Source organism: Pongo abelii, chromosome 16 (assembly GCF_028885655.2).
Source record: "Pongo abelii isolate AG06213 chromosome 16, NHGRI_mPonAbe1-v2.0_pri, whole genome shotgun sequence".
Classification (NCBI taxonomy): domain Eukaryota; kingdom Metazoa; phylum Chordata; class Mammalia; order Primates; family Hominidae; genus Pongo; species Pongo abelii.
This window is the reverse complement of record NC_072001.2, coordinates 97,243,616-97,820,331: the sequence shown is the minus strand read 5'-3', so window position 1 is coordinate 97,820,331 and position 576,716 is coordinate 97,243,616. Positions and strand designations below refer to the sequence as shown.

Sequence of the window (576,716 nt, the reverse complement as noted above, 5' to 3'; positions counted from 1 at the left end):
TAAAACTACAAAAAATTAGCCAGGTGTGGTGGGGCGTGCTTGTAGTCCCAGCTACTCGGGAGGCTGAGGCAGGAAAATCACTTGAACCTGGGAGGTGGAGGTTGCAGTGAGCCAAGATCACACCATAGCACTCCAGCCTGGGTGACGAGAGTGAAACTCCATCTCCAAAAAAAGAAAAAAATTGTTAGTTATGATTCTAATTATTCTCCTTGACTAAGAGAAGACTGTTTGCATTGAGGAGGAAGAGAAAATAAAGGAGTTCTTAAAAAGTAGAAAATTGTACTGGGAGATGAAAATAAAATATTCGCCATACATTAGTTATGGAAAAATTGTTCCTCTGCCTTTATGGGCACACATCCACTCTTAGTACAGGGCTTGTTTCCCTTCTACCCAGTAGAAATGCTGGGTAGTTCCATAGCCGAGTGCACTTCATCTCAGCTTCTGCTTCCAGTCTGTATTAGTCCGTTTTCATGCTGCTATAAAGAAATACCCGAGACTGGGTAATTTATAAAGGAGAGAAGTTTAATTGACTTACAGTTCTGCATGGCTGGGGAGGCCTCAGGAAACTTACAATCATAGTGGAAGGGGAAGCAGGCATCTTCTTCACAAGGGGACAGGAGCAAGAGTGTGCATGTGAAGGAGGAACTGTCAAACAATTATAAAACCATCAGATCTCGTGAGAACTCACTGTCGTGAAAATAGCATGGGAAATCTCGCCCCCATGATTCAATCACCTCCCTCCCTGGACACATGGAGATTATAATCCGAGATGAGATTTGGGTGGGGACACAGAGCCAAACCATATTACACTCCTATAATTTCATTTCAAAAGCAGCTATTCCAGCTTCACCACCTACTTCTCTGTTTTTCCCTATCACAAATTCCCAAATGTTTTTTAGACTTATAGCCATATGATTTCAGGTTCTAGAAAAGGAGAAAATACAGACTCAAGGTCTATTGAAAGATTAACATTAACTAAAACTTGTTAGAGGAGAATTCACTTACTATTTCTGTTCTTATTTCACCAAATGAGAACACCAAATACTCAACTACACAGGTATTTATCTAAAACAGACCACTTTATGAACTTGAAAGAAAATGAATCTCTTAATGAAATGCAAGTTCCATGTTATTACAGAGTGTTATTTTCTCATCTAAATTTCTTCCAATTCATTATCCAATGTCAGAGGAGTTGTAGCTATTTTGGGGTTTGGGCATGTCAATATGTCAAACCCTGTATGCTGATTTTAAGCTCCACTATAATGTACATGCATATCTAAATAAGAGGTTTACTTCAGGCGAGGCATGGTGGCTCGTGCCTTGTAATCCCAGCACTTTGGGAGGCTGAGGTGGGTGGATCACTTGACATCAGGAGTTCGAGACTAGCCTGGCCAACATGGCGAAACCCCATCTCTACTAAAAATACAAAAACGAGCTGTACTTCGTGGTGGGGGCCTGTAATCCCAGCTACTGGGGAGGCTGAGGCAGGAGAATTGCTTGAACCTGGGAGTTGGAGGTTGCGGTGAGCCAAGATTGCACCACGACACTCCAGCGTGGGCAAAAAACCAAGATTCTGTCTCAAAAAAAGAAGAGGAAGAAGGAGAAGGAGAAGAAGGAGGTTTACTCAAGTATCAACTTTTCTCCTAGAAGTTTCTAATTAAGTGCTTAGTTCTTTAGCTTGAGGATAAAAACATTCCTTTTATGTTTTAAAATTATCTTTATTATGATTGAATCGAATAATGAGTAAAACAAATCTTTAAAAATACTATGTGATAGTGAAAAACCTGAAAATAGCGAAGAGAGACTTATGCAAATACCTATTTTTTTCAAAATCTGAGGATGACTTTCCAGGTTCAAATTCCTTTTCTAAACCTCAATTAACAGCACACACTTGTTGGCCTAATTATTTGAAGTACTGTTCTGTAAAAGACCAGAAAAGCTAGTCTGAGTCAACATCTAAAATTCTCTGTAAATTTTTTTTAAAGTTATAGTTCGATATTTATTAAAACCAACTAGATTAAATGTTAAAGCAAGCAACATTTCCTTCCTTCCTTCCTTCCTTCATCATATGTATATGCTTGTCTTTTCTTTGTTTTTTGCCAAGAATGAAAATTTAGCTGTACTCATTAATGTTACAAGAATAACTTCCCTGCTGCCAACAGTTTCTTCTAAGTCAGAGAACCTCTATTGTCTTTCCTCTGGTAATAAATGATAATAATTAAAGGCAAATACACAATAATTAGTCACACTAGGTTTATCCATCTGGTGTACCTGTATCCCATCACTGTGTCTTTGAAACAGATGACAAGCAGCATATTGCAGCACATCCTGCTAATGGGTCTAAGTGGGGAATGGGGAGGTAAAGCGGTCATTAAAAAAAAGGTCAGTAGCAAAGAGCAAGAGCATTATACATTATTTTTTTTTGAAAGTGGTCATTGAGCATTTAGCTTTGTATCTTCCAAAAACATATGTGTATCCACAAGACAGCAGTAAACTAAAGTAGCTCACCAGGCCTGGGGAGGTCTATAGATATTGCTGATTTCATTGTTTAGATCGCAGTCACCACGAGGATCTTCATAGTTACTGTTTATTGCTTTCTTGCTATCTTCCAGGCAATGAGTTCCATTTTTAAGATATTTCTCTCTACTCCTGAAAATCTTGCAAGGTACATATTGAAATTATCTCCAATATATAAATGCAAAAATTGAGTTAAAGAGAGATTTAGCAACTTCTCCAAGACCATATTACCTCATAACGACTGAGCCAAACGTTAAATAAAAAGGCATTTTTGGAAGTTTTAACAAAGTGTGTTGAAGATGCTTGTTAATTATTGTAATTGAAGGTTGACTTTAAAATTTATGATTTTGTGGGGAGGGGCAAGTTTTTATGCACATACAGACTTTTGGAGTTTAAGTTAATATGGCCATCAACCTTTTTGAAAGGATATAATGCTAAAAGTAAACATACGAACTTTTGTCAATGGGTAAGCCATGTCTTAGATTCCACTGGATAAGACTATTAAAAGTGCATTAAAGGCCAGGTGCAGTGGCTTACCTCTGTAATGCCAGCACTTTGGGAGGCTGAGTTGGGTGGATCACTGGAGGCCAGGAGTTCAAGACCAGCCTGGCTAACATGGTGAAACTGTCTGTACTAAAATACAAAAAACTAGCCGGGTGTGGTGGTGCACGCCTATAATCCCAGCTACTCAGGAGGCTGAGGTACTCTTGATCTCGGAAGGTGGAGGTTGCCGCAAGCCAAGATTACACCACAGCACTCTAGCCTGAGCGACAGAGCGAGACTCTGTCTCAAAACAAACAAAAAATCAAAAAAGTGCATTGCAAATGAATTCTTCTTTCTCTACAAATACAAGAGAGATGGCCATTCATGGGGGCTGTTGTGTCTCATATGTATTTTTCAAGGAAGAACAATGTTACTCAATCTGGCAGTTGCTTCTATAAAGTGAGAAAGACTTACAATACATATCTCTTAAATTCACCAAGCATTCTCTGTATTCGGTTCATGTAATTCCAACCTCTATTCATGTTTTTAAGGCTTGAGATGCCCTCAATATACACATCCACATATACAAAATGGGCTGTCACCTGTCACTGCATCTGCTCACACTCTGAATTTATCACTAACTTCCTGCAAATAAAAAATGGAGCTATTTATCAGCTTCTTTTTTTTTCAAAAGGTGACATTAGGCACTTCCAGATTATTAAAGATAACCATCTAATGTTTCCAGTGTTTCTCTGGAAGGATATTCTCTCTTCATTGTTGCAGGGAGATCTACACATTATCTGAGGCCCATAAGATGGCAAGGAAATAAAAAGGTATGGTTGGAGATAAGACTTTCTGAGCAGAAAAAACTCATGAGTGCATGTTTAAAATAGCTGGAATGGGAAATAGTACCTCCACTTGCTCGATATTAGAGGAAAATATAAGAAAAACAAGATCAGGGTTTTGCAATCAGTGTGAATTGTTATTCACCAACCATGTCTGAGTCTCAGCGAGTCTGTTGAAACACAGGGTTCTACAAAGACAGCAGCACCTGTTGCTGACTGTGCAGTAACAGCCTCACCATGTAATCAAGGCATTCCCATCTGTGGCGAAATTTCCCAATTTTTCTTTTAAAGATCAGATCCTTCATTGCTAATGAGCTAACGGGAGGGATGCAATGTCTTATTCGATTGTGGCTTATACTGTGGCTGCAGTATAAAGTAGTGGGAATTAAAAATTAAAATCAGCTGAGGTTTTCCCCAGCTTCCACGGCTGATGTTTCTTTCTTTCCAAAGTTTTACTTTGCATGGATTTTCAAGGTTTCATTACACATCAGGACATTAGGAGTATTGGCTTGATTGTGTTTCTTTTTTGTGCCAGTCTAGTCACAGATGTGATCCAAAGATTGCGACATGATCCTGTGCTCTTTTCTACCACTTAGTACCATATCCAATTTGATAGCCAAGAACTGCAAATTCTGTGCCTTTAGTGATTTTTAAAAATAGATTTTCTCCTCTTTATCCCTATCACCAATATCTTAGGACAGATCTTTGTTATTTCTGTTTTTCTCTTCTTTTTCTTTCTTTTTCATTTTTTTATTTTATTTTTATTTTTATTTTTATTTTTTGAGGCAGAGTCTCACTCTCTCGCCCAGGCTGGAGTGCAGTGGCGCAATCTCGGCTCACTGTAAGCTCCGCCTCCCGAGTTCAGGCCATTCTCCTGCCTCAGCTTTCTGAGGAGCTGGGACTACAGGCGCCTGCCACCACGCCCAGCTAATTTTTTGTATTTTTAGTAGAGACAGGGTTTCACCGTGTTAGCCAGGATGGTCTCAATCTCCTGACCTCGTGATCCACCCGCCTCGGCCTCCCAAAGTACTGGGATTACAGGCATGAGTCACCACGCCCAGCCTTTTATTTTTAATGTTTTTAAGACAGCATCTCATTCTGTCACCCAGGCTGGAGTGCACTGGTGCAATCTCGGCTCTCTGCTACCTCCGCATCCCAGGCTCACACAATCCTCCCATCTCAGCCTCTGGAGTAGCTGGGACTACAGGTGCGCCCCACCACGCCTGGCTAATTTTTAAATTTTTGTAGGGGCAGGGTTTCACTACATTGTCCAGGCTGGTCTCCAACTCCTGGGCTCAAGTGATCCTCCCGACTCAACCTCCCAAAGCGCTGGGATTACAGGCATGAGCCACCATGCCGGGCATTTGTTATTTCTTACAGATTTTTATAGCAGCCTGTAAACAGTGCTTCTCTTGCTCTCCATTATTCCCCAAGATTGCCTTTTCCTTTAGCTTTTATATTGCCTCCAGACTTTTCTAAACTATAAGCAGAATCACAGCACTGCATAGAGACCTCGATCAGAGCCCTCACATCCATCATTACCTCTGGCACCTCTCTGCTCTTAATTACATGCTTCTTTTTCAATGACATTTTGCAGGCAGTCCTTGCCTTCTATCCACCCCCTCTCCCCACCAGCCATGTCCCTGTTGTATCTAATGTCTTGCTTCTTTGCTAGGGATCTCCTATCCATCCTTCAAGAAGTGGAGTGGAAATAGATCACAGTTCACTTGGTAAATGCAATGTTGATTGGCAATGTTTTCCTGAGTCTGTGTTCAGTAGGATTCTGATGCCGTGTCTGGGATTGATGAGAATACTGTAGAAGTAGAATTATCTTCCAAGGGTGCAGAAGGGAGAAAGGTTGACCTGGTTAAAATATTACTCCCTCCATGAAATCTGCTCTAACTTCCCAGGAGAATTTATCAGCTCTCTCCTTCAGAAGGCTTCAGCACCTTAAACTTCTCCAGTCATAGTATTTGTAGTTATTGTAATTAACTTCCTATACATCTGTCTCTTATATTACACCATGAACTTTTTCTGGGCATATAGTGGACATTGGACACTTCCTAAATATTTGTTCAATGACTGACTAGTTTCTTTTCTGATCCCACCTTAACATGGTTATGGAGCTGTTTTGGCAAACTATGGCCTGCAGGCCAAATCCAGCCCACCACATGTTTGTGTAAATAAAATAATATGGGAATAGAGCCATGTCTAGTCATTTCCTTAGGATATATGGCTGCTTTCCTGCTACAGCAGTAGACAGAGCTGAGCAGTCATGCCACAGTCTCTATGACCTGTAAAGTGACTATCTGGTCACCTACAGAAAAGGGTTGAAGACCCCAGTTCTAGAGCTTAAAAACAAAGGCTGAGATCCCAAGTGTTGTACGTTTTTTTCCCAAATACAAGCTAGTGAACTTCCGAGCCACGGAATATGAAGTGTTCAGCCCAGTTGAAAGACCTCCAAGGTCAACGTTGCTGCCTGAATTTCACTGCGTTCTGCAGCTTTCTAAACATTTTTTTATTTTGCTTTCAGAAATGTTGTCAAAGGATGCTTCTTTGATTCTTGGAATAATCTTGATCATCATTATTGCATTTGATGGCTCTTATGAAAACGTCTTGGTTCTGCGGCTGCATGCTGCACTGATTTTTGACAGCATTACCAGCGCTTTGCCTTGCATTTACTTGTTAACATAACAATGCTAAATGAAGAGCAGGAACTGTTTCTCTAACAGTCATGTGTCTTGGTTTCCTCCTTCTATCACTATAAGTTTCATCTCCTGACAAAAGTTCAACTAGCTACAACTGAAACGACATAACTTCTCCCTAAACATTCGATGGTAACTTCACCTTACAGCCTAGTTGTGGAGTCAGACCATCTGTGTTCCCATCCTGGCTCCTTCAATAAATTACTGGCTGATAACCTTGGGAAAATCATGTATGTTTCTAGCCCTCGGTATTCTCCTCTGTAAAAGGGGGTGGATAGCAGTAACAATCTCTGTAAATTGTTGTGAAAAATCAATACAATCCATGAGAAGCACTTGGCAGAACTGCTGTCATAAGCATGCTGTTTGCTTTTTCTTTGTTTTCCTTTCATCATTCATGTTAACTCATCTACCTTCTCATAAGGAATTAGATTTATCAGTGTAAGTGTACCAACCTCCAGGTGTCAAAGTCATACCCATGACCTCTTTGACTTCTGATGTCATGAACACCATGGTGTAGGGAAGCCTGAGGCGGCTGGATCATATCATTCTGAGGGTGGGCCTCAAGGTGGGCTTGTAATGGTTCTGAGAGGTCAGAGTAAGCCTCATAGCAACACACACTTTGGACACGTAAAACAATACTCAAGACATCTGAGCTATCCAGTCTCCTCTGAAATTATTTCTAGATCTCAGATTGGAAGAAAAGTACTCTCTCTTTCTTTTTTTTTTTTTCTTTTTTGAGATGAAGTCTTGCTCTTGTCCCCCAGGCTGGAGTGCAATGGCATGATCTCCGTTCTGTGCAACCTCTGCCTCCCGGGTTCAAGTGATTCTCCTGCCTCAGCCTCCCAAGTAGCTGGGATTACAGGCACCTGCCACCATGCCTGGCTAATTTTTGTATTTTTAGTAGAGACAGGGTTTCACCATGTTGGCCAGGCTTGTCTCAAACTCCTGACCTCAGGTGATCCGCCTGCCTCAGCCTCCCAAAGTGCTGGGATTACAGGCATGAGCCACCACGCCCAGCTGAAAAGTACTCTCTCTTTCTAACAATCACGGGTATCCTAGTTCTAAGCTACAGAGCCTGTCTAGTCTGAGGTACACATTTTTGCTATAGCCCAAGTCCCCTAGGAACTAAAATGGCTGCATAATCTGGTTCTAACTATCTCTCATTCTGAGCTGATTGGCCTGGAACCAGAAAAAAAAACAGACGGAATAAAGAACAGATGAATTTCTACCGCCCCAACCCGCTTGAGCATTATTTTTCCAATTTCATCCTGGAAACCAAGTAAAAACATGTTTTGATTATATTTACAAATTTATCCAATCATCCTGGAATTTTGGACTACATTTTATGTTTGGAAAGGGACATCAATAAAGTGCCTTCTGGGCATGGAGATTGCCTGAGCTTCAGGGGTTTCCTCTGTGGGACACCAGGCACAAAGGGTCGGCCAGGGCAACGCTGTCTCTCTCCTGCCTAGCACGTGCCACCCCGACATGCTTGACTCCTTTCTCAGGGGCCTCAATGCGCAGCGGGGTCTTCTGATGTTGGTCTCTTTAAAAACAAATATTTATTGGAAGCCTGGACAATTGCAGCCCCTTCCAACTGTTGTCACTGTTGTGGGTTTCTCTCCCCTCAACCCATCTATCTTATTCTCCAGCACAGCCATCTATCTGCAACACAAATCAGATCATGTCACTTCCCCTCTTAAAAACCATCAGTGCCTCCCAGTTGTTCAAAAGATAATGTCTTAAACTCTTTAGGAAGGCTCACCAGCATTCATGAGCTGACCCACCAGGGTTCCCTGGTAAATCTATTCTTTTCTTAAAAACTTAAACTCAAGTATCTTCCTTCATTCCTTCTTTGGCATTCCATAACAATGGGTGCATATGTTTAGCACTAAAATACATTCAATGTCATGAAATAACCATTCAGGTAAGCACTAATCTCTGCTACTCACTTTTAAACACCTTGAAGGCAGAGAGTATGCCAAACTTTTTGTATCACAGCTATTTGACACCAGGTTTGACAAAATTGCTGCTCTGTAGAAATGATGAATGAATTAATGCAAGATGTGGTGATCTCACAGAATCCTGCTTGCGTCTCACTCACATAATCTTCACATTATATTTTAGAGGCGGGTCTTTTCTAACAGACTTCATAGTCCTTGAGGGCAGGAACTCTGTGTCTATCTTATCTACCACTGTCTCACACTTCTATGTATTTCTGACATATGAGAAAAGCTTGACAGTGTTTTGTTGAGGAAAAGATTAAGTTTTTAAAAGTTAAAAATTAAAGAGACCTGGAATCTATGCTCAGACAACTTTCTCTTCAGTTGGATATATTAGACAGGATGCTGATATCAGGTAGGCTAAAGTCTAATGTCAGTTTAAAAGGGCTAAGATTTAAGAAAATGGCATGAAAGTGAAGCATGAGTATAGGAAGGGAAGGACAGACTACTTCTGGTTGCTAGAATTTATTTATTCAACAAATATTTATTGAATACTTAGTGTACACATGACACAGGATGTATGCTAAACTCTGGGGAGAGGAACAGACTTCTTCCCAGATTTCAACAGCTCAAAGCTAAGCCCAACCATTGCCATCGTGTGGGGCAAAGGTGAGGACAGAGGATGAACTGGGCGACAAGGAAGCAGAGCAACACTCCTCAATCAGCCTGGGAGCTGGGAGACTGGAAGGAAATAGGAAGGCCTGGACATTCGAAGACAGGTTTGGAAAAAACCTATGCTGATGTGGAAGGTTGGAGAGCTCCTTAGTACTACCTGGAAACCAGGGGGAAAATAGAAGAAACATGACTAGCTTGGGAATTCCTTTGCGAGTCTTGATAAACAATTTTCGGACAGTTACTATTTCTCTCTCTGCTGCCTCCTGCCTGGCATTAAGGCAGCCACCCCAGATAAGGCTAGCAGAGAGTGAGGGCTCTGAGGAGAGGAAAACAAACAAACGAACAAAATCAGAAAGGCCAGTCTCCAAAGAGAAGATTAGCCCTTAACCAATGTCCTCACAGGGACCTAGCATAGAAGAGTAGAGAGTGTCAAGTCAAACTCTAAACTCCCATGAAAAGCCGCTGCATGCCTGGTACTGATGATGTGAGCTTGGTAGATGTACAAGGCAGCATCCTTCTCTTTGAGCCGCAACTGGGTGCTGCTGGTTACTTGAAATAAATGTTGATCCATAGATTTTGGCTTTCATTTTTGAAAAATGTAAACTTCAATTACATAGTAATTTAGGAAACTCTTGAATTCTTTCCTATAAATCTCCTCTTTATGAGACTATTTGAATGTAGTCTCAAATGGAGCCACTGATTTGTACTCTTTGCAGAGCTGAGCTGATAGTAGGCTCCTGACAATGTTTTAAAAAATGAATTCTATTGAATAATTTTATATTTAGCTCCTGTTTTGTGATTGTCACTGAAGGTACAGAAAAATGAGTTAGATTTGGTATCTCTATTCGAAGAACCAAAACTCTAGCGGGAGGAAAACTGGAAAGAAGGTAAATAAAGAACATAGTAAATGAGCTGCAAACAAATTGCTATAAAAATTCAGAAAAGCAAGAACAATTACATTTTTAGGACAATTAGGAAGGGCTTAAAAGAGAAGGCAGCATTTGAAGATCATTGGTTTGTCCAATCTAGATTTAAGCATTTTTTACTCATCAGCCTAAAAATGCTTTATTGACATGTAACAATTATAATTTATCCCATGATTTAAATTGGAAGTTAAGATAAGAAAGAGTGAAGAAGAGAAGAAGAAGAAAAGAGAAGGAAAAGAAGAAACAACTTCTCAGATTTATTCTCAGAAAGTCTATCAACTTTCTTTATTGGCATTATAGAGGTTTCTAATAACAGCCAATGCTTTCTAAAGCTATGATCACATTCCACATTACATTTGTGTACTTACTTAGGACTTACAAAATTCTTCACTGCATGCTGTTTCATTTGGTTCTTTTATCAACATTATAAGATGGAATACTCAGGTAGCCCCAAAGTAGTTTCCCGTATGCTGAAGTTCAGCAAGATTCATCTTCCAACCTCCTTCAACTGGTAGAAGAATAAAGACCATTCTAATGGCCGTCTTCCAGCTCCTTCAACTCAATTCTGCTGCTTCCCATAGAGTTTTGAAAAGTTCTTCATCTGGATTTGTTAAAAAAGTAAATAATATTTCATAATTGCAAGAGCTTCTCCAAAATTATTTCATTGTGTAAAAAGCACATCAAATTCTGTTTTATTTAGCCAAAATTGACCTCTCTTACTTTCTCTTATCATCATGCTAGATCATTTGCAGAGTATTGTTCTTTAGTTTTTTTCATTTCCATCTGGAAAACAAGAGTGCTGTGTTAGAAAGAATTAAGCCCCTGAGAGTAGAAGTATAAAAACAGTATACATTAGCTCCCAAAAGGAAACATGAATTTTCAGATGATTTAAATAGTATGACTCCAACATCTGAAATGGATGTTGACAAGAATGGCGGTCCCCCAACTTCATTAATGATGGATTGAAAATAGTTTCCTGGGTCCTTGTTGAAAAGGAGGCTGGGATCAGCATTAAGAATCTGTTTTAACTCATGATAGCTGATAGCTGCAAGAGGGATACAGTCAGATGGTTCTGCCCCAGGAGATCTTCTTTCTGTCTTGTTCAAGACAACTAGATGATGATGAGAAACTAAGAACTTACCCCCTTGTTAGCCCCTGGAATCTTATTCTTCTCTAGAGCACTAGGATGACTTCAGGCCTGTCATGTTAGTATCTTTCAGAGTAGTTATCTACTATTGTCTCATTTATTATCTATTTTAATGTTTCTACTTACATTTTATTCTTTTATGTTTTGGGTTTTTTTTTTTAATTTCCTACGAAAGAGTCCAAAGCTGAATTAAAGCAATTAAGAGTGAGATTGAGGCAAAATAACATTTTCCTGTGATGACTTAGAAGTATTTTTTAGCTCGAAAAAGTAATACTGTTTATTGTAAAATTTTAGAGAATACAGAAATCATAATGAAGAAAGTATTTACTATAACATTCACCCACAAAAATATATATTAGCAATATATATCCTGCTTCCTTAACATATGTATATGTAATTGTGTTTTCTACATTTTTACTTGATGGTATAGCAAGAATATTCTTTCCTGCTTCAACCTGCTGAGTAGCTTGGGACTATATGTGTGCCCCACCACACCTGGCTACTTTTTTTGTAGAGATAGGATCTTGCTATGTTGCCCAGGTTGGTCTTGAACTCCTGACCTCAGCCTCCCAAAGTTTTGGATTACAGGTGTGAATCACAATGTCCAACTACTTTGTCAGTATACTTTCTAATAGCCAGGTGTATCATATTTAAACAGAAGTCCTGAGTCTTTCCCATAGAAACATACTTCTCCCCAAGTCTCCAAATCTAATAAATTGGTACCACTATTCACTTGATAGCTCTGGGACCAAACTGACTTATCTAAGATTATTTTCTTTTCTTTTATCCCAAAGGATAAGTCCCGTGGTCTCTACTTCTAGAACTTGTCCTGCATTCCACGCCTTGCCACCCCACCATCATCTCTGCTCTGGATTATGTACTATGTCATTCCCCAACTAATCTTCTTACTTCCTCTGTCCCCGGGAGCCCTCCAAAACCCATCCTTCATAGAACAAGCCACGGGATGTTTTTATAGATCAGACCCTGCACCTCCTCTGCTTAACACTCGCCAATCGCTTCCTATTGCATTTGGCATAAAATCCAAATCCCTTGCTGTGGCTGATGAGCCTCTCCATTACCTGAGTCTGACTGTCACTGCCATCTTCTCCAGCTCTCCAGCTCTCCCTCATTCATTATCTGAAACAATCAGCCTGTTTGTTGATTTGTTGCTCATTTGCTTATTGCGTGTTCATTGCCTGTCTGTCTCCTCCAGATCATAAGCTCTGTCTCATGCCTGTGCCTGTCTCATGGTGAATCTTCGCAGCCCGAGTGGTGACTGGCATACGGCTGGCACTCAATCAGCATTTGCTAAATGGATGAATAATATTCCATGACAAATTGTTTTAGCTATCCTTCAGTCTTAAAACATTCTTCTACTCAATACATTTACCCAGTTTCAAAAACATTGACATACTCTCACCACATTATTCCTCTGGTCTCAATACTAAAGTCTAATCTTGGCAGCTCACCGTGCCCCCATGGCTCTAACACACATAATACTTCAGGATTTGACCGCACAGTGCCTTCCCTGGCCACAGCCCAGGAGTCTCCTTCATGCTAATTTACCTGTCAGACACACAGGATACACCACTCTTCCCACCTCTGGGTATTTCCACTGGATGGCTCCTTGGCCTAGGAGACTGATTTTCTCTTTGCCCTATCCCCGTGCTTCTATCTCTTCCTAAGGGAACCCCGCAGCAATACCATGGAAAACCAGACAAACACAGGGCCTGCCCTCTGGGAATTTACATCTTGGTGAGACAAACAGTAAGTCAACAACCACACAAGTAAAACACAGCAATACAACGTCATAAAGAGATAGCCAAGGCACAGTGAGACATCAATGAAGCCATCTTTGATAATGTGAGTGTTAAGCCCAGACCTGAGCGTGAACTATCACTATTCTTAATTTTTACTTTTCCTGATCTTGTGCCATATGCTCTTTTTTATCATATTTAGGTGCCAGTTTTATCTTTCCTCTTAGTTTTTTGGCTGCAAAAGGGCTGATTTCCTGTGTGATTCACAGCACTGGCGCACCACATACATCTTCATCTATGAGGAGGGCAGGAGAAGGAGGTAGGCTCAGGCATGGGCAGGAGAGGAGTGGGGTGAAGAAGAAAGTCTTTCACGTTAGGGTGCTTGTGACTGAGAATTCGACTCTGAACATTACAATAATAAGGCAACATTTGGCTAAATGGTCTGAGCTGAAACTCAGCACAGGTTTTGTTGCCAGTGCAATGCATTATTAATATTTTATGGATGTCACTCACCCTTTCCATAGCCTTAGAATTGGATCAGGCTGATGATTTTTGCATTATTTTTTTGCATCTGTAACTCAAACTGTATTAAAAAGAAAGGATTGCCTAGTGATCCTTTGTGCCTTTTCCTTCTGAAAATTGAGCAGTTGCCATTTAGCTGAGACAACCTTGTCAAGTCCTTCAGGGCCAGCTCTGATTGGGATTTATAAAGCCCAGTTCAATCTGAAATGGCTTTGAAACTTCCCCTGAATAGGAGAGCATAGAAGAGCTCCAAACTGTGCCAGGCCCTCTGAGCTTCTGCAAATGATAAGCAGAGGGACTACCCTGGAGGACTCATAGCCACCATTGAGGGCTATTAAAAGAGAGACAGAGAAGGGTAACGGAGTGAGGCAATCTCCTCTTTTGAGATGGCCTCCGTGGGGACTGTAAATAGCAAAGCATCTCCCTCTCTTCGCTCCGGGCCTGGCTGCTATGCAACCCTTCCCCAATCCTACGAGTAGAGCTGGGTCTTTAAAGGTCTATCCTGACTGCTAGATGCCAGGCACGTGCAACTTAGAAGGGAGCGTGGCTGCTCTGAGGGCAGGGAGGTGACGAGCCTGACACTAGGACAGAAGAGAATGCCACATGGCAGCGGTGCGGTGGAGGGCAAGGAAGGTGAAGGGAATGAGAGCAGATATTTATTGAGCATCTTCCTCAGTGAGCCAGGCACCCCGATAGGCACCTGACAAGGGCCTCTCTTTTATGGTCACTCACAATGGTTCTTGAGATAAATATTAATACACCCATTTCACGGGTGAGAAAGTTGAACCTCAATCCCGCTGAATGTCTTGTCCAAGTTCACATCACTGAGCTTCAAACCATTTGGCTCCAGTTCTTAGAGAACAGCATCACTGTCTCCCTATCAACTTCTCTCAAGCACCTGGAATTGCCCTGAAATTACAGCAGCTAATTGATAGTTGTATTGCAACTAAATGAATGAACTAATGAGCAAAAGCACCAACTCTGGTCTTCTGACATGAAGTTATTATTCATACATTGGGATAATATTAATTATCCTGGAGAGAGGACCCAGTTAGAACATGAACAGAGCCCGCATCAGAATCTGTGACCCTAGGCACATCTGTTAACATTTCTGAACTTCGTAATCTGTAAAACAAAGATTAAAAAATTAAACTACCCACCTCATACAATTACTGAGAGGCTCAGAGGCAATAAGATATTACAAAACCCAGCACAGTGCCTGGTACCCACAGGTGTTAATGCATGTTCTTTATTTCTCCCATTTACCAAGGACTGCATTGGGCTGAATGTGGTGGACATTTGAGTCCATGAGCTGAGAGGTCATGGAAATTCCTTCCTGCTCTGACCCAGGCTTCTCCTGCAGGGTTGAATATGGCCATTGCAGCATGTTTGTCATTTTGATTTCTCTTTATTCTGGAATAGCATTAAGACCTTTTTGCAGATAGGCCCCAATGAGGTGCCATGTGCTGAGTCTGGGGCCTGCTATACTGGATTTCCACAAACAAGGGCCAGATTCTCTCTTCGTTAAGATTTTTGGCTTTCTGGACACCAGCAGGTGGATTCTTATATGGAAGGACAGATTTTGCCAGGGTATAGGACATGCATGATTTGGCTGGTGGGACTGAATACCCTGTGGGCATTGATGAAGGCAAGGATGGTCTCAAACACAAACCAAAACCCACACAGATCCACACCAGGTCAGAGCCCTGGACCAGACAATTCAGCAGCCAAATTTTAAAACTTAGAGTCCTAAAATGACATAATTGTTTTTATACATGCAGGCACATCCCTGAATGGGGAGAAAAATGCCAAGTAAGGGGACAGTCTTCCCTGCCATTATCACCTCCCTTCATCTGCTCCAGGCCCGAGCTGCCTGGGTTGCCATGGTGATGCAGGGCTGACCTCTCACTTTTTACTCTTCCAGGAGCTAAAAAGGTAAAAATGAGCCATTTGGTAGCAAATGAAAATCAGCCTCCTTCAGTTAAAAGATGTTGAATTGCTTTCCCTTCGTCAAACCTAATGTTCCATAGCCAAGTTAAAAAAAAAAAAAAAAAGTCGAAGAAGAAGGAGAGGGGGAAGAGGAGGGGCAAAAAGGAAGAATGCAAGCAAGAGATCTCAGAAGCAAGTGGAGATGTTAGCCGGAGCAGCAGTGGTGACTGCAGCAGAGAACAGGGATGGGCATCAGTGCCGGAGGCGTCAGACCAGCCTTCAGCAACAGCTTTCTCAGAGCTCACAATTGGGTGTCGAGCCACTTCCTTAGACTTGCCCAGCCATTGGTGCTGGCTCCAGCTCTTTCTCCCTGCTTGTCTCTTTTACTCGCTTTGCAGTGGTACCTGGTGAAGCTGGATTGCTGGCTTTTACTTTTCATGTGCAGAGAAATTGCGTCAGGAAATCAAAATATTGATTGAACCCGATTGCGGTAGCTGTTCTAGAAGAGATTTTAGGGGAAGCAAATTACATTCTTTTAACATTATTCAGCCCATGATTAGGAATGTGCCCCGTGCATGAGCCAGGAGAGCACATTCATTTGCTGTGATTAATATCCCAAAGTGGCTTTCTCCAGCAACCCAGGCTGCCAGGAACTTGACCACTCAGAGCCTAGCCAGCAGGACCACCCAGGCCAGGGATGCCCCCTGTCCGATTACAAGCACAGGCTGGGCACGTGCGAGAGCGGTGCAGGGTGGCTGTGGGCGGCCAGCCTGGTTGTGCTTGGGAGCAGGAAGCATCTTGCCGCCTGTTTCTGGCTTTCTGATGCATGGCAGGAAAGTTGGAGATTTGCCCTTTTTCCTCTTTCCTCTTTTTGCTCTTGGTTGATAGAGGAATGGTCTCAAAGTCCATCCACCTGCACATCATGTGCAAAGACAGCCGGGGCTGTACTTTGGCTTCAAATGATTCATTGGTTTCATTTAGATTCAAGTGTCTAAGCATGTGGGCTAGAGCTGTCAAACCATCTTCTACATGTGAATTACCCTTAATTATAACTTAGGTGAGAACTACCGATTTATCACTTCCAGACTTGTTTTTAATCCTTTAACTTCTGGAGTTAAACCACTGGATAATGGCAATACTACAAAAAAATTAGAAGGAGTAAGAGTAGTTATGGGGAAGACAACTAATTCTTTTTTTTTCTTTTTTTCTTTCTTTTTTTTTTTTTTTGAGATGAAGTCTCGCTCTGTTGCCCAGGCTGGAGTGCAGTGGTGCAATCTCGGCTCACTGCAAGCTCCGCCTCCTGGGTTCAAGTGACGTTCCTGCCTCAGCCTCCTGAGTAGCTGGGACTACAGGCACCCGTCACCACACCTGGCTAATTTTTTTTGTATTTTTAGTAGAGATGGGGTTTCATCGTGTTAGCCAGGATGGTCTCGAACTCCTGACCTTGTGATCCGCCCGCCTTGGCCTCCCAAAGTGCTAGAATTACAGGTGTAAGCCACCGCGCCCGGCCAAAGGCAACTAATTCTTATCAGAAAGATGTCTTCACAATGTCTTGGAGCAAAACCCTAGGTTTTTTAAGAAGTACTTTAGAAACCTCATGGGCAGGTCAGGGGTCAAACACACAGAAAATTCATTAGCGATCAAGTTCAATAAGTCCAACATGAGAATAAACAAAATCAGGCTATTAAGTGATAACATGGAGAGAGAAATAATGGTGCTCAGATTGATTCATTCATTCATTCAAAATATCTATATTCTTTAGTCATATTTCTTCAAATACTGATAGAATTTGGCAAATACCTGCTAGTTTAATAATCCTAGGTCTTATTTATATCATCAGCTTCCGGTGGTCATAAGATTTGCAGAAAGAGCCTTTGTCTGTTGGATTCATAATATGTCCTGGATTCTACCTGAAATCCTTGTCTCTGAAATGTTGGAAGAGACCCTCTTTCATGCCCCCTGGCCCGACCTGGCCACAGGCGCATACACGTGGTCCATATTCTGTAATGAGGTCTCAGTGGTCATCTTATTCTCAGGGCCTGTCGAAAAATTGCATGCTCTGAAGACAGCATAGTTGCATCAAACTCTTTAACTGGCTGGCATTTTGAAAGTTTAAAGGGTTAATGCTCCTAAGAGAAGAAAATACCACGCGTGCGTTTTGATCTGAGGTTCAAAACATACACGCAGATGAAAATGGCCAGCCTCATCGCTACACACAATCCCTTTCTCTGCCTCCCAGTCCCTCTCCTTCCCTCTCCACAATCTTACAGATCTCAGTATGATTAGAGAGCCGCCGATAAGAGAATGGCCAGTGGTATTCTATGGTTTCAGTGTAGTCTGAAAATTAAATCCCTATGAAAATAATATATCTCTTCTCCTCTCCGCTACCCCCTCCTCCCTAGAAGCAGCTGCTTTTCACATTTAAATGTAGCAGTGGTAACAAGAGCCTCTTTTATCAGCTACTCCTATTCATAAGGCATTAAAATACATGCCGTTTCTTAATCCCTAGTGCAGCTCTAACAGGGGCTTCAGCTTTGTGCTGAAATAGCACGCATCTTTTAAAAGTAGCTGATGGAAATCATCTTCCAAACCGAATCAGTCTCTTAAAAGCAGCTCTCCCCAAGCACAGAACATAAATAGAGTCCAGGGCACAGTGTGTGTCCAGCTCCCCCCTCCACTGTAAAGGGCTTGGGAAACAATGGCTAAGTTTGTTTATAAGTAGCCCAAGCGACTTGGCAAGCTGCGTCCCTCCTCTCTCTTCCCTCCCACCCCAGATCCCATACCCATCTTTACAGCAGCACCAGTTGCAGCGCCTCTTCTGGGAAAGGCATTGCTACTTCTGTGTAAGCCAATAGGCATTTGCTGAGCAAGGTCACTTTCAGAGGCAGCTCTTTCTGGAGGCAGCATCTATAGGAACGGTGGGCCAGAGGCTGGAGGCATGGATCAAATAGAAAATCACCTGGATTCCTGGTTAATCCACAGGCCTCAAGAGGAGTGCATGCAGGGCTAGTGAATTTCACAACCACGAGAGAGCTATTTTGTAGGCAGGTAGCTGATAGAAATGTACACAGCCATATGACACATACATATATATATATAGTTTATATATAAACACAAGTATACACATATATGTCCACATCAGACTACTGATTCCCTGCACAATCACCTAGAAATAGCATTAGATGCACTATTAAAACAGAGGGAACATTTCAAACACAAACAAGAATAAGTGGCTTGAATTATGGTTAACTCTTGTGGCTATCATTTTATTGAAATTACGTCCTAAAATTAACTTTTTCTTATATGTTAAAATTAAGGCTGGCCTTTTAAAAATAATTTATTTTTTGAATACTCAAGCTTTCATCCCGATATATCTGGTTTTCTATTTTCAGTAAATTAGGGGGTTTCTAGTCTCTGGTTCTATTACTAATAAAGAAGAGAAAAAGGTAGCAGAAATGTTTGTTGTATTTTGTGTTCAGCTTTACGTTTATTTTCTTTCAGCTGCTTATAGAAGAGATCTCAGGAGGAAAAAAATACATCACATTCTTTTAACATTGTTTTACTCAAAGTTTTATTTTAGAAGTGTAATTATTTTTTTCTCATGGTAAGTAAGTGTTGCTAGAAGTGTTTTGGAATTTTAAGTTCCTCTGGCAGATATCTGTTTTTCAATTGCTGTGAATCTTTTTTTTTTTCTAATTCTCTCTCTCTTCTTGATTTGAAACTGAAGTGCTGATGAATGTTCTTTGCCTTGTACAATAGATTTCTTTTTACTCATAAAATGCCACAAAGTTATAAATTAGGAGGACTATCTACATGATAAGATTTTCTCCCTCCCTCATGTGCCAGCTAAATGTTGAAGAAAGCTGATAGGAACAGAAATAACATGTTCAAGGGAGAAATAATCCGAATAAATATATACCTTCATTTCATCTCTTTTGAAGAAAGTGTCCATCTCACCAAGGTTGTAAGGTTTTTAATAAAAGCAGAAAACTCTTCAGGTAATTATAAACGCCCTTTAATACTATTAAAGGAAAACTTAATTCCAATCATTGAGATTTATTGGAAATCTTACTTTCTGAGGCAGTGGCAATTATCTCTGAATCATGGAACCTGACTGCCCTCTTCTGGTTATAAACAGAAATAGGAACAGCCTGAAAGAATTCTATCACTGACAATAGGCTTATGTCTAGGAAATCTACAATAATAAGGAAATGTCCACATTCATATTAGAATCTGTGCCTGATAGGAATTAGAAACTGAATAATCGAACTTTCTCATGGCCCACAATACAATGCTTCCTAATCGTTTTTTGACAGCAGTTCTGACTTTTGTACTATTTTATTTTATGTTTGGAGCCCTCAAGTCAGACCCAGGTGTTCAACTAAAGCTAAAGTGAAGAACAGTAATGACTTTAAAATGTCCACAACTTTTTGAAAAACTGATATTAAGGCCAGCCAAGCATTCATAAATATTGCATTTGGGTTGGAGAAGAAATTCACTTTTATCAAAAGCTCAAAAAGTAGTTTGTCAATAATTAACTAGACTATATTTTAGAGATTAAAAGGTAACATAAAACTTTTCTCGAATAAAATTAAACATAATGAAAATAACTATTATGTAATGCCATAATTACATGGGATCTCACTGGTTACTTGATAGAATGATCAATTGAATAATCTTAGATCCATCCATTTCTCCCTTAATCTGTATTAGGTGACATGATTTTCCATATTCATACCATAATTAAAAAGCTTTGAATTTCTTTCTTTTTTTCCATTTTAACTCTGAAAAATGGTATAATGAATTCAGGATGATTGATAATTCTAGATAGAGGATCATTAAATGCCAACAGAAAAAAAAATTATGTTCAATTATAATTGTGATACTACGTCAAACAGATAGAGGAAATCCTAATTCTGAGCTCTATTAAAATGCACTTATTTCAATTTCCAGTTGCTATGTATGTCCTATTAGCAGCCTGACATTTTGAGTAGTACACTAATTCATATGAATTGGGTTTTAAATGAAAGCTTTCAAGTCAACTTTTATGGAACACTGAATGTGCGATAAGCCCAGAATTAGCAAGAGAATGAGGTGATACTTTTTCGCCAAGTGAGCTTCTTGTATGAAGGCACAAAACCCGAATGCTCCAAATTATAAAATGCTTTAATTTCAAGGACCTCGCCCATAAGTAAAGCACATGTCGATTTTTCTCTAGAGACCTATTAAGTAGTTAGAAGCAGATAAAATCCTAGTCTGCAATTTGAAAATTAAAGGTCAGAGGTTAAGTGTGTGCCTTGCCAGGTAGGTCTCAGATGGATCTCCACCTGTCAGGTGTCAGGGTTGGGAACAAATTTCAAAAGATCACACAAAGTGGGCTAAGAATACAGGTAACTGGGCAAAGCTTACATCAGGCCAAGCGTAGCAAAGAGAAAGCAAGGCCCCCCCCTGGTTTTCTAGGTGTCCCCTAGAGAAGCTGTAGGACTTGCAGTGGGATTCTGTGTTCCAGGGACCATTCCATCCTCCACAACTCTGCCCTCCATCCTGCCTCATATAGGTCTCCTTTCTTTTTTTTTTTTAGACTGTCTTGCTCTGTCACCCAGGCTGGAATGCAATGGTGCCATTTCGGCTTACTGCAACCTCTGCCTCCCAGGTTCAAGTGATTCTCCTGCCTCAGCCTCCCACATAGCTGGGATTACAGGTGCCCACCACCATGCCCAGCTAATTGTTGTTGTTGTTGTTTTTTAGTAGAGACAGTGTTTCATCACGTTGCCCAGGCTGGTCTCGAACTCCTGACTTCAAGTGATCCGCCCGCCTTGGCCTCCCAAAGTGTTGGGATTACGGGTGTGAGCCACCTGGTGCTCAGCCCATGTAGGTCTCTTTTGACAGGGCAAGGGTAAAAAGAGCCTTGAGGAGGATGGGGTGGGCTAGTCATTCTCAGGCCTCAGGCTCTTAGGGGACTGCACTTTGCAGTTGTCAGGGAATGCTGGCTGTGCACACCTGGAGAACTCAGGTCGTAGGGTATTGCAGTCCCCTGTGTGAGGAAGAGCCCTTTCCTGCTAACAGTAAGAGCTGCTGCTTCTGGCTAGCTTGTTGTCCAGGCAACCCAGAATGGGCCCCCAAGGTCAGGTTTGGCCAATCCTGCTCAGGCACCTGATTGCATTAATAGAAGAGCACTGCGCTAAGGGTCAACTTCTCACAGAGCTCTGCCGTTTTGTGATCACAAGAGAACTACTTCTCCTTTACCTCAGTTTACTCACGTATAAAACAAGGAACTTGGATCCCATGCCTTCTAAGGTAACTTTTTGGTTCCAAACACATACGCTAAGTCACTTGTCATTTTCATAAAACTGTAACATTAAATGAGGTGCCAACTATCTTCATGGGCAAAGAATACCAATTAATGGTGTTACAAAAATATAAAGAGTTACGAAAAGTTTTACATCAATTTTTCCTCCTCAGGTACTGAATAGTACAAAGCAAATGCAACCGTTACATTTTATGGCTTGCTCACTTATGTAATAAATCTGGCATGACCTGAAACTCAGTCTCTCTCTCTCTCTCTCTCTCTCTCTCTCTCTCTCTCTCTGAAGTTAATAAGGTCACTGGTTTCTATTCAGAAATTCTCTTCTCTCCAGGATTAGGAGGAAAGTCAACTCATTGCGGTCCAGGCTTCAGGGAAGACTCGCAGAGACATACTGCATCTTTAGGTGTAATGGTTGTGAGGCAGCAGGGATACTTGGTCCTGTGGTCTGGGGAAGATGCTGGGATGGAAATGATGCTGAATCTTTTGGAAGGAGTCCTGTCAGGTATAGTTTTCTCCTGTTCTGCTGGTCAAAGAGTTGTGACAATAGAAGCTGCAGGCTCAGCTGTTCTCTGTCTTGTGCCAATGAAAACTCTCAGAGCAATGACAGCTGTAGGGAAATGTGGCCAGAGCTAGGGAAGAGAGAAAGCGGGGAATCAATAAAGATAAAGGATAATCTAAAAGCAGGGTTGTGCCTGCCTTCATGCCAAAACAAAACATATATTACCATTTAACATATGTGCCCTGACTCACCTGAATTCCTGTGACTTCTCAGGGCAGATATTTTTGTCTGCTTTGTTCATCTCTGTGCCCTCAGCACCCAGTACAGTACTTGGCACCAAGTTGGAGCATGGTACTTATTTTTAGTGGTGAAGCAGGTGGTAGTGGCGGAAGTGGTAGAGGAAGGGAAAGAGGTAGAGGAGGTCGTGGTGGAGATGGAGGTAGAGGTGGCAGTGATGGAGATAGAGATGGAGGTGAAGGAGGTGGTGGTGGGGGGTGAAGGTGGTAGTGGTGGTGGATGTGGTGAATGTGGTAAAGGTGGTAGAGGTGAAGGTGGAGGAGGAGGAGGTAGGGTGGTGGTGGTAATGATAAAGGTGGTGGTGGAGGTGGAGATGGCGGAGATGGAGGTAGTAGTGATTGTGGAAGTAGAGGGGGTAGCGGTGGTCCTGATGACAGTGGAGGCGGAGGAGGTGGAGAAGATGGTAGAGGTGGAGGTGATTATGGAGCTGGAGGTGAAAGTGGAGGTGGAGGTAGTGGTGGTGGAGATGGAGGTGATGGTGGAGGTGGAGGTGGATATGCTGAGGACTTCCTTAGATGAAGTTGTTTTTTACAGGAGTGCGGTGGCCCGGGTAAAAACAGAAATAGAGCCAGAGATTGGAGAGAGAAAAAAAGAGCCCTCATGAGGCAGTTTAAGTCCCTGCTTCCAGCTCTGTGTATAGAGACAGAGGATTCCTTAGATTCGTAAGCCATGAGCCAACAGAGCCCCATTGTCTCTTAATGAGAATCTAAACATTCAGAAGTACATTGTCCACTTCAGAAACATCGGGTCCCTCATCTCCTCGTGCCTATCAAGCTAGGTCTGGCCCTACTTGAACTCAGCCACAACCTACGGATTGTCACTGCCTGGTCACGTCACTGCTAGGTCCAGATGCCCTCTGGAGGCTGTATTGGAGAGGTCCAATAAACACATCTAATCCACCCAAGTCCCTCCTTAAAACATTCTGGTGGCTCCCAGGAGCTCTGAGCAGAAATGCTCAATACCTTTATACGGGCTGCCACATTCCCTACCGTTTCTTCCCTGCCAGTATCTCTGACCTGGTCCCCTCCAGGCCCTAATCTACCCTATCCTCTTTGTTCACTTATAAATCTACCAATGCCTTTTACATTTCCCACCTACCTTTTTTTTTTCTTTATCCTTTGCTTCTTTCTCTTGTTGAAAAAGTCTTGTTTATTCTCTGAAACCCCTTCAAGACTCCTTTGAACCCATCCTTCAAATTCCACCCTTTGAGACGCTGTTTTCCTCTCACTCCTTTTGACGTCTTTCGCTCTGGCACCCTGTCCTTTCTTGGCTCATCCAGGCAGAGTTCAGTGCCCCTAGTCAGTGTACCCTGGGTGTCTGGTGCATAGCTCTGCTCCATGGACTCACACTCACATGCTATGTGGCACTCCACAGATACCATGTCCCACATGGGACTCCACCACTGACTGTGTACTCTTTGGGAACAGAGAGGACATAGGTACCTCACATAGAAAGGCCATGGCTTAAAGGATGATTCTCCTTCTTTTCCATCTAAAGCTTTGTCACAATGATGAGCTGTGTATGATGGGAAGTGTATACACTATCTGGTATGATGGGAAGTTTGGAGAAAAGTAAGTTAATATTAGGAAAGCACGTGAGAACTGTTTCTCTGATCAGAGAATACAGCTGTGTGCCCTGGAAGGAAACAAAAGTCCATTTAGTAGCTAAGAGCTACTGGAGAGATACACAGAGGCTTCCATTTTCAACACAGGGTCAGGGAGGGCACTTGGGGCTTGCACTCTGATTTCAGGGTGTGGAAGAGGGCTGAGGCTGCTATGAGACTTGTTGGAAAACTCATTTGCTCAGCAAGAATACTCTTGCTGTTTAGATGGCATTTGCTTTGCATGCTTGAGGGGAGTGGAGGGTTCTAATGTGTCCCTTGTAGCTACATTCTTTGGTGCCTCCCATAGAAAATACATAGAAATGAGCAGAGAGGTTCTAAGTATGCATCTTGTTGAGAAGAACCAGGCATTTACCATAGAAGACACTCATTCTGGCTTAACATTTTCTAGGTACGTGGGTTTGCAGGAATTATTTGGAAGCAGAGGGACACCAAGAATACATGAGATGGCTCTTTGATTGCCTCAGTTCCCAAGGCTATCAAATGACAGCTCTGAACTCAAGGATCACTAAGAAATGGCACTTTGGAGTAAGAACTATCACAAAGGCATTTGAGGGCATCCAGGAAGCCCTCTGCTGTGTGTGTCAATAGACACAATAATAGAACTTCAAGTTTTAAAAAAGGGAGAGAAAACAGCGGACCTAGATGTCTATGAGGGACCAGATAATAAGGGGCAGGAAATAAGTGCCCTGTGTTCGATTATACCACACAGCAGGGACAGAAGCCCTTTTCAAGATGATAAGCGACTTTTTATTTCCCTGAAGCCTTGAGCTTAACAAGGTGGTGTGAGCTATGGGAGTGAGGGGAGGAATCAACACAGAGTTCTTGGTAAAGGCAACTCAGGCTGAAGGTTAGGGTGGAAGCAGGGAAGACGGCATGCTGAGAATGAAGTCTTCGGGCAAGTGGATGTGAGTTGGGGTGGGGATTTCATGGCTGTTTTTTTTTCTGTCTTTCTCCATTTCTTCATTGAGATTACTCTCTCAGTATCAGAAATGAAGTCGTCACTCCATAAATGTTATCTTGTGTTATTGTTACTAAAGCTACTGTGATTAAGAAAATGGGTTCAAGTAAAGCAAGTAATAAAATTTAAAGTGTAAAAATGCTAGAAAAGTTGAAGACAAAAGACCACCTTTTTAATGGGCAACGTGCGTAAAAGAGAAATAAGATAGGTACAGAGAGGGTCACAAAGAGAGTTGGAAAAAATGAGTAAGACCCAGCAATGCCAAAGACCAAGGGCTGATCCACCAGGGAAGATTTTTAAATGTAAGGGGAGTTGTTCCACGTGGCCAAAACACTGGGAGTAACATTCATCTTTCAATATCATCGCAGCAGTTGGGAAAAATGAGCACTGACAATGAACTGTCATAAAAATTACATACAAAATCTTTTCTCTGGGAAATTATAGTTATCAAGGACTCGTGGGATTCACAAAGAAGGTAGCCAGAGAAACTTCAATAAGAGGAAAAATTATGCTTACTTATATCACTCCTTTAAGATGTCATTTGAACATTTTTAATTGAATGTGAGATTTCAAAAGAATGGTTCCGTTGGTGAACAGGAATGGAGGGTATGCAAAATACTGAGATTTGTCCTAGCCCAGAACATTTTCCTAAGCAAAAATCCCGAGGAACTACAAACCCCATACGAAAAGCTTCACAGAGAAAGTTGCATGGAAGCAACAGTTCATGGGCACATGGGTGCTAGCATCTGTTCCTTCATTAAACAATTTTTAGGGCCCAACTCTGTTTCAGACCATATAACTGGGCTGAATAGAGAGTGTTGAATCACATATTATCTCTGCTGGTCTGCAAACTCTGAAAGGAAATTTGTTAATTCCTAGATAAGAGCTCTGATTGTTGGAGAATGATCACCATTTGTTAGAACTGTTTGCTTGGGTTTCTACAACAACTCATGAAAGGTCAGCTAAGCTAACCTGTCCTTCATGGCCCCTCTCATGGAGGCAGGGTCCAGACCCTGCCACATACTATCTCCTGGTTTCCAGGAAGAAAGCCTAGTATTAATGCTGTGGGCTAGTTTCTCTTTGTTTCCATATGTTTTCCTAGGGGCTCTCTCATCACAACATGTTATACAACCCGTATCAACATCATGTCCCATTTGGTCAAAAGGCATTTCCAATCCAGTGCTTCCTAACCTCTTTTAGGGGAAGTATTACATGCAAGTTAACATTACCATGCCCTGACAGATCAAATGAAGAGAGACAGCCAGAAAGCTTTGAAAGTTCATGACAAACCAGGTCACTTTCTATTATATTTACATTTCCGCAATAGGGTCCTTTAAGGACTCCTCTTAAAGAGGGTTTACATATCCCAAGTCAGCCTTTCTCTTGAATTCCACTCCAATCCTATCACGATTATTGTGGGCATGATTCAGTGAACTGTGCTCACTTACTTATAGCAGGGTTGCAGGTAGTATGGGGGGTTGGGGCAGGGGTAGGGAACACCAAAGCTAAAACCTAGACCTACCAGGAGGACAGGACCGGAGCTGAGAGGTGCAGAATATAATGTCCCAACATAAAGGCTTATAGATCCCTAGGGAGGGAACCCAAAGTGAAGATTAGGCAAGTAGGCAATTGACCCTAGGCAGGTCTATCAATGGACAGAAAGCCCTAAGCCAGTCAGTGTGGATTCCAGAGACAGACTATGGAATTTGAGAGAAATACTAGAAAAGCCGAAGAGAGGGACAAAAGTATTGAAATAATTCAACCAGTTTAAATAGCCAGTTTATAAATGGATATTAGGAAGTAGATACATCAGCAGATTCAGCCTTATAAATGAACTTTTTCTATCACAGGAAGCAGAACTCCTAACAGGGAAGGAGTGAGTGTGCCCAGGAACCAATAAGAAATGTTATTGTCCCAAGTAGACCATCAACTTCTGGGAGAGGGCCAGGCATAATGGCTCATGTCTGTAATCCCAGCACTTTGGGAGCCTGAGGCAGGCTGAACACCTAAGGCAGGAGTTCAAGACCAGCCTGGCCAACATGGCGAAACCCTGTCTCTACTAAAAATACAAAAATTAGCCAGTCATGGTGGTGGGTGCCTGTAGTCTCAGCTGCTTGGGAGGCTGAGGCAGGAGAATCTCTTGAACCAGGGAGGTGGAGGTTGCAGTGAGCCAAGATTGCTGCACTGCACTCCAGCCTGGGTGACAGAGTGAGACTCTGTCTCAAAAAAAAAAAAAAAAAAAAAGCCCAGGCGTGGTGGCTCACACCTGTAATCCCAGCACTTTGGGAGGCCAAGGCAGGCAGATCATGAGGTCAGGAGATTGGGACCATCCTGTCTAACATGGTGAAACCCTATCTCTACTAAAAATACAAAACAATTAGCCGGGTGTGGTGGCGGGCACCTGTAGTCCCAGCTACTCAGGAGGCTAAGGCAGGAGAATGGCATGAACCAGGAGGTGGAGCTTGCGGTGAGCCGAGATTGCACCACCACACTCCAGCCTGGGCGACAGAGCGAGACTCCGTCTCAAAAAAAGAAAAAAAAAAAAGTTCTGGGAGAGGAGGCTGAGAGCCTGGGATGACAGAGGGAGCCACTGGTCAGGTAAGGGCACTGTCAGTACAGAATTATGTGACAGACAGCTCAGGACGTGAGGTCCAGCCGTGGAGAAGCACATGGACACATCATGTTGTGTATCACTGCTACGGGTGAGGAATCATCTGAGAACTAGGTACAAGTGACAATTGTACTGACATGGAGAGCTATGGGCAGAGTTGGAGAAATTCTGCAGAATCAACTCTCCTTGGATTTACCAAGTTATCCCTAACCCTTCTGCCAGCTACCAAGTGTACTCTCTTCTTAAAGAATCAAAATTCAGCCAGGTGTGGTGGCTCACGCCTGTAATCCCAGCACTTTGGGAGGCCAAGGCAGGCAGATCACAAGGTCAGGAGTTCGAGACCAATCTGGCCAATATGGTGAAACCCCATCTTTACTAAAAATACAAAAAAATTAGCTGGGCGTGGTGGCGGGCACCTGTAGTCCCAGCTACTCGGGAGGCTAAGGCAGGAGAATTTCTTGAACCAGGGAGGCAGAGGTTGAGGTGAGCCAAGATCTTGCCGCTGCAATCCAGGCTGATGACAGAGTGAGACTCTGTCTCAAGAAAAAAAAAAAAAAAGTCACAATTCTTCCTAGCCCCTGGCTCCCTATTGAGTCAACATTGGGTGCAAACATCTTTCACTATGAAAGGCTTAAAAAATAATACAGTCAGTGTATCATTTTTCATCACTGCAAATGCTCAACTCTGTTAGAGATTGTTCTTGCTTTTCTTTGAATTTTGGTCAAGTACAGATCCTTCATGTGGGAAGCATTTATTGAGTTCTATTATACACTGTCCTAACCACCAGGGAATCCTGGTGAACAAGGCATGCTCCCTGCCTTTATGGAGCTTCCAGTTTAGAGCAACAGGCATAAAGAAATTAACAGGTAGTTTCAGTTCAGTGTGACAGTATGTAAGAGAAACCCCCCTCAAGATACTTGCTCAGGGATAGCTTTCCAGAAGGATTAGGTACAAACTGAGAGCTTTGCACAAGCTGAAGCCTTTAATGTGGGAGGGGCAGGTGCTCCATGGAACAGAGAGCCACTTGGAAAATGGATTTTCGATTCTTTCAATACCATAATATTTAATAGGAGATGATCACAGGAATAATGTGATGTACAAGGCTCATGTTACCTGATCTATATAAAATGAAAATATGATTAATGTTCTGATATTTGTCACTACTATGAACAATACTCTTGGAAGAAGATATATAAGAGCCTGCGATTACTTAGGCTGTCTAAGAAGGCGATCCCAAGGAGCCCCAGTTTGACATAAAATTTTACTGTACTCATAAAATCTATGTCAAACTTAATGCAGTTGAGTGGTGAGAGGACTGAATCCAAAGTTAAGATGCTCCATTTCCCTGTCCTCATTTTGCCGCTGCCCATCTCTGTACCACTGGCAAATCCTTGTGGCTTTCATTTCCTTATTTCTAAAATAAAAAGATCAAACTAGGCTTCCTTCTAGTTGTAAGGGGCTGTGAATCCTACCCAAAAATTGTTTCAAGAATGGTGCCATAATAATTTACTATGATGCTATGAAAAAGATGACTTTGAACCTAATGTTCTTTTTGAGACATCCAGTTCAAGATAATAGATAGGCTGCAATAAAAAAAAAATAAACTCCAGTCAAATGTATGTGCTTAGTACCTGGCTAAACATGCTTAAAGCTATTTGTTTCTTTACACTAAAAAAAAAAAAAAAAAAAAAGACCAAGCTTATACAAGGCATGTTGGTATCATATGTTGTTTAGTTCACCTGTCACTTCATAGGTAAAACAGACACATGTGTCAAGAAGGTAGCTCTCCAGACTGCCTTGAGAAACAGGAATGAAAGGTCCTTCTGGCCCAAAACAATCTCTCCCACTGCCTCACTGTAGGCCCTGAAATTCCCACTATGTTTTCTCAAAGGCTAATATTAAATCCCAACTCCTTATCTTTCTTAATGCTCTAGCCTCACAGGATGGTGAGGATTGATTAAAATAATTTTTGGAAATGTCACCAACACGCAAGTAATCAATCAACACACATTAGTTCTGTCTTCCCTTTTGTTCCTGGCTATTTAGCACTACGACGACCAGGCCTCTCCCTTGCTCTGTCTCCACTGAGACAGGTAGGTGCTATGTTGTCTCTAAGCCCTTACTGGTGCTGTTTCCTCCACTTGGAATGTTCCCCTCTCTTCCCTGGGATCATCTAAATCTAGCTTGTGCCAGCCAAAGTTCTCAATTGCAAGCAACAAAAGCGCATTTGTGGTATTGAACTAAAAGAGAGAGGGACTTTCAGAACAACGAGGAGCTTGAGAACTAGGCATGGAAAATGGGAGGGAACCGAGGCACCTCCAGAGGTCCCAGTGACCAAGCCTCACACCCAAGGCAATGCTGTAGGAACCATCTGGTTTGCATACCACCACCACAGATGCAGCCCATCTGACTGCTAGATGGACCCTGTATTTGAGCAGTAACTTCACAGTCAGAATCCACAGACCATGCATCTAATTGGTACAGTTTAAATCAAGGGTAGAACCCTGGCTGCACCCAGCCAAAGTGAGGTGAGAGAAGATCCTTGGCTCCAGCAGTGGGAAGGAGCAATGGGGAGGGGTGTCCAGAATTGGCTTTCCAACAAGAGTATGCTCAGTGAGGAAGGCTACTGAAGCAGTATCATGGAGCCCATGACAAGGGGCATTGGATGCTAAAAAGCCCCCAAGCTACCAGTGTCCCCAACACAGTCCATTCGCCTGGACTCTGCTCAAGGCTTCTCTCCCATGCAAGGGCCCCCCAGCTGGCCTTCCTTGGCCTGAGTGTCCCTCCTTTGAGCTCCTTCTGCATATCTCTACCACACAGTTCAGAAAAAGCATCACACTACCCTCAGCACGTTGTTTGACTGTTTGATGACTTCTGGAATAGCTTCTAACTGGGCTGCTGACTCTGTCTCCACCCGGTATCATCACACAGGCTCCACATGCCAGGTTTCTCAAGAGGCTCCTGTTAGATGAAGAAAAGAGTGAATTTAGGATTAAACCTGAAGTAATAAAGGAAATCAGTGTTCAACAGGCTGTGATTGGGCATCACAGTGAGCCCTGGGGAGCCATGTGGTACCAAAAGTTGCAAACTCTTTGCAAAAAGGAATCATACCTTGAGTGTGTTTTTCTGTCAGTGAATCTTTACACTGCTTCTATGGAAAGGCTGGAGCCTTGCTATCTGGGCCCTGTTAGAAATCTTGGAAATTATAACCAAGTGAATTCCATATCGGGCTAAGTACAAGCCATGCGATTTTGTTTGGAAGCATACATTTGATAAAGTACAAGTATGTACTTTTTTTAATTAATAAAAATTAATATAACCCAGAAAAGACAGCATTCTATAACAAAATGAAGATTTATTTCAAGCCAAAGTCAACATGTTGATAAAATTCTCCACCAAATCAAAGATGATTGTTTACTCTAGCATTACGTGGCATTAACTTCTTAGCACTAAACAATGCTATAAAAATATTTTAAGATTTTTTAAAATATTGTGATTGTACACTTACAAAGCTGAAATGACGGTACTTAATGTTGTTCAGATCAAAAGAATCATAAAGATCTACCTCCTACTGTCTTTTATAATTAGCTCCTAAAAATATATCTGTATCAAAGTTAAGAAACAGATTTACATGTCTAAAGGTTGTTCAATTCTAAGAGCTCTTACAATGTTTTAAAATTAATTTAAATTAGACTATTTTAAACCCAATAAAATATATAAATATATTTTTTGAGTATGCATCCATGATTGCTTTAAATTCTAAAGTAGTTTGAAATTTATTTAGGTAGTAAAAATTCATTTTCAAAAGCAATTTGTACCACCAAATTATAAGTTTTCAAAAAATTTAATTGAAACAATATTTAGTGTTTTGTGGGACCGGTTTTATTTTTGAAAAAGAAGTCTGAGTTTTAAAATCATTTTTCCCAATATTTATTCTAATTGGTTATTGCTGGCATGTGGGCATTATTCAAATTTTGTGCACGCATCTCTTTAAAAAACAGGCACTTTCACACATAAATCATTGACACCCTAAGCCACATTCACTATATTTATTTTGACTTTCAGACATAACCTCATTAACATACATTTCTACTTGCCAACTAACAGTTAACTAACAGTCTCAGCAACATTGTCATCAATAAAGATAAAACAATATTTATGCAATTAATCAAATACATTATTGCATTTTTTTTTTGCAAACTGTGGTAAAAGTGAGTAGAATTCAAAAAAAGCACATGTTAACACTGGTAGTAATACAAATGAATTAAACATCAGAATTAAGAATAATGAAAAAAAATTATGGTTTATCCATACAATGGAATACTATTTGGGCATTAAAATCATATCTAAGAATATCTACTCATTGAAAATATTCATGACACATTTTTAAGAAAAAAAAAGAACAAAACCGCTTATACATATGACCTTGATTTTGAACTCTAGCCATCTTTTTCTCTTCTTAATGGTGTCTTTCCTTTCACCCTCTCAGTAGCTATCCAGACATATGAACTGTCTATGTGTGAGTCCCTCATCTCAGCAGCAGGAGCAATGTTATAACTGAAAAGGAATAGAAAGGAACTTGAGCAAAGACACATTTTGGTTCAATTTTGCCTAGAAATGGCCTTTAAAGAAGAATACAATAATAATAATAGCAATAGTAGCAATAGTAATAGTAATAACGACAATTAGCTATATTGCTAAAATAATGCAGATGCAAAGGTTTACTTTTCACTAAACCATCACAGGAAAAAAGAAGCATACAAAACCATCTAGAAGAGGTAAGATTAATCACCTATTAAGTACAAAGCTACAAAGGTTATTTGGAAACCAAGGGCCCACAAAATTGGAATCAGAGGCATTCTTTGACCTTGAAATCAGAACAAAAGAAGGATGGCTGGGGAGACTGACCAAAAAATATTGGGGTGGATCTCAAAGGTGGAAACTGTCAAAGGGCTGATCAGAGCAGGTGGAAGAAATGGAGCCAGAGGAGGGCTAAAAGTGAATTCCTGAAGATCTAAACTTTTTAATCTCAAATGTTATATCTTAAAGTTACATATAATCTCTATTGGCAAATTAGAAATTCATTTATCAGTATCTGTTCAATACAGGCAAATTTTTGACAGCTGCTGTGCTGACGACGGCACACTGTTTAGCAAACTTAGTGGAATCTTCCCTTTTAGTTTTCTAGCATTTCTTAACTTTGCTTACAGTCATGTGCCACTTGATGATGGGGATACATTCTACAAAATGTGTTCTTAAGCAATTTCATCCTTTTGGGAACATCATAGAGTGTGCTTACACAAGCCCGGATGATATAGCCTACTGTACACCTAGGCTATAAATTGTAGCCTATTGCTCCTAAGCTACAAATCTGTACAGCATGTTGTTGTACTTAATACTGTAGGCAATTGTAACAAACTGGTAACTATTAGTATATATACACATATCTAAACATAGAAAAGGCATGGTGAAAATACAATTTAAAAGATAAACAATAGTCCACCTGTCTAGAGCACTTACCATGAATGGAGCTTTCGGGACTTGAAGCTGCTCTGCGTGAGCCAGTGAGTGGTGAGTGAATGTGAAGGCTGAGGACACTACTGTACAGACTTGATAAATACTGTACACTTACGCTGCAGTAAATTTGCAAAAATATTTTCTTCTTCGATAATAAATTAACCCTAGCTCACTGTAACTTTTTTCCTTTATAAACTTATTAATTTTTTTTAACTTTCTGACTCTTCTGAAATAACATTTAGCTGAATACATAGCTGTGCAAAAATTTTTTGTACGATTTTTAGCCTATAAGCTTTTTTGTGTTAAGTTTTTTTTTTTTACTGTTTAAAACTTTTTTGTTAAAAAGCAAGACAAAAATATACAGATTTGCAGATAAGTCTAGGCCTATGCAGGGCCAGGATCATCAATATCACTGTTTTCCACCTTGACATTCCGTCGCATGGGAAGGACTTTCAGAGCAATAACACACATAGAACTATCTCTTATAATAATGCCTTCTTCTGGAATATAGCCTGAAGCACCTGCCTGAAGCTCTTGTACAGTTAATTTTTTTAATAAGTAGAAGGTATACTTATTAAAATAATGATAAAAAGTATAGTAAATACATAAACTAGTAATATAGTCTTTTATTATAATTATCAAGTACAGCAGTTTCTCAAATAACATTATTTAGTTCAATGTCATTTTGTTATAACATTGATGAGAAATTAAATCTATTCCTAGCCACGGCCGCTGTCTGTGTGAAGTTCGCAAGTTCTCCCCACGTCTGCCTGGGTGTTCTCTGGGTACTCGGGTTCCCTCCTACATCCCAAAGACATATACCTTAGGTTAGCCGGAGTGTCTACATGGTCTCAGTGTGAGGGAGCATGGGTGTGAGTGTGCACTGCGACAGGATGGCCTCCTGTCAGAGCTGATCCGGCCTTGTGCCCTGAGTATCCAGGACAGGCTCCAGCCACCCGAGCCCCTGAACTGAAAGAAGCGGGTTACTAGGTTCTTTGCATGCATTGCTACATTTAATGCTATCTCTATCTCAATTTCAGTCCCTCTCCCAGGGTCTAGGAGTTCCCAGAGGGAAACCTCACAGGAGCTCACAAACATGCCTGCCAGCTACATTCACATGGTCTGCGCTGTTCATTTATTTTTTTTTGCGTGGACACTCATGTGTCACCATTCATTACCCAAGCTGCTGCGTGAAAGAGCATCACCCTGCTTCTGCTAATGGTGACACCCGGAGAACCGAGCCCAATATTTGTGCTGAGAACTGGGCACTCCCAGTGCTGACAGTCCTGGAGGTGGCAGATTCAGGTCAGGTTTGAGGCAGGGGTGGTGTGTTTGACTCCCTTGCCAACCCTGCCCCATATTTGCTACCGGGCCTGAAGTAACTCCACTAGAACAGAGTCTTAAAGTATCACCCAGGAAAACAGCTGCCAGCTTCTCTCACCTCTTTTAAAACAAATGGTCCCAAACGCAGTGGAGGAGAGGAGGGAACACCATGCCCCCGCCACCCCTTGCTGCCCTCCCCACTGGTTTCTCCAGAAGCAGCTGCCCGACTTCGGGATGATCCTGACTCTTCCATAGAAAATCCTCTGACACTTTTTTTTCCAGACAGAGTCTCACTCTGTCACCAGGCTGGAGTGCAGTGGCTCAATGTCAGCTCACTGCAACCTCCGCCTCCTGGGTTCAAGCGATTCTCCTGCCTCAGCCTCCCAAGTAGCTGGGACTACAGGTGTGCGCCACCACATCCAGCTAATTTTTGTATTTTTAGTAGAGAAAGGGTTTCACCCTGTTGGCCAGGATGGTCTTGATCTCTTGACCTTGTGATCCGCCCACCTTGGCCTCCCAAAGTGCTGGGATTACAGGCGTGAGCCACCACATCCAGCCTCTGACATTTTTTCTTAAAGCCCTTCATCTCAGGAAAGGGGTTGGCTTTGTGTTTGTATAACTCATCTCTCCTTCCCTCTCAGGGACCTCACCTGCTCCATCCTATTCTCCTGGCATCCCTAGAGTTCCACATTCTTACCATAAACGGCTGTTTCCCTGTCTCTCATCACTTCCAGGAACATCTCCAGTTTGGCCTACGGAGCAGTTTGCTCATCCTTTTCTGGTCCTTGGGTGTAAACCTTCATGGTAAATGATTTGCTTGCTCTCTCCCTGGTCTGCTAGGACTCGCTGCTAGGAATCACCCTGGCTTCTTGATTTTATCTTCACCATAGATCCATTGATCTATGGCTGGTGGATACCCAGCTACACTCTCAACTGCAATCTCCCGACACATCCTACCTTCAAAGGGTCTCAATCCAAGTCAAATCTCTGAGGCTTCACTTACCCGGGAGGGAGGTGGCAGCAACTATATTCCCTCTAGGTGCAAGTCAGCTGATGTCTGTTTCCTGGTGACACATGAGCCAGAATCTTCACCAGCCAATGGAATGCTTTGGAGGGGTAGGAGGGCCATGTTCAAGTGAGCTTTCATTAAGGGAAAGTATATAACCTATAAACAGTATATCGAGAATATTATTTTAGTTTATGGAAGAAAGCCTGCATCCATTCATCTAGCGCATAAGCATCTCTGCTCTAACAAATATCAGGTATCATGCTAAGTGTCATGGCTATTAATATGTATTAGATGTGGCTCCCGACCTCAAAATGCTGAGCATTTAGTTATGAGACAGCGTCTCATAAGAGACTTTCAACACTGTGCCAAATAGCAACCATGTGGTCTGTATTAAAGCTTTTGATTGATACTTAAAATCTCCAAGTGTGTGACATGCAGCACAAACTGAATAAAAAAGGCAAAGTCCCTAAGATGAAGCTTATATAATTAAAACCCAATTGGACGATGGAAAACATGTTTTGACCATTGATTTGTGGCCAAATTTTCAAACAGAAAACATCATGAACTGGCAACTCAGAGGACACCCACCAGGAAGCGAGTTGAGTATTGCCTACTTTATCAAAGTTAAATGTGTTTTTCTTGAGAATGATTCCCATTCAAATGGATGACCTAGACAAACTAGTTTAAACTGCTACAAATGAAAATGCAAATAAAACATCAGCTTGTAACTGATTTTTACTCATTATTTTAACTTCAGAAGAGAAAAGGTGAGGGAGTTTGGGGAATCATTTGAATGCCAATGGCTTTGATCATGCATGCTGTTAGGATTCCATGAGCCAATGGACTGAGCTTTGAAGAGGTGAAATCCCTCCAAGCCTTAAGGCAAGTAGAAAACAAACAAGATGACAAGCTCAAGAGACTGGACACTCCAGGTAGAAGTGTCTAGAAAACAAATGAGAAATTGGGGAGCAATAATATACTGCAGCAGAAGGAGCATGGAATGTGAGACATAATTCAGTGTAGGAGAGAGACTCAAGGAGGAAAAGCCTCATTCATGTCGAATATATCTTCTTTAGAGACTCAGAAGTCATGCTGAAGTAAGTGAGTCAATGCAAGAAAGCCCTTTTGATTTGGAGATGCTTGACAGGTACAAGAAGCCAAGGAAATATGGGAGGGTGCTGCAACCTCACCATAAGCACACAGAAAGAGCACGGTGCAGCTCAGATAAGGTGGGTCATGGAACATGGCCACTCTTAATTCTTGGTCTTTGTGGCCGAGATTTCCAAATTTTATCAAGTAACATTTGACAGGTTGGGACAATGTATTGATGGCTGTTGTCTCTGGAACTGGCAGCTTAGTCCAGTGAAGTCATTTCACCAAAATAAGATGAGATGGAGCAGAGAATCAGACATATGTGGGCTCCAAGTAGGTCTCCACTTGCTCATCCTATAACCTAGGGCAACTTACTGAATGTTTCTGAGCCGTATTTGTTCCATTTCTAAAGATGTGGCAGGTGTCTAAGGGATAGTTTTCTTACGTAAAGTGCATGGAATATACTAGTTGATTATTAAACATAGCTATTGGCATCATTACTATTCATCGTTCTACCAAGGGTTTGGAGATTTTTCAGGGAAAAACTCAGGATAAGTCAGGAAAAAGTCAGCCTTGAAGAAAAATATTTAATTTTTGTTGGGACATTCGCATCCTGTAAGGTATGTTTCTGTTTGAAATTCCCCACGTGAAACTCCAGCATCTTGTTCCTGCAGGAAAGGCTTTCAGATTTTGAATCTAACATGCAGCTTTACTCTCTTAAGATTTTGCTTCTACTCAGCACACATTTGCTTTTTAAAAAGCGATACACTGATCCACTATTCTCTTTCATTTTACTTTTTTTTTTTTTTTTTTTTTAAGTCTTTAGAGATTCTACAAAAATCAAGGAGGAAAGAAAATTCAGTGGCTCTTCTGGGGCCACAGATTCCTCTGGAATCTGATAAAAGCTCTAACTCCATATCCCACAAAAGCAGACATATGTACTTACATACAAAATTATAGGGGCTTCATAGATTTTCTTGAAGCTCCAGGAAAGTATGTCAGGTTAAGGACTATTATTCCAGTGCATAAATAGAAATTTTCATAATTGTCTCAACTCCTTAATATAATAAAAGAGAAATTACTCAGAACGAGCTATTCATTTCCAAGAAAAATCATTTGAGATTTGAAGTCGTGTTTCTTGAATACTCGTGAGGGAACATAAAGGCTTTACAGCAGGTATATGAGTAGATTTTAGAGAGTTCTTCTCTACGGGTTCATCTTCCATGTAGCCTCTTTTTGAAAAGCGATTAGCCTAAAAAATTCACTAGCATGTTTCTTAGCCCTTCTACTTTATATAAGAAAGACATTTACTGCAACTGTTCTCAAACTTAGTGTGATCTGTCATTCTAAGGAATAAAAATCTCGTCTTTTTTTTTTTTTCCTTTTTGTGGAGAACGGGGTCTCGCTATATTGCCCAGGCAGGTCTCGAACTCCTGGGCTCAGGCTATCCTCCCGCCTCTTGCCTCCCTGAGAGCTGGGATTACAGGTGTTAGCCACCGCACCCGGCAGGAATAAAAATCTTTCAGTGTCAAGGGAAACTTTTCTAATAATTATAATCAAGCTACCATAAACCCATAACCACAGCAGGATTTCTGTCTTCCCTACCAGCTGAAGAAGCTGTCTTCTGCTCTCTCACTGAAGTCCAAGTAACAGAAACATTGGTGTAAGGGTTTGAATTCTTCTACTACTTGCCAATGGTCAAAGTAGCCCAAGGAGGGAGGAAAAAGTAAAGAGAGCATCAGCTGGAAAGAAGAAAGAAAAGGAAAAGAAAAAAAAAGAAACCAGAATGCTAACAATTGCTTTTTATTTTTCACATATTTAATGTCAGCAACAATTTTTAGCTCTATTTGTTATGGGGGGGTGGGGTCCTTGCTCACAGAGCTCCCAAGATGGTGGTGAGCTGCTTCCAAGATGGTGGCGGGCCACTTCCAAGATGGCGGCAAGCCTCATGTTCTCTGACCTGGGGTTCTTGGCCTCACGAATTCCAAGGAATGGAATCTTGGGCCATGCGGTGAGTGTTATAGCTCTATTAGAAGCCGTGGGTCATGGAAGAGAACCGTGGAACCCAGTGACTAGTGTTCAGCTCAATTAGGATGAACCTAGGCACTTAGCCGTGCAGGAACAATGGCAAGCCTTTAGCCAGATCGGGAGTGGCAATGGGCGCCTCGCTGGATCAGGAGCACAGCAGACACCTGCTGGATCCGGAGGGATGGGAGTCAGTGGCGGGTCTGCAATGGCAGCAAATAGCAGTGGTGGATGGCGAGCGAAAGCTCAGCTCGAGCCCTAACAGGGACCAGAAGAGTGGAGTTGCAAGATTTAATAGAGTGAAATAGAGTGAAAACAGAGCTGCCATACAAAGGGAGGGGACCCAAAGGGGGTTGCCCTTGCCGGCTTGAATGCCTGGGTTTATATCCCGATCATTGTCCCTCCTGCTGTGCTCTCAGGCAACAGATGATTGGCTATTTCTTTACCTCCTGTTTTTGCCTAATTAGCATTTTAGTGAGCTCTCCTTACTATGTGATTGGTCGGGTGTGAGCTAAGTTGCAAGCGCCATGTTTAAAGGTGGAAGCGGTCACCTTCCCAGTGAGGCTTAGGGATTCTTAGTTGGCCTAGGAAATCCAGCTAGTCCTGTCTCTCATATTCATTAGTCATCACTAGGACAAGTCAAGAGCTGGAAAGCACAGCTTCTTTAGAGCAGCATAAGCAAAGTAGGTAGGGTGATTTTAAAGCATTTAATGTAATTAGAATATTTAATGGGACTACTAAATTTTTCAAGAGACACTGGATAAAATCCCAGATAAAAATGTTATGTGATATATTTCATATTCTCTGTGTTGTTCAAGGGGTTATTAAAATGTAGTTTTTAAAAATTACTAAATATTTATATGAATTACAGTTAATTATCATTTTATTTTATTCTAAAATTGTTAAAAGGTTTAACAATTCTGCTTCCTGTTTTTTAAAAATAATGTATCTGCTTCCAGACAAACTAGTTCTTACTAGCATACATCTTTCTTTTTAATTAAATGCATAAAAAATTTGAGGCATGATTTATCGTATCAAGGAATGCAATTCTGATTAAATTTTATTGATCTTTAATAACTATCAGAATTAGTAATCTATGATGTTTATAAATCAGCTTAGTATTATTAATAATTGTAATGATACCACAATCAAAAAAATGTGTTTTAATAGTTCACAGGAAAAAATATTAAAATGTTTTTATCTAAGTGTACATATTATATATGCATATTTTGTCATAGATGTGTATAATAGAGTGATTAATGATTTCCAGCGAAAGTGTACATTAAGATAATCTATGGGAAAGAAAACAGTTTAAATTAGAATTCAGAAAAGGAAAAAGAAAGATGTAGGCCGGGTGCAGTGGCTCTCAGCACTTTGGGAGGCTGAGGCGGGCAGATCACGAGGTCAGGAGTTCAAAACCAGCCTGGACAACATGGTGAAACCCCGTCTCTACTAAAAATACAAAAATTAGCTGGAAGTGGTGGTACACACCTGTAATCCCAGCTACTCCAGAGCCTAAGGCAGGAGAATCGCTTGAACCTGGGAGGCGGAGGTTGCAGTGAGCTGAGATAGTGCCACTGCACTCTGACCTGAATGTCTCAAAAAAAAAAAAAAAATTGCGTTAGTGAGTTTCAGATGATGATGGTATCTGGATTCTACTGATGTATTTAAATTTGTGACATAACCATTCTATCTAAAAATTTGCCAGAACTATATCCTTTGAAACCATCTAAACTTTCAATGAAATTTCAGATACCAATATTTGTATTAGGTGAGACGGCACATTGGTTTGTTTTTGTTGTTTTTTTTTTTTTCAGCTAATTTTAGGGGGTAAGCAAATAAAGAATTCTAAAGGCCAATCCTCTCAATTATGTATTTAATATGAGATAAGCCTAGTCTTCTAATAATAGTAAGAGGAGGATAAGAAATAACTTAAGTAAATGCTTACGTGTATATTTATCTTAGCTATCTGATTTTGTCATGTCCTCTTTTCCAGTGTGTGAGTGTTTCCACTTTGAGCATAGTTTATTACATGAAGAATGAATTAATAGACAATGTTTTGATGAATATTTCTAATTTGTCTAGAGATCTTGCCAATAATAGCAATAGACTTATACCAGTCTTCTCGTACTTAGTATCCTGCGTGACCCATGTTCAGAAAGTCTGAGTTAAGAGCCTGTGAGAAAACAAGTTCAAAGGCTTACTTCGCTCCATTGGAACCAGAATATGAATAGTTTTATAATGCTACCAATACATTTTTTCAAGTACCTTTCTTAAGCAATGACTCTTTTTTTTTTTTTTTTTTTGAGATGGTGTCTTGCTGTGTCACCAGGCTGGAGTGCAGTGGCGCGATCTCAGCTGGCTGCAACCTCCACCTCCCGGGTTCAAGCGATTCCCTTGCGTCAGCCTCCCAAGTAGCTGGGATTACAGGCACATGCCACCACGCCCAGCTAATTTTTTGTATTTTAGTAGAGACAGGGTTTCACCATGTTGGACAAGATGGTCTCGATCTCCTGACTTCGTGATCCGCCCACCTCGGCCTCCCAAAGTGCTAGGATTACAGGTGTGAGCCACTGTGCCCGGCCAGCAATGACTCTTATAAAGGACCTGACTGGACATATAAATGAATGCTCTGCCCATGAGACTTTCCGACTGTGAAAGTGCTGTGTCGATGGAGAGGTGAAGGGAGCATTCCAGGAATTTCACACAAGGAGGCCATCACTTCCCAATCACACCCAATTCAACAAACAAAGGAAGACTTGTGGAAAAGGCAGCGTTTGAATCTGGAAAGATGTGTACAATATAGACATTTGGAAATGAGGGGAGGCCAGTCACAGAGGAGTAAGAAAAACTTAAATAAAATCAAGGGGTAGGAAATAGCATTAAGAGTCAAATTAACCATAAACTAGGATCTACCATGTACAACACATTTAACAAAGGTTTTACCTTTGTTTCCTTATGTAGCTCATTTTCTGTTGTCCCATTTGGCTATGTTTTGCAAATGCAGGTTTCAACCCAAATACTGAGTTGTGTGAAATCAATTTAGTGGAGTGCAAGAGGCATGTAGAAAAGAAGTGAAATGGATTAGAATAGGATAGAATAGAATAGAATAGAATAGAATAGGTTATTAGTGTTATTATTGTCTTGGGATACTTTATTTCAGATGTGTGTGTGTGTGATGTAAAATATAATTCTTATCATAAGTTGTTGAACAAAATGCTTTGAATAAAACTCTGGGATGAACACAAGCCTAACAAAGAGGAGTAGAGAAAAAAGCATGTTGGGCCAGGCATGGTGGCTTACGCCTGTAATCCCAGCACTTTGGGAGGCCGAGGAGGGCAGATCAACTGAGGTCAGGAGTTCAAGACCAGCCTGACCAACATAGTGAAACCCCGCCTCTACTAAAAATACAAAATTAGCCAGGTGTGGTGGTGCATGCCTGTAATTCCAGCTACTCAGGAGGCTGAGGTAGGAGAATCGCTTGAACCCAGGAGGCAGAGGTTGAGGTGAGCCGAGATCATGCCATTGCACTCCAGCCTGGGCAACAAGAGTGAAACTCCATCTCACAAAAAAAAAAAAAAGGCAGGTTGGAGCAGAAGTTTGCAGCCCATTTTCTACTTTGAGTGATTATGTGGATGGTGCTGCATTAACCAAACTGAAGAAAACAAGAGGAGCAGAACATTTGGGGAGAAATTCCTATATGAGAGAGGAATTTCTCATACAAGAATTGTGACATGTTGCACTGAGATGACAAATAACTCTAGGTGGAGATTCCAAGTAAACTGCTGACTTTCACGAGAGAGGTTTGATGTGGAGACATCAGTTTGGAAGTGATGAGCAAAAAGTATGAGAGTTGAGGCTACATCTGTGATTGAGGCTACCCAATATTTTACTGAATATTGAAGAAAGTTGAAGAACATTGTGTGTGTGTGTTGTGGGCGTGGGGGTTGCATGACAAGAGAGTAGCTAATCAAAAATGTCTCATTTGGTCAGGTTCTTTGAGTGACTACACCCCAAGACCCCTGAAAAAAATGAAAATGGTTCTTTACAGATTTTTAAAGCATTATATCAGGTAGACTTTCAAAGTACGTATGCTACTTTTTTTAAAATGATAATTTCTTTGCATTTTTTCAGCATCTCAATGTTTCTGAGGTTTTTATCACTGAGTATACAATTGAATAGGTGAGGGTGGAGTGAAGTCGTCAAGTTCCGCTAAGCACAGAGATTTAAAAATGTCATTGTCACAGAACATACTTTCACCTTGGAAATTGAACTGACCTAGCAACCTTACCTGCGGTAAGCTCTCTCCAGATCAGTGGAAGACAAGCTACATTGAGATTCCCTGGCATTCACAAATGTCCTCTTAGAAGGGGACAAGCAGCATCAGACAAGCACCAGCATCATTTCTAGGTGACACAGAGACCAACCCTGAGCTGCTCGCCGTAAACGGGTGCACTCATGAGTGTGTCCTAAGAAAGGAGACAGAGAAAGCTGGAATGTTGGGGATATTAACTTAGGTCTGGATTTCAAAGTGATGATTTTGATGGCAAATTCCTAAATTTTCTGAAGAGCTTTTGTCTCTACTCCCTTTCTTCTCCCTGAGTTTGAATGACCACTGCAACATAACTGCAGAAAAGAAGTTTGAGGTTGAAGTGCAGAATGTTTAGCAAATGCTTGCTTTAAAGCAGCTGAGATGATGCTGGATGCTACATTTCTGAGACTGTTTATATTTTTTCTCTCTGCATTTTCTCTCTCATTTGGCTGATCTGGGCTCTGGATTTCCATGTCTCAACTGAAGTGTGTGATGAGGGCAGAAAGCACTACTGCATTTTCTTTCCAAAAGTCTAAAACCACAGATCACATTATATGAGGCATCTAACAAAGGGAAGAATGGGAATATGGCTCTAGGAAAAGAGAAGGAAATATATGATCTTCTGAAAAGGAGCTCCTGAAGAGAAATCAGAAGATGCCTGTGGGTTCTGGAGAATATGAATCAGTGTCCTGCTGCTGGGCACACTTCAGATGGGAACAGCCATGCATGTTTGACCCTCATTAAGCAGCGTGGTGCCCTAAGCAGCACATAAGGCGTCAGGGAGCCAGTGAACTTGAAGAGATCATACAGGTCTGTGCAGGGGTATTCTTAGCAGCAACAAAGAAGTCAAGACCAATAACTGATAAATGTACATCCCCAACACGTGGCATTACAAAAGATTCTAGAATTTTGGCCCTATTCCTGTGTTATGGGAAGAAAGAGCGAGAGAAGAACCCCTAAGAATGATGGACGTTAAGCATTCCACAGTCCAGGGTGATGGGAGCTTATCACTGAAATGAAGTTGAGTTGTACAAAATAATGAGATATGTTATTTCTGGCACATTTTGTTTCGTTGACTGAGACCGGTTCCCATTACCCTAACTTTTGGTGTGGACTATTGAAATGTTCCTTGACTCTAATTATCACTCCCTTACACACACACACACACACACACACACACACACGCATCCCTCAGAATTAAGGGCAAAACGTTCCTCTGAATGGCCTAATGGCCACTCTGACCACAATGTAAATGTACAAAGATGCAACAAAAGAAAATAAAGTAAATAAATTTTTTATATCTTGCAAATCACAAGGATATAAGGACCACTGATCTTCCTGGTTCTTTACAGTTCATCAACAACTATTTTCCCACATGAGATGAATTTTTCCAAGAGATTTCTGTGCACCTATGTAGGTCTTGTGAGGTTGGGAGGATGCTCAGCTTGGGAAGGGAGGTGAAGGGACTGCTCATTGCCCTCCTTGGTTCCATGGAGCTGCCTGTCTCTTGGAAGACTGAACCCAGTCAGTGGTGCAGGGTGATCTCAAACTGGTTTATGTCTTTCAAAAGAGTCCATTTTAGTGTGGCAAATAAGACTGAAGTGATTTCCTCTTTGGCTTAATCACCACCATGTATAGCTCAGATACCATTGGCCAATATATTTCTGTGGTTACCGTAACAAATGACCACAACCAGGTAGCTAAAATGACACACATTTATTCTCTCACATGACTAGAGACCAGGTATCTGAAATCAAGGTTTCCATAGGGCCCTGTACCCTCGAAAGGACCTAGGGTAGATTCTGCTCCCAGTTTCTGGTGGCTATTGCTTGGCTTGTGGTAACATGATTCCAGTCTCTTCCTTCTTCTTCATGTGACTTTCTCCTTGGTCTGTCTATTTTAACCTGTTTGTTTCTTATAAGGATATTTATCATTAGATTTAGGGTACAGTCAGATAATTCAGGATGATCTCATCTCAAGATCCTTAACTAAATCTTCAAAGATGCTTTATCCCCATATGGTAACATTTACTGGTACTGAGTGTTTGTCATGAGTATCCATTGGAGGGCCATTTTTCTGCCAGCATTGACTCCATTCTCCACAGGAGATTATTCTTAATCACAGTGTCCTCCCTATGACCTGACAATAGGACTGGATTGAGGGGTGCTATCTACAATTCCTACCCAAAGCAGACCTTATTTCAAGAAGGCTCATCTCATCCCCAATTTCCTCTCACCAAGATAACATAATTCTCTTAGTAGTTAGTAACTGTGCCAGATATAAGGAAACCTATACTTCAAAATACATTTTTGCTTTTGTTATGCAAATAACAATTGTGCAATCTATGAAATCAGAAAATATGCATGTGCATACACAGAACAAAATTTAATAAACCATAATTATACTAATTGTCTATCATTACTGTTAAACTTAGAAATAGCCTCCCATATCTTATTCATCTGAGAGTGTCATAAAAACCAGGTTCCAAAACAATAAATCATGAAATGCTTGAAATAGTCCATTATATTAATAAATCATAGTTCATAATTTATTTATTTTTCCTTATTTGTGGGTAGTTAAGTTGCTATTTGAATTCATGCTTTAAAAAAAGATCTCAGTGCACATGTTTCTGATCACATATATGAGAGTCTTGCTACCACAGATACCTAAATTCAGAAATGTGTGGTCATGCTCAGATTGTGCAGGTCTTGAACTTCACTTGACTTTACCAATTTGCTCTCGACAGAGATTGTGAACGTTTATATTTCCACATTTCATGATGGAAGAACCTAGTCTTTCTTCACCAATGTGTAATTCCATCTTCGCCATGTATCAAGTTCTGATATGTATCTGAGAAGCACTATCAATATATAAAAGTACCATGGTTCCGTGTTCTCTGTTCTATTCCATTAGTCTACTGCTCTGGCTTGTAACAGTATCTCAATAGCTTTACAAAAGGACTAAATATTTGATTGTGAAAGTTTCTTTATATTATTCAGAAACTTCAAAATGTTCCTGTTACTATTACTTTTTATTTTTCCAGATATGTTGTAGAATAAGCTTGCCAAATCTTATAAAACCCTACTGATATATTGATTGGAATTACATTGGATTAATTTGTGGAGATTCACCACCATTACCATAATGAGCCTTCCTATCCATAAGCATGATATATATATTTATCTGTCAGTCTATCTATCTATCTGTCTATCTATCTATCTATCTATCTGCCTACCTATCTATCTATGTGTTCTGTTTATTTTCAATGAAATTACATGATTTTTCTCCAAAAAATCTTAAGTGTATATTTTGTTAGTTTTACATCTTGGTATTTATGGCTATTAATGTTATCACAAATATTATTTTTTAAGCAATTTTATTTTTTAATGATTGATCATGCAAAATTAACACTAATGACATAAGTATTGACAATGTGACCAGCAACTTTCATGAATTCTCTTTGGAATTCCAATATTTTACGTATACATTTTCTTGGATTTTTTAAGCTGACAGTTATAGTATGTGAATATCTTTCCTGCTAAGCCTTATGATTCTTACTTTCTTTTTTAATTTTGTTGAAATGGCTGTAATGTCCAGTATAATAGGAAACAAAAGCAGTAAGTGCATATCACTTTGTCTCGTTCTTAACTTTAGAGTGAATGCTTCTGATGCATCGTCAGTTGTGATGTTTCCTATAGGTTTTTGAAAGATACCCTTTATTGGGGAAAAGAAGACATATTCTGTTCCTACCTAACCAAAAGTGTTATTTCCAATAAATCATGAATAGGTATTGAATTTCACAAAATATTATTTATACATCTGTTGAAATAATAATAAACATTTTTCCTTTTGTATATTAATAAGGTAATAAATCAGTTACACCTTTGATGATATTATACCTTTGCATTTCTGGATAATGCCCTACCTGATTATATTTTTAAATGCAATGTTGCCAATGCAGTATAAATACTGATGTATTATTTAGAAGTTTTTTATTTGTGTTCATAAGTGAGATTAGTCTACTGATTCCTTCTCTCATACTTTCTTGAACCACTTTTGGTATCAAGGTTAGATCAGCTTTATAAAATGAGTTGGGGATCTTTCTCTTTTCTACTCGAAACAACTTCTGTAAGATATGGATTGGTTAAGTAGAACTTACAATGAAATACTTGGCTCTTAGTGTTTTATAAGGGCAGCATTTACAATTGGTTGAAGTTTTTAATGTGTTCAGGTCTATATAGGTCTTCTTTTCTTAAGTTCCTTTTGGTAATTCAAGTGTGCCATGTTCTGCCCTTCCTCCCAGCTTGAGGATTGTGGTTTTGTCGGTACTATTGTTTGTTCTTCATGTCATTAATTTCTGCCACTATCTTCATTTTTCCCTTCTTTTTGTACTTCGTATGTGTTTATTCTCATTTTTAAACTAAATATTCTGTTTTTATTAATTTTGATTAAGTTAAAGAGATATATTTTCCTTTTGCTGGTTTAGCTGCATCCTACAAGTTTTGGTAGTTTGGGTTTTATTAATTGACATTCAGTTACAAATACTTTGTTCTTCTTATTATATTATTCTGAAAGGCTGTTGTTTTGTCAGAATGTGGACTTTGAACCAAGATTGTTGGGATATATGTTCTTACGTTTTGTTTGTTTGTTTGTTTCTTGAGACAGACTCACTCTGTTGCCCAGGCTGGAGTGGAGTGGTATGATCTCAGCCCATGGCAGCTTCTGCCTCCTGGGCTCAAACAATTCTCCTGCCTCAGCCTCAGGAGTAGCTGGGATTATAGGCACATGCCACCACGCCCAGGTAATTTTTTGTATTTTTAGTAGAGATGAGGTTTTGCCATGTTGGCCAGGCTGGCAGGCAGGTCTCCAACTCCTGGCCTCAAGTGATCCTCCGCCTGCCTTGGTCTCCCAAAGTGCTGGGATTATAGGTGTGAGCCACCACACCTTGTTTGTTTTGTTTTGTTTTTTTTGTTTTAGATGAGGTCTTGCTCTATCGCCCAGGCTGGAGTGCAGTGGTACAGTTTTAGCTCACTGCAGCCTTAACCTCCTGGGCTCAAAGTATCCTCCCACTTCAGCCTAATGAGTAGCTAGAAGTACAGCTATGTGCCACCAAGCCCAACTAATTAAAAAAAAATTTTTTTTTTCAAGCAATTCCCCTACCTTAGCTTCCCAAACTGCCAGGGTTATGGGAATGGAACACCATGTCCAGCCTTCTGGTGATCTTTTATGTTGCTATTGAGAAGTCTCAAATTATGTATGTTTATGATTGTTTTTGGCTATTCCTTTTGTCTTTGTTGTTCTGCACTTTCACTACTGAGTGCCAAAGTGTAGGTATGTCATTTATCTCTCTTTAGAATTGGTATGCTTCTCCAATCACAGAATTCATGTAATTTATAAGTTTTAGTTCATCAGGTATCATCTTTGTTCTCTCCTTCTGGAGATCGCTTTCAAATGCCTTTTCCCTCCCGTTAGCATGCCTTTATTTCCACATTTCTTAGCTTCTTTTTGTATTCTCTCATATTGTTTCTCTGCACTGCATTCTGTGCAAATCTCTCAGATCTATCCTCCTGTTCGCTAATTCTTTATCTAGCTGATATTTACTATCTAGTTGGTCCACTGAGCTTTACGCTGTTAATTTGTAAATGTTTTATTTTGTTCTTTTTCTAACTTGCCCATTTTTTGTAGCATCTTTTTAACTTCCTCATCAAATCTCTACTACCTTTAATCTTTGCACTTGAAGAGTTTCAGTGCTGGCATGCCCACCATTCAGCCAGAACTTTCTAAGAACTATTGAACTGTTTAAAATAGGGAAATGATTGATATGACTCAATGTATGTTTTTAAAAGATAACTGTGGTTCAAGTGTAAATATTTGAGTCAGAAAAAGAGTGAGCAGCAAGTGTGAAGGAGGTGACACAATGACCAGCTAGGATGTCATGGTAGTTAGTTCAGGCAAGAGATGACCAGGACCTGGACTGGGATGGTGGGACCAAAAAGAAAAGCTTGCATTTGTGAGAGATTTGAGGGGAATCATAAATAGGCCTTCTGCTTATTGTGGAGGGGAGAGAACAGAGAGGTTAAGGATGACTTCCAGGCTTCTAGCTTGAACAAATATTGGTGGGTGATAAAATCATATCCCAAGATTGGGAACACTGGAGCAAGTCGGGTGGATAAAGATGATAAATTCAGTTTCTGGCCACATAAAGAATTCATGGTATAAGTAAAATGACCAAGTAGTTAACTCTGGTAGGAGTTTTACAATCCCTTATTATTTAACATTTAGGTTGATTTTGGTTTTTCACTATTGTTATTATTGTCATATTTGCAGATTATGAACATAGTATTATTAACTTCTTGGGATAAGTTGTGTGTAAAATTGCTTGATCCATGACTATAAACATTTTAAGGTTTTGGTTACATATTGCTGAAGTAATTTTTGAAATGTTTAAAACCATTTTTATGGTTACGTAATAGTCCATTCTATGGATACACTAAAATTCTTGCAAATAGTAATTCAATAATTTACCATTCTGAGCATTGCCATTGCCTTCTTTTTGCATAGGTTCTTAATTATGTTACTCAAAAATATTCCAGGAAGTGAAATTCTGAAGTTAAAAGACGTGGATTTTTTTAAACTAGTAATTATTGTTTTTAAGCAACAGCCAGTTTGTTTACTATGCATTAAACAACGTGTTGGATTTTGTTTTTGCTTACGTTTTATTTCCAGCCCCTGAACAATCCCGTGCAAAGAGTGTTACAATTTTGCAATAAAGGAAAAGTGAAGACTAGATTGGTTCGGTAAATTGCCAAAGTAACCCGGCTACTATATTGCAGAATTAGGATTCAAAGCCATGTCTATGTGATGTCACAGCCTTTACTATTAGACTTAGACTACTCCTCAGGACTAAATGACCCCAGAGAAAGAGAAAGAGAATGAAGTGTATATGGAATTGCATACACTAATATTGAATGAAACTTTGGTTTATCACAGCTTTTGCAAACATAGTACATATTTCATTATTTATCTTTCCCATTTTGTAGCCAAAATACATCATCATTGTTTTAATGTGTTTATTTCTTTTACCTGTGCTCTTGACCATTCTGTCACATTGTTATTGGCCAATAGAATGTTTTCCTTTGTGAATAACTTAAGTATGTCCTTTTCTCACTTTTAATATTCAACTATTTAAACTTAGTTTTTAATGATATTAATGTTATGTTGTTCTTATATACTGTAAATATTTTTGTATATTATCACTTGTTATGTAACTTTGTCCATTGAGGATAAGTTCTTATTCATTTCTGCATATCTAAATTTATGAGTGTATTTTTCTTTGTTACTTTTGGCTTTGTTATTATAAGCAAAATGTTGAGCACAAGAATGTTATTTTATTTTAAAAACAATTTTTTATTTTTTAATAGATTTATCAAGATATTCACATACCATACAATTCACTAATTTAAACTATACAGTTCAATGGTTTTTAGTATATTTGCAGAATATTAGAATATTTTCATTGGCCCCAAAAGAAACCTCACATCCTTCAGCTTTCACCTCCTTACCCCCATCCCACCACATTCTTCAAGTATGTGGCAACCATTAATCTACTCTATCTTTCTGTAAATTTATCTATTCTGGACATCTCACATAAGTGGAATCATACAACACATGGTCTTTTGTGACTGGCTTCTTTCACTCAGCATGTTTTTGAGATTCCTCCATTTTGTAGTATTTATCAGTATCACATTTTGCATGGATATTCATCAATTGTTAGGCATTGGTATTTGGATTATTGCCACCTTTTGCTAATTCTGAAAAATACTGCTATAAACATTTGGTGGTATACATGTTTTGTGTGAGCATAGGTTTTTATTTCCTCTAGGTATACACGTAGAAGCAGAATTCCTAATTCAAATGGTAACTCTATGTTTAACTTTTTGAAGACCTACCAGCTTGTTTCCTAACAAACTTAAATTTTAGTCCATATGCAATTTATTTTGCAGACATAGGATACAGTAAGGGCCTTCATTTCTTAAACCAAATTATTTGGGAATAACCACAATAACATTTTCTATTGATGCTTAATTTTATTGCTTGCTTGAGATGTCACATTATACATTTTAAATAAAAATATTTTAGATGCTTGCATAGATATACAAAGTTCTGATCTGGATGTAGCCTCTGCCTGTCTTTTCCTGTGATAATGCTTTCCAGTTTTAATTACTGTGGTTTTATAGAACATTATTTTATCAGTTGGAATAAGCTTCCCTTTATGACTTCTTTTTTTTAAAAAATTTCAATATTCTTCTTATTTTTCTCTTTAAATAAATTTAGAATTATTTTTCATGTTTCCTCTAAAAAAGGGGCCCCCAATCCCAGGCCTGCAGACTGGTACCTGAGACCTGTTAGGACCTGGGCTTCAGGTGAACAGCAGGCAAGTGACCTGGGTAGGAGGTGAGCAGCAGGTGAGCCAGCATTACTACCCGAGCTCCACCTCCTCTCAGATCAGCTGAAGCATTAGATTCTCATAGAAGCAAGAACCTATTGTGAACTGCGCCTGTGAGGGATCTAGATTCCTCTCCTTATGAGAATCTAACTAATTCCTGTAGATCTTAGGTGAAATAGTTTCATCCTGAAACCATCCTCGCCACCCACTGTCTGTGGAAAAATTGTCTTTCAGGAAAACCGGTCCCTGGTGCCAAAAAGGTTGAGGACCACTGCTTTAAAATATGATGATGCTTTTATTGAGATCAGAGTAAAATTATAAATTTGGACAAATGTAATGGTATTAAACAGGGAAATCGTTCTGCGTGTATTAGTCTTATTTCACCAATAGGTAAATAAAGTAAACAGTGAAGTTCTCTTTTCAAACTAAGTTGTACACAAGAGTTAAGTTTATTCCTTGGTGTGTGAAATATTTATTTATTTTTTACATTTTATAATTTTTCTAGAAGTTATCAAATCATGACAAAATACCTTCCCATAATGTTAATAAGAATGCATTGAAAGTTTCATCATCATTTGTAATTTTCATGGTAGATTTCAGATATTTTTAGTATATCAAAAAAGGATTTTTCTAGAATCAGTTTGAGTTTTTTTTTAATGAGGGATGGATGTTGGGTTTTATTTAATGGATTCAGAATACATTGTGAGAATTGTATCTTTCTCCTTTGACCTATTCATGTAATAAATTATTTTAATAGCTTTCTTAATGTTGAAACGTCTTTCAATTCAACTCAATCTCATTAATATTTAATTTAGAACATTTGCAACTATATTGATGCTGAACTAGAAAAGTATGCAATGTTAATTTATAGCTCCAAAGTTATGCTAATATAACAAAATGATTTGAGGACATTTTCTCCATTTTTAAAAATCTGGATATTTAAAATAGAACTGGAATTATTTTCTTCTTGAATGTTTGCTGGAATTCACCTAGTAATCTATCTGGGCTCAGTGCCTTATTCTTTGTGGGTAATTAAATATTGCCTGGAGAGGTTTATTTCATGTAAATTAATGCTTTTCATAGCAAGGGGACATATATTATAGCTGTAATTCATTAAACAACTTTTTCCATAATTTAATGACATGAACCTGACTCTATCATATCTATCCCAACAATCCAAGAGCACTTGATATTTTGTTGACATGATGTTTATCATTTTTGTTTTCCCTAATAATCATCCATTTGCTGAGACTGTAAGTGGGATTTTTTTTCATTTTCCTAATCTCCTCACAGCTGTATTTGCAATTCCATTCTCATTCCTAATATTGTACATTATGGCTTTTATTATAGATTAAATGTGGCAGAAATGTGGTTTTAGTGTGTTTTTAAAATGAGCTCTGGAATTAATCAATTATACTATTTAATTTTTTTCTTTTTTCTTTTCTAATTATCGTTGCTTTTAAGCTTAGTCTTCAGTTTTCTTTGATGACATTTTTACTTTCAAAAATGCACTATATATATGTATATTTGTTTGTTTGTTTGTTTGTTTTTAGACAGGGTCTCACTCTGTCACCCAGGCTGGAGTGCGATGGCATGATCTCTGCTCACGGCAACCTCTGCCTCCCGGGTTCAAGCAATTCTCATGCTTCAGCCTCCCGGGTAGCTGGGATTACAGGCATCCACCATCATGCCCAGCTAATTTTTTTTATTTTTTGGTAGAGATGGAGTTTCGCCATTTTGGCCAGGCTGGTCTCAAACTCCTGACCTCAAGTAATCCACCCGCCTTGGCCTCCCACAGTGCTAGGATTACAGACATGAGCCACCGTGCCCAGTACACAAAATCTATTTAATTACAATAGTGTTTTTAGTGTTTGTTGAAACAGCAAATAATAATGAGTAATATTCACTGCTCACTTATTATACACCAAGAACTCTTCTACACACATTACATATGTTATCTGTTTTAATCTTCGTAGTTATCATTAGGTAAAAACTGATACATTTTCCATTTTATACATGAGAAAACTAAGGCCCAGAAAAGTCAATCTGCCGAAAGTTACTTAGATAGCAAGTGGTGTAATCAGATTTCAAGTCATCTCATTCCAGAGCCCACAGATTTTACCAGCCAGTTATGAATTCAATCATATCTCTGTGTGTCTTCTACTGCTTTTCTGTCATTCTTGCTTAGTTTAGAATTTTTCCTCCGTGAAAATATATTAATATCCCATGGAATCTTAAAGAATTCCTATACTTTTATTTGATTTCAAGACTCATGAATGGGACAAGTGCAATGTAGATTTTTTCTTTTCTTTTTTTTTTTTTGAGATGGAGTTTTGCTCTTATTGCCCAGGCTGGAGTGCAATGACGCCATCTCACCTCACCGCAGCCTCTGCCTCCTGGGTAGCTGGAATTACAGGCATGCACCACCACGCCCGGCTAATTTTGCATTTTTAGTAGAGACGAGGTTTCTCCATGTTGGTCAGGCTGGTCTCGAACTCCCGACCTCAGGTGATCTGCCCGCCTCGGCCTCCCAAAGTGCTGAGACTACAGGCGTGAGCACTGCGCCTGACCAGATATTTCATCTTACAGTGAAGAATGCCCCAAAAGGAGACGTGTACTCCACATGTGGTATTGCAAGAGATGGAGTGGACGCTAAAAAGGCTCTCAGATCTTGTTAGAGTTTGCATCTTGCGGTTAACCTCAAAGATAAACATCATGTCCACAAAATGTCAAGTGCTCTTGGATTGTAGGGATAGATATGATAAAGAGTTGGGTCCATGCTATTAGATTATATGGAAGTTGTTTAATGAATTACAGCTATAATAGATGTTCCCTTGCTATGAAAAGTGTTCATTTATATGCAATAATATTTCTCCACTACTGTAAGTAGAAATCTAATACAGCTAATGGTTTGGATTTAAATTAATGAGGCATATATGATGTGACTAGGATTTTATATACTCAGTTCTTGAAATATTTGTCAATATTTGCTTGAGATTTTTGCACACACTACATCAGAGTTTGTACCAGTGGTGGGTGCCTAGACACGTTTAGCAGATAGATAATGAGTAAAGAGGGGTGTAATTTATCTGGGTTTTTTTAAAAAAAAAAAAAAACAAATAGTATTGCAGTTTTTGGTTGCTGGCTTTTAAATAGCAGCAGTTTTAGAGATTACTTAAATTTCTCTATTCACCCAGCACATACTGAATAGAGGCAACAGAACATTCAATATTCATGAAATGCTGTTTTTCAATACATATTAAGACTTGTTGATTAACAGTAGGAATAATTATGAATGTTAACTAATGAGATGCCTTTTGCTGTTAGCATCTTTTTCAGTTGTGAAATGAGATCTTGAAGAAATCTTTGTGGATAGGCAGTGGCCATAGACAAAACCACTGTGGTACAAATAGAAATATATAATTAGGGTATTTAGGAATTCTCAGAAGTCCACAACCATTATTCCAAGTCCCAGGAAAGTGTGCATTTCTTTTTTTCTTTTTTTTTTTTTAATGTCAGTCCTACCCCATAACTCAGTCCTATTTTCCATTATTTATAGAGAATCTTAGAATTACAGACTGGAGAGATGAGAAAGTTTAGATTGCCTAGATTCTTTCAAATGAAGAAACTGAAACTCAGAGAGGAAAAGTGGTTTGTCCAAAGTCACACAGCAAATCTGTGACTGTTCTAGAACTGGAATCTATGTTTTCTTGCCCATCACACTACCGTCTGGCATAACCAAGGCTCACACTCAGCTCATACAAACAGTATAGTTGTGACAATCGGTATCTGTACTGACTGGTGTTTTCATGTCAACTCTTCTTTTAAATATTTTGAATATCTCAGCAACAACACTATATTTCAAAGAAAACTCTTCAGTATGAATTTGGAATTAAAAATAAATCAATCCAGCCTGTACTCTCGGGTTCACAGAACATTGCACTTGATGATTTTAGGAAACTATATAATATTATTTAAACTGCCACACATGCACCCCCAAAATCAAAGTGACTAGTCAAATTCTCCAGCACTTTCAGAGCAACCCCAGATCTTTTTGTTGTGGGGCTATGAGTCTCAGTATTAACGACCATACCTCGGTCCAAACACCCAGCTGCCTAACAAATGAAAGGTAAAGTTTGGGAATGTATGACATTTAGGTGTTCCACATCTGCCCTTCTGTGTAATCCAAATATACCTGTAATTGTTGCCAAGTCTCTCTATAACGAATATGGCCAACAACACTGATGATCTGTGGGTGGCAGATAATCCTACCAACATAAGCCATCACTATAGAGCATCAGAAAGAAACTGAGTTGAGTATCAGGGGACAGCAGTCAGGGCAAGAGGGCACAGCTGCAGCTCTTGCTTCCCTGTAAACTGAGTAGGGTGGATTCAACCAGCCACTTTCACAAATTTAAGTGAAATTTATAAAACAAATAAAAATGATGCTTAGTTGGTTGAAATGGGAATGGATGTGCCAAGCCCTGCCCACCTAGTCTCCCGTCCACCCTCAACATGGGGGTACCCCTCAGGATTCCACAGGTTAGAATTCCCTGAACTGGATGCTTTCAAGATCCCTTCTGTCGCTAACAATCTCTGCTTTTGACACAGGCCATTACCATGCACAGTGGCTCAGAAAAGGCATAGAATAATTAGTTTAAGCCAATAGTTCTTAAAGTGTGGTCCACTCTGTTGCATATAGCTGTGAGCTGGTATATTGATCAACAGAAGTTTGAACTATCAGAAGTTTGAACTATCAGATCTAGCTTTGAATCCTTCCATTCAGAATGTGTCCCCTCTCTGCTTTTTGCCATGTTACTTCACCTCTTCCACATTCTCTACAGGCTGAAAAATGTGTTCTACTTATCACCACAAATAAATTTCCTCCAAGCTTTATCTTAGCCCTTCCCTCAATTTATGCTTCAGCTACAACAGATGTGCTAATAGTCTCTGCCCTCCTTAAGGGGTTTAAAGAGGTGAATTTACATACTTGTTAGCTGAACAAAAAATAATGTCCGGCTTTGTTATCTTCCCGTGGAATAATTCCTCCTCCCAAATGATATTTGCACAGGGCTTCTGAACCAGGTGAAAGGGAGGGAGGTCTCCAGCAACACCTCACAGGGGTCTGTTGTTTACTGTGGAAAACAAGTCACTGCCAATAATTCTCGTGACTCTGTGTGTGCAATTAACAGTCATTTCACTGTTCACATCTTGGGATTCAGAGTCATTTCAGTTAATCTCAAAAACCTTACCCACTCCTGCCAAATGAGATTAATGACCAAGACTTTTTTTTTAATCATGAGTTTATTTTGTTTTCATTTTATCTCATATAACGTGATCACCAAGCAATCACAAATGCTTAGACTAAATAGAAGATGGGAAATAACATCATATTAATCATGCTGATACTCAGTACCACTTATGCACCAAATTATCCAATTTGGGGTCAGAAGATTAACTCTAGTGAGAACTCACCAGAATAAACCTCTCCAGAGTTATGGAGGGGTAAAAATTAAGAGAAAAGCCCCTTTCTCCTCCTTACTCAATCAGCCCAAGTCTCTAAAATCAAAGGGCAGCGGGTGCCACTGTTCCTCCGGGCTTCTCCCTTACACACCTTGGTCCACCCCTAAACCCCTCTGGCAGTCCTCTGAGGTCATGGTGGTCTGCAGCATGAGAGGCATCAAGGACTTTGCTGCAGGCTTCCAGAGACACATCCCGTTTCAGGGAGGCTGAGGGCTGCACCACCACATCAAAAATTTCATCACAGAAATTAGACTGCATGGGAGATTCTAGTGCGCCGTCTTCCCTTCCTTGGATGATATCAACACCGCTGGGGAAGGTGCTCATGAAGCCTCTGACTCCCTGATGATGAACCTAAACTTCATGGTCAGCTCAGGGAGTCTGAGAGCCAGGATTGAAGAAACCTGGGGCATACGGTCTCCTTACACCAAAGAAAATGCCACAGCATCCAGGATGTGAAGAGAAACAAGCTTCAGAAGGTGAATCTTGTGCAAGGAGTGATGGAACTTGTGGTTACTGCATTAACTCACTGTGCACACGACAGACTCTGAGAGCTAGGAACAGACCAGGGAGATGGGTAGAGAACTCACAGGATGATCAGGAGCATGACATTGGGGGAGCTTAGAGTACATGGATGGAATGCAGAGAGAGACGAAGAGGCTGGCGGGGAGAGGGCTTTGTGGGTACACAGGGAGACTGAGTGTGTGTGTGTGTGTGTGTGTGTGTGTATCAGAAATGACAATCAAATGGCTACATCCGTGAGTGCAGAAGATGCAAGGACCAGAGAGAAACTAGTGGCAAGAGACCAGAAGGAAGGCTACTCCGACAGTCCCACAAAGATATGAGGATCTGAACAGAAGCAGGCACACTAGGGATCAGGAGGGGCTGCCAGATTCTGCAGAAAAATCTGACAGGGTCCTCTGGCTCACATTGCTCTTGGCCAGTCCAGGGATGGGAACAGACTAAACCATACCCATAGTGTGACCCAGTGCTGGGAACATTGAAGTCCAAAGAGAGGCATTTCACCCACCCTGACTGGGGTGAAGGAAGCTGAGAAAGGGGAAGTAGCAGCTGAGCAGAGACCAGGAAGTTGTGCAGGTGTTAGCTAGGCGGAAGGAGTGGGGCGGAGTTACTTGAAGGGGTTGAGGGAGGCCGTGATGCGGCTATTCCAGCGAGAGCAACAGCTTGGCCCAAGGCCTCCAGAAAAGGGGTAGGGGAGCCCCTGCCTGCTGGTGTGCCCCATCCTGACCCCAAAATGGACAGGGCCACAGTAGGGACAGATTCTAGAAGTTTCTTATGTTGAGTACAGTCATTAGTAAACAGATTTTAGGCTCTGTGATGAAGGAGACCTGGGAATTTCTCTTTGGATATTTTTAAGGTATCTGGGAAGGGAAGGATTTTCAGTCAGTTAGGATTGGAGCTCCAATTGTAGGGAAAGAATAAAATAGCATACAAAAAGCAATTAGAAAGAAGAATAACACAATTTTCCCAGTGGGAAAACTGCTTTAAATCACGGTTAATTTTTCTTTGGAGTTGAGTATTCCCTATTCCTGACAATATTGCTGTTAACTTTGGAATTATTCAAAATGATACATTCCATCAGATCTTAGGAATAGTTTACCTCAGGACAATTTTTGAAATGGGTTTAGAATTGCTTAATATTTTCCACTTAATTTGGCCCTGGGAGGAGAGAAATCGAAAATTTCCATTTTACAAAAAGATTTTTTTTCCTCCATCAACACATGACTTGAAAGGAAAAAATTAATTTCACCTTCCGAATATAGAATCAGAAATTGCCTGCATAAGGGTATCCCTGAGGAAGAATGAGATCATCCGCAGTGGCAGCTTCAAGATGACTAGGGTCTGCCTCCTGGGCAGAGAGTGGCCTCTCCCCACTCCCCCACCTTGCCTGCTGTATTGTCCCTGCTGCCTCCTTCATTTGTGACCCCTCTGTGGACACCCACTCTTCCTCCTTTGAGTGGCCTTCTGTTTACCCTCTCCTCTCCCTTTACCCAGTCTCAGAGGTCAATGACAAATGAGGGTAGGAGCTTTGAAGGTGAGAGCAATGTTTTGCAGAGTCCTTTTTGTGTCCTCCATCTCCTCCTACCAAAACCCACCTGCTACACCTTTCACCCAGGATCTCAGTCCTCAATATCACACACTTTGTGTGGCATGGAAGATGAGGATTAGAGAAAGGCAGGGATGGGCATCAAGAATCCCAGTCATCTTGGGTTCGTCTTCCTGCAGTGCACACCTATTTCAACATGTCAGGCTGTGCACTATATACAATGTTTATTTGCCAACAATTTTTTAATATCTGGAAATAAAGTAATCTCAATCATATTATCACTTTTAGAGGAAAGAGTTGTTTGTTTGTTTTTTAATCATGCAACACAGGTAACACAACTGAAAGAAAAATGAGGCTGCATCCCAAGACTTCCCTACAAAGGGGAAGCTGTAGAGAGACTAAGTCCTCTGCACTACATGCCAGAGGCTTGGAGGGCTTTCTGCAGAAACTTAGTTGGCTAGGCCTGCAGCTCCCACCCCGATCCTACACCACAGAGCTTTCTATCTAATTAGAAGGCCAAAAGAAGGTTATCTCTCATGTTTTGCCTTCCTTATATCCTGGATATTTTATAATTTTGCTCTGTCCATCTTTCTTTTCCTTTTACCACATTTTTGTTTATGCATGTGTGTATGCTTGTGTGCATTGAGTTTATGCATGCTCTGTTTATCTTTCATGAAATCACCACTTTCCAAAGTGTACTTATTTGTTGAATGACAGTGTCACGAAGTTTTGCTGTTTTTAAGGGTGTTTCTGACACATCTGTATCCTATTTCGACTGTAAATCCTCAAGAAAATGAAGCAAGGTGTTATTAGTGGTGACATACCAGAAACTAAGTTATTAGGAATAGGCTACTTTTGTCTACTATCACTGTAGGCTCTGACCATAACTATTCATAGGGATTGGCCTGGAACATTTTTTTTCTCATCTGAACACAGATATGTGAGATTCTGGAACTTGGTAGTCAGCACATCAGGGGCTAATTGTATAATGAAACCTATTCTCTAAGCCCTCTCGTTAGATACCTAATGCTTGGTAGAGAAGGCATTACCTAGCAACAGTCACTAACAAACTGCAGAAAAAAATAGAGAATGTGTGCTGTATCTTTCTGCTAAGTCAAAATTGACAGCAAATTGTATTTGCCCTTGCTTTTCATGTGGAAAATCTATTGTTTACAGGCAAATGGTATACGAGCTGCACATCTCAGTGAATGGACACCTTGACCATTAGTTAAAAATAATCTTTAAGAAAAAGAGCTAAAAGTTAGGGACAGTGATACCTGCTCTACCCAAATTCTACAAACTAAAAATTCCAGTGCATTCGTGTGGCATGATGGTCAGTAACTTGGCTGTTGGGAAACATACCTTCTAATGGCATGCATCTACCCTATGAGTGTTTCACACCCAGATGCTGAGTTTCCACCTGAGATCAATCTTACAGACATACCATCATCACAAACTGGAAGCAACAGAAGCCTATGTACATGTATACACAGTAGCGAAGTTGCCAACCCCCTGCTGATTATACAACCACTGATACTGACAACCAACAGGGAAGAACTCAGCTCAAACAAAGCTGGAGTTTTCCAGCTCTGGGCTCAGGGATGGGAGTCACTTGTATAATAGCAAGCACAGTGGAATAATATTAATTTACCATGTGTCCATTAAATAATGGCTTTATGGAAACCTTGATTTGGGATATGAAAGTGTTCCTTTTGATGATAAATATACCAAGACGACTTTCTTCCACTTTGGAAGAAAACCATTCAGTATGAATATTATAATATATATAATTTTTCTAATGAGTGTAGTGTGTTTATTGAGAAAAAATATAGCCACGATTATGAATAAAAGTAATGGAATAAATGAATGTTACACATTCAGTAGACCTCATTAGCCAAAAAGTTAAATATATGTTTTTCATATATTTATGAAATATATGAAATAGTAAATATGTTTTTCAAAGACATGTATTTGTTGTGTTGTTAAAAGATAAAGTAATCACACCTATAATGATAATCTTATATTTTTAAGATATTCAATAATTTTGCATAGTGACAGCTAGTTAAGAGCCTTGCTCCGTGGAAATGGTACTCTTCACAGACTTTATTTTTAAGCAAATATATTTGTTCCCATTCTGGCTAGAGGTAAAACAGATTTTCAAAGAGGATGGAATATTTCTTTCTTTCCACAATAAATTATAAACACAATTATTTTTGAAGTTCTGCTAATTTTTCAAAGTATCATTAATTTCTTAAGCAAAACATATTTTAATAGATGTCTATCATATATATGTGATGTACAAACATTTCTATTTTTGTGTTTGAGTGTACATACATGATTAATTCATATATGCATGCATATACACATATAGACACAAGTACACATACATTTGGTCTTCCTAACACTTTGAAGGTTTTTTAAAATTTTTAAATAAAAAAGTTAATCTGATGGTCTTAAACGAATGGCATTTTAACCTTCAAAAGCATGTGCTTATCATGAGTTTCCACCAACCCAAATAGTTTTGACCTAAGGTTACAATGAAGGCTCAGACTATTTCAAAGGGGGTAAAACGAATGATAAGCAAACACTTCATTATGGAGTCTCAGAATATGTAATTCTTCAAATCCCCAAGAAGATTTTTCAGCATATCCAGAGGATGGTGGAGGATTTCAACCCCAGAGAGGACAGTCAATCAGAGTCCTGCTGTCTCATCACATAGCGCTGAGCCTGGGCCTCCTTGCATCATCGTTTTGCTGACACATTGCTTGGCTGGGATCATTAGTATACTCAGAATTTCACCCAAGGTGATGCATTATCAAAGGTAAGATTTTAAGTCTTAATTTAAAATCCTCACTTCTTGCAAAACTCCATGCCCTTTCCATCCTGGCGTGCACAGAAGAGAGGGAGAAAACAGTGAAGGGAAATATAGTTCTTAAAACCACATTTCTAGAGCCCTGAAGAAACCAGTGTATCTACAGCTCTGAGTAACATTTAATTTTGTTATAGTCATGGAAATTGTAGCTCTAGAGAGAAAAGAAAAAATAGTCAAGGATTGTAAGGACTTCGCATCATCACTGCAGTCTACATACAAGTAAACTGAGGACAGTGGTAAATAAAGAAGAGGTTCCCAATCTGAGAGTGGTTCACCATTTCACCTGCACAAACTACTCAACACCGCAGCACTTAGACCACACCACTGCAGCCAGTCTTCACTGGGGCAGGCCAGTTTTACATAAGGATTAAATTGAAAAGAGGACTCAGCCGCGGTCAGTATTGACTAAATGAGGGTCATTTATCATACACACGAATTTGCACAGTGCACTCAAACTATTTTCCATGCCCTTCAACTTTTTCTTCTCCTGAAGGCCTGCCCCATTAAATTTTTAACTCTTGGATTCCTGGTCTGTTCTGGATTGACAACCCAATATACTCACGCAGTGGTTCCCATCTGGCTCCCCTACCCCCACTCTTCCACCCCACCCCACCCTTGAAGAGATCCACGGAGAAAACTAATTATGTTTTTCTAAGTAGGCAGAGTACTTCTATTTAGCAGAAGCTGGGACCCTATGTTGACCTAACACTGAGCATTTCAAGTAAACTGCCAGAAGCCCCATCAAATTGCTGAGAGTAATTTAGAGTATGAAATGTGTTAAATTATTCAAAGGGCTGAATAAGCATAAACAGGCAGTACAACAGGAGAGATATGCACACCCAGCAATGCCGGTCTGACATTTAATACATCATATTAGCACTCCTGTTAGTGCAAATCAGCCACCTTATGGCACATTGCCCTGCACGTGCACTAACAGACGCATCAAGATCTGTGCTATTTCCATTTTCAATAATTTGCCCCAACCTCCACAGCTGCCTTCTATTCTGTAGCATGCTATGTTTATAACTCTACCAAGTAAGTCAAGAAATGTTCATCTTTGAATAATAAAAGACCTAGTTGTATCTCTCAGAGCCAATACATAGTCTAGCACTGTCTCTAATATCCCAAAGAAATTGATCAAAGAAAAAGAGAAGAGGATAAAACTTTTGTGCTTGATATCTTAAAAAAAAGTAAAAACTTTGGGGTTCCAAATTTTGCATTTACCAAAGTGGAGGAATTTTTTGAACAAAATAAATAAATTCTGAAAGGGATTCATTTATTTATTCATTCATGTATTCATTCACTCAACAAATTTTTATTTAAGATCCACTGTGTGCCAAGCTCTAGGTTTGGGATAGGGAGTGAAGTAAAGGATGGGAAAGACAAAGGTGAGTCTCAGAAATGAAATAACAAAGTCCTGGTTTACTAAAAAATGGGATGTATAAAAGTGCAGGAGCCCAGAGTAATCTGAAGGCAATGTTGTAATCCCATGATAGAGGTGTGTGGAGAGCCAACTCCCTGGAGCATATGAAACAAGCCTCACTAAAGCCTGTAGACTGAAGCTTTGGGCCTCTCTCCAGGTCCTTACCTTCATACCTCTCAGGACTGATCTTCATCCTACAACTGTGCAGCAGGTTCCACTACTCAAGGCCACTCAGAGCATGAGCAAGCTTTCAGCCTCTTACTCCAGATGGCATGGTCCTTGCCCAGCCAGTGGTGCCATTTTTCTTCTCATCACCTTCTACTTGTTTTCCAGTTTTGCCTTTCCTTTGCTATAGGCCTGCTGGAGTAGCCGTCCATACATTGCAGACCGCAGGGCCACCCAGAGGCTTCTTAAGAGGCTCTCACACCAAGTAGGCAGCAGGGCATAACTTCCACGATCCCCTCCTCTGCTAGACCACTTCAACACCATACCTTAAGCCTGAAGTTTCTGAACTGCCATCAAAGAATATAGAAATCAATAATATCATGCCTTACATCTCTAGTTAGGCCAGTATTTGCTAGAACACTAACACTCTATCAGCAATCAGCCTTAGCCAGCTGTTTGCCAGATCCCCCCTCCTTCAGACATTCTTCAACGCCTCTCGCTGGGAACAGCAAACTCTTATTATATCCTTGAACTGTTTCTTCAAATGCTGGACCTCCGATCTCTGATTCTGAGTACTACTGCCATTTTCACACCACGATGACTTCAAGCTGCAGCTTGCAATACCCTGCCTTAACGTCTGCACTATCTGGCTTCACCATCCCCTAGTCCACTTTGCTATTACTGTCTACCAACCTCCTCAATTCCCCAAAGTTCTGAGCTCCTAGCTCACACTTCTACTTCAATTCTGCCATCATTTCTGACATCTTTAATGTGCACATGGATAAGTCATACAGCATGGAGGCCTTCCAGTTCTTAGATATCCTCATTTCTAAGGACCTTCTCCTCTTACTCCAATTCAATCTTCCACTGTCCTTCCAAACCTTGTCATCACCAGAAATGGCTCCATCTCAGAAACAATTTATGCACACCATTTTCCAAACATCACTTTTAACCACTGAATTCATTTGTTCAAATACGCCTATGAAATCAATTCTTAAACTACATTGAAACATCTAAATTATTGATCCCATCACTTTCCCACTATCCATCAGTAACTTCCTTTTTTCTACCATAGGGATTTCTTTTTATTGAGGCATAAGTGACATACAATAAACTGCACATATTTAAACTGTGTAACTCGATCAATTACAAATAAAGTTGCTATAAACATTCGTGCACAAGCCCTAGATGTGGAATGGCTGGGTCATACAGTAGGTAGAGGTTTAAATTTTTACGAAACTGGCACACGTTTCCGAAAGTGGTTGTACCCTTTCACAATTCCACCAGCAGTGCACAGATGTTCTAATTTCTCCATCTCCTCCTCAACACTTGGAATGGTCACATTCTTGTTCTCTTTTTCAGCTATTCTATTAGGTGTGTAGAGTACCATCCTTTTTCCACTTGTCTTCTTCATATCCAGCTTAGATCCCATGACTCATTATGACAAACGCTGCTTTTCAATGCCCCTCAATTCCCTTGTCCCTCTCTCCCTCCACTGCACTCACCTAGAAAGATCTACAATATTTGTGGTACACATGCATTCACTTTTTTAATGTCTGTACCATCAGAGCCAATGAGTTTTGCAAAAAAACACTTTATAAGGCAGATGACTGTGATTACAAATTAATGAACCTTAAAAAGTAGTGATTCTTGGCAACCAGAACCTCTTTCATGTTCCATGTTTAATCCTATGAACTTTTCCACTTGTCATTTTCATATCATCTCTACCTCTCTGGTAGGCCCACAGCTCCTCCAACCCATGCCACCTGATTTTCAACTAATGATCTTGCATTGTACGTCATTGTGTAGAGGGAGGCCATTACTGAGCATTCTCTAATCTGCCCACCACAGACCCACCTGGGTCTAGATCCACCTTTCCTTTCTCTCTCCTGAACTCTGGACTTGCCATCCTCATGGACTATCATCAAGAACATGATGTTCTTCCTGTCTCCCACATCCCAACCTGAGACATTTCCATCACATATCAAACATATTTTAGCATCACCCATTCTTTAAAAAAAAAAAAATACCCCAGAGACTCTTCTAGTCACTATCTGATTTCTCTTCTCTCTGCCATAAGAAACTTCTTGCATTTGTCTCCTGTACTTATTTCCCCTTTTTCTGGTTTAATTCATGCTTTAATCCACTGATGTCTGTCTTCTACTTATTGGTACACTGAATTTTTCCCTTATTAGCATCACTAGTAATCCCCATGTTACCAAACCCAGAGGGTGCTTTTCTGTTCTCAGTGAAATTCCATGATATTTAAAATGAGGACTGCTCCATCTTTCTTGAAACACTCTCCTTTGACTTCTGCTTTAATGCAATCCTGATTTTCCTCCCACATCTCTGATGGATCTTTCTTTGTTTCCTTCATGAGCTTCTCTGTAAAACCTCTAACCTACCTTCTTCGGGACTTCAGAGTAGAATCCCTTCATTTTCTTCCCTATACTCTGTTTTTGGAAGCTCTCATCCACTTCCAAGGATTTAAGTATCATATGCATTTGGCAAGTCCAAGAGTCAGTCACATATCCAGTTCAGCTGTCTTTGCCTTCGACAGTCAGTTGCCTACTTAGATCTTCAATTCAGTGCCTTATAGCAACTATAATACAACATGGCCAAAAATGAACTCATCTCCCTGAAGCCTGTTCTCTCTCTTTCTATCCCAGACATCCTCATTTCAGTTGCTTCTACCAACTATTCAGATGATCAAGGCAAACTCTTGGGAGTCATGAGAGTCATTCTAGATGATTCCTTCTTCCTTATGAGCACACCCCCCACCCCACAAACCTATGCTGCCTAGTGGATTCAAGAAGCATTTCAGTTCTATTCCAAACTGTATCTTCAATCCATCCATTTTTATGTCTCCTTCCACCATCGTAGCACAGGCTCCCATCATTCCTTGTCTGGACTTTAGCAATAGACTCCTAAGAAATTACTCATGCTTCCTTATTGCATTCTTCCATAGTGTGCAGATGGTCTTTTAAAAAATATAAATCAGATTATGTCCCTAGAATGAATAAGTCCTTGCTTCCCAATGAACTTGGAATAAAATTCAAACAACTAACATTGGTGTATGTACCAACATCTGGCTTCAACAGCTATGTACAACTATGTACATCTGGCTCCAACAACTATGTACCAACAACTTTTCTGACCACATATTTCATGTTGTTCCTCTGCTATAGGCACAAGGGCCTGCTGGTCCCTCACGCTGGACAAGTTCTTTCCAATTTAGTAAAACAGCATCTTGTTTATTCTTCAGAAGACCTTCCTCCCCTGGGTGTTTGCATGCCTGGCTCCCTACCATTCTTCAGTCTTTTTGAGACTACCTCCTCCATTCTACACAAACGGGTCCCCTCATTAAACTCTCTCTCAGCAATCTATTTCTTGCATAGCACTTCTTAATTTGCAAGTCCTTGTTGATTGGTTTATTTAATAGATATTTATTTTTCTCCTTCACTGCTCTATAAACTCCCCGAGGAAAGGAACTTTGGTGGTTTTTCTCAAAATTGTATGCTTACTGAACTGCTTCTCTCTTGGATACCACATGCAATTGAAAGAGCCTTGAATCTTTGTCTTGTGGCATTAACCTTAGTAGCACCATTTTCACCATGCTTAGCCATGCAAACCCCCCTTTTACTTGAGCAAATATTAAGCTAACAGATGTTAATATGAGGCAGAGCTCGTAGTCATACACTCTAGAGTTGTGGGTATTTTTATTGTTGTTTGTAATCTATTACATCAATTACTTTTGCACTTGCTTTGTTGATTGCTAAATCTCACATGTTGTAGTATGGGTTTTTTGTCCTCAAAAATAATTATTACTTTGGAATAATTCATTCCAAGTGCACATGCATTTGTTATGTTTTTTTCATCATTTTCAATTTTTAAAATAATCTCTACTAATTATCATTATAATTGTGCCTTTCCTTAAATTGGTTCTGATCAGACTTGATGGAGTTAATGTATTTGGTTTTTAAAACATCTCAAGCCTGTGCCAAGCATAACAAATATTCCATTCATGGCCTAGACTTACATGACCTTCTATTATTTCTAGAATCATCTCCAGTTGTGGGCAACTTTATTGCGTTTTCACTCTAAAATATAGCTTTGTTTGTTTGTACGAAAATATGTAAGGTGAAAGGTAGTAAATAGACTCTGAATTCAAGTTTATCCAATTAACTAGAAAGGAATGTTTTCCCTAGTTAATTACGTATTATTGGAAATGTCAAGAGAGATTTAATGAATCTTCACAGAGGTCTGACTTTGACTCAATGAGGAGCTGATCCTTAGGCAAGTTGAAGTCAGCAATTGTCTTTTTCTATTTCCCCTCTTTTGGTTTTCTATTTTGAGTCTTCTTTCTTCCTTCCCAACCTCTTTTCTTTCCCACTCTGTAACTGCACCAGAGACACGCTCATCTCCACGCCTTCCTTTGCCCCTCCTCCCTCTGCCTTGTCTCTCATATTCTCCCTGCCTTGCCCCCTGCATTCCAATATTGTTTCTGGCTTACTTGTTCTACGTGGTTAACCTGCCTATCCTTGATACTAGCTCATCATTATAATGCTTGGTTGCTCAAATATGTCATTAAAAAGCATCTTTCTTGAAATGACATCTTATGATGTTATTTTATATTTTTCTATAAAATTCAATGTTTTAGTAGTTTACCAAATATGTTTTAGTATATTTCCATGTTAGTTAGCTGTTTGGCATAAAAAGGCCATGGCATTTTAATGCATTCAGCCAATCCACTATAGTTTTTTGTATTAAAATTAATTTTAAACAATTATAGTATATATACATCTCGTGATAATATAATAAAATTAAAATTTATTATATTATAATTATGTAATTTATTGAAATCATGTGAAATTATAACCTCATAAGTATTTTTGCTTTGTTTATTCCTTTGGGTTTACCCTTTCATTTCTTTTGTGCTGGAGAGTGGGTTCTGTGTCCTTGCTTGTTTTCCTGAAATCATCATCATAAGAATGATACAGTATTTCTGAAAATACTTGTTTATTACTTTTTGTCTTTTACAATGCAAGTCTTTGAAGATGGAAAATCTTTATGTTCTTTAATAACTATAAAATATGATGGCATTATTTTCAAAATAATATATACTAGTGCATAGCTTATAGGAAATATTCATTAATATTTGTTAACAAAATGTTTGATAAAAGAATAGAAGTGAAGGCCAGGCATGGTGGCTTACACCTGTAATCCCAGCCCTTTGGGAGGCCAAGACAGGCAGATCACTTGAGGCCAGGAGTTCAAGACCAGCCTGGCCAAAATGGTGAAAACCCCATCTCTACTAAAAATATAAAAATTAGCCAGGCATGGTGGCAGGTGCCTGTAATCACAGCTACTCGGGAGTCTGATGCACAAGAAGCACTTGAATACTGGAGGTGGAGGTTGCAGTGACCTGAGATTGTGCCACTGCACTCCAGCCTGGGCAACAGAGCAAGATTGTGTCAAAAAAAAAAAAAAGTGAGATTCTGTTCAGGAATTAAAGGTCAAATAGCAATGGCAGATGGGATGAGATGTGGTGAGCGAGCAATTTAGGTAGAACCTATACAAAAGGCATGGAAGAATGCACGAGCAAGTCATCCTTGAAGAATGCCAATGGGTCCACCTTTGAGGGTTGTTACATGGTTATCCTGCCTAATGGGGGGCGGGAGCGGCAATGAGTGAAGGTTGGAGTGACAAGTGGGAGAAGCCAGACTTGAAAGAGCAATGGACAACCATTGTGACATTTTGAGTAGGAAAATAGCATGATATGATCTGTGTTTAAAAAAATAGCTTTGGCAGCAATGTCTCCACTGCTTTGGATTGGAAACCAGAGGAGCTGGGTGATGAGGTTTTTATCTGACACAGGGGCCAAACAGATGGAGGCAGGGGCTGGAGTTGAAAGCCATGTTGACTGAACATAACAAAATCAATAGCTTTTGATAAACTGCAACTTCTGCCTTTCAGTTAGAAATATTCCATTATTCCTGGTTTTCAGAAAGAGATGATACTCCAGTTTCACAGTATTTTTAAAATCTAGTGAGATTTAGGGTCAAAGATGAAGGAGCCTGTGGAGAGGCAGGGATTTGTGAGCCCCCCACCTCCACCCCACTTCCTTCGTCACCTCTTTCAGTTGGAAAGTTTTTTAATTTTGGAACAATCTCAGATTCTACTGAGTCAGGTCTGGCAGACAAGTCTTTGTTACTCAGGTGCTCAATGAAAACAACACTTTCCAAAATCCATACAGTGAGTTTATAATATATAAATAGAAAAAAATACCCCAAGAGAAATGGTGGAAACTCCTATTAGCAGACTTATTAAAAAGAGGACCAGAAGAATCTTTTGCAGTATCCTGCAGGGACCTGAAGGAAGCATGCACGAGGGTCTTTTCGATGCAGAGTGATAGCTGCTAGAGAGAGAGGGAGTTTTCCTTTCTGAAGGAAGCTGACTATCCACCACTCTGGCACCCACTGGGACACTGGCACCTTCTTTAAAATGTATAAACACATAGTCTGAGGATTGGAATCCCAACCAGCTTGTAGTCGTGCAAATACCGGGAGTGTCCACCATCCTCAACTCTCTTTCAGACACACACCAAAATACAGGCACATTGGGCTGGGCATGGTGGCTTACGCCAGTAATCCCAGCGCTCTGGGAGGCCAAGGTGGGTGGATCACAAGGTCAGGAGTTTGAGACCACCCTGGCCAAGATAGTAAAACCCCGTCTCTACTAAAAATACAAAAAATTAGCTGGGTGTGGTAGTGGGCACCTGTAATCCCAGCTACTCAGGAGGGTGAGGCAGGAGAATCACTTGAATCTGGGAGGGGAAGGTTTCAGTGAGCCGAGATTGCCCTGCTGCACTCCAGCGAGGGTGACAGAGAGAGACTCTGTCTCAAAATAATAATACAATAAAAATAATTTTAAAAATACATAATATAGTCACTTTGCAGGGTCCAGCCCTGCTGGCATTTGAAGTGAGCAGGGTGGATGTTTTGCTCCAATCTTCGAGTTGGGCGCACTGCAATGTGCTTAGCCACTGTAGCCTAGCTCATAGCCAGCATCTCATCTCTTCTGCTTGCTGTTCTCAGAGACCCCTCTTCACTGCCCCAACCATAGTTGAGCCCCTCCTCCCCATTCTCCCAAAGCATTGCCATTCCTACTTTATCTGTAGACCCTAGTGAGGGTGGGGACATAAGGGAGACTGGCAGCAGCCCAGATCACAACGAGAACCAATATAAATGTGAATATTCGCTTTCTCAGAGCTTCCAGGTGCAGAGAGCTTCTCTCCAGCCACACTTTCTTGGATCCTACTTGCTGTTTTTCTGGAGGAGTGTGCTCTCCCTACCGTGGACTTTACCTTTGTCACTCCTCTTATCTCTCTCCTGTTCTTCGGAAATCCAAATGCTATTGACAGGGGACAGACTTCACATTACTATAATTTTACTAGACAAACAAATTCAGTTCTCTTTGTTAGAGCCCTCTCCTTCACCCCCAGAGCAGGAAGGAGAGTGGTGTCTCTAGCAAAGGTTCAGTAACAGGCTTTCTGAAACATAAAAGAGCCAGCTTCCGCCCGGCATGGTGGCTCATGCCTGTAATCCCGGTACTCTGGGAGGCCGACATGGGTGGATCATCTGAGGTCAGGAGTTCGAGACCAGCCTGGCCAATATGCTGAAACCACATCTCTCCTAAAAACACAAAAATTAGCCAGGTGTGGTGGTGGGGGCCTGTAATCCCAGCTACTCAGGAAGCTGAGGCAGAAGAATCACTTGAACCTGGGAGGCAGAGGTTGCAGTGAGCCGAGATCGTGCCATGTACTCCAGCCTGGGTGACAGAGTGAGACTCCATCTCAAAAAAAAAAAAAAAAAAGCCAGCTTCCTGGGAGGAATGCCGTTCTTCCCCCTAGAATACCATGGTCATTTCCTCCTTCTTAAAAATAAATTTATTTTTAGATATTTTTAAATATTTAAATTTAATTTAAAGAAATATTATTATCACTTAATTTAATTATTTATTATTGATCCTTCTAATCTAGTCTTATGTGACCAATGGACAAGAAACACATCATTTTTTGCTCATCCACTGGAAAGGGTGGTTTTTCCTCTGGCTGATGACCCTCAGCTAAAACTTCTTGCCCCAAACACTCCTGACATCTCTACCAATGACTTTGTGCTTTTCCTGCTTGGTAAGTTAAGAATCACCCATTCAAGTTTTTGATCACCCATCTAATTCTTGATGGGTGAAGATATGGTCACTCATTCATTTAGCAGGTGTTCTTCTCACTCTTCCATGGTGGAAAGAGGGTGTGCCTTTGCACCTGTTATCCTTTGCACCTGTTATCCTTTGCACCTGTTATCCTTTGCACCTGTGAAGGCCAGCTATGCAGCTGGCCTTTCCCGCTTGTGTACTTTCCCAAGCACCTGCCTGCCAGGACCCACAGCAAATGTTAATTCACTATAGCCTTGAACCTTTCGGGCTATTTCTAACTATGTTAACATAGGGATTAGGACTTTAGATCTTCAAAAATTAAATGCACAAATAATTAAGATGGAATTTTTTCTGAGAAGTTGGTTTCTCAAAGGCCATATTTCAACACCAAACTCAGTCTGTTTTGAACAGATAAACTGGTAATTTAATTATACCCAGATTGTAAATTAGGCATCTGTGACCTGTACTCTGAATCATATTTTTATGACTTGAAGAAAATTAACTTGAAACCAAGTTGAAGTTTGGTGACTGGAAGACTGTGACTCATTATGAATTAGGGAAAGAATGCATGTATTGATGGTTATAACCTTACCAGGTTATACCAATTTGTCTGTTGGTTAAACACAGTGTCAAACTTACATGGCAGTTTCTTTTAAGTCTCTCTTTAATTTTAACAATAAAAGAAATTGGAGTTTTGATTTAATATTTCTAGATATAAAAGTGCAATGTCTTTAGAAATCATTTGATCATTTATTGTGTAGTGCATTTTTTGGATTCCCTTTGATGTCTCAGGTTGATTCTTCAAACAGAAATTTAAATTAAATTTAAATGAGACAATCTGATTTCCCAGACATGAGAGAGTATTCACAAATATGAAAGAGACAGCAGAGCAGTAGCCTAGTTGTTCAGCTGGAGGGGGCTTGGAGAGAGGAAGGAGGGGGGCAGCTACATTTAGTAAGAGAGTTGAGTGCAAAGCCCCAGGGCATACTCCATTGAGAGCCAGAATCTGTGCACCCAACAAAAATACCATTGTCACAAGTCTTACTACATCCCGCTGCTCTGTAGCCAGCTACTATCTTTGATGCCTACGAAAAAGTCAACTTGTTTAATTTACTCTTTAAAAGCACCAAGACCTGCTGCTTAAAGGCATGTAGTGTAAAGTCGACTCTATGCTCCAAGCTGAGCCCCTTGACTTCCTAGCTGTGTTTTCTTAAGCAATCACTTTGTGAAAAAGATGGCTGCAAAGTTTCTATGACTCTCTTCAATGAGATGCATTGTTTAAATCCTGATCCTTTGAATCTGGATGAGCTTAGTGAATTGTGACAGAAGTATGTCTTCCAAAGCTAGCTTAAGGAGTGTGTAACTTCTACCTTGGTCTCTTGGAACACTCTTTCTGGAGAAAGCCAGCCACTAGTAGAAGAAATCTCACTTTCAAAGACAGCCATGCTGTGAGAAAGCCCAAGCTAGCCATGTGGAATAGCCCCATGCAGAGAGAGACAGATGCCTGGCCAACCTCAGCTGCTCCAACCATCCCAACCAAGATGCCAGGCCTGGGAGTGAATAAGCAATCCTGGACACATGCAGAAAAGAATTGAGGAACCCAGATGATGCCAGAAATGAGGTGCCAGACACTGGGTATGTTGTCCCAGGCATCCCTTCCTCTTCAAGTCACTTCAGGTTAGGCCATAGTCACTGTAGTACAGAGCGGGGCCATCCCTGTTGGATCCCATCCAAATTTCTGACCCACAGAATCATGAACATAATCAAATGTTTATTGTTTGGACTCACTAAGTTTGTGTTGGTTTCTTATGAAGCAGTAGACAACCAGAACACTGTTAAACTCACCAGGCCTCAGTTTCCTCTCATTAAAATGTGGGGACAATGACACTTACTACAGGAGACACTTGTAGCTGCCCACACCTTTCTCCTCATTTGCCTAACCACTTAGATAAAAGACTCATTTTCCAGACTCTCTTCTAGCTAGAAGAGACTGAAAGTACATTCTGGTGAAAGAGAAGTAAGAGGAAACCAAAGGTCCACAAATGAGAAATATTCTTAAAAGGGAGTGGACATACCTTCTATGTTTTCCTTCATTCCTCTGCTTAGAATACGGATGAGGGTTGGAGCACAGGCAACCATCCCGAGCCTGGAGGAAATAGGCTGAGGAGTACAGAACATTAGCACAGGAGGATGCCTGTGGAGCCATCGTATTTACTGCTTGTCTTAACTATCTTACATAAGTAATAAACTTTTACCTTATTCCACATACTAATTTTTTGGGAGGGGGTTCCAATGCTCACGGCTACACTGCTCTCACAGGGTTGATGAGTCAAAGGTAAAATGTACCACATTGGCTCATTGTGTAAAACATTGTCTCATATTCAACAAATGATAGTAGCCTCCCTCTCTCCCTCTCATATCCTTAACTTCGCCACCACCTATGACAGTGAATTCCAATCTTTTTCAAACTGTTTAATCTTTTGCAATGTTTTAGGTAATAAATAAGATGCAGGGTCTGACCCCAAGAGATGGAATGGATTAGGACTATTTCAAGTACAGGAAAAAGGAATACATCTTTGCACTGCCTGTCTTCAAAATGCTTGCAATCAGAGAGAAGAATGTTAATAGAAAAGTTAAGCAACTATGCAAATAAAAGAAAGTTGGGTTATGCTGGGGTCCTGGAAAACCCATTGGTGCCTCTGCTAGAGGCTCAAGTCAGGAAGTTTCCTTTCCCTGTGGGAGGTGAGGCAAGATCAAAGACATTACACTCTGTTGAGAATTTTGTATTTTTCATGACATTCAATCCCTACAGAAAGAAAGCAAATTAGGTGTGACCCCCGCTTGATGACAAGAAGATGAGGCTCAGACAAGTCAAGTAAGTTGGCTGAGATAAGAAAGCTGACATAGGTCAGGATGCAAAACAGGTCTGTAGGATTCTTACACCCAGGTGCTTTCTTGACATGCACTGTTCTAGACAATGCCTTCTGCAAGAGCAGGTCAGAGCTGCCGAAGCAGCATCATCATTGCAAACCTACCTGATAGGCTCTAATAGAATTTCCAGGTGCTCGAAAGGCACTTGCAACCCAGGAACTTCTGTGCCTCCTTGTTGTCATCCTTTCCTGTTACAGAGCTGTGTGATTTTTCCAAGCCAGACTCGGACTCTGCACTATTGGCACTTTGACCCTGCTGAACTGAGACGAGGATGATTGAACACTCCACCACTGGGGCTGCTCCTGGACAGGAAGATGGGGGAGGGACACTTTATGCTTTCAGAGGGATAATAGGCAGGAGGTGGTTTATCTGCAGCTACTATCAGTCCAGCGTTACAGGCCTTCCTAAAAAGATGAGGGCAGCATCCCGTCTTCTTCACTTATTGATCTGCGGTGGGAAGACAGCCTATGGCACATGCCAATCAGCCCAAAAAGACAAAAGCTCCCCTATCTCTGCTTCAGGTCAGGACTGCTCTCAGACCCACGATGTGGACACACAGGGAAGAAAAAACCTCTGCAGTGAAATGAACCTTGAAACATTTCTCAGATCCTTCCTTCCTCTCTTCTCTAGACTCAGTGTCATTTCCTTAGAGCAGATTTAGCATCTCTTACCTGGACTCTGCACACCCTGGGGGCTGTTTTTTATCCCATCTTCTGCTTCAGCCTCCACTCTCCAGTCCTTCTTTCATGTAGCTTTTGTAGTGAGCTTTCAAAAACACCAAACCAACCAGGTCTCTCTTCTGCTTAAAAATCTCCCCAGTTCTCAGGCCCAGTCGAATGCTAGCATGAGACTTATGAATTGCGTCTGCTTCTCACTGTACCCACTTGTCTCTGAACCCCACTCTGTCCCAATCGCTTGAATGGTCCCTATTCCCTGAGAACCAGCAGGCTTTGTCATAGCCCATCTCTTTGCAAGATACCTCCCCAGCCCTCCAGCACATTCCTATTCATCTCTCAAGTCTTTTCTGTAGTCTTCTTCACTTCCTGCAGAGTTCTGCTCTCTCTTCTCATCCAACATCCATGGGTCCTTCCTCACAGCCCATGCTCCTTTGCGTTGGTTGTATGGATTTGTTTGGGCTCTTTGCTTTCCCTTCAGGCTTATTGGCCTTTAAGGTTTCCATGCCGAACACAATGTTGGGATATCATATGTGCAGGGTAAAGTTTTGTTAAATAAGTAAGTGAATTTGAAAGCATCTGTGTGCCAGATAAAATGAATACAGCATTTATAGGATCTGTTGCTAGTCTGCACACTTCTAGTAATTACTATATATTTGCTATCTAATAATTGGGGATAAATACACATTATGTCATTTTTCTAAACAACTTAGCTAAATTAGGTCAGTTTAATGCAATCAATAAATGACAAATTTGCAAAATGCCTCTCTCTATAAAACTAATTTGAGACAACCACTGGCATAAACTTAATGAAGTTGGAGACTAAAAGGAACTTCAAAGTGGCCTGGTTTCCCATAGGGGAAGTTACTGAATTGCACACAATGATCTCTATTTTAAGTAATAAATTTGAGCATCTTGACAGTTGTAGGGGAAAAAAATCAAGAAAGGCAGAACTAGAGTGAGAAAGGATGGGCAATATTGTGTTGCCATATTGATGCCAGCCATGATGAGACTAGCCTAACTGTTGCCTCCAGAAGAAATATTACCACAGTGAGACCTTGAATAAGATCCTTAGCAACATCTAAATTACGAAGTTTCATCCGTAAGAAAAGAAAAGAAGAAATATACGTATTTTCATTCATTTATGCTTGCACAAATGTTAAAATTTATGTTCCCCGTTTATTATAGCCAGTATGACAAAAGCGAACACAGTCATGCATCACTTAACAACAGTGATACGCACTGAGGATTGTCTCTGGCATTTTTGTCCTTGTGCAAACATCAGAGCGTGTACTGACACAAATCTAGATTGTGGTCTATTGCACACCTAGGCTATATGTATGGCCTATTTCTCCTAGGCTGCCAAACTGCACAGCATGTTGCTGTGCTGAATACTATAGGCAAATGTAACACAATAGTATTTGTGTATCTAAACATAGAAAAGGTAGGCAAAAATACAGTATTATGATCTTATGGGACCACCATTGTACACATGGTCCATCATTGCCCAAAATATCATTATGTAGCACATGACTGCACTACACACTATTTTATAAAAAATATTTTATACTATACAAAAATAAGATATTGGCCACGTGAGGTGGCTCATGCCTGTAATCCCAGCACTTTGGGAGGCCTAGCTGGGCAGATCACCTGAAGTCAGGAGTTCAAGACCAGCCTGTGCAATATGGTGAAACCTCATCTCTACTAAAAATACAAAAATTAGCTAGGCGTGGTGGCAGAGGCCTGTAATCCCAGCTATTTGGGAGGCTGAGGCAGAAGAATCACTTGAATCCAGGAGGCAGAGGTTGCAGTGAGCCAGGATTGTGCCACTGCACTCCAGTCTGGGTGACAGAGCGAGACTGTCTCAAAAAAAAAAAAAAAAAAAAGATATAACAGGATGTCAACATTTTTCTCCTTTATTATATAGACTATTAAACATTTCAGAGGGAAACTTCTAGAAAGATCATGAGAGTTTCTACTAACTTAACTCTCTAGGCAATGTATACATTGTTCTATCTCTATATATCTTCTAGGAAAAATAAAAAAAAGCAAACTCATTTTAAAAACATTACATGATTAGTGGCAGAAACTTTACTGAATGATTCTGACTGTAGGTGTCTAGATTAATACCATCAGCCTCTTCAAAACTGAATGAAAACTGTTGATGTATTGTCAGGAACTGTCCTTTTGTTGTTTGTATTGAAATCTACCTCTTCTAGCACACATCTCTTCTCCAGTAATACATGTAGGATGCATGTATCATTTCCCAGATAAAGAAATGTCAGTAGGAAAAGAGCAAGTAGTGTTTGCAAGTTCCACACCCACTAAACAGAGGAGGGTGTTGTGCTAGTGAGGGCAATGCCTGGGGTCCTCACCCTCATAAAGATTTTCCCTTGGTCCATGGCAGATGTCGTTCATTAATAGTGAGTGCCCCTCTTCTCCACCTAGTCAGGACACAGCTTCACCATCCTCAGCACAGCATCACTACCAACTGATCACAGAGGGCTCTGTGTGCCATTGCCAGAGCACACCATGAGATGGAATACTTAGAAAGACTGGCGACCAGGGTAACAAACGGCAAATGGAAATGGGATGTGCTAAGGTGCCTGATCTACCTGAGAATGCCATTCTCAGTATTGGTGTGTTCACATAAAACACACACACACACAATTAAAAAGAAGGATCTTTAGCCCGGAATTATACTAGAATGTAGCAAACCAGTTCCACTTGCTCTGCCTGCTAAAATTCTAGACTTCCTTCAAGCTCCTCCCCTACAGCCCAATGTCACCTCCTCTAGGAAGCCTTCCTGGATTCCCCAGCCAGTTGATCATTTATCTTCTGTGATCCTGAAACACTCTGCTTACAAGTGTTTTTGATGAATAGCACATAGTCAAGTCATTTGGATGGAAGTTACCCCTATGAGTACAGCCGTATCTAAGCCTGTCCTACAACATGACTAGTGCCACCACTACCATTATTGTTGCCATGTAACCCATCCCCACCAAAGCTTTAGGAGTGTCTAGAATATGGACAGGAATGCACTGTTCAATATACTGTTAGCAAAATTGTGGTTGGTCAAGTTCTTCTCAGTTCAGGCACTGGTGTGAGGCTGAGAAGGCTTGCTTCTCTCTTCACTGTTGCCGTATTTTCTGTCTTAGGTCTGCCTGTCATCCCGCCTTCCAGGGTTGAGCCACCACCCTCCACTGTGTATTGCTGTAGTCACTGCATGCTGCTGGCCTGGCCGGGGACTCTGTAACCCTCATACTCCATGTTTCACACTCAGAGCCTTCATGAAGAAAAATAGAACTAATTTCCTTGCTCTTTGAGTCACCATTTTCTTCCTTATTGCCACTGACCATTTTCTCTTCCTACTCTTTGTAAGTTTTTCAGCAGTCAGCAGAGACTCATGCCCAGTTAGTCTACTCTCAGAATACATGGACCAAAGTCCAAAACATCTGAGATCTGTTCAGAATTTATGGCCACTGCCAAACCTACAGATATGCATGGGCCCTTAAATTACATTCCTGCTCCAGAATTCCAGTCCCACTTGGATATTTTTCTAGGTTTTCTTCTGTGTCAATTCTTCTAGTTCCATTTTTCACCCCCTTTCCCAGAATGCTCAGAGGTTCTCTAGTAGTGAACACTCTTTTAAACAGCAGGATGGTAGCATCTGCATTTTGATTACACCATTCCCCCTATTAAACCACTCCAGGGATTAAACCTATCATTGCCAAACACCCATAAGAACGTGGTCCTCTTAAAATTAGTATTCTCATTGCTGGCAGTAGTCTAGGGGGTAGAGACAGGGAGGAACAATTTGAGAAGTTGAAAATAAAGCCGCTTTTCAAGAGTGAAATTAATTAAATCAACATATAATAGGAAGTGACAGAAAGGACTTTGAGGCTCAGGGGAAAGTCACTTCACCATAGCCCTGGTTAGTAACATTAACACATCTAAAAGGAAGAATGTGTCAGCAGGGGGAGGCATGAAATAGGAAACAGAGTGGAGGGGGAGAAGTGCATGCGTGGTCCTCTAATAGTGTCCAGTAGCAATTCTAATAACTATGCTTGATGCTTGATAGATGTCAACGTTGATATTTGTATTGGTTTATTTCAGCAGTTCCCAGACTGAGCAGGCATCAGAACTCCTGGGAGTGCTTGTTAAAAGAACAGACCGCTGGGCCTCAGCCCAGAGTTTCTGATGCAGCTGGTCTCGGATGGGCCTGAAAAGTTGCATTTCTTTTTTTTTTTTTTTTTTTTTCTTTTATTATTATTATTATTATACTTTAGGTTTTATGGTACATGTGCACAATGTGCAGGTAAGTTACATATGTATACATGTGCCATGCTGGTGCGCTGCACCCACCAACTCGTCATCTAGCATTAGGTATATCTCCCAGTGCTATCCCTCCCCCCTCCCCCCACCCCACAACAGTCCCCATAAAAAGCCCCTGGGTGATGCTGATGCTGATGCTGCTGGTCCAGGGATAACACTTTGAAAATCTCTGGTTTAGGCGGGTGTTTCATCAACATTTGGTGAAGTCCAAAGAAGCAGCCACATTGCATTTGGCTTTGAGAGCATTTAAGTGAAATCCTCTTTCCAACCACAACGGATACTGTAAGTATGAAAACTGACATAAATCAAACACAAATGTAGTTATGGGCTCTAGTAAATGTAAAGTACTTACAGGCTTGGAATTTCTATTTCAACCTCTATGAGGCTAATTATTTCACCCCAAGCACTGATCCCATCACTGTGATTGCTGCCACCTGGTACATAGCAAAATCTAGATATTGGCTGACAAATTATTTAGAGTTTTTACCAGTACAAATAGTAGAAAGAGTAGTCCAAAACTTTGTAAATTAATTAGTTATGCTTTTATCAAAAAACTCTACTTAATATATTAATAGTATTAATTATTCATTTAGTAATTATTGTTTTTATTATTTACTATCAATTAAAGGATCATTCATCCTAGTATGGGGCACCCATGTTTCAGGCACTGTTCAAAGATGTTCATGTATATTAACTGATGCAACCCTTCCCATAACCTCATCTCCATTTACAGTAAGGAAACTGAGGCTCAGAGAGGTTAAGTGACTTGCCCATGGTCTCACAGCCCCTAAGTGGCAGAACTACAACCCAATGTTAGGCAGTCCAACTCAACCATCTATATTCTTAAGAGCCACAATCTATGGTTTTGTGACAAATTATAACAAATGCAAATAAATTCAATCATTAATTAGGTATTAAATTTTGATTAGAAAGTGTTAAATCAGCTTGCAATTGGAGAGTCCATCTACCAAACAAAACAAGGCACAAAATGTTCCCTTTTTCACGTTAAGCCTTATCTGTTATCAATTGCTCTTTAATATCACTTTGATATCTTTATTTGCTTCATTTCATGTCTTTGCATTTTTTTCAGGGAATATATTAACTGTAGCTAAGTCAGTCTTCTACCAACCTAAATATGTCCTTTTTAATAATAATAATAATTTGTAGTATTACTATAATAAAGCAAACATTTTTTGAGTTGTCTTTGTGCAGCTATTAGGTTAAGTACTTGATTATAGTCACCATAGCTGAAGGAGTCAGATGCAATTTATTTCTTGTTTATTATTAGAAAATCTGAGGCACTTAGAGTTTAGAATAACTTGCCTTAGATCATATGGTTAATAAGGTATAAGAGCTAAGATCTTTTGCCTCGCAAGTGCGGGCCTCTAACCATTACACCGCATAAGAATCACCCACATAGACTTCAGAGAGGAGAACGCCAGAGGCAGAAGGGCGTGCTGGAGGAGAGACAGGGCACTAGCCCTGCCTCTAGTCCTGCCTGCTCCTGGGCCCTCAGTGACCTGGAGCATGTCCTTCTCTGGAATTCGCTGTGCCCTCTGGTTAATAGGGCAGCACTCATATGAATTCTAAGGTCTGTCCCAAATCCAAAGCATATGCTTTCCCTTCCAGGTTTTTAGACAAGCCATTTCCCATCGTCTTGACTTCCTTTCCCAGCTCACCCACACAGAACCCCTCCTGTGATGGTTAATTTTATGTGTCGACCTGGCGAAGGAATGCCTAGACAGCTGGTAAAACATTTTTTCTGGGTGTGTCTGTAAGAGTGTTTTTGAGAGAAATCAGGATTTAAATTGGCAAACTGAGTAAGGAGATGACCCTCCCCCACACAGATGAGCCTCCTCCAAACCTTTGAGGGACTGAATAGAACAAAAAGGCAGAAGACAGACAAATTGGAGCCTTTTGCTTGAGCTGGGACATCCATCTTTTTATGCCCTCAGATATCAGCATTTACAGTTTGCCAGCTTTCAGATTCAGACCACAAATTACACTATCTGCCCCCTGATTCTCACGGGGAACTTTGAATTATACCACCAACTTTCCTTTGGAATTGGACTGAATTTTACCACCAACTCTCCTGGTTCTCCGTCTTACAAATGGCAGATCATGGGACTTCTCGGCCCCCATAACCATGCGAGCCAATTCCTGTAATAAATCTCCTCCTATCTGTCTTTCTATTTACTTATCTATCTCATATTCGTTCTGTTCCTCTAAAGAACCCACACCTCCACCCATGGGCCTTCATTGCCTCATTCCGCCACCTTCTATTCCCTAATACACAGGCCCTTTGACTTTTTTTACCCCTCATTCCATCAACACATTAAGGACTATGATAAACATGCCATCGTTTTGCAATGGTTCAAATACAGCCTTGGATTTTCTTCAATTATTTTCTTCTCTGTATCGTTTCTTCCAAACTTGTTAGTACCTTTTCCTGAGTGGAACCTAGGCTTTTCCTTATTTTTTTACCCAAAAGTTTCAATGAAGACATCGATCAGTAAAATTGTACGGTTTTGAAGGAAAAACTACCATGCACAGCTTATTGCATCTCCTATGTGAAATTAGAGCCCAGTTTCTGCTACAGATAACTAATACATTGTTTGTTAAAAGGTACTGATTTTTACAAGCAAACAAAAAGTAATGCTGACCGTCAATTTCTGTCTCACAAAGGAGGTTTCTGGAAACATGTTTCCCAACCTGAGATACCTGAGATTCTAAATATTTTCGATAATTCACTTTGCCATTTGGAAGATCTGAAATGCTCGTATCACTTTTTTTCTAACTGCTCCTCCCCTCCCCTTCCCAGTGAAGGCCAACATAAATACAGGATGAGAGGAGGGTGGGGGGGAGCTTGGGAGGGAGGAGGATGGGAAAAAGAAGAAGATTTCATATCAACATTCAGATTTGATGTACATTATGTGCAGCAGGATCCAGGAGGTAGAGAGGCCGCCAGCTGGGGTTTGTGGTTCCAGAGGAAACAGCTGTTTTGAGATTATAGGAACAAAGGAAGTGTCAGGCCGGAAGGAGAGCAGGAAGCCACTTCAGCCCCTCTGAGTTTTTGTGGTAGCTCCTCCTTGTACCAGGGCTGTGAGACCTTCGCACAGTCTTCTCTAGGACAAATTAATGTGAGGAAATATTAATAAAACCACGAAAACAGAATTTGATGGGGTTTGTCATTTGGCTTGGTTTAAAGAAGTGGTTACTGGTTGTGGAAGCTTGACTCACAACCCTGCTTTCTCATGGAGCTATTCCCCCTGCCCTGGTAGCAGGCCATGGAAGATTTCAAAAACATCTTCTTACTGTGGGAATGAAAATTTGTTCATTAAAGATGTTACCTTTTAAACTCTCTGCCTCCTACAAACAGCTTTAGGCTTCTCCCACACAAATGTCTCTCCTCTCTCTCTTGTATAATAGGGAACTCTTTTAAAATATCAAGTAATTAAAGCTTTTCATGGGTGAACTCACCCATTGAGAGGAATCCTCCAGCACATGAAATGGTGGCTGTATCAAATTCTAAATCTGTCTTTTAAAAAACCCAACATATTTTTCTGATTTTTGGCAGTAAGAGAACTAATTTTGTTCCAAACACGATACACTTGCATTTTTTTTTTCCTCAGTGGGTTTATATTCTCCAGCTCCATTTGGGTGAAAATTTCTGTTATCCAGAATGAGTCAAAGACAGATTAAATAGCTACCTATATTTAAATTTTCTCCCATATTCAATTGTAATTTGTGTTCCCAGATAAATAGAGTAAGGAACCAAGATGAGGGAAGGTGAGAAGAAATGATGATAGGAGACAAATGGAGTTGTCTTTTTTTTTTTTAATTGCCTCACTGTTACTGGGAGGTAGTAAAAAAGAAAAGAAAAAACTGAGACAACACACTCAAGCCCATGTCTGCTGATCAGACTGTGATGTGTTTGACTGTAATTTGTGCAACCAGCCCCCTCTCCAACCTAGTGCAGATGCCATGTCCTTTTAACATCAGCAGCCACTGGCCTCATTCTCATACCCTGAAACGTGTTCCCTGGAAGTATCTCACAACCAGCCAGAGCAGAGAAGCAATCCTGCATGCAGTGAAAAGCAAATTGTGCTTGTGTTATACTTAGGCAATTTTGTTTTCCATGAGGTGTTTTAGTTTTCCTTGATTTGGGGTTACATATAAACAAAGTTATGTTTAAGAAATAACCATGGAGAAAAGCAATGATCAGAGAGGAATGGTTCCATTTCAGGAGCAATGTAATAATACTTGTCTCCTGGATGTGAGCCTGGGCCATGTGCAATTTCCTTTCTCTTTCAAAGAAAATGGTGAGAAGACCTGTTCTATCAGCACCTTTGCTGTCCAGGAACACAGGCATACATTCAATTCAATTCATCAATTTCTCAGTTAAAGTCATGAGGTGATTAATGTAAGAGGCTTGTCTTGAAGCTGTTCATTCATATTGACTTCCAGTCAAAGATCAAAATTCACGAGCACACCATTCAGAACATTTTCCACAGGAGTTGACTCTATTCCCCTCTTTGATGAAGTGCCATTTCTTCTAAGGGTAGGGCAGTCATAGTTAACTAATAAGTTACCTCAAGGTTGTCGACTTTGCTGTATTGTTTCCTGTGGGAGACTGGGAATGAAAACTCAAAAAGACAGAGGACCATGTGCCCTTAGGGCTCAGAGGGACTGGAGATGTCATCTGGCTCAACAGAAGCATGTTATGGAGGAAGAAATGGAGCCAAGGGAGACTGAGTGCCTGTTCAAGGTCCCAGGCCTGAATGGCAGAGCTGGGCAAGACCTGTATCCCCTTACCACTCACGAGCCTTTGCCACAGCTCAAGGCACATTTCTCAATCCATTTTACCTGCGTGGGCAAAACAGATCGCAGGTTCTCCTTGATGAGGCAAAAGACTAAAACGGTGGGCCAGTGACCGATGAAGGCTGCCAGGAGAGATCACAGACGAGAGGGTGGAGAGACAAGAGAGGTCCCAGGAAACCCATGTAGAAGAGACAGAGGGGGAGGGGTAGAGAGGGGAATATTCGAATTTTCATTCTCCACAATCTCCCTGTTTCTCATGATTGCTTATGATGGTAAGAACTGGTGAAGCTGCATTTTGAGACTCTTTTTCCTTTTTCTTGGATAGCAATAATTAGTCGTGTCAAGATGACCACTCAAACGACAATGTGATTTCAATGAGAAAAAGTGGAGGAATAAACTATAATTATTTGGACAGTCATTCGATCAGATTTTCTTTGCCTTGTCACATTTTAAATTAAGTTTTATGTGGGTGTCTGCTGAAGAGGTTACTGAACATGTTTTAAAGCCTTTAAAGCCTTCTTTTTTTTGCTTATTCTTTTCCATTTCAAGTACATAACAGTTTGTGAGATTTTTTTAAACTCTCAGTTTGAATTAAATAGAATCAGAGGCCACTCAATCTAATTTAAACTCCAATGTCACTTGCTCTTGACATTAGCTATGTAAAAAATAAACATTTTTTCTTCTCCAAGTAGCCTAAGATGTGAGCCATTGCTCCTAGCACAGTATTTCCTAAAGATTTTGGAGCTTTAGATAAGTAGAGATGATCTCAGAAAAAAAGGGCTATGGCCTGGGGGGGGGAAAAAAAAAAAAAGGAAAGGAAGGAAAGACAGCATAAAGTTCATCCTCCAGTGACAAATCACATGCTACTTTGCATATTAAATGTTTTGGGAAGCTCTACCATTAATACGACTCTTTGATTATGTTTAATTCAGTATTTCTTTAACTTATTTGACACAGGGTGTCTTTATTTTCCTAAAATTTACTAACATTCTTTCAGCTCTGTGTTCCACAGAAAATAGTTTGGAAAATATTCATTTAGCTGCTAAGTGCACAAACTCAATTGCATAATTATGATTCATCGTCTTCTTCTAAACAAGGAAAAATAACCTGAAAATGAAACATATTAAGGGTGATTGTTTTGAAAATCAAATAATCTTTTTTGACAATGGTGGAAAATCATAGTTTTAAATAATTATTAGAAAATTTTGCCTTGAAAATATTTTAGAAATATAAAAAACTAAAAATATTCTAGTATTTAGAGAATAAGCTGTGACATAATTTAACAGCAATTCTAATCACCCACCACATATAACTCTGCAACACCTAAGACTTGCTTTATAATCATAATCCTAGAACAGTCCTGGATTCAAACAAGTTCTGCTACAGTAGATTCTAAGTGGCAGCTAGAAGAGTCATTTTTAATCACTGTACCTGGAGTTCAGTACATGGGATGCTTGTACTGGTTAAGAAAGGTCAAGCAACAAGGTTGTGTCTATGAGCACAGCACAGTAAGGTCTTTGAATGGCAAGGGAACCATTTCCCTTTTATCTTTTGTTAAAGGGGATCAGGTGTTTGCCCATAAGAACTGCACTCCAAGCATAATGCAGTTCTATTCTGGAATGTGCCCATAAACTGGAGATATGTCTGTTTAAATAAACATAACATCATGAATATCCTACAGCCAAATGAGACAGTGGCATTTAGGAGTAAAGGCGGACAAAATCTGCTTCTCCCCATCTTTTTTTGAATGAATGACGCAACTTTGAGATATCCAGATTTTTCTAAAACAAAGAACAAATAATCCTATAAATTCTAAGGTTAACTTTGGTCACTGGATACAATTTCTAATTTACATTCTGCAGAAAAGCAGGTAAAGGATTTTTTTTAATACTCTATTGCCCCTGAAATAACACAACATTTATTAAAGGATTCAGGCTTGCATCCTTGCTTGGAATAATGTATATTCTTTATTTTTCAATGTTCAGTTGTACTCATATATTCTTCAAGTAGGACTAGAGGGGAATTATTAGTTGCACTGGTCTGGGCATTCTTGTATCTACTTATTTTGAAACCTTTCATTTGTAGCAACAGCTGCAAGGTGTCCCTTCAAGGATTTTGCTTTTTTGATTTATACTTTTATACACTCAAATCTCAATTGAGATATCCGAGCTTCATTCCATTTTCTGACCTTACACTATCAAGCCAGAGTGACCCCCAATCTCTTAGGACTGGACTACATTCCAAACCAGGTTATGGAAGAACAAGGGCAGAGAATCAAAGCCACACATCACCCCGGTCCCAAGGAGACACTTCACGTAAAGCTGAGTGAAGGCCAGCCAATCCGCAGACCTCATTTATTTGCCCATGTGAGAATTCTCAACTCTCCACCCTTTGAACTTTTGACATTATTTTTGAGTGTGTGTGAGTCCTGTTTATACCAAACACAAAAGCCAGACAGATGCTCAGTTTGGCATGGAAATTGGCCTCATGAAAATAAATGTTCTCTTTTCCTTTTTTTTTTTTTCATTGTGTGTGTGTGTGAGGATGGACGCTGCTGAAATGCATCATAGTTGCTGACATATTAGTGAATATTCCATGCATCTGTTTCTGGTTATTGTTCTCCTCTTGACATACCTGTCATCATGCCCATGCAGTGAGGCGTTTCAGATAATAAAAAACCCTCAGAGTCTGGTCAAATGGATGTGATGGTCAATAAGGCTGTGGGCTAATGTATCTGGAAATCAACTGAGCATGAGTGCTTGAGCACTCTCATGCACTCTCCAATCCCCGCATTGGGAGGATTGCTTCCACTCAGAAAGATGCTCTCTTGGACTGAGAGGGAAACAGCCTGAGTCCACCTTCCAATAGAAATCTTTTCAAAGTCCTCATTCCCACAAAACACCCACTCTGACTTTCAGGAGAAATCAAATGAACCTGGATAAACACAGATTTTTTAAATTGTTATTCAACACCAGTTTATAATGTATCTTTGTTACTGAATGTGAAATTGGATGTTTAGCACTGAGCACAGTGCCTAGGCATGGTCAGCACTTAAAACACTAAACTGGTCTTTTTGTCATTATAATATTGAGTCTAATACACTCCGATGAAATAAACATATTTCTTTTTTGCACATAAGGTAGCTTGCACATGGAGACAAGGCTGCTGACCTCACCCACGTTACACATCCAGCAAATGAAAGGGCCACCCACTTCTCTCATACCAATGAGAAGAAGTGGCAATGACTTTGTCATGATGGAGGTTCAGTGAGGAGCACAAATCTTTGTAGTGTGAGCCTGATTCATGGTATGTTAATGACAGGCTAGTAAACCACTAAATGACCTCTAACAGTTGTTTAAATAACAATTCAATTTGAGTATAGGCTATTTCTAAACCCCAATTTATGTCATATTGAAAAACTAACCTCAACAGTCAATGAATGAGACCAACATTTGGAACAAAAGAAAATAGCATCCTTGCTTTTCTCAGTAGTGCCTTGTAAATGTAGTAAATGTCTGTTGGATTGTCCTATTTATAAGGCCTTTGTTTTTTCTTACTGTAAACTCTTAGGGACACTCCCGTTGCCTGGTACAATTCAATATGACTGGAGCTTGCAGGGGTCTTGATCTCTACATACAGTGCACCACAGGAGTGATTTATAAACCACAGTCCCACAGCATCCCAGGAACGGGAGTGAATTGAAGCTTCTAAGTGAACACAAGTGCTATGAATTGCAATGTTAGACCAGCACAAGAAATGTCCCCAAACTCATTTCCTGCAAGTGAGAACGGGGATGTGGTTGGAGGGAATTGGGGGAATGGCAAACCCCATAAGGAATGAGGTTGGTACCCAATTAGCTTCTTTTCATATTATGGGTCTAGGGAGGCCAAGTAATCCCAAGATGGCTCCAGTCATTTTCACATTGGCAAAGAGGAACAATATCGCTTTTTAATAGTGTGAGGTCAGAGAAAAAAAGGGCAGAGGGAGGAGAGGGAGAACAAACCAGAGGAGGATTGTGAACGCACATAATTCCCTGGGCATGAACATTTTTGTGAAAAATAAAAGAAAGAAAGTAGATTAAAAAATTCATAACTTGAATGTGTGATCAATAAAAATAATTATCGTCTTCCACTCCATTTTTCATAAGGCACTCAGTGGCCTGAAAGTAATTTCTGACATAGACATAGGAGCAAAGCGTTGCACAAAAATTTCCTCTTTTAAAAAAGACTTTCCTTTTCCAATCTCAATGTATTTTTTTCCTCCTGTCTTCTACACTCAACCGTTTGGTCTAAAGACAGTCAGGGAGCTAAATATATATTAATTAGAACTCTTGGGGCTGGCATCAGTGAGATACAATTATACCAAACGGATGCCATTCCAGGCTCTGATAGCTTCATTTAAATTCCTGAATAAAACATGAAATATCTTTAATGAGAAATGAATATAGTTCTCAGGAGGGAGTAGTCCTGATATTGTTACTAGTCGAGATATAGAAGATGAAGACATAATGTGAATACCTTCCATTTTATATAAAAATGATGGTTGTTAGAAAAGACATATCCCTCTTCTGAGACATCATGTGAACTGCAAAATCAAAAAATTATAGTGCCTAACAGCAGAGTTTGCTCCCAAGGAACTGCAGCGTTGGAGCCTCTGTGAATTCACAGAAACGAACACATTCTGTCTGTTACCAGGAAAACGGATCGCCTCAAACAGCATCAGTGAGAGTAAACACGTGCCACTCCGTCGAGCAAATCGCTGCTGCTTTATAAGCAAGAGTTGGGTGTGATTTCATATCCATAAACATATTGTCCACAAGAAAGAAATAGATGTGCATCTTTATCTCCAATCTCTGTCCTCTTCAGACAGCCGTTGTTCTATTCTGGAGGAGGGGGAAGGAGAAGAGGGAAATGGGTTAGTAAAATCCCACTGTCAAGGAGATGGGAACCACATGGCTTCTCACACTGCCCAGGCCTCCTCTTTGATCACAGGCCCTGGGAAGCCCGAGCCCAAGCCCCAGGCTCCAGCAAAAGCCTATTCACCTGTGGGGCTGTGGCAGGGATTTTCTTCTTTTCTTTCCAAGGGCTTCCTTTATTTATCATGTCTTTCATAATTAAAGTAGCAGCATGCCACCTGCATGCAGGCGGCACCTATCTTAATCCCAGGTGACCTTCAGAAGATTTAGAAATATTATCAACAATGACTGGGGCTTGCTATGACTGCCATCGAATTCAAAAGGTCAGTTCCCCAATCTGGGTGACTGGGAGTGGGGAGAGGGAAGAAGTTTATGGAGAACTGGCAGACAATCAGTCTGGAACAAAATAGGAAGATGAGGGTATATTTTACCCCTTATCTCCTGTCACAGTCCTGAGCTATCGTAAAAGGTAAACAATTCAAGACCAGTCTGGCCAACATGGTGAAACCCTGTCTCTACTAAAAATACAAAAGTTAGCTGGGCATAGTGGTGCATTCCTGTAATCCCAGCTACTCGAGAGGCTGAGGCAGGAGAATTGCTTGAACCGGGACCGGGGAGGCAGAGGCTGCGGTGAGCCAAGATTGCACCAGCGCACTCCAGCCTGAGCTACAGAGCAAGACCCTGCCTAAAAAAAAAAATAAAAAAATAAAATAAACAAAAACCACTCAGGCCTCCTTTTTTCTGACTCAGAGACAAACTACTACCCTGCCTTTATAAAGGAGATTGAGAGGTCAGGTGAAGCAACCAGGGCTGGTCAACTGATAAAGCTCTTGTTATCCTGTTATGTAGCATTGCATTCATTGGACAAATAAATGGGTGCCCACGTGCAACACACAGTGAGGAGACACTGAGAAATGGTCAGCTGGGTTACTGCCCTCCTGAAGCTCATGGGCAGCAATTTCCAAATAGCATCTTGCATGTGAAGGTTCTCAGAGCCTGCCCCTCCCTCCTAGCTCTGCCCCCATTCCACTCTTGGGGGTGGAGATGATGATGCTGAGTTTCTAATTGGCATTGCTGGTCCCGAACCACACTTCAAGAAGCAAGGGTCTAGAAGGCTGAGCTCATCGGATTCTTCCCAGCCTCTGCATTTTCATTTGTGTGCTTTCTCTGCAGGACTAATCTCTTTTCCTGTTGGGACACTGCTATTTTTTGTGCAGTCCTTTCTGAACACTTATCCTTCCTTTCTAGGGTCCCCAGAGTCTTAAGTGCATCTTACTCACCAAAGTACATACAGTGGTCCCCTCTTAACCTCGGGCAATATGGTCCAAGACCCCCAGTGGATGCCTGACACCAGGAATAGTACTATGCTCCACAGAAACTATGTTTTTCCCTATACGTACCTGTGATAAAGTTTAATGTATAAATTAGGCACACTAAGACATTCATCATAACTAATAATAAAATAGAACAATTAGAACAATATACACACTGTAATAAAAGGTATGTGAATGTGGTCTTTCTCTCTCTCCAAATACCTGGTAACTGAGAGATCTACTAAGTGACTTGTGGGTGGAGAGTGCAGAGAGTGTTGCTATGCTGGACAATGGGATGATTCATGTCCCAGGAGGGATGGCAAAAGATCTCATCATGCTACTCAGAAGGTGCAAATTTAACACCAATGAAATGTTTATTTTTGGAATTTTCCATTTAATATTTTTGGATTATGGTTGATCACAGGTGACTGAAACCTCAGAAAGCAAAACTTCAGATAAGGGGGTAACTACTACATAACCTTGTTTCGTAACTATTGATTTGTCCGGTGTTACTGCACTGGCTACCTTGGAAGTTATTTGATGAAAGAAACCATCCATCTTACGTATCCAGTAGAGTTCCTGCCCTACAGCAAGAGTTCAAATAAATATTTGTTGAATTAATGGACGAAGAGATAAATGATGGAAATGAATAAGGTAACTTGTTGAACTTTTCTAAGTTTATACATTCCTGTATAAAATCAATATAAAGGTTTGCTTTTTCCATGTATATATAAAACCAAGAAACCCAGCTAAATAGGACCAATGCATTCAATTTTCTTCTCTTCTTTCCATGAGACCAAATAGCAATTTGACTAACACGCTTTTACTTCTCACCAAAAATTTTTTCCAAAATTGATTGAATCAGCCATTTGTTTTGAGATTGTCTTCTAGTTTTTAAGACTATTCCATAATTATCTTTTCGTTCAGGGTTAGATCAATAATAGCAATAATAGTCCTAGCTAACTTCTACTGAGTCATGCAAGAACTGTTAAGAGAGCCTCATATGTGGTAACTCAATTTATCCTTGCTCCTGCCTTTTCCAAACAACAACCATCCCATTGAACAGTTACAGGAACACAGAAAAAAAGAGTTTGTGTCTCCCAAAGTCCACCAATTTTTGTATATAAATAATAGCCTATTCTTTATCTCTGCAAAGATCACAGCAAGAATATACATGAGAAAACTGCATGAAAAAAGAGTAAGTCAGAGTACAGAACAGTTTTCTTGTCCTGACACATTGGAGTACGTTGCCCAAATAGAAGAGCCTTTGCTTAAAATAATTTAACAAAATAACAAAGAACATGTCTTCACTAGTGATTTATGCCTAAATTTTAAGCATTTTCCAGCCTGATCAAGCATTTTAAGCATTTTCCATTTGTGACTCCCTGTTCTCATCTCTCTCATGTCCACAGGATAAACATTTAGCTTAAATATGTCATTCTGGTCAAAAACATTCTTGCTTCACTGCTGATTGGTCTGGACCTTGATTTCCTAGACTCACCCTGCTCCTGCCACCCAGGCCTTCCTCCCTGAAGACTCTACCATGCAGCCTCTGATCCTCTGGAAGATGCAGTTGAGGACTGGTCCTTTGAATGCAGATCGAGGGGTCTCTGTGCACCCAGAGGGCCCCATGAGTTAGAGCCTACACCACTGGAGTCAGGCTCAAGCCAACATGGTTTCAAGATTCCTGCTCATTTCCTTCTTACTCATTTACCCACTGGGGCAGAAGCCCAGTCAGCTTGGCTCAGTATATTTAGGTCTTGCAAACTCCTTTCCGTAAGTGTGTGTGTGTGGGAGGTACACAGTGGAGAGAGACTTCTTTCTGTGTCTCTAATTCTGCTGCAACCCTGCATGGCCTCCTGTTCCAGGGAGGTGGGATACTTCTTGTTCGTTCCTGGGGACTTGCTAAAAATAGTCTGGATTATCACATTAGAAAATCTCAAATTTGTGGAAGTGGTGGGTGAATGCGAATGGCATCACACCTCAATCAGGTCCTTTTCCCCATTGGGCTGGACATGGCCTCAGGAGCCATATTAAAACACTGCCTGATGGCTGCCCCAGTTCAGCTGGCGTTGGCACGCATCATCAAAGCCTATCTTGCGCCCCTGCCCCCAGCCTTGCTCTCATGCCCTATCTGCCTGATGCTAAGGATTCTTTGCTGCTTGGACATCTATGGTGGTGTCTGATTTTAACCCTGGTGCCTAGTCGAACCACAGCTGCTTTTGCTAGACCCGGAGGCATACATTGGTATTTTCGGGACAGGTGGGTATCCCCTTACCCCACCAATCCTGAAGTCCTCCTATTTCCTCTCTGACTGCGTTGCTGAGGACCCAGCATGATATTCAGGCCAAACTTCACAATTTAGGCCAAATAGCTAAAACGACTAAATAAAGGTTTCCACACCCAAGGAGGAATAGCCTTTGCCGTGCTGAGAATCTCACCCATATTCAGTGTTAGCAAGGTTGTTGATCATGTAAAAGTCTAATGACGAAAACAGCTATCATTTAGTGCAGGAACCCTCTGGGTACATCTGATTGCTGTGGGTGGATTTTCTCACTGGAACCTCAATGAAACTAAGAGTACTTTACAAACCTTGGCCTCATCTACATTTATGAATTCATCCTTCAGCTTGTTTCCCTTGAACCGTATTTTCCATCCCTGCTAAGCTAAACAGACTCTTGCATCCTTTATATGTATCCTCTAATGTGTCATTTTGCCATTGGTAAACTGAGGTTTGGAGTGAGAAGTAAATTTACACAATGAGGAGGTAGCAGAACTAGAGATCAAAGTGGGTCTGCTAACTAAGCCCGTGTCTTAACCACTGATTTATACCAATAGATGACCAAAAAAAAAAATCTTTCCAAGTTTCCGAGAGAGAATATCTTCAAGACACATTGGCTTTCAATGACTGAATGTGTGCATAATAGTCATCTATGAAAACTTCCATTAAATAAGCTCACCTAAAGTCCTTAAGGGCAGTTTCAGTTCTCTATAGACAGTGGTCTAGATGGGAAATGTGAAGAATATACGCTTCCCTTTAGCAAACACATAACCTTAAGATTTCAGTAGTTTGGTCTGGGATCCCAAGGAGTCTCACAATTGCCCTTTTTGGGTATAAGACTTCTGGCTACAGAGCAGAAGTTTGTATAGAAACCTGTCCCTCATTCTAAGGGTTTTCCATATTCCCTCTTTCCCTAGAGACTGGATGTACGTTAATTGTGTTGAACTGGAGGAGGTGGAGGGGAGACAGTGCTGGGACTAGCTTAGGCACAAAATTTAAGACACCAAAGAAGGTCAACAATCAAGATAAATAATATTTTAAAACTATTAAAAATAATAATAATAATAACAATTATTATTATTATTGTTATTATTTGAGATGAAGTCTTGCTCTGTCACCAGGCTGGAGTGTAGTGGCGTGATCTCAGCTCACTGCAACCTCCACCTCCCGGGTTCAAGCAATTCTCTTGCCTCAGCCTCCCGAGTAGCTCGGACTACAGGCGCGTGCCACCATGCCCAGATAATTTTTGTATTTTTAGTAGAGACAGGGTTTCAACATGTTGGCCAGGATGGTTTCAATCTCTTGACCTCATGATCCACCTGCCTTGGCCTCCGAAAGTGCTGGGATTACAATTAATACAAAAACCTATGGTGAACAAAATACCAAAATTGTACATAAACATGGGATCAGTATTACTGATTTTCTTAGTCCATTTGGGCTTCTATAACAGAATACCGCAGAATGGGTATCTTATAAATGGCAGAAATTCATTTCTCACAGTTTTGGAGGCTGGGAAGTCCAAGATCAAAGTTACTGGCAGATTCAGCATCTGGTGAGGGACTGTTCCCTGTTTCAGAGATGGCTGCAGCTGCTTTTTCCTCATATCCATACATGGAAGAAGGAGGGGGGATCTCTCTGGGGTCCCTTTTATAAGGACATAAATGGCACTTGTGGGATTTCCACCCGCATGACCTAATCATCACCCAAAGCCCCCATCTCCTGCTAACATCGCCTTGTGGGTGAGGATTTCATCATATGAATTTTAAGGGGAAACAAACATTCACTCCACAACACTGATAGTTCCTTGGCTTCAGACTCCAGTATGAATTCAGCATGGCACTGGGTGGAGATGACATGGGGTGAGGGATTTAAATTTGGAGACCTTATAAAATCCTTACTACCTGGTATCTTTTCGAGTTAGACCATGCCAGGAACATTGTTGAAGTTACTCTAATAGAAGGCAGGAAATGCACTTTTCCAGTGTCTGGAGGGCTGGACTTAGTGGTTGTAAGTAAGAAGCAATTGATCCTTTCTCTCACCTGTCCTAGCACAGCCACCCTGGGATCCCAAACCTCCCCATCCTGCCTGAAATCCTGAGCAGAACCCACAGCTTTTCTAGTTGTCCCTTCTCAGTGAATAAAATTGCCTGATCACTTTTGAGTAAGAAAATACCTAGCACAGGGCCATATCAAAGCTAAGTTCTCAGCCCATTTTAAACCTATTCTAACTTCTGGCTCAGAACTAAATCCCTGGGCAGGGGACCTTGTGTAAGAAAAGAAAGGAACGGTCAGATTCCTCTCTTTCTTGAGCCGCTTTTTCAACCACATGTTCCTTGCTGTTCAAGTCCCCTCCAGGGGTCTGAGGGAGAAGAGATGAGGTCCAGGAAAAGGCTTCTATGACAAGAATTGTTGAATTCTGATACCAATGGCTTCTGGCTGTTGTGGGACCCAGATGCTGCATATTTTTCACATGGGACCACTTGGGGTAGGAGTGGAGGGATCCCTAGACAACTACTATTTCCAGGGCCTCTATTCTGTGGTTCCCCTGACATGGACAGAGTCTCTCCTGATGGCCACTTAAGACACCCTCAGTCCTGTTTTTACATCTAAGGCCCTTGAGGTTGCCCTCTTGGATGGATCTCTCTCCACAGGATGCAGTCTTGCTTCTTATTAGGACACAGCAAGCCCCTGAGAAACAGGTTCATTGGCCCAGCCAACCTCGGAGCACAGATTGCTCCCCATGCAGCCCTGCCTCTTACCTCCAAAGCTACCCAAAGACAGCTCTACCCACTACAATTTCCAGCTGAGAGTCAAACATCTGTCTCCACCTCCACAGCCACACACATCCAGCAAGGAACACATGTCAAATTTTCCACATGGCTCTCTTAGCACTTATCAATTAGCCAAAGAAAAGTAGAAGCATGACCTCTCCCCCATAGGAAAGAGGGGCAGGAATCACCCAGAGCAGAGACCACTCACACTCTGAAGGCATTCTTCAACTTTCAGCGAACTCAGTCTTTTCCACATAGTCTAGAGCTGTCTCCAAAATTTCACACCAAAAAAGGTGTGTTTTTAATTCTCTCCAAAAAATACATTAGAATTCATATATGGTTGGATTGTTTTAAACATGTGTGTAAGATACAAACAATTTAACATAACATTATTAGAATTAGTACTTTTCCTAGATATAGCGTGATATCTTATATGCAGAAAATGATACAACACATGCATACATATGTACACAGTCACCCACACATGTGCATGTGCATGAACCTAAACACAAATGGAGGAAATAAAAAGTTAAACACCAAGCAATTTTCTCATCTCATGTGGGCTAATTTCTCAGCCAGATTTATAGATTTTTCTTTCAAAGCTAACTTCCATCCATTAAATTCTTCTCCTGTTGCCCTCAGGCAGGGCTCTGTTGACACATGTCTGATCTACCATGCAGTGAGGCTCCCACTTAGTCTTCCTATACGCATGTTGCTTTCCCTCTTCTAGGCCACCCTACATAGCTCTGTCTAATAAATCTTTCTAAAAGACAGTATTATCCTGTATCTTTCCTCTACAACCATCAATGGTTCCCTAGTGGCTACTGAATAATTTCAAATGCCTATATATGTTTTTCTTCCATGACTTAATGTCTTGTTATATAGAATATCTCTACTTGAGCTAAATGTATTATGTTCCAATTCAGACACACTTTCCTACCTTTGCACACAGTAGACACTTGATCAATATGATAAAGAGAGTTCTAAGTGTTCGTGTTGTTAAAATATTTGTGAGTAGGGTACTGCTTGACGTTTAAAGGGTATTCTAACTGGGTTCATGTGTATATCTCTATTAAATTACTATTTAATTTCCTCTTGTGCATCTATTGACCTGATCCATTATACATTTTTTAAGGAGAAAAACTATGCTCTTTTATCAACGTAAACCCAGTGCCTGGAAATCATTAAATATTTAGAAAGTGAATAAGTGAATGTTACTCAAAAGATAACAGATCAACAAACGTGTTTAAGGGACGGAAAAATAACAAACTTATGTTAATATATTAAAAATATTTTTAAAAGAAAATAGACAAAAATATAAGATATGTGTTTTGGTCAAGGTAGGCTAGGTTGGCTGCATAACAAGCATCACCAGTAAGTCAATGGTTCAATGCAACAAAAGTTCCTTTCTTTGCTCACACAAAGTCCAGTGTAAATGCTTCTAGTTGTCAGTTTCCTAGATTTTCCTCAATGTGGTCACACAGGACTGGGATCTTTCCATCAGCTCACTCCCCACTAACTCCTCCTTAAAGCTCTCTTCTTAGTCCAACCAGCTGAGAAGCAAAGACTAAGAGCATGAAGGATCTGCTAAAATGAGGTATTTTAGGAACCAGGCTGAGTATATCTTTCAAGTGCTCATTACTTCCAGGCACATTTTATTGACCTTAAATTCAAGTCCAGTCCATCATCCATCTGGATTCAAGGTAGTTAGAGACACATGGTTTACATTGTACATAGGAAGCGGGGGAAACCAAATTTGACAAATACTTGCAGTCTCTCATGCACTTGATTTTTCCGTATAGATTTAGATCAAGCACAGAACACCTTTCTCTGTCAATCCCATGAGCTAGATCTTGACAACCTCAATTGCAGGGAGATTATAATAGTTATCAATTACTGCATATCAAATTACCCCAAAACTTGGCAGGTTTATATAACATTTATTATTCCAGAGTTTCTGTGGGTCAGAAATTCCAAGTATCCCTTAGAAGTTGGGTCCTCTGGCTCAGGATTTCTCAGAGCTACGATGAAGGCTTTGGTCAAGGCTGAAGTCATCTCTGGGCTATACTGAGGGGGTTGATGTGCTTAGAAGCTCATGCAGTGGCTGCTGGCAAGATTCAGTTTCTTGTGGGTTCTTTTACTGAGGGTGTCAGGTCCTCACTGGCTGTTAGCTGGAGGCTGCCCTCAGTCTTGTGTCTGTGCGTGGGTCCCTTGAGAGGGCAGCTTGCAACATAGCAGCTTAACTCAACAGGACAAGCCACCCAATAAAAACAAAGGAGAGAGGTGATCAAGACAGAAGCCACAGTCCTTTATAAGTTAATCTCATAAGGACATTCTATTATTTTTGCCATAGTCTATTCTTGAGAAGCAGATCCGCACTCAGGGAGAGGTCTATGAAAGGGCATGTGCACCAGGAGGCAGGGGTTACTGCCAGTCATTTCAGAAGCCAGCTGCCACAGAAATCATAGAACAGGACAACTCTAAATGCCTCAACTATGGTGACTGAGTGGTTGACTAGCACATTTAATTAATGGGGTAGCCAAGGAAATTTGGTGCATGACATTTTGGTGGTGGAAGAGAGAATTACAGAGAAGACTTGGGGGAAAGAGAGATATCCAGTCAATAGAAGCGTTTCCTCAGCAAGTGGTATACACAGTGTTAATCTGAAGCTTTACTATGAACAGGGAAATTGCTTTCAAAACACTGTAATTGAAATAGCTGAACTGAATAAGACAATAAATTAAAGGGAAAAGAGTGAATTACATAAAAATATATATTACAAAGACTTCTGTGATGATATTCAGATCTGTCTCAGAGATTTGCTCTGAGAATTAAATGAGATGATGCATCTGAAACCAGCTGATGCAACAAGTCTCTCTCAGGCGAGTCCCGAGAGTCTTTCAAAAAGCTCCCAGGTAACCCCGATGCTTCTGGTCTGAGGACCACACTTTGAGTAGCAGGGACCCAGCACTGTGCCTGGCTTATGTATACTCGGTGAAAATGGTTCCCTTATCTCAGTGGTCCTCAAAGCTGAGCGGACATCAGAATGACCAGAGGGCTGTGTTGTAAGACAATTTTCTGGATTCCATTCCCAGAGTTTAGGAGTCAGCATCTCTGGGACAGGGCCTGAGCACAGTAAATTCCTAATACAAGCCATCATCCCTGCCCTCAAGGAGTCACAGTGTATAACTCGTAAAAGCAAGTATCTCCTCTCCTCTGGGAAAAAAAAAAAGCTGTTTATAAACCCAGCTACAGTGAGTACCTTGAAGCTATTAAAACAGTAACAAATGCCTTAATTAGGGCAAGAACAGGGAGTTCTGTAAATCTCCTCCCAGGTCCCTCTGAAGCAAGCAGCTTCCCCCACTGATGCAACCAGGAGTTCCTTTTTACTTTATAAACGTTCCTGAAACAACAAAATTAAAGTCCTCCAAAAATGAGATTATAAACATTAAATGTTATTTACAAATCTCATGATAGAAACTGCAGCAGAATTCATTTTAATATTGTCACTTAATAAATGTGCCACAAGTTTTTTGTTCCCCTCTAAATTATCTTAAATTTCTTCAAAATACCAGGTCAGAAAGAGGGTGAGTTCTTATTGTGTGTGGCAGGGACTGGAGGAAGCACAAAATTAAGTAAACTATGGGCAATCCCCAGCCCCCTCCACCCATAACACCCTCAGTCGCCCAGAGCTCAGAGGGCACAAACTAGAAATCAACCTACCAAGTTCATTTCTAACTCAAGCCTTTGTGTTGCGATTTTACCTACTGAAATGCTCTTCCCTACAAATTTGCCTGGCCTCCTCCTCCTCTCCAGTCTAACACTTTACCTGGCCTGCCTTTCTTCTCTTGGGAAAGGTTGCAGTTAGCCGAGATAGCGCCATTGCACTCCAGCCTGGGTGACGGAGTGAGACTCTGACTCAAAAAAATAAAATAAAAAAAAAAAAAAGCGTCTCCTCCTGTTGAGGGAAAGGATGAGCCGCCGTCTAGCCCAGGGAAGAGCCGAAGTCAAGGTGCTGGGGGCCGCCAGGATGCAGGTGGCTCTTTGTAAGCATGGGTGCTTGTGGAGAAGTGGTGGGCAGCCACGTGGAATCCCGGTGTGCAGAGGGCAGACTGTGAGTGTCTTGTGTGTGATGCTAAGGAGCTAGTTCTTCCTGTTGAAATTCGAAGGCCACTACTGAACGGAAGGGAGGCTTTATGGGGTGTGTTTTAGGAAGGTGATAGGGAAGCAGAAGGAAGATGGAATATTGGGGCCTGGAGTGAAGGAAGGAGAAAAGGCTCCCAGTATAGAGACCACTGCATTCATATAGTCAGGAGGGAACGGGTCCCTGGAGACCAAGGCAGCAGGTCCATGAAGGTCATGTCTAGGGAGCACGACTGAGTGAATCCACTCAAGAAAGATGATCTCATACACTTTTCTTTCACATTCGCCAAAATGAGGCTGTAATTGAATGTTTGCGTCCCAGGTTTGAAACCTAATCTCAGAACCAAATCTTCCCCCTTTTTACAGGTTCCTCAAAGTCCTCTGGCACCTTCAATTGCCTGTATTCATCATAAGCCTGAAGTCCCTTATCTTAGCGTAGTGAATGCCTCTGCTTCTTAAAGAAGCTAAGCTCATCTCCAACTCAGGGCCTTTGTGCTTGCCATTCCCTCTTCTTGGAATGCCATTCCATGTGATTTTGCCTTCTTGGCTCCTCCTCACCATTCACCTTATTACTTAACCATTACCTCCTTAGGGGGCCTTTCCTACCCACTTCCCAGAGTGCCGTATTTCCAGCTTTTACTTTCTTTGCCCTTTCATCACTTAAAATGGCCCAGCATTCTTATTTGTTAAAGTATTTATTCTCTCCCTTTCCTCAATAGAATGTCTTGTGGGGTTCATAAGAATAAAGATTTTTCTCTGACTTTGTTGCTTTGACCTCGGTACATACAACAATGCATGGCACATAGTAGATGCTCAATAAATTTGTACTGAATGAGTGACGCAAGGAACCAGAAAGGTGATAATTAGGATCTGAAGATACCCTGTTCTCAGGAGCTGCCATTTATTCTCTTTTCTCAACGACATTTTCTTCCTCTATTATTATACTAATCCACCCACAAGGAGAGGAGAGACTTGCATCACTGCAAGAGCAAATTCTCTAGGGCAAGTAATAAATTCCACTGCAGGTTTTGCCCAGTGGATATCAGTTCCGGTAGTGGGAAGCATCACTTTTTCTCTGGGCAAGGTACATATCTATGTGACAGCCTCTGTCTATAATAGCTACCACAGAGACCAGACAGGAGGCATTAAAAATTAAACAAGAGAAGAGTCGATCAGCTTCCAATCTCGGGTTTATAGACAGGAAAATGCTTAATGACAGGTGGTCTCTGTACCAGAGGTGGCCTCTGAGAGACATTTCTCTTGATTTTATTTTTTAATTAACTTTGATTTTCAGTATTTTGTCCCCCTTTTCTGCCCCTGATGGAATAATATTTAAATGATAAAAGGCTCACCGCTGTTTCCAGAGCAGCCCAGACCACCTCTCCACCCAGCTGCAAGGGGAGGGAATCTTTAAAGATCACTCTGTTTTGGAATTCTAATGTTGCCAAGTGGCACACATGGATTCTCATCATATGGCTCCCAACTGCAGTTCTTTAAACTAAAGAGTGCAGTTCTTTACCGCTTCCTTGTGACAGTCTCCTAATTACCCATTCTGAGCCCTCTGAAACAGCATTCCTCCTAGTTAAGGATCTCTACCATCACCGCAAGACACCAGTGAGTTGACTATATTTTATTCAGCATCTATCCACTGTGCATGAATAGTAAAATAGGCACAGTCTCAGGCTTACTATGTGGCATTAAGATATATTCTGTCCCAGAACAGAGTCACTGTTAGATTAAATATAGAATATATATATGAATATACACATACACTTTTATTATAATATAGTCATTAATACTTACAAGTAAGTCATATCTTACTTTAGTATGAATGCTGCCCTCTCATATCCATGATCTCATCTGATTTTCACAATCACCCAGGGAGATAGCAATCGTATTCTACTCATCTTATAGAAGTCAAAGCTAAGGCTCAGAGAGGCTGAGTAACTTACCTAAGATCATATAGCTAATGAGTGCCATAGCTGAGATTTGAACCTAGGCAGTCTGACACCAGAGCTATGCTTCACAAGACTGAAGTGTACGGGTGTGTCCTGAGGAATGATGAAAGGAGAAAAAAAATAATTTTGGAAGTATAGTAGGAATTAGATTGTGCAGGATCTTAAATGCCATGAGAAGTCATTTGGAGTTTATTTTTCAAGTCACTTAAGGAAATATCAGGGTTTGAATGAAAGGTCTTTGAATAAAAAGACTGACAGCTTTAACCCTCCACTTTGTCACTTTATTATAATTAAAATTATATATATATATATATGTCTGTTATATTTGTGCCTCTCTCTTTGCTAGAATGAATCTGTGACATGAACAGAATCCTTGTGTGACTTATTCATTGCCTACCTACGTCAATGTCTGGCATATATGAGGCCCTCAGTATTCATTGAGTGAATGAACCAAGGAAACCATGTCTAAAGCTCCAATGCCATCCCAAGCCTGGACCCCGGGTTCCTTAAACTAAAAGCACACCATTGTCCAACACAGCTGTCCTAGATGTTGAACAGAATGACCCCTTGGACCCGGCCCCATCCGGTTCTGCCCATCCCTCACAACAGACTTGGAATATAAACCTGGCCTCAGGTTTTCTTAGAAGACAAGATGGCCTTGTTCTGGTCTGCTGAATGTAGCATACCACTCTGGATTACCTGATTTGATAGGGACTCCTGTCAAAAGAGGTCATCCTTGCCTATCTGCTGTGCAATTTCCCTTTATTATTAAGTGTTGTATCACATAGCTTCATTTGAACAGTAGTAAAAGAGGAGGCAAAAAAAAAAAAGAAAAGAAAGAAACCACCCACATGTGAACTCACCCCTCCCTGTTCATTCCGACCTTCGCTTCATTGCCTCCTCCATATCCTCCACTGTTAGTACAGAGCACTTAACCTTCCACGGGGTATTTTTATGCTCCATTTTCTGTGCCATTATGAAGGAGATGAAAGTAAATGGAGTTCACTTTGGATGGGAGCTGTTATCACCCACTTATGGGCTTTCCCACCCTTCCCATTTCCCAAAGGGGAAACACAGATGCAAAGAGAGTGAAGGTGTTTTCAAATTAAATGCATCTCAGCAAGCCAGGTAGGCAAGAACAAATATGCCTTTTGCTAGGAATGCCAAACTAGTAAAGCACCTCCAATTGATCTGCACGGAAGAGCATTTACTTAGTAACAAAGCAGACCAGTGCAAGACCGGCAAGCTGTCTTGTTTACTCCCTGCCGGGGTCTTGTGCTTCTCCTTTCCAACACCTGTCACACACAACTACTTGTGTAATGTCTGCTTTCAAGGATATTGTTATGGTGATCTATCCTCATGTAACTTAGTGGCTGAAAACAATAACAGACATTTGCTTTGCTCACAAATATGCAATTTGGGTCAGGCTCATTAGCAGTAGCACATGACTGTTATACACAGGGCAGCTGTGTTAGCTCCACTGAGGTCTGGAAGTGAGTTATCTGTTCCAAGATAACTCACTCACACAACTGGCAGTCCTTGCTGGGAACTGAGGTAGGGCTGTTGGCCAGAGGGCCTCAGGTCCTCTCCAAATGGGCCTCCCCATGAAGCCCTTTGGCTTCCTCAAGACAGGGTGGCCAATTTGCAAATGCAAGTGTTCAAGACAAGAAGAAGAAGTCATCAATCTCTTAAGGGCTGGTCTGACTCTTAGGAGTGAATTGTGTCCCTTAAACAGACATATTGGAATCCTAACTACCAGTACCTCAAAGCATGACCTTATTTGGAAATAGTATCTTGGTAAATATAGTCAAGTTAAGAGGCAGTCATTAGGGTGAGGCCTCATCCGATATAACTAGTGTCCATAATACAAAGGGTACACTGTGACAGAGACACAAATGTGCACAAAGAGAAGACAATACAAAGACTCACAAGGAGAATGCCATGCAGAGATCAAGGCTGAGATGGAATGATGCATCTACAAGCCAAAGATGGCCAGCAAACCATCAGGATGTGTGGAGAGGCATTGGACAGAGTCTCTTTCAAAGCCTCAGAAGGGACCAACTCAGCTAACACCTTATCTTGGACTTGCCACCTCCAGAACTGTGAGACAATTAATATTGTTTTTAAGGCCCCCAAGTCTATGGCATTTTGCTATGGTAGCTCCAGGAGACTAATATACCGGTAACACATCTCTGTTGACCAAAGCAGTCACAGAGCCAGCCCAGAGCGTCAAGAAAATTCTTGGCCATCTTTAAGGACCACAGATATGGAAGCAGAGGCCATGGCTATCTTGTTTTTCACTACTTCACCACTGCCTGGTACATGAGTGGTGTACAGTGGATCTTTGTTGAAAGAAAGAAGAGATTCCTCACTTTTTTTCTGACTCAAATTGATTTAAACCTAACCTTCCTACTGTAATATTTCTTTCTAAAAAATTCTAGTTTTTAGTACACAGACAAAAAGGTATCATGATGGTTAGTGGCATATGTTTCACTTCTGCATTCTAAATTACAGTATTTCAAAGAAGTGTGTGGCCTACTATCCTCTGAGCCTCCACCTGCTGCCCGTGTACAGGGAAGGAGACTCGGCTTGGCTGGAACCCTAGGAATTGGGAAACTGTCAAAGAATCAGACCAGTGCTGTATTTCCAGCCTCTCTTCCCATTAGGGATATACACGGACCTCTGAGTTCATCTGAGAAGCTCTTACTGGAAAGCTGATGCTCTGTGCATATGGCTATGCCCAGGAAGATTACATTTGGCCAAGACCTCCTCATGGCAGGACGCGGAAACAGTGTTATGCTCCACAGCTCCCAGAATTACCAAAACAGGAGGAGGAGGAGGAGGAGAAGAAGAAAGAGAACAGAGAAAGAAGGGGAAGAAAAGGAGGAAGAAATGGGAGGAGGAGAACAGTTATTATTAATTAAGCCCCTACTATGTACCTGGTACTTTACATATGTTGTTTTATTTAATCGCCACAAGATTGTATTGCCACAGATATTAAGCTCCCTGTTGTACACCTGAGAAAACTGAGGCTCATAAATTACTGACTTTGTACCCATATCACACCATTAGAGAATGGTGAGACTGGGATTTAAATTCAAGTTCATAGAACTCCGAAGCCCACGTTTTTCACCATGACGCAGAACTGGCCAAGCAGAGTGGAGGGGTCAAGTTTATACCACACAGCCGTGTGCTCACATGGGAAGACCAGAGTCAGGTAGCACGGAACAAGTCATTAAAAGTCACCTGGTGCTGTATCAAAAGTGACAGAAAACCTGGGGCTCTGGAATCCCTGTTTTCTATTTTGGGATATCCAGCTCATTCTCCTAATTCAAAGAACAAATTTCCCCCAAAAGTGCATGAAATCCCACAGTACAGTTTCATACCAATTCACACACACACTTCCTCACTCAGTGCGATTTTTCTTAAATATACTATTGGCACTTTCTTAATAACTGTGGTCTCTTGGGAAAGTCATGTGAAAAATATCTGTTTCTATTTAAGACAGACAAAGGCAGGAGGAGAAAGGGGGCCCTCTCATCTCAGTGGCGTGCTGCCTTTTCCTGGCCAGCATTTCTTTCCGCAACGGTTCGGGCCCGAGACGTGTGATTCATTACACTCCCTTTCGCCTTCTCTCCTTGATACTTCAGGCCTGGCAGTTTGGAGGAAGAAGGAAGAGGGAGAGGGAGGGATGGGAGACAGGAGGGTATCGCTGATAAGCACAAAGACCCAGCCAACTCCGGAAGCCCAAGCCGCACACCGCCAAGAGGAGCTGACTTCCAGCAACATGAAAAGATGAGTGAGGAGGCGGCTTACGGGAACTTCCTTTTCTTGTGGTGTGGCCGGGTCATAATGGTGCTGTGGTTACACAGCAAAGGCTCATTAAAACAATAACTAAACCACAAGTGCTATAACTAAGAGTTCTCTTTTGCAGCACGCTTTGCTGAAATACCGGGAGAATGGGTCCCTGTCTCCTGCCACTTACTCGCCCTGCTACTGGTGTATGGTAAGATTAATTTAGAACAGAAAAGAGGAGCAGAAATCCCTTCCATCCTAATATAACTTTCCGGATGACAGTGAAGAGAGGTTCAAGTGCTTACATATTCAAGAAAAAGCATTGTAGATAGATCTTTCTGGATCATAAGGAGGTCTCCATTTATAGTTAAATTCCACGTTCAGAGTATAATTTTCTTTGAGCGCTATAGAAGTGCCCTAGCTCATGCTATCATGAAAAAATGGCTGGCTGCATTTTCAAAATGCTTCCCTAAGTGGTACATGCATTTGAATTAGCGAAAAAGGTAGAAATGAAGAGCCAAAGGCAAGTAATCCAATATAACCAACTGGCATTTTAAAATTTCACATTTCCCTGGCACCTTTTTGCTTAACTCGTCTAAAATTCCAAACAGCCTCTCCCAGGACAGATAAAAATAACCCTATACTTTTAACAATATAAGATTATAGGGGGATTTAATCCTAAATTGTACATTTCTAAAATGTAAGTATGACCGAACTATAGGTCATTCAAGCTCTTTTTCAATTATCATATAAATGTGTCTGGCAAACATACTTGCTTATTCCCAATCCCCGAATTGCAATGGTTTTCTATTCAGTACCAACTAACATGCCAACTTTCTAGCATGGCCTTGAAGATTCTTCAAGTTCAGGTTCTGGCCCACCCCAGCTCTCAGCTCTTTTCTCCTACACTTCCCAACAGGCACACCACATGTGCTAAAGTGGATTTCTCATCCTGCTCCAAGTTAGCCAAGAGCGTCTGTACAACCACTGGGAAGTCAACTTCATTTCAGATCTCGCCTGCACCTCTCCACCCTATGGTCTGCCCAGGAGCTAATGGATTTGGAGATGTGGCAGACCTGGAGCTAACTCTATCCTGCCGCTTATTAGTGAGGCAGTCTTGGGCAGAGAGAACAGTGACTCAGTTGAAAGTGCTCAGAAAGTCTTGACCTCATAGAATTCTTGCAAGTCTTAAATGAGAAAATGAATATAAAAGACTCAGCAGAGCACGTGACATAAAGTAAGGACTAAAGAAAGAGAGGATGTTGTTGCTACAAATATTACTACCTCCAGTTGTCAAAATCCTTTCATCATGTCAAAAGTTAATCCCAATGCAACCTCCAAGGTTATTGTATTTGGAAGCGCTCTTTCCCCTCTGAACTGTAGAGCTAAATTGCATAGAGGGGATTTCTCACATATAGCTATTTTAATATAATATAAAAATAAGAATGTCTAATACTTATATATGTATTCATTAGTACTGTAAGCACTTTACATACATTATTTCATTTACTCCCCACAATAACTCTGTGTGCCTTGTACTGTTATTATCCCCATCTTACAGACGAAGAAACTGAGATACCATGAAATCAAGAAATTTGTGCAACATTGCATAGCTAATGAAAGGAGACTCTGGGAGTCAAAGACAAAAAGGCAGGCTCCAAGATCTCTGTTCTTCCTGCTACCTCATCTCTGCTTATATCTTATCAGGGTAGGAGGGGGTGAGTCCTTAAATTTTGTGCACCAGAGCCTCTCCTGTTTTACAGTATTCCTGGTGCTATAATCTTATTGCAATGGAAAGGAAATTGAGTTTAAGGTCATAGACTTGGCCTCAAAGTCCACTTAGCCTCTTAAATAGCTGTGCAATCTGGGGCAAGTCATTTAATATTTCAAAATCTCCATTTGCACAGCTGGAAAGTGGAAATTCTTAGAAGATTATAGGAATAATATACGCATATCAAATGTCTAGTAGCCAATGTATGATAGGTACTCCATTAATCCATTTTATTAATACTAGTTTGAAGGCTTTAGGTACCAGGGATCAGATTTTATATATTTTCTTTGTTCCTCTTAACTGAATCTCAGAAAAAAATGTCACATTTCCTGACACAGAAGAACAGCTCAACATACACACCTGTGACCTGCTTAAGTGAATGTATAAACAAATGCCTGTGTGATATAAGGAAACAATTCTAGAAGAATATAGAAAAATTGTCATATTTTGCTGAGTTTGTACCTGAAAACCTTATTAATGAAACAGCACATTCCTTTATGTTGCAATGACATTTGGAGTCTTCTTTAATACAACAAGTGCTCTCTTCCGCCCTGGGACTGCCCTAGTTTAAGGCCAGGGGATAGTCTGAGGTTGACTCAAAGGCCGACAGCACCACCTACTGAACTGTGACTTCTCACATCCCAGAAGGAGGCCAAAATGCGAATTGTGTCAAGACCATGCCACAGCACTTAACTCCAAGCTTAAACAGAGCTTAAGTGAACACGACAGGATTGTGAAAAAGATAATGTCTCCAGGAAAAGGAGGGCTCATTTAATTTGCATGCCTCGCTGTCCTCTGAGGAGCCATCATTTGTGTGTTTTGGTGGCTTTGGGAAGCAGGCAGCCCAGTGGCTCTAATCTCAGCCTCAGCTGGGGACAAAACTAGAGTTCCTGGGAACTCATTTTTCTCATAATTCAGCTGCATTTTACTAAGAATCGTATAATTCTTGTACAAAAGCTGCGGAAGGCTACAGAGTTGTTCTTGCTGGTTTTTCCTGTGAAGTATGGGGACATTTAGTTAAAACGTTCAACAGCAGGATAGCCTTGGATGAGGTGATAAAGGTCATCAGGGCCTGGGCTTCTCTCCTTCACGAGTCAACGGCAAACAGCACTGAGTTTTGACTCAGTTTACCTGCTTCCTGCTTTAGCATCTGCTCATTAGTTGAGGGGAATAGTGAAAGAACCCAATGTCTAAATTCCAATTATGTTGGACTTGTTGACACTGAATTGCCTGAGCATCTGACACAGTTCCTGGTGTGTAGTAGATGATGCATAAGTGCTTGGTACATGAATGAATGAAACACACTGGCCATCTGGCCTGGGAATGGGAACTTGTTCTCTCCCTTGCCTGATGTTCAGCTCTGCAACCATAATGCAAGTGCCCTTCCAGAGCCCTCTGGCCTCCTTCATTCAATGCGAACTGTGACTCTGGTGCCCATCATGTACAATGCTTGGGGCACCCAGACAGCAAAACTCTTAATTAAGGAGAGTCCCAACTTGGTTCATCTCACTGATTTGTTTCCAGTGTCCAGAAGGCTGAGAACCACATAGCCAGGTTGTCGGAAAATATTTGTAGAGTGAGTGAATCAAAATACTAGCAAAGGGAGCTCCACAGAAGGAGGAACGAGGGAAAGAAGGGGGCAGAAAGATGGGCGGGGGGAGGAGATAAGGAGAGGAAAGAAGACAGCCCTCCAAGGAGGATGGTGGAAGCACTCATATTAGAGAAGCAGCTCATACATGTGTCTGCCTCCTCAGCTCAACCAAACAGCAATTCTCATCTCTACCACCGTTGTTACCCCTGCACGCCCAGCCACCCCTTGCTCCTTCTCCAAAGCTCAGCCAAATTTCCATCCTCAGCGGAGAGCCTGGTAGTGTGGGTCGGGGGTCGGGGTTCATTCCTTTCCACAGCCCACCCAGTGGTTGAGTCCTGCTTTCTAGGGACACACGGGTGTCCATCTTGGAACCCTAAACAAGCTCTGCGGCCGGACTGCATTTTTCTGTCTCTCTTGGTCTGTCTGGCAGCCAGTCTCTTCCTCTTTCCCTGCTTCCCTCTCTGTGGGCCTCTCTGTTTCTTTGCCTGTCTCCATCTCTTTTTCCCTTTGTGCGTTTGTGTCTCTACCTCTCTCTGCATCTGTCTGTGTCTCTGTGTCTATTGTTGCTATCTATGTCTGTCAGCTCTGTGTGCCTTTCTCTGCATGTCTCTTTCTGCCTGTCCCTCTCACTTCTCCCTTGCTCTCTTTGTGCGTACTCGCAGTCTCTGTGTGTGTCCTCTTCACTCTCAACAGATTGCTTTGTCTTTGTGTATATTCTAGTGGCATCTGACATAAAAGTGTCCTGTCTTTCCTTCCCATCCCTCTCCTCCTGACTGAAACCCTTGGTGGAGGCGCTGTACACCGCTTATTTAAATCACAGAATTGCAGAGTCCTTCATGCTGACAGCAGCACTTTGGGGGAATATGCCTCACCATCCTCTCAGCTTACATAACCACATGAAGGCCTGAAATAGAATGTTCCGGAAACAGGTTACCTCCTTCCTTTACTTTCCCTGGAAGGTCCGGAGAAGTCATCAGCTCCTTGATGATTTGGAAACTCCCTAAATTGTGTATACTAGAATGGCCTCAGTACTGCAGAGAGTTGGGGGGCCTGAAAGAGGTCGTTAGGAAGATTTGGTCCGTGTGCCTCTCTGTGATGAAGTCCATGTCTTGGCGCATTGACAGATAACTGGCAGCTCTCCCTCCCTGGAACTTGGCTTACCAGATTGAGCAGCCCAGACAGCAGTTTAACCCGAGGGTCAGAGGGCAGCCAGGCGTTATCTACCAACTGGCTGTGTTCCCTCTGCCTCGCTGAGTTCTGCCTTCCCTTACAGACTCTGACAGGAGGGGCCAAGCCGCGGGGCTCCCCCCTAGGATTTAGGCATGTAAAGAGCCTTCCAACACCCCCCCTCCCATTTTTAAGTGCATGAAACTGAACACAGATTCCTTATTAATAACATACACCAGAGGGTACATCCTGAGATGCAGGAAATGAGAGAGACAGGACATCAATTTGAGGTGTGCACAACACACACACACCCCGGTGTGCATATCAAAGCCATCTTGCGAATCTTCAGTTGATTAAAGATGAGGATTGAAATGCATCTTAATAACCAGAAAATAACTTACAATCTAACATCTTGATTGTACTAGATTTCAAAGGGCAGCAAGATGTGTTGAAATGCACATATCTAATCACCAGTGGAATTAACAGATTTGCAAAAGTTATGCTTGAGAACATTATGTGTAGCTGTAACACAGCATAATCAAATTCCCATTTAATTTTATTAATGTTAAAATTCAGACTCTTTGCACATTACCATTCTTTCTAATATTAAATTGGGGGTTATGGAGAAAGCGCATTTTAAAATGTTTTCTTTCTTGTAGATATTTTTAAAGCAAAATCATGTATTTTCACATCTTATTATTCATTTGAGTAAGAGCATTCCCCCCCCTTTCTATCAACCTTGATCCCACAAACCAAGTTGGGTATAATGGAAACCGAGATTGGCTGCTCCCGGTGCTGCAGGCTTCTTGTCCAGGCACTCGTGGCATTTTTCCATGCGCTCTCTTGGCTGCGTTCCTTTCCCCTTCCTCCATCTGCCTGCCACTCCAGTCCACTGTCAACGATGTTTACGCATAAGCCCATTGTCCTTCACTGGCTGCCAAGGGCCTGCATGATCTTCTCTTCCTCCCTCTGCAGCTGTCCTGACCATGCATCTCAGAAAATCCAGATTCCAAGATATTTCTGTCACTCACCTGAGACCTCCATGGACCAGGATCCCATCCTGGCTGAGCTTCAGAATCACATTGGGTGACAGGTGAGATGCCATGCAAAGAAGACTTTGAATTTTATAAGCAAGGGACCCACATGATCAGAATTGCTTCAGGACTTTTAAAAAAGAATAGAAAGAAGGGGTATGAATTTGAGCAACAAGAGTTCGCGAGTGTGATAATGGTTTTATTTGGCGTTTAATAGTCAGGCACATAGAAATCAACATATATATCCAATCATTGTGACTGGGATTAGCATTCCCAGTCACAATGATTTCCATGAAACAAGTAAAGAACCATTTTTTAACTTAAATTACCTAGCAGGGTTTAAAATACCACAGATAGAATAATCTCACAATGGTCACTGGATTAGAAATGCCATTTTTCCTGTTAATTGGAGAACTGTAGCTTGGAGTCGGAAGATTTGGGCCCAAGTCTTGCTTTTATCTCTTCCTAGCTGTGAAACATTAGGCAAAGTACCTCGCCTCTCTGAGCCCATAACACAGGGCCTCTCTGCAATCATAACGAGTACTCTGCCAGCTTACCAGAATAATTTAAATAATTTACTGAGAAAGGAAGGATATATCACAGTGCTCTGTAAAATAGAGGCGCACAGATGTAAGGTGCTATTAATATAAAACTATATTTATTAACATGATTCTGGCTAAATTCACTTTTTCTCTTTTAAGAAATAGTTGAATGTCCAAACATTCTGCTTTTTCTGCACAATGCCTACACAGGCTTCATTTTTATTTGTGAAACCAGGTGGTTCTTGCCAATGAGTCCATGAAATGTTGTATTCATCATGATACCAAGAAAGAAAAAAAGATTGGCACACAAAGAATGTGCTAAGGCTTGAGTCACACAGGCTTGAGCTCACATCCCAGGTCAGCAACTTAAAAGCTGCATGGCCTTGAGTATTTTACTTAAACTCTCCGTGTGCCTGTTATCTTAAAAGGAAAGGAAGAGAATGATACTCTTTGCTTTATTTTCGAGATTGTATACTATGTAAGCAAAACTGGGACAAAGAGTGTGGAATTGATCAAACTCCATTTAGATACAAATATCGGAAACCAAATTCAAGCTGGTTGAAGGCAATTTGTTGCCTCTGGTAACATTATTTTTCATATATAAACACACTTTCGTCTACATCCATTTTTATCTGTAGGTAGATAGGTGAAAGAGAAGTAAATAGAAAGATGGAAATAGAGGTAAATATACAGATAGTTAATAAATAAGTAAGTAGTTAGAAAGAAAGGTATATGTAAAGATAGATCAATTGATCAATGGAACATATCTTGGATCCTATGCCCATTGCTGTGCCCAAGAAGAGGTCTGTGCTGTGAGGGTCCCACTCAGTCATAAAGATTATGGGAAAAGCCAATTCTCCCAAAGAGGAAAGAGTATTGGACCGACAAAAACAATCCAAATCCACTACATTTCATCACAAGGCAACCTAGCACCCAGATATTGCCATTTTGCTTTATACTTTTTTAAAGTTATTATCTTGCCTGATACAGACAACCACAACACACTCCCCTCCTTTCCAAAGGGAGACCACGCAAAGTTATGTCTGCATACTTCATCTTGCTCAGAGTCCAAGCTCTCTGGGTGGTATGCATTCTTCTTCGTTAGGGCCAAATACAGAAGCCTCTACTCTGGTGATCTGGGATAGCTACAAATAAAATCCCTCCTTGGAAAAGTTCCCCTTTTCCCATGATCATCTGAGCACAGGGCGGCACTGTAGGAGAGAGCTTTCAAAGGCTTACTTCTGGGGCCTGAAGAGGCGGTTCTTAATCAGCCAATTGCTTGCACCTAGATCACAGGGAAGCCCACGCTTAACCACCTTCTTCGGTGAACACACCTGATTCTGAGAAGGGTGACCAGAATCATTCCCCTTTGTGGGGGCTGAATCTATTAGCACTCACCTTCATTTAGTTAAGTCACCAGGACTGGATGATTGCTTTAGAAATAGAGCAGTCACAAGTCCTGGTCTGCCAGGCTAGGACTTTCTCTTGAAACACACTGCCTTCATAGACAGTCGCTCTGCTGGAATTCTGAAATCTTGTCATAAATTAGTTAATAAAGTCGTTGCTTTAAGCCTCACATAAGTTATTTGAAACCTAGTCGTGCCCCATCACCTTTGGCCTAGTTCAACATTGCCCTCTACTGGCTGAGTGTGACACCGCCCAGTTGTTCCTCATCTCACCAACCCCAAACCCAATGCATCCTACAGCTGCTAATCATGATAAAACCCAACGGTCAATGTAAGAGTCATGTGACTCTTTGCACGTGTTTTCTTTAAGTTAGCCAATCCACACCCACCAGGAAAAGGCCTGCAGGACATCCACGGACCTTAATAAAGGCCTAGTCCCACAGGTCTCCTCTCTCCTGAGCTCCTCTCCCCCGGTCGTACTCCCTGCTGCTTTCAGACATTCCGTCGGCCTTCTCAACCTCTCTGGGATTTGTAAGTAATACATTTCTTCTGCTTCATGCATTTTGATTTTCCCTTCTTGTCGTATCTCACTTGAGTAACACACCAAAACCCAACTTTCCCCCTTCACTTAGGACTTTTCTTGAGAGTGACTATTACCAGCTATGGCCACTCTCAACAAAGAGATCTCAGGACCAGGTTAGAAAGAAATCATAACCACACAAAGTCTCTATGCTCTGATAACTAACACCAAAACTCGTGTTGAATTGTTTGACTTGTATAAGAAGCCCATCTTTGCTCATTTGTCTCAGCAACAGAATAGATGTTCTGCCCATTCCAATAGCCTTAGGCTTACTGACTTTTTTCTTGGCTTGTCTTAGAGCAGTTTAAAATGTTATGTTTGCAGAGGTGAGGCAGGGCTGGTTGGCCCCTCACCCTTTCTTTGCTCGCTCTCCTCTCCCTGGCTGTATCCAGAGGACAGCACAGTATGGTCAGGGAATGCATACTGGCAGATAACATTGGGTAAATACATGAAAATCAGGCTTCCCCAGATGGATTTGTAGAGTGTCATCTTGGTGTAGGGTAAATGCACCTGATAGCAATAACTTAAGCATACCCTTAGAACGACCCTGTTTGGCAGATGCACCTGAGTGTGTGTTTTTAGATAGGGAATCCAAAAGTAGCAAACTCAGAACTTCATTGTCTGTCTGTGAGGAACATCTGAGCCTCTGACCCATTCTGTGGAACATGGGCAGTACAGAAGTTTGAGGGCCCGGAATGTTGTGTTAAATGAAGGTTGCCAGTGGAGGTCATTAGAGGAATGTGTTACATTAAAAATGCTCTACAAGATGCATGCTGCTTGCAAGTGGTTACAGTTTTCCTGCCCAGTCTGGGCCATGCAAATATGTCATCCAGCCCAATGGCACTGGGGCCATTTCTGTGCATAAGGCGGTTCTTCTGACCAGTCCACCGCCACAGGACCCTCTCCCCTGTACGTAAGCTCCTAATAAAACCCCATGTCTCATTTGCTGGCTCTGGGTCTCCTCATAGGTCTCTTAAAACTGGTGCCTTTTCTATTGTGGTTAATAGGAGTTCAGCACAACACTTGGCTAGGCTGAACATATTTCTTAGAATTCTACGACTTACAAATTTCCACTTAAGATGAACCTGTTTATTGAGAAGTAGTTATAGATGGGTAGATAGACACATTGAACTCAAATGGTTACTCAACCAGCAAACCATAGGGAGAATCAGTAGAAACCAAGGATTATATGGTTGTTGTCTATAAATGAAGATGGTGTATCTAATGCTTTGGCCAGTAACTGGCTTCAGGATCTGTGTATTAAGTTGATATTAACTATATAGTTATATGTAATGTTTATATATATATATATATATAGTTATCCATATAGTTATATAACCATATAGTTATCTATATATGTATATCTTTATAACTAGTTATATCTATATGTAGTTATATAACTAGTTATATCTATAATTATATACAGTTATATCTATATATAATAGATCTATATATCTATTGATAACTATATCATTTAAAACTATATCATATAGATATAACCATATGTTATATGTATTTATCTATAGTTACCTATTTTATAGATATACACACATACATATAACTATGAGATATCTATCTATATTTATCTTAGTGGTTCTACTTCCAGTTGAACTTTGGTTCACTTTTCTGTTTTCTCTATTTGACCATCTTTAACTCTGGGTGGAAGTGTTGAGTTTTGAAATTTCACACAGTGCTAGATTATTTGACCCTCATTTATCTTGTTGCTGTTTGTGAAAGAATGAGCTTCAGTTGTAATTCAGGATCCAGTACCCCTTCTTCTCTCAGAGAAGCTGGCAGGTATGATTCCTCCATGCACCTAGAGAAGGTAGCCATCGTTAGCCATAGTTGTATTTCCTTCCAGATTATCTGGTTCTTTGAATTCTACCATTCCAGGTATGTTAGTACCAAGGCAACAATGTCTGAATTTGGGTACAAGTGATTATTCTCAACAAGTAAGATGAGAAACTCGCAGTTACGAGCTTTCCACCATTTCTGCTAGTGGTGATAATATGTGAGTAATGAGAAACTCTAGTTACTCCAGAAGATTTGTCCTTTTACCATCAGTGCTCCCACTATAAGTAGTTTTTGATGCTCATCTCAACCAAGTTCACAACCATATTGAGTAGATTTATTGCTGACCACAGAACAGACCACTTTGTAATGAGTTGGCTTTTGACCTTCTCTCTGAGCAGTTGGAACATGATTGGTCTTATTAGGTGTGTAAACCAGCCCAATTTAGTCTTGAGACAAGATATTCAACTGGTTGTTTTGACTGTTTTGTTTTCTACTGTACCAGCCATGTTCTCAAATCCCTATTATGTCTGCTGCTTGAGGTATTTATAGTTAATGATATTGAGCTCAAATGGCTACTAAACCAGCAAGCTATAGTGGGAATCAGAGAAATCCAGGATTATATGATTGTTGTCTATAAATAAAGATGGTTTATCTCATACTTTGGCTAGTAACTGGCTTCAAGACCAGTCTTAAGTTCAACTGCATAAAACTGACACTTTTGTATGTAAAAAATAATATATTGGCAATCTAATATGTTAACCTAATAGAAAGTCCTTTAACCCAGGGTCTACCATTTGAATATTTTTATAAGGAGATACAAGAAGAAAACAACCAAAAAAAAAACCCCTCAAAATATCTTTAGATAAAATAATTATGGGCCACAAAAGCCTCTTTATGATCAGACAGGTGATTTAGGGTGGATAGAAAAAAAACAAAACCCAAACCTTTTATTCCCAGAGGTCAGGGCTCTCCATGAGAAAATTAAGAAAGTGTTTATTCCATATTTTCAATAAATTAATTTAACCTCAACATTAGTCTTATTTCTTAAAAATCACCTTCTTGACTATAAAGCGTGTTCTCATCATATTTCCTAGTAATTTAGCTGTAGGGTGACCGAAGAGATAAGAACATTCAGACTCTGACAACCCACACCTTTGCAACCCTATTGGCACTCACAACAATTAGTTATTTTAAACAAATATATTTTTAAAACTTTAGAGTGTGAGAGTTGTCTGTTTCTCTCCCCTCATAACTTCATATCCAACTTAATGCAGCATATATTTTGTCAAACTATTGCTTCACTTTAAGTTATTTGCTGCTAAACGACATATAATGAATGGGAAGTTCCTCTTGGAGTTATCAAATAATTAGTTATGACACCAGAAATAAGGGATGCATGTTAAACAGGTGCTATCTATATAATGGGCAAAATTTTTCTCTCCCTTCTCCAAAAAATTTTAAAAAGGAAAAATAAAATTCCTTAGCATGGGCTCTAGAAAAATTCCCAAAGGCCATCTATGTCTTCAACTGGAGAGGCTTGGACATGATACAAAAGTCTAGCAGTAATACAGGAGGAAGAGGGGGAAGAGAAAGCCAATCAGGCCCTGTCCTCACTTTAGGTGGACCCCAGCCGAGAGCTGGACTATATAGGGCATGAACCAATCCTAGGGAAGGGTGACCCTGAGAGATAGGGCGCATCTCGGAGCCACAGCAAAGCAAGCATAAGTTTAGAGCAGTGCCTCCAGGCCAGGAAGGGCTGTAGGAGTGCCTGTGTATGTGGCAGAGAGAGTTAAGCAGAGTAACCAAGGAGAGCGACATACGGTTTTCAGAAACTGAACACAGTAGACATAAGGAAAGTGAGGAAGGGGCTAAGCTAATGGGCATGAGGAATGTGTCTGTGGGTGGATGTAGCCAGTTTGATTAAGCCAATGAGTTCCATGGTGCAGTGAAAAATCATATTTCCTCCTCTTCACCAGCCACTGCCCTTCAAACATATTCTGTAGGATAGGTTTTCTCCCCATGACTTCGATGAAATCTAGGGCAGGTCTCATGATTTTTTCTAGCCAGTCCCACCTAATAAAACATTCACCAGTCATATTATTCTCTAAAACAGTCTCCGTTCGTTAATTGGCCTGTCCAATATAATAATAGATATTTTGAATATCATCAAAATTAAAACTCCTCCCCTCCCCCAGGCTGAAACTTGCAGTCAAGGAGGTGGGATAAGGTTGGCTGCTTCTCTCTGGATCTCTTCCAGCTCCTCCCTTGTCCACCTTGCTTCAGGTTTCAGATTCGAATAGTTTTATTATTTGAATTGAGGCAGGGTGGTGAGCAAGGAGGAACAAGGGGCAAGGAATGAGAAACGTTTCATTTGATTACCACTATTATAGCTTTCATTTCTTCTACCCAATTGAAGCAGAAGTTGAAGATGACCTTTTTCCTGGGCATTTTCAGATATCACTTCTCCAGCTTTAGCTAGGGTCCCTCACCCACAGTTCTCTTCTTCCCTTCTTCTGCCTGGGCAATTGGAAGATGACATTCAGCTTCTTACTGATGGGATGACTCCAGCCCCCCATGCCCAGGTAAACTTGCAGCTGACTCTTTCACATTGTCCGCACTGTCTGCTGTCTGGAGAGCATGCTGCTAAGGTCGCACTGCTAAGGTCAGCTTCACATCAGATTATTCTTTCAGTGGAGGTAGGCAGCACAGGGTCTAGGCACACATGTTGAATTCTTTAGGAGTACTCTGTGCCCTTTCAGCCAGCTTGAGACTGGAAGAATACCAGACCATGCTTGCCAATTTCAAACTTCTCCTGTGCAGGCCTCTGCAACCTCTTTTATACGCTGGAGGTATGTGGTTGGGTATAGTCCTCAAACCAGTGTTCTCACTGCCGTTAGAAGTTTTGTTTAGGTGATCTAGAACCTAGCTTTGGAATAGAGCATAATTGACACCTAGTATCTCACCTAATCAGTAGAATTTGAGACTAGATCCTTGTTTTATCAGCTTGAAATACATACCCATTTGTAAATGTGAATATGAATATACTACCTAGATCTTACCTGCCTGTGCATAAAATGAAGATTCATATTCTTTTAATATCTGAAAACATTTTTATTCCATAGTCCCTGTTGGCCAAGCATTTGGTTCAATAAAAAGTTTTATCACATTTACTTTTAATGACCTAATTATGGCATTTGAGCCCCTGCAGACCTGACTGCTAAAAATTAATAGTCCTCCAAGTGCCCTCCAGTTATTTCTGGAAGTTTCTTCAACCGGTCTGTGTTCTGCAGCCTCCATACCACACTGGGCCTCCTCCCTGCTCCTTTCCCACCTGCCCATACCTGCTGTCCATGAGGCCTCAGCCTGATTATTTCAGCTCACCATGGGAACTAGACACAGGATGACAGATGCTCTCAAAGCTTCCAGCCCAGGGTTGCCAAACATCACAGTGTTCTGAGCATAGAGGAAAGAAAAACTTCTCTATGACTGGACATCAACCATTTTGTCTCAAACCAGCTTGATTTTTGCCCCGAAACATCTCCCTTAAACAGTTCTACTGACTTTAAGCCATGGTGCTTGCCTAAACCCTTCCCAAATATTTAACTAAAAATGGCCTCTTCAGTTTCTTTCCCTGCTTGCTTCTGAGGGAGCACAAACCTAGCTCCTGAGGCCAGACCAGTGTTGAGACTTCCCAGGGGGTTACCTGAAATGGTTGTGGGGGACTAAACTCTAGTATTGGCTTGGAGGATGGAACAACAGGCCTGAAAATGGACTTGGACAATGAACATCTCAGAGGTCATGATTACGTCAGCCACTAGTCCAGAGGTTCTTTCCCTGCTTAGCAGGTGTGGTTTAACCAGCCTCCTCTCTCACACATTTTTCTTGTGTCATCCTAGGAAGAGGAAATACCTCAAGTCAGGCAGATGTTTGGATCTCTCACATCTAGGTGTGTGAGAACTTGAATTCAGATGGAGTTTTAGAAACATAAAATGTAGCAATTCTCACTCATTTATTCCATGTAACACCCTAAACTGGGAAGAAAATTATCAGGACCTTTGGATTGATGAAGAAGGTGAGGCATGGTTAGTGGGTCATGCAGCTAGAAGGTGGCCAGGCTGAAGTCTGAGCTCCCATAGATGGCTCTTAACCATAATGCTAACAGCCTCTTCAGTAAAACAATCAAGTGCTGTGCTTGCCACCAGGGATGGAGAGAAGGGCAGAAAGACTCCATCCTTGAGTTCAGTGTACCCATATAATTCTATCACTAGAGAGTGATCCATTGGCAGCAGTCTCCTTAATGGATAAGGAACAAAAATTTGACCTTGTCCAAGTTGAGTCACCATGAGATTGGGATCCTACAGAAGGGCTGTCCCAGTCAACAGAGCCTTAAGCTTTTTATTTCCTTGGTGTGGGGTTTCCTGTAAACTGAGAATGGCCTCAACTATCAGAAATGCTGCCCCCGAAGACGTTCTAATGACCACAGGCATAAGAGTCAGTCAGTTGAGCCTCAACCTGATTTCTAATGGAAAAAGTTTGTCTTTAGCCCTGGCCAAAAGAATTATTGTCTCTAATTCATGACCCTTCTCCTGTACTTAGACATCTAATAAAACTGATGTTTAATGTCTTTTAATCATTTCAAGGATTGACCTATAATTGGGGTTGCTTAATCCTGAATAGCAGTTAATGCTATTTCAAACATCTTAACTAATCTTGTCTAAACTAACTGCAAGTGTAAAAATATTCAGCCCTATTCGACATCTCACAGAGGAGAGGAGGCACTGTTTCTCCTGCCATAAATAACTCCTCTGACTACCAAAAAAGGAAGCTTAGGGTGGACCCCCACTTCAGCTGGGAGACAGATAACTTGAGGGATATTTCCAGCACTTTCAGAGCCTCTAATAAGATTGACTGAACTCTTCACCACCTTCTCTAGAGTAGGTGCCTCTGTAAAGGTTTAATGAAGCCTTAGTACCCCATTATCTACATAATCACCAAACTTTGAGATTTTGTACCTCTTCCGCAACCAGGAGCCCAAACACTGTCCATGTCTAGGAACTGCAGAGCACTTGGGTCCCAGGCAGGAATTCTATGGGTCTGGAGTATCAACCTGCTCTGCAGAGCACTTGGATCCCAGGCAGGAATTCTATGGGTCTGGAGTATCAACCTGCTGTGCAGAGCACTAGGAGCCAGGGACCTGACTCTGAATCAGTGACTAGGAGGGTCAGCAGGATTGTGCCTGAGGATGAAGACATTGGTGTGCTCTTCTCAGTAGTCAATGCGCATGGAGCCATGACGCCTTGCATGGCTGTGCTTCCTTCATCTGCTTCTGCTTTTTAAATCTCTCACTCATTCATTTGGGTATTTCCCCTCCATTCTAGGCTGGTACAACAGTATGTGCTATACATGCCATGGAAGGGTATGGCACCCACAGTGAATGATAAAGGATCTGAGTAGCTGAAATGAGGAGGTGTGGAGTAAAGAAGGAAGGATTGGGAATGGTAGGTTGGGACTAGGCTGGATGTTTTTGGAGGTAACAGGGAAGCACTGGGGACTTGGGGATATCTTAATTCTAAAAAAAAAAAATCTAACTCTATTTATTTCTATCACAATGTATTACAATTGTAAAACTTTGGTTTGACTCTTAAAAAATTCACCTCATACCTGAGAAGCACTTATTTCTAAACACAACAGATATGATTATAAAAATAAATTGATGACCAGCCTGGTCATCAGAGACATGGAGACCCTGTCTCTACTAAAAATACAAAATTAGCTGAGCGTGGTGGCACGTGCCTGTAATCCCAGCTACTCACGAGGCTGAGGCAGAGAATTGCTTGAACCTGGGAGGCGGAGGTTGCAGTGAGCCAAGATCACGCCATTGCACTCTGGTCTGGGCAACAAAAGCGAAACTCCATCTCAAAATAAAAAATAAAATAAATTGACATGAATGATGATCAGTTTTATATGTCAGCTTGGCTAGGTTTTAGTCCCAGTTATTTAATCAAACACCAAGCTAGGTGTTGCTACAAAGGTAGTTTAGTAGATGTAATTAATATCCACAGTCAATTGACTTTATGCAAAGAGTTTACCCTGGGTAATCTAGGTGAGCCCAATCTAATACATTGAAAGGCCTTAAGAACAGTGTTTCTTCTTTTGGAAATGAGAGAGTTGGGCCATGGACAGTAGAATTAACTCCTGTGGCAGAATTTCCAACCTACCCTTCCTGATGTCCTACCCTTTGGATTTCAGACTAGCCTAGCCAGCTCCAACAATACTATAAACCAATTCCTTGCAATACATCTCTTTATATAGGTATATATTGCATGGGTTCTGTTTCTCTGATGGAAGCTTGATTGAGAAAACATTCATCAAATTAACTTTACAATAAAGTTGTATTATGGTATTGACATTTTTATAGAATTGTCATTTTCTCCCTCTTTTTCTGCTGCAGGTTCTCCCTTTACCCCGCCTCTTCCTCTGCCCCACCTCTTCCTCCTCCTTTCTTCCCTTCTCCCCCTCTCTCTCTCTTTAATCTTGTAGAAAAGTGAACTCCTGAATTGCAAGGGTTGGCCATATTCCTTTTTCATCCCAAAGGAAGCTCTTCATTAACATACACGGAAGGTTCATTGTACCAACTCTTTTGCCAGAGGTCTTTCCCAGTTCATCACTGGTCATTCTGTGGATGCTTGTAGCTTAATGTGATCATATATTGTAATCCAACCAAAGATGTCAACTTCAATCCAACCACAAGAAAATGGGACAGACAGGCTCATCCCTTCCAAGATCACCCTTACCCTTTAAGGGCAGAGTCCACCTCTAGAGCCCCAGCCTGGTTCCAGCCACCATCTAGATGTTTCACCCAATAAATATCCGACCCTAGTGGATCCACTAATGCTCTGTCTATGATGATCAGGATTATGGTACATGATTAAACGCTGACCTGTCTTGCTTTTGTGTTTATCTGTTTCTATATATACCCACCTCCCACCCACCCCCACCACACACACACAAAGCTGTTATCAAATTGGTTTATTCTCCTCAAAGGTGTCTTAGAATTGTCACTTCCACAAACGATAGAGGCTCACTAAGGAAGAGCCCCAGGAGGCCCTGGGAGTTATTTTGATAAGCCTATCCCTACTATAGGTCCCCATAGGTCCTAGTTAACTCTAGGAAAGTTTGACCTCAGACCAACCTTCAGCCTTGGGATTCCTCTATCTCTCTACTTGAATTTGACAGGCTTCATTTTGTTGCTCTGTGTCAAACCACAGCCACAAACCCAATAGAAATTTCATCTCTGAAGCTATTTGAATATCATGGCAGAATCTCTCCCCACTGTCTATACTGTTCTCTTTGTCCTGAGACGTCTCATAGCACCAGCTTACCCCTGGAGTCTCTTGTTGCCTAAGAGCATTTTTTTTTTTAATGAATTTCTGTAAATCTTTCACTTGTCCCAATATCAGCTTACTTCCTGAAGCTATCTGCTTTTGACAGTCACCATTCTGTAGGGACACAATAGCTGTGTAGTTATCATCCAAATTAAAAAGTGAAAGAGATCTATTAATTATGCCAGGATGATATGTGTACATCAGGCCTGTCCTGAGCAATCAGGGATATGTGTATATAATATATATTCTCCCTAAGTCTCAGCCACACTGGTTAGACAAAAACTTTGCTCCTGGCCACCTTATTGACTCCTTAGAGCCCATAGAATGGACCTACTTGCTATTGAATAAAGGACTCATCTTTAGTTGAAAAGGCTGGCTAAGGTGTGCCTATGTGGTAAATTACATGGTCATTGCTGTCTGAGGAGCAACAATTGTAAGTAACATTAAACAATTGCTACTATGTACCAGTGAGTTCTATACTCTTAAGATCTCATTTGAACTTCATAATAACTTTATAAAGTAGGTACTTATTCCTATTATTTTGCAGATGAAGGAATTGAAGCACAGAGAGGTTAAGTAATTTTGAAACTGCCTTTGCAAAAATTAAAACAGAAAATTATGACAGTGAAAGACATCTGATCTACCCAACTCCATCTTGCATTTAACTTCCACATTGTCTTTAGTCATTCCTGGGTTTGGGCCAAGCTAAGTTTGAAAGAAATTTAGTTTATAGTTCAAATGATAATAGCTCTTCCCCAAAACTAAACTGCTTTGTAAAACTAATGAAAGAGCATCAGGTTAGGAGGATGAAAGGAGCCTGAATTCTGCTAAAGTGTAGGCGTGAAAGATTATGAGCCATTATTCCAGAGATCACAAAATTTGCAGCTTCCCCAATTACTTATACAGAGAATATCACTATTGTAGAACCTAAGATTGACCTTTGGAGATGTCTTTCCAAGTTTTTGCATTTCTGATGACCTATGACTCCACAGGGACCTGCCACCCAGAAGCAGACTCAGCATGCATGTGCTAGAAGACCATTTTCTACACCTCTATGATTGCATCCCCAACCAATCAGCAGTACCCATTCCCTTGCTTACCATACTGTCCTTGAAATACCCTAGCCCCCATGGGGAGGCTGATTTGAGTAATAATAAAACTCCAGTCTCCTGTTCAGCTGACTGCATGAATTAAACTTTCTGTATTGCAATTCCCCTGCCTTGATGAATCAGCTCTATCTAGGCAGTGGGCAAGAACCCATTGGGTGGTTATAAATTGCAAAATTGTTCAGCTGTGAGGTAGAATTAAGATGACACCAGACAGTACTCCTCCAACGCATGAATCCTGTGTTTATTCTGTCCCCCAGGGGGTGCCTTTATTCCCAAAGGTTATCTCGGACGAGGAGGATAAGAGGAATAAGGCTGTGAGAGGTTTGCTATCAGAAGAGGACTGAAGATGTGGCTTGTACTTAAAAGACTAATGAGTGTCTCCAGCTACACTAAATATAAACAATTATGGACTTCATGTGATCTAGAGTAGAGGTTAGCAAACTTATCCATAAAAGGCCAGTTAGGAAATATCTTAGGCTTTGCAAGCCATGTGGTATCTGTGGAAACCACTCAATTCTGCCATTATAGCATGAAAGCAGCAAAGATAGTGCGTAAATATGGCTGTGCTCCAATAAACCTTTATTTACAAAAGGTCAAACCATCTGATTAACTTGGGAGCATAAAGCAGAAATTTCATTCGAGCATCCAGTCTCATCAGGTCAAATCTTCAGAACAAATGCTGCCAAGAAAATGCTTTTAGAATAGATAGCCACAAAGGTGGCAGGGACCAGACTATTTAAGGGCTGGCAGGACAGTGGGGATCTGAGGCATAGAAATGATTACCCCATTTCCCCACCTCTCCTACTCTGAGAGAGGAAATTCCATTACGAAAATAGATTTGGCATGTGTGTGTATATGTAAGGAGAGTGTTGTTAATTTGTAATCAATCAAGTAACAATTTACTGATGACTTTCTGGGACTTCCTTGTTAATTTGAAATATTCCAGCAATATTAATTTCCAGAAATCAGGTGCTGCTCTCAGGAAGGCATAACACTGTTAATGCAGGGCTTAGTGACTAAACCTTAAGTCCTCCAGCCTAATTTTTTTTCTCAATGAGACAGGAAGATTTTGGAGTGAATCAAGAGGCTAAGAAATGTACATTGCGGGAGCGAAAAGGTAAAGGAAGCTCTAGACACTAGCCAATGTGGGGCAAGCATGTGTGATCATTATGTTCATAAGTTCTCAGTCGTAAGGTTGAAGATTTTCTAACAAAAGAAGAGCAGCAAGAGAAAAGTTTGTTTTTCCCTCTGGGAAATACTGGAAGCCCCAGGCTCTGAGGGAGAGCCAAGAACTGGAGTGCTGAACCCCTCTCGTTGGTAGCCCTGATAAGACTGGTTCTTTCTTGCAGTAAGTAGAGAAATTCCATTGGAGTAAACAACCAGGAGTGTGAGGGAAGCAGTGAGATCCTAACCAAGAGCTGCAAAGTGAGGTACAAATCTAGTGAGATTTGCCACCAGAGTAGAAGTTAAATGTTTGGAATCACTAATAAATAGTTTTAAAAAAGGCTTTCTCTCAAAATCTTTGTAGATGAGTTAGAAAAAAAAAACTTAAATATACCTTGACCTATTTCTTAAATCATTTTAGAAGTAAAATCATTTTAGAAGTAAAAGATGGAATCAATTAAATCTAAGTTGTTCTCACATCCCTTTCCTGGTTCCCTAATTCTCAACAGAGGCAATGACCCTTACTGGTTCTTGTTTAAATATTATAGATATCTCTGAACATATACCCATATGTGATATGCTTCTTCTTTAAAAAGAACAAAAATGGCAGGATGCTTTACATATTTTTCAATTCTTTTTTCATTTAATGATATTGTTCAGACCTCCTTTTATAACAATTTATATAGAACTGCCTTTTTCTTTTTTCTTGCATAGTATTTGATTGTATGGATGTACCATAATTTATAGCAAATTCTCTGTTCGTGGACATTTTAGATTCTGACAAATTTCCTATTAAACTACTGAATATCTTTCTACACATATAATTTCCTGTGCTCTTTTGTTAGTAGTATGAATTTCTAGCAGTAAAATTGACAGGTGATATGGTTTGGACCTGTATTCCCACCAAATCTCATGTTGAATTGTAATCCCCATTGTTGGAAGTGAGGCCTAGTGGGAGGTAATTAGATCATGGAGGTGGTTTCTAACGATTTAGCACCATCCCCCTATTGTTGTTCTTGTGATAGAGTTCTCACACGATCTGGTTGTTTAGAAGTATATAGCACCTCCCCCCTCTCTCTCTTCCTCCTGCTCTGGCCATGTAAGATGTGCCTTCTTGCCCTTTGCCTTCTGCCATGACTGTAAGTTTCCTGAGACCTCCCCAGAAGCCAAGCAGATGCCAGCATTATGCTTTCTGTACCACCTGTTGAACCATGAGCCAATTAAACCTCTTTTCTTTATAAATTACAGTCTCTGCTATTTCTTCATAGCAAGGAAAGAATGCACTAACAAGTCAAGGAATATGTCAAAAATTTAAATTTAATAGATTTTCCCCATTTCTCTTTATAGAGGCATGCCAATTTTTATTTCGACTAGTAAAGTATGAGGTTGTAAATTCAAACATTTTTATCTTTGTCAATTTTATACATAATGAAATAAAAATACAGAATTGTTATGTCATAGTTGTAATTTATATCTCATATACTAGTTATTGTTTGAGCAATTTTTCATAGGTTTAATAGCTATGTGCATTTTGTTTTCTGAATTCTGATTCTTGACTTTTTAACCTTACATTCTTGGCTTTTGTTCTTGATTACCAAGAACAATTACTGTGTTAATTTTTGATCTGTAATATAAGTTGCAAATATTTACTTCCCAATTTTGTAGTTTGTACTTTTATTTTCTGGACTCTTTTTTTTTTTTTTTTTTTTTTTGCCACATAGTTTTTGACTATCTTTTTAAATGTATCTACTTTTTCTGAGTTCTGAGATTTTATCATTTTTAAAATAGCCTTCTCTCCTCCTTTATCATAAAAATTCTCCTACATTCTTATAGTATTTTATGATTTTGATATTTATAAAACTGATGAATCTAAAATTTTGGTACAAAATGTGAGATAAAAATCCACCTTTTTTCTTTTAATCTGGATTAGCATCCACCCTTTATTTGAAAATAGTTTGCACACTAAGACATCCTTCATTATCAGTGAAATTCATATATGCATTTGAACTAATGCTGGACTTTCTATTCTCCACACTGTCTCGAATACTGTGATGTTTACAATAAGCTTAATATCTAGTATGGCTAGTTCTCCTTCATAATTTTCTGTCTTGAACTTTGTCCTAGAAATTGTATTTATTTCTCTTCCATTAAACTGTAGAATTTCTTTAAGAAGGACTCGTGTAGTAACTATTTCCTGAATGCTTGTGTGTTTATCTGTTGCATGTACACTGTTATAGTAGTTTGGCTGGGTATAAAATTCTGGAGTCATCTTTGTTTTCCTCGATAATATTTCAACCACTATTCCAATCTCTTGTACCTGAAAACATATATATATGTATGCATATATATATATGTGTGTGTGTATGTATTATATGTGTTTGTGTGTGTATGGTAGTATACATGTGCATACAGGAGATTTATAATATGAGAGCTATATAAAATATGTAAATAAAATATAAAATATACAATATATGCACATATACACATACAGTGTATGTACATATATATGAGAGGTGGAGAAGGAGAAAGAGGGAGAGCACCTTAGGCTCATTTGGTTTTTCCCGATTTTAGAGACTAGATATTATCTTTATCTCCAAATGAAATGTCTTTACCCTTGAAGTGCAGTAAATTTATTAGGATATATGTTATTGTTGATCATTAGATGTTAACTTTTTTATTGGTCGTGGAGTACTGTTTAAATCCATAGATACAAGTGTTTATGGAATTTTTATAAATTATGTTTTTAAACAATTTCTATTTGTTCCATTTCAGTTTTTTTCTTTGGAAACACCAGTAATTATGGGCTAGATCTTTTTTGTTTGTTCTTCATAAAAATTATTATTTTCTGTCTATATTAACACTTGTTTTTCTTATTTCAGTCTGTCCTCATGTTTGTTGTATTTTTAAAAAGGCCTCTTTTTCTTTCTGTTCTTGGCAATACAGCTCTCATTTTTGTGATGATTTTCTTTTTTTCCTGCCACCCCAGGGTGTGCCAGCTCAGTATTTTTTCTTCTGTTGCTTTGCTGTATCTTCCCTAATGCCTCTATCCCTTTTTGATATGGGTTTTTAAAATTTAAAGACTACAATATTCTTAAACTTCATTATTGCTACTGAGGTTTTCATTTCAGAGCAGTGTATGTTATCTGAATTTTCATCTGTTCTGTGAGTGATTTGACATTTGGAAAGAAGAGGAGACATCATCTTTCCTCCACCATTTTAAAACCACAAGTGCCATTTGTGTTTCTTTATCAAATTTTAATTCATTCATTTATTTTACAATATTGACAGTTATGTGCTAGGCATTATGTTAAGATTCTGCCTCACATCGTCAATGATTTCTATGAAAAAGAAAACTATTCACTTGTAAGCATTAATTAGTTAGCAATGTATGCCAATTGTAAGCAAGAGAAGGAAAACAGCTTTGTGACTTCTAGTCTTTCAGACCACGTAAGAAAATAATGGCCATGATAATGTCCAGTTTCAAGCCTACATAAATATGTATCCTTACCAATAATGTGTTAAAATTTAACTTGAATTATCAATATTTTCCCTATTAATACAAAGCCAATCCTCCCCACCATGTGCTGTCTGTTGAATCTCTGTTCTCCTACAAAACTTATAAAAGCTCATTCTTTGAGCTTTTCTCTAATAGAACCACAAATTCACTTTGAAATTTATCTCTAGACTTCTGATGACAAAAGCAGTGCTTTAGTATGTCTAACAGAATATAAGCTATAGCACCATTACCACAAAGTATAGAGGCCGACTTTTAGAAGATCAGACTCTCCCTATTAAATATATGCAATTGGCTGGGCATGCTGGCACTTTATCGAAAAAATTAATAGGCCCTCTATGTGACATTAAATAGCCTTTTAACAGCAGTGCACTTAGATCCCACACCTACTTACATGAAATAAATAGTACTGAACTGGCTAACAATCAAATAAGGATTTGTCTTCCATTTCAATTTAAATTACTCTGAAAGATAAGCAAACCTAAAAAGCTAATGGAGGAATAAATCCCTATCTATTGTTTTCTATTTGACACATATGCAACCCCAGTTGTCTTTGGGAAAATAAAGTCACATTATTTATTTTGTATTTTCCATACACTAGTCATTAGGGCATCCTCAGTAAATAGCATTAAATGGAATACAATAAGGTTATAATATTGTCACAAGTGAGCACAAAGAATAATTGGATGTTTTCCTAGAGAGGAATACTTCCTTTTGTGCTATGAAGAATGAAGGAGAGTAAGAGGGACAATGAGTTGATATTTAGAAATAGCAAGGAAGAAAATTGATGGATCTCAAGCCAGATGGCTTGAAACATTTCATATAGCCAAAGATTTATTTATCCACTGAAATGAAAATATTCACAGTGGGAGAGATACACAGAAAGAGAAGGGCAGACCTATTTTAATAGCCACTATAAGATATACACTATGAAGTTATAAGAGATGGAAGAAAAAATATAGCAGGGAGGGCCGTACAAAGTTATAACCACACAGTTGACTCAACATTTTTTTCTCTATTTATCAATGTACAACAATAAGATAGGGAGAAAGCATACAGGAATAATAAGTATTTGCAAAATGGAAATGACAAATAGTCAAGTGGGTAAGAATTAGCAAATTACTGTGTTTGAATGAGTTGACATGAGGTTCAGGTAGATACACAGGCAAGTACAATTAATGTATGAGATGAAATAAGAACAGGAGGGATCAAGGATCAAGTTAAAATGATTGTCAGAGTGCAGTACTGTCCCCACAGGTTTGGCCACCCTTTCCCTGTAAGAAGATTATACTTTCTTGTTTGTTGCTGTTTGTCTGGCAGTGCACTACCCCTCCCCACCTGTGAGCGTATACAGTCCTACACTACTGACTTTGGGTCTGGCCATATGACTTAATTGGGCTAGCATAAAGTGAGCAGGCCTAACCTATGTCACATCCCAATAGAAGACGCAAGCACCTTTGTTCAATCAGATTTTGTGTTACTCTCCACCAGGAGAATGGTCTATACCAGGGCATAATCCAGATAGGAGCTGCCTGTCAACCTGGACCCTCTTGGATCAAGTCACGTGAAACAGACCTAGAGGAACCCACAGTCAACAAAAAAATGAGGACTTTTTTTTTTTTTTTTTTTTTTTTTTGAGATGGAGTCTCACTCTGTCGCTAGGCTGGAGTGCAGTGGCACGATCTTGGCTCACTGCAACCTCCACCTCCGTGGTTCAAACAATTCTGCTGCCTCAGCCTCCCAAGTAGCTGGGACAACAGGCGCACCCACCATGCTCAGCTAATCTTTGTATTTTTAGTAGAGATGGGGTTTCACCATGTTTGCCAGGATGATCTCTATCTCTTGACCTCATGATCCACCCACCTCGGCCTCCCAAGGACTTAACATTTTTAAATAGTTGAATCCATGAAAATGGGCTGCCTCTTCAGGCTGGAAACTGGACTGAAGATACATAAAACAGAGCCACAGCTAACATAAGATGGGGACTGGAACCTTTTTTATGATTGGATCCAAAAATGTGGAGAACACCAACGACTTTAATAATAACAGTTTTCATGTTATCAAGGGTAGAAGCAGACTTTAGCAGATCACAAAATGATAAAGAGGTGTTGGTATAGCGTATCATATATAAAACATTCTTGAGAAATATGGCAAGAAAGGTGAGCAAAATGAAGTAGTGATAGCTGGATGATGTGAATCCAAGGAGAGCTTCCAGGTTTCATGCTTTTTTCAAAACAACAACAACAACAAACTTTTCTCAAAAACAGAATATCTAGCAAGCTTGTATACTGATGAGAAGGATGGGGAAGTGATGACAAAGATTTAAGATATTGGGTAGAATGGGAATAACAAGCTAGTGAATTCTTGGGAGCCAGTGCAGAGGCAGATGGATCTTCCTTTGATAGGACAGACAGGGATGAGCTGATGAGAGAAATTGAATGTTTACTAGACTTTAATGAGTGCCCAGCTGAAGCAGGTGATTAAAAGATTATGAATTCATAATGATTCTAATCTGCCTAATTATGTCATTTTTCCCCCTAGTCAGGCTCATCTTTTAGGATGGATGTGAGATGGAGGATGCAAGTAACTGGGTTCACCCTGGATTGGGATTTAGCTCATGCTGAATGCTCAAAGTGGCAGCAGAGTTAAGTATGTTTGCAAGAGAGCGCTTGCCTCAATGGAGCAAGCACTCTAACCTGCATTCACATCCACTGAGTAAAGGAGAGGCTGATTGGTGGAGCAATAGGGGGAGATGAAGATGGGAGCTTCAGGTTGGATAAAGTATTGTGATAGAGAAACTTGCGCAGAGGAGCTGGGAGAGCAAAGGGGCTCCCTTGGGAGAATTAGCTGTTTCCACTGGTGATTTCAGAAATTCTGTGGTTACTGCTAATATGCTTCAAGGTGTGAGAATGGAAGTGGGTGAAGTGGAGTGAATAAGAAGGTCACCGGAGAAAATGAGGTCAAGGACGAGAGGCCAGGATTTCCACTGGTTAATAGGAAGAAGCTGAAATGGACAGAAAGACTACAGACTAGATGCCAAAATATTCAGTGAATAAGGATAAGTGACAAGGACAACAATAAATGTCTGAAATGGAGAGGAAGTGAGGGAGGTATAGGCAAGCAGAGGGTATGAGCCTGAAAGGATCAAGGTTTTGGAGGGAAAGAGAAAATGGTGTAGAGATAGCAATAGACAACAAGGATGACTCACACCCACTTCAGACCCTGATGTCTGTGTGGTGGAAGAATGCACAGTAAGTGCCTTGGCCACTACTCTTTTCTGGTGTGTTCTGCATTCCCAAGGAAATTTAAGAGTCCCCTAACTTCTCCTCCTTGATGCAAATGTGATAGATGGCTCTACTCTCCTGTTCATTCACTGCTGAGGGCTCGTTTCATCTTCAGGAAAGTGGATTGTAAAACCATGAATGGAAAACCAGAATTGTTGTTTCTAGCCCTTTGAATCTGTTTCTTGGATTTGGTACCTGAGCGTGAAGCGGCTTGAAATGGGGGCTTTCTCGATCTTCAGTGTGCTTAAAAGGATCAAATTAGTTGCTGATTAAAGTGTAGATTTCTAGAGAATGATATTCAAAAGGGCTGAGTACAAAGGAGAATTGGTATTTTTAACCAGCACCTGCAACGATTTTGAACAGGGGCACATGAACCACACTTTAATAAAATCTGAATTAGGGAAGAAGAAAACGTGAACTTCAGTTTGGGCTTCTGCCAACTGCTGATGCTGAATGACCATGAGTGAGTCACATCACCTCTCTAAATCTAAGTCTTCTCATATATACAACTGCCGTGTATCGGTTACAAATAGATGATGCTTCTTATCAGAGTAAACTCCAAACAGTGATTCTTAGATTAGACAGAGCTTTATTTATTTCTCATACCATGAAAGACTGGGAGAAGGCAGTATACGATTGATGTGGTAGCTCTGTGGTTAGCAGTGGGGACTTCAGCCCTTCAAGCTTTCTTTCGGACCATTGAATTCCAGAATAATTAGAAAAGTAGATTTTAAAAAAGAAAGACAAAGCCTCTTATCTTCTCCCTTTCTTTTAAGGAATCTCTTTAAAGTCCCCACAACTCACCATACATGTTATTGGCATAGCTGCAAAGAAGGCTGGGAAATACAGGTGTTATTTCCAGTGGCAGTGTCTCAGTCAAAAGTATAAATTCTTTTACTAAGAAACTTGGCTGAGCATGATGGCTCATGCCTGTAATCCCAGCACTTTGGGAGGCCAAGGTGGGCGGATTAACTGAGGTCAGGAGTTCAAGACCAGCCTGGTCAACATAGTAAAACCCTGTCTCTACTAAAAATACAAAAATTTAGTCAGGTGTGGTGGCACGCACCTGTAGTTCCAGCTACTCAGGAGGCTGAGGCAAGAGAATCGCTTGAACCCAGGAAGCAGAGGTTGCAGTGATCCAAGATCGTGCCATTGCACTCCAGCTTGGGTGACAAGCGAAACTTCATCTCTGGGGGAAGAAAAAAAATAGAGGCTGGGTATTGAGAGACTAGTCATATTTGGCACATGAATATGATACTTACAGTATTCATTTGCTAGGGCTGCTATAACAAAGTACCACAAACTACATGGTTCAAACCACAGAAATGTATTGTCTCCCAGTTCCAGAGGCTGGAAGTCTGAGAGATCAAGGTGTCAGTGTGCTTGGTTCTTTCTGAGGGATCTAAAGAAGAAACTGTTCCACACCTCTCTCCTAAGTCTGGGGGTTTCCTGGCAATTTCTGGCATTCCTTGGCTCGTACGTGTATCAGCCCAATCTCCGCCTTCATCTGCATATGGATATGGTTTAGCTGTGTCCCCACCAAATCTCATGTTGAATTGTAGGTCCTATAATTCCCACATGTTGTGGGAGGGACCCAGTTGGAGAGAATTGAATCATGGGAGGGTTTCCCCTATACTGTTCTCGTGGTAGTGAATAAGTCTCACGAGAACTGATAGTTTTATAAGAGGAAACACCTTTCGCTTGGCTTTCTCATTCTCTTGCAGCTGCCACGTAAGAAGTACCTTTCACCTTCTGCCATGATTGTGAGGCCTCCCCAGCCATGTGGAACTATGAGTTGATTAAACCTCTTTTTCTTTATAGATTATCCAGTCTCGGATATGTCTTCATCAGCAGCGTGAAAATAGACTAATATAGAGAGCCTAAGACCACCATTGCTAGGCAGAATATTTTTTAACCTAAAAAAAGCTCTCACTTGAAATTAAAAAAAAAATTATTCTATCCTTGGCTACTCAAATTGTAGCCGGAGTGAATTATATTGTTTCAAACGGCAAAAGATGGCATCAGGTAAGGATTAAGAAGCCAGTGCCCTCCTCAGAAGCCCAGATCCACCTTCGATTCACATGGTTTCTGGAAATAAGGAAGTGAGAGCAAAACGGGGCAGCCATGAGAATCTATGAGGGAAGAAGTGGCTCTAAATTAAATATTTCTCAGTTTTCCAGGAGGCCTGGGTAGCTTGTTAAATATTAAGCAGAGAAATCTCCATCTGACTGTTACCGGAGTATTGCAACAGGAGCAGAGGCTGGTTTTACAATCTTTGACGTGGTTGGGGGCGGATAAGGAGCCACAGAGCTGGGATAATTTATCAGAAAAATAAATAGTGGCTTTCAGCAAAAGGTTCACAGATGCTGCCTTCTAATTAAAATTTTTTTAAATTTTAGAATACAATTTTACAGACTCTATACCTGCAAATGAATGCCTCACACCACATGGTGTCTCCCAGTACACCATGAAGGGAAAACCCAGGACAGCCTTTAATAACTTATGCCTCACTCCATGCCTCTGGATCTTTTGCTTTGTATTGCCAGAAACTAAAAATGGGGAAACAAAATGAAACACTAGGTGTCCTGTGTGTGATTTAGCATTGTCTGGGTCAGGAAATGACATTGTGTTCTTTTTTTTTTTTTTTTTTTGAGATGGAGTCTCGCTCTGTCACTCAGGCTGGAGTGTAGTGGCGCGATCTCCACTCTCTGCAACCTCCACCTCCCAGGTTCAAGGGATTCTCCTGCCTCAGCCTCCTGAGTAGCTGGGATTACAGGCGTGCACCACCATGCCCGGCTAATTTTTGTGCTTTTAGTAAAGACGGGGTTTTACCATGTTGGTCAGGCTGGTCTCGAACTCCTGACCTCGTGATCCACCTGCCTTGGCTTCGGCCTCCCAAAGTGCTGGGATTACAGGCATGAGCTACTGCGCCTGGCTGACATTGTGTTCTTTAAGAAGGCAGAAGTGAGCTTTACAGGCTGTCTCTATTACTTCTCAGAAATGAGGAGTCAGTAAATTCAGAGGGACTCTGGGCCATGAGCCCATGGAATTATTGAGCATGGTGGTGTCAACCTCATCCAGAGGGGGGGGTTGTTTGGAACATGAACAAGAAGAAAAAGTAGGAAATTCATAGCAGCTATCACCCTTGACCAAGATACTCTTTTTCATTGAGCACAGATATAACTTAAGTGATCTCATGACTACAGTCCAGCAGCTACTGATAGTTGGTCAGAATTCACCACTTAGATTGAATGCATTTACCATGCTTTGTCTACAGGGGTAGTTTTACTGGGAGACCAAGCTGGTTCGATCTCTTTATATTAGACCCAGAGGATTTAAAATGTGAAAGGATCATACCACCTTTCCTTATGACATAAAATAAGGGTTAATCCTTTTGAGATAAGCTTTCCTGTTCATTAAAGTAAGAATGCTGAATTGTTTTCATCCTGAATATCAAACCGCTGCTACTTGAAACATACTTGATGGCTTGAGAAATAGCACTGGAGATGATCTGGGGAGAAAAATCAGTATCTTGATTTATCAATACGATCTATGTGGCCTTGAAGGAGGTGAATGGTCCTTGTCTGGAAGGAGTATTTTTAAATTTAGTGCAACACAGGGAAAGTGGGAGCTCAAATTAGGTTTTAGACTGAGCATTTCAGAATAACAGCAAAAGTCAGAAAGCCTTAGGCTCCGGATTTCTGGCTAGTATCAGAGGCTGGAAACCCCATCTATAAAACTTCATACTTGTGAAGGGGCTAAATCCAAAGAAGTTAGATTTCTTCACTGTAGCCCCTGACTTAGCATCCTTGCTCTATTAGAACTAATAGGAAAAGGCAAGTTCCCACACTGGGTCATATCATGGGCTAAAAGCTGATGGATGTTGGAACTTGGGATTATAGAAGCATCATGTTAGCCAGTGGCCCCAGTGCCCTAGTAATGCTCTCTGTCAGCTGGCTCTTTTATCCCAAGTCAGTTTTTCTCTAAACTGGAGACAACTGTTACAACATCGTTTCCTTCATTGAACTTGCAAACTTCATTGCTCCATTTTTGAATCACAGATGTTCAACTTGAGCCTATGAAGCATCCACAAGATTTAAGGTGTCTTAAATATTCCAGGCCCTATTTTAGGCACTGAAACTCCAAGAGAGAATAAGATAAAGTCCCGGGCTTTATGAACTTCACATTCCTGAAGGTGGAGAAAGTGAGGTCAGAGTTGGGACAGAGTCCTGATTAAGTGAAACCTTGAAGACTACGGTGTGGAGTTTGGATTTTCAGCACAGTGGGAAGGCACTTGAGAGTGAAAGGCATGGGACAATATGATCTGATTCACGACTTTGAAAAGACGATTCTGGTTGCTGTGTGGAAATGGGTGATGAGAAAGTGGGAGGATGGAGCCCAGGTAATGTGGCAGTGATATGGACAAACTGATGGTACTTGGAGTGAGAGGGTACAGGTGAAGAGGTGAGGAACGGGATGCATTTTAAAGGTGGAGTTTAAACATCCTTGCCAATGATTTGGACGTGCAGGTGAAGGAACAAGGCATCCCTAAGCATTTCCAACAAACCAGTAGGCCTGTTCTAGAAGTACATGGGCACGAGAGAGTGGAACTCTGAAGAGCAAGTCAATTTGTGGGAGAGGAAACCAGAACATGGTGGAAACACCCTATGGTGACCCCCCAGTGAGTGTTATCCTTGCATGATCCCCTTCCCTTGAGTGTGGGCAGACATATTTCTTCTAATCAGAGGTCATGCAGTGTCACTCCTGTGGTTACATTACATTATAAGAGATTCCACATGAGCAGACTGGAGGGAGATTCTCCTGCCGGCCTCAAAGAAATAAACAGCTGCGTTATGAACAGCCCTTGGAGAGGGCCACTAGGTAGGAGCTGTGGGCAGCCTCAAGGATCTGACACACCCTTCAGGCAACAGCCAGTAAGAAGATAGATGCAGCTCTCAGTGAAACAGCCACAAGGAAACGAATTCTGACCATAACTTGAAAGAGCTTGAGAGCAGATTCTTCTCCAGTGTGGCCTTAAGTGAATGCAGTTTGGCTGATGCCTTGACTGCAGCCTTCTAAGACCCTGCGCAGAGGACCCAACTAAGCTATGCCTGAACTCCTAACCCATGGAAACTGTGGGATAATAGATGTATGTTATTTTTAAACTGCTGCTGGTAATTTTTTAAGTATCAAAATATGAACAATGATAAACCACGTAGTCTTAGCCCTCAAAGAAGAGAGTGAGTCAAAATTCAGTGTAATATCGCTCACAAAGTTGGTTTCCTGGCCCAATCTAACATCCACTGAAGTCTATCAACTGTAACAGGGCAGGGGGAGGTGGATGAAGCTATAGATTAAAATTGAAAGAGTTGTTTAAGAATCATTCCTCCTCACTCTGTAGCATAAACAGTACAGTTGGTATCTCAGGGCCTCCAATGAACCAGTAAGGCCCAGTGAACATATTGGAACCCAGAAGAAAAAGGCAGCAGGAATGTTCCCAGCAGATATGTCCGCCAGCTTCCTCAGTGCCCAGCACCCAACTGGAGAAGTCGGAGATATACTTCACCATGAAGGTAGTGGCCCACTTCCTAGTGGTAATGCCCAGGGGAGAGGGAATCAAACTGAAATGCAATCATGAATAAGGTTACCAACAAATGAGGTTACCTCTGGACTGGTAACCAGTTTATTATTAATAAATGGACCAGACTCAATGTAGTGTAGACAGGATGCAATTTTATTTTTCTCTGACCATTTTCTTCAACAAACTGCAAGAGATCCTTCGTCTTTGCTCAGTGATACCTCAGACTGAGTTTCTGAGTATAGAAGATTCTTATTCAAGATGTTAGGCCCAGTCTAATTTAAGTCATCAGGTGAGGCATTTATCAAATTCAAGTTCATCCCTCCTCCTAATTTAAGCTTGACTCAAGGCTCAGGTAGTAGCAGTGGGGAAAGAAGACGAGGTCTGTTTATGAGTTCTACACTCCCTTGCCTACTCAGTCTGCCCTTTTTGTCTCTCCCAGGGCTGGAGAAAGAAGGAAGGAAATTAGAGAAAAGTAAAATGCTACTTGAATAAGTGGTTTTATAATCTGTAACTGGCGCCCTCTGGATGGCAGCAGCTCAATTGTTAGCTCATTCTCTTGATAGGGCATTTGTGGGTTCTTTGGAGAACCCCCATAGTGAACTCCTTTGGATATAGCACCCTGAGGAGGGTGTTGTACTCTCTGGCTGGCCTCTGGCACATACCCTAGGCTCTTGTTCTTGTAGCATGATGGTAGAAGGGTGACATCCTGGCAGGCAGTTCTCTCAGGAAGGGGCCTTTTCTTTTTTCTATTTCTTTTTCTTTTTCTTTGAGACAGAGTCTCACTCTGTCACCCAGGCTCTGGAGTACAGTGGCACGTTCTCAGCTCACTGCAACCTCCACCTCCCAGGTTCAAGTGATTCTCCTGCCTCAGCCTCCCAAGTAGCTCGGACTATAGGCGCACACCTGGCTAATTTTTGGAATTTTAGTAGAGTTGAGGTTTCACCATATTAGTCAGGTTGGTCTTGAACTCCTGACCTCAGGTGGTACCTGTCTTGGCTTCCCAAACTGCTGGGATTACAGACGTGAGCCACTGCACCTGGCCGGAAATGACCTTTTCATAGGATATAAGCCCAGCTACTTTCTTCAGTATCTGTTGGTCCATAAGAAAACCAGTGCAGGCTTGCTCCACCAAACTCTGAAAGTGTGACACAACTCATGGGGCTCCTGCCAGCTGCCCTGCTGCTTGGTGGCTGCACAAAAGGAGCCACCAAGACCTGTGGTTTGCACTTCTCAGCCAGCATCCCTCTGTGGATGGGGGAACAAACTCGTCTCCCCAGCTAGTATGCAACCATGAGCTCGATGAACGGTTCTGGTCCTTGTCATGATGCACCTTGAGATCAGGTGGGGGAGGGGAAGTTTGCTCACTCTACCCTTTACTCACTACTCTTAAAGATTTATCTTAAAGAGTTTTATTTGATCAGTCAGACACTTTGTTTTGAAAGTTGTTTCAAGGTCTTTATTTGCCTCTTGTCATCCTTGGGTATAACTGCAATTTTTGAATTGGTCACTAAGGTATGAAAAGCACTTTTTTGTCTGTTTGTTTTCTGGAGACAGAGTCTTGCTCTGTCACCCAGGCTGGAGTGCAATGGCATGACCTCTGCTCACTGCAACCTCTGTCTACTGGGTATAAGCCATTCTCATGCCTCAGCCTCCCGAGCAGCTGGGATTACAGGTGCATGCTACCACACCCGGATAATTTTTTGTATTTTTAGTAGAGACGGGGGTTTCTCCATGTTGCCCAGGCTGGTCTCGAACTCCTGACCTCGTGATCCGCCTGCCTTGGGCTCCCAAAGTGCTGGGATTACAGGTGTGAGCCACCGCAAAGTCACTTTTTAAATGCCCACTTCTCCCAAATGTTTCAATATTCAGTCATCTTGGAAAAAAGAAACTTCGTTTCTGTACCCCACAGGGGAAGAGAAGGGTTAATCCTCCATTTCAGGGTACCAGCCTTCTCTCAGCAACAGAGCTCATAATCTCTGATGGAAGGCTGAGTATTTATACAACAAACATATAATAAATACCACAACAAACAATTTTTAGAGAGTAGACTATAAAAATTGGGAGAAATAAGTTAATTGGCTTTAGAATAAGTCATGTCTTATAAATTGTCTATTTAATTGAAAATGCTAAGTATTACATATTTCACACACCCCAGAGGGAATTGTTGGAGCATAAAAATTAATTTGACTCACTCTTTTTACTGATAAAACAAAATCAGGTAGGAAGGATATATATCCTACCACTATAAATGTTAGTGAATAAAATTTCTTAATAATTTTTAAGTGAGAAATCAGTTAAGACAGACTCAAATGTTGCTCACTACATGAAAATAGCAAGAAAATAAATACTCTACCTCTCTCTCTCACCTAGGCAAGCACAGCATGAATCTCCTACATTGATAGGTTATGTGCTACTCATTAAAAATTCAGAATAAGATGGCATATGTGATACCTATTTTGATGACAGTTAAAAGACATACTGGCCAACCTTTCTCAAAAGATCTTTCATTTTAATTTTACTGATTTGCTAATCAAGCTGACATAGTGCATTACAGTTTGTTTTGACTTCATGTATTTTGTATTAAGAGTTTCATGTTTTCCCTCAATGATCAGAAGTAAGGATCAAGTAAGTTCCTACAGGCAAATCAACATAGGAACATGTTTCAAAACTATCCTGTCATAAGCTCAGATATCTCTTTACTTTCATGCTCTCTTTAACGTTTTTTTCTACCACTCTGCCCTTGAGGAATCCAGTAATTGTGCTGAGATATGGAAACTGTTAGAATCTACCTCTATTCTTATTTCAATAAAAATAAGTCTTGACACTCTAAAGGACGAGAATATGCCTACCAATTATTGTCTTAGGTAAATAGAAAGCTAAATACATTGTTCATATATGTCTTATATAATGATATATTATTTATGTATATGCCGTTATATATACTTTTAAAATTTATGCTTAGAGTTTGTCAACTAGGTTTTCAAAGACCAGCCATTCTAAAAAGGTCACCCACAGTTTCGAGATACAGTTGGCCTGCCTTACATGACTAAAAGACCCAGAGGCTGCAAGCAGGAAGGACAGGAGCCCCAACCAATCTGAACATTTCAATGCCAAGTTGTTCTCACGTGGCCATGCCTGCTGAGTTCTCAGTCCACACATCAGGAAGCTAGGCCCAGGTGTCCTCCTGCTAGAGACCCCATGTGGGCCAAGAGGAGAAATCCATTTACCAGAAATTCCCCAGTGAAAGATGAGATATTGAGGAGATGACCAATTAACTTCAGTGTTCTCCTAAGTTGAGTTAGATATAAGCCACATTATTTTTTAAAGTACTTTTTCAGATAATAAAAGCCCTATAAACTCATTTTTGAGACTTTTCACAAGATAATTAGAAACAAGTGAACAAAACTTATGCATAATCCCACTATCTGGAAATTCCAGAGCATTCATGAGATAACTAGCTTCATGTACATTTTTTGCATATATAGGTATAAAACTGTATAACCATGTGACATCCTATATACAGTTTTATGTATAGATTTGCATTAAAATGTTTATCCTTTAAAAATTCTTCAATTTTAGTGGTGTATGACCTTTCTTTTTAAGGACACGCATCATTTAATCCTTTATTCTCAACAAATATGTATTGAGTACCTACTATATACCAGGATGAGTGCTAGGAATACAGCAATTTCCAAAGCAGACATACTATCTGCATATGTGGATCTTATATGTTCCTCACTAAACAGTAAGAAAGATATACATTGTCAATGGCTCAAACATGTAAATAGACATTTATAACTCACAGGTATAAAATAGTAAAGGTACATTGGAATATAAGCATATACAAATAGGGGAATTGATCTGGTTAGGGAAGTCACGAATGAGGAAAAGATTGAGCTGAGATCGAAGGCATCATTAAAGTGAAATGGGTGAAAAAAGATGGAGCAGATTGAGAAAGACTGTTCCAGGCATAAGGAATAGCCAGTTGACAAGAACGATGGGCGTATTGGCAGAACTCTGTGAAAGACAATACAACTGAAACCCAAAGGCTAAGAGTAAAGGATGGAAGAAAAGGCTGGAAAGGAAGGTAGGGTTCACATCAATTAGGGAATGTAGACTCCCACTAAGAATTTCTTTTCATTCTGTGAAGTGTTTTCAGCTTCCAAAGGCAGCCATGTGGGGAGGGATGGCAATGAGTGTGAGCAGATTTGAGTTTCAGGCCATTCTGACTGTACCGAAGAGGATGGCTGAGCACATAAGGGTGCAGGAAGGTCAAGTAGAAGCCAGTTTCAGGGGTGCATGCAAGAGGTTGGTGTCCAAGATGCTAGCATTACCATGGTGACAGGGAACTCTTAATAACTAGAAAGTGGGAGAGAGATGGTCTAGGGTTAGGGATTTGTCAGACACTGGAATGGTAAAGATACCGAGGCAGGAGAGTTGAGAGTAATGGGAAAATTCCATTAAAATCGTGAGCCATAAAATCTAACTGAAATGGTGAGAGACTGAAGACAGACAGGACTAGTTCAGATTAATACCTTATTGTCAGATACTTAGGTTCTTTCCAGTTTGTTTTTACTTACTAATCCCGCAACAAACTCCTTAGGTAGAAATCTTTTTCACGTCTGGTTAATTTCTTAAGGTATATCTCTTAAAATGGAATTTTAGAATCAAATGATATAAATATCATAAAGATTACATACACGTTGCCAGGTTGACCCTGTAAAAGTTATATTAATTTTGCCTGAAATTTGTGCAGGTGTGCTTAGCTCACCACAGTTTCACCAGATTAGTTTTTTCTTTAAAGTCTTCACCATTTTCGATAAAAATGACATTTAATTGTTCCACTTGGCACTTCTTTGGTTAGTAATCTGGTTGATACGTTGACAGTGAAGTTTTTGAAAAATACATATATTTCCCCTAAATTATATTCCCATTTCCCTTGCCCATATTTTTCCTTAATATTTTAGTTTCCTCATTAATTGAAAATATTAATTTACCTTTCATTAAGTATCAACTCTATATGATAATTATTACAAAATATCTTTCCTGTTTAATATTTTCTTAAGTTTTTTTTTACATCTTTACACAGAACATAGAAATTTATGTGGTCAACTATATTCATATTTTCCAATTTTTATTTTATTCTAGAACATCTCCTTCTATCTGAAGATCCAATCTTTAGAAACTAACTCTTCCGTTCCAATGATGGACATGATCTGATTCCTGCTGACCTCTTTAACTTTATCTGATACTACTCACTTCCTCCACCAGTGCCTTCTAGCCACACTGTCTTGCTTTCTGTCCCAAGTTTTGAAGACTTTTTCACTAGCTATTCCCTCTTCCCAAAATGCTTTTCTCAGTGATTTATGCATGACTGCTTTTTTTAATTAATGGCTCAGCCTAAATGTCATCTCAGAGTCCACGCAGTTCAGTGTAACCCACACAGTATCTATCACATCTCCCTATTTCTAATTTTATCTTTGCCCGTTGTTTGTCTCTGCCTTGTCCCCATCAGAAAGTGAGCTCTGTGACAGCAGAAAACTTGTCATTGTTTTTTGCATTTATATTTATTTACCTAGAATAGTGCTTGGCACAAAGTAGGCATTTGATAAGAAATAATTTTTAAGTGAGCGCATGGATACTAATCCTTGTAATGGAAGTATTTGTAACAAAAATAAGTTTCTTCTTTATAAATACAAAATGCCCAAGAGGAAAAAGAACTATCTTTTCTCTCTTGTTTAATTTCTGCTACTTTTGTTTTACCTTTTATTTTATTCACTCTAAAAAAATTTTTTTGATGGTGCATGCTGTCAGGATCTGACATTTTTTCCCAATCATCTTTCTCTACTGGGTATCCCTGGGATTATCTGTCTGGCACCCTCTTCCCCTTTCACTGAGGAACTTCTAATTCTACTCAGCTCTCACCAAACCACATGGTTACCTTGGTGTTTTCATATTCTTAGTAGCCCAGCCCTCCATTGGCCACAGCTAATCAGTCAAGCAGTAAGCCACTCAGAATCTATCACTGGGATTTTTCAAACTGAAACTGGGAAACCAAGCGATTCCTGATTTGGTGGTGACATTTTTACAATGTAGAACACGGAGCTGCCAGTGGCTCCATGAAGAAAGCCTGTGGTAAGAATAAGTGAAACGTGCAGAGAAGCAGAAATGAGGGTGGAGACAGGGTCCTGGCACTGAACTAGTACCAGTGTACTGGTGTATTGCTACAGGTATGTCTATTAATTGATGAAAAAGTAATTGTAGTTTTGATCACTAAGTTTGGCCATTAAAAGTAATGGCCAAAACTGCAACTACTTTTGCACCAATCTCAGAAGTCTCCCTGCTACTCACACCTTCCATAAATCTATAATCCGAATTTTCTTCATTCAAACAAATTTGCCTAGTTTGTTTGGCTTCCATTTCCAGAAGCATTTTTCTACTTGTCTGTGTGTGTGTGTGTGTGTGTGTGTGTGTGTGTGTGTTGGCTTTATGATTGTTTACCACTTTCTTGCGTTCTTTCACTTGACTTCATTTCTTTATGTATCAGTTATGTTTTTCCTATTCCCTAAGGTAATTCTCCTTCTGAAATGCCATTTTAATGCCTTTTAGCTTTTCATGTGAATTCCCTTCTAGGTTTGTAGCATGTGAGTAATCCTTTGTGTTTATGATTCAAGTTTGAACGGAGAGTCTTTTTTATCTGGACCTGTTCAAGAATGAGAGGCAAGAGATGGGGTTGGACCGTCTGGCCAAATTGTGTTTGGCATCTCAAAATATTTTTTATTTTAATCTTCTGTGTCTTCTATCCTCAGAATATACCACAGCCCCTCAGCCCATTAGGTTTAGTGAATCACCTGGGCATCTGTGTCTGAGCTCACAGATCTTTGTTAGATAATTTATCATCAACAAATAGTGTCTGACCTGGTGGATACTCATGAAATACCCATTGGATAAATATATGGGTGAATAGTTTCACTCATCTAGAAGAGTGCTTGGTTCTAGAAGATTTAGAATAAATACTTTCATGTTTAGCCATGTAACTTCAGTGCCCTAGTGTCCTTGTCTGCAAAATAAGGATAATCATGACTTCCCTGCCCAAATTATTGAATTATATTAGAGATTATGAGATGCTCCAGTGTGAGTACTTTGCAAATTATATAATGGTATATAAAGATGAATTGCTTGTGGAACACTAACTTTATCTTCACTCAATCATTGGCTGGAGCAGCTTTCAGGAAATGTGGCCTGGGTGCAAACAGGGCAATAATTTTCAAAGGACAGCAGCTGGGGCCCTGGCTAATGAAGATCCATGAAGTAGATGTCAGAAAAGTACGTTCTCATGGCCACACAATTACTAAAAGTATTTATTGATACTTCTGGCTAATTGCTATGGGCCAACAGAATCAGTGTATTGGGCTGGCTCAATTTTTTAAACCCAAATTTTTTAACAAAAAATGCCAGACTTATGTTTAATTTTCATTAAAAAATAATTTTATTAAGGATAAGTTTTAGTGTAAACAATTCTATGAATACTCATAACCAGTGGCTTTTGCTATAATTGTGCCTCAAAAATGTATTGCTGTTATTGATATCTCTTACCACTAGTACCAAGAGTAGATCTACTGCAATAGATACAATGGAGAACTTAAATAGAAAAACAGAAAATTACAAAATATTGACAAAAATAAGTCTGTTTCTTTAGGTTGTACCAAGAACTGGGTTTCTTCTTATAAATTCTCTGCTTCATTGAAAATGTTACATATTTAATAATTTTATTGATGTCCAAAAATGTTGGAAAAACCATGAAAAGTGAGGTGAGCTTTCTAAAGTTCTAGAAAAAAAATCTATGATTAACGTTCCTATAAAGTTAATAAAAGTCCACATTGCTTTGCCTTCAATTCATTAAAATAGTTAATTGGAAATGTATTGATGCTTCAGGTGAAGCTGACTCTGAGGTTTGCTGCTGGTTTTGGCACAGCATCACAGCAGGGCCCTCGAGTTTACCTGTACTGTGTTCTCACAGAGAATAGCTAATGGAAATTCTGTTTCAATTTTACCCCAAACCTCAAATTAAACCTGATAATCCTGAACACAAAGACTAAAGAAGAGTTGAGAACAGTAGGGAGAAAGTAGGTAGGGTTGGCCTCCCAATATGCTCCCAAATTGCCAGAAAGATGGCAATTTAAAGTGAAACCAGGACATGGTCACTTCAATCCACACCCCCTCACAAAGGAAGATCAAATCCAAACATCAGTAATATGGCTCCAATATGGTAATGATAGTCCACATTAAGTAGCTCAAACAAGGACTTGTTTGTAACAAATTTTAAAAAGACTAAACCTTTTATTTTTTTTTTATTGACAACAGCTCCTTCTTCCTGAAGGCAGCAACTTCTCATTTTCTCTTCATGCTTTCCACAAAAAGACCCTGTATAAATAATTTCTCCTTTTAAAATATATGAAAAACTTCCAACTATGTAACTTAATTTCCCCTCAATAGATCTTCCACATTTGGAAACTAAAAAAAAATTTTAAAAAAAGAGGATAAAGAAGAAAAGGATGGAAAAAATACAGAAGGAAAGAGAGAAAAAAAAAAAACACAGAGAAAAAGCTGCCTTTAAGAAACTTCTAGTATTTATACCACTTTGTTTTTCATTCACACGAGGGAAATAACAAGAGGTCCTCTGATGAATGTTGCAGATCGCCATGGTTACGGTTCAGAGATGCAGCAAAAAGCAATTATGGTGGAAGAGAAGAAAGAAATGCACCTCTTTGTCAGAATTTCATAACAGCTGTAATAACACTAGAGCACCCAAATGAATGTAAAATAACTGAAATATTGTGGCATGTTAAATGCCAGCACATTAAAAAATTGTATTTCAATGTCACATTATTTAAAATGACAGGAAGCATTAAAGCATTAATTTCAGCTGCACCAAGGAGCTTGTTAAGAGATACAGGGTGGGGGATACAAACCAGCATTCACACAGGGAGGAGATCTTAATACGATGTATAAAATACAATACTGTTTGGAGAAGGAAAAAAAATGTACAAGAGCAATTTTAATCTGATACTCAGAATTAGTTCGTTTGTACATCAGAGCTTAGCCCCTACACCCCTGCTAAAGCTTCTTCAGCAGTAAAACAATTGCCTAATCCTTTCCTTGCACTGCGAGCTCCAAATATTTATATTAAAAGTTTCCTAATGAGGAAAGCTATCCCCATTTCATAGCAGAACCAAATGAGGTAGTATGACCAGATTATTGTTTATACTTAGGAGCTGGATTTGAAGATGTCTTCTGTAGTCAGGAAAACTTAGGAATTCCATTAGTTCTCCACTGAGGGAGAATTTTCTCTTTCAACTTAGACAGCTCAAAGTTCCTGGTTTTAAAATGTTGGTGACACAAAATGTAGGATCTAATAATCATGAAATACCATCTCTCTATTCAGTATTCTATGAATATCATTCTCCTTGGTGTGAAAAATTGAGGTGGCGCCTCAGCCTCAAGTGCAGATGGCTCTATTCTGTTGACCTTCAGTCACCTTCCTCAAACTAGAACGTGTATTCACTTTGCAGCTCAAATACTGTCACTCAAAGCAGACTCAAGATGGACCACAGGCAGTGTTTCATATGCTAATGGTGTGTAATGGCTCTTCTCAATTGTCCACTCATTCTGGATGTTCCTGTGTCTCTCATCCTTTCAACTTGAGCTAGAAGACAAGCAATTGTCAATAGGATCAGCATAAAATTATCTTCACCAAGAAGAAAGCATAACCCTTAATAAGAGCTGCTACCTCTATAGTGTCTTATAGTTTAAAGTGCTTTCATGAATGTTGTTATTCTTGTAACAACTCTGTCTATGTTAGGGAAGGCATTGGAGTTCCTCTCCTGGTAAATGATGCAACTACAGCTGCATCTACATCCACATATGGTGTCAGGACCCATGCTTTCTGATATCCAGTGCCCATGACATCCCTATTCCATATTCCCAGTGGCCAGGGCTAATTCTTGTTCATACAAAAAGAGTCTAGCTACTTTTAATTAAACTTTGATTTCCCTAAGCTCCTTTTCCAGTAGTGTTGCTGCATAAAAAACTACCCCCAAACTTACTAATATAACCATTTTATTAGACTTGGGGATTCTGTGGGCCAGGACTTCAGCAAGGGCCCAATTGAACGACTTGTCTGTGCTCCTCAATGTCTAGGGCCTTAGCTGTGATGACTTGAAGCCTAAGATGGGGTGATTTAGTGGCTAGGGCTGAAGTCACCTGAAGGCTCCTTCATTTATGTCTGGTTTTGGGGCTGGATTCACTCACACTGAAGCACCTCCACGTGGTGTCTCCATGTGGCTTGGCTTTCTCATAGCATAGCGGTCTCAGGGTAGTTAATCTTCCTACATGTCAACTCAGGACTCCAAGCCCATGCATTCCAACACAGTAGGAGCTGCCTCACCTCTGATGAATCAGTCTCAGAACTCACACAGTACTGTACCGGTCTAAGGATTATAAGACCGCTCATATTCAACAGATAGGACAATAGCCCCAACTTCTCAATGGGAGAAGATGTCAAAGAGTCTTGGAACCATGTTTTAAAGCTACCACAGCAGCTAACCAAAATCTACTACCTCATCTTTGGATACATGACTTTGACAAAAATTCTATAGAGATACCCAAATTATTAATCTTTGGATAATTAAACCAAAGATCATAGAGTGTGTGGTGTTTAAAGATGTTCATAGTTGCTTCAGATGCAGGTGGAATGATTGTTGGAGTATAGAGAACTATGCAAAATTATAGAGGAGGAGATTTACTGCTATTGCTTCTACAAACACAAGGCTAAAGGTTATGGGGGGGTTCATTTGATCTAAGCTGGTCATGTTTACTCACCCATACTCTTCACCCATTTTAATAGGAAGAACTTCAACAGCATTTCCATATATCTGCTAACTTTCAAGGAGGTAAATATCTTATGATCTTCCTTTTCACAAATAAGGACCAGCAAGAGAGTCAAGTGGCTTGTGACAGGACCCGAAGTCTCCCTTGAACCCAACCATTAATATGATTTTCTAAGGGTTTTCCAAGACTACTATTTCCCACATCCCTACTAAGATTGGAAAAAATACAATTTTTTTTTTTTTAACACTCAACTACATTACTCTTGAAGTTCAGACAAGGCTAATAATCACCTAAGGAAAAATTCAAACATAAGAAAAGACATAGCCAATAAGCAAACAGTTTGATGCTTTTTCACCTAGGGAACACACAGGTTTAAACAGCCCTTACGTCAAGAAACAAAATTTGATCAGCACCTTTTCCCCAGGTCTCCCTTCCCCCTTGAGCGGTTATATATTATAGGATCTTTCTGGTTTGGATTCCTTATAGACTTTTACGATGTTTGTAAGACTTATCTAACTTCCTAACTTTTTCCTTAAAATTCCTTGACCTCTTTATATTTGGTGTTTATTAAATTTTATTGCTTATCAAAATTGAGTGATTACTAAATGCATGTCTAATGTTTATTTGACAATTCAATACTGTGATTTCTGTTTTGCCTCTTAAAGTGAGTGATTATGCAGAGAGGATTACATTGTCAGGATCAAATGCCAGGTCTGAGGTTCTTCTCAAGCATCTAATTGTCTGTATGCTTTTGAGCAAGTCACTTCACCTTTTTATTTTCTCTTAATATTCTCTTTAGGAAACCTGGTATAGAAATATATAATCCCCAGCATTCTTTCACTCACCGGAACCCTCTGCTTTTAAGCTATTCATACTAATTCCACGTCATTGTATGTTTATATCTTTCTTTAAAAATAGTCATATAAACATATCTCAAGCTCACTCTCAAAGAAGACTACTAACGTGGAAAACAAAAATCCTCCAATAAAATCAGAATATCTGCCAATTACAACATTTAAAATGTAATTGTTTGCCTGTTAGTTGTCAAATGTACAAGCGTTCATCTATCTCTGAGTGACTGCAAAATAAAAATAAATAAATAAAAATGCTGTTCACCTGGGCAAATGTAGCAGTGTCAATACAATGGCTGAATGAGTTACTCCTTAGAGTGATTTCCCTTCTGCCTTTAGCAGAATACATGGGGAAAGGAAGCAATTTGAGCATCAGCCACTGTAGCACGTGTCAGAGCCAGGGAAAGGATTGTCAGGGCTTCCTTTGTGCTCTAGGCAATGGGAGTTTCAACAGGGAGGGGGTAGAAGACTGGATTTTAAAACAAAGGTTTCATTTCAGAGTGGTGATGCCTCATCACTTTATTGTTTGCTGGGTCCTCATGTCAGATAAGCGTGTTTGCAAAACACTTTAATTAGAATTGAGGATGGGGCTGGGCCAGAATCCACTGGACAGAAGGCCAAGCTGGAGAGGGCAGAAAACACAGCCTCACCCCATCATGACACTGGGAAGACATTAGAATTTTACTGGGAAAATGAACTTTAAGCAGCACAGATCTCTTCTGAGTTTTACTTATCCTTCCAGAATTTATTAATAATTATCTCTTCTTTGATATCTGAAGGGAAGAGAATGATCATGGTTTTTGCTTGTTTTCAAGAAGAAATTTGAAGACCTTAGAAGACAAGTATATGATTCCAGAAGCAGTAAATTAAGTCAACTGAAGGCAATATATGTGAGCCAGTTGCAAAATATTGGGTTGTTGGTATCTCAGATTGTCATTTGGAATTTCTATGGATCCCGTTGCTTCTCCCTAGTAGCACTACAGGTATTTATTAATAAAGTATTTCCATCATATCTATCATCCTCAACAAAACACAGGCTGCAGGAGAGAAGGATCCTGTCTTTCTGGTTCTCCACTACATTTCTAGTACCCAGAACATTGGTCATCTTTGATATCATGACACTTTGGGTAAGAAATGTTTTCTGCATCTAGTGCCACTCCATACTTCAATAATTTAGTTATATTGGTTGAGACCAATCTCGCAGTTCTAAAAAGAAACACTTTATTATTTCCTGAGCAAGTTTGTCATATGGTTATCTGAGTAAGGGTATTCATAGAGATAATACCTGACGGTGTTCTATTGAGGGACTTTCTTAGATGAACCAAGATATTGGTTGATGCCTCATTTTAGGACTACTCCTAAAATATCTTTGAAAAGTCACCACTAAGTTCTGCTTTCATCTTACAAATGAACTTTGGTAGTCTTGCTTTTGTGTTGAACAATAAAAGCTTCCAAGGTCTCCATATGTGAATTAGTTCTTGTCTCTGGGAACTAATTATTGAGGGAAGTGAGTCGGAAGCCAGTAGTAAGATTAAGTAGGTTTCACAACAGTAGTGGTGGCTTGGAGAAACAAAAAATGTTGAGTTGAAACACTGGGGGGCTTGTATGTGACTTTCTGTCAGTTCAAGGAGAACAGGCAAGATGTGGATGAGGGTCTATTGGCTTTATGTCAGAGGGCTCTTCAGATTGCTTTTCTTCACTGCTCTGCAGCAGAGAAGGAAGGGGTTTATTAGAGAAACACCCAAGTGTGTCTAAGCCTAGTGAGTTTGCATCTCCCTCCCTCCTTCCTTCCTTCACTTCTTCACCCTCATCACACTCATATTATGATTTTGTTTCCACATAAACCTGGGCACAGAGGCTGTAAAAGAATAAACCATTCTATAAGTAGCTCCAGAGTCTACACCAGATTCTGACATAGAGGAGAACTCAGTAAGATTTGATGAAATCTGGTGAAATTTGATGAAAGCTGGTGGCTGCTCAATTTGATACAGGGAAGTTAAATCTCAGGGAGCAAAGGACATGACATCTTCTGTTAAATGCAAATAATTCTATTAATAATAGCTACCCCCAAGTAAATAAACTTGCCTAAAACCTATAGAATATCATCAAGTTAGTCTGTTTTCTCTAGTCCTAGACTTCACATTATTGCTCCTTAGACTGGACAGCCATGCAACATTAGAGGAAGAGAGGGAGCTATGTTCCCAGTGGCTGTAGGCCACTATGGTTTCTTCCTTCCATGAACAGGTACTAAAAAGGCACGTTCGTACTCGTTCATACTCACACTGCAATTCAGATACATTGTTGAAGTAAGTACCCTATTAAACAATTTCTATAAAACCATGAGTGGGAGGAAGCTGTTTCTGACTCAAGCTTTCAGTAGTTAAGAGACTGGCCAAGGTTTAATGTTGAAGCAAAGATAATTGTGTTCTTACTACTGACCTTTCCTTTCATGAGAAGAGAGCTATTTAACAAAGCAAAACTGGGTCTGACTCCTCAGGTCTCTAATCCCTCTCTTGACCAAGGACACACACAAGAGCTGAACTGTCCCTGAGAACCATGCCAGTCGGTCTTTACAATGTGAACTTGGGCTTTCAACGAAAAGAACACTATGAATAGCAACATCAAATATTTTTCCTTTTAAATTTTTCCTCTAACTTGTGTATAAACACTGCCTTTGTAGCCTTTGGTTAGAAGGGCTAAGAGAGTTTGGACATTGATAATTGGTCAATTTAGTTTGCATTTCTGGATACAATATTGTCTCCAAAACACATTTTCAAACCTTATGCTAATATTTGTAGACTTATAATACTCCAGATAACACTCATATCTCATCGAATTTTTCCAGTTTTAAAAATAATTATCATTTTTAACAGTCTTCAATTTTCAGCCCTTATTTCATTACTCACAAAGAGCACTTCAGTTATGTGCCTGAAACCATGTGATGGTGTCTGTTTAAGCACTTACTATAAACAGCAGTTATTTATGCTTGTTCTTCATGAATAGTCTTGAAAATGGGACAGAGGACGTAAGACAAAATTTAAAGAAAAGCGGGGGTGGGGGATGCCAAAATCCACTTGATAATCACTTCTGAGATAAGAAAATGAATTTGTTTCAATTAATTAAACAATAATTTATAAAAATCAATTAAAATTTCTAGCCATATGTATTCCAAATCCCACCTAGCCCTGTAGACATCTCAGTATCTTATTAAGTCAGGACATATATGATTGTTACCAAAAAGGTCTCCTTTAAACTCAATATGTTTTTTTTCCAGGGAGAGAAAAAAAATTTTAAACACTCCAAAGACTGAAAGAGATCTAATAGCTATGTGAGAAATTGATAGTGACAGAAATATGGATTACTGACACAACACAAAGATGATCCTACTTCCCAGTAGTGTAGAGGACTGCCTGTGACTGCCCTCAGTTAAGTGTACATTGTCCATTAGGTCTCAGTCTGGATCCTTTATTGATGACAGAACTGGAGCAGACACTGCCATGCTCCACCTATGGCCACTCTGCTGTCTCCATTACAGTGTATGCCAATGGTGTCCTTCTCCAAACACCAGTGCCCAGGATTCTTCCCAAGAACATTGTCCCAGCATGCATTGAAGGAAGGCCAGAAGTTCTGGGAGTGTCACACCCCTTAGGAGTAGCTCCCAGCCAATGAGGGATGAGAGTTAGCGTAAAAGTACCCATTTTCTCACTCATCACCCCAGGTTCCCAGCAAGATGAAGCTCCAGGTTTGCAGCAATAGACTCACTGGCTCATTAATGCACTTTGGTCAGTTTAGTTTGCATTTCTGGATACAATATTGTCTCCACATTTTCAAACCTTATGCTAATATTTGTAGACTTACAATACTGCAGATAACATTCATATCTCATATTGAATTTGAAGCAAAGATAATTGTGTTCTTACTACTGACCTTTGTGTTGAAGCAAAGGTCTTCCTCCTCTAGTCCTGGTCTCACTATTCCAGAGCCCTATCTGTGCCCTTGGGAAACCACGTGATCATTGTCTCAGGGTTTGGTTCTGGGAGAACTGAGCCTGAGACAGTGACCAAGGAGCCCTCTTAGTTTCTTCCTTAACACCTCTGATTTCTTACCAAGTGAGTTATTTGCCCAAGTAGGACATGACCCCAAGTAGCACTGAGATAATGAAAATAGATTGAGTTGATTTCATCTACGGTCGGCCTTCCTAGCCAGCTTTTGAGGTGATAGATATAACTAGATATAACACTACAAACAGTTCCATGGTGATGGCAGAATTATAAAATCACATATGCCTCTTGCTCTCCCTGGTTCCTCTTATCCTTCAGTGGAAGTTAATTAAGGGCTAAAAAAGATAGGGAATTATAGAGAACTCTTCGTAGTCACCAACCTATAAATGGATTAGTCAGTGTACAAATTTTGTATTAAAAAAGTGGCAAATATAATGAGAAATATAGAAGGAAGACTGAGTGATCTCTGTCTTTACTGAGCCAGAAATCTACAGAAGCAAGAAACAAATAAATGGACAATCACTTATCTGCCTTTTGGCTAAGATCAAGTATAGAAAAAAAAACTAATGGACTACATACAAAGAATGTACTGTAGGGAACTTATTACCTCATTGGCTCTTAGCTATGTTCCCAAAGGCCACTCTTGTTCTCTAAGATGGCCCAAAATGCTGTTAACATCAAACATAATCTTCATACAAAAAGTTATGATATTATAGAGAATTTTGTTTTTAAATGTTGCTTCCTTATATTTTCTTATTCCTTTGGCACCTACTACTTGTTCATTCTAAATATAGCATACATATACCAGGGATTCTTATTTAGCATTCTTTCTTCATTCAACAATTATTTCTACAGTGCTTGCTACCTGTGAGACACTGTTTAAGAAAAAAGGCTATAATGGTCAACAAAACGGATGAGGTCCCTACTCTTACAGAGTATTCATGGTGTGATGCAAAATGTTAGATAAGCAGATTAATAAATGAGCAAAGATCCTGTTAAACAGTGGAAACTGCTGTAGAGAAAAAAATGGTTTCAGGTAATATAGAGAATGAAAGGGTGATGGTAATGTAAATTGGATCATTATGGAAAGCCTCAATGAAGAGTATTTAAGAAACAAATGACTAGAAGAAGACAACCATGTGAGTATCCGGGGACAGGTATCTTCTAGGCAGAAAGGAGAGCAAGTAGAATAGAACAAAGACATCATTGAGCTTGATGTGTTCTAAGAAAATCATGAAGACTTCACTAGCTAAAGTTTAATGAGTAACAGAGGATACGTTTTGGAATCGAAGCCCAAGAAGAGCCCTGCCCCGACACTGCTAGAAAGCTACTTCTGTAGCAGAGAAAAGCCTCAGGTGGGGAGAGGCCGGGAGCAGAACTGTGATGAGAAAATCGGTAGCCACATGCCACAGCAAAGATACTCCAGGGTTTAGGGCTATTCAAAGCATGCCTGTGAACTGTAGCCTTAACCATCCTTAGAGCTTGTCAGAAATGGAGCATCTCAGGCCGTACCTCATACCTCCTGAGTCAGAACCTGCATTCTAACAAGACTTTGAGATTATTTCTATGTGCATAAAAGTTACAGAATTGGCCTCCAATCTACAGGCTGACTCTGGGAGGCAAACCAATTTATAGTGGTCAAAATAGATCCTCAAAAGGAAACAGTTCAAGTAGAAAAACACTCATTTGAACTTAGTACCTGCTGATCAGTGGAAGATTCACCTCCTGAGCTGCTCTCTGGATTCTATCATGTCTTCCCATCTCCCTTTAGCTTTGCTCTTTATTCAGAAGAATAAAGAATATCCCTTTCACAGTATGTAAACACATTTAAGACTCACTCCATATCTTTAAAACCGTACCCCTTGGTCACATTCCTCTTGCAGATTCCTTCTAGTCCTCAGCTTTCCTTCTCAAAGCTCTTTAAATAATTGCCTGTATTTGCTGACTGTATTCTCATTCTCATTCAGTCCTCAGCTCCCTGACTCCACCCCTATCATCCCACCCCTACTGCCCTATTCACAGTTATCCATCACCTCGAGGTCAGAAAAACCCTTAAACTCCTGCTTTTCTTCCTAACTTTCCACTGCAATACCTAATTTTCCCCTACATTATCTTCTTTCGAGGCCCTTTCTTTTAAAAAAAAAAAAATGGTATTCTCCAGGGTTCCCCACCAGGTCAGCCTCCTTATCTCATTCTCTGCATTATTCACCAGGAATCTCCAATCTATGCTAATGGCTCCCTTATGTCTCCAGCCCGGACCTTACTCTTGTCTACTAGAGATTTCCACTTGGTTGTTGCTCTTGTTCCTCCAAGCAGTGGGTCCAAAGTTACTTTCTTCTCACATCCCATCCACCCCAAACCTAGCCTACCTCTGATGTCCCCTAAGTTAGTGATTTATACCATGCATCTATTGCACAATCTTTCAATCTGGAGCTAGCTTTGAGCCTGCCTTCTTGTTACCCATATCTAGTCAGTCACCAAATTTTTATGTTTCTATTCCTGAAAAATATTTTAAGTATGTCTTCTTATCTGCAACAATACCTCTCAAGACACTGTCATCTATTAACTTGCTTGCTGCAACAGTTACCTTACTAGAATCCCTTAGTTGTGTGTGTATGTGTGTGTATGCACATGTACGCTGCTATAACATAATGCCTAAGACTGGGTTTATAATTTATAATGGGTAGAAATATATTTGGTTCATGGCTCTGGAGGCTGAGAAGTCCAAGATTGAGAGACTGCATCTGGTGAGAGCCTTCTTGCTGCGTTATAACATAGTGGAAAGCATCACATGGGCAGGAGGAAGACAGGAGGGGAGAAGGCTGAACTTATCCTTTTATTAGAGATCTACTCCCATGATAATGGCATTAATTCATCCATGAGAGCAGAGCCCTCATAATTCAATCACTTCTTAAAGGTCCCACTCTCAACACTGTTGTGTGAAAGATTAAGTTTCTGCCACATGAACTTTGGGGGACAAATAGGGACAAATAGTCCATATTTTTGGGGGGACAAAGAAGACTATTTGTCCCCCCACAAATATGGACTATTTGTCTCCCAAAAAATATAGACTATTGTTCTCTCCAATACCTATAAGAGAAAGTCTAAACTTCTTGATATGGCCTCCAAAGTCAACTGTGACCTGGCCTTTTGAGCCACATTCCGAGCTTTCCCCCATTATAACTTGAAAGAACACATTCTGTCCTCTCTTTCCCTCTTTCTCCATCCCTCTCCCTTTTTCTCCCTCCCTTCCTACCTTCTTTTCATTTTTCATACTTTCCCTCAATATTCATATATATTCTTTATCTCTACTGGCAATATTGTGCCATCTTTTTTGGTTGTTGGCTAATTCCTATTCACCTGTCATATTTCAGTTTAACGTATATTCTGTCTGAAAGGCTCCCCTGATCCCCCAATGCTAACTTAGTGCTTCATTAACATTGTGGTTTTCATATTAAACTTTCATAACACCACTTTTGTTATTGTATGTTAAATTGTCTCCATGTAGGCAAAGATTGTGTCCAAGTTGCTCACTGTTTCATCTAATTACCCAACACAGTTTCTGATACACACTCATTATATATTTAATTATATTAAGATTTGACACTTATTTTGTGCTTATCGTGTGCCTGCGAGTCCCCTAAATACATTACGTAAATTAACTCATTTAATCTCACAAGCCATTGTCATAGTTACTGGTATTATCCCCATTTAGAGAAAGGCAAACTAAGGCACAGGGAAGCTAAGTAATGTGTACGAAAGCTAATAAGTGACACAGCCAGGATTCAAGTCTAGATGTCCTGGTTCCACAGACCATGCTTTTAACATTGTTGGTTGACCAAAGAATGAGAATAAGTTGAGGTACAGGAGTTTGGATAGAACTTATAGAGGTCAAATTAATTTCCCTCTCCCACGTAGCTGGGAAGTGCTGGAGCTAAGGATTTGTTCTGCATCTTCTCACTCCAAATTTTATGCATTTTGTGACTGTTCTTCTCTGCCCCTTATTTTTAATTGTTTTAAAAGCAAATGCATTTTGCTCTCTGTGGACACAGTTTTAATAAGCCTGTTTAAATATTCATAATTCAAATGCAAATTCCCCTGCTGCAGCCTTCTGTGATTCACAGACTTCAGTAAGTGGCCTCTGCTCTTGGTGATGAGGACCCGGTGAACTGACTGGCCCCGCGTTTATCCCACGTCCTGTATGATCAGACGCTCAGAACAGACTGCTGAGCCAGGAGGTTAGAATAGTCTGTCATTGCTTCCAAAATATTAATTGGATAGTAATATTTTTGCTCTATAGGCAGCTGGTTCATAACCTCTCTGGGAAAGTGCAAAATGGTGATAAAAAGTGTCTCAATTCTGGGAGAAATAATAGTGTTGCAGAATGTCTCAGGAGTTAACTGAGATGGCCATTTTTTTCATAATTCTCCCAAATTCACATTCACTGAGCATCATTAAACTCTGCAGTAAGATATTTAAACCCAAAACTAATTCTCTGGCATTTCTCAATGTTCTGTGTCCCTATCAAAATCAAATGCTGAATTCAGGTGGTATATTTTTATCAAAACTTTCCTTAACTACCTGAGGTTGGCAAACAAATTTTATATGCTCAGTGCTTAAATTAATTAAATTAAAATAAGTCTGAATAAATGCTCCTTTAATGAACGAATCCATGAATGAGTTCTTTTAAGGTTTCATTGTACTCTATTTTAAGCAGAGATTGATAAATATTTGATTTTGAGCATAGTTTTCCACCATGGTTCCCACATTTGTTTGCATGGCAGATCGGGAGAAAGCATGATGTTCTTTATGAAATACCATAAAATTCAAAATATATTCAAAATGTAGGTGTATCAAGCACACACATTTTTTGGTCCTCCCACATCGTTGGCTACTCCTCATTACTCTTCTTGGCTAGTTCCTTCCTCTCTATTCCACCTACCTTCAATTATGGGAGTGTCCATATTACTGTCTCCTTCTCTTCTTTCATCTTGCACCATGGTTTAAACACCCTGTACATATCAATGACTTGCAAATGTTTGTCTTCAGCCCTGACCTGTCCAAGTAAAACAAATTCATTTATTTAACTTATTGAAAACTCTTCTAGTCTTCACGGTATCAGTAAGTGACCATTACTGAGGCCACAATCCTAGTACTGGGATTGCTGGTAAAACATAGGACAGTAAGTATTCTGTAAGTGCACAGATGATAGTTTTGGCAGGAGTGTTGCACACAGGAAAGGCAAATCCATATGCAGAATAAGTGCCTATTCCAGTAAGAACAGAGCACTGTCCTTTTCATGATGGGAGAGATACAATACAATCAACCTGCCATGCAGTCACTTTGGGCTCTTCAGGCTTCTGAATCAACAGGCAAAGCAGGGGGTTCCTGTGCTGGCTAGGGTGATAGATCCTGATTAGCAAGTGTAAATTGGGCTGCTACTACACAATGGATATAAGAAGACTATGTCTGGAATATAGGAGATCTCTTCGGGTATCTCTTCTTATTACCCAGGCCTGTGACTAAAGTCAACTGGAAACTACAACAACCTAAATCAGGCAGGATTGCTAACAGCTCAGACTCTGCCGGAATGAATATTTGGATTACTCTACCAGGCAAAGAACCATGACTATCTGAGGTTCTTACTGAGGACAAAGGTGATGTGGAATGGAGAGTAGAAGAAGGTAGTTATGAATACCAGCTATGACCACATGATCTGTTGCAGAAATGAGGACCTTAGTTATAAATATTGCTTACTTTGTTATTTAAGGTGTTTGTACATACATTAGGCAAATATTTTTATTTTCTCCCAACTCTTATTCCCTCATTATCTTAAATAAGATGTATTAATGATATTTAATATTACAATATTTTAAGTAATAGGCTATCAAAAGAAGAGTGAACATCCCCATGTTTACCTTTCTGGGGAAAGGTAAACATGTTTTTGGTTGTAGGCAGGATAGTTTTATCAGCAAGTATAACGTTGTAATTGTCTTTTTTGGAGATTGAGTATGGTTTAAAAAGATATGTATGGGTGCCAGGTTGACAAGGGGTATAAAGTGATGGTCTTTTTTGTATGTCAACTTGACTAGTCAATAGCCCCCAGATATTCAGCCAAAACCCTAATCTTATGTTGCTAAGAAGGTATTTTTTAGATGTGATTGAAGTCCTTAATTAGTTGACCTGAAGTAAGTGAGATTACCTTTGATAAGTTGTTTTCTAGATATTATAATTTTGGTGGGCCTGACTCAATTGTTTGAAAGGGCTTAAAAACATAACTGAGGTTTCTCTGGGGGAAGAACTACTGCCTGTTGTGTAGAGCTTTTGCTCTTGCCAAGGGTGTCAACCTCCCCTTCCTAATGGCCAGCCCTATGAAAGTCATGCTCTCCTAGCCAGTCCCCACAATTATGTAAGCCAATTCCTGGAAATATATTTCTTTATATAAATTTTCCACTGATTTTCCTCTGGTTGAACCCTGACTGATAGACTAAATCTGACAACCCTACATTGAAGTCAGCTTGAATTCTGTCTTTTCATCCTCTATCTCTTCATAGAATGCATCTGCAAGTCTTGTGGGTACTATCTTCCAAACATACAATAATTTCTATCATGAATCAACATCTCTACTAACAATAATTTGGTCTAAACAAAGCCAGTCTGCTACTTAAAATTCTTGAATGGCTTCTCACTCCACTTTGAGTAAAATCTAGACTTTTTACTCTACAGTCACGGATGTAGACCAGATTTTTTATCTCAGGACCAAAATTTATATTCTTAAAAATTGAGAACTGTAAAGAACTTTTGTTTATTTGGAACATATCTATCCATAATTACTGTATTGGAAATTGAAATGGAGAAATTTTAAAGTAGCTATTATTTAAAATAACATCTACTTGTTAACATACTATCTTTGCTTATGATAACTCTATTTTCAAATAACTAATGAGAACAGTAGCATTCTTTTAAAATTGCAAATCTTTTTAACGTCTCAATAGAAGACAGTTGGGGTCTTTTATCTGCTTCTATATTTAGCATGTTACAATGTATTGCTTTTTTTCAAGTATATAAAGAAAGCCTGACTTTACTCAGATATGCAGTTAGGAAAGAGAAGAATATTTTAATAGCCTGTTTGATAAGCGTGTACCAAAACTTGACAGGTGTTAGTTTTTTAAAGTCGCAACATGGAATCTGAAACTATACGAATTAACATTAAAGTCCATTACTTTGTCTTTTAGTTTAATATTTTACCACTTAATGATTTTATAACATTTTTACTTTAGTCTTTGGGAAAATATTGGTTCACAGAGTTAGACAAAACTTCCAAATCTTGACATGTTTCAGATATAATAACAAACAATTATTTTCATTTAATATCTCTACAAATCTCGTAAGACAGCTATTAGGCTCTCAATGGTAGATGTAAATTTTCTAAAATTTCCATTTTATTTTAAAAGTTTACATTTTATTATTTACAACAAACACTGTCAATTTTTTACCATTAAGTGACAGGCTCACTTTGTTCACTTTCAAGAAAATGTCGGCCAAGTACCCAAGTCTGAATAATTATACTTTGTCAGTTCTTTCAAGTAAAAATAGTGTTCTATGAAAAAAAAGTGGCTAGTTTGGTTAGCGACTGAAATAACCACCACAAGTACTTTTCCTTGTGATAACCATTATACTTTGCTATGGAATAGAAGTGCTTCATATAAACTTCCCATCTTATCACAAAAAAGATAAAATTAAGAATTTTTATTGCTCTCTCAAGGACATTCTTAAGTGAAAGTGGCTTTTATTTTTCTGCAAGCTCATGGTGATAAACAGTGTTCAGTGGCATTGTTTTGATTTCTGCTAAGGTGTATCAGTTTAACCCACATCACTTTTGGTCCATCAGTGTCAATCTCAACACAGTAAAACAGGCCAAGAATATATTAGTATCATTACGAAAATTTTGACTTTACCCCCGAAAGGGTCTCAGAGACCCCCTTCCTCGACAAAAGGACAAAGAGCACACTTTGAGAACCTGTTATAAACGATGGATCCTCATTGTTCCCACCCCCACCCTGCCTTAACCTGAATTTCATGGAAAATCCAGCCATTTAGAAATCATAACAGCCAGATGTCATGACGATCCCTTTAATCTACAAAAATCTGAGTGCCTAAAGATTGTCTCCCCTTTATTGAGCATAGATAAATAATGTGTTCTTCCATGGAATACTTTCTGTACATTTTATCTACATGGCTCTACTGGGTTGAATCATGTATTAGGGTTCCCAAAGAAACTATCAGTATGATGTGTGCACATGTATAAAGGGAATGTGATGTGTTAAGGGATTGACTTACATGATCATGGAGGCTGGCTAGTCCAAAATCTGCAGGATGAGCCAGCAAAGAAGATCTGATGTTGCAACTCAAATCTCCGACCTCTGCTCCCTGCTGGCAGAATTTCCTCTTGCTCAGGGGAGGTCAATCTCTGTTCTAGTAAAAACTTAGACTGATTGAGTGAGTCCCTCCCACACTGGAGAGGGCAGTCTGCTTTACTCAAAGTCCACTGATTTATTTATGGCAACCTCATCCAAAAACACTCTCATAGAAGCATCCAGAATAATCTTTGACCACATATCTGGGCACCATTGCCCAGCCAGGTAGACATATACATCACAGACAGTACCCACTAAAATTCATTTCTTTGTCAGGACCTCAGAATGGGGCAAAAGTTGGGAATAAGCCCATTGAAGATGTACTTAGTTAATATGAAATCATACTGGAGTAGAGTGGCCTTTTAATACGGTGTAATTTGCATCCTCATAAGAGAAGCTGCACACAGACAGAGACACACAAGGGAGAACGCCATGCGGTGATGGAGGCCAAGATTGGAGTCTGCAAGCCAAGAGAAGCCAGGGATTGCCAGTAACGCAAGAAGCAAAGTGAATGGCACAGAACAGATTGTCCTCTGGAGCCTTTGGAGAGAGCACGGCCCTGCCCATTCCTTGATTTTAGACTTGTAGCCTCCAGAATTGGGAGAGAGAATACATTTCTGTTGTTTTAAGTCCTCCAGTTTGTAGTAATTTGTTATGACAGCCCTGGAAAATGAATACAATTTCTGTATTACTATGTGGCTTAAAGTGTGTAAAAGTAGAAACAGAAATCTGTTCTTGGGTAAGAATAGATAAATACTTGGGATTTCTCTCAAAATGATGGGGAAAGCAAGGACAAGACCCCTGACTCGGCTGTACTGAGTGACCTGATGCGTGGAAAGAGACAAAGCTAGGGATTGAGCAAAGTGCCTGGCAGAAAAGAGAGGACAGTGGTGATATTGAACAGAGCCAGCTGGAGACATCTGCAAAATGAAGGATGCCAATCAAGGGCACAGGGTGGAAGAGTCAGAAAGGTTTCAGTCATTTTCTTCTTTGATACAGGTATCTATCCTGGAGAGCTTTTCAGAACAATATCTAAAAGTCACTTAGAGGGCCCCAACTTTGCCTTCTGCAAAATTAGGAGTAAGAAAGACAGGAGAAGAGGAGAGCCAGAGGGGTTGAGGGAAGAGACAGGCCGGCTGTCTCTCTAGAAAGGAAAAGAAATTGTCAGATCGCAGCTGGTAAATAAGATGTTACAGCAAAGCTTGAAAAGCCAGGTTCTTTCTCCTTTGTAGAGGCTCTACCTGCATAACATGAAGGGGCTCAGTGACAGACACATTAAAACACCATTAAACTGTGAAATAGAACACAGTGTGAAAATAGATTTAACCTTCACAGCGTATCGATCTCTACCCCACGCCATGCCCAAGTTTTTGGACAACTGCTTTATAATAGGTTTTACTTATTTTCCTGTTGCTATTCTGACTTCCTCAGAGGAGGGTGTTATTTCTAAAAGCTCCTGACAGCTGAGAGAAGCAGGCTTGCTTCTCAGGGAGTGCCTGGCCTTGGAATGTTCCTGCCAGCTGCTCCATAAACAGAAATCAGTTTTGTGAAAGTGAGGAATGAGTTTGTGGTGGCCGCTGGGATGACAGACACCCAAGGATGAGGAGAACATTGCCAGTTTCTCAGGGAGTGGGAAGGAGAGAAGGTTAGGACCATACAGCTCCAGATGACGGCAGTCATCTGGTGTCTACGATTCTTACAACTTCATGTAGGCACCTAAGGACAGGGAGATATTGCTCTGTTATATAACGGCTCTTGCATTTTATTTTATCTTCAAAGTGTACATACACATGCAATCAGAAGTCTTTTCATAATAAGCAACAAGAGTTTCAATTTCCTAAAAATGATCACAAAAGGGTAAATCTCCAAATAATTTTCTGAAGAAGTTTTTAACCCACATTGAGCAGACTGACAAAAAGTAACATAAAAGAAAATCATTTACTTTTCATGGAAACATCCTTATTTAATTCTACAATGGCTTCGAGAATGGTGCAAATTGAAAGATATTTGTGTATCAGAAAAAATAATAATGAGGCTAAGAATCCCTGATATGTGGAACTTAACACTATTTTCTTTGGCTCATTTTATTTTAAAAATGAACACCTAAGAAATAGCCCCTTCCTAAACTTAGCAGAGTCAGAGAAAATTTATAATGAAGAGACCAGTGTATGGTAAAGCAACCAACAGACCAAGGAACTTGCACTGTAGGCCATGAGAAGCCAATGAGGCCAATACTTCAAGTTCATTGTCGAAGGTGGAGCAAGTGCTCCTGATGGTGCTCAAATTTGAACTCACAACATTGTTTTCCCAATCCTATTTCTTATAGTTCATCATGTTAGAGATTCAAATATATTTGATAAAATCAAATACCACTTTTATATAAAACTCAGTAAAAGAGGATAAAAATTCTTTTTTAACATGACATATATCTATTCCAGTCTAGTAACTGCATCATGCTTAGTGATAAAAAACTAAATTTTAAACCTAAAGGTTTATATTTTTATAAAATATATATAAAATATAAAATTTATAAATTTATATTGTTTATATCATATTACATTTAAATTATGAAAATGTTTAATTACTGATGAAATAAAATACAATGGAACAATAGCTTTAATAATGAAAGGGATAAAGAAAAATGGTCTTTTTAGTCATATGATTGCCTACCTAGAAAATTCAGTAGGATCTGATTAAAATAACTTACTTAAGTATATATGCTGATTAAAAACTATAAAATACCAGTAACTCCCTGTATTATATATACTTCTAAAATAGAAAAAGAAAAGATCCCTCTCTTTCCAAACTATTGTACCTAGTTGCAACCAAAAACATAAAATAAGTGAGAATAGTCCTTACAAGAAATGTGTAGAACCCATATAAATAAAATATAAAGTATCATTATATCATGTCACGTATTGAGAGAGTTAATGTTGTGAAGACAGCGAGTTGTCCCAAAATAATTTATGAATGTAATGAAGTCCCGGTGGGATATTTTTAGAGCATGAAAAAAAAAAAAAAACATTTCCTAAAGTGTATGTAGAATAAGAAGCTGATTTAGATAGTTGAGTCTTTTAAAAATCAAAATTGATAATAGACAACATGACCAGCCAGATAGTAATCATTCATGAAGGAAATACTTGAGAACTTAGATTGTGCACCCTGCTTATAGCAGAGGTGGGGGTGAGTAGACACAGATCCTCCCCTCAGGGAGCTTACAATCCAGCAGAAAGAAAGATATTAAAGAGTAATAACAAACATATTATAAATAATTACAAATGATAATAAGTGTTTTCCAAGAAAGCTACAGGTTATGGAGAAGCAGTGTCTGGTGGTCTGAGTTATCTGCCCCAATTAGAGGACAGCACACACACTGATGCCACACAAATGTCACTGGACCTGTACACCGCACACCAGCACCCAGATGCTTAGGGGAGTGACATTCAAACTGGAATCAGGATAGGAAGGGTAACACAGTTCCCGGCAGAAGAGAAACAGATGTGAAGGCCCTAGGAAGGCCCAGGAAGATACCGGCACAGTCAAGAAACGAAAGGAGCCCAGTACGGACAAAGGAAAGAATGCCAGAGAGAGATGTAGGGTAAGAGGTGGAGAGACAAGTATGAGGTGGCCACAGGCAGACCTTGCAAAATTGAATTGATTTTATCTAAGTACAGGGAAATTTTCCTATAAGTTCTGAGCAGGGAAGTAACAGAAACTAATGGTTCCAGTTACTTTTTTTTATCATGTGAATAATTGTTTGGAATGAATTAAGAATGAACATAGGGAGATTAAATATGAGCTATGCGGTACTCCAGGAAAAGGAGGGTAGTGTGATTAACCAGGCTAGGGACACTGGAAGTAAAAAGTGGAAGGATTTGAGAAATATTTTAAAGGTAGAATTCATGAGACTCGGTAGTTGAGTGAGTAGGAAGTCAGAAAACCAATATAAAGGCAATATAATTTAAATAGTTTTCCATGGGTAAAAGAAAAGGCAGACTGTTCGTGCGATAAACACACACACACACAACAAAAATCCAGCAATAGGTCCATATATATTTTTATTGGCAATTTAAAATAGTGAGAAAGAACAGATTACCCATGAAACATCTATAATGGATACATTAATTTAGTCAGGTAATAGGCTCAATATTTTGAGTGGAGAGAGAAAACAATAAGGTCAATACCTTTCTCACAACTTACAGAATAAAAATAAAGTGTTAAAAGTACTAGAAGATGATCACTTTGGGAGGCCAAGGCGGGTGGATCACAAGATCAGGAGAGCGAGACAATCCTGGCCAACATGGTGAAACCTCATCTCTACTTAAATACAAAAAAATTAGCCAGGTGTGGTGGCGCATATTTGTAGTCCCAGCTAATTGGGAGGTTGAGGCAGGGGAATCGCTTGAACACAAGAGGCGGAGGTTGCAGTGAGCTGAGATCGCACCACTGCACTCCAGCCTGGTGACAGAGCAAGACTCAGTCTCAAAAAAAGAAAAAAAAAAAAAGTACTAGAAGACGATGACATAGGTTGATATTTTAATTTTATTTCACTTTATTCTTTCTTTGCTTTTGGACCTTAGAAATAGACACAGTACAAAATATTCCCAGTTCATCGCTCAGTATTGTTCCTTGGTCAGTATAACATGCCCTCTAGTCTTTGTATTTGATTTTCTCCCTAGCATTACTACTACTCTACCTTTCTGACTTTGTACCCTCCAACCCCAACAAGCACCTATGATAATGTTCTTGATAATATTACTACTTAGGGTTAATGAAAAGTTTACAGGTAAATACATGGGGATGTCCTTTGTAGAATACATAGCATTTTGTAATATTAAGTTCATTATTGTTCCATCAAAGAATATAGCATATCTCTTCATTTAATCAAATCTTCCTTTATGTACTGTGTAATTGTTTTAAGATTCCCTCCATAAATACTTGTGCCTTCCTTGTTAGGTTAAACTCCAATGACTTTACAGTTTTTGCTGTTATTTCAAAAGGAATCTTATTTTCAATTTCCTTTTCTGAATGGTAATTCCCAGTACAGAAGAATGATATTGATTTTAAAATTTTATTTTGAGTACCAAGTTTTTAAAAATAATCTTGGAGTAGGGAGTGTTTTTAAAGCATAATGCCAAAAGCAGAATGCATAAGAAAAACATTTGTCTGTTTTCCTGTTGAAGGCAAAAGACAAATGACAGTCTGGGCAACAATATTTGCTACATATATGACAGAAAAGGAGGTAGTACTCCAAATAGATAAAAAGTTATTACAAAACAAAAAATTGTCAAATATAAGCAAAGACCATAAAGACAAAATTAAAAAGAGAAGAAATAGAAATATCCTGCCAACAAGAATAAATATTTGATATTATATGTAAATCAAAGACCTGTAAATTAGAAGAAAGTATTTCTTTGCATTATAAAATGCACGAGAGGGGATTTCTATTGTAGTGATAGAAGCCCAACATCATGTAAATATGCCGAAAGGAAAGTTATTGGATTGGTTAATGGGGATATCTCTGGATGGTTCTTGCTTCAGTCCCAGGTAGAGCCAGGAACTCACATCTCGTAGTTGTTGTTGGCTCTATTGGATTTTATTTTTCATGCTGATTTTGTCTACTTGGCAGACAACATAGCTGACAGCCAGTAGCTTCTTCCAGCCTAACAAATTGAGATAAAATCTAACAGCTCTTTATAATTTCTGTATGAAACCTAGGAAAGACTTCTCTCATTGGGACACTTGCTTATACTGATCAACAACTGTAGCTAAGAGTTTGATGCATTAGGATAGCTGAGCCTAGATCATGCAACTAACCTTATGGCTGGGTTCGGCCCTATGCTTGACAATCTCACTGGACCCATGGAGTTGAGGAAGGAGGGCTGCTTTTTTTCCAGAGTAATGCGTACACAAACAATTTTATATTCCCGGTCATTCGGAACAAACAACCAGTTCACATTATCAGTAGAAATAAAGAGGAATACTGCACAGGCAGAAGAAAGAATGTGGACGGGTATTTTTCAATTCATCAAAATTTTAAAAACCATGAATCATTATGGACAAACAAAATCAATAAACTGATTGACAGTGGAGAAGGTCCCATCTGAAGTTAAAGAGTTTCCAAGGATATACTTGGTCTCCTTGTAATTTTCTTTAGGGCCCTAGTGGCAGCAAGACCTCATTACACTGCAAGTGACCTCCCAAACCACTACAGGGGACTTGTGAGCTAAAGTGGCTTGCTTTCGACATTATATATTCCAGTCCTTGGAGAAAAAGGGGGCTTACAATTCCATCTTAAGGGACAAAAGCGAGCACGGAAGAGGGCTGAGATGGGGAGAGGAAAGAGACAGTTGATCTACAGTATAAAAATAGATCTCTCTTAGTGAACAGTGTGCTCTGTGCTGTAGGTTAGGTAGAAATACAATCTCAAGCATGGGAGAGGCACACCAACTTTTTATTTTTTTCTCCCGGCTAAATTGATAGGTTGGCAGGTTTGAGGCCTGTGTCCTTTAGAAATCCCTCTGCAGAGCTCGAAGGCTTAATACAAGCTGGAGAGGCAATAAACGGAATGAAGGTCATTTATAGCTTCTACTATGAAGGGAAAATATTTTGTTTTATGAAAAACACAAAATGCAGAGAAAATTGAGCCTACAAGGAGATGATGGGAAGACTGCCGAGAAAAAAAATAATGAAATTCTATATTCCCATAGAACTTTACAGAAAATTTGAATTCTCTTTGACAACAGACCTGCCATCTTCCAGATTTAAATGCCTTTAAATGGTATATGGCATTTGAAGTTCTGCATGGAGAAATGAGGCCAGTACAGGGTTTAGAGAAGTTGCTCTGACTATAGAGTTATATGCCTCCTTCTCTGGACTTATAGAGATCTAAGTAGGAGAGGGGGTGAGAAACTGGTTAGACCCTGCCCAGTCACGAAAGGAAAGGAGCCGTGGGTCCAGCTTCTTTTTACTTGTTTACCCTGGATTTGGGGTTCTATGAAGAGTGTCATTATTACCTTAATTCCAAGTCATTTACTATTAATAAATGTCAGATACGATTATAAAGTATTAGATTGTATTTTCAATTTTCATATTTTAAAGATAGCGAAACTGCCGTTGCAAAGATTATGACAGAGAAATCTAACATGGCGGGCTCCATCTTGCTTCTAGCCTCACAAGCTAGCTGTCTTCACACATTCCCAGGCATAGGCCAACGTTACCATGAGAGAAATTTAGTTTATAGTTTATATAATCTAAATTATTTAGTTTATAGTTGATTTAGTTCATAGTTTAACATAAACTACTTAGGCAAGGATGATAATAGTCCCTCCCTAAAACTAACTCCCTCCTTCCTCGGGGATGGAAAATTAATAAAACCACAAGATTAGGATTATGGGTGGGGCTTGAACTACGCTAAAATGTCGGCATAGTTTCTATAATCCCTTACTGCTCAGGAGCCATGTGCCAGAGGTCACAAGAGTTGTGACTTTCCCAATTGCTTCTGTAGATAACATCAATATCATAGAACCTAAGATTGGTCTTTTAGGTTTTTTCCAGACTTTTTCATTCTGGCAATTGACTGGACTCTGAACTCATGACTCAACGGATCCTGTGGCCCCACCCAGAGGCAGACAGCTCAGGAGGACCGTTTTCCACACCCCTTTGATTGCATCCCCAACAAATTAGCAGCACTCATTTATTTCCCTGCCCATGAAACTATCCTTGAAAAACCCTAACCTCCCTCCAAGCCTTCAGGGAGATTGATTTGAGTAATACCTTTATCTTTTACCAGGCTAGCCTTGAGTTAATTAAGCTGTTTCTTTACTGCAATACCACAGTCTCAGTGAATACGTTTCGTCTATTCAGTGTGCAGGAATAGCCCATCAGGCAACTACAGCAGAACTATGTTGTACTTACTTTTTGTTTTCATCATACTTAGAAATAACACCTGGCACATAGCAGTCTCTCATAAGTTTTGACTGACTAACCAAATGAATGAATGGATATAAATGAAGGAAATAAATCTAGGCAATGCTCACTTTTTGGAGTGCTTCTTTCCATTTAACATACTTATTGTATGTCTGTGTGCAAGGCCTTTGAGTCAGATGTTAGGCAACATTTAGAGATGAGAATGCCACAGTTCAAGAAGGGATGAAAGGGGCATGCACACTCTTCTGATAGAGTAAGGAAGGTTACAACTGTTAGAGCAGAGTAGGTAGTTAGGCAGACGTGAGTAGGGCAGGAGAGCCCCCCCCCCCACCAACCCCAGGAATGTCAGGCGACCCTCAGGTGATGGTCATGTGGTGGTTAAACTCTCGCTCTAAAACAATAATTGGTTGCAGCTGGCACCAGGGAGCGGCGGTCTCCAAATAAATAAACATCTGCAGCTGCTGACCAGCAGCTTCCCGATAAGATCTCAGGAGTTGTGTGAGGGCACAAGCATGTTCACTAAGGGGCAAAATGGCAGAGCTTAACGGGTCTATAACCTTCCTCTAGGAACCCTCAACAGGTGAGGGAAAATGCCTCAAATGAGCACGTGTACGATTTCAGTAAACACACTATGCATGTGGCCTCTCCAAAATGGTGGCAGGTCACTGCACAAGTGGACAGCCCAGCCCAAGGGAAGATTCAGGGGAGAAGTAATGCAACACAGAAGTATGCAAACATATAAAACTCCAAGTCAAAGGTCAAGCAGTGCACTTGATCTCTCAGGTCGCCCGATTGGCCCTCTTCCAAGTGTACTTCCTTTCATTCCTGCTGTAAAGCTTTTCAATAAACTTTCACTCCTGCTCTAAAACTTGCTTTGGTCTCTCACTCTGCCTTATGCCCCTTGGACAAATTCTTTCCTCTGAGGAGGCAAGGTTTGAGTTGCTGCAAACCTGTACAGATTCAGCACCACTGCTAACACAACCAACATCAGAAAGGAACTAATGGATATACAAACTTAAAAGCAAGAAAGGTTATGCATAGTCGTGGGGATCAATAACTGTTTCTTGGCTGGGAGCGGTGTCTCTCGCCTGTAATCCCAGCACTTTGGGAGGCCCAGGCAGGTGGATCACAAGGTCAGGAGTTTGAGACCAGCCTGGCCAACATGGTGAAACCCCATCTCTACTAAAAATACAAGAACTAGCCAGGCGTGGTGTGCACCTATAATCCCAGCTACTCAGGAGGCTGAAGCAGGAGAATCACTTGAACCTGGGAGGCGGAGGTTGCAGTGAGCCGAAATTGGGCACTGCACTGCAGCCTGGGCAATAGAGCAAGACTCCACCCCCAAAAAAATAATAATTAAAAAAAAAATAGCCTGTAATCCCAGCTCTTTGGAAGGCTGAGACGGGCAGATCACAACAAGGTCAGGAGATCTAGACAATCCTGGGTAATACGGTGAAAACCCATCTCTACTAAAAATACAAAAAATTAGCCGAGCGTGGTGGCAGGCGCCTGTAGTCCCAGCTACTTGGGAAATTGAGGCAGGAGAATGGCGTGAACCCGGGAGGCAGAGCTTGCAGTGAGCCAAGATCTCACCACTGCACTCCAGCCTGGACGACAGAGCGAGACTCCGTCTCAAAAAAATAAATAAAAATAAAAATAACTGTTTCTTAAACAGGTGTGACACAGGAAAAGCACCGAAAAATGGAGACAATTTGACACTGGGAGAAAAATGTCAAGGCAAGTGTATGTATTTAGGATTGAAGAGTAGTGGAATGTGACTGAAATCCACCATATTTCTGAGACAGTAGTGATACATAGGCCTGGAAAGCTACTTTGGGGCCAGCTACTTACCCACGCAGTTGAGGGAAATCAAAGTATTTTACCCCAAAATATATTTTCTTTGACACATTTGGAAATGGCTGCCGCAGAGCCAGCAGACTGAAGTGGGGAAAATTTACATCCATACAAAATCATCATTAATGCAGCCAGGACTTTCCTTTCTAGGCATTTCTTGATGTAGAAGAGATTTACTGAGTCTGATACCTTTAAAGGTCTGACAAGAGACATTTGCTGCCTATGCCTTCTGCTCTCTTGGACGACTGCTACCAGTGAGGCTTCGTCTACATAACAAGGCCACCTTAGCTGGATAGGCCTCTTCCTTTCTCCCTCTCATAACCTGTCTTGCCACTAAACCTGAATTACCAACGCAACCTCTTTGGGGCCATGCTCTGAGCCCACATTCTTTCTATAACCTCAAGATGGTATATAAGCTTCTGCCCCTTATTGTCTTCATTCTGAAGGCTCTTGTGTATACACATTAAACAAATTTGTATCTCCTATTAATCTGCCTTTTGCGAGTTGATTTTTCAGTGAAACTTCAGAGGTCCAAGGGCTGTAGCCCCTACCAAGTTCAAGATGCTCCACTTACTGGAAAAGAAAGTTGGTCACGTATTATTATTGCTGGTACAGTGCTCTATTTCTAATACTGGATGGTAAGTTTTTTGAAGGCACTGACTCTGTCTGGTTTCTGCCTGCCAGGAATGTATATGTGTGTGTCTCCTATTAGGAAGGGTCATTTGCCATGGGCTACCACTCAAGAAGCTGCCATGAAGGAAGTGATGCTAGAGTGACCCTGATGACCGCCCTTCAGTGCCCCCATCAGCTCACCTCCTCATGCAGAAGTAAGTGGGCAAGCACTCTCAGTCCCTTCCCTTGTTTTCTCTTTAAAGTAGGCATTTTTCTCTGCACCTCTTTTCCCTGAGTCTTACAGGAGCAGGTTATGCTCCTCAAAGGCAAGTCTTGTGGTAGTCAACACTCACTGTGCCTGGCTGAATAAGTCTAATCCCACAGTTGAGTATTAGGAAGCCCGCTTGTCCTTATTTTTCAATAGCGGTAATAAAGACGTATTTTCATCCCCATTTGTTTGAATCTACCTCCTGGTTGTTTCTGAACTCAGGTCAATGGGGAATTATTCTGGCCTTTTAAATCTCTCAAACCCTAAGAGTAAGCATTCAGTAAGTGTATATTGAATGAAAGAAGAATGGGTGATTTAATTATCAAACTTATGGAAGCAGGAAACACCAACATTGCCCTCCTATCACTTACTGCTTTGTGATAGCCCAGCTGTGACTGGGTATCCCTGATAATGGGTTCTTACAATGTGGTCATTTTGGGTCACCATTAGTAGATCACTTTCTCCTTCCTGTTTTTGGAATAATTAATTATTTTCTGCTTTTCAGAAAAATCTATTTCTCAATGCTTAGAAATGTTTCTATTTTCTCTTACTTTTTGGACACAATGTCCCTTTCCCTACCATCACTATCTCTTGTAGCTACGGCCTCCCTAATTTCTAGTCTTTATTTCCGCATCCAGGAATGTTAATAATCCTTGAGTTTAGGAGTATTGGTCCTCTTATGTCATGCAGTTCCTTCTGCACGGGCGCACATCTCTTAGGATATGATGCTTATAGACTCCAAACTTAGTATGTGTTTTCTTCTTCTTTTGCATATCCCTCACCAGGTTATTATACACAGTTGATTGAAGAACAAGAAGATTTTTAAATTTGAGTTTGATTTAGATTTTGTTTCATTTTAGAATACACTGATACCCCTAGAAACCAGCTACTATAATTTTGTCATGAGCATGCCAGCTGAAGCAAGAAGTCCATCTGCAGTTCAAAGCTAGCATTTTAATGTTCACATAGCTTTTTCCCAAAAATGGCCACCACTGGTTCCAAAGTATCTTTGAAAATGATAAAACCTAGAGATCACTGGGACTAAATGAAGTTGCAGTTTGCGTATACAACTGAAAAAGTAGGAGGGATTGAACATTCAGCTCCCACAGACCTCTGGACAGAAGTGTCTGAGCATCAGTATAGAATTAGAAAAAAGAGGGGGGTAGTAGAGCCCATTGAAAATGGAAAAACAATTAAAAATATATTGAAAGTAGAAAGAAAAAGAGAAATCAGTCCTAATTAATTCTGGTGCCCTTCTCAACCCCAGCCTCTTTGTAATCCTACTGGGAACATCTTTATTGATCTGGGGGTCCTGCAGCATGCTTCTGATGCTTATCTCAGCATAAAAACAGACTCTTGTGATGAGCAGTGATTTAATTACATGACAATCACCGTTAACAATGCATGGCGAATACCAAAAAAATATGCAGAGCAAGACTGGCATTGATAAATGCAAAGAGGTGGCATTGACTTTCAGTAAAGTTTCTGCTTAAACCTCTGCTGCTACTTCTGTCGTAGAAAAGAATAGTCTTCAGTTACTTGAAATGTCTAAGAACTGACCATTGGTTCACATTCAGGTAATAATAAGGAAGTTTACAGTTTAAAATATCAGTATTTAATAGATCATTAGAACCCATTTCTAGAACCTGAGAAATGTACCTAGCATTAAGCTTTTCCACAAAAATTGTGAGACATTTACAAAGCAAAATGGTAACATCTTTACAAAGAGACCTTCCCTTGTCTTAGGTGTTCAAGACTCACTCAATGCTTATGCCAAGGTTAGTATTGGAAAATTATGGGATAAACTTGTGGAAATTGGATATATTCTCCCAATAAGAGCCTTTCAGAATAAAATCTCAAGTGTCTTCAGACATGTTATGCCTGGGCTTTTATATATGACAAAGTACATTTTTAAGTTTAGGCATATGGAAAACTATAAACTAAGTTCCTGTCTTTATCACTAGACTAAGTTGGATAAATCAAAGTTAATTACTAATTTAGAAAGATTATATTAGGATGTTAATTAACACAGATTGCTTAAAAACATTTGAGAAGGTAAATATGTGAATAGGGGCTACAACTTGTGCTTGAGTTTCTTAAATCTGTTTAATTGAACATGGTAGGATGGCCCTTCTGTTATGGGGGACCAATAAAATGAAAGGATGACACAAAAGAGAATAAATCCATGTGAATTAAAGGAGTGGAAGAAAGTGAAGGAAGAATCATCCTACACAAGAGCTATAGAGAAGTGTGTGGATTAATGGGACACGGTAGCGTCCAGGGAGGGGTGGTGCCAAATTAGAGATCACACCAGAAGAGTAGAAAAGGGAGCTGCTTTGTCCTTGGTAATCTTCAAAAAGCTCAGCTTGTGGTTGGCAGCATGAGAAGAGGGAGAGTCACAGTTTTTACAGAGGCACATAGATAGTATGGTCTCAGTCCATAAAACCAGAAGCCTTTTCTTTCAAGAATGTCAGTGAAATACCTGAAGAAAGTCAAGGCAGAGCATGTAATTGTCAAGGGCACAAGGCCAGACTGGCTGCCTTCAGGGCTCAGCTCTGTTACTTACCAACTGTGTGACTTTGGGCAATTTCCTCAACCGTCTGTGCCTCAGTTTCCTCATCTGCAAAATGGGAAATAATAATCGCATTACCTCACATAGTTGTTTTGGGGACCAAATAATTATTTTTAGCTTTAGTGAGGTATAATTAAAAAGTAAATACTATATATATTCAAGATATACAATGTGATGTTTTGATACACATTGTGAAGTGATCGCCACAATCAAGTTAATTAACATATCCATAATCTCACATAGTTGCCTTTCCTGGATGTGTGTTGAGGCTACTTAAAATCTATTTTCTTAACAAATTTCAAGTTTACAATCTATTTGTAGTAACTGTAGTCAGCATGCTGTACATTAGGTCTCCAGAACGTATTCACTTTATAAGTGAAAGTTTGTTCCCTTTCACCAACATATCCTCCACTCCCACCAACTCCACCACATACAACCCTGGTAACTACCATTCTACTCTGTTTCTATGAGTTTGACTTTTTTAGATTCTACATATAAGTGAGATCATACAATATTTATGTTTGCGTGTCTGGCTTATTTTACTTTGCATAAAGTCTTCCAGGTTTATCTATGTTATTTGCAAGTGACAGAATTTTCTTATTTTCTAAGGCTGACTAATATTCAATTACGTACGTGTGTGTGTGTGTGTGTGTAACAGTTTCTTTATCCATTTATCTGTCAAGAAACACGTTGTTTCCATATCTTGGCTATTATGAAGACTGTGGCAATGAACAAGGGAGGGCAGATATCTCTTCAACAAACTGATTTCATTTCCTTTGAATATATACTCACATGTAGGATTCCTAGATCACATGGTGGTTATATTTGTAATTTCTTGAGAAACCTCCATACTGTTCTCCATAGTGGTTGTACCAGTTTACACACCCACCAACAATGTATAAGTTTGCTCCACATCCTTATCAACATTTGATATCTTTTGACTTCTTGTTAATAGCCATTCTAGCAGGTGTCAGGTTTGCATTTTGTGGTTTTGATTTGCATTTCCCAGATGATTATTGATGTTAAGTACATTTTTATATACTTCTTGGGCATTTGCTTGTCTTCTTTGGAAAAATGTCTATTCAAGTTCTTTTTTCATTTTTAAATCAGACTACTTTCATTTTTTGCAATTCATACAATTGAATTATATGAATTCCTCATGTATTTTGAATATTAACTTCTTATCAGATATATGGTTAACAAATATTTTCTCCCATTCTATGGATTACCTTTTCCTTTTGTTGATTGTTTCCTTTGCTGTGTAGAAACTTTTTAGTTTGCTGTAGTTTAATTCTGTTTATTTAATTGTAATTAATTTTGTTTAATTTAGCTTATTTGATTTTAAGTTGTTTAATCCCACTTTTGTTGCCTGTGTTTTTGGTGTCTTAGCCAAAATTCATTGCCAAGTTCAATGTCATGGGGCTTCCCCTGATGTTTTCTTTGAGGAATTTTACAGTTTTAGGTCTTATGTTTAAATCTTTAATTCATTTTAAGTTGATTTTTGTGTATGGTGTAGGATAATGATTCACTGTCATTGTTTTGCATGCAGATGGCCAGTTTTCCTAGCTCCTTTGATTGAAGGGACTATCATTTCCCATTGTGTATACCCAGTGAATTCTTCCTCAGAGACTAGTTGATCACATGTGTAGGTTTATTTGTGGACTTTCTGTTATGTTCCACTGATCCATGTGTCTCTTTTTATGCTAGTACCATATCATTTTAATGACTATAGCTTTGTAATATAATTTAAAATTGAGAAGCCTTCAACTCTGTTATTCTTGCTCAAGTGACTTCACCTATTCAGAATGTTTTGTGCTTCCATACAAATTTATGACTTGTTTTCTATTTCTGTGAAAAATGCTATTGGAAATTTGATAGACATTGCATTGATTCTGTAGATCACTTTGAATTGTATAGGCATTTTGACAATATTGATTGTTTTGATCCATGAACACAGTATATCTTTCCATTTATTTGTGTCATCTTTCAATTTCTTTCATCATTGTTTTATAGTTTTCAGTGTACAGATTTCTCACGTTCTTGATTAAATTTATTTTTAAGGATTTGTTTCTTTTTGATATTGTGAAATTATTAATTTTTTTAAATAGTTAATTATTAGTGTATAGAATCACAACTGATTTTTGTATGTTGATCTCACAACTTGCAATTTTACTGCATTTATCAGTTTTCACAGTTTTCTGATTGAGTCATTAGACCGTTATATATATAGGATTATATTATCTGCAAATAGAAACAATCTCTTCCTTTCCAATTTGGATGTCTTCTATTTCTATTTCTTGCCTATTCGATCTGGCTAAGAATTCTAGTACTATGTTGAGCAGAAATGGCAAGAAGGGGCATCCTTGTCTTATCTTGATATTAGGAGAAAAACTTTCAGCTTTTAATTATTACGATTTTAGCTATGGGCTTGTCATATATGGCCTTTATTGTGTTAAACAATAAAACCCATTTTTTCTATATCTAGTTTGATAAGAATTTTTATTGTGACAAGATGGCAAATTTTCTCAAATATTCCTTCTGTACCTATTGAGATGATTATATGATTTTTATCCTTCATTATGTTAATGGAGTATATCACACTTATTGATTTGCATATGAAAAATATTAAGCCATTATTTCCTTAAATAGATTTTGTTTTCTTTTCTCTCTCTCCTCTTTCTAAAACTTCTGTAATGTGAATGTTAGCTCTCTCAATGGTGTCTCATAAATCCTTTAGGCTTTCTTCATTGTTTTTAATTATTTTTTCTTTTTTCTCCTCTGACTATTTTTAATGACCTGTCTTTAAGTTCACTAGGTCTTTCTTCTGCTTGATCCATTCTGCTGTTGATGCTTTCTATAGCATTTTTATTTTATTTATTATACTCTTCAGCTCCAGAATTTCTGTGTTTTTTAGTAATTACTCTTCTAAACTCATTTTTTGTGTGTATTGTTTTCCTGATTTCAATGAGTTGTGTCTCTGTTCTCTTGTAGCTCTTTGACCTTCCTTAAAGTAAATTACTTTTAATTATCTGTCAGGTAACTTGTAGATCTCCATTTATTTGAGGTAAGTTGCTGGAAAATTATTGTATTCTTTTGCAATTCCTTGTTTTTTCCTTTATGTTATTTTCCTTGTTTTTCTTTCATGTTACTTGTTGCCTTGCACTGATATCTGTGCATTTGATAGAGCAGTTACTTCTTCCAGACTTTATGGAATGGTTCTGATGGTGAAAGATCTTCACCTACTGCTGGCTGTGCAGACCCCATCTGGGTGAGATGCAGCAATCCCACCTCCTTTGAAGGTGCAGAATTATGGTTTCTATGAAGCTCTGTCAGTTGAAGTCAGTGTTGCAAAGATTACAGGAGTACACAGCAGCCAAGGCTGAGTGTATCTGCAGTGATAGTGAAGGTCATTAGGGTCTCTGGCAGTGAAAGGTGCTGGAGTCCCCCTGATCTCCTTTCTCCCCCATGGGAAAGTTTGGCCATGGATATTATTCCTGCTGCCAGATTCACCTTGAAGGCACACTAGCAGTAGCAGTGGCACCAGTTTCCAACGCATGGTGGTTTTGACACAGCCATAATGCCTGGTTCTGGAATCCGGGCACACATAGAAGAATCATGGCTGTGGGGTGCTGGCACTGGTGCCTGGGGCACAGTTTCCCCTTCTGCCATGTTGGTAACAATGTGTGAGGTGCAGGTGCTTGTGGAGAAACTAGAAATCTGGCATCCCAAGAACAGGCAAGCAGAGCTATAGCATTTCCAGAATCTAGGGCCCAGATTCCTCCACTGCAATAGGGCTCCAATGTACTAGGTGTGAGTGCTTGTGTATCTGCTGCAGAGCTGGCATCAAGAGTGCAGGTGTATGTAGAGATATTGGTATTCCAGGAATTGACACAGGGTTGTGTCTGCTGCAGCAGTGGCTTCAGTTTCCAAGGTTTTAACTGTATCTTTGAATCCTCCCAAGGCTATTTCTGTTTGTGGTTGACTTTATAATTTTTTTTGTGGGAGAGGAGGATAAAGGCTGGTATCTCATATCCCACCATCTTCTGGACATCATTTGGGTATTAAATAGAATTTCTTTGAACAGTACCTGGTAAGTTATGTGTTAGCTGTTATTAATATTAACATAGTGTGATATTGCCAACCCTAAAACAAAGCTTTCCTTATTCTGACATTTGGGAGGACATACAACCCAGAACTGACTTTCTGCCCACTCTGTCTCAAGCAAATACTGCCAGTGGCATATCCTTCTCACATTAACAGAGATCTCCTTCCAAAGACAGGCTTCTCAGGAAGGAGACCTACTTACACATTAGCAGAGAAAACCTATAGCCCTTGCCTAGAACAGTCAATCCAATTCATTTCAAAATAGAATCAGTAATGGGTCCACAGACTTTTGTGGAGAACAGACAACATAAAAGAACTGACGTGGAAGAAATAGATGACTCAGAAAGACAGACAAAAGTTGTTTAAAAAAAACACTCTATCATCTTCAGATTTGAGGACATATTAAAGGAATGGACTGCAGTGGAAAACATAGCTTAGACATTTAAAATATGTTTGATCACATTAAATAATTGAAAGACTGAAAGAAAAGGCAAATAAATTTTCCAGAATGTAGAGAAAAAGAAAAAAAAATATATGAGGAAAAAGACAAAAGATTATTCAAGAATGTTTTACTTCTGTCTATAGTCATCTCAGTAAAAGAGATGAGAAAACGTAAGAAAGGAAATGATAGCTTAAGTAACAGACAACAATTTTCTACCCCTGAATTCGACAGTATAGTTTAGCATGATAGAGTTCACTTTAGCTTGAATGGCAACCAGAATGAAACTTTAAACAAAAATGATGTAGATCTAGATAAATCCTTGGGAAATTTCGAAGCAAAGATAAAGAGAAAATTTTTAAAAACTAAGGAGAAAGAGGAAAAGGTTGCCAAAAATAAAGAAAGCAGAATTAGATTGTTTGTCAACCTCTCATCAGCCACTTGACACACCATCTTCAGAGCTCCAAGGAAAAATTATTGTTTGAAACTATTGCTGAACTTTAATCTTTGAATCGTAGATAAGTATGAGTGCTAAATACATTTTCTGGCATTAAAAAGGCTCAAATACTCTATGTTCTATGTATTTGTAGATGTACTTTAGCATAATCAGCAAAAAATCAAGCAAGAGGAAGATGTGTGGTCCAGGACCCCGTAGATCTGACTCAAGTGGGTAAGGAAGGGATGCCCTAGGTGCAAGGGAGTAAGTAAGAGAATAGGAGGAAGTATGGTGGGGGTAGGTGGGACAGTGACTTCTAGATCTCAAATACATAGGAGCTAAACACTGACTGAAATTAAGCCTAGGGAAAAGAAATTTCATATATAACCTAGAATTACTTTGCTATATAGAAGTCTTCTTTAAAAAAAATTGTATAAATGTAAGGGATACAAGTGCAATTTTGTTAAATGGATATATTGAGTAATGGTGAAATGTGGGCTTTTAGTGTGTCCATCACTGAAATAGTGTACATGGTACCCATTAAGTAATTTCTAATCATCCACCCTCTCCCACCATTCCCAGTCTCCAACGTCTATCATTCCACACTCTGTGTCCCTTGTGCATACATTATTTAGCTCCCACTTATAAGTGAGAACATGAGGTCTTTGACTTTCTGTTACTGAGTTGTTTCACTTAAGATAATGGCCTTTGGTTCCATCCATGTTGCTGCAAAAGACATGATGTCATTCTTTTTATGAATAAATAGTATTTCATTGTGCATATATGCCACATTTTCTTTAATCTTCCACTGATGGACACTTAGGTTGATACCCAGTAGTGGGATTGCTGGATTAATGGTAGTTCTATTTTTAGTTGTTTAGGAAATCTCTGTACTGTTTTCCATAGATGTTGTACTAATTTACAGTCCCAATAGCAGTATATAATGTTTCCTTTTTTCTGTATTCTCCCCCCATATCTGTTATTTTTTATGTTTTAATAATAGTTATGCTGAGTAGGCGAGATGATTTTTCATTGTGGTTTTAATTTGTGAAAAATCTATGCATAAAGCAAGATAGATTATCCTAAATTGTTACCTATATACTTTTCTTTTTAGTGAGCAATGCTAAGAGATAAAGATAGAAGATAACGTGTGGTACGTTCTCTATGTTAAATAAAAGCAAAATGTATCAGTTCCAATAATGATCAAAATGCCTTGTACTTTATCAATATACTTGAACAACAACTGATCCCTCCACCCCCCGCCCCGTCTCTCTCTCTCTCTCTCTCTCTCTTCCTCTGTGTGTGTGTGTCTTTCTCTTCCTCTGTGTGTGTGTGTCTTTCTCTCATCTCTTTGTATCTAAATGAACATGTTAGATTTTATCCACATAAGAATCCCTATTTGGCAGATCTGAAAACCAAGTCTCTGTAAGATTGACTTAAGATTACATAGCTAGGAAGTTAACTTTTTGTCCAGCATTAAAAAATTATCTACAAAACTAAGCCTAACTAAATTTATGTCCTAAAAGATAGTAGGTGGCAGAAGTGGATGCCAACAGCGGAACTTTTATTCATCAAGTATTCAAATGCAAAACTACTGTCCACCTTAGGGACTCACCTTTATGGCGAATAATGACTAACAATGCAGTCCTCCATGTCAATATGACAAACTTATCAATAAATATAATGAATTCCTCAGGCAAACACTTCTCATTAGCCTGACCTGTTGTATATTTGCTGAAAAGCATATGGGCATCCCCAAATGTGCATACCTAATATCTCCTTAACCAATTGAGTTCTGTGCAGCTCACTGATATCAATAGAATTACATTCACAAGCAAGAGAAATGTTGCTAGTTGTTGTTTTAAGTTTGGGCAAAGATACAAATTTGCATTTGCAACTAACAGCTTAACTGGTATGTCTACCTTAATGATGTCTAGTTTTGACAAACATTTCCTAGTGTGAGTTAAAAGTAACGCAACTTTATGGTTAAAATGTAAGTATGCTGTTAAGATGATTAATTACTTCCATCTAATAATTGCCCAAATCTGAAAAGAAAATTATCTAAGCCAATCAATTTAAAGGAATTGAATATTTAGTTTTAGGCTCTATTTTTGAGTGGTTATTCAAAAAGAATTATGTAATTATTGCTAATTTGTGATTTTCTGAAATAAAAGAAGACAAATATAACATGGATAATTGAAACCCAGAATTGGAAAAATATAAGCCCAAACTCTATCTAATGATCAGTTTCAACATCCACTTTTATTGAACATCGAGGCAGTATTGTTACAGAACCAAATGAACTAATCCAAAGGCAATATCTCTATAGATACAAATATTTTATGCACTATGCCAGTGTTTAGAGTTCTATTCCAAAATATTTTATCCTATTATTATTACTTACTGGAGAAACTGAGGTAAGTATCAAAAGTTTGTAGTCAATCTCTCAAAGTTAGTGATGACATCAAGGATTTGAGCTGAGATGAGCCTCCTAACCAGAACCAACTACAAAAAAGCATTTCCTTGTCTATTAAAATTAAACTAGGATGTTCCACTTTCCAACCTTCACCCCCTGAAGATGACCACAAGTTCGTCTTGCGACCCCTGAATGGAGTTTTAAAGGTGGCGAATACCTTTGAGGTAAATAAATGCCCATGACACTCTACACAGTTCTTTCAAGTACTATTATTACTACTATTTTACCTGAAAGTTTATGAAAGGGCAGAATGAAATTGAGAACAGAGATTTTCTGATTCCCAGTTGGTTGTTCTTTATACATATACTTCATTTCAGCTTTTAATAAGAATGTTTCCCCATATAAATAGGATGTGTTTCTTCATTTATTATTGTTTTTAGGGATACACTGAATACATTAGGAGCACAGTTACGTGTGTATGTTTGCATGTGTGTACACATGTGAATGTAGGGTTGTATCACATGCAACTATAAGAAATTCTGCATTGCAAGTAAGTATGACAATCTACAAATCAAAAAATATAGAAATGTACTCCTGCCAACACTGGCCAACTTATAAGTTAGAAAATCCTGGTAGGTGTTATACAAGCAGAGTGATGTCTCACCAAGGATGGCTACATTCTGATCCCCAGAACCTGTGAACATGTTAGGTCACTTGCCAAAGAGGAATTAAGGTTGCAGATGGATTTAAAGTTACTAATCAGCTGACTTTAAAATACAGAGGGTTTATCTTGGATTATCCAAGTGGGGCCAGTATAATCACAAAAGTCCTTAAAAATGAAAGACGTGGCCGGGCACGGTGGCTCATACCTGTAATCCCAGCACTTTGGGAGGCCGAGGCGGGTAGATCAGGAGTTCGAGACCAGCCCGGCCAACACGGTGAAACCCTGTCTCTACTGAAAATAGAAAAATTAGCCGGGCGGGGTGGCGGGCACCTGTAATCCCAGCTACTGGGGAGGCTGAGGGAAGAGAATCGCTTGAACCCGAGAGATGGAGGTTGCAGTGAGCTGAGATCACGCCACTGCACTCCAGCCTGGGTGACAGGAGAAACTCCATCTCAAAAAAGAAAAAAAAAGACGAAGAAATTGGAAAAGACAACTAAGAGAAACGGTCAAATGAGAAGGACTGTGCCCAAGGTTGCTGATTTTAAAGAAGGAGGAAGAGGCCATGAACCAAGGAATGAAGGTAGCCTTTAGAAGCTGGAAAAGGTATCAAAACAGTTCTTCCCTAGAGCCTCCAGAAGGAATGCAGCACTGTTAACCCTTTCATTATAGCCAAGTGAGATGTTTTGGACTTCTGCTCCAGAATGGCAAGAGATATTTGTGTTTTTGTAAGCCATGAATTTTGTGGGTTTCTTTCATTGACACATAGTAATTGTACTTATTTATGGGGTACATGGTAATGTTTCGATAATGTATAGTGATCAAATCAGAATAGAGAGCATATCCATCACCTCAAACAATTATCCTTTGTTTGAGCTGAGAATGTAAAAAATCCCCTTTTCATGAAACATAAATTATTATTAATTAAACTATAGTTCTATGAGACACTAGAACTTATTTCTCATCTAGCTATATTTTTGAATCCTTTAACCAATCTCTCCCTATCTATCCATTGCCCCACCTTTCCTAACCTATCATAACTTCTATTCTATGCTCTACTTGCATGAGATCAACTTTCTTAGCTTCTGCACGTGGGTGAAAACATGTAATATTTACCTTTATGTTCCTGGCTTATTTCACTTAATATTCCCCAGACTCATCCCTATTGCCACAAATGATAGAATTTTATTCTCTCTTTATGGTTGAATAGTATTCTATTGTGTATGCATATCACATTTTCCTTATCCATTCAGGTATTGATGGGCACAGATTGACTCCATATTTTGGCTATGTGAATAGTGCTGCAATAAACATGGGGGTGCATATCTCTCTTCAATATGCTGATTTACTTTCCTTTGGCTATAGCCCAGTTGTGGGATTGCTGAAATATAGAGTAGTTCTATTTGGATTTTTTTGAAGAAGATCTATACTGTTTTCCATAATGGCTATACTAGTTTACATTCCCACCAGCAGTATATAAAAGTTCCCCTTTATCAAATCCTCACCAGCATTTGTTGTATTTTATCTCTTTGATAATAGCTGTTCTAACTAGAGTCTGTTGATATTTCACTGTGGTTTTTATTTGCATTTCTTTGATGATTAGTGATGTTGAGGGTTTTTTTATACATTTGTTGGCCATCTGTATGTATTAGAAATATCTATTCATGTCCTTTGCCCACTTTTTAATGACATTATTTAGGCTTTTTGCTGTTGAGTTCCTTGTATATTTTGGATATTAATCCCTTGTCAGATGATTAGTTTGCATATATTTTCTCACATTCTGTATGTTGTGTTTTCACTCTGTTGACCGTCTTCTTTGCTGTGCAAAAGCTTCTCAGTTTTATAATCCCATTTGTGTGTATTTATTTTTGTTGCCAGTGCTTTTGAAGTCTTATTCACAAAATATTTTTCCAATGTCTCGAAGCGTTCCCTCTGTGTTTTCTTCTAGTAGTTTTATAGTTGCAGGCCTGATATATTTAAGTCTTTGATTGATGTTTAATCGATTTTTGTTTAAGGAAAGAAATAAGGCTCTAGTTTCATTGTTCTGCATGTGAATATTAGGTTTCCCTAGCACTATTTATTGAAAGAGAGTCTTTTCCCCAGTGAATGCTCTTGGTGCCTTTGTCAAAAACCAGTTGGCTTTAAATGCATAGGTTTATTTCTGGGTTCTCTGTTCTGTTCCATTGGCATGTCTGTTTTTATGCAGTACCATGTTGTTTTTATTACTATAACATTGTATTATATTTTGAAATCTGGTAGTGTGGTGCTTCCAGCTTTTTTCTCTTTGCTCAGGATTGCTTTGGCTATTCAGGGTCTTGTTGATTCTATAGAAATTTCTAGAATTTTTTGGTTTTATTTTTGTGAATGTTATTTGTATTTTGACAGGGATTACCTTAAATTTGTAAATTGTTTGGGATAGTATGTGCATTTTAACAATATCCTTCCAGTCCATAAACATGGAATGTCTTTCCATTTTTCGTGTTCTTTTCCATTTTTTCATCAGTTTTATTGTTTTCCTTATAGAGATTTTTTACCTCTGTGGCTACATTTATTAAAATGTAAAAGTTTTGTAGCTATTGTAAGCATAATTGTTTTCTTGATTTTTTTTTTCAGCTAGTTCATTCTTGATGTGTAGAAATGCTACTGATTTCTGTATGATGCTTTTGTATCCTGCCACTTTACCAAATTTATCAGCTGTAAGAGTTTTTTGTGTGTGTGTGTGAACTCTTTAGGTTTTTCCACATGTAAGATTATGTCTTCTGCAAGGAAGAACAATTTGACTTCCTCCTTTCCACTGTAGATCCCCTTTATTTCTATCTTTTGCCTAATTGCTCTGGCTAGAACTTCTGGTAATGTTGAATAAGAGAGGTGAGAGTGGAAATCCTTGTCTTGTTCCAGTTCTGTATGATCTTAACTTTGAGTTTGTCATATATGGCCTTCATTGTGCTGTGGTACATTCCTTTTATACTTAATTTGTTGAAAATATTTTTAAACATGAAGGGATATTGAATTTTATCAAATGCTTTTTCTGCATCTGATGAGATGATTATATGGTTTTTGTCTGACATTCTATTGATGTAATCTATCATATTTACTGATTTATGTATGTTGAACTATCCTTACATCCCTGGCATAAATCTCACTTGATGATGGTGTATAATCATTTTGATGTGTTGTTGGATTCAGTTTGATAATATTTTGCTGAGGATATTTGCAAGTATGTTCGTTAGGAATATTGGTGTGTAGATTCTTGTTGTTGATAATGTTTTAGCCTTATCTGGCTTCAGTAAAAGTGTTATGCTAGCCTCGTGAATGAGTTTGGAAGAATTCCCTTTCCTTCAAATTTTAATTGGAATTAGCTCTTTTTTAAAATTTTGAGAGAATTCAATCATGACAACGTCTAGTCCTGGGCTCTGCTTTGATGGGAGACTTTTGATTATTGATTCAATCTTGCCACTCATTCTTGGTCTGTTCAGCTTTTATTTCTTCTTGGTTTAATCTTGGTAGTTTGTATGTAGCCAGAAATGTATCCATTTCTTCTAGATTTACCAGTTTGTTGGTATGTCTGTGTTCATAATAGTCTCCAGTGATCCTTGTGTTCTTGTGGTATCAGTTGTGACAGCTCCTTTTTTGTTTCTGATTTTGTTTATTTGGATCTTCTCTCTTTTTTTCTTAGTCTGTTTAATTGTTGTTGATTTTTTTTTTTTGCCTTTTCAAAAAAAAAAAAAAAACCCAATGATTTGTTTTGTTGATTTTTTTCTGAGTCACAGTTTTGTTTATCTCTGCTCTGATCTTTATTTTCTTTCCTTCTACAAATTTGGGGTTTGGTTTTCTCTTGCTTTTCTAGTTTCTTGAGGTTCATCACTAGGTTCATTATTTGAAATCTTTCTATTTTTTTAATGTAGTCTTTTTTTGGCAATGAATTTGCCTCTTAATACTGATTTTCCTGTGTCCCATAGGTTTGCTATATTGTGTTTATTTTAATTTGTTTCAAGAAACTTTTTGATTACCCCTTGATTTTCTTTCTTGACCCTCTGGTCATTTGGAGCATGTTGTCTAATTTCTGTATTTGTACAGCTTCAAATGTTCCTCTTTTCTTCTCTTCTAGTTTTATTTCATTGTGGACAGAAAACATACTTGATATGATTTCAATATTTTTAAACTTTTGAGACTTACTTTGTGTCCTCATAAAATGGTGTACATGGTCAATCCTGGAGAATGTTTCATGTGCTGAAGAAAAAAAAATGGATAGTCTTCAGCTGTGAAGTGAAATGTTCATATAGGTCTGTTAAGACCATTTCATTTGTGTTGCAGTATAAATTCCATGTTTTCTTCGTTGATTATCTGTCTAGATGATCTTTCTAATGCTGAGAATCAAGTATTGAAGCCTCTAACTATGACTGTTTTGGAGTCTAACTATCCCTTAAGAACTAATAACATGTGCTTTATATATCTGAGTGCTCCAGTGTTGATTGTATACATATTTATAATTATGTCTTCTAGCAAACTTAATCCCTTTATTATTATGTAATGCCCTTCTTTGTCTCTTTTTGCTATTTTTAACTCAAAGTATATTTTATCTGATAAAAGTATAGCTACGTGGGCTCACTTTTGGTTTCCATTTGTGTTAAATATCTTTTTCCATTCCTTCACTTTTAGTCTATATGTGTTTTTACAGGTGAACTTAGTTTCTTATAGGCAGCATATAGTTGGGTCTTGGTTTTTTGTTGTTTTTTTTTTTTAATTCATTCTGCTGGTGTCTATCTTTCAATTGTGGAATTGAATCTGTTTATACTGAAGGCTATGATTGATAAGTAAGGACTTATTCCTTCATTTTATTAATTGTTTTCTGGTTGTTTGTATATTCTTTATTCCCTTCTTCCTCTCTTATTGTTTATTTTTGCAGTTTGGTGGTTTTCTCTAATAATAAAGTTTGATTCCTTTCTTTTTCTCCTTTGTTTGTCTGATCTACTAGTTTTATAATTTTACATGTTTTCATGATGGTAGCTATCATCTTTCCCCTTTTGGATGCAGGACTCCTTTAAGCTTTTCTTGTCAGGCCCATCTTGTGGTGATAAATTCCTTAGTTTTTGCTTATCTGGGGAATACTTCATTTCTCCTTCATTTCTAAGGGATAACTTTACTGAGTACAGTATTCTTGACATTTTTTAATTTTAGCACTTTGAACATATTTCATTCATCCCATTCTTTTCTGTTGAGAAATCTGTTGTTAGTCTAGTGGGAAATTTCCTTTCATGTGACTTGATGTTTTTCTCTTGCTGTTTTTAAAATTCTCCCTTTGTCTTTTTTTTCTTTTTTTTTTTTTTTTTGAGACAAACTCTTCTTGTGTCACTTTGGCTGGAGTACAACGGCATGATCACAGCTCACCACAGCCTCAAACTCCAGAGCTCAGTTAATCCTCCCACCTAAGCCTTCTGAGTAGCTGAAACTACAGGCACATGCCACCACACTCTTTTTTTTTTTTTTTTTTTTAAGAGATGGGGTTTCACTATGTTGCTCAGGTTGGTCTTGAACTCCTGGGCTCAAGTGATCCTCCCACCTTGTCCTCCCAAAGTGCTGGAATTACAGGCATGAGCCACTGTGCTCAGCCCTCCCTTTGTCTTTTACCTTTGACAATCTCAATGTTATGTACCTCACAGATGACCTGTTTTGTTTTATTGAATGTATTTGAGGATTTCTGAGCTTCCTGGATCTGAATGTTTATCTCTCTCCCCAGACTTGAATGTTTTCTGGTATTATTTCATTAAATATATTTTCTATGTTTTTCCCTTCTATTCCCATTCTGGAATTCCCATGACACAATTAAAAAAAAAATGGTGTCCTATAAGTCCTGCAGTCTCTCCTCATTTTTTTTTATTCTTTTCCAGTCTGCCTAGGTTATTTCAAAAGAATTGTCTTGAAATTTTTTCTCCTGCTTGAAGTTCTCAATTATGTTTTGCATTTTATTCAATTCCTCATCTCTAAAATACCTTTTATTTTTAAATACATATAATATCTCTTTGATGTATCTCTCATTCAGATCATGAATTGTCTTTCTGATTTTATTGAATCATTTATCTGTATTCTTTTGTATCTTGTTGAGTTTCCTTAAGATGATTATTTTGAATTCATTTTCTGGCATTTTATATATTTTCTTTTGTTTGGAGTCTGTTACTGGAGGATTATTGTATTCCTTTGGAGGTGTAATGTTTTCTTGCTTTTTCATGTTTCTTGTGTCTCTATATTAATAGTTATGCATCTGGTGAAACAGCTGTCTCTTCCAATTTTGTGGGGTAGGTTTTGTAGGGAAAGATTTATTTCTATAGTTGGATGGGGTGTATTGGCTTTGGTCCTAGATGGACACAGTAGTGTAGTTGCCACAGTGTTTCTTCATAATGTGATACACATTAGCAATGTTTCCAAGCTTCTCAGTGGACTGGGCCATGGGATTCTGTGGCAGTGATAGCACAGCTTTGCTGAAGATGAGCTTCCTGAACTGTTTCTCAGACTGAGAACATGCCCATGGACATCCTGGGTTGGCCAGCTCAGGAACCGGCTCGTTGGTGATGATACCGCCAAGCTATTACTCCAGCCAGGGGTGCAGGCTATAGCTGCTCAATCAGCTCAGGGGTGAGTCTGCCAGGCTGTTTCTCTGGTGAAGGGTATAGGCTCATGGCTGTCTGGCTGGCTTGAGACTGATACCAGCAGTGTTGGGCCCACTGGGAAATTTATCTGGCTAGCAGCATGGCTCTGCAGAAGCTTGACTTCCTTTGGGGCCTATCTGCTGGGGGCACATTTGCTATTTCTCTGGCCAGAGTACGCTGGCCTGAGGCTAATGTCCCTGTTTTTCAGGGCCAAAGTCACACCTACTTCTGGCTATGAGCACCTGGGGTCATGGTGTTGCAGCCACTTGTGTGGGATGGAGTGTAATGACAGTAGAGTCCCAAGGCCAGAGAGGTACAGTGGCTACTGGCTCCTAGAGCAGGAAATATTCCAGCAGTGGCTCTAGTTGCAAGATCCCACCATGCTGCAGCAGCTGGAGTCACAAAAACATGGAGGGGAGAGGTGGAGGAGGGGAGTACAACTTGTCCTAATCTGGAGCAATACAGCTGCATGAATTCTAGGCAGCTCCCCAAACCAGGCTCAGGGCTTGTGAGGACTCTGGCATTCCCCCTTAAGGACATAGGTGTCTTAAGGGGGCTTGAAGTCTTCTTGCCTTTCTCCCCACAAACGGAAGTCCCTCCTGACTCCGGGCTAATCCTAGCAGAGGAGAAGGAGTGGCAGAAGCAGAGTCCCTCAATTCCCTTTCTATGTTGTCATCCTGGGCTTCTGAGTACCACAGGGACCACACCACTCCCTTGCTGCACTCCAGTGCTCTCCCTCCAACACTCCAGTTGAATTTTAGTTTTTTATGTGTTGCCTTGGTCATTGCTTGTCAGGGAGACAAGTGCCAGGACCCTCTAGTCAGTCATCTTGCTGTTGTCTCTCACCCTTACAGCAGCAATAGAAACTAATAGGGCTCTCCTAAAAAGGAGATACCACATCAAAACTAAACCTCACTGAATATTTCTGCTTATCAATTTGACTTTTATTTTTTAATGATTCTGGATTTTATAGTTCCAGAAATTGTCAATGTAATTCTCTTTATTATACTATTAACCAATGGTGAAGGAAGGGAGAAAAATACTAAGGCATGCAGTGTTGAGCCAATTTCCATCACATGTTTGTTTCTCTAAATAGTCGTTGTTTTTCCAATTCAGCTAATGTGATATGAAAATTCAGTAATTTGTGTTTTCTGTTGCATATGAAATTTGGATATCTACAGCATCAGAATCCACAATATGAAAGCAGTTTTTTATAATTTCTCGTGTATTCTGATTGTCTTCCCTCATGTGATAACAACTGGCTATTATAAAGAAGATGAAAATGATTCTTTGTTTTCTAAGATTCTGATTCTTTCATATAACTAGTACTCAAACATCTTCCTTTTACATAATTTAACGCACAATGATTTACTGTATCTTTTTAAAAAATTGTGCATACTTAGAAGTTGGAGTGTTTTGAGTACTCCTTAATAATTGTAGTTTTATTTATTTATGAATTATATATTTTTACATGCCTATTACTATGGTATTATGTATGTTATGAAGCATGCCAGAGGGAGACATTTTTTAAATGAGATAAAAACAAATATAGGCTATAGTATAGCACAAGTAAAATACTGATGTAAACTGAATGTGTCCCTCCAGAATTCATATGTTGAAACCTAACCCCTATTTGGTATTTGGTGTTAGGGCCTTTGGGAGGCAGTTAGGTCATGAGGGAGAGTCTTTAGTACTTCTATAAAGAGACCTCATAACCTCCCTCTTGAATCTTCTAACACCTTGATTCATGTGTGCATTATATGTAAAGAAGTTCTACAAGTTAATGAAAGGAAACCAGTATGATTCACTTAGGGAAAAAAATGGCAAAATAGTTGAATAAATGCTCCACAGAAAAAGAGTATTTAATGGTCAGGAAATAGGAAAAAGTTCCCAACTCTTGTAGCCATCAGGAAAAGGCAAATTAAAACCACAATGAAGTACTACTGCACAGCTATCCAAAGGGTTAAAATAAAATGAATGGAGATATCAAGTGATGGGGAGGATGTGGAGCCATCAGAACTCTCATATGATGCTGGCTGAAATGCAAATAGGTATAACCACTTTGGAAAACTGTTTAGATGTTTCTACTACAGCTTGAATGTATGTGTGTCCTATGACTCAGCAATCCTACTCCTAGAATATACTCAGCAGATCCTGTATATTGACTTGAAACTACATTTTGAAAGCACCCACTATGTACCTGGGAGAGTTAAAAAGATCAACGTGGAGACATTTTTCTAGTAAAACTACTGGACTTCTGAGGTAAAATAATAGGTCACTTAAGTAATAGAAAATAAGACCAAAATGAGACTTTGACAGAAACCTCCAAGACAGAAGAAAACAAAGGAGAAATTTAAAGATGTAAATGAATATCAAGTATTAGAGCAAAACAAAATAAATAGAAAACATAGGTTCTTCTATGACCTATGAATGATGAAAACTTCCTTCTTAATGAATTAAAATTGAGTAGCAAGATGGAAAACTATAGATAAAATAATTTTATAGAAAAAGAAATATACAAATTAAAAACAAATTTTTTTTACAAGGGGAATAGTTATTAGAGTTTAAAAATAATGAAGTTTGAAAAATGTTTACAGCTTATATCACATAGGGTTAATATTCTTATATAATTAGTTTCTAAAAATATACAAAATACCAGAATGCCTATATAAAAAAAAAAAATGAGCTAGAGAAATGGATAGACAATTCATAGAAAAAGAAATACCCATGGATTTTTACGTACAAAAATCATTCACTCTCTCAGGAAACTACAAATTAAAGTGCTACAAAAGTACAATGTCTTGCCAATCATGTTGGAAAAAATCCAAAAGTTCTTTAACCTACTAGGTTGGTAAAGCTAAGGAAAATAGACATTCTCAAAAATAGCTGGTGAAAATGCAAACTTATAAAAGCTCTATGAAGAAAACTTTAATGACATCTAGCAGACTGTCATATATTTATCTGTTGACCAAAAAATCCAACCTTTAGGAATCTACCTGAAGGAACTACTAGTAAAATTATAAAAAAAGATATATGTGCAAAACAATTCATTTTAGGGTCATTTGTAAAACAATAGAAAGAACCAAATATCTACTACTTGGTACATGTTAGTCTGTTCTCACACTGCTAATAAAGACATACCCAAGACTGGGTAATTTATAAAGAAAAAAAGTGGTTTAATGGACGGACTCACAGTTCCACATGGTTGGGGAAGCCTCATAATTATGGTAGAAGACAAAGGAAGAGCAGGGTCACATCTTACATGGTGGCAGGCAAGAGAGCATGTGCAGAACTTCCCTTTTTTTTTTTTTTAATTATACTTTAAGTTTTAGGGTACATGTGCACAACGTGCAGGTTTGTTACATATGTATACATGTGCCATGCCAGTGTGCTGCACCCATGACTTGTCATTTACATTAGGTATATCTCCTAATGCTATCCCTCCCCCCTCCCCCCACCCCACAACAGGCCCCGGGGTGTGATGTTCCCCTTCCTGTGTCCAAGTGGAGAACTTCCCTTTATAAAACCATCAGATCTCATGAGACTTATTCACTAACACAAGAACAGCATAGGATAAACCCACCCCCTGATTCACTTACTTCCCACCAGGTCCCTCCCATGACACATGAGAATTATGGGAGCTACAATTCAAGATGAGATTTGGGTGGGGACACAACCAAAACATATCAGTATATCTACAACTACTAAACAGAATGACTCTGAATACTACTATGGAGTGCTGTCTGGAACATACAAAACATATGGCCTACTTCTGTCTATTGAAAAGAGATGGAAACAATGACAAAATAAGCAATGTTGAGCACTCCTAGCACCCATATTGTGGTCTAGAAATACAATTTCCCATTAAAAGGAACCAGGGCCCTTGGAAGCAATGGCTGATTCTAGGTCTGCAATAAAATATGTGCAAGATAAATTTTGGAACACTTTATGTCAGATATCAAAGAAACTGTTAAAAACTGCTAAGATTATGTCAAAAGGAATCAGAAGCCAACTTCAAAAGATCTCCATTGACCAAGGATTAAAACAAATTATATATATAATTATAACAGTGGCAGTAATTTGAAATGTAAAATTGTTTAAATCCCCTTTTATACTGTTAGTAGGAGTGTAGATTGTGCAGCCATTATGAAAAACAGTATGGAGTTTCCTAAAGAAATTAAAAATAGAGCTACCACAAAACTTAGCAATTCCCCTTCTAGGTATGTTTCCAAAGGAAATGAAATCACCCCTTTGTCAACATATCTGTACTCCCATGCTCATTGCAGCATTATGCACATTAGCCAAGATATGGAAACAACTGAAGTGTCCATCAGTGGGTGAATGGAGAAAGAAATTGTGGTATATATACACAGTGGAATATTATTCAGCTGTAAAAAAAAAAAAAGGAGATACCACCATTTGCAACAACAGGGATGGATCAAAAGGACACTGTGTTACATGAAAGTATTCAGACACAGAAATAAATCATATGCATGTGGAATCTTTAAAAAAATTGAATACATAGAAACAGAGTAGAACCATTGTTTCCAGGGGCTAGAGGGTAGGGAGAGGGGAAAAGGAAGATGTCAGTCAAAGGGTAAAAATTTGCAGTTGTATAGGATGCATAAGGCTAGAGATCTAATGTATAGCATTAGGATTATGGTTAAAAATATTGTATATCTATAATTTGCCAAGAGAATAGATTTTAGGCACTCTTACCACAAAGGGAAGAAAAAAAAGGTAACCATATGAGACAATGCATATGCTAATTTACTAGACTGTAATAATCAATTTACTATATATATTCAAGATAAGTATATCAAAATATATGATGTACCTTACAATATATTTTTAAAAGTTTCTGTGTTCATAATGAGATAAAAATCTAGTTGATCAACTTTAGATACCATTGAACAAATTATAGAAATTGATAAATAAAAGGATATAATCTTGGATACCCATAAAATTTTTATCATTATGTAGCCAAGTAGTAGAATGGGATATTCCATTTTTTGAAGTTTAAGATAATAAATACAAGAGAAATACTAGATTTAAAATATTTTTATATTGTAATACCAATGAATTAATAATCTAGGCTTTAATAATTATTGATATTATATGCCTCTTGATGTAGGATAAACCAGCACTTATGAAACAGTATTTACAGAGTATCCAACCTGTGTCTAAGGCTACCTCTTTCCAACTAGCAATTTACAGAAAATAAGACAAAACATTAAATGACACCATGAGGGATAAAATCAGCAAAATGAAGATGGTCAAAAGCGCACTACAGGACAAAAAAAAAGTTTCTTTTTTAAAATTGCAAGAAAAAAGAGTATAATATATAATAGCTTAAAAGAGATTATATATAATATATATAATATATTATAATAGCTTAAAAGAGACTTTAGAGACACATCAACAATCACAATATGTGAATTTATAACTTATTTGGAATCAGATTAAAACAAATTATAAGCAAGAACATTTATTAAAAAAACAATAATTCTGAACTCAACTTGTACAGATCAAGGAAATAGTACATCTTATTTTCAGCTGCATCTGCCACTGATATGTTGAGAATTGTTAATATATTAATGTGGTGTATTAGTCTATTTTCATGCTGCTGGTAAAGACATACCTTAGACTGGGCAATTTACAAAGAAAGGTTTAATTGGATGTGCAGTTCCATATGGCTGGGAAAGCCTCACAATCATGGTGGAAGACAAGGAGGAACAAGTCATGTCTTACATGGATAGCAGCAGGCAAAGAGAGAATGAGGAAGATGCAAAAGTGGAAACCCGTGATAAAACCATCAGATCTCATGAGACTTAACTACTATGAGAACAGTATGGGGGAACTGCTCCCATGATTCAAATGTCTCTCACCCGGTCTCTCCCACCACATGGAATTATGGGAGTACAATTTAAGAAGAGATTTGGGTGGGCACACAGAGTCAAACCATATAATTCTGCCCCCGGCCCCTGCCAAATCTCATGTCCTCACCTTTCAAAACCAATTATGCCTTCCCATCAGTCCCCCAAAGTCTTAACCCAGTTCAGCATTAACTCAGAAGTCCACAGTCCAGTCTCATTTGAGACAATGCAAATAAGCCTTCTGCCTATGAGCCTGTAAAATCAAAACAAAGTTAGTTACTTCCTAGATACAATAAGGGTAGTGACCTTGAATAAGTACAGCCATTCCAAATGGGAGACTTGGCCAAAACAAAGGGGCTACAGGTCCCATGCAAGTCCAAAATCCAGTGGGGCAGTCAAATCTTAAAGCTCCAAAATGATCTCCTTTGACTCCATGTCTCACATCTGGGTCACACTGATGCAAGAGGTGGGTTCCCATGGTCTTGGGCAGCTCCACCTTTGTGGCTTTGCAGGGTACAGCCCACCTCCTGGCTGCTTTCACAGGCTGGCATCGAGTGTCTGTGGTTTTCCCAGGCATGCGGTGCGAGCTGTTGGTGGATCTACCATTCTGGGGTCTGGAGGACAATGGCCCTCTTCTCCCAGCTCCACTAGGCAGTGCCCCAGTAGGGACTCTGTGGGAGGGCTCTGACCCCACATTTCCCTTCTGCACTGCCCTAGCAGAGGTTCTCCATGAGGGCCCCACCCCTGCAGCAAACTTCTTCCTGGGCATCCAGGTGTTTCCACATATCTTCTGAAGTCTAGGCTGAGGTTCCCAAACCTCAATTCTTGACTTCTCTGTACCCACAGGCTCAACACCACATGGATGCTGCCAAGGCTTGAGGCTTCCATCCTCCAAAGCAACAGCCCAAGCTGTACTTTGACCCCTTTTAGTCATGGCTGGAGTGACTGGGATGCAGGGCACCAAGTTGCTAGACTGCACACAGCACAATGACCCTGGGCCCTGCCCAGGAAACCATTTTCTCCTAGGCCTCCAGGCCTGTGATGGGAGGGGCTGCTGTGAAGACCTCTGACATGCCCTGGAGACATTTTCCCCATTGTCTTGGGGATTAACATTTGGCTCCTGGTTACTTACGCAAATTTCTGCAGCCCGCTTGAATTTCTCCTCAGAAAATGGGTTTTTCTTTTCCATCACATTGTCAGGCTGCAAATTTTCCAAACTTCTATGCTCTGCTTCCCTTATAAAACTGAATACCTTTAACAGCATGCAACTCACCTCTTGAATGCTTTGCTGCTTAGAAATTTCTTCCGCCAAATACCCTAAATCATCTCTCTCAAGTTCAAAGTTCCACAAATCCCTAGGACAGGGGTGAAATGCTGCCAGTCTCTTCACTAAAACATAATAAGAGTCACCTTTGCTCCAGTTCCTAACAAGTTCCTCATCTCCATCTGAGACTGCATCAGCCTGGACTTTATTGTCCGTATTGCTATCAGGCTTTTGGTCAAAGCCATTCAACAAGTCTCCAGGAAGTTCCAAACTTTCCCACATTTTCCTGTGTTCTTCTAAGCCCTTCAAACTGTTCCAACCTCTGCCTGTTACCCATTTCCAAAGTTGTTTCCACACTTCCAGGTATCTTTTCAGCAGTGCCCCACTCCGTTGGTACCAATTGACTTATAAGTCCATTTTCATACTGCTGATAAAGACATACCTTAGACTGGGCAATTTATGAAGAAAGGCTTAATTGGACTTACAGTTCCACATGGATGGGGAAACCTCAAAATCATGGTGGAAGGCAAGGAGGAACTAGTCATGTCTTACATGGATGGCAGCAGGCAAAGAGAGAATGAGGAAGATGCAAAAGTGGAAACCATTGATAAAACCATCAGATCTCATGAGACTTATTCACTACCACGAGAACATTATGGGGGAACTGCTCCCATGATTCAATTATCTCCCACCAGGTCCTTCCCACAACATGTGGGAATTATGGGAGTACAATTCAAGATGAGATTTGGGTGGGAACACAGAGCCAAACCATATCATGTGGGTTGTAAGTTACTTCAAATCTTTTTTCAGAAAAGTCTAGACAGAAATAATTATTCAAAACAAACTGGAGATGTACTGCCAATAGTTTTTGACTGTGTGTGAACCAATTTGTACTTCCACTAGTAGGGGATAATAAAAGCTAGGGATAAATGGTATGAGAAGCAAGATATTTGCATCTCCAGGTCCAGGGATGACCTGGATTTCAGAACTACTGGGCAGTGAACCCACTTGATAGTAGATTGTACTCAGAAGTTGCTCTCAACAGCAGCACTGCTGATAAGTCACCACAGAGGAGAGGAGATGGATAAGACTAAGTGATAGTCACATAGGGGACACCCTTTGGCTTTTAGGTTCTAGTTGCATAAAGGACAGTATATACTAGTATTCTTCTCTGGAGGCAACTTTGCCTACTACCCCATTAACCCCAGGGAATATTCAGCAATATCTAGAGACTTTATTTATTGTCATGACTTGGTGGAGAGGGTACTACTGGCCTCTAGTTGGTAGAGACCAGGGATGCCGCTAAACATCTCTACAGCATTGTGTGTCCCATTACTCCACAACAAAGAATTGCCTGGCCCAAGATGTCCACAATGCCAAGTTTAAGAAACTCTGATATTACCTTTGAGGGTTAGTGTCTTAGTCCATTTAGGGAGCTAGAAAAAATAAAACAGACTGGGTGGCTTACAAATAACGAAGTTATTTCTCACAGTTTTGGAGGCTGGGGAGTCTAAGATCAAGGCACCGGCACATTAGATATCTGGTAAGGGCTTTCTTCCTCTTAGAAAGCTGTCTTCTCATTCTAACCTCATGTTGTGGTAGGATTAAGGGGTCTCTCTCAGACCTCTTTCATAAAGGATCTAATTCCATTCATAAGGATTCCACTCCCATAACCTAATTACTTAAAGACTCCACCTCCTAGTACCATCACCTTGGGTGTTAAAATTTCAGCATATGAATTTAGGGGACACAAACAGTCAGATCATAGCAGGTAGTAACTTGCAAGGAGCACAGGAGTGGCTTCTGGGGTGCTGGTAAAGTTAAGTTTCTTGATCTAGGTGCTAGTTACATGAGAACATTCAATCTATGAAAATTTATTAGGGTGCACAATTATGACATGTATATTTTTCTCTCTCTGTGTATATCTATGGAGACAGTATATATAATTATATATGTATTATATATAGTTAAAAGAATATATGTTATACACACAGACACATGCATATATATATATATATATGTATACTACAAATCAATAAAAGGGAGCAGAATGTGCATGACACAGTGTTGAGTATTTGTAATCTTTATTCAAAACTCCCATAATTTAGATGCTATTATTTCCACTCTGGAAATGAAGAAAATGGGATTCCAGGATGATAAGTGGGTCACCCAAAGACAGTAAGTTAGTACCATAGTATCAAAGTTTAAACTCGAACCTCTATTTTTTCTGGTTCCAGGTCACTGTACTCACCAAACTCCAAGCCAGTAACAAATGCTAAGGAAATGCTGTTGAAGAAAGGAGAACTGGTCATTTCCACATAGTCCAAATTTGAGGTCAACCAGAACTCTGAGTTTTGCTCTTTTTTCAAATGCATCTTATAAAACATGTAAAAGTTTTGTTGCCTCTGAAGTAGAAAATAGAAGCTGAGAAAGAAAGTGGGTGAAACAGATCAACAAAATTTGCAATTTTATAGTTTATCAGGGCATTGGGAGAGAAGTATGAAGTTACTAAAGTTTAACACTTAATGGGAAGTTTTAAGACACATGGAATTGCATTCATGCATATTCCCAGCAAACTGTGAATAACCTAAATCTAGATGAAAAATAAGGGTTAGGAGGAAAGGGTATTAATTATTAAAATGAATGAGACACTATTTTGGAAATCTTTCACATGAGCAGCCAATGTGAATGCTAGATACAAATGGACAGTGTGAACAAATAACTGTTTATAAGAAGCAAGGGAAAAGACTGTCAGAAAACCTCCTCATTCAAAAATCAATCATTCAAAAATTGCTCAAACCTGACAGTATTCTGGCAAACCCTGCAACCATGACTCTTTTGAAGTGGTTCATGTAAAATCAAGAATTAGAGCACAGATCAAAACCTTAAACCCAGGTAGACTATGTTAATTATGCAAAATATTTTTAATTGACTGAAACTATGATTTAAAAATGCCTTAAATGTAAATGGCCATAATAAATGGTGGCAACTGGCATGTTTGTAACAGGGCCCCAAGTCTTATAAGCAAATATGCTGCTATACATTAGGAAGCTTCAACTTATGACTCTCTGCATGACCAGATAACCTATGCCTGGCCATTGCTGTCTAACTCTGTCTTCCACTTATACCAGATCCTAGTCCAGTACCTCCAATTTCTACCTGAGCTGAGCCCAACATGAAGTACACATTAAATGCAGATTATCCATGCCTCTGCTTTCTCCTTTAACTTAGCCTACAATGTTCCATTTGTCCCTGTTAACTTTTCTTTGCTGAACTACTTCTCCCGCTTGTGTAGGCCTTTTGGGGGTTAAAAAGAAAAAGAACCACCAGTGTTTTGGGGGGCTGAGGTGGGAGGAGCCTTCGAGGCCAGGAATTCAAGACAAGCCTGAGCAACATAACAAGAACTTGTCTTTACAAAAGAAAGAAAGAAAGAAAAAAAAGCCAGGTGTGGCTGCATGCACCGATATTCCCAACTATTTGGAAAGCTGAGGTGGGAGGATCACTTGAGCCCAGGAGTTTGGGGCTGCAGTGAGTCATGATCTTGCCACTGCACTACAGCCTCAGGAATAAAGCAAGACCCTATCTCAAACAACCAACCAAACATAAATATGTCAGGGATTTAAAACTCTTTAAATCATAAGTTATCTGGTGGATGCATGCTAAGTCAGTTATGCCGGCTACTTATTATGCAGCTAAACAAATGATTCATTTGCTTTTACCTTTCTAACCAGTTATTTTGACCTGATAATGAGAATATGTAGAGAAGAGAAACTTGTATGTATTATCATAATAAATTAAAGGAATGAAAAACTGAAATCTGAGGATTTCTCAGCCATAAAGAATATTATAAAAAACCTTCCTAGAGAAAAGCTGAACTGACTGATTAATTAATTGAATTCTGGCATTGAGCAGGCTGCTGACATTGGGCTTCTAGCAAAATAAATTCTTCACATGGAGATTTCCAATGCAGCAAGAAGAAAACTGACTATTTCTCCTGAAAACGCAGGTTCTTGCGTTCTTAATTGGAGTCTATGAATTGATTTTTAGAAATATCTGAAATTATACAGAAACCTATGAATATTGTGTAAGTATGTGTGTGTGTGTACCTCCCTCTGTTTTCCTATGGGAGAAAGAAATACATAGCCTTCCTCAGATACTCAAATATCCTATGACCTTTTTGCTCTACAAGCTTTATTGTAAGAAAAAGAAAAAAATAATTACTCATGTGAGGAGATGTAGTTTCAGGGTGCCACACTAGTGAACATAGGTATAACCTGTAAAAATAATAAAAGTTTCTGGAACATCAGATTCTGAGATTTTATGAGCCAGTTTGCTCTTGTAAAGCAATATTATTATTATTATTGTGATTATTTTTGTAAAGCAATGTTTTAATGCTTCAGTAGGTAATCAGTTACAGGAAGTCATTTTACTACTCCTGATAATAAGAATCTAAAAATGGTGAATGACCTGTGTGAAAATGAGGATTGAATATTCAAATGCAAAAACATTAAGAACTTTCTGCATTGGGTTGTTTTAAATGGCTCTCAACCCTTAGAGAATCTAAATGTTTGTTTGATTTTTGGAAATATGTTTAAAATGTAAAAGAGGTAATTTGATCATTCTTTTCATGTATAATTACTGCCAGTTGATTAGATGGTGCCCACCCTGACTGAGGGTGTGTCTGCCTCTCCCAGTCCACTGACTCAAAAGTTAATCTCCTTTGTTAACACCCTCACAGACACAGCCAGGAACAATACTTGGCATTCTTCAATCCAATCAAGTTGACACTCAACCATCACAAGCCCACCTCTTGTCAACTTGAACCCATACACATCTCCTGAAATCATCCATATTCTTCAATAAAAGACAATAATAAAGTAATAATTACACCTAACATAATACAGCTATGCTTTGTACAACTGGAAGTGCACTAATCCTTAACTTAAATGCTATTACATAAAGCTAACAACACTTACATGCTGATACAAAGTCAATAAATCTTGTGTAACATGATAAAGGAAAAAGAAAACGAAGATGTTTTCTTAGCACAAGTGTATACATGCACAAACAAGTTCTTAACAAAATAAGGAGGGAATCCAAATACTAATGACAATTACAGTTCTCATTTCTGCAACTGGTCAAGTGGTCGTAGCTGGTGTTGATGACTACCTTCTTCGACTACCCATTCTGTATTCCCTTTGCCTTCAACAAGCACCTTAGAGGGTCATGGTTTTTTTAACTGGTGGAGTGACCCAAACCATCATTCCTGAAGGGTCTGGGCTATTTGTAGTCCTGCCTGGATTGGGTTGTTGTAGTTTCCCATTGACCTTAATCACAGGGTATGATAACACTAAGAGACACCCTAAGGGATCTCCTGTATTTCATACACTCTTCCTTTCATTGTGGGGTAGTAGACTGATTTCGTCTTGATAGTCTGGGTCAATCACCCCAGCCAACACTGTAACTCCCTTCTTAGCCTGTAGACTTAGAGGTGGGGGAGCCAAAGTGTCCAGGTGGCAATGTTAACTTCCAGTTTAATGGAATTGTTATGTCTTCTAGTGGCAGCATTCTTCCCTCTACAAGTAAGACCCCTAGGCCAGCAGAATGTAATGTCGGGGCAACAGGAAGCAAGAATTTTGCTAGTGGGTCACTAGGGGTGATGGTGAGTGATGCCAATTTCACTTCCACCCCTTGATTCCTGGACCATGAATCCTTGCAATGGGAGAAACAGTACCTATATTGGACGCTGATTCAGGGCATACACAGCCTTCTGGAGAACTTTGCCCCAGCCCTGCAAAGTGTTGTCAGCTAGTTGGCTAATTGTGTAGTCAGCTAATTGTGACTTCAAACAGCCATTCCACCATTCTATCAATCCAGCTGCTTCAGGATGATGGGGAACATGGTAAAACCAGTGAATTCCAGGAGCATGAGTCCACTGCTGCACTTCTTTAGCTGTAAAGTGAGTGCCTTCATCAGAGACAATTCTGTGTGGAATACCATGATGGTGGATAAGGCATTCTGTTAGTCCACGATGATAGTCTTGACAGAAGCACTGTGTGCAGGGTAGGCAAACTTATACCTGGAGTAGGTATCTATTCCGGTGAGGAATACAGCACATTTTTCCAAGAAGGTCTTTTCCCTTGCACTGCAAATGTGTCACCTTTGATATGAATTAAGGTTATAGTTTACCAAATATGTGTGGGTCTGCTTCTGGTCTTTTCTAACTTCTATGATCTGTCTATCCTTGTGTCAATACCACATTGTCTTAGTTATAATAGCTTTATAATACATCTTAATATCTTAATCCTTTGCAATATTACTTTGACTATTCTTAGACTTTTACATTTCCACATAATTTTAGAATCAGTGGATCAATTTCTGCAAAGAAACCTTATAATTTTTATTGGGATTACATAAAATCTATTCACATTTTAATAGGCTGAATTTTCTAATTCATGAATCCCTTCACTTATTTATCTTCTTTCATTAATTAAACAAATTATCCAACTAAGGTACAGAGAAAACTATTTTTTATTGATACAAAACTTTTTCCATGGGATCCATGTGATATTTTGTTACATTATAGCCTGAGTAAAGATTAAATCAGGCTGTTTGGTGTGTCTGTCACCTCAAGTATTTATCATTGAACAATTCAAGTCTTCTAGCTATTTTGAAATGTACAATACATTGTTAACTATAGTCATCCTACTCCGCTATCAAACATAACTTATTTTATCTGTGTAACTGCATGTTTGTACCCATTAAGCAACATCTCTTGATTCCCATCCCCTCTCCCACAGACCCATTCCAGCCTCTGGTACCTATCATTTATTCTCTACCTTGATGAGATAACCTCTTTTAGCTCCCACATATGAGTGAGAACATAGGATATATGTCTTTTTGTGCTTGGCTTATTTCACTTAACGTAATGACCTCTAGTTCCATCTATGTTGCTGCTGATGACATGATTTTATTCTTTTACATGGCTGAATAATATTCCATTGTGCATATATACCACATCTTCTTTATCAATTTATCTGTTGATGAACACTTAAGTTGATTCCATATCTTTGCTATTGTGAATTGTGCTGCAATAAACATTAAATTGCAGGTATCTTTTTTGATATATTGATTTCTTTTCGTTTGTATAAATACCCAATAGAGGGATTGCTGGATCATATGGTAGTTTTATTTTTAGTTTTCTGATAAATCTCCATACTGTTTTCCATAGTGACTGTACTAATTTACATTCCCACTAACAGTGTATGGGCTTCCTTTACTCTGCATCCTTACCAGCATCTGTTATTTTTTTTGTCTTTTACATAAAAGCCAATCTAAGTGGAGTACAATGATGTCTCCTTATAGTTTTTATCTGAATTTCCCTCATAATTAGTGCTGTTGAGCATTTTATCATATACCTGTTGGTAAATGAAAATACCACTTGTGTATCTTCCTTTGAGACTGTGTATCTTCCTTTGAGAAATGTCTGTTCATTTTCTTTGCCCACTTTTTAATGAGATTTTTTTTTTTTTTTTTTTGCCATCCAGTTGTTTGAGATTCTTATACATTCTGGATATTAGTCCTCTGTTGGATGAAGAATTGCAAATACTTGTTAATTGTTTTTGTTGTTGTTGTTGTTGTTGTTGTTTTGAGACAGGATCTTGCTTCATCTCCCAGGCTGAAGTTCAGTGGCATAATCTCGGCTCATTGCAACCTAGGCCTCCCAGGCTCAAGTGATCCTCCTGCTTCAGCCTTCCAAGTAGCCAGGATTACAGGTGTGCACCACCACACCTGGCTAATTTTTGTATTTTTTGTAGATATGAGATGTCTTTATGTTGCCCAGGCTGCTCTCGAACTCCTGGACTCAAGCAATCCTCCCACTTCAGCCTCACAAAGTGCTACGGTTACAGGCATGAGCCATGGCACCTGGCTGAAGTTGCAAATATTTTCTCTCATTCAACACATTGTCTCTTCAGTCTGTTATTGTTTCCTTTGCTGTGAAAAAGCTTTTTGGTTTAATGTAATCTCATTTGTCTATTTTGCTTTTGTTGCCTGTGCTTTTGAGGCTTTAGTCACAAAATATTTGCCTTAACCAATGTCCTAAAGTGTTTTTACTATGTTTTCTTCTAGCAGTTTTATAGTTTCAGGTCTTACACTTAAGTCTTTCATTCATATTGATTTTTGTATATATGTTGGGAGATAGGGGTCTAGTTTTATTATTTTACATATAGATATCCAATTTTCCCAGCACCATTTATTGGAGAAGTTGTCCACTCCCTAATGTATGTTCTTGGTGCTCTTCAAAAAAAAAAAAAATCAGTTGGCTGTGAATGCCTGGATTTATTTCTGGATTCTCTATTCTGCTACATTGGTCTATGTGTCTGTTATGATAGCAACACCATGCTGTTACAGTTACTTTAGTCTCATAATATATTTTGAAGTCAGGAAGAGTCATGCTTTCACCTTTGTTCTTTTTGCTCAGGATTGTTTTTATTATTTGGGCTCATTTTGTGGTTCCATATAAATACTAGGGTTGTTTTTTCTATCTCTGTAAACTATGGCATTAGTACTTTGATAGGGATTGCATTCAATCTGTAGTTTGCTTTGGGTAGAATGGTCATTTTAATGATATTAATTTTTTGAATTTATTGAGCATAGGTTGTCTTTCTATTTGTGTACTCTTCAATTTCTCTTATCAGTGTTTTAGAGTTTTCCTGACAGAAGTCTTTCAACCCTTGGATTAAATTTCTTCCTAGATTTTTTGGGGGTAGCTATTGAAAATGGAATTACCTTCTTAATTTCTTTAGCCGGGAGTTCATTCTTGGTTCATAGAAATGCTACTAATTTTTGTATGTTGATTTTGCATCCTGCAACTTTACTGAATTTATTTATCATATCTAAGAAGTTTTTTTGGTAGAGTCTTTAAGGTTTTCTTGATCTAAAATCAAATCATCAGCAAAGAGGGATACTTTGACTTTTCTTTTCCAATTTGGATGATTTTTATTTGTTTCTTTTGCCAGATTTCTCTGGCAAGAATTTCCAGAATTATGTTAAATAGAAGTGCTGAAAGTGGTATCCTTGTCTTGTTCCGGTTCTTATGGAGAAGGTTTTCAGCTTTTTCCCATTCATTATAACATTAGCAGTGGGTGTGTCATATATGGCCTTTATTATGCTCAGACATGATCCTTAAATCCCTAATTCACTCAGAGTTTTTATCAAATGTTGCAAAATCTCAACATTCAACAAGGAATGTTGTATGTTATCAAATGCTTTTTCTGCATCTAATGAGATAATATGGTTTCTGTCCTTCAATCTGTTGATGTATCACATGTATTGATTTGCTTATGTTGAACAATTCATGCTCCCCTCAGATAAATTCTGCTTGATCATGGTGTATTATCTTTTTGCTGTGCTGTTGGGTTTGGCTTGGTAGTATTTCGTTGAGGATTTTTGCATCTATGTTCTTCATAGTTAGTGGTCTGTAGTGTTGTACCAGGGTAATGCTGGCCTAGTGAATGAGTTAGGGAGAATTTGCTCCTCTTCAATTTTTTTTTGGAATAGCTTGAGGAGAATTAGTATTAGCTCTTCTTTGAAAATTTGGTAGAATTTGGCAGTGAGGTAAGGCAGACCTGGAATTTGTTGGGAGATTTTGTATTACTGATTCAATCTCATTAATCCTTTTGGTTTATTTGGGTTGTCTATTTCTTCTGGATTGAATCTTGGAAGGTCATATATCCTGGAATTTTTAAATTTTCTCTAGGTTTTCTAGATTGTTAATGTATAGTTGTTCATAATAGTCTCTGATGATTTTTATTATTTCTGTGGTATCAGTTGTAATGTCTCCTTTTTCATTTCTGATTTTATTTATTTGGGTCTTTTTCTCCTGGTTAGTCTAGCTAGTAGTTAATCAATTTTGTTTATCTTTTCAAAAAATGAACTTATGGTTTTGCTAGTCTTTTGTATTTTTTGGTCTCAATTTCATTTATTTCTGCTCTAATCTTTACAATTTTTTTTCCTTCTACTTATTTTGGGTTTAGTTTGTTCTTTTCTAGTTCTTTGATGGGTATTATTAGACCATTTATTTGGAATCTTTCTTCTTGTTTTAATGTAGGTGATTTTTGCTATAAGCATTCTTCTTAGCACTGCTTTTGCTGTATCCCATAGATTTTGGTATGTTGTGTTTCAGTTTTCATTTATTTCAATTTTTTCCTTAATTTCTTCCTTAACCAAGTGGTCATTCAAGAGCATGTTTTTTAAGTATTACGTATATGTAGTTACCCAAGTTTTTCCTGTTATTGATTTCTAGTTTTATTTCATTGTGGTCTGAAAAGATACTTGATATACTTATGAGTTTTAAAAATGTGTTGAGACTTGTTTTGTGTCCCAATCTATGGTCTATTCTGGAAGAATGTTCCAGGTGCTGATGAGAAGAATGTGTACTCTGTAGCTGTTGTGTCAAATGTCCTGTAAATGTCTGTTAGATGTGTTTGTTCAAATGTGCAGTTTAAATTCACTGTTTCTTTGTTAGTTTCCTGTCTAGATGATCTGTCTAGTGCTGTAAGTGTGGTGTTAAAATCCTGAACTATTTTTGTATTGGAATGTATCTCTCCCTTTAGATCTAATAATATTTACTTTATACATCTGGGTGCTCTGGTGTTGGGTACATATAATTACTTAGAATTATTATTTCCTTTTGCTGAATTGATTCCTTGATCTTTATGTAATGACCTTCTTTGTCTCCTTTAATAAATTTGGATTTAAAGTCTGTTTTATCTAATACAAGTATAGGCGCTCTTTTGGTTCTGGTTTCTGTTTGCATGGAACGCAATGTCTTTTTCTATCCCTTTACTTTCAGTCTGTATGTGTCTTTACAGTTGAGATAGATTTCTTTCTTTTTTTTTTTTGGCCTGTATAATCAGGTCTTTATTCAAAAGAAGCTGTCCACAATGATTTGACCTTTATGGAATAATCAAATTTAAGAGTTTATGCAGCAGGCTTCTTTTCCTCTGGAGTAGGTTTCTTTTCTGCAGGCTTCTTATTTCTTATAGGCAGCATATAATTGGTCATTTTAAAAATACATTCTGCCAGTCTATATCCTGTAAGTGTAAAGTTTAATCTATTTACATTCGAAGATATTACTGATATGTGAGGGCTTATTCCTGTTATTAATTGATTACCGGTTGTTTGGTATATCATTTGTTCCTTTCTTTCTCCATTAATGTTTAGTATTGTGGGTTGATAGTTGTCTGTAGTGGTAATATTTGTGTCCTTTCTCTTCTTTATTTTTGTGTTTGTGCTGCCATTTAGTTCTGTACTTTCATGTGTTTTCATGATTGTAGATGGCGTCTCTTTCCTCCCAGGTAGGACTCCCTTAAGCAGTTCCTGCCAGGCCAATCTAGGGTGATGATTTCTCTCAGCTTTTGCTTAGCTTGGAAAGATTATTATTATTAGTATCATTATTATTTTCAGCACTTTGAATATATCATCTCATTCTCTCCTGGACTGTTAAATTTCTGAAGAGAAATTCAATGTTAGTTTGATGAGGGTTCCCTTATGAGGGACTTGATGCTTTTGTCTTGCTGTTTTTAAGAGTACTCTCTTGACCTTCGACTTACTGCAATTTGATTATAATGAGCTGAGGAGACCTTTTTGCATTGTGTTTTGGAATCTCTAAGCGTTCTGTATCTGAATGTCTAAATCTCTTCCTAGACTTAGGGTGTTTTCAGCTATTATTTCAATAAATAGGTTTTCTAACTTTTTTATTTTCCCTTTGTCTTGTGGAACACTAAAAAATTTGATCACTATAAGGTACCTCATATGTCACGTAGGCTTTGCTCAATTTTTTTTGTGTCTGCCTGTGTTATTTTAAAAGACGTGTCTTCAAGTTTTGAAATTCTTTCTTCTTGATCTAGTCTATTGTTGAGCTATTGAAAGTATTTTGTATTTTACCTAATAAGTCATTCAGTTCCAGAATTTGTTCTTTATGATATCTATCTCTAGAAAATTTCTCGTTCATATACTAACTTGTTTTTCTGATTTATTTGTATTGTTTTTCTGTATTCTCTTGGATCTAACTGAGCTTCTTTAATATTGGTATTTTGAATTCTTTATCCAGGATTTCATAGATTTCTTTTTTCAGTTAATCTGTTGCTAGAGATTTGTGTCCCTTTGGAAGTACTATCTGAAGTACTATCTTTGCTTTTTTTTTTTTCATGTTTCTTGTGTCCTTACATTGATATCTGAACATCTGTCATGACAATCACTTCTTTACATTTTCTAACTTGCTTTCCTAGGGGAGGACTTTTTCCTGAAGATGTGTCTGTGGTGTTTGTTGGGTATGGTACTTTGGCTTTGATTCTGGGTGTATGCAGTAGTGTAGCTCTCATGATTTCTTTGGCTCTAAATAGCTTCATTGGTGTCTGGATTTTCGTCAGTGGCCTAGGTTGTGGTTATTAGGGAAGGCTGTGGTGAACTTTTGCTTGTGAAAAGGACACCAGATGGGCCTGTCCTTGGGCCCTAGTGGTGGCAGCAGCATGCTAAGCATGCCTGTCCTTGGTCCCTAGGATAGTGTATGCTGGCACTGTGTTAGCAGACCCAAGCAAGCCAATTCTTGGGCCTCCAGGCAGCTTGTTTGGGTGATGATAGTGGCAGTCATGGGCTGGTGGTAAGTGTGTCCTTGGGCACTTGGGCAGTTGGCATGGCGTGGGTGAAGCAGTAGTAGCAGTAGGACTAACCTGAGTCCCAAGAGCTCCACAGTGGTGTTGGCAGTGGTTGTGACAGGCTGGGCAGGCCAGTCCCCAGGCCCACAGGTGACACGTGTGTGTGTGTGTGTGTGTGTTTGTGTGTTTGTGTGCCCATTGTGATGGTAGTGGCAGGTTGGGTGGCCCCAACTTCAGGACCCTTGTTGGAGTGCTCAGGTGCCAATATTGGTGGATTGGGCTGAGTACTCCCCAGGCCTCCAGATTCCGTGATGGGATACTAGGGGGTGGGGGTCAGAGCTAGGTCCAGTGGACTCATCCTCACATCCTTCAGTAGTGCTTGCAGACACTGGCTATGGAAGGCAGAGGCGGTGTGACCCCAGGTCCCAGAATGTTCATGTTGGGGTGGCAGCAGCTGTACTGCACCCCTGGTACAAGGGAGAATAGAGTCACTTTCAATGGCAGCAGTGGTACATAAGTGCCTGGGAAGTGTACATTTCACTTGCCCTTTGGCCCCAGTTGAGGCAGCCCACTGCTATGGCTGTCACCTGGCGGATTTGTTGTCCTTAGAGTGATTAAAAGCTGCACAGCGGCTTCACAGTTGGGAGCAGTGTGGTAGCTGCCAACAGCTCACACTTAAGCCCTACAGGTAGCAGGCAGCTGGAGTTGTAGCTGCAGGTGGAGCATGTCATTGGGGTTCCAGGGATATGAAGATGTAGGGGCTGTTGGGCCCAGGACAGAATGCAGTCTGGTGAGGGCTGAGATATCCAAGTGACAACTTGCTGTAGCTGCTTAGGACTTGGGGGTGTGTGGGATTATGTGTGCTCCCTCTCTGGGGCAGTATCGTCACATGGTCTTCAGGTAGCTCCTTATGTTGGTCTTGGGGCTCACAATAGTCTAGGGGCATTCCTATGGCTGGAATGTGGGAGTCTGTAGTGGGAACGTTGATCACTAGGAGTCACCCACTTACTCTTTTCTCATACTGGGGAGCCTTTCCTGGCTCCTAGCCTATCCCACCTGAACAGACTGTATTGCTTTCTTTCCCTTCCTTGCTTTAGGTGTTTCCTGTCACTTACCTGTAGAATTCCAGCATTCTCTCTTATATATGTGAACTGTGATGATCTACTCATTATTGTCTGGTCAAGTATCTGGAAGCCTCACTGATGTTTTCAGTGTAAAGACTTTTGTATATCTTTCACAATTTTGTATCTTCATAAGGGATTTTCTTAAGTAGTTTTCCATTCTTGTAGAACTTAGTTGGTTTTGAAGGAGAGTTGTGTTGGCCTCATAAAATGCTAAAGAAAGTGTGTTTTTTCTCTTTTGCTATTGTCTAGAAGAGTTTGTATAAGAGTGACAGGTTTTTCTTTTTCCCTATAAGTATTTGGAGAAATTTCAGTTTTTAGAATTATTTTGAATGAGCAATTATATCTAAAACACTTAGAAAGTAACTGGCATTTGATAAATGCCATAAAATATTAGTATTCTTGTGTGCTTGAATATCCATTTTCCGGTGTAAATCATTACATAAATGCTAGGACAGAACAGCTGTGGGCTTTACACAGAGGTAACATGCTTGAAGCCATTCCTTTAGAAGTCACCCTTCAGGATTTCAGCATTTATTCAATTATCAGTTACTACTCAATGCATTTTCAGAAGATTTTTAATTTTTCGACTGTTCTGTTGCCACAAGATTCCTAATACATAAATGAGAGGCAGGTTTTGATAGAACATAGTTTTTTTGAAAGTGCAGGGGTAACTGTGCAGGTTTGTTACATAGGTCAACTGTGTCAGAGGGGTTTGTTGTACAGATTATTTCATCACCCATGGATTAAGCCTGGTACTCATTCTTTTTCCTGATCCTCTTTCTCCTTTCACCCTTCACCCTCTAATAGCCCCCAGTGTATTCTGTTCCCTTCTACACGTCCATGTGTTCTCATCATTTAACTCCTACCTATAAATGAGAACATGTGGTATTTGGTTTTCTGTTGCTGCATTAGTTTGCTAAGGATAATGGCCTCCAGCTGTATCCATGTTCCTGCAAACGACATGATCTCATTCTTTTTTATGGCTGCATAGTGTTCCATGGTGTACATCTACCACATTTTCTTTATCCATTCTATCAATGATGGGCATTTAGATTGATCCAGTGTCTTTGCTACTGTAAATAGTGTTGCAGTGAACATGTGTGTGCATGTGTTTTTATAGTAGAACAATTTATATTCCTTTGGGTACATACCCAGTTATGGGATTGCTGGGTCAAATGGTATTTCTGTCTTTAGGTTTTTGAGGAAACACCCACCCTGTCTTCCACAGTGGTTGAACTAATTTACACTCCAACCAACAATGTATAAGTGCAGAACATAGTTTTCAATAATTAATATGGCTAACTCCATCTCATGCCCAGAAAGAATTTTTTTGCAGCTAATAGGGTTGCACTGAGGTCATGACACATCTGTTTTTTTACTAAAATAATCCCAAATATCTCCTTTCATTCCAAATTCCAGCCCTCTCTCCCTCCTTTCTTCTCCACAGTGGAATTTTTCAAGGGTTACCTCCATTCAGAGGCCCCATATTTTCACATCCACTCACTTCTCAACCCAACGTGGTTTCCATTTCTACCACTGAAATGGCTTGTTGCCAGGGTGCTTCCAAACTGTCACACCATTAAGGTCATGATTCTATACTTATGTGATCTCAGTGGCATTTGATATTATTGACCACATCAGCTTTCTTGAAGTATGCTCTGCCATTGAATTCTAGGACAGTCCATGCTTACTGTTTTTCTCCTCTGTATTTACCCTTTTCTATTTACACACTTAACTGACTTGCCTTTATATATATGACATTAACTGTTGAGTTCTTCAAGGTTTAATTTCTTGAAGCATTTAGTTTCAATCACTTTTGATATACAATGTTTGCCTTTAACTTGTGTACATCTCAGGCACAGTGTGTTACTTCTCTGAGAACCATATATTCTGTTATCTTGCTGACATTCCTATTTGGATGCTTTTCAGGCACCTGAGATTCAGCGCTAAAACTGGACTCCTGTGGTCCTCTCACAGCAGTTCTTACAGTTCTCTCCCTTAGTGAAAGGTAACACCATCTTCCTAGACCTGGAGACCTAGGGACTGAGAGGCCATCCTTGACTCTACTCTCTCTCATCCCATAGTCCAGCAATTATTAAGTCCTGCTCACTTTATCTCTTCACCATCTCTCAATTCTACTTATTTTTTTTTCCAGTGCCACTATTTGAAAGTCCAGGGTGTTATTCATTTATCAGGAGTACTACAAAAGGCTAATATTAATGACTCTTCTCTAAACTTTGAAAATTGCTAGGCTATCCATTGCAGCCAGAATATTTTTCAAACTTAAATCTGAGCACGGCATGCTGTTGCTTGAAAGTATCTGTTTAATGTCTGGCTTTACCAAGGGAATGCAGTCTGTTTTGTTCCAGAAAATTATCAGCATTCAATATAGACTTGTTAAATGATAATTTACAAGTAAAGAAAAAAGAATCAAAAGATTGTTTTACCACCTAGAAATAAACATTATATTTTCCTCTGATATGTAGGTAAGAACTTCAAATATAAGACATAATTTAAAAGTTTATAATTGACATAGTCAGGGATTATAAATAATATCACACAAAATAAGCCCTTAATGCAAGAAATTAATCTCCAGGATAGATCATACTAATCTATCCAATCCAGCCCTCTGTTCTGAAAGCAGCACATGAAAAGGCAGAGAAAGAAAAATAATCTCTACGACCTGGCCTGTTAAACATGTATTTATTTCCTGAGTAACTATTAGGTGCTAGCTGTAATGGGCTATTCAGTGGAGGACAGTGGTCAAAGCCTCTTATGATGTATGGCAGATGCCAGAAAGATATGAAAGATGTGAGGGTGCAAAAAAAGGAAGTTGGAGTCACATCCAGCCACAGGACTAAGCCTCTTTGGGGCAGGAGACTTGGAAGTGTTGAAGGAGAGTAGAATCTATTCAGAAAGAAATTGGGGGCAGGTCCTTCCAGTCTGAATGAAGATTAACTAGGCATAATGTAACTGGCATCATGGCCGTGACGTCTGAGAGGTTACGAAGGCCTCCACTTGGGTGGTGGAAATCAGAACAGAAGTGGTTAATGCATTGACACTGGACCTACTAGGCTTTAGGGTTTGGGAGACGAGGACAACAGCATGAGGAACAAAAAAAAGAGGAAGACTGAGAAATTCCAAGCCCAGAAAATGCCAGTCCTGGTAAGGGAAATAAGGAAGCTGGAAGGAGATTATGAGGGTTGTTGGGGTTCTGAAGACAGGGAGAGACAGATGATGTTTAGTTTCTGACTTGCTGAGGTGTATTGTAGATGCCTGTAAGGTAGAGAGACAGGGCTAGAAATGGGAGGATAAAGTTTGAGAAGAGAACCAGGAAAACTTGGCAAGACTTCAACATCCCTACTTAATTATCATACTGTGAATCCATAATCCATAAATTTTATCAAAAGCATTCTGGAATCTTTCCTAAAAGTTTTTGACAATTGTATAAATCTTAACATGCCACTTACAACTAACATTTCTTTCTAATATCCAATGTCTACTTAATCAACTAACAATTGTTTTCTATATACAGTTTATTCAAGGTTGATTCGGTCCTGCTCTTACATCCCAGCTGGTGTTTGGGTCCTAAACGTAACACTGAGAATTTCAGTTGGGCTACAGAGGAAACAAGTCTAACTAATGATGCCTTCTTGTCGGGCAAATAATTTCATTTTGAAATTCTATAGCAAAAGAACAACAATCAAGTATTGGTTCCACTTTTAAATAAATAAGGGGTTATTTTGCTGCTGAAAGTTTTCAAATGACTGATCAGATCTCACATGTCTGTTTAAAAATGTCTGACTTAGGTCGTTACAAAATGACAGACTATGATAAACTAGATGATAGTTAGAAGCAAGACAATGAGGCATTGTTTACACAGAAGATTGAGTAACTGGTTTAACAAAAGAGGTTCTTGGGTATCTATTGTATGTACAACTACGAGATTTACTGGAGCTTTTATAATTTCTGCAAGGCTCTTTTCCAGCCAGCTTCATTAACTTGAAGTAAATCAAATCATGCAGAATTCTGGCTCAGCCAGAAAGCAACCCAGTGAGAAAACATGAAGAAAAACAGACACGGGATGATAAGATTTAGAATCTTTGGCATTTTTCGTAAACATTTTGTTTGAAGATTATTAAATTACAACCCAGAGACAAAAAAAAATAGTAAACTCACTATTAAATGAGATCTTTTTACCTTAACTTTTTTTTATAATACATACATATATAAAAACTGCACAAAGTATGTGTCAACAAAATACAGTCTTTAAAACTTAAATATCATTTAAACAGACTTAATTGCATACATTTTATATATGCACAAAGTCAGGATTTTTACATGGCAGGGAAATACTGCGGAATGATGAGGTCTGCAGGAGACAGATGCTATCAAAGGAGGACTCTGGGGTGGTATTTTCTAGAAATGGGGTTCTGAAATAAATTTTTATTTTATGTAGCTTATTTTACTTCTAAGAGGAACAAAAGATACATTTGGGCAGCCAAAGTATTTCTACTTCCTGCTTAAAACATTCAGGCAAATGAAATGATTATAATAATTAGGTAAGCAGCCTTATTAGTCTCTGGGTCTTCAGTTTCTTATCTTTCTAAATACCTAGAGAATTCATTCATTCATTTCTCCCCTACCCCCACCTGCCTTTCTGAAATTATATGTTGACATTTTATAATATTTTGAAAATAAGCAAAAAGTCAAGTCAGAAGAAGTGGCATCAGAAGGCAACCAAATACTTTCATGGGACCCTCATTTTTCAAGTGAGTGATCTCTAGGGACCTTCCTGGGCCATCCATTGCCAGCAATGGACCCTGCTGCAGGCTGGCATCCAGCACCGAGAGGTTTCCCAAAAATTCACACACATATCCCTAATAATCATGGCTGAAAGATCCCTAAAGGTTTGAGCTAATTCTGGTAATTATTAAAAATGCCTTTTAATAATATACGATATTTGGACAGATGATGGCTACCAAAGGCTTGTTAACTCTGAGAAGAAAGAGACTTACTACGCCCATGAACAATAATCTGAAAGGAGCGTGGGGCTGGGGAGTGGAAATAACTGAATCTTAATGAGAGTCTGTTGGAGGTGTGAAAACAAGTTCAAAGTCACTCTTGAATCCAAGTGGGCTCCTGGCTGTTCTCAAGGAAGGTGGTGTTCAGATCCATGGCAGCCTTGTTATCTCCTATTTCAGAATGGATGTTAGTCTTTCACAGTCTCAGGAATGTTGCTTTTTGCTGGGCTGACCCTCTATGCAACTAGGACACCCATGCATGGGGGTGTGTGCACACGTGTGTATGTCTGTGCACGTGAAGGAGGAGGAAGAATACAGAGGGTGCCACAGGGCATGCATTTCAGAAGGACACCTTGGGTACCACTGAAACAGCCATAACATTGGTCTACTCAACCAAACACAACATTGGGTGCTGCTGTCCAAAGTCGGTGTGTGCCCTAGAGAGCGCTGCGCTTCTTCCGCAGGGGGCTGTGGCTGCTGCAGAGTTTCAATTCCGAGTACTGCACCTGTGAAAACAAACAGCCGTGATGCTGGCGGTTAAGTAACCCTAGCTCGCCACAGTGTGTGCTAATGGCTCCCCAAGGACAACCCAAGGCAAAGGAAGGAAGGTTCAAAGGTAATGAATCATTTTCTAAACACAGGAACATGGAGGGATTAATTGCAGGAAGGATTTGAGAAGTCATGCATCATTTCTTGAAACCAAAATATTAAAAGCAGATTTTTCTAATGAGATGCGTGGGTTTCTACCTTCTCTGGGCACTGCTAGATGATGTTCGTTTTGTGTGTGCCAGTTTTCAACCATAAGTAAGCTTAATAACTGCCTCTTGGGAATGTTTATCTTAATATATGATACAGCAACTTACTGAGGATTATTCATTTAAAAATATCTAAAATCTTGGGGAAAACATCTCGGCAAATTATATACATTTACTTTGCCTGAGAGGAAAAGACGCTGAAATTGATACTGGACCCCAGACTTTTATATAGATTTCTCGTAGAAATTAATTTCATTTGCAGTGTAATGGCTAAAACATCTGTGATAAATATGAGTACTCGGGAGTCCCCAGTGGCGAACTGTCACTGTGTTATTAGAAAGCGCCCTTGGCGATACACGGAGGATCTTACTAGCATGCTGTACATCTTCCTGGAATGTTCTTTTGCTGCATCTCTCTGTGTTCATGCCATCTCCAGCTGGAATGGCCACTTTGAGGGCTAGTGCCTGGACTGTGCACAGAGAATCCTTGGGGGCTTGAGGGAAATTTCTATTCTTCAAGAATACAGCGTGAACTCACACTGCGACCCAAGTGATGGTACGTTGCAAACGTATTGCTTTGGTGTGTGGGCTTTGATAGGCTGCTGGTGGAATGGCTTTATTTAAAATATTGTATTACAGACCACATGTGCTCCCTATTTTTAGCATTTGTGCCAAATTCCCCAAGGACATTATGCCCGATCACAGAAGTCAGGCTGTACTTTGTCAGAGGCAGATAAATGAAGAAAACACCCCATTCCTTATGATGTTTTGCGAAGGTGCCCTAAGGGAGCAGAGGATGACATACCTGTCAATCTTCAATGCAAAACAAACAGGGGCCAGGTTATTATTTTTTAATTAAGTAATACAAATGTTAAAGAGTAAATTCATCTTTACAGAATGCGTTTTCACAGCTAATTATGAAATGAAGTTTAAAGGAAGATAGCATCACAGAGTCCATTTTAATTTCTAGAACTCAGAATGAAGGGGAAAGAAACTCTAAGGCCTTTCCGCCCCAGATCTTTGCAATCCTCCCTGAGCTGCCAGGGAACCAATTATGCTACAGTGGCTCAAATATGAAAATCGATATTTGATTTGGGATTCTCTGAGATATTAAAGGATTGTGTCTTTGATCATCTTGATGATATTTCACGCCATGGTGTCCCCATCTACCTATTCAGCGATCTCTGTTCTCCATTAGAGAAATTGCCGCCTGCCCTCCTTCCTCTGGATTTATAGCAGGCTGATCCACAGGGGCCAGGATCGAGCTACTCTACACGACTTTCTAGTATTGTTGCCTTCGCTAATCTCTGTGTATCCACAGAAACAGGACGCTGCTGGACTAAGTGACCATTATCTGTGAATAATACTTCTGATTGATCTCACATTATTTCACACTGCCTCTGCCTCTTTGTGTATTACAGTAAATGGGGGCTGCATCCTCAGCATCCCTAAGTCTTCAGAGGGAAGGGGCTAGAAGGGAGGCCTAGGAGATAAATCAGGGCAAATGAGAATAAAAAGAATAATCCTCTTGTCCCCTACTTCGCCTAAAATGCTTGCCACCCAGAAGAAGAAAATAAGCAACACTCCCTGGCTTTGGATCTCATGCAATTCTACTCACGGAGCCCATCTTATCCTCTTTAGGGAGGCAAGCAATCGAAAGGGGACAAGCATCAGTGCACAGCAGCCACACAGTGTGAGTTCCAGATCATACTTAAGTAGCTCTTTTTCAAAACAGTTTCCCCCAGTCACCTCATGCTTTGGACAAAGATTTTTCTGCCACTTCCCTGCAAGCCAGGCCTCTTTAAAGATTTTCTGGTTCCTTATCTCAATTACTCACACAAGCAAAGCCTTGTGTTCCTCTGGCTCCGGGGCTGGCCAGATTTCAGGTTGGGGCCACTGTTGGTGGTGACCATTCATTACATACCTTTTGAACATCAGACGGTACCCTAGAGAGGAAGTCTAGTAGCTCATTATTGTCGATGGAATAGGGATTTCGAAGCTTCTTAGTAAATTTATTTATGCCTGAAAAATAGAAACACAGGAGATCTCTTTATCTATCTATCTATCTATCTACCTATCTATCTATCTATCAATCAATCAATCATCTATCGAGCACCTATCTTCATAAACTTGCCTGACTCGGGGGAGAGGGGATATTCACAAGTAAAAATTAGTGTGAAAACAATTACCAGACCTCAAGTCAAGCACATGTTGCTGTCATGTAGAATCATTCACAAATGCCTTTTCCTGAAGGCAGGAAGCAGGGGCTGGTGAAGAGGGGCTCTGCCTTCTTCAGCTGTGAAAATCCCATTACAATCCCAGCAGCAGGGCGACAGAAACACACGCTCAAACTGGGGAGCATGTTGGCTTTTTTGGAATACGCTGATTAACAGCCGCCTCTGCTATGAAAACAAATGTCCCAGATGGGAAAAGGCCTTCATTAGCCCAAACAAGTCCCTGCCTGGAGGCTCTGGACCAAACGTAGCAGTGGGAGGTAGAGGGCGGGAGTTGTTTTTTTGTTGTTACAAAGAAAACTGCAGTCATCCGTCTTTCCCCACCTCCAACTCATTTTCACAGGTTTCTCTCCTCTCACAGCAGAACAGAACCTGACATGTTGATTGTACTTTGATGCTGCAGGAAACTGTGAAAAGTTATTATTGGAAAATTATCTTACTATGGTTGCTAACTTAATTTATGGATGACAACGTCGGCGCGTGGGTCTGTCTGGGCAATGGAGAACATGCTAATTTAGGACAAGGACAAGGATAATTAGAAACGGGTTCAACATTTAAGATGTCAACATCCTATAGACCGTCCCTCTTTGGTGGCTGCACCTTGGGTTCCCGCGCATATCCAGGACACACTCTGCCCCTGGTTTACTCTTTAGAGGGGAGTTCCTCTCAACCACGTTTTGTCTTCTACTCTGCTCTTTGGAGCTGCTTTGACTATATCCGGAGCTCATAAGCTGTAGTCTTTTCACCAAATGTCAACCCGTTTTTCATGTTGAGTTTTAGAAGCAGAAAGACTAGGTGGCCTTCTGAAGTTTTGCCACAGGGTGCTTGTTTAACAAGGATCATATCTGAAGGGCTGTCAGTCCCAATGACGCTGAATGACTTCTTAGCTTCGTTGTACTCTGAATGGCTCCTACTCAGAAGTCAAGGTAACATTTAACTGTTCAGTAGTCCCCAACACACAAAGGGTTTGATTTTTTTTGTTGTTGTTCATTAAATATTATTTTGCTTTCATCTGAGGACTAGGCTTCCTGCATGGCATTATACCTGACACAATGCCAACCTCCAGTTATTTCTTTGGAGGGTCAGATTTACATCTGCTTTGCAAATGGGAGCCAGCCATTGTGCCCGAGTAAATGGTGGCTTGGCGGTTGGGCTGGTGAAGGTTCCTAGCAAATGATCGCCTTTCCCTCAAGTCAAAGCTGCACTCTGCCTTTTTTCCCTCTACCCCCACAGCAAGCTTCACGTTTCTAGCTAAAATTTCCCCCAGTGTTCCTTTACACTAAAATACTCTCACTGTGTTATTCTAAAGACATTTAATTGTAGCATGGGCTTTTTGGCAAAAGAAAACAGACAAGGCAAAATGATGAAGGGAGACAAAGACGTATTGAGAACAGATATATCTTCTATTGTTAATTATATATGGTGTGCGCATCTGGAGTCTTCACAATGAACAGCAAGGCAGGGATAATATCACAGCTGATCAAAACACTGCATTCTTAGTCACTGAGAAGATTATAAACCTGCACAGTAGCTCAAATGCACCAATAAGGGCAGAAGTATTCCACAATGCACTGAGACTATCTGTGTTTGAAAAAAAAAACTTAGAATAAAAATTATAGGGCACTCAGATTGCATGTTTCAAATGCACACCTTATTTATGAAGGTGTCCAGGATCAAATGTTTCAATAATTTTGCTCTATTAACAACTCTGTGAGACTGATTGTCAACAGGAAATCATAGACTCCTTGGTTACTTTCTTTGTTTTAAGAGACGGGGTTTTGCTATGTTGGTCAGGCTGGTCTTGAACTCCTGACCTCAGGTGATCCACCCACCTCAGCCTCCCAAAGTGCTGGGATTACAGGCGTGAGCCACCACACCCAGCCACCTTGGTCATTCTTTAAGGGACAAGAAAAAAAAGGTTATGATGTAGGAATACCTGGGCCCCAGTTCTGGCTTCATCATGTATTAGCTGTGTGATTTTAGAAAAATTGCGTAGCCTTTCTGTACCTCACATTTCTTACATTAATATTTGAATAATAAAGACCTCCTTATAAAGTTTCTTGGGTAGATGGGAGAATCACATTGGGCAGTACAGGCAAAATGATACTGTAATCTGAAATTCTACAACAATGCAGAGGGCTACCATCATTACTGTACATGCAAACAAGCTAAGGAGACAAAGGAAGTGAGGATGGAAAAGAGCCTTTAATACTATTAAAGCCAACTATGATGATGCAGACACATTTAGAAATTGTGGCTTCATCTATTAGCATGCTAAACATACCTTAGATTTTTTTTTAACCTAAATAGTACAGATGGAGGGTATATCTGCTGTAAAATTACTTTTAGCAAAAGAAAGAAAAGAAAACAGAAAAAAAGCAAGTGGGATAAAATACTAAAGAATATTTTGTCGGGAAAGATGCTATCATGTACTGGTCCTGGATCGTAGATTGAATTGATCAGTGGGGTGGAATGTGGAATGAGCCCTACAGTTTTAAAAAAAAGTCACTTAGAGAAAATCAGAGGAGATGGAAAAATTGCATGGCTGCTTTGCACATTTGGCCACTTGAGAATAACCACTTGAAACACAATTAAAACACCATTTTTCAGATATTTATATGAGCAACCAGCAGGTAGCTCCAACTGTAATACATTGGTTGGGGTGAGGCAGGGGTTCCTTGCCTGTTCATTTATCAAATTCTGAGTGTCTTCCATGTAAGAGATATTGTGCTATCAAATGAAGATACAAACTTAAACGAGGCATAGGTCCTTCTTGCAAAAAGCTAAAAATGTAGCTTACAGAATTAATATCTACCCTGAAAAAACAGAAGTGGTTTCAACTAGAACTGAAAAAGTATAATTAAAACCTCTACGAATAGAAGGAATATGGGAAATCTCTCAAAAGGAAACCCACGTGGGATCTAATCCTAAGAAATGCTCTGCCTTCTGGAAATACATACTTCATGTAAGTGACTAAAAGTCAATAGGTAATGTTTCCTAAAGAAAACTTCAGATATCCTTAAAATCTACTTCTCACTTAATTTTCAAAAATCACACTCCTACACAAGAGAAGTCATGGGCCTAACAAAATGTCATCTATATAGAGCACAGGTATTAAGCTTGCAGGCTCATTCATTCATAAAAATATTTAAGTACTCATTAAAGATCTATTACATAAATGTGGCTGCACTAAGAATTATAGGGCTAAAGAGGAAATAGAGTATCTCACCTGTCAAAATAATTTTGGTGTGTCCAAAAATATTCCCCATAGCTAGCATAAAATTAGGCTGTTTTATGTGCTTATGTGAAATGATTCTGATACTTTATAAAAATATGACTTGAAGATATAAAATATGGAAATCTAGTATATATAGTTAAATTTTTTTCAAAAAATTAAAAACATAGAACAAAACATTTTAGGATATTATTCACCACTTTAGCACTCAGTAAAAAATGAATAAGTAACTTAGAATAAGAAAGTCTTCTGATCCTTAAAGTTAGAAAAACCACTAAAACTTTAAGACATATTTACCTCCTTTGTGAGAAAAAAATTGCTGCAAAGGATGCAATCATATAAGAAATTTGCAAAATAATGTCCTGCCCTATGCTAGCTAGTAACTAATTTGTCTTAGGATAAGTCCTTACAGAATTGCAGAATATATTCTAGGATGGCATGGCAATTTTTACCTAATGAGAAGAGGCAATAGATCACGTGGTGATTGTCAAGGTGGTGATTGTCAAGGCTTGTAACTACATTCACTATGGTAAGCTCTTCAATAAACTATGAGCTCCTGTTTAAAATGTAAAACTGAAGAACCAGGCATAGAGTACAAAGCGCAGAGGGTTACTAACAGCCCAAGACAGCATAATAAACTCCATACCATTTAATAACTTTATCCATAAAGTGGAAAATAGAACAATATTTCATTAAGTAGATGCAAAAAGTTGTTGTTGGAAAGCTGCCAAGATCTTGGAGGCTAAGAGCAGAAGCCAAAGTGATTTGGATATAGAGAAGGATTGGAATCTCAAAATTGATGATCAAATGAGAAAACACAGTATTTGTCTGTTTTTTGTTTGTTTGTTTTGTTTTGTTTTTGAGACGGAGTCTCGCTCTGTTGCCCAGGCTGGAGTGCAGTGGCTTGATCTCGGCTCCCTGTAACCTCCGCCTCCCAGGTTCAAGCGATTCTCATGCCTCAACCTCCCGGGTAGCTGGGATTACACATGCCTGTCATCACCTTGGCTTATTTTTGTATTTTTAGTAGAAACAGGGTTTCACCATATTGGCCAGGCTGGTCTCGAACTCCTGACCTCTGGTGATCTGCCCGCCTCTGCCTCCCAAAGTGCTGGGATTACAGGCGTGAGCCACTGCACCCAGCCAGTATTAGTCTGCTTTGTGGAAGGAAAGATGCATAGAGACAGACCAAGCAAGCACCAGGATGATGAGGAAATCCAGAAGAAGCAGTGTTTAACAGCTGACCATGACACTCAACTTACATGAACTTAAAAGTGAACAAACCACTAGCCAAACAATTGCAATTTTTAATCACATTCTGGTTACAGTCAGACAACAATCTCAAGATCTATGTTCTAAATGTTATCAGTAAACAAGATAGTAGTACTCATGAAAACATAATTGAAAAATAAGATATCCAGTTGATGCAAATAACATTCAGTATATAAATTATTCAGGAAAATACTTTTTTTTTTTTTTCAAAATATGCCTTCTTAATCAGTAGCCCTGAAGAGCTCTATGTTCTTTCTTAAGGATCAATTTGCTATTATTGTTGCCAAGTAAACAAAAAAAATACCAGCAAGAACTAAGCACAGATTAGACCTTCCTCCAAGAATCAGGATCATCGAGTATTAAAATAGATCCCTGAATAGTTTAGAGAATAATTGGATTATACTCTCTCAAAATCCCTAAATCATTCTACTTCTGTAACTGTATGAGCTATTCTATTTTTCCCATGACTTTTTCCTATTGCCCAAGTTTGGCTTTTCTTGACAGCAGGATTCTACCTTTGTTGGATGCTCTTTGAAAAAGTCTATATTTAATGGTTTTTAGAAAGGTTGTAGCGTTCATCCAGCATTTGCAGGCTCTCAGCTTTTGCTTAAGGATGAATGCCTCTCAACACAGTCTCTTCTCTTTATGATTTCCCCAAACATCTTAACATCTGAAGATCCCTGGAAGTGATGAGCATTGAGAACTCAGTGGCAGTCATAGCTAAGTCATGGAAAACCAGGATTGGCAGACCCTTTACGGAGAAGGGCTAACTGCTTCTCCAACATTTAAGTTATTGCAAGTCCCTCTCCTTATATCAACTCAGAGCCCACCCAGGAACAGACACAAATATTCACCAAGCTGCTTGCATTTTCTCCAACCGCTAGTTTGAGTATTAAATCAAGTCATGACATTTATTTCCAGTTTGCCAGTTTTGTTTCTACTTTCTTTTTAAAGCGGCTAAACTTTATATAGGCACACCATTTCCCCTGGTAAATAATAACTTCCTCTCTGCTCAGGCACTGGTTAGGTATTCACAGAATGCCCCCTCCCCTCCCTCTCCCTGCTTCTGTATTTAAGAATGGGGTTAGGTGAATTTTTTCCTCCAAGAGGGATGAAGTGTCAGAAGCAACCTGGTAATGGCCAGATCCACTTTTATATAATATCAAGGGTATGATGCAGGTGTTTGCTCACTGTTTGAACAGTGTTTCCTTAAAGTTACCCGGGCACAGCAATATATTATCCAAGAGGATTTATGACTAGGAAAGCCCAAAGGGAAATGGCATGTACAATCACATTTTTATTTGATTGCAATTATGCAAGAGGCCTATAAATATCTATGCTGATCACTCATGCAACTGGCCTTTCAGGGAGGTCCTGGAAGTTTTTGTTCCCCAAATGCTTTCCTTAATCTCATGTTTAATTGCCAACAAGAGCACATTTAAAGTTAATAGTCGCACTTTAAAAATGAGTAATTGGTTCTTACCTGGAATTGACTGCTAGCAAAAGGACCATGCCAAACTTACCCCAGATTAAAATGATGTACCGCAGTGGGATGAAATACAAAATGATGGTGGCTGCTGCCAGAATCAAACAGGCCAGAGATGAAAGGAAGGGGACCGTCCAGTTAAATGTGCTGTAGACAAACCACATAAATATAATTTCCTCTGATGTTCAACAACTGCCACAGAGTCAACTTGTCATGTTTATTTCATGTTCATAGTTATAGAAATTTTTTTTTTTACAGTCTATTGGAAAAATTTTGTTAAAAACCTCGAGATGAGAGTCTGCCAAGATGATTGGGTACTGGAAAAACATTCTTAAAGAGACAGTCACAAACCAATTGCCATTCAATTTGTCAGAATATTGGTGACTTTACCTCCCTGGAACCCATAGTTCCTGAGAAGACTTTTGGCTCTCAGAAGCGATTAAAAACTGCAATGTTGCCACCGTGGTTCTGCATGGAGATCTTCAAAACTAAGGGTTAGGTCACTTCTAAGTCAACAATTGTCTCTCAATAAACACATGGTTACTAGTAATTATGGTAACCTTTCCTTTACCAGAAAAGGGAGGATTTTTTTTTTTCTTTTTTGAGACAGGATCTTGCTCTGTTACCCAGGCTGTAGTGCAGTGATGCAGTCATAGCTCACTTCAGCCTCGACCTTCCAGGCTCAAACGATCCTCCTGCTTTAGCCTCCTTAGTAGCTGGGACTACAGGCAAGAGACACCACAGCCTAATTTTAATTTTGAAAATTTTTGCAGAGCTCTGGCCTCCCTATGTCACCCCAGGCTAGTCTCGAACTCCTGGGGTCAAGCGATTCTCCGGCCTTGACCTCCCAAAGTGCTGGGATTATAGGAGTGAGCCACTGTGCCCCATAGGGAGGATATTATTACACGGCATTGGTGCTTTCGTGTTCACTGATTTAGAATTTCCAGACTTGTTTACGCCAGAAATCTAACAGTGCCTTGAAATAAATGGGGAAGCATTTGACTATAAATCATCACACCACCATTAATAGATAATGTAGGTGATTACACTACGTATTATTTTCACAGAGCTCCTGGCTCCTTTTGTTGTATCTATTGCCTGCTTTGACTGGCATGGAAATGAAGATCTAGAAGATGGGACATGGACTTGGATATATTGTAGAGATTCATGTGCATTCCTAGAGATCGGATGCCCTGCTGAGGTGCCGAGAGTATTTCTTCTTAATGGTCTTCATCTTCACCTACAGATTTAATGGCAGAGCCTCGTTGCCTTTTGCTAGGAATACAGAAAGGTGAAATGAATACAGAAAGGTGAAATGATTTTTACGGGAGACAGGTGAGAATGCAGGTGGATTTTAGAGGGAATAGCACAAAGTTATTAAGCATTTTATATGTGCCAGGCATTGTGCTAACATTGTTCACATACTTAGAATGTAATGTTCTCAATAATTCTGCCCCATTTTATAGATGAGCAAATTAAGGCTGACAGAGATTGTCTAACTTGTATAAATAACCATAATTCTATCAACAGTATAGGAGAACTACAGTAATCTCATCCTCTGCTTAAGACTGAGGCTGGGCGGCGTGGCTCATGTCTGTAATCCCAGCACTTTGGGAGGCCGAGGTGGGCAGATCACTTGAGCTCAGAAGTTCAAGACCAGCCTGATCAACATGGTGAAATCTCATCTCTACTAAAATACAAAAATTAGCCGGGTATGGTGGCATGCACCTGTAATCTCAGCTACTTGGGAGGCTGAGGCAGGAGAATCACTTGAACCTGGGAAGTGGAGGTTGCAGTGAGCCGAGATTGCATCATTGCACTCCAGCCTGGGCAACAGAGTGAGACTCCCTCTCAAAAACAAAAGACTGAGTGTTATTGTTTTTAATTTTGCCTATTATGAGGTAAAATATTTTATATATATGTCTTTAATTTTTCAATTCTGTAAATTATAAGCAAATTTGAATACCTTTTAATATGCCTATTGGTCATTTTAATTTGTTTTTCTTTGATTTCTAACCTTTTTTTTTTTTGGCCTGGGTCTATTATTTAGGAAAGTGCTTAAGAAAATTGATTTATAAGCAAACTGACTTGGGTTCAAGTTCAACCTTTATCTCTTCAAGTCAAGTAACTCCAAGAAATTGATTGAATCAGTCTGAAGCATAATTTCCAGTCTGTAAAACTGGAATAATAATAATACCTATATTGCAGATTCTGCTAGAATTAAAAACTTGCAAAATAGTTAGCTCAGTGTCTGGCACATTGTAAAAGCTCAAAAAAAAAGAAATAGTTACTATTTGCTAGTTTTCTCCTGAGCTGTTTTGCTTAACTTTTTCCTCAATGATTTCCAATATCAGTTTGGATAATAGAAAAATCAGACATTTGTCATGTTTGTTATATTATACATTTTTTCAGTTTGTTGCTTTATGATTAACATAAACTTTCACATGAACAAATATATCAGTTTTTCCTTGTCAATGTCTAGATTTGGCCAGGCTTACCAAAGCCCTCCCCTGATCCAGTGATGTGACTCCACCAACTGATTAATCACTATTTTTCCCCCTTCTTTATTATGCCATCTTTGTTATTCTGAATTTCTACATTTGTATAGTTCCATTCCCAACTTCTCTATTCCACAGCAGAACTTGTAACAACTTTTTGGAGGGCAATTTTACAACATGTGTTGAAATGTTATCTGAACTTCACAACGGATCCAGTTCAGCACAGCAAGAAATCCTTGCCCAAGGGCACAGGGGCAGTACATAAATGTCTTCTCCAGGCTGGTTAGTAATATTTAAATAAACTCAGTAAAATAAATATTGAAAAATCTTGAAATAAAGAAAAAAATAATTAGATTTATACTCTGCAACACTACGCAGCTTTAAAAAAAAGATGAGAATACACTAAAAACACTCACACAAACCCCAACCCCAACCCGTGGGTTCAAAGCTACATATGGTAAAAAACTAAACTGTAGAAATAATGTACATATATAAAATAAGGAAAGACTTTATATTTCATTGGTTGTATTTGATTATTTTTATAATTGATATATTTATAATAAAAGTAAGTAACTAACAACTATATCAGGTACAAATAACTAAAATAAATAAGGAAAAAGAAATTTGCCCCCTTTCAAATTTTTTTTAAAGTGGAGACACAGTGGATGGCAGATCCTGGACATAAGTCCATAGCTAGGTGGCAACAAAACCCACTCTTTTTTCACCCTGGAAGATTACTTATTAACTTTGTAGCCTATAATGTAAAAATAATTCCTGTGCAACTTTTGTTAGCTGTATGGCCTTAAGTAATTTACTCCACCACTCTGTGCTTTTGTTTTCCCATCTGTAAAATGGGAATAATAACTGCATCTACTTTACAGAGCTGGTGAGGTGATTCTATAAGTTTATACATATAAATCATTTATAAAAATATATGGCACATAGTCGTTATTTAATAAGTGTTAGCTACCCTCATTTTTCTCATTGTTATTGCACAAAACACACAAATATGGAAAGAAAGTTATTGCTATCAGGTAGAGTTTTGAAAATAATAATAGCTATAAAAATGAATAAAATTACTTTTTAAAAAGGAATATACTTTATCATTCCTTTTCTAGCAATACCATTCCACTTTGAAGAGAAAGTAAAATACTAATTAACAGAAAAAAAGCCATGACTAGGCTGACATGAAAATAAAAATATAATACATTGTAAAAATAAAATAAATTGCGAAAACTCTTGGAGGTAACTAAGCTCCAATGTCAATTTTCACTCTAATATTTTCTGCCAAATAAATATTGGGATTTTGAGCTGCTTTCTGTTGTCTGCATGGTACGATGGGAGATTGGAGGCAGAAGGGGAAGCCTAGGAACTCCCCATGGGGAGATTTTAATATGAGACCGTTGTATAAAGCTTACATATTCAGGGTAAGAATAAGGAAGGAGGGACACATTGTACCATACATGAGTGGACATAAATCATGACCTTAGTGCTAAGTGGAGAAATCTATCATCTGAGTTTATGCTACCAGCGTTGCTTGCAAAGCCTCAAGCAAAATATTTAAGAAAGGACCTAGATTGGTAGGTCTTGGGATCGGTAGTATCCCAAGGTGATTTAAACAGTAATCCTCTCCAAGGAAATGCATCATCAACTATGATGTTTGAGTACGCTCCACATGAAAATCCAAGGAATATAAGTGTATACTTAAAAATGCAAACCACAAAAGGACACAAGACACCACGAGTAAAAGCCAGCAAAATCTGAAAGAAAAGATTTCAGATATTGGAATCTAATCCAATATATTAAATCATAATGTTTAATATGTTAAAAATCATGTAAGAGATGCTTGAAGATATGATCCAAAAGAAAATGAAAAACAAGAAAAATTGATAAAGCAAGTAGAATTTTGAAAAATGAAAACTAAAATAATTGAAGTTAAAAACCCAAAGAATGAATTGGACAGGATTTTAAACTGCAGAGAACGAACACAGTCCAAGATTTTCCAAAGAAAGTATTTAGAAGGCATCACAAAGAAGAAAAAAATGGCAGATATCAAAGAGATGTGGAACATAGATTAAGAAGTTTCCCGCACTGACTGGGAAGACATTAAAAGTGACAATATTAGACTGTGGCACATTGCAAAGCTGTTAACTCTAAGATGACAACTAAAAAAATAGCAAGAGTGTTTCAATTCCTAGCAAGTGGAGGAAAGATACAGAAGAAATAAAAAGACATGGAACAAGCAAGTAAACACTACTATTAATAAATTACAGATTTAAATCTAAATGCAATCGTAGGCATCATTAATTCTGCAGGGATTACATGCTACAGTGAAATGACAGTGATTGTGAGATACAAGAGAAACATTGGAAACAAAAAGACAGGTTGAAAGAAAAGTACAGAAAAGGAGAAAAGAAAGGTGAGACAGTAGTCACCCCTTATCTGCAGTTTGGCTTTCTGTGGTTTCAGTTAGTTGGAGTTCCAAAATGTTACATACAATAAGATATCTTAAAAGAGAGGGGAACACCACATTCACATAACTTTTATTACATTATCTTACCATAATTGTTCTATTTCATTATTATTGTTAATCTGTTACTGTACCTAATTTATGAAGTAAACTTTATCATAGGTCATGCATGTATAGGAAAAAGCATAGCATATACAGAGATCAGTACTATCCATGATTTCAGACATCCACTGGGGATCTGAGAACGTATCCCCCATGGATAATAGGGGACTACTGTATAGCCATACCAATATTGGTCAACAAGGAAAAAACTGTGTTAGCAAGAAATAGGTTGCTTCATATTAATGCTCCAATCAACCAAGAAAATGTAATAATTTTAACATCTACAAACCAAATAATGTAGCTTCAAAATATAGAAAGCAAAAACAGACAAAATTCAAGGGAGGATTAGACAAATGTACAACGACAGTGAAGTTTAAACACATCTAAGTAATCGACAGAACAAGACAAACAAAAACAAATCGTACAAATATAAAAGGCTTGAATATAATGAGCAAATTTAACCTAATGAAGTATCCAATGATCTACTTTTCAAGCTCACATGGAAAATTGACAAAAGTAGTCCATTGCTGGATCAATATTTTCTAACCATAAAGCAATTAAGCTAGAAATCATAAACGAAAAGGTAACTAGAAAATCTCCATATACTTGGAAATTTAGCAATACATATCTTAGCCAAGGAAGAAATCAAAATAGAAAGCAGAAAATAGCTTTAACTAAATTTGAATGATAATGAGAATATTACATGCCAAAATGTTTGGCATGGAGCTGGAGTTGTGTTCACAGGAAATTGTAGAGCCTTAAATGTTTATGTTAAGAAAGAAGAAAGATTGAAAACAAGTGATCTAATTATCCATCTTAAAGAGTTAGAAAAATATAAGAGTAGTAATTAATGAAAAAACAAGCAGGAAATAGAGAAGATTAGCGAAAGCAAATGGTGCTTATTTCTAAAGACTAATATAATTGATAAATCCCTGTCAAGAAGAAAGAAGATAACAATATCAAGCATAGAAGAGTAGATAATGTAACAGATCTTACTGACATTAAATAAGAGGATGTTATAAACAACATTAAATCAACAAGTAGAAAATTTATATGAAAGGGACAAACTCTTTGAAAATTACAATTTACAGAAACAGAGATGAGAAATAATAGAATGGCTGACTATATATATATATATGTATAACATAAACCTATTTCATCCAAAATCATCTCTGAAGGAAAACTTCAGGCCCGGATGCTTCAACAGCTAATTCTATAAATCTTAAAGGAAGTAATCATATCAGATTCCCAGAAACTCTTCCAGAAAAAAGACAGAGAACCTACCTGACCTTGTATTATGAATTTAGAATAAACTTCTAGCCACAAGAAAATTTCAAGAATACAAAACAAGTCAATCTCACTGATGATCATAACTGCAAAAATCCTAAGCAAAAACAAGTAAATAAAATCCAGCCAGATATAAAGGGACTATAGAACAACAATTTTGGGTTTATTCCGAGAATGTAAGATTGGCTTACCATTTGAAAACCAATCAAAATAATTCACCACATAAACCAAAAGAAAGCAGAAAAATAACATCATTTCAATGAATGCAGGTGAAAATGTTAGGGAAAGCTCAACTCATGTTCAAAATAAAAACTCATAGCAAACTAGGAATAAAAAGGGAACTTCCTTTATCTGATAAAGCATATTTACAATAACCTACAGCAAACATCATTCTTGAGGGTGAAACGTTGAAAGCTTTCTTTCTGAGATCCCATGGGAAAAGAATGCCTCAAAATACCAATTCTAAACCACACCGTATGACAGCTAATAGCCAGTACAGCAAGTCAAGAAAATGAAATGTGTAAGGGCTGGAAAGACGAAGAAAATATTATTCTTATATGATACATTTATCTAAGGAAAAAAATCCAGAATAATAATCTTCATATAAAAATAACTAAGTTTACCGTGGTTATTAGAAACAAATCAAAGCAGAAAAATTAATTTCATGTCTATATGTGAGTAACAGGTAGAAAATGAAATGTGAAGAAAAGATGCCATTTTAACTAGCACCACACTATGAAGTACTCAGGAATATATTTCACACAAAAAAAGTCAGACTTCTATACAGAAAACTCTAAAATAATAATGAGATAAATTAAAGATGATCTAAAGAGATATTACACTGGAATATAACAAGCTCATATATTAGAAAACTTAAGCATGTATCTGGATATCAATTCTTTCCCAACTAATGCAGTCCTAATAAAGATCCCAACAGCTGTGTGTGCACAAGTGTATGGTGTGCCATGTGCTTTCTAGAAATGGAGTTGGGCGACACACTCACTCTTCCACATAGACTGTCAGATTTGCCTTCTAAGAGCCAGGTCAGTTGACTAATGCACTTTCCCCTCGGCAACCCACAATTTTAGTGTTAAAATGGTTTAGAAGGAAGGCAGGGGACATTCCCTGGGTTTATTTAAGACACAGAGGAAGAAAGTCAAGTCAATGGCCATAAAATAGTACTCATAATAGTTAATATTTTTAGGTGATTACTACCTGTCATCCACTGGTCTAAACTCTTTATATGTACTAATTCATTTAAATTTTATGAGGCAGAAATCATTATTGTTATTCCCATCCTACAGATGAGGACCCTGAGTCCTAAAAGTTAAATAAGTTGCCTGAGATCATTCACTTCCAGTGACAAAACTGGGATTTGAACTCAGAAAATTGGTTTACGATCCCGTCTTCATTGCTTCTGTAGTAGGCACTTTAAAAAATGTAAATAAGCACATGTTACTCATGTAATCTAGCTGAACATTCCTGTTTATAATGCTGAGGATTTAACTCAAAGACACTAAGTAGCAATACCCCTAACACTTAAAACCTTACTAGATTCTTTCCCCATTTATCATAGAACATCTTCCATAGAAAATCCGAAGTTGAAGGAGCTTGGTAAATCAAAGCTTTCCCATCTCAAAATAAGATACGTTGTAAAACAACATTTTCATAGATTTCTTCAGTTTTCCTCACTTGGGAGCTCCCTAAATCCTCAGAAGGTAATCCCTGACTTAGGCACTTATGAAACAAATGACTTTAACTTCTCAATTAATGAAACAATTCAAGGAATCCGCTTCATTCATTCAACCACACGAGCTCACTAATATGGAAGAACATCGTTTTCTAAATTTCAGCCCACTTAACAAAAATGATTGTGACCACATCCCAGAAGGTGGGTGCAGGTATATTCTCTGGGTCCTCCCCCAACTGGCTGCCCCACTGCACTGACCTTGTGTCAATGGGATTATTTCCTTGTTTCCAAGGCTTGGACAAATGAGGTCCTCTGACTCTTCTTTCCAGGGAAATGAAAACTACTGGTCATATTCTGCTGTAGGTTCTTATTTTGTCCTGTCTTCTACTAAAGGCTTTCCTTCATATATGCATGGTTCTACACTAGCCTGTGTTTGCTTTCCTCACACCTGGCCCCCTCCTTTCTGTCTTCACCCTTTGTCCCTTTTGACATGTCACTCTTGATTTAAACACAAAATGCATCTGTCTGTCATTCCCCATGCCCCCATCAGGATTCCAGCCCTATTTAACCTGGATTCCAACCACTTAACTGGAATCAAACCTGGATTCCCGCCCCACTTAACCTCAGGATTCCAACCACTTAACCTGCTTGCCCATCATCTTCTGCTTAGTATTTTTCACATCATTTCTAGCCAGGGCAGTTCTACTTCTTATGAAGGTGGCTTCTAAGCTTTACCCTGGAACATTTGTAGGCATAACTTGCCTATTCTAGGTCTCCCTTAATCTCAGTATCTCCTCTGTGGAGATTTCCCTAGCCGCTCAAGGACACAAGAGTTAGAGCCCTCACTCCATAATGATAGAACACATGATATGCTTCATTCTCCTGCACCACTCTGCCTGCTGTCTAGCATAAATGCTGCATGGTTTTTGGTTTTTTGTTTTTTTGAGATGGAGTCTCACTCTGTTGCCCAGGCTGTATAGTGTGGTGGTGCCATCTCGGCTCACCGCAACCTCCGCCTCCCAGGTTCAAGCGATTCTCCTGCCTCAGCCTCTGGAGTAGCTGGGATTACAGGCATGTGCCACCATGCTTGGCTAATTTTTGTATTTTTAGTAGAGACGGGGTTTCACCATGTTGGCCAGGCTGGTCTCAAACTCCTGACCTCAGGTGATCCGCCCACCTCAGCCTCCCAAAGTGCTGGGATTACAGATGTGAGCCACCATGCCCAGCCAAATGCTACATGTTGAGTAAAATATTTTGGCTTCATATATACATACATTTAAAATTTGTGTAATACTAGGGAAGGTAACTAGAGAAGGTAGAGAAGAGTAGGAAAAAAGGAATACAGTTCATTCCACATAAATGCAACACCACTGGGGTTCCCCCACCCATCAGTATCAGGGAAGCCTTGCTTTGAGAGTTTTATGTATTTCTATATTTTTCCCAGTTGCCAAGAGTTGAATAAAAGTTTTCCTGGTTCTTAAGCACTGAGTTACAATGGAATTCCAACAGAGTTACACATGACATCCCACTTGAATGCCCAGCAGGGACTTTAAGGTCATTGTAATAATGAATGGCCAAGAATTAATAGGAGTTGAGCCTTAGGAGCCTTCCTGTGTTGCAGCTGGGCAGAACAGTACTCTGTTCATGGGCTGAAGACACATCTCAGACATGGCCACCACAGCTGTGCTGGGCACAGCTGCCCCTCAAAGCACTGGAGGGTTGGGAGCCTGTTTAAATCACTCTGCCCTCTTCTCTCCTCAGACATATTTCCTTTTACATTATCAACTGCACAACAGCCACATTTGTCTTTTAGAGATGTTCAAGAATGGAAACAGTTTTACAAAACAACATGATCTTCCTTCCTGGGTCTTGATCCCACTCTGTGTCCTCTTATCCTCCTTGCTGCCAGTACGTCCCTCACTGAACTTTCTTCCATTGACTTTTTCCATGTCCTCAAGGCCTGCATGACATGCCTCATCTCTAGGCACTGCCAACCACACCTCCATGGCATGGACACACTAAATCCCTTACATCTCCCTGTATCTCCCACAGAGTCTTGAGCTTTGAGCGTTTGCACAAGGGCTCTCCACTACTGAAGCCCTCATTCATCAATTCTTTGCCCAGCTATCTCTTCCTATTCTCAGAGATGCTGATAAGTTTCCTCTGTTTCAGAATTGCCCGTGGTCTGTCTTTCTCCTACCTCTCTTCCTGGGCTGATCAGATCTCTCCCAGAATTCTCTCTTACCTCTCCCTCCCACTAATGCTACTGAATTCTAATTGGCTATTACTCTGTTTCTCCCTCATTGAAACAGATTTCTTGAGGGTAATGACATTACAGTGTAGTAATGAGGAGGACAGGTTCCAATCCAAGCTACACAGCTACTAGTTGTGTGATCTTGGACTACAAATTTAATCACTCTGTGATTCAGTTTCCTCATGTGTAAAATGAGGATATTAACAATCCTTACTTTATAGGGTGGTTTGAATGATGTAATCCTATTCCTTTAAGTAGCTCCTCAAAGGAGCCAGTGTGTTTAAAGGGCTTAGAAGAGTGCCTGGCTGGCATGCGATAACAGTTGGTGTTGCTATCATTATTGTAATTATGGTTGCATTTCTCATTCTTAGACCAAGTCAGTTGGTGTTGCTATCATTATTGTAATTACGGTTGCATTTCTCATTCTTAGACCAAGTCAGTGTCTGAAACTCAATAACTGATAGTTGAGTGAGGAAATGAATAAAGAATTACGATGCCCTCCTCATTTTACTATTCATGTTTGCTTTCAAATATGTTTATATTAAACATTTTGAGGGTAAATTCAGGAATCTTTTGCCAATTTATATGAAACCTACAAGAATAAAGCATATAGGCATCATATCTGTGAGCAAAAGTTATTTTTTTCTTAAGATATTAATAATGGGTATAACTGTAAATTCAATAAAAATTCATCAACTTTGTTTAAAAGTCGTTTATAACTTATTTTTTTAAACATACACGTTTACTATGCTTATAATAAATGGGCATTCGAGGGCAACGTCATTGGCTGTGCAACTGAGAAAACATTAGTATTTACATAAAGTTGCATGTTAACTACTTATATTTCCTGATGTTAATATCATTTATTGATTTCCTTGCATTTTAATGCATAAGACTTTCACTTGGTTTTTAGCACCACTTTTAATCTCTTTACCCATGCAATTCCAAAACAATATATTCTTAAAGAAACTAGAATGATCCACGTAGACATGACCAATAAAGTAAGAATTAATCCTTAGAAAGAACATGGTTGACACAATTCTAGATTAAAGGGGGAAATAAGTTAATAATTCAAAGGAAAAAAATTAAAAATCTTCCATTTACTGGCGCCAAATGAAAACTAAGTAATGCAGAGTTGAAAATGTATAAAACAAAACAGACAAAACATACGAATCTACAGTCTTTCTTAACTGGAGTTCCACTGGAGAGTTTAGCTATCATGTCCTAAGATGGGGGTGGCAAGCTGTGGGTAGACTGTAAATCAAATCCAGCATGTTACCTGTTTATATAAATAAAGTTTTATTGGAATGCATATCATACCCATTCATTTACATATTAACTGTTACTCCTTTTCCACTTTAACAACAGAGTTGAGTAGTCAGGACAGAGACCATATGTCCCACAAAGCTGAAAATATTGTCAACTTTCTCTATAAAGGGCCAGAGAGTAGTATCCTGTCCTAAGACATCCATATATGTGGTGACTTAACTTCACATTTATCCATCTATGATGCTACTAGATATGTATCTTTCTTTGGAGAATTGGAGAAAAGTTATTCAAGGCATTTACTGAGTTCTGTGGTTCAGATAGAAAAGGCTCCTTCACAGCACATTTGCTTCTCTTTTTATTTCTGAACAGGGTAACATTTTAAATATCTATAATTTGTCACCCAAACTGACATATTTTTTAGCGAAAGGGAACACTATTAATATTTATGTTGGGGTGACTGGAATAAACTGGGCCATAGGGTCACCCCAGTTCTGAGGCACCACCCAACTGTGAAGTTAAGAAGCCAACCGAAGTCAGACAGTGCTAACCCAACAGTGTTGCTTTGGTTTGTTTTTGTATTTTCTGACCTCCCTTTCTCCCACTCCACTGCCGTAACCCCACTGTCCTTGTGGATGGCAGGTCTACTTCAAACACCACAACACAAATTTAGAACTTACTTTTTAATCCTTTCTCCAAAAGAAGCTATTTCCTCCAAGATGTTTTGAACAGTTGAAACAATATCCTGTACCATATAGATTCTTTCAATCAACCCCTTTTTCTCAGATTCCTGGAAAACATAAAAGCAAGATTTAACTCAGTTACTTCATTTTTTATCATGCTGATACAGAAAATATTATAACATGTTATAATAACAAGGTTTTTACCAATAGAGTGACTACAAGAGATAAATGATTGCTTTACAACTTTATTGACTCCCCCCCACCCTAGAAAAATCTGTTCACTCACTCAGATGCTGCCACTCCTAATGTGCAAGCCTCAGTTGCCACCTCATTGTCATGAGGTGATAAAGGGAAGCCCACAGAACCAAGCGCTTCACTTCCCTGTGGAGGCTGCCGCGTCCCTGGCAGAACTCTGCAATCCCGTCAGTCTGGCTAACTCTGACTTCCTCTGTCTCCACAGGTTTTCTGAAGCTCACCCTATTCCTCTCCTATCAGTGTTCTTCAGAGACGTTCCTGGCATGTTGGAGACAGAGGCAGTATGATTCCTAGTACTGGAGCATCTTAGTCAAACTCTACTGCATTTTTAACCATGTTCTAAACATATTGCAAGCCCGATGACATTTCATCCATCCTTTGGCAACCACCTCAGAAACAAAGCAAGCAGCTGTGGACATGCTACAAAGTAACCCCACAGTGCACTGCTGGTGGGGGCAGCCTACCCAGATTATTCCCTTCCAGGATGATCAGCAATTGATTGTGATCTCCTCATGACATTAGAAGCAAATATAAATTCATCTTCCTTAATCTCCAATGCTTCATGTGAAATGGAATTCAGCTTTCTAAGAATAGTATCCTTACTTTGCTTATAGAAAACCTTACATGTGTTTTTACCATGCCAGGTAACTAACAGTTATGCAGGTTACTTAGAAATCACTCAAATGTCAGGAGATTCCCTAGAGAGTAGTATTTTTACACTATTTTTAATATTCTGATGCTATGTTCTAGCTCCCCTGTTGACTTTGCTGTAATTGGGATGTAGTCAATGAGCTCTCAACTCCTACCTCTCTGGGTCATTACAGCCATTACACCTATTGTATGAAACCTAAAACCTCGAATAGCTCTTACAGAACTTTTTTCCTATATAGAATTTTAGTTGGGTGAAAATTGTACTAAACTATCAAGCAAACACTTCTAAATTTAAGAGGACATTCCTATAATACCATCTGTGCTGCAAAAGGAAAAAGAATCATTTTCATCTTGTATCCTTTGTTCCATCAAACTGGAGCCGTGGATGGAGTGAAAGAGAACCACTACCAATAGGGATTGCTGGTAAAAGCACCAAGATGTCAGAAATGTTGAAAAGCACAAACCTCCCTTCTTGCATCTGCCTTTATGAAACTGCTTGGCTGAAACAGACAAAGGAAGAACAGAGGCTAGAATGCCTCATTGCCACCCCCCTCTCCAGTAAAGGGTGCTGCAATGGTTTGAATAAATTATTACCATCAGGACTGTACTCCTTTATCCATTCATTCTGTGCAGAAGGAAAACCAGGTTCATTGCTTCCTTTTGCCACATCAAACTTTCAAGATACTTTTACTTTTTTATCCTAATTTGAATTCTTTTCCCTTAACTCTAATTTCTCAAGCAGTTTGTGTTAAAAATTAGATATGCTGCCAGAGCGTAGTAATTCATGAATCCACTGACATCTATTAATGGGCACAATGGTGAAAACCCAGCTCTGTCTGCCACATAAGTATTCATGTTTATAAAGGAACATTTGAAAGCATGAGGGAATTTGACCCAAAGGCCAAAAGTGGCTTCCTCTTTTCAGCAGCATCCAGTTTATGTCAAAACAATTTCTTGGAAAATGACTCAAGTTTCCATGTCATTCAATTTAATAAAAACTTCCTATTTCAATTGTCTAAATTTTTTTCCCTATGAAACACCCAAATAGTGAGGTTCTGGTTGTGAAGAAAGCATGAGTTAGTATGCCAAAATAACGATGCTCACGAGTCCTGTTACTTTATCATGAATTTGATGTTTGGAGTATTAAATATCCAAAGACTAGGCTAAATAATCTTACTATATCTTGAGTAACAGAATAACTTATCATCTGGACTTGTTTACTTTTAACAGTAGAAGTAAACAGAATTTTTGATTATTGATAACTGATAACTTGGTTTTATTATATTGGACCTATAAAACTATTCCATTTTTATTTCACACATACATTATTTTCAAATAAAAAATAGATTTTTGTGCATTAAAATAAATTTGATCATCTGGATATTTAAAAATGACACATGAAGAATGATTATTTGTGACATATATTCATATATTTTAGTCAGTTACTAGCTACAACTGTCTATATACCCATGTCAGGATTACTTTTCAAAAGAATGTACTTTTTAATGGCATCCTTTTATTTCTAATATTTCATGAAATTGTTATTAATCACCTTCAGAGGTGTCATTAAATTGACACCTTAATTGACTCCACTGTAGACCATACTTTTAATACTTTCTGAAGCCGGGCATGGTAGCTCACGCCTGTAAGCCCAGCACTTTGGGAGGCCAAGGCGGGCAGATAACGAGGTCAGGAGATGGAGACCATTCTGACCAAGATGGCGAAGCCCAGTCTCTACTAAAAAATACAAAAATTAGCTGGGCGTGGTGGCGCAGGCTTGCAGTCCAAGCTGAGGCAGGATAATCACTTGAACCAGGGAGTCAGAGGTTGCAGTGAGCCCAGATGGCGCCACTGCACTCGAGCCTGGCGACAGAGCGAGACTCTGTCTAAAAAAAATAGAACACTGTCTATGAGCACTTAGGTACCTTGAAAACGCACAACAAAAATGTGGTACATGGACAATATTCTCAATCTATTTTTAAAATTTTGAAATCTGTATATACTTCATCTCAAATGTTTGCAAAGGCACTGTATTTTTGTATTCATTCACAGGAACTTTTCCTGTCAAACATTTTTTCAAGACAATATGTTAGAACATTCAACAAAATGTATGCTGAAAAGTAAATGCCTTCTAAATTTCTTTCCATTAATGGTCAGAATGCATATTTATTGCATTAAAAATCACAAGGATTCTTCCCATAAATTAAAATACTCTAGGCGGGGAGTGGTGGCTCACGCCTGCAATCCCAGTACTTTGGGAGGCCGTGGCAGGCAGATCACTTGAGGTCGGGAGTTTGAGACCAGCCTTGCCAACATGGTAAAACTCCATCTCTACTAAAAATATAAAACATTAGCCTGTTGTGGTGGCACATGCCTGTAATCCCAGCTACTAGGGAGGCTGAGGCAGGAGAATCGCTTGAACCTGGGAGGCAGAGGTTGCAGTGAGGCAAGATCGCGGCACTGTACTCCAGCCTGGGCCACAGAGCGAGACTCCACCTAATAAAATAAAAATAACCTGAAGTATAACTTCAGAATTTAAAAATTGAATCATGCATAGCATTTGACCTTTTATATGTTGCTTTTGTAGAAAAATAAAGTGTTTTTTGGCCATTAAAAAAAATTCACTTCCATTCAGAAAAAGCTTCCAAAAATGTAGTACTTCAGTCATAAAACATTTTGAATAAAACTTTCCAACTGATTATGACCATAATTTAGGGTTTTTTTCTTTTCCACAAAAGAGTTCAATTTTGGAGAATGTTTAACTGAGATAACTTCAAAGGTTCAAACCTTCCTAAAATGAAGATGGGTAAAGAAGAGAAAGTGCATACTGCCATGCTGATGTTTATTTTTATATATGATGTATCTTTATCACACAACCTTGTTGATATCCCAACTGTGTATATAAAAATATCATAAGTGTGGACACTACAACTTTGCAAGTGGTGGAACATTATCGCTTGTCTGGATGGAATTATGAATAATTAGTGCATCACAGCCAACACCAAGTACATTTCTGCCTCACATTTCTTCATTTTGGAGGAATATCTTATTAGTTGCAATATTTGCTCCATCAGAATTTGCATTCATATTATCATTATGAAGTTAAATGATTCTCAATACTAAATGTTTAAATTTATAGTGGCATTGCTGATGTTAGAAATTACAGTATTTGTAGAGTTAACTTGCAAAAGCTTTGTTTTCATATATTACGTAAAAAAATGAAAATAATTTCACAAAGTTCTCTGATATTGTGTTTGCATCCTTTGTCAGGAAGATTAACAGCTACTTGGTCATTTTTCATATATGTACAATGAAATTTTGAAATGGAAAATCATATAAATTAATGTGGAAGAAATAGTCATTTGATCTAAATGAAAAGTCATGCTCCACAGAGAGATGTATCAACATGCATTTTTAGCTGTATCCATTAAAATAATGTTTTCAGATATGATTTTCTTAGATACTTCCTCTTAAAGTAGCTGTTGAGGCTTCTTTGGCAGGTTTATGACTTAGGTTTATACATGTCAGTGACATGACCAAGTCAAGGCCCCAGGGTAGAGAAGAAATGTAAACATTTATCAACAACTGTCTTAAGAAATGTACTATCTGTACATGATTATTCATTAAATATGTAATCTTTGTGTTTTTATTTCCATATTGAAAAAGTAAAAAAGATAAGTTCACATTTACTCACTACAATGAGTAAAATAGTATATTCTAAGAGGGTTCAGACTACTTTTTATTCTGTTCGCAGGAAGGCTTAAATTATGCAAATATTTAACATACACCTACCCTATCATTTCTCATCTCCCTTACTAACCATTCTGAACAGGCAGTTTGAAAGCTTCCTGAATCTTACAGGCCCTGGCAGTGGCCACAGCTTAATGGGCCGGTAGATATCACATGCTTTCTACCACTGCCTGAAGCAAGAAGGGATTAGCTCATCTGAGAGCAGTTTGTTTTATTATGGACCATGCAAAAGCTTTTCTTTAAAGTTGGATGTTAGTCACTCAGCCCCTGAAGAGAGTCAGGAAAATAGAGATGGGTCATTCCTGGTTGTTAGAGTTAACCTGGTGTTAGTCTTTGAGAACTCTGGTCACAGTGCATGCATCTCATGGGCTACTAGTAATGACCACAGAAACAGCTGAAAGCTGAAATTGAAAGCCTAAGCAATGCATCCCACCTTGTTATAGTGGAAATATTAAATACAGTAGTTTAAAAATGAGGATAATTAGTAAATGAAAACTTTCTGGGAAAACTGGGACCTGTGGTGAACCTGAATCACTTTTTCCTAAAATTCTTTAGTAAAGAAAGGAACCAGTTATTTCCAGAGTATCTTCTAGACAGGGAGAAAAAAAAAAAAAACAAAACAAAAAAACGTTTTTTCACGTGTTTCCACCCCTTCCCTAAAATGCATTTTCTACTCATGTGAGACAGGGAAAATTTCCATCGCAGCTCAGGTATCTTTATGATTAGCGGTAAATGTAGTTTTTGCTCTCTGAAAGGCTTTAAAAATGGCCTTTGGATAATGTGTGTTTATCAAGGTATGGCAGCTTCTATGCTACAAGAAGATTATATTTTTGTAGCTTGGATGCTTCATTAATATCTTCCATTACCCTCTTTTTGGCTATACCCTGCTTGAACGGGGGGATCAACAGATAAGACCAGGCTGTTTTATCTCATCCTGTGTTCTTAGCACCAACAACTGTTGTGGGTCCATCCTCAGTGTTGCTACAGTGCTTGTTTGATGGAGAAATAAATGGATCCAGGAAAAAAATAGTTTATCAGGTTTATAGTAGTATTAAGTGATTATTTACATCAACCCAAGAAATAAGCAAATGCTTGCGGTTTGAGAGAAGATTCTAGGCCTTATAGAAGAATGACTGAAAGGCCCAACTCAAGCTTGATGGCTTTTGTGAATCCGCTTCCTAAGGATTCCAGTCTATGCTGACTACAGTCTTTGTTCTCTCAATTTGCATTATACCTCTATCATTTTAATCATCCTAATAGCAAATGCTCTTTTCACTCTCTGTACTGCAAAATTTCTCTTTTAAAATAAGATGCTATTGATTTTATGGGTCTTTTCTCTTTATATCTAGCAATATACCAATGGACATATCACAGGATGTATTACATAGCCTTTAGTATTAGTATTTCCATGTATAGGAAACTGAAGTCCAGGGAAGTTAAATGATGTTATATACAGCAGACCATCGAGTCAGAGAATGGGGTTCAACTCTGGTCCTGACATCTACTAGCTTGGTGATCATGGCAAGTTCTTTACCCTTTCTGAATTTCAAGTTCAGTATTTGGAAAATGTAGATCATTGTCATTACTCTGATTGGACTGTGGAGAAAATTAAATATTGTCACATATGTAAAGTACCTAGTATATTCCAGGTGCTTCATAAACACCAGTTCCTTCCCTTCAAGAAGGCAAAGCTACAAAAGAAGGAGCAACCTTTTGTCTAGTTTAAAGAATACTGGGGTTAATTTAAGTTTCAAAGAAAATGATCTTCCAGGACAAGTCTACTCATGTTGCCCCAAGTTGTATGAAAGATCATCTGCAGTTCCATCTGTATCATGCTGGCTTTATTTACACGTTTCAGATCGAACCAGGGAATGTGGCGATAACACAGTTTAGCAAACACAACATTACATCTGCTGTTGCTACCAAACTGCCTAGGAAGAGTAACAGTGATTCATTCAGAAAGACAGAACTGCTGTCACATGTGCTTCTATTTTCCCTTAACATAGAAGGCTTCCAATTTACAGAGGGAAATGTGTAATAAAAATAGTGAAGGCCACTGGTGTGATTAAATAAATGAACAAGATTATTGTGGCTAAATACATAGTTTTAGATTCCTATATTTGACAAAGAGGGGTATCACTTCTCATTGCAAATGCGAAAAAATGTGGACGCATAAGTAAAATTCACATGCTTTAGGGGTCTACTTTGTGAGCAAGCCTGCATCACCAAACAATGAAGAGATGAAAGTATGGAATTTTTCAAATTTCATAAGGTTTCCTTTTTTTTTTAAACACATAATAAAAAAGAATAGCATTCATTGTGAGAAAAATAAACTAACTTGGTAACCTAAAAATATATATCATATGAAGATGAGTACAAGCTCACCATTTTTCATTATTCATTTATAAAATGTTAAAAGGATTGAGTATTTTTGCTAACTTTTGTAAGCAGTTGAACTAAGAACAAATAATATGTCTGTGTTGTAACACAGTTGTTTTTTAAAAAAAAAAATTTAAAAATCAGAGGGCAAATCTTTCCTTTCTTAAGGCCTTGTTGGCGTTGGGTCTCCAATGAGTATAGCACTGTAGGTGCAATAAACTAGCTTCGAGCCTCTGGCAGAGAATTAACACCATCAAAATGAATTTACAACTAAGAATTAATTACATAATCAGGGTGTTACTTTAAATCTCTCCTACATGTTCTGATTTAGAAAACTTCTCATTTCTCTGTTAATTCCCTAAGCAAAACTAGAGACAAAGTCCTGAAAATTGACCATGTCAGGAAAAAATCCTTTTGACATGCTTAAAAACTGAGTAGTATTTGTCACAGGATGAACAGAATTCTCAGAAGACATTAATGCAAAAATTTTTATCTCAAAATCCTCCCAGTAATTTCAATCATCCAGACTAAAGATGCAAAAATATACCTTTAGACTTTAAATAAGAATATGTTTGGTCTGTTTCATCCCACCGAATATTAAAAGCCTATAATTTGAAAACTTGAAGAATTATAAACATTAGAAATAGATTGAGTGGCATTTAGCATGAAAAAAAGCTTAGCATCTGTCATAACAAAGAACAAGCAGCAATATTTCTGATACATGAAATTAAAAATTATTCTTTGGGAATCCCAGCAATGCACCAGGAACTGTCATTTAGAATTTCTTCCCATGAGGCATTTTGTGGGCATGCAGGGATGCAGACGCACGTGTGCACGTGCGCGCATACACACACACACACACACACACACACACACACACACGGAGTCAACTCCACAGCTCGTGCTATTAAAATGGAGTGGGGAGATCTGTACTCTTTCTGGAGTGTACTTCTTTCTCAAGTAGTTCTTTTGCTTTGGGAAATGAATATAAAATAGTATTTGGATTTTGAATCAATATCATTTCTAAGTGGTTTTATATTGCTCTATCTGTTCATTACATAAAGCACTTACACACTGCATTGGTATTTACCAACACTTTTTTTTTTGTGGTGTGCAACATGAATATCATCTAGTATCAAATAATAGGGTTGAAAAAGTAAAAGGAATAAACAATCAGCTCAATAGGAAGATACTCATAAAATACAACTGAAAAATTGGCAACAGATTAGGGAAAAAAATATTTGGAATCTAGACCCTTGAAAGATTGATTTCATTAAAAGTCTCTCTGCACTAAGTGACAGAACACCAAGCCACCACAAGGTAAACAAGGCTAATGGTTTTCTATAACTGTAACTACTGTAGATAAATATACCAGGAGCGGCAGTTGCTGATTTAGCTGTGTGAATCCTTTAGTTTTCTCCCAGGTACAGTAAAGGAGTGGGTATAAGATAAAATATTTATGTGATTCAGCAATGGAACAAGTTAAAAAACTATTATTACTTTAAGATCCAGCTCAAACATCACCTTTTAGCAGTCCTGCCTCACCTAGCATTTCCCCTCTGTTTCCCAACATAGCAGCTACAACAACATTACAAACCTTGATGAAGGCAGTAGGGGAACCTTAGGGCACTGGGGTTGTTTACTATGAGCACCTTGTTTATGGTTGTAATTTTTGTATTTATAGAGGCTTTGGTACAAAGACATCAATAAATGTTGGCAAAATAATGCAGCAAAATGAACCAATAAATTAATGACAGGTTTCCTTCACAACAATGGAGAATGGTCAAAAATAAGATTTAGACCATAAGAGATGGGTTTGAGTGTTGCCGCTATCCTGGCTGAGAAATCTCAGATATGTTACTGAAGTTCTCTTAGCCTTGGTTTGTTCATTTGTAGACAAGAGAACATACTATGAAACTTAATATTTTGTTTTGAGTACTGAATGAGCTACTGCATATAAAAGCAGCCTGCAAATTAAAATATTAATATTTTCATAAATCTAATTGCTTAAATAATTCTTACTTGAAATGGCCTTGTTTTAATTTATTATTCTTGTTTTATTGAATACTTTATTCCAGTGATTACTTTTCCCTTGAAGAAAAAAGTGGTAGCCCCCCTTTCTATCAATTATCTCATAAACTCATTGGATAATTGGGTGAGTCACAGTAAAATAGATGAGGGATTTATTTATTGAGATGGAGTCTCGCTCTGTTGCCAGGCTGGAGTGCAGTGGCATGATTTCGGCTCACTGCAACCTCCGCCTCCCATTTCAAGCAATTCTCCTGCCTCAGCCTCCTGAGTAGCTGGGACTACAGGTGTGCACCACCATGCCCAGATAATTTTTCTATTTTTAGTAGAGACGGGGTTTCACCATGTTGGCCAGGATGGTCTCGATCAGATTTATTTTTAAATACAAAAGACATAGATACTATTTTCAGAAAACCAATCACTTGTGGATAATCAGGATGCAATATCCAATGTCTTCTACCTTCTCATGATGTGACAATTCTAAGCAATGGGAAATGAAATATCTAGATGCAATACAGGTTGAGTATCCTTTATCTAAAATGCTTGGGACCAGAAGTGTTCTGGATTTCAGATTGTTTTGGGATTTGGGAATGCATGCATCATGCTGGCTGATCATTCCTAATTTAAAAATCAGAAATCCAAAATGCTCCAATGATCATTTCCTTTGATAATTAGAGCTCAAAAAGTTTCAAATTTTGGGGCATTTTGGATTTCAAGTATTTAGATTAGGGATACTCAATCTATATAGACTACGAAAAAATCAGTGCCTCTGACGAAATTTGGTCAGACAATGCACATTCGCTAAGAGAAGGATAGGTAATTCATGTAATTGAGTCTGGCATATCACATCTCATAATATTTGAGAATAACACTACAATCCTTAGAATAGAAATCAGAAAGATCTACTTGTACTAGGAATATTAGTGAGCTTGATAATAGGTAGGATGCTCTGAATAATGTTCCAGAAGGCCAGACTGATAATATTTCTGGGTGACTTCTAAAGGTTATGAAGTCAAAACATTTTTAAGAATGAGAGTTTGATTTTTAAAAAGAATATTTAAGCCAGCTGATTTGCCAAAGGACTACAGGAAATTGGGAAGGCAACCCCCTCTCATCCAAAACATGCATAAACTGATAATTAAGAATTGGCTGGAATCCACTTCACTATAAAAGGCTTGAAAGATAGTATGATAAAAATGTTAGCAATTAAGTCACTTCATCACTAAAAACCATATTAAATCAAATTAAAAGGACTTAAATTAGAATTCCCATGCACTTTATTCCCCTGAAAATTAGCCATAAGCAGGTCTTTTACAATATGCCCCGTATATAAATTGTGTATCCCTGAAGGTGAGTGTGTGCACATGCAACTATTGTTAACCATTCAAAGATACTCTCTGGTTTTTTATTTTCTTAAAAATACAACACTTTATCATTGTTAAATATCACTGGTTATGTCATAATTTAAAAAATTATTTTTTAAATAATTTAAAAAATTACTTTTTAAATAATTTAAAAAATTACTAATCTAACCAATTTACTGTTTTAGACATTCTTAAGAAAGTACAAACAGGCCGGGCATGGTGGCTCATGCCTGTAATCCCAGAACTTTGGGAGGCCATGGTGGGCAGATCACATGAGGCCAGGAGTTTCAGACCAGCCTGGCCAACGTGGTAAAACGCTATCTCTAATGCAGTGTGGTGGCACATGCCTATAGTCTCAGCTACTCCAGAGGCGGAGGCACGAGAATCACTTGAACTTGGGAGGCAGAGGTTGCACTGAGCCGAAATGGCACCACTGCACTCCTGCCTGGGCAACAGCGTGAGACTCTGTCTCAAAAAACAAACAAACAAACACATACACACACAAATGAATTATAGACAAAACTACTTTCATTGTTAGATTGTAAGACGACCTCCTCCATAAACATCAGTTTTCTCTGGTTAGGATATTATAGATCATCTCCTCTCTCTTTCTGGCACAAGGAAACACAGGGAATGAGGCACAGTGGACTTAACCACATCATCCAAAGGACTCTACAGGTTAATTCACAGTGAGAACTCCTTCTAGATACATGCCATGCGCTTCTCCCACTAAGAAGGCCCTGTCTGGGTAATTAGGAAGGGACTGACTAATCAATTTAGAGGATGGAAAATCATTTTAAACACTGAAATTAATGGTTTAAACTGTACTTAAATTTTAATGATGACAAACTAATTTGTGAAAATAGAATATAGATACAATATCCATTTGTATCCTTCCATTATAATGTGCTCCTCAATCAATCAACAAAAATGGATTAGATGTTTCTTATTTTCTTAAAGGAAAATGTCCATATCTGTTTTTCATCTACAACTGATATAAAAGGGTCATATTGTTTTTCATAAACACTGTCAGGCAACTGTGACCTCACTGAAGATCCTAAAAGGACAGATCATTCAAGTCCTATTTCTGACAACCTAGTTATGAACAAACCAACCCACAATGCAAGCCTTAGAGCACAGTTTCTTTTTGATAGCATTAAGCAGGGCTTTTTTTCTTTTATTACATGCCCTTATGATTCCTTCTTCCTGATGTTAATAGAAAATGCTGAAATATTCTATGTAAGTGATTGTTGGGCTGGAAAAAGAAAGAAACTCTAGTGCAAGTATTTATACCTTCTGTAATGAAAACAAGATATTATTGTCTTGCATGACCTTTCCTAAGTATGGGATACAGCATTTTACACAATAGTTTCTTGGTTCATGCTTCAATTACTGACCTTTACTGTGTAGAAAATTAATGCAATTTTCATTGTAATCCATCCGTACAAATAAGGTCCACATGGAAGGATTCCACATATGGAATCTAATACAAATAGGAAATGTCAACTGATTGCTGTTGGCTGAACTTAGCTATTATCTGTTTGTTCTGGAGTCCCTAGAAAACTAGACTTGTAACAAGCAATTTCTTACATAAGCCATCAGGTATTAGAAAGCAGGATCTCCTCTCTTCAAAGTTTAGCTTGTACATTTCATCTCCTAAAAGGCAAAAACCTAGTTACCTGAAAGTTCTATGTTATCACTGAAAGTCTGAAAAAGAAAAGGCAAAATTGTGAAGTCTAATCTGGTTTCTAATACAAGTTACTACCACGAACTTTTCACAATGCTAAGGAACAAGGGGTTACAGTGATGTCATTTTACAACAATCCTTGTTCCAGACAATAAAAGAATGACAGACCCCAGACAGTGTCCTGGTCTGTGCATCAGAGACAGGCAGAACATGGCAAAGCATTCATCTCCTGAGGAAGTTGTGCCAACAGGCCCCGGCACGCTTTTATCTTCCACAGTCGTCCGTGATGGTATTTGGTGGGAAGGAGCACTGGCAATTAAAGAGTGTCACCTTCAAGATGGATGGTTTGGGTAGAAAGAAGTTTCTCTCCTCTTCTGGTTTTGAACAAAATGGCTGTGTGTTTATAATTTGTAAACAGTTCATCTCTCACTGAGTGTGTTACAGTTCCCAGAAGCATGGTCTGTCATGTCTAACACACAACAGAAGCCAGAAGGGCTCAGTGAGTAGACCTTTCTTCCAGCTCACTATGATGGGGAGTCACCCAGTGACTGTATGTCCTGGTCTATGACAAACACATCTCAGTAGTAGAAGCTGATCCGCACAGAGAAGAAACCAAGTGTTGTAATACGTATGTGGATGTGCACTCAAAAAGTCTGAAAGTTGAAGATCCCTTTAGTTTGCAAATCCCTTACAGAAGGAAGAATGAAAAGAGATGGACAAGGATGGAAAAATTCGCCAGCCTTTCCTAACAATAGAAGGGTTGTGTTAAGCAGAGGAGGCATAAACAGAAGTCAAAATATCATTTTAGATTTATTCCTTTAGAAGACTTCATAGAAATATAAAATTGGGAAAGCAAAACCACCATGGTTATATCTGTCTATTAAAAAGTGCTACTAAAATACTATAATAAAAACATGTTAAGAATAAACTTCACCCGGAGGGAAGGAGGAGAACCCTAATGCCAGTGCCCTCAACGTGGGACAGGTTGGCACAACTGGTATGGGTTGGGCCATGCTGAGATGAATGCAACAGCTCCCAGGCTTATCCCTATGGATGCTGCTGTTCCAACTCTTTCTTCAGTCATCCTTGCCCGGGAAGGTTTAAAGCACAGACCAAAGGGCTGTCTCTCCAGACCTTCAGGTAGCTTTTGAAGTACATCAGTGGTAGACTAGACCTGATTTTGTTGCTTGCCAATCACTGAATACCATGTTTCCATTCATCTTCTTGTTGGATACTCTCCTTTATTAGATGGGCCAAAGACACATGGTCACCAATATTCCTAAAGGGTGGAGGACATCCTCTTCTACTGGTGGTTCATTTAAACAGCCTTGGCCAAACAGGAAGAAATCTTCCTTTCATCCAGGCCTTGGTTTATAAATATTTAGAATTTTGCCTAATGTGATGTTATGATATAATAAGAAATGTATGCTTGTTCTTTGTCCCTGGTTCCTGGCACAAAGCTCCTAAAATTCCTGGAGTTTTCTAAGTGATAACAGAGATATGAACATCTTTTGCTATAATATTTGGTTTTGTCCTCAGTTCCTAAAATAGCTCCAGAGCTAGAGAGATGAGAGGAGCATCTTTTGGCTATTCATAACAAGCCCCTTTCAACCACACCTGAATTTCTGCTAATGAGGAGACTTTTGGAAAGCCTCTGATGACGGGGGAGCTGGTGGCTAGGATAACCAACCATATGATTAGAAGGTTAGAACTTTCAGTCCTCCCAGCCCTGACCTGCAGGGAGGGAAGAGGGGGCCAGAGATTGACTTAAACACCAATGCCCAAAGATTTAGTCAATTATCCCTATGTAATGAAGCCTCCATAGAAACAAAAATACCGTATTCTGGAAGCTTCTGGGTTGGTGAACACATGCAGGTACTCTAGGGTATGCCCAGAGAGGGCGTGGAGGTTCCACACCCATTCCCCCATCCATTGCCCTGTGCATTTCTTCCATTTGGCTGTTCCTGAATTGTGTCCTTTATAATAATCAGTAAATATAAGAAAATATTTCCCTAAATTTTGTGAGCCATTCTAGAAATTTGTTGAATCCAAGAAAGGGGTTGTGGGAACCCCCACCTGATAGCTGGCCAGTCTGAAGAACAGGAGGCCTAGACTTGCAGTTATCACCTCATACAGGTTTAAAATAATTTCATTAATACTTCTGGTTTTTTTTTTTTTTGGTAAAATGTCCCATTATAAACCTTATTAACTTAGCTTTCCTTTGACAATATTCAATGACTTAATCACTCAGAAACCGCTAACATCAAGACGTCAATAAGAAACTTGCATCTCTGCGACCCCTTTTCTGAAAAAGGTCATTTTCCTTTAAAAGTATTATACTTGATTTTATTATTTTGCTATTAATGATCCTCTTAACACAACAAATAAGATTTACTTTGTAATCCACCCCATTTGCTTCAAATGGGCAAAACCATCTGGTCCACTCAATTAATTTTAAGGCTCTTTGTATCATAAAGCCAGTGTCTTTGAATACATTTCTATTCAATGGGCATTTACACTGGATACTTACTCTCAAGGTTTCCCCTTTTGCCCTTTCCTCTGCACAAGCCTCCTACATGTTACCATCCCTCGCCCCAGATACCCACAAGTGAAGGGGACTGGAAGTCCATTAAGCTAGTAGCATCTCATTTGGCATTTCACTTGTTTCATTTTATTCCAGAAGGTTTGTCTGGAAGCGTAATGACAACAAAAGCAGCAGATTTGAGAGATTCTCCCAGGAGAAGGAAAAGGACAGATGTACACAGACATATAGCTGAAAACGCTGCCAGGAACAGCTGGGAAAATGACAGACGCGGAAGTGGGTGACCACCCCACAGAGTGCAGACATGAGCCTAAAGAAACAGCAATTTCACCTGATTTACTTTTGACTTCCTAGGCTACCTTTTACCTATAAAGGGGAAGGCTAATCTTGGCTTGCATCCAATGAAAGGCCTCCTATAGTTATGCTTTTTATAACATTTCAATTATTCCTTCTATTTTACCCTTCTCAACCTCATTCTTAAAAATCTTAAAAAGGGATATCCTTTTCAAAAGTTACAATAATATTACTATACTGGTTAACTCTATAATACAAAAAAAAAAAAAAAAAAAGAAAAGAGAGAGACTCAACCTGAAGGAATGCTATCTGTTGACAACACTAGTGTTTTTTTGTGTTCTTTCCTGAACATACGCACCTTGTCATCTTCATCCTCCTCGTCATCTATGTCTGTGCTCTCCTGAAAGGAAATCCCACAACGTGTTTATAAAAACATCAACCGAAATTAACAAATGCAAATTAAACTCAGACACATTTTAAAGCTTGCCTACAGACTTTAAGCATTTATATTTTTGAAATGCATTATAACCTCTTAAAAAAGAACTCTTTTCAAATTCAGGGACACTGTGGCAGGACTCTAAACAATACGCATAATCTACATAAAACTGTTGACTATAAATAAAGCTATTAGGCCAGTGCCCTTTGAAGGCATCCAGCTTTAAAAATGCATTGCTGAGTTGTACTTTCTGTAAACAGTGTTGTTCTTATTCTGACAAATGAACCAACTGCTACGTTAAGGCTGAGAATACCATACTCCACTAGTGCTAGGCTCATTGTTATAATGACTGCTCTCTCCCTTTGGGGCCATTACTGAAACATTAGACAGTACAAAATGCATTAGTCTGAATATAATCAATCTTAAGAATAAGTTACAGGTTTCTCTGTGGCATTATTATTTTGCCCTGGGTTTAGGGTTAGAAGAGGCAGGTGAGGGAAGGAAACTCAAGGCTCAGATCTGGACTTAAGGGTGCCTGGCTTTAGCTCAGGTGTCACAGCACCAGCTGTACTGCTAGCGGGCTTGTTTAGATGAATATAAAAATCTTGGCTATTTAATGGCCAGAGTTTGATCATAGCACTGCAACGTTTAAAAACTAATATCTGTTGGTACATAATCAAATAGGGTCAGTAGTTTGGAAAGAAAGCTCAGTGTTAGACAACAGGGTCTATTTTCAGCTTGCACACTTGCATTTCTGCTTAACCTTGCAAAGGTCAGGTACGCTGTTCAGATGTCACTGTTCCAATAGTAAAAAGAATTGTCAATATCATGCTCTTAAAAGGGAGTAACCCTAAAGTACCCAGAGAATACTCTGCTACATTCCATAAAACCACTGAGCAGCCATCAAGAAATTTCTTCAGGGCTGGTATAGCCCTACCTCCTAGAATTCTCACAAGATTCAGCTAGCAGTTTGTGTGGTACTCATGGGTCCTCTGGGGAACTAACCTATTCACAACTGGCAGCAAACATGTCTCATGAAAGCCAATGGATAAACAGGAAGGTAATGAAACAGGCTATGGGAGGAAAAAAATGCTATAATTAGGAGAAGTCTTTAGCTTGGGACATGGTTCCAGTAGTTTTTGCTTTGTGACTTTAGGCAAATCACTTCGTCCCTATGCACTGTAGTTTCATAAGACATAAAATGAAAATAGTTCTTGCCTCCCTCATAGTTGTGTTATCGAACTAAATTAGGTAATTATTTTCAATGTTTTATAAAGGCCTTATATGTACATAACACACTTATGTGCATATAGGTATACTAACACGCACATGTATGCCAGTATATGTACATGCTCTCACATACATGCACACATACGCACATACTATACACATATATACACAGTGGGCAATATAAAACCTGCATAAACATTGTAAAAATGTTAGTTGACAACATAGATATTAGAGATGTTTCTTTGTAAAAATTTCCATTATCTGTAACTCTGTGAAACCTAGTCCTTAAATGGATCTATTAAAGCCATTCATTTACTAGCTGGTTCTATTTTCTCACTGATATGTGTTCATGCCTATTGCATTAAATAATTAAAATCAAACAGAATAGAATTTTGAAATTGCCTGAGGTTTTTCCTCTTGCCACAATACTCGTTTTTCCCACCTTCCTTCCTAAGTGAAACCAGAAACCTCCCTTAAATCCATTATGAGGACATAAGGAAAAATAAAAACAGTCAGGATTTGATTGGCTCTTGGGAAACCAAATGTGAAGGTGATCCATCTAGAAAGGAAATTAATCAAGTCTTAGGACTTTAGATTTTTGTTTTAAAAACTTGGTTCTTGAATCTGGAATGCCTAGATTACATCATAAAAAAAAAAGCCTACAAACACAAGTTCCTGGCCACCTAGAGCAGAGCAGAAAAAGATCTTAACGGGGTGCAATGAGAGGGCCAGGGGCAGGAGAGTCAGAGTGGAAGTGAGATGAGTAGATGCGGAGAGATGTCTTTGAGAAAGGGTCTTGCTTTCTTCAACAGGACAGGAAGTTTGGGAATTTCCAGAGGAATGTGGGCACCTGCAAATAGATGGGTCGAAGCCCACCCACTCTCTGATTGCCCTGGAAGTTGACAAGCCTGTGGGAGTCTCCTGAGCCTTCAAGCCAGAGAGAACATTGAATAAGATGCCTTCATGGAAAGGCCGGAGTTAGCCCTGCAGAGCTCTCTGCATACCCAGCAATGGCCCACAGAGCCAGCAAAGGTTTCTCGCTAGTGATTGAGGAGGTTGTTCACAGGAACTCTACAGAGAGTCAGATGAGCACACAGACATGTGCTACCAGCATGGAAATGATAACCATGAACCAGAGGCTCCCCTCATGCAGGCCAAGATTCAGGAACATAAGATGCCACAGAAAGAAGACTCCAGATTATTCATGATAGAAGACCTCCACTGCAAAATGAGTGCCTTTGCAGGGCTGCTCCTTACATCTCAAACGAAACGGACTCGGGCCATGATTTGGTGGTGCTGGTAGTTTGTTGTTAACACATTTCTCGGCATTCAAATGTCAGAACTCCGAATCCTTGCTTACCTGGCTGTCCTGGATGCTGCTGACCTTGCCTTTCACAGGTCTGATGAAATTGTAGATAAAGATCAGCAATAATGCCAAGGGGATCATATATAGCTCAAAATTCCAGACAGTGATCAAAAATACCTGATTGAAAGACAAATAAGAATACACGACTGTTTGATAAAACACTAGGGGAGCAATCAAATTCCTACTCATTGACATAAGGAGATTCAATTGGACTCTTTCTAGTCACTTTCAGAAACGTTTCCAAACAGGTACACACACTCACAATGATCAACTCATTTTTAGAACTGGTAGTAGAGAAAGAGCTGGTTAGTGATGCTCTGGAATAGACAGATACACTGGGTTTACACATGGGTTTATAAAAGCCCATGGATTTTAGTGTGCCAGAATTTACGGAAAGTAGTATGGAAACGTCCAAGCTCACAAAGACGCAGGCCACAGGCCAAATTTTGCCAAAAGTGAGGTTTATTTGGACAGGAAAGAGCCATTACTTTTTCAGTTGGCTGCCAATATTGAAAAATCCAAATATTGCAGAGAAAGACTTTGGATTTCCAAACTTTTGTTAAAATGCTTAAAATCTACCAATTTTGACACTATATGGACACAAGAAAATGATTGGCTAGCATTGTCTACATCAGAAAAGGTATTCTCTTAGCTGCCCAATTTCTGTCAACCTCTGAAATTTGTGACTCCTCACATAGAAAGGCAAGTGAGAATTTGAGACTGAGTCCAACTGCCTATGCTACAATGGTTACTAGAGACATGAATGCAGGTAGATGGTTCTACCTCGAAGAAACACACTAATTGGGATAAATAAGGTGAGAACACCTTTTGATTATAACATGAGGCAGGAGTGAAATCTTGGGTAGATTACTTCAAAATTTGAGTCTCACTTTCTTTTCAAACTCACAGGTAGTCTAGAAGACGAAATAAGGTAATTTGTGGTTATCAGCTGTCTGTAAGTGCTTGAAAAAAACCACTGCTATAACATATCAACTTAGAAAGGGCAAATTACTGCATCTTAAATATGAAATCTTCCTTTCCAAAAGCAATACTGTTTCATTGCTAAAAACTTTTTCTAACATTTAAAAATTTTCTCTTTGTGATTATCATATATTGCTTTTATTTTTTGGTGCCCATTGTAAATAAAATCACTTCTTCCACTATGTTTTTCAAACTTGTCATTATTTACATATAAAAGCAAATAATTTACATATATATTTTTAACATTAGCAGCCTTACTGAATATTCTTTATTGTATCAAATAGTTTATTTCATTCCTGCGAGGTTTCTAAGAATATAGTCACATAATCTACAATTAAGGATCCTCTTCTGTTTCCTCTTTTCTATTTGTAATTTTTTTTCCTGCTTGATTTCATTACTCCTACAAAAAATTGTTAAACTGTTCAGAAGGACATCACTGTTTAATTCGTGGCTTTAATGAAAATACTTCTAGAGTGATAAATCATATCACATTAAGAACACACACACAAACCATTTTTAATACCAGAAAATTTACATATAGGTGATCATTATTCTTTATATCTTTGAAATGTTTTATAAATACTCTTTCATATCTGTTCTAAACCTAATAAAAACATGTTTTAAACAAAAATTTGTCCAGCAATTTTAACAGGGTATAATTTTTAAGATCAAGAATGGTTGGTAGCTAACCAACTGTTCTTTCAGTGTCTTCTGAGATAAGGATGGTTTTATCCTTTTCATTTAAAGACATAAATATGGTGAAGTATTGTATTTGTAATTTCATAATTTGAAGCAATCTTGTATTTCTGGGAGAAACTCCTTCACTGAGGTGAACCAGTATTGTTGTATTTTATTTTCTAACACTTCAAGAAGTTTTGCATAGACACTCATGTTCTTTTTGTCAACCTTCCTCAGTCCTATTCCTCTCATTTCCAAAGGCAACCTTGTCCTAAATTTGATGTGAATTTTTTCCACCTCAGGGCACCTTAGGTATATATTAGTAATAACAAAATAAAAATGTTCCTAGCGTTCTTTAAATATTTTAACCAATAGTATGTTTTATAGTTCTTTTCATGGTGTATGCATAAATCAAGTACATTTATTTTAACTAATATAGTTCCCATTCAAATGAATGCTCTGCAATTTGTCGACTATACTCCCTTATCAATGCAAACATGGGCTGAAATAGTGGTTTTACGTAATCAAATATATTAGTCTTTTACATTAGGATTTCTACCTTTAATGTTCAGTGTTCTACTTAAGAAATCATATTCTACCTTGAGTTAATACAGTTATTTCCTTGTGTTTTCTTCTAAAGATGACTGTGTATGATCTTTATTCTGTCTCAATTTTGTTGTCTTGGTTTTAATTTTTTTTTTAACTCAGGCAATCCAATATGAACTTTTTCCTTACAGCCATCTTTTACAGCTAAATTCCTGTAACGATCCCCATTTTTCTCGCTGATCTACATTGCTACTTCTGTCAATATACCAAGTTCCCACATGAGTGTATCTATTGTTTCTGAGCCCTCTCAGTTCTCCATTGATATATTTTCCTATATTTTACCAAGACCACATTTTTAAAACTATAATTTAGTAACCATACAATATCTGAGTGGACAAGTCTCTTATTACACACTCAAAATGATCTTGGATATTTTTTCACCCTTTACTCTTCCACATGTATTTCAGAATTAATTTATAAATTTCTATACAACTCAGAAAAATTAAGACTGAGATTGTCTTGATAATTTAAAGATAATTGGTGTCTTGATATTGACATTTCATAATGATTATTTCTCCATATTCAGAACTTTTTATGTATCTCAAAATATTTTATTAATTTCACCGTACTGATTTTCCATGTTTTATTTTTTTTAAGAAACTTGGAGTTTAACACTATTATAAATAGCAATGGAACAATTTTAAAGTTTATCATTTAATTGGTTAATGCTGGGTACAGAAACACTCATTTTTATATATTGTTCACATTCTTTCTGAGCCCTCTTATCAGCTGTAAGAGACTGCAAATATATTCTTTTGTAGATCTGATGTAGAAAATCATATCAACTGCAAATCATGACGATTTTCCTTCATGTTCTTCCATTCTATGGGTTACTTTCCTCCTAGTGCTAAACCTTTTTTTTTTTTTTTTTTTTTTTGATGTGTAACTGTGAAATTTTTGAAATACTTTTTGGATCAGTGAAAAAAATCAAACCACACTGATTTCCTCTAGCGTGGCTTGCTCCATCAACTTTCCTTTATTTAAAGTTTTATAATGTCAAATATATAATCTGTTCCTATAATTTTCTTCTTTTCAAATGTTCCTTTTTTTTATAAAATAAAACATAGCAAAAAGTAGAGCCAATAGTAATTTCTTTATTAGGTAAAGCTAGAGATTTTCCTATTTGTTACCTATTTCCCTTTCCCTATTGTTACGTTTTTTTGGGGATTAAGGGTTTTAACTGTATACTAAATGGTGGTTGTTTCTAAATGCCCGTCTACTGGGTAAATGGATTTTATTATTATTTTAAATTGCTAAATGTAACTTCAAGTAAGAAGAGGCTGACATAAAGCTATGGAGAAAAATCAGGACACATCATTTTAAATTTATTTTCTTCATTATAAAACTATATATGTCTTTGAAAAAATTACTTGAACAACCACCAATATTAAGGAGATGGTTGTTTTAGGTAAACACCTCATCTGCCATAGCATTGGCCTCTATCAGGAATACTTAAGCAATCCTAGAAATGTTTTACAACAAAAATTGAGTTAGTTATATTTAAATATCACATTCAAATAGCCTAAAACTCTTTTAGAGTGAGACCATAGAGCCTTTAGATATATTTTTTTAAATCAATGCATAATTCCCATTTCTATAGTAAAGAACTGATTTTCCAACAAACATATCTTTCAGGAAAAGCAAATATAAACCCCAGAAAAATATTTTTTGAGAAAAAAAGTCTAATTATCTAAGCATCTTCAAAGAAAGAAAGAGTTGTAACTTTGAAAGAAGGAATCAGATCTGCATAGACTTAATTAAAAATGTTTGTATCTTTGATCCAAGAGCAGCTTCAGTCACTCTGGTGGTACCAGTTGAATAAAACTCCAATGAAAAATTTACCGTTACTTCTGAATGGAGGATACAGGAATGCACTCAGGGACAACCAGAGCCACTGCAGAGTGCAGAGGTAAGCTGAAAGGAGAGTGTAAGCAAAGGTAAACCCCACATTCAGTACGTGAATGCCGCTAAAGTTGCTGGCATACATGCAGAGCACACTCAAGCAGTCTAAGATCAAAGCTATCACCCTAAGACATGTGACAAAGTTTGCGTTTTGAGTCTAATAAAATTAAATGCCCTAAAAAAAAAAACTTCTTTAGAAGAATATAGCATAATTTAGAGTCTCCACAACATAGAATTGCTGATGTCTAAGATACAATTCAAAATCACTCAACATACAAAGAGTCAAGAAAATGGAATCTGTTTTCAAGCAAGAGACAATCAAAAGATACCAACACCAAGGTGAACTCTATGTTGAAATTATCAGAAAAGAACTTTAAAACACCTATAAAAATTATGCTCGGTGAGGCAATGGAAAATAAACTCACCATGGGTAAAACAGTAAATATAAGCATAAAATGTAAAAATTAAAAAATAATTGCCCAACTAAAAAATACAACATTAAACATTTAAAAAAATCAATGGTTATTTTTAATAGCAAAATTAATAACGAAAAAGTCAGTGACTATAAAGATATCAAGAGAAATCATCAAATCTAAAAGACAGAAAATAATGGAAAAAAAACAGAAGGTCTGGAGACCATCAAAATTTCAAAAGTTCTAACGTGGGTATTTGGAATTTCAGAAAAAAAATAATGGGTAGAAAAATATTTAAAGAAGAATTGGCTGAATACTTTTCAAATCTAGGAAAAGATAAAATGTACAGATTAAAGAAGTCCAGAGGATCTCAAGAAGAGTAAATTTAAAGAAATCCAGTCTTGGGGATAAATAGCATCACCATATTTCTGGAAAATAAAGACAATAAGAAAATGTTGATAAAAGCTAGAGAGAAATGACATTATCATAAACACAACAATTTGAATCACCATAGATTTGTCACCAGAATCCATGGAGGCAAGGGGATAACAGCATTTTTGAAGTGCAAAACAAAAAGCAAAATCAAAAACTTTAGACTCAGAATTCTATATCCAGTAAAAATATCCTATAAGAATGAAAGTTAAAGATTTAGATATGAGAAAATTAAAAGAATTTTTTATCAGTAGACCTGCACATCAATAAATACTAAAGGAATTCTTCAAGGTGAGGAAAAATGATACCAGACGGAAATGCAAACTTCGGGAATTAAATGAGTATCAGAAGTGGTAGATACATAAGTAAATAGAAAATATTATTTCTTTTATTTTTTAGAATGCTTATAAATGTTTAAAGCAAAGCTTATAACATTATCCTGGTGAGATGTATAATGAATTTAGGTGTGATACACAGGAAAACTAATATAAAGGAGGTTAGAGGTAGATGGACATTTAGACTTAGATGACATGTAATTGTTTCTATGTTTTAGATGAAGTTGTACAATATTAAACTTAAATTGACTGTGAAAAGGGAAAAATATACACACATACACCTTAATACTCAGAGCAACTACATAAAAAAGGCAGGGAGGAATAAATTATAAAAGTAAATAGATAAATGGAAATCTGAAAGGCAAAAGAAGAGAAACAGAGGAGTAAGAGGTAAATATAAAATGATAATTAAAATCCAACAATACCAAAAATTACATTAAATATTAATGAAATAAAACACTATAAACAAAAAAGGCAGAGATAAAAATACAGTGAATAACTGTGGCAAACAAAAGATGAAGGAAAAAATGGCAAAATACAACCTAAAAGAACTGAACAATATATACATTGAATTATTTATCAAAAATGTCTTCACTAAGAAAAATTTAGGGGCAAATGGTTTCACTGTTAAATTCTATTCAACACTGAGAAAAAAAAGAGTATCATTTTGGAAAGAATACTTACCAACAATTTTATGAGGCCAGTATTACCCTAATATCAAAATCTGACAAAACTGTTACAAAGAAATAAAATTACAGACAAATGACCAAATATGAACTTTGATGCAAAAATCTTCAAGAAAATAGTAGTCAATTAAATCAAGAAATATATGAAACTAAATTATAACCAAGTAGAATATTTTCCAAGAATGAAAAATTGATTTCATATTCAAAAATCAATGTAATTCACAATATTGACAGAATAAAGGAGAACAGGTATGTGATTATTTCAATAGATACAGAAAAAGCATTCAACAAAAATTCAACACCCTTCTACTCTTAACAAATAATAATTGGAAGAAATTTCATCAATTTGTTAAAGGACATCTGTAAAAATTTTATAGTTACCATATTTGATCATACTTGGCAGGGGTTTATTGTACATAAATTATACCTTGAGAAGTTGATTAAAAAGACAAACACAAGTTAAAAAAGAAATGACTCATGCATGCAACCACATGAATCTTAAAAACACACTGAGTGGAAAAAGCCTTCTACAAAATAGTACCTACTGTTTGATTCCATTTATATCAAGTTCTAGAACAGACAAAATGATTTTACAATGGGGAAACTTGCATGCACCCCTTAAATTAGGAATAAGGCAAGGATGTCTGCTTTCACTACTTCTATTCAGTATTGAATGAAATGTTTTAGCCACTACAATGAAGTCAAACAATGAAACAAAAGGCGTAAGTATAAGAATAAAAAAAGTACAACTTTTTTTTAGCAGATGACATGATTTTTTAAATGTAGAAAATCCTAAGGAATCTACAAAGCAAATCTTAGAAATGACAACTAAATTCAGCAAAGTCCATGGTATAAAATTATTATTAAAATATCAAAATCATTTTCAGATATTAATACTAGCAGCAAAACATTAAAAAATAAAATTTTTTAATTTCCATTTATAGTAGCACCACAAAAGCAACACAGTATTTTGGAATAAAATTTATAAAACATGAGCAAGATATCCTCACTGGAAACTATGAAATATCATTAAGAAACATTACAGAATATGTAAATAAGAAAATAAATATGCCTAGTTCATGGAGTGGAAGATTTGGTATTGTTAAGGTGGCAGTTATTCGCAAATTGACCTACAGATTCAAGCAGTCCTTATTTTATAGAAATGGGCAACCTGATTCTAAACACTATATGAAAATGCAGGCTGGTTACACTGGCTCATGCCTGTAACCCTAGCACTTTGGGAGGCCAACACAGGTGGATCACCTGAAGTCAAGAGTTCAGGACCAGCTTAGCCAACATGGTGAAACCCTGTCTCTACTAAAAATAGAAAAATTAGCCAGGCATGGTGGCATGTGCCTGTAATCCCAGCTACTCGGGAGGCTAAGGCAGGAGAATCGCTTGAACCCGGGGAGCGGAGGTTGCAGTGAGCTGAGATCGCGCCACTTCACTCCTGCCTGGGTGAAAGAGCAAAACTGTATCAAAGAAAGAAAGAAAGAAAGAGAAAATGCAAATGGCATGCAATAGTCAAAGCAATTTTAGCAAATAACACACTAGCTGACTTCACAAGTTATTATGAAGCTGTAGCAAAGTAGTAGTAGTGTTGGTGAAAAGACAGACTTATACATAAATGGAATAGAAGATAGAGTCCAGAAACAGATCCACATAAAAGTGGTTGATTTTTAAGAAAGTTGCCAATGTAATTCAATGGAAAAAATGGTATTTTTTTTAAACACTGGCACTAGAACAACTGGATATATGTATGGAGAAAAAAAATCACCTACTCTTACCACATAACATACAAAATTTAACTCTAAATGGATTATATATCTAAATGTAAATTCTAGAATTTTAAGACTTCTAAGAAAAAAGGATAAGAGAAAAACTTGCCATCTTAGAGTGGGCAAAGATTTCTTAGGACACAAAAAATATAAAGAGTAATATAAAAATAGAAAAAAAAATAGGCTGGGAGTGGTGGCTCACCCCTGTAATCTCAGCACTTTGTGAGGCCAAGGTGGGAGGTCTGTTTGAAGCCAGGAGTTTGAGACCAGCCTGGGCAACATCACAAAAATGAGCTGGGTGTGATGGCATGTGCCTGCAAGTCTCAGCTACTTGGGAGGCTGAGGCAAAGAAATCACTCAAGCCTAGAGGCTAGAGGCTGCAGTGACCCATGATTGTACCACTGTACTCCAGCCTGGGTGACAGAGACAGCAACCCCCCACCACAAAAAAAAAAAAAAAAAAGACTTCATCAAAATTTAAAATATACTCCTTTTGCTCTTTGGAAGGAAATGAAAGGGCAAGTTGCAAAATGAAGAAAACATTTTCACTACATATACTGAAAGGGAACTTGTTTCCAGAAGATAAAAAATTATTACAATTTAATAAGACGACTCAATATAAATGGGCAAAATATTTGACCAAATCCTTCAAACACAAAAAAGCCATATTAATACCTACAAACACATATGAAGATATCCAACATGATTATGCATTAGGAAAACATAAATTAAAACCACTGTGAAATCTGATTTCACATGTATTAGAAGGGCTAAAATTTAAAACACTGGTAATATAAAGCGTTGACAAAAATGTGGAGCAACTGCAGCTCTCACACATCCGTGGTAAAAACACAAAATGGTACATCCAATTTGAAAAACTGTATGGCAGTTTCTCAAAACATTGAACGTATATTTACCATAATTCACAGCTTTTCTACTTCTGTATAATATGTCTCACAAAAGTCTTGTCCACAAATGTTCATAGCACAGCAGCATTATTCTAAATAACAAAACTGGAAATGGCCCAAATGTCAACAAAAAAGTGAATATATCCATACAGTAGAACAATACTCAGAAGCACAACAGAAAAATCACATATGTTAGGACCACTGCTTGAAGCTTGGTTTCTCTGGCACCAAGGAAACTGCTTACTCTACCATGCATGTCTTCCCAATATGTTCCATGACATAGGTGCAGCAGTGACCAGAAAGTGTAATTTCAAAAAAATTGCCTGAAATTTTCAGCTGCAAATATTTCTTCACTTTCCATCCTAAAATTTATCTGCAATAGTTTTTTATGAAAATATATACACGCTAAATCTCAGATAGGAGAAAGTGACTCATGAAAAGATTAATTTTTTCCTGAGGAAAACCCTAAAGATAAAAATACCTTCAAGAGTCCATGGTTCCAAGCTAACTGTGACTGAAGAACTCAGCTAGCATTGCCATAGACACTTGAACAAATCTAACAAATCCTCTATGTATTGTTTCTTTAAGTATGACACGAGAAGGATGTTACCTCATGTCACAAAAAAATTTATCATGTCTATCAGGTTTCATGATGAAATGGTGATGAAGTGGTCTGTAACCAATTAAGTAATCAACCAAGCCATTAACTATCTTGTAAACATCCAAGAGAATGCCTCTACTAAAAAGTAGTTAACTTCAGATACCAAGTTCAATGAATGACATGGCTGTTCCCCTAAATACTCTGGGATCTCCTCATTTGAAATTATCTTAAGATTCCGTCCTTTTGTCCTTCAAGAGTGAATTTGAGATTAGGAAACAGCCAAATCACAAGAAGCCGAGTCTCTGAATAATTCTCGAAAACATTGCTTTTGTTGAAACAAAGCAAAGTATGATTATAGAGATTAGAGTTTGCATCTTATGGCTTACACACTGTCCATGAAAGTAGTGTTTAAAAAAACTGAACAATGAAATCAAGAGCCTCATTTGAATAAATATATTTCATTATGGTTGTTCATACAAAATCATGGGTTGTTTTATACTTCTATTTTGTAAATAGCTAGGCATGCCACAGACATTTGGGAATCTAGCCAACATGGCCATTATTTAGAATAGAACTTTGACCCAACATTGGTCAAAGTAACCAGGTGATCTTAAATTGCTCTTCTGTTTTATAGTCACCTAAGATGACATAAGTACATTAAGTATATAATAATAAAATTAACTGTTCTTTTGTGGTAGAAAATCATAAGAGAATGCTATATGTTCTCTATATTTGTCATCATATAAACTTTCAGCTAATGAAAAATCTACTTTCTGTTGTGTTACCCATTCCTACACCACAAACCAAATGTAAGAAAAAGAATAGATAGGCCCAACTTCCACCTTCCTTGCCACCAACCCAAACTCTCCAACCTTACTAAACTCCTGGGTTAAAACTGAAACAAGAACAACATCCCAGGAAGTCCAAGGAAGGGCTAGTTGATTTCTTCTGGTGTAAGGTACTGCCAATTCAAAATCTAATGATTTTGTATGAATACTTAAGAGGGTTAGAAGCTGGTTCATCTGAAAAGTACTGAAGAAGATTCTAAATTTCTTTTAAAAACCACTGGAGTGGTCTTTGAGACAAGAAAATAAGCAAGGGCAGCAAACACACACAGACATAGACACTCTTTCAGAATATTGTGTACGTCAACTCATTTGTCATAATAAAGATAAAATCTAGATATTTGAAACAGCATATCTTTAATTGTACAATCTTTATGAATAATCATCCTATTGTATAGGGCATAATTTAGAGGGGGAAATCACATAAGTATGATTATTTTAGAATAAACATATTGGGTAAAGGTGAAACAAAGCTGTGTTAATTCTGTTCAAAAAAAATCCAGGGTTAAATTTTAAAAAAATTTGTAATTTGACCAGGTACACATTCATTTCTAAGGTAACAAATCAATAAGTAGACCCTTCTCAAGAAGTTGTAACTGCCTTTTTTTGTTAAAGCAGGAAAAACATGTCTTACATATCACTATACCAATGCAAAACAACAACAAAACACCGCTAGGTTTTATCATGTGCATCGAACTGATTAAAATATTCCATTTTTCCCTGGCCAACATTAAGACATCCAGACCTCATAATTTAACAGTTAAGACCTTTCATTAACTGGCTCAGACTTGGTTGTGTGTCATAATCCAACTGCACCATACATTCTAGGTTCCTAATCACACTGCACCATTTGCAAACCTTAAGATATAAAACGATGTTCAGGACTTTGCTTCTAAAAATACCTTTCTCTAATTTAGAAAGCTATTTTCTCAACTGCTTGACCATTTCTTCACTTATAATGTTCTATCCCTGGGCCATACAAACTAAATTCATCTTCCTGTCACTACTTTATTTCCTGGATAAATTTATTACTCATTTTTTCTTCAGTACTGATTTGTTAAACACCTACACTGATTTAGACACAAGAGTAAACAAAAACAAACCAAAAGCAGCCTTTATGTAGCTTAGATTGTATATGAGGATTGAAGATGAGATAGAAAAAATAAACTATATATATCAGGCGGTAAAAGATCCACCATGAGAAAACAAAACAGAGAAAAGGAAGGGAAGGAATATCAGGCAGTGGGGCTGGGTTTGTAATTACATGTAAGGTAATTAGGGAAGAAATCACTGAGAGGGCAATAAGTGAGCAAAAACTTTGGAGGAGGTGTGGCTATCTAGGTGAATGATGTTTCCAGGCAGAAGAAATAGCAAATGCAAAGGCCTAGAATCGGGAGTATGCCTTCTTCCGGTGTTTTGTTAATTTTTTTATTTTTCATTTTTAAGACGTAGTCTCGCTCTGTCACCCAGGCTGGAGTGCAGTGGCACAACCTCAGCTCACTTACTGCAACCTCCACCTCCCAGGTTCCAGTGATTGTCCTGCCTCAGCCTCCCAAGTAGCTGTGATTACAGGCGCCCACCACCATGCCCGGCTAATTTTTTTTCTGTTGTATTTTTAGTAGAGATAGGGTTTCACCATGTTGGCCAGGCTGGTTTTGAACTCCTGACCTCAAGTTATCTTCCCACCTCACCCTCCCAACATGCTAGGATTACAGGCATGAGTTACCATGCCCAGCCTTCCAATGTGTATGTGTGTGTGTGTGTGTGTGTGTGTGTGTGTGTGTGTGTGTGTGTTTTTAAAAAAAAGACAGCATGGACTCCTTGTGTCTGAGGCAGAGTGAGCAAGAATATTGGAAAGAGAAGTGAGGAAGGAACAGGAGTTGGCCACAAGGGGCCTGGTTGATGGCTGTAAGGTCCTTGCCTTTTATTCTAAGGGAGTTGCTAGACTGGCAAGAGGGCGGGAAGCAGAATAACATGATTTGACTCATATTTAAGAAGAATCACTGTGGTTGCATAATGAGAACAAATCATGAAGAGACAACACATATTTCATTTACAAAGCTATTGAAAAGACCAGGTTAGAGTTAATTGTGGCCTAGAATTAAGGTGATGGCAGTGGAATTAGTGAGAAGTGACCATGTTTTGACTAGTTAGAAAGTAGGGACAGAGGAGTTGCAAATAGTTTAGATGAGAAGATAAAAAGGGAATGATTGAGAATGATTTGAAGATTAAGAGCTTGAAAAACTTGGATGAATGGATTTGTCCATGCATTGAGACGAAGTCTGTAGGAAGAGCAGGTTTGGGGAGGGGAGTATGAGGTGCCAATTAGATGTCCACGTGGAGACACACAGTAAACCTTAGATATATGGTTTGGAATTCAGGGTAGAGGCTATGGTTAGATACATAAATTTGTGGATTATCAGACTCCAGATAGCATTTAAAGATATAAGACTGGATAACCTTAGCAGGGAAGCAACTAGAAAGAAATGGCCCAGAACTGATTTCTACGAAAGTCCAAATTTAGAGTTTGAGAAGATAGGGGGTCAGAAAAAGAGCCTGAGGAAATGCCAGAGACAAAGAGATACATTAGGAGATGGTTGTATTCTTGAAAATAGATAAAGTATTTTAAAGAGGATGGCCACAATATATTTATAAGTAAGATACTGAGATGTGGTCATTGGTGACTTGAAATGAGCAGTTTAGTAAAACGATGAGGCAAAAATTAGATAAGAGTGAGTTTAAGAGAATGGGGAAAATTGTAGACAGGAGACATAACTCTCTGAAAGGGTTTATTACAATGAAGAGCAGAGAAATATGGTGATAGCTGGAAGGGACTGTAGCAATAAATGAGGAGAGAGAGATAAATAAAATTATGAGGCAGGAGATGGGAAATAACAGTTGGAGCACTACTTTTGAATCAGTGATAAGGGTGGAATCCACTGTAAAATGGAGGGTTGGTCTTAGCAACAATTCAGGTCATCCATAGCTACAGAAGGAAAAGCAGATGACACAGGCATAGACGTCGGTAGGGGGATGGGGATAGATATAGAGGGGGTAGGGTAGCAGTAGAGGGGCACTTATGTCAATCATGGTCATTCTATGAGAGTGAGGATGAGGAAAAGAAGTATTAAAAGTTCAAGGCAGAAGAGAAGTTATGAAATAGTCTAGAAGAGTGAAAAGGAGAGTGGATTATAGAAGTGTAATACAATTGTCAGGATGCACTAAATATGTTTTTTTGGAGCCATGCTTACCTGAGGTTCTGTTAATCAAGTCTAATGAAAGTAGAGAACGCAAGGAAATTCTTTTAAAGATGGACTATGTGATCTGAGTTATTGGTGAGGAATGCTACAAAGGAGAGAAAATAAAATGTAAACACAATGGGTACACTAATTAACAGATTAAAAGCAGCTGAACAGAAAATTAGTGAACTGAGAGATAATTCCAGAGAAATTATTGAGGACACAGACCACAGAAACAAGGTTATAGATATACAAGTGAGGTTAAGACACATGGAAGGTAGAAATGAGAAGGTCTGATAGGTGTCTGGGGTGGAGAAAGGGGTTAAACAGAAAATGGAGAAAAAGCAATATATAAAGAAAAAATGCCTGAGGATTTTCCAGAAATGCTGAAAGATTAATATAGGAAGCCCCCCTTCCCCTAAAAATTCCTTGTCAGGATAAATTAAGAATAATCTATATCTAAAACTGTCATAGCAGAACTGAAAAAACAACTGGGGAAAAGAGGAACACTTAAAAGCAGCTAGAGAGAAAAAATAGTTCAACTACAAAGGAAAAGTAATTTGAGTGACTTTATTCCTCAAGGCAACAGGGAAAGCAAGACGACAGTAGAATAATTTAACATATATATTCTTTCAGTCTTTCAATTTAGAATCCTGTATGTCACAAATTATCTTTAAAGGAGAGTGAAGCAGAGACATTTTCAGAAAAACATGAGCTAGTACTGCTTCTCACCAGAAGACCCTCATGAACTTAAATATCAAAGATATACTTCAAACAGAAGGACAACTGCCCCAAGTATAAAGGCAAAATGCAAAAATGTATGGTGCTCAAAAACAATGGTAAATGTGCATGCCAGTGTAAATAAACATTGACTTACAAAAGTGAAGCATAATTTGTAATGAGACTGTCCAGAATTTAAATAGAGAAAAGCAAAAGCCTACAAATTGGGAGAGGTATGGTTTGATCTAAAGAATTCCTATACTATTGTTGTTAAGCTGGCATGTTAAGGGCAAGATAAACTTCAGCTTTTCAGTACGAAGGAGAAGATTTTTCTCAATATTCCTTTAAAAAAAAGCTGTGACATCTGCTTAATATACACGAACAAACAATTTGAAGATATCTGAGAATAATCAAGGCCTCTAGGACCTGAGGAGACAGGATCAAAAACAAATGCACTCCCTTAGTTTGCCACTGCTTCACGTCTTTCAGGGTTGGTTTGGCTCTGTGTCCCCACCCAAATCTCATCTCCACTTGTAATCCCCACGTGTCGGGGGAGGAGCCTGGCGGGAAGTGATTAAATCATGTGGGTGAACCTCTCCCTTGCTGTTCTCGTGATAGTGAGTGAGTTCTCATGAGATCTGGTTGTTAGAAAGTGTGTGGTACTTCTCTCTTCCTTGCTGTCTCTCTCCAGCCCCACCATGGTAAGACATGTTGCTTCCCCTTCGCCTTCCATCATGATTGTAAGTTTCCTGAGGCCTCCCAGCCACGCTTCCTGTTAAGTCTGCAGAAGTGTGAGTTCACTAAACCTCTTGTTTTCATAAATTACCCAGTCGCAGGTATGTCTTCATATCAGCGTGAGAATGGACTAATACACTTGTTTTTGTCAATTCACTGTGCAGAACACAGCAATCAACAGAGTACAAAGTACTAACATAGAGTTTGCTTCAATCTTAAAAATCTGGGGAGGCAAAAATTGGAGTGCATGCATGGTAACTGCAGCAGCTAGGACTTAAAAGACAAAAACATACAGGATAAAAAAAGAATAGCAGACAGTCAAGCTGGACATTCTACATTCATTTCTCCTTAAAACAGTTACTAATTCTTAAGCCATGCATGCTTAGGATGAAGGTTGAGACCAAGCAGAAAGTGGCTGCTAAAATCTTCTGGCAATGTCACAGAGTTGGGAGACAAAAATTAGAGGTGAGGGACTATTTAAAAAGAAGGGCCCCAGTAAATACTGCATGGTTTTGTTGAGAATCCAAAAAGGGCTAGGCATGGGGTAAAACTAGAAATAGATGAATCCTTAAGACGCCTGGAATCCTACAAAACTAGAAATAGATGAATCCTTAAGACGCCTGGAATCCTACCTTGGATCATCTCCATCTCTAATGGGATCAGAGTGACTTGCTATATTCTAAATGCCCACTCTATATCCTCTCTGGTAGAAGATAACATAGTCCACGCCCCCTTTAAAATGTTCTAATAAAAATAATCAGGTATAGACAGAAGGAAAAAACATGACCAAAAATCAAAAGAAAAAAGATAACCAGAACAAATGGGTGATTTAGATATTAGAGTTATAAGATATGGATTTTAAAATAATTATAATCCATATGTTCGTGAAAACAATACCAGCAGAGAACTGAGATCTGTAAGAACCAAATAAACACCTAGAACTTCATAAACAAAATGAAGAGCTCAATAAATGAATTTAATAGTGGAACAGATAAAGCAAAAGAGAGAATTTGTGATTTGGAGTAGGGAATTAAATTAATAATTTGGAGTATTAGTAGAAAATATCTACACTTCAAGTAGAGATAGATATGGTAAAACTAGAAATAGAATAAGAAGAAGTATGGCACACTGAGAAAGGTTTACTTTATATGTAAAATTTTGATATCCAGAAAGAGAGAGAAAAGAGAGACTAGGAAAAAGCTATAAGTGATACTGGATGAGAATCTTTCAAAATTTATAAAAGACGTGAAGTCATAAAGTTAAGGAATGCCAAATAGGATGACTAGAGAAACATACACACACATTCTCTCTCTCTCTCTCTCTGGCATCTCAGAGTAAAACTGAAAATAATCAATGGTCAAAAGCAAGTTTGAAAGGCAGGCACAGGAGTAAAAAAGACACTTTGCCTTCCATGGAGCAATAATAAAACTGACAATTGACATGTCCAAAAAATAGTAATAACCAGAAGAAAAATAATGAAACCGTTTGTATAAGATTTACCTAACCCATTAATGTTCGGTAAAACTTGCCTCTAAAGTTGCCTGAGCCTTAGGTTTAGCTTTCTGGGATGATATTAAATTATAGATTCAATTATTTCATGGATTTAGTACTGTTTAAGTCTCTTTTGCAACTTTGATAAGTTGTTGTATAAGCTTTATTCATTTCATGTAGTTTCAACATTTTAAGTTTAAAATTGGTCATAATATCCTGTTATGTTTAATCTCTGCCTCATCTGAATAATCTCCCCTTCCAATGCCTGTTTGTGTCTTTTCTCTTTGTACATTGAAAACGCTGAGAAAAGAATAATCAGTTCTCTTAAGTGTTTCAAAAAAATAACTTTTATTTTTGTTTTTTCTTTTGATTTTACACATGATTTTTGTGTTTTTTTTTTTTACTCCTGCTAATCAACTTGGTATCATTCTGCTGTTCTTTTTATAATGTATTGATTTTGAAAGTTAATAAGTTTGCCTCTGACTTACTTTCAATATTGGTCTTGTCTTGTCCTGTTTTTGTGGAACGCAAAAAGTGAATTCTACCTCTTATATGGAAGAGCAAAGAGCCGAGTTTTCTTACCAAGACATTCTTGAAGAAGAAAAGGAAATTGGGAAGAACTGTGCTAAACCTAAATATTTGTCTGATACTGGTACAGTAATAGACAAGAGACCAATGATGAAGCCAATCTACGTATGTAAACTTGATTTATGACTTCGTAGAAATTGCAGATCATTGAGAAAAGGAAGAATAGTCAATAAATGATACCAAGTCATTTGGATGCTACCCAGAACACAAAAATGAAATTAAAACACAAGTAGATTTAAAGATGTAATGTAAAATTTAAAAAAAATCAAAGAATATTTTTATGACTTTGGGCATAAGAACTTCGGATTCTTCAAACATGTCACGCAATGCACCAACCACAGGAAAAATTGGGTAATTTTGATATTAAAGATTATGTTCATCAAAAGATAAAACAAACAGCATGAAAAAAATAGAAACCTCTAGAAGATATTTTAAGTACAAAGAATGTGTATCTAGATTAAATACTTATACAAAACAACAAAAAATGTAGGGGGAGAAGAAAATTAGGCAAATTAGGCAAAGACAGAGCAAAGGAGGAGGGATCCAAATGCCCCCAAACATATGAAACGTGTAAGTATTATAATAAAAAATGCAAATTAAGACCTCACCAAAGTACCCCTTCGACACACCAGATTGACAAAATTAAGAAGTCAGATAATGCCAAGAGTTTTCTAAGATGCAAAATCATAACTTTCATTTGATGCTGATGGTTCAGTAATCACTTGGGAAATGGTTGGCATTAACTAATGAAGCAGAAACTGTGTATCCCAAAACCTAGCGGTCCTACTCCTAGGCATATACCCTAGAGCAGTAGATCTCAAACTTGAGCCTGAATGAGAAGCACCTGGAGGCCTTATTTAAACAAGATTGCTAAGTCCCATCCCCAGAGTTCCTGATTCAGCAGATTTGGAGGGGGGGCCCAAGAAACTGCATTCCTGAAAAGTTTTTAGATGCTGCTGTCCAGGCACCCCACCGGGAACTATTGCTCTAAATTCTCACACGTGTCCACCAGATGATATGTACAATGATGTTTACAAGAGTACTTTTGATAATGGCAAAAAGACTCAAAAAACAAAATGAAAATATCGAAATATGTAATCAATTCAAAGGTCTATCTAGAATAGAATGGATAAATAATTTACTCATACAGCTATACACTATACAGAATGTAAATGAACTACATAGATGAACATCAGAAACGATACTAAGTAAATAAATGCAAGTCACAGAATAAGACCTAACATTTTTTTATGATTTCTAAAACCTTCAGAAATCAGACAAAATTGAATACATTGTTGAAAGACAGACACAAAGATGGCAAAACCACAATTGACAGTGAGTGACATGCAACATTTAGTATTACCATTACTCGTGGGGACAAAGCAGGAAGAAGGATTCAGTTACAAAGAAGTAGAGAAAGAACTTCAAAAAATGTTCAGTTTGTAAGTGGGGCAGTAGGTACACAGATGTTTTACCTTATCATTCTTTAAACTGCATATATGTGTGCATACATCGTTTTACAAACTCCCTTGTACATGTGACATATCTTACATCTGTTTTCCCCTACAGTAGATCACGTACCACTGGAAACACTGAGCGTGATTCTGCACTGGCCTAGGAATGCTTCCAAAAGCCATGATTTCAGGGTTCCCAAGCAGCCACTGCCATTGGTTAACAACTGTCACGAAGGACAAAGTGCCGATTTTGAAAGTGATAAAGGCCAGGGTGACGAAGAAAGTCGAAAAGGAAAACAGGTACTAACCAAACAACACGCACACCCCCCAGATTATGATGGTTACAAAATTGTGGAGAGATGCTGAGGTCCTGACCTTCAGTTCTCACTGTGCTTTGCTCCTCTTTATTGATGGACATGGAAAAGGGCAACAGTCTCTCTTCCCGAAAGCCCCACCCTTCAGCCTCTGACACCTCCACCCCATACCTGTACAAAAATCCTTTGTAGTCAAAAGCACTTGAAAAATAATCCATGGCCTAATAAATTCATAGACATTACATAAACATAATAGGGCATGCCACTTTATTTATTTATTTATTTTATTTTATTTATTTATTTATTTTGGGATGGAGTCTCACTCTGTCACCAGGCTGGAGTGCAATGGTGCAATCTTGGCTCACTGCAACCTCCACCTCCCGGGTTCAGGCCATTCTCCTGCCTCAGCCTCCTGAGTAGCTGAGACTACAGGCGGCTACATTTTTTAAATAATAATGTCACATCTTACTCTTTGAGACTTTGTATTCTGAACTTACCTGAGAAAGGGATACCATTTCTTTTCTCTATCACATACAGTAACCTGTGAAACACAGATCGTCTTATATCCATTTCAGAAATGTTAGCCACTGCCAAGAACTGCCAATTAAAATGCTTCAGGGGTCAAGTAGTTGAAATGTAGCCCAAGTGGTAGACTATAGGGTGTGGTGGGGACCACGGTAAGCTCAGACTGCATCCCTTCTCCAAGGGGTCTATTTCTTACTGTTTCTTACTCAGTTTCAGCTGACTGTTTCAGGCAAAACTAGATCTGACATTACCCAGGCTTATCATTTTTCAAGAGTTCACAATAGGAATGAACTATGAATGCACACAACTTGGATGGATCTGAAGGCCATCACGCCGAATGCAAAAAGCCCATCTCAAGGGTTATGTATGGCATAATTCTTTTTTGTATGACATTCTCAAAGTGATAGAATTATAGTGAAGAAAAATAGTTAAGTGGTTGCCAGGGTTAGGGTTAAGGATGTGTGGATATCAAGGAGCCACACAAGTGAGGTTCTTTGTGATGACAGAACAATTCTGTATCTTGACTGTGGTGATGTTTATCTGATGTGTGAACTACATACCACCACCACTGAAATGCACATAAAAGCTGATTAAATGTGAATCAGGTCCATACCTGAGTTAACAGTATTGTGCCACTATGAATTTCCTGATTTTGAAAATGTGCTATGGATACGTAAGATATTTATTGGGAGAAACTGGCTGAAGGGGGCACGAGAACTCTTTGCACTATTTCTTTTTTAACTTCTTGTGAGTTTTAACCTATTTTCAAATGAAATGATTTTTTAAATGTTCATGATGTGAACTCCTTCAATTTTTAAACATGGAGAACAAATTCAATCACTTTACAATAATCTGTTTACTCTTTCTCCTTCCCCCAAACACACCCACATACCCCTCAGAGTTGGCCAAATGTGGCCCCACAATTGTTCACACCCAAGACCCAGATGATTTGAATACACTTCTAATTTGTACAATGCTCATAATACCTTGCTCCAGTGTCTATCCATTCACATCAGGGTCAAAGGAATCACTCAAAGCATAGGTCTCATCTCAGTGTTCTTGTGCTCAAGGTCTTTTATTTTTTCCTGCTCTCTACAGACAGTCTAAAACTATCAGTTTGCAATTCCCAGCCCATCAAATCAAAATATGTCTGACCTTCACATATGCCATATGCAATTCTTTCTCACTCTGTTTCCTACCGTAATTCTTAAATTCCAGGCATATAAATTTGCCATTCTTAAAATCTGCCTCTGTTTTTCTTCTGAATATCTTAATTTAAAGTGTCTCTAGGAATGTTCATTTTTCTCCTTTACTGGCCCCCTTGGTTGGAGCAAACCATTCTTTCTATAAGATACCTGGCACATACTTCGCCTGGCATCATGATTAATTTTGTTCGTATCTATTGAATGCACCAGAATTATTTTGCTCTTTGAAATCCAGAATCATATATAATTCATCTCTATATTTCTTATAAAACATAGTATAAGGTTTTATATGATATAAATACTCAAACATTTGTTGAATTGGAACTGAAGTCAAAATTTAAGCATTTAAAGAAAGGTCTAACCAAATGCCACTTGTTGTTATCCAACATTGCAGTGGGGTAATGTCACAGTGAGGCAGGATGTAAAGTGCAGTGGCCCAGGGGGAAGACCCCTTAAATCAGAATCCAAACTATAGCTTTAGATAAATACAAATGCAAGAGGACAGAGCTTGAGAGTCTCCTGAATGTACAATCCCAAACGTTTCCCTAATGCATCCTCAGTGTGCACATTTGTGAGTGGCTTGGAAAGCCTGAACGTGGAAAAGTTCTGGGGAATGGTTTATTTCCATTCTATACTCTACATCAATGCCCAGAAAGTCAAGGTGATCAAATATATCACCGTTTCTGAATCAACTAAAACTACTGAATTAATCAACCAACTAAAACATTATTTCTACATGCACACGTATGTTTATTGCAGCACTGTTCACAATAGCAAAGACTTGGAACCAACCCAAATGACCATCAGTGATAGACTGGATAAAGAAAATGTGGCACATATATGCCATGGAATACTATGCAGCCATAAAAAAGGATGAGTTCATGTCCTTTGCAGTGACATGAATGAAGCTGGAAACCATCACTCTCAGCAAACTAACATAGGAACTGAAACCTAAACACCACATGTCCTCACTCATAAGTGGGAGTTGAAAAATGAGAACACATGGACACAGGGAGGGGAACATCACACACTGGGGCCTGACTGGGGGTGGGGGTCTAGGGGAGGAATAGCATTAGGAGAAATACCTAATGTAGATGACAGGCTGATGGGTGCAGCAAACCACCATGGCACATGTATACCTGTGTAACAAACCTGCACATTCTGCACATATATCCCAGGACTCAAAGTATAATAATAATAAAAAACATTCTTTCAACCAACATTCATGAAACTTTTACTACATCTGAGGCACTGTGCTGCTAAACTCAGTTTCTTCTAAACTGAGTAAGTAAATAAGACATAGTTTTATCAATCACTGCTCTACAGTGAATAAGGCATGGTTTTATTATCCAGCAGCCGCCAATATGAACTCTTACATGCACATGCACCTATGTGCACACACATATCTAAATTCAAGCCCCCACTTTGCCTTATTTAAGTATAGTTTTAAGTACAAATGTCAGGGTACCTCATTATGTATGATTCCATAGTAGTCAAAGGAACATTTCTTTTTAAATAAGGACATAAAATCATTACTGTTTGACTTTGGGGGAGTTTGAATATGGAGTCAAATGCTCTTAACTGTTCTGTTGTACTTTTCCCTTTTGTGTTATTTCCAACAGTTTTAAAGCAATTAAATTTTCTAACAGTAAATATTTATTTACAGGTGTGTAGAAAATATTCACTTTGGATCTAAATCATGGCTCTACCATACTAGCTGTGTGATCTTGGAAACATTATCAAACATTTTTCTTCTGTGAAATGGGAATGGTAATATCTGCCTCAAGGGCTCTTGAGAGGATTAAATGCAATGATGAACTCGAATGGTTGCCGTCATGTGTTATAAATTGGGTAACTGGTTACATCCAAGTGAAAGGACAGAGATGTAATTGTGAAGAAAATCACTTGGAAGATAAAGTTTGTTAGGCTCTATTTCACTAATTATTTTTGTAGAAAAGCACTCAGATAATTCATTGGTTCAATTAGAAGACATATACCCAGTTACTACTTTGTGTTAGGCTCAATGCTAAACAATGAAAGTGCTTAGGTAAGACTAATAGTTTAGCCTAGGAGTCGTGGCTCAAGCCTGTAATCCCTGCACTTTGGGAGGCCAAATCAGGAGGATCCCTTGATCCCTGGAGTTAGAGACCAGCCTGGGCAACACAGTGGAAACCCCATCTTTACAAAAAAAAAAAAAAAAGAAAAAAGACGATGATTGATAGTTTAGTGGGAAGGAGGGAGTAAAAGTAAAAGATATGACAATGGTAAAAATTTAAGAAGGCTTCACATGCTTGGAGATGGTAAAACATCCAACAGTGCTGGTTCATAGACCAACGGCTGGCAATAAGGTTGGAGAACACGGTGGGGACCAGTTCATGGAAAATCCTGTATGTCACAGTAGGAAGTTGAGAATGTGATTTGAAATGAGAATGGATTTCTAAACAAAGAAATGATATGATCAAATGTTTAACTAGATACATCAGGTGACATGGTACCCTTAATTATGGAAGTGGGCAAGGGAAATGGGAAACGGGAAAAAAATTAGGAAGAGTTTCACTGTGACAGTCACCGGGAAAAGGCAAGATCGCTTTTGCTTGGGATGCTAAAGGATGTTTTACAGAGAACACAAGATTTTACTTGCTTTCAAAATGTGGCTTGAAGTTTGACTAACTGTCTAGAGTCATGTGGGGAAACACCATGGATTTAGTGCCCCTTACACTCACCCACTAACTAGGAATTATTTCTGAGTCCTACACAACCCTCCAAGTTATTCTCTATTCTCTTTTCGCTTTTGGTTGGCCCCTGGAACTAGCCCATCCATTCCTCTCCCCATGAAAGCTCACATGCCTAAGACCCATGGTGTGGACAGGTACACAGCTTCCTCCCAGACTTCCTGCCCTCCAGCCATGGGGAAAGGAGACTGAACACACCAAGTATCAAAGATCTTTCATGTTGCCCGCAACATGTGACTTCTACATATTTCTAATTGCTGTCCTCCCAGCCACTCTCAGGTTAAAATGTCTATAGTACATAACCTCTTCCCTTTTCCCAAATTTAAGCCTCTCATTGAAACACTTCGTATGCAAGAAACCAGAGCTTGCTTTAGAAATCTTTATCCTTCAGGAAGCCATGTGAATGGAAGACAGGAATGCATGACCTCATTGCAGTAGGCAGAATAATGGAACCCCAAATAGGCACCCACATCCTATTTCCCAGAACCTGTTATGTTATGGGACAAAGAGAGTTAAGGTTGCAGACGAAGCTAAGTTTTCTAATCATCTGACCTTAAAATAGGTAGATGATCCAAATTACCGGAGTGGGACAAATACAATCCCAAGGGTTCTTAAAAGTTGAAGAGGGAAGCAGAGGAAAGCCCAGAAAAGACAGGAGGGCAGAAACAAGGTCAGAGTGATGTGACAGGCGAACTCAATAATCTTCCCTTGCTGGATCTGAAGATGGAGGAATGGCCCATGAGCCAAGGGATGTGGGGGCAGCCTTCAGAAGTTGAAAAGCAAAGGAAATGGATTCTCCCCGAGATCCTCCAGAAGGAAACAGAGCCCTCCCTTAATTTTAGCCCAATGAGACCAGGGTTAGACTTCCGACCTCCAGCACTGTAAGATAATACATTTGTGTCATCTTAAGCCACTTATGTCTTTCTTTGATAATTTGTCACAGTAGCAAAAGAACATTAATACAATTGTACAGCATGCATCTGAGATCTTGTGAGTTTGGTTCCAGACAACCGACAACCACAAGGAAGCAAAAATCACAATAAAGTGAGTCACACAATTTTTTGGGTTTCCCAGTACATAATAAAGATTATGTTTACACTGTGATATAGTCTAGTACAGTGTACAGCAACATATGCAATGGTAAGTTGCAACATTAAGTATGCAACAGCGTATGTCTAAAAAGGTGAAGTAAATACACTTAAAAACAGTTCATTGCTAAAAAAAAACATACTATCATCTGAGCTTTCAGTGAGTCATAATCTTTTTGCTGGTGGAGGGTTTCACCTCAGTGTTGATGGCTGATGACTGATCAGGGTGGTGGTTGCTGAAGGCTGGGGTGGCTGTGGCAATTTCTTACAATAAGACAGCAATGAAGTCTATCACATCAATTGACTCTTGCTTTCATAAAAGATTTCTCTGTAGCATGTGATGCTGTTTGACAGCATCTTACCCATAGTAGAACTTCTTTCAAAATTGGGGTCAACATTCTCAAACCCTTCCACTGTTTTATCAACCGAGATATGGAATATTCTAAGTCCTTTGTTATTTCAACAATGTTCACAGCATCTTCACCAGGAGTAGATTCCATCTCTAGAATCCACTTTCTCGGCTCATCCACAAGAAGAAACTTCTCATATGTTCAAGTTTCATCATGAGATTATAGCAATTCAGTCACATTTTCAGGCTCTATTTCTAATTCTATTCTTGCTATTTCTGCCACATCTAAACTTACTTCTTCCACTGAAGTTTTGAACCCTTCAAAGTCATCTGTGAAGGCTGCAATTGACTCCTTCCAAACTCGTGTTAATATTGATATTTTAACCTCCTCCCATGAATCACAAATGTTCTTAATGGCATCTAGAATGGTGAATCCTTTCAAGAAGGTTCTTACTTTGTCCAGATCCATCAGAAAAATTCACAATCAATGACAGCTATCATTTTACAAAATATACTTCTTTAATAAGACCTGAAAGTTGAAATTAGTCCTTGATCCATGGGCTACAGAATGGATGTTACGTTAGGAGGCATGAAAACAACATTAATCTCATTGTATATCTCCATCAGAGCTCTTGAGCAACTAGGTACGTGTTCAATGAGCAGTGATAGTTTGAAAAAAATCAGTTTTTTTCTGAGAAGTAGATCTCAACAGTGGGTTTAAAATATTCAGTAAATGATGCTACAAACAGATGTGCTCTCATCCAAGCTTTGTTGTTCCATTTATAGAGCACAGGCAGAGTACATTTAGCAGAATTCTTAAGGGCCCTAGGATTTCTAAAATGCTAAATGAGTACTGGCTTCAATTTAAGGTTACCAGCTGCATTAACCCCTAACAAGAGAGTCAGCCTGTCCTTTGAAGCTTTAAAGTAAAGCATTTTCTGTAGCCATGGAAGTCCTAGATGGCATCTTCTTCCAATAGAAGGCTGTTCCTTCTACATTGAAAATCTGTTTAGTGTAGCCACCTTTATCAATTATCTCAGCTAGAACTTCTGAATAACTTGCTTTTTTGTAGAAATGGTGTCAATAAACTTGTTAGATGCAGGTTTGCACAAATTTTCGATTTGTTAAAAAAAAAAAAAAAAAAAAAAAAAAAAAAAAAAAAAGCAGTATGTGCAAAGTGCAATAAAGTGAAGCCTGATAAAAGGATGCCTGCCTATATAATGTAAAAGGGGTGAAGATACATAAGGAAACTATGAAAGGCTATTTAGACTGACCAGAAAACCAATTCTACACTTTCGGAAGAAATCAGTAGGTGTAGGAGGTGGCATGTTCTTCCCAGTCAAGGCCCTATTTAGAGAAAGGGAAAGAGACACCAACAATGGAAGAACGGCCTTGGCAAATCTCAGCTTCATGAAGCTCCAGAATCAAAATGTCCTTTCCTGCCCTGACCCTCCCTTTTCTTCCTTGCCCTCTAATAAAACCTTCATATTTCCACTTATACCTCTAAGTCATGCTCTCGGTTCCATAATATAAAGAAAGGTTACCAAATCAAAATTCTTTAACCATTTGTTTTCTTAAGATCCATGAGCAGTGAAATGTACTAATTCTGGTGTTTACTTGACATTGTCTTTGACTAATTCTATGTGTCATAGAGTGACCTGGTCAGTTAATTAGGGGAATATCAGACTTGGTGTCTGGCTCTTAAAGACACATTTCCATCAAGTAGTTCTAGTTTGTTGTGGGTAGAACCCCATCTGGCCATTTATTCCCAGTGCTTTGGTAGGTAGACATCTCGATTATATGTTTCTCACTTTTATTATCCTCTATGACTATTTAAATAAACAATGCATATCATTTTCAAACTGTCAGTTTCACAGTATCACTATACTGAACATTTCTATGAAGAATATGGCTGATCCATTCTAATTTTAAAGAAAGTACATATAAAATATAAAATATATTAATATTAAATATAAATTAGAGGCTTTTAGACTCCATTGCTCTAGACATGAAGTTTTTGTTGACTTTTATTTTCCTCTTTAGAATATATTAATGGACTTTTTTAAACAGGGGGAAAAGAAGGCTTCTAATCTATATCATACATTCACTTCTTATTAGTTTTTATTCTCTTAAATGTGAAGCATTTATTAAAATTCCACCCCCTTAATGTTTGCATCATGCTACTGGCCACACTATATTCTACATTTTGTGATGATTTTATATAAATGGAAAAAAGTCAAACAATCACGTATGGGAAAATAAAAATCCCCACACCACTCATAAAGGCAGAAAAAGTAGTTTCAAAAGTAGAAAAGCACTGAACTAAATGAAAGAGAAAAAGCATCTAATGTGCTGCACTATTGGCTTTTTCCCCCTAGAATGATCATAATTTCAGGTCTAGAATCAGACAATAAATTTCTCATTATGCGTCTTTGCAGAAGGTGGTAATTGAGCAGCTGAAAGTCTGATTTTGGTAAATACATCTTTCAAAGCCATCAGCAAATTCTCTGCTCTGATTAAAGGAAGGGAGAAAAAATCTTCACACATTTATTTATTCTCCATAAAGGTGGGTAGATGAAGAGGTCAAGAACAAAATTCCATTAAACGTATCGATAAGTGTCTTACTCATTTCAGAAGCGTAATTTCTGGCACTGTGGGGCCCTCCATGGGAGAAGTCCAATGGGATTCTAATTGGACTGTAAGTGGACAAAGCATTCTCTAAGAGTGTTCTCTGACTTTGCTCACATGAACATTAGGCTGCAATTGTGACTAAAAGCTTAAACATAACACTTACGACTTACTCCTTCATGACTTACTCCTTTATGCTCATAGAAAGATTAGATCAGAATGAACACAGAAAAAAATGCTCTGGGTAATAAAGCAAGTGTATCTAATTAGCATTACTGCAGTGATAGAGTAAAGCAGTTCACTGTATTAAGTTACTCCACTTGCAGCTTTATTTCTGGCACTAAAAGAAGCAGGCTTGCAGTAAGTTCACATTAAGCCTGCAATAGCTCTGTACATATTCAATGTGCTTAAAACCGACTAAGGTGCCCTAATTCAGGAACCCTCCAATAGTGATTAGTGAGTGATGCTATTTATAGCAAAGTACAATTCCTTCAGGAATCGTATCAAGAATGTCTTGGATGGTCTCCCGTTACTCAGATAGACTACCTATTTGCTTAATTGAAAAGCAAAATTGTGCTTGTATCAGAGCCACACATACTTGCCACTAAAAACAAGAACGATGCCAAGGCTTGGATCCTCCTTTCCCTTAGAAATGCTGTTAGGAGTCTTGAATTTATTCTGATCAAGAGAAGTCCAAGAAGCTTTCTTACAATGCTGAAACATCACCAGCGCTCAGGAATAAATCCAAAATATGGTCTTAAAACATGTGCGCACACACACACACAAGTACGTGTACTCACTCAAACAATCTTTTGTGCACCAAAATAAAACTTCAAATCAAAACCCAGCAACTACAAATTCAATTTTTGACCTGCTACATTCAAAATCTGTTGCATCCTGTAAATGAATGTGCTCTAAAGAAGACTACTGAAGCACTGATTATCCCATTTAAAGATGCTTCTAAGTTTTAGTGTCTTTAACATCAGATAAAAATAAAAAATTTGATGGCATAAATAGAAAATAAAGTCTTTCTTAGCTATTTTAGGATCAGATCCTTTTAAGCACACAATGAAAATATTTTTAAAAGCCCTTTAAAAACCAGGAGGCAGATGTTCAGGTAAAACCAAAGCCAAGGGATTGTTTATTTTAATAAAGCTATTATATGTGTAGCCCCAAATTAGGAGTGGCACTCAGGCCAGTAGATGTCTAAACCATCACCACCTGTTTGCCCTGAAAAATCAATTAAAGTCACACTTTCATAGCAGCCCCCTTCTAAACAATAAAACTTTGCTTCATCATGAGACTTGAGGTGCTCAGAGGGAACATGTTTGAAACCTAAATCCTTAGTCTCACATTACTTATAAACTAACCACAGTCAAAACAGCCTTCGGGGTAGTGGTAGAAATGGCAGGGAGAAGGAGATGACAAAGACGAGGAAGGGGAGAAATCCCTTCTTCCATTTATTTCATACTGAGAATCATACCTCCTTTTAGTGAATTCCAGTAATTTCTTCAAAGGCTCTATTTTTTTCTTTTTTTTTTCCTCCTTCAAAACAGAATTCTGCACTATATTTTCTGTGCAATAGAAGAGATCCAACTTTGCAAGTTGAAAGCAAGGGCACTAAAGCCATCGCAAGTGTTTTAGTAATTAAACGAATATGCATAATGAACCATATGCCCAAAGGGCCTGTTCTTCATGTGGGCCAGATTTTTGTTTGAATTTTTAATTTTTATATACAGATGAAACATTCAGTGTAATCTACCAACAGTGTGAGATAACATGCAATCAGAGAAAGCGCGAGGGACAGTCCACGCAGAAGCAGGAACAGGAGAGACTACAGAAATGCTCTTCTGAAGATTTTGATTCAAATGTGTTTTCCCCCTCCAGCAATTGTTCTCGTCATCTGCTCAGAGTCTTCAAGAGACACATATAACGAATACACTGACAGCTTTATACAGGATGAGTAAAATACAGCGCCGTCAGCCGAAAAGTGTGAAAATCTCATGGGACAAACAAGAATTTCTTTAAAACAACAAAAAAAAATCCTTCTAAACCCATCAGTCAGACTACCATCTTGAATTACAGGGAATCCTCCCAGGTCTCTTTCGGAAGCTACATAAATATTATATTGCAGGCTGTAGGACACATATATTAGCAATTTGAACTGATCTAAGAGGAATTCGTACTTCTCAATGACGCAACTGTGCATAGTGGGTAGAAAATGCTCGAGGTGGAATGCGAGCTTGCACTCCCCACTCATTCCTACAGCAACACAGACTATGAATTTAAGGAGTTCATTATGCTCTTCGCAAACAGACAGCTCCCCGATATTTCCTAAACTGCCATTGGGAAAGAACTAGTAAAACCTTTCTTTAAGCTTTTCAGTGTCATTTAGGAAACACTGAGTTATAATCAAAGCAATATAAGAGATACAGAGTCTGATAAAATTGCTATATCAGCTCTCAGACACACAAGATTGAGTTAGGATTCTCCAGTGCAGAGAGGAGACCTTTTTTCAAATGTGTCTGTGTATCATTTGAAGTTTACAATGATGGTCTGGACAAAGTTATCACGTCCTAAATGGGGGTTGGTCTTGCATATGCCTGATTCAGGGAAAACATCTCAGAATGGGGGTGTGTGGGGAGGGGTGAGGTTAGGGGGATGCACAGAGGAAATCCTAAAGTTCACCTATTTTCTACATGTTTACCTGAAATAACCTAAAAGCAGAATGCTGCACGGGGTGTTATGGCACTGCGAAAGGATTATGAAAACAAATCTGATCAAAAGTCAAAGTGAAGCCTTGGACACTTTTCAGCCCCCCTTTGGAACACAGAGATGCTGTCGTTTTCACTATATAAACACCAGAAATGGAATGCAGAGCATTTAAAGAGCAAGTAACAATGGTACGGTAAATAACATCTCTTATTGCCTTCATTCCTAATTCAGAGTTTATGCCTTTGACACCGTCTAGGTTACTTGATCTAGTGGTCTCAGTGGAAAGACAGATAAACTTCAACTGCAGGCAGAAGACAAAAATTGACAAGGAGCGTCACCTTTCCTGACTGTTTAAATCCTTTAAGGAAGTGTCTGAGCAATTAGAGAGGGAGTGTAATCTTTGCAGAGTGCATTAACACTCTCCGACCTCCCAGACAATAGATCAGACCTCAGACACATAATGCTTCCCTAAGGCTTTTTAGCCAGTGTATTTGATCTCTTAGTCACTCCTGTGTTACTGTAGGTATCATCCACATAGAAGGCATTATTCATGAGCACTGCTGTCCACTGACTCTCAGGCTGGACTGCAGTCAAGCAAAAAGCAGGAAAGACACCATAATTCTCTGCAGCACTTCCTGTATCTTTAAGATGGAAGCTGGGGGTAGGTCCAGATCTCTGGAAAATATTCTTTCACATTTATCTTTAAGCTACAAAGTCTGTAACGTAAAAAAGTGTATTAGCAACACTAATACCCATAGGTCATTAGATGATCATGGGGCGTGAATGGAACCAACCCCCAAAACATGCCACACTTTTTGTTTGTAAAAGGAACTTCATAAGGGAGTCATTGGGAAAAATACCATGAGTGATAAACAACACTGGAATATGCAAAAGAAAGCAAAGGGGGAAAATCAAATAAAATCCTTCCACTGCAAGCTTTTAAATCTTCATCTATCCTGCAGGCTACTCTGCAGGACACACTAGTCAGGCAATAACCTATTTCCTGATGAACACATCCTGTTCCAACTGCTAATCTCACAGTGGAAGCTTGGCTTTTACCATTTATTATAAACATTTTCAAGAACTGCTTACCACGATATATTTTTTAATGGATTAGATTTTGGTCAGCTGCTAACAGAGCAGAGAACTGAATATTTTTTATATGAAGGCTGCAAAATAGGTTTTCAGAGTGTCTGACTTGCATTCCACTCCTCTCCCTCATGAGTAATTGGAAGAACAATTTAAACAGAATATAAGAAGCCCAGAGGTTTATTTTCTTTCCTTTTCTGCCTCTTCTATTATACCATAAAAAAAATTCTGGATTCAAGGGTACAGCATATAAGACATTACTGGTTTGAACTTTACCGTAAGACTTAGGGAAATGTTCAGAAGAAAGGCAGAGACTGCAATTCACATAATTTGCTCAAGACCATCACAGTTATCTGTTGATGACACTCAACATCTAAAGCCTAAAGTGTTTAAACCAAAATAATTACATTTTCTTAGAATCAAGGCAGCTCCACCTTGAAAATGTACACTGCAAAGGTTTTCTAAATGAGACTACAAGAAAATAGGAAAGTTGAAAATTAGTTTTATCCTTTAGAGTTTGCATTTTCAGACTCAAAAAAACATAAATGAATATATATAGTCAGAAAAAGCAATTTAAAAACTCTTGAACCTTAACTAGCAGAAAAGAAAGATCTCCTGTCTTCCAAATGCTTTCACTTTGCTTTGACAATGCCTCATGTCCAAAATAACTAAAAGAATTGAAAAAATGTTATCATATTCACTATGTATTTTCTAATGTTAACAATATACATATTTATGTTTTGTTTTTATCCCTAGATAAAATAGCTCTCAAGAAATTTGTGATCCTAGTCACATTAAAACTAACTTGAAACACCTAGCTAAGGGAGGAAATGGCCTCTGGAAGCAACTAGATTTGATATTATGATTTGAAGGAATGTCTCTGTGAACACACACACACACACACTCAGCATCATGCCTAAGCCATGTCACACCCAAGAGCAAAAGCCTTTATAGAAGCTAAACCTAGCCAATGGCATAAGCATCAAATTTTAGCTACAGGTTAAAGAAAGTAAAAATGAAATTAAAAAAAAAAGAAGCCTTAAAATGGTTATTCTCCTAATGAAATCTGTACCAACTGGGCAGTAATCTGGATCTTAGTTCTGCATAAGGAAGAACGTGCTACAGAATATTCAAGAAAATTATTATAAAAACAGAAAAGTACACAACATGAAAATTTGAATTTTTTTACTAATGTAATAATTTCTGCTTGTAGACAATTGTATCAAATTAAAAATAAATTGCTGAAATTTAAATTCCCAAGAAGTAGCCCACAGAAATTTACCTTAGGATTTTATCATTTATGAGTTTCTATCGCCACCTGCAGGACTATCTTTAAGTAAACTCAAGCGATTGTCAAGCTATTTGTCATTTTTCTTTCCTTTTCCTTTTTTCTCTCCCTCCTCTTATTCCCCAACCCTGTTTTTGATTAAATTTCCAGGAAATCAATTTTTTGAAAACATGTAGATTATTAAAAATGTAAAAATTACCAATGAAATGCAAAATCAAATTTGCCAAAAGAGGTGCAGTTAATGAGGCCACAGTCAGCTAATTTTTTTTTTAACAGCTAAATACACTATGCATTTTCCTATTGTGAAAAGTAGAATTTGGGGAGGAGGGGTAATGAATTAGCCTATAAAAGTTTCCTTGCAAAAAAAAATTGAGGGTCTCGGTGATTTCCAAGGAAAACTGCTCTTGCTATGGGACACAAAATGTTTATAATTGCATGCACCTAGCTTAACCCAGAGCAGAAGAAATGTGGCTATTAACAAAGGCATACTTAGTTGAAGAAGCAATACTCTATTCCTTCTTAAAGAGAAGACAATGTAAGACAAGGCTTCACTGAAAGTGTCACTAAAGCCTAATAAAGAGCAAGGTTTTAGAGCAGAAGTCAAAACTTAAACACCTCCCAAACACAAAAACACCGTTCATCATCATCATCGTCATCCTTGTCATCCTTATCATCGTTATCATCTTCATTACTCTCATCACCATGGACACAACATTTTGATGAGGAAAATTCACCTGTTCTAACAGAAGAGTCAGTCAAGTGAGCACGAGGTAACAATACAGATTTACATCTCCCTATGGCATGTTACCACTCTGAATAGCAACTCCACAGACTCACAAACTATTTTTACTCAAATGTAAGACCTGAGGGAAAATGTACCTTAAAAAAAAAAAAAAGCAGAGTCCAAGGATCCTGTGTATATGCAGTTTGTACTCATGAACTAAAACCATAATTTCAAAGTTTATGACTATACAAGCCGTGCATTGTAAAAGTAGCGTAGGACTGAGAATCCTCTATTCAAACAAATGAGGAGGCCTTGGGAAAATCACTTTCTGAAGCCTGCAGCTTTCTTCTTCCCCTCAGATTGACCATGAAAGCCCCTCCTACCTTAGTCTATGGCTCCATCTTTCCTATATTAAAAACAACAGCTGTTGGGTCTTGCCTAACACCAATGGGGCCCAGAAGTATATTTCTGTTTTGTTTTGGTTTTCTTCCTTGACAAAATGAAGCATCCCAGACAATGAATTAAAACAGAAATTTTAAAGAGCTTGGGAAGCAATAGAAAAGTCATTTTAAAAGGCCAAAACCAATATGGATTTAGGTAATAAGAGAATCCCAGGGAGACTAGAACAGTCAGTAAACACTGTGCAAGAGCAAGGCTTAGATGATTACATATTGAACCCGATTTTGATTAAACATCAAAATCTTTTTTTTTTTTCGTATACGTGAGATGTGGATGATCAGGCTTTACAATAAAAATCTTCCTCTAAAACACATCTGTTATTTAAAAAGCCAATGACACAACCCCAAGATAAAGGGAGCAGTAACAAAACACACCTTTCTAAATCATAAATCAAATAGCAAAAGTACAACACGCTGTAGTAAACCCTGACCAGACCACAAAGAAGGCTTCTCTCCATAAACATCAGATCAGGCAGCTAGAATGATTACTGGGCTCTCTAGTAACTGTCACCTGTGGTGGGTCTAATTACAGGCTACCCCAGCAAGCACGCCCACGTCACACAGCAATAAAAGGGCCCTCCGCTTGCCAAGCACAGCCAGACAATGGCGAGCACATGCCACCTGATGGGGAGCCCCAAAGGATCAGCCAGAGAGACTAATAAAAATGACAGCTTAGAAACAAATGACAAAGCTCAGACTGCAAAAAAAAAAGCAATATCAAATTAGCCAGATATCTAAGTGCTGAGCATGGTTCTTCAACAGGTCAAAACCTACATAAGGAATTGGTTATAACTGTCTTCACACACACCAGGTCCCCCTATTTCTAAATATTCTTTTCTGTTTTTGCATCACACAAAATGTTTGCACATCCAGGTGTCACATATAGAAACAAATGAAAGGGGAGAAAAGGCATTCAGTTCTGAAAATATCAAAAATAGAATCTTCTCAGATTCAGGGGCTGTGATGGCAGTTAGAGATTTGCCAGCTCTCTTCCTCCTCCTGGCTGCCTTTTGGCCATTTTGCTACTAATTAGCACAATCCCTGGATGGGCAGGATCAAGAAAAAGCCAGAAAAATGTGTATCAGACAAGAATATGATGAAGTTGCTAGGTTGTTTTTGGATTTTAGCTACTGATGCGGCCACAGGCTGTTATGATCAGGGGAGGTGTAAGAATAAAAAGAAAGCAACATCTGGTAACAGATGGTTTTCACTAGTTCTAGCACCCTTCCAAGAAGCATTGATTAGATGCCTACTGTGTACCCAACATTATCCTAAGCAGTAAGGATAGGCACAAAGATGAAAGACTGGGCCTTTGCCTTTCTGCAGCTTGCAATACACTAAAACAATCCTTCAATCATGAGGCCGTGTTACACTGCATAACTATACAACACATGACATTAACCTGAAGTATTAAGTCATTGAAATAAAATCCTTCCTTTTTTTTTTCTTTTTTTGAGACGGGGTCTCACTCTGTTGCCCAGGCTGGCCTCAAACTCTGCCTCTGTCTCTCAAAGTGCTGGAACTACAGGCATAAGCCATCTATTTTTGACATGAACTGAATTTATTAGGTCAAGCATAAAGAGTATCATCATAGCCTTGAGGGAGAACTCTGCTTGGCATCTGGTGGTTAAATAGACATTAAGTAGCCCTGGAAATGGTTGACTCCTGAATACCAACCACAGCACACAATACCAAGCTTTGCATTTCCACCCTGTCATTGAACAGGTTCTCAACAAGTCCAGGTCCACAAAAACACTTCGCAATGAAATAGCACATGAGTGTGTGTGTGTGTGTTTTAGTGAGGCCTTTCTCTGAATTTGAAGAATACCATCATCCACCAATAGTTGTATCAGATAGTAGTAATTCCTACCCATACTTGTAACCCATTCCATGTTTTTAAAATATTTCCATGCTTATGACCTAATTTAATTCCCAAAGAGCACATTTTTTCTTATGATATGCTTGAATAATCAAAACACTACATTTTGTTTTCAAATATAAGGGAGGATGATAGAAGAAAGTTGGGGGAATAAAGTAGGGAAACTAAGGAGGTGAGGAGGGCTTCTGGAGAGAGGCAGAGTAGAGGGGATAAATGGGGTGAGGAGGAAGAAGAGAGAGAGGGAGGGAGGGGGAAAGGAAGGGTGAGTGGAAAATAGCGGAGGAGGGTAGATAGACTTATGAGTGCTCAGTATGAAAATTCATTTTTGCATTTCAATATCTAGCAGTGTATTAGATACTCAAAACCATCACTGCTTGTGGAAGGGGGAAGGAGACAAGGGAAGAGAGAGGAGGAAAGAGGGAGGATCGGGAGAAGGGGCAAGCCTGAAGAAGGTGGTAGTCAAGCATCAGTTGCATTAAGGAGCTACATGACCTCTGGAGTCTTTTCTTTAAGATTAAAGATCCTAAAATCTGGATCAAGTTCAGTAGGGTATCTCTGGAAAGCAGAGTGAATTAGACTGCACTACTTGGAATCTGTAAAAGACAAGGGAATCCATATTAGTCAGGGTTATCTAGAGAGATGGAACTAATGGAATATGAATACATATATATATTCATATTTGAGTGTTATAGCCTTGAGGTAGAGCTCTGCTTGGCATCTGGTGGTTAATATATATGAGTTTATTAAGTATTATCTCACACAATCACAAGGTCCCACAATAGGCCATCTGCAGGCTGAGGAGCAAGGAGAGCCAGTCTGAGTTCCTCAACTGAAGAACTTGGAGTCTGATGTTCCAGGGCAGGAGGCATCCAGTACGGGAGAAAGATGTAGGCTGGGAGGCCAGGCCAGTCTCTGTTTTCACATTTTTCTGCCTGCTTATATTCTAGTTGCACTGGCAGCTGATTAGATGGTGCCCACCCAGATTAAGGGTGGGTCTGCCTTTCCCAGCCCACTGATTCAAATCTCCTTTGGCAACACTCTCACAGACACACCCAGGATCAATACTTTGTATCCTTCAATCCAATCAAGCTGACACTCAGTATTCACCATCACAGAATCCTGAACAGAAAATTCAGAGAAGGCAGAAAATGTGTGCTTGTAAGTGCACACCAACAGAAAGCTCAGAAAAGGCAGTGGCAGTGACACAGGGTCCCACACAGAGCCTGGACCTACACACAAAAGAGGGAGCTAACCATTTACATCTAACAGGCTACGTGAATATGGCTGTGCTATGATTATAATAATTGAGATCTAATGTTTACTAGTCAAAATTGGAATGCTCCAAAATAATAAGTGACTTCAGTCAGTCTATCTATGATTCTGTCTGGAATCACAACTCACAAAATTGAAAATATAAACACGAAAATATGCTAAAATAGTTAATAGTGTCCTTTTAAATTTTTAACAGATAATCTTTTTAATGCAATTACTGTAATTTTATTAAATTGCATAATTAGTTAATGCCTGAGAACCTGCCAATAGAAGGTGCAATTATGTTGTAAAAATTATGCTTACAATATGCAATGATGGATTGTTCCTATTTTTAAAAAGTGCTGAAAAAAACTTTAAAATATTTTGAAAGTATATTATGTAGTCCTTCATGAAAAGGAAGACTAGGGAAACTATCTTATATATGTTAAAACAAATAATAAGATGCCAAATATTTTAAGCACTGAATATACCTATATATTTTGCATATATGTGTATATGGATCTGTGTGTGCACTTATATATACACACTTTTAAGATGTCTAAAACCCCTCTTCTTCTGGTTATTGTAACTGTGAAATTTCTTTTTTCCAGCTTTACACAAATACTTTTAATTTTTGAGCATCAACTGCACACACACCTAGCAAATGGGCAGCGATGTCTCCTCTGCACATCCAGTTGTGACTTCTGGTGGATGTCATAGCCAATGGAAGAGCTTAATCAAATGCAGGTGCATTTGGTTGTGAGTAAACTGGTGACAGAACTTAAAGTAAACCTTTTAGACACAGTTAACACATAAATATCGAAAGCATCAAAAAGACATTTGACCAGCATTATTTAAAGAGTCTGATCTCAAAACAATGTTGCATTTGTCATTTGTACCAAAGCAAAATGAATCTGAATGTTTTTTGGTCCACAGAGAAATCATGGAAAACAGCAGTCCTCAAGCCCTTGCCTTTGGTTTTTACTAAACTGCTTTCGCAAAACATTCAACAGAGCAACTTTTAATTTCCCAAATGTCCTCTGCTTCTTCGTGTTCATGCATGTGTGTGTGTGTGCACAAGTACGTGTGTTGGAAGGGTTGGCTCTATTACTGCTACTGTTGTTTTTAAGTTCTACGTGACATTACTTCACATTTTCTCAATATTCTAGGATCTCTAAAAGCTAAAAATTCTATATATGTTAAATATGGGATATCACCAAACAAGTGGACAGTTGTATTTTTTAACTTTATTGAGGGAGAGGTTGATTGATGCTTTAATTTGTGTATCATATTTCAGTCCTTGTCAACTCTGAAAAGTAAATTCTTTATTTCCCTATACTCAAAAAATCGGAAAAAAGTCACAGATGTTAAAATCATAGCTTTATGAAGATACTCATTGATATATGGTAGATTTAGATTACTTTTTAGATCAAACATCCAAGTAAAAATGTAATAAAGCAAAGAATCCATCAATGCCCCACAAACTTGCCTCCCTTGATACAATAGGTGTGTGCCTGAAATATCGGTGGAAAAACGAAACTGCATAAATGCAATTCTATGTTAAAAGCATCAGAAGAACTTTGCTGTTTAAAATCACCTTCTGATGATGCCATCTGTCAAGTAAATAATATTTTATCATATGAAAAATGCATTTATATAATAATATAACTTTAGGACTTTTAATAGACAACATTGGGGTTTATAAAATATAAGTATGTCATAACAAAACACCCAGACATGATTGGATCTACCAATATAAATACCACAATGCAAAGTTATCTTTTGAGAACAAATTTATCTTCATTATGATCAAATAATGTATTTGCACTGAGATACTGGGTATATAAAATAGAGATCCCCACTAGACATATGGGCCTATCTCTTTTATAGCTATTATTTCAAGATATTTTAAAGGAACATAAGGGGTGGTTATTCTCTTCTACCCCATCCCTTTTCTGAACAACTTGGAATACTTAAAACAAAAACAAAAACAAAAAAAACCCTGAAAAGTACAAATGCCTTCCATGACCCCTTCCACTAGTTGTTTTCCGTTTCTACTTTCTTCTCCCCCTGAAAATCTCTCCACATCATCTAAAAGCATTCCTCAAAGGTGGGGAAAAAATAAGTCAGACTGTAATTTGGGACTCAGTCTAGAATCAAGGCTCTAGGGTTTTTCAAATTATCCAGCTGGATTCCAAGGATGCCAAATGCACGTGATGCCCAGGGGCTGGGCATTCCCACCTTTGGCTTCTTTAATTTTGGTCTCATCATCACTTGGGAATAAAATGACTGAGCTAAAGAATTATTCTCACCCATGTAATGAGGGTTTCTTTCCTCTATAGCATCACAGCTTGGAACAGGCTTAATCCCCACACATAATATCTAAATACAGATCTGAAACGATCAGTGTGGTTGGTCCTGGTGTCGTTATCTAAATACAAAGACAACAAGCATTGCATCCTGGGCATCGGTGAAAGGCAGAATAGCCTAAGGGTTAAGCCTGCATAGACTAAAGCAAGAGGGCCTGGGTTTCAGTTCCACCTCCACCTCATACACACATATGAGCTCTGTCACTGTACTTGACCTCTATAGGCTTATTTTTCTCATCTGTAAAAAGAAGATAGTAATCACCACCTACATCGGCAGGTTGTTGTGAGAACTAAATTTATAAAATCCTTGGGACAGTGTCTAAGCACTGAAATAACATGAACTATGAATAGTTCAAATAGTCAAAATCTGTGTGGGAATGGCCATGTACACACATCTTGTGTATGTATGTACATGTGTATAAAATACCACATATATTTACAAATCTATTCATAGGGAAATATACAGGTGCACTTACTTCAAGGCAAAATATTTTAGTTCTATTTGGCCTCATTCACTAAGTCGACATCTCATATTAATTTGTTTTTCAAATGGGAAAGTCAAGAATGTTACTTTTCGAAGGAAGAGAAAAGAAAAAATATATACTTAATTTAATACAACTAAGTAAACCTTAGAAAAGGTAAGATACCAAAATATCTAGAAAACTTAGGGGAAGGAGAAAGACTCAAAACACAAAATGAGAAAGATTTTCAATGTTCATCCTAACAAGAACTCAGTCTGTAGAAACTTGATTTGGAACGGTCTGACCACCCTACAAATGTCCATGTTTAATTTCTTACGATAACAATAAATTCAACACTATGCAGCAACATTAACATAGCAGGTGAATTACTGATAACTTTCTTCTCTCATGTTGGGAATACAACCACTCCTGTAAGTGTAGCAGTGATAAATCGCATGATAGAGGAAGTTGACGCTTGGGTCCTCTAGCAAGGTGAGTTCTCTCACGTTTGTCCATCCACTTCTGACGAGACACCATGTGGACCTAGATCTTAAGAGCCTGCTTTTCTTTAACTGCTGCTTTCAACAAGATATGATTATGTTCATGCACATGTACATGGGCATCCATGGAAAACATATGGTTTGCTTTCATAAAGTCTTAAAATTGACATTGAGAATAGATTAAACATGATTCTACAATGTTCCTGTTTGTATCACCTGGAAATAGAGTCCAGAACATAAAGTTAGTATTTTATGTTTTCTCAAAAAACAGAAGAAAAACACATCCCTTCAGTTCTGCCCTTAGTTTGTTGTGTTAGCATCACTTCCTGTACCATCACAGGAAGAAAAGCCCCACCAGCGACTGGTTCAACTAAAATAGCTCCTTTCACACCTGTGCAGCAAACCCTCAACTATCACATACGCTAATTTCAATTAAAGGACCTGACTACGGGTCATTTAATAAATCCTTGGCTTAAAACCTTGCTTCAGACACCACCACCGTTCTGCCCCGTCATGTCAAGGCGAGCAGTTGGAACATGAACAAAGTGTCACAATGACGTATAAAGACACCAAGCAGCATTCTGTCAACAGATCACAGGAGAACATCCGTCAGTGTGTGTCACCCCCGACAGATATGGTGGTTGTATAGTGAAGAAAGGCAGAGGAGAGCCTGGGCTTGAGGATCCAACATTTTGCAGAAAGACAACCCATCACGAAGCCCCACAGACTCGGGGACACAGCACTACAGCCAAGGCAGCCTCCCAGGTGTGCAACCCCCCCACCCCAACCCAGTCCCCTACAGACAGCTAAAAGGTCTACAGGCAAGGTACAAGAATGAAAGGTGTTTTCAAAGAAAAGGAAATGAAAGCTTGCCTACCCATAATCTTACTAAAAGAGGAATGAAAGATGAAACTGAGGTCAGGCACGGTGGCTCAAGCCTGTAATCCTAGCACTTTGGGAGGCTGAGGCGGGTGGATCACGAGGTCAATGTTCAAGACCAGCCTAGCCAATACGGTGAAACCCTGTCTCTACTAAAAATACAAAAATTAGCCGGGCATGGTGGTGCGCGCCTGTAGTATCAGTTATTTGGGAGGCTGAGGCAGAAGAATCGCTTGAACCTGGGAGGCAGGGGTTGCCGTGAGCCAAGATCACGCCACTGTACTCCAGCCTGGGCGACAGCATGAGACTCTGTCACAAAAAAAATAAACCGTAAAAAATAAAAGATGAAACTGAAATACATTTTTTATTCTGTCTCAAGAAAGCATTTTCTATATAGCCTCTCACTTTAATAGCAGAAACGGTTTTGGAATAATCATAATAGGAATAACAAAAACAATTTTTAATAAAAGTACACTTCATCAACTTAGGGAGGGGAATTATCCACCACGTTATGGCTGCAGTATTTCTGAGAATCACCAAGGCCAGTCAACATACACATGGTCTAAATTTTTGAAAGTAGAGTTTTAAATTAAAACTGAAAACAAGTTTAAGTGAGCACTTTTATTCCAGTACTTTCAGGACAACCAAATGATAGGCTGTAGGTATACAGTATATCTAACTGGCTCTGCATTTTTTTCAATGATGTCCAATGAGAAACGTCCCTATACACACAGTCGCATATACCCATGTATCCTTGCAAAATCATACTTTGGAAAACCAGCAAGAAGAGCACCACCTTGATCTTCCTTGCTGTGGGCCTCAGAGATTTGAGAGTACAACATGGCAGCCTGCATTCTCCAGCCTGGGGGCGGGCTCTGCTCCGAGGCATGAAGCTCAGCAGGGAGGAATCCCTCAGAGAAAAGGCAGTGGAGAAGTGGCTCCATTTCCAAGGCTCCCTTCCTGTTTAGAAGTCCCCTCTATTAGACAACCTATTTCTATTCATCTGTTCCAATCTTTCTTCAGATCAAGCCAGCAGCCCATTAATCATTTCTGTCATCTCCCTACAGAATCCAGGGCAACAGATCTCTTGTTTTTCTAAAATCACAGTGCCAGAAACTAAACTCGAGAAAGAGGAAATCCTCTCCTCCACACAGCGGCTGTCTGGGTGCTGACTGGAAGAAGCCACCAATTGTGTTCACTTTCCTCTTTTGCCCAGAATTGCGTAGAACATTCCATGGAAAGTTTTGAAAGGGAATTCGGGTGGGAAGTGGAGCTGGGGAGGTTGAAGGGGAACCCAACGCATGAAGCCACCAGCTGAGGAGAACGTGAGAAAGGGAAGTGGGTAAACAAATGCTGAGACAATGACGGATACAGATTAATAAAACCTTTATTAGTGTTTTTATTAAGGCCAAATGTTTTAGCAACTTCAGACAGCAAAAAAAGTATATGAAAGGTCAAGCCTGCAGGCAGCATGGGTTCTCTACACTGAAGAAGTGGAGAACTAAAATAAACAACACCAAACAAAATACTCCCCAATGGCAAAGGAAAAGTCTCTTTTGGAGCTGATATACTTGATTGCATAAAAATGTTGGGAGTGACCTTGAACCCATTGACATCTTGGGCTAATAAATGTTTTTTTTTCCCCCATTTTTTAAATGAGGCTATTCCTGTTGGCTAAGAGAGAACACTGAGCATATATTGGCAGTAGAAACAGAAGACAGAACCACATAACATTCAGAAATCAGATTCACCAATGATCATGACTGATATTGACACTCTTAGACCACTCATACCTCATATTAGTTTTTGTAGTGATCTTTGCACAGGACAGAAATGAATGGCATGATACCAAATATACAAAGATTTGCAGTCGGGAGACTTGATTTCTCCTCCCATCGCTGACATTACCAATTTGATCAAGCACAAGTCCCTTTACAAATGAGAGAAAATGCCCTGAGATATAAAGTGAAGGCATGAGGCCAGCTGTGAAGTCCTTCCAAGATTCTTGGGCTCTCAGTGGTAGACTTAGGTGGTTTTAAGATCTCTTGCAGCGCTTTGATTCTGTGATTTTATTATGCTCATAAGGATGGGCCAATGTCACCAGAGAAAAGGGTACATTTCATAGACAGGGGTGGTTCCTCTTTGAGGTGCTGAATGAAATTGTAATGTGTAATGATCAGTATGTCCCAACTGGCTTGAAATGAATAAACATCTTTAATATCAAAGTTTGGGAATAATTTACTTAAAATGTAAATTGAACAATTCAGTTATTATTTAGTCATGTGATTTTTCAGATGCCATTTTTCAAAAATTACGGGCGGTCACTGGCACAGAAAGAAAAAAAATAAACATGATGCAGGGCTATACAAATGCAGCTGTAACAACAACTGGAGAAACATTTAAACATGTATATACAACAGTGGTGCTCTTAAATTTACCAAGAGACCATATATGACTAAGATTTGGGTAATTTAAGGGGTTTCCCAGGTAAATTTGACCTAAGTACTGTCTTAGAAAGACAACCCCCACATAATCACCTATGCTGTAATATATTTCAGAAAGATGAATAGATGTAAATAAGAAGCAAATAATTTGAACATAAGAAAGGAAGCTTACCGCGAATGCTACTGTACTTCTTAATGTGGATTCCCACTGGAAGCAGCTTTTAAGGAACTGCATTGTATTCCATATTGCCATAGTGATTCTTTTCACACGGTCCACATCTCTTGATAAGATCTGATTTAAAAAAATGACAAACAGGAAACTAGATCTAAATACTACAAATATTCCATTTAGATCAGGTACCCTGATCATTTAAATTATATTCTGTATAGATCCCAATTTTAAAATATGGTAATAATAGAAAGAAGACCTGACACTTCTAAAAGTCTTTTTAAAATATGATCATCCACAGAGGAAAAGAGAATCAAATGCATTTTAGCGCTCATCTGAAAAAGAATAGCCTGTTTCAACAATGTTCAGCACAAAAATGGAACTGGTGAAACTACAGAAGCCAGGTATTTAATGTTGGTGAATTTGTGTGAGAAAGACACATACAGAGGCAGAGAGAGAGAGAGAGAACTAGAAAGAGAAAGAGAGAGAGAGAGATAAAGAGAGATACAGACACAGAATGAGCGTCTATGTTGTTTAGTTTGGAAGCAAATAAATAGATTTACAATAAAAACATACAAGTATTATAGCTTATCTAGTCCAGAGGTCTACAGAAAAGTAGAGTTCTGGGAAGGGATTGGAGTTCACCTTGGGCAAGTTACTTAACTTCTCTCTTATAAAATAGGGTTGGTATTAGTGCTAATCTTACAAGTTGTTGAGAGAATGAAAAAGCTTAGAAAAGTGCCCATCACATAGTAAGTGCTTTCAAGCATTTGTATCCTAAGGAAATGTTTCAAGTTTATCAAAATTTGGGGCAACTAAGTAGCAAGAGGCACGTGGGGAAGGTCCTAGCATACCCCAGGATTTCAGCCCCAAGTTCCCCGTGCTCTCTGAGCCCAAAGCCACCCCACGTGGAGGTCTTGTTTTGCAAAGGAAATGTCTCTCTCCCAGTTGTAGGCAGATTCATTTCAATGTGCTTGCAAAGCAGCTACCCCACCCACCTCAACCCAGGTTTTAACTTTCAAGTAAACAGAGCAAAAGGCAATAATAATAATAATAAAATAAGACATTTACTCAGATTACACAAAATAAATATTACACTCAATGTTATGGCAGACCAAAATGAAATATTTGGAGGCTTCCCTTCAGAAGACTTTTAAGGCCTTTCCCAAGCATGCCCAGAAGTTCGTGGGAAACAAAAGGATGATAAGATGTCTTTATATTTAACTGCTTTATGTAATCCACAGCTGCTCACCCCAAAGGAAGTGGTGGAAGTAATAAACTCTTGAAAAAGGGGACACTTTGTTCTTTGTTATACAATTGAAGAGGGACGATAGGTACAAAGTGAAATCCTGATCTGTGGTGAGTACAACAGGGAGGGACTCTGAAAAAGGAATGTAAAGGTCATGGAAAAAAACAAAAAAAGTGAAACTTCCCCTACCAGGCCCTGAACTTCACCTTTTGTTGAACTGGATGAGAAAGGAGTTAAGGGCAATAGGCAGAGGGAGAGAACTTGAATTCAGTATGGGGTGAAATGCCAACACATCCCAAATTTAGACCACGCCGAAGCGGTAGGAACAGTCATGAGCAAAACCCAGGCTAGAAGTCTCTGAAGATCTGCTGGGTTAATTCTGTGATTGACTCCACACACTGCATCTTCCTGAAACTTCAAAGGGCAGAGGACAAAATGGCTGTGATTAAAGGACCGGTAGGCAGGACAAGACACTGATAGTCTTGATGCTAGAAATTTTTGTTTATACAATGAATCAGGAGAATAATGGGGGCCTGAGACCTTCTGTTTCACCCAAGAATTATGTTTTAAGTCTTGCCTTTCTTATGGGAGCTGACCGACCTCCTTATTTTAGGAGAGAAGGGGACAAGGAGAAATAAGTGGAGAGATGGGGCAAGAGGGAGAGAGGAAGAGTAAGAGGGAGGAAAAGTTTCAAGGAAGAAATTATAGGCAAGTGTTAATACTTCAGCTGCTGGGTGCTGAGTGTACCAATCAACAAGCCACCTACTGTAGCAACCCACCTTTTTGGACAGCTTGCGGCTGTCTTCAACAAAGCGCTTTTCCCGGGGAGTAAACGTCCTAATACTTGCTTTCACCTAGAAAGACATCATTGTTAAAAAAAGGGCAGCATGTATAGGGACTTCATCCATCTAGTTTTCTTAATGACTGGGAAAATCGTGCAAACCAATAGCTTCTGACTCTGACCTTAGCAGGGAGCAAAGAAATGGTGGACACCCCTGTGCCCTGTACATGTTTCTGGGGGTCTCATTTGATAAGAGTCCCTGGCATGGGTCAGATTGAGTCTAGAAAGGTACTGTCTCCACTTTGCTCATTCCTTGGGGGTATTTTAAACCACTGCAGAGATTGAGGTTCATGACTTTTTCAAACTAACGTCCGTTAAAGATAAAACTTCCTTCTGAAATCCTTTTAAGTTAAGCTTCTACCAAAAATGTCTGCATGTGAATAACAATTTCCAGTTTATGAAAACACACTTTTCAGAGAGAATTTTATTTCCTTTCAATGATCCGGAAAAATAAGTCAATGAGCCATTTTAGCCCCATTTTACAGGGAATAAACTGAGGCTCAGAGGGACTTATGCACTTGTTCAAACCACCAGACTGAGTAAGACCCCAAAGGATCAGATTCAAGTCCTTCTCCACATCACATGAACTGTAAAATTCCTTAACCGAAATATTTTCTCTTCAAGCCTGTATTCCACTTTTCCATTTAAACTCAGGTTTTACCAGTATACATACTCTATATACAAACATTTTCCAGAAGAAAGCAGGAGATGAGGGTGACCTGCTTATAAAATGCACAGCTTTAAAACACTATTCTTCCCTCTCTGTAGCTGCAAAAATTCTGAAACATCTTACATTGATTTGAGCCTCCAAAAGCTGGTCACCTTCTATTTTAGGTACGGGAAATCTGGGAAGTATGACCCAGTTAGACTTACCGGATTATATATAAGGTCCATCTCTAAGTAAATAACTCCTTTAAAAGCTTGTTCTAAATCTTTATTCTTTAGTACATAACAATTTGGTTGTCCATCTCTAATCTGTCACAAACAAAAGATAAAATACACATTGGTGCAAAGTTACTATGTGGTTTAAAGTAAATAACCAAAACTAACTTTGGCAAAATTGGGGATGCAGAATGATCACAGATGAAGAAAACATTAAACAAATATTAAATCCACCATAAATCACCTTTTAGTTTTAGAGTGCTGTTATAACACGCTCTAGATGGGAAGATAAAGTGATAATCACTAGGCTGAAACTGGTGTGTGGATGAAAAATATTGGTGCAAATCTTAAGTTACATATTTCCGTTTACTCAAAAATGATGAATATTCTACAAAATTCCTGGCCAATACTTTTCAAGACTGTAAAGGTCATGGGAAAAAGGAAAGACTAGGAAACTGTCATAGATTAGTAGAGTCTAAGGAGATAAGATGATTAAATGCAATGTGGTATTCTGGATTGGGTCCTTGAACAGAAAAAAGATATTGGTGCAAAAACTGGCGAACTCCAAATAGAGATCAGAGTTTAATCACAAGGTAACGATGTTAGTTCTTTTCAGTTTTAACAAATGTATTATGGTAGTATATGACGTCAACGTTAGTATAAACTGGATAAGGTATGTATGGGGAACCGTGTATTCTCTTTGAACTTCTCTGTAAATCTAAAAGTATTCCCCCCCAAAATGTTATTTTTAACATAAATGAATAAAGGAGCTGGTTTTAAGGGTGCTTTACGAACCAGGAAACAATGCAAATTAAGTAAATAAATCAGCTTAAAGTTGAGGTCAAAATCCAAAAACACTCAAAATGCACAAAATGCCAACCAATCTTCAAAATAAACAAGTTTCTCTGCTGTCCTCTCTTGGCTGGCATGTTGCATCGGTTCCATACACTAGTCTACCTGTGGACCCCACATATAAGTTATCTAAGTAAAACATCTTCAGTAGGATTTTGGAAACTAATTGGCTCCCATGAAAGACAAGTTAATTGGCTTGATTTAATCATTCTCTTTTCAGATTTGATAGCAGTCATGATTTTACATAGTAGTAGTATATATACCTGATTAAATTTTGGGCTTTTAAGAAGCATATCTGTTAACTCTAAAAGGGCCTCAGCAAAACTCGAGTTAATCAAAAGCTCTATTTGAGATTGTAATGATCAAAAATTTAAATAGCATAGGAAATCTAACAGCATGAAATTTGAGCCATATTTTAAATGACTATTGCTGTCACTACAAGCATTCACACAAGTGTTCTTATAAACAGTGGTAGAAATGAGTTGAATAAGTCATGGGGGGAAACAGAGCAATTCCACTTTACAAGGGAGAGGTCATCTTCCTTCCCAAAGTCACCCCACCTCTCTCTGATTGAATAGGCTTGATACAGAAGGATGGTCTTCCTGGCCAGCAGCTAAGAGGAAGGGGGTGCCCCATAAAGACCTGGTTTCCTTCCTAAACGGTGTCCAAACAGGATTCTGAGCTTCCGCCTTGATACACAGTCTCACTTAATAAATTGTGGATGTTAAAGTTGAAAGAAATAAATACAAAAACAGCCTGACAATTTGCCAAGCTGACTTGGGTCCAGTTTAGCTTTGCTTCAACCCACAGTCATTGTACTGTTATCTTAAAATTTCCATGATTTCTTAAGGGTTGGCAAAGAATAACAGAAGAACAAGAGGTATCAGAATAAAGAGAAATATTTTATAGCAAAGGGATTTTTTAATTTGGTAAATGACCATTTCCTGCTTCCTAATGTCCCTCACATTGTGTCAGCAAAATCAGAACCCACCTAAGGACATGAAAGCAGGCATCAAAGCCTGAGACAGAATTAAACCCATGCATGTTTGGGACTTAACTATCTTAAAAAACAGAATATTAAGTTTAAAAATTGTAAAAAGTTTAAAAATTGCAGAAAAAACTGAAGTCCCTTTGAACTTCCACAAACACCAAATTCCTTCCCCTAAACATAAATTAGATAGGAATTTGGCATGCATCCTTTCTAAATTTTATTGAGATTTTATATTCATAAAAATAGTCTTGACAGACAAATGTATTTAAAATTCTTTGCCTAAGTGACAAATTGTGTGTATTTTGCAATTTTGTTTTGTATCTATCAATATGACTTGGTAATCTGTTTATATTAGTATCTAGGTCTGGTTCATTTTTTATACTGCTATATAATCTTTAAAAAGTGAATAAACTAAACTTATTAATTCTCCTATTGACGAACATTTAGTTGCTTCCACTTTTCTAGTTTGTCTGCTACAAGGAACATCTTTAGAGAAAAGATAAAAGGTAAAGGAAAGAAGAAACACGCTAGTTTGTATTTGGAATATGTTTGGGTTAATAACAGGTGAACACATTTGAACAGTGTTATAATTAACATTGAGATAGTAACAGAAGAGACTACTTTTAAAAATATTTTCCTCCCTGATTATATAATTGAACTTCTAAAACAAGAATATCAGATAAAAAGTTCTGTATCATCCAACTTGCCAAACTCCTACATGAGAGCATTTATATAATAGGAGATGAAAACCAAACATATATATATACACACAAACACACACATTCCATGTCTAAACAAAATTTATTATTTATATTTAAAAGTCTGAAAATTATTTCTACATTTATAACTTTAAAGCTTCTATTAAATGATTAAACAGACATAATTAATTAAAGCACAGTCAAAAGAAAATTTAGAGGAGAGAATCTATATATACTTTTCATTAATTTTGAGATCTCTGTCAGCAAAGGCAAAAAGGAACAATACAGCTTTTTCAATTTATGACAAAAAGACAACGCAATTCATTTGGAAAGATTTCCTGAGCTGACATTTGGGAGAACTTCATTTCACTCAAATACGAGTCTTGGATAAAATAATGATGTCTTTAACTTCGGTTTTCCAGGATAAACTCTTCAAATTGACTTACTACACATTTTTGTATACTTGCCTTTTCACGGCCAAATAGTGCATAATATTACGCAATAAGCTGAAGAAACCATCTAGGCAGGACAGTAATAACAGATTTAACTTGAGAATGCAAACACCCCTCATCAGGAAAATTGACATTTCCATGTCCCTTATATTATTTTCAGAAATATATCACAAAGCTCTTATAGAGCATGCTAACAGTTGATTCCTGGTTCAATCAGTCAGTAAATAAAAGCACAAGAAGTCTGTTTCTGAGTAATGATTCAGGATTTTGGAGCCAGAGCCAAGTTACTGAAGACAGTTCTTGCTTAAAATTTTTAATGTGACCCACAGTCATGCTTAAGCTATTTAACTTTTTTCTATATAAAAGAATATTAAATATATTTACCAAGCTGTAAGCACAGTAAATATAACCAGTTTTTAGAAGTTGGTTGATAAAACTAATTTTTGAGTCAAATAAATGGTACACTCATATTAGAAAACTAAACTATTTTATAATCAGTATATAACAGAGGTGAGCATGAGAGAACAGAGGGAAAAAACTTCTCATCTTGAACTCTTTTTTAAAAAAATTATCATTATTATGCTTTCCTATAAAGATCTTTGATGCAATGAGTTGCCGACTTATTCAATAGCAAAGTTAATAAGAACCAGTATGAAGGAATAAAACCATCAATGGCTTTAGAGAGGAAAGATACACACTTAAGATCAAAATCCAAACTAAAGAGTCATATTGATTCCCCATTGTTTGACCTTTCAGTTAGAAACTGAGGATGTTGCATATAAATAGCATTGTTCTTTCAGCCGTTATTCACTCTTATTCACTCTGCATAAAAGGGAAAATAACATGACAACACCATGACATATTAGTTGGTTCCAGCTGATGCACATGGAAAGTGGCTCTCCAATAAAATGTGACAAGGACAGACGTGGCTGGGCAAGAGGAAAATCAATACACTTTACTTGGTATCCATTCACATTCTTGTCGCCACTTGGAATCAGGCCTTCTTCCCATGATGTGAGTTATACAAACAGCACGAGAGAGATCTACTAGGTCACTGTTGGCCTGCACAGAAGCTCAGTTACCAGCCAGTAGAGGCAGCATGGAATTCATCACCGTAGACCACCTCCATTTCTACCTCATTTCTTCCTTCTTGAGACAATCCATTCATCCACTGCCTGAAACCCAAACCAACTATCCCTAAAATATAAGCTGCTCCTACAAAAGCAATATACATTCATTCCAAAAGTCATGTAAAACTTATAAAAAGTGTTTAATAGAAAAAACACAATGTTAATATAACTTTTTTGTTGTTGTTGAGATGGAGTCTCACTCTGTCGCCCAGGCTGAAGGGCAGTGGCGTGATCTTGGTTCACTGCAACCTCTGCCTCCCAGGTTCAAGCAATTCTGCTGCCTCAGCCTCCCGAGTAGCTGGGACTACAGGCACATGCCACCACACCTAGCTAATTTTTTGTATTTTTAGTAGAAACAGGGTTTCACCATGTTAGCCAGAATGGTCTCGATCTTCTGACCTCGTGATCCACCCGCCTCAGCCTCCCAAAGTGCTGGGATTACAGGCGTGAGCCACTGCACCCAGTCACAATGTTAATGCAACATTTTTAAACAAACACTCATATGAAGTTTTTAAGGCATATTCGTATTTGATCATTTCAATTGCTAAAACAATGCAGATGAAAATAATGCCAGCTTACACTGTAAGTGCTCACTGTGTGCCAGGGAATGTTGTGCCCATCTCACACTTAACAACTCTGATCTTCACCATACACCTCCAATACAAGCAGAAGGATACTTACCTTCACTTCAGCAACAAAGAAACACAGATAGGTTAAGTAACTTGTCAAAAATCACACAGCCAGTTTAAAGGGGGAGTCAGGGTGTCAACCTAGGTCTGGCTATAGCATTTACATTCTCGACCATCACGATCATAATTGAATAATTAACATGAGCCATTCATATGTGTTCAGCTATCACGTTTTTTACTACAATTTTTTTTGAGATGGAGTTTTGCTCTATTGCCCAGGCTGGAGTGCCATGGTGCAATCTTGGCTCACCGCAACCTCTGCCTCCTGAGTTCAAGCGATTGTCCTGCCTCAGCCTCCTGAGTAGCTGGGATTACAGGAGCATGCCACCACGCCCGGCTAATTTTTGTATTTTTAGTAGAGACGAGGTTTCACCATGTTGGCCAGGCGGGCCTCAAACTCAAAAGGTGGGTGGATGACCTAGGATTACAGGTGTGAGCCACCGTGCCTGGCTGATTTTGACTTCTTTAAATTAAGTTTTCTGCTAGGTTGACTTGTATTTTCCTTATTGATTAAAGAAAATGTATATACTGTACTAGTGATATTATCCATTTGTTTAGATACTGCCAGTATTTTTTACCAGTCTATCCTTTGTCTTCAATTTCTGATGGTGATTTTTGTTTTGGCCATACTGATATCTAAAGATTTTTTTTCTCTTATTATTCCTGCTTCTCAGTTTACTGACACAGGATTTCCCCACTAATTTTGACATTTTTAATGAAGTTTGTTTCAAGTGTTTGATATTTAACTCATCTTGAAATTGTTGTGTTTGCTGTAATACACCGACACATTTTCCCCGATGGTAAGCAACCAAATTACCAGAATTACTTATTAAGTAGTTTATCATTTCCTCAATGACTTCATCCTTCAAGTTTATTATAAATTAAATGATTTCCAATTAGTCCTCTCTCAAGCCCTTCAGTACAGTCCTAGAATTTCTTCACATAAATCTTAGACATTATCATTTTTCGTTTTGTTTTCTGTTATAGTCTTGGATTCTTTTTCACTTTTTAAAAATGTTTTCCTGTTGTGTATAGTCACGAATCTTATTTTCATAATGTTGATCTTACTGACATTTTAGTTACTCCAAAATGTTTTCTATGAATTTTCTTTATGTTCATAGATAATACATATTATCAGATAGATTATTCAAAGAAAATATATTATCAGATAGTATTTGCAAATATTTCCTTTATTAAAATGTGCATAATTTCATATTTGTTATAATTTTGTATTGCTTAAAACTGACATAAAAGGCTTAAGTTTTAATTGTTAATTCATAAACATGTAAATTCATTAGATTTTCCAAACAATCCTATGCAATAGGAACTATTATCAATTTAAAGATGAGATAATAGAGGGAATAGCTCTATTTTTTCTCCAAGTTTTTTTTTTTTTTTTGAGATGAAATCTCGCTCTGTCACCCAGGCTGGAGTGCGGTGGTGTGATGTTGGCTCACTGCAACCTCTGCCTCCCAGGTTCAGGCAATTCTCCTGCCCCAGCCTCCTGTGTAGCTGGGATTACAGGCGCATGCCACCACGCCCGGCTAATTTTTCTGTATTTTTAGTAGAAAACAGGGTTTCACCATGTTGGTCAGGCTGGTCTCGAACTCCTGACCTTGTGATCCACCTGGCTCGGCCTCCCAAAGTGCTTGGATTACAGGCGTGAGCTACCACGCCCGGCCTGTTTCTGATTTTTTAAAATGCTGAATACATAATATATATTGTTTGACAATTCTAGTTTTATTATTTTTCCCTGTTTTAATATGCATATATATGTCTATGAAAAGTTATCCACTTAAAGGTTCATATTTATAATAACCTTACTATTTTTTTTTTTTTTTTGAGATGGAGTCTCGCTCGGTCACACAGGCTGGAGTGCAGTGGCACCATCTCTGCTCACTGCAATCTCCGCCACCCAGGTTCACGCCATTCTCCTGCCTCAGCCTCCTGAGTAGCTGGGACTACAGGCACCTGCCCCCACACCCGGCTAATTTTTTGTATTTTTTAGTGGAGACGGAGTTTCACCGTGTTAGCCAGTATAGTCTCATAGTCTTGATCTCCTAACCTCGTGATCCACCCACCTCAGCCTCCCAAAGTACTGGGATTACAGGCATGAGCCACCGTGCCCGGCCTTATAATAACCTTATTGTTAATTCAATCTTTTTCTTTTACCCCTAAAACCTGTATCAAGTTTCTGACCTACCTTTTTCTTACATTTGTGTAGGATACTTTTGTTCATCTGTTTGTGTATTATGTGTTTTAGGTGTCTCAAAGAAGCAGCAATTAGATTTTACTCTTTGATTCCATGTAAGAGGCTTTTCCACTTAATAGAAAAGTTAAACTGATTTAACATCTACCACGTGTGATTCACCCAGGTTTCTACTTGCCATCAGGAGACTCCTACAGTCATTCTTTCTCTCTTAGCCTGTCTGTTCTAATCAAATACCTAGACTGTCTACTACATGGGGTTCAGGATCTCTCCAGCATGTTAAAGGTACTCTTTCCTAGTTTCTAGAAGCAATAGGAAATTTGCGTTATTTTGTCTTCATTTATTTATTTCAATGGTCACATTGGACCAGGAGTAGACAATGAGAAGAGCTGAAATTTCCATTCAAAGTGACCATTTTCACCCCATTTGGGACTCAAGTTTTGTCTTTATCAAATAATTTCCCAGGTGATACATCCCTCTCTCCTTTTCACCTACGCACAGTGCCCCTCTACCCTATGGCACCAACTTGACTCACATGGAATTCCCCAACCAAATCCATGCCCTGGAAAACCAAACCTTGGCAACAGATTTACTTTTTTTTAAGCTTAATTATAAATTAATATTATTTACTTTAATGGGCAAAAATTTCTGTATTAACCTAAAACAACCTATGATTGTTCAAGTCCATTTCAATGCACAAACCCATCACAGGTGAAACTTGGGCAACAGAGTTAATTGAAAATGCAAATGGAGATACATGTGGCATTTATTTGGTACAAGCCATTATAGAAAATTTGTCCCAGAAAATTAATTAAGTGAAGCTGTTATTGGTGCAGCCAGCTATCGGGTGTACATGGATTCACCAAGAATGCTGGGAATTTAGAAGGGCAGTATAAAGACCGATGCTTCTGATTATACAGTCATTTGTGACATTGGCCTAGCTCACACAGAAGGACTCACATTTGATTCAAAATGCAGGTCTTTGGCAGGGCATGGGGGGGGCTCATGCCTGTAATCCCAGCACTTTGGGAGGCTGAGGTGGGCAGAACACCTGAGGTCAGTAGTTTGAGACCAGCCTGGCCAACATGGTGAAACCTTGTCTCTACTAAAAATACAAAAATTAGCCAGGCATGGTGGTGGGTGCCTGTAATCCCAGTTACTCAGGAGGCTGAGGCAGGAGAATTGCTTGAGCCTGGGAGGCGGAGGTTGCAGTGAGCCAAGATCAAGTCACTGCACTCCAGCCCAGGCAACAGAGCAAGACTCCATCTCAAAAATAGAAAAAAAAAATTGCAGGTCTTCATCAAACTACAGATGACTTCTTATTTGTTATTAGGAAATACCAATATATGCATGCTTTTCATGTTTTACAGATTGCCATGAAGGCTGATTTGCAGTCTTCTAAAATGGGTCCATTGGGTAATTTTGAGAAGGTAAATGTGTGATTCAATAAAAAGGAAAGGCCTAGAGGAGAAGAATCCAGCCTGATTTTCAGGACAGAATTAAGATCACTTAATTGAGGATAAAAATATTAAATAAGTCTATTGAGTCAGTGAATTATCAGAAGATAGTGTCTACTGCCTGACATGTTTTAAGACTCTAAAGTGTGCTTAGTGTTTTCCAATGCACACTTACTATGTTACTGATTAGAAGATTAGAGGAGCAATGTGAAAATGAGTAAATATTAGAAGTCTTCAGATTATAACGCATTCCAGTCTCGATTTTCTACTGTTTTTACCCATGAATATTTTATTAAGAAGTATTCTATATCTATATAAAGAACTATTTTTCTGAAAAAGATTGAAGACAAATGAAATATATGGAAGGATAGCCCATTGGCCTGTATTCTTTCAATTATGATAAACAGCTAAGCATATATTTTATATATATATATATATATATATATATATATATATATATATATGCCTTGAACAATTCACCATCAATAATGAATATATTTATATGGATTTTAAATGAGCCAGTAGTCAGCACATTCACCTTGATTAAAAAGATATAGTGAATTTAGAACAGGCTCTTTATTTAACAGGCTTAAATGCACTTAGCACATTACCATTTAGAGTGAGATTAAAAGTTGAAGTATGTTCTATACTTTATACTTAGACATTTAAAAATATAGTTTGCATTTTCTCTAAAAGTGTAAATCAAGTTATGGTTTATGACTTGATTAGAGAAAATGAATTCTCAAAAAAATTATTCACATTCCTCTTCAAGAAATACAATTTCTGTTTTTAAACCTAAAATAAGGTATTATTGATTATGGCTCCATAGGCTATAAAGATCAGAGTGAAACACCAACAAATCAATTGTTATGATTCTCGCTCATGTTAAAAAACAAACAAACAAACAAACAAACAAAAAAACCAGAGAAACAAGTCCTTCTCCTAAAGAAGCACACAGTATGAAATCTAAGGGTGTTCTTTGATGCTTAATTCTCAGAGTTTCAACCAAGTCTTCCGGGAAGAGTCTTCTCTCTCACTAATTTGCTTCATACTAGAGCCGAAACTTTCTTCCTAGTCAACTGCTCCAATATCTCTATCTCCAGGTCAAAAATCTTCAGTGGCTCCCTGCTAAAATAGTAACCGAGACCTCCCTCAACCTTTCCTGGGCTGCCTCAGTGTGTCCCACTTCCCCTCACTGCCCACCCTGAGCTCCCAGAAGCCGGGCCCCTCCTCGTTCCCAGACATGGCCTTTCCCCTACACCTCCGCTCACCTCGTTCTCTCCCTGGACCCTCTGTTTGGAATGTCCTTCATTCTTCACTTCACCCGCCACACACTATCAACACGCCACTCATCCCTGACCCAGCTCAAACTCCCTGCTTCCTAAGTCTTCCTAAACTTAAACCCATCCGTCCTACTTCCCACTGCCCTTTCTCGTTCCTGTGAGACTTATATGTTTATTTGGGTCTTATGTGTTTATTGCACAGGTGACTTCCTGCAACATATCCAACTCTTCAAGTCTGTGTCCCTCCTGCCACCCCCCAACCCCGACCCTGACGGCACATAGCACAGGATTACACAAAATAGCCTCTTGATTCTTGCTTTGGAGATGATATATACTTAATAATTACTCACTGTGGCAATATAACAAACTCTTAGGAGCTCAGGCTTTAGTATAAGACCACCTAAATTCAGATCCTGTCTCTATTACTTACTAGCTATAGGATCCTTTCGGTGCTTCAGTATCCTTATTTGTAAATGGGCATAATAATAAAGCCTGCCTCATCCAGTCCTTAGAGAATTGATGATTCAGCGCACGCTAAGTGCACGGCACAGAACTTGCTAGTTCACTGTTCTATTGTAAGCATCACTCAAGAGAGATTAAAGAAAAAAAAAAAACTAGATCTAAATAAGTAGGTTAAAACACATCCTCTAAATCACAAGTTAGAATTATTTGAAAATAGAATGATCCATGAAACAACTTACAGCTTATACTTTGCCAGTTAAATTGAGGGTTACAGCAATTTTAAGATCATATTTATATCTAATATTAGATAGAGAATCAATTCATTTGGAGAGGGAATGTTGCAGGTGGACCACTGAATTTCAGGGAGAGCCCACACAGATGCACTAGAAGATATGATCACTTCCCCAACTTATCAGTCAGGAATTGGAAATGAATCTGGGTGGAAACAAAGTGAACAGCAGCAGCCGAAGCATCTTACTGAGTGCACCATGCCAGGGACCCCCGAAGTCCTTGAGAGGAATGGCCCAGGCTGTGCTATTTTATGAGGTAGAGACCTTGCAGATCAGGGGTTATTCCTGGATGTACACAGCACTTTTATATTAGAAACAAACACATAATGTGGAACAAATCAAGCAATTCCTGGCCTGAAACTCTTTGTGGTTTCCCATCCCCCACTACGAAAATGCCAAAGTACTTCAAACTTTTTCACTTTCACATCCTCCAGGGTCCTCTCCAGCTCCACCCTACCCTTGTGTCCTTTCCTGTTCGCCACCAGGCACACTTGATCAATCCATACTGGCTGCCCGGCCATTGCTGGAATTTGACAGTCAAGGTCCTGCCTCACAGCCCTTGAACTTGAGAATTTCCTGCCTGGGAGGGATTTCTCAGATATCCACATGGCTCTCTCCCTCACCTCCTTACGTTCCCACTCAAATGTCCCCTTTTCCATGAGGCCCTCCCTGGCTAGTAGCTGGAAAAAAGTGCCCTTCCCCACACATATTCCCGGCAACCCTCTCCCTCTTTACTTTTCACCATCTAACATTATGTATATTGCTTTTGTTTTGTTTATGCATTGTTTCCTGCTACTATAATAAAAGCTCCAAGTGAGGAGGGAGGCTCCCTCTGGTCATTGTTAGAGCTCTGTCACCTAAAGCACTGCCTGGCACCAAGTGGACACTTAATGAATATTTGTGGAACAAATGAATGAACAACAGATCATAAGGCAGCTTATGATCAATGTGAAAAAAGTCCCAATCGAGGACTCCTTGCATTGAAGGCAGGTCATTCATGAGACATTCTACCTCGTATTTTGAAAGATATGTTTTGAAAAATGCATTAGTTTAGGTCAGCGGTTCTTGACTGGAAGTGATCTCTACCCCCTCAGAATATCTGGCAACATCTACATACATATTTGGCTGTCACAGCAGGGATGTGGGCAGGCGTTACTGTTATCTAGTATGTAGAGGTCACGGAGATGGCTGGACATGCTAGGATGCACAGGGCAGCTCCATATAACAAAGAATGTCCTGGCCCCAAATATCAATAGTGCCAAGATTGAGAAACCCTGATTAAGCTGGAGGTAATTTCTTAGATCTTCTAGGGAAGGAAGGAGAGAGGGAAGGAGAGAGGGAGGAAGGAAAGGAGGAAGGGGGAAAGGAGGAAGGGAGGAGAGGAAGGAGAGAAAAAGGAAGAACCACTAACCTAAGCTAACGCTTTTTACAAACCAGATCCTTCAAAATACAAGGTAGAATTTTTTGTGAAAGTCTACTTTAAATGCAAGCCACCATACACCTTGACTTTTTTTTAGGTTGGCTACAAGGAGGGAAGAAGAGAAAGACAGAGGCAGGTAAGGGTTTGGGGAAAGGAAGGCAGGTAGGCGAGCTAAGTCAGTTGTTGGTATTATAAGACCAAACACACAAAACTTTTATGTACAAAACAGAGGGGAGTTTTTTGTTTTTGTTTTTTTTTTTTTAAAGTCATGTTCATCAAGCAAGGAATAAAAAAAGTGAAATGAGAAAACTGTCAAGGAGAGTCTTTGCTCCGAGTCCCCCAGACCTCTCTAAAGTGTCCCCCACATTCTGGTTACATGTATTCTCATGGGAATAACTGACAAAGTTGTAATAAAAAAAAAAAGGGGGTGGAAATCCCAAATTGCCGTCTCCTCTCTGAGAGCTGCTCGGCTGGTGCCGATGGCTCAGAGCATGTGGCAGGAGCCAGCCGTACCAGGGAGCAGATGCTCCAGACAGGCTCTCCGAGTAACATCAGGGATATGAGAACTCGGGGAGAAATTAGCCAAGCGCACAAACACAGAAGAAAAGATATTAAGAAGTACGGCATTCCTCCTTCTGTAAACATCAAGTGAGTTAGGCTAATCTCATGGTTAAATTACAGAGTGCTCCATCCACAAAAATCCACAGATAGCTTGGGAAAAATAAGTCTTTGGGAAGAATAAAGTCTCATTGGCTGATAAAGCTATAATAAGCCTAAAACAAACTGTGTTAATGGTTGGATGAAAAACTGGAATTCTCTCTTCTCAAAGAGTACATTTGGTACATATATTACTGTCTAATTAAGAGATGAATTCACTCCCCAGCTTCCCCCTACCCATGTAAAGGCATTCTTTGGTGCTTTCTCTTCTGAATTTTATAAGTATTTTTTCCTTCGCTGACCCTGGTGCATTATCTTATTGCTGGACTGCCAAAACACTTTTCCTTCTCCAAGAAAGGCTCTCTGCTTTCTTCCACAAAGCATTTTTTAATTTTGAGACCGAAAACAAACATGACTACTAAAAAGACAAATAGAACTTTTGGGAAAATGGTCTTTAGAAGAACTGAGAACAAATGTGCAGTTACCAACAATTAATCTTTGAAGAAATGTACAGTAAGGAGCTATAAAGAAATACATGTGTGTTTTTCATTAATAAATAGAAAATCAGTCATTCATCTATATTCCTTGTAACCAAAGACAAATTCCTATCTTAAGATGGGAAGACTGAAAATGAATTGAAAAACTAGTCAAAATGTTTTGGTTGGTTAAGTCAATATTGGACTGAAACAGAAAAAAAATTATATCCCTTTACATCTGAAACTACTGAAAATACCGGATAAGAATGAGGAATAAAACAGTTGTTTCCTGCTATAGTTAGGAGGATTTTTTTCCCCCAGGTTGACAAAGATAAAGCAACTCTAGACCATAGAAACTCATCAACTATAAAATGACTCACAAATTGTTTATTAATAAAGGAAACTTACGGACAGCAAGGGAATGGCAACTTTTCCAAGAAAATCTGGGGGTTTATCTCCATCTTCATCAAACACTGTCACTTCCAAAACATCATGGATATCTTTAATGGGACTGTAACAAAAATACCATGTATTATACACAAAAACACACAAGTGAAGTCTGTTCCATGAAGATCTGGAAACACTGTTTCACTAATTAAGTCTGTATGTCCTTAGAGTATAAAACTACCATTTAATTAAATTCCAAAAATTAAATCAAACTGACTGTATTCCCAAACCTTCCATCATAGAAGATTCAGACATCCATATGAAAAAAAGAAGTCAACTTTTTTACTATGACATTTTTCAAACAGTATACCTGCACTCAAGGGTAGGACTTTCAAAGAAACAAAATAAAGAAAGAGATAGGGAGAAAGCATTAGCAGAGTGTCCAACCAAAGTAATTTTTAAAAAGCTTCCAAATGAAAGGAGTTAACATTTTTCAAAATTAAGAATTACCTTTAAAATAAAATGGTGGTGAAAAATCACTATTTCCTGAAATGCATAGAAACCCTCTGTTGTTGAAAGACAAAATACTAAAAAAAATATATATTTTTTGATATTGACCAGAAGCCAGATACCAGGGACAATGAAAAATGGAGCCATGGCCATTGGCAACGTGCTAGGGAAACAAGAGACTCTTATATCTGGCCATTGGCAAAGGTGTTTAGCAGAGTTAATCCACTTTTCATAGATCCTTGGAAACTTTCTGCTAATAGCATTAACTCTACTCAAAATGAACTTTATTTTTTCACTTATAAGCACAGACAGAGCATTGATTTAGCTTCGTGGGGACAGTATGTCACCATTTTACCCAAATTCAACAGGGCCTCCCCTCAATGTTCAGGTGCCTTGAAATCTAAAGCAAACTAAGATCTTAAATCTATCCAGCCTCCTAAATACCCAGGTTTGATAGTGTGGGCAGAGAATCACTGTGGGATGGGTCGCTCAGATAAACTGGAATATAAGGAGCCTTTGGAAGTCTCTAAGGAGTCACAGATAATCTGTATTTTCCTAAAGATTTTGGCAGATCTTAGAACACGTAAGATCCTTGAATTTAAGGCAGGTCTCCATTTCCTTAACCCATGAATGAATTAACCTAGAAATATGGAAGCTTCCATTTATTCATAGATTAATTTAGTCACTAAAAGATCTACTTTACAAATGCCCCCTATAACAGTCCCTTGCAGTTCCAAATGGTCTCTTCTATTATTAACACCACACTCTATAAAATGAAAGGATAAAAGGTTTTCAAAAGAAAAAACAATAAAATTTACTCTTTGCCCATAAAAATGGACAGAAAATTCCACTCAAGAGCCCCAGACTACCTTCCAAGCATAGCAGAAATAATTCCAGAGGCTAAAGCACTTACAATGTAAAAACTTTGTTCCATTCAGGGTTGAGGTTTTTGTAGACAGTATGCGTCTGAAGTCGGTCATTGCCTAACTCCAACAAGCAAAATGGGTCACTCTTCCCTGGAAAGACAACACACACATTGGTCAAAGACAAGTGAATCTCAAAAGGGACAAGGGCAATGTGAACAATAGTCAGATAAAGTTGTGCTTGCTGAAAGAGGGAAGGCAAGACTCCTTTTCCAATGAGTCATGGAGGCCCTGTGTGGGAATCCAGGAGACAGGCAGAGGCTGCAAGTGTTGTACCTTTAGCATACTTAACGGGTTAGAACAAACACACCACCTGATATGGTCTGGTTGTGTCCCCACCCAAATCTCATCTTGAATTGTAGCTCCCATAATTCCCATGTGTTGTGGGAGGGACCTGGTGGGAGATCATTGAATCATGGGGGCGGTTTCCCCCATACTGTTCTCGTGGTAGTGAATAAGTCTCATGAGATCTGATGGTTTTATAAGTGGTTCTTCTTTCAGTTGGTTCTCATTCCCTTTTGCCTGATGCCACGTAAGACATGACTTTCGCCTTCTGCCACAATTGTGAGTCCTCCCCAGCCACATGGAACTGTGAGTCCATTAAACCTCTTTTTCTTTATAAATTACCCAGCCTCAGGTATGTCTTTATCAGCAACGTGGAAACGGACTAATACACCACCCAAGATCAGGCCTTGATCGCCAGTGGCCACACATTTCACAGGAGTGGGAATCCATTTGGCATGAGAGCCCGTTTCTTTGTTTTTAAAATGAAGTTCATCTCTGTTTCCTTCCTAAATTCTAAGTCAATCTGTATGATTACTATTCTATAACTGGAAACCTATAACTTACAGGCTTCTACATGGCTATAAGAGGAAGTGAGAAAAAGTGTAAAAATGGCTCTTTAGGAGTTAAGCTCTGCTCCTAAGCAAATGGTCACAAACACTCATGATCCTGTATACTCAGTACGTTATGAGAATACATGAGCTACATTTTTGGTGTCATAAAACAAACAAAAAAAGTATAACTCAATAAAGGTCAGAGTTTTTAACTTAACAAAAAAAAAATTAAGCTCATCTTTCACTTCTCACCTCTTCTCTTTCTACCCTATCTCCCATATTTGCACACCAAAAAAGGTAAGAAATTGCCAAATCCAAAGTTAGACTTACAGTGTTACCAAGCAAAAAACTCACTTCCCTTTTGTTGTGTTTGGCAGAAGGATCTGGAATTGGAACTGTCAGGGAAAGAACGAATGGCTCCATAATAGCCGTAGGACATTAATACATTGCCGGCGTCTGCAGCACACTGGCACTTTACAAAGCAGCGCTTGCTAAATTAATTGGGGGCACAAGGACAGATGCTGTTCCAACAAATGGCCAAGGAGTCCCAGGCCAGGGCCTAAGCCAGAGAGTGCTCAGGCCTCTTGACCTGCTGGCCTACCATTCAGGTCACTGAACCTCCATCTAATTCGCTTAATAACCAGGTGCTCTGAGGTACAGCACATCAGTACAGATACTGATATTTGCAGGAGCCTGCATGAAGATTATTGTTTAAAAAGGGAGGAGGAGAAGAGCAGACTCATGGGCGATGAATAGTATTAAACAGGAGATTCCGCTCAACTGACTAGTGGCCTGGACACTTAGATTCCTCGCCAAAGCTTTTAAGTCAATGCTACTATTTCAGTTACTAGTAGACAACGATCAAGCCACAGACATAAAGGAATGAGTGAGGGTTTTCAATCGCAAACAATGGAAATGGTCCCTGTCTACATATAGCAGAAAAGAAATTTATTAAAATAATATCAAACAGCATTCAGAATTCCTACAAAGGCTGGAGAATCAGGCTAAAAAATATCACTATAAACCAAAGAATACTTAAGCACAAGAAACTCAGCCCATATCTCACACCAGGAAAAGTCTGTTGTGGCCTCTGCTTCCCCAGAATACTGCCCTCACAATTCACTTCCAATATGAATTCTCTACTCCCGCTTCTTTGCCTCACTTAAGACCGATGCAAGGGCCTCCGGGGCCTGTCTTACACAGCCAAGTACCCAGGCCTGAACGGCCAGAACTCACAAAGGGAATACTGACTTTGTAGCTTCTGTGAATGAAAGTGGGCTCTGACCTCCTCTTCAAAATATACAATGGGAAATGATTCAAACACGGAAAGGATTTTAGATGCTGGGGAGTCAAAATCAAACTAACATAAAAATCCATCTGCACCCACAAAAAGTCTTGTTTATTTAAAGACAGTTTACTCTGGCCATGTGGTTTGCAGGGGAAGAGGCTGGAGTTAGCTGGGGAAAAGCCTATCAACATAGAACAACACCATTTCCTCTTCAGCAACTGTGAACAAGAAGAGACCACATACTTTTGGCTTAATGCTCAGGTATACCATGCTTGATTTCTCAACCCAGGCTGAAACAGCTACTTAACCGTTTGTCAGACTATTAGTAGGTGTCAGTGCTGCTCCTCCAGAGACGTCAGCATGACACGCCATCAGCAGTTGCTCCAGGGAAACCGTCTGACACTTTTAATGAAAACCCTGGGGTTACTCCACAGCAGGGCAGAGATGCTGCCTGGTCCTGTTGAGGCACAGGTGGGCTCGTTCTGTGGCTCCCGTTCTCTCAAGCAAGCACGCTCTTAGCTGTCCCAGCTAATGAGGAACAGACTTTCCTCCAGAAACCAGGAACTTCAGTTATGTGTCTCCAAGGAACACACTGTACCAACTCTCTGAAGATAATTCAGTCAAAGCTCATTAAAATGCTACATTTATTAATATTACAGAATAAACAGAGAGAAGAAGAAACAAAGACATTAAAATGTTTATAGAGTAATTTACGCACATTTTATGGATTGATTTCTCTTAAAAAGTTTCAGATACATGGGGACTTTGAGTAAAATTTCAATAACAAATATTCTTATTTGAGATAACAAGTATCTCTCATAATAAATGAAATGTCCAAATGCTCACCAATGGTACTGAGAGAAAAAGACAAGGCAGACTGACATACACACATTTGAGGCTGTACTTTTCCTCTTTGTACCACCCATTTCACAGGAAAAACATCTAGAAGACCTCCTCTGTGTCCAGAAGCCACATCACCTTGACACATTTATGCCACTGACAATTCAGTTTCACATTGAGGTTTAGCACTTTGCACTCAATAGCCTTTGCTATTTTCCAACATTGCTTTAAAATTTATTTGTATTTCTTGAATGGCAAGTAAGGGGGGTTCACTTAAACAGTTTTACCTTTGCATCAATTATAGAAGCTGAATGACAAATATTAAATGTGTTACAATAGTCATATCATTTGATAATCCTTTTTTTTTTTTTTTTTTTTTTTTGAGATGGAGTCTTGCTCTGCTGCTTAGGCTAGAGTGAAGTGGTGTGATTTTGGTTCACTGCAGCCTCTGCCTCCTGGGTTCCAGCAATTCTCCCTCCTCAGCCTCCCGGGTAGCTGGGATTATAGGCACGTGCCACCACGCCCAGCTAATTTTTGTATTTTTAGAGGAGACAGGGTTTCACCACATTGGCCAGGCTGGTCTCAAATTCCTGACCTCAGGTGATCCACCCACCTCAGCCTCCCAAAGTGCTGGGATTACAGGCATGAGCCACCATGCCCAGCCCATTTGATAACCGTTTATTAAGCATATAGCTTAATAAATGTTCCTAGCACTAAACTGACCCTGAAATACAATGACCACCTAAGCTATTACCTGCAAGGGACTCTCATAATGGTCTCTGTTATTCTGAAAATGCTGCCCTTTCCAAGAAAACTCTCCTCATTCTCATCCCACAGCAAACTGAGTTGTTTCCACTTCAGATCTCCAATTGCGTATTGCTGTTACTACTCTTAAACCCCACATTTGCAAATTTCCACTCCACAGTCAGCTTGCATATTCACTTAAGGGTCCTGATGCAGGCACACCCAATATATGTACGCTCTTACCATCCCCCAAGAACAGTGCCATGGCCTAGCGACAGACAGCAGCAGTGAAATGCAGATGAGAACATGAAAGTTCAGAGAAATGTAATTCAGTTCAGAAAAGTTCAGAAAGATTTCTTAGTGGAGGTGATTCTTAATCGAGGTTTACAAGGGGAGTGTTTGATGAGCAGAAATGGATAAGTCCTTCTTGTGGAGACAGGACAGGTCAAAGCATCAAATCTATTAGGAAGATATATATATATACACACACATATAATATATATTATTATATATCATATATAATATATATGATATGTCATATATATTTTATATATAATATATATCATATATAACATTATACATCATATATATTATATATATCATATCATATATATTATATATGATATATATCATATATTATATATGATATATATAATATATATCATATATATGATATATATCATATATATCATATATATTATATGATATATATCATATATAATATATATATTATATAAGATATATATCTCATATATATCGTATATATGATATATATCATATATATTACACATTATATATATCATATATTATATTATATTACACATTATATATATTATGTATCATACATGTGATATATATATTATATATATATATATGAGAGAGGGAGAGGCAAATAGCGGTAATCAGGTAATGTAAGATGTAGGTGTACAGGTACAAAGATTGGCTTGAAGAAAATGACCAGTACTTTTCATTTCGTTCTACTTATCCAGGAGCCAGGAACCACCCTAGACTGTCAATACAATACAAGGGGTAGAGTTGGAAGAAAGCACTTCTGGACCAACACAATTCCTGAAACTAAATATGGAGCATTTTAGCTCAGAGAGGCTTGGGGGACGTGGGAGGACAGCAGAGCCATTCCAGATGAAAATTTCTAAAACTCTATTTTCATGTCTTATTTCCAACCATTTGTTTACAAACCTTACTATCAGATATTGGAGCACATTTTAATTGATCAATTCTGGAAATCTATATTTTCTATCTGTTTACCCCACATAACCCATCCTTATCTACCCACTGTTCACCAACTCTTTAGCAAGGTTGGTGTCTCTTTCCTCCACTCCTAACTTCACCAGGCTGCCCTATCCTGTCCTGCATACAGAGTAACAGGGCTCATTTCTGCTTCCTACTTTGCACAGGGAATAGCTCGTCCCTCTATGCCCTTCCAATCTCCTTGCTCTCCAAAAAAGGAAAACAAACATTTAAAAAAAAAAAACTAACTTCTCAGGCCTAGTTTAACCTTGCCTTCTTTGTGGAACTTTCTCTGCAACCTCCAGGGAGACCCCAGACTCCTATGATAATGAGTTTGGACATTATAATGCCTTCTGTATGATGTACCTGTTCATATATTCAATAACTACTTAATGATCCTCAGAATGTGCAAAGCACTGTGCTAGGAGCTGAGGGGGCTTTTAAAAGAAAATGAAATGTTGATCTCTGTTCTTCTAGGCCTAGCTTTTCATATACATCCAGCCTTTCCAGATGGGTCCTGGCCTTCTCTAGGACAAATAATGACTTCTTCAGCATCACACAGGCAAAGACCTGCTCACTTTGCTGTGACAGATGTCTAGAACAAGGGGCAGACAGGTCCATACTAGGACTGGAAGAAAAGTAAAGGAAGAATAGGATTTCATCTTGCTAAATGTTATTTATCTTAATTTCTGATAATCCTATATTCTAACGCCTAGAGCAAACAAGATGAGTAAACATGAGAGAGTTTCCTTTTTATTTTTATTTTTTAAATACAGACAAGGTCTCACTCTGTCACCCAGGTTGGAGTGCAATGGTGCAATCATAGCTCATGGTACTGTAACTTTGAATTCCTGGGCTCAAGCAATCCTCCTGCCTCAGCCTCTACGATGAGCTAGGACTACAAGGACATGCCAGCATACCTGGTTAATTTTTTTTGTTTTTTTGGTAGACACTAGGTTTCATCATGTTGACCAGTCTGGTCTGGAACCCCTGGGCTCAAGCAATCCTCCCTCCTTGTCCTCTTAAAGTGTTGAAATTATGGATGCGAGTCACTGCCCTTGGCCCTAAATATTTTCTTCTTCTAACTCCACTTCCCTGCTACTTCTCAAGCCCCTCAACAATATCATCATTTGCTGATCTTGTCTAACATCTTTCCATTTTCATTCTCCTCTCAAAATCCTTGCTCCTCACAGCTGCCAGAATAAACTTTTGTAAGTTTATATCAGATCATATCATTCCCTTAATAGTTTTCCAAATTTCTTTACCTGGCCCCAAAGCTCCTATGTCATCCAGTCCCACCTAAGACATGAACATCCTCTCCCCTGAGAGGTTCCTTTTGCTTTCTGTCTTCTACTCCTGCTTGCTTTCTTCCAGACCTCTGAAAAAGCTGGGCAGGCCCTGGAACATTGCTGTTTCCTCATTTTCAAGTGCCTTTCCTTCATCTCTGCGGTGCCAACTGTTTCTCATGTCTCTATTTGACATCTCTGCTAGAACATCACTTCCTACAGTATCTCCAGTCAGGCATCCCTTCCATAAGAATTAACACCACGTCCTTGACCTTAGCAGTATAATTGAAATTAGACAGCCACTGGTTAAATCAGTCACTTCATATGAGGTCAGGGACCAATTCCTCTTTTCTACCATGTCACCAGGAAAAATCATAAGGTATCACATAGAATAAAAAAGGTATATTTGATAAATAAATTTAAATGTTACTAAGAACCCACCCATTAATATGGAAGTGATTCCTCTGTTAATTCATGGAATGTCACAAATGAGCTGAATTCATTCACCCTCATGGTGCCACTAAGTTATAAACCTCTAAGTCATCCATATACTCCCAAACTTTGCAATGACTACAGTCCATGTTCTTTGGCAGGCAGTTGAAGCAGACGGCCTGCCAGAGGCAGATTTATGTAGTTTTTAATGTGTTTTTCAAAAGTTGGTCTTGATTTGGGCTTAGCTATCCATGAAGATCTCTTGAAAATTAAAAACATTCAATCACAACTACTGAGCTTTCTAGAAATTGCAATTATAGCCATCCCTTTGAAAATAGGGCATCTTTAAGAGACGAGGTATTGCTATGGATACAGCCTCAAGAGACAGACAATTAAATGAAACCATAATATAGGCATGTGGTTTAAAACTCAGTGAACAATAACCATGAGACTATTTCTCTTCTGACACAAGCAGTCTTATGTTTCAAAACAAAAACAGCAATATAAAAAAACTTGTAGTCACTATTATAATTTACAGAAACAACTTAAAAGTCAGTATTATAGTACATGGCAGAAACATTTTTACTCTATAATGTGGGGTCTAAGTGCCCTATTTTGGTCAACAGTTTGACAATAGCACTTTTTTGTATAACAACAACAACAAAAAGATGAACACGCCAAGCTATTTTATACTAATAAAACTATTATCCAGATTATCAAAATGTAAAATTCAAGCACTAAAGTAGTTCAGTATGAGAATTTCTCTACCATGAAGCATATTTTTTTGTCTTTAAGCACTCGATAGAAATAGAAACAAAAAGAAACATCTTAGAGTGGTAACTAGATTTCTAAAAGTGGCTGAAGAGATAAAAGTGGTTATCAGCTTATATGTCTAACACGATCTAAAATTAGGGAAATTATAAACAGTATGTGAACAAAACAACCTACACAATTCTTCATGTACCAAATATACTCTAATAAAATGCATTTAATAAGGAATGGGAAAAACATTTATTAAGCACAAAATATATATCAGGCATCTTCATTTAGGATTTGATTTAACCCTTAAAATACCCATGAGGACACGGAGGCTTAGAGGGAGCCTAAGGCCAGTATGTGGGAGAACTGAGATTAACACATGGGTCTCTGCTTCTGTATATCTTCCTTGTCATTAGACATAGGGATTAAAATGAGAGACAGCTACCATACAAACAAAAGGCCAAAACATGGGCACTAATTTTTATCTTCAATGAATACATCATTGAACTGGACACTGGTTTAGTTAAGGCTGAATCCAGGGCCCATGGAAAAGGCTCATGCACTTACCCAAGGAATGGAATATTTTACGGCAGTTACAGCTCAAATCTGTGTGGGGGACAGACCAAGAGCTCCTCCTAATGGCATAGCCAAGGAACCAGTGAACTAGAAATGCAACCCCCTGATTTTGAAGGTCTCCATCTATTTCAAAGGTACACACCACCTCCTACACCTCACGTCCTGCAGTAGAGGAGCGAAGGCAGAGTGAAGATTGAGCCTTCTCTTAGGGATCACAAGCTCCCTAAGGGTGTGTCTGTTAACCAAGTGTGGTGCTCAATGAATATCTGTGGTCAATTACCAGAACTGCCCCCGAGCTGACTTTCCTGAAGTTGAGAAATACTTAAAAAGTGGTAGAGGAAGCTATATTGGGTTCCCTGGAAAGAAACAGTGGTTCTGGAATTAAATGTATCTTTATTCTCCTGGATCAGGCAATTGTTATGGTCCCTAACATGCCTATTTATCAAATAAGGATACTTTATAATAACCTGGATTTCTTGTCTGGAAACATATTTATTTTTCCTCTGATAGATATTTTGAGATTATGCTAATTTGGGAGTTATTTCCTTTATTAACAATGGAAAGAGAAAAGGGTCCAAGTGACACCTTTATTACCAAGATATCAAGAGGATCCAGATATATTTGGAAACTTTTCATGATTGATGGCTGGGTTTTGTTTGTTTGTTTGTTTTAATGGCAAAGAGTGCCAAAAAGTCTCAAGGGTGAAATAAAAATCCCCAGGAGAATTCTGGAAGGCAAGCAACTCCAAATTGTGAGTCAAGATGATATTTCCAGTTTTGTCCCTCCATTGCCTCCTGATAATTCCCTAGCTTCTCATCATAACATATAGATTATTAGAATAATGAAAACATGAAAAATGAAGATGAGTGATATGGTTTGGATCTATGTCCCTACCCAAATCTCAGGTCCAGGTGTAATCCCCAATGGTGGAGGTGCGGCCCAGCAGGAGGTGATTAGATCACAAGTGTGGATCCTTCATGAATGGTTTAGCGCTATCTTCTTGGTGCTATCTCCTGATAGAGTTCTCACGAGATCTGGTTATTTAAAAGTGTGTAGCATCCCCTATCCATTGGTCCTGCTCCTGCCATGTAATACTCCTGCTCCACTGCTCCTGCTTTGCCTTCCATCAAGAGTAAAACCTCCCTGAGACTTCCCAAGAAGCAGAAGCTGTCGTGCTTCTTATACGGCCTGCAGAACCATGAGCCAATTAAACCTCTTGTTTTATAAATAATCCAGTCACAGGAATTTCTTTATGGCAATGTGAGAACGGATTGAACAATGGGATTGTGCTATAAAAAGAGAGGATATTGAAGCCCATACTGCATTTTCTGTTGTGCTGTTATGTCACTTCATATCCTCCCACACTGAGCTAGGCGCGAGGGCTGCTCTGATTGCTTTGTTGCTACTCTTGGCATGGTGAGTTAAAGTAAACTCTCCTAAGTTTCCAGTTCCCCTATTACGTAGGATTCTGAGTGGGTAGGGGGCATCCTGGGAGGAACAGGGTAAGGGCCATGAGTGTGAAACAGAGGGAGACTGAAGAATGGCCTCTTGCCTTTGGAACATCCTTTATGGGGAAGGAAGTCTCTTACAATAATTATTTTAGAGAATAAAATTAATAAAGAGAAAGCTTAAGTAACAGGAAGGTAGCTATATGAAACCACTTTTTGATTCTAAGAATGCTAAGGAAGAATCATTGATTTGGTGTGGAATCTTGGCACATGCATCATGCCAGTGGTGGCCATGATGGTTTCAATTCCTAGTGCTGAATTAACCCCAACACATCACAATCCTGGCAGCTTCTCAGCAGCATACTGTCAATTATAATAAGGCTATCCTGAATAATCTGCATACATGTGCTGAGCAAACCAATACAGTTTCCTACTTTTCATTGGCTGATCTCTCTCGGTGGGCAACATAGGTGTTGTCATGTGTACTGAAAGGTGACACAATCTGGACTGAAACACATTTCAATTCTCTAACAATTTTCCCATTAACCCATTGTTTACTATATTCTTTTTTTTACAGTTTATGAGATTAACTTTGTATTTTCTTTCAACAGTATTAATTTATGATCAGATGTGCCCCTGGGCAGCATATACCACAACTTTCTGTCTGGGCCTCTACTGTAGGTATGAAACCTGCTATACAGTCCATTTCTCAGCACTGTCCAGAATAAAATGTTTCTTTTTCTCAGTTAATCATTAGAATGTGAGTTATTTTCTTCTTAAAATACCTGCGTTTTAAGACTAGCAGTAGCTGAGTGAAGTATGTTGGTCTTGTCAAACATTACACACAGCTATTCACCTTGAGCCTCCAAGTACAATTTATCATTTGTTTCATGAATCAAGGCTGTGGCCTGGTTTACTACAAAAGTAATGACATCAGGCTGCATCACCTATTACTTAAAAATGTTAGGTTACATTGGGCATAAGGAATTTGTGAAACAAATTCTTTAAAAAATATTTGACAGGCTTTTCTACTAGAATAACTGCTTATGGCTAGCCACGTCTAACGTTGGCATAGACCTGAGAAAAAATAGCTTGTACCAATTTTAGAGAGATAGGCTCCAAAGAAGATAGATTACTTAAGATCCTTTGAATAAAGTCTTCTCTCTTGTACACAAATGTCAGAAACTCTAAAAAATGCCAAGATAAATATACATTTAAATGTATTAACAGATAGCTTCAACTGCAATCAAATAGCATATTTATTAAAAAAGACATAATTTAAAAACAATAAATATACCTTTTTATACATTAGAGAATTAAAGACTTTACCATTTGTAAATATCATAATACTGGTAATATACACAGATTTAGGCTTATTCATATCTTTTAACACATTTGAAAATGTATGCACTATTTTCCTTTATAGATAAAACAACTTTATGAGAAATAAATTCACCTTAGTATATTTTATTCTAATGTTCTAAAATACTAACATAGTAATGAGTATTCAATTTTTCCAAAGTTTAATTTCTTATGACTATATAATCATAACATCAATAACAACTCACAGGGAATATCCTTCTAATTTGATTCCAGTGGCTTCAATGACCTATATTTTCTTTTTCTAATGGTTATTCGAAAAGAGGTGGATGTCTTTAAAATTAGGAAACTACTGACCACAGAGTTTACCATATGCATTCACTCCTCCTACAGGACGTGCAGTCCCTTTGCCCCCATAACAGTAACTATAACCTCCATATGGACTACTGCCAAGACTAATCGCTATGGACTTTTGCTTTATCAGGATTCCTGAACTTTAGGTGAAACTAAACTGAAGCATCATTTATTGTGGTTACTTCATGTTGTTCTTAGAAACATGCAATTACTGCAAAATAAAAACATATGATACAAGAAAAGTGGAAAGAATGAAAGGTTCCCTTTTGCACCATGTCTAAAATGACCATCATTCTTTAGAGAATGTCCCTGGTTATCCGGAGTAAATGCACTTTTTTTTTAATTTGTGGGTGCTTTACTCCCCTAGCAACTGCAATAAATGAACGTTCATTTATAAAGTAAGATGACTGGAAAATGGAAGGTATAGAGTAGAAATAGTTACTTGTTTCTTAAATGTTCCTGGCACTGACAAAAATGAGTGGCTTTTCTGATCCTGATCCAATGACACTGTTGAGGTCTGTTTTATTTTGTTACTACACACTTTGAATTGGTAACAATAATGATAACAGCAGTAATGCCTGATCCCCACTGTAGGCCACAATCGCTGACCTCTTAGAGGTATTCATTGCTACCTCACGGTAGTGTGAATCCATTTCTTTTTTCACATAGAAAAGTTAAATTACAACTATCTGGAATAAGTCCACTTTGTAGCCCTAAAGCAGCGCCTTGGTTGGAACAACACTCTGGAGGATTCACACAGGAGCCTGACAATGTATAAACATAGACTGTGAAACTCAGTTCTAAAAACAAAGATCATTACGGTCTAAACACATGTTTAGCTAATGACAAATCACTTTTCCTCAATTCACTATAGCAATAATTTTCTCATAAATACAGAAATAGTAAAACACCAGGGCATTTAGTCGAACCACACAGCATTATTTCACTTCTAACTACTGCTATTGTTATTGGAATTTGTTGGTACTTACCTTCATCCACTCCAAAACTATCTACTGAATACCTTGAACATAAAACAATAAAATGAAAACATTTCTCCCAAAATTATTCTTCCATAGAGAGGGTCTTTACAAAGACTCCTTCCTTCAGGTATCCTCTCCTATTCACTTTAATAGTCAAAATACTCTTTGGAGATGATACACTGGCCTGAAACAATCTTTATAAAAACTAGTTTTGGGGGCTTTATGGAGGTTACTTGATAGGACAGGTTAAATAAATTAAGTTTTTCAAAAGTGTTTCCATTAGCCAGGGGTGGTGGCAGGCATCTGTAATCTCAGCTACTGGGGAGGCTGAGGCAGGAGAATTGCTTGAAGCCAGTAGGCGGAGGTTGCAGTGAGCCAAGATGGTGCCATTGCACTCCAGCCTGGGCGACAGAGCAGGACTCCATCTCGGGTTAAAAAAAACAAAGGGTTTGCACATACGGATGTTGTTGTAAACAAGCCTTCAAAAAATACTCTTACTGCATTATAATCAGTCACTGGAAATTAAAATATATATATATGCAACTTACAGAAAGAATTTTTTTTAATGCTGGAAGGCATAAATGAGTTCTTGGGGCTGGAGACATTTCCTGAGAGAACAACAATTGTGCATTCGAAAAGCGCTGTATGTAAACAATTACAGGGAATTAAAAATAATTTTCTCTGGAAAACTCATAGGCAATTGTAAATGTGCTTTAGGGATGACAGAACCACTAATGTCAAAGGCACATGTGAAATGCTGACTGTTTTCATAAAATATAAGTTAAAAGAAAAATGTCTTAATTAACATGAGATTACAAACATTTGCAACAATACTAGTGAATATTAAGAGCAATCATCTGAGTACTTCACCTACAAGCCTCAAAAATTGTATCTTCTATTTGGCCCAAAAACCATGTTTGGATCTTCTCACTAGTCAGGATCATCTTATAGAGTAGTCATTTCTATTGCTTCATTTTTGAGCAGGGTGAGGAGGACTTTTTTTTTCAACTAAGTTTATATTTCCTAAAATTTCCGTAATATAACGTGCTGAAAACTAAAGTTCTCTTTTCCAATGGTTGAACTTCCTCAAACTCAGTCTCAGAAATTTAGAGGCTGTGCAAATATAGTGAAATTGTTCCTGTCTGAAAGGAAGAAAAAGAGTAGCCCACATTCTAAAAATATGAGATATACATTTTTAAAAACCATGCAATCCTGAATCAATAGATAGAACCATGCTGTAGAATACTCTTTGTATTCATCAATTTACTTGGTAAATAGCATCTGTCATGTAGGCGGCTAAATTGTTAGTCAGCACAAGGGGGTAATTTGGCAATGAGTGGGGAGTCGCTGTCAGACACTGGCGTGTCTGGATTACTCTACGTGCAGCAGAGCATAATTCAGCACAAAGCATGTCTGCTTTGGCCTCTTTCTAAAAGTTCAAGTTACAGAAGCACCAAGAGAAACTTCCTATAAGACAATGTCAACTGCAAAGTGGTCCCAGGGCCTAGACTCTGGTCATTGTTACGATGAGGTGCCAGCCAGATCTGACTTCAAGCTCAGATTTACGAACCATGTGAACCATTCGGCACAGAGAGCAGCAAAAGGCGAGAAGTCGAATCGCTGTCATTTGAGGTTACATAGAAAAGCTTGACCAACAACTTAATTTAACAAATAAAGAAGTCGTGACTCATACTCCACAAATATTTTTGAAGCTCAATAGATTTGAATATTACTGAATCAGCATAAAATCATTTGAAAGAAATAATTGTGTAAATAGGTGCTTTATGTGAAAGAAATTGCTCAAGTCTGCCTCTTTTTTGCTATGACTCTATTTGAAGGAGCATGACTGTTATATTCATACTTCTGCTTATTAAGCATTTTGCTTTGCCAAGAGATTGTTTCAAAGCAGGAAATAAAGATAAATTAGAAAATGAAAATGTCCTGTACCTGAGAAATCTGCCGCTAAGAGATCTGCTGCCTTTAAAACCTTCACTTGTAGAATGCCGATGTCTTTCATATCTTTCAGGGAGTTCTGTAAGCACTGAGGGTTGAAAAGGTGATACAAGTGAAAACAGTTTTTTAATACACTATTTCATGTCATAAAGTCCTATAAAAGTCCTATAGGAAGTGCATCCTAGATTTATCTTCCTTTTTCTCATGAAATCTTTAAAAAAAAATCCCCAAAAATATATTATATAACAGGACAGTTAGGCACTTACAGCAGCCAGATTAAAAGAAAAGTGATTGAGAATTAATTAACTACAGCTTTAAAATAAACCAATTAGAAGCACACATAATCTACTTTTAACATCGCCCCCTGGTGATAGCATGGATACCCCACCGGGAAAACGTGTGGGTAGAACCACATTGACACTTTTTCCCCACTTCTTTCTCATTAATGCAACTTTTAAATCACTCTGAAACACAACATTATTCTGACCTAGTTAGTACAAACTTTATGGATTCCAGAGGACTAAACTTGGACCCATCACAGATACTTATTACCACTCTAAAGAGAGCTGGGGCAGAAACAGTGAATTTTCTGGTCTGTTTTAGCTAGCTCATTGAATTAGAGATTAAGCATCTAGTATCACCCTAGATTCATATTTACTTTGGCCTTGAGTTTGTACGAGCCGAAGTCTGAATACATCTACTGCTCATTCTTAAGCACATACAGCAATATTTGGATGTTTATATACATGGAATCCTTCAGAAATTGTGCATGAAAGAGGCCAGCAGATAAACTCTCTTCTCCTGCCTCCAGAACACACCTACTGAAGAAGATACTGCCTCAAAACCTTTGGATATGCTATTTCTGTCATGATTAGATAGCTAAAAACCTGTGATAAACAGACCGCAAGGATTTAAGAAAGGCTATTAAAATACTTGTTATTTAGGCATTTCAGGTAGAATAACACAAGCTTAATAATAGTTTGCCTAACTTAATATGCATCATTCCTAAAAACATTTGAAAGTTGTTTCTCTTCTATATTTTCAACCTAAACAAACAAAACAATTAGTTTTTAAACTAAGAGAATGCAATTGAAATGAAGTGCTTTTACAATTCAGAAGTGGAAATGCCTTTAAAGATGATCTGTCCTTACAACTTAAAAAACAAATCCAGGGGCCTGTAACTTGTACTCTATATGTGCTGGCTAGCTTGCTAGCTGAAGAAGCACTCAGTATTTCTATTTTGATCATAGCCTCTTCAAACCTCTTTTTGATTACTACTCCTCAAATCCTAAAGTATTATTCAAAGCAGGCATTATGATGGTATCTAATGTTACTTTATAAACACACAAAACTCCTCATGGATTTGGTAAATTTGTCAACTTATCCATTGGAAAGCTTGAGGAAAAGTTTCATTCTTCACCATTAAATTTTCATTTGCTTACCTAATCAGAGAGAATGTTAATAGTTGTGTCAAACCTTCTTCACAGTATGCCAGCCTCACATGAGCAATCTGCACTGACAATGAGCTATGTGGCTAGGTCTTGTACTCCCGAAGATAAAGAATTATTCAATTAATCAATACATCTACACAGTGAAGGATCCTGGAGACACTAAAGTTTATGCTGAGAATGATAGTGCCATTGAATAAGGATTCATCTTTGCTTCATTTTCATGCCACTTTTCTAAAACATGCCTTCCCTGTGTGGCACTAAAATAAACATATTGATTTATAAAGAAGATAGGATAAAAGCAGAATGCAAATAAAGGCACCTAGAAAGCCAGAGTACAAAAAATAAATGAAGAGGACACAGCCATTTCATTTAAAAATGCTGAGTGGACTGTTAAGCACATTGCAACTACTTAGGGAGAAATCACACACTGCTCTTATCATCCAGAGTAGTTCAGAACAGCAGTCCTTCATCTCCAGCTAGTGTTATTGCTTTACAAGGCATGAGCAGTTTCTTACTTGATCCTAAGAAGTTCTGCAAAGGTATCCATAACATTGCAAACATTAATGGCTCGTAAAGTTATTTGTGAACTCATATTAAAGTCCTATTTACACACACACACAGCCTAAGCAGGAGTCTGCTTCCCTGGGGATTTCAACATTCCCCCAAAGACTTGCTAAACGCTAAAAATTCAGAATATCTTTTTGCCTTTTAAAATAGCAAAACCAACTCTTAATTCTACTGTCACCTTTTCACTAATGCATTAACCCCTAAGTCTGATGTCTTGTTTTATGATGTACAATGAAACTTGGGACAAAGATCTCTTTTGATGTAGTTTTTCAATTCAGAGACTTTGTTTCAATAAAGACTTTGTTTTAAAAGAGAAGGTGGGAGGAGGGGGAGTGTACAATAAGGCAAAACACTCACATATCGCTGGGTAATCTGCTTTCTTTCGCTGGGGTCTGCTAAGGGGCAGACACATAGATCAGAGACGGAGACCCCCGCACAGGGTGTAAGTGTGACCAACATAAGGAGAGCCCCCAGACAGCTGTCCAGTGGCAGCTCCAGGCAGTTGGCTTGCTTCAGAGGGAGTGCCGAGATATCCACTTTACACCTAGAAAAGTTTCAGGAATCGAGAGAGAGAAAAGTGATTAATTCAAGGCCACTGCAGTACCTCCAAAGCACCTGGCTTTGATTTCATCATCCCCCAAAACTCATTCTGTCTGGTCTTAACATTTATTGAGCAGCGAAGGTTGCCCTAATTCATAATGCTCACTCCCAGCCTAACACACTCTAAAATTAAGGAGAGGAAGAGGTCCAGAAAATCAAAAAGAAGGCGGCATCGGCAGATGGAAAATGAAAAGAGAGGAATGGATCTTTGCCAAATAAGGTCTGTAGGAAGATAAGATCAAAAATTAGGGAGAAAAAAGTTTGAAAGTTTAAGCCTTATGAGTGAGCATGCTGTATGGCTTCCCTGGGCTGTGCCTTTTATGAGTAAAGAGAATAAAGGATCATGGTTCAAAATATGAAGGAAAAAAAAAAAGATAAGAGAAAGGCAAGTGGGAGAGCGTTAATGGAGAAACCGTTTTCTTCCTGATTAATGCCAAGTGGCAAATTTTTATTTTAAAAAACACGTTAAGGTGTTTTCCTAATAGGCACAGTGCCACAGGATTTCCCCAGGTGGGTTTCTTTTGGACAAATGGAGCATGAAGTGCTGTTGATTGATCCCATTTCAGCAGCACTGCCAGGAAAGGCTGTACCCATCTGCTATAAATTGCATGTTTTCCGCCTCTTAACAGCCAATGTTCTGGGGATGCTGAAAACCTCAAACACATTTAAATACAGAAGCAAACACCAAAAAGGGGGACTGAGGTGCTAAGCCATTTCTTTGCCTTAACACTGACAACTCTGGGTTTGCCTGGACCACACCTGCTCTGTTTATGTATGCAGGTGGGTGAAGTAGGTGGGGTTGAGTAAAGTGGGGCACGGTATTCCCAGACATCATTTTTTTTTACATTCTCCTTTACCCTCCATAATTATAGAATAAGATGAATATTCAAGACTTCAGAAAAGGATGGAAGCACTGCTCCCCAGAATGAACAATAAGGATAGATTCTTACCCTAAGCTGTCAATGGACTTTGTACATTTGCAGTTAATTACAAATAGGTTAACTTACATACTATATAAAGCAATGGCAATTTTGAGCCACATGGCTATGTGGATGAAAACTTCTACTTTAAGAAATTTGAGAGAAAGCTAGCAATCACTTTTCCAAATAAATATGACATTAAAAGACTCTACTAGACTTTATTACAAGATTTTAAAATATTTTACATACCAATATGTGTCCATATAATTAACTTAAGTGGGCATTTATTTCCTATTTATCAAAGTGACCCCAGTTACAGGAGGGAGTGGTCATTAGAGCTTTTGCATGTAATAAATTCATCAAATATTTCTATGGGAGACAAATTACAAAAAAATGTATTTTTAAATAATCCTCTGATTTGAATCAAAACAATTTTTCTGTATCAATAGGGAAACTTTTAAAGTTAAACTGCATTACTATCTACAAAAAAAATAGGTTAATAAATATTTTTATTTCATAAGCGTGATGTAAGTGGGAAATCAAATTTGCTTGGAAAGAAAGAAATGTCTATTGCCTTAAACCATTTATTTCTAGAAAAGTAGGTCTCCACAAATTCTTAACCAATATTGCAGTAATATTTCTACTTCGGAATACTTTGCTAAGCATTATTTTACACTGTTATATACACTTTCATTTAATAAAGCTCTTTCTTATGGAAAAGTAAATAATCCAAATTTCTAGAAATTTTCTCTGCTAGTCACACTGTAACAAATTAACAATAGCCTATTGATGGCACATTCTTTTTAATACCATTAATAATGGCAATTTATTTTTGTCCTTTAAAAGTTTGCCTTTGGGATGGTGGTTTTGTTGGTTCTTTGAGCAGCCAAAATTTATTTAGATACAAGTGCTCTGACAGCTAATAATGTTTGAGGGTCAAAAATAATATATAAGTAAGCTCTAATAAAATTTTTCTTGGATAATTCAAAATGAACCTGATATTAATTCTAGAGTAATCTAATAACGCTGTGAGCAGTATTACCATAATTCGAATAACTGTGAAAATTTTCCTAGCGACTGTTTAAGTGCTCAACTTATTGCAACAGAGCAGTTTGTCAATTTTAAGTAAAAGCTGAACCACATACCAGATGAAATGCAAAGTAAATATTGGGTTTCTTCTCAAAATTACACATTTTCACAAGCTTTTCACACATTGCTGTCCACTGTGAATGTTTTACACTTACATTATTACAAAAACATTAGTCCCTTCACTAGAATGAATACTTTCATGAAAAACAGCCATTTGTAGTTTAGATATTAGAGTCCTATGAGCAACAGGTTGAAGATTTAGGCATCAGCTTAATGGATTTTACAGTCTTTGATAACTAACGAGGGAATCCAGCCAAATATTTACTTGTACTTTCTCAGTGACTAGAAGGAACAAGTTAAACTGACATATTAGCATCATGATATTAGCATCATGTCAATCAAAATTAAAACTTAGTCTTTCTGGACATGGGTTATGACCCAGCCTCTTAGAGGTCCTGACCCACCACACGAACCAGTATGTTAGGAATTAATTTAAAGCTACCATAGTAGCCCCCCTTTAATGATGACCTTTTATAAACATTCTGTAACTCTTCTACCCACCTGGTGTCCCCATTTATTTCCACATTCTGGAAGAAGGAGGAAAGACGGGAGACAGAAAAAACGTATTTCATACAAAACCTTCTTCAGGCCTCATATTTAACCTATTTCAACTCCAGCTCACACTGCTCCAGTTTTGTCATAAAGTTTGAAGGAGAACCAGAAGCTCTGGACATTAGCCAGAGACTGGGAGAATTATTTTCATTAACCCCAACCTAGTAAGAGGTTACTGCATTATCAGAAAAGCGGCAGAATTTTTTTTTAACAAAAAAGACTTTTTCCCTCAAATTGCAAATACTGTTAACCATAATACTCATCCAACCTCCCAAAAGAGAAATATCAAATGACCAAAATGGATTTTTGTGTTTTTTTCTTAGGTTCAAAGACAAATGGACTAAAATCTAAAGTCTTTAAGACGTAAACATTCTATAATACATTAATCAAAGACATCTGCAATACGAAAAATCTCAAAAGAAGAATCTAGACTTCTTTTTCATTAGTGTGATGGATTCTTCTCTGCAAAAATACTAAATAATTTGGTTGTGCTCTTATGTCTTTCTACTCACTGCTGAAGACCAGTAAAATCTTGCTCTTTTCTGTCCTCTCTTTGGCTACGTCTTATTGGTAGGGTACAGGATTAGCCTTTCCCTGTTATGGGCAGGTGTGAGGGGCTAATAATTAAATATTTTTGGTTTGTGGGCCGTAAGTTTTCTGTAGCAACTACTAAAATCAGCCGTTGTACCATAAAAGCAGTAACAGACAATGTAAACAAATGAAGGTTTTTTTCCCCAAAAAAAACCTTTATTTACAAAAACGGGCAGCCATATGGATTTCACCTACAAGCCCTGGTTTGCTGACCCCTGAACTACAGAAATACTTGCAATTTAGTGGTGGTGAATTACACATCTTTTTTTTTTAATGTAAATTTTTTTTAACTCACAACAGCTCAAGAAACACTGGTCAAAATATCCAAATTAATAAAAATGGATAAAGCAATAAAACCTATGAAAATTGCTCTCTTCTGTCTGATAGAAACAATATGGAAAACACACACTCAGGGCATCTATATAAGGAATTCATTTAATGAGCATGAACCAATTAGGTCTGTTCTGGTGGCATCACATATGACTTCACACCCAAGGGGACTAAATGTCTTTGGACAGTCATTCAGAAGGTGCAACACACCGAGCCCTTAGGTGACCAGGAAATTTTTATTCCAACATCAGCTTTTTAAAAATGTAATCAATAGGAGCTCCACTGCAACAACAAGATTTACACGATGGAAATCAAAATAGCCAAGTCACTGCTGTGTTGGTATCTAGGAAGGAACTCCCATTGCTCATCTGCAAGACATGGAATCCAGTGGCTTTGTGCCTTCATCCCTGCCCTCGTCTCTAGTCTTATCATGTGACACCACTGATTTTTCCACTCCATCAAGGTTCTCGGAGGGAATGTGCTCTCTCTCCTCTCCAGACCTTTGCCTATGTTTTGCTGTCTTCCTGGAAAGCTCTTCTTCCTGTCTGCTTGTTAATTACCACTATTCCTACAAGTCTCAGCTTAGACCGCTGTTCTTCAAGGAAGCCTCCTCTTCCATTCTAAGCCCAAATTGGTATCCATGGTGCCAGGACCTGCAGTCCTCATTCCACCTACTGCCACTGCCTGCTTACTTGTAGTAGCCCAAGACTCATCAGTGCCCAAGGACAGCAGCCTTTTCTGTATCACTGTCCACTGAATCCTCAAGTACTGTGCCTTCTGCCCAACATACAATGTGCTCTAGATTTGAATACATTGAATGCACAAAACAATGACTGTCAGCGCCGTAACAAAACTCATAGTCAAAAACTCCAAATTATAGTGTTTTTTCTTGAACTAACTAAATCTTTTGCAGCCTCTGTTTCTTCCCCTATGTAGGAAAGGAATTGAAATAAATGTATTTACTAGGTGCCTCTTAGATTTAAAATGCCGTTGTTCTACTCACCTGAAGAAAACAGACTAAATTACTTTTTTTTCCCTTTCCTGCAAAAGGCATATATTAAAGCCACCCTCTCTAGCCCACAGGCAATTAATGTGCTGATTTAGCATTGTTTCTGACCTCCCATTCTTGTCTTTCTCCATTAATCCCACAGCATTTTAATGTTTTAATTCAACACATAATTTTACCATATCAGTCAGACAAACCTGCTCAAGTTTTACTTGCCATGATAGCTTTTAACCTCTTATTCATTACCATAATTCTATGTTTTATATTACAGACTGGTCAGCTTTTAACTTAAAGGCAAGGGGCAGAAAAGAGTGCTAGAGTTTTAAAAGCTATAAATCTCAGAGGCTAAGGAAGCCAGGGAACAGGAGGAAAATAGTGAATGTGTCAAGCCTGGCTGTAAAAGCAGATCAACGACATGGGGTGCAATTTGTCCAGAGAAATACTCCAGCCCAGATTTTTCACTGCCTCAGAGCCGCTAATAAACTGGTAGAACATCAGAGCCGCTTTATACAGCACCATCTGGGACTGAGGAGGGACTCTGAGGCGGGCTAGTCCAAATGGGCTTGTGGGTTTCCATTCTCAATCTTTCCAAACTAAATTAAGTCTAGAAAATTCTATAATGAGTTAATCTGTAGAATCCCCTTGAAATATAAAATATACTTTAAGAAATTGGTATGATTACTTCGAAATGGCTCCAAATGGAATAATCTATATTACTCTATATTCATACTCTTGACATTTTGTTTACAAGTTGGAGCCAGTTAAACTTAGCTTTATGTCTTACTCTTCCCTAAAAGCTCACTGTTCCTATCTAAGATCAGATGCTTTTTTGCTTGTTTTGCCCACGAACAAACACTGAAAGTCGGTAGGCAACACAGTTTCAGGGGATGACTGATCTTACCCGAGCACCTTCATCTCACCAACCCCAGTGTTTTTAGGAGTTACTTGTGGCTCAGGGGGAATCTGCAGGTAGGTGGACTATGGAAAAAGGGGAAGTCAGCAAGTTCCACATGACTCAGGAGAGCCTGGAGGAGGGGCCTACTGGGCAGGTCCGTGTTTTAACCATCACCAAGCTAACAACCTACCACTGCCAATGTGATTTCTCTACAAATAAGCAACCACTACCCCAGCCTTATCATACATGGTTATAAAACTTCAGTATTGTTCAGGCTGACCTACACTGCCCAACCGTTCCATCAATGGATGTCCCTCCTACCATGTCCTTGACAATGGTCACTGCTCACTTTTACCAAAAAAATCAAAAAATTCTATGCTGTTTTGGAGGAAAAAAATACATTGAATTTTACTAGTCATATCTTATTTTCTTAAATTGCATAATTTGAGTTGCCAAAGTGTGAGTACCTACAGTTTACATGCAGAAAAATCTCAAAATTAATAATAAGTAATACCTACCATCGGAGTGCGCAAGGGAATAAACAGTGTCAAGGAGATGTTGTTACTCTTAGCCATGAGGACCCTGCCAGTTGGCCAGTGAGCCCATTATACAGATACAGAGTCAGACTCCACAGGGAATCCACTGTCCAAGTCCCACAGTTAGCATACAGTGTGATTATCAGCAAGCTCAGGATGTGTGACCCCAGAGCTGATGTTCCTTCCCTCCCACTGAACTGCCTACACAGCTTCCCTGATGAGAATTTCCCCAAAGAGTCCATCTAGATTTGTAACTGTAATGTTCAATTATGAATATCAAGGTTTTATCCAAAAACAAAGCATGAGACAGGCTTTGGAGAGGAGAGTTACGTTACATTTGCACCAGCAGAGAGCCTCCTGATGCAAAAAGGTTTTTCCCAACAGTTGGAAAATAGCTAGGCCTTAGAATGAAGATCACAAAGAAAAGAAAATGTGTTAAAAAAAAACAAAAAACTTGAACTATTTAAACAATAGCCAGGAAGAAGGAACCATAAGTAGCATGTCAGTGATGTACATATGCTAGCACAATCTTTCAGTCTGAGAAGCAGTCAATATTTTATCGTAGATTTCCCCCACCTGCAAGCTCGAGGCAGGGTAAAGCAGTAGCACCAGCTCCCAAGAGATACTTTTGTTATCTTTTGTACTACAGGAGAGGAAAAAGGAAAAGGATACCAAAAAAAAAAATTCTTTAAATTTCATAAAGAGGAAGAACAAAATGACCACCGAAACAGGTATATGTCTCGGTTATAAACAGGAAATAGCTAAAATAATAAATGAACACCCAAATGACAAAACATGGATTACAAGAGACATCTTAAATTACTTTTTTTGTCTCTGTGAAGCAACCCAACACTCATTTGGAAAAGCGTTTCCTATTATGTGAAGGAAGCATGACAGCACAATGACTTGTGAAATGCAGGGGCATTATTCTTTGCACCTACTAAAACAACACGCTGGCCATTCATCACAGGAGGCCCCTGTTCCCACTGTTTGGATAACACTTTGCGACACAGAGTTCTCTGAATTTGTGTAATTGATCTTTGCTCTTTAGGCTAGCACAAAATTTCAAATCCTACTACCATCCGTATTGGCAGGGTCCTGGTATATCACAGCAGTGACAACGTCAGAGACACTGAGAAGTACCTGAGCCTGAGCTATCTCAGTTACCCTGTGTAGGTGGAGAAGTGAGAGACAAGGTCACAGAAGTCATCCGACAGGCCATGTCTGTAGAAGACTGGGCCACAGGACCACAGGACCACAGGAAGTGGGTTTTCTCCTAAATGCAAACCTGGCTGAGAGATGGCTAGAGAAGAAATGATTGCAATCCAACAGACAAGCATAGAATTGGGGATGTGCAGATGGTGCAAAGTAATTCAACCAGAGATGTGGAGGGTGAGGTGAGAGGTCTTAAGTGGGACAGTGCTGGTCCCCTAGGGGTGTTTGGACACGTGTGATGAAACAAAGGGATGCTGTGTGTGCATGTGTGTGCATACATATGCTTGTGTGTTTTCCACACAATAATCAAGGAAAGTTACTGGTATCAGGTAGGTGAGAACCAGGTTTGCTAAACATCCTGCAACATGCCAGACAGTCCCATGCAACAGGGTACCCATATTGAGAGACACCGGAGCAACATTCCATAGGTACTGAACTCCTCACGCATCTATCTCAGGATTCTGAGGTGGGATGAGGCAATGACAACAAGCAGTCAAACACTGTGCTAAGCATTTTACTGAGAAAAAGCTCTGCACAGGTATTGGGTTAGCTGGGTCTCAACCTGTTTATGCCTCTAAACACCTTACTGATGAAAAAAAATTTCACCTCCTTGGGCCTCCGCATTTCCTTGTCTGTAAAATGAAGGGTTTTTTTACTAGATAAGTGGTTTTTAATCTTTAGTTTTCAGCAACAAAACCCTTTCTTCAAATGGAATCCCAATATAGAGCACAGGCAAAAGCTGAGATGCTCTGGCCACAGAGGAGAGGTGCAAGGAGGCCCTCCCATTCCTCAAGGGGTGACCTTAAGGCATCTCCCTGAACCCAAGATCCAGCTTCAAAAAAGACACCCCATAGTGTTTGGGATCCCTTTCAACATCTGTGTTCTAAATTTAAGATCTGCATACAAATAATATGTATACAGAATGAACACAAGGCAAGTGATTTGATGGAGAAAACTACTTGGTCTCTGAAAACACAAAATCCTGACTCTTGAGCTCATGACTAAGTCCAAAGCGAATGTGTAAACTTCTGAAGCTCCATTTCATCATCTATAGAATGAGCCTGACACCAGTAACTCAAATGGCTTTTCTGAAGCTCAGAGATGATCTGTGATTCTGCCAGCATCTCCTTTTTGCTTACTGTATGTGGGTTACAGCACCTATGCTGCCTCATTTCATTGTATTTTTCACTACGACCCTAGGAAGAAGCAATAATATTGATATTATTGTTCATTACACATGTGAGTGTCTCAGTTGAGAGGGTCCAAAAGTAAAGAAATAAAATAAAATAGATTTGGCCTCAAACTCCATTCCTTGGTGTGCTATAAAGTACATCAAGGACAGTGAAATGTTTCCATCATGGGAACACCTAGCCTTAGACCTTTACTAAATTATATAACGTTTCACTAGGTAGCAAAACCAAAATTATAGGGTATATTGGAAATTTATATAAAATGTTTTGAATGGTCTGAGATGGCAGCTTAACTTTATTTAGATAATTCCTTACACACACTATTTTAATCAATACTGAATGACATTTCCCAATTAAACAAACAAAAATGAAAAGCAAACTTTCCCCCAGTTAGGATTGGCCATCCAGCTCACTGATGGCACTCTGGGGTGGGGGATGCAAGGTAGTGCCCTCAGCCCTAACAGATAAAGATCACCTCTCAGAACCAGCCCCATGCAGAAACATGCTCCCACCACTGGAAAGCAGAGGGGACTCACGTGCCCAGACGTTCCTCATGCTTTTTGTTGTCCTTTCCCCACACTTCAATGTCCAAAATGCCCATCCTGTCAGAGAAGTAGTGAAAGTCAAACTGTTCCTGCCACTGCGGATTTGCACTCTTACACAGTGTCTAGAAAACATGCAGTTATAATATTTATTTTCTTAAAATGTCATTCATTGCTACAGAAGCTACACATTAATTTCATCATTAAACTGCAGGGGGTCAAGATGACGGACATCACCCCTTATAAAGGTAAACTTCCTTTTTTAGAATGAAAGGGACTTGGTGGGTTCAAGAACTGGCAAAACACTACTAGTATCTTAGCTGCCCCCCAGATCCAATAATTTATCCACTAAGTTACAAAGAATACTGTTACCTCACAAGAAACCATAAATTATATATACACACACATACACAGTGGACATATATCAACAGACATCTTACAATTGTCTCTCTTATAGGACATCACACTAATTGCTTAACTGAATGCAAATAACAGTTTTGTTGGCATATCCATTCAATGCTAGCTTACCAACTATATAAATTAACAGTTTAGGGTCTTAATTAACATCTGTCAGCTGCATTAAATGAGAAACCCATGATTTGTATATTGCCACCTATTTTTAAATCCAAAGTTAGTGAATCCAGTTACTAGGATTGGAGAAAGACTAGGAAATTCCACTGCAGCCAAACCTAAAAATTAACGAGAGTGACTTGAAAACTCCACAAGTGTTTCTGTGTTCTTCAAAAGTGATTCAAACTGCTTCTACGTTTGGTTCATTGGCAGGATTTTCATTTTTGTTTCCTTTATATAGAGATTAAATACGTGAATACAAAGTGAGCAAGAATGTTGGTCCCAGAGTATTAGGCTCTAGGGGTGCAGTGTCAGGTATTAAATCCCCATACCAACTATTCTTGCATCAGAAAAACATACAGAACTCAGACCTCGGCTGTAGCCAATGTCATGTAAAATCATTTCAGCTGTTTTTCACATCAGGCTTAACATATTGCATCACAGAATTTAGAAACCAGGGAGAAAAAAAAAATACAAGAAAAACCCTGTTAGACCACAAATTAAATGCAGTATTCCCCAAGGGTGAATGTAGCAGATACTGAACTAATTCTACACTTCACCTTAGTCCAAAGGGCTAAGTGTGCTTAGTGAGGAATAATTTTTCCATAAATCCTTAGCCTGACCCTGGCAAGCTAAAGGAATCTTAGTAGAGAGATATGGTTATCCTGGATACCCTCACTGTGAGGCAAAGCCTGAAATTACCTGCTTAAAATAATTATCTGCATACTTCTGTCTTAACAAGCCCTCAATTTTCACATTTTTTATAAACTATTCTTCAACATGAGCTTCAATTCCCTACTTTGTGCTAGAGTAAATGACATCTAATATTTGATTCTGTACTGAAAATTGTGCAGTATGCACAACCTCTTGCCTCCCTAAATCATTTTCCAACTTGTCTGTATCTGCTGCATCCTCGATGCTAGAAATATCCTCAGTTATATTTTCAAAATCTTCCACTGATTTTTTTTCCTGTGTGGCTTTTGGCAAGTGATTTAACTTTCAAGTACCCCAGAGCTCCTTCAATCCATAAAACATAGGAAATATTCCTGTCTGACAGTTATGTAAAACTAATTAATTATCATGGTTTAGGGACTATAGTTTTTGAAATAAAATCCACACCAAATTACTAAGATTAAAAATTAAATGGAATTTGGATCAGCAGAATAAGATGAATTATTTTTAAAGACAGTTAAAATGCCATTATGTTTGTTTAAAACAAATCACTTTTCATACTTTTGATAGTTTATTATTTTTAATCCCAGCAAAAAACAGCAGCACTAGATACTATTTTTGGTGTGAAGACTAGCAAGCAAGAGAAAGCAAATACTTTTAATTATCTCACATATTTTAACCCAAATATCACATATTATGCTATTCTATTTTTGTAGCATTTTGAAAACTTTTACTTACCCTTTCCCTGCATTCTATGAAACATAGTTTGCCTATTTTCAAATTGAAAATAAGTCACACATTCAAATCTATGATTTAATAAGGTTTCTCTAGCTCTGAGTTACTAAATTAACTATACTAAGCAATTAAAACAATACCCACATTAATTGAATGCATCTATACAATTAATTTTGTTTTCTGCCCCTTAATATAGTTAGGAGGGCTAAACATAAATTACTTCTACTTTTGTAAAATTTAAAGTGGGAAACGATTTTTAATTTTTTTTTATTTTAAAGATACTTTTCTCCTTATAGAAAAGATAGAACTTACCTTACTTTTATACCTCTGATCTCCCAGTTTTAACTGGACAAACATCTCTGTCATGCTTCCTCCTGAGACATTCTTCCCTTCCAACAAAGTTATACTTATAATCCCATTCCAGAGTTGGTTCTTTTTCAAGGACTCAGAGAGCCGTAAGTTGCGTATCAAAGAGGACTAAAGCAAAAAATAAAGATGACATGTAAACTTGCTTCTAATTCCTGAGAGTGACTTTGGTGATCATAGGAATTCCAACTTTCAGTATTTGATGATAAAAAAAAATTCCTCCCTGCCTGGTGAAAACTGTTATTTTTCATTGGTTTTGCAAACCTGCTGTCACAGTTATGTGACTTCCTTCTCAAGCTTTGGAGTGGTAATAATATAGTGAAGGATGAGTATATGCAACACTTTGACTTGGCACTAGCCGGTACCCCCACCCAGATGCACTCTTTGGTGGGACTCCTTCGACTGGGCCTTTAGCTATTTTAATAGTGTGAGAGGAGGAAAGACATTCTGGGCAACAGAGATGTTATACAAGAACAAGGCATTACTTTGCAAGGAAGCAAAATATCTCTGGGCATTCAGAAATAATGACTTTGAATTTATCCTTCACATTTGGATCTGTCTCCACTTCTCTTTATTCCTTGGGGTAGTACCAAAAGCCCTATACCACGTCAGATTCACTACTCCAAATAGAGCCTTCAGTGGCCTAGCTGGCCAAATGAGCTTTGCAGACCTGGGGTGGGGGTGGGAGGGAAGAGGGTGTATAAAGAACATCTCACTGCACCTGGGACCCAGGAGGGGTTCAATAACTTAACTCTTATTTCCTTTGCTAAATTATATTACTCACACTCGTACATACCTTGGAGGAAAAAGGCAAATGTCCTGTTATAAGTTGTAAATAGAGTAGTCACACTTCATTTTTTAATTGCCACTATGTAAATTTTCAAACATACACAAAGGTAAGGAGAAGAGTATAATAAATCTCCATGTACTTAATTACCAGATTCACTGTCTGGCAAATCTTATTTTACCTATGCCTTCATTCTTTTCTGGTTGAAATATCTTCAAGCAAAATCCATATTTGTTTTTACATAACAATCCTGCTATGATCACACTCAATGGCGTTAACCATAAGTTGTCTAGCATATTAAATACACAGTGCATATTCACATTTCCCTGGTGGTCTCAACCATGCCTTTCTATGGCTAGTTTGTCTGAGTCGGGATCCCCACATGATCCACATGCTGCATTTAGTTAGCAGAGTTCATTTGCGTTGTCCGTTCAATAAGTGAAATAACACAAGCATAGACTTCTTTATTGAAGGAGAAATAAATGGGCTGAAGAATGTAAATGGTGCTGAGCATCATCGTCAAGCAATGAATTTCTAACACTATATATTCATTCCTGTCATCTCTGGCTATATCTTCCAGATCATTTAGACACCAATTTGCTTGGACACCAGTTAGTCACAATTTATCACAACAAATGGTATGTCAGTACCACAGTCATTATAGCCCAGCTTACCTCATCGAACCCAGGCCACTCCACCACCCTTAATAAATGATGCAACAATGCCACACTAGGTATTTTGATCATTTAGGACAATCTTAAACAAAATACATTCAAGAAAACACATATTCCCAAACTTCCTATCTGTATTAGTCCATTATCACACTGCTATAAAGAACTGCCTGGTGGGTAATTTATAAAGGAAAGAGGTTTAATTGACTCAGTGCAGCGTGGCTGGGGAGGCCTCAGGAAACTTAATCACAGTGGAAGGTGAAGGGGAAGCAAGGCACCTTCTTCACAAGGCAGCAGGAAGGAGAAGTGCCGAGTGAAGTGGAAAGATCCCCTTATAAAGCCATCAGCTCTCATGAGAACTCGCTATCATGAGAACAGCCTGGGGGAAACCACCCCCATAATTCAGTTGCTTCCACCTGGTCTTTCCCTTGACAAGTGGGGATTATGGGGATTACAATTCAAGATGAGATTTGGGTGGGGACACAAAGTCTAACCATATCAATATCCATGTGACTTTTCTCTCAAAACACACAGACACACACACACACACACATAGGTTTTGCAGGTGCTGAGATAGAACAGAAGGGGCAAATGACGAAAGAATTTTAAAAAGAAAGAACTATCCTCTTCTCTGGTGAACATGAGTAATTCCTTCTTACTTCATATATATATATGGGAGTATATGTATAGGAATATTTTAACTATTTCATAAACCTTTATTATTGAATATGTTCCGTCTGGAATATGATCATTATCATTGTTGTTATTATATATACAAATAATATATTCCAGATATAACACACTCAATAAAGGTTTATGAAACAGTTAAAATTAAGTGATTTTTGTGTTGGTCATAAACACACACCATCACAATATATAAATAGATGTATCTGCATATATGCACATATATCTATAGATGTTTATATAGATATCGATATACTGAATACATTTTTCTAGCTTATTAGGTACATGGGCTAAAAACTTCTACCTTTAAAACAAAAATGAGATTTTGATTCACATATCCTGCTGCAATTCCTCCTTTTGCTTTCTTTCTTCTTAAAGTTTGACTTGCCAACAAGCTAAAGCATGACCTGTCCCACGGCCATGCTTCAAAGTTCCGACAGATATATTCCTCCCTAAACACTGCAACTATTTCAAAATCCTTTTTATAAAGAAGGGAGTCATGTCCACAAAGGATCAAAGGGCATCCTACAGTCTGGCAATTGCTTAAGAAAAATGGCAGCACTTCCATGAAATATGCCCTAAAATAATTTTGCAGCTTGGTATGTCCTAATTTCAAATTGGATGTTTATCTTGGAAAGGCTTCTATCTAACTTGTCCATAAAACAGTTCCACTTAGCTCTATGAGCTCTGTGAAAATGGAATCCAAAGCTGGTTATTAAGGGGGCCTAGAGATCGGTTCCATATGGCGGAACAGCATGGGAGGGCAAGACTGAGGACTGTATCAGGCGCGACTTGGCTGGAGCTCCTGATCTATCCACGGACACTCGTTGCATTACACCATAACATCTGGATTATTGCTTGTAATGTCCCTGGGAAATATCCACTTTCCATCAAAGCTTTTATCTATCTCAGTCGGACTTTGAACATTTTAGTATTTAACGCAGTCATGTTTGATCTGATGGACTTGCTCTCTGCTGTCCAAGATTTTTTCTTCCCCCTCCTAAAGGGAGAGCAGGAGAAGTATTTATTGCAGAGTTCACAGATAGAAAAGAACACAAGACCTTTATTCTACTTATTACACCCCAAATATTTCTGCAAACCACTATAAGGTTATTTCTCAAATAAAGTTTCATCTGTGATGCACACATTCTGGAGGAGGTGTGTGTACTTTAAAGAAGTCTCTGAATTACTTTAACATTTCTCTTCCATACTTGATAGGCTTGATGAGGCCTCAGACCAGGGAGTCTGGGGTTCCGGGTAGGGCCTGGGCCATCTAACGTGTGCTTTCTTGCAGAGCTGGGCTCGCAAAAGTCTTTTGTGCTCTTCAAACACCCCTTTTTTCCCTCACAATAAATCAACTCATCTGCACTCACTCAGCTGAATAGCTTAGGTTTTCATGCCTGTGCCCGAACCTATACGTGAAATTTGTCATCTTAATGTAGCCTGGAATGTGAAAGGAGAGAAGGAAATGACCCATCACAGGGGAAAGCCACCCCACCTGAACTGAAACAGACGCCAAGAGATAGTGAAAAGTTTCGGGGCCCTGACCCTAATTTCTCAGCAGACATAATGGATACAATACAGTACATCAGGGTTTTGTTATTTTTCTCCTTCCTCCCAAAGGATCAGACCTTTCGCTATTCCTATGTTGATTCATTCATCTGCTCTGTCTTTCTCAGCCCCTACCTCACCAAATCCCCACCCATTCTTCTAAAACAGAAAAGGTGACTTCCATTTAAGGCACACCGGCTAGTTATTAACAGTGAAAACAAGGTGTGCTGTGCCACTTAGAAACATATTAACTTCTGTAGTAAAAGAGCTTTGAAAACACTAATTTACTTCTCGTTCAAGACCATCACGAGGCAGGAAGGGGAGAAACTTTGGAGTGGGACTAAAATTATACCCAGTGGATTCAAACAGGTAGGGAATCCTCATAAGTTTCTGATCTAGGACTAGACTCTAAAAACAGTGAATGTACCGTCATTGCTGGAATACACGAAATGGACTACAGTTTGGTGGCATGCATTATTTGATGTTTGGGCCTGGGGACATGCTGGGGAGATAGTGATGTGAATCCCAGTATCCCTTTTCCTTGGCATGGCTGCAAAGGAAACTGAGGGAGGATGAACAGGTCAGCTTGGTGCCTCTTATCTGTCCCAGGCCAGGTGGTGCCTCTTATCTGTCCCAGGCCGGGAAGAGTGGCAGAGGTCAAGAGGAAAGAAATCCTAAAAGGAGGGCATGAAGTCAGGAGCTGGAGCCACAGCCTACTGCCATCAAAAGCAAGATTACATTCAACTAAGGTGGCACTCCAGAACTGACCATGCCAAGCAATACCCACGGGATAATTCTCCAAAATACTCTCTTGCATATAACAAAATACCAATCAGCCAACCAATAAAGAGAGCAGTAAGAAAAGGCACTGACCAGAGCATACCTGCCAGGTGCCAAATAATGTACTGGTACTCCATACATAGTCTCAGAGACAGAAGGACAAACATATCGGTGTTCCCGTGGTGCCAATAAATCCCATTTTGACTCTCATTAATTGTTTTTCCTAAGTCATTATGGGAAAGTAAGTAGTCAATGGAAACGAATGCATTTAAAAAATCAACTTCGTAAGAAAAATGAGTAGTAAAGTCAGATTCCAACTATGTTGACCACTGCTTTGAAAACTAAAGAGAAAACATTGAGCCCATAAAATGTTTCACTGAAATATTCCTTTCAAGCTTTTTCAACACGTAAAACTACTGTTCCTTGTCAACAGCTTTTATTGCACGACATGAGAAGATCCATACATCTATGGAACAGGCTCCCAGGGAAAATTCTTCTCTGCAGCTCCTCTCTATCATCTGAAGAGGATACTGGACCCATAAATTCTCCTAGAACTATACAGAAATCCTTGCATGAGAATATAAAGAAAACCTTTTAAATTTCCCACATGTAAAAGTCCACAGAAGTTGCAATTTATACTTATAGATAAAAATGGTATCGGTTCCAGAGATATGAATAATCTGTGTACAAATACATTAGCTATAAAGCTTTGCATTAAATTTAATATTTTTAAATTATAAGATAAAATTGTCACTCAATTTTTGTACTTAAAAATAAAAATTAGATTAAGAGAAGATTTAAAAAAATAGTTAAAGACTGCACATACCCACTGACTCTCAGATTTTAGGACCAGCGAAATGCTTCTAATGCATTTCCTACTATTTAAAAAAAAAAAAAAAGAAGAGACAAAACAACACAACAACAAAGGCCATGAGATTCAACAAGATTTTCTTTTTGCCCTGACCTGTAGAAAGCTCAAGTTAAATGTTGGGCTCATGTGCAATAGTATTAATCGTCTTGTATTTCTTGATTTACTTGTATAATCCTGCTAGCCTTCACTTCTCTATTGTTCCATATTTCTTACTGAAAATACTTTATAAGCACCCCCATCCAGGGCTGGGAGTAGTGTGAAGCAGTGAGGTACATGGCTCATGCTCCACGTTCTGCAAGTGCAGGGCTGCTGCATCAGCCTGGATGCCTTTTATTTTATTTTGAGACGGAGTCTCTCTCTGTCACTCAGGCTGGGGTGCAGTGGCGTGATCTCGGCTCACTGTGACCTCTGCCTCCCAGGTTCAAGCAATTCTCCTGCCTCAGCCTCCCAAGTAGCTTGGACTACAGGAGTATTTTTTTGTATTTTTAGTAGAGACAGAGTTTCACCATGTTGGCCAGGCTGGTCTCGAACTCCTGACCTCAAGTGATCCACCTGACTCAGCCTCCCAAAGTGCTGGGATTACAGGCATGAGCCACCGTGGCCGGCCCCGGACGCCCTTTTATGTTTTGCACCCAGAGCACCTCTCTTGCCTCACATTAATCCCAGCCTACCTCCATAACCTTATGGTTAGGAGCCAGAGCCATGGCCTCCAAGGCCTGCCCTTCCTTACATCTCCTGCTTTTTCTCCTACAATTCCCAGCATCCTTCTTTATACTCTAGTCCTTCCCAGGGCTTCTCAAACTTGAAGGCGCTTGACAGTCACCTGGAGGGCTTGTTCAAGGATGGCTGCGCCTCATTTCCAGAGTTTCTGATTGAAGAAATCTAAGATGGGAGCCAGGAAGTTGGATTTCTAACCATTACTAGCTGCGGCTGGTCCAGGGGACACACTGAAAAGCAAGCCGTTTAGAGCCCTACAATAAATAGTTTGGAGATCTTACCATATGCCACATTATTTTATCCTGAAATGTTTCCATTCATTTCATCCTCTTTCTCAATTGATGAGATTCATTCTTAGTCTTTTTTTTTTTTTTTTTTGAGACGGAGTCCTGCTGTGTTGCCCAGGCTGGAGTGCAGTGCTGCGATCTCGGCTCACTGCAAGCTCCGCCTCCTGGGTTCACACCATTCTCCTGCCTCAGCCTCCAGAGTGGCTGGGACTACAGGCACTCCGCCACCACGCCCGGCTAATTTTTTGTATTTTTAGTAGAGACAGGGTTTCACCATATTAATCAGGATGGTCTCAATCTCCTGACCTCGTGATCCACCCGCCTCAGCCTCCAGTCTTTTTTTATCTGAGGGCTTCCCTGAGCCCAACACAGAGACCAGCGTCCAACCCACTCCACCTACCTGAAAGGCCAGGATAATGGTCTCATTGCACCCTTTAAATACCTCCATCACTACTTCTCATTTCTCCTACCTGCTCATCAATTCTGATGACTAAGTCTAATCCACCTTGTATCCAAGGATAGGTTCTACCACAAGAGTATGTGCTCAGTGAGAGGTTTTGGGGCAAAACTGAGTCAAGCATCACTGAGAGGAGAGATTTGATGAGATGTTAAGGAAGACAGTCCTTCTGTCCCTCTGGTATGGAGTACATACAAGCTTTGAAAGTTCTGATAAATTGATAACTTCACCTAAACAAGGCTACAGCTTCCAGGAAGGAGGAAAGCCTCTAGAAGTCATTCTGTCCAGGTTAATACTGACCTAGACTTCATAATAAGGCATCAGAAGGATCAGGGTTAAGACATTCAGCAGTGGGTCAGTGCAGTGTCACATTTAGATTGACTGATTGATAGATAAAATAGAGATAGATGACAGAGACAGGTAGATAAATTAGATTGATGAGCTAAATTAGATCATAGATGGAAAACAGACAAGCAGATAGACGTAGGTGTGTAATAAGCACACAGATAAATGTGGCTGTTTTGAGTATGCAATTCTCCAATCCTTTGAGTTTAACCAAGAAAATAAAAAGGTAAAAGGTGTTACTAGGAGTGGGCATTTGAATTCAGTTAAGAATGTATGAAAACAAAAAAACAGTACAACAAACAAAAAACACTTTATTGCCGGGCATGGTGGCTCACGCCTGCAATCCCAGCACTTTGGAAGGCCGAGGCGGGCAGATCACGAGGTCAGGAAAGCGAGACCATCCTGGCTAACACGGTGAAACCCTGTCTCTACTAAAAATACAAAAAATTAGCCGGGCGTGGTGGCGGGCGCCTGTAGTCCCAGCTACTCGGGAGGCTGAGGCAGGAGGATGGCGTGAACCCGGGAGGCAGAGCTTGCAGTGAGCCAAGATTGCACCTGTGCACTCCAGCCTGGGTGACAGAGCGAGACTCCATCTCAAAAAAAAAAAATAAAAAAATTAAAAAATTAAAAAAACACTTTATTAATTTGGGAATAATTCCAGGTACAACGCACTTCTTTTAATTCCTCAAATGGACCATATTTCCTCCTGCAAGAGGGTTTTACTTGTACTACTTCCTGGGCTGACACAGATAAGACATGTGAGTTCAATTAGAGAAAGTGGTACAGTGAGAGAGGGCATTTACCTAGAAGATGAGAGAGGTAGCATCTTTGAATAGCTCCTTTTCAACCCAAAGATATATGACTACAGACAATCAAAAAACTTCTCCTGGTTCTCACCTAGGCTCTGGTCACAGAGCAGTTCATTTGAGAGAGAGGGAGACAGAGAGAGAGGAGAGAGAAAGGAGAGAAGAGAGAAAGGAGAGGAGAGAAATGGAGGGGAGGGGGGAGAGAGGGAAGGGGAAGGGGAAGGGAAGAGGGGGAGCGGGAGATGGTGAGGGGGAGATGAGGAAGGGGAGTGGGGGAAGGGAAGGCAAGTGGGGGAAGGGAAAAGGGGACGGGGAGGGGGACAGAGAGGGAGGGGGAAGAGGAGGAGGGGGAGGGGGAAGAGGAGGAGGGGGAGGGGGAAGAGAAGGAGGGGGAGGGGGAAGAGAAGGAGGGGGAGGGGGAAGAGGAGGAGGGGGAGGGGGAAGAGGAGGAGGGGGAGGGGGAAGAGGAGGAGGGGGAGGGGGAAGAGGAGGAGGGGGAGGGGGAAGAGGAGGAGGGGGAGGGGAAAGGGGGAGAAGGAGGCGGGAGTGAGCAAAGGGGGAGAGAGGGAGGGGGAGAGGGGAAGGGGAAAGGGGAGAGGGAAGAGGGGGAGAGGGAAGAGGGGGAGAGGGAAGAGGGGGAGAGGGAAGAGGGGGAGAGGGAAGGGGGGAGAGGGGACGGGGGAGGGGGATGGAGGGGGACAGGGATGAGACGGAGGGGGAAGAGGGAAACGGGAGAGGGGGAAGGGGTAGACGGAGAGGGAGAGGGGGACAGAGAGGGAGAGAGGGGAGGGGGATGGAGAGGGAGAGGGGGGAGGGGGATGGAGAGGGAGAGGGAGGAGGGGGATGGAGAGGGAGAGGAGGATGGAGCGGAAGGGGGGAGGGAGAGGGAGAGAGGGATGGAGAGGGAAGGGGGAGGGGGATGGAGAGGGAGGAGGGGGATGGAGAGGGAGAGGACGATGGAGCGGAAGGGGGGAGGGGGATGGAGAGGGAGAGAGGGAAGGGGGATGGAGAGGGAGAGGGGAAGGGAGATTGATTCCCTCCAAATGCCGTGACTGTCCTCTCAGTGTACATAGCCAGGTGGAGGCCAACTGATAGGAGTGCCTAGAGAATGTATCTTGCAGAGGTCAGCCTTTGCAATAACAGAGAGGAACCAAAATAAAAGAATATAAAACCAAACAGGCCAACAACTGGCACTACTAGTCAATTAATTTCATACAGAAAAAAAAATTACACTAGCATAAGTCATGTTTCTTACTTTAGACAGCAGACATATTAATACATACAACAGAGGGTCAAAAGAGAGGCTATGTAAGAGTATGTACTTATCTCGGTGAAAATTCATCTAAAGTAAAGATAATCCATAACTAAATAGCCATTGTAGTCAGACATAACACCTATACACACCCAAATAATAGCAGGGGGTGTGGGGGGTGTGGGGGGTGTGGGGAGAGTGTGTGTGTGTGTGTGTGTGTGTGTGTGTATGTGTGTGACAGAGACAGAATATGTGCAGTTTCTGAACACAATCAGTAATTTGTCAAAGCCATTTTTTATCATTGCTTTTTTGTCTTTATATTAGACTATTTGATATAAGGTAAATAACCACTGTTAATATTTTTTAGCTCTTGAATTGTTACACAAATTAGAAAAAAGGGAAATAGGCTTGGAAACAAATCTGGTCACACCAAAGACTGTATATAGTAAATACATAAAGAGAACTAGTTGTCTAATTCAACCCTATTAAATGAAATTCCCAATTCTTATTTAAATGCCCATTTTTAAAGGCAATCTCATTGTATTTACTATATTGAAATCCAGGGCCAAATAGTAAGAAAACAGTTGAAAAAAAGAATCTACAAAGGCCATTCAGGAACCTTTTGGATGATGCAAAATTATAGATTTATGGCATTAAGAAGCAATTATCTGAATAAAGTTATTATAAGAAAAAGATTCAGGTGAAAAAGCTAATGATATTTTTAGGTAATACATTACTTAGGACTAGTAAAATTTTTAATACTCAGAGCTAAGTAATCTTCTTTATGTTAAATTATTACATAATATTAAATACAAGGTGGAAATCCTAAAATAGAACCCTATAATTTAAAAATAACAAAAGATAGGCCAACCAGGGTATTTTAACTACTTTTACAGATTGTTAATCAAGTATCTATAAAGTCTCTATGTGACTCATTTCCATAAGCCAAATTAGACACTACCTGACTTTTCTCTTTAAAACTCTACATTCTCAGAAGCAAAAAGTCAACATAATTGAAATTTGCCAGCAAAATATCAATTGCACGCCTTGAATAAGAGCATAAGTAGCTTTCAAAAATTAATAAAGTGAACTTTATTTATCTAGGATTTTATTAAACACGTATACTTGGGATGGGCGTGTATTATATCCCCGAGCCCAGTGCACTGAAGTCAAATTCGAGAAACTACTATGATGGGAAAAAAGCAAAAAAAGACAAACAGCTCAGTTCTAAGACACAACTCGGAAGTATACATATAAATACTGCTCTCCAGGATCTTCCGCTTCCTTCATATTTTTGATAACTTTATCCAGGCCGTCAACATTTTTTCTATTCCCCCTCATTCGTTTGGCCATTCTTCCACAACCTCTCCTGTCCTCCCTAGACTCCAATATTCCCCAAGCTCACAATCTTTCTTTCTAGCCTTTATGTTCTTCCACAAACTGCCAGTGCTCTTCCACAGACCAAAGCTCCCTAACTAAAGATGGTTATTGATGTACAGTACCAGTGTTTTAGTGCAGCAGCAGAATCCATAAACGAGAAAATACTGCTTTGTCAGGCTTCACCAAAGCATTCTGGGAAACTTTACTGCTTTGGGTGGTTACAGAAACTCTTAATATGGGAGAGTGAGAGCTGGGCTTTGTCCTATGGTGAGAAATGATGTTCTTCTACCCTCTAGTGACTATAAAGGAATAAGGCAAATGTTGAAGGAATTTTTGAGATGGCTCCGTGTTATTATTTCTTGAATATTAATTTTATTACTAAAAAAGAATCAGAGTCTTGGGAACCAAGTGAACTCATACGGTAACAAGACACCTTATGAGAATTATTTTAAAGTGTTCATTAAGCAAAGGGTATATATTTTAGTAAGTATGAGTCAGAACTTTGTTTCCTTCGTATTTTCAAAAGCAAGATTTGAAAGTTTGCTTTCTTCTTAAGTGACTAGTAAAAGTCAGTTTAAAATTCTCTGTTTCTCTTTCGCTCTCTCGGTCTCTCATCCGCATCCAAACTCCAGTCTTTGAGCTGGCAGTGGCCCCAGTTTCAAACTCCTTATTATGTAGAGAAATAAGTAACTGAGGTACAGTGACATTAGAAATCAGAGCTGGCATATTTGTGCGCACATATATGTGGGTGTGCAAATACAGGCATTCACTGAGATCATCTGTACATCTTCCAATCACACACACCACCACCACCACAATTCAGAAACTGAAGGAATAGTCTCAAGTATTGCATCATTTCACAGGAATTATTTTGTTGTTATTTCTCCTTACAAAGTAGCAGTGCAGCTAAATTAAGTTATAAATACTTTTTTGCTGTGATTATTTTTACACTAATTTTCACATTTAGTCATTTATGTTACAACTGGCTACTTTAATAACTTCATAAATTAATAATGCATTCTCGCACCTTTTATAAATCAGACAGAAATGTATAATTGCTTAAAAAGATACCATCAATGTAAAAAATAACCAGCAATTGATGAGAAAGCTTTAAAAGAAATTTTACCAAAAAATTATAAATGGCTTTTTCAAAAGATATTAAAGAGACTTAAAAAGTATACCACATATTTCTTTCAACCTTTACATTGCCCCTACAACACCGATGCTAGTTTCCATCTCATGGCAAATAACTTCCTAAAGGGACTAAATCTAACCATGCTAAACTCTAAATAAGCCAAGCTTAATGAAGTGTAACACTCTAACATGGCCGGTACATATAAAATGTCACCACTAAAACAAGAGTCAGCTCAAACATCTGGCAATACCCTTATTAAATAAAATTTTTAAAGGAAGGTTGTTTTCTTATTCGTAACAGCAGTAAGAGGAAAAGAATTCTGTTCGATGTAAAGGTTGGGTAATATCTATCATGTAGTCATTTGTGTTCGCTACAAAGACAAAGTTTTTAACCAAATGATCTAAAGGAAAAAAAAAAGTATATTTACCTTGCTGGCACTTAGTCGCTTCCGATTTGACCAACGCTAAAGATTGTGTCCGTGGAATTATGAAAATGGCAAAATAAAACAGAGGAAAATAGAATCATTATCAATGTAATTATATTATGTCAGATGGTCCAGGTTACATTCAGATAATTAATATCCAAGTTCTGAGGTTACAGAGAAAGCACATTTGAGCAAGAAAATAGAAACAACAAAGAGTCACATGTATGTGGTTGTGTTACATCATTTTCTCTAAGTATTCAGCATGAAAAAGCCATGACATAAAAATACTGTTCAATCTTTAGAAGTACATTTTTAAAAATTATCTTAAAACACCGTATTTTTCTCTCTCAAAAAACAGAAAGGTTTCTTCTGCTTGAAATACTCAGATATTATAAAAATGTTTAAGAAATTCATGACCACTGATAGCTGATGTTTAGGTTTCCATAGTTTTAGATGCTAGAAAAAAATAATTCCATTTACTTCGAGTAAATCTCAATATTCAAAACGCTAGAAAAAATATGAATAATAATTGCATAATTAAGAAAATGTGCTAATGCAGTATCTAAGGAAAAGGAAAAATATTTCTAAATAGCAAGAAACTTCACCACTGTTCTCTTTTGGTCTCTCCTCTGTCATGCTAAGGCTGCTGAATTTTGTCTACAAATTCTCTCCAAGCAAAACCCTCTCATTACTCCTGTCACCGTTCAGTACTGCAAAGCTCTACTGTGGCTGGTTAACCAGCTAACTGGTTGTCACAACTTGGATAAATTTGGGAGATTACAACTCAATTATAAACCTAATTGAGCAGACCACATTTACTATTTTTCTTAAGAAAAAAATACCTTTAGGTAAATGACCAATCCACTTTGCCAATATGTCTTCCCAATACATTAGAAACCAGAAAATTAACAGTCTTCAGGGGAAATCCACTTACACTGCATTGACCAGCAACTAGAAATGTTGGTACAGAAATGACTGAAAAATATTCTTCATTAATTACATGTCCCCCGGTGAAATTGGGAGTTCAACATTCAGCCTATGACAGAGTTATAAGGTACTATTACCTGGATATTAATATCAGGGTTTTTTTTTTGTATTTTCCTGAAATAGTGACAGATATTTTCACCCAAACCAACCACCAAAATTAATTGCCATCTTTTAGGTACACAGGGCTATTTAGGCCCTTTGACATATAGGAACGCATTTGATATTTTTTAACAATTACACAAGATAAAGCATGTAAATAAATTAATGGAAAATGACTATTACTATTCACTTCCTACAATGCTACCAACTACCATATATTGAGCATCTCTACCCAATTCCAAGCACCATATTTGATCATTTCAATCTTCACAACCCTATAAAACAGACACTCTTTTTATCCTTGTTTCACATATGAGGAAATTATAGCTTAGAGAGGTTAAATAATTCTTTGAATTAACCAGACCACTGGTGGATCTAGGATTCAGACCCAGGCAGTCTGAGAACAGAGCTCCTAATTTTAGCTACTATTTTTTTCCTGTTTTTTTGCCACAAAAAAGAACACAGAGTATGTTTGTCAGCCTTCCAGCCAGTGTCTTCCCTTCTGCCTGCACCATTCTCATATACATTTAAGTCCCTGCACACAAGAGTAAATTCATAAACATTTTGCACATACTGAGATTTTTGTCAGCTTGGTTCTAAAGCAACAAAGGCTACCTCAAAGATGACTGGAAGAAAAAGGGGTAAAAAACTGAGAATTTAAACTGAAATCTCTCCATCAGAGTTTAAATTAAAATGGAAATTTATAAACAAATTATCTCACTCAAATAATCTACTGATTTCCAGTCCCAAGTGCTAGTTATTCTCACTTAAAATCCCAATATAAAAATATCTTTAAATATTAATTCAAACTCAATGAAAAGAACAAAGATTCTGATAATCTATTTTACCCCAAGGCTCCCAATATGCACTGTTAGCTGAATAACCACACATGGCCCAGAATAAATTATTCCTCAATTAATTTTCTTTGATCAAATATATAAATGGAAAAAACTATCCATCAGAACAGATAAGAGTAGGCAGTTGTCTATATTTCCATTATATATATATATATATATACACACTATATATACACGTTTATCTCCATATGTATATGTATATAGGTATTCATATATGTGTATATGTGTATATATGTGTATGTATATATGGATCCATATGTGTGTATATATATGTGTATATATACATGTATCCATATATATACACACATACATATATATCTCCATATCCATAAATATGGATATAAAAATTCACAAAGTTAGCTATTTGAATATGCAGCTATTTTCATGGAGAAATCAACTACCTTTACAAACCCAACTTGAATAAATACAGATACGGAAATAAATATATATGTGTGTGTCTGTATATATACAGAGATATATACGTGTGTATATATAAATATATATGCATATATATAGAGAGAGATAAATATATATGTATGTGTGTATATATATGGAGATAAATATATGTGTATATATGGAGATAAATATGCATATATATGGAGACAAATATATATTTGTGTATATATAAGAAGATAAATATATATGTGTGTGTGTATATATATGGGGATAAAAATACATTTGTGTGTATATATAATCAATATGTTATACACTAGGCTTCTGCCAGACAAAGACAAAAGAAAATAAGGAAGCACATGAGTGAGCGGACAGACATTCTGACAAAGTCTTCAGCATGGGAGGTGGGGAGTCAGAGGAAACCAGGCCTACACTAAGAGGAAACTATGGCTATTCTTAAGCCCTGAAAAGATAGTCTCTTTGAGATCTTTTACAAAAACAGCTCCCAGCTGTGTCTAGTATTAACTGTTCTGCAATTTGAAATAAAATTGAAACTAAAATGGCATTATGTTAAAACTCCAAATTTTGACAATATTAAATATCTTTTAAGTGCCAATATTATTGCTAAACATAATCTAATATGCTATTGAAAACTTCACAAAGGCAGTCATTTGAATATGCAGCTATTTTCATGGAGAAATCAACTACCTTTACAAACCCCACTTGAATATATAAGAAATTTTTTGACGATATCAGTTGGCAAGTTGTCAACCACGTGACAAATAACTATTTACATTGCATGCTATAACCTAGCCCCCAGCTCAAGTCACCGGTCACCTACTGTATCACTGACACTGAACCCAGAGTCATAGATGCAGCAGCAATGCTGTCAAGGTGAAGAAGAAGCTAAAGAAAATCCCTCCTTCTTTAGGTGGGATGAGAAAAAATACTTTTATTTTCAATATTAATTTAAGACATTTTAACATTAAAATATCTCTTTTATTGATGTCGCAAGTGTCAACAGTGCCACTTTTTAAAAAGAAGTAATAAAAGGAATTCAAATTAAAAATAGCAGATATTTAGTTGAATCTTTGAAAAGGTAATTGAAAAGTCACACTACAGTTTTCCTACTGCTTTAAGCTATCTTCTCTGAGTTTACTAGTAAATCAATCATGGTTTTCATCATAAAAAGCTACAACTAGAAGCATAAGTGATGTCAAAAGAAAAATATTCTCCTCACCCACCCCACTGCCTCAATTCAAGAAGCATTACTGGAGACCTAATTATAAATAGGCTTCATATTTTTATATTGGATTATAAACATGCTAAATTATAACACATCTTAAAAAGCAGGTACTTCAATTGGCTTTAAAAATACCTTTCAAATAAGTCATCATCAAAGATGCTTTTGTTTTAATATAGCCTTAGAATTATAAAATATAACCCCAAATAAAATAAGATTATGATTTGTATCCACATTTTTGCTCAAAAGAAGAGTCCCAATCATATTGTGACAAAGTCTAATGCTTCACTGATGTTACAGACATCTTTGATAGGTACTGTATCAACTAGAAATTTGCATGTACTAGACTAGAGAACATTAAAATTTGTATCGTTCCAAAAGAACTCCCAATGGAAAACTTGATAGTTAAAATTGAAAGAAGAAAGAAACCAAAATGCTGCAAATGTGTGCCTGATCATCTTAATAACACAAAAGAAATAATTCCTTAACAAATTTCCTTTCCGGTTAGTCGAAGAGCATTGTATTAAAAAACAGATATTTTAAGACTCCATAAAATGTTTCACCCCCCTAAAATAATTGCAAAAATATCAGTCATCTGCTAGCTATCAAGGGACAATTGCAATGAGCCATTTCAAAACAACAAAATGAGCGGTTTCAAAAGAATAGAAGGTCCCACTTACATGTCTCTTGAAATCACCCTGTTTTACCACTAGGTTCAAATTTAAGACGATCACTCCCATGTCATCTTCTAAACTGTTTGGATCTTCCAGTTTTAAAATATGTTCGGTTGTTCTACAAGCAAAAAGCAACGAATAATGCTACCACTTATTGACAGAACTGTATTGACCTACACGCATCAGGAGCTTATGGTAAAAGTCTCCTACCTCTGAATAAGAATTAGACACAATGTTAAGAAAGCACAAAATTTAGTGAAAATAAAACAGTTATATTCAGAGAAGAGAAACTGTTTGGCATTGTTTAATTCAACAGTTGGTTAACTGATCCCCCTCCCCTACCACTCAAATAAAATGTAAACACTTGTTTTAATTTTAAGTTATGTTAATGAAACTGAATATTAACAAATCAAAGTAGGAAATCCAATACTCACTTTAGAATGCATTATAAAATACTTAACACCTGACTAACATATTTGGCACCTGGAAAGCAAAAATCCTTAAAAATACACTGAGAGTTATAACACTTTAAAGCTCTCTTTCATTTGTTCAGATATGTTGTTTTTGTCATTTGACCTCAACAAGCACCATTTAACATTATCATAAGTTCCCTCTAAAATTCATCAATAACAATCAAAAAGTAAAAATACGGTACCTGTTAAGCTCAAGATCACTGAGAATGACAAATGCAGAACCCATGAAATCAGATGTGGTTAAATCTCGATCATATACCTACAAAGAGGACAGAGGTCAATTAACACATTATTATGGTAAACCAACCGAGTTTATCAAATTATTAACAAATGCAATAGGTTGGAAATTTTGAAATCAGTCTCTCAGATCTTGAAATACTTTGCATAGCATAGTTAAAGAAAAATTTAGTCAAGCCAATGCAGAGAACAAAATTATGCAATCTTGCTCATTTTGCCTACTATGATCAAAATAACAGCAACAATTTCTTTTAAGGCAGTATTTATATCCATTGAAATATTATGCACAATGGACCACTCTCTGTAGTTTAAATAGTCTGTCATTAAAATTTAGTATTTTCCACAGTGAGCAGATCTGCCAATTAAATAGAAATTTGCTAAATTTTCTATAGCAATCTCATCCTGCACTCAACTCATGCAGTTTTAACCCAGATGTTGTAGCAATTGATGCTTACAACTGGTGGCTTGAAGCTCTATTAAGTATAAAGATATTCCTAATGAGAAAGGCTTTAGTACTTGTCGCCACTGCAGTACCAGTAATAATTCTTCCACGTTTGGTAGATTGAAACACAATCAATGTAGATATTATTTTCACTCTAATTTTCACTGGAGTGTATCTCATTGATTGAAGAGAAACATACAGTTTCAACAAACAGTATAAGGAATTTTTTCTATATTATTATTTTTAATCTGTCCTAATAAAATAATTAATTTTGGTAAGTTCACATCTAAGAGGACATGAGAAACTGCTGAGAAATGTTTTTAATAAAGGAGCAGATTTGAAAGCCATCTGTGATTACCTTCACACGTAGCTTTTGATCAAGGCTTTGGATTGGCAATACAACCATCTCATCCCATACTGGGTTCAAGTTCTTATATATGACTTTACTTTTGTACAGTGTCTTCCCATTCAGCTTAAATTTCACATAAGGATCACTTGTGCCTTTAAAAGAAAAAGAAAACAAGACAGAATTTTAAAACACATGTAAAAGCCTGGGACTTTCATTAAATAAAGATCCTTTCCCCACTCCCCAGGCTAATATCTCCCTGCACTGAGATTAAAGGGCTCGGAGATGGAGGACAGAGGGAGATATGAAACAATTTGGGGTAAACGAAAGATTCTTTTTTCCCTTTAGTGGTAGAATATAAATGGGCTCCTTGAGTAATTTTTATTTTGTTTCATTGTGCGTAGGTCACTCCTATACTACTCGCAAAAATTCAAGAAGTAAAATCTACCAGCGCAAGCTAACAGGGTCAGAAGTCTTAGGGAGAAGCCCACCCCCTCCTAGGAACTGCAGCAAGTCAGTGAAAAGTGAAAGAAATCAGTTTCAAACATTTAGCCAGATGGCTGATTCAACAGAATCCTATACTTGAAAATATAATCATAATAAATAAAATCTCTGGAATCACTGGCTCAAAAGATGGCACGATGGGGCTACAAGTGAAACTGGAGGCGTAGAGATTAAATTGACAAAGTTGCCATTCTTTGCTGCCTCCCCGCACCTGCACTAAAGCAGCCAACATTGTCTCAGCCAGGCCAGCTGAACTCCACATCAGCCAGGCCCTCAGCCGGCCTCAGCACTGACACTGCTGACCCGCCCGGCTCCTCCCTGGGAGCTTTGAAACAGATGCCAAAAGAAACGAATAATGTCCCTCCAGTCACTCTGCCCAAAGCAAAAAGAAGGGCTGATGGCAGACCCTCCTCCACACTTTTCAGATCAATGGAAGTAAAAAAAAAAAAAAAAAAAAAAAAAAGCCTGCAAACATAATACATGAATTATGTATTGTGCGTATGTTACATGCATGTGTGTCGCATGATACAATGCTTAGAATACACTTGTTCATTACTACCTAGTGAACGGTGGAAGAAGAAGGCACAAATGAATGAGCAATCAATGAGGAGATAAATGAAGGCCAGCTGATAACGCTACAAAGAAAGAAAATCTAATTTGGGGAGTTATGATACTATAGTGAATTTTGAAACACGGCACAGTGAATAAGCATACAAAGACCAACAGCCCGGTCTGTTCACTGATATCTCCCCTGTGCCTTGGACAGTACCCAAGATAGGCCCCCAGAATATTTATTGAAATGAATTGCTGATAGCAACGTCAAGCCAATATAGTCTAGGACTATTATATCAAAAATTAATTAGGCTACTGTATCACAACATTTATCAAATCATTACTATCCATCATGCATTACTTCAATCTTTCATTTTTTCAGCTGCTTTTAATATTTCTATTTAGCTCCAGTACTAAAAATTACTGAAAATGGAATGCACTACATTTCCCAGCTATTTGAACTGAAATTAACATCGCTACGAAGTAAAATAGCAGCCATGATTTAAAAGCCTTACTAGATTAAGTAAGGCATGATTCTGAGAAGTCAGCCTTCCAGTATTGCAAGCGTACTGACTTTAAACAAAAATTAAATAAGCTGCAAATAGATACATATACATAGTCAAATCTCACATTTTAAGTTTGAGACATAGGAATAGAAGCCCATTAGTCTTTATTTTAAACTTGGGCATGCTCACGCGTGTGCATGCGCGCACACACACACACACACACGCCGTGTTCAGGGGCAGTTCTGAGAACAGTAAAAGTGAATGCATTCACAGCCATTCAGTGAAATGCTCACTAGTGAGAGTACAATCACCCACCCCCTCCCTCCTACAGCAGAAGAGAACACTTCTGGCGAGGCAGACTTTAACAATCATTCTGATATATATATATATAAAAGTGGGGGAAAACTATAATAAAAAGAGGCCTTTAATTAAATGAAATTGCCACTCTGGGATCAGGCCTTCATGCTTGTCAGCGTACTCTCAAAATAAACATCTCAAAACCAGGCCTCAGTGGTGTCAGTTTCTCACAGGCAAGGCATACTGGGTAATCCCCAGGCATCTTGACAGCTACATAATGTTCAAACTGTTTCATGGGTGAATGGCGGCAGTTGCGTGAAAGAAAATATTAATGTCTGGAATTAATAGAAAAAGGGACCGGGGTTTACAAAGCCAAACAAGGAAAGAGGGTGTCAAGTTAGTGCTGCGTTAATTGTTAGGGAAAATTTGAGAGAAGGGGGAGCACATTGTGATTTTCTCTCTGAGCCTAAGTGCCTCACTGTCAGGGAAGTGACATCTCAACTAGGCAGCTTCTGAAAAGGGGTCGGCCACTCAGGAATGCAACTCCCCGATTATACAAATGATGAGATGACACCTGAATGGGTGGACTTTAACCTTGTTCACTGGGAGCTTCAGACACAATGAGGCTCTTGTGGTAGTGTGGTACTCGGCGAGGAGAATGAAGACAGGAGTCCAGAGACGGTGCCTCCATTCTGGGGCCGTCACCAATTTTGCCATGTGGACCTGATGGAGTCCCTCAGCCTCAGACGTAGACTATCAAGATGTTAAGCATTCATGGCCCGAGTGTCCTGCTCCATTCCAAACACACAGCAGTACATATATACATATATATATACACACACACACAAACACACACACATATATATGCACATATATACACACACACACATATATGCACATATATATACACACACACATATATGCATATATATACACACACATATATATGCACATATATACACACATATATGCACATATACACACGCATATATATATGCACATATATATACACACACGCACATATATATATATATATATATATATATATATATATATATATGCTAAGCAAAACTAACAGCCAGTCATCAGTCCTCTAAAAATGTTACACCCACTTCCCTTCCTAACGACCACATGTGACAGCCCTTGTTTCTACTCCTGCCCACTGACACTACGGGTCACCATGTCTCCTTCGATGCTGCATCTGTCAGGCATGCTAATGTGCCACAAACAGCTTCCGGCCATTTCTGAGCGTGGCTCCATGCTGAGCACTCCAGGAGGTTACATGGTGCATCCATCCCAGATCCTGCTCTTCTTCACCTAAGGGGCAGCAGGCAACCCAGTAATATAACACAAAGTCCAAGAAGGAAGTGTCCCAACAGATGTGAACCTGGGAATGAAGATGGCTCATAGGTGGGAAAGATTAGTTCTAGCTGGAGTACCAGTGGAGGCTGTAATAAAGAAGACAGGAGTTGAAACATGGGTGGATCAGAACAGGCAGAGAAGGAAGTCATTCCGGTAGGAGGCATCTGCTCTAAAAGCGAAGGAGGGAAGGAGACTCAAAATGACTAGAGCGGTGTCATGCCGAGCATGCATTTCAATCTATCCAGAGATTAAGGGAAGAACATATAATGAGAAATAAAGTTGTAAAAAACAGATGAGTCAGAGGCCCAAGTAGCCTACAAAAGCAAAATAAGGAGTTTAGTTTATAATCTGTAAGAAATACAGGTGTTTTTCCTCTTCTCCTTTTTTTAATTTTTAAGAAAATACATGCACACAACTCTAAAACAGATGAAAAGTAAAATCTCTACTCTAGTACTCTTCGCGCATTCTTATTTGTCTAATATACCCACCATAAATAGTTTCTTGGGCATTTTACAGGAAACAAAATAGAATTGTTTTTAGTGGACTCACACTTTCACAATTAACATTCCTTGGAGCTCTGCTCATACCAGCAATGTAGATCAACTGTTTTTTAAAAATCTAACTGAATATATTTTCATTGCATTGTGTTAGTTTATGTAACTAGTTACTAAATAATGGATAGTAATATCTTTTCCAATTTTATTAACTAGTACAAACAATACTACAATAGGCATCCTTCTATAATTATCTTGGAGTCGGTAAGTGATTATATGCAGAGGAAAATTTTAACAATGAAACTGCTGGAGAAATGAATATGAAGGGCCCATGGTTTTGTCTTTTGCTTATGGATTTAAATGAGCCCCTTTATTATGGAAATCAATCAGCCACTGACTATAAGTCTTGTCAGAATTTGTTTAGACTTACGTTATTTCTGACAATAAGTGATTTTCATTTTTATTTCATCAAATTTACCTAAGTTGTATTTATGGCTTCGTAGTTTAACATCCTGTTTAGAAGCAATGTTGTACAAAATTTTAAATTAATTCAGCTATGTTTTCTTCCACTGATTTTGTATTCTTTCTTTCTTTCTTTTTTTTAACACCACTTAAGCCTTTGGCTCGTCTGGAATTATTTTAATACGAAGAGGGAAGGAAATTCAGGTTCACTCACGAGCAGCAGGGTAAAGTGTTCAGAGCCAAGGTTTAGAAATATAAATCTGACAGCAGCTTATAATTTAGAATAAAGAAGAAAGAGGGTAAAGCTAGGAAACCTGGTAGCTGAGAAAATATAGCAACAGAGAGTTGAGGACTGAGGAGAAAGCTGGGGCCAGACCACAAGAAGGACCTACTCAAGGTTTTGGAAAGTCCCCTAAAAAGCACTTCCATAGAACTTCATGGGAGGGGCACTCCACGGACGGGAAAGGGTATGTGATCTAAACCATTTAGAAAAGCTTCTTACTATTTCCTAGCCTAGAACTTTCATAATATAGAGTAAAATACTAAACTATGTTAAGAAATGCAGTACAGACAAATAACAGGCTGGATACATGGCTCACGCCTATAATCTCCGCACTTTGAGAGGCCAAGGCAGGAGGATCACTTGAAGCCAGGAGTTTGAGACCAGCCTGAGTGACAAAGTGAGACCCCATCTCCACCGGAAAAAAAAAAGTTTCAAAAAATTAGTTGGTTGTGGTTGCATGTGCCTGTGGTCCTATCCACTCAGAAAGCTGAAGCAGGAGAATTGCTAGAGCCCAAGATTTAGAGTTTACCGTGAGCTAGGATTATGCCACTGCACTATAACCTGGCTAACAGAGCAAGACCCTGTCTCTCTAAACAAAATCAAAAAACACCTTAAACTTTTCTACTCCATATTTTACAAATGTATTTAAATATAGAAAACATTATTTGGACCACCTATATTATTAAATTTCTCCAAATCAAAGCTCCTTTGGAAGGTAAGATTAATGCCCAGAGGTGCCTAATATGCCTGGTAGATGGATTATACTTATGTGATGAATGAATGAAGTTAGATGTGATGAATTTTGAAGTTAGATGTACATGGTGAATTAAAGTCTCAGACCTTCCTTTTACTAACTATATAACTTTGGGCCATTTACTCAGCTTCCTTATGCTGTAATATCTTCACTTGTGAGACAGAAAACTATCAACTTCAAGGGATCATTTTAAGAACTGAATGATCCAATATACTTCAATGATAGCAGGCTTCGGCCATTTGCTGAAAATGCCTGACAAATGCTATTTTTAGTATCACTACTGAAGTTATAAAGGGGAAGAGTGTATGACAATGCATGTAGCAGTAATTAAATATTCATTTATTTTACTTTAATTTTCCAAGTTAATGTACACTAATTTGTTTCTATAGTATTTCTTCTATTGCCACCTCTAAAGGTGTGAAATTTATATCATCTTCTCTTAAGTTTGATAGAAAATTCCTTATCTTACTTACTTCTTGCAGGGATTCTGTGTGATCTGGGAACATTACTATAAAATAATCTGAGCTGTCCTAGAAGGAAAGAGCTGTATAAAAACTAAAAATCACTGAGTCCTCATAAGGACTGGCTGCTTCCTTACCTACTGTTGTATTCACTGAGGATTTCAGAGCACTTTGGAGATACAATTGATAAAAATAACAGGCAGTTCAGTAAGGACCCATGGCAACTCAAGCCTATCATCAGGAAAGAGTCACCAAGAACTATAGAATTTGAAGATTTTGTTCTCCCCTTGATTTTACTTATCATTTTTAGGAACTCTTACCACCTTGAGAGTGCTGTTGAAGAACATGGCTGGTACCAATACAAATGGTGAATAGAAACACTCAATATCACATTGAAGGTCTCAAGAACAATTGTTAATATGCAAATAAAACGAACTTATAATGCAGCTCTAATTACAAACAACTTCTCTTTGCTTTTTTTTGATACAACTCATGGCAATGGTTTAAAAAAAAGTTTTTAAAAAAGAAAAAATATTCCCATCTAGAAAAGCTTAATAAGCTGATATGTACTTCGAATTTATATGCTTAAATGTACACTTATCACAAAAAGGGATCAGTCTTTATACAGTATTATTTACCTGCTTTCTTCAATTAATAAGACATCAGAATTCTTATATGCCTTGATCCAAGACGGAGACTTGCTCTGTCCCTCAGGCTGGAGTGTAGTGGCATGATCCGGCTCACTGCAACCTACTCCACCTTCTGGGTTCAAGCAATTCTCCCGCCTCAGACTCACAAGTAGCTGGGATTACAGATGCCCGCCACCAGGCCCGGCTAATTTTTGTATTTTCAATAGAGCCGAGGTTTCACCACATTGGTCAGGCTGGTCTCGGATTCCTGACCTCGCGATCTGCCTGCCTCAGCATCCCAAAGTGCTGGGATTACAGGCATGTGATTTAAATATAAAACCACGCCTGGCCCATAAATATATTTCTATGACTCAGTTTAATGTTCACTTTATGTGTATGTCTGTGCATATATATTTATAAACTTAGCATGTAACGTTTTTTAAAAACTAGCATTCCTAATTTGGACTAAAAATCCACTGTGTTGAATACAAAAGCATTATTTGTAGGAAAAGCTTACTTATTTGCTATCAGCAAAGCATGTTTGCCAAGTTATAAAATTTAGCCATGCAATTTATCCAAAAGAAATGTTGTCTTTAGCTTGAAAAATTTTCTAATCAAATGTATTTCCCAAAGTAGTTGTTTGCTCATGAAAGGAAATTATCACCATATTTTTACACTAAGCTCACATTTTCGAATATCTGATAACTTTCTTTGGGAGAGCTTAAGATTTCAAATTCAAGTCAACAATTATTTACTAGCTCTTTAGGGACACTGAGCTACATATATAAAACTCTAATGACAAAAATAGTATTTGGAAACATATAAAAAGTAATATTTTAAATTTTTTATCTAGTAGGGTAAGAGTAATAAGTGACTATTCTATTTACACACATACATTTATAGTCTTCTGAATATATACACATATTTAGGATCTTCTCTTTTTATTGGGAAAAGAATCAGGCCTGAGCTTCTTTCAGATGGAATCTGTAAGTTCTGACTTTGACGCCGGAAAAAATAAAAATAAAAAAGTTGTTTCTAAGTTTTGAACACGTGCTGCTGGCCTCTTACAGTAGAGCTGAGCTACTCAGCTCTAGTGCGGCACTTTTAATTGACCTCTTCAGAAACCCTAATGGACATTATGGAAATTTACAGGACATTTTTCCTCAGCCATCTGAGAAAGAAGGAACTTCTCCCGTGCAGAGAAAAATCTATATTACTTCAGATAGTGGTAGATTCAAAGCTAGCAGAATTCCAAGCCAGTGGTCTTATCCACCAAAATAAACAGAACGTGCACATTCCCAGGCTTTTCATGGCCCATCTTTCTTTTGCAGATAAGGGCCTCATGCTTCTCACAGCTGTTTTTGATACCAACCACAGAACAGTTTCTTCCCCAGTCTTCTACTGGCCTTCCTGTCCGTGTTTTGCCATTTAGCACACTCTGATTGAACTATTCCTGAACTTCTCTCCCAAATACAATCGACTTCCTTCCTCTAAATGGACCCGCCATGTATAACATTTCATTGGCTCCTCGGGCAAGGTCTGCCCATGGACAGACCCTGAGATGTAATAGCTCCAAGCAATTTACCAAAGTCCAATTTACTGGAAGAATTTCCAACAACCAATATACAGTGAAATCAATGACCTGAAATTTTCAATGTTACTAAAACTTGTTTAACTATTTATAAAGTTTATAGCAACTCATAGAGGATAAACAATGAGACATAAGGCAGGTCTAGGGAACTGGGGAAGGAGGTCCTCCTTGGTCTTCGGATTCTTCCCTGCACCACGGCCCCCCTGAACTTCCTCAGCCCCACCCCATACCATCCCAGACCTCCTTATACCTCCCCTGCCTTCTCCTACTCTCAGTCCCTCCCCCACCTCTTCCCCTAACATCTTGTCTTTTTCTGTCCTTACACTTCCCCTTTGTGGGTCTGCAGCTTAAGTTATAATATATTCAGTCTCTTCTCTCATTTATTGTTTTGGCTTGACACAAATTAAATATTGTTTAAAATGCTCTTTTGGCTTTGTCTTTATAACCCGTCAACTAAGATGACCCAGAGACCTTCAAAAGCTATTTTTAAAAGTCCCCATCCAATATTTTATGAATATCAATAGCTATAATTTTATAAATAGAAGAAGAAAAACATTGTCAATATATTAACATGATGAATTCAGTAATTTCAGTGAATTGGTCATTTGGTTGAATAGATGATTGAACTAATTGGCTTTTGGCAAAGTGGTCATTGAAAACATATGCCTGGGCTGGGCGTGGTGACTCATGCCTGTAATCCCAGCACTTTGGGAGGCCGAGGCAGGCGGATTGCTTGAGCTCAGGAATTCAAGACAAGCCTGGGCAACATGGCAAAATCCCACCTCTACAAAAAATACAGAAATTAGCCAAACATGGTGGTGCTCAGCTTTTGTCCCAGCTACTTGGGAGGCTAAAGTGGGAGGACTGCTTGAGCCTGGGAGGCAGAGGTTGCAGTGAGCCAAGATTGTACCACCGCACTCCAGCCTGGGCAACAGAGTGAGACTCTGTCTCAAAACAAACAAACAAACAAACACTCCCATATACCTGCATCTCTATTCTTGGTCACCCCAATAAGGGTGTGAACTTCAGCTTAGAAACCTCATACATGGTTGTCCCTGTAACACCAAAAAATGAGGGCCCCGTGTAAAGTTAGAAGAAGGCAATGACAACATAGAAAAAAGGGAGAGGAGAGGCAGCAGCTAGAATACTGCAATAAAAAGAGACTAGAAAGGTTTAGAGGAGAAAAAAAAATAAGAAAGGAGTAAGCCAGAGAATCAATGAATACAGTTGCCTAGAATCTTTATAAAGGGTGAAATCTACAAGACCTGTATGCATATTGGTAATCTGTGTTCCAGAAATCCATGATTACCAAAGCATACATGATTATTGATACTCTCGCGTTCTCCTTCTTATTAAAAATTACTAAAAACAATCCCCCACCCAAGGTACTATTTAAGCACAAATCTAAGTCTAAGAAAATGGACACCAGCCTTTATAGAAGAAAACAGAACAGGACCAAAATTCAAGAATAACATTAACATGGGAATGATCTCCTTTAATCCTACAAAAGGAGATAGACATGCTTTACACTGCTTCTTTAAGGATGAGGAATACTTTTCAGCCTTATAAAAGGAGATCCTGCCATTTGCAATGACATGAATAAACCTGGAGGACATTATGCTAAGTGAAATAAGCCAGGCATAGAAAAAACATGCCACGTGGTCTTCTTTCATATGCGGCATCTAAAAAGAAACCAAATACACACAAACAAAAAGTAGAAGACTTTTTTCCAAGTGAAGGGGAGCAAAGAAATAGGGTGAAGTAGGTCAAAGGCACTGAGGTGCAGTTATGTAAGATGAGTAAGTCTGGAGACCTATCATATGATGAGGACTCTAGTTAATGGAAGGGTAGTGTATATTAAAAATGTATTAAGAGAATAGATTTTAAGTGCTCTTACCACACACAAAAAAAGCAACTATGTGATGATGGATATGTTAATTGGCTTCACTGTAGGAAGCATTTCACTATGTGATATGGTTAGGATGTGTGTCCCCATCCACGCCTCGTATTGAGATGTAATCCCTAATGTTGGAGGTAGGGCCTAGTGGGAGGTCATCTGGTCATGGTGGTGGATTTGTTATTCTTGAGACTCTCTCTATGTAACAAATTGCCTTGAATCTCAGTAGCAACCACGTGTTCATGAATTCTGGGAGTGTAAGTTTGGACAAAGCCCATTGGAGATGGCCTGTTTTGCTGCACACTGTCTGGGGCTTCACCTGGGACAGGTGAATGGCTCTGCTTCATCACTCTTGGTTCTGTCTTCATGACAGTGAGCGAATTCTCAAGAGACCTGATTGTTTAAGAGTGGGTGGCACCTCCCTGCTCTCTCTCTCTCGCTCCTGCTCTGGCCATGTGACATGCTTGCTCCCTGGAAGCCATGATTGTAAGCTCCTCAGAAGCCAGCATCATGCTTCCCGTACAGCCTGTGGAACCATGAGTCAATTAAGGCTCTTTATCTTTATAAATTATCCAGTCTCAGGTATTTACAGCAATGCAAGAACAGACTACTAATACACTATATATATCAAAACATCATGTTGTGCCTTAAATATATGTAATAAAAAAATTTTTTAAAGGATGAGGAAAGTTAGAAAGTTCAGAGCTGAGCCTTGAACCCAGATTGTTTTCACTCTAAAGGCTGCAGAACTACAGTAATTTTATAAAATAGCCCCCAAATTCTGTGGTACTTAATAAAAAAGTAGGGTATCTGTCCCCACTCCTCTTGAATTGGGTGACTGCTTCAACCATTGTGGTGCAGTGTTCCTTCCAAGGCTGCATCATAAAAGGTGATGCAGCTTCTGCCTTGCGCTGGGACCCTTGTGCCTGGAGCCCTGAGCTTCCACATAAAAAGCTTAATGACTCTGAAGCTGCCATGTCATGAGGAAGACATGCTGCATGGAGAGGCCTCATGTGGAACCATCTTCATCTTCCAGACACCTGATTCCACACACACAATATGGGAATCAAGAGACCTTCAAGTCTTCCTAAGATAGGTCCCCAATAGTCACGTCCTCCCAACCTTCAAGTCTTCCCAGGTGAAGCCCCAGACAGTGTGCAGCAAAAACAGGCCATCTCCATTGGGCTTTGTCCAAACTTACACTCCCAGAATTCATGAACACGTGGTTGCTACTGAGATTCAAGGCAATTTGTTACATAGAGAGAGTCTCAAGAATAACAACCTTCACCATGACAGGCCACATTCCCTGCCTCAAACTCAGCAAGGCGTGATGGTGTGATATGACTAACTGTTGCTGAAATCAAAACTCAGCCATGAGTAAATCACAGATATGTGGGAATACACAAACACACATCAACGTGCGCAAAGGCAGAATATCTCTTACCAACTTTACAGACAATGAAACAAATACATTAAAAGAGTGACTTGAAACACAGCAAGTATCATTGTGGTATAGAAATAAACACTTGATAGGCCGGGCGTGGTGGCTCACACCTGGAATCCCAGCACTTTGAGAGGCCAAGGCGGGTGGATCACGAGGTCAGGAGATCGAGACAATCCTGGCTAACACGGTGAAACCCCATCTCTACTAAAAATACAAAAAATTAGCCGGGCGTGGTGGCGGGCACCTGTAGTCCCAGCTACTCATGAGGCTGAGGCAGGAGAATGGTGTGAACCCGGGAGGCGGAGCTTGCAGTGAGCAGAGATCGCGCCACTGCATTCCAGCCTTGGCGACAGAGCGAGACTCCATCTCAAAAAAAAAAAAAAAAAAAAAAAAAGAAAGAAACACTTGATAAAAACCCCTCCCTCAGGAGAAGCCCCAATCAAGCAAATAGAAGACATGCTACATTTAATTCAAGCCAATGATGTTTGGTTGGGTGTAAGGCAATTTTCTTACACGCAGCAGGAATAGAAAACATCCCAATTTTGCTCCAAGGTACCTCATAGGAATTGAGATGGGGTTCCACAGAAACAGATAAACTGACTCTATAAAGCAGCAAAGCATCAGGACATTCTGATCAATCCACAAGTCTGCACAGAGTTCCAAAACAAAACCATACAGCAAAAATCTTCAGAGGAAAGGGTTCAGTTGTGGGAATACATTAAAGACTGTTGGGACAAACATGTCCGGTGATGATCTGTACCAAGCGGCAAAGGAATAAACAGAAACCCATTTTAAAACTCAGCTCTAATCAGTTACTGCAGGACATCCGCAAGCTACCAAAACTCAAAGAGTGAAGGAAAACCACTCCTGTGTTACAGAATGGGTGTCTGCATCTTTGAAAGGTTCACATTTCCTCTTGAATGACAATTTTTCTGATACACTGGCCCAGATGTGGCCAATGATCTCATGCCATCTGGTGTTCAGAGAAGGTACTCCAATGAGAAGCAAACCCCAAATGTTGCAACATAAAAAGGACTGAATTTTCAATACAATAAAACTCTGGTGTGGAGCTGATGCCAAACAATAGAACAACATCAATAGGAATCAAAGAGAAATTGTTGAAGCAGACTCCAATATGTGTTGCAATTTAACGTGTACTTAAAAAGTGACCGTCACATCATTACGAAAACAAATATTTAGTCCTAGTTAGATAGCCACTTGGTTCAAGTAAAACTAAGTTCCTACTCTGGGCCAGAAACTAAGTAAACTTGACACAGATCAAATAAATAAATGAAAAAATGTAAAACTAGATAGAAAAGAGAATAAATGTAGGTGAATGTGTGTCTCTCAAGAAGCTTTCTAGATAAAAAATGAAGACACTTTCCAGAAAAGAAGCATAAGATTAAAAATATTTTTGCAACAAAAACTTTATAAACAAAATCTAAAGGCAAGTGACAAATTAAAAAAATGCATGTGAACATGCCCAGGAGACAGAATGAGCAACAGTGATGCATGGAACAGACTATGCAGAGAAGCAAATATCTCATTAACCAAATATATTTAAAGGTCCAAATTGATGAAAACAATTTAAAGAAAAAAACAAGACAACACTTTCCTTCTATCAAATTAACAAAGATATGGCTGGGCACGGTGGCTAATGCCTGTAATCCCAGCACTTTGGGAGGCCAAGGTAGGGGGATCACCCGAGGTCAAGAGTTCGAGACCAGCCTGGCCAACAGGGTGAAACGCCATCTCTACTAAAAACACAAAGATTAGCTGGGTGTGGTGGCACATGCCTGTAATCCCAGCTACTCAGAAGGCTGAGGCAGGAGAATTGCTTGAACCTGGGAGGCAGAAGTTGCAGTAAGCTGAGATCATGCCACTGCACTCCAGCCTGGGCGACAGAGCGAGACACAGTCTCAAAAAAAAAAAAAAGTAACAACAATATTCCACATAACAAGGTAGGTGAGAAACAAAAAGTGGCCCACTTTCACACACCTGTAGGTCAACAAAATAGGTCTTTCTCAAGAGTAAACTGGCAATTTTGTAATGAGAATCTTGAAATGCCCAGATCATATAACAGAAAAAATGCAATCCACCTGAATAAATAACTCACTTGCAAATATATGAAAAAGTAAGTTATACACACAGATTTAGGCATAAGAACATTTGTTGTGGCATTATTCCTAATGTTAAAAATTTTGAACAAACAATTTGGAATGTTGATTGAACAAAGTATGGTGCCCTAAGCTTTTAATTTCTTCTCCAAAATAAAGTTTTTATAATACAGAGAAAAATGTGTAGAGAGAAAACAGGTAATCAAACATTTAAAAGCCACACTCTCTTTCATTTTAGGAAGAAAAATAGATTTTAAAAATTGGGGCGGGCTAGCCACGGTGGCTTATGCCTGTAATCCCAGCACTTTGGGAGGCTGAGGCAGGCAGATCACAAGGTCAGCAGATCGAGACCATCCTGGCCAACATGGTGAAACCCCATCACTACTAAAAATACAAAAATTAGCTGGGCATGGTGGCGCATGCCTGTAATCCCAGCTACTCGGGAGGCTGATACAGGAGAATCACTTGAACCAGGGAGTCAGAGGTTGCAGTGAGCCGAGATCGCGCCACTGTACTCCAGCCTGGCGACAGACCAAGACTCCATCTCAAAAAAAAAAAAAAACGGAGCGATGGAGTAGAGTAGGTTCAGAATTTCGGTAAGGCCTAGTGGTATGCCTTCATCAACACCAGTTTTACTCACGAAGGGGCATTTTCTAGGTCAAATTTATGATGGGGAAAATTAAACCTCAATCCGCGACAGAGTCTTTATTCAAATAAGGTGCCTTTTAAGAGTCTCTCATTTCTCCTGTTTCACAGAAAATAAGACCTGACCTCAGAAAACACCTGTCACAACCCTCACACCACCCAGGTTAGAGGTGGTGGTGGTGGCAGAGGGAGGAACTTTTATCTCAAAAGAAGTAAAAGAGCAAAAACATACACAAAAGGTACAAAAATTGATGAGGAAACTGGGAAGATAAGCCCACAATAAAAAGGATGGGAAAATCACAAAGTCATTCCTGTTCCCACAGGCGAAATGCAAAAACAAAACCCGAACTAGGATAACTATACCAAGAATAACTATGACAATTCACACGGCAATAGTAATAGCTAATGTTTATTGTATATTACTGTTTCAGCTCCAAACACCCCACGGCCCCGCCCCACCACCACCACCAGGTCTCCACAAGCACACACACCAGGTTAATCCTACCGCAAGCCTAGCAGGCTCATGGCTAGATCGTGTCTGAGCTAGAATCCAAACTCCGGTGGTCCATGTCCAAAGCCCATGCATGACTCTCACCCACCATCCAGCACTCTTCAACACGTCACATCATGGCACAAAAGAAAATGATGTCTGTAGGGCACAGCAGAGTTTATGGTGGCCCAAGCCTAACAGAGGTGCCCAGAGGGCTGCCAGAATGAATACTTCGGTACATCCCATTCAGAACACACCTGCTGGGAAGCTACACCGCTACTCAGTATACAATACAGAGTTCTAGCAACATCATAAAAATTAGCCTGCTAAATAGCAAAAGAAAACCAGGACTTAAATCAGTCATTTTAACTTTTTGGTAACAATTTAGTAATTTATTAAACAATAATAGTTTAATAATTAATAAACAACAATAAACAATTATTTAATACTATTAAAAATTATGCTATGTAACACCGATTACATAGCATAATTTTCACAGTATGGAGAGATCTTTAAATTTTTTCTCTGAGCTACTCTTTCTAAATATGAACATGACTTATGTAGCACATTTTTTTCCATTATCTGCATATAAAGCTGCCATTGCTCTAAAAACGAATGTCAGATATCTATCTGTGCTGGAAACTGACAAAAAGAGCAGTTTTCTGAATAAATGTTCATTTAGTTTCATCCACTAAAACTCGCATCAAAAAAGAAGACCATCAAACCTCAACCTACAGCTGAAGTGATTTTCACGGCCCTAGTAATGTGACCGCGAAATTCAATTGACTTTTCTTTTCCTTTTGCAACACTACAGAGTGGCCACAAGAGGGCACCAGCAACACAGTATTCCTCAGCCCACCGTGGTAAACTACTAGAGCTGCCTAACATTACAGAAAAGCATAGGGTTTTAATGCGAGGGCTACTGTTTTCCACGTATTTGCTCTACGAGCCAGCAGGGTATGACCTGAGCATTTTGCACAGGACGAGAGACCTGCCCATATCACAAGGCTGAAGTTCAAACCAGGCCTGGAGCATAGCACCAGCTCTAAGACGCCAGAACACCTCCTCCTCGGCCACATTCCTTCCCATGGGAAATTGACCCAGGGTTCAATTTCCTCCATGCATCAACCAAATCATGAAGCAGTTGGAATTAAAGGCGATTGCTCACATATTTCTTCTGCTTTACCAATCTCAAAGTTTAAGACAGCCAAGAGCTACTCAGATCAAGAACTTAAAACAAGTCTAAGTCCTATTTGGACAAAAACAATACATTTTGCATAACATCCCGGAAAATAATAGAAAGGAAATGGGGAATATAAGGAAATGAAAGGAAAATGTTAGGATGAATAAAAGGAGAGTAGAAAGAGCAAAGAAAGATGAGAGAAATAGAAGAGGGGACAGGGAGGGTCAGATGAACACAACACACAGGCAATGGCTGAGACAGCAGAGATGCAGGAAGATGGCGGCCATTCTTCCTATGCGGATTGCTAACCAAGGTGAGCTCAACGCCATGCCTGGACCACTGACAGCATCTGAGCAAGACTCGTTCTTAGAAAGACCACTACAGCAGCCAAAGTCATCCAACAATAAATAATAACAGTAATAATAACAGGGCTGCTTAGTTTACTCCTGAGCTCCCCAATACCAGACCTAGTCTTGTCAAGGCTGAAGGCCCACATGCCAAAGATTCAAAGGAAATTCTTGAAGAACTGGAAAACCACCTGCAAGCAACAATCTTCTAAATGTGGCCACACTTTCAGAGCTACCTGATCCAAACTTCTCAGCCTCCCATGATAGCCTTCTGTGTCCATGATTATTCATGGGTATTAAGCATGCTTAAGACAGGGAGTTCTTAGTCTCCCACCAACTTTTTTCATTACCCATAGGTTTCTGTTTTTTTAAGTATGCACACATACACACACTGAGATGCCAACAGCTAAAGACCCTGAGGTGGCCTGGTGGCAACTATACATTACCCCTTTCCCAACACCATTGCTAAACCTGCCCATTGTTCTGAAGCCAGACTTCCCCGTGAGTCTTTGTAAAGAACAATTAACAATGGTGTAGTTCAGCAATCTTCACCAAAACTCCCAGAAAAATCTCAAAATCCCACCTTGATAACCTGCTTAACATACCAGCTCTGTGTTTGAACCAGGGAAGGGAGTGATTTAGATAAAACCTCACAAGCTCTTTATGACAGTGAAGCCTATTTCCCAGCCTCCAGCTGACGGCATCACAGCAGAGACAGGGAACTCTGGTATCTGAGACCTTTTCTGCATGTGTTTCCTTGTGGGCAAAGTCACCAAAAACTTCCTAAGCCCAATCACATACCGTCTAAGCACTTTTTAACATCCTTTCTTGGGGTTTGTGAGCTGTCTTTTCCTAAGGGAGATACCATATTCTTCCACTCCACTGCTCAGTTAAATAGCAAGAAAATGACTTTTTATTACTCAACATCTCCAGATTTTTCTGCATTATTTGTCATATTTCCAAGATGCTTCCGCTGAAAGCATTAGCCTCAACTCTTGATGACTGCCAAATTAGATTATACCATCTTTGTTGTAGATGTTTTTAGAGCAGTTTTTAAAAGCAACAATCCAAAAATCAGACCACGATATTCTAGGCAGAGGTCAACAAACTTTGGCCCATCAGTTAAATCCAGACCACTGCCTGTTTTTGTAAATAAATCTGTATTGGAAAACAGCTAAGTTCATTTGTTTATTGTCTATGGCTGCTTTCTCACTATGTCGAGTTAATTTTCACTTATAGCCCATAAAGCCATAAAAAGTCTACTAATCCATGTTCTAGACAGAAAGTAACCTAGACAGTAATGATTATGGAACAGTCCGAAGAAAATGCAGAACTCCTTCCTTAGCAGAGAGTGATTCATCAAAAATAGTTTTTCTCCCTAAAAAACACTCAAAAACAGAGACTGTACAGTTGGAATTAAAGGCCCTAAAGCCACTGCTCCTCCATGGTCAAGGTTGCAACACATTTGAATAACTTCGAAGGAGCCTCTGTCATAACAAAACATATGTGATTAATTAGATCCGTGTGTTTTTTACTCAAAATTAAATACATGATTCCACATAGGAAAATAAAATACAGTTTATTCTTGACAACATGCGTTTGAACAACTGCAAGGGTTCGCTTATACAGAATTTTCTTCCTCCTCTGCATCTCCTGAGACAGCAAGACCAAACCCTGGTCTTTCACCTCCTCCTCAGCCAATTGGATGTGAAGACAATGAGGGTGAAGGCTTTTATGATGATCCACTTTCACTTAACGAATAGTAAATCTATTTTCTCTCTTTTATGATTTTCTTAACACTTTTTCTCTAGCTTACCTTATTATAAGAATACAGTATATAATACATATACAAAATATATGCCAATGGGCTGTTTATGTTATCAGTAAGGCTTCTGGTCAACAGTAGGCCACTAGTAGTTGTGTTTTGGGGAATTTGAAAGTTATATGTGGATTTCTGACTGCATGAGGGGTTGGCACCCCTAACCTCCTGCATTGTTTATTGATTAGCTGCATTTTAAAAACCCTGTGCTGAAGACAGATCATAGAGAGCACACAGAGAAATTGGCAAACTGACACAAGTTAAGGACCAAGCATCTAATTCAATGATGGGAGGGCTGACATGGAACACAGCAATGAGTTCTGTGCTGGGAGTCAAGAACATGTCCAACTTGCATTATGATTATTCATTAATTACTATAACAACATATCTATTGCCTATTTTCTAAATGTAGGCCACTATGTCATCTATGAGTCTTTATTAATATATAATATAGTACATATTTATGGGGTACACGTAATATTTTGATACATGCATACAATGTGTAATGATCAAATCAGCCTAATTGAAATATGCATCACCTCAAACACATCATTTCTTTGTGTTGGGAATATTCCAAATCTTCTCTTCTATTTTGAAGTATACATTAAATTATTATTAAGTATAGTCACCCTACTGAGCCATTGAACACGATAACTTATTCTTTCTACTGTATTTTTGTACCCCTTAACCAACCCTTCTTCATTCCCCCCATTCCCACCCTTCCCAGCCTCTGGTAGTAAGCATTCTCCTCTCTGTCTCCGTGGATCAACTTTCTAGCTCACACGAGTCAGAATATGGGATATTTGTCTTTTTGTACCTGACTTGTTTTACTTAACATTTTGTCCCCCAGCCTCATCCATATTGCTTTACTTTTTTCAGTCCTTACAATCACATTATGAGGCAAGTTCCATCACACCCATTTTAGAGAGGTTATGTAAGTTGTACAAGGAGGTCACAAAGCCAAGTAGTAGACCAAATCCAAATCCTCTTCTTGTCCCACTGAGCCACCCAGTCTGCTCTGAATCTTGCCTCCCAAAGTGACCCTCGATAAGTCATTCAATTTTTGTGCTTCCATTTCCTGAATTAAAGCTTCCATTAAATCAGCAGCTGGACCAGGTGATCTGTATGAAAGTCATCTTCATCTCTGAAATCATATAAATCCTTTTTGCTGACTTTCATCACCAATCCCCAGAAGAACACCAGTGTAGTGCTCATTTCATTGAGGAAACCCAAGACATGCTTGTTGAATAAGGGAGTAAGTGACGAAATCCTGTTCATTCGGCAAAGGTACTTTCCCTTGTATAACAGGCCTCAATGCTCCTTAAGTTGGATTTCTTCAACGAAGAACTAAAATTTATTAAAAATATTCTGTGTATAAACCATCAGTTATAGCACAAGAGGGCATACAAAGATTAATAAACTAGGGCCAGGCGCGGTGGCTCACACCTGTAATCCCAGCACTTTGGGAGGCCGAGGCGGGTGGATCACAAGGTCAGGAGATCGAGACCATCCTGGCTAACACAGTGAAACCCCGTCTCTATTAAAAATACAAAAATTAGCCAGGCATGGTGGTGGGTGCCTGTAGTCCCAGCTACTCGGGAGGCTGAGATAGGAGAATGGCGTGAACCCAGGAGGTGGAGCTTGCAGTGAGCCGAGTTTGTGCCACTGCACTCCAGCCTGGGTGACAGAGCGAGACTCCATCTCAAAAAAAAAAAAGATTAATAAACTAGTCTTCCTCCTAATATAGCACTAAGATTGTAATAGAGCAGATCAGTCATTTACCCAATTAAGGATAAAGGTGTAGTTTTATAAAGGTAAAATCTGTATAAGATTGAGATGAGAGAGAGCTTATGCCTGTGAAAAACATAAAAGACTGCATAGGAGAAGTGCCATCTGAGTCTGTATTGAAAGATACTTCCTTATTGCAACAATAAGCTATTGGTTTAGTATCTACAGAATTGGAGAACACGTTATAAAGACTAAATATTGTAAATGCATAGATAAGCCAAAAACATTTTATAGTTAGTACTTTAGCATATCACACAGTTTGTTAAACCTGTTTTAATTGGGTTAATACTAAATTAAATTATATTCCAAGAATACAAATTAAGTAAAGCTGAGACCAATGATAGACAGCAAACAGGTAATGAGAAAAAGCCCCAGGAAAATACAATATCGGGCTAACATAATCAAGAGTTGAAACTCTACCTCTAAGGAGAAGCATGGGTTTCTTCTCATGTGCCGACACCCACCTGTGACGGGGACTGCCTACAGCAAAGGTTCTCAAAGTGTGGTTCCTGGGCCAGCAGCATCAGCCTCACCTGGGAACTTGTTAGAAATGCAAATTCCCAGACCCCACCCCAGGCACACTGAATCAGAGAGTCTGTGTGCAGGGCTCAGAGATATGCATTTTCATTAGTTCCCAAGATTCTTCTGAGGCTCATTCAATTTTGAGAACTATTGGTCCAAAGGATTGTGTTAGATAAAAATTCTGAGTCTGGGTTGGGTTTCGTAGAAAATAACGATGTATTGATAAGTGACATTGTTCCTAGGCAAAGGAGGCAAGAGTGAGGGAGCACATGTATTAGTAATGAGGACCCCTTCTTGAGCCCACAGTAGACACTCAAATGCTGTCTTGCCCTGAGCAGGCTCAAGATCATACCTTCATCACTAACTTAATACTTGTGATAATCAAACAGAAATTAACATAGTCATAGCATAGGAAGGCATCCCCAAGGTATAAAAAATGAAATAAAAAATGTTGAAAGAGTGGGGTATTTTCTTAATAGACAACAATAAAACATCCCCAAAATGAAAGAAAAAAAAATAAAACAAGAACAATTACTACTGGTTTCAAAAGAAATGGGGACTGAAACAGCACAGTTTATGACCTAGACTCCTTATTAGGTATTTACATTTGGATTATATTAGGTTTGCACAAAATAAAAGCCAAATTCTCACATGATGTTTCAACTGTGATGAAACTCTGCAGAGAGAGATGACAATGGCTGGGGTTAGAGCAGACTTTTGTCTTGAAACAGCAAGATATGGAGCAAGTGCACATAAGCCCTATTGTATCATTTTCCGATGTGTGCAACGGCTTCATCATCTAATCAGTGTACTGACCATCTACTAGGAATCTGCTGTAACTGCGTCAGTTTGATAGAGAAGTATAGTATTGCCTGACAGCAGTGAGGGAGAAAGAACTAGAAAAAAATGGAGAAAGCTAGAAAAGGAGTAGTTGGCCAACAGAAGAGGTCCAGGGCCTATATATGTCCCTAAACTTAAAAACTATTGGCCGGGTGCGGTGGCTCACACCTGTAATCCCAGCACTTTGGGAGGCCAAGGTGGGCAGATCACAAGGTCAAGAGTTTGAGACCAGCCTGGCGAAACTCCGTCTCTACTAAAAATACAAAAATTAGCTGGACATGGTGGTGCATGCCTGTAATCCCAGCTATTCGGGAGGCTGAGGCAGGAGAATCGCTTGAACCCAGGAGGTGGAGGTTGCAGTGAGCTGAGATCGTGCCATTGTACTCCAGCCTGGGTGACAGAGCTAGACTCTGTCTCAAAAAAAAAAATTTTTTTTTGAAGAAATTCCACAAATTTAAAACAGGACATGTAGCTTGAGAACATTTTCTTCCTAGTAATGTAAAATACACACTCTCTAGAACACTCTTCTACTCGCCAGAGAAACTGTCACAAAATCAATTTGATAATCATTTTCGACAAAAGTAACCACTGGACACTGTGCCGGATCAGGGCAAGAATCAGGATATTTGTGGGAGGCACCCATACACTGGTTTATGATTACATCTTTTAGATATTATTTCAGGCATAAAATGCTATCTGCCCCAAACCATTAAAAAGAACACAAGAGATGCAATTGTAAAAATAGATACATTTATTATAATAATAGAAATGAGAAGGGATACACTTGATAGATAAGAAATTACGACTTTGATTTAAAAAAAACTATTTACCAACAAGTAGGCAATAATTTTTTCACTATTTTAAAATGCTACATCTGAGAAAATATGAGCAAGAGAGAGAGAGGAGAAATTTTGATTAAGAAAAAAAAGGACACACTTCATACAATTCTGAAAGATAAAAGCCACATGAGATCAGTTCATGGAAGAATCCATATCCAGAGACATGAGCAGTAGAGAGTCACAGCAGATATTTCTGGGTAGTGGTGGAGTGGGAGGGTAGGAGGGTGGAAGGGTGTATGGCAGGTGAGCCAGGAATGCTCCAGGCTTGGAGGCAGCGGTAAGATGGCCAGTGCAGCTCAGTGTGACTGGTGGGTTCAGCACAAAAAGAGAGCTGGATGGGCCAGCACTGTCCTATGCCTTGAGGCTGAGCAATGCCCAGCAAAGGCACCTGAAAATAAGCAGAAGCAGATAGCACAGGCGTATGCAGAGAGAAAAGCTTTAAGTGGCAGGTGATAATCAGGAGGAATGGGAAGAACCCAGCCTGAACTACCGGCTCACCCTGTCCTGCAGCATGCCCCAGCTCTCCTCATCATCACCAATTGCAGGACACAGTAAGCAAAAATAACATCCACAGATGAGGGAAGAGAAACACACAAATAAAATGATAAGCAAACCGCTCCAGAGAATCAAACATGTAAAAGAAAATAACGTCCTAAATGGGAGACAGTCAATACATTAAACTGATATCCAAGAAATAGAGCAGCAAGCAGGATATTTTAAATGAATAGTTAATATTCTCAAAAAGAGATGGGATTGTCAAAATAGGTTATAAACCTATTTTGAAATTGTTATGAAAAACATAACAATTGGTAAACAGAACAGCACAATGTAAACAACTGATAAGAAAATGAGCAAGCTGAAGATCAAGCTGAAGAATTATTCCCAAGAGGAAAAAGTCATGGGAAAAATGAAAAAGAAAACCTAAGAGACATAGAAGACAGACCAGAGTCAACAGACCCTTCCTTTATTGAAAAGATGTTCCAAAACAGAATAGAGAGGAAGCAACAGGAGAAGCTGTCCAAGAACCGAAGCAAGAAAAAGAACTCTTTAGAATAATAGGGCCTCAGCTACTGAACCAAATAAATAAATAAATATCATAAAGAAAGAAACAGATATATTTGCCTACAATGAAATGAAAAACTTCTAAAGGACAAAAGAGGCCATACAATTAAGGATAAGCAACAGACTGGGAGAAAAATATTTGCAATATATAACTAATGTTAATGCTGAAAATTATGAAGAATTATAAAAATTTAGAAGAAAAAACTCAACTGAAAATGGGACATTATATAAGTTAATGCCTGCCATCTTGCCAATATCCTATAAGGTCAGTTAACCTTACTATCCTTGTTTTACAAATGAACAACCCAAGGCATCAAGTGGTCAAGCAACATTTCTCAGATCCAACAGCAATGAACGGAGAAGCCAAGATCTGAGTCCAGGTAGTCTGGCTCCACTGTCTGCTCTTAAACACATGCCATTTTAATATAAGGTTTAGCCTTATCTGTGCACAGAAGCATATACAATATGTTCATTACAGCAGCATTTATAATGCAGAGACACAAGGAAAAAAAACAGCTACCATCAGTAGAGAAATAGATAAACAAAACATACATTATACATAATGTACATAATTATACATTAAATGATATGTAGTATTTAAAAGAAAGGCAATATATGTACATGGAAAAGCATGGTCAATTTTGAAGACCTGTACGTTTAAAAACATACAGGTATGTATTTATGGCTAGGTACAGAGACTTGTAAAAGATAAATAAAACCATCACAGGCAGACACTAGCTATTAGAGGGAGTCCAGTGAGATTTCAAAGCAGAAGGGAGATAGTTTCAAAGGCATTTCTGTCAATGTGTACATCTGATGACCTTATACTAAGGATGGGCTCACATTTTTCTCACGAATAATTAAAGTAGGATTGAGGAAACATTTTCTTGAACAGTTGCTATATGCCAGGCATAAAGCTATCAGAGTTATCTCATTCCATTCTAAAACAACTTCACGTGATGATTCATATCATTAACCTAATAATAAAGAAGAACAGTAAGGTTTAGTGTGTTTAAATAATTCACTGCAAATGTCTTATACCTGGAGAGACTTAGATTTGAGCTACTGTCTATCCTAAACCATGGTGTGATGTCAAAGCCTGACTGACAATATTGATACAAGGACAGAGAGAAAGAAGTTTCCAGGCTACATCCACCATAACAGACCCAGGTCTTACCACAGCGATCTCGGACAACCAGGTTCCGGCCTTCCTTCAGGTGTATGGTGAGGAGGTACGCAAAAGGGCTGGGGAGGTTACTCAAGCCATCGCTGGCTTCCCCCGGTACCTGCACAGATAGAGAAGGCAGTTAAGACAGTATGTCTTGGGCCCAAGCAAGAGAATTTCAGAACTACTTCTTAATTTTGGAGGGAAAAAAGAAAGGCCACTATGATGATCAACTGTCATCCTCAACTCCTCCTCACTACGACAACTTGGCTACCCTGCTTTATTAACAAGTCCCTTATATTTCTCCCCAGTGGGATTTTATCAGAATTCAGAAGCAAATATGATTACATCTTTGCAAGGTTAGCCTTCCAAGAATTAGATAACCAACCTCTGAAATACCCTCATTAAATTACTGCAGGATCCCTTGTTATAAAACTCAGGGGAGAGCTCCAAGAGAGGCAACAGGAGGAAGAAGTACAGCTGCACATGTGTCCCCGCTTCCAAGTTCAGATGTAAGATGCCCGGTCGTGTTCTCCACCCTTCCCACCAACCCCCATCACCTCTGTAGACTTCCATGTGTAGTAAAATTTCAGTTCTGGGGACTCAGCTGATCCCCCCGCCAGCCCACATGTCCATCTGCACATGCTCTTCCCTGGGTCCCCAAAAGACATTGTCTCTGTCCAGTGCTCTCCCAGCTTTTCCACTCTTCTCTTTCATTCTCTGGCACCCACTTTTAGTGTCTCTTACTCTAATCCTCACAGTCTCACCTCCCTGCAACTCAGTCACTTCCTCCTCCAGAAATGCATCAACTCCTGCAGGCCATATTGTAGAATTCAAGTCTGTTTTTGAATATTTATTACATGAGCCCAATTAAATTTTTGAGCCATTTCAAACTTTTGACTGTCCTTAAAGGGAAAGGACAGATAAAATCATTTATCATTCACTTATTGGACATTCAATTAATCGATCTTGTGGCTAAGCCACTCTTGACAGCCTTCTTTTGAAAGTTTCAAAGCACTTCAGAATGGCTTTATCTCCCTTACTACCTCACTCAATTTCATAGTTACTCTGTATTTTTAGAAGAATCTATCCCAGTCTGACAAATCAATAGACACTGAATTAATCTCCTCCAGCCAAAATTTGAAAGGCCTGTTTTTGTAAGTGGATACGGTTTGGCATTTTTTTTCTTTTTTAGCAATAAAAGAGGCAAAAAAATACAAACCCAAACATTTGATGAGAAATATCTACAACATTTAATGTTTCTTTTTAAGGAATGCCACTCACAGATTGTTCTTCAAAATGCTGAGATGTCATAAAAGCATTCAGGTCACTGCTTCCACATAACTTCTGCAAAGAAAAAGAAAAAAAAATCTGATTTACAAAAGCAAATTAATACCAACTCAGGAAGATACCCTCTATCAGGTCTTTCCCTTTGGAAATCTGATATTTGCATATGCAGCTTCAGTGAGGGCCACCTTCCTGTTTGTGTGGCAAGGAGACATGGATTCAGTGGTGTCAATCTAGCTGTGTCCTCTGCCACCTAAGTCACTGGATAAGAGGAACTGCAAGCACCGGGCCACATGACATCCCTAGTTCACCCACATGTTTAGCACGCAAATAGCTTTGTTCCCAGAGAAAGCAGTGGAACAGCAGAGCCACTGTGCCAGATCTCTCCCAAGTGGGCCAGCCCAGCACCCAGCCTCTGATGTGAAACGAGCAGCTCAGGATCCAGAGAACTGAGCATGTCCATTAGGAAGGAAACATTTCGAAGTGTGATCTGAGAGACCTTCCTCAAGCCATACCTTCATGGGGCTAGCAACTGTTCAATCGCCAAACCAAAACCGGGAAATGCAAATTCTGAACAGATGACCTCAGAATGAGAGACGTCTATGTTTCCCAGTTTTGTTTTTTGTTTTTTTTTTAGACAGAGTCTCACTCTGTCACCCAGGCTGGAGTGCAATGGCGTGATCTCGTCTCACTGCAACCTCCACCTCCTGAGTTCAAGTGATTCTCCTGCCTCAGCCTCCCGAGTAGCTGGGATTACAGGCACCCGTAACAACGCCCGGATAATTTTTGTATTTTTAGTAGAGATAGGGTTTCACCATATTGGCCAGACTGGTCTCTTGGCCAGGCTGGTCTCGGACTCCTGACCTGGTGATCTGCCTGCCTCGCCCTCCCAAAGTGCTGGGATTACAGGCGTGAGCCACCGTGCCCGGCCCCTATGTTTCCCAATTTTAAACTGCTTCTCATACCCTGGAAATGAGTCCACAGGGCAATGACACCTGCATCATGCAGTAGTTAGTATGGGGCATAGATTCCTCAGTTGTGTCAGCTTTTATAGGCACAAAGGAGATTTTATCTGTTTCTGGAACTTTAACAGAGTTTCTGGGCTGAATGTGAAGACAGCTGCCTGCAATGAGAGGCAGAGTGGAGGGGGGACACGGGCAAATGGCCTCCCAGCAATTTGAGGATATTCCTGTTTGGCACATTAGCCAGGACTGCTTGCGTCAATGAAAAACATGGAATTTCCCCTTCAAAGACGACTGGATAAGTTCATTGCTGTGGGCCAATGTGGAGATGAGAGGCAGCCCTGGAGACACCGCTTCGGAAACCATGAGCCACTGGGGGTAGGGGCACCGATGACATTTGTCCTTTCCATGCACAGTGACCACCAGTGACCACCTGGACATGACTCAGAGATCCAGCTTGATGGCAGGCTACCTTCCAAGACACACATTCGCTCTCTCCAGTGGAGCTTCCAGAAGCAACAAAACATCCAGACCAGGGGGGGCAAATCTTCAGCACCCACAAGAAATGGTGAGGAGCTGCAAACAAGGATGGGCTTTCTGGCCCACTGCCTCTGCATGCAGTGACATCGAGAAAGGCTGCAACTGGGCAGAAACGAGCCCTGAGTACAAGAAGGCATGGAGCCTCATGGGGCTAGGACAAACAGAGGCCCTAAGGTTCTTGTAAGCTGCGGTTCTTACCCTTGCCTCTTTCCCCGTCAGTCCCAGGTTTAATGTCCCTAGACTGTGAATACACTGTGTTCAGTTCAGGTTAATTCACACAGGATCAAGAGTGACTTCAGACACAAGCTTTTTCTAGGGCCCTGGCACTTTAGCCACTATATGCGTCTGACCCAGGAAGTACCACCACTGCCTAGGCAGGAAGACAGCCCTAACTCTCAATGTGGCTTGATGACGGACAAGAAAAGAGGCCACAGGTCCTTTGCCAAACAACCTCTCCCTTAGTTCTTGGTATCTCCTGCATGTGTTATGCATAAAAGGTGAGTTGGGCAGTACTCTCTGAAGTCCACTTTATGACAATAATCAGAACCTTATTCAACTTACTGACTTTCCCAATATCAATAGATTTATTTGTATGTGTTTTAATACCATACACTATCATTTCCCAGAAATGCAATCATTCTGCCTGATTTTCTGTATCAATAACCATGGCTTCACATGCAGAGCCAAGAGTAGCTGGTGCTGATGCTCTGAAGCCTGAAAAATCACATGCTATGGTCTCCAGTTCTATTAATTGAATCAATGCTCCACCTAACCAATCCCATTTCGAAGATAATTCCACAAAACTACTGGGATCCACTAAAGTGGATAATAACACTTTTGATTAAAGTGTTATGTCATTAGCCAAGGATAATGATGGTCTTGTATCTTCTACTTTCAAGTGGAGGAGTGGACAGAGGTATGATTAAACTGTTATCACCCCTCAGACTGGACCATATATATTCTCCCAAGTTAGCCTCACTGTACTGAATAATGATGTTAATTAAATGACAAAATTAATCCACCTAACCACCATCATTTACATGCTATCAAAAATGAAAACGGAGCTTTTATTCAAATATGTGATAAGTCTTCCACTTATAACAACAAGGAAATTCAATGTGAGGAATGACATTAATTCAACATTATGGCTGGTTTTACTCACAGAAAAGTCACAGAACTTAAAGTTATGGTTCCCACAGCCACCATAACTGTCACATACCATATATAAACACCAAGATAGGAAAGTGATTACCATAAAGAACAGCAAAATGTTCCATATGCACAGGAGGATGGAGTTACAGCCGCTGCGGGACACATAACTTTGGATATTCCCCCACACTCTTGCATAGTGCCTGTGGTATTATTCATTGAGTAGAAGTTGCATTATTTTCACCTGCTTTATAAACCCAGAAACTACATCAGTAACATACTTTTTCATTAAAAAGAGCAGAATTAATATTTATTTCATCAGGAATACCCCAGAATACCACTATTATTAGATTTTTTAAAAATGTTCCCTAGGCTGAGTGTAGTGGCTCATGCCTGTAATCCCAGCACTTTGGGAGGCCAAGGCGGGCAGATCACCTGAGGTCAGGAGTTCGAGACCAGCCTGGCCAACATGGCAACCCCCCCCCCATCTCTAATAAAAATACAAAAATTAGCCGGGTGTGGTGGCATGCACCTGTCATCCCAGTTTCTCGGGAGGCTGAGGCAGGAGAGTCACCTGAACCCAGGAGGTGGAGGCTGTAGTGAGCCAAGATCATATCACTGTACTCCAGGCTGGGCAACAGAGTGAGACTCCGTCTCAAAAATAAAAAATAAAAAAAAAGAAAGTTCCCAATAAATGTAACCAAGCACTGTGGATTGCCTTTGTTTTTTGTTTTTTGTTTGTTTGTTTGTTTTTGAGACAAGGTCTCCCTCTGTCACCCAGGCTGGAGTGCACTGACATGTTCATAGCTCACTGCAGCCTCGACCTCCTGGGACTTTAAGGCATCCTCCTGCCTCAGCCTCCTGAGTAGCTGAGATTACAAGTGCACACCATCACACTTGGCTAAGTTTTGTTTTATTTTATAAATATTTTAGAATATAAAAATTTTAAAATAGATATATTTTGTAGTATTATATATTATTTTATGTTATAAAATATTTTATAATAGTTTTATTTATTTTATAAATTGTATTACAAAATTTATTTTTGTAGAGATGCCGTCCCACAGTCACCATAATTGTCACACACCAGCCCAGGCTGGTCTCCATCTCCTGGCCTTAAGCGATCTTCCCGCCTTGGCCTCCCACAAAGCACTAGAATTACAGATATGAGCTACTGTGCTTGGCCTTTTAAAAAAAAATTTACTTAAAAAAATTAACACACTGTAAAATTGACATTTTCCATGTGTACATTGCCATAGTTTTAAACACCTGTATATATTTGTATAACCCCCACCACAATCATAATAATAGAACAGTTCTACCACCCAAAAAATGCCTCTGTGCTATTGCACTTTGACCCCCATCTGTGGTCAAATCTTCCAACTCTAGAAACATGGCAAGTAATTGTATATTTTCATCATATAGTTTTGTCTTTTCTAGAATATCATATCATTGGAATCATACAGTGTTTAAATGTTTGAGACTGGAATCTTATACCCAACTTAATGCCTTCGAAATCCATAAAGGTTGTCATCTATGTCATTCTTTTTTATTGCTGAGTAGTATTCCATCTTAGGGATGTACTATCTATTGGTCGTTTACCTAATAAGCATCATTTTAACATTTCAAACAAATTTTGTACAAGTACATACTCAGGAAGAGAAATAATTTTAAATATTATCAAAACTAATAAGTGTCAATATGACAAAACTGTCTAATTACATACAAGCATTCAGAAACACAGCATTAACATCTCGGAATGAGCACTATTACGAGATTAGTCTTCCCTTGCATAGCTCTCACTACTGCCTTGCAGATAAGTGTTTTTCATTTGTGTTTTTTAAATAAAAGCGAGTTTGCATTGATATTTCCATTCTGCCTTGCTAAACTGAAATTTGTGGGAAGGTAATACATACTTTGCATTCCCTTTAGATGTGGATTTGCCTTCCATAAGAATGCAAATATACTAAAATTCAGCAGGATATGGGGAGATACTGGAACGGCAGATCAATTATTTTAAAAAGAAAATCTTCTCTAGTCACCAAGGACTTTGAGATTGAGGGCAAGAAACTGTTGTGAATAAACATTTTCCTTTCAATATACACTAAATGTGATCCTGTACAAATACCACCTCCCATGTAGCTGTCTGAAGGGTCTTACTATGAGGCACACACAGGAAGCCAAATTAAAAATTATGTAAGCAGTCACTGTTTGTTTACATTTCAGAGGAAGAAAACATAAACCCACATCCAGAAAAGCTAAATAAGAGTAAAAAGTTGGCTGAACAAATCAATAGTATTCTTTTTAAAAACTGCCCCATTATATAAATGTATACATACTGCATATTTAATCTATAACCCATATCTTGTCTATCTAGAATATGTATATTTAAGAATATAGGAGTCACAAACACAAATACATAGAGGACAAAGGAAGTTACAAAAGAAGCAAAAGGAATCAGACGGCTCCACTAACCATGAGGCAGCAACTGGACACAACGATAGAATGAAAAGTGAGCTACATGGCAGTGAGAGGTCAAAACTGGAAGGTGTACTCAGAAAACAATGAAGCCTACCAAACGGCCAAGTCTGTTCTTATTTTTTTATACCACTTTTCAGGAGGTTATGGATCATACAATCAAGGTGTATAAATTTAATTCTCTCTCATCTCCAAGATTGGTCTCTAAAAGTGATTTCCCTGCAGTATTGACTATCTAATCTAATAGCAAAATATGAATCGTGTGTGTGTCCGTATACCTTGCTCAAGCATATGATGGTATAAAACAGTCCATAAATTACATCCCATGAGACAAATCCAGCCCGCCGCTTGCTTTTACAAATAAAGTTTGATTGAAATACACTGCTGTCTACCTGTTCCTGTGTTGGCTATGGCTAACGTCATGTGACCTCACCTTGAGTAGTTGTGACAGAGGCCTGTAAAGGGCCCACAAAGCTCTGGCTCTTTCTAAAAAAAAGTTTACCAACCCCTGTTGAATGCTCTAAAACTTTGCATATTCAGTAATATTTGTCCACTGACCTGCCATAAGTTTTTTGCATGTTTATTAACAGGAGATACTTTAAAAAATGGTTGCTTGTACATTGCTGAGCACTTTCCAATGTAAAATTTATACTCATTGTGACTTCTTAAAACAAGACCACAGGCTGTAATTAGTCTCCCCAATTGGCAAAGAGGAAAGCAGAGCCAGGAGGCTAAATGGCAAAGCTGGAGAGTTCGGCCTTGGCAAGCGCTCTGGGTTGGGCTTCCCCTGCCTAACCTGGGTATGCTGCTCTTTTCACTGTACCACACCTGCGCCAGGAGAATCCCAAAACAGCACACCTCGCCTGACCGGGAGGCAGCTGTACATGGTAGTGAACAAGGCTCTGGAGTCCAAAAGACCTGGATTTGAGTCCCACCTCTGCTACTTTCTAGCTTTCTGTCCTTGAAAAATACACCTAAAATTCAAGACATGGGAACATCTCTCAATGGGTCAAAACAGATTCTTATAGGTTGTTAGAATAATTAAATCACTCAGAGGGTATTTACTGAAAGCCTTTTCTCAGACAGACACTGTGCGAGGACTCTTTGTATATAGAGGAAACCAAATAGATGTGGTCTGATAATATTCATGTAGAAATTAGCAGAGTTCCTTACACATAAACCCTCAGTAAGTGGCATTAGATTGGTGTTGCTATTCTATTATTATTATGATTAATTATATTAGTAATAGTCATAAAACAGCCTGTGTGTTTGGGAAGAGTGGATCAAAAGAACTTGATGAAGGTGGTGAGCAATCTGAGTCCCTTTCTTAGCTCCCTCCAACATTCCCCACCGAAAGTGACCAGGACAAAGTCAGAGACTGGCTGACGATGCCTCGGGACGGTGCCATTTTCCCTCTGCCCACAGCCCGTCAGCCTGTGCGCCATTTCTCCATACATTTTGTCCAAGGCAAAGCTTGGACTTACTGCTATCCCCAGTGTCTACAGCAGGCACAGCAAGCACTGCCCGTGTGCCAACGATTCCTTCTGCCCTATGAGCGATGCAGCTTTGAGCCCATGGGGTTCCTGTGCATCCTGCTCATTCAGTGCACTAAGCAGTTGTGATGGTCAGCTAGAGTTGCCTGGCAGGATAGGAACGCCCTACATGATGTGGCTTCTGTTCACTTCTCTGCCATCTCCTCCCATTGCCCCCTCACTGCCTCCTCTCCAGCCTCACTGCTTCCTTGCTCTTCCTGAAACATCAGGGACACTCCTGCTACCCTGGGCCTTTATGCTTGCTGTTCTCTTTTTCTGGAAGGCTTTTCTCTAGCTATGCACACAACCCACTTCCTCACCTCCTCCATATCTTTGTGTGAAGGTATCTTCTCGGAAGAGGTCCGTCCTGACCACTCTGTACAAAATGATAACACCTCCCCCACAGCACCTACTCTGCTTTCTTTCTCTCCATGACACTTTATGTTCTGATTATATCTATAGCATGCCACCTTTCCTAGCGGAAACTCCATGAGGGAGGCAACTTTTTTCTATTTTGTTGACTACTGTGTACCTCGCGTCTAGATCTGCATCAGCACAAAGCAGGTGTTCAACGGGTGCAAAAGAAAGGAGGGAAGGAAGAAGAACAGCAAGACTGAGCCCATGATGGACCCTGGGATGTAGCTGACACACCTGCCTCTCTGACACACCATCACATATTGAGGTACGACTTTCAGGATCACACAAAAATAGTAAAAATCACGTCATTGAAGTGTAGAGAAACTGACGCACTTGTTTAATTTTGCACCCTGGAGGTCGTTTCCTCTCCTCTGTGGTTTCTCACTCTGCTTCTCTGTGATCACTAACCTGAAGCTATGCAGTTGCCAAGCAATTTCTGGAAATATCTCAATGGGGAACTTCTCTAAATCACTCAACTCACCCACGTAAGCGTGTGCCAAAGCTAGTTATTCACAACTCCAACTGCCAAATGAAATGTCAGGGAAGGACATACCCCATTGTGGAATTACATGGATTATGGGAAAGGGGGAATGATCCTTTCTTTCATAATTATTAGTTATTGACCATGACAATGAGCCCATTCAATCTTGATAATTATCCTTGTGTTTAAAAGGACACAGTGGACACAGAAAAATAAATGTCTTCCTTTTGTGATCAACTTTTTTTTATCTCCAGATCTGAGCTCTCCCATTTGCAGAATTGTACTTCCAAACTCATGTTATACACACAGTTGTGTGCACAGTCCCAGGATTCAGACAATCCTGTAGTTAGATCCTGTCTCTGACACTTACTAGCTGGATGACATTAAGCAAGTCACTAAAATTCCCCAAACCTCCATGTCATTCTGAAAAATAAGCAATGTTAAAAATAATTATAAACACTAATGAATACAATCGTAATCATGGCAGTGAGCACTTGTTAGGTGCTTGTGGCTGGCAGGTACTGGGCTAAGACCTTCATATTTTTCTAGCCCCACAGACAAACTTAACTAATCTGTGTTACTCTCTGCCTCTCTAAGTCTTACTAATTCTCAAAAGGAGTTCTCTTCCAGCCTTTCCTGACCACCCTGCTCAGAGTAACCTCCCCACTTATCTCAACTGGTTATCTAGCACTGAGTAGAGACTGGTTGGTATTGCTGGTCATTTTTTCCAGTGTCTGTCTAATCCCAATTTCACCATCAACACCTATGGCAAGAATCAGAATAGACCGTATGCATTTTCTAAATACTTAGCTGATTTTACAATGCATGTTAAAAGCGTCTTGTAAAATAAGTACTAGGAGAGTGCTGACTGGAGGAGAAGATGAGGAGAAAAAAACTAGATAAGAAGAAAAAAATAAAAAAATAAGCTCCTCTCCCTCCAAGTTCCCTTAACTTTAGCTTCTTCACATTTCATCTGACACTTAGAAACTCCTTTCTTTAGGGCCGTACCCACGTAGGGCCTCCATGTATCACCCTTCCCCAGCACAACTAAATTTCTTATGGCTTTCCGAGCCTTTGGCAGTGGCTGGAAAGTCAACTGCAGTGATAATATGAATCAATATACATGCATACCATATAAGCAAGGTTTGCAGAAAGGCTGGGAGAAGAAGAAAAATGACATTTCTACTCTTCAAGAGCTTATACTCTAACAAGAGAGACTGACTTCTAAACAGCTATGTGTGTATACACACACACCTATAAAAAGATATATATATACACTCCCATACGTCTATATATATATCCGCATGTGTGTGTATGTGCGTGGAGGTATTGGTATGTGGCAGTAGTCTACGGTGCTCCTACCTCCTCTTTAGCCACAAGTCTTGGTGACAAGAGCAATGAGATCGTCCTCTGAGGCTAAAACTGTTAAGATCACAGTTAGTCAGCTCAGGCGACTATAACAAAATACCACTTAATAGGTGGCTGAAACAACAGAAACCCACTTCCTGCCTTGCAGATGACTCCATTCTCACTGTGTCCTCACATGGTGGGGAATGAGAGACCTCTGGTGTCTCTTTCTCTTGTACAAGGATACCAGTTCCATTGGATCAGGGCTCCATGCTTCTGACCTCACTTATCCTTAATCGCCTCCTAAAGGCCATATCTTCAATACAGTCATATAAAGGTTAGGGATTCAACATAAGAACTTAGTCTGGGGGACACAATTCAATCCAAGTAATGACTCTATCCGTCAGCACCCAGACATACAAAGTCACCTACAGGACACAATATGGGTGCCAGGCCACCATGATATCAGCCTTACAATTAATGAAGTGATAACATACAATTAATGAAATAATGTGTCAATCAGAAAAAGGGAGAGGTCATGCCAGGAAGCCTCAATAAAAGTTTGGACTTATTCAGAAGGAGGGACTTTAAAATCCAGGCTTCCTGGACTAAGTGGGCTCACAGAGACGGATAAAGGTGGCCCTAGCAGACAAAGTGTGAATATGTCAAGTTCTAATTTGTGGCTCAGTACTCAACGTGAGATGGATGGTGTATGAAATGCCATTCAGCATGGAGCCCATGCATTCTCCCTGTAGTGTGCCAATCCCTGCACCAATTTTCCCGATTCTCATGTGACTTCTCCTAAAGGCTGACTGTGGGGAGGAAATGCATTTCAAGTGTTTCCAGGCCCTGCGATAATAATTTCTCCTAACAGGTTAATGAAGTAGACATTGATTATGATTTGACTTTCCGTGTGATTTGACAACAATGAAGAATGAGCTGTTTACATCAAAAGAACATTAGTCTTTACTTTTTTATTTTTTATTTTTTGAGATGGCATCTTGCCCTGTCACCCTTGCTGGAGTGCATGGGCACAATCACAGCCCACTGCAACCTCCACCTCCTGCTTTCAAGTGATTCTCGTGCCTCAGCCTCCTGAGTAGCTGGGATCACAGTCAGGTGCCACCACGCCTAGCTAATTTTTATATTTTTAGTAGAGACAGGATTTTACCACATTGGCAAGGCTGGTCTTGACCTTCTGACCTCAAGTGATCTGCCCGTGTTAGCCTCCCAAAGTGCTGGGATTACAGGCATGAGCCACCACATCTGGCCTAGAGTCTTTGAAGTATTTAATTCTCATGGCAAATTAGTTGTGATTGTCATTTGTAGCTCAGACTCATGACCATCTGGTTATCATGAGTCAGTCCTCTGAGCTAGATGACCAGTGGATAGTTAGTACATGTCTTAGAGCATGCCGACTTTCTCAAGAACTTACTCAGTGATGCCCTTGCCCAGGATCAATTTGCCTTCCCCTTTCTACCTCCTCTTCCTGTTGTAATCCCTTCTTCTCTCTACATATTTCTCCACAGAACAGACTGAGGTTAGTGCTCAGTCAGAGTAAAAGTGACATGCTATGAAAATGAAGGCAGGCTGATTATACTCACTGCAAAGTTGGAAAAAGCACCACGGAGAAGGAAGGTTTCCACTAGGCCTTGAAGTACGGGAAGGATTTCAGTAGAACAGAATGAATATGAGGTAGGTGGTATGTTTGGCTCTGTGTCCCCACCCAAATCTCATCTTGTAGCTCCCATAATTCCCACTTGTTGTGGGAGGGACCTATGGGAGATGACTGAACCACGGGGTGGCTCTTTCCCATGCTGTTCTCATGATAGTGAATGGGTCTCATGAGATCTGATGGTTTTATGACGGGGAGTGTGATAGTTAAAACTGAGTGTCAACTTGATTAGACTGAAGGATATAAAATATTGATCCTGGGTGTGTCTGTGAGGGTGTTGCTAAAGGAGATTAACATTTGAGTCAGTGGGCTGGGAAAGGCAGACCCACCCTTAATCTGGGTGGGCACCATCTAATCAGCTGCCAGTGAGGCTAAAATATAAGCAGGCAGAAAAATGTGAAAATGGACTGGCCTAGCCTCCCAGCCTATACTTTTCTCCCGTGCTGGATGCTTCCTGCCCTCAAACATCTGACTCCAAATTCTTCAGTTTTGGAACCTGGACTGCTTGCTCCTCAGCCTGTAGATGGCCTATTGTGGGACCTTGTGATCATGTGAGATAATATTTAATAAACTTATATATATATATATATTCCATTAGTTCTGTCCCTCTAGAGAACCCTAATACATGGAGTTTCCTTGCACAAGCTCTCTCCCTTTGCCTGCTGTCATCCATGTAAGACATGACTTGCTCCTACTTGCCTTCTGCCATGATTGTGAGGCCTCCCCAGCCATGTGGAACTGTAAGACGTCCATATTAAACCTCTTTCTTTTGTAATTTGCCCAGTCTCATTATGTCTATCAGTAGCATGAAAATGGACTAATATGATAGGTACGAAAGGAGGAAACATGTGAGATGACAAAAGACCCCACAGAACATGAAAAGCAGGGAAAGTAAGAGACTACCATTATTCACCGGTGTTTGGCTTGAACAACTAGGTGAATAATGGTGATATTGCCAAGAAATCATGGTCTATGTTTGAGGTAGTTCTTCAGGCAGACAGTGAATTCTGTCAAAACAAGTCAAAACCAGGCTCCTATGAGACATCCAGTAGGGTGTGGATCCGGAGCTCAAGAGAGAGTCTGGCTAAATCCTCTTCCACCGATGTATCCTTTCTTCTAAGCGTATGTTCTCACCTTTTGGTTTTACAGCTGGATTTGGCACTTGCAATATTTTAGGCTCTGCCTGTCCTGTTTCTCACATTCCTGCTTCCTTGCCCCTCATCCTTACTTTCCTCTTTTGCCCCATCATTCCATTTCCCCGTAACAGTAGACTAACATTTCACTTTCTTTGCTGATGCTGGTGGGCCTGGAGGTGACTGTAGAATTCAGGCATTGCTGATATTTGGGGTCCTGTCCCACTGCCACAGGCTTAGCCTGGCACCAGAGCAGCGTTGGTACACAACAGAATAGGCAAAGCCCTAGGGGTCCCTCAGGCCACAGATGCTCACTCCTTGACTGACCCTTCTGGAAAGCTAAAAACAAAGTAAGTTAAACTGAGAACACTGGACAAAAATCTGATTGTCCTTGCTGTACACCAGGCTTGCCACCTGCCAACTCCTTCCTTCTTCTTCATTTCTTCCCTATTCCACACAAGGTATAGAAAGTCACCAGCTATTAACTAGGAAGAAACAGATAAGCCAGATCTAAAACACAGAGGAACCAATTCCCAAACTCTCAGATGACATGAATTCTGCAGGAATTCCCTCTTTGTTTAAAAAAAAAAAAAAAAAGCAGAAATGATAAATTCAGAGTTAAAATCAATATCAAACTTCAGCTAAAAAGTTTACACCTGCCTAAACTTCTAATTTCAATTATCATATAAAATAAAATTGAGTATTTTTTCAAAAACCACAAATGGTGATTTTAATTAAATCATAAACTAAAGAAAACTCACAGGAAAAACATGAACAAATACCCAAGTAACCTGAATGTACACGTTGCTATCATTGTTTCTGTATTAAACAAATATCAGCTGAGCACACGTTATGTGCTATGTGCAAGGCACGAAGCTAGACTCTTAGAAGACAAAGACAAATGTGTCTCCCCAGCCATGCCAATCCTCCAAATTAACACGGCCTAGTGGAGAAGATAAGTAAGGGAGCCCCTCTTCTGTACCATGTGATAAACTGGTAGTGGGACAGGGCCTTAAACATCAGACTCCAAGTTCTTCAGTTCTGGAACTCAGACTGGGTAGTGGGACAGGCCCAACCCAAACAGGCAGGACTGAGGGGAGGAGCCAGTGAGGAGAGAGGTGGGTGGGCAGAACTAGAAGGCAAGGGATCCTAGGGGTCTGATCAGCAGCACTCCTGTTCCTCCGTCCTCTGCAAGCACGCCACCTAGCAAATCAACGGCACTCAAGTAGCGAGAACCTCAACCCTGAACAGTAGAATCAGTCTTGGTCTTTGTTTTGTACTTTCTAGGTCAGAAAAAGAGGAGCAAAGGATTCATTTTTGAGAACAAAGGTTAAAAAAATGGTTGCATTAAAAGGGAAAAATCAAATGATCCAAAATAACCTATTCTGGAAGGAATCTGCCTATTCTAAGCTTTCTGCATTTAGCCTGGAGAAGATAAAATAGCCAACCCAACAACCCCTCATCTACTATCATGGACCAGCCCACCCTTCCAGACACACGTCACACCACAAAGCTCCCAGAGCCTCCAATCCAGGTAGAGCAAAACACTCATCACCCCCAACAGCACCCATCCACACTTCAGGCCTGTGATCACCAGCTTTCCTCACCTGGCAAGCACACTATCCTCTGTGCCAACTTGGACACTTCTTCACAGATAACATGCCCTCATTTTCCACACACTGATCCCCTCCTTCCAATGAGCTGCCAGGAGACCAGGCTGAAACATTTTGCAACGACAGCTCTGATATCCAGTTGCCTCTTATGCTCTGCTTGTAAGATCTCCCAAAAAAACATAGTTGGAGGGCAGAGGCACTTTCCTACCCATCTCTATTTCCAATAGCAACTTTTACACTGCCTGGCCTAGAGTAGCATTCAAATATTTCTGTTTAGTCAACAAAGACAATAAAAGTTCTTTCATTTTTGTTTTTTTTTTAGACAGAGTCTCACCCTGTCACCTAGGCTGCAGTGCAGTGGCACGATCTTGGCTCACTGCAAGTTCCACCTCCCCGGTTCACGCCATTCTCCTGCCTCAGCTTCCCAAGTAGCTGGGACTACAGGTGCCCACCACCACATCTGGCTATTTTTTTTGTATTTTTAGTAGAGACAGAGTTTCACCGTGTTAGCCAGGATGGTCTCAATCTCCTGACCTTGTGATCCTCCCGCCTCGGTCTCCCAAAGTGCTGGGATTACACGCGAGAGCCACTGCACCCGGCCATGACAATAAAAGTTCTAAATCATTTAACAGCAGTCACTTCAAAAAAATTCCTTCTGAGTATGAAAATGTTAGCATATCAAAGCCAAGAAGCCCACTTGTATTTTCTGGTCAGGAAAAAAAAGATGAAGATTAACTTTATTATATAACTCAACATGTTACCTTCCTTATACTGACCTAATAATCTACTTCATTTGCATTTTGTTTAATAGAAACATGTATTTCAAATTTATAAATAACTAAAAAGTCAAAAAAGGTTTACGAAATGGATTTTATAAAACGTAATGCCAAATAAAAAAAGTTAAAGTCATTTATGGGTAATGGTGTCTTAATATAGTAATGCTTGCTAACAAATATGGCCATGATATCCTCCAATCATCCATGATCCCTTCCCCGGTGAAACCCTGATACATGGAATAAGCAATGGGTTTTGTTTCTAAAAGTGAAACTAAAAATCCAAGTTGAACAACCAGTTTTCTATGCAATTGTAACACTAACCTGGAACACAGAAAAATTAACCCCTTACTTCAACATGGAAACCTACTTCAGTGTCAGTAATGAAAGACTTTTTAAAAACAACTAATTATATCAGTCACTTATATCATGATTTGGTAATCTGGGGGATTGAATTTAAATTATATTCACCCTTGAAATATAATATTTGTGTCATCATTATGTTTGGTTAATTAATTGTATTGAAATACTAAAGTTTTGTTAACTTTTTTTAAAAGAATGCATGTTCACAGGTGAATGCACACACAGGTGTAAAATAGAAGGAAGTTCAAATCCTAAGGCAGTCAAAGGGGGACATACATTCATACACTTCTTAGGAGTAATAATATGCATGGTTTTTCTACAGGTATGACTGGGCAATGGTGTAGTGAGAGAGACAAACATACACTTAAAAAAAATTCCAGGAAAAGTTATGTACTTAATTTCTTTGCCAGGAGACAGATAAAAGAGAATTCATCCAATATGGCTTTTAATGTCCTAAAGTATTCTGGAAGAGTCATTTGTAATAGCTTTAAAATACACAGAGGTCAACCCTAAAACTAATGGGAACACCGGGTGCAATCAATACTGCATTAATTTAAATTCTTGTAAACAACATTCTCCCCATCTGAGCTAACCACGAAAATAACTCCTAACCAAATTTTCCAAGGGGAGGGGAAGGCGGAAGGGGGAAGGCGGAAGGGGGAAGGGGGAAGGGGGAAGGGGGAAGGGGGAAGGGGGAAGGGGAGGGAGGGAGAGAGGAAGAGAGGGAGAGACGGAGAGGGAAAGTGGGAGAGGGAGAGAGAGGGAGAGAGAGAGAAGGGGAGGGGTGGGGAGAGAGAGGGAGAAAGAGAAAGAAAGAGAGAGAGAGAGATAAAAAAAAAAATGAGAACCCAGCCCTATTCTCACCTCTGGCTCTTCTGGTGCATCCCCTCCAAGGGAAGTTTTCTGAAGATCAAAGATGCCGTTGCTGGACACCCGCCTCTGCTCAGCAGGAGAGGCATAGGCCTCCTCCGAGTCTGTTTCCACCACATGGAGGTGGCTGGCTTCTTCCTGGCTCCAGTCCAATTCTTCTTCAGACTGTTTCAAGGAGCTACTGCTGCTCTTGGGAAAGATCCCTGCAGTGGACAGACTGCTGGGCACCGAGGTGTAGGAAGACTGTGGCCCGGAGTAAGGCCGGCCCTCTGGGGCCAAGACCTCAGCCTCCAGGAGATCAGGCACAGAGAGGCTGAGGCGGCGGTCCAAGTGATGCCTTGCCCTTAGATCTGGGGGCTTACTTGGGTTCTTTTTCACCTTCTTCTTGCTCAAGTTGATCAACAATGGCTTGGTCCGCTGTTTTAATGAGCCCCAAACAGACGGTTTATCAAGATCCATGGCTGCATGAAGACCCAAGAAGCCACTTCTCAAGCGTACACCTCTACTGAAAACAACTGCAGTGACTCCTATAAAACAAAATATATATATAAAAAAAAAAGAACATGAACCTTCTTGGTGGCAGTAAGGCACATCAAAGTGGGAAACACGACTCAAAAATCTTAGAGTTTCCAATAAATGATTAAGACTGCAACATTTGATTGGTAACTTGTATAAATACAGGGAAAAGCATTTTTAAAGAACTTTTTAAAACAATTTTTTTTTTTTTTTTTTTTTTTGAGACAGTCTTGCTGTCGCCCAGGCTGGAGTGCAGTGGCGTGATCTCGGCTCACTGCAGGCTCCGCCTCCCAGGATTCACGCCATTCTCCTGCCTCAGCCTCCCGAGTAGCTGGGACTACAGGCGCCTGCCACCACGCCTGGCTAATTTTTTTTTTTTTGTATTTTTAGTAGAGATGGGGTTTCACCATGTTAGTTAGCCAGGATGGTCTCAATCTCCTGACCTCATGATCCGCCCTCCTCAGCCTCCCAAAGTGCTGGGATTACAGGCGTGAGCCACCGTGCCCGGCCTAAAAGAATTTTATCAGAGCAATTGTGGAAACATTAAAACGAAGAATGAGATTATAAGGTTGGCACCAGAAAAAAAAAATGCTTCATGAAGAGATAACTGTCTTATTTCCTTCCCAGAGAAAGCAGAGCTAAAGACATTCACCAGAACACCAACAGCAGCTGTTCTTCAGTATGATCAAGGGGTGGGGACTTTCTACTTCTCTAAACCGGAGGTCAACAAACAGTCTCAGTGCAGGGCCAGTTATTAAATATTTTAGACTTTGTGGGCCAGATGGTGTCTGTCGCTACTACTCAACTCTGCTGTGTGACATCAAAGGAGACAGACACAATACCTAAATGAAAGAATGTGGCTGTGTTGTAATAAAACTTTGCAAACCCAGCAGACTGTGGCTTGCTGATCCCTGCTTTAACCATGTCGACTTCCTTCCCAGAATTAAATGTACATTTTGAAGAACAAAAACATGGCCCTATTGACTAGGATCCCATCTAATATCTTTCAAATTTATATTCACATACAGGTGATTAGAGCAAAAAAATTTATAAAAATGTGAGTTTTGTTCTTATTCAGAAGAAATGACAAAATTCCTATAATGAAGCCCTTAAACAAAGCAAGCTTCCGAGATTTAGCCTGAGAATGTGAATGAGAGAAAGTGTCGCTCACTAACAGTTGGTTATGAGGGATAAGGATGCTTCACACATACAGTAAATACATAATTACAGAGTAGGGTAAATGCTGTGGAGGAAAGTGGTGATTTGGGATATAACAGGTTGAACTCATCAGGGATCAAATCAAAATCAAATTTGCAGAAATAACCCTTATTTTATGTGTCACATATCTCATAATAAATTCTTTCAGTATGAAAAAGAACAGGATGGGCAACCGCTGAGACTGGCCTGTTTGTATTTTGCCACATTTGGCTGAGGCCAAAAGAGGCCAAGGGCTTCCACAAAACACATTTTCTAAAATCAAGGACCCTGGCTGTTGTGCCCCACCCCAGCTCCTTCCAGGAGAGGACAGTTAATCATTCTGAAGAACGGTCCAGAGAGCCAGAGATCAGGGTGCGTGCAGCCATTTGCCTGCTGAAAGTCAGGACTTGGTCTCTATAGCCCTTGCCTAATGACCAGCGCATGGGCAAGAGCTTCTCCCAGAATGAACTTGGTGTCTTCTGCAGCTAATGTAAAGATTAAGAGCTTGGCCTCTCAAAACAGACTCCATGGGTTAAAATTCTGATTTGCTGTGTTCTACTTAGATGTAGGACCAGGTGCAAGTCACTTCACTAAGCCTCCATTGCCTCACCCACCCAGTGGGGATGAGATTACCTAGTTTACAGATACGATGACACAAAGTAGAAAGCACAGTCTCTGATGCTTTAAAGTGCTCAAACACAGAAAGCTGTCTCTATCATTATTCTCATTATTTCTTGTTTGGATATCTTAAGTTATGTAAGAGTTCTGTGTCTCATTGTTATTCCCACGTTACAGATGAGTTTAACAGTAAGTACCTCAGGAGGCTGCGGTGAGGACTGAAAGGGCTAATACACAGAAAGTGCTTTGGGACCTAGAACAGTGCTAGGTAGGGAGTAAATGTTTAATACAATGTTATCTACTTTTAAAATTGTTTCAATTACTTTGTATTGGGTCATTTTGGCTTTAAATGTTTAAAATATTTTACAACTTTTTTGCAGCTTTTAAAAACGTTATCCTAAACAGAAACTTGTATTTCACATTAGCAATACACAAGTACATTCAATTCACATCTCATGACTTGCAAATATGATAAAAGGCATTGCTTCTATTTTCATATAGCAATATTTTCCTTCAATTAGCATTTAATGAAGGAGAGTAGGGTAGCACTCTATGGAGATCCGGGAGGAATCTGTAAGAAATGGGAAATGTCAAACCAGCTAATACAACCAGAGGACCCACAATGTGACAGGTACTATGAGAGACTCAGGACACAGAGCAGAGTCTTGAAAAAATTTATCATGTATGTGGAAATTAAAACAATGCAATTGAAACATCTGAGAAAAAGAATTTATACAAATTCCACACTAATTACAACCAGACAGAATTTTTTTTTTTTTTTTGAGTCAGGGTCTCACTCCAGTTGCCCAGGCTGGATTGCAATGGCATGATCACAGCTCACTGCGGCCTTGAACTCCTGGGCTCAAGCGACCCTCCCATTTCAGCCTCCCAAATAGCTGGGACTACAGACACATGCCACCATGCCCAGCAATTTTCTTGTACAGATAGACTTTTTGACAGAAGAAACATTTTGATGAACTAAAAATCTAAAGCTGAAAGAAAAAGAAAATATTTAAATAACTGAAAAGTCTGTTGTAAAGAAAGTAATAAATATGGAAAACACAAAAATGGAGAAGGTGGCCAGTACCTTCTCAGCAAAAACAATGAGACCGAAGTTTGGGAATGACACATATGTCATGCAGTGGCTGCTGATGAAGACTCAGCACATGTGTGAAATAAAGTGTACCTGAGCATAGCCCAGAGAAGCAGCACTGTGATTTCCATTGGAGCAGCAAGACTTCAGATGTGCTCACACAGTGGGATACTGTACAATGCTTAAAACAGTCAGGTGGAGCCATATGTGTTTCAACACAAGTAATGAGAGCTATTGAGATGGAGACAGACAGACAAATATATTACAAGTTTAAATTCCTGGCTCTACAGAATTTCTCAAAGAGGTTCCCTACAGCACCCCAAAGAGACTCATCAACATTGTGTCTTTAAAAATACCCAGTCCCGGCCAGGCGTGGTAGCTCATACCTGTAATCCCAGCACTTTGGGAGGTCAAGGCGGGTGGATCGCTTGAGGTCAGGAGTTCAAGACCAGCCTGGCCAACATGGCAGAATCCCATCTCTACTAAAAATAAAAACAATTAGTCAGGTATGGTGGTTCATACCTGTAATGCCAGGAACTGAGAGGCTGAGGTACAAGAATTGCTTGAACCGAGGAGGCGGAGGTTGCAGCGAGCTGAGATTGCGCCACTGCACTCCAGCCTGGGTGATGGAGTGAGACTCTGTCTCAAAAAAAAAAGGAAAGAAAGGAAAAGAAAAGAAAAATAAAGAGAAAAAAGTTTCAAAATAAATAAATATAAATAAAAGTAGACAGTCCTGGCCTCCACCACAGAAAATGAACCTGAGTCCCAAGAATCTGCCTTCCAACAAATCTCCCTGGTGTTACTGTGCAGATCAAAGCTTAGGAATCCTAGGGGAGAGGCTTACATTCCCCTTTGAGGGAAATCTCCTATTTTGAAGGGAGACTGGGAATGGGAATTAGCCTCTTATGAAATGAAGAGGTTTGTAATCTCTGTATCTAAGCAAACCAAAAACATCTCCAAGAAAATGAGAAAAGGAGTTGGTGTAAACAAAGTTCCATCTCTAAAGAATGTGTCTAAGTGGAAAAATGTTTATTTTCTCCATGCACTACACTGTCCTGTGCCAGGAGAGAGTTTCTCTCCTTTATTTGAGGGGGTGAAGCTGGTAGGAATGCACGTATTACTGGTACATTATAATATATTCAAGAGAAATTCCAAGTAGAAAGCAGGGATATACCTAACCCCTGCACACTGGAACCAACAGTTTCACCATCTTTGTTTTGTTAAGAAATTACTTTTTCCACTTTATTTTTGAAATCATTCTAAAACAAAATTGGCTTTTTTCTCACTTTTGGTGCACAGTTCTATAATTTTAACACATTTACAGATTTGTGTTTACACCATCACAATCGGGACACAGAGGGGTCTGTCTATCCTCATAGGATCACGTGCTCCCAGGCCCCCACTTCCTTCCTCTGGAAACCACCGTTCTATTCTCTATCATTATCGTTTTGTCTTTCGGGGAATGTTTTCTAAACGGAATCATGCAGTATGTAACTTTTAGAGACAGGCTTCTTTCACTCAGCACGTTACCTTTGAGATTCATCCAGTTGCTGCACATGTCAGGAGTTCAACTTTTTGTTGCTGACAGTTGTAGTCCACTGTGTGGATGTACCACAATTTATCTATTTACCCCTTGAAGGACATTTGGGTTGTTTCTAATTTGGAATTCTTACAAATAAAGTTGCTATAATCATTTGTGTATAGGTTTTTTGTGTACGAATATATGTTCTCACTTCTCTGGGATAAATGCCAAAGAGTGAGATTGCTGGGTCATATGATAAGTGAATGTTTAACTTTATAAAGAACCTGACAACTCTTTGCCAGACTTTAACAGACCAATCTGCATTCCCGCCAAGAATTATGAGAATTCCAGTTGTCTATATCCTACTCAGGACTTAGTACTATCAGGACTTTTCATTTTAGCCATTCTAATAGGTACATACATAGTATTATCAACATCTGGGTTTTTAATTTTCATTTTCCTAATAATGTGTGATGTTGAAAACCTTTTTATGCATTTCCTGTCTTTTTATCTACTTTGATAAGCTGTCTATTCAAGACTTTTACACAGCTTTTAGAAATTGGGTTTTCTTATTGTTGAGTTATGAGAGTTCTTTAAATATTTTGGGTATTAGTCCTTTGTTGAACACATAGTTCGCAAATATTTCGCCTACTTTGTAGCTTGTCTTCTCATTCTTAGTAGTGTCTTTTGCACAGTAAAAGTTTTTAATTTTGATATAGTCTAACAAGCCATTTTTTAAAATTTTATGTTATATACTTTTGGTGTCATGTGTAAGAACTCCTTGTCTAATCCCAATTAACAAAGGTTTTCTCCCAGTTTTCTAATAGTAATATAGTTTTACATTTTATACTTAGATTTATAATTTATTTTAGATAACTTTTGTATAGTGTTATATTTAGTTTAAGGTTCATTTTTTACATGTGAATAAGTTTTTCCAATGTCATTGTTTTAAAGGACTGTAATATTTCCACTGAATTGCTTTTGTACTTTGATCAAAAATCTCTGCTACATCTGTGTAGGTATATAACCTTGACTCATCATTCATTTCCATTGATCTGTATAACTATTCCAATACCATTTTGATTGCTGAAGCATGATAGTCTTATAATTGGGTAGTGTGACCTCTCCAAATTTGTTTAGCTATTCTAGATTTTTGTATTTCTATATAAATTTTAGAATTAGTTACTCTCTATAAAAAAGATACTGCTAACATTTTGATTGGTATTGTTTTCAATAAATAGAGCAGTTTGGAGAGTGCTGACATATTTACTATGTTTAGTCTCCAACACAAGCACATGGCAGGTCTCTCCATTTATTTAGGTCTTCCTTGGTTTCTTTCATCAGCATTCTCTGGTTTTAGCACACATACCCAGTACATGTTTTATTAGGTTAATTTGTATTTCATTTTTGTTAAAGCCATTCTAAATGGCTTTTCATTTTTGTTTCCAATTATGTATTTTCAGCATAAACATATACAATTGAATTTTTTTATATTGGCTTTGTATCCTGTAACTTCCTAAATTTACGTATTGGTTTTATTATATTCCTTTAGGTCTTCTACATAGAAAATCATGTTGGGTATTTTTATTTCTTCCTCTCCATATGCTATGCCTTTTCTTTTTCTTGCCTTATTGGACTAAGACTTCAAATAAGATAGTGAATAGTATTAGTGAGAATGAATATTCTTTTTTTCTCCCCCTCAGTCTTAGAAAGCATCCAATCTTTCTCCAGTAAGTATAGTGCTAGAGGTTTATCAGTTTTATGGATTATTTTTCAAAGAACCAGATTTAGGTTTTTAATTTTCATTGTTTTACCATTTCAATATCATACATTTCTACTCTTATCTTTATGATTTATTTCTCTCTTCTTGATTAGGTTTAATTTGGTCTTACTTTTTTTATTTTCTTAAGGTGGTGGCTAAATCAGAGGGTGGTAATCCACAGGCCAAATCAATACAACTACCTGTTTTTATACATAAAGTTTTATTGAATGTAGCCACACTAATGTGTTTACATATTGGCCATGACTGCTTTTGCACAATGGCAGAGTTTAATAGTTGTGGCAGATACCATATGGCCCAGAAAGCCTAAAATATTTACTGTCCAAACATACAGAGAGAAAGTTTGCCAACCACTGGCCTAGATTATGGCTTTGAGCATTTTCTTCATTTTAAAAATAAGGTTTAAGGCTACATATTAGGTGCATGCCACAAGATGAGAAATGTCATATTTTCGTTTTTTTCCTATTTAAAATATTTCCTAATTTATCTTGAAACTTCCTCTTTGCGTCATGTATTATGTAAAATTATATTTTATTTTCACTTTCTTTTTTTTTTCTTTTTTGAGACTGAGTTTTGCTCTTGTAGCCCAGGCTGGAGTGCAGTGGCATGATCTCAGCTCACTGCAACCTCCACCTCCCTGGTTCAAGCAATTCTCCTGCCACAACCTCCCAAATAGCTGGGATTACAGGCATATGCCACCACACTCAGCAATTTTGTATTTTTAGCAGAGACAGGATTTCATCATGTTGGTCAGGCTGGTCTTGAACTCCTGACCTCAAGTGATCCACCCACCTCGGCCTCCCGAAGTGCTGGGATTACAGGTGTGAGCCACCACACCTGGCCTCACTTTCATTATTTTTTATTTTTCTTGAAACTTTCTCTTTAGGTCATGGTTTATTCAAAAGTATATTGGTGATTTCTAAGTATCTGAAGATTTTTCTATCTTTTTATTAATTTCCAGTTTAACTCAGTTATGACCAGAAGTCATTCTCTTTATGATTTTAATTCTTTTAAATTTGTTAAGGTTTGACTTAGGACACCCAATGTGGTCTGTCTTGGTAAATGTCCCATGTGTATTTGAAAAGACTGTATATACTACTATGGTTGAGTGGAGTATTGTATAAATGTCCATTAGATTCAGTTGGTTGATAGTTCAGTTCTTCTATGTCCTTGCTGATCTTTTATTACTGAGACAGGAGTAATTGTTCAACTATAGTTGTGAATTTCTCTATTTCTCCTTTCAGTTACATGAGTTTTTGCTTCTGTATTTTGAAGCTCTGTTGTTGCACACACATTTGATTGTTATAGCTTCTTCCCGAACTAACCCTTCAATCAACATGTAATGTCTGTCTTTATCCCTGATGATTTTCTAGCTCTGAAGCCTATCTTATTTGATTTTAACATAGCCATGCTAATTTACTTTTGGTTTGTGTTTGTGTGGTTTTATTCCCCCCCATCCTTTCTGCTTTTCAGCTTACAATAACAATATATTTGAAGTGAGTTTCTTACAGAAAGCACATAGCTAGGACATTTTTTTTAAATCCAGTCTGACAATCTCTAGCTTTTAGTTGGTTTGTTTAGACCATTTATATTTAACATAGTAATTGATAAGTCTGGATTTAGGTCTGCCATTTTATTATTTCTTTCTCATTCTGTTTTTCATTTTTTCTGTTCCCACCTTTCTTCATTTGTTGAGGTGATAGTGTTCCATTTTAATTTATCAATTATGATTTTGACTATATCTCTGTATAAATTTTCAGTGATTAGGGGTTACAGTATGTATAGTTAACTTTCCACATTTTATTTAGAATTAATATTTTACTACTTCAATTGGAATAGAGAAACCAGATCACCTGCATTTGTTTTGTATTGCTCCCATAACAAATAACTAAAAATTAGTGGCTTAAAACGATAAATTTATTACTTTTCAGTTCTGAGAAAGTCTGAGATGGGTCTTGTCAGGCTGAAATCAAAGTGCTGACAAGAATGCATATTTTTTTTTGGAGGCTCTAGTTGAGAATCCATTTCTTTATCTTTCTCAGCTTTAGCAAAATTTCATTTTTTAAAATTTTCATCTACAGCCATGTTTAGCTGATCAGTCAGCTAAGGACTGATCTTAGCTTTTAGAGGCTGCCCACATTCCCTGACCCCTTTCTCCATCTTCAAAGCCAGAAACAGTGAGTTAAGTCTTTCTCATTGATGCATCCCACTATTTTGTTTTCCTCTTCCACTTTTAAGGACTCATGTTACTTGATTGGGCCCACCAGGAAAACAAAGGTTATTCTCTCTTAAAGTCTGTTAGATCCCATCTACAAGTCCTTTGTGCCACATAATGTAACATATTCACAGGATCCTGGGATAAGGATGTGGGTATCTGGGGTTAAGGAAGGGAGATTATCCTGTCTACCATCCAGCATATAGGTCTCTTCTCCCATAATATAATAAGTTGTCTTATATATTACATCTAAATACAGTGAAAATTTGTATCAGACCATGTTTAACCTTTGATTTCAACCATAAGCCATACTTAATTTCACGAGAAAATAAATGCTCTGTTAAATTTTAAGATGGTCTATTCAATTAAAATAGAAAGGCTATTGTATTTTTCACTTGCATTTCCTTGTTTTTGACATTCTATATTTCCTTCTTGTACCATTTCTCATCTACTTAAGAAGGCCTTCTTGTTATTTTGTGGCAGGTCTGCTGCCTCCAAATTCTCTTAGTTTTTCCCAATCTGAGAATATATTTTTCACCTTCATTTCTGAAGGATATTTTAGCTAGATATTGAATTCTATACTTTTCTTTCAACACTTGAAAAACGGATGTGCCATTTTCTCCTGGCCTCCATGATTTCTGGTGAGAAATCTCAGCCATTTGAATCATTGTTCTTCCACATATCAGTTATCATTGCTCTGACTGACTTCAGTATTTTTTTCTTTAAGTTTTTAGCAGTTTATAATGTGCCTGGGTGTGTGTTTATTTGGATTCATCCTATTTGGGGTTAGCTTAGCTTCTTGAATCTATCAATGTTTCAGCCATCATTTCTTTGAATACTTGTTGAGCCTTACTCACTTTCTCCTTTCCTTCTGGAACTCCAGTGGTACAAATATTATGCCTTTTGTGATTGTTCTATAATCCTGGAGACTCTATTATTTTTCAATCTTCTTTTTCTTTCTTCAGATTGGATAACCTTTATTGATTTATCTTCAGTTTTACTGACTCTTTCCTCTGTCATCCCCATTTTGCTATTGAATCCATACAGTGAGGTTTGTTTTTTGATGGGTGGAGAATGGGTGGGGCAGGCAGCTATTGTATTTTTCAGTTCTAGTTTCCATTGGTGCCACTTCACATCTTTCCTTGCTTATAGTTTCTATCTTAACTTTTATTTCAAGACTCATGATTATTCATTTGAGCATTCTACAATGCTCCTTTAAAGTCATATTTTCATTTTCATCTGTTAATTGCCTTTTCCCATGTGAGTTAACATTTTACATTTCTTCATAAACCAATATAAATTATACCTTAGACATTTTGAATGTTATAAAACTCTCCGCTTTATTTAAGTCTACAAAGATGCTGATATCATTGTTTTAGCAAGCACTTGATCTGGTTAGCTTCTAGCCATACATTTCAGCCCACCTTCTGTTGGCTATGGTTCCAATATCAGTTTAGTTTTCAATAGCTATGCAGGTTCATTTAGATATGCCCTGCTTATATAGGATGTAAGGTCAGTCTGGGACTTGAGTGGAGTTCTACCCTTTAACTCCATTCTCAAAGTCATTCGTACGCTAATAAGGGTCAGATCCATGTGTGTTCAGGCTATGGGTGAGTCCATGGGTTCACAATGTATTTGATCATTTCCCAAGCCCTTCCTTCTCAGCTGTCTCCTGTGATACTTTCTGGCATCCTAGAACTCACCCTTTTTCATTCAACAATCAGGAACAACCTACATCTATGATCATACCAGGGTTGTGGGGAAGACACAGAGAGATTTAAAAAACAAAACAAATTTAGAAACCCAATTGGCCCTGCCACTAAGAGCTACCAAATAGCTCTATTTTACCAAATAGAAAGCACATGCCCCTCCCTAACCCATTATTTTTGCTTCTGCAGTTTCCTACCACCAGCTGCTTTTGCTGCCACTGCCTCCACCACAAGACTGTTGGGGAGCTGGGGCATGACAAAAGTGAGATAAAGGAGACACACAAGGTAGGGGATTTCCCCCTCCCTTTTAGCTTCAGGACTTCCCTTTTCTCCTTGGGTCACAGCTAGAGGTCATCTCTTTCTCTTTCTCTCTCTCTGAGATCCACTGCTAATATCTGGATCTGGGACTGCATTAAATTCACGCTGGATAAATGGTCCAGTTTTGTCATGACCCAGGTCCCAGGGGATCTATGGATAGAGACAGTAAGCAGTTGGCTCTGGGAAACTGCAGGAGCCAATCTGATGAATGAGGAGAATGGCTTTCCTGTTTGTTGAAGCTGTAGCTTTACTTTTCTGAGACTTCAACTAGCTTTACCATATATTTCATTCAAATTTCACATTTGTGTTCAGTGGAAGAAAAACGTTGAAGGGTTTTTATTCTATCTTATTCAGAACCGGAACTCATTTAAGTTTTGCAAAGCATGCTGACCATAGTTTCTCCAAGTATGTGAGTAGTACACAACCATGTGCAGAAAATTATAAACATATAAACACAAAAAGATATGCCCAGAGAAAATAAGGATCCTTACGGTGTGTAAAGCTAATACACCCTTGGACTCTATTGTACCTGAAAATGTCACTTCTCCAATAAACAGCGTATTTCCCGGAACAATATATTTTCCAGAATAAGCAACAACAGCATAAAATACAGAATAAAACAACAGAATAAATAACCATGTATAAAGAATTACAAACATATAAACATAAAAAGATATGTCCAGAAAAAAAAGTGTTCTTAAAGTATGTAAAGGTAATGTACGCTTGGTCTCTTTTATGCCTGAAAATGTTACTTCTCCAATGAACAATGTATTTTCCAGACAAAGCAAAACTTAAAGAAATAATAAATCTAAGAGTCAGGTTTGGAAAGGCTGCTGAGACAAATTCAACTATCTGAATATTCTATTGTTTGCTTCCTCTCGAAGGATATTTAAAAATAAACATATTTGTTCAATTTTCTACCGTGACTCAAGTTCATAGGTTATTGTCATAAACACTCAAAAGGCTACAAGCTAAAATGTAACCCTTGAAGAGCAGGATCTCTTCACAGAACATGATCCCTATGCTACCCTACCTGGTAATCTTCAGCTTTCATTTATTGAACAAAAATATGCATTTTCCCTCTCCAGACCACTAATGGCAGAGCAAGGTCTTTACAGGAAATGGCCCCAAGCCGAGGAGCCTAATGGAAGCTTCACTTATTACGGTTTTAAACCAGACATCCTCCCCAGCTGGCCGCTAGCAATTGGCCAAGCAGAAAAAGAAAACAAACCTTTTTAATACCAGCCCCCAAATCTCTGATTGAGCTCATACTGCAATGTTACCTGAATAAGAACCGCAAGGTAGGAAAGAGGTTCTCACAATGAAACAGCATAATTTTACAGAGCATTTTAGAGCTATTCAGTAACACTGACTCAGATTGTGTTTCTCAAACTTCTTTTTTAATATAAATGTGACAAAAAGGTCTGGCTCTCACAATCTAAGTATCAATCCAAATAACACAGTAGCAAGCAGTCACTAGTCAGAATGTGTCATTACTGGATATTTTTTTAATTAACCATCAAGATTTGTTTTTCTTACCAGTAGAAAGGAAATTTCATATCACGTCATTTTAACATGAGGGAAAAAGAATAATAAAAATAGGGTCAATAATAGTAAAAAATCTGATGGTGTATGCCTACCTTATGATAAAGATAAAGGCAAATGTAATTATATAGACAGATTATTCTGCACTTTAATAGAACTGGGAAAAAAATCTATATACCTTAGTGCATTTAATTATGCTTGTAGCAAAACAAATCTCTCCTCTTTTCTAAAGGAGATTATCCTTCATTAAAAAGCTCTCTCTAGATCATTTCCAGAGGATAAACAAACCATTTCCCTGCTTTCAAGAGAAATTTGGCTCTTTTCTTCCAAAACACAGATTCCCTATCTACCATTTCAACTTTTTACTGAACGTGTAATCTAATTACAGGTGGAGAATCATTTCATATACTAGACATACTATTTAAAATTATACCACGTGGACAGAAACCCCTTCAAAATTAAGATCAACTAAAAGAACCGGATGAAATCTTCAGCCCCACCATCCATGTTCTTGGAAGGAAACATAATGTATTAATAGAGAAGCAGATCCTATCTCCTCTGGTTAATGACTAGAAGTGGGACAGGGTATGACCCCTAGAAATCTCAGTCATTTGAAAAGACCCTAGAACTGCTTACCTCTTTTTCGATCATTCCAAATTCTTATAGTGTGCTTGGAGAAGTTTGGAGAAAAGGAAAGGGAGGAAGGAGCTAGGGTTTCTGAAACATTCAGACACTTGTACATCTACTTTAATTCCAATCTCTGATGAGATACTTACAGTTACTATCTTGCCCTGAAATGACCAGAATGAATTCAATAAAATGTGTAAGTGACTTTTAAGTGAGCCTTGACCAAGTTAATGTACCATTCAACAAAAAAATAAATTGTGAAGCAAAGCATAATTAGCTAGTCTGAGGTTGCTAAGTTTTTAAAGGTCTGCCTGCAAGGTTGACCCTTACCTAGCATTAGTAACTTGGATTTTGGGAGATTCCCCACCACGCTAAGTGATAAGAGTGGCTCCCTATGCACAAACTGTATGCAAACAACTTGGTTTATGCTAATTATCTGCCTTCCTTCTGAGAGTCTAGAATTTTAGCACATGTTAGACAGAGGTGCCTTTGTGACCAGCCCCCAATAAAAAGCTCCCTAAGGAACTTCCCTGGTGGAAAACATTTCACACATGTTGTCAAACTCACTGATGCAGGAATTAAACATGTCCTGTGTGACTCCACAGAGAGGGAACTCTTGGAAGTTTATGCCTGGGTTCTTCCAGATTCCCTCATCTACTTTTCTCTTTGCCAATATTATTTTTTTCCCTCCTATTCCTATGGTAAATCATAGCTGTATGAGGAAAGGTTGAGTCCTCCTAGAGAATTACCAAAGCTGAGGGTGGTCTTAGGGACCTGAACCCTGAAATATTAATCAAAATTTTAAAATTTCAACAAAAATACAAAGTGGGCTTCAACACTATACTACCTGCCTTAACTGAGATTTACCTAATCTTTTTAAAAACTTTTTTTATTCTAAATAGTTGTAAAGGCCTTTTAGTGTTCTAACCCTGCTATTTTTCATATACCTCAGCCCATTATCATTTTCAGATCCCTGGGCCAATAAGCTCCAAAGACTCTTAGCATTGGCTATGCATTATCATATGCACTTCTGTGCAATCACACTGCCTATGTACATCTCTGTGAAGACTTTCCCACCATTCCCTAGCAGAAGAAACCACTGTCCTAAAATTGAATTTATTACATCCACATATTCTATTATATATTATTTAGCGATATATAAACATATTTTTAATAAACTTTACATAAGTCATACATGACTACATGCTTTTCAATCAGCATTACCTTCAGGAATTTTACCCACAATGATAAATGTAGCTTTCATTAAAGCCATTTTAAGAGTTGTATAGGATTGCATTATGGGAAGATCTATAATATATTGATTAATGTTCCACAGATGGTTACTTAAGATGCTTAACTCTATTATACCACTACAAAAGGATTTAAAGAAGATTCTTAGACTTGTCTTCTGATGTACATGTCAGTTTCTCTCTCAGTTTTTCGGCCAAGTATAAACTTCCAGTTAGAAGTGATCAGTAATGGGTGAAGTATATTTGGTTGTTATAATGACCATGGTAGGGAACATAACTCACAGTGTGCACAAATTAGGGATATACAAAATATTCCACAAGAGAGACTTATCCTGTCCAAATTACCAATAAGGTCCCATTGAGAAACACCATATCTCAGAGTAGAATTATTGGTTTGTAGGTTGCAGATATTTTAAACTTGACTAGCTAGGTATTGCCAAACTATTCTCCAAAGTAGGTATATTAATTTATATTCCTGATGCAGCTAATGAGTTCCCATTGTGCAACATCCTTGCCTGCACCTATAATTGCAAGACTATACATTTGCCAATCTGAAATTATGAAAGGGGATCTAATAAGTAGCTTTTTAAAAAACTTCATATGGTGCCAAGAGTCATTTAAAAAGAAAATTTGGTGAGTTCAATATATCAGTTTTTTAATGTATTGTGTTTTGGGGTTGGAATATGTGTGATGCATATGGTTTTAAAATACTCAAGGTGGGGACCAGCCAAGATGACCAACTAAATGCAGCCAGGAATAGCTTCTGCCACTAAGAGAGACAAGACTATCAATTAGACTGGCATATTCTCAACAGATCTTCAGAAAGAAGGTATTGAGAGGGGACAGAGGGAGGATGTAGACCCCGGGCTGAAAGGCAAGAAGCTGGGAACCCTACATAGGGTTGCCAAGCAGTGAGACTCATTCCTGGCCCCAAGCAGCTCCTAGGAAAGGGGTGAATGAAATAGGCATGGAGTGGTCCAATTTCACCATACACCTTTGAGATCCCAGCTGCAGGATATCCCACAACCCCCACAGATATTTAAGGTGGCAGGGAGATCTTCCCAGACAGTTAGCAGAGACAGAACTCCAGCCTGTGCAAAGCCAAGCGGGGGTGGCATGGGAACATCTGCCATGGAACATGGCCATGAAAGCCCACCCCCCAAGGCTTGGCATACTCCTCTAGGCGGCATTAGCCTTTGTTAGCTGTTGGACCTTGACAGAGCAAGGATGTCTTGCTATGGGACAGGAACAATCTGATCTGAGTGTTCCACCTGTCTGCTGGCCTCTCCCAGGGTCCCTGCCTGGCCATACAACTTACAGCACAGCCTCAACTGCCTAGCCAAAGCACTTACAAACAGCCACTGCCATAGGCTTTTCAACAGCAGACCCTACCTACCTGTCAGAGCACTTTTGCAGAAAGACCTCTGCCGGTGTGCACCCACCCATAGCCTTCTCCTGCCTGGTGTACCCACCCACAGCCTCCTCCCACTGCCTCACCAGTGCACACACATATAACGACACACCACTGCCCCACTGGATCACTTTTATTGGCAGCCCCCATGAGAGTGTTGCTGCTAGTGGACTGTGAACACTTCAGCTCCTCCAGCATGGCAGGTGCTTAACGTTGAGGGGCCAGAGAACAAAGCCACTGGCCTGTTTCCAGCCCCCAATGATAAGGGCATGCAGGCCAGGAGTGCTAAACTGAGCCTCGGCTCTCTGAAAGCATCCAAAAATGAAGCCAGTTGGCTAAACCTAATTTGCACCACAGTCAAACCCTCAAGGGGATCAAAGAGTATAAAAGCAAAAAGCTCCATCAAAAAGACAGTGACTTAAAAGATTAAAGGAACATCAGCCCATACAGATGAGAAAGAATTAGTGCAAGAACTCTAGAAACTCTAAAAGCCAGAGTATCTTCTGACTTCCAAACGACCACTCTAGCTTTCCAGCAATGATGCTTAACCAGACTAAAATGGCTGAAATGACAGACATAGAATTCAGAATCCAGACAGCAAGGAAGCTCACTCATCAAGATATAGGAGAAGGTTGAAATTCAATCCAAGGAAAACAGTAAAAAGGCCCAGGAGCTGAAAGATGTCATAGTCATTTTACAAAAGAATCAACTGAACTTCTGGAAATGAATCACTCATGACAGAAATTGGATTGCAATTGGAAGCATTACTAACAGAAGAGAGAAAGCTGAGAAAAGAATCTCAGAATTCAAAAACAACTTCTTTGAATCAATGCAGGCAAACAAAGATAAAGAAAGAAGAATATTTAAAAATAAACAAAACCTCAAAGAAATATGGGATTATGTAGAAGACCACACCTATGAGTCACTGGCATTCCTGAAAGACATAGAGTTAGAAAGCAACTGGGAAAACATATTTGAGGATATAAGAATATTATCCATGAAAATTCCCAGACCTCACTAAAGAGGTCAACCTGCAAATTCAGGAAATTCATAGAACCCCTGCAAGATACTGTACAAGATGACTTTCACCAAGGTATAGAGTCTTCAGATTCTTTGAAATCATTGCAAAAGAAAAATTCTTAAAGGCAGCTAGAGAGAAGGGGAAGGTCATGTACAAAGGGAATCCCATCAGGCAAACATGGGCCTTTCAGTAGAAATAATTGGGGGCCTATATTCAGTATCTTAAAAAAAATAATTCCAACCAAGAATGTCATATCCAGCCAAACTAAGCTTCAAAAGTGAAGGAGATATAAAATCCTTTTCAGACAAGAAAATGCTAGGGGAATGTGTTACCACTAGACCAGCCTTATAAGAGGTCCTTATGGGAATGCTAAACATGGAAATGAAAGACTGTTACTGGCCATCAAAAAACACACTGAGGTATATAGCACACTGACACTGTAAAACAACTGCACAGTCAAGACTATATAACAAACAGCAAACATCACAAGGACACGATCAAACCTGTATATATCAATATTAAACTTGAATGTAAATAAGCTAAATACCCCACTTGAAAGACCCAGCATGGCAAGTTGGATAAAGAAGAAAGACCCAACCGCATGTTGTCTTCAAGAGACCCATCTCAATTGCAACATCTATAGCTTCAAAGTAAAGGGATTGAGAAAGATCTATTAAGCAAATAGAAAACAAAAGAAGCAGGGGTTCCTATTTTTTTCCAGACAAAACAGACTGCACTAACAATAATCAAAAAGGACAAAGAAGGACATTCCATAATGATAAAGGGTTCAATTCAACAAGAAGAATCAACTATCCTAAATTTATATGTACCCAACACTGGAGCACCCAGATTCATAAAACAAGCTTGTAAAGGCCTACATTTAGATAACCACACAATACTAGGGGGAGACTTCAAAACCCCACTGACATTGTTAGGTCAAACTTTGCTAGTATTCAAAACTAACAGAGATATTTGAGACCTAAACTCAACACTTGACCAAATGGACCTAACAGACTTCTACGGAATACTCCAACCAACAGTAACAGAATACACATTCTCATCTGCATGTGGCACATACCCTAAGATCCACCATATGTTTGGCCATAAAGCAATTCTCAACAAGTTAAAAAATATATACTAACCGCACTCTCAATAGAAACAAAAACAAAAAAGACTTCTCCAAACCACACAATAACATGGAAATTAAACAACCTGCCCTTAATGACTTTTGGGTAAATAATGAAATTAAGGCAGAAATCAAGAAATTCTTTGAAACTAATGAAAACCAAGATACAACATATCAGAATCTCTGGGACACAGTTGGAGTTTAAGAGGAAAGTGTGTAATGCTAAATGTCTACACTAAGAAGTTAGAAAGATCTCAAATTAACAATCTAACATCACAGTTAGAGGAACTAGAAAAATGAGCAAGTCAAACCCAATGTCAGCAGAAGAAAAATAACAAAAGTCGGAGTTGAACTGAATCAAATTGAGACACAAAAATCCATACAAAAGGTCAATGAAACCAAAAGTTTGTTATTTGAAAGAATAAGATTGATAGTGAGATTAATGAAGAAAAAAAAGAGAAGATTCAAATCAACACAATCAGAAACAACAAAGGGGACATTACCCATGACCCCACAGAAATTTAAAAAAAAAAAAAAAAACCCTCGAGACTAACGGATGCCTCTATGCACACCAACTAGAAAACATATAAGAAATGGATAAATGGAAACATACAGCCTTCCAAGATTGAACCAAGAAGAAATTGAAATTCTGATCCAACCAACAGTGAGTTCTGAAATAGAATCACTAGAAAAAAAAAAAAAAGTACGAAAAAGGAAAAGCCCTGGAATAGAAAAACTTACAGCCAGGAAGGGGAACATCACACTCTGGGGACTGTTGTGGGGTGGGGAGAGGGGGGAGGGATAGCATTAGGAGATATACCTAATGCTAAATGACGAGTTAATGGGTGCAGCACACCAGCATGGCACATGTATACATATGTAATTAACCTGCACATTGTGCACATGTACCCTAAAACTTAAAGTATAATAATAATAAAATTAAAAAAAAAAACCTTACAGCCAAATACTACCAGATGTATAAGGAAGGGCTGGTACCAATCCTATTGAAATTATTTTTTAAAAATCAAGGAGGAGTGATTCCTCCCTAACTCATTCTATGAGGCTAGCATCATTCTGATACCAATGCCTGGCATAGATACAACAACAACAAAAGCTTCAGGTCAAGAACACGGGTATAAAAATTCCCGCAAAATACAAGCAAATTGAATCCAGCAGCACATCAAAAAGCTAGGCCGCCATGACATAGTACTATTTCTGCGACGCAAGCTTGGTTCAAAGTATGCAAATCCATAAATGTGATTCATCACATAAATAGAACTAAAAGCAAAAACCACATGATTATCTGAATAGATGCAGAAAAGGCTTTTGATAAAATCCAAAATCCTTCATGTTAAAAACCCTCAACAAACTAGGCATCAAAGGAACATAATAAATAAAAAGAGAACAGCAAACCCACAGCTAGCATCATAGTGAACAGGCAAAACCTGGAAGCATTCTCCTTGAGAACCAGAACAAGGCAAAGATGCCCACTCTCACCACTCCTATTCAGCACAGTACTGGAAGTCCTAGTCATAACAATAAAGCAAGAGAAAGAAATAAAAGGCATCCAAATACGAAGAGAGGAAATCAAACTATCTCTCTTCAAAGATTATACAATTCTTTACCTAGAAAACCGCATAGTCCCTGCCCAAAGGCTCCTAGAATTGATAAACAAGTAAATTTTCAGGAAACAAAATCAAGTAAAAAAAATCAGTAACATTTCTATACATCAGTAATGTGTAAGTTGAGTGCCAAATTAAGAACACAATCCCATTCACAATAACCACAAAAAGAAGAAAATACCTAGGAATGAGCTAACCAGGAAGGTGAAAGATCTCTACAACAAGAATTACAAAACACTGCTGAAAGAAGTCAGGGATGACACAAACAAATGGAAAAGCATTCCATGCTCTTGAATTGGAGGAATCACTATTGTTAAAAATGATCACACTGCCCAAAGCAATTTACAGATTCAATGCTATTCCTATTAACTACCACTCATTTTTCACAGATTTAGAAAAAAAACTATTCTAAAATTCATATGAAACCAAAAAAGAGACCAAATAACCAAATCAATTCTAAGCAAAAAGAACAAAGCCAAAGGTATCACACCACCCAACTTCAAACTATACCGTAAGGCTACAGCAACTGTAACAGCATGGTACTGGTACAAAAATAGACACATAGACCAGTGGAACAGCTTATATAACCCTGCTGATCTTCAACAAACTTTGACAATAACAAGCAATGGAGAAAGGACTCCCTATTTAATAATAGTGAAGGGAGCTGTAGGCCATTATCCTAAGTGAATTAACAAAGGAACAGGAAACCAAATACTACATGTTTTCACTTATAAATAGGAGCTAAACCCTGAGTACATGTAGACACAAGGAAGGGAATGACAGTCACCAAGGCCTACTTGAGGGTAGAGGGAGAGAGGGATTGTCAAAAAAACTACCTGTTAGGTACTATGCTCACTGCCTGAAATCATTTGTACATCAAACCCCAATGACATGCAATTTACTCATGTAACAAATCTGTACATGTACCTCCCTGAAACAAAAATAACAGTTGAAAAATAAAAATCAAATCAAATCAAATCCTCAAGGTCATAAATATATTATCATATGTTTTTCTAGGAAAGCTCTAAAGTTTCACAACCAGTCATTTACTCTATACTGAATTGTTAATGGTTTTAGATGGGGGTGATATTTCTTTGTTTATCCATTTGGATGATCAAATTTTAAAGCACCTTTTACTGCAAAGACCAACCCCAGCCCTTAAGATTTGCTATGCCATCCCTATCAGGTACAAAGTTTCCATAGGTGAGGAATATAGCTGGTTATCTATACCTGTGTCAATACCATATAATAATTAATTGCTATAGGTTTACCATAAGTGTTGATATTGAGCTGAGCAACCAGTCCACCTTGTAGTCCTTCAAATTGGTTCCTATTTTCTTTGCTCTTCTATTTAAATTTTAGAATCCATTTGTCTGGGTATCTGTACCTCCGAATAAAAGCAGCAGACATTCTGATTGGCAATTAATTTACAAATTAATATTAGGGTATTTGACAGCTTCATGATATTTTCATCTCCCAAGCCATGAATATACTTTTTATATATCTTCTTTTTGTAATGAACTATGTTTAGAGCAGTTTTAGGTTTACAGAGACATTGTGTAGAAAGTACAGAGACTTCCTGTATACCGCCTCTGTCCATCCTTTTTAACACACATTTCTTCGTTATTATTTACATCTTGTATTAGTGTGATACATTTGTTATAATACAATTGTTGAACCAATATTTACACGATTAACAACTAAATCTATAGTGTAAATTAAGGTTGGCTTTTTGTGTTGTACAGTTCTATGGACTTTGACAAACATATAATGTCCTGTATTTACCCTTACGGTATTATACACAGTAGTTTCTGTACGTCATAAAAAATCCCCTGCTTTGTCCATTCATCCCTCTCTTACCTCCCCCTGAACCTCTGGTAGCCAATGATTGCATTATAGTCGCTATAGTTCTGTCCTTCCCAGAATGTCATAGAGCTGGAATCACATATTACATAGTCTTTTCAGGCTAACTTACTTCACTTATATGTATTTAAGGTTCCTCCATGCCTTTTCATAGCTTGATAACATTTCTTTTTATCTCTGAATAATATTTCTATTGTCTAGATGTACCATAGTTTATCCATTTGACTACTGAAGAATATCTCGGCTGCTTCCACTTTCTGACAATTATAAATAAAGCTGCTAGAAACATCCATGTGCAGGATTTTGTGTGGACCTAAGTTTCCAACTCATTTGGGTAAATATTAAAAAGCATGATCACTAGATCAATGGTATCTATATAACTTTAGTCTTCAATGACCAGTTAGTTATATTTTTAAATTTTCATACTAGGCATCTTGCCCATGTTTTGATAAATTAATTCCTAGGTATCTCATAATTTAGTAGTTATTAATATTGTATTATAATTTCCTCATGAGCTGATAGTATGTAGAAAAACAACTGACTTTTATATGTGGATTCTAATTCCAACCATCTTCTTGAAATCATTTTTAACTCCAATAATATGTCTGTAAACTCTAATTATCTATGATTTTCTATGTAGACGAGCAAATTATTTTCAAATGAGGACAGTTTTGTGTCATCTTTTTCAAGTCACTTAAGTTTATTTTTTTTTTTTGGGCTTCCAACTCAATACGTAACAGTAGTTGTGATATTAACCATCCTTGTAATATTCCTTAAGACATGTTACGCTAAGAACATATCTCTTTTTCTTTTTTTTTGGTTTAGTTTACTAACAACTCTTAAGATGGACAAGTGCTGAATTTTGCCAAAAGATTTTTTTCCTGCATCCGTTTAAGTAATCATGTTTCTTTTCTCCTTTTATCTCTTAATGTAGTAAATTACATTGATATTCTAATATTAAACTATCTTTTTCATTCTGAGATATAACCAAATATTTCTTATTTGTATTGTAATATTTTTAAAATACCATTGCTGAATTCAGATTACGAACATATTATTATTTGCCCATACTAGTTTACATGTAATATCAACCTGTAATTTTTCCTTTGTTCTTTGTTTGGATTGAGTCAGGTGTTATACTACTTTCAGCAAAGAAAGACTCAGTGTAAGAGTGGAATTTCTTACTTAATTGCTAGAACTTACCTATAAAATTGCCGGTGCATAAATGTTTTCTTGAAAATACTTATTTAACTGGTGATTGAATTGAATTTTTCATTGGTTTTAAACTTATTTAGGTTTTTTACATCTTGTGTTAGTTTAATAAGTTATATATTTTTTAGAAAAGTATAGATTTTTATCTAGGATTTTAAACATACCAACATAAAATTTCATTATATTGCTGTTTTAATCTCTGTCCTGTTTATGAATATGTCCCTATTATTTTTAATATTATTTTTTCTGGCATAGAATACAAAGAATTAATGAAGCCAAAGTTGTTTCTTTAAAATGCTTATAAAGGCCAGGTGCGGTGGCTCACACCTGTAATCCCAGCACTTTGGGAGGCCGAGGCAGTCGGATCACGAGGTCAGGAAATCAAGACCATCCTGGCTAAGATGGTGAAATCCCGTCTCTACTAAAAATACAAAAATTAGCTGGGCATGGTGGCAAGTGCCTGTCCCAGCTACTCAGGAGGCTGAGGCAGGAGAATTGCTTGAACCAGGGAGGCAGAGGTTGCAGCGAGCCAAGATCGCGCCACTACACTCTGGCCTGGGAAACAGAGCAAGACTCCGTCTCTCAAAAAAAAATAAAAATGCTTATAAAACAGAATATCATTTCTTGTTTGCTAAATCTTGGCAATCTTTTTCATCTATGTTTTTTCTATTTTATTATCACTTGCTCTTATCTTTCTTACAAGTTGATTTAAGAAAGGTTAAATTGATTTAAGTTGATTTAAGATTTAATAAAGGTTCTACGTTTCCAAAATGTAAAGGGTCCAGAACAGGCAAGATATAATCAAGATTATCAGAGAGTTGCAATAAATACATTGATTTTGTGGTCTACAGATGCACAAATAGATGATGTAATAGAAAAAAATAGACAGTGGAGAAAATGTAAAGATATGGAAAACAGAATCTTTAATTCACTTTAAAATTTATCTCAATTATCTTTTGAAATTTTCAGTATAGACATTTTTAATTTTTCTTTATTACTAGCATATAAAAGTAAAAATTACCTGTAAATACTGATCTTGACGACTTCTGTTATTCCTTCTAACATATTTTTGGTAACTATTTTCAGATTTTGTATCTGTACAACCTGATCACCTGTGACTAATACTAGTTTTATATTTTTTTCCTAATCCTTATGATTTGTTTATTCTGTTATTTAATAGAAATGATAAGGGGCACCCTTCAGTTGTAAACACTCTCAAAAGAATCTTAAAAATTTCATCATTTAATTATGATGTTTTCTGTAGGCTTTCTAAGTACTCAACAAGTTAAGAAAATTCTCTTCTATTTCTAGTTTGATAAAAATTTATATTATAAAGTAGCATTCACTGAAATTGCTTCTTCTGCAACCTTCAAAGCGATCATATGATTTCCTCCTTTTCTGTTAATGTGAGAAACTATACTGATTTGCAAGTATTTACTCATCCTTTCACTGCTGAAATAAATTCCACTGGGATAATACTTTTATATATCAGACTAAGTTCTACTTGCTAAGTGTCTCAGGATTTTTACACCTATGTTCATGAAAGAGTGTAGTCATAATTTTCTATTCCTGTGATGTTTTGGTAGAACCATAGAGTTGGAACGCATGACTTCCTTTACCATTTTCTTACAAAGTTTGTGTAAAATTGGTGGTATTTTTTTAAAAGGATGCATCAGTAAAGCTCTCTGGTATGCATGTGTACATATGTGAAGATTTTTAATAATAAATTTAAGTTATTTAATAGACATCAATTCATTCATAATTTCTACTTCCTCTTTTGTCAGTTTTGTTATGTTTGCTGTTGTGGGGAGGGGGGAATTTGTCCATATTAAAGTATTCAGCTTATTGGACTAGAGTTGTTCATAACATCCTATGTTTTTCATTTCTATATCATGTTTAGTTTAAAAATAACCCTTTTTATTGCTCATATTGGTAATATGCTTCTTTCTTATTTTCCTGAACAATCTTGCAAGTTTATTAATATCTTCTAAAACTAATTTTTCCTCTGTTGATTTTATTTATTAATTTTGGTTTTCGACTATTTCCTTCCTGCTACACCTATACCCTTTGGGTTTCATTTACTATTCTTTTTCTAAATTATTGACATTGAAAATTAGATATTGATTTTCAGACCATACCTTTTGCTCGTTTATGCATTTGATGTTATAAATTTCCCTCTAAGCACTGAATTAGTTGCATTCCACAAGTTGTAATATGTCACATTTTCATTACCATTCAGTTCAATATATTTCCTGTTTTCTTTTTTTAAAGCATTTCCCATTTTCACTCATAAAATTATTAATCAAAATTCCAAAAGTAGATTCACTGAACCACTGGTAACAAAATAGGAAATGAAATGTTCCAGAGACATTTTGATAAGCTCCAAAGAAACACATGCTAGGCTAAAAATCTCCAGTTAAACCATGGTTGCACAACAAGTTATATTCATTCCTGCATTTTCTCAATAAGTTCTTCCTTATATTTGCCTGTCTCTTTTCCAACTTGTCAAGACTTGGCTTTGCATTCAAGAATTTTTTTCTGATCCTTGTCCAGTTTTGGCCTGGTGAGAGCCACCTTGCTCAAGTGAATGCCCACAGGGATGGTGGTGCCGTTGGCCCTCTCACACTGCACCCACTCAATGTAGAGGACATATTTCTTTCTGAATAAGTGACACAAGGAAGCGTGTGTGGGTGTGCATGCATTGGGAAATGATGGATACACCTTGACTTTCTTTCTGTACACCTTGACTACTTGCCAATTTGCTAACCTCTGTAGTGTCCTCAAACCACCTGGACCTTGTGGTCCTTGCAGATGGGCATGGAGCAGACATTGTATTTCTACTCAGCTCTTTGGAGAGCGGGGACGACATGACCTTCCTGCGTACCTGCGAGGGGGCATTGAAGTGACATTTGCAGTTTTTGCTGTGGTCCCAGGTCACCAACCGATTGAACTTCATGGTGACTATCTGGCTCCTATATATTTCCTGATTTCTATCTTATTCTATGATATATTGGATTTTAGAAATATAGTGCTTAATTTCTATAAGGGGATTGTCTAGTTATGTTTGTGTAATTGACTTCTAGCCTAATTTCTGAGGATTAAGTCAGAAAGCAAATCAGTATGTTTTCAGTCCTCTGAAATTAGAGGCTTCCTTTGTGGCCCAGCACACGGTTAATTCTGCAGTTGCTGGGTTCTATATATGCCATTTAGTTAAAGGTGGTTGGCTGTGTTGTTTAGATCTATGTTCTTTCGATTTGTTCGTCTTTTGTTCTATCAGTAAAGATAACAGGTATTGAGAAAGCAATGTTGTTGCATTAACGGCACTCACTAAAGCGGACGAGAGATGGTATGTCAAGATTGAGTCCAGTCCTACTAGACAGTTCTAGGGCAATTCACTGAGAAGTACAGGTTTTCAAGGAATATCCTGAGATCAGTCTTGACTTCGTTATGTTTTACAAGTCCAGCTGGAAAAGCCACATTGGCAGCTGGACACACGATTGTGGAGCAAAGAGAGAGGGCACATCTAGAGAAAGATGTTGAAGAGATTGGCAATTCAGATGACAATTGGAGGCATGGTAATGGATGACATTGCCAAGAAAAATATAAAAGCCTTACACTATGACGATTAGCCTTAAAGAACTCCAACACTTAGTGGTTTCTTAAAGCAGCATAAACTTGCAAAGGAAACTAGAGAGACATAGCCAGAGAGGGGAAAAAAATATATATGGTGTTATCTTATGACAAATAGAACCCAAAACAGAAAAGCCAAAGGAAGGGTGTTTCATAGAGGAAGTGGTCAACAACCTCAAGTGCTGTTTGGAGATCCAGTAACAATAATCTTGAATGTATCCATTTAGTGAAATGAAGATTACTGACAATCTTGATATGCATTGTTTTAATGGCATAATGGAGAAGAAAACTTGCTTAAAGTAGGTTCAGAAGAGAGTGGGAAAGAAGGAAATGAAAGTAACAGATTAGATAACTAAAAAAAAAATTTGGCTGAAGGTTGAGCAGAAGAGGCTGGATCACAGAGGTAGACAGACGCAACACTCACGCTAAACGCACACGCTTCTCTGGCTACAGTGTTCAATCAGTAATTACTCACTGATTGGACTGCTACCCCTCATTTCCCAATGCATGCACACCCACACACACTTCCTTGATTACCTTAGAAGAATAGTTATTATCTGCCATCCAGCTATAGACCCAAGTTTTGAAATCAAGCACCATCCAATAAAAAAAAAAATTGTCTTAACCATTACATACCAAATGTAAGAGAAGGCAATTCACTTCTTCACATAATTGAGTTTATTGGCCCTATATTAAACCTCACAGATGGATCTCTTAAACAGTTCCTAAATTAGAACACAACCATTAAACTTCAAAGGTCCTGCCTAACATTATCACCACATTTAAAGGTTTTCCTTGTCTAATAATTACCTGCAGAAACAGAACACCACTGGAAGAAGGATAGTAGGAGGCAAAGGTATTAATTTCCAGTATAAAATCTTGTCCAACTTAGGTAAAGAAGTTATTTTAGGATGGTAAATGTAATTGAAAGGTTAGCCCAAAAGAAACACTAATTTAGAACAACAGAAACTTTATGCATATGCTCCAAAGCCATTTCTGGTGTGATAAAGAATATGTTTCACAAATGGTGCGTATTTTTAAGTCACCAAATCAAGACAAATTTTTCAGAAACAAAGCAAAATATTTTAAAGAAATCATCATGTCTACCAAAGAGCAAGAAAGAAAACTTAAATTCAAATACCTATCTTTCAAATAAGCATATTACACCATTTATCTTTCTCTTGCTTCCAAAACATCAAGCCAGCAGTTTCTTTCATAACATAATCATTCAAAGCATGTCCCCAGCTCCTACTCTTATTAACAGAAACAGCAAATACCTATTGTCTATCCAAAGAGCAATTACACCTCCTCCAAGCAGACAGGGAACTCATTAATTTTAACATGCTACAAATAGTTTTATTGATAACCTCTAGAGATTTGCAACCAATTTCAAAATATACACCCAAACATAATCACATCATTATGCCCTTAAGGTAGTCTCATGTAAGAATACACATATCATGCTTCCTTCAATTAAAAGTGATGAGAGAATCGTATAATTGGAAGAGCAGTGAGTAGAGAAATCCAATTTTTGGACAACCTAATGTGTGGTATATCTTGCAAAGCTTATCAAAATTGTTTAGATGGGGATTTTCCTGTAAATTATTAATTCCATCATCTGGATTTAAAACTATGTAACTAGTAGAAAGGATAACTTTTTTATGCACACACACTCTCGTCTCACATACATACACACAAATAGCATATGAAGTACTGTTGTGATTCACTGGTAATACAACAAAGTGTTACCAGTCAATTACAACTTCTTTGCCATTGCTGTTTTAAAACACTAATCCAGTCATCTGATACACATATTGACACCTAAGTAATGATGGGATATTCCAGCCACTAGGAATATATCAGTGAACAAAGCAGAGTACTTGCTTACATGAAAGTTATATACTACTTGGAAGAGACAGACAATAATTTCATGTGTTGGGTGATGGTAAGGGAAGAGAAACAACCAAGTGGAAAGAAAGGGTGGCTGTGGACATCCAAAGCAGCTATTTTTCTATCATGCATCAGGAAAACACCCCTCAGATGAGGTAAGCAGACTGTGGAAGAAAGTGTGGGAGAACACCAGGGGGATACATGTAGCCAAAGAGCCTCTCACACAGCAGAAAGAGCAAGTGCAGAAGGCCAGCAGAGGGGGATAGGGGGTAGGCAGCCCACCTGGGGAGATGGAGAAAGAGCAAGGAGGCCAGTGTGGTTGGAAGAGAGCCAGAGAGGGGGACCACCAGGAGATGACCTCAAAGGGGAGCAGGAGATTGCATTGGGCAGGTCCTCGTAGGCCACTCTGTGGACACCAGTTTTTACTGCGAGTGGGCTGGGAAACCACTAGAGGTTAAAAATGGTGTCAAACAATTCCTCTACTAGTTCCTACTAAGTATCTGGTCCTGTATTCACTGCTTTACATACATCATCAGAAATCCTTAAAATGATCTTATATAATAGGTAATTTTATCTCCAACTTTACAGATGAAGCAAATGCAAACTGTTCAAGTTCACAGTGCCAGAAATTGAAGCCTCTCTATCTCAGTGTTGCTCAACAGGGGATACTTCTGGCACTTGGGGTGGAAACATTCTTTGATATATGGGACTGTTCTGTACATTGTTAAGATGGGAGCTATCATAGTCCCCATCTCCTATGTGTCAGCAATGTCCCTGTCAGTGTGACCAGAGAAACCATCATATACATTTCAAAAGTCCCCAACAGGAACATAACGTCCACTAGCTGTAACCACAAGCATGGTGCCTGAATACCCTCACCACTGTGCCCTGCCTCTGTTATTTTATTCTGCTTGTAGAAAAGGGGCAACTGGAAAAAAAATTACAATATAGATGGATGAGTGAAACACTTTAGAGTTGAACCTTTTTTTTAGAGGTATCTTCCCTTACTTGAAACTCTGAAACAACAATATCACGGCTAAATGTCAGAGTTGGAACACAATTATCAAGCCCAGAGAATAACATAATATTCTTTAGCTACAGAGTTGAGCCCAGAGAGTCCTTGAAGTAATAAAACAACTTTCTGTGAACTCAGGAATATAATAGGCTCTGTGGAAAATATTCAGAGGTAAGAAGGTCTTCTTCAGAACCTTGGTTATATTAAAATGTATTTGTTGAGTATTTCCTAACATGAAATACTAGAAAACTGTCTACAGCAATGGCTAATCACATATATGGGAGCCTGATAAATTTAACCCTTATAAAAGCTGCTCTGTCCACATGAGAGAGCTTATATAAGACACACTGAAAATTAACACTGATACATCAGTTTTCAATAATCTTCATAAGGCAATCATTGAAAACATATGATTCCAGATACCTGGAGTTGTAAAGACAAATCTACATTATTATCTGTCTAAAACATCAATTATTCTATCAATTATTCTTACCCCTAAATTCTATCAATTATTCTTACACCTAAAGCCTGAATATTAGAAGAATTTGAAACTCTGCCCAAATCTTTATAAGGCAATTACTGAAAAAGATGACTCAAAGTAATCAAAGTTTTAAGAATAAATCTATATTATTTGTGTAACTCATGATTCATGCTTAAAAGCGAACTTGAACAGAGCTTGAAAACTGGCAGAATTTGAAACCCAAACTAACCAACCTCAGTGCGTCAACACGAGATACTTCAATGGGCCCTTTATAAATATCATGAAGCGCTAAGTGTGGAAGACAAACGAACATTGCTGGAGTAATTAAAAAGTCCTTATACTAATCATTTAAACAATATTATTAAAATAGTATAATGCTAAGTGAAGAAGACACTAACATTGTTGGAGCAATTAAAAAACTCTTATGCTAATAGTTTAAAAATAATGTTACTAAAGTATTCCATCAATCCATCCCTGATTCAGAAGTGGAAATCTGGCAAACATGCTTTCCTTAGGTCCTAAAAACTACCAATAATATCCAAAAAGATTAAAAACAAGAATCACTTAAAAAGTAGTCATCTCAGAGCTGACTCTACTCTTATCTCCTCAAAAAAAAAAAAGTCAATGTAGAAATGTTACCTGAGTATCTACTGGTTCTTGTAAGAGTGGCAAAGAGTGGCACAAAACCTGTCCATAAGAAGTTTATGATCTACTGGTAAGAATTCATGGATAGCAAGGCAGTGTGGAACATACACTATGAATATACAGAAATAGAAGTTCTGACGGTATTTAATGAGGTGTTAATCACATAGTCTATACAAATGAAGCCAGCCAAGGGAGAAAACAAGAAGGGGAGACTTTCCCAAGAAAACGAGAAGGACAACAAAATAAAGATTGAAAAACAAGAAAAGGAAAGTGGCCAGGCGCAGTGGCTCATCCCTGTAGTCCCAGCACTTTGGGAGGCCGAGGTGGATGGATCACCTGAGGTCTGGAGTTCAAGACCAAAACTGGCCAACGTGGTGAAACCCCGTCTCTGCTAAAAACACAAAAAAAAAATTAGCCAGGCATGGTGGCAGGCGCCTGTAATCCCAGCTACTCAGGAGGCTGAGGCAGAAGAATCACTGGAACCCAGGAGGCGGAGGTTGCAGTGGCCGAGATTGTGCCAATGCACTCCAGCTTGGGGGACAAGAGCGAAACTCTGTCTCAAAAAAAAAAAAAAAAGAATGAATGAATGAATTTGGGCCGGGCGCGGTGGCTTATACCTGTAATCTCAGCACTTTGGGAGGCCAAGGCGGGTGGATCACAAGGTCAGGAGATTGAGACCATCCTGGCTAACACAGTGAAAACCCCATCTCTACTGAAAATGCAAAAAATTAGCCAGGCATGGTGGCGGGCGCCTGTAGTCCCAGCTACTCGGGAGGCTGAGGCAGGAGAATGGTGTGAATCCAGGAGGCAGAGCTTGCAGTGAGCCAAGATCACGCCTCTGCGCTCTAGCCTGGGCGACAGAGCAAGACTCTGTCTCAAAAAAAAAAAGAAAGAAAAGGAAAGTAATCCAGACCCATGCCATTACATTTGTAACTAAACCAACTGCCTCCTAGAATGGCTAAAAGTAAGCAAGCAGGCAAACAAAACCAAACAAACCAAAAATCCTGACAATGCAAAGTGCTGGCAAAGATGAGGAGAAAGTGGAATTCTCATACATTGATGATAAGAATGTAAACTGGCACAGACACTTTGGAAAACAGCTTGAAAGTTTCTTATAAAATTAAAGTATAAATTTCTTGTTTAATTAAATGTGACCATTTCTTCTATGATCCAGCAATCTCACAGGAGTTTAAGAGAAATTAAAACAGATCTCCACACAAAGACTTGCACATGAACATTTATAGAAACTATTCAAAGTTATCAAAAACTTTAAAAAATCCATCTTTCCATTAACTCGTGAATGGATTTTTTAAAATATGATGTGTCCATACAATGGAATACTACTCACCAATAAAAAGAAATGTACTTCTAATACACAAAACAACATAGCATAATGCTTATAAATTCCTCTAAGTGAAAGAATTCGTACATAAAAGGCAAACGAACTGTATGATATCATTCTTATGACATTCTGGAAAAGGGAAAACTATATGGATAGCAGTAAGACCAATGGTTGCTAAGGGGAAGGGGAGGGAACTGACTGCAACGGGGGCAGGGAAACTTTTGAAGAGGTGACAGAAACCACCTACATTATGATTGCAGCAGTGGTGACAAGACTGCACATATCTCTCAAACTCCGATGGCCACATACCTGAGAAGGATAGATTTTACTGTATGTAAATTATTCAAAAAGCAAACACAAAAACTGAATCAACTGGATTTCAGTTACATTACAAAGCAGTTCTTCAAAACAAACTGAACAGGTGCAATTCCCCTGAATACTTCCTGTCTTCGCCAGCCCAGCGAATGTGAACAAGTCACAGGTCACAGTGCCACTCTTAAATGTCTTCCAAGTCCCTCAAACATCACCAGCAGCCCTGTTGCACAAAATTGCAAAAATGTCTAACATTGTTCTAAATCAAGTTTTACATTTATCTGCTTCATTTTCTGACTCAACTCTTCATTGCTTTCCTTTTATACGGCAAGACGGGTAAGATGGGTCTGATCCAAATGTCAAACGCCAGAAAAGTGAGTCCGGCCTTTCAGTGAAACACATTCTCTATGGGCTCTCTGCCTTGCCTCTGATACCCTTCGTTTCCTTCTCTGCTGTTCACCTACCACCCAACCACAGCAATGGTCTCCAAAATTGAGTGTGGGTACCTCAGTATGGGCAGGAAGAAAATATCAGAACTTCAGAGTGTATTTATTTTCATTTTAAAATTGAGGAAAATAATGTTGCTAAAATTTAATACACAAATTGATTTACTTATTTGGCAATATTTATTGAGCCAAGAATTTGTGCCAAGAGCTAGTCAAAGTGCTGAGAATGCAGCAGTGAACAAAACAGACTGAGTTCCTGACCTTCTGAAGCATACATCTTGGAGGAGGAGACAGACAAATAATTATAATAATAAAAATATAAATGAGTCAAAAAAATATTTGCATGCAATTCACATAGTATAAGGTGCTAATGAATAATGCAGCACGAGGAAATGGAAGAGGCCATGGTCCCCTCACGTAATCCATAGATCAGTGACTCACTAGCTATTTGGAGCTGCTCTGATGCAAGAATGCAATGTTCACAGTGCAGCAACACAGATCCCAGGCCACGCACTCTCAGGATCATCCAGTGTGTGCATATTGAGACTGTAGAGTGTGTGTGTGTGTGTGTGTGTGTGTGTGTGTGTGTGTGTGTGTGCGCGCGCGCGCACACACGCACATGTATGTGTACAGCACAGCTAGCTACAGAGATTTAAAGATGTGATCTTGTCTTACTAAAAAAGAATCTTGCAAAGCAACTATGGACTGAAGACAACAGTCACAATGAAACACAGACAAAAATACTGAAATTGTGGTAATTAAACTCCCAGTGTGAGCTTTCTGAAATGAAATGATTAAAAATGTTGATGACATGTTTAATTACGTTGCTTCTGCTAAAAAATGAGTATTTAATTATTAATAAATTGGATGAAACCAAAAGCCTTCTGCTTTCTAAGTTTTCAAATGTTTATATACTGCTTATTTCACCTTCATTTTATCTTCCTTTTTAAAAAGTCTTCATTAAGATAATTTATATAATATATGATTTACCCATTTTAAATGTACAACTGAATAATATTTATTAAAGTTATTGAGTTACACAATATCGCTATGATCCACTTTTAGAACAGTCATCCTTCTTTTAATATCTCAACACAAACAGTAGTGTATATCTTATATAAGCTATTTAATATCTCAACGCAAACAGTAGTGTATATCTTATATAAGCTATTTAATATCTCAACGCAAACAGTAGTGTATATCTTATATAAGCTATTTAATATCTCAACGCAAACAGTAGTGTATATCTTATATAAGCTATTTAATATCTCAACGCAAACAGTAGTGTATATCTTATATAAGCTATTTAATATCTCAACGCAAACAGTAGTGTATATCTTATATAAGCTATTTAATATCTCAACGCAAACAGTAGTGTATATCTTATATAAGCTATTTAATATCTCAACGCAAACAGTAGTGTATATCTTATATAAGCTCTGAGCTACGTATATATAATCTACAAGTAAGTAAGATCATACACATGGAGCATATACTTTGAAATATTTAATAATAGAGTGCCACGAACCAAAAGCATGGAGATCTTGGCTTTAAGGTCCCAGCCACAATGTCCAAGTCCACATGACCCCTTGGACGAAGTACACTGGACTCAGTCCCTTCGTCTGCCTCTGTCTGCCATTACCAATTTCATATAACACGTAATGCCTTTTTCTGCACTTAGAGTTATGTATAAGTGACCCATGATAAAATCAGAGGAAGGGCAAACGCAGAGTTCTTGTAGAGTCAAGTGTCCCGGCAATCCCATCATCAAAAGCAGGAGTCCTTGGCAGAGTTATTGTCTCATAGGTAGGCCTGGATATGGAAGTTAAGGGAAATGATGCCAAATCTCCAAGATTCTAAGTGTAATGAGACACACATGTATACACAAACATATCACAAATCAGCACAACAGGCATATACACATCAAAGTGCCCTATAACAAGGAAAAAATAATTATTCAGTTCCAGAAATAGATGTGTGCTTCCTGAAAAAAAAAAATCCTTTATTTAAAAGATAGTGAGAATCAGGCTTTCCTTATTGGGACTGGTCAGAACTCAGGACCAAATTGAGAGTTTATATCTTCCAAACCTCCTAGTTTGTTCTAATATTACCTCAGCTTTATCTTTTCATACATGAGTATCTTTTACTCTAATTCCTCCCCTTATTTTGTTTTTGTTGGTGGTGCATAATCAAATTCTTAAGATGGCTAAAAAAAAAAGTTACATATAAGTAACTAAGTGAATTAATAGTTTACACTTGAGGGCTTATGTGCCAACCTATATTAAATACCTTAAATACATATTACCTTATCAATTACTGACATTTCAAGTAGACAATTTTTTTTTTCTTTTTTGAGACGGAGTCTCGCTCTGTCACCCAGGCTCTGGAGTGCAGTGGCGCAAACTCGGCTCACCGCAAGCTCTGCCTCCCGGGTTCACGCCATTCTCCTGCCTTGGCATCCCGCGTAGCTGGGACTACAGGTGCCCGCCACCACGCCCGGCTAATTTTTTTGTATTTTTAGTAGAGACGGGGTTTCACTGTGTCAGCCAGGATGGTCTCGATCTCCTGACCTCGTGATCCACCCACCTCGGCCTCCCAAAGTGCTGGGATTACAGGCGTGAGCCACCGCGCCCAGCCTCAAGTAAACAATATTATTATACCCCTTGTACGGACGGGAAAACAATGCCCACCTGCCCAAGGGCACAAAAATAGTAAGTGATAGAGCAGGATTTAATCCTAGGCCGTCTGAAACCAGAGCCCACTTTCTTCATCACTACAGTGTGACACTTCCCATTTCAGGACATATGACAGCATGTGTAAGCTAACCAGGATCCTAGGGAGGAGGCAAAGGTGATTCACTTGTTCAAGCGGAAGTAGGGACTGTGACCAAGAAGAAGTGAGGGACATCTAAGAAGTTTCAAGTGTCAGCACCAAGTAAAAGGAGTGTCAGAGAGAGAAACTAGCCTTCCAGGTAGAAGGAGAATTTGAATCTACTCATATCTACCATACTAAGCTCTTCGGAAGAAAAGGTTTAGCTGTTCGACTGACAATTTGAAAGCCTTAAGAATTTGCTCTAGTCTGACTACAGATGATTCTCATTTGTGAACTGGTATACTCGCTAAAGTTTCTTTATAACCCCACAGCACTTTTGTGGTCATTCACAGACACGTGCAAAAAAACGTGAATCACTCTACATGCATATTCCCAGAGGAGGCTGTATAAGGCAATGTCTGCCTTCTTGTTTCAGCTCTCAAACTGTAACTCTTCTTTCCATGGTCTATTTAATGCTGTGTTTTTCATCTCTTTGTGCTTTTGGTTGGTGACTCCACTGTTTAAAATGGTTCCCTAGCATAAAGCTGTAGTGTTGTCTGGTGTTCCTAAGTACAGAAGGCTGTGATGTGTCTTACAGAGAAGACACATGTTTTAGATAAACTTCATTCAGGCATAAGTCATAACGCTGTTGGCTATGAGTTCACAGTTAATGAGTCAACAATACGTGTTAAATGACATGTCCTTAAACAGAAACACATATACAATAACATTATCTATTAATAGGGTGGCAAAAATATTGTGGCCAGAGGCTGAAAGGAAGCTAACTTTGTATTTCCCCTACAAGCAATGGTCCAGTGTTTGCTATTTCAGTGTTTGTTTTGACTTGATAGAACATAACTACCATGAACAATGAGACTTAGCTGTATGTATCTCTCAGAAGACACAATGCCCATTCACTATTCAGCCGAAAACCAAAGTGGATAATGCATCCTCCTCTGCTTAATAAACAGGTTTATGGACACAAAGTCATGAGTCCATATTCTACTATGAAGTCATGAGTCTATTTTCTACTATAAAGTCATGAGTCTGACTCTCCTTCTTTAACCTCTCTCCTCTAAAATCTCTCATTTATACCACCAGAGCAGTGATCTTTTCAAAGCAGAGATGAAATCACCTTTAATGACTCCTGCAGTATATTTTCTACTACAAAGAAGAAATAAGGCCAGGTGCAGTGGCTCACACCTGTAATCCCAGCACTTTGGGAAGCCGAGATGGGTGGATCACAGGAGGCCAGGGGTTCGAGACCAGCCTGGCCAACATGGCAAAACCCTGCCTCTGCTAAAAATATAAAAATTAGCTGGGCATTGTGGTAGATGGCTGTAATCCCAGCTACTCAGGAGGCTGAGGCACGAGAATTGCTTGAACCCAGGAGGCTGAGGTTGCAGTGAGCCGAGATCACTCCATTGCACTCCAGCCCAGGTAACAGAGCAAGACTCTGTCTCCTCCACGTACCCCCACAAAAAAAAAAGAAACAGAGGTATTTCCATAGAGAGTTATATGCCCAACTCCCTATATATTTATTTCACCATTAATATAACACTTACCTTCTAAAATATGCTTTGAGAAGCAATATTTTAAATGCATACTAAATTGAAAATATAGACCTTGCAGCTGTCACTTTCATATATCTTGCAATCACTGTTAGATTTGCTTTAACAATTAAAGTTAAATTTCAAAGTGAGTTTACAAATCATCATTTTGAAAAATGGACCTAGGCCATATAGTTTCGGCAATGTCTTAGTCATCTTCCAAAAGAAATAGTTCACTTTATAAATTGCTAAAAGATGGACTATGAAAAACACACACATCACAAATTAAAACTACAGTCTTTAAACACTTTCCAAATGAAGTTCAATTAACAAACATTATACATATTAAAAGGCATCATGAAATATTATATTTAATAACTGTGCAATAAGACTATTATAAAGTTTCATTTATTGGTACTTAAAACAATAAAATAGTTTATGTGACCAACTAAAAGCTCTTTAAATTTATATTTCAATTATTCAAAACTAAGTTACCCTGAATAAAAGACTACAGTAGATTATATTGCTGTAATGTGTAAAGACAATAATTAAAAGGGAAGAAAATAAAACATTAGTTTTCCAAAAGTACTTAAATATTTGTCTAATTAGATTAATTAACATATACAAGAAATTAATGTTTTTCAAAAGTCCTGAAATACAGTTTCCTAATCAACAAAGTAATAAAACCTCACATAGACCACACAGTTTTAAGTGAGATCTTCAATCCAATGTATAATGAGAAACACTTGAGTTCATCACGAGTTTTAAACTATGACACGAATTCATTCTGAACCAGCATAAACATCAGCCAAGCAGGGGTTTGGATAGCTTAATACATTGTTAGAAAGAAAACTATTTCTTTTACTAACATGATCTAATGAACACTACCTGTGTCAATTAAAAGCGACACTGTCTGGAATATAAAAACATCAACTACATATGCCTGGATTTCAAAGTTCAGACCTCAGTGCGAATATCTCATAGTGTGAGGGAAACTAAACAGCAACCTTTACTGAACAGGTACTACATTCCTGGTACTCAGTCACATGTTACAGACGTAATTTATACAATACTCAGAAGCATCCTGCAAGAATTATGAATAGGCATAAAAGCTCCTACTTTATACATTAAAGCCTGCTTGGCCACCAGCTGGTTTTTGATGGTAGAGTTGTCACTAAGACTCACAGCTGCCTAACACAGAATCCACATGCTTTCCACTCCAACTGTTTTACCAATCAGGTGGTAGTGTAAACCCAAAAAGTGTCTCAGACAGGTCTCAATCAATTTAGAAAGTTTATTTTGCCAAGGTTAAAGATGCGCCTATGACACAGCCTCAGAAGGTCCTGATGACATGTGCCCAAGGGGGTTGGGGGTACAACTTGGTTTTATACATTTTAGGGAGACATGAGACACATCAATCAATACATGAAAGATACACATTGGTTTGGTCCAGAAAGGTGGGACAACTTGAAGCAGGGGTGGGTGGTGGGGAGGCAGGGGAGCTTCCAGGTCATAAGTAGATTTAAAAGTTTTCTGACTGGCAACTGGTAAAAAGAGTCATCAATAGAAAGGAGGGTCTCGGTCATGATAAAAGGTTGTGGACACCAAGGTTTTATCGTGCTGATGAAGCTTCCAGGTAGCAGGCTTCAGAGAGAATAGATTGTAGCAGGCTTCAGAGAGAACAGGTTGTAAATGTTTCTTACCAGACCTAAAGAACTATCACTGTTCCATCAGTAATTCCAAAAGGGAGGAGGGTATAATGAGGCATGCCTAGCTGTCCCCTCCCATCAGGGCCTGAACTCATTTCTTCAGGTTAACATTGGAATGCCGCTGGCTGAGAAGAGGGGTTCATTCAGATGGTTGGAGGGCCTTAGAGTTTTATTTTTGGTTTACACAGTCAAATTAACATTTTGAAACTGAAATGAAATAAAGGATATCTGAGAGTGTACTCTGAACCTCTACTCCCCTTCTCTCACCTCTCTCCTCTACAATCTCTCATTTATACCACCAGAGCAACGGTCTTTTCAAGGTAGAGATGGAATCACCTTTAATGGCTCCCGCAGATAAACTTTGTAAAAGTTCAAAGTCCTTAATATGGTGTTGGAAGCCCCATTTACTATCTGCCCACAACCTGTATTCCCAGCCACTCTGTGGCCCATGAGAGAAGACGAGAGGGCAGAAAGAAGAGGAGAGTTGGCACTGTCACTCTGGAAAGAATGCCAGCCTGTCAATGAGAGCTGCCCCCTCCAATCATGAGATGATGCCAAAGCGGAACAAGAAAGTTGAGTGGGCTAGACTCAGGGGGTAGACTGCAGCCTGCAAAGGAATGCTAAAGACATGGCAGAGCCTCTGAATACACCACGGGAAGCCCACTGGATCCTGAGTCGGGGAGGAACTTTCGCATACCCTTATTGCCCCTAAGGAACAGGAGAAGTTTCAGTGACCAGAATCCCCAGGAAAGGCACTCAAGGTTCCTTGGGTAGAGAAAACAGAAGTGAGAAAACAGTATGAGAGGTACAGGTGGAGCCTTTTCATATATTCCAGAGATAAAGCAAATGACCTCATTGGTGAACAGCCAAAGGGGAAGAGAAAGTGGTTGAAGGAGATTAAGAACAGGACAGAGATCAGAAGGTTCCTCACCCAATGTATGATCTGGAAAGGACAATTACAGGGTGATGTGGAGGGCATTCGGTGCACAAGGGTGAGACTAAGCCATCTGCTATTCCTGCCCAAACAATAACAATAGTTTACAAATGACTGAATCAGGACAGGCGCACTCTTCCCTACAGCAGAGACCTGGGGAAGCCTTTACAAGTGATCATGTCCATCAAAAAGCAGTATCCTTCACAAAATGATCATACAGCAATAACCCGAACAAAAGGGCAACAGCTTCAAAGTAGAAATAATCATCACAGAGGTCAAACCAACCTTGGGCCAGGTTTGTTTTTGGAGTTCAGAAATTTAAGAATTTAGAGAGTGTATCATATATTACACAATACCCTAAATGGTTTGGAGACAGTATTTCATATCACATATCACAATTTAAACTTAATGGGATGTATAATTACTATATAGACCATAAATAGTTACAGAAGAGTCCAAGTCAGAGTTTGCTACCAAACTCTGGTGAGGATTCTTACAAACAAAATCCTTTCCATTTGCAAAAGTTTCTGAATTGCGAATTTTTAGATAAAAGATTTATGAACTAGCAGTTAACAGCTGCAGTAACAGAACAGCAGCAGAAATAGGAGAAGAACATCAATTTCCCCTTCCTGATTACCACTCTGCCCCAGGTGCCAGGCTGTGCACTGCAGCATGTTCTCTTTAAAGATGAAGAATTTAGAGTTCAATGAGCTTTATTCAGGACCTTTAGCAAATTTTTCTCCTCTTAGCCTCCCTAGGCAGAGTTTGAGTATCTTTTAATGGTGCGTTGTTATTCAGGTCCTGCAATCCCATGACCTGGACTAGGCTGGGTGGGGTGAGGGGGGTCCCCAGAGTGAACTGAGTGAGCATGGCCCAGGGAGAGTACAGCACAGCCAAACAGTGTAGGAAGAAAATACTGGAACTTCCGTTCACACTGACTTAATGTGTTCTTTTAATCTCTATTTTTGTGTATGCTGAATAATATATGTATAATCAGCACCATAGTACATGTACCTAATTTATAAGTAAATATGTAAACTTATATATTGGGTGTGTCTGCTCAAAAAGTACCTGCTGATAGGGTGTATGATCAAAAGAATATGCAGAGAACATTTCTAGAGCATCTGAATAATTAAATCCTTTAATCTGTTGGAAAACAAATAACAAAACTGCAATACCAGGAAAAGAATTTGTTTTTCCCCTTTAGGCGATAACTATTTTCAGAACTGTATCTCTCCTTTTAGAAAGAAGAATCAGGTAATGAACATAATGCAAACCAGACAAGATGAAATAGACAAGATGTTTTTTGGTTTTTTGGTTTTTAGTTTTTTAAGGCAAGTGTGATTTAAATAGGGTTTTCGGTAACTACCATTGTCCACCTCTACTAAATGGTGTTTCTCTTGGGAAAATTCATTAACTATTAATTTCAATAAAGGATCTCATCTGTCTCAAGTTCACTCTTACATTTACAAACTACATCATGCATGTACCACTTCCCTTTTACTTACTCTGGCATATTCAAATAATTTGCATTTTCGAAAGTAGACACAGATGCTTTTTTGTGGACCCAGGTAATGGGGCAGAGGCAGGATAAAAAGATTTGCATGTCCTTTGAGAGAGGAGTCACTCATAATTAGAAAAGAAATTCAAACTCACAATATAGAAATAAATCTATTTACCATAACCCGGGCTTAGAGAAATCTGGATAACTGAAGCATTCATTTAGTTGTGACATAATTAAGTAACACAGGAATTAGAAACCCTCCTGGGGTTTGAGCACATAAACGTTCAATATGTGGCCAGGCACAGTGGCTCACACCTGTAATCCCAGCACTTTGGGAGGACGAGGTGGGCAGGTCACTTGAGGTCAGGGGTTCGAGACCAGCCTGGCCAACATGGTAAAACCTCATCTCTACTAAAAAAAAAAAAAAAAAAAAAAAAAAAAAAGGCATGGTGGCAGGTGCTGTACTCAGGAGGCTGAGACAAGAGAATTGCTCGAACTCAGGAGACAGAGGTTGCAGTGAGCCCTGAGAAGATCACACCACTGCACCCCAGCCTCGGTGGCAGAGCATGATTTTGTCTTTAAAAAAAAAAAAAAGAAAGAAAAGAAAAGAAAATGGGCCAGGCACAATGGCTCACACCTGTAATCCCGACACTTTGGGAGGCCGAGGAGGGCGGATCACGAGGTTAAGAGCTCGAGACCAGCCTGGCCAACATGGTAAAACCCCGTCTCTACTAAAAATACAAAAATTAGCTGGGCATGGTGGCACACACCTGTAATCCCAGCTACTCAGGAGGCTAAGGCAGGAGAATTGCTGAAACCTGGAAGGCAGAGATTGCATTGAGCTGAGATCACGCCACTGCACTCCAGCCTGGGTGACAGAGCAAGACTCTGTCTCAAAAAAAAAAAAAAAAAAACCAAATAAAACAAAACAAAAAAAAAAAACAACAACAGCAAAGAAAATGACAACAAATATTTTTAAAATGTGATAGTTCCGAAAAAGCCCAAACAACTTTTCTTTGTAATGCTACCAGGGCATTTTAGTGAACATACACCACTGTTACTACATGCAAAATGTATGGTAGATAAGGTTGAATTTTGTCTAATCCAGCATCTACCCTCAAAGTTCCTCCTTTCAATGGATGTTAGGAATCTGCTTTCAAAGCCTGACTTGGCTTCTTACAAATTCATCAACTCAGTGGTCAAATCAGACAAGGGTCCTGCCTTTGGGAAGCTAGTATTCCCATGAGGATATATATGTTTGGAGAGGGATGAAGCCATCCCACAGAGGATGAGGGAGCATGTGAGCAGAGACCTAAGTGACAAGAATGAGAAACACTATTTCAGAAAGAGGATTCCAAAAATAGGAATGGATCCATGCAAAGCCCCAAAGCCAGAACATGTTCCTTGCTTCTAACAGCAAAGAGGTCAACAGAGCCAGATCTGCCTGATCTATCAGTGACGGAATAAGATGACATCAGAGAAGGGATGAGGGCCAGCAAAGACTTGAGGCTTTATTTTAAGTGAACTGGGAAGTCAGGGAGGAGGGGAGGTGAAGGTTAGTCAGAGGATTGATTTGATTTGTCATGGATTTTCAAAGGATCATAGTGTCTGCTGTGTGGAATGTGTTCCATGCAGAGCGAGTCCAAGGAAGAAGACCAATGGAAGGAAGGAAAAGTATCAAAGGTTCTTTGATTTATTATTTGTTTCTTCATTTTTAGCTTTCTGGTTATTCAGATTTCAGCACTGCTGGAAATACAAAACTATACACCGTATCTCATATTAACCACTAGCCTGTTGGGTCCACTCAGGAAAGAGGAACATGGGCAAGTTGTGCTTCTTTTCAGAAAGGTCCCTTACTTCTCTAAGTCTCATGCTCACAGAAAAGACCCAATTCTTGTGATGGTCTGCCTTCCTGATACTCACTCATGACATGAAAATAGCCTCTCAATTTAAACAACATCATGCAAAATTTTGCAACTATGTACTGAGACTTGCTATCTGAAAGGAGTCCCATATTTTGTAGGAGAACAGCTTAAGGACAAAGTTTAGTATATCATCAATAAAAGTTGTTATTCATCCAACAGACATGGGGAGGAGGGTGGTGTATTTTATTCCTACTGCAGATTGAGTATCCCTTATTCAAAATGCTTGGGACTAGAGTGTTTCTGAGTTCAGATTTTTGTGGATTTTGGAATATTTGCATATACATAATGAGATATCTTGGGGACAGGACCCAAGTCTAAACACTAAATTAATTTATGTTTCATACATACCTTATATACATAGCCTAAAGATAATTTTATACAATATTTCAATAATTTTGCACATGAAACAAAGTTTTGGCTGCATTTTGACTGTGACCCATCCACACGGGGTCAGGTGTGGAATTTTCCACCTGTGTCATTATGTTGGCACTCAAAAGCTTTTGGATTTTGCAACATTTTGTAGTTCAGGTTTTTGCATTTGGGATTTTCAACCTACAGATGTCAAGAAAATTCTTCTGAGCACCAAAATGCAGCTGTGAGAAAAAGACAAAAGTTTTTATGGGACATCTGGGTAAATAAAAGTCATCCCTGCTAAAAATCAGATTGTGCTTCATTAACAGAAGTAAGTACAACTGTAAAGTCAACAAAAAATATTTTCCTAAGAGCTTTCCATAGTTGCCAAACAATGTAGTAACTCCCTACTGTTGAATGAGTTTTTTCATTCCTACCAACTTTTCTAGCTCTGTTTCATTTCCCCTGCTTCCTGAGCAAAGATCACTAGGATAACCCAATTGTGAAACTGCCTCGGCTTCAGAATAGCACTCAGTACAGAGCTGACTACGGCTTCCCCTGGTCCACCCTTAACACCACGCAGCATAAGCCCAAAGCCTTCCTCCACTATCTCCTAACAAACATCCCAGGATTCTTCACGAGATGCAACGTCCCTTCCTTGGCCTACAGGCATGTTTTTAGAGGTCTTTATGTAAATAGGATTTATCACTACTCAAGAAAGGCAAGTATGCATAAAATTAATTATTAAAATACTTATGTCAGATAGTCATAAGTGCTATGACAAAAGTAAAACTGCTAAAAAGTTAACAATCTAGCCATCTATATCTAAATGGTTGCTAATATCACAGATCTCATTTACACAGAATAAAACCCTCTCTCTAGATTTGATACTAGAAACACTATGAAAACTAAAGAGATCTTCCAACCTATATTATATTCCTTCTATAGTCAATCTAAATTCTTTCTATATTAGGTCTCTAAAGCACCAGTTAGATCAAGTTGGAAACTTAGCCATCTTCCCTAAAGATGTATTTGAAATCATTTATGTCCCGATTAGATGGGTCGTCTCATAAAAAAATTGGGGTATGGTTATATGATCAAAATGTTAAGAACTATTTCTCAAAATTATTAATTGATGTTATCTCCTAAATTTTGTCTTTAGGAAAAGGAAGAAGAACAGGTCTGATCTTCCAATAGAAGACTTGTAAAAAATTGTGTCCCCATAAATCCCAGCTTTGCCAAGCCCTGTGTCACATTCATTGACCTTTCCCATGCGTAACACATCTTTTATTAAAATGCCAGATAAAAAGAAACACATCTGAAAACTTCAAGCTTTAGAGGAATAATACAATGACATTGTTTAAATTCTAAGCAAATTGACAGTTTGGAAATTCTCTTTTGTGAAGTCATTAGTTTCTAAGTACTCATCAATCATTTAAGGTTGTAATCAATGACAAATTAATGCTTACTCTCACGAGGACAAGTATGAAATTTAAATTCATTCATTCATTCATTCACAGCAAGTATGTCTCCAACTCAGTATTTATCAGAATATAAAATGTGTGTCTTCTTAAGCGTTAGATAGCTGAGTTGCACTGAGCTCAATTTCATCCACATATGAATTGCTGCAAAAAAATCAAACCAGTGGCCACATTTGTGATATTTCCAAATGAAGTGGGTAATTTAGGGATATAAATAGTGGCCCTTTGTTTGGCAGTGACTAAGTGCAGTCACTATCTTCTTGTCCATGAGTTTTCTAAATCCTCACAAATGTTAACAGAGCTGAGTAAAAATACCAATCCTATGTAAGAAGAAATCAAGGATTATAAATATGAAGCAACTTGTCAGCCAGTAAGTATTAGTACCAGGATTCGAACCAGGTTCCCTCTGACCACAACATCTGTGCTTATACCTTAGGCTAGATTGCCATCCCTACCTAACTGGGATCACCAAATCTCTACTCTGGGCAAAGCAGTCATGATTCTAAAATAAGAATTGAAAAACCTGAAGAGACACTGTATAATAATTATTAGAGCATCACAATGGGAAATGGTAAAGAAAATTACAAAGGCTGATCAGAAAGTGATGAAATTCAAATATGCTATGAAATAAGTAGAATAAACAGAAGCAATCAAGAACATTCCAATGCTATGAAGAAAACATTTGCTGTTGCCAATCAAATATCGAGGTATTCACAGCTTTCTAACATGTCACCCACCACAGTCTCATCTTCTTTGTACACATATGTGCAACCTTGATCTATACCATTTGAAATTAGAGTCATTGAAAGCGAAAGTAAACAGTGTGCTCTGGAGCATCAAGGATCATGTAAAAAGCCGATGTTTGTTTAAACCCGCCATTGAGCTATATAGTACCACCAGATTTTTTTTTTTTTTTTAAGCTGATGAGAAAACTATGTTTCAGTCTCTGGGGTTTAATGGTTACACTTGTGTGATACTGCAATAGAATTAGGTCTGTCACATGCAAAGATATGAAAGTTATATTTTGTGCATTAAAAAAAAGAGAGACTATTACAGTATCCTTTAGTTCCCCTAGGAATTAGCTCAAGGAATAAAATACACACCCCATTTATTCTCTTGAGGCACTCAAGAGTACAGTAGGAGAGGCAGATAGCAAAGCAATTCCAACAGTGTGGTGTGATCTAGGAAGTGTTAAGAATGAGATGCTAATGCAGTACCTAGTTGATGCATTAATCCAGTGTGATAAAGGCTAGACCACAAAAAAATGTAACTAGAATGACAGTGAAGGGACTGAGAAGCTGAATTTTATAATTTGCTGATTATGTGTTGGAGAGGAATAGGGAGGGAGGCAGCAGCAGGTGTTTAAATTGCCTAGATAGGCCAGAGGTAATATGGTGGAACCACCAATTAACACAGGGTAAGGGGAGCAAGAGCCATTTACAGAAGGTAAGGCGGAAGACTGATAAGTTATCAAAGTTGAGACATGCTATATAGTCCAACTGGATATTCAAGGTGGGAGTTCAGAGCAAAATCTGGGATGGAAATGTGGAAGACAGGAACTGTCTCTCCTCAAACAAGTGTATAAAGTGAAAAGCAAACAAGGCTGGGAGCTGAACCACAGGAATAGTTAACTTTTAGTGGCAGCACAGAGGAAAGAGAACTCATAATGAAAACTGAGGGAGAATGTCCAGGGAAGCACAGGAGAGCCGGGGGTGGGGGGGAAGAGAACAGGACTAAGGAAGCCAAGACAGGAAGTTTCAAGGAGTAAGCAACAATTGCAAATGCTGCAGAAAAGTTAGCTGAGGGAAGCAGAGGTGCCCCCATCTTGTTTGGTTACTGGGAGGGCACTAGACACCTCGGGGACACAGAAGCCAGGCTGTAATGAGCTGGGAAGCCAGAAAAGCAAGGTATGACAAGAGATAAGATAAAATAAACAATATTTAATTAAGATACACTAATTTTTAAATCAAACTTATAAATAAGTAGAAATTGTAAATAAGGTTCAGATACTAACCACAGATCCTCCAAAAATTTCAAAATTACCTGTTTCCCTTACACACTTTTCATGTCTTATTTTGATGGCTGGTAACCCTACTTACGTCTGAAGAGAATCTAGGTTACCCTTATAAGTTTAGGTGACAGATTACAAACTTTAGAATTAGAAAAGTTTAAGCTGTGACACCTTTTTTTACTTTGAGGCCAAAAAAAAAAAAAATCTGTAAACCAGAGGCATGAATAAAAAATTTGTGGTTTATTTTTCTCCACTCTGTGTCACCTCATGAGGTGATCAGCACTTAACACAGCACAGCCTAATTAACTGTTGTCAAACAGAATTGAAGGTCAAATGGCTAATTAAAGATGGAGACATTACTAGAATCCAGATCTTTTGATCTGCCAGGTAATTTTCTTACAATGACAATTCAAAAGGTCATGTCTTACAATTGTAGTAAGCTCTGTAAAAAAGTTATACGCAATATCACTAATTCTTAGGGAAATGTACATGGAAATTATAAGACACACTTTAAACTCACTAGAATGGCTATCAACAACAACAAAACAGAAAATGGCAAGTGTTGGCAAGACTCTAGAGAGATTGGAACCCTAGTGCACTGTTGGTGGAAATGTAAAATGGTACAGCTGCTATGGAAAAATGATGTAGCAGTTCTTCAAGAAAATAACCATAGAATTATCACATAATCTAGCAATTCCACTTCTGGGTATCTGCCCAAAAGAAATGAAAGCAGAGACTTAAATAATTGTACACTGATGTTCCTAGCAGCACTATTTGCAATAGGCAAAAGGAAGAAGCAATTCAAGTGTCTACGAATGAACAAAATGTGATAAATACATACAACATATTATTATTCAGCCTTTAAGAAGAAGGAAATTCTGGCAACTGCTACAACGTGGATGAACCTTGAGGACATTATGCTAAGGGAAATAAGCCAGTCACAAATGGACAAATACCATAGGAGTCCACTTATGGGAGATACTTAGAGTAGTCAAATTCGTGGAGACAGAAAGTAGAATGATGGCTGTCAGGGGCAGAGGGAGAGGACAATAAGGAGACAGTATTTAATGGACACAGTTTCAGTTACACAGAATGAAGAGTTCAGGAGACGGATGGAGGTGACAGTTGTGCAACAATATAAACATAACGTCACTGAACTGTATACTTAAAAATGATCATTGCAGCCAGGTGTGGTGGCTCACGCCTGTAATCCCAGCACTTTGGGAGGCCGAGGCAGGTGGATCACCCGACGTCGGGAGTTCGACACCAGCCTGACCAACATAGAGAAACCCCGTCTCTACTAAAAATACAAAAATTAGCCAGGTGTGGTGGCAGGCGCCTGTAATCCTAGCTACTCAGGAGGCTGAGGCAGGAGAATTGCTTGAACCCGGGAGGTGGAGGTTGCAGTGAGCTGAGATCGCACCACTGCACCCCAGCCTGGGCAACAAGAGCGAAATTCCGTCTCAAAAAAAAAAAAAAATGCATGTTAGGTTATGTGTGTTTTAGGGTGATTAAGAAAACATAAAAATGACAAAATTAATTTACTAATTTTAAGCCAAGTTGGAACGAATGTACAGGTCTAGAAACTGACACATTTTAAGAAGATGAATTTGGTAAAGTAAAAAGATATATTTATTTGTCAGGGTCAAAATCCCAGGTGACCATGGGTGCTATCCTCACTGTGGCTATGGGCAGCTCTGCAGGAATGCAGCCTGACTCGCCTCACACTCAGATCTTTCAAGAGATGCTCTCAGCCCAAATGTTTATGTGAAATTACTACATTTTATACACTGCCAATCAAACAGAAGTCATGAAGTCAACCAAGGGCCACTCTTATCTAATCATCTTCCATAGACATGCTACTTATGTCAGTTTAAATATCAATGTATTGCTTCTCATTTAGATAAGACATTTTCTTAAACTTGACTATGAGGACATTTTCTGCTGCCTCTCACTCTATAAATACTCAACACCAATTCATATTACATAACACAATGAAGACAGCTTTTTCGCAGAGCAGATAAATTCTGTACTAAAATTGTTGGGCTCTGCTGTCAATTTTGCTAGCTCCATCATACTGAACTCTATAAGTAGCATAAAAATCAAAATGTATTTCTCTTAATGTTATGATTGTTCTCTGCGTGATTTCACCTTGCACAGCTCATGTCATTTCATATAACAGAGATAAAGACTGTTGTTCAGCTAATAGAAAAAAATAGATAACTCTCAGTCCCTGTAGTAAGGTATAAATTCATTTAGCTAAATTTTGTTTTCTAGGTAATTTCATGGTGTTAGCTCTTTGAGGAGCCAGGTGCTTTGCCTTAATGTGTTTTTAGATTTAGAGTATATTAGAGAAAATCCATACAAAAATACAGGGTTCATAGGCTTCTATAGTAATCCCCAATACGTGCTCACGACATGAAATTTTAAATTACTCCATCAGCACAGGTGAAGGATAGAATCTCTTGCACAGTTTGCACAAGGTGACAACTGAGTTACCACAAACTATAAATGTTCTACAAGCCTAGGAAATTTAGCACAGAATGCATATTAAGTGATATATTTTTAGATACACACATACACCAGGAACAGAAATACGAGTCACTCATTTTCACTAATGCAGTCATTAAAAATGAATTCTCCAATGCTATGTAGTCACCTGGAAAATAATTTATGGTATAATTTTAAGTGAAAAACACAAATTCTACCAAGACTATGTTTACGGCTCTGTGAAGTGATGTACAAGTATGGCTTAAGTTGGAAAACAAACAAACAAACATGAAAAAAATCACTGATGGCTGATTTTTTCCCAAGGCAGATAATATGTGCTTTTTTTTTTTTTTTTACTTTTTATTCCTTTTATTATTGACATAATGTTTTGTAATAAGTGAATGTAAAAATAAAAGTAATGTTTGCAGTGACATTTTGTATGTGTGCTTTCAGACAACAGAAAGAAAAAGTTTAATCAAAAACAGTCTTGGATGACAACTAGGTTTCTGGTGACCAGCTCAGATCAACTCATGACAGCTACCTGAAGAGCTATTATTTTAAAAAGATTCTGGCAGGGCGTGGTGGCTCACACCTGTAATCCCAGCACTTTGGGAGGCCGAGGTGGGAGGATCACGAGGTCAGGAGATCAAGACCATACTGGCTAACACGGTGAAAGCTCGTCTCTACCAAAAATACAAAAAATTAGCTGGGCGTGCTGGCGGGTGCCTGTAGTCCCAGCTATTTGAGAGGCTGAGGCAGGAGAATGGCATGAACCCAGTAGGCGGAGGTTGCAGTGAGCTGAGATCACGCCACTACTGCACTCTAGCCTGGGCAACAGAGTGAGACTCCATATCAAAAAAAAAAAAAAAAAAAAAAAAAGATTCTGAGACTCAGTGGGAAATGTGATGTCATTCACTTGAACATCTGCCTTGGGCTTTGGAAAGGGGAGCAATGGCTCTAGGCCGGTATTACCATCTCCATCTCAGCACAAATATCAGAAACATAGATCCTATAGAAAGACCAGAAATATCCTACAACTTTCTTTAAGACAAGAGGCCTTAGTAACTCAAGATATGGCACAGCTAATTAGTTCTTATTCAACAGCCAATATAGAAAAGTCCACATATAGTTTTAGAATATTCTAAATAACACAGTGCTCTGTAAAATAAATGAAACCACTTCACATAGTACAGGCATATTGCGGGAAATCAAGACAGATATCTATCCTAGATTGTTAACCCCTATTTATGTGCAATAAAATATTATCATGTTTATCATCTTTGCACAGAACAGAAGCTCCAGAGAGAGAACAATCAGTACAGGCATCTATCTGCACAACACAAGTGCTTGAATAGCATTTAAGCTCAAGTTTAACATTTAATTTAGTAAATTTCTGCTTTTCTATAAAGGTATAATTCTGTATTACCATTCCTTCTGACTCTCAGGACCCAAAGCATACTGTTCTATACTGAGTTAATCAACAAAAAGCACAGAGAACCTGTGTAAGCCACCGTGGCAGGGTTTACACCACTGGGTAAGTTTCCACGGACCAAGCAGGAAGGGTTCTTGATTAAGACACTTGCACCTTTGCAAAGCCTCACTGTCTGTTTTGGCTCATTGTTCACCAAACAATTCAAATTTCGTAAATCATATAAAAATCCAGTGTTGAAAAGATTCAGACTAAAAGTAGAGGAAGCTCTAATTTCCAATAAGTATCTTGACACAAGCGGGCAGACTCTTGACAGCCTGAGAATAACAGGACAGTGTGGCATTTACAGAGAGCTAAAAGCAACAAGTGAAAGAGCATATTTTAAGCATCAAAGGAAAGTTAAAGCAAGCCTGGCCACAGCTCTAGGCTTACCTGACTGGCCAATGTAATTGGAAAGTAAACACAGAAGGAGCTCTCATTAGGAGCAAAGTTCAGGCAACTTGGTTTGTGTGAAGAAAGGTAGGCTCTACTAAGCCACAGTCAAGTCCTTGCCTGGAAGAGGCCCATTATTTCGAGATGGTTCCGTTCTACTTGGTGGAAGGGTAATGCCTGTGTGAAGTATAACACTAGAAACCTAGCATAAGGAGAAAATGGGTGCATCAAACACTTGGGGTGCAAGTGTAGGGATTTTGTTTCCTTATTCAAGGCTGTTATTAGTTATATAATGTGACCTTTGCACAGATCAAAAACCTGGCTCTTTCCGGTCCCACATCAGGAATCACCGCCTTAACAAGTTCTACCCCAAGCTAACTCTAATCCTGACCTTCCAGTGTGAAGCAGCACCTCCATGTCATAATCTCATCACACCTCACATTCTTGACGGCCCTAAGGATCCAACATTATCTTGTTAGTTTATTTACTTAATCTCGTAATCTACTCCTCAATACCACCCTGCAATACTGTAAGTGCCCTGAGGGGAAGAGACTGGATTTTCCTAGTCCACATCAATACCTGGCACATTGCAGATAAGTTTTGATGGAACAAACGAATGAATTCAGAAGAGGATTCGTTTTATTAACATCATGACTGAATATTTACTAGAAATCCAAGCCTGCCTGGAGACTAGTGGAGTTCATCAACCTAAAGAGCCTCATAACTGTTAAGCTTTTGGGAAAAACATGTTGTGTAATACATATTTATTGCTCTATGATAAGGTACAGGGCAGCTTTTTACAGAGGCATTAAATTAGTAATGATCATCAGTCTTACTGATTGAAGGTCAGGGAGTAAACTATGGTGAGGATGTGCCCGTTTTATCTGCTTGGACATCCCATCTGGTTTTTCCCAATCATTTCATAATGGAATGACCCACTCCTCTTAACATATTTACAAAATCACCATCAACAGGTTGACAATGAAGCCCCTGAACTCCACAACAGAGTAAGACCCACATAAGTGATCTCAGACACTATCAACCAAGAATTAAAGGATCCTAGAACTGGGCATGGTGGCAGAAGTCTAAAACCCAGCTCTGTCCCCTCTTTCCGTTAACATTTGGATCTCATTAGGCAGAAATCCTTTACAATCCTGAGGATTCCAGAGACAGCTGGAATTCCCCAGCATGTTGGGGACTAAGAAAGGGCAGCAGGTGAGGCACCCAGGAAGCACTCATGAGGAGCTGACTGATGTGCATCCAATGCCCTCTGAACTGATCCAAATGTCTCAATCGAAGGAGAAAACTGCCACAGATGAATTAAAAGGACTCACATGCACTCACATGCACACACACACACACACACACACACACACACACACACACACACACACACCTCCTACGCCCTTTTTTGGCCTGTGAATCTACAAAGGTTTTTAAATATAAATTAATAAACTCTTCCTACACTCACGTGAAGCATGATTTAATGAATCACATGCACTCACGTGCACACACACACACACACACACACACACCTCCTATGCCCTTTTTTGGCCTGTGAATCTACAAAGGTTTTTAAATATAAATTAATAAACTCTTCCTACACTCACGTGAAGCATGATTTAATGAATATATTTCTCAACCTGTCTGGGATGCGTGAACGTGACATTTGCCCAGATCATGGGAGTTTGTCTTAAAATACTCAAAGGAGTTACTCACTATCAAAGATGGCAGTCAGCTCTCATTAGTATTTATAAGGCATTCCATTATAGTAGCATCTCTCAAATGAAAAGGTAAAGAACACTTATCAATATTAAAACCATCATCTTTTAAAAAGGTTAAATTGATTTTTCTCCACCACTTGGATTCCATCAATGCCAGTGTCAGCGCGATGAAGTGGACATTATCATGTGGCAGCTTAAATTGATAATTCCCAAATGAACTTTCCCTAGTTTTCTATCATTTCTCAGTCTGTGGATTTTGCAACCCATTTCATAGAGCCTTAGCTAGAACAAAGGCTTAGAATGATTAAAAACATCCAAATCAATCTTCCCACTGAGCTAAAATACTGCAAATGAGTTTTTAAATATGAAGCAATTATTAGGTTCTATTAAGGGAGGTAAACATGACACATTATAGGGCATTAAAGTTAAATGAGTCTCTCCACCATCAATATTACCAAACAACAAGAGCATCCGCCACTACAGCTACTCCTTAAGGGGAGGCTATGGTGCCTCAGGCATCAGGTACTAAGCACTTTAGAAATACTATCCCGTAATCCTCATAACTCTATAAAGTAGGTACTATTAGAAGCCTTATTCACTGACGAATAAACTGAGGCACAGAAAGCTTAAGTAACTTTCCCAGCGACACACAGTTACTACATAGTAGAGCTGAGATTCAGGCCCATCGGCTCAACTCCACATACTTGACCTTTAAGCCACCTGTCCTTCAGTCTCTGACACCTCATTTCCTGTAGGTGACAGTTTCAGTGTCCATTCCTAATATGTGTAGCATTGCAAAGGGTCCTTCAGCAAAGTTCCAAGAGGCTACACGATGTGAGAGGAACAGAGATAAGAGTGATGACCTCTCCCCAAGCCTTTGACAGCCAGTCCCTCCCATTCTTCCAGACTCAAGTCACATTTTTCCTCCCCACTCTCAGCCTACACAGACCTCATCTGCCTTTAAAATCCTCTCTGCTCCGAAGAGGTTACCACTAATAATCTTTTCATGAAGATGAAGCGCGACACTCCAAGGAGACAAGTTTTTTGAAACTAGAAAACATTTCCATTTTCTCTATTGCCCTGTTTAAACGTGAAATCATAGCTAATCAATATTTTTGGCTGGTGGGGGGAGCAATCAGAAATGTAGGTATGTGCTCCAATGAAGCCACTGACTAGGTTTCACCTTCCAAAGCCTTCAAAGGTACTCTTTTGTCTATACATATATAATTATATATAACTTCAAATATATATAACTTCAAAGGTACTCTTTTGTCTATACATATATAATATATATTTTATATATATAATATATATATTTTATATATTTTATATATTTTATATATATAATATATATATTTTATATATTTTATATATTTTATATATATAATATATATATTTTATATATTTTATATATTTTATATATATAATATATATATTTTATATATTTTATATATATAATATATATATTTTATATATTTTATATATATAATATATATATTTTATATATTTTATATATTTTATATATATAATATATATATTTTATATATTTTATATATATAATATATATATTTTATATATATATAATTTTATATATATATAATATATTATATGTATATAATTTTTTATATATAATATGTATATTTTATATATATTATATATATTTTATATATAAATAATATACATTATATATAATATATATTTTATATATATAATATATATTATATATTATATATATAATATATATATTTTATATATATTATATATTTTTTTATATATATATAATATCTATATATATATGAAACACTGTCAGCTAACCCCAGAAGTGGCCAGGCTTTCGTCAAATTATACGGTAATTACCAAGAAACCCACTAAACCCAGCACTGCCAATAGGATATGTGCATGTCCAATACTCGCTTTCTGACCTGAAAACTTAGTTAAAAATGTAAAAGGGAAAAACATCTTTAAAATGAAAATAAAAATCTAAAGTTTAAAAAAAACTTTCAGTGTCTAGTGTCTCATCTCTAAAAATAACAGCCTCAAGTTGAGTAAATAGACTAGATTTTTAAAATTGTTACTGGCCCCAAAATGTGCCTCTTGTTTCTTTTAATACTGTAATTTAGTATCAGATCCTACCATGCTTTCTCATCCTTATCCTGGTTAGAAGGCAATGTAGAAAAAAACCTCAGCAGTGCACAGATGTCTGATCTCTGAGAAAGCTGACATAACATCCTGGGCACACACTTACCCAAACCTCTGTAGGTTTGCTTATTACAAAGAATCCAGATTCCCTCTTTTCCTTGAATAATAGAAATTTATGAAGCATCTATTATGTGCAAGGCAGTCTGCATGCATTATTACTAATATCCACAGGCATCTCAAAGTACTTTCATCTCCATTTTACAAATGAGAAAACTGAGTTCCAGAGATGTCAAAGTCCTACAGCTAATATATGGCAGAACTGATATTTGAGCTGGGGTTTGTCTGAATTCAAATCCCAGACTTTCCCCAGTAACAAGGTGGTTTGAGGGAGCCATAGCATAGGACTTCAAAACTTGCTCACTGGAGTGGAAATGTTTTAAGTGGTTCCACTCTGCGCTTACCTCATCAGAGGTGGCCTACAGGAACTCTTGTTGAATGGAGAGAATAATTTGGAACCTTTTCTCTCCTTAATCATTTCAACAACCATACACAGTAGTGCTAATTCTCCTGATCTCAAATAAACTAATAAAATCTAATAATAAATACCAGACTTTTAAAAAACTATAAAATATTAAACGAATTCAAAGTCTGTTTAATATTCTCAGGTCCAAGGACAATTTTTTAAATGACATTTTAAAGACAAAAATAAAAAGCCCTATTATCTTACCACTGAATTAAACCTGGTAACTTTTTTTTTTTAAGGTAGGTATGCCTTAGGAAACTGTAATTGTGCCTAGAGGCACAGCATAAAAAGTGACTTAGCTCAAACTAGACCATCTCCACAAAGGAACCACTAGTAAGTTTCTAGCACTCATTTCCAGAAAATAAATATATATATATCTGTACTCTTACATCAGCACATAGTATTGGTCTATACTATTCTATCCTATGCTTAATCACATACTTCGAAAAGCAACAATAATACGAATGCCTTGTAAGTACTAAGTCAGTCAGCTCTGACCCACAGCCACCAGCAAAAAGATATTGACAGGCAAGACCTGGTTTTCTGACTGGCCAGATTTAGGATATTACTACAACCATGCAAACGACCAAAATCACACAAACAAGACATCCAGAATTGGTCAGCAAAATTTACATTAGAAAATAGATTAAACAAAAATACAAAATTACCATTCATAACCTATAGTAAAATGGCTTCTTATTGGAATGAATAAAAACAACACCGATGAGTGTTCTCAAAAGCAGATGAGGCTGTGCCCGGGACATCAGATTGCAGGGTCCCAGGGAGTATTAGTTACATTCTTCCACTACTTTCCCCTGCCATTTACACCAGCCTCGGTATCTGCTTTCACATCCTAGAAAGCCACCGACTCTACATGAAACTAAAGGAGGATCCCTAGGAGATATCTCAGAAGCTCTGCTGGGGATAAGTGGAGTATTCAGAGAAGTAACCCCAGCTTCTCGAAGACCACGATAACCAAAACATCCACCATGTTTGTATACTCTGGATCCCGAAAAGATCTTATTTGATAAGTGTGTCTTAATGCTAATAATAGATACACACCAAAAAAAGTAGCTTGATCTAATCAATAGCACCACAAGAATTTTCCTGGGTTTTGAAATGCCAACATCTGTATATATTTAAAAGGTTACATCATTCAAAAACATAAAAACACAATGAAGTTGTTCTCACATGAACACTTAGGAATTAAGTGTAGTAATATTTAGATGTAATTGCTAGCTTTGTTACACAAATCTAACAATCCTGTTTACAGCATCACTTGGATCAGATAAAGGATAGAGACTTTTCCAGATTACCCAGCTTCATATATACACAGTCATCTGGCAGGAAATTGCTCTAAAATGATGTATTTATCAAGACCATGCTGCGTTTATCTTCACAACAGGGTTTAGCAGGATTCCAGGTCTACATGGATGTGGTTTTAAAGCCTCCCCGTCATGAAGGATTTCACCTTTGCATTGAGCCTAAGAATGCACAGAACAGCTACTTCCAAAATCAGGAGGTAGAGGAATTTCTGAAATCTTAGTTGGAATGGGTCTTGAAATCCCTCAAGTCTTGGGGTGAAATAATTTCCTTGGGATGCAAAACAAGAGTGCAGTGGTTGAAATGGTTGAAACAGCACTAGCTTGAAATCAAATAACAGGGGTGGAAAGTGAAAAAAGACATAGGCCAGATTTCCAACCCAGCTGGGTGACGTTGTGCAAGTTCTAGGTTTCTCTGAGTCTCAGTGTTCCCTTCAGTAAAATGGAGATGATTCCTACCTAGCAGGGTTCCTAAGAGGATTAGCATGACTAAGATAATGCTACCACTGAGTAGAGACTCAGAAATATCAGGTAGCTAGTACACAAAATAAAATATACAGCAGCTAAATCTGTGTGTCCTGTGAACTAGTAAAAGCAAAAACTTCTACTTAAAAAACAAAAACAAAAACAAACTACCAATGAAAAGGCACAGCCTGACAACTGAACACCAAAACTAAACAATAAAGTAATAATTCTGGATCTTGGGCTCATAGTGACGATGCTAGAAACTGACTCGTGGCTTTGGAAAGGAAATTGGAGAGGAAGTAGTTAATAAAAGGACCAAATACCAGTCTGTTATTACTGATCAGGGCCACACCTATCTGATCAAACATAATCTGGGGGCACATAAATAGCTCATGACATTTAAAAACAGTTCATCAGATACTTTCCAAGCCCCACCATGTCTTTTGGTTCAAATATTAACAGTGAAAGCTTCCCCAGAACCTTCTTTCTCATTCTTTGCCAAAGCTACATGTCTGTGCCAACTCACATGAGGCTTAAGGGAGTGAAAGAAATGTCAGATAAATTCTACCTGTTTAGACAGGCCTAAAATGCTGAAGGCAACTTCCGCCAAGGACTCCTACAGAATTCAAAACATAGCACAATGTCAGAAAAAGTAGGAGATAAGGAAGACAGGGGAGGGAGCTCATATAAGTATAGACTTAAAGATGGAGATAATTATTTACTGGGCCTGTTCCAACAACAAACAAGAAGCCTTCAAGTGAAGCATTGTCGCTGTAGGACAAGGAACTCAGGACAGATTCTACCCAACAGATGTTGTCACCAATTGACCCAGTGAAAATAATAATTGAGCCTGCAGCACTCCTGAGCCCCAGATTATTCATGAAGGGGCAACTGGAGGTGGAACAGCTGATCCCAAAGGTCATTTCCAGACTGTAAACCGAAGAAGCTAAGCATACGTATATATATATCTTTTATGTTAAGCAAGATTATTAAAGCAATAATGGTTATTGTAGTCCAAGAAATATAATGTTCTTTTCTGATATATTACCCAAGTTCTCAGACTAAATCCAAACATGCTTCATAATGCTAAAAGTAGTTCCCCAACCACCACCTTAAAAAAAGTAAGCATTACAAAATCATTTTTGTTTTTGATTTTGGTATTTTTGTTTTTAATTTGGGTGTTTTTGTTTTTAGTTTTTCTTTTTTTTTTTTTTTTTTGCACTGTCAACTCCATTGTATCTTGGATTCTTCAAAACCCTTCACAGAACATGGGCACGGTCACACAGACAGGTTTAATACTTTCTTTTTAGTTTTCCCCATCAATTCGCAGACCTCTCATGAATATTCCCACTTATTAATAACTTTTCATTAACAAAGCTTAAACACACTAGCCTAGGCTTTCTGTTCCTCAAAAGCATCCATCCACTGATTTCTCAAAACACTCCCTCTGTGCTTCTCCATCTCCTTCCTGCCAGGCCTAGGTGGCACTTTGGATGTGGCCCTTACCACCTGCTCTCATGGCACCCTGTCCCTTACCCTTAACGAACAGCACACTTCATTGTAATCACTTGTGAAATTGTCTGGTTTCCCCTCTAAACTGTAAGCTCTGAGAGGATGAGGATCTATTTGTTTTATTCACAACCAAAATTTCAGCACATAACATGTATAGCACATGCTCAGTGAATAGTTTTTGGATAAAAGAACATTTTTTTTTCTCCTAGCTACTTTTTAAGCAGTTTTAAAAAAGCCTTCTACTCGGAGCACCTAAGAAAACCTATCTATTCTATATAAAAATTAATATTCTAACAGCTACTCCAAAACAGCACTGGCCAATCTACACAATATACAAAATGATATGATTCATTTATGATACATACAATAGACATAAATTTAAAATGTGTGTTTTTATAACAGAAAATAACAAGAGGATATATGATAAACGTTTTACATCATAAAAATTATATGGGCTCAAATTCTGAACACTAGCTTTCAACAACCTCCTTGTTCACTCCTCACTCCACTATGTCAATGAAAGAGAGTGAAACTCTGTAAAATATTTTAAGAGATTTATTCCGAGCCAAATATGAGTGACCATGGCCCATGACCCAGCCCTCAGGAGGTCCTGAGAACATGTGCCCAAGGTGGTCAGGGTGCAGCTTGATTTTACATATTTTAGAGAGGCACGAGACATCAATGAAATACGTTCTAGAAATACATTGGTTTGGTTCAAAAAGGCGTGACAACTCAAAGTGCTTGGGGCAGGGGGTGGCTTCCAGGCTATAGATAAATGTAAGCATTTTCTGATTGACAATTAGTTGAGTTTGTCTAAAGACCTGAGATCAATAGAAAGGAAATGATCAGGTTAAGATAAAAAATTGTGGAGAGCAAGGTTCTTTGAAGTCTTACAGTGTCTGCCCTTAGAGATAATAGATGACAAATGTTTCCTATTCAGACCTGAAAAGGTGCTAGACTCTTAATCTCTTCAGGATAGGGAGGGCCTGGAAGAAAAAGATCTAGCTTTAATAGAGATTCTTTACAGATGCACATGTGGCCCCACAAAGGACAGATTTGCAGGACCATTTCAAAATATGGCAAAGAAACATACTTTTGGGGTAAAATATTTCCACTTTCTTCTTTGTCAGGTAATGTTATGCCAGAGTCAGATTGGAAAGTAAGTCATGATATATAGGGTTAAATGAAACCCATTTGATAAGAATTTATCGTTTGTAGGGCATGACTCCCCAGACCCCTTAGATAAGAATTTGGGCAGCAAAAAAAAAAGAAAGAAAAAATCCGAGTTTAGTCCTGTCCTCAACTGCTTTCAATGGTTCTTGTTTGCTTTTCCACACTGAGGACGTCCTTCCAGCTCCACCTCTCAAATATGGCTCTCAAATATCTCAAAGTCCAAAGGCAGTGGAAGATTCATCTCCACTCTCTGAAGAATGAGTTCAGTTGATTGAATTATTCAGTTGTTATAGCAACTGCATTATTCAATCAGTTGATATTTAGTCAAGTATTCAATTACCATCCAAAGACCAGTTCTTTCAAATCTCTACATTGCCAATCTCTTTCCTGGAGTGCAGACCTTTATCCTATCCAATTATCCACCTAAAATCTCTACCTTGGGGTCATCCAGACATTTAAGACTCAGTGTCCATGAAGGTCATAATTCTCTGAAAAGAGGCTTCTCCTCCAATACTGACTTATGTTATTGGCACCAAGCCAGCAGCCCAAGGCTCAAACCTGATCCACAGGCCCAACACCTCCCTCTCTCTCATCACCCACCTCCACCTGGTCACCCGTGTAATCTTCCTAGTTATCTCTCAAATCCTGCCACACCTCCACTTCCCTAAGGCCTTAATCAAGCCCAATAACCTACCTCCCTCCTGATCGACAATAACTTATGAGCACCTTTCCTGCTGACTCACTGCCAGAGGGAGGGCATCTATTCTGTTCTCCCATAACATTGCACTACAAGGACTTCTATTCCGGTCCATGGGGATCATGTCTGTTTTGGTCACACTGTATCTCTTCTGGTGCCTAACATAATATTTAGCACAACTAGGCAGGCAACCAGTGACCACATGAATGAATGAATGCATGCATAGACGACACAGCTGGCATTCTCAGAATTAGATTCTGCTGCCTACCATAAACTCAAATTAATGTTTGTGTAAACATTTTTTTCTACAGGGGAAGCAAAGGCACAGCAACCTTAGGTTTATACCCGAGAGCAAACCATCACTCTACGCACTCGCACACATATCCATGTCACTATCTGTACATTCTTACTCATGCTGCCTGACACCATGGGGCTATTTGGTAAAAAAAAAAAAAAAAAAAAAAAAAAGTATAGACTCATGGGCAACATTTTTTTTTTACCAGAAAAAAAAAAAAAAAAATGCAGGGCCAGGCGCAGTGGCTCATGCCTGTAATCCCAGCACTTTGGGAGGCCAAGGCGGGTGGATCACAAGGTCAGGAGATCGAGACCAACCTGGCTAACACAGTGAAACCCCGTCTCTACTAAAAACAGAAAAAAATTAGCCGGGCGTGGTGGCTGGCACGTGTAGCCCCAGCTACTCGGGAGGCTGAGGCAGGAGAATGGTGTGAACCCTGGAGGCGGAGCTTGCAGTGAGCCGAGATCACGCCACTGCACTCCAGCCTGGGCAACAGAGCAAGACTCCGTCTCAAAAAAAAACAAAAAATAGGACAAGGCACAGCTCTTCTGAATATCTTCCAAAATGTAATGAACAAACACAGCATCACCTTCAAATCCTCTGTGGCCTGGGGAGGTGCTTGCCCTCTAGGAGATAGGCCTCTAATAATCAGATCAAATCCCAGCATTCCTAAACAAGGAAACAAAGCCACCTTCCATAATCACCAACATCACTCCCCGCTGGGTAATCCATACGAGCCCTTAATAATGAAGCTATGGGAAATGGTATTTCCATGTGATGTAATCATTTATATGGAATCATGTCTATTCACTCATGAAATTTTAAAAGTCTGCACTAGGAGTAAATGACAATAAAGTTCTTCCTTCCTCGTTTGGAAATTTGTCTCTAATGAAAAATTTCTTAACCACGTAGTCAGCAAATGACTAGGATTGTTAAATAGGCGCATCCCAAGCAATCCCAGGCCTGCCTCTCGGCCAATGCCAACACACAACAGTGGCATCAATGAAAACTCTCCCAGGCAAGATAAAAGAGAAGGAAGGTTGTAAAACCAGACAACCTGTGCTTGAATCCTGGCTGAACCACTTTCCAGCTGTGTGACTATGGACAATTTCCTATTTCTCTTTCAGTTTTCTCACATTTAAATCCAGGTGATCATAGCCCTGCCTTACCCAGGGTTTGTACCGAAGATTAAGAGTTAATATTTCTTAGCAAAATGCCTGGCACAACCTGAGTGCTCAAAAAATGTTAGTGATAGTAATACAAATTATTATACTACAACACGAATATATTACTATTATTAATTTCAGTTCCCTCCCAGTGATCTCCATAAGGGATTCTATGCCCTATCTGTTCTCTTAAATGTTAAGACCAGTGGTTTTCAGATTTTAGCATGCACCAGAATCATCTGGAGGGCTTCTTAAAACACAGATTACTGTGCTCTAGATGCAGAGCTCCTAATGCGGAGTGCCTGAGAACGTGCATTTCTAGCAAGTTAATCTTAGGTACGTAGGTGCTGCCGGACTAGAACATCAGTGGACGAGAATGAATGGGTCTAAACCACCAGGGCTTTTTTTTTTTTTTTTTTTTTGAGATGGAGTTTTGCTCTTGTCACCCAGGCTGGAATGCAATGGTGCAATCTCGGCTCACTGCTGCAACCTCCGCCTCCCAGGTTCAAGCCATTCTCCTACCTCAGCCTCCCAATTAGCTAGGATTATAGGCGCTGCCACCACGCCAGGCTAATTTTTGTGTTTTTAGTAGAGATGGGATTTCGCCATGTTGGCCAGGCTGGTCTCGAACTCCTGACCTCAGGTGATCCGCCCAACTCGGCCTCCCAAAGTGCTGGGATTACGGGCGTGAGCCCCTGTGCCCAACCACCACCAGGGCTTTTAATGGCCCTCTGCTCACTTAGGATGACCCTCCTGGATTCCATCACAGTAACTCCAAACGCAGCTCAAGCATCAGGAACCCTCCAGGGCCCCTGTGGCATCTCTCTGCAAGCCCATAGCAAAGCACTGTGATCAATGAAATCAGCTCCATGAGACTGGGAGTTCTTGACAATCAGGACTTTACCTTACTCAGGACTTGGGACGTTAGAAAACTCCCAATAAATGGTGACTGATAGTTGGAAAAGCCTATGGCCAAAGGCATCCCTGAGAAACAAACCAACCTGGAAAGTCTTGAAGAGCAGCTCTCAGAATTGTTCGTTGGACATGAGTGTCCAGAGTGTCTCTGCTGTCCCATCCAGCAGTCTCTTCTCTGCTCAATGGAGCATGAGTCCTTTGCCTTTAACCACAACTTTCCCTCTCACTCTTTGAGGGTAACAGAGCTTCAACTTTGGGCTTCTCGCTAGCAGGGCCCCCCATGGGTGTGACAAGCCGCTGGGAGACGCTCAGTGTTCTCAGGGAGAGGGGAAGCCAGGTTGCAATCAGCACGCCTGTTTTTGTAAGCATTTCTGGTAAATTGCCCAAGATCTCCACAGAAACAGGCAGACATCTCCAGTAAATTATCATCTCTTTTTCTCATTTTAAATACATATTCACTTTCACACCTAATTTTGTATTAATTTTCTTAAAGAGAGTCTCCAAATTGTTTACCTTTTAGGCCTCACAAAACCTGGATCTGCCCCTGCTTCATATCCCCTATATACTCTGCTCCTTCATCACGCACCCTGGCTCCCCATGAGAACACCTTACCGGGTCAGGCACACTTTTATGAACACGTCCTAGGAAGGATTTCACAGCTCACCTCCTAAAGAGGAGTTTAAGGTGTCTCGCTGTTTCACCTCCACGTGAAGATAGAAGGGGAAAAAAAAAATCTGTGCCGAGATTGACGCAGGCAAAATATTCTACCTGATCCTCCCATCACAGGCAAAGCCTTTTCTCAACAGTTAACGGGCAACAATTCAAGGTAGTTTAAATATAAAACCCCTTCCATTTCTGTGTGTAATTACCAACAATTACAAGAAAAGTTTTAAGAAAGCAAGTGTTCTCCACGACAAGAAATATTATTTGAATTCAGAGTACTATTTTTCACTCACTTTCCATTCTCCACAGTATAATAATTTTAATTTGAAAATTACTTTCCTGGTTTACAGGCACTTAAAGAAATTGTCAGTTGTTATAAATCCTTTACACAAAAGTCAAATAAGGAACTTGATTCCTCGCCAGATCATCACATTGCAGTACTCTACAACTGCCAGAAGTAGTACTTCTGGAAACAGGTTTAAAGAAAAATATATATTCGTGTGTGAGCACAGATTTACACAAACACAAAGTCCTTTCCAGGTGACAAGAGACTGCTAATCATCTTGCAGCTGTAAGAAATCAAGCTGAAATTGATTTCAAAGCCCACTCAGCTGAGAAACTCACCTCTGCAGAAGGAGTCCATAGTAAAGCACACGAATAATATGAAAATTAGCTGTTCCTTCCATGTGTAGCACAGAGAGAATATATGCAATTTTATTAATTAGCCCTGTTTGGATATATCAGGCCTTTCAAAATATGTTAAGACACATAATAAATTTTATCTTTTAAAGGTAGCTGTTCATCTACTTGTCACAGATAGGTCACAGTTTGACCACACAAGTGCAATGAAAACAGTGCTCACTTTATTCCTGAGAACTACTTTAACTCCATTAATCCCCAGGAGATAGGATCTATGAGTATAAATTTGAATTCTTATATTAAATCTGCCGGATTTACACTCTCCATCTTAGAGACAGCATGGAATAGTGAAAAAGTACGAGCTCTGCACTCAGAAATAGCCACATGCAATTTCTAAATTCACCACTGACCTTGTACAAATTACTGGACTCCTCTGTGCCTCAGTTCCTCATCTGCACAGGGGAATAGTATCTACTTTGCAGATTTCATAGACAAGATAAAGTGCCTAACATGGTGCTTGGCACAGAGTTAATTCTTAATAATCTTATTTTAAGCATGTTTTTGACAATTCTTATTGCTTTGGAATGACTTATCAGGCTAATGACAGATACTCTTCAAAGATTTACATTCTCCCTGCATTTGAATACTTATAACCAGCGATTACACAGGTGCGGCTGAGGCAAAGCGCAGCGCCATTGGTCTCTTTCTAAACACACACCTGTGAAGAATAAGTGCCTTAAAATTCCCCTTTGTATTAATATCAACACCTGTGCTACCCAACATCACACCAGCCCGGCTCTCAGAGGTCTGCCCCTTGACAGGTGTACAACAAATATTTGTTGAATTGAAATGCTACTGACTCAAGCAAAAAAATGAATGCTAATGGAAATCATAATCCATACAAATCCTTCAATAAGTGGTGTCTGAATTCTGTGCGTCCTGAAGCAGGTGTTCTAACGTCTCACGGTTCACTGAGAAGCTGTTTGGTACCTTAAGTGTTCGCAGCCATGTACCTTCCAGACCAAGCTCTTGTAAGCATCTAGAGGAGGCTGAAACCCTCAGTCAGCATCGCACAGAAGTTCATTCAGACTAGAGAAAACCTCTTTTATGGCAACCCAATCATTTAAAAAAAGCCGTCAGCACACCATTTGCTTAACAAATGGACAGTGCAGTGGGGAACCAATTGCGGAAACTAATCGCCTCTCAAGTTCACCACCAACATCACTGTCTTTATTTTTAACTTACTTATCTTCAGTGGGATTGAGACACTGTTGCCTACGCAATTATCCCAAGGATTTCTGCTCTTGTGTCGCGGAGCAAATGTCAGCGCGAAGAATTAATGTTGAACCTCCGGGTCTCTACGAAGAGAGCGTATTAAAGCCCACCCAGCTGAGGAACTGACCTCTGTGGAAGGGGTCCTGGATGTGGCGGTGACTAACTCCGTAGCGCCCCGGGGAGACTGAAGGTGTGGCCTTTAAAATGCAAAGAAATCCTGGCGCAGGCTGCCCTCCCCTAGTGCGCCTTCCAGTACGCCACGCCTGGGTTTCTGCCTCCAGTCCTCAGGACACCTTTCTGATCTCTGAACCACAAGCAGCTCCGGGGTAGTGGCACCACTGAATTCTCATCTGGACCCTCCAGGTCCCCAACTCCCAGCTTTGGTTGAGAGAAGACGCCCACCCCCAGGCGGCGACCCTGCTGCCCGGCCCACGCGCGCTGCCAGGTGAACCCGGCACCGCCCTCACCTGTGCGAGGCCGCGTTCGGGGGCTGCAAAGCTGGGCCGGCGCGCGCCCCTCACCTGCACCGGACCCGCTGCAGTCGCCACTCGGAAGCGCAGGGAGCAACCCTGACGCTGCGGGGGCGGGGGCGGGGGCATCACCGAGGGCCCCCGGACTTCCTCGGCCCCCCCGCCCTTGCGAGCCCCGCCTTAAAGGGGAGGAGGCGGCCGCGCGTCACCTTTGAGCAGCCTCCGACCCAAGCGCCCGCGCTGCCGCCGGGAGCTCAGCCGGGTGTTGCAAGGAGGCGCTGTGCTTGGTGCAGGGCACTGGCTGGGCGTAGAGAGGCGATTACTTGTAACTCATTCGTCTGGGTTGGCTCACAGGAAGAGGAAGGTGTGTCCAAAAAGTCCGAAGTGAGGAAACAGGACGAGGATGGCTTGCAAACTCGTAAAGTCTTAATAAGCTGTCTTCGCTGATACTCAGAAGGGTTCTCTTCGCTCCTGTAGGTCCCTAATAGATTCATGGGAAGACAGCAGCCTCCCTTTGTAACGCCCTGACCCTGGGAAGAGGTACCCGAGCCAGATAGCCTATTAAACCTATGCCACGTGTGCGCGACTGTGGGTGGAAGATGCCCGCCCAGATCCACAGAACTGTTTGCTGAGTCTTGGTGCCTCATCTATGAGATAAGGCCGGCGTACTGCTCAGCAAGCCGTCCCGAGTACTCAGCAGAGAACCCTAAAGACCCTTCCGTGCGATTGTTGGCACTCAGCGAATATTTGCTATTTATTCCCCCTTTCCCTTACTTTCTTTTTCTACTTTTTTTACCCCGCTTTCCTGCTGTAATTGTCTTATTGTACTTTGTTTGCTCGGTTTCACTGCCTGGTCAGTTTCTTTTCCTGTCTATTTATCAGCCTAAGTCTGTGCGCTGCAGGAATTTGGGTGGATTAGGAAAAGAAATGTATGGTATGATCCATGCCTTCCGGGAGATCAGGGACTCATCTCCTGGGAAATAGCATTTTTGAAATTAGATACAAGAGAGTTACAGAAAATAACCTTAAAACGGGAATGGGACTTCTGGGAATAGGCGGACTCTGAAATGAAGCGTTTAGTTGATGTAACTGGTGATTAAGAGCTCCGGTTTTGGAGTCAGACCTCAAATCAAATTCTACCTGGGCAACTAATTGTGTAAATGGACGAGTTCACTTAACCTATCTAAATGTTAACTTCAACAAACTGATTATTTAAGCTATGAAATAGCTTAAAATAATAGCTATCTCATACTTTGAGAAATTAATTAGGTAATTCACATAAAATCCTCATTACAGTGTCCTGGGCCATGGTAACCACTTAATAAAAGTTAGCTATTAACAATACTAAGGTAGGAAATGGGAGAAAGGGGGATAAAAATTTAGAAAACATGAGGACGGGATAGAAAACAGCTGCCACTGTCATGCAATTCCTACTTACAACAATAGCTACCACTGAGGAACACAACTTCGCACCAGTTTCTGTGATAGGCATGTAACACGTGATCATATTGAATTTTCACAAACCAGGAGACAGTTAATAAAATCGCTGATTCAAGATGAGGAAAATAAGCATCAGAACCATGAAATAACCTGCCTGAAGCTATGAGTCCAGTTAGTAGCCGAGTCAGAGCAAGCTGAGGCCTATGGCAAAATTGGCTTTTCTCACTGTGCCGAAGGGTACATCCCCTACCAGAGAACAGAGAGAGGTAAGGGTAACACAGCATAAAAGGAAGAAGAGAAAGAGCAGTATGTAGAAGAAGCAATCATACCTTTAAAGCTGACTAAGAATACAAATGAATTAAAATAGTAAGTGAACCCACACAAAAGCTTTTTGCCTTTAACTCCTGCCCCAGTGGAGTTCCTGTTCTGTGGTTCCGGCAGTCCCACCGCATTTTTCAATCATTAAATGGTATAGAAAGTGAAACAACTAAAGATACAGAAATCTAAGGTCACAACTTCCCCTTCCCACCACAATACACTCATCTGCCTAGCTTCCTGGGTTTTTTGTTTTTAATTGTTCAAACATATTACCTGTCTCCTTTTCTATGTTCCACCCAGGAAATGTTCCACCGAGGGAATAATATTGTTGCTTATACCAATTTAACTTTACTACATAACCACAGCAGCATTTAGAATGGCAACTGGACTAATACATGTAGCTGATAAATTTTTAACACACTTTTGTTACATTGAATTTCTCTAAACAGATTTTGAACCAGGTCTTACATTATGGGCACTGGTCAGTGATGTCATAATTATACTTAAATAAAATAAAATCTCCTGCACGTATCATAGGCAGCTTTCTCTCTCGTGAGCAACCAGATATTTGGCCTCTGAAGAAATGCCCCTATTGTCAATGTGATAATTGAGGTGGAGATTTCCCACTTTCAGATACAATTGCTTTTATATCTTAGACAATGTATGCTTGGTTGCATGACAAACTAATATTGGCACCTCTTCTTTTAAATTGTAAATGGAAGATGTGTCTTCTGAAGGCCCAGTGTACTCCTTGGCTATCACAACTATACTACCTGTCATACATGCAGAAGCACTGTTAAGTGCATACAAAGGCTAGATAACAATTAGTGCAGTTACCTAGCAATGTCCCTGCGCCTTTTTGAATGAGCCAGAGTATTTCAGATGAAACAAGTGAAAATTGCTGTAGCCACCTAGAATCTTTGACAATGAGGGTTAAAGCAGTCTTCCCTAAAGAAGACAAGACCCTGTCTGTAAATGCATAGGATCTAGAGTTCCATATCTTCTCTGCTCAGTGGGAGCCTCCTTGGGCCATCCTATCAGAGTTGGCCATGCAGTCAACACAATCTGGCTCCAGTTGGAGGACACAGAGCTAATCTTGCCGGGACAAGTCCCTTTATGTCAAAGAGAAAGCTGTCTGAGATCTGCTAGCAGTAATGTAAGGGCTTGGCACCCAGCTTCCCTCACATTTTCCTTCATTGGTGCTTCTCATCATTTCTGGGCCAATAAGAGCAGAAGTAGAAAAATGACTGAGACATAAACATGTCAATCTAGATCTACCAGAGGTTAAAACGAATATAATGGTTAAAGCAAAATTTAGTCTATTGTCCAAGTAACAAATGTTTATTTTAGTGTGTGCTTTAAGGAAGAATATGCACTCTGTTACGTGGCGTTGAGAAATGGTATTTCCTTTATTGATAGTGCAAATAGTCTTTGTTATTATATGTACTTAGGATTTTTTTTCCTTTGGTATAATTATCATGTTATCCCCTTTTTATAGGCAGGTGTGGAGAGACCAAATTTAGTGACTCACTCCAGACCTAGCTCTGCCACTTACTAGTTATGAGTTTTTCCTGTAGGCTTCACTTTCTTGAACAGAAGAATGGCCTTAACAGAAAATGAGTCTTATTCTCTAATTATTAAGAAAGGCTTCTTATAAAATCTCTTTGGAAATCAACATCAGCATTGAATTGTCTTAATGATGATTCTGTGTATCAAGTTCTTTCAAATACCTAAACATGTATTTAACACAAGCTGATTAGCCGGAAATGTTCGCAGGTAGTAAGTTGTTCAAAGATCGACTTTTATGGATGTTATACTTTTACTGGGTGAGAATTTTTATGGCCAAAATGAACATCTGGTAGTGGTTGCTTCTGAAAAGTTAAAATTATTAGAGGCTTGGAGTTAACTCTTAAGAGACTTAGTCTGCCATTCATCAGATGGGTAAAGAAAAACCAAATTCACTTCTTCAGATGAAGGTTAACTTTGCCCAAGATTACTATCTCAGTACCAACATTTCTGTCTGACGATCTGAATTGCATTCAGTTCATTGCTTAAAACTTCCCCTAGGCCAGGAGAGAGGTTCATACTGTGGAGAATTTCTGTGGCCCCAATTCACATTTATTGAATTGTTCTCTAGTGTGTTGTCATTGGCAATAGTGGGGGGTATCTTAAGAATCAACCTTGGGAAGTACATTGTTGAACATACATTTGGAATGTTGCTCAGGGTCATTGCTTTTTGAAATTACACTGCCTGTTTTAAGATGATCCAAGGTAGAAGTTATCACTCTTCTCAGATACAAAAATCTTGGGCTTTTCCACAGCAAATGGTTTGTTTGCATCCTATGGGTTCTGCAAATAACACAACTGAATTTGTTTTCCTCTCTAATTGAGCCACTAGAATGCACAAAGTGGCCCACCTCTGGCAAGTATTCAGAAATGCTTATTTGTGCATTGCACATTACAGTTATCTGTTTTTCTACCTGTGTCTTCCAAAATGAGAGATGAAACTAGGGGAATTTTCAGGACAAGAATATTTAGATAACAATCAATTCTCCATGCAAAATAAGAAGTACATTCATTGATATAGTCATTCACATAATTAGCATGTATTCATCAGCTACGACAAGGACCACAAACTAGGGTGCCTACATGAGCGAGACTGGTGAAATAGAGATTGACTGTGGTCACATATAAGAAGATAGAGACTGTGGCAAATAGCAGAGGTAGGCCCACCTAAAGACATTCAAATTTACTTATTGTTAACCCTGCGCTGGCCAAATTATACAGGTGGCCAAAAGCCTGGCAACCAGTTTGAATCCCCTGATCCATATATTAAGCTCTATGATAAACACTGTGGGTATAACGCAAATATGATAGCTTCTGCCCTCCAATGGCTCACATTTTCGCTAGATGTGTAAACAGATAAACACAATAGAGTGTCAGAGTGAAGAGGCCTTGATAGCAGCACCTGCAGAGCCCAGCAAGTGGTGTAAAAAACCAGGTAGAAAATATATCAGAGAATCAGCAGAAACCGGGACCCCAGTCAGTCCCAAGTGATGAAAAAGGGAGTCTTCATGGGTGAAACCTGGCTTACACCGTTGAGATAAGTACAGACTCAACTGGCAGACAAAGATCAGTTCAATAAATGAAGCCAGCCATCTAGCAGTATTTCCATAATCTTCTACTCAATCAGAAAATCAAAATATAGATACATGTGGAGAAATAATAACTATGTCTGTGGCTGAGGACATTAACAAATTTTGGACTTGACGTCTCCAGTCTGTCTTTGTGACTGGTTGGGATGTATAATTTGCATAAGTTTTCATTCATCCAGTCTCCAAGTACTGCCTGTAATGATAACCTACAAAGAAAGTACAAAATCACTAATTAATGGATGGAAAAGTAGTCAGAAAATAGATGAGGTCTTATTAAGTGCATAAGGACAACATTTGCAAACCAACCTGGTATGCACCTACACGCTTCACTGATTTTTTTTTAGGCACATCTTTGTAGTGACAATTGTTGCCACTTTCTGAAAAAATCCAAAATAGAAAATAATATAGTAAGTAATCTGACCTTAAGACTAAGTGAATTTCTTAATTTCCAGTATGTGCTAAAGTTTTTCATTTTTCCTATTGAGAAATACCCAACTATAATGAAAAATTATACATTCTCTAAAGGGCTTGTTCTTTTAAAAGTAAACTTCACTTAGGTTGAACTTTGATTCAGCTGATTTTAAAATGGAGAAGAATAAGGAAAACCCAATTCAGTCAGCACAAAATATTTTAGATATTTTAAAGGCAAAGGAGTAGCTTCATTTGTTAATATCAGACATCTTCTCAGTTGTAGTTTAGAACTTTCTACAGTGACCTTTGCATCCACCTTCAGTGTGGGGTGTGACCTGCCTCCTTATCCCTGATGGTTTTTGGTGAAAGCGAGCCCTACTTGATTACTTTGCAAAATTTAGTTCTATTCCAGCACCTCTCATCTGAAAACCCCAGCTTTATATTTCAAACTATGTGTACTGCTTTCATACACATTCATTGGCAAAATATGCTCAAGGAATCCACAAAACTATGAACAGAATCCTGGCTATGTGTTCATACAGCAGATTAAACTATTCTGGGTCTCTGTTAAGTTTTGTGTCTGTAATGCCTCGTTTCTGAAAGACTATCTTCTCCAGCAATGAAAACCAATCACTTCTCTGGAGAACCATCCACATCCCAACATCATATTGTTGCACCTGAACATATTATTCGTATTTTAGTACATCACTGAAATACAATTTTGTTAAGCAATATTTCTTTGAGAGCTGGAAGTAAAGTAACAAGGAGTACGCTCAGAGATCCACATTTAAAATGCATGTGGACTCATTATCCTGCTGGCTGCCCATGTTCTAGTAGTTCTAAAGTGCACATTTTAGCAAGGTGTGCTCAGGGAGGCTCATGTCCTCTGCAAGATAGAAACTTCCATGGTCACTTAATGATGAAACATGGCAGGCGAATAAAAGGCAGAATTAGCAGCACCACGAAAAGTGTGACTGGAAGTCAGAAGGGTGGAAATTAAAAGTGGAAAATCAAGTGATCAATGAGCAGTGGGGGAAGCAAGCTGGAATTTAAATTGGCAAGACAAAACTACTATGGACCATCAGGACAAGAAGACCAGAAAGTGTGAAGATAAATAAGGTAGACAAGTCAAAAGGAACGGTCTGATTATGTAAGTAATGATGATAATGAATAATGAGCCCAATATAATCAAAGTTTGTACTATCTATAGCTGTAATGTAAGTCAGACAAGAAAATTGATTTTTTCTTTGGAATCACACTTTCCTCAAGGTGTGGCTGTCACTGCAGTTTTTTGAAATACAGCAATACTCTGCTTAATGAACTACCATTGTACCTTATCTGACTATATTATTCTCTGAGAATATAAAAACTCATTAGCTCATTCCTATAAATGCAACTCAGGTGAATGCATATGCCTATTGTTATTAAGAAGAGTATAATGTTAAAAAGAGTTATTTGCAAGAATTAATGTTTTGTTTTAATATGTAGCATCTACCTAACATGAGCTCTCAAAATAAAATTTGCAATTATGTCTGCAGAAAATATATTTTTTATTCCCCATTAATGTCTTTGTTCTTTTCTTACCTTGCCTTCTGCTCATGGCTTCCTATACATAGCTTTTGATTTACCACCTTTCCTATCACCCCATTTATTCTTTCATTTTCGAGTATCTGGCTAGATTCATTGTCAGTAACGTGTCCAAATTCTATCTCCTCCAAAGCCCACATAAATTACTGTCTCCTCCAGAAAGAATCCCCTCATTCCTCAACCAGAAAAGATCTCTCTCTCTCAGGAATCCCCGTAGCAGCCGGATGTGGTGGCTCACAACTGTAATCCCAGCATTTTGGGACACCGAGGCAGGTGGATCACGAGGTCAGGAGTTCAAGACCAACCTGGCCAAGATGGTGAAACCCCATCTCTACTAAAAGTACAAAAATTAGCCTAGCGTGTTGGCAGGCATCTGTAACCCCAGCTACTCAGGAGGCTGAGGCAGAGAATTGCCTGAACCCAGGAAACAGAGGTTGCAGTGAGCCGAGATCGTGCCACTGCACTCCAGCCTGGGCGACAGAGCAAGACTCAGTCTCAAAAAAATAAAAAAGAAAAAAAATCCCCATAGCAATATTACCAGTTTTAAAATGCTTCATTCAAGAACAACTGCTTCTGTCTTTATAGAATACTTATTTTGAATATCTGTCTTATCTTTCAAACATTTGTTTCAGAAATATTTCTGGAATACTCTGCTAGACAGTCTAGGCAGAATGCAAGCTTTCTGATTTCACACACTTATCCACATATTAGTTATCTAGTGTTGTGTAACAAATAACCCAAAAACTTAGCTGTTTAAATCAACAAGCATTTATTATCTGAGTTTTGGTGGGACAGGTCTGGCTTAGATGGGTGCTTCTGACTCAGTACCTCCCATAAGGTCACAGTCAAGCTGTCCACCAGGACTGCAATCATCTCAATGGCCACCTGGGTCCAGATTCAGCTTCAAATCTCACTCATATGGTTGTTGGTAGAACTCACTCAGTTCCTTGACAAATGGACCTCTACATAGGTGGCCTCATGTTATGTGTCCTCATATTATGGCAACAAGTAATGAAAGAGAGAGAAATTGCAAGAGAGAGAGGCCAAGATGAAAGCTACCATCATTTTATAACCTAATCTTGGAAATGACATCCTATAACTTCTGCCATATTCTATTCACTAGATATAAATCAATAAGTTCATCAAAAATGCGGTGAAAGGGAACTGCATAAAGGCATGAACATCAGGAGGATGCAATCAATGGGAGCCAATTTAGAAACCGCCAATGACACCTAATTAGCACAACAGATATATAATAAATGTCTGATAAAAAAACTGTTTAGAGTTTGTTGAGTTTCTTGAATCTATGCGTTTATAGTTTTCAAAATTTGATGAAAAATGTTTTAGCCATTATTTCTTCAAAATTTTTATGTCCCCACCTCACCCTGCTTTTTCTATTTTTGGGTGCCTGTTACAGATAGGTTAGGCCATTTGACATTGCCCTACTGTTCACTAATATGTTGTTCATTTTTTTTCTTTTCCTCAAGCTTCTTTTCTCTGTGTGTTTCGTTTTTGAATAGTTTCTATGTATTCAAGTTGATTAATTTTTTTTCTGTAATGTCTTATCTCTGCTAATCCCATACATTTTTCATCTCAGACCTTGTATTTTTCTTTTTTAGGATTTTTACTTGTATCTTTTATACAGCTTTATAGCTTTTATTTTTCTCCTTCTTATGTTTATATTTTCCTCTGCTGAAAGTAGAGAATACATTGATAATACTGTTTTATCCTCTTTGTCTACTAATTCTATTATCAGTTTTATTTTTATTTCTGGGTTTCTTTAGATGGATTTTTTCCTACTTGTAATGGGTCTTTTTCTTCTCTACATACCTAGTAAATTTTGATTAAGTGTCATACAATGTGAATTTTATTAGATGTAAAATTTTTTAGAAATATTATTTCTTTAAATATTAGGGGGATTTTTTTTCTTGAATGTAGGTAAGTTACTTGGAAATAATTAGATTTTCTTGAGACTTGTTTTTAAACTTGGTTGGGTGGATCCAGAACAATCTTTAGTCCAGGTTATAACTTTTGAGGGTTCTACTGCATGTGTTAGCTCTTTCCTTACTGCCTTATGGGAACTTGAACTATTCTTAGCCCTATATGAACCTCAAGGATTGTTCCACCTGCTTCTTTCTGGTGGTTTCCTGAAATACATTAGCTAACTGGTATTAAGCTAAACATTGAGAGAAATTCTTTGTTGATAGATCGCTTTCTCTCTCTCTGGGGAGGGCGGCAGGTGTTTCCTCTCTATACTCTCTCCCACAAATGACGGCCACGTTGGCCTTTCTAATCTCTCCTCAACTCAGAAAAGCCACCAGGATTTTCTGGATGCTCCTACTCCTGAGCCGTGCCCTGGAAACTTTACAGTCAGCGGAAGATACTGTAGGACTCATTTCATTTATTTCCCTATTCTTAAACGTCACAGTACTGCATTGTCTGTTGTTTAATACCTGAAAATGCTATTGTTTTATATGTTTGGGTTGGTTGTTGTTGTTCTTAAATGTAGGAAGACAAATTCAGCCCCTTTTAGTCCATCATGGTCAGTAGCTGAAGTCGAATCCTACAGACATTTGGCTCAATTTCAAACATTTAGCCTCCCAGAGACCTGTATGACATTTATTCTTTGTGAGAGAAGAGACTTGACTAAACTTTTTACAGCTGACAGAGACAGGTACTAGGAGTCAGAATATCTGAGTTCATAACTTCGATCTTCAGAAAATTATATTGGCATTTTTCAGGCAATTTCCTGAAGAGATTAAACCAAATCAAAGATTCTTAGTATTTTAATTCAAGAAATTTACTGTATTACTATTATTATTTTCAATTTGGTTACCTTGAATATCTTACTGGCAGCTCAGATAAGTTGGTCCAGCCCCAAAATTCTTATAATGCCACCAATACTGAGTCAGGGGTCTGATGGCTATAACATCTGTGTTGATCCAATTCCAGCCAAAAGCAAAGCAGCAGCATCTTAGAAAGCCTATGCAGTTTTATTATGGGAAACTGTCTACTTCCATACTTCCATTAAGAGTAAGCCTTTATAGATCTAGCACCTAAATTTTATAAATCTTTTCCTCAATACTAAATAGTATCTTTGCAAAAGAAGTAATAACTCAAGACTGCACACAGGGATCACCACTCTCAATATTGACCAGTCTTTTTAAATATCAACCAGGCAGATTTCCTGGTCTCAATGATACCAAGCAAAACTTCTCTGTCAAGACACTGCTCCTCATTCTCTTTGAAATATGCCAAGGATGAACTGATTTTTCCTTAAGACACTTGGACAAGATCTCATTGCATTCTAGATTAATATAACCTGAAGTAATTTGGAAATGAGGCTACCAAGCATAAAGTCACTGAGCAACTTTATCTTTCAAGGTATCTGGCAAATAATCAAAGACATAACTCATGATCCAAAGCACTCTTAGGCATCTTTCATTTGTAAGTGCAAAAAAGGTACAACAACAGCATCAAAGGGCTTCTCAAAAGTGGCAGGTTCTCTATTACTATGCTCAGATGAGTAACTTCCTTACCTGCAAGTTGTCTTTGACTGACCGTGTTCCTGTTCATTCCAAATCCAGCTCAGTGTCTCCTATTATATAATAGGACCTTATCACTTCTAGAACCACCTGCAGCATAAACAAAATCAGCCATGTAAATTTCCATTTCAAATTAGCTCTCTTTCCTAACTTATCCATATATTTTAATGGAATCACTATTTAAGCTTTGGCTGATCATTTCTTTTTCTACTTACCTAATGTATTCTATCATCTGAACAACAGTGTTAAAAATTTGAGTGTCTAGAAACTTATACTAGGCTTTGTTTGCTTTTTGGCCAACAATGGGGAGATAATATGGTCATATTGAGAACTTAAGCAATAACAAGTAAATAAACTAATAGAACCTACTTCGTATAGTGTATGTGCTCAAGCTGCTTATTCACTGAGGATGACCTTAAGCAGTTTAACATCCCTTATATGTGACTTGGAAAGAGTGTCTACATCAAAGGATTAGTGTGAGGATAATACATATTTTGAGTATATCTAAGCCAAGTCAGATTCTCAAGAAATTGAACTGGTGGATGTGGTAGTGATGATAATGGTGACGATGACGATAAAGTTCATGCATGTAAGTAACCCTTGTCTCCATTATTGAGGTTTTTTTCAGCATTTTATTATGAAGAAAATCTCAAACATACAGCAAACATGGAAGACTTACCATGCAAACCTATATATCCACCACCTAGATTCTACTACACATTTTGTTGCATGCCTATTCAACCATCTAGCCCTCTATCCATCGGACAATCTGTTTAATTTTGAAAGATTGAAAAGTAAACTGCAGACATTATTATACACACATACACACTGCATGCATAGTATTAACTACAGTTCAGTATTTTTCTTTCAGTGTAAATGTTATATACATTCACATGATCATCAGTGTAAATTCACCGTTTTGATGAAATAATGTACTTATAGTATCAAGATACAGGACATTCTCTTCACCCCCCAAAGTTACTTTAAAGCCGTTACCCTGGCAATTCCCCTCCATACACACATATTCACACAAACACACACAGTGGCCTCACTTCTCACTTTTTATTTCATCATAGATTAGTTTTGCCCATTCCGGAATTTCAAATAAATGTACTCTTTTGTGTAAGGTTTTCTTTTTTTTCACATCATTTAATGTTATTGAGATTCATTCATTTTGCTGTGTGTATCAGTAGTTTGTACTTTTTTGCCAAGTGATAGTTTATTTTATGACTATATCACAGTTTGTTTATCCGTTTGATTGATGAACACTTGGTTGTGCTCATTTTGGGGATGTTATGAATAAAATTACTATGCACACTTTTTTATAAATTTTACTTTAAGTTCTGGGATACATGTGCAGAATGTGCAGGCTTTTATTTTTTTATTTTTTATTTTTTTCACAGAGTTGCTTTGTCGCCCAGGCTGGAGTGCAGTGGCATGATCATATATATGTGCCATGGTGGTTTGCTGCACCTATCAACCTGTCATCTAGGTTTTAAGCCCCACATGCATTAGATATTTGTCCTAATGCTCTCCCTCCCCTTGACCTCACCCCACAACAGGCCCTGGTGTGTGATGTTCCCCTCCCTGTGTCCATGTGTTCTCATGGTTTAACCCCCACTTATGAGTGAGAACATGTGGTGTTTGGTTTTAGTGTTAGTTTGCTGTGTTAGTTTGCTGAGAATGATGGTTTCCAGCTTTATCCATGTCCCTGCAAGGGACATGAACTCATTCTTTTTTATGGCTGCATAGTATTCCATGGTGTATATGCACCACATTTTCTTTATTCAGTCTAACATTGATGGGCATTTGGGTTGGTTCCAAGTCTTTGTTTTTGTAAATAGTGCTGGTAACGTAAATATATTTGTGCATGTGTCTTTATAGTAAAATGATTTATAATCCTTCGAGTATATACCCAGTAATAGGATTGCTGGGTCAAATGGTATTTCTGGTTCTAGATCCTTGAGAAATCACCATTCTGTCTTCCACAATGGTTGAACTAACTTACACTCCCACCAACAGTGTAAAAGCATTCCTATTTCTCCACAGCCTCGTCAGCATCTGTTGTTTCCTGACTTTTTAATAATTGCCATTCTAACTGGTGTGAGATGGTATCTCATTGTGGTTTTGATTTGCATTTTTCTAATGACCAGTGATGATGAGCCTTTTTCATGTTTGTTGGCCGCATAAAAGTCCTCCTTTGAGAAGTGTCTGTTCATATCCTTTGCCCACTTTTTGATGAGGTTGTTTGTTTTTTTTTCTCATAAAGTTAAGTTCCTTGTAGATTTTGGATATTAGACCTTTGTCAGATGGGTAGATGATTGCAAAAATTTTTTCCCATTCTGTAGGTTGCCTCTTCACTCTGATGACAGTTTCTTTTGCTGTGCAGAAGCTCTTTAGTTTGATTAGATCCCATTTGTCAATTTTGGCTTTTGTTGCAATTACTTTTGGCGTTTTAGTCATGAAGTCTTTGCCCATGCCTATGTCCTGAATCATTTTGCCTAGGTTTTCTTCTAGGGTTCTTATGGTTTTAGGTTTTGCATTTAAGTCTTTAATCCATCTTGAGTTAATTTCTGTATAAGGTGTAAGGAAGGGGTCCAGTTTCTGTTTTCTGCATATGACTAGCCAGTTTTCCCAGCACCATTTATTAAATAGGGAATCTTTTCCCCATTACTTGTTTTTGTCATGTTGAAGATCAGATGGTTGTACATGTGTGGTGTTCTTTCTGAGGTCTCTGTTCTGTTCCGTTGGTCTATATGTCTGTTTTGGTACTGTTACTATGCTGTTTTTGTTACTGTAGCCTTGTAGTATAGTTTGAAGTCAGGTAGCATGATGCCTCCAGCTTTGTTATTTTTGCTTAGGATTGTTTTGGCTATATAGGCTCTTTTTTGGTTCCATCAGTTCATCCAGTTTAAAGTAGTCTTTTCTAATTCTGTAAAGAAAGTCAATGGTAGCTTGATGGGAATAGCATTGAGTCTATAAATTGCTTTGGGCAGTATAGCCATTTTCACAATATTGCTTCTTCCTATCCGTAAGCATGGAATTTTTTTCCATTTGTTCATGTCGTCTCTTATTTCCTTGAGCAGTGGTTTGTAGTTCTCCTTGAAGAGGTCCTTCACATCCCTTGTAAATTGTGTTCTTAGATATTTTATTCTCTTTGTAGCAATTGTGAATGGGAGTTCACTCATTATTTGGCTCTCTGCTTGTCTATTGTTGGTGTATAGGAATGTTTGTGATTTTTGCACATTGATTTTGTATCTTGAGACTTCGCTGAAGTTGCTTATCAGCTTAAGGAGTTTTTGGGCTGAGACGACAGGGTTTTCTAAATATACAATCATGTCATCTGCAAAGAGAAACAATTTGACTTCCTCTCTTTCTATTTGAATATGCTTTATTTCTTTCTCTTGCCTGATTGCCCTGGCCAGAACTTCCAATACTATGTTGAATAGGAGTGGTGACAGCAGGAATCCTTGTTTTGTATGCACACTTTTAAACAAGTATTTTCATGAACTTTTTAAAAATCAGGGTGAGGTCATAAGAGTTGATTATCTTCCCTTTCTTTTTTAAATTTTTTTAAATTTTTGTGAGTACATAGTAGGTATATATATCCATGGGGTACATGAGATACTTTGATACAGGCATGCAATGCGCAATAATCATATCAGGGTAAATGGGGTGTCCATGACCTCAAGCCTTTATCCTTTGTATTAAAAATAATCCAACTATACTATACTCTTTTAGTTATTTTAAAATGTACAATTAAATAATTATTGAGTATAATCACCTCGTTGTGCTATCAAAACTAGATCCTATTCATTCTTTCTAACTACTTTTTTGTACCCATTAACTGTCCCTAATTCCATCCTGCTCCCCTGCTACCCTTCCCAGCCTCTGGTAACCATCATTCTACTCTCTATCTCCATGAGTTCAATTATTTTAATTTTTAGCTCCCACAAATCAGTGAGAACATGCGAAGTTTGTCTTTCTCTGCCTGGCTTAACATAACGACCTCTAGTTCCATCCACATAGTTGCTAATGACGGGATCTCATTTTTGTGATGGCTGACTAGTACTCCATTGTATATATATACCATATTTTCTTTATCCGTTGATAGACAGATGGCTTCCAAATCTTGGCTATTGTGAATAGTACTGCAATAAACATGGGAGTATAGTTATATCTCCAATATACTGATTTCCTTTCTTTTGGGTATATACCTAGCAGTGGGATTGCTGTATCATATGGTAGCTGTATTTTTAGTTTTTTGAGGAACCTCCTAACTGTTCTTCATAGTGGTTGTACTAATTTATATTCTCACCAACAGTGTACAAGGGTTCTCTTTTCTTCAATTCCTCACCAGCATTTGTTATTGCCTGTCTTTTGGGTGAAAGCCATTTTAACTGGAGTGAGATGATATCTCATTTTAGTTTTCATTTGCATTTCTCTGATGACCAATGTTGAACAACTTTTCATATAGCTGTTTGTCATTTGTGTGTCTTCTTTTGAGAAATGTCTATTCAGATACTTAGCCCATTTTTAAGTCGGATTATTAGATTTTTTTTCCTATAGATTTGTTTGAGCTCCTTATAAATCCTGGTTATTAATCACTTGTCAGAGGGGTAGTTTGCAAGTATTTTCTCCCATTCTGTGGGTTGTTTCTTCACTTTGTTGACTGCTTCTTTTGCTGTACAGAAGCTTTCTAACTTGATGTGATCTCATTTGTCCATTTTTGCTTTGATTGCTTATAACTGTGGGTTATTACTCAAAAAATGTTTGCTTACTCCAATATCCTGGAAAGTTTCCCCAAACTTGCTTTTGTAGTTTCATAGTTTGAGGATTTAGATGTAAGTCTTTAATCCATTTTGATTTAAATTTGTTATATGATGAGAGAGATAAAGGTCAAGCTTCATTATTTTTCATGTGGATATTCAGTTTTCCCAGTATCATTTACTGCAGAAACTGTCCGTTTTCCAATGTACATTCTTGGTACCTTCATTGAACATGAGTTCACTGTAGACATGTGGATTTATTTCTTTGTTCTCTACTCCCTTCCATTGGTCTATGTGTCTGTTTTAATGCCAGCACCATACTCTTTTGATTACTATACCTCTGTGGTATAATTTGAAGTCAGGTAATATGATTCCTTTAGTTTTGTTCTTTTTCCTTAAGATAGCTTTGGTTATTCTAGAAATAGCTTTTGGCTTTTGTGGTTTCATGTAAATTTTAGGATTTTTTTTTCTATTTCTGTGAAGAATGTCATTGGTGTTTCTACAGGAATTACATTAAATCTGAAGACTGTTTTGGGTAGTAGGGACATTTTAACAATATTTATTCTTTCAATTCATAAACATGGAATATCTTTCCATTTTTTGTGTCATCTTCAATTTCTTTCATCAGTGTTCTAGGGCTTTCATTGTAGAGATCTTTCACTTCTTTGGTTAATTCCTACATATCTAATGTTATTTTTAGCTATTGTAAATGGAATTACTTTTTATTTCTTTTTCACATTGTTCACTGTTAGCATATAGAAATGCTACTGATTTTCATGTTTATTTTGTATCCTGCAACTTTATTGAACTTGTTTATTAGCTCTAATAGACTTTTTGTGGATTGTATAGGTTTTTCTAGTGTGAGATCATATCTGCAAGCAAGAATAATTCGACTTCTTCCTTTCCAATTTGGATGCCCTTTATTTTTTTTTCTCTTGTCTGATTACTCTAGTTAGAACTTCCAGTACTATGCTGAATAACTGGGAAAAGTGGGCATCCTTGTCGTGTTTCAGATCTTAGAGGAAAATGTTTCAGTTTTTCCCCATTCAGTATGATACTAGCTGTGGGTTCGTCATATATGGGTTTTAATATGCTAAGGTGTGTTCCTTCTATACCAAGTTTTTTGAGAATTTTTATTGTGAAGGAGTGTTGAATTTTATCAAAAGCTTTCTCAGTAACAATTGAAATGATTGTATTTTTTTTTTTGTCCTTCATTCCATTGTATGATATATCCCATTGATTGATTTATGTATGTTGAACTATTTTTGCATCCCTGGGATAAATCTCACTTGGTCGTGATAAATTATCTTTTTTTTTCTTTATTTTTTTGAGATGGAGTCTCACTCTGTCGCCTTGGCTGGAGTGCAGTGGTGCAATCTCGGCTCACTGCAACCTCCGCCTCCGGGATTCAAGCAATTCTCCTGCCTCAGCCTCCCAAGTAGCTGGAACTACAGGCATGTGCCACCACGCCCACCTAATGTTTTGTATTTTTCAGTAGAGACGGGGTTTCACCGTGTTAGCCAAGATAGTCTCCATCTCCTGAACTTGTGATCCTCCTGCCTTGGCCTCCCAAAGTGCTGGGATTATAGGTGTGAACCATCAAACCCAGCCGAATTATCTTTCTAAAGTGTTGTTGAATTCAGTTTGCTAGTATTTTGTTAAGGAATTTTGCACCAATATTTATCAGAGATATTGGCCTGTAGTTTGCCTTTGTCTGGTTTTAGTAAAAGGATAATACTGACCTCATAGAGTGAGTTTGAAAGTATTTGTCCTCCTCTACTTTTCAGAATACTTTGAGTAGGTTGGTGTTAATTCTTCTATAAGTGTTTGCTAGAATTCACCAGTGAAGCCATTGGGTCTTGGGCTTTTCTTTGCTGGGAAACTATTTATTATGGCTTCAATCACATTACTTGTTATTGGTCTGTTCAGGTTGTAAATTTCTTCCTGGTTCAATCTTGGTAGGTTGTATGTGTCTAGGAATACAACCTACAATTTGTCAGTTTCTTCTAGATTTTCCAATGTATTGACATATATTTGCTCATAGTAGCCACTAATAATCTTTTGAATACCTGCAGTATTGGTTGTAATGTCTCTTTTTTCATCTCTAATTCTATTCATTTGTATCTTCTTTATTTTTAATGTTAGTCTGGTTAAAGCTCGTCAATTTGTTTATCTTTTCAAAGAAACAACTTTTCATTTCATTGATCTTTTTATTGTAGTCTTCATTTCAATTTCATTTATATGTGCTCTGATTTTTATTATTTCTTTTCTTCTACTAATTTAGGGTTTGGTTTGCTTTTATTTTTCTAGTTCTTTAAGTTGCCTCATTAGTTTGTGTATCTGAATTTTTTCTACTTTTTTAAACATAGGGGCTTACAGCTATAAACTTCCTTCTTAGTACTGCTTTTGCACACACACATACACATTTAATAGTAAGTTCGCTCAAATAACCAAAGAAAAGGTTATCAATTATTTTGCATTTTTCTTGAGAGAAGAGTTGTTGTGTGTTAACTTTTATACAGTTGTCAGTTTTCTTTTCCATAATTTTGTGAAAAAATGACAGTCTTAATTCTGGAATGAACTGAGATCACAGTTGCATGTTTCACTCACTTTGTTGAACATGATAATCTTGTATCATTACTTAGTTATAAGTTTTATAAAAAATAGTCTAAGTAGCATTGTGCAAAATTCTAGAGACCTCAGGTCCAGAGTCCTGGTCTCAGGTACACTGATAATTGCACCTAGACCCTCTTGTCCCCCTATGTTTCATTGTGTTTTTTCTTTCTTTCTTTAAAGTGACTTGATGGGCTGTTTGAAGAAGGTTGCTCTTCTGCTGCCATTCAGTTGAGAACTGGACTTGGTGCAGTATTTCAGAAAGAGCACTACTGCACATCAGATAGTGGGGGAATTGAGTCCTAGTATGGCCCTTACCATACACTCACCATTACACTTTGGGAAGCCCTTCAATGACCTGTAATGGCATCAGCTTTTCAGTAGTATAATGAGGAAATGGAACTACATGATAATTAAACTATAATTGTGACTAATGAGGGCAATTTTAGAATATTAAGTCAAGTGAAACAACTAGATTCTATGTTGTCTTCCCTTTTTTTTATTATACTTTAAGTTTTAGGGTACATGTGCACAACATGCAGGTTTGTTACATACGTATACATGTGCCATGTTGGTGTGCTGCACCCATTAACTGGTCATTTAGCATTAGGTATATCTCCTAATGCTATCCCTTCCCCCTCCCCCCACCCCACAGCAGTCCCCGGTGTGTGATGTTCCCCTTCCTGTGTCCACGTGTTCCCACTGTTCAATTCCCACTTATGAGTGAGAACATGTGGTGTTTGGTTTTTGGTCCTTGCGATAGTTAGCTGAGAATGATGGTTTCCAGCTTCATCCATGTCCCTACAAAGGACATGAAGTCATCATTTTTTATGGCTGCATAGTATTCCATGGTGTATATGTGCCACATTTTCTTAATCCAGTCTATCATTGCTGGACATTTGGGTTGGTTCCAAGTCTTTGCTATTGTGAATAGTGCTGCAATAAACATAGGTTGTCTTCCCTTTTGAACTTCCTTAGAATTCTTGAACCCTTATTACTTTCCCTCAAATTGCCAATAAGTGTAAGGGTTACTTTTATTGAATGATACTGTATGCTTGACCCAGCTTCCTAGGCAAGCAAATAACTCTCAGTCCCAAGTTCATGCAGCCAGTATGTGCTGGGATTTGAACCTAGCATAGTCTGAATCTAAAATCTGTGATCTTCAGCATTCCACATGGGCCTTTGAATATAGCATGTGCTCTCTGACTATTTGCCGGGAGTTTGCAGGTACACATTAAGGATTACTGCTGCTGATGATAAACCACCTCCGCCTAGAGCCTCCTTAGCATTCTATAAGTGGCAAAGATTGCTTCTGGCTGTGTAGCCACAAAGTAGCTGCATTTCCTCCTAAGTGAGAGGCTGGCAGTGCTGCTGGGTTCAGCCCCTAATGGTTTAGGCCACAGCTGCATTTCATAGTAAGATGCTGCTGACTTTATCCTGCAACTTTCTTTCCTTCTCTACAGCTCATTTAAGATCTTCAATAGGCAGCCCAGTGTCTTTCCGGAATTTTATCTCATAGATTGCAAGGTTAACTTCTTCTGACTGCCCACATATTTGAAATCCTGGATCAATTCTATTTGATTAACATTTACGACACCTCTTATTATCAGGATAGGAATAGGAAGTACAAAAATAAATAAAATAATATTTATGTTCAAGAAGTAAAATATGGCTATCATAGAGATGTAAAATGGACATGTGTTAGATATTTTAATTTGTTATTAATGAGAGGACCATTGAAATGTTACAAGCAATTCAAAGGGAGGAAGTCAAAGAAACACAAATGCATATGGAGAAACTGGATTTTGAAACGAACTTGCAAATGGATGCAAAACTGCCTTTTCCAATGGAGGGAGATCTGTCTCTCCACTGCACATAACTAATTGGTATATCTATAGACTAGAATCATTTTGCCTTGCTATTACATATCTAAAATTTACCAAGTTATAAACTAGCTCAAAGATAATGAAAGGCTAGAGTCAGATAATCTGGACCAGTGTGCTATAGACAATAGTTTTCCCTGGAAATGAAACTTTTTAATACCTTAAGAAAAAAAAAGATATTAACACGTACTGGATGCCTATTAAACACTATGAGATCCTCCGAGACACCCTGGAAGATATATTACTAGTACCTAATTTTATGATCAAAAATATAGCTTTAAGAAATGTGTTGCACTGTCTCTCAGACCACAGTGCAATCAAACTAGAACTCAGGATTAAGAAACTCACTCAAAACCGCTCAACTACATGGAAACTGAACAACCTGCTCCTGAATGACTACTGGGTACATAAACGAAACGAAGGCAGAAATAAAGATGTTCTTTGAAACCAACGAGAATAAAGATACAACATACCAGAATCTCTGGGACACATTTAAAGCAGTGTGTAGAGGGAAATTCATAGCACTAAATGCCCACAAGACAAAGCAGGAAAGCTCCAAAATTGACACCCTAACATCACAATTAAAAGAACTAGAGAAGCAAGAGCAAACACATTCAAAAGCTAGCAGAAGGCAAGAAATAACTAAGATCAGAGCAGAACTGAAGGAGATAGAGACACAAAAAACCCTTCAAAAAAATCAATGAATCCAGGAGCTGGTTTTTGGAAAAGATCAACAAAATTGATAGACCACTAGCAAGACTAATAAAGAAGAAAAGAGAGAAGAATCAAATAGATGTAATAAAAAATGATAAAGGGGATATCACCACCGATCCCACAGAAATACAAACTACCATCAGAGAATACTATAAACGCCTCTACGCAAATAAACTAGAAAATCTAGAAGAAATGGATAAATTCCTTGACACATACACCCTCCCAAGACTAAACCAGGAAGAAGTTGAATCTCTGAATAGACCAATAAAAGGCTCAGAAATTGAGGCAATAATTAATAGCTTACCAACCAAAAAAAGTCCAGGACCAGATGGATTCACAGCCGAATTCTACCAGAGGTACAAGGAGGAGCTGGTACCATTCCTTCTGAAACTATTCCAATCAATAGAAAAAGAGGGAATCCTCCCTAACTCATTTTATGAGGCCAGCATCATCCTGATACCAAAGCCTGGCAGAGACACAACCAAAAAAGAGAATTTTAGACCAATATCCTTGATGAACATCGATGCAAAAATCCTCAATAAAATACTGGCAAACTGAATCCAGCAACACATCAAAAAGCTTATCCACCATGATCAAGCGGGCTTCATCCCTGGGATGCAAGGCTGGTTCAACATATGCAAATCAATAAACATAATCCAGCATATAAACAGAACCAAAGACAAAAACCATACGATTATCTCAATAGATGCAGAAAAGGCCTTTGACAAAATTCAACAACTCTTCATGCTAAAAACTCTCAATAAATTAGGTATTGATGGGACATATCTCAAAATAATAAGAGCTATCTATGACAAACCCACAGCCAATATCATACTGAATGGACAAAAACTGGAAGCATTCCCTTTGAAAACTGGCACAAGTCAGGGATGCCCTCTCTCACCACTCCTGTTCAACATAGTGTTGGAAGTTCTGGCCAGGGCAATCAAGCAGGAGAAGGAAATAAAGGGCATTCAATTAGGAAAAGAGGAAGTCAAATTGTCCCTTTTTGCAGATGACATGATTGTATATCTAGAAAACCCCATCATCTCAGCCCAAAATCTCCTTAAGCTAATAAGCAACTTCAGCAAAGTCTCAGGATACAAAATCAATGGGCAAAAATCACAAGCATTCTTATACACCAATAACAGACAAACAGAGAGCCAAATCATGAATGAACTCCCATTCACAATTGCTTCAAAGAGAATAAAATACCTAGGAATCCAACTTACAAGGGATGTGAAGGACCTCTTCAAGGAGAACTACAAACCACTGCTCAATGAAATAAAAGAGGATACAAACAAACGGAAAAACATTCCGTGCTCATGGGTAGAAAGAATCAATATCATGAAAATGGCCATACTGCCCAAGGTAATTTATAGATCCAATGCCATCCCCATCAAGCTACCAATGACTTTCTTCACAGAATTGGAAAAAACTACTTGAAAGTTCATATGGAACCAAAAAAGCGCCCACATTGCCAAGTCAATCCTAAGCCAAAAGAACAAAGCTGGAGGCATCACGCTAACTGCTTCAAACTATACTACAAGGCTACAGTAACCAAAACAGCATGGTACTGGTACCGAAACAGAGATATAGACCAGTGGAACAGAACAGAGCCCTCAGGAATAATGCCGCTTATCTACAACTATCTGATCTTTGACAAACCTGACAAAAACAAGAAATGGGGAAAGGATTCCTTATTTAATAAATGGTGCTGGGAAAACTGGCTAGCCATATGTAGAAAGCTGAAACTGGATCCCTTCCTTATACCTTATACAAAAATTTATTCAAGATGGATTAAAGACTTACATGTTAGATCTAAAACCATAAAAACCCTAGAAGAAAACCTAGGCAATACCATTCAGGACATAGGTATGGGCAAGGACTTCATCTCTAAAACGCCAAAAGTAATGGCAACAAAAGCCAAAATTGACAAATGGGATCTAATTAAACTAAAGAGCTTCTGCACAGCAAAAGAAACCACCATCAGAATGAACAGGCAACCTACAGAATGGAAGAAAATTTTTGCAACCTACTCATCTGACAATGGGCTAATATCCAGAATCTACAATGAATTCAAACAAATTTATAAGAAAAAAACAAACAAACCCATCAAAAAGTGGGCAAAGGATATGAACAGACACTTCTCAAAAGAAGACATTTATGCAGCCAAAAAACACATGAAAAAATGCTCACCATCACTGGCCATCAGAGAAATGCAAATCAAAACCACAATGAGATACCATCTCACACCAGTTAGAATGGCGATCATTAAAAAGTCAGGAAAGAACAGGTTCTGGCGAGGCTGTGGAGAAATAGGAACACTTTTACACTGTTGGTGGGACTGTAAACTAGTTCAACCATTGTGGAAGTAGGTGTGGCGATTCCTCAGGGATCTAGAACTAGAAATACCATTTGACCCAGCCATCCCATTACTGGGTATATACCCAAAGGATTGTAAATCATGCTGCTATAAAGACACATGCACACGTATGTTTATTGCGGCACTATTCACAATAGCAAAGACTTGGAACCAACCCAAATGTCCAACAATGATAGACTGGATTAAGAAAATGTGGCACATATACACCATGGAATACTATGCAGCCATAAAAAATGATGAGTTCATGTCCTTTGTAGGGACATGGATGAAGCTGGAAACCATCATTCTCAGCTAACTATCGCAAGGACAAAAAACCAAACACCACATGTTCTCACTCATAGGTGGGAATTGAACAATGAGAACATGTGGACACAGAAAGGGGAACATCACACACCAGGGACTGTTGTGTGGTGGGGGGAGGGGGGAGGGATAGCATTGGGAGATATACCTAATTCTAAATGACAAGTTGGTGCGTGCAGCACACCAACATGGCACATGTATACACATGTAAGAAATCTGTACGTTGTGCACATGTACCCTAAAACTTAAAGTATAATAATAAAAAAAAAGAAATGTGTTGCAATGTTTAGAGTTACCTTAATAATTACTTGGGAAGGCTGGGTGCAGTGGATCACACCTTTAATCCCAGCACTTTGAGAGGCCAAGGCAGACAGATCAACTGAGGTCAGGAGTTTGAGACCAGCCTGACCAACATGGTGAATCCCCATCTCTACTGAAAATACAAAAATTAGCCAGGCATGGTGGTGCATGCCTGTAGTCCTAGCTACTCAGGAGGCTGAGGCAGGAGAATGGCTAGAACCCAGGAGGCGGAGGTTGCAGTGAGCCAAGATCACACCATTGCACTCCAGCCTGGGCAACAGAGCAAGACTCTGTCTCAAAAACACAAAACAAAACAAAACAAAATACATTAATTAATACTTACTTGGGGAGCTGGGATTTATTTGTATTTATATCTAATGATTCCAAAGACTACTTTTCTACCTCACAAAGAAATCAAGACGTAGGGCAGGGACAGATATGTCAATCATAATTATATGCTGTGTGCCATGTCAATGTCTGTTTGCACAAGAGGGGCACAAAAAAATATCCAGTGTGATCCCCTCACTTGTATGGCCTTTCATGTCACAGAGACATACACATTTGTTTTTCTAAAGACTTAAAAAACATTTTTAACTATAATTACTTGTTAGTTTCAAGTAACTTTTTGACTTTGGGCTGGGGGCTAGGGGCAAGAAAACAATGGAATTCAGAACACAGAGGCAATAATTTAGAACATCATCTGCTTAGATAACTCCATTTCATTTATTCAGGCATCATTCTTGTGGGCTTCAAGTTTTCATTTTAGACATTTAAGTTGCAACAAGGTACAAACATTCTTTCTCAGAATGATTTTTCAGTTTTTAAAATCATTTTTTAAATTTCAGCATAATTTTAGATTGACAGAAAAGTTGCAAAGATAGTACACAGAGTTCCTACATATCCTTCATCTGGTTTGCCTCACAGAACCTAGATATATTTTACCATTGTAAAATACAATGGTACATTTGTCACAGCTAAGAAACGGATGCTGGTGTTTACTATTAGCCAAACACTGGGCTTTATTGGATTTCATCAGTTTTCCATTAGCATCTATTTTGTGCTCCAGGATTCAGTCCAGGGTACCACATTGCATTTAGTTTGCACGGCTCCCCAGGCTCCTGCGCTCTGTGACAGTTTATCTGTCTTCCTTATTGTTCATTACCTTAACAGTATTGAGAAGTACCGTCCGGGAATACTGTAGAATACCTCCCCATGTGGGCTGGTCTGTCATTTTTCTTATGATTAGACTGGAGACTACGTTTTTGGAAGAGTATCACATAGGTGAAGTGCCTTCATTGTCACGTCATATTGTGGGGAAGGGCTATATGATATCCACATGACATCAGTGGTAATGTTAACCTTCATCACACTATAATTTCTCAGAATTTTTAAGAGTAATTTTGGCTCTTGTTTGGTTGTTTCATCAGAAGTATGGAGATGAGAAGTTTAGAAGGTGGGTATCGTTCTCTGCTCTGCTGACAGTGTCTACTGTTCATGAGTCAGTGCCTTGGCTTTCTCTACTGTCAACGTCCTTCTCCAAACAGGAAAGGACAAGAAAAACCACCAACCCTATTAAGTGGTGTTTGGTTTATTCCTGCACAAGCCAGAGCAGGAGGAACATGCTGGCTTCCAGTAATTCACGAAGAAGTTCTGCTAAGTCATTCCTCGCCCCTCCTGTAGCAAACCCTGTAAAGCATAAGAACATTTCCTGGGCGAATAATACATGGCCCCTTTGCAATCATGTAAAGTGCCTGTATAAGTTGTGAAATTAAGGAGACCCTGCTCCGTGTCTGAGAGATTCAGGCTCTCCCAGCCTTTCAGACTCTTCTAGCGGTCATTGGTAGGTTTAGCAGAAGTCTCTGTTGCCCTCTTTTTTTTTTTTTTTTTTTTTTTTTTTTTTGAGACGGAGTCTTGCTCTGTCCCCCAGGCTGGAGTGCAGTGGTGCGATCTCGGCTCACTGCAACCTCCGCCTCCCGGGTTCATGCCATTCTCCTGTCTCAGCCTCCGAGTAGCTGGGACTACAGGCGGCCGCCACCACGCCTGGCTAATTTTTTTTATTTTTAATAGAGACTGGGTTTCACCGTGTTAGCCAGGATGGTCTCGATCTCCTGACCTTGTGATCCGCCTGCCTCGGCCTCCCAAAGCGCTGAGATTACAGGCGTGAGCCACCGCGCCCGGCCTCTGTTGCCCTCTTTTTGAGAATAAAAGGATCACACCTCAGACTCTCTTCCGTGAATTCACGTGGTGAAAGTGTTTTCTAAAATACATGTATAATGGACTAAAAATGGCAGTCTCTTTCTTTTTAAGTTCTTTTTTTCTTCACTTACACAGTCTGTACATAGGCAGTTTTTCTTTATAGAGATGCCAGATTTTAAGGGGAAAAAAATCGCTGCATGCATAGATCTTTTCATATAAAACAAAACTCATTTTTAGATTAGTTTGGGAAGGGATCAAGAACAAAGGAAAATGAAAACAATTCTTTATTTGCTTATTTTCTTGGAGGCTTAAAATGGGCTATGCCTACTTTCTTTTTGGAAAAATACTACCGGAAGCCGACTGTCCCATGTTAAAAGAATATGCTCGAACAGATAAAGTGGTTTGGTATCAGGCTGGCTGTCTCTTACACCAGCTTCTCCCAGGCTGAAGCTCAGGAGAAAGAAGGGCCCGTGTGTGCAAATTGCAGGGATTTGTGGTAGGAATTACTTCACTGAATGACGCATTTCCCAGTGGTATCTATAGATGGGCTTTTATTGTGTTTGAGGTTTCAAGTGAAGAGTAGGAAGATTTGTACAGATAGAACCATTTAACTCAATCTAAACATAAAAAAAAAATAGCCAGCCTATTAACTGGTTGAATTCAGTTTCAGTTAGACTAATTTAGAGGGAATTGTCAAAGAACTATTTTACAGACCATTGTAAACGTTAAAATCAATATTGATTCAAGTGTATTGAAGAGACAGACTCCCATTTAAATATGTCGTTATTAGAAAGGGATCCTCCACTTGTATTTGTTGTAACTCTTACTTTTAAAAAATTGAGTTATAGTTGACATAATTAAGTGTATGTATGTGTATACGTATATATAAGTGTCCAATTTAATAAGTTTGACATATTTCTATACCAACGAAACCTCACTACGATTAAGGAGGGGATTACAGAAAGGCATATGAAAGCTTTTCAGAATGATAAATATGTTCTCTGTCTTGATTGTAGTGAAATTTGTTATTTACTTTCCAAATTTTAGGAGTTTTCAAGAGATCATTCTGGTTTTGAATTCTAATTTAAGTCTCAATTTATCAAAGACACACTGCACAATATGAATAATTTAAAATTTATTGACGGTTGTTTTCTTTCTCAGATTATGCTCTGTCTTTGTAAATGTTCCATGTATAGTACAAAAAATGTATATTCTGGTGTTTGGGAACGGGTTATTCTATAATGTCAAAAAAGTCAAGTTTGTTTATACATTTGTTCAGTTTTTCTATATCCTAGGAAAGTCATAAAGTCTACTTGTTCTATTTTATATTTCTCCCAAAATAGTTGGGATATATTATGGGGAAATATATAATAAAATAAAAATAATAAATAATAAAAATAATTGGGATATATTATTGGTAAATATTTTATATTTCTCCCAATTATTTTTCTCCCAATTATTTTGGGAGAAATATAAAACTCTCTATTTTTGTGATTTTGTCTTTTTCCTTACAGTTCTAGCAGATTTTGTTTTATAAATTTTGAAGTTATTTCATGCAGAACATACACATTTCGGATTCTTTTGTCCCCCTGACTAGTTGACATTTTTATTATCATGAAATTACCTTATTTATCACTAATAATATTCTCTGAGATCTACTTTGTAGGATATTAATATAGCTATTACACTTATTTTTAATGATAGCATGGTATATCTCTTTCATCCTTTTATTTATTTTTTAAAAAGACTTCATTTTTAAAGAGCAGTTTTAGGTTCACTGTAAAACAGAAAAAAGTACAGAGGATTTTTGTATATACCTTGCCTCCACACATGCATAGATCCCCACAATATCAACATCCTCCGCAAGAGTGGCATATGTGTTACAACGGATCAGCCTACATTGACTCATCACTATCATTCAAAGTCCATAGTTTATATTAGGGTTTAGTCTTGGGGCTATACATTCTATGGATTTGGACAAATGTATAATGCATACAGTTAGAGTATCATACAGAGTAGTTTCAGTGCCCTAAAAATCCTCTATGCTCTACCTCTTCATCTCTCCCTCTTCCCTATTTCCAGGAAACTACAATCCTTTCACTGTTTCCATGGATTTGCTTTTTCCAGAATGTCACATAGTTGGAATTATACAGCATGTAGCTTCTTCAGATTTTCATTTCTATGGTGACATATGACATGGAACATACTTTCATATGCTTATTTACTATCTATATTTCTTATTTGGTGAGGTGTCTGTGAAGGTCTTTGACCCATATTTTAATCAGGTATTTGTTTTCCTATTGTTGAGTTTTAAGAGTTCTTTGCATATTTTGGATTACTTGTGAGAAACACACTCACCCATCCAAACCCAAAGAATGGACTTAGAGGCACGAAGAACAGCAAAAGTGAGACTTTTAATAACGGTCTTGCAAGATCAGGTGTCTGGTAGGCAGGCACGTCCTGGGCAGTCACAACAGGTAATTTATCTCCTAGCATGCAAGTCCCTCCCCCAGTTCCTCACTGGTCAAGTACTATGGGGTTACAATCTTCCCTAAAACTTCACCTAAGTTTTATTATTTCCCTTATAGTACTTCGCCTAAGTTTTATTAAGTTTTATAAAACTTCACCTAAGTTTTATTATTTCCCTTATAAGGTTATATGCCGTCCCAGTCCCCGCTTAAGTTTTGATTTCCCAGTAATGAAACTTACTTCCCTTTTATGGGCTGACCCCTCCTCTACATTCTGTTCACTTATTGTGAACTTCTAGGATTATGAGCCATGCAATTTGTTACATGTGCAGGTTGGCTGCTAGTACTTAGATTTATCATGCCTTGAAAATGGACCATTTAAAATGTTTTCTCACATTACTATCCTTTAATCAGATTTGTCTTTTGCAAATATTTTATCCCAGTCTGTGGCTTACCTTTTCATTCTCTTGTCAATGTCTTTTGCAGAGCAGAAATCTTTACTTTTAATAAAGTTCAGCTTAACAACTTTTTGTCGTGGATTGTGCCTTTGATGTCGTACCTAAAAAGTTTTCTCTGAACCAAAGGTCATTTTCATTTTCTCCTGTGTTGTCATCTAGGTGTTTTATAATTTTGCGTTCTACATTTAGGTCTGTGGATTATTTTGAGTTAATTTTTGTTAAGGGTATTAGGTCTGTATCTCAATTTTGGGGTTTTTATTTGTTCGTTTTGGTTTGTTTTTTTTGTTTCTGTGCATTTGGATGTCCAGTTGTTCTGGTGCCACTTGTTGAAAAAAACGATCTTTGCTTCACTGTATTATTGTTCCTTTGTCAATCATCAGTGGATTATATTTATGTGAGTCTATTTCTGGCCTCTCTCTTCTGTTCAATGGATCTATTTTTCTATTCTTTCACAATACCACACTGTCTTAATTACTCTAGCTTTAAAGTAAGTCTTGAAGTCAGGTAGTGTCAGTCCTTTAAGTTTGTTCTTCTCCTTCAGTATTATGTTGAATATTCTGGGTCTTTTGCCCATACTTTTTATTTTTAATATTTTTGTGTCTTCATAAAGTTTATTTTTTTAGGCAGCATGTAAGTAGCTCCTGCATTTTTATCCAACTTTACATTTTAATTTTTAATTGGTGTCTCTGACAATTTATATTTAATGTGATTATTGATTTTATTAGGTTTCAATATATCATCTTTCTACTTACTTCCTATTTGTCCTATCTGTTCCTTGTTTCCGTTTCTTCTTTTTCTACCTTCTTTGGAATTAGTTGAGTGTGTGTGTGTGTGTGTGTGTATTTTTTTTTTTTTTTTTTTTTGAGACGGGGTCTCGCTGTGTCACCCAGGCTGGAGGGCAGTGGTATGATCTTGGCGCACCGCAACCTCCACCTCGCGGGTTCAAGCAATTCTCCTGCCTCAGCGTCCTGAGTAGCTGGGACTACAGGCACCCGCCACCATGCCTGGCTAATTTTTATATTTTTAGTAGAGACAGGGTTTCACCATATTGGCCAGGCTGGTCTCGAACTCCTGACCTTGTGATCCCTCCACCTCAGCCTCCCAAAGTGCTGGGATTACAGGCATGAGCCACTGCTCTCAGCCGAGTATTTTTTTTTTATGATTCCATTTTGTCTTCTTTTTGATTAATTAGCTATACTCTTTGTTTTATTTTAGTCATTTTCCAGAATGTGTCTTGAACTTAGTACAGTCTACCTTCAAGTGATATTATACCACTTTATGTAAGTATAGAAGCTTTGTAATAATTTTCTATTTCTCACCTCCTGATTTTTGTGCTATTGTTCTGCATTTTACTTAAGAATAAAACTGAACAAAGGTAAAGGAAGGAAGAAAGGAAGAAAATAAAGGAAAGAAGCAAGAGAAGAAAGAGAGAGAAAACAGAATAGAACTGTAATTCCTTATCTGCAATTCAGAAATACAACAAGCTCTGAAAAAAACATAAGAATTTGATGACACAGTTTACAAGGATAATTGACACAATCTGAGTTAGTTTGGTGGCAAAGCCTGAACTAACATGCCATGAGGCAAGTTCTAGACTTCATTTATACCTCTCCGTATAATTATTCATATATTTTTCTATAGAAAGTTGTGTCAAAAATTAACCTAACAGGCCTGAAACTGCTACTGTTAGAAAGGCCTGCTTACATGATCGGCCCTTGACTGGCATCTGGGAACTTAGATTTTAGGAGGGTCGCTACCATTCCTTAAGATATAAGACGGACTCACTGTCCCTAAACAGTTTATACAAACAATGTGGTTTATGCTGAAAACTTGTTTTTCTTCTGGGAGTCTGGAGTTTTGGTAAGTGCTAGGCAGAGTGTATTTATGTGCCTAGTCCCCAATAAAAACACAGAGTACTGAGTCCCTAATGACCTTCTCTGGCGGACAACACTTCACATGGCTTGCAACAACTTGTTGCCAGAGAAATTAAGCGCATCCTGCGTGACTCCTCGGGGAGAGGGCTCTTGGAATCTTATTGCTGGTTTCCTCTGGATTTCACTGTGTTAACCTGTTTCCCTTTGCTGATTTTTCATTGTATCCTTTTGTGGTAATAAATCATAGCAAGGAATAGGAATATATGCTGAGTCTCATGGGTCTTCCTAACAAATCACCAGATCTGGAAGTGGTCTTGGGGACCCTGGACACAAAACTGAATATAACTGATTATAGGCTGTTGCTCCAAAACATGCTGGGATTGCTGTGTAGCATGTGCTACACAGCACATTTGTATGTCTTCTCTAAAATCCCCAAATTCTGAATTTCAAAACACATCTAACCTGTGATTTTGGATAAAGGAACCTGGAACCATGTTTACAAACAAATAGGCGATAGAATGTGAATTGTTTGCAGAAATAAGGAGTGGAGGGTTTTCATTGATTACTGATCCTTTCCAGGTAGGATAAAGGATGATACCTTAGACCAGGATGATGACAATAAAGATGATAGTAGCAGTAATAATAATAATAATAGTCATAACAATAGTTAACATTTCTTCACTTCTCATACTCAGCACCAGGAATTATTTACAACCTCCACCATAATTCTTTGAAGTAAATATTAGTTTTCATTTTTTGTTGAAAATAAACTGAGGCTCAGAGAAGTTTTGCAACTTGACCAACATCAACAAGTTCATAGGAGTTGGAGACCAGATTCAAACTCAAGTTCATATAGCTAAAGGATTGAGCCCTGTGCAATGCTACAAGAAGTGGCTGCTCTGCACGTGGCTCATTTTTCTATTTTCTATCATCAGCTCTGTCTCCATTGTGCACAGATTCACTCTGGGATTTTCACTAGTCTGTGCCTCAGACTTATTTACAGAATATCATACAGAACTGTCTGCCTCTCTCAGTTAGCGCTGCTGGTTGGCAGAAGAAAAGGTTCTTTTGTGTTCCTTCCATGAGCTTTTGTTCCTTTACCATTTAATCTGTACCACATATTGATTTTCTTTCATGCAAGAGATCTTGTATTAAATACTTTTTTGAGTGCAGATAAAGGCGAACTTTATTAGTCTCACTCTATAGTAAAAGAAACCCAGTCACAGAGGAAAGGAAAAAAATATAAGGAAGTCAAGATGGAATCTAGAACTTAGATCTCAACAAAGACAAAGACTAGGCAGGCCAAAGAGGTGGGTCTGACATTTGATTTATCTGCATGTAGCATGTACTGAATGTCCCAGGCTCAAAGCTCTCTGAGAAAGCTATACTTGGAAGGTCATTTGCAGCCAGTAGCAAAATATGACACAGGACATAAAGGGTAAGGCTCAAAGAAGCAAGAACACTCAACCAAGAGTCAAGGGGTCTAGGTCCCATCAATGTACTTCTGCTTCCTCATGGTGCAACACTGAGCACATTGCTTAGCTTTACTGAGCCTCAGTCACCACTGAAAATAAAACAGGATTGTTCAAAATTACCCCCAAAGTTCCCTTTAACTCAAAATTATCTGATCACTCAAAATAAATTTTATGAGTCAAAATAGGTGTCACAAGAGGCATCCAAAGAAAAAAAAGAACTATTCTGTCAGTGAAATATTTACCTAAAGAACTATTTCAGGAGTAAGTCAGTATCTAGAGTAGGATTCTTAAGGGCTTCCCTTACCCCATATCCTAAGGCTTGTGTTTACCTTAAAATGTCCTCTCATCTGTATGAGGTTTCAGAGGTTTTGAGAGAACAGTGTCAGAGTCGTAGTGTTCTAGGGTCCAGCAGGTTCTATGTGAATGAATTTAACTTTATCTTTATTTTTTGGTTAATAAATAGTTTTGCCCTTCATATGGAGAAATGGGGTAATATTTCAACATTTACTATTACATAATACTTTTGGTTTTATGACTGTACTGGGGATTATCCCAAAAGACACATGAGGAAATGCAGTATAGCTAAGAAAGCTGTAGACTTAGCCAAAAAAAAAAAAGAAAAAAAAAAAAAAAAAAAAAAAAGGCTGACTCGGATGCTCACACCATTGACTATGTGACATCAGGTGGTAACTAGTAACTTACCTCTCTGGGTGACTGTGCTCCTAAGTGAAGTCAGAGTACAAGGGCCAGCTCTGCCTTTCTCACTGAGCTATTGAGATGAATGAAATAGTATGCTACCTGGAACCCACATGTAAGTGTAGCCCACTGGGTGGGTTCCAGGAGATTAAATGTACATGTCTTCCATCAAATGCTGCTCAAAAAAAAAACTTCTGAGGACAGGAATTATCACCACATTCATGTCTCTGCCCAGTAGGTTACACATTTTAGTTTGATCACCAAACTGGAAGCAAAAGTCCAGAATAATCAGCCAAGTCATGATTCCAGGAATTATTAATAACGTTGATGTTAGTAATAGCAGGTTAAATGTATCGAATGTTTACGATGAACACTCTAATGCTTAGTATTTTTGCTATGTTAAGCCTTTTAACCTATTAGAGTAACCTGTGAAGTAAATACTACTATTATCTGCATTGAACAGATTTTCAATTCTAGGGTACCCAAGATCCAATTCTAGAGTCTGTTTTGATATAAAACAGGCAGCCAGTGTCATAGCAGAAACAGATAGGGAAAGCAGTCATCTTTGGAAATATGTAGCAAACTTGACACTTAAAGAAAATTTCAAGCATTGATAGTTTCTACAGCTCTACAAACTGTCCTAATATTAAACAGCTAAATCCCAGGGCAAAGAGAACATAGACAAAAAGGAGAATTTTAGATAGGATGCTAATTTTAGACAGCAGCTATTCTCTTGCTCTTTCTTGTTAAAAGTCATTATTATCTTCTTATTTAGGAGTAAATGCATACCCATACCAGAACTTCACTATATAAAACCATTTTATGGTTGTCAATGATGTAATAAAATACGTACGGGTCTTAGTGCAGAATGTGAGTTTCGTCCCCATTGGTGAATCTTTTAGCTGTCTTTGCACAGCTCCTCTTCAAGATCTTCAGCTAAGATCAGATGTTGCATACTTTTTTATAAGGGGGCAGATAGTAAATATGTTCAACTTTCCAGGTCATAGCCTCTCTCACAACTACTCAATCTGCCAGGATAACAAGAAATCACCCATAAGCACTATATGTAAATTGGCATAGCTGTGTTGCAACAAAATTTTATTTGCAAAAATAGTCAATAGGTCATTTGCACACCTGGGTATTTTTATTAGGTAGTGTGCAACTCATCTCTTTTCATCTGGGACTTTATCAGGTTTAGCACTTGAAAGGTCTATGTCCCTAAAATCCCTCATTCCAAACTGGGAAGATGGTTTATCATAGACTATTAGGTGGGTTTTATTTGTAATTTCCAATAGTCTTGAAACATAGAGCACACCAAGCATGATAAGAATCACCCACTCTCCCTTAAAATTGTTTTGGCTAAACTTTTATCTGTCAGCATAAAGTTATACATGACAAATATATTCTGTAAACCCTCAAGTGTTACGCACAAACAAGGCAATGGTGCTAGATCACGATTTTCCTTTTCTACATCTGCTTCCACAGAGGGACCTCTCCCTCCCTCTCACAATTGGCCCTGTCTTTAGATAAAGCTACTAACTGAATGTTGGAAGGTGTCTGAACATCTCACGAGATTAAAGTCAAGTTATAATAGAATTGTCATTCTTGGACTAATTATTACCATGTTCGAGTGAGCCCCAGAGAGTCCGCTGAATTTCAGTTGATAAACCAAAGAGAATATTCAGGGACTGAGGTAGTGCAGCAAAAAGCAACCTCAAACAGAACACTAACTGAATGTTTTCTTGGCAGCTTGAGCTAGCTCCTGTGTGGATTTTCAGAATGAAGTGTTTGGAATTATTGAAACCATCAGCATGTGATTTATCTACTCTTATAAAGGCCCCAGCACAGCAGTCCTGCAAAGAAAAAGCAGAAGTTCAGGGTACTTAGAATCAGAAAATTGGCACCTACCATTGCTACCCACTGTAGCCTAGGACAAATCCCCGAAGACTTGAGGACTCCATGTCTTCATCTTCCAAACAGTAATAATACCAAGCACTTCATAAAGTTGTAATGAGAGTGAAAGATGATGGTCCATGGAATTCGAATTTGCCAGAATACATCTTTGTACAAATGCTTTGACTTTCAATGACGCTACAGCCTCTTGTGAGATTGCAAATCCAGGGGACCTAACCCTGTCTTGGTGAGTCATAAAAGGCATCCTAAAAATAACTACTTTTTCTGTTAAAAGCTAAAGGATGATTAATGTTTATTGAAATAAAGGAAGAGGGAAAAAGAGGCACATGTGGGCTTGAAAGAGGGAAAAGCCTTTGTGAAGATACAGCGGTGAAAGAAAGCTAACATAAGAAAAGAACAGAGAGAGACAGAGAAAAGTTCAATGAAGTAAAAGAAATCACATAAACTGGAGGGGAAGGGACCCATGGGGGAGAATGGAGAGAGCCCTGCCCAGATCGTGCAGAAGAGATTTTTTAAAAATTCTAATTTTAAAGCATATTGGATGTCAAATGTTAATATTTGCTGCTTCTTAGCCACTCAATATCCATTTACCTTACTTCCAAAAACTGCTTTCAATATTTTTCTGAGATATTGGACTCCTACATCCACATTCATAGACTCTCAGGCCCTGTGCTTCTGATGGCATTGATTCCACCCCTGGCTACAGGGGAGGAGGAGCAGCTTGCACTTTGTTCAGTACTGCCATTGGATCTGGGCAAGAAGGTCCTGCCCTGCGCCCTGTGCCCAGAGGGCCTTGCTTTGCCCTTCTTCCATCATATTCGTCTCCATGGTGTAGAGCGCACACTGGGCCAAGCTGCTGTGCCCAACTGGAGCCCCTACTTCCTGTTATAGTAAATGTTCTAGATCTAGGTGTCTAGGCTTCCAAAATTACCTACCTAAACATCCTCACCTCCTTACAAGCAATGTGGTAGTCTCTTCCCCCTTCTGAAGTCAGATCCTTCAGCTAGCGTGCTTATGCTTACACTTGGCTCAGGAGTGGGCAAGAGGTGGTTTTTTGTTGTTGTGTGGACCAGACATGGTTGTACAGGCAGGGGTGTCGACATATATGCATGTGAGGCCCCTCCTGCCGTAGAGTAGAGCCAGAGAAGGAAAAAGAATGAGTCACACTTTATGCTACCTTCCCCTGTGATGCCGCATTCCAGAGAAAGACCCCAAATAGTCTGGGAATTCTAAATGCAAAATGTTATGATGATGATATATTGCCAAGGTAAGAGAACAGAACATATTTTACTTAGCAGATAATTTGGTTTATAACATTAAAATATTTCAACATATGGTATATAGGTCTCCATCTATAATCTTGCTCTGGCCCCCGCTAAGAGTTTGGAGTGGGACTAGCCTGGCCATTCAAAGCAGAACATTACACTGGCCATGGTGACAGGTCAAGGTTTGGCCATGGGCTCCAGGCAAAGATAAAGAGAAACACTGAAGGTTTTACTGGACTCCTAGGCAAGACACTCTTCCTCTTACCACTTGGCTTGAAGCTGAGAAGATGAGGGTCCTGGAGCAGCAGCATCCCCATCCCTCTTGTCACCATGTGGCATCTGAGAAGGAATCTGAATGATTTATGCAGGAATGGATTTTGAAAAGTAGAGAAAAAACAAGGCCTAGCCATTGATCTCTTGATTAGTTAGTAGTTAAACTCAGATTGATTCCTGAACTTTTTCCATTAGGTAATCCAATAAATTTCATGTAAAATGCATCAGTTTGGACTGAGATTTCCATCGCTTCTGTCAATCAATACATAGTAGCAAATAAAAAACATAATAATAGATTATTTTTAATCCACCCCTTTTAATCAAACAATTCCATTTCACTCATTCATTATCTCTTACCTCTATCCAGACATTAATTTGCTGAGATATTAATGGTCATGCACAGGAGGTAAGATAGCATAATTATTAGGGAGAAGTCAAATAAACCTTAAAAGCTCATGACTTGGTCACACTGAAGCCAACTGGATGTTCTTGTTTGGGATTTAGATCCCTGAAGAAGTGTCCCTGTCCTACATAGTGACAGTTGAGATATTATTTATGGTGCCATGGTAGCATCAAGAATCCTACAACAATTATGTTAATGTCTATTGGTGGTGCTGCTGGCAGAGATATCCTGACTAGATGGTCCCTGTAGAGGAAACTACCTAGACTGTATTTCCTTTCATCTGGTCTCTCTCATCTCAGATCATTCTCTAAGCTTAGTTCTTCAGCTTCCCATCAATTCTGGGAGTTACTGGGTCTCCTCCTAAGACAGCCTTCCTTACGCAGAATTGGACTTTATTGTATATAACCAGGCATCCTTCCAGACACAGACATCTACTGTATGGGATGCAGGAGTGTCTTAAAGGCCATATACCCTAAGGCGCATGGTAGAGGCTAGATAGCAGCATTGGTCTGGGATTGACTGTTGAGTTTAGTTGGGGCTGAAGATAATTTTAAAATTCTTTATATTAAAGAATAGGATTCTGGAAGCCACATTCAAATAAATATTTTCTGTTGATGAAATGATTAAATGACTGCATGTGGTCACCAGGAAAAAAAAGTGTCCACTGAGGGTCAGGGCAGAGACCCTGATATCACTAAAATTAAAAGGTTTGTTGGGCATAGGATCCTCAAGGAAGAGAGAATGAGGCAGCTGATTTTCATACCGCTGGACAGTATAAACAAAGAAGAAAAGGAGGCTTACACTTCTGAAGTTTTGATTCATACAGTTTATAACTTTTTGGTATTGACTTTTTTCACAGCATAAAATTTTTAGAAATTCATTCATGTTAAGGCATGTATCTATTGTTTACAACCTTTTAGTGCTGAGCAGTAGCATTCCATGGTATGGATGTACCACATATGTGTAATCATTTTTCCACTACAGGATATCTGGATTCTTTCCAGTTTGGGGCTATTAAAGTAAAACTGCTATACTTATTTACATGCAAATTCTCTGTGAATGTAAAGTTTTATTTCTCTATGATAAATGCTTAGGAATACAAATATTGGGTCATGTAAGAGCTGCAGAATTTTTTTTGTTTGTTTTTTGAGACAGAGTTTCACTCTTGTTGCCCAGGCTAGAGTGCAGTGGCACAATCCTGGCTCACTGCAACCTCTGCCTCCCAGGTTCAAGCAATTCTCCTGCCTCAGCCTCCTGAGTAGCTGGAATTACAGGTATGCACCACCACGCTCAGCTGATTTTGTATTTTTAGTAGAGATGGGGTTTCTCCATGTTGGTCAGGCTGGTCTCGAACTCCTAACCTCAGGTAATCCGCCCGCCTCGGCCTCCCAAAGTGCTGGGATTACAGGCTTGAGTCACTGCGCCGGGCCGCAGATTTTATTTTTTAAGAAACCATCAAAAAGTGTTTTCCAGGGGAGCAATACCATTTTATATTTCTAGCAGCACCTTATGAGTGATCCAGTTTCTCTGCATCCTTACTAGCATGTGGTGTTGATGCTATTTTTTGTTTTAATATTCCATTTGGTGTGTAGTAATATCTCACTGTGGCTTTAATATGCATTTTCTTAATGGCTAATGACATTGTTCAATTACTTTGTCAGTCGTATATCCTTTTCATTGAAATGTCTCTTTATGTTTTTTTGCCCAGTTTTTAGTTGGATTGTTTCTTCGTTTTACTGCTGAGCTTTGAGAATTCTTTATATATTCTAGATACTAGCTTTTTGTTCAGATACATGGTATGCAAATACTTTCTCCCACTCTTCCGCTAAGAGGAATGGGATCTTTTGTAGAGTAAAAGTTTTCGATTTCAATGAAGTCCAGTTTAAAAAGTTTTCCTTTTATGGAACATGCTTATGGTGTTAAGCCTAATAATTTTTTGTTTAGGCCTAGATAACAATGATTTTCTTCTCTGTTGTTTTTTAGTAATTTTATATTTTATGTTTAAGTCTGTGATCCATTTTGATGTAAGTTTTATGTAACATTTGAGGTTTAGACCATGGTTCTTTTTTTTTCCCTTAAGAATGTCCAATTGTTTCATCATGATTTGTTGAAGAGGCTGTCCATAAATTTGCTTTTGGACTTTTGTCAGAAATGAATTAAATTTATTTCTGGGTTGTCTGTTTTGTTTATTTAATCTACATGTCAGTCCTTTTACTGATGTTATACAGTTTTGTCTCATGTTATATACTAAGTCTTGCATTAGATAGACTGATTACTCTCACTTTATTCTTCTTTATCAAAATTACTTTAGCTATTGGTATGTCTCTCCATTTGTTTAGGTCTTTCTTTGATTTATTGCATTAGCATTGTTTTCATTTTTAGTATTCATATCTTGTCCATATTTTGTTAGATTGATACCTAAGAATATCATTTTTAGATACTGTAAATTACATTGTATTTTTAATTTTGGCATTCATATTTTCATTGCTAATATGTAGAAATACAATTGATTTTCTTATGCTTTTTGTGTACCCTACAATGCTGCTGAACTCATTAGTTTATAAGCTTTTGTAGTTTTTTATCTATTTTTTCTAAATAGATAGTCATGTCATTTTTAAAGAGAGACAGTTTTATTTCTTCCTTTCTGATCTGTATACTTTTCATTTCCTTTTCTTGATTTATTGCGCTGGATAGAACTTTCAGAACAATGTTGAACAAGGGTGTTGTGAGTTGACATCTTTGTTTTGTTCCCATAGTAAGAGAAAAGCATTTAATCTTCTCTCATTAATTATAATTTTAGCTGTAGGTTTTGTGGTAGATGTTCTTTATCAAGGTGAGAAAGTTTCTACTTCTATTTTTGAGAGTTTTTTTTTTTTAACCCTGAACAGGTGTTGAATTTTGTTAAGTGGTTTTTCTGCATGAAATGATATGATTATATAAATTACTTCTTTAGCTTTTTTGTATGCTGGATTATATTTATTGTTTTCCATATATTGAGCCAGGCTTGCATCTCTGAAATAAATTCTATTTGGTTATAGTATATGATTCTTTGTATATATTGTTGAATTCTGTATGCTAATATTTGGTTAATGATTTTGCATCTATGTTTATGAGGAACATCGGTGTCTATAGTTTTCTTTCTTCTCTCCCTCCCTCCTTTTGTCTTCCTCTTCCCCCGCCCCTCTCTTTTGTTTTATATTCAGTTTGTCTGGTTTTGGTTTCAGGGTAATACAAGTTTCGAAAAATGAAGGAGCTTCTATTTTCTGGAAAAGATTGTATATAATCAGAATTCATTTTCCTTTAAATCTTTGGTAAAATTCTCTGGTAAAACAATCTTGACCACAAGAGATTTTTTTGGGGGAAATTTTAAAATTACGAACTAAATTTTCTTATTATTTATAAGGCTATTCAAATAATCTATTTCATATTAGGTGAGGAGTGTTAGTTTCTGTAATTTAAGGAATTAAACAATTTTATCTATGTTATTAAATTTATATGGATAGAGTTGTTCATAGTATTCATAATCCTTTTGTTTTCTGAAGGCATAGTAATGGTATCCTCTGTTTCATTCCTGATATTGGTAATTTGTGTCTTCTATTTTTTCTTTCTCAGCCTTCCTTAAAGGTTTGTCAATTTTATTGATCTCAAAGAACCAGATATTTGTTTTATTAATTTTCTCTATTATTTTTCTGTTTTCGATTTCATTGATTTCTGCTTTTATCTTCTTTCTTTTCCTTGCTTTGGGTTTAGGTTGATCTTCATTTTCTTTTTTGGTGGTGGAAGTGTTTAGCTTATTAATTTGAGACTTGTTCCTCTTTTCTTGTCTTCGGTCTAAATTGAAAGTTTTTAAAAACTTTTTGTGGGTACATAGTAGGTGTATGTATATATATACGGGGCATATGAGATGTTTTGATACAGGCATGCAATGTGAAATAAGCACATCATGGAAAATGGGGTATCCATCCCCTCAAGCATTTATCCTTTGTGTTACAAACAATCCAAATATACTCTTTAAGTTACTTTAAAATACCCAATTAAGATATTATTGGCTATAGTCACCCTGTTGTGCTATCAAATAGTAGGTCTTATTCATTCTTTCTATTTTTTTTGTACCCGTTAACCAACCCCACCTCCTCCCAACCCTCCCACTACCCTTTTTGGCCTCTGATAAACATCCTTTTACTCTCTATGTCCATGAGTTCAATTGATTTAATTTTTAGATTCCCCAAATTAGTGAGAGCATGTGATATTTGTCTTTCTGTGCCTGACTTATTTCACTTAACATAATAATCTCCAGTTCCGTTCATGATGTTGCAAACAACTGGATCTCATTCTTTGTTTATGGCCGAATCTCTATTGTGTATATGTACCACATTTTCTTTATCCATTCATCTGTTGATGGACATGTAGATTACTTCCAGATCTTAGCTATTGTAAATAAACAGTGCCACAACAAACATAGGAGTGCAGATATCTCTACAATGTACTGGTTTCCTTTCTTTTCCATATATACCTAGCAGTGGGATTGCTGGATCATATGGTAGCTCAATTTTTAGGTTTTTGAGGAATTTCCATACTGTTCTCTACAGTGGTTGTACTAATTTATGTTCCAATGAACAGTGTACAAGGGTACCCTTTTCTCCACATCTTTGCCAGCATTTGTTATTGCCTGTCTTTTAGGTAAAAGTCATTTTAGCTGGGGTGAGATGATATCTCATTGTAGTTTTGATTTGCATTTCTTTGATGATCAATGATGTTGAGCACCTTTTCATATGCCTGTTTGCCATTTGTATATCTTCTCTTGAGAAATGTCTATTACAATTTTTTGCCTATCTTTTTTATTGGATTATTAGATTTTTTTCTATAGAGTTCTTTGAGCTCCTTAAATATTCTGGTTATTAATCCCTTGTCAAATGGGTAGTTTGCAAATATTTTCTCCCATTCTGTGGATTGTCTCTTCACTTTGTTGACTGTATCATTTGCTGTGCAGAAGCTTTTTAATCTGATGTGATCCTATTTGTCAATTTTTGCTTTGGCTGCCTATACTTATAGGGTATTGTTCAAGAAATCTTTGCCCAGACCAATGTCCTGGAGACTTTTCCCAATGTTTTCCTGTAGTAGTTGTGAGGTCTTAAATATAAGTCTTTAAACCATTTTGACTTGATTTTTGCACGTGATGATAGGTAGAGTCTAGTTCATTCTTCTGAATATGGATATCCAGTTTTCCCAGCACCATTTATTGAAGAGACTGTCTTTTCCTCAGTGTGTGCTTTTGGCACCTTTGTCAAAAATGAGTTCACTGTAGGTTTGTGAACTTGTTTCTGGGTTCTCTATTCTGTTCCATTGGTCTATGTGTCTGTTGTTATGCCAGTACAATGCTCTTTTGGTTATTATAGCTCTGTAGTATAATTTGAAGTAACATAAAGTGATTCCTCCAATTTAGTTCTTTTTTCCTTAGGATAGCTTTGGCTATTCTAGGTCTTTTGTGCTTTGATATAAATTTTAGGATTTTAAAAAATATTTCTGTAAAGAACATCGTTGGTATTTTGATAGGGATTGCATTGAATCTGTAGGTTGCTTTTGGTAGTATGGATATTTTAATAATATTGATTCTTTCAATCCATGAACATAAATTATTTTTCTATTTTTTGGTGTCCCCTCCTCTTCAATTTCTTTCATCAATGTTTTATCATTTTAATTATAGAGATCTTTCATGTTCTTGGTTAATTCCTAGATATGTTATTTTTAGCTGTTGAAAATTGAATTACTTTCTTGATTTGTTTTTCAGATTGTTTGCTTGAAATATAGAAATACTACTGATTTTTGTATGTTGACTTTGTATCCTGAAACTTTACTGAATTTGCTTATGAGTTCTAATAGTTTTTATGTGGAGTGTTTAGGTTTTTTCAAATATAACGTTATATCATCTGCAAACAAGGCTAATTTTACTTATTCCTTTCCAATTCGTATGCCCTTTATTTTTTCTCTTGACTGATTGCTCTAGCTAGGATTTCCAGGACTTATGTAGAATAACACAGTGAAAGCTGGCATCCTTGTCGTGTTCCAGATCTCAGAGAAAAGGCTTTCAGTTTTTCCCCATTTAGTATGATACTAGCTATGGATCTGTCATATATGGCTTTTATTTTGTTAAGGTATATTTTCAAAGTTTTTATTATGAAGGGATGTTAAATTTTATCAAATGCTTTTTCAGCATCAATTGAAATGATGATATGATTTTTATGTTTCATTTTGTTGATATGATGTATCACATTGATTTGCATATGTTAAGCCATTCTTCCATCTCTGGAATAACTCTCACTTGGTCATGATGAAAGATCTTTCTAATGTATTGTCGAATTTGGTTTGCTAGTATTTTGTCAAGTATTTTTACATCAGAATTCATCAGAGCTATTGGCCTGTAGTTTTCTTTTTTTGATGTGTCTCTGGTTTTGGTATCAGCGTAATACTGGCCTCATAGAATAAGTTTGGAAGTATTCCCTTCTACCCTATTTTTCTGAAAAGATTGGTATTTGTTCTTTAAATGTCTGTTAGAATTCAGCATGGAAGCCATCAAGTCCCAGGTTTTTCTTTACTGGGAGACTTTTTATTACGGCTCCAATCTCAGTACTCATTATTGATTTGTTCAGGTTTTAGATTTCTTCATGGTTTAATTTTGGTACTTTGCATGTTTCTGGGAATTTGTTAGTCTCTTCTAGGTTTTCCAATTTACTGGCATGTAGTTCTTCACAGTAGCCACTAATAATCCTTTTAATTTCTGTAGTATCCGCTGTAATGTCTTCTTTTTCATTTCTGATTTTATTGATTTAGACCTCCTCTCTTTATTTCTTAGTTAGTCTGTCTAAAGATTTGTCCACTTTGTTTAACTTTTCAAACTCATTTTTTTTGTTTCATTGATTTTTTATATTTTTTAATTTCAATTTTATTTATTTCTGATCAGATACTTGTTTCTTTTCTTTCCCTAATTTTGAATTTAGTTTGTTCTTGCTTTTCTAGTTTTTGTTTGTTTGTTTGTTTTTACTTTAAGTTCTGGGATACATGTGTAGCACGTGCAGGTTTGTTACCTAGGTATACATATGCCATAGTGGTTTGCTGTACCTATCAACCCATCATCTAGGTTTTAAGCCCCACACGCATTAGGTATTTTTCCTAATGCTCTTTCTCCCCTTGACCCCCATCCCCTGACAGGCCCTGGTGTGTGGTGTTCCCCTCCCTGTGTCCATATACTTCACCTACTTTTTGATGGGGTTGTTTTTTTTTCTTGTAAATTTAAGTTCCTTGTAGATTCTGGATATTAGACCTTTGTCAGATGGGTAGATTGCAAACATGTTCAGTGCCCTATCCTGCTGTGACTGAGCTGGTATCCTAGATGCAAGACAAAGTCCTCCCCAGGAGGTCTCTTTCGGAGCCATGAACTGTGTAGTCTGGGACTAGGGGAGGGATGATGACAGCATTCCCTTGGCTGCCCCAGCCAGCAACTCAGTAGGTCACATGCTCCACCTCCACAGTCCACTGTCTCTGGGCCTATTTCAGCCCTAGGGCTTGCCTAAGAGTTTCAGTCCTTATGGCCTAGACTGCCTTTCAAGTTTGCTTGGAGACACAAAATGCTGTAGCCCTTGGTGGCTAGGTTTGCAGGCACTCAAGTTCGAACCACTAGGGGACTCCCTTCTGGCTATGGCTGTTTTAAATGCTTCTCCACGGGTGAGCATCAGCTGAGTTTGGTCTGGTTTTTCTTTCGGCTCTAACAGGACAACACAGAGTTCAATTCCTCACAATTTCTATTAGGAACCAGGCCACACCACAGGAGGTGAGCTGCGGGCAAGAGAGTGAAGCTTCATCTCTATTTACAACTGTTCCTCATTGCTTGCATTACCACCTGAGCTTTGCCTCCTATCAGATCAGTGGTGGCATTAGTTTCTCATAGGAGCACAAACCCTATTGTAAACAGTGTATGTGAGGGATCTAGATTGTGTGCTCCTTATGATAATCTAATCCCCGATGATCTGAGGTGGAGCTGAGGTGGTGATGCTACTGCTGGGGAGCAGCTGCAAATAGAGATTAACATTAGCAGAGAGGTTCAACTGCACAGAAACCATAATAAATCAACTGCTTGCAGATTCATATCAAAACCCTATCAGCAAGTGGCAAGTGACAATTAAGCTGCTTCCAGTGGCAGGCTTTATAGTAGCCAGTGAGTTGACGTACTTCCATTGTATGGCTACATCTGGTGGCAGGCCTTAAATCAGAATCCAACACTTATTTTAGTCCACATGTGGCCCATAGATTATTTATCACTTTCATCTGTGCCTCTTTTCCTCACTGCACACTTATCTCAGTCACAGTTTTGGTAACCCCAAAAGCTAACCCTAGGCAAAATGAGTAAAAAGCAAACATCACCAGAGAGCCTCTTTGAAAACGGGGAAAGACCCAATGGTGAGACTCTGAGACTGCCAACAAAAAGAAAGCTGTGTTTAAAAGAAAATGGCAAGAGTCCTACTTAGAGTACAGGTTCATTGCAACAGGTGATTCACATTCTCCAAGCATGCTTTGTATAATATGTGGTAACTAGCCATCCAACAAAGCCATAAAACCTGCAAAACTGCTTCACCACATGGAGACTAAGCACCCTGCATTAAAAGACAAGCCTTTGGAGTTTTTTTTAAAAAAAAAATGTGAACAGGAAGAACAGATGCAATTATTGAAGGCCACCACTTCATCAAATGTGTCTGCATTGAGAGCAACATTCTTAGTGGCTAATCTCATTGCTAATGCTAAGAAGCCCTTTACTATTGGTGAAGAGTTGATCCTGCCTGCTGCTAAGGACATTCATCATGAAATTTTAGGAGAGGCTGTAGTTCAAAAGGGGACCCGTGATCCTCTTTTGGCTGGCACTGTAACGAGATGAATTAATGAAATAGCAGAGGATATTGAGGCACAATTGTTAGAGAGGATTAATGAATCACCATGATCCACAATCCAGGTTGACGGGTCTACCGATGTTGACAAAAAGGCAAAAATGATTGTTTTTGTGTTATACATTTTCAGGTGGATGTGCATGAGGATATGTTATGTGCACTTTTGTTACAGACAAACACCACAGCTGCAGAACTATTCAAGTCTTTGAATGATTACATATCAGGAAAACTGAATTGGTCATTTTGTATCAGTATACGCACGGATGGAGTGGCTGCCATGACTGAACAGCTTTCCGGTTTCACTACTTGGGTCAGAGAGGTCACTTCTGAATGTGAATCTATGCACTGTGTCAGCCATATAGAAATGCTGGCTAGCTGAAAAATGTCACCTGAATTTAAAAATGTTTTGCAGGATGTGATTAAAATTATCAACCACATTAAAGTACATGCCCTTAACTCACATCTGTTCATGCAGCTCTGCGAGGAGATGGACACAGAGCACACACAGGTCTTCTCTTATGCACAGACGTGAGATGGCTTTCTAAATGTAGATCACTGGCCAGAGTTTTTGAATTATGAAAGTCACTCCAGAGATTTCTTTTAGAAAAACAGTTACCACTGGCAGCACATTTCAGTGACATAGAATAAGTCTCAAAACTTTCTTCCTTGGGTGATATATTATTCAGCATGCTACACAAACTCAATCTGTCACTTCAGGGGAGAATGACAACTGTGTTCATTTTGGTAAATAAAGTGGCTGCATTCAAAGTCAAGCTGGAATTATGGGGGCAATGAGTGAACACTGGGATTTCTGACATGTTTTAAACACTAGCGCAGATTTTGAAAGTGATGGAGCCAGGGCCTTCTTACACCAGGTGGTGCATGATCACCCTGTCTCAGCTGTCAAAAGAGTTTGAGCATTGCTTCCCACCACAAAAGACCCCCAAACTGGGAAGGAATGGATCCGTGACCCATCTGTGACTAAGCCAGGTGAATTGATGGTGTCCATGCTAGAAGAGGATCAACTGTTTGACACTGCAAATGACGATGGCCTTAAAAGTATGCTTGAGACTACTTCAAATCTCCATACATTCTGGATTAAAGTCAAAGTGAAATATCCTGAGATTGCCACAAAAGCACTGAAAAGCCTGCTTCCATTTCCAGCATCCTGTCTTTGTGAAGCAGGGTTTTCTGCAGTGACAGCAATCAAAACAAGATTACTAAGTAGACTGGACATAAGCAAAACACTTCGGATGTCACTGTCTTCAATCACACCCAGATGGGATCATCGAGTTGCAGGAAGACAAGCTCAGGACTCCCACTGGTTTTATGTTATGATTATATAACATAATTATTTCATTATACATTACAATGTAATAATAATAGAAATAAAGTGCACAATAAATGGAATGCTCTTGAATTTTGAATCATCCCAAAACCATCCCCTACCCTCAGTCCAGGGAAAAATTGTCTTCCACGAACTCGGTCCTTGATGCAAAAAATGTTGGAGGCTGCTGCATTTAGAGCTGCAAATTTATCTCTCAGCACTACTTCATCTGTGTGCCACACATTTTGGTAGGTTGTATTTTTATTTTTATGCAGGTTAAATATTTTATATTTCCTTTGAGACATCCTCTTTGATTCATATATTATTTAGAAGTGTGGTTTGAGTTTCTAAGTGTTTCAAGAGTTTCCTGTTATCTTGCTGTTAATGAATTCTAGTTTTATTCTCCTGTGGTCAGGCAACACACTGTAATGATTTCAGTTGTTTTAAATTTTCTGAGGTTTGTTTAATGGCCCAGTATATGGTCTAATTTTGTATATGTGTTTTGGGCAATTTAAAAGAATGTGTATTCTGTTATTATGGGGTGGAGTGTTTTATAAATGTCAACTAGATCTCTTTTGTTGATGTTATGTTGAATTCTTCTACACACTTGCTGATTTTCTGTCCAGTTATTTTATCCCTTGTTGAGAGAAGGGTGTTGCAGTCTCCAACTGTACTTATAGATTTGTCTGTTTCTTCTGTAATATCTACAATTTTTATTTCACACGTTTTGGAGATTTGTATTTAGTGTTACTATGGTTTTTTGGTTGATTGATCCTTTTATCATTATATAATGTACCTTTGTGTTTCTGTTAACTTTATTTGCTCTGAAGTGCACTTTAGCTGGTATTAACATAGCCATACTTGCTTGCTTTTGATTGCATGACGTATCTTTTTACATCCTTTTACCTTCAACCTGTCCGTAATACTATATTTGAAGTGAATTTCTTATAGCATTAGGTAACATTCTTAGATTCACTCTGCCAATCTTTGTCTTTAAATCAGCTTATTAGGACCATTTATATTTAATGTAAATATTAATATGTTAGCTTATGTGTATCATTTTATTATTTGCTTTTTTATCCCTATTTTTCATTTCTGTTTTCATTTCCTGACTTTCTGTGGGTCACTTGAACATTTTTTTGAATTTCATTTTGATTTTTCTATAGTGATTTTTTTTTCTGTTTTTGTGGAGATAAGGTTTCACTATGTTGCCCAAGCTGGTCTCAAACTCCTAGTTTTAAGCAATCCTCCTGCGTTTGCCTCCCTAAGTACTGTGATTAGAGGCTTGAGCTGCTGCACTCAGTCCTATAGTGTTTCTGAGTATATCTCTGTGTAGTTCTTTGAGTGGTAATTCTAGGTATTACATCATATATAAAACATACATATATATTTACATATATGTACACATATACATTATCTGTATATCAAATGTATGTAGGTATATGATGTATATCTTATTACAGTCTACAGATGTCATCATTTTACCAGTTCAAATGAGATATAGAAAACTTCTCTCTCTGTATGTCCCTTTACTTTCTCCTGCTCATAATATAATTTTCTTAAACGTGTTCTCCATACATTTAGAGCCACATCAGAGAGTGTTATAATTTTTGCTTCAACTCTGATTAAAAATCAAGGGAAGGAAGGCTGTTGTATTTACCGATATTTTTTGCTTACTCTATCCTTTCTTTTCCTGATATTCCAAGGTTTCTTTTTTCATTATTTCCTTTATGTTTGGAGGACAGCCCTTGCCATTCTTTTAGGCTAGGTCAGCTGCTGACTACTTCTCTTAGTTTTCCTTCATCTGAGAATTTTTATTTCCCCTCCATTCCTAGAGGTTATTTTCCCTGGTGTAGATAGAATTCTGTTAAACCTATCCATGGAGGTGCTTTTTAAATTTGTTTTGTGGGGTGTTTTTGGTTTTGGTGTTTTTGTTTTTGTTTTTTGTTTGTTTTGTTTTTGCTATTGTATTTTTCACCCCAATTTTTTTTTTTTTTTTTTTTTTTTAGATGGAGTCTTGCTCTGTTGTCCAGACTGAAGTGCAGTGGTGCAATCTGGGCTCACTACAACTGCCACCTCTTGGGTCAGTGATTGTCCTGCCTCAGCCTCCTGAGTAGCTGGAACTACAGGCCCCCGCCACCATGCCTGACTAATTTGTATATTTTTGGTAGAGACAGGGTTTCACCATGTTGGCCAGGATGGTCTCGAACTCCTGACCTCAAGTGATCTGCCCTCTTTGGCCTCCCAAAGTGCTGGGATTACAGATATGAGTCACTGCACCCAGCCATAAAAGTCTCCATTTGGGCCGGGAGCAGTGGCTCACGCCTATAATCCCAGCACTTTGGGAGGCCAAGGCGGGCGGAGCACGAAGTCAGGAGGTCGAGACCATCTTGGCTAACACGGTGAAACCTCGTCTCTACTAAAAAAAATACAAAAAAATTGGCCGGGCGTGGTGGCGGGTGCCTGTAGTCCCAGCTACTCGGAAAGCTGAGGCAAGAGAATGACATGAAACCGGGAGGCAGAGCTCGCAGTGAGCCAAGATCGCGCCACTGCACTCCAGCCTGGGCAATAGAGCGAGACTCCATCTCAAAAAAAAAAAAAAGTCTTCATTTTGTTCTTACTTATATCTTCCATTTTTTGCTGATATTTTCTAATTTTGTATCTGACTCAATTGTATTCATAATTGCTCATTGAAACAATTGTGTGATGGCTGCTTTAGATTCTTCATCAGATAATTCTGCTATTTCTATCACCTCTTTGTTGGCATCTATTGATTGTCCTTTATCATTCTGTTTGAGATCTTCCTGGTTCTAGGTGAGATAACTGATTTTTGGTTGAACCTGGACATTTAGGTTATATATGTTTTGAGACTCTGGATGCCATTTAAGCTTTCTGTTTTGGTTGGCTTCCTCTAACACCACTCTGGTGAGAAACAGGGGACTCTAGTAGGTGGTAAAAGTCCAGTTCCCTACTAGGCCTAGGTTGTTACCCTAGCAGAGAATGTCTTTATCACTGATGGGCAGAGATGGGAATTCCGGCTCCACACTAGGCCTTCACTGTTACATCCCCGGCTAAGAGAGGTAGGAATGCGTCAACACTGCTCACCAGATAACCTTCACTGATGCCACAGGGCAGGGAGTGGCCTCCTTAACACTGAGGGATGATGAAAGACCTGACTCTAAGTCTTCTCTGATATCACCTCTGCTGGCAGGGTGAAATCCAGGTTCCCTGTGTGGTCTCCACTTTTAAGGCAGGAAGAGGGGACATCTTATTACCACCTGCAGGGATGAAATTAATTCTCAGTTTTCTATTCTATCTTCTGTAACATCACCCTGTGGTACAGAAGTTAGATATCTCCTTACAGCCTGGCAAGGGTAAAGTCTAGGGTCCCCATCTGGTCTCAGCTGTTATGGGGGGTAGGCTAGGGCTATAGTTCTTTCTGTGGCATTCTGCCAGAATAGTTATTGTCTAAACGTTTTCTGTCTTACTAGGTTTTCCTTTTTCTAGTCCTTTGGCTAAGAAGACCAAGCTGTTGGTTGGAACTCTTTTTTTTTTTTGTTTTGGTCTGTGCCCATTGGAGTCCAGATCCTTCCGCTCTAACCTTAAGAAATATGAGGCAAAGAGAAAATCCAAGGAACTCACCATAGTGTCATTCCTTAGGTCCTGAGATCCCTAGTCAGTCTTTCTTCTTCTCTTTAGGTTTCAGAGTCTTATTGTTTGTTTTATATGATGTCCAGAATTTTAGTAAAAAATTAAAAATGTATATATTAAATATATGCCATATGTTTTGGGATACATATACATGGTGAGCTGAATACTACAGTCAAGTTAATTAACATGTCCATCTCTTCACAGTTAACAATGTGTGTGTGTGTGTGTGTGTGTGTGTGTATGTAGTAAGAGCATATAAGGTTTCTCTTAGCACATTTCAAGTATATGAGTATATATTAATAATACAATGTAGTCACCATACTGTACATTAGATCTCTAGAACCTACTTATCCTACATAACTGAAACTATTATAGACTTTGACCAATATCTTCCCATTTCTGCTACACTCTGCCTGTGATAATCAGTATTCTACTTTGTGTTTTTATTAACTGAACATTTTTAGATTCAATTATTTTAGATGTGAGATTATGCATTATTTCTCTTTCTGTGTCTGGCTTGCTTCACTTAGCATAGTGTCATCCAGATTTATCCATGTTATTTCAAATGGCAGGATTTTCTTTTCATTTAAAACTAAGTAATATTCCCTTGTGTGTGTACATACATATTATATTTCTTTTTCCTTTCATCTGTCAGTGGAAACTTAGGTTGTTTTCATATTTTGGCTGTTGTGAGTAAAGCTGCAATGAATATGGGAGTGCAGAGATCTCTTCAAGATACTGATTTCATTTCCTTTGGATCGATACCTGGCGGTGGGACTGCTGAATCAAATGGTAGTTCTAGTTTTAATTTTATGAGGGAACTCCATAGTGTTTCCCATAGTGATTATACCAATTTATATTCCCACAAACAGTATACTAGGGTTCCCTTTTATCCACATCTTTACAAACATCTATCTTTCGTCTTTTTGATAATTGCCATTATAATAGGTGTGAGCTGACATTTTTATTCTGATTTTGATTTGCATTTCTCTGATGATTAGTGATATTAAGCACTTTTTCACATACCCATTGGCCATTTGCATGTCATCTTTGGAAAAATATCTATTAAAGTCCTTTGTTCATTTTAAAATCATATTTGTATTTTGCTATTGAGCTATATAAGTTTCTTATAGATCTTGCATATTAACCCCTTATTAGATATACATTTTCCAAATATTTTCCCACAATTCATCCCAATCTAGGTTGCTTTTTCATTTTGTTGATTATTTCCTTTGCTACGCAGAAGCTTTTTAGTTTGGTGTGATCCAACTTGTTTATTTTTGCTTTTGTTGCCTATGCTTTTGGTGCTATAGCCAAAAAAAAGTCATAGCCAAGAACAATGCCAAACAGTTTTTCCTTTTGTCTTTTTCAAGTTTTATGATATCACATCATACAATTCTTTAATTCATTTGGAGTACATTTTTGTGTATGGTGTAAAATAAGGGTTAAAAGTAATTGTTTTGTTTGAGGATATCCTGTTTTTCTAGTTTTATTTATTTATTTATTTATTTATTGTATTTTATTTTTTTGAGATGGAGTCTCACTCTGTCACCCAGGCTGGAGTGCAGTGGCGTGATCTCGGCTCACCGCAACCTCCGCCTCCCGGGTTCAAGTGATTCTCCTGCCTCAGCCTCCCAAGTAGCTGGGACTACAGGCATGTGCCACCACGCCTGGCTAATTTTTTTGTATTTTTAGTAGAGATGGGGTTTTACCATGTTAGCCAGGATGGTCTCGACCTCCTGGCCTCGTGATCCACCCACCTTGGCCTCCCAAAGTGCTGGGATTACAGGCCTGAGCCACCACGCCTAGCCCAGTATCATTTATTGAAAAAATTATCCTTTCCTTTTTGTGTATTGGCTTAAGGCCCAGAACCTCTGAACATGACCTGATATAGGAAAATAATCTTTGTAGGTAAAATTCAGTATCTTGAGATGAGCTCATCCTGGATTTAAAGTGGTCTCTGAATCCAATGATAGTTGTCTTTATAAGAAAACAGGACCGAGAGGGGAAGGCAATGTGAAAATGGAGGCTGAGATTGAAGTGCTGCCAGTATAAGCCAAGGGAGGCTAAGGATTGCCGTCAGCCAGAAGCTTGGAGAAATGCATGAAGCAAATTCTCTCTTGGAGCCTTCACTAGGAGTCAACCCTGCTAATGCCTTGAGAAATATTTGGCCTCCAGGACTCTGAGAAAATAAATTACTGTTTTTTTAAGCTATTGAGTTTTTGGTGATTTATTTTGGCAGCCCTGGGACATAAATACAACGTCCTAATTTGAATGAGGCCCAGAACAAAAGAAGGATCCTTAGATGGTCCAGGTTGCAGTTCAGGCATATCCAATGCGTGCTAAAGTTTTGGGGGTAGATCAAGATACTATATGAATAAAACTATGATAAACCCCAACAGGAGAATCTCAGACTACTGGGGTTTTGAGAAAAGTTATGCCTTCTTCAGTAAGAACTTATTCCTCTTTGTAGATGGAGTTTATGGTTTAATTATGGGCCTTGATAAAAACTCCTGGTGATGGAAAACTGGATGATCATAGGATCCAAGTTACCTATTGTCTTAGTCCATTGTGTGCTGCTATAACAGAATAGCTGAGACTGCATAATTTATAAAGCATAGAAATGTATTTCTCACAATTCTGATGACTGGAAAGCTCAAAACTGATGGAAGTGAGGGACTTCTTGTTACGTCATAACGTGGCAAAAAACATCAAATAGCTGAGACGCAAACAAAGACAGGGAGATTGTGTGCGTTTTCACACTTTTATAAAGAACTACCTAAGACTGAGTAATTTATAGAGGAAGGAGGTTTAATTGACTTACAGTTCTGCATGGCTGGGGAGGCCTCAGGAAACTCGCAATTATGGCAGAACAGGGAGGAGGCATGTTTTACATGGCGGCAGGTGAGAGAGAATGTGTGAAGGAGAAACTGTCAAACACTTATAAAACCACCAGATCTCCTGAGAACTCACTCACTATCATGAGAACAGCACAGGGGAAACTGCCCTGGTTATCTAATCACCTCCCTCCCTCAACACTCGGGGATTACAGGTTCCTTTTCTAACATGTGAGGATTACAATTTGAGATGAGATTTGGATGGGGACATAGAACTAAACCATAGCACAGGTAAAGAGAGAGAGAGAGAGAACCTCAAACATATCCTTTTATAAAAGTCCCACTTCCTGGATACCAGCATTAATCCATTCAGGGGATCAGAGCCCTCAAGACCTAATTACCTGTTAAAGGGCCCACCTTCCAACACTTCTGCACTGGGGATCATGTTTCTAAAACATAAACTTTGGGGAATACATTCAAATCATAGGACCCATTGTGAACTGCATGTCTAATCCATGTAGCAAAACCTCATGAGGAAGTGGTATATGTATATGAGGCCTGAGCAAGCCCTAAAGGCACAAATAAATTACATCAACAAATGACTCGCATTTGTTGCATGCCCACTCCCACCAACTGTATCAGGAAAGATTGTCTATTACACTCTATATGCCAAGAGAGCAAGTGGCTTCTTCAGATTGCTAAATGTTTCCATCCAAGACTGTGATAGAGTCATGGAAATAAATCTGAATTCAGTGCAACCTGAAGTGGCAGGAAAAAGGAGGCATCCTCCTGAGTCACTGGGGAAAAGTCCATGATAGTGTTCTTGATTATAAACTGGATTATGATAAAGATGCCAGAAAAAATGCTGAAAGAAATTCAACAAAGATCCCAGAGAAATGCAGAACATCAGAGTATAAGTGAAAAATATGATGAGGGAAAGAGATCAAAGGAAGGGGAGAAAGGGTGAAGAAGGCTTGAAAACAAAGTGAAAGGGCCCAACAGGAGCAAGAAAACAGATGACTTTCCAGAGCTCAGTTAACTTTATCTAGGTGGCTTTCCTGGGGAATGCCTGGTGATTTTTCTGAAGGAATTCCTGAAATAGGAGGGGGCATGGTAGAAATGATAGGCGTGTCTAAGCTTAATGACAACTTGGTGATGCTGAAGTTCTCAAAGCTACATAGTCTCCAGAAGTTATGGCGGCTTTCTAGCATATGGCACAGAACCTAACAGATAAGTTGAAGTAACAGAACAATCCAACATTTACCATGGTGTTTAATATTGGTACTCCAACCAGATCCCCATGGATTCCCCTTATTCTGTTTTTAGGGCCCCAGAACTTTGAGGAACTTTTGGTCTTAAAAGCCAGCGTATGCCGTTCTTATTGCAGAGGACTGTTCATGGCAGAGTCTGAGAATTTACTTTCTCCTAAACCAGTGATGGGTCTGGAAGTTTGATAATCCTGTAACCCTTACCAAGGGACAGCACAGTTGTGAGTTCAACAGACACTCCCGTGGGAGAAACTGAAGCAACTCCCTGAAAAACTTGACCTGAAATCTTGCTCCTGCTTGGCTTCCCCATTCTTTCACAGGTTTCCCTTGGGATTTCTTTATTTGTAGTTTACCTGTACAACACTCCCCATCTTTTTTTTTTTTTTTTTTTTTTGAGACGGAGTCTTGTTCTGTCGCCCAGGCTGAAGTGCACTGGCGCAATCTTGGCTCACTGCAAGCTCTGCCTCCCAGGTTCACGCCATGCTCCTACCTCAGCCTCCTGAGTAGCTGGGACTACAAGCACCCGCCACTGCGCCCGGCTAATTTTTTTTGTATTTTTAGTAGAGATGGTGTTTCACCACATTAGCCAGGACGGTCCCAACCTCCTGACCTTGTGATTCGCCCACCTTCGCCTCCCAAAGTGCTGGGATTACAGGCATGAGCCACCGTGCCCGGCCACACTCCCCATCTTAAAGTCTGCTTTGGGGGCAGTTGGCTTCTAACACTAATCAAGCTCATCAGTACATAAACTTTCAAATTTAACTATCTAATACGGCTTTCTCTGGCTTAGAGATGGTCGCCTTCTTGCTGTGTTCTCACATGGTCTGTCTTCTCTGTGTGCCTGCATCCTGGTGCCTTTTTGTGTGTCCAAATTTCTTTTAAGGACATCAGTCAGATTGAAGTAGGACCTACCCCAAAGGCCTCATTTTAATTTAATTATCACGTTGGAGGACCTGTCTCCAAATACAGTCACATTCTGAGAGACTGGCTGTTAGGGCTTCAACATAGGAGTTGGTAGGGGACACAATTCAACCCTTGAGGGTTGCATATGGGATAAGAATTTCAAATGTGAAATAGTTCATGCTCTAGTTTGAATAGGAAATGATTTAATCAGAAAGAGGCAAATATTACTCATTATTTACACAAATAAAGTTAGAGTTTGATTAAAAGCTACTGAGGTATTTTGATTTGTTCTTAAACTGTCATTTGTTTAAAAAGATTTATTTTGATAAGATGTTTGGAGCCACTTGTATAGGATTTGGTAGGGACTTGAATTGCTTGGTAGGGAAATAGCTATCTTTTTATAATCTTATATAACATAAGCCCCCGTGAAAAAATTAAAAATAGACTGGCTGAAGAGAATTAAAATCTTGCAATGTAATGAAGAGCATCACTGTGTAATTGTACAAGAGGGTTGATTTATCATCAGGTAATCTCGTTTCTGCTTTTGTCCAATATATAACTGTAATACTTTTTAAACATAAAGTTAGTAAAAGACAGTTGAAAGGATATTGCAACTATACACATATAGGACCAGCCGGGCGCCATGGCTCAGGCCTGTAATCCTAGCACTTTGGGAGTCCGAGGTGAGCAGATCACCTAGGTCAGGAGTTCGAGACCAGCCTGGCCAATATGGTGAAACCCCGTCTCTACTAAAAATTCAAAAAATTAGCCAGACATGGTGGTGTGCGCCTGTAATCCCAGCTACTTGGGAGGCTGAGGCAGGAGAATCGCTTGAACCTGGGAGGTGGAGTTTGCAGTGAGCTGAGCTCGAACCATTGTACTCCAGCCTGGGCACAACAGCGCGAGACTCCATCTCAAAACAAAACAAAGAAACAAAAAACAGGACCACCAAAGGCTGAAATACTCATGTATGACATTTTGGGTCACCCCAAATGATTAAGCACTCCAACTGCTGAAGTGCTGGCAGGAGGCAAAGTAGCCATGGAGTGAGCCGTAGAGTCAGTAAGTCATCAACATCATGCACAGGCATGGGACCTGTGCAAAGAAGATGACTAAAGCCATTACTCAGAATTTCCTTCCTTTTTGTGGCGTGTAAATATTTTAACTAACTTCCCTATTTGTGTGGCTTTCCACAAAGATTGCATATGCATTGGTATCATCTAACTTTGTAATTATTTTGTGGTTTGAAATAGAATAGAATTGCCACAAAACTGAAAAAGAAATAGATATTAGTCAGAGGTCTTAGGGTTGAAACTTGAAGAAAGTGGAGAGAGTATAGTGGCTTCCTTTTGGAAGTGGAATATGTTCAGTAGAATAAGGGTGAGCTTGTTTATCTTTGGTAGGAGCCTTTTTATTGTGTGTTATGTTTTGTTTATGTCTAGACAATGGTGGGGTATGGTGTGGTGGGTATGCATGTTTTATTCTAGCAACTCGTGACCATAAGAGTCTTACTTTTTGAAGGAATTCCTGCATTGTGTGTCCTGGTGGGACACTGTGACTTGGCTGTCTCCCAAAGCAGGAGAGCAGGTACTCTTGAAAGTCATGGTGTGGAGGAGTGGGAAGGTAATGAAGTTTTGGCTGGTAAGACATGCACAGCCAAGCTTTTGAATCTTGGGGAGCAGTTGACAGATTCACAGCTTTAAGTTGTCACCAGCAGTAGCCTAAAGACACCAGTGTTATCAGCTTTAGTGTCCAGTGGCAATAGTACCAGTGCCCATGACTTAACCTCAGTTCATCCCATGGTTTGAACTTGCCTGTATTTTTGGATCCCAGTCTTTGTCGGTTTAGCTCTGATTATCTGGTCTTCCTGTGAATTTTGAGAGTTAACCCAAGACCCTCCAAATACATTCCTTTTTGCTTGAGTTAACCAAACTCTTTTGCTGTGGTTTGTAGTATTAAATTCTGATTAATAAACTCTATTTCTACGTTCATTTTCTCATTTTTCCCTCCTAATTTTCCAAGGCTAATTCTGCCTTTTCTGAAATGTTCCCACTTTGGGTATCGTTTTTCCCGTAAATATCTTCAGTACAGAACACCACTAATCAACACCCACTACCAGCACTTTCTTCTGCCCTCTGCTACAGGGCATTCTCCTGGCTCACCAGCTCTTTATTCTCTTACGCCTCCATCTTTTTTTTTTTTTTTTTGGAGACAGAGTCTCACTCTGTCGCCCAGGCTGGAGTGCAGTGGTGCGATCTCGGCTCACTGCAAGCTCTGTCCCCTGGGTTCACGCCATTCTCCTGCTACCACGCCTGGCTAATTTTCTGTATTTTTAGTAGAGACGGGGTTTCACCGTGTTAGTCAGGATGGTCTCCATCTCCTGGCCTTGTCATCCACCCGCCTCGACCTCCCAAAGTGCTGGGATTACAGGCGTGAGCCACCGCGCCCGGCCACGCCTCCATCTTATTCCTCTTTCCTGTTTACGTCCCTCTCTGGGTCTCTTCTTCCTTATTCACAAACTTCCTTTTTCACTAAACTGTAACACCTAAGGCACCAAATGCAATGACTTTGACTAACTGTAGCTATACACCAAGAACGACTGCTCTTCTCTCTCTTAAAGCACTCTATCTAACATAATTTATCATCTTAACAATTTTAAATTGTGCAGTGTGGTAGTGTTATCTGTATTCACATAGCTATGCAGCAGATGTCCAGAAATTTTAATTGTGCACTGAAACTTTAGACTCATTGAACAAAACCTCCCTGCTTTCTGCCCCCTAGCAACCACAATTTTACTTTCTATGAGTTTGGCTTTTCATATACTTCATATAAGTAGAATCACATATTATTTGTTTTTTTGTGACTGGTTTATTTCAATTAGCATAATGTCCTCAAGGGTCAACCATGTTGTAGCATGTGACAAGTTTCTCTTCCCTTTTAAGGCTGAATTATATTCCATTGTATGTAAAGAACACGTTTTCTTTATTTATCCATCCATGAACATTTTGGTTGCTTCCAAATGTTGACTGTTGTGAATGGTGCTGCTATGAACGTAGGTGTGCAAAGATCTCTTGAAGTTCCTGCTCTTAATTTTTCAGACATATATTCAGAAATGGCATTACTGGATCATATGGTAATTCTATTCTTATATTTTTGAGGAAACTTCATACTGTTTTCTGTAGTAGGTGCACCATTTTACACTCCCACTAACGAGTGTTCAAGGTCTCCAATTTCTTTACATCCTTGCCAGTACTTGTTTTCTGGTTTTGTTTTTGTTTTTTAAATCATAGTCATCCTAATGGGTATGAGATGGTATCTCATTGTGGTTTTGATTTGCATTTCTCTGTTGTTTAGTGATATTAAACATCTTTTCATGTGTTTGTTGGCCAATTGGATATTAGTGATATTAAACATCTTTTCATGTGTTTGTTGGCCAATTGGAGAAGTGTCTAGCTGAGTTCTTTGCCCATTTTTGAACTGGGTTATTTGCTTTTAACTGGTGAGTTGTAAGAGGTCTACCTATATTCTGGATACGAACTTGTCAGATAGATGATTTGTGGATATTTTCTCACATTCCATAGGTCACCTTTTCACTGTTGACTTTTTTGATGCCAAATAGTTTGTAACTTTTATGTAGTTTCATTTGTCTATTTTGTTTTTGTTTCCTGTACTTTTGGTGTCATATTCAAGAAATGAATGCCAATTCCAATGTCATGAAGCCTTTCCCCTATGTTTTCTTTGTGGAGTTTTAAAGTTTTAAGTCTTACATTTAGGCCTTTGATTCACTTTGAGTTAGCTTTAGTATATTGTTTAAGATAAGAATCCAACTTCATTCTTTTGAATGTGGATATCTAGTTTTCCCAATACCATTTATTCAGGAAGCTCTCCTTTCCCTATTGTGTGACCGTGACTCCCTTGTTGACAATGATTTTACCATGTAAGCAAGAGTTTATTTCTGGGCTGCCTATTCTGTTTTATTGGTCTATATGTCTCTCTTTGTGCTATTACCATGCTGTTTTAATTACTGTAGATTTGTGTTATATTTTGAATTCAGGAGGTATGAGAACTCCAGCTTTGGTCTTCTTTTTAAAGATTGTTTTGACTATTTAGAGTCTTCTGAGATTCCCTATCAATTTCAGTATGGGTTTTGTCTATTTCTACAAAAATTGCCATTGAGATTTTGATAGGGATTGCAATGAATCTATAGATTTTTTTGGGTACTATGAACATTGGTTTTTCAATCATGAGTATAGGATGTCTTTCCATTTATATTTATCTTCTTTGATTTTTTCAATAATGTTTTATAATTTTCAGTGTACAAGATTTTTGCCTCCTTATGTTTATTCCTTAATTCCAATATTTGTAGCATAAAGAAAAGATAAATATTTATGCTGATGGATATCCCAATTACCCTATGATTATATGAATGTATCAAATTATCACAGGTACCCCCAAAATATGCACATCTGTTATATATTACTAAAAAATAAAATGAAATAAATTTAAAAAATGAAAAACAAAAACAAAACCACAACAAAACCTTATTCCTAAGTATTTTATTCTTTTTTTTTACATATTTATAATACTTTCAGCTCTTAAAAAATGTTCCCCAGTTTATTAAGTTATAACTGACAAAGAAAAATTTATGTATTTGTAGTGTGCACTGTGATGTTATGGTATAGTTATACATTATTAAATGATTAAATCAAACTAATTAACTATCACCTCACATCATGCATATATATTTTTGTGGTAAGAACAGGTAAGATTTACACTCATAGCAATTCAAGTATTTATTAGGTTGATGCAAAAGTAATTGTGGTTTTTGCAAATGCTTTTTTTTTTTTTTTTTTTGATGGAGTCTCGCTCTGTTCCCAGGCTGGAGTGCAGTGGTGCATTGGCAAAAAACACAATGACTTTTGCACCAACTTAGTAATACATTATTATGAACTATAGTGGCCATGCTTTACAATAGAACACTCCATCCTTCAGCAGCAGGAAACCATTCTTTTCAAGTACACATGGAACATTCTCCAGGATAGACCATATGTTAGGAAACAAAATAAGTTTTATCAAATTCAAGAAGGTTGAAATTATACCAAGTATCTTTTCCAATCACAGTGATCTAAAACTATAAACCAATCAGAGGAAGAAAATGGGAAAACACACAAATAGGTAGAAATTAAACAACATACTTCTGAGCAATCAATGGGTCAAAGAAGAAATCAAAAGGAAAATTAAAAAATATCTTGAGACGATTGAAAATGGAAACACAACTTAGGGGATGCAGCAAAAGTAGACCTAAGAGGGAAGTTCATAGTGGTAAGCACCTTCATTATTCTACATTATCCTTTTTGATGGTATTGTAAAAGGGATTGTTGATTTAATTTCTTTCTGGGGTTTTCTATTGTTAGTGTAGAGAAACACACTGAGTTTTGAGTGGTGGTTTTGTATCCTGCAACATTACTGGATTCATCTATTCTAAAATTGTTTTTGTGGACCAAACTTTTACCTTCTTCAATGAATCTTCTGCCCTTTATCCTCAGGTTCTGATTTATTCTTTGCTTTCTTGTTTACTATTTTTGAATCTAACAATGACTTGACAATTGAGTTAAATTTAGAAAATTGGAGTTGGTGATTGTTTGAAAGAAAGTTTATAGAGATTCATCTTCCTAGAAATATGTCCCTAAGAGCCTTCCTTCCCTGAGTATTTTGTAATTGGCCCTCCTGATGGGGAGGATGAAAGACAGAAACATAAGGAAAGGAATAGAATAAGGGTTGTGAACAATTCTAGGGGAAAAGGACTATAAAAAAGTACATATAGGGCTGGGTGCAGTGGCTCATGCCTGTAATCCCAGAACTTTGAGAGGCCAAGGTGGGTGGATCTATTGAGGTCAGGAGTTTGAGGCTAGTCTGGCCAACATGGTGAAATCTCGTCTCTACTACAAATACAAAAATTAGCCAGGCATGGTGGTGCACACTTGTAGTCCCAGCTACTCAGGAGGCTGAGGCAGGAGAATTGCTTGAACTCAGGAGGCGGAGGTTGCAGTGAGCTCAGATGGCCCCACTCCAGCCTGAGTGACAGAGCAAGACTCTGTCTAAAAAACAAAAAGAAAAAAGTTGGGTAATTAGGCTAGGGGATGCTTTTGAAAGCATAGTCTCAGTTGTGACTGTTATGACTCAATGACTTTGTTCACTAACACATTCTGCCTTTCATAGCCTCATCCCAGTGATTCCTTCTGAGTTACTAAAAGCGATTATTTGTAACTCTATTTAAAAATAAGATTTCATTGATGTAAACATTGAACTAATTATCCTTAAAGAATATATCTGTTGGACAGGCAGGTAGAGGAGAGCTCTCATTATTCCTGGTCATCACCATGCTTCCATCCTATTCTATGCCTTTATTACAACACTGCCCTATCTAGGATGAAATTTATCTTCCTAACCATGAAAATTTCTCCTGAGACTGATATGTGATTGCTGAAGACATGCTTGCTGACCATGACCCACGGAGAGTTTTTAAAAAATAGTTTAATGTATTTGAATAGCAAACTTACAGAAACAACACAGAAGAAAGACAACATTAAAAAACATGTACTGCATGTAGGACAATTCAGTGAGAAAAGTCTAGTGAATGGATGGTATCTGTTGTTTGATAAAAATGCTACAAACACCATTTAGTTGCTGTCAATAAAACATTTACTTATTTTTTTTTAAAAAATCCAAATGCTAGCATTGCTCAGAAAAAAATTAACAGGTTTCTTAATTGTTATAAAGTTTAACCACTGAAACTTGTTCACTGAAATGTTTGACTTGCATTAATGCTTTATGTAGGGACATAAATGCAGGGCATTTATACTAACAGTTCACACACAAATGAAAACAGAAAAAAGTGTCAATATCTGGTTTCTGTCCTCTATTTTTTCACTGTCAATCATATCCTTAGTTACCTTTTGACCCCATGGGAAAAAAATATCTAACATTCAGAACCACCAATAACAAGAAGAAGAGAATTTTTTCTCGGAATGAAATGTTCCCATCATAGAGGATTCTAAAGGATCTTCTCTACGTATGAGACGTGCTAGCTGGATGTCTTTTGGCATAATTGTTACACATTTGGCGTGGATAGTACACAAGTTGGTGTCTTCAAAAAGGCCAACCAGATAGCCCTCACTCACTTGCCTCCTGCAAAGCACCAATAGCTGCGCTCTAAAAGCGCAGATGTTTTCAAGTCCTGAGCAATTACGTGCATTAGATGCTGGAAGGAAAGTTTGCAAATCAGAAATTTTGAGGACTTCTCATAAGGTCTAACATCATGGAGTGTCACAGCAACCAGGCCTGTAATTATGAGTTTTCTTCACCCTTCCAGGAGAGGGCGCACTACTGCAAGCAGCTTCCACAGCCGGTTGCTTCCTGGGGGCTTTGCCACTGGTTGATCTGTAGGCAGTTGGCTTTGTACCAGCCACGGTCTTAAAAACCTCCTTACTTATCCCCTTCTCCTTCAGCTGGGGCTCAGCGAGCTACAGGTGGTGCTGGCATTAGAGAGAGGTTTTATGATTGAGGTGTACTGTTTTGAAAATAGAATCTCAGCTTTGCTTTGTCCGATAGGCCACATCTATTTAATCTGGTTGTAGAATCCATACCCATTCTTCAACATAGTTTAAAACTAGTTATTAACAGAGGTACGCAGGTAAAAAGATCTTTCTGTTAGTACCCTTAAGAGGAAACGTGTACACACACACACACACACACACACACACACACACGATACAGTGTAGTTCACAGAGGCCTGCGCTGGCCACCTCCTGTCTTATTGCCTTCGGTAATGCAATCATAACATCTAAACTTAGCTACTGCACTGATTTATGTATTGTAGATATGGTTCTTCTTGATGGCGAGGAAGCAGGAGCCCTGGCTTGATTAAGAGGAAAGCAGAGGCCTTACCTCTTTTTTTATTATTATTATTATTATTATTATTATTATTATTATTATACTTTAGGTTTTATGGTACATGTGCGCAATGTGCAGGTAAGTTACATATGTATACATGTGCCATGCTGGTGTGCTGCACCCACCAACTCGTCATCTAGCATTAGGTATATCTCCCAATGCTATCCCTCCCCCCTCCCCCCACCCCACAACAGTCCCCGAAGTGTGATGTTCCCCTTCCTGTGTCCATGTGTTCTCATTGTTCAATTCACACCTATGAGTGAGAATATGCGGTGTTTGGTTTTTTGTTCTTGCGATAGTTTACTGAGAATGATGATTTCCAATTTCATCCATGTCCCTACAAAGGACATGAAGTCATCATTTTTTATGGCTGCATAGTATTCCATGGTGTATATGTGCCACATTTTCTTAATCCAGTCTATCATTGTTGGACATTTGGGTTGGTTCCAAGTCTTTGCTATTGTGAATAATGCGGCAATAAACATACGTGTGCATGTGTCTTTATAGCAGCATGATTTATAGTCCTTTGGGTATATACCCAGTAACGGGATGGCTGGGTCAAATGGAATTTCTAGTTCTAGATCCCTGAGGAATCGCCACACTGACTTCCACAAGGGTTGAACTAGTTTACAGTCCCACCAACAGTGTAAAAGTGTTCCTATTTCTCCACATCCTCTCCAGCACCTGTTGTTTCCTGACTTTTTAATGATTGCCATTCTAACTGGTGTGAGATGGTATCTCATTGTGGTTTTGATTTGCATTTCTCTGATGGCCAGTGATGGTGAGCATTTTTTCATGTGTTTTTTGGCTGCATAAATGTCTTCTTTTGAGAAGTGTCTGTTCATGTCCTTTGCCCACTTTTTGATGGGGTTGTTTGTTTTTTTCTTGTAAATTTGTTTGAGTTCATTGTAGATTCTGGATATTAGCCCTTTGTCAGATGAGTAGGTTGCGAAAATTTTCTCCCATTTTGTAGGTTGCCTGTTCACTCTGATGGTAGTTTCTTTTGCTATGCAGAAGCTCTTTAGTTTAATTAGATCCCATTTGTCAATTTTGGCTTTTGTTGCCATTGCTTTTGGTGTTTTAGACATGAAGTCCTTGCCCATGCCTATGTCCTGAATGGTAATGCCTAGGTTTTCTTCTAGAGTTTTTATGGTTTTAGGTCTAACATTTAAGTCTTTAATCCATCTTGAATTGATTTTTGTATAAGGTGTAAGGAAGGGATCCAGTTTCAGCTTTCTACATATGGCTAGCCAGTTTTCCCAGCACCATTTATTAAATAGGGAATCCTTTCCCCATTTCTTGTTTTTGTCAGGTTTGTCAAAGATCAGATACTTGTAGATATGTGGCATTATTTCTGACGGCTCTGTTCTGTTCCATTGATCTATATCTCTGTTTTGGTACCAGTACCATGCTGTTTTGGTTACTGTAGCCTTGTAGTATAGTTTGAAGTCAGGTAGTGTGATGCCTCCAGCTTTGTTCTTTTGGCTTAGGATTGACTTGGCGATGCGGGCTCTTTTTTGGTTCCATATGAACTTTAAAGTAGTTTTTTCCAATTCTGTGAAGAAAGTCATTGGTAGCTTGATGGGGATGGCATTGAATCTGTAAATTACCTTGGGAAGGGTGGCCATTTTCATGATATTGATTCTTCCTACCCATGAGCATGGAATGTTCTTCCATTTGTTTGTATCCTCTTTTATTTCCTTGAGCAGTGGTTTGTAGTTCTCCTTGAAGAGGTCTTTCACATCCCTTGTAAGTTGGATTCCTAGGTATTTTATTCTCTTTGAAGCAATTGTGAATGGGAGTTCACTCATGATTTGGCTCTCTGTTTGTCTGTTATTGATGTATAAGAATGCTTGTGATTTTTGCACATTGATTTTGTATCCTGAGACTTTGCTGAAGTTGCTTATCAGCTTAAGGAGATTTTGGGCTGAGACAATGGGGTTTTCTAGATATACTATCATGTCATCTGCAAACAGGGACAATTTGACTTCCTCTTTTCCTAATTGAATACCCTTGATTTCCTTCTCCTGCCTAATTGCCCTGGCCAGAACTTCCAACACTATGTTGAATAGAAGTGGTGAGAGAGGGCATCCCTGTCTTGTGCCAGTTTTCAAAGGGAATGCTTCCAGTTTTTGCCCATTCAGTATGATATTGGCTGTGGGTTTGTCATAAATAGCTCTTATTATTTTGAGATACGTCCCATCAATTCCTAATTTATTGAGAGTTTTTAGCATGAAGGGTTGTTGAATTTTGTCAAAGGCCTTTTCTGCATCTATTGAGATAATCATGTGGTTTTTGTCTTTGGTTCTGTTTATATGCTGGATTATGTTTATTGATTTGCGTATATTGAACCAGGCTTACACCCCAGGGATGAAGCCCACTTGATCATGGTAGATAAGCTTAACCCCCCACCCCAGCCACCACTCCCAAACTCCCCAGCCATTTCTGCCTTTATGGTTTTGAGTGAGTCCTAAAAATTTGCCTTTACAATAAAAGGTTGATACGGCTGGCTTGGGACCACATTTTGTAAATCACTGCAATGGCAGTAATTCTCAGCCTTGGTTGCGTCTTGAAATCCGGAGAACTTTCAAAGACGCTCATGCCTGGGCCACATCCACAGAAGGGCTGGTTTCATTGGTCTGGGGTGGGGTCTGTTTGTGAGGAGTTTCAAGAGCTTTCCAGGTGACCCAAATGTGTACAAGTTTAAGATAACTTACCTACGATATATCAGAATTAGTGTATTTTAGAAAAGAGGCATTCGATTATGAATTCAATAAATATGAATTGAGTACCTACCATCATTCCAGCCCTGTGTTAGGTAAGGGGAAAACAGATGTAAATAAGAACAACAGAGGAAGATTGCCACATTGATAGCTGCTAGAGTGACAGCCTGCCAATGAGCTTGTGCACAGAAGGCTGCTAAGATGGTTGGAATGTATGTGGAAGGCTGTGAAATTCAAGTGAGAAGGTTTCACTAAGGAACTTGAACTGAGTTTTGAGGGATGAGTGAGCATGATGTTTTATGAGCAGAGAATAGGGGAAGGACATTTCAGAGACAAGGCAGCCATAAGTGAAGGCCCGGAGTTGGGAATGGACACAGTATGTGTTCACAGGCTGCAGCCTGGTGTGGTGGTGCAGAACAGGGTAGGAGAAACAGGCTAAAATAGATTTTCATGCTTAGACTTATCCTATGGGATTTGACAGGGTATTTGAGGGTTTTAGGAGGAAAGTGATAGAAATAGGTTTCATCATCAAGTACATCAAGAGGTAGGAAGATCTACCTGAGAAACATTCTCCAGATAAACGGGCACATAGAATAATCAGGACACCAGCTTCCCCCCCTTTTGCTAATCCGTCAATGTCTGATTAGAAGTGCAAGGAAAAAGGGGACACATTTCTTTTCACTGCAAGTAGAGCTGTTTCAGACTTTGGGAATCTTGGGAGAAAAAGAGTTAATGAGGAGAAAGAAGACACCAGAGAGGAGAAGAAGGAGAAGGAAAGCGCGACAGAAATGACACTGTGATTCAAATCAGTTCAGAAACAGCAAATACAAATAAAACAAGCGAAAACAATTTCTTCAACTGCCCCTGATCCTCTGAAACCCTTTCCCAGTGAGGCCAAAGGCCACATACAGTAGCCTGCACTGCCACCTTCAGGTAGAACACAGAAACGGCAATGATCGAATCTGGATTTTATTCTCAGCTTGGGAGAAAGCAAGAGGTAACCAGAATGTGCCTTGTGTATCATCAATCTGCCCTTCATTAGGCCTGCATATTACTTCTTTACTGTTTACGTTTAAGCCTAGTTTTTTAAATTACCATTTTTGTTGTTTACATGTAAGCCTAGTTTTCTGATTACCATTTTTGTTGTTTACATTTAAGCCTAGTTTTTTAATTACCATTTTTTCACAGCTCTTTAAAAACACTTTTTTCTTCACATTTTACATCTGAAAGTAGAATGTGTCTTGGAATCAGTTTAATTGACAAGTTTTTTTGTCTTTTCTTTATGATACATGACAGAGCATCTTACAACTGATGACATCTTAGATTTGGCAATATTTATTTTGCATATGTCAGAGGTGTGGCCTGATGGAAAAGGAATGATGTTTTTGAGTAAGATACATCTGCTGTCACCTTGACTCTGATATCCCTTCTTACCTAAATTTTGGCTCTCCATTACCTACCAGCAATTTGATTTTCAGCAAGTTAATTGTCTCTCTGAGTCTTGATTTCTTCGTCTTTAATGCTACTTTCAAGATTTTGTACGAGTTAAATGAAATTCCACCTAAAGTCCTTGAACAGGCCTCACCTAGCACATTAAAGTACCCAATAAATGATAGTTATTATTATTTCCAAATTAAAGTGTCAAAAAACAGATAGCTGCTCCTGCTACTGAGCAAAAAGCATTCAGACAAAACTACCTGCTCTTTATCCGAATCTGCTGTTGAATCCCAAATGCAATCTGTGTGGATTAATCCTTGGAATTTATGAGAGCTACTGCTGAGAGGCTTGCTTTATGTTGATCACAAAAGGCATGAGGGTTCAGATGGAGTCTGTGGGGGCATTTATTTTAAATGCACCTACTTGGATGCTTCAGGTCTTAAGCAGAACCCAGCTATCTTTTCCCACTATAATTCAAAGCCTCCTGTCTCCAAACAGTGTTTGTTTTTTTTTTTCCTGTGCCCTTAAAACTCTCCAACTTGGTTTCTGCTTTATTCCGATAAACCTGGAAGTGCAGGGCCCAGCCTTTTAAGTAAAACTGCTTTTCCGGTATTTAAGGCAGTTGAACATAAATGAAATAGAAAATGACAATGATAACGGGTAATGCTATCGCTGCCTGCTGGATGCTGTTTGTAGCTCTCCCTAGCAATCACAGGATAAAATAAAGCCCATGTTGAAGGGCAGTTTTTCTAATTGCTGCCAAGGGATATAAGCAGCATGGACTTGAAGACTCTGTTAGCTCTGCAGGGGGCAGCTCTCAGGAGCACCTGGATGAAAATGGGGCTTATAAAGCTTATAAAAATGGAGCTTATAAAGCTTGCTTCTGAAGCAAGCTTTCATGTTTGCCAAGTGGCTGCCCCTTGAACTCCCTAATATTCCTTTTTTTTCTTAAGTGATATGAAATCATGCAGTTCAAGTTCTTAGCGTGAGTCCCAAGGAGAGAGAAGCAGCAATAGAAAAAGGAGGAAATCAAAGCTTTTCGTGGTGGCTGCTGCACGCTTTCTTGGTAGCATCATTGCATTTCTGAGGTTTATGGTGAGACAAGGAGCTGAAGGGGCACAGAAGGAGGTCTTCAAATGCTTGTTCTGCCCAGGTCCTGCCCCTCTATGCCAATCTGCTTCAATTGCTGGGCATTCAAACATTTTACATGACAACTCTCTTAAGTAGGTATTAAGTTCATTTTATACATATGGGTTCCAGATAGATTAAGAATTTTACTAGTATGTGATAAAGTAATGGTTTTAATCTAGGTTGATGTGACAACATTGCCTGTGTTTTTTCCCATGAAACAGTATAGCTTCCCAATGTTCCTTCACCCCAAGCAGAAACTACACCTGAATTCATATTCATCTACTCTGACAGATCTTTTTACATGTAGTATTATGTCTATACTACACATGTATTGGATATGTGAACATCTGCTTATTTATTTATGCTTCAAAACAGCCTGATGAGATAAAAACCATTGGGATCATTTATAAATGAGAAATAATGGGCCTTATTTATAAATGAGAAATCATAGGGCTTATATATAATATGTGTGTATATATACATGTATATATATACATGGGTTTATTTATCTCTCTGAATGTTTTCTTCACCTTTATAACAACTATAAAAATGGTTAAAGCACTCCATGAGCTTTTAATCTAACAGGTCTCCAGGGTCTTTTGTGGCTCTGTTATCTTTCTGTTATGATAATGAAAGAATAGAAACAGCAGGAAAATGTATTTAATACACACACATATACACACACAAACACATGCATATGTACACCCAGGGCAAAAGGCAGTCAGGGGCAGGTGAGGCTTGTTATGTTTTGTTTGATCTATTGCAGAAAAACCAAAGCCAAATTGCTCGGGGATTTCCTCTTTCTTGGATTATGTGGGTTCTTGGAAATGAGCCTCAGAGATCTCTGCAACAAAGAAGATGAAGTGGCAGATCCTCAGGAGAACATGGACCTCTGAATTCTGGGGACCCCTGGGCAACATGGGCACGGGACATGAATTCTGTGTTTCCCAACACCAAGACGCTAAGAAGCTGCTGAGTGGAGAGTGGGTTCCCTGAGGCTGGGGTTCTCAGTAGCAGAGAGGCTTCCCCAGGTGCCTCAGTGGGAGGTGGGCAACTTTTCTTCTACTCCACTAACCCCACTGGGAGTGACTGCATCAACTCCCATCTCTGACAGAATCTTCATCACATGGTGATTCCAAAGGCAGTTACCTGAGTCACAAAATGCTAGAACAGAAACGTAGGATGCTGTGCATCCAAGGAGCACAGCAGCCAGAGGGAAGAAGACTAGGAAGAATATAAAGAATCTGAGTTGAAAATAAATTGCAGCTAAATTAAAGATTTGAAGATAAAGATGAATTAAAAACCCAGCAGATTTCGTAGGAGGCTACTGGAACTTCAGCTGCAGGCCCTCACTTAAAGTTAAGCTCCCTACTTGCATGGGTCACTATTAATACCCTAGGAAGAGCTCCAGCAGTGCATCCACAGGTTATACATTTATAAAAAGTTGCCAAGTTTAACCACCAATGGCTAAGATGACTATCTCTTTCTCCTAGAATAATGAGTCTTCCTGGTGTGTTTAGGACTGAGAGAATTCCCAGGATGTGGGACATTCAGTCCTAAAACCAGCAATGTCCCCAGCAAACCTACTGGGAACGTAGAACTCATCTTTTTCTTTCCATGTCTCTCTTCACAGAATGCACTGGAAACACCATCAGGGCTTATGGGCTCTGGCAGCAGAAAGGTTGAAAAAGGGATCCATTTAGTTTGGGCTTATTGAGGTGTGTGTGCTCTGTAGTGGTTTTGTGTTTAATTACTGGTTGTGTTTAATTACTGGGAACCACCCTAGGGTAGGAATGGCCTTCAGAATGTTAGTACTGCTTACATCGTTGACCCAACTCAGCATTCTCTCATGAAGATACAGGACCTTGCTTGTGCCATACTCTGATCACGTCCTACTGCAACTGGCCCCGGAAGCACAAGGATAGTAGAAGAGAAACAAGGTTTGGTATATATCGAATCAGAAGTCAATTTGTGGAAATGTCTTCAAATAGTCAAATGTACACAACTGGTGGCAGAATTGATGGAATTCCCATTGATATTTCGTCAAAATAACCCTCTCAAGAATAAACTCAAGAATACAATGTATACAATTATAAATGCATCGTATATATTTTTTCTTTGTTTCTGGGAATTGAGTGTAAAGTAATTTTTCAGATTTCCTGCCTGAAAGACACAATTGTGCCATGGGCCTAAAACAGTGATTATGTTCATGCCCAAACGCCTGTGGTTTATTCATCCTTTCAATAATAAAACAAATTTAGATAAACTCTGCTAGAGGAAAGACTAACTTATCTCTTTAGTCTCTCTGTGGAAAATATTATAAAATTGCAATTATATGAAGAGATAAAAAATGTAAAGCTAAAAACTGTAGGAAGATAAAAGCAGTGGGGGCGAGGGTCATGCAGTTATTTAGTAAAGGTATACCATCTTTCTAGATTTACTGGATGTTGGAGGTATTTGTCAACATATTCAAATTTGTATTCTGTTGTGGTTCTTTTTCACATTCTAAGCTAATATTCACTTTTGTACCCAATTTTGCATTTTTGTTTGCATTTTTTTCTTGAAAAGTCTTTTAATGTATGAAATGATATAAAATTTATTTCCCAAACCTGAATCTTACCTTGAAAAAATGTCAAAAATTCTACAAGAATATATAGAAGTCTCTGTGTACATTTAAGGTGGTAGAGGTGGCTTGAGCAATATGGAATCCTATAAGCATTAAAAAAAACACTAGGCAAATTTCATGCTGTTTATATTAAACATAAACTTTCATGCAGTAAAAGATGATTTCAAAAAATCAACAGAAAATAGCGGATTTGGAAAAATATGTTTGCAACCCTGACAACAGAGAAAGTGTTAATTTCTAAACTGTACAAAAGATCTTGAAATTGATGAGAAGGAGATGCACAAACCACTAGAAAAAAGTGACACAGGATACAAAGAGGCAGCATTTCTCTCAAGCACACACATTAGGCCAGAAACCAAATTTTAGCAGATACTACAGCATTAATATAATGTAGACCCTGATCTATAATAACAATAAATTAGAAAATAATAATAATAATAATAAAACCATTCACATGAAAACATGAAATATACTTCTGAATAACTCACGGGTCAAAGATGAATTCATCACAGAAATCAAGCAATTGTTCAGAAATGGACAATAATAGAAATGCTTCCTTTCAAAGTTGTGGGATACATTTAAAGCTAGAGTCTTAAATGTTCGCATTGGAAAAGAAAGAACAAATGGGCTAGTGTCCACCTCAAGAAATTTTTCAGAAAAAATACTGTACCCAAAAAAGGCAGCAGGAAGAAAAAATGAGCACAGGTTGGGTGCGGTGGCTCATGCCTGTAATCCTAGCAATTTGGAAGGCTGAAGTGGGAGAATCACTTGAAGTCAGGAGTTGGAGACCAGCCTGGGCAACACAGCAAGGACCCAGTCTCTGGAAAATGCAAAAATCAGCTGGTTGTGGTGACACGTGTCTATAGTCCTAGCTACTTAGGAGGCTAAGGCAGGAAGATGTTTTGAGCCCAGGAATCTGAGGTTAGAGTGAACTATGATTACACCACTGCTCTCCATCCTGGGCAGCAGAGCAAGACCTGTCTCTAAAAACAAGAAAAAAAAAATTAAAATAGAACAAATTAATAAACTAGAACACAAAGTTTAAAAAAAAAATCAGACAAAAATCAAAGGTGCGGCTGGGCATGGTGTCATGCCTGTAATCCCAGCACTTTGGGAGGCCAAGGCAGGCAGATCATGAGGTCAGGAGTTCAAGACCATCCTGGCCAACATGGAGAAACCCCATCTTTACTAAAAATACCAAAAATTAGCTGGGCCTGGTGGCGCATGCCTGTAATCCCAGCTACTTAGGAGGCTGAGGCAGGAGAATCACCTGAACCTGGGAGGCGGAGGCTGCAGTGAGCCGAGACTGCGCCACTGCACTCCAGCCTGGGTGACAGAGTGAGACTCCATCTCAAAAAAAAAAAAAAAAATTAAAGATGCTTGCTTAATTTGCATTGATTAATAAAGTTAAAATTCTGATGAAATTGAGAAAGAAAAGGAATAAATAAACCTATGAACTAAAAAGGGGATACAATTTGAGATATCATGCAGGTATAAGAAGAGAAAAGTATGAATAAAGTTATACCATTTACTTTAAAACTGAGACAAATGAATACATTCCTAGAAATTGTTTCTGGCTATATTTATCCAATTTTCTAATTACAACTTACCAAAAATGTGACTCTAGAAGAAATAGAAACCAGAATTGACCTTTAACCATTAAAATATTAAATCAGTAAATAAAAGTCTATCCCTCAAATTTACTGTTGGGTCAGATGTTGTAGGATCGAATTCTTCCAAAAATCAAGAAATACGTCATCCTTAATGTTATGAAAATATTAGGATATACATAATATTTTCTCAGTTCATAGCACCCTTATTGTCTCAATTATTTTTCCTGGCATCTCAGGCTGAAAAAAGCTCCAAGGTTCTCTTTATTAAGCACTGTTACTGGGGGGTCTTTGTTCTTAGAGCTCCCAAATGGTGTCGGGTCACTCCCAAGATGGCAGCAAGCCTTTTGTTCTCTGACCTGGGGTTCTTGGCCTCATGGATTCCAAGGAATGGAACCTTGGGCCGTGCAGTGAGTGAGTGTCTATTAGAAGGCATGGGTCACGGAAGAAGAGAATCATGGAACCCAGCGACTAGTGTTCAGCTTGATTAGGATGAACCCGGGCACTTAGCCACGCAGGAACAATGGCGGGCCTGTAGCCCTATCGGGAGCGGCAATGGGTGCCTCGCTGGATCAGAAGCACAGCAGACACCATGCCAGATCTGGAGGGGTGGAAGTCAGAGGCGGGTTTGCGACTATGGCAATCAGCACTGGTGGACAGCGAGCAAAAGCTCAGTTCGAGCCGGAACAAACACGGACCAGAAGAGTGTGTAGTTGCAAGATTTAATAGAGTGAAAACAGAGCTCCCAAGATTTAATAGAGTGAAAACAGAGCTCCCATACAACAGGAGGGGACCCAGAGGGGGTTGCCCACTCCCAGCTCGAATGCCTGGGGTTTATACCCCAATCATTGTCCCTCCCCTTGTGCTCTCAGATGATAGATGATTTGACTATTTCTTTACCTCCTGTTTTTAGCCTAATTGGTATTTTAGTGAGCCCTCTTTACTACCTGATTGGTCAGATGTGAGCTGAGTTACAAGCCCCGTGTTTAAAAGTGGGTGCAGTCACCTTCCCCAGCTAGGTTTAGGAATTCTTAGTCGGCCTAGGAAATCCAGCTAGTCCTGTCTCTCAGCACTATAGTTAGACTTTCAACAAAAATAAATATATAGTGTATATGAAGATGTTAAGTACAATGGACAAAAATTAAAGAGGGAGTATGTGTATGTTGGGACAATTGCAATTAACTAGGATTGAAAACTAGGGCATGAATATCAGAGTAATCAAATGGACTTTGATTAGGCAATGCATTCAGAAACAGAATGGGCATACACTCGAACCCCTCACCCTTTTCTGTCTTACATGATCTTTCTACTACTTAGTAAATTTTCATTGCCTCTCAGGTGTCTGGAGTTAGGGGAGGCACCTCTGCATCACTACATAAACTAGCATGTACAATGTCTGGTCATTGTTTAGAAGGTCCACAATTCTAATCAATTAAAGAATACGTGAACAAAAACTCAGCAATCAAATATTAATACCTATTTCCTAGATGCCCAGATATGCACTTGCAGGGCTGTAATCTCAATAGACTAACACAATTAGGGAAAGTCTCCCACAGCAATAACCTGATTACACAGGAGACCACACATGGCTTCATGCCATACCCAAAGAACCCCAGAGAAATCCAGGAAAGGGCTGAAATGCAAGGTAGTGCAAGCCAAATCCAAACTTCAGAGTTCTTGAGTGGGAGAGAAGTTGAGACATGTTCTCAAATAAAAGGAAATAGAACAAGAGGAACTGTTCTCCCCAAACAGAATAGACAATATGAAAAATGAGGCCCTCACATTCAGCAGTTGCTCTTGGAATTTATTTAATTTGAGTAAAATGTCATTTTTACTGTTTTATATTTTACATTTGAGTAAAATGACTTTTACTGTTGCTTTCTTGAGCGAACATTTTGCCTAGCTCAAACAGTACATGTACACAAAGCCTTAAAGAAATTTTTGTCGATGAAAAATTGTCTTCCCTGTCAAGGTCATGTTGAGAATTCCAGGAATAAATGTTTAAATGAGATAAAATAATCTTTTCAAAAGCAAAGGGTGAATACAAATAGATCATGCAATATAAACAAAATGGTGAACTTCTGAAGGGAAAGAAGACAAAAAAAATTGTCTTCTCTATCAGGGTCATGTTGAGAATTCCAGGAGTAAATGTTTAAATGAGGTAAAATAATCTTTTCAAAAGCAAAGGGTGAATACAAATAGATAGTTTTGTAGTTGGAATTTAACAGATTGCTTTTTGTAATGGGCTTCTTTGTGATTTAGTATTTTGAGTTCACGGCTAATTTATTAAAACATATAAGTGAAAATGTCCACAATAATTCTGTGCTGTTTAGATGGCAATGATAAGAGTTTAAATGGAGACTGTTTTCATTTCCAGTTTTCTGACTACCAGTCAAGTGGACACTTCATCAAAGTCGACCTGAACAACTAAAAATAACTTAAGAAAGTTGTCCCATCAAATATACTTATTGATAGGTATGTTCTTTTACCCAATTAGAATGTCACGATCTTCTTTGATCACGCAACATAAACAAAATGGTGAGCTTTGGAAGGGAAAGTGATTTGTCTTGCCTAAAAGGCAAGTTCATGGAATTGTCATGTATTTAACAAAGAAAATGCTGGGATCAGAGCCGAGGTCTGCTGGTTGCTTGCTTTTTACCTGTATGGGCAGAAGGCTCTATTCTATCAACTGATGCCACTGCTCCCAAGAACAGGGATGCAAAATGTTATATGTCCACGTTGAATCTGTACTAAAAAAAGAGGAAAAGGGGTAATGTAATGAGTTGTATTTAAAGCTAACATTCACTTTTTAAAAAAACGGTCCTTTATTCTGAGATTTGTATCATGTAATTAATAGTCGATGGTGGATTTTACGTGAGTGTACTTGACACAGTTTGAATCTGCAGTTTATTTTATTTTTTAAATTATCTAAAAAATGTATTTTACTGATTGAAATCTAAAATTTTGGTACAACTGACCTAAAAATATTTCTATGATTATTTGTTCTCTTCTCAAGACACTACACTGGACTTTCACTATGAATTATCTAAATTTTGCAGAATGCACAAAAAATTTTTTTCACAGAATGAAAAAATCAAATAACACATCAAGAACTCCAGTTGTATCCCTGTGTCAATCAGAAGTCAAAAGAGCTTGGTTTACTGTCATTGATAGGAGCGTTTTTCCTCTGTGTGTGGTTATAGGGCAAGCTTGAAATTCACAACTTGGCAGACAAAGTAAAAGATCTGTGGGGAAATGGTGAGAAATTTGTCATTGCTCAAATCTGGTGCTCAGCCTTGGGCTGAGTTTAATATTAATCTTGATAGAGGAATGTTTGTACCGGGACAGAGAATCAGAGAAATGCACCTAGAATTTATTGAGCATGTGGTAAAAATCCATTTTTGTAGGGCTATTTTTCTTCTGCAATAAATCATTAGGAGAGGAAAAGAGGAAAAGCTTAAAATTGGTGTCAAGCTCTTTATTTCATCCATTTGGGATTAGCTGGAAGATAAATACATCTGTTTATAATGTATCACTTCCGATGAAGTTGAAAAGATGGAGGGGAGAAAAATATCAACCAGGCAGGGGCTTGGGACGATTTAGCTAAAGTCCTTACAGTAGAATTTGTCAAGTAGTAATGGACTATCAATGAGTTTTTACTGACTGAATCTGATACAGAAACTGAGTACAGTACTTAACCAATTCTATGAGGAAATAAATGTTACAAAATGAGAATGTATTACTCTTCCCTGCCTAAGATTTACAGATAAACACATTTTTCTTTTCTGTTAACAAAGCATATAATAACCTAACACATTGATCATTGTCAAATTTGGGAGCCTGTATTAAATTGCAATTGCACAATTAGGCCAGTAGAGCTACGTATCCCCGTTTCCACATTAAAGTGAGGCAACTTGTATTCATGCCATCCGCAGTTTTTAAAAACAGAGGTGTCAATATAGTTTCTCAAAAATTGTCCATTATTCAACCAAGCACGGGGTTGAATCAAGAGTTGTAATGTGAGACAAGATGACGGCCCTAATGATATTCCTTTTTCAACCTCATTTCTAATTCTCCTCAGGATGCTCCCCTTCATATTGTTAGTTGGGGTGTCCAGTGCTTATCTCTTTACTTTGCACATGTTAAATGGCTGCTTGTCTCAGATAAAACTATGCATTCCATCTTGGTAAACTTCAAACAAACAATTTATAAGAGAAAAGGAAAGTACTACACTGTAAAATATGTGTGTGTGTGGTTTTGTGCAGTCGTAGGTGTTATGGACATATTTCTGGTAATATTTCTCACTCACCTAAAAATTTCAGTTTATGATTGATATGGTTTGGCTATGTCCCCACCCAAATCTCATCTTGAATTGTAACTCCCATAATTCCCACGTGTCGTGGGAGGGACCTGGTGGGAGGTCATTGAATCATGGGGGCAGGTCTTTCCCATGCTGTTCTTGTGATAGTAAGTCTCAGGAGATCTGATGGTTTTATAGAGGGGAACTCTCGTTTATAAAGGGGAGTTTATAGTTCCCCTACACAAATTCTTTCTCTCTGCTATGTAAGACATCTCTTTGCTCTTCCTTCGTCTTCTGTCATGATTATGAGACCTCCCCAGGCATGTGGAGCTGTGAGTTCATTAAACTTCTTTCCTCTGTAAATTACCCAGTCTCAGGTATGTCTTTATTAGCAGCATGATAATGGACTAATACAATGATACACCAGTAGACCAGATATATGACATTATAAATAATGTCAGCTAATTTTACCTTCTTGTAGAACTCATAGTAGTAATTTTTTTTACTACTACTAGTCGAAATTTTTTACTACTATTTTTTGCTATCTCCATGAGGACATTTTTTTATAACTGTGGTTACCTTCTTGCAGTACTCACAGTGGGAAAGACTGGAAATTTGCTATCTCCATGAGGTCATTTATTATAACCATGGCTTTCTTCATATGACTGCTTTTTGTTTGCATAAATATTATTATCAACTGTTTATTTTGATAATCTGTCCTGTATAGTATCTATAACAGAGTCCTTTGCATCACTTAAGTATCCAGACTTTGAACTGATAGTGGCTAGATGGTTTTCCACCACCTCCCAATGGTTTAATTTTCCATTTGGTTCTAAGTGTTGTTTCCAGATTTACCAGAGGATTGTCTTTAAGGGGAAGATATTATATGTTTCACCATCATGCTTCAAACCAAAGTCTTTGGAAGTTTGAAGAACCATTTAGAAAATTGTTGTCAGCTGAGGCTTACATTAAGTAAGTCTATAACTTTAAGGACTCAGACTGTTAACACATTTATTTACTTCTACTCTTCCAGGCTAAGTCAGACTAGCCTGAATGGTGCCTAATTACAGGATTGCTGAGTTGGCATGCAATAGGCTGGGTCATTGAACAAAGCAGTTCATTGTTAGTACATTGACATCCTTGGGAGCGATGGTTAAAGTCCATGGAATTGGGGGACTCCTTCCTAAGCATCCAACTAGTCAAATCAAAACACGATCAATATCCTGCAGAGAGCAATATATGCTACAGACATTCCCAGGAGTGTTAGTGTCCAGCAGAGTCTAGACTATAGGGGCCCCTATTTTTTAAAACCAAGAGTTCCTTTTTAACGTAAAATGTTTCACATGATTGAAGCTATTGTTTGTTAAGAAGTTTATCAGTTTCTAAGATAATATGTTTTTCTAGTTCTAAAATTAAAAATATTTCATTCAGTGGAACCAAGTTGGAAAACACGCTGCAGGATACTGTCCAGGAGAACTTCCCCAATCTAGCAAGGCAGGCCAACATTCAAATTCGGGAAATACAGAGAATGCCACAAAGATACTCCTCAAGAAGAGCAACTCCAAGACACGTAATTGTCAGATTTACCAAAGTTGAAATGAAGGAAAAAATGTTAAGGGCAGAGAGAAAGGTCAGGTTACCCACAAAGGGAAGCCCATCAGACTAACAGCTGATCTCTTGGAAGAAACTCTACAAGCCAGAAGAGAGTGGGGGCCAATATTTAACATTCTCAGAGAAAAGAATTTTCAACCCAGAATTTCATATCTGGCCAAACTAAGCTTCATAAGTGAAGGAGAAATAAAATACTTTACAGACAAGCAAATGCTGAGAGATTTTGTCACCCCTAGGCCTGACCTAAAAGAGCTCCTGAAGGAAGCACTAAACATGGAAAGGAGCAACCAGTACCAGCCACTGCAAAAACATGCCAAATTTTAAAGACCATCAAGGCTAGGAAGAAACTGCATTAACTAACGAGCAAAATAACCAGCTAACATCATAATGACAGGATCAAATTCACACATAACAATATTAAATTTAAATATAAATGGGCTAAATACTCCAATTAAAAGGCACAGACTGGCAAATTGGATAAAGAGTCAAGACCCATCAGTGTGCTGTATTCAGGAAACCCATCTCATGTGCAGAGACACGCATAGGCTCAAAATAAAGGGATGGAGGAAGATTTACCAAGCAAATGGAAAGCAAAAAAAAGGCAGGTGTTGCAATCCTAGTCTCTGATAAAACAGACTTTAAACCAACAAAGATCAAAAGAGACAAAGAAGGCCATTACATAATGGTAAAGAGATCAATTCAACAAGAAGAGCTAACTATCCTAAATATATATGCATCCAATACAGGAGCACCCAGATTCATAAAGCAAGTCCTTAGAGACTACAAAGAGACTTAGACTCTCACACAATGATAATGGGAGACTTTAACACCCCACTGTCAACATTAGACAGATCAACGAGACAGAAAGTTAACAAGGATAACCAGGAATTGAACTCAGCTCTGCACCAAGCAGACCAACAGACATCTACAGAACTCTCCACCTCAAATCAACTGAATATACATTCTTCTCAGCACCACACTGCACTTATTCCAAAATTGACCACATAGTTGGAAGTAAAGCACTCCTCAGCAAATGTAAAAGAACAGAAATTATAACAAACTGTCTCTCAGACCACAGTGCAATCAAACTAGAACTCAGGATTAAGAAACTCACTCAAAACCGCTCAACTACATGGAAACTGAACAATCTGCTCCTGAATGACCACTGGGTACATAAACGAAATGAAGGCAGAAATAAAGATGTTCTTTGAAACCAACGAGAATAAAGATACAACATACTAGAATCTCTGGGATACATTTAAAGCAGTGTGTAGAGGGAAATTCATAGCACTAAATGCCCACAAGAGAAAGCAGGAAAGATCTAAAATTGACACCCTAACATCACAATTAAAAGAACTAGAGAAGCAAGAGCAAACACATTCAAAAGCTAGCAGAAGGCAAGAAATAACTAAGATCAGAGCAGAACTGAAGGAGACAGAGACACAAAAAACCCTTCAAAAAAATCAATGAATCCAGGAGCTGGTTTTTTGAAAAGATCAACAAAATTGATAGACTGCTAGCAAGACTAATAAAGAAGAAAAGAGAGAAGAATCAAATAGATGCAATAAAAAATGATAAAGGGGATATCACCACCGATCCCACAGAAATACAAACTACCATCAGAGAATACTATAAACACCTCTATGCAAATAAACTAGAAAATCTAGAAGAAATGGATAAATTCCTTGACACATACACCCTCCCAAGACTCAACCAGGAAGAAGTTGAATCTCTGAATAGACCAATAACAGGCTCAGAAATTGAGGCAATAATTAATAGCTTACCAACCAAAAAAAGTCCAGGACCAGATGGATTCACAGCCAAATTCTACCAGAGGTATGCGGAGGAGCTGGTACCATTCCTTCTGAAACTATTCCAATCAACAGAAAAAGAGGGAATCCTCCCTAACTCATTTTATGAGGCCAGCATCATCCTGATATCAAAGCCTGGCAGAGACACAACAAAAAAAGAGAATTTTAGACCAATATCCCCGATGAACATCCATGCAAAAATCCTCAGTAAAATACTGGCAAACCGAATCCAGCAGCACATCAACAAGCTTATCTACCATGATCAAGTGGGCTTCATCCCTGGGGTGTAAGGCTGGTTCAATATACGCAAATCAATAAACATAATCCAGCATATAAACAAAACCAAAGACAAAAACCACATGATTATCTCAATAGATGCAGAAAAGGCCTTTGACAAAATTCAACAACCCTTCATGCTAAAAACTCTCAATAAATTAGGTATTGATGGGACATATCTCAAAATAATAAGAGCTATCTATGACAAACCCACAGCCAATATCATACTGAATGGACAAAAACTGGAAGCATTCCCTTTGAAAACTGGCACAAGACAGGGATGCCTTCTCTCACCACTCCTATTCAACATAGTGTTGGAAGTTCTGGCCAGGGCAATCGGGTAGGATAAGGAAATCAAGGGTATTCAATTAGGAAAAGAGGAAGTCAAATTGTCCCTGTTTGCAGATGACATGATTGTGTATCTAGAAAACCCCCTCATCTCAGCCCAAAATCTCCTTAAGCTGATAGGCAACTTCAGCAAAGTCTCAGGATACAAAATCAATGTGCAAAAATCACAAGCATTCTTATACACCAATAATAGACAAACAGAGAGCCAAATCATGAGTGAACTCCCATTCACAATTGCTTCAAAGAGAATAAAATACCTAGGAATCCAACTTACAAGGGATGTGAAGGACCTCTTCAAGGAGAACTACAAACCACTGCTCAATGAAATAAAAGAGGATACAAACAAGTGGAAGTACATTCCATGCTCATGGGTAGGAAGAATCAATATCATGAAAATGGCCATACTGCCCAAGGTAATTTATAGATTCAATGCCATCCCCATCAAGCTACCAATGATTTTCTTCACAGAATTGGAAAAAACTGCTCTCATCTTGAATTGTAATCTTCATAATCCCCATAATCCCCACCATCAAAGAAGAGATCAGGTAGAGGTAATTGAATTATGGGGGCAGTTAGCCCTATGCTGTTCTCATGATAGTGAATGCGTTCTCTCAAGATCTGATGGTTTTATAAGTGTTTGGTAGTTCCTCCTGCATTCATTCTCTCTCTTGCGCCCTGTGAAGAAGGTGCCTGCCTCTCCTTCAACTTCTGCCATGATTGTAAGTTTCCTGAGGCCTCCCCAGACATACAGAATTGTGAGTCAATTAAACTTCTTTCATTTATATATTACCCAGTTTCAGGAAGTTCTTTATAGCAGTATGAAAACAGACTAATACATCAACCAATTTGGAAATTACTTTGGCAGTTCTTATAAAATTAAACATAATGTAGCATAGGATCCAGTATTTAATACTTATTTATTTATTTACTCAAGGAAATGAAAATCCATGTCCACACAAAGACTTGTACATAATTTTTCATAAATTAATGGTTTATGTATCATAAGCCAAAGCTGGAGTATTAAAATGCCCAACAGCAAGTGAATAAACAAATTTTTACATTCATATAGTTGAAATGTTATTCAGAAATAAAAATAACAGATTGCTGATACACACAAAAACATAAACAAACCTGAAACACATGCAGAGCCAGAGAAGTCAGACATAAAAGAGTACATAATATATGTTTCTATTTACATGCAATTCTATAAATGACCAAGCTAAGCTATAGCTAAAGAAAGAAAGCTGACCAGTATGTGCCTGGGAGATGTATCTGCGGGGAATGAGGAAATATTTTTGTTGTTATGAAGTATCTTGTCTCTTGATAGTGGTGGTGTTACCACCAGTATATATACTTGTCATAGCCCATTGAACTGTACACATAAAATGGGTATGGTTTATTGAATAAAAATTAAAACTCAATAAAAAGAATGGCAAAGAGTCATCAGGAAGAGAATGTAAAATTAAAATGTGGTATACTCACACAAATGAGCCCTATGCATTAATGAGTATCAATGATCACAACTACACACAATACTATTGATGAATTTCACAAACAAAATATTGAGAGATAGAAGCCAGAAAAAGCAGAGCTTATGTTTTATTATTTCAGTTATATACTGTTCAAAACATTTACATTGAATCTCTGCTATTAGAAGTTAGGATGCTATTCACCTTTGAGTGTAGAGCTGCTATAGAAAGAGCCCCAAAGAGGGCTTCTAGGGTGCTGGAGCTGTTCTCTGCCTTGATCTGCAGTGTCACACGCTGGTATAAAACAGAGTATGACAAAAGTTCTGTTGACAATGAAGAGCAACAGGAACCCATAAACATTGCTGATGGAGATGCAGACATAGTATAGCCACTCTGGAAACCATTTCATGGTTTCTGAAAAGCTAACATACACTCATGTGAGCCACACATCACACTTCTGGGTATGTATCCTAGAGAAAGGAAACATGTCATTCAAAACCTATGCATGCAAGTTTACAGCAGCATTATTCATAGCTTTCATACCTGGAAACAATCCAAATGTTTTTCAGGGGTAAATGAGTAAATAAATTGTGGTACATCCACACAATGGAATGCTACTCAGCAATAAAATTACCTATTGAAGCATACAACAATATGAATGAATCTCAGGTACACTGTGCTAAGTTAAGGTTTCTCAACAGTAGGGCTCTTGACTTCTTTGGGCCGAATGACTTGTAGGGCATCCTGTGCACTGTAGGTTATTTTATTGCATCCTTGGACTTTATCCACTAGATGACAGTAACACTCTTCCCTGACAAGTTAACTAACAAGGTCTCCAGACATTGCCCAATGTCCCTGATTCTCAGTGTGCTAAGTGAAAGAACCTAGTCTCAAAAACTTACATTTTATATGATTCTATTTATAGGACATTATGGAAAAGTAAAAAAAAAATAAGACAGAAAATTGGTCAGTGGTTGTTAAGGATTAGGAAGGGGGAGACTCTGAATACAAAGGGACAGAAAAAGAGAATTATTCAGCATGTTAGAATTGTTCCATATCCTCTGTGTCATGAATACAGACCGATGCATACTGATCTATGCATGTGTAAGAAAATATATAATTCTTTGTAAGTATAGTACAATACACTATGTAATGTTTTAAAAATTAAAGTAATAAAAGCAAACAAAACAAAACTAAGTGGTATTTAAAGCTGAAAAGTATAACTGTAGTATAAGTGGAAAAGAATCTTTTCACTCTCCAATTAGGAGGTGATCTTAGCAGAAGGGTTTTGGTGAGGTTGGTAAGGGTGGCAAGGTTGAGCCAGTTCTCTAGGACATGCAGCGAGCTCAAGTTAAGGACAGTGAAAGTTAAGGACAGTGAAAGTAGAAGGACCTTTCCTGCCCTTTCTGGAGTGTATGATACTATCCTAGAACTTTGATTTATGGGAAGGCTACAGAGGATAAGTAGAGACAAAAAGCAGCCCTCCTAACAAGGCTGAAGATGGAGTCGAATAGGTAAATGGCCTTGTGCTGAAGAAGGTCAGCCCAGTGTGGATACTGGGTTAGTCAATGGAGGACATTCTCCATGGCAAAGGCAACCAGAATTCATGCTGTACTCACAGTGCAATGTATGCTCTAGTCTCTCTCAGGGGTCTGTTGTGCAGCCCCAGCAAGGGACTCTAAGACACAGTTATCAGGTTGTGGATTACCAAGCTGTATTTTTCAGAGGTGCATTCTTAGGTGGTCTCCATAGATCCCATAACTCCCATTTTAGGGCTCTTTCCATGAAGCCATTTGGTTGCCCTGCTCCCTAAGTATTACAAAGGCTAGAATTGTTCTTAAAGCTTCTCTGATCTGTTGTCTGGAGATAATCAAGTTTGTTCCACGGACTTTCTAAAGGATTGTAAGTTAGAGTAGATTGTACCAGAGAAATGAGTCAGCCTTTTCCAGGATGATGAAGTGTTAGCACATCTGACCTCCCGGGGGGTCAGAAGAGTGAATGGTCACTGGGTTAATTGCTGTCCTAGGTTTATCATATTCTGTATTCTATTCCTTTTCTAGGAGACCACTTGGAGACACATAGGACAGATGACCAGCAAATCACACATGAAGCAAGGAGATTAATAACAGAGATTGTACTTTGCAGAGGATGGAAGTGTCAAAGGTAACCTAGATCTTCTATTAAAGGGCTACAAGTCAAAAAACTAGGCTGAGGAATGAATCAAGCCAAGTGTGAGGAGCAGTGGGGGAATGAATATAAGGCGTGGTCCTGATTAATTTTGGAGATAAAATTCCATTTCCAAGATTGGGTCTTTTTGAGCCCCAGTCTTCATCAGCCTGGGGAAAGCAAATCATTTAGAGATTCATGAACCAGACAGATGCAAACAGCTGGGAGTATAGACTGTGAACTAAAAAATTCCAATGGCACCATTCACATAATGTTTATACAAATGACACCTCTGCAGTGATGTTTCAGTTGTGCAATACTCCCCTCTCAGTAGATGGATTTCAAGAACATATGAGTAGTCAAGGCAAGAAATACAGAAGCAGGAGAAGACAGAGTGAGGACACTTAAGTAATACTGTGATCAAACAGTTTATTGTCAAACTAGATCATTTTTCAAAGGAAAAGGAAAACTATTATAACTACACAAGAACAATATTTAAAACAGGGCTGTACCGCACAACTGCCTACCTCAGCTATCCCCACTAAACAGGGCCTGCCTTCTGTGTCAGGCCAGTCTACTCCTGCATGTGCATTTTGGTTATGACCAGGTGTTCTCCTGAGAACCCATCTCCCTAAGGGCCCCTGCCACCCCCTGGGCCAGGGAGGGAGGAGAGAAAACCAAGCACCTTTGTGTGCCCCCAACAGTGAAATCCACCACTGCTCTTGCAGGAGGGAAGTACAAACAGACTATCCACCCCATGGCTGCCAGCCTCCATTGCTCCAGCTGAGGAGTTCTGCCTTCCCCAGTGAAAGGCCATCAGCACAGATGCCCTGGTTTCATCTGACCATTTCAGCTACTTACAGAAGCAAAGCTGGAAGACCCAACCCAACACACTCTACAGCCACACTCTCAAGGACGGGGTGGGAAATCCCATCCAAGAGAAAATAAATTCAAAAATAAGAAGTGACAGCTTGGGTCGGGCACAGTGGCTCATGCCTGTAATCCCAACACTTTGGGAGGCCAAGGCGGGTGGATCACCTGAGGTTAGGAGTTCGAGACCAGCTTGGCCAACACGGTAAAACCCCATCTCTACTAAAAATACAAAAATTAGCCAGGCATGGTGGCATGCGCTTCTAATCCCAGTTACTCAGGAGGCTGAGGCAGGAGAATCACTTGGACCCAGGAGGCGAAGACTGCAATGAGCCAAGATCGCACCACAGCACTCCAGCCTGGGTGACAGAGAGAGACTCCACCTCAAAAAAAAAAAAAAAAAAAAAAAAAATGGAGTGACAGTTTCTGCAAATAAGAAGAAACAAACACAAGAACTCCAGCACCATGAAGAAACAGAATATTATCCTAGTCAGAATGAAAATTTTGAAATGACAGATAAAGAATTCAAAATGTAGATTGTAAGGAAGCTCAATGATATCCCAGAGAAAGTTGAAAATCAACACAAAGAAAACAGAAAAACAATCCAGGAGATACAAGATGATGTAGATTTATTTAAAAACAGCAACAACAACAAAACCCCCAGAACTCCTGGAAATGAAATATTGACTAAAAGACCTTCAAAACACAGTTGAACGTTGTAACAAGAGACAAGACCAAGAAAAAGAAAGAATTTCAGAGCTTGAAGACTAGTATTTCAAATTAACAAAGTCAGATAAAAATAAAGAAGAAATTTTTGGAAAATGAACAAAGCCCTTGAGAAATATGGGATTGTATAAAGCAACAAAACCTATGACCTATAGGCATTCTTAGGGAGGAAAAGAAAAAGTAAGAAGTTTGGAAAATATATTTGAGGGAATAATTCAGGAAACTGTCCCCAATCTTTTTAGAGACATAGACATCCAGATACAAGGAATTCAGAGAACAGCTAGAAAATGCTATGCAAAACAAACATAATCAAAACATATAGTCACCAGACTATCCAAGGTTAATACGAAGGGGCAAATCTTAAAAGCAGTTAGAGAGAAGCATCAAATCACCTATAATGGAAATCCCATCAGGCTAACAGTGGACTTCTCAGAAACCTTACAAGCTAGAAGAGATTAGGGGCCAACTTTTAGCCTCCTTAAAGAAAAAAGTCTAAGCCAAGAATTTTATATCCTGTCAAACAAAGCTTCATAAACAAAGGAGAAATAAAGTAAGTCCCCGAGAAGCAAATGCTAAAGGAATTCGTTGCCACTAGACCAGACCTTCAAGATATGCTCAAAGTAGTTCTATACATGCACATGAAAAGATATTCAACATCGTAAAAGCACACATAAGTAGAAAGCATACAGATCCTATAAAGCCTTGTTAGCTAGTTGCCTTGAAGTCTCAAATACACAACTGAGACTTCAAGACAACCACTAACAAGACTATGATAGGAACAAAACCTCACACATCAATATTAACATTGAACATCAAAGGCCTAAATGCTCCACATAAAAGATATAGACTGGCCAACTGAATAATAAAAAAAAAGAGCCAATCATCTTCTGCTTACAAGAGAGCCACCTGTTGGCTAAAGACATGTACCGGCTCCAATAAAGGGATGGAAAAATATGTATCATGCAAATGGAAAACAAAAGCAAGCAGGAGGAGCCATTCTTATATCAGATAAGCCAGACTTTAAATCAACAATAGTTTAAAAAAAAAGGATAAAGAAGGGCATTATATAATGATTAAGGGTTCAATGCAACAAAAAGATTTAACTATCCTAAATATATATGCACCTAACACTAGAGCACCAAGATTCATAAAACAAATGCTACCAGACTTAAGAAAATAGACTGACAGCAACACAACAATAGTAGGGGACCTCAACACCCCACTGATAACACAGAAAGCCAACAAAGAAACTCTGGACTGTAACTAGACTTTAGAACAAATAGACCTAATAGACATGTACAGAACATTCCATTCAAAACCCACAACATACACATTTTTCTCATCTGCAAAAAGAACGTTCTCAAAAATGACCACATGCTTGGCTATAAAACAAATACCTACAAATTTAAAAAATTAAAATTATGTCAAACATCTTCTCTGACCACTGCGGAATAAAATTAGAAATTAATACCAAGAGGAACTCTCAAAACTACACAAGTCCATGGAAACTAAACATCTTGGTCCCGAATGACTTTTGGGTAACCAATGAAATTAAGACGGAAATCAAAAAATTTTTGAAACAAATGAAAATAGAGACAAAACATACCAAAAACATCTTGGATATAGCAATAGCAGTGTTAAGAGAAAAGTTTATAGTGTTAAATGCCTACATCAAAAAATAAAGTTATCAAATTAACAAGCTAACATTACACTTCAAGGAATTAGAAAAACAAGAACAAACCAAACCCAAAGCTAGCAGAAGAAAAGAAATAACAAAGATCAGGACAGAACTAAAGGGGATTATGAACAACAACAACAACAAAAAACAATGATACAAAGTATCAACAAAACAAAAAGCTGTTTCTTTACAAAGGTAAACAAAATTGATACAACACTAACCACTTTAAGAAAAAAAGGAGAGATGATTCAAATAAGCATGATCAGAAATGATAAAGGTGATATTAAAATTGATACCATAGAAATGCAAAAGATAATCAGAGTTCATGATGAACATCCCTACATCCACAAACTAGAAAACCTAGAGAAAATGGATAAATTCCTGAAAATATACCTCCCAAAATTGAACCAGGAACAAACTATGCATCAAAGGAATATAACTAAAAAAATAACAGCCATGTATGAAAAATCCATAGCCATTATCAACCGAATAGAGAAAAGTTGAAAGCATTCTTCCCTATGAACTTGAATAAGACAAAGATGTCTGCTCACAACTCCTATTCAGCATATTACCAGAAGTCTTAGCCAGAGCATTCAGGCAAGAGAGAGAAATAAAAGACATCCAAATTGAAAAAGAGGAAGTCAAATTATGTGTATACACTGATTACATGTTCATATACCTAGAAAATTCAAAAGACTTCTCCAAAAGATTCCTAGACTTGATAAACAACGTCATAAAATTTCAGGATACAAAATTTATATACAAAAATCAGTAGCATTTCTATACACCAATAACATTCAAGCTGAGAACCAAATCAAAAGCTCAATCCCATTACAATAGTCACACACACACACACACACACACACACACACACACACACACACAAAACATACCTAGGAATATATTTAACCAAGGAGGTGGAAGATCTCTACCAGGAGAACTACAAAACACTGAAAAAAGAAATCATAGCTGACACAAACAAATGGAAAAACATCCCATGCTCATGAATTGGAAGATCAGTATCATTAAAATGACTATACTGCCCATAGCAATCTACAGATTCAACACCATTTCTATCAAATTACCAACATAATTATTTGCAGAATTAGAAAAAAGCAATCCTAAATTCATATGAAACTAAAAAGGACACTGAGTAGCTGAAGCAATTTTAAGTAAAAAGAACAAAGCTGGAGGCATCGCATTATCTGACTTCAAATTATATTACAAGGCTAAAAATAAAGTTATCAGAAAACAAAAACAGCATTATACTGATATAAAAAAAAAAGACACAGAAACCAATGGAACGGAATAGAGCGCCCAGAAATAAAGCCACACACCCACAACCAGCTGATCTTCAACAAAGTTGCCAAAAAAAAAAAAAACCACCAAGGGAAAAGGACACCCTGTTCAATAAACAGTGCTGGGAAAATTGGCTGGCCATATGCAGAAACATGAAATTGGATCCCTATTTCTCACCATATACAAAAATTAACTCAAGGTGAATTAAAGGCTTAAATTTAAGACCTTAATGTATAAAGGTCCTATAAGAAAACCTAGGAAAAACTCTTCTGGACATTGACATAGGTAAAGAATTTATAACTAAGACCACAAAATCAAAACCCCAAACAGACATATGGGGCTTAATTAAACAAAAATCTTCTGCACAGAAAAATAAATAATCAACACAGTAAACAGACAACGTACAGAATGGGAAAAAAATATTTGCAAATTATGCCTCCAATAAAGGACTAATATCCAGGATCTACAAGAAACTGAAACAACAAGAAAAAAAAATTAACAGGTGGGTAAAGGACATGAACAATTTCTCAAAACATACAAGTGGCCAAAGTAAGTATGAAAAAAATGTTCAACCTCACTAATCATCTGGATATTGCAAATTAAAACCACAATGAGATAATCGTCTTACATAAATCAGATGGCTATTATTAAAAAGTCAAAAAATAACAGATGTTGGCAAGGATGCAGAGAAAAGGGAACACTTATACGCTGTTGGTAGGAAGGGAAATTAGTACAACCTTAATGGAAAAGAGTATGGAGATTTCTCAAAGAACTAAAAATAGAGCTACCCTTCGACCCAGCAATCCCACTGCTGGGCATCTATCTAAAGGGAAAAAAAATATTACATTAAAAACTCACCGGCCGGGCACAGTGGCTCACACCTGTATTCCCAGCACTTTGGGAGGCCAAGGCAGGCGGATCACCTGAGGTCGGGGGTTCAAGACCAGCCTGACCAACATGGAGAAACAAGTTGTATAAATAAACATGTTAATATAAACAAACAGTAATGTCTACTAAAAATACAAAATTAGCCAGGCGGGGTGGTGCATGCCTGTAATCCCAGCTACTCAGGAGGCTGAGTCAGGAGAATTGCTTGAACCTGGAAGGTAGAGGTTGCAGTGAGCCGAGATTGTGACATTGCACCCCAACCTGGGCAACAAGAGCAAAACTCCATCTCACTAAAAAAAAAAAAGTTACCTGCACTCATATGTTTATTGCAGCACTATCCACAATAGCAAAGTCATGGAATCAAACTGTGTCCATCAATGATTGCTTAGATACAGAAAACATGGTATATATACACTATGGAATACTACTCAGTCATAAAAATGAATGAAAAATCATGTCCTTTGAAGCAACCCGGATGGAGGTGGAGGTCATTATCCTGATTAGAATAATACAGAAACAGAAAATCTAATACAGCATGTTCTTCCTCTTATGTGGGAGCTAATAATGGGTACACATGAACATAAAGGTCAAAGTAAAACCAGGGACTCCAAAAGTCAGAGTATGGGGTGGGTATGAGGGTTAAAAAACCTACCTGCCAGGCGTGGTGGCACGTGCCTGTAGTCCCAGCTTCTCAGGAGGCTGAGGCAGGTGAATTGCTTGAACCTCGGAGGCAGAGGTTGCAGTGAGCTGAGATCAAGTCACTGCACTCCAGCCTGGGTGACAAAGCGAGACTCCTTCTCAAAAAAAAAAAAAATTACCTGCTGTGTACGTGTGAACTATTTGGGTGATGGGTACACACCAAGCCCAAATCTCACCATTATGCATTATATCCATGTAACAAACCTGAACATATACCCCTTCAATCTAAAATAAAAAATAAAATGAAACAGGCTTGTTCTGGACAAACAGTAATTGCACATTCATCAAAATGTTTTCTGTGCTGCATTTGGCCCAGAAGATTTTGTTTTGCTACTTATCACCCCAGAAGGCTATAAAATGTCATCCAAAGAAGCAGCAGTGACTGGACGCAGTGGCTCACACCTGTAATCCCAGCACTTTGGGAGGCCAAGGCAGGAGGCTCACCTGAGGTCTGGAGTTTGAGACCAGCCTGGACAACATGGCGAAACCCCGTCTCTACTAAATATACAAAAATTAGTCGGGTGTGGTGGCACGTGCCTGTAATCTCAACTACTTGGGAGGCTGAGGCAGGGAAATTGCTTTAACCCAAGAGGTGGAGGTTGCAGTGAGCCGAGATCGTGCCTTTGCACTCCAGACTGAGCGACAGCTCAAAAAAAAAAAAGAAGCAGAAGGCATCTGAGAAGCATTGCAAGGACATGACTAGAATCCTCAGTTCTTGTTCTTTCTGCATTGCCCATATGAGCCCGAGTGATTCACTCTTCTCATTTCTCACAGGTGTGGTTTGCAGATCTTCCACCATCCCCTCACTACTGGGACGAGCTATAATTTAGCAAGGCTAGTAAAAGTCTGATACCCAGAATATGTGTCCTTAATTGTCCCTCCGAGGCCCAACCACAAATGGATTCTCATCTCTAACCCTGGGATGCTTAACCTCATTATGAAGCATTGGTGATAATTTTGCCATCATTTCTTTTTTCTGATGTTTTTAAAACCAGGATTTATAACTCGCAAACAGGTTTGCTCTTAATGACTTAATCATTCAAATGCTGTTTTGGCTGAGGATACTTCCCAGTATGTGATAACCAGGGCTGTCTTTATTTACAGGATCAACCAAATGTTGTTTTGATTTAATGTGACTCTTGCATGCAGCATTGTACTAAATACATGTCAACTGACTGGCATATCATAGGGACTGCCTTGATAAAGGTTGCTTCTCATCTGACATGTGATAGGGCTCAGTTGGCTTTAAAGTGCCTTCTTATCTGCAGGTGAGAGCCATCGAAATCATGTGTGAGGTGCTGAACAAATTAGGGCAGTGGCTCTCCAACTTGAGTGTGTATCTGCAACACCCGGAGGGCTTGTTAAACCATAGATTTCTGACCCCCTGCTCCAAGAGACCCTGATTTATTAAGTCTGAAAAGGGACTTAGGATTTTGCATTTCTAACTGGCTCCCAGGTGAAACGAACGCTGCTGTTCTGGGGAACCATACTTTGAAAACGACTCTCTTAGAATTATTCAATAACAGCATCACTTGCCCAGTGTGACCACAGCAAATTTTTTCCTCCTTTTGAAAAAAATCAGCAGTCGTTTTGTTTGAAGACAGAAAACTAAATGATGAGTTAAATGTATTATTTACTATAGTACCAGTTTAGTAGTGGCACCAACATTCTGCAATATCACACAATTTCTGCCAAGGTTGCTTCATGAATGAAATACAGAAGCTGAATGGGCAAATTAAAGTCAATTTGAATATTTGAGAGCTTACTCTGAGCAAGGCACTGTGGTATGAACCCGAAAAGAACTAAGACCCTGTTTGCTTTTAGGAAAACCTACAATGTGGAGACCTTACCTTATGGGTCCTCTGAGAGTCACACTAGTAAAATCCTCACACAATGGATGGGATTCACACCAGCTGTGGGAGGAAACCAAGAGATCATTAAGGACCATAGAGGCAAAGGGTTTGAGAACATTTGACACGGAATCAGTATGATACGTTAGCAAAGGAGACAGGTGATAATACAGAAAGCAATGCCCTGATTCACTGTATCATCTTCTGTTGGGAGAAAGAACACATGGACAGAAGAAAGTTGGCCAGCACAGACAAGGAAATTCAACAACACTGACTTCCTAACTCTTCCCATAGAACGGTCTTCTCTGCCTCTAATAGATAAGGCCCTACAGTAGAAGTGGATCCATTTGAGAAGCCTATGCTGATGCTACTAATACATTTTGTTAATTTACCTAGTAATTCCCGTCTCTACCCTGATTCATACAGACTTCTGACCATACTAGTGTCTGAGCATGCCAGTGTATTTGTTCATAACTTGCCATTCTGCTCACCTTGTAAAACTTGGTGGAATTGGCTATCATCAGAAAGCATCCTTAAGGACTATATGGTCTGGAGTACTTAGAAAATGGATTTCCTGGGCCTGTGAGGCTAAGAACCAGAGTCTAGAATGTGCTGACCTAGCTTAATGTGCAGAGGTGGCAGGTAGACTCAGGTGGCAAGTTGGCAGCTGGCCTGCAGACTGATAATATCCCAACCTGCCTTATGCTTCTTGAAAATGAAACCCTATTCATAAATAGAAAGAAGACACAGACACAAATAGCGATAAGCATCATAATGGATGTTTACAAGTAAGTGATACAGGGGCTCAACAGGAGATTCAATTGTTTCAGAGTACCTGCAAAGACTTCACATAGAAGATAACATTTGAGATGTACTGAAAAGGACACAACAACTCTCTATAGGCAAAGATGGAGCGGTTAAGTTCCCAGACAGAGGGACCAGTCAAGCTCTTATAATTCCATTTGCGTACTACTTGGTTAGGACAAATGGTTATTTGGCCAATGTCATGCTATGTTCTGGAGGACTTGGAAAGCTTTCTGCTTGAGGGCTACTAGTTTTATCATGAATGATCTCAAGGGGTCTTTTTGAATGCCTGTATTTTTCCTTGATCACACCTCACTCCAGCATGATTTGGAGTGAGGCAGAGAAGGAGAATCTACCAAGAAACTAAAAATTATACAACTCAGCTGACTCATTTAGGAAATTGCAGCCACATTCCAGGAAGCAGATATAACAGGAAAGATTTTAACTAGTAACAGATGCAGATGTTCATTCTTTATTATATTTCCAATTACAGGAGTTCAAATATGCTGATAGGTCTCTGGAGGTTTGTGTCAACTTAGAAAAAGCACAAACCCATTCATTAAATTTTTCTGGCTTCATTTTTAAGAAATTTGGGGACCTCAGCTTGGATCTGCTTTAAAACCAAGACTTGAGGTGTGGGATTTGTTGGAGAAACAATTTCCAAACTGAATGAAATTCTCAAATTCTTAAAGGATCTTCTGAACATTTTATTTGGCATCTTTCATCATTTCTAGAGGAAAGTAGTGTAGACCAATGGTTAAAAACCTATACTTGGGAGTTATACTATCTTGGGTTTAAAACCTTGCTCTACCACTTTCTAGTTGTATATACTTGAGAAATTTTCATAATCTTTATGAGCCTTGCTTTTCTTATCTGTAAAGTGGGATCATAATAGTACCTCCCTCAAAGGGTTGTCAAATTAATTAGGGTACTATATATCTATTAATAACTACAGTAATTATTTGGGGGAGAGGGAAGACAGCTTGATATGTCTGTGTGATTTTGAGCAAGTTATAGATATAGGCTTGCTAGAGCTGACAAGGAGCCAAGGAAGCTTTTGGTTCAATTTACAGATAATGAAATTAAGTTCAAGAGATAGCCAAGGTCACGGAGATTCTTTATACCTGGGTGAAGACCAAGATCATAGTACTGAGCAGGATTCTCTTAATTGCTCAGTACCTACTTTGTTAATAGCCTACCTCTTCTAGAAAAAATGCTTGGGTTTTTTAACACTACTATGCAAATTAGCTTGGTGCAGATTGATAATGTAACTGCCCAGGGGGTTCTTCCTGTCCACTGAATAAAGACAGACCATGACATTATAGTGGAGAAAGAGTTTAGTAGACACAAGGCCATCCATGCCACATGGGAGATAGAGTTTGTACTCAAATCATGTTGTTCAAAGCTTGTAGGTTAGGAGTTTTTTAACGGCAGTTTGGAAGAAGGGGTGGGAATGGCTAGGTAACAGGTGCTTACTGCTGATTGGTTGGGGCAGAGATGGAATCATAGGGGGTTGATGCTGTCCTCCTGCAGGCTGAATTGCTTCTGGGTGAGGCCACAGGAGTGGGGTTGTTGGTCCAGGTGCAGCCATTGGGTCCAGGTGGAGTTGTAGGGGTCAGACATGCAAAAAAACCTGGAAAGATATCTCAAAAGGCCAATCTACAATAGCAGTGTTATTTGCAGGAGTAATTGAAGGAAGTTCTATATCTTCTAACCTCTGAATAATTTCTGCACTTTAGCAGGACCCAGGCTCCTCTCCTTCCCTCAGCCTGGAGGCCTCCTATTAGTTTTACAAAAGCAGTTGGGTTTTGGGCAAGGCCTATTATCATTTAAAAGGAAGCCTAAATGTCTTCCAAAGTTAGCTTGGCCCTGTAGCCCAGGAACAGTTAAGGAAAAGGCAAAATGGAGGGTGGGTTAGCTTAGCTTACAGTTGTAATTTTCTCACTGATATAACTTTTGCAAAGGCTGTTTCAATAGCCTAAAAATCCACAACACTTATCGTGTTCCCTTTCAGAGCCCTTCAGTTGCTCTCTTCAAACTTTCATCTCTTCTTCCCACCCACCCTGAGCACACAGTTGTGCTTCTAGTGTGTATTTCACACACACATACAAAATGCTCAATCCATGAAACCTTTAACTTTATGCCCTTTTCATAAACTATCCTGCACTGGTTTTCCTCTTTGCCTCTTCTCGTTTTGCCTCATTTGCCTTTCTGAACTTTTCATCTCTTTTCCACGAAGGAGGGAGTAGACAGTAGGGTCCAATACTGGAGCGAGGATCTAAAAACTAAATATTGGCTGTTGGCTTTTGTGTTCTGGAAGTCTTAGTTTGGTACCCAATTTCTTTATCTTATTTATTCTGCCACTGTCAGAGGCGTTTGAACCAGAGTGACTCCATCTTGAATAGGGGCTAGGTAAAATGAGGCTGAGACATACTGGGCTGCATTCCCAGGTAGTTAGGCAGTCTTAGTCACAGAATGACATAGGAGGTCAACACAAGATATAGGTCACTTTTATCAGACCTTGCTAATAAAACAGGTTGCAGTAAAGAAGCCAGCCAAAGCCCACCAAAGCAAAGATGGTGATGAAAGTGACCTCTGGTTATCCTCACTGCTCATTATTTGCTAATTATAATGCATTAGCATGCTAAAAGACACTCCCACCAGTGCCATGTCAGCTTACAAAGGCCATGGCAATGTTTGGACCTTACCCTAAATGGTCTTAAAAGGGGAGGAACCCTCAGTTCCAGAAATTGTCCATCCCTTTCCGGGAAAACTCATGAATAAGCCACCCCTTGTTTAGCATACAGTCAAGAAATAATCATAAAAATAGCCAGCCAACAGCCTTCAGGGCTTCTCTGTTTATAGAGTAGCCATTCTTTTATTTCTTTAGTTTGCTAATAAACTTGCTTTCACTTTATGAACTCGCGGAATTCTTTCATGAGCAAGGTCCAAGAACCCTCTCTTGCCGTCTAGATTGGGACCCCTTTCCAGTAACACCATTAACAACTGCTTTTGCTAAATCATGGTGTTACCTCTGCAGTCTTACAGACACTTCCTCATCTGAGTAGACTGCTATGAAACATTTCATGCTGTTGGCAACCCCTGCTTCTCTAAAGTCCTCTTCCCAATTCATCTATCCTGTTTTCTTCTTACTTCTCTGGCTGCTTGTTTTCCATATCAGCAATAAGGCTGTTTTCTTTTTTATCATTCATGTGTTCACTGGAATAGCAATATTCATTTCCTCCAATAACTTTTCCTTTGCATTCACAACTTGGCTAACTGTTTGATACAAGAGACCTAGCTTTTGGCCTGTCTCTGCTTTTGACATGCCTTCCTTAGTAAGCTTAATCAATTCATGGAATAATATGCAGCCATGAAAAGGAACAAGATCATGTCCTTTACTGGGACATGGATGAAGCTGGAAGCTGTTATCCTCAGCAAACTAACACAGGAACAGAAAACCAAACACAACATGTGCTCACTTATAAGAGGGAGCTGAGCAATGAGAACACATGGACACAGAGAGGGGAACAACACTTACTGGGGGCTGTCAGGGGAGGGCTGGGGGTGGGGATGGCATTAGAAAAAGAGCTAATGGATGCCTGGCTTAATACCTAGGTGATGGGTTGATGGGTGCAGCAAACCACCATGGCACACGTTTACCTAGGTAACAAACCTGCACATCCTGCACATGTACCCCAGAACTTAAAAAGAAAATAGTGAGGGAGAGGAGCCAAGATGGCCGAATAGGAACAGCTCCGGTCTACAGCTCCCAGCGTGAGCCACGCAGAAGACAGGTGATTTCTGCATTTCCATCTGAGGTACCGGGTTCATCTCACTAGGGAGTGCCAGACAGTGGGCGCAGGTCAGTGGGTGCACAAGCCGAAGAAGGGCGAGGCATTGCCTCACTCAGGAAGTGCAAGGGGTCAGGGAGTTCCCTTTCCTAGTCAAAGAAAGGAGTGACAGATGGCACCTGGAAAATCGGGTCCCTCCCACCCGAATACTGCGCTTTTCCGACGGGCTTAAAAAACAGTGCACCAGGAGATTATATCCCACACCTGGCTCAGAGGGTCCTATGCCCACGGAGTCTCACTGATTGCTAGCACAGCAGTCTGAGATCAAACTGCAAGGCAGCAGCGAGGCTGGGGGAAGGGTGCCCACCATTGCCCAGGCTTGCTTAGGTAAACAAAGCAGCCTGGAAGCTCCAACTGGGTGGAGCCCACCACAGCTCAAGGAGGCCTGCCTGCCTCTGTAGGCTCCACCTCTGGAGGCAGGGCACGGACAAACAAAAAGACAGCAGTAACCTCTGCAGACTTAAATGTCCTTGTCTGACAGCTTTGAAGAGAGCAGTGGTTCTCCCAGCACGCAGCTGGAGATCTGAGAACGGGCAGACTGCCACCTCAAGTGGGTCCCTGACCACTGACCCCCGAGCAGCCTAACTGGGAGGCACCTCCCCAGTAGGGTCAGACTGACACCTCACACGGCCGGGTACTCCTCTGAGACAAAACTTCCAGAGGAATGATCAGACAGCAGCATTCGCGGTTCACAAAAAACCACTGTTCTGCAGACACCGCTGCTGATACCCAGGCAAACAGGGTCTGGAGTGGACCTCTAGCAAACTCCAACAGACCTGCAGCTGAGGGTCCTGTCTGTTAGAAGGAAAACTAACAAACAGAAAGGACATCCACACCAAAAACCCACCTGTACATCACCATTATCAAAGACCAAAAGTAGATAAAACTACAAAGATGGGGAAAAAACAGAGCAGAAAAACTAGAAACTCTAAAAAGCAGAGCACCTCTCCTCCTCCAAAGGAAAGCAGTTCCTCACCAGCAATGGAACAAAGCTGGACGGAGAATGACTTTGATGAGTTGAGAGAAGAAGCCTTCAGACAATCAAACTACTCCGAGCTACAGGAGGAAATTCAAACCAAAGGCAAAGAAGTTGAAAACTTTGAAAAAAATTTAGACGAATGTATAACTAGAATAACCAATACAGAGAAGTGCTTAAAGGAGCTGATGGAGCTGAAAGCCAAGGCTCAAGAACTACGTGAAGAATGCAGAAGCCTCAGGAGCCAATGCGATCAACTGGAAGAAAGGTTATCAGCGATGGAAGATGAAATGAATGAAATGAAGCAAGAAGGGAAGTTTAGAGAAAAAAGAACAAAAAGAAACGAACAAAGCCTCCAAGAAACATGGGATTATGTGAAAAGACCAAATCTACATCTGATTGGTGTACCTGAAAGTGACAGGGAGAATGGAACCAAGTTGGAAAACACTCTGCAGGATATTATCCAGGAGAACTTCCCCAATCTAGCAAGGCAGGCCAACATTCAGATTCAGGAAATACAGAGAATGCCACAAAGATACTCCTCAAGAAGAGCAACTCCAAGACACATAATTGTCAGATTCACCAAAGTTGAAATGAAGGAAAAAATGTTAAGGGCAGCCCAAGAGAAAGGTCGGGTTACCCACAAAGGGAAGCCCATCAGACTAACAGCGGATCTCTTGGCAGAAACTCTACAAGCCAGAAGAGAGTGGGGGCCAATATTCAACATTCTTAAAGAAAAGAATTTTCAACCCAGAATTTCATATCTGGCCAAACTAAGCTTCATAAATGAAGGAGAAATAAAATACTTTACAGACAAGCAAATGCTGAGAGATTTTGTCACCACTAGGCCTGCCCTAAAAGAGCTCTCGAAGGAAGCACTAAACATGGAAAGGAAAAACCGGTACCAGCCGCTGCAAAATCATGCCAAAATGTAAAGACCATTGAGACTAGGAAGAAACCACATCAACTAACGAGCAAAATAACCAGCTAACATCAAAATGACAGGATCAAATTCACACATAACAATATTAACTTTAAATGTAAATGGACTAAATGCTCCAATTAAAAGACACAGACTGGCAAATTGGATAAAGAGTCAAGACCCATCAGTGTGCTGTATTCAGGAAACCCATCTCACTTGCAGAGATACACATAGGCTCAAAATAAAAGGATGGAGGAAGATCTACCAAGCAAATGGAAAACAAAAAAAGGCAGGGGTTGCAATCCTAGTCTCTGATAAAACAGACTTTAAACCAACAAAGATCGAAAGAGACAAAGAAGGCCATTACATAATGGTAAAGGGATTAATTCAACAAGAAGAGCTAACTATCCTAAATATATATGCACCCAATACAGGAGCACCCAGATTCATAAAGCAAGTCCTGAGTGACCTACAAAGAGACTTAGACTCCCACAAATTAATAATGGGAGGCTTTAACACCCCACTGTCAACATTAGACAGATCAACAAGACAGAAAGTCAACGAGGATACCCAGGAATTGAACTCAGCTCTGCGCCAAGCGGACCTAATAGACATCTACAGAACTCTCCACCCCAAATCAACGGAATATACATTCTTTTCAGCACCACACCACACCTATTCCAAAATTGACCACATACTTGGAAGTAAAGCTCTCCTCAGCAAATGTAAAAGATCAGACATTATAACAAACTATCTCTCAGATCACAGTGCAATCAAGCTAGAACTCAGGATTAAGAATCTCACTCAAAACCGCTCAACTATGTGGAAACTGAATAACCTGCTCCTGAATGACTACTGGGTACATAACGAAATGAAGGCAGAAATAAAGATGTTCTTTGAAACCAACGAGAACCAAGACACAACATAACAGAATCTCTGGGATGCATTCAAAGCAGTGTGTAGAGGGAAATTTATAGCACTAAATGCCCACAAGAGAAAGCAGGAAAGATCTAAAATTGACACCCTAACATCACAATTAAAAGAACTAGAAAAGCAAGAGCAAACACATTCAAAAGCTAGCAGAAGGCAAGAAATAACTAAAATCAGAGCAGAACTGAAGGAAATAGAGACACAAAAAACCCTTCAAAAAATCAATGAATCCAGGAGCTGGTTTTCTGAAAGGATCAACAAAATTGATAGACCACTAGCAAGACTAATAAAGAAAAAAAGAGAGAAGAATCAAATAGATGCAATAAAAAATGATGAAGGAGATATCACCACCAATCCCACAGAAATACAAACTACCATCAGAGAATACTACAAACACCTCTACACAAATGAACTAGAAAATCTAGAAGAAATGGATAAATTCCTCGACACATACACTCTCCCAAGACTATACCAGGAAGAAGTTGAATCTCTGAATAGACCAATAACAGGAGCTGAAATTGTGGCAATAATCAATAGCTTACCAACCAAAAAGAGTCCAGGACCAGATGGATTCACAGCCGAATTCTACCAGAGGTACAAGGAGGAACTGGTACCATTCCTTCTGAAACTATTCCAATCAATAGAAAAAGAGGGAATCCTCCCTAACTCATTTTATGAGGCCAGCATCATCCTGATACCAAAGCCTGGCAGAGACACAACCAAAAAAGAGAATTTTAGACCAATATCCTTGATGAACATTGATGCAAAAATCCTCAATAAAATACTGGCAAACCGAATCCAGCAGCACATCAAAAAGCTTATCCACCATGATCAAGTGGGCTTCATCCCTGGGATGCAAGGCTGGTTCAATATATGCAAATCAATAAACGTAATCCAGCATATAAACAGAACCAAAGACAAAAACCACATGATTATCTCAATAGACGCAGAAAAGGCCTTTGACAAAATTCAACAACTCTTCATGCTAAAAACTCTCAATAAATTAGGTATTTATGGGACATATCTCAAAATAATAAGAGCTATCTATGACAAACCCACAGCCAATATCATACTGAATGGACAAAAACTGGAAGCATTCCCTTTGAAAACTGGCACAAGATAGGGATGCCCTCTCTCACCACTCCTATTCAACATAGTGTTGGAAGTTCGGGCCAGGGCAATTAGGCAGGAGAAGGAAATAATGGGTATTCAATTAGGAAAAGAGGAAGTCAAATTGTCTCTGTTTGCAGATGCCATGATTGTATATCTAGAAAACCCCATTGTCTCAGCCCAAAATCTCCTCAAGCTGATAAGCAACTTCAGCAAACTCTCAGGATACAAAATCAATGTACAAAAATCACAAGCATTCTTATGCACCAACAACAGACAAACAGCCAAATCATGAGTGAACTCCCATTCACAATTGCTTCAAAGAGAATAAAATACCTAGGAATCCAACTTACAAGGGATGTGAAGGACCTCTTCAAGGAGAACTACAAACCACTGCTCAAGGAAATAAAAGAGGATACAAACAAATGGAAGAACATTCCATGCTCATGGGTAGGAAGAATCAATATCATGAAAATGGCCATACTGCCCAAGGTAATTTACAGATTCAGTGCCATCCCCATCAAGCTACCAATGACTTTCTTCACAGAATTGGAAAAAACTACTTTAAAGTTCATATGGTACCAAAAAAGAGCCCGCATCACCAAGTCAATCCTAAGCCAAAAGAACAAAGCTGGAGGCATCACACTACCTGACTTCAAACTATACTACAAGGCTACAGTAACCAAAACAGCATGGTACTGGTACCAAAACAGAGATATAGATCAACGGAACAGAACAGAGCCCTCAGAAATAACGCCGCATATCTACAACTATCTGATCTTTGACAAACCTGAGAAAAACAAGCAATGGGGAAAGGATTCCCTATTTAATAAATGGTGCTGGGAAAACTGGCTAGCCATATGTAGAAAGCTGAAACTGGATCCCTTCCTTACACCTTATACAAAAATCAATTCAAGATATATTAAAGACTTAAATATTAGACCTAAAACCATAAAAACCCTAGAAGAAAACCTAGGCATTACCATTCAGGACATAGGCATGGGCAAGGACTTCATGTCTAAAACACCAAAAGCAATAGCAACAAAAGCCAAAATTGACAAATGGGATCTAATTAAACTAAACAGCTTCTGCACAGCAAAAGAAACTACCATCAGAGTGGACAGGCAACCTACAGAATGGGAGAAAATTTTCACAATCTACTTATCTGACAAAGGGCTAATATCCAGAATCTACAATGAACTCAAACAAATTTACAAGAAAAAAACAAACAACCCCATCAAAAAGTGGGCAAAGGACATGAACAGACACTTCTCAAAGAAGACATTTATGCAGCCAAAAAACACATGAAAAAATGCTCACCATCACTGGCCATCAGAGAAATGCAAATCAAAACCACAATGAGATACCATCTCACACCAGTTAGAATGGCAATCATTAAAAAGTCAGGAAACAACAGGTGCTGGAGAGGATGTGGAGAAATAGGAACACTTTTACACTGTTGGTGGGACTGTAAACTAGTTCAACCATTGTGGAAGTCAGTGTGGCAATTCCTCAGGGATCTAGAACTAGAAATTCCATTTGACCCAGCAATCCCATTACTGGGTATATACCCAAAGGACTATAAATCATGCTGCTGTAAAGACACATGCACACATATGTTTATTGTGGCATTATTCACAATAGCAAAGACTTGGAACCAACCCAAATGTCCAACAATGATAGACTGGATTAAGAAAATGTGGCACATATACACCATGGAATACTATGCAGCCATAAAAAATGATGAGTTCATGTCCTTTGTAGGGACATGGATGAAATTGGAAATCATCAATCTCAGTAAACTATCGGAAGAACAAAAAAGCAAACACCACATATTCTCACTCATAGGTGGGAATTGAACAATGAGAACAGATGGACACAGGAAGGGGAACATCACACTCTGGGGACTGTTGTGGGGTGGGGGGAGGGGGGAGGGATAGCATTGGGAGATATACCTAATGCTAGATGACGAGTTAGTGGGTGCAGCGCACCAGCATGGCACATGTATACATATGTAACTAACCTGCACATTGTGCACATGTACCCTAAAACCTAAAGTATAATAAATAAATAAATAAATGAATAAATAAATAAATAAATGAATGAATGAAAAGAAAATAGTGAGAGATGTAGTACTCTTCCTTTTCCTCGAACACTTAATTGGCCTAATTCCAATACTGTTATGTCTCAAGGAAGTAGGAGGCCTGGGGAGAGGGAGACAGAGGGGGCAACAACCCCCATCATAATATGCACACCATTCATCAATCACCTTTGCTGTCTTATATGGGCATGGTTTGTGGCATCTCAAAACAACTGCAATAGTAACAACAAAAGTCAGTGACCATAGACCACCATAATGGATACAATAATAATGAATTAGGTTGAAATATTGTGAGAATTGCCAAAATGTGACACAAAGACATGAAGTGGGCAAATGCTCTTAGAAAATGGTGCCAATGAACTTTCTCAATACTGGGTTCCTACAAACCTTTAATTTGTAAAACACACACACACATACACACAATATCTGCGAAGCAAAATAAAGTGATGTCCAGTAGAACAAGGTATGTTTGTACTTATTGTAAACACAAGTTGGATATTGTCTCTCTCTGTGCAAATGCCCTGTGGCTCCTTTACATGATGAAATGTCCACTTTTTGGCAAAGTCTACAAGCCTATGGATGTGGTTCCTTGCTCCTTTGGGCCGTTTCCATTTTTGTTTGCCAAAAACACAGTAGTCCTTATAGATTCTCAGAAATAGCATGCTCCTGCGTGCCTTGGTACCGTTTTGCATTTATTTTCTTTACTTAGAATGATGTTTGCCTTCCACTCCCACACGTCTGCCTTGCAAGTACCTGGATCTTTCTTTATACACAGTTGACTCTTGAACAATGCAGGGGTTTAGGGGCACCAAACCCCTTGCAGTTGAAAATCTGCATATAATTTTCATAAACATAAACACTAATAGTCTACTGTTGATCAAAAGCCTTACCAATAACATAAACAGTTGATTAACAAATATTTTGTATATGTGTTATATACTGTATTCTTACAATAAAGTATGTTAGAGAAAAAATGTTATTAAGACAATCATAAGGAAGAGAAAATATATTTGCTGTTCATTAAGTGGAAGTGGATGTAGATCATTATAAAAATTATCCTCTTCATTTTCATATTGAGTAGGCTGAGGAGAAGGAAGAAGAGGAGGGGTTGGTTTTATTGTCTCAGGAGTGGCAGAGGTGAAAAAAAAATCCATAGATAAGTGGATCCATGTAATTCAAACCCGTGTTGTCAAGAGTCAACTGTACGTTCCTTGAAAGCCACTGTGTTCTCACTGGAGAAAACTTGTGGGAATCCTCTTCTGCTACCCTTTGGACACTCTCGCATAATCTAAGTTGCCTTTCTTACTTTAATTGCATGCTTGTATCTCCTCATTTAAGAGTGCACATCTTGAAGCAACGAGGGCTCTTTAATTTGAAATCAAAACTAACTCAGCACACTGCGCCTAAACACTCATCAAATTTTGAACACACAAATGAATATAATCTAGTGCCACTGGTTGGCATGTTACCCAGGTTCATGAATCAGAGTGCTCACCAAGTCACCAAATGGGTTCTTAAAAATACAGATATTGGAGATCATCCCAAGACATTCTTAATCAGAATTTCTGAGCTGGAATCCAAGACATGGGTTTCTGACAAGCACCTCCGTTGATTCCCAAGCAGCCAGCAAAAAACATTTGAGAATCATTAATCCAAACCATTTCAGATGCATGATTGCGTTCTCTTGTTCTCAAAGATAACTGGTCCTCAACTATCTTGGGTAAAAATCTGCATTTGTTTGTAGCACCAGGATTCTATGGCGTCGTAGACATTGAACTTGTAATGTTGCAGCTATCCACAGATAATTAGCCGCTGTTAGTAGTCACATGTGAACCATTTGGTGGATATTTCCATAGTCAAGTTCCGGGCCTTTGAGCTCTTTAGTACACGCCGTGCTGTCTTAGAATAGCCCACAAGATGGCAACATGATTTCATGAAATGGTGCTGGGGCTATTTCATGGACTTAGCCACAAGGTGACAGCATTGCATGGTGTTCTGAGTTGACTAGAAGGCTCCAAAAACGACTTAGACTGTTTTTCTAGTTGAAAAAGCCTCATAACCCAAGTTGATTTAAAAGCAAGCTTTACTTTCCCAGAATTTTCTAAAGGTGACTGTTTAAAAGATCATATCCACTATGGGATTTGTGTTGTTTCAGGTAAAACAATATATCTCTTGACAGGTTAGTACCTGAAATGTGAGCAGAAATGTTTTTATAGGTTGGCTTTCTCATAAAATGAAAAATTTCCATGAATAGGATGACAAAATCCATCTTTGTCAATGGCTAATGACTTCAAATGAGGGCTAGATGTAGGCTTTGAAAGGTTTGTAAGGTTTGTAACGATTTGTAAGGCACAAATCTACTCCCCTAGGGTGCGGTACATCAGGGGACCAAGGACACCAGGAGCTGGAGGCCTCCTCTAAAGCAGCCAGCAGCACTTGCCCAGGGCTCTGACCATTCCCAGGCAAATCTACAGGTCAGCCCTACCAGAGTCTCCAGATTTTTAAGAAGACTGGATATTTTCTTGTGGAGTCTCCCAAATCTCCAATATTGGCAACTAACACCAGTAATTTACAGCAGGACAAACAAAATACAACTGTGAGCCAAATTCAACCTCGGCCTGCCAGCTAGCAGCTTCTGTGTTCCTGGAAGAGTTAGGAAGACCAGAAGTTGGGCTGGAGGGGGTCAGAAGGGGATGACTGGGGGCCAGGACGGCAACAGTTTGCCTTTGGTTTTCTCCCGGGAAAAGTACGTTTAAATAATCTCTCAAACACTCATCAACGTATCAACATAAGAGAACACAGATTTTGATGAAAGTATTGTTTTATTCAAAGGAGTCTGCAAAAGAAGTATCCACTATTTGAATTTTTAAGTAGTACTAAAACATCTCCTTAGATTATTTTTCTTGGCTTTACTGGTGGGGGAATCATGCTTCGACTTGTGCCATAGAAATATTTTCATAAGTAACAATTGCCTTAATATTTCTATGTAACTCATTTAATTTTTTGTCTATATTGGAAATTTGTCATTTTTCCTGATTATGAAAGTAATACACGTCCCTTGGGGACAGGAAGTGGGGGGACCTCAAAGAATATATAAACACTTTATAAACAATAAAAAGTAATTAATATTCCCTTGCAATGTTCCCCCTCTCTCTCATCATGGTAACAACTTTGTGCGTGATTTTTCAGACTTTTTTCTGTGTATATAAAAACACATCAATATGAGATAAATATGCAAATCTAAGTTTTCATGGTTTTGGGGTTTTGTTACAAAGACATATAATACTAGTTTTTAATTTATCTTTTCACAAAATAGTATCACTGATGAATTTATTGATATACTGATTTGATTCTTCTTGGAAATCATTATCCACAATAGACAGAACAGATCTGTGTTCACATTGGAGCCCCACCATTTACCGGTAGTGTTAGATGAAATCCTCACCTAGTTTGTATCTTTAATGTAAATATTTCTGGTATTTCACAATTAAGCATAAGGCTGGCTTTGGTTTAATATGTATAATATTTTTGACATGTTGAGCAAGTGTTCACCTATCTCTATTGAAATAATATGATTAATTTAACTTTAAATTGTGCATGGCCATCAACTCATTAAATGCCATCTTGACGTCTGTTGAGATATTTATGATTTTTTCTTGAACTTTCAATATGGTGAGTTCTTTTAATAGATTTCCTATTGAGAATCTATTCTTGCATCTTGGTACAAACTTTTCTTCACTGTAGCGTATTTTTCTTATAATGTTCTGCTCAATTCTTTGATAGGATGTGAGACTGCACCAAGTTTTATTTCTTCAGTTTTTATGCAGACCTTCTACGATTTGGTATGACTATTATGCTGGCCTTACAAAAATGATTTTGGATGTTTTTTTCTTTTGCAATGAAACATTTAAAATGGCATCAGCATAACATTTTCTTTAATAAAGTGAAAGGAATTTGTATCAGTGGGCCTGGTGCTTTTTAGGATATAAAGCTCTTAGACAGCTTTCTTAATTTCTTTAAGAAATTTCTTATAGAAATCATCTTAAGTTGTGGGGCATGTTGCAGTCACTTAGAGATTTCTTTCAAAAATGCTTATACTGAAGCTCAATATAAACAGTTAAATTAGAATATCTGGGGGCATGTGCGTACATTAGTTTAGTTTGGTTAAGCTTTTATTTTTAAACCAACCTCCTCCTACTTCCATAACTCTAATGTGCAGCCAGGATTGAGACATGCTACTTAGATCTCTATCTCTTTTGAGTCAATTTTAATAAGTAAAGACTTCATCTACATCATCTATGTTTAGTCGCTGTTTTTTTATGCGTACTGCTGAATATGTACATGTGTGTGTTATATTTGTATGGTAGATTTTCTTTCCAAGTTAGATCTGTCTGTAGTTGATCTGGTTCTAAAGATAGAACCAAGCTGGGCATGGTGGCTCACACCTGTAATCCCAGTGCTTTGAGAGGCCAAGGCAGGAGGAGTTCAAGACCAGCT

The 576,716-nt window shown here is 38.7% G+C and overlaps 1 protein-coding gene, 1 long non-coding RNA gene and 1 pseudogene across 4 annotated transcripts; all 3 read right to left on the bottom strand.

Moving 5' to 3' along the window:
* Positions 1 to 10,447: 10,447 nt before the first annotated feature.
* Positions 10,448 to 13,003, bottom strand: LOC129050589 (uncharacterized). The gene is made up of 4 exons (XR_008514267.1): positions 12,808 to 13,003; positions 12,321 to 12,549; positions 10,815 to 10,877; positions 10,448 to 10,695 (listed from the first exon to the last, which is right to left on the bottom strand). It is a non-coding gene; the product is annotated as an uncharacterized LOC129050589 (long non-coding RNA).
* A 201,792-nt stretch (positions 13,004 to 214,795) lies between these two features.
* Positions 214,796 to 469,767, bottom strand: MCTP2 (multiple C2 and transmembrane domain containing 2). Of its 3 annotated transcripts, XM_002825867.6 has the most exons (23): positions 468,690 to 469,767; positions 402,676 to 403,208; positions 387,346 to 387,408; positions 386,074 to 386,182; positions 362,021 to 362,163; positions 361,166 to 361,242; positions 360,517 to 360,628; positions 356,261 to 356,296; positions 344,057 to 344,221; positions 341,762 to 341,892; positions 332,599 to 332,785; positions 330,218 to 330,311; positions 316,150 to 316,252; positions 314,748 to 314,850; positions 301,265 to 301,366; positions 300,330 to 300,404; positions 298,305 to 298,424; positions 254,838 to 254,960; positions 252,170 to 252,211; positions 236,859 to 236,968; positions 224,649 to 224,758; positions 218,312 to 218,409; positions 214,796 to 216,139 (listed from the first exon to the last, which is right to left on the bottom strand). In XM_002825867.6, exons 2-23 carry the CDS (start codon positions 403,138 to 403,140, stop codon positions 216,071 to 216,073), a joined length of 2,637 nt encoding a protein of 878 aa, XP_002825913.1. In that variant the 5' UTR covers positions 403,141 to 403,208; positions 468,690 to 469,767; the 3' UTR covers positions 214,796 to 216,070. The 3 variants fall into 3 exon arrangements, 2 of the variants coding, with proteins under 2 accessions (XP_002825913.1, XP_054387886.1); XR_008513796.2 differs by lacking the exons at positions 214,796 to 216,139; positions 218,312 to 218,409; positions 224,649 to 224,758; positions 236,859 to 236,968; positions 252,170 to 252,211 and adding an exon at positions 268,259 to 268,352 and having other exon boundaries at positions 254,874 to 254,960; positions 468,690 to 468,831; XM_054531911.2 differs by lacking the exons at positions 360,517 to 360,628; positions 361,166 to 361,242; positions 362,021 to 362,163; ... (2 more) ...; positions 402,676 to 403,208; positions 468,690 to 469,767 and having other exon boundaries at positions 341,762 to 341,827; positions 356,261 to 357,260.
* On the bottom strand, positions 425,545 to 429,520 carry LOC112129119 (large ribosomal subunit protein uL24-like; annotated as a pseudogene).
* Positions 469,768 to 576,716: the final 106,949 nt, after the last annotated feature.

Coding starts and splice junctions, on each gene's coding strand:
- MCTP2 (XM_002825867.6), bottom strand. CDS start 403,140: ATGGATCTTGATAAACCGTCTGTTTGGGGCTCATTAAAACAGCGGACC. Junction 332,786..341,761: donor CATGAGGAACGTCTGGGCAC/GTGAGTCCCCTC, acceptor AAACTTTTCTAG/GTGTAAAGTGGATATCTCGG. Junction 254,961..298,304: donor GAAGTACAGTAGCATTCGCG/GTAAGCTTCCTT, acceptor TCTTTCAATCAG/GTATTTTTGATCACTGTCTG.